This window comes from Homo sapiens, chromosome 6 (assembly GCF_000001405.40).
Source record: "Homo sapiens chromosome 6, GRCh38.p14 Primary Assembly".
In the NCBI taxonomy this organism is placed as follows: Eukaryota; Metazoa; Chordata; class Mammalia; order Primates; family Hominidae; genus Homo; species Homo sapiens.
This window is the reverse complement of record NC_000006.12, coordinates 107,012,160-107,471,392: the sequence shown is the minus strand read 5'-3', so window position 1 is coordinate 107,471,392 and position 459,233 is coordinate 107,012,160. Positions and strand designations below refer to the sequence as shown.

Below are 459,233 nucleotides of genomic sequence, written 5' to 3'. Positions count from 1 at the left end.
TGCGCCCAGCCAATTGTCTTTTATATGTATATACTATACATGCTTATGTTATGTGGGAAAATTGTATGATTTGTTCTAGAATTAAAAAGAGCTATATTCCTAAAAGCATAAGAAGTAAAAACACTTTATAGCTTTTTAAAATTATTATCGATTTAGGCTGGGTGCGGTGGCTCACGCCTGTAATCCCAGCACTTTGGGAGGCCGAGGCGGGCAGATCACGAGGTAAGGAGATCGAGACCATCCTGGCTAACACGGTGAAACCCCATCTCTACTGAAAATACACACACACACACAAATTATTATTGATTTGAAGTTAGGAGAACTTTTCCTTGAAAAGTGGAGAATAATAATAATATTAATAAGTTTATGTTATAAACTTACTATGTGCCAGGCACTGATCATACTTTATGAACTCAGGCTACTCTTCAAAATTACCCATTGCCATAGGTATTGCTGTTCTTCCCAATAAGAAAACAACAGTACTGAGAAGTTACATAATTTGCCCAACATTGTACTGTTGGTTAACAGCAAAGCTGGGACTCAAACACAGGGCATCTGGCTCCCATGACTGATCACTTGTCACTGAGCTGTGTCACTATCCATGGGAAGAGCATCTTTTGTAGAGCTGTTCTTTGTTTAGACTTTGGGGACCCAATGTCTTTTATTCTTAGACAAATAAAGCAACTTTTACTTCCTTTGACATCAGCATATTCCTTTTATTTCGTCATGCACTTCAAATCTATTACTCCCAACATAGTCATACTAGCCCTATAATGTTCAGACATATTTATTACAGATGTTTATTTATGGCATGATTTCAAAGAACAGAAAACACTAGAGTAAGCTCTTCTGCTTGATTTAAACCAGGATAATTTTGAGAAACAGCTCTGACACTGTAGTAGTTGACAATGACATCTCTTTTATGTGAGTGTCAGTTTCTGGGCAATAACCTTACATAAATTGCCCTAGTCACCTGATTTTCTCAAAAGGTCTTTTACAAATTCTTTGCAGCCTAGCCAGTTGATATCTCTTCCATACTGCCATATTGCCAAGGTTAATAAAGGAGTCTCTCTCTCTCATTTATGACACATTGCTTTATATGAAAGAAATAGTTTTTATTTTTTAATTATTTTTATTATTTTTATTTTTGAGACGGTGTTTTGCTCTTGTTGCCTAGGCTGGAGTGCAATGGCGCGATCTCGGCTCACCGCAACCTCCGCCTCCCGGGTTCAAGTGATTCTCCTGCCTCAGCCTCCTGAGTAGCTGGGATTACAGGCATGTGCCACCACGCCTGGTTAATTTTGCATTTTTAGTAGAGATGGGGTTTCTCCATGTTGGTCAGGCTGGTCTCAAACTCTTGACCTCAGGTGATCAGCCCGCCTCAGCCTCCCAAAGTGCTAGGATTACAGGCATGAGCCACTGCACCCAGCCTAAGAAATAGTTTTTAAAGGTCCATTTACCTATGGCCACATCATAATAGGCTTTGAATATGTGACTTTAATTTGGGGGGACTGTTAATAGCTATTTCTAAAAAGAAATTAGGGTGAGTCTACATGGGGCTTCAAATTGACTTAACTGAATTGGTCATTGAACTTATGAACAGAATGCCTTGAACAGAAAAAACAGAGTTTTTTCACTAAATTTTTGAAAAATGATTTATTAGAATTAACTGACCAAACTGATTTATTTTTTTTAACCATGGAAACACCCATCCCTGAATGAAACACTTTCCAATTTTAGAGGAAATTGTATTTTAAGACAGAGGGAATATTGTCATATAATTTAGGGGTTATATTTATTACTCTAGGGCAGCTGTTACTGACAAGATGCCTTAACAACTCTATATAATTTGAAGTTATCGTCCATATACATGTAATAAATGCTGTATGTTTTCATCCCTCCGTTACCTGATATTACCTATATCTGCCTTCTATGCAACAGAAAGAGAGTTTTCTGTATTCAGATCTGCCAGAATTTCTCTAGAACCCTAGAAAATGGAGTCTAACCAATATTTATTTAAAAATAAAGGAGAAAGGAACAAAGAAATGCAGAAACAAGAGAGAGAGAGAAAGCCAACAAAAAGTAACAGAAATAAAGAGTAGAGTATTTTATTTTTTTCTATAATAGTGATTCTCAACCTGGCTGTATATTAGAACCTCCTGGAGAGTATTTGAAAAATACTGATATCTGGTCCTCAAGCCCAGAGATCAGCTGGGTGTGGTTACTTTGCTATTCATGAGGAACATTTAAACAGTAATGGAGAGCCAGCTAGACTTGTAGTACTGGAGACATTCTCTACTCTGTGCTTCCTGATCGTCTCATTATAAATAAAGTACAACTCAAGTAACTTCTGATTTTGAGTATGATGGTGGAGTGGAAATGGGAATGGAGCATAAAGACCTAGCTTGTTCATTCATTATTCATTCAACTGATGAACAAATATTTATGTGGTGCCTATTCTTTGGCAGATACAGTATTGAGTTCTGGGGATGCAGTGGCAAACATAACGATTCAAGAAGCATGACAGGGCCCTGTCTGAAATCTTGTGTGTGTGTGTGTGTGTGTGTGTGTGTGTTTAATTTTTTTGTAGAGACAGGATCTCACTTTTGTCCAGGCTGGTCTTGAACTCCTGGCTTCAAGTGATCTTCCTGCCTTGGACTCCCAAAGTGCTGGAATTACAGGCAGAAGCCACCACGACCAGCCTAGGGCCTCAAGTTTTAACCTGTGTTAATGCCAAGATCAATCAGGTTGGTAGGAAGCAAGTAAGTGGAGAAGATGAAATTACCTTAAGGAACAAGTCAGTTTACTAGCTAATTTTGTTCATGGAATAAAAACATTTTGGCACTTAAATGGACTCAAGAGATTATTGACTTCTGTTTTACAAATGAGTAATTTTAAACTCAGGGTGTTAAGTAACTAGCCTCTGATCATACAGTTAATTTAGGACAGAGGTGTAGAACCTAGATGGCTATTTTATAATACTGTCTACAATTCAAGTAAAAACCCTCTCAGCGGATTTTTCTTTTCATTCTAAGTTTCTAAAAGAAAATAGTCCCCCAGAAAGAGCCTTTGTAAAAGAAAAGGACCAACTTCTTCCCCTGTTGAGCTAATCCTAGTGTGAAATTAACTAGCAGCACCGCTAGTCAATTCCACAAGTCAATTCCACACTGCTGCCCTGTAGGGAGAGAAACTAGAAAAAAGGAGAGTAGGTCTTGGTCCATTTCCTCTCTAACTACAGTTGTTCTAAGGTCAAACACTTAGAACATTAAAGGAAATGGCAAGAAAGGACTATTGTGAATATGAGGAGTGAGGATCTGAGACGGGAAGACTTAAAAATTAAACCAAAGAGAACAACTGCAATAAAGAATTACAGTTCTAACTTCCCACACCATCTTTGAGGGCTAATCTACAATATGGAAAGTGCATTCAGCTATCTTCCTAGTGATAAGGGAAATGCATATCTACACCATAATGAGATTCTGTTTTATACCCATTTGTGTAGAAATTTTAAGAAATCTGACAGTATCAAGTGATGAGAGGATCTCTCAAAAATGGCTGGTGGAAGTGTAAATTGGTATAGCCACTTTGGAAAGCTGTTTGGCTCATTCATCTACTCTACAACCAAGCAATTCCAATGCTAGATATAAATCCTTGCCATGTGCACCTGGAGGCATTTGTAAACCTGTTCATGGCAGCATTGTTGTAATAGAAAACACCCCAGAGCAAACCCAATGTCCACTGACAGAAGAGTGGATATGGATACTATACAACAGTCAAAACAAATGAACTGCCACTATGTATGTATGATTTGGGTGAATCTTGGCAAAATAATGTTGAATAAATTAAAAAGGCCACAGAAAATTACATCTGGCATGAAACTTCATTTTTAACTTAAAACTAACAAACTACTGTTAAATGACATATTTTTAAGAATACATATATTATTAAATTATATTTTTGAAAAGTGATGGAATGACAAATACAAGATTTGGGATAAAGATTTATTTGGTAAGTAAGGGGAAAGGGATGGAGAAAGGTCACATAGATAGAAGTAAGCTATGATCAATATTCTAGTTCTTGTGTTAGTGGCAGGTTCACTTTATGTATTAAATTATAAAAAGATTAATAGATAATTGTATCAGTAATTTACTGCAGCATAATAAGTTACCTAATAATTTAGTAACTTAAATATACTTCTTTTAACATACTTCTTTCATCTATTTTTCCCTTCCTGAAGTGTCTTAAAGCACATTCCTGGCATTGTGTTATTTTATCCCTATATACATTAGTATCCATCACTTAAAAATATGAACATTTTCTTATAGACTCACATGTACAATTAATAAGTCTTTTGCAATACCTAGTGTATGAAAACTATATTCAAATTTCTTTGAGTGTCTCAAAACTTACATTTAACAGTTAGTTAGAATGAGAATCCAAACAAGGTCTACACATTACACTTGGTTTGCTCTGCCTCTTAAAATCTTTCAACCTAGGGGAGTCCCTTTACTCCCTTCTTCCTCCCTTGTCCTGTTGAAGAGACCCAGGCAGTTGGCTTGCAGACTATCCCATAGGCTGGATTTGTCCATTGGCTTCCTTGTTATGCCATTTTACTTATTTCTACCTCTCCTATGTTTCTAGAAGATTGGAAGTTAGTCCTCAAGACTTGATGAGATTTAGATTCAACTGTTTTGGCTAAAATATTTCTTAGGTGGTGGTATGTATTTCATAAAGCACCATATCAGGAGGCACATATGGGTGGACTCCCCACTCATAGTGACACTGAGATTGATTAATAGTTACAGGTGGTGTTAGCCTGAGACCTTCATTGCAGGGTTCCCTATCAGCCTTCCATTTTGATAATTGTTGCCTAAATCAACTAATTCATGAGGAATTGTAAAATGGTGATTTCCTAATTCTATTACTTCTCTTTTATTTGACGTAATTATTTTTATAAAGTAGAACTTTCCTTCATCAATCTGGGACATCTGATTACCCCATTAGAAGTGGTTTGTTCCCTGTTTCTCATCCTCTCAGCCCACCTTTTACTAAAGCCATTGATGCAGCAACCTGCTTCCTGCAGGTGTAACCTGAGAGCATCTCTCCTCATCTGCATTGCATACATCTCAATTTCTGTCCCTGAGTTCCTCTGACACTATAAAGAAGGGACATTTGCCTAGCACTCACACATGACAGCTTAGAAGTATGAGGGGGCTCAGGCCCCAAGGAGGAAACTTGGACCAATGGAAGAAGGGAGCTAATAAGTAACTGCTCTCTTCTTGCATCAAGCTGACAATTATGAAGTATATTCTACATGGCTCAAGGCCTCATTGCCCACAGTGATGACAAACTAGAGAACACCCTTGTACTGACTCTCTCTGTTTCACTCTCCCTAGTCATCCACTTCTGCTTCCTGAGATCACTGTCCAAAATAAACTACCTAAAAAGTCAGCCCTTGTCTTAGGTTCAACTTTCAAGGGGGTAAGCCAGGCTAAGACATCACTAAATATAATTCACACAGGAAAGACAGGATAAATGCTCAATTCTTTTATTACATTGCAAATATTCAGAGTATTGTCCCAGTTACAGCTAATAATAAACTCATCGATTTATATGTAATCAATGAATTCCAATCAGTTGTAGTTCTTACTTTTTTGGGTAAGATTGTCCTCTTTTCAGCCAGTGGGAGCTCCTTTATGCTGATCCCTTTGTGCCTCTGACCTGTCCCTTTGGACTTTAATAGCTTCCTTGATTTCTGGCACAAGATGTTCAAGCTTCATCATACACATTTCTTGCCCCAGACAAAAATCTGCCATATCTCCAAAGAGCCTCATTTCTTTTCAACGGAAATGATGTTTTTTAAAGTAGAATGTGGCCAGGCGTGGTGGCTCACGCCTGTAATCCCAGCACTTTGGGAGGCTGAGGCAGGCAGATCACTTGAGGTCAGGAGTTCGAGACCAGTCTGGCCAACATGGCAAAATCCTATCTCTACTAAAAATATAAAAAAAATTGACAAATGGGATCTAATTAAACTAAAGAGCTTCTGCACAGCAGAAGAAACTACCATCAGAGTGAACAGGCAACCTACAAAATGGGAGAAAATTTTCACAACCTACTCATCTGACAAAGGGCTAATATCCAGAATCTACAATGAACTCAAACAAATTTACAAGAAAAAAACAAACAACCCCATCAAAAAGTGGGTGAAGGAGATGAACAGACACTTCTCAAAAGAAGACATTTATGCAGCCAAAAAAACACATGAAAAAATGCTCATCATCACTGGCCATCAGAGAAATGCAAATCAAAACCACAATGAGATACCATCTCACACCAGTTAGAATGGCGATCATTAAAAAGTCAGGAAACAACAGGTGCTGGAGAGGATGTGGAGAAATAGGAACACTTTTACACTGTTGGTGGGACTGTAAACTAGTTCAACCATTGTAGAAGTCAGTGTGGCGATTCCTCAGGGATCTAGAACTAGAAATACCATTTGACCCAGCCATCCCATTACTGGGTATATACCCAAAGGATTATAAATCATGCTGCTATAAAGACACATGCACACGTATGTTTATTGTGGCACTATTCACAATAGCAAAGACTTGGAACCAACCCAAATGTCCAACAACGATAGACTGGATTAAGAAAATGTGGCACATATACACCATGGAATACTATGCAGCCATAAAAAAGGATGAGTTCATGTCCTTTGTAGGGACATGGATGAAGCTGGAAACCATCATTCTCAGCTATCGCAAGGACAAAAAACCAAACACCGCATGTTCTCACTCATAGGTGGGAACTGAAAAATGAGAACACATGGACACAAGAAGGGGAACATCACACTCCGGGGCCTGTTGTGGGGTGGGGGGAGCGGGGAGGGATAGCATTAGGAGATATACCTAATGCTAAATGACGAGTTAGTGGGTACAGCACACCAACATGGCACATGTATACATATGTAACAAACCTGTACATTGTGCACATGTACCCTAAAACTTAAAGTATAGTAATAATAAAATTAAAAAAAATTAAAAAAAAAACACAGCTATGAATTGCGAGTGGCAGAAGAACATACAGAGAGGACCAGTCAGAAAGAAGGTCTGCATTTGAAATTCCACCCAGCACCTGGTCATTCTGTGCTTCTGGAGGCAACTGATGGAGCCTTCTCAGGGTATGTGGTGAATGCATAATTATAAAATACATAAGATAACCAAGAAAACAATTAAACTGGAAGTGTTTTCAAAATATAAAACATTCTAAATTTGTAAAATATATATATATTATATATATTTTATATATATATATATAAAATATATATATATAAATTAGCTGGGTGTGGTGGCACACACCTGTAGTCCCAGCTGCTCAGGAGGCTAAGGCATGCTAATCATTTGAACTCAGGAGGCTGAGGTTGTGGTGAGCTGAAATTGCGCCACTGCACTCCAGCCTGGGTGACAGAGAGAGACTGTGTCTCAAAAAAAAAAAAAAAAAAAGAATGTGAATGCTAAAGATGCTTATTACTACAAAATTGTCATTACTTCTAGGCCTTTCCAAGGGACAAAGGAAGTAAAATGCTTTTTTTCCCCTAATAATTCTTACTGGGATATAAGAAAAACATTTTTTAAAAAGAAAAGAATCATAAGTTCATATTCTTTCTAATTCAACTTTAATATTACATGGATTCTACTTACTCTGAAAATCACTGTTCCTAAAAACTCTAGTAATTTTTACCTATATATACATGAATAGTTTGAAAGTACTATAATAGTATCTGTATTTCAACCACCAATAAGACTATTGACTAAAGCTTAAGATATCTTTGTAGTTCTATTTATCCTGAGCATATATTCTGATTGTACAGTGAAAACAATATTTTCTAAAGTAATTAAAGTGTTTACTTGGTATGGTTATGCCACCAACTTAATATACAGTTAGATTATTTGTTTTCAAATTTTAGGAATTGCATTTTTCTTTCGGATTTGAAATTATTTTGAAAATGTAAAACATATACATGATTCTAAAATCAAAACCATATAGCCAAGGCTTATTCAGAGTAGTCTAGCTTCCACGCCTGTCTCCTCCACCTGTTTCCTCCTATTCCAAATATATGCAAATACTCATTTGTAGTTTAGCTATCTTACAAAAAAAAAGCACATATACTGTTCTGCACTTTGGTTTTTTTTTTTTTTTACACTAATATATATTCGGAGATCATTTCACCTCAGTGTAAAGAAATGGCCCTCGTTCTTTTTCACAGTTGCATAGTTTCATTGTGTAGATCTACTCGAGTTTGTTCAACCAATCTCTTATTTGGGGTTATCTGGATTGTTTCCAATCTTTTGCTATTACAAATAATACTGCAATGAATAACCTTGTGCTTAAGTCATTATTTGGGATATTTTCCTAGAATTGGGTTTCTAGGGCAAAGGGCAATATATATGTAATTTTGCTGAGGATTATCAAATTCCCTTCCATAGCTGCCATGTACCATTTTGCATTCTCAATGGCACTATGTGGCATCTCCATAGCCTGCTAACCAAGTAGGTGGTCAAACTTTTGGATTTTTGCCTCCTTTTATCATCTTTGCCCAAGATACACCACGACGCTTTCATCTGCCTTTGGAAGAACTCTCTCAGGATAAACAATAGGTGATTGTATTGAGGGTGACATAAGGAGGGTGGCTGCAATATCTCTATCTATTTCCACTCACCTAATCATGGAAATGCCAGCGCCCACAGCACTATCCTTGTTAAGAGCTTGTATTTTCCAAGGCTGGCTCGGGTTTCCAGCCAAAGAAAAGGACATCAAATATGACCTTACTTCTTTCTAAGGTCAGTAGAATGCAGAGTGCCCAGTGAGTTCTACTGGTATAAGCTTCAGAATCCTGAAAAAGGTAGAGGAGGAACTGTGATCATTTTTTGTCAGCGTGCTGTCTCCAAAACAACTCCGATGCCAAGGGGAAGTCCCTGAGTGTGGCTGAAAGTTTCCATAGGTTGTGGAGTGACCACTCTCTAACCTGCAGGGCTACTCACACCCAGGACTTCTTTTTTGCTGCTTTGTAGGAGTAAATGTCATGGATGGACACTGTTTTTTTCTTTCAGCATCTCCCATTTCCCAGTGGGCAATTTTGCACTCCAGGGTGACAGACATTTGGTAATGTTTGGAGACATACCTCGTTGTCACAACTTGGAAAGGGGTGCTGCTTAACATCTAGTACGTAGAGGTCAGGAATGCTACTCAACACCGTACAATACTCAGGACTGCCCCCCTTCCCCCAACAAAGAATTATCTGGTCCAAAACGCCAAAAATGCCAAGGCTGAGAAATCCTGCTGTATTCTTTCTTTATGCACACATTCACAGACATCTTTAATATAACTATTATCAGTGGCAGAGGAAGGGCAGAATCACAGATACTCCCCCTCCCTGTTTCTCCAAAAGTCACTAGCAATTCAGAAATTTCTTTAATCATAAAGACTCTAAGGAATTATATATTTATCTGGGAGATTAAAGAACAAATACCATTTTAACCTTCTAAAAACTGATTATCATTAAGTATAATGCAACCTTTTAACTGTAAGTATAAAGGAAAATGCTGATTATTTAAAGTAAATGGGACCCAAAGTCCCATGAATAATCAAAAACTTGGTTAATAGAGTATGACCAGAGAATAATGCACTTGGCTTCTGTGGAGAAATTAAAGTACATGCTGTGAATTGCTATTGAGGAAATTGCGTGAAAAGTTACCCTTAAGGTACCATGAGGCTGAAGAAACAGCCTCAGGTGCACAATATATCACATTAGTCTCTATCTATCTTTGTATTTTCATGACTTCTTTCACCTTGGATAACCCAGAAGCTCTGGCCTTGGAACTTTTTGGAATGGTAAAGTATCTCACTCTCCATATTTATTTTCATCTCCTGGAATGGTAAAGTATCTCACTCTCCATATTTATTTTCATCTCCTAACAGACCTGAATTTTGTTGCCAAGAGTTTATCTCTTTCACAGGAATTATTTTCAAACTTCAGCTTACTTACTTTAAGGGCATAGACTGTGTTTGATACTTATAATCACAATTCATGTTAAATAAAATGTGCCCCTGAAAAGTTACACCTAAACTGAATTTTTGTAAATAAAAAATTTAAATCACAAGGAAAACTTGCCAAAGGGAGAGTATGAAGCTAAATCTTTTGTAGAGAAAATCATCTTGTTTTGCAAAGTGAACAACTACTCTTTAAGTCCCAATCTTTATTTGTAGCTCAAGAGGCTGGTACAGTATTATGCATGATGCTCATTTAAAAAATACTGACAGGCTGGGCATGGTAGCTGGTAGCTCACACCTGTAATCCCAGCACTTTGGGAAGCCGAAGTGGGCGGATCACTCGAGGTCAGGAGTTTGAGACCAGCCTGGTCAACATGGTGAAACCCAGTCTCTACTAAAAATACAAAAGTTAGCCGGGCGTGGTGGCAGGCGCCTGTAGTCCCAGCCACTTGGGAGGCTGAGGCACAAGAATTGCTTGAAACTGGGAGGCGGAGGTTGCAGTGAGCTGAAATCGCGCCGCTGTACTCCAGCTTGGGTGACAGAGCAAGACCCATCTCAAAAAATAAATAAAAAATAAAAATAAAATACCATGAATTTGGAAGGATTTTGAAAGTTTTAGAGAGTTTTATAAGCTATTTTTAAGAGTGTAAAAAATGGATAATATATCCTTTATTAAGAACGGTTAACACCTGTTTTAGGTGATAAGAAAGGAGGTAAGATCTTAGGCACATTTGAAAAAAAAATAGGTAGCATTACTTAAAAGATAATCATATTGACTGTTTCCTCTCAGCAATAAGGAGAAAAGAGTGGATGGGAGCCTATTATTTAGACGGTGTAATCTTTCGGTTAGAATACGGATTCTGAAACCAGATTGTCTGGGCTCACATCCCTGTCTAGTGTGGTCTTAGGGAACTTACGCGACTCGACTGCACCTTAGTTTCCTCATACAAAACACGGAGAATACTAATATTATCTACTTAATGAGGTTGTTCTGAGGATTAAATAAAGTAATACATGAACTAGTACGTGAAAAGCACTCCGGTCAGCGATAGTCTTCAATCCTGGAGTTGAGCTCCAGGCTAGGCATAAAGAGGAAGATAAGAGGCAGGGAGTAGGCAACGTTTCATTCTTCCTCTCCGCACCCGCGGGAAGGAGGCACCGCTGTTTCTCCCAAGGCTCAGCGAGGAGGCCGGTAATTCGAAGTTGGATCCGAGGACTTTCCTTGGGACCCCTTTCCGCCGCACCACGCTGCCTTATGTCTGGTTGGGCCCTGAGGACACGAGGGCTCAGCCCCACGCCCCGACTAGGCGTTCCACCACTGAGACGTGGCCCCAGCTCCAGGAGGCATGCAGCCCGAGAGGCCGCCTTCACGCCCGGCCACGGCCACTGCCACTGCCAGGGGCTGGTGGCGATAGCGACAAAAAGCTTCCGGGAGGAACTGGTGCCTCCGCCCGACGCCCTTCCTTGCGGGCAAGCCGGGGGCTGACCGTTGTTCGTGACACCAATACTTATGCATGCCACTCAGTGCTGGGCGCCGGGGACTCTAATGAATCCAGACTCGGCCCAGATACCGTGTGCAGAGGGACCACTCGCCGCCCACAACTGATCCCTGTCACTGACGACCTTTGCTGGCCCAGAGCGGCGGGGTGGGAGGAGCTGAACCTCCCAACCCGGGTTCACCTCCAAAGCACCGCCCCTGCGGGGGCGTTCTCGGGTACGCCGTAAAGTAGAGAGTATACTTAACAACCCGCCTCTGTCTTTACGGCAGGCCGCATTCCATGCCTCCAATATGGCGTCCTCCACATAGGCAGTGGCTGTGGTTTCTACCCCGGGTGGCCGGGGGCAGTGCTGAGCTGGGACTGTTGTTTGCCCAGCCTGGGCTGCAGAAAGCAGCAGTTAAAGTTCGTTTCTGGTCACTGCTCCAGGAAGCCACCTTACTCTGAGGGTCAAGAATTGCCGCTTCCTTTTAGTTACTGTAAGTTCCTCCTCTGCCCCTGGTTTGTTTCCCGCGGCACTTCTGGATACCCCCAGGTCCCAGACCCTTCCAGACTCAAACCATGAACTTTCGGCAGCTGCTGTTGCACTTGCCACGTTATCTTGGAGCCTCGGGTTCCCCGCGTCGCCTGTGGTGGTCCCCGTCCCTCGACACCATCTCCTCGGTGGGCTCTTGGCGTGGTCGGTCCTCCAAGTCCCCGGCCCACTGGAATCAGGTAGTGTCAGAGGCGGAGAAGATCGTGGGGTACCCCACGTCCTTCATGAGCCTTCGCTGCCTGCTGAGCGACGAGCTCAGCAACATCGCTATGCAGGTGCGGAAGCTGGTGGGCACTCAGCACCCTCTGCTTACCACAGCCAGGTGAGCTACCCCTCTCCCGCTGACACACTCGCACTCATTGGAATACTTTTTTTTCTGGCGGGCATACGCATTCTAGCTCTCTCAGACTGGCTCCTGATTTATCTCTTTTTAGTCCTTCCTTTTTACTCACTCCTCCTAGACATTCCGTGTTGTCTCTTCTCTAGTCCACTTAACGTTCTTGCTCAGCTGAGTGCATAAGTGGTTTTCTTTGAAACACTTGTATGCTTTCCTCGATTTTGCTTCTTAATTGTTGAGGATGAAGATGCCTCAGTGATTTGTGGAGAAATCGAGCGGAGATGTAGGTTTATTGAGTCACTTCCTAGAAATTTTTTTTTTTTTTAATGGGATAGATTAATTTTCTGTCCCGCACTGTTCAGGGGGTCACCTCCAGAAAGTAGGCAAGGAGAGAGAGAGAGGCTGAAGGTAGATAATTCTTTCCAACGAATGTCTTGGGGTTGAAGTAGGAATTTATCCCGTTAGTAGTCATTATCTTCTTGGGATGTTTATCACTTATGCTGTACTACTGCTGTGAAACCTGCCTTTAGGATTTATAAAAGTTTTTTTTTTTTTTTTTTTTGAGACGGAGTCTCGCTTTGTCGCCCAGGCGGGAGTAGCTGGGACTACAGGTGCCCGCCACCACGTCCGGCTAATTTTGTTTTTGTATTTTTAGTAGATACGGGGTTTCACCGTGTTAGCCAGGATCGTCTCAATCTCCTGACCTCGTGATCCACCCGCCTCGGCCTCCCAAAGTGCTGGGATTACAGGCGTGAGCCACCGTGCCCGGCCAAAAGTTTTTTTTTTTTCTTCCACTTAAACCCCACACCTGAATTGTAATTAGTTTAAACATACAGCGAAGTTACAAAAATAATATAGTTCAAAGAACACACTTGCATACTCTTTAATCAGATCCACCTGCTACGTAGATATGTCTATATATGTCAATATATACATTAAATACATATACACACAGATATATATACTATTCACGTGTATATATCTTTCTATATATTTTTTTCTGAATCATTTGATGGTAGATTGCATACATCACGATCCTTTTCCCCTAAATACTTCAGTATGTATTTCCTAAGCATAGCAGTAATCTCCTACGTAAGTACGCTACAGTTACCAACTTAGGTATATTTAATATTGATACAATACTTTTATTTAATCTACCATTTAATTTCAATTTTGTTAATTGGCCTAATAATGTTCTTTATAGCATTCTTTACCCTCCAGGACAGGATTCAGTCCAGGATCAAGTATTGCGTTTAGTTGTTATATCTCTTTCATCTTCTTCAATTAGGAACATTTTCATATCTCTTCTTGGCTTTTATGACTAGAGCACTGGTTCTCAACTGGGGCAATTTTCCCCCCCTGAGGACATTTGGCATGTATGGAGACATTTTTGGTTGTCACGAATGGAGGCACATTACTGGCATTTAGTGGATAGAGGCCAGGGATGCTACCCTTCAATTCCCAGGACAGACCCACAAGAAATAATTAGGTGCTGCAAAATGTCAGTAGTGCCAAGGTGGAGAAATCCAGGACTAAAAGGACCTTTTTCTATTGTTGTTTTTAAAAGTAAACTTCTATTTTGAAGTAGTTTTAGATTTACATGCAGTTGGAAGAAATAACACAAATCTAATATACACCTAACCCTGTTTCTCCCAATGGTAACATCTTTTGAAACGATGGTGTAATATCATAAGCAGGGTATTTATGTTGATACAGTTAAGATAAAGAACATATTCAGCACTATAAGGATTCCTCATGTTGCTTTTTTAGCCACACTCACTTCCCTTACCCACCCCTTGCTTTAATTTTTCGAGGCACCTGTCATTTTCTTACTACAAAAGTTATCAAATAGTAATAATAAAGTGATTTTATTCCTTGGCATCGTTCCCAGTTATCAGGAATGTCACCTTATGATTAGCTGGAATGTTAGTTTTCCAGAGATTCTAGATGATACACACTCAAAACACATACACATATGTTTAAAGCTTAATGAAACGAATAAGCCTACTATTACCCAACTTAAGAATTGTAACTTTACCAGTCCTGTTGAAGCTAAATGTGTACTCCTCAGTCCATCTCCCTGACTCCCACTAAACTGTTTTTAAACACTTTTCCTTTTCAAAATTACCAGGGGTCCTGGTGTGGTGTCTCATGTCTGTGATCCCAGCACTTTGGGAGGCAAAGTAGAAAGATTGCTTGAGCCCAGGAGTTCGAGACCAGCCTGGGCAACATAGCAAAACCCTATCTCTACAAAAAATAAAATAAATTAGTTGGGCGTGGGGATGCACATCTGTAGTCCCAGCTGCTTGGGAGGATTGCGATTGCTTGAGCTGGGAGGTCAAGGCTGTTGTGAGCCGTGATTGTGCCACTGCACACCTGTCTGGGCAAGAGACCCTGTCTCAAAATAAAATGAAATAAGTAAAATTACATTGTTATTTTTCTAAATAATAATGTTTCATTTTACTGGTTTCTTTGCAATGTACAAATATGATAGTTTATTGCATATGACCTTATGTGACTTCCTTTTTAAAATTCATGGTTTCTGAGATTCATCCATGTTGTGTGTTTAACTGTAGTTCATTAGGTTTTTACTGTGTGTGAAATTCTGTTGTGTGAATATACCATAGTCATCTTTTGTTTGTTTATTTATTTTCAGACAGAGTTTCACTCTTGTTGCCCAGGCTGGAGTGCAGTGGCACAGTCTCGGCTCACTGCAGCTTCCACCTCCCGGGTTCAAGTAATTCTCCTGCCTCAGCCCCCCAAGTACCTGGGATTATAGGCGCCCGCCACCATGCCTGGCTAATTTTTGTATTTTTAGTAGGGACAGGGTTTCACCATATTGGCCAGGCTAGTCTTGAACTCCTGACCTCGTGATCTGCCCACCTCAGCCTCCCAAAGTGCCGGGATTATAGGCGTGAGCCACCACGCCGGGCCTCACAGTCATCTTGTAATTAACATTTGGGTTGTTGCATTTGTTAATATTATGAAAAATGCTGTTATAAATATGTTTGCATATCTTTTGGTGTTCATGTCACGAGGATATAAAAACAAGAGCGTAATTGTTGGATGTGCACATGTTTATCTTTAGAATGCTTTCTAAAGTGAATGTACCAGTTTATACTCTCATAAACAACTTCTGAGTTCAGGTTACTCCTAGTTCTCATAACACTAGAACTAAGAGATTTCTTAAGTTTTTTTTTTTTTTTTTTTTTTTTTTTTTGAGACAGAGTCTCGCTCTATCGCCAGGCTGGAGTGCCCAGTGGCCTGATCTCGGCTCACTGCAACCTCTGACACCCTGGTTCAAGCAATTCTCCTGCCTCAGCCTCCCCAGTAACTGGGATTGCAGGCATGTGCCACCACGCCCAGCTAATTTTTGTATTTTTAGTAGAGAAGGGGTTTCACCATGTTGGCCACGATGGTCTCTAGCTCCTGCCCTCATGATCTGCCCACCTCCGCCTCCCAACGTATTGGAATTACAGGCATGAGCCACTGCGCCTGGCCCAGATTTCTTAGTTTTTGGTAATCCAGAAGGAGGTTTCTTTGTGTTTGATGGAAATGATAGTGTCAATGATAGGGGCTGTAGTATTGCATTATGAGTATTGTAGTCCATCATAAAGCACAGAAGTGAAAAGGGTGAAGCTAAAAAGAGCCTTATTAATGTGTATATTCTGAGAACCGTAGTTCGTCTACTTAGTTGCAATAGCATCAGATGAGGGTTTGGAGAAGATCTCTTCAGAGGCCACCAGAGGCATCCTAGATGAAAGTTTGTGAGACTAATGGTTCTGAAACTTTCCTAATTGTTGCCTAACCTGCCTTGTAGTACTATAGTACAGTGACAGAACTGGAAAGGCACAGAATAAGTAAGTTTTTGCAAAGTTGTCCTAGCATGTATGTGTTGCTGTATTTTGTAAGAAAAGAAAGAGCTAATCTGCATATAATTTTATTCTATTTACTACAATAATGTGTTGCAAATTATTTAAACAGCCTAAACTCATAGACAGCCAATGAAGAAACTTTTGGGGTGTGGATATGTATCTGTATATATTTGTATATACACTGTACACAGTTATTTCAGCAAAGGAGCAGGCATTTGATCCAGAGGTTAAGCAGGTAATGATTATTGTAAATTATAACTAAAATCAAGGATTAAGCAGCTGTATTTTTTTTGTTTTTTTATTTTTATTTTTTTGAGGCAGAGTCTTGCTCTGTTGCCCAGGCTGGAGCCATTTACTTTTCGAATAAAGCTACATGGTATGTTAGGGGTGAATCATGTCTAATAGCCCTAAAGTTTACGTGAATGGTGACTTTGTTAGCAAACAGCAGGAAAAAAAAAAAGGAAACCACCATAATTTGCTATTCACTGATCTCTTTACCTAAGACATCTTGTCAAGAAAAGGGAAAAACAGCCTAGATGTGACATATATTCTTTAACACTAAATGAGAAATGAGGTTAAAAATCTTGAGGTTTGGTGAGATAATGATTCTGTTACTAGGAATAGAGGAGCATTTAGCTCATTGTTACTCTTGTTCATCTAGATTTTCTAGGATCTCTCTGTTGTAAACTATAATTAGATAAATAATTAATTAAATGTTTATTGAAACTTATGAAGTGATATAAAGAAGTCTAGACCAGGTGTGGTGGTTCACACCTGCAATCCCAGAACTTTGGGAGGCCAAGGTAGGCAGATTGCTTGAGCTCAGGAGTTTGAGACCAACCTGGGCAACATGGTGAAACCCCATCTCTACAAAAAATACCAAAAATTATCCGGGTTGCTGGTGCATGCCTGCAGTCTTAGCTACATGGGAGGCTGAGCTGAGAGGATACCTTAAGCCCAGGAGGTCGAGGCTGCAGTAAGCTGTGGTCGTGCCACTGTGCTCCATCCTGGGCAATGGAGTGATACCTTGTCTCAAAAAAAAAAAAAAAAAAGAAGTCTGAAACATGGACCCTGTCCCTTGATGAGTTGACACAAAAGATATTTACAAATATCTAACAGAAGGAAACAAATGACTTGTGGTTAATGAGCTACCACATAGAGAGATGGCTTGGAATAGTAGAGAACCTTTCATGGAGAAATTGGGACTCCATTGAAGGATGGATGGATAAAAATTACATGAGTAATGTTTTAGGGTAGTAGTTATATAATATTTGTTTTTTTCCTTCATGATTCTTTCTTTTTTCCCCTTTCTTCTCCAGGCTACCATACCTCTACTAGGTATGGGGAAGACCTTAAAAGCAAGGATAAGCAGCATGAATAGAGCTAGAATAGTAAAAACTAGAACATTTTAGGATAACTAAAATGTTGGAAAAAGAAAGCATGGGTTGAGGAATCATTCCACCTACTGTTAAATCTTACTATATAGCTGCATTAATCAAAACACTGCGGTATTGGCAGAGGAACAGACAGATCAATGGAACAGAATAGAGAACCCAGAAATAGATTAACACAAATATGCCCAACTGATTTTTAACAAAAGTGCAAAAACAATTCAATGGAGGGAGGATAGTTTTTTTTTTTCTTTCTCTAAAAATAGGGCTGGAACAATTGAACATCATAGGCAAAAAAATGAACCTTGACCTAAACCTCACACAGTATTTTTTAAAAATCAATGTAAAATGGATTATTTGTGAAATCAATGTCCACTTAAAATGGATTTAAACATGAAATGTTAAACTATAAAACTTTCAGAAGAAAACATAGGATAATATCACGGCCGGGTGCAGTGGCTCATGCCTGAATTCCCAGCACTTTGGGAGGCTAAGGTGGGTGGATCACCTTAGGTCAGGAGTTTGAGATGAGAATCGCTCAAACCCAGGAGGTGGAGGTTGCAGTGAGCCGAGACTGCACCACTGCACTCCAGCTTGGGCGACAGAGCAAGACTCAGTCTCAAAAAAAAAAGAAAACATAGGATAACATCTTCAGGACCTAGGGCTAGGTAAGCAGTTCTTAGACATGACACCAAAAAATTCATAAAAGAAAACAATAATTGGACTCCATAAAAGTTCAAAACTGGCCAGGCGTGGTGGCTCACGCCTGTAATCCCAGCATTTTGGGAGGCCGAGGCGGGCAGATCACAAGGTCAGGAGTTCGATACCAGCCTGACCAACATGGTGAAACCCCATCTCTACTAGAAATACAAAAATTAGCTGGGCGTGGTGATGTGCACCTGTAATCCCAGCTACTCAGGAGGCTGAGGCAGGAGAATCGCTTGAACTTGGGAGGCGGAGGTTGCAGTGAGCCGAGATTGCGCCACAGCAAGCCAGCCTGGGAGACAGAGTGAGACTCTGTCTCAAGAAAAAAAAAAAAGTTTGAAACTTAGCTCTGTGAAAGACCCTGTAAAGAGGGTGAAAAGTTTAGCCACAGACTGGGAGAAAATATTTGCAAATCACATATTCAAAGAAGGGCTTGTATCCAGGTTATGTAAAGAAATCTCTGAACTCAAGAGGTTGGGTGCGGTGGCTCATGCCTGTAATCCCAGAACTTTGGGAGGCCGAGGCAGGTGGATCACTTGAGGCTAGGAGTTTGAGGCCAGCCTGGCTAACATGGTGAAACCCTGTCTCTACTAAAAATACAAAAATTAGCCGGTGTGGTGGTGGGTGCCTGTAGTTCAAGCTACACCAGAGGCTTAGGCAGGAGAATCACTTGAATCTGGGAGGCAGAGGTTGCAGTGAGATCGCGGCACTGCACTCCAGCCTGGGCAACAGAGTGACACTCTGTTGCAAAAAAAAAAAGAACTCTCTAAACTCAAGAAAGCAAACAATACAATTAGAAAATAGGGGAAAAAGCTTGTGCGGTGGTGCATGCCTGTAATCCCAGCTACTAGGGAAACAGAGGCAGGAGGCTTCCTTGAACCCAAGAGTTTGACTTCAAGGCTGCAGTGAGCTATGATTGTACCACTGCACTCTAGCCTTGGCAACAGAGCAAGACTTTGTCACTTAAAAAACAAAAAAGAAGAAGAAAGAAAAGAAAATGGGCTAAAAGAAAAACCTATAAAGGTAGCAAGTAAGCATATGAAAAGATGTTCAACATTATTAGCCTTTTGGGAAATGCAAATTAAAATCACAATGGGATGTTGAGGTGATCGGGCCCAACACCAGGCCCTGAGGGCTACAAAGTCTGGCGGGGTCAAAGGAATGAGAAAAGACAAGTTAAGAGTTCATAAGGTGTGTCCAGAGGGCCAGCGCTAGATTGGAGGCTGCAAAGGCCCCGAGCTCTGGGAACCCGCCCTATTTATTGGTGATCAAACAAAGAAGCAGGTGGTGAGGACATGAGGGTAAACAGGTGAGGGCATGAGGAGGTGAGAGTAGAAAGGTAGTGGTGCATTAAGTGTAGCTGTGACGGTTTAGCACTTCCTTTGACCCATATAGAATATGCTCTGCTGCTTGAGATAATGGAGGGCATGTTTACAAGAAAGAAGCAAGGAACCAACAAGTCTGTGCACATTCCAGAGGCTACGAGGGGTTTATGCCCTGAGCCCTGGATTCCATCAAAGCCACAAGGGGTTTTATGCCCTGGGCTTAGATTTGTGGTGCGGCAGTGTAGCCTTCCACCCTTTGGCACAGAGCTTGGTGTTCCAAAGGCCACGAGGGGTTTCAGACCCTGGATCCCGGACATCTTCCAAGACTCTTTTACATTATGACAGACAAGCCAGTCCTGCCTCAGCTCTTCTACCAACAATGGGATACTACTATGTACCAATTAGAATGGCTAAAATAAAAAATATAATATGTAATTCTAGTAACGATGCAGATAAACTAGATTTCTCATGCATTGCTGATGGGAATGTAAAATGGTTCGGCCCCTCTGGAAAACAGCATAACAATTTCTTATAAAATTAAACATACGACTGGGCACAGTGGCTCACGCCTGTAATCCCAGCACTTTGGGAGGCTGAGGCAGGCAGATCACTTGAGTCCAGGATTTCAAGACCAGCCTGGGCAATGTGGCAAAATGCTGTCTCTACAAAATATATAAAAAATTAGTTGGGTGTGGTGGTGCACACCTGTGGTCCCAGCTACTTGGGAGGTTGAGGTAAGAGGATCACTTGAGCGCGGAAGTTGGAGGCTGCAGTGAGCCATGATCGTGCCATTGCACTTCAGCGTGGGTGACAGAGTCAGTCCCTGTCTCAATCAATCAGTTGATTGATCAATCAGTTTAAACATACACTTACCATGTAGCCCAGCAATCAGACTCCTGAGCATTTATTCCAGAGAAATAAAAACTTATGTCCATACCAAAACCTATACACAAATGTTTGTGGCAGTCTTATTTGTAATAGGCTGCCATAACCTATAGAATTATAGGTTGAAAATCCTACATATATGTATTTCTCCTTTGCAGTTAAGTTTCTTGTATTAATGCCATTTTCATTCCACAGCTTGGATAGGGCTGTGTGTTCTTTCTAGAGGAAAGATCCTTTCTTTAGAATGATGTTCCATAATTTCACCTTGATGGTTTTTGGAGTGGAGAATGAAGGCCTTCTTAACTTAATCCTATATCCTTTATTTTGGGATGATTTTGTGTGTTATTTCTTCAGTATCATGGTTCCCACCATTTTTCTCTCTCATGTTGGAATTTTGTAGTTGGTCATTGTGAATTGATTCCTCAACATTCTTCCCCCTACATTCATAGTTTTCCTTTCTTTAATTTATCCTCTACATATATACTGTTTGTTATACTGTTTTAATTCTGTCTTTAATTATTTCCCAACTGGAAACAACCCACATATCCTAGTGAGTGGTTGAACAAACTGTGGTCCATACATAACAACGAAATGCTACCCAACAATAAAAAGAAATGAACCACTGATACAACAACTTGGGTGAATCTCAGATGAATTATTCTGAGTGAAAAAAGTCAATCTCATTCATCAAAAAATTAAAAATAGAATTACCATATGACCCAACAATTCTGCTTCTGGGTGTGTTTCCAAAAGAATTGAAAGCAGTGTCTCAAAGAGATATTTGTATACCCATGTTCATAGCAGCAGTATTCACAGTAGCCAAGAGGTAGAAGCAACCCAGTTGTCCATTGATGGTTGATAGGATTAACAAAATGTGGTATATATTACCATGGAATATTATTCAGCCTTAAAAAACAAGGAGGGACCAGGCACAGTGGCTCATGCCTGTAATCCCAACACTTTGGGAAGCTGAGGTGGGAGGATCACTTGAGGCCAGGAGTTTGAGACCAGCTTGGGCAACACAGTGAGACCCCATCTCTATAAAAAAATAAATTAACTAGACATGGTGGCTCCTAAAAATAAGTTGGCTAGACAGCTGCTCTAGAGGCCAAAGTGGGAGGATCGTTTGAGCCCACGTGTTTGAGGTTGCACACGTGTCATAATATGGATGAACCTGGAGGACATTATGCTGAGTGAAATATGGAGGACATTATGCTAAGTGAAATAAGCCAGTCACAAAAGGACAAATACTGTGTGATTCCACTTATATAAAGTGTCTAGAGTAGTCAAATTTAGAGAAATGGTGTGTAGAAACAGAAAGGTGGTCTCCAGGGACTGGAAGAAGGGGGAAATGGAGAGTTGTTTAATAGTTATAGGATTTCAGTTTTGCAAGATAAAAAGTTCTGGAGATTGGTTATACAACACTGTGAATACACTTAATGCTACTGAGCTGTACACTTAAAATGGTTAAGATGGTAAATTTTATGTAAATTTTACCCAATTTTTTAAAAAGTCTATCTCAAAAGTTTATATATTGTCTGATTCCATTTATATAACATTTATATCATTTTCAAAATGACAAAACTGTGGAGATGGAGAATAGTAAGTGTTTTCTGGAGTCAGGGACAATGTGAGGAATAGGGAGGAGTGTAAATACAAAGAGGAATATTGTGGTAGAACAGTTGGGAGTCTTGTGGTGGTGAGTGTGTGAATCTATACATGGGATAAAGTTGCTGATACAGTTTGGCTGTGTCCCCACCCAAATCTCCTCTTGAATTGTAATCCCCATAATCCCCACGTGGGAGGGACTCAGTGGGTGGTAATTGAATCATGGGGGTAGTTTTCTCCAGGCTGTTTTCATGATAGTGAGTAACTTCTCACAAGAGCTGATGGTTTTATAAGCATCTCACATTTCCCCTGCTGGCACTCATTCTCTCTCCTGGTGCCCTGTGAAGAGGCACCTTCTGCCAAGATGTGAAACTCTGGGTCAATTAAACCTCTTTTCTTTATAAGTTACCCAGTCTGGGGCATCTCCTTAGAGCAATGTGAGAACAGACTAATTGGTACCGTAGAGAGTGGGGTGCTGCTATAAAGATATCTGAAAATGTGGAAGCGACTTTGCAGCTGGGTAACAGGCAGAGGTTGGAACAGTTGGGAGGGCTCAGAAGAAGACATGGGAAAGATGTGGGAAAGTTTGGAACTTCCTAGAGACTTGTTGAATGGCTTTGACAAAATGCTGATAGTGATATGGACAATGAAATCCAGGCTGAGGTGGTCTTAGATGGAAATGAGAAACTTGTTGGGAACTGGAGTAAAGGTCACTCTTGCTATGCTTTAGCAAAGAGATTGGCAGCTTTTTGCCCTTGCCCTAGAGAACTGTGGAACTTTGAACTTGAGAGAGATGATTTAGGGTATCTAGTGGAAGAAATTTTTAAGCAGCAGAGCATTCAAGAGGTGACAGAACATAAAAGTTTAGAAAATTTGCAACCCTGACATTGTAATAGAAAAGAAAAACTCATTTTCTGAGGAGAAATTCAAGCTGGCTGCACAAATTTGCATAAGTAATGAGGAGCCAAATGCTAATTGCCAAGACAATGGGGAAAATGTCTCCAGGATGTGTCAGAGACCTTCTTGGCAGCCCCTCCCATCATAGACCTAGAGGCCTATGAGAGAAAAATGGTTTCCTGGGCCAGGTCCAGCCCCCCCTGCTGTATGCAGCTTCTGGACTTGGTGCCCTGCATCTCAGCAGCTTCAGCAATGGCTAAAAGGGGCCAAGGTACAGCTCAGGCTGTTGCTTCAGAGGGTGCAAGCCCCAAGCCTTGGCAGCTTCCATGTGGTATTGAGCTTGAGATGTGTAGAAGACAATAATTGAGGTTTGGAAATCTCTGCCTAGATTTCAGAGGAAGTATGGAAATTCCTGGATGTCCAGGCAGAAGTCTGCTGCAGAGGTGGAGCCCTCATGGAGAACCTCTGCTAGGGCAGTGCGGAAGGGAAGTGTAGGGTTGGAGCCCCCACACAGAGTTCCCACTGGGGTACTGCCTAGTGGAACTGTGAGAAGAGAGCAAACATCCTTCAGACCCCAGAATGGTAGATCCACGTACAGCTTGCACCATGTGTCTGGAAAAGCCTCAGACACTCAATGCCAGCTGTGAAAGCAGCCAGGAGAGGGGCTGTTCCCTGCAAAGCCACAGGGGCAGAGTTTCCCAAGACTGTGGGAGCCCACCTCTTGTAATAGCGTGACATGGATGTGAGACATGGAATCAAAGGAGATCATTTTGGAACTTTTAAGGTTTAATGACTGCCCTGTTGGATTCCGGACTTGATGTGGGGCCTGTATCCCCTTTGTTTTGGCCAGTTTCTCCCATTTGGAACAGATGTATTTACCCAGTGCCTGTAGCCCCAGAGAGATGTGTCTAGGTAGTAATGCACTTGCTTTTGATTTTTTTTTGTTTTGCTTTTTGACGGATTCTCACTCTGTCGCCCAGGCTGGAGTGCAGTGGTGCCATCTCGGCTCACTGCAAGCTCTGCCTCCTGGGTTCACGCCATTCTCCTGCCTCAGCCTCCTGAGTAGCTGGGACTACAGGCGCCCACCACCATGCCTGGCTAATTTTTTTTTGTATTTTTAATAGAGATGGGGTTTCACCGTGTTAGCCAGGATGGTCTCGATCTCCTGACCTCGTGATCCGCCTGTCTCAGCCTCCCAAAGTGCTGGGATTACAGGCGTGAGCCACTGCGCCCGGCCGCTTTTGATTTTATAGGCTCATAGGTAGAAGGGACTTGCCTTGTGTCACATGAAACTTTGGACTTGGACTTTTGGGTTAATGCTGGAATGAGTTAAGACTTTGGGGGACTTTTGGAAGGGCATCATGACTGCATTTTGAAATGTGAGCACACGAGATTTGGGAGGGGCCAGGGTCAGAATGTCCTCACCTAAATCTCATCTTGAACTGTAATCCCCATAATTCCCATGTGTCATGGGAGGGAACTGGTGGGAGATAATTTAATCATTGGGGCTGTTCTCATGATAGTGAGTGAGTTCTCATGAGATCTGATGGTTTTATAAACATCTGGCATTTCCCCTACTGGCACTCATTCTCTCTTCTGCTGGCCTGTGAAGAGGTGCTTTTGGCCATGATTGTAAGTTTCCTGAGGCCTCCCCAGCCATGTAGAACTGTGAGTCAATTAAGCCTCTTTTCTTTATGAATTACCCAGTCTTGGGTATTTCCTTATAGCAATGTGAGTGCAGACTAATACAGTTGCAAAGAACTCTATACACCTACACACAAAATAAATGCAGGTTAAAAGATGCTGAAAATGGAATAAGGTCTGTAGTTAACAATCTATCAATATCAATTTTTTGGTTTTAGTGTTCTATAGCTATTACATGATTTCACCATTGGGTGAAGGGTACCTGGGACTCTGTAGTGTTTCTGCAACTTTGTGTTTGTCTGTAATTATTTCTTTTTTTTCTTTTTTTTTTAGATGGAGTCTTGCTTCGTTGCCAGGCTGGAGTGCAGTGGTGCAATCTTGACTCACTGCAACCTCCACCTCCTGGGTTCAAGCAATTCTCCTGCCTCAGCCTCCCGAGTAGCTGGGACTACAGGTGTGCACCACCACGCCCAGCTAACTTTTGTATTTTTAGTAGAGATGGGGTTTCACCATGTTGGCCCAGATGGTCTCGATCTCTTGACCTTGTGATCTGCCCGCCTCGGCCTCTCAAAGTGCTGGGATTACAGGCATGAGCCACCGCGCCTGGCCAATTATTTCTTATTTTGAAAAGCCTTAAAAAAAGCACTTCAAATCCAGAGAGAAAGAGAGAGAGCATGCACGAGAGAGAGAGAAACAGACAGACAGAGACAGAGAGAGAAAGAGAAAGAAGACCTGGGAGACAGATGTGTGTGTTGTAGTTTCATCTCTGTCAGTACTTAACCGTGTGATCCCCAGGCAAGTCATTTTATCTCTCTGGGCTTTAGTTTCCTAAGCAATGAAGTAAGGAGTTTGACTAGATTATTTCCAATAATGTTGCCAATTCCGGACTAGCATGGAAATTAATATTGTATCTGAATGTGGCAGGTAAGGAAGCCGTCGTCAGTTCTCAAGCAGAGAATAAACCAGGTTGAATACAATGTAATAGTTGAAGTCTGTAATCCTTTTTCCACAATTTAAAATCTGAAAAGCTCAGAAAACAGAATTTTTTTAGACTTACACATCTGACCTGGATTGATGTGAGGCTATTTATAGTCTTTATTTATCCCATTTAATATGAATATTTATGCATTTGATGCAGAAATATTAAGGCTTTTGATTACAGGGTGTTGCCCAGTTCCTGCTGCAGTGTTGGGTAAAATGCACCTTCCTAAAATCAGAAAAATTTTGGATTCTGAAAGACATTTGGTTTGGTTTCAGGGACTTTGGATGAGGGATAGTGGACTTGTCCAAGCTGGATGGCCCAGGTATGTGACATAGATTGGTAGGATGGAATAAACTGAAGGTAACAACATGCATCAACTGTCCCCTTCCTCTCAATACAACCTCTACCCAATGGTTTTATTACTGTTTCCCTAACTAAATGTAATTATCCACTTGTGCAATATATATATATATAAAATATGTAATTTATAAAAAATTATATATAAATTTTCGTTACTTAAATTTCTGTATAAATCACTAAAATTTAAGTACTTTTAGTTGTTTCACAGGCAGTGACCAATACTTTTCCAATACAGAATTGGTTAGACTTTTGTTGTTTCTAAAACATAGATGATTCTTTGAGTAGTAAGGCTTTATTTATTTTCATTGATTACTCTTGACAGATTTGGCTTTTAGGATTAAATTTTTGTTTAAATACTCCTTTTGCTTTTGCCTTCAAAAAACTATGCTCTTGATTTCAGATTTAAATGGATAGGATTAATTTAGTATGCAGCTATTGGAGACGAATTATGACATTTAGTCTCTTCTCTTAGGGTGTGTTGATTCCTTTGTAGGGACTTTATGTTCCTGAGTTCACTACTGTTATTTGGCTACCTAAAAAACCTCATTAGTCCTTTCTGCATGGTAAAATTCTTCAGAGCTCTTTGAATTTATTATTAGAAATTTAATTTTAGTCTCTTCCATGTTTATGAAAGACCCTTTCTAGATTCAGTTCTGTAATTACTGACTGAAAACCTACATTACTTATGAAGAACTTTTTCATGGATGACTAGGAGAAAATTATAAATTTTAATTCATTCCACAAATATTTGAGGTGCTCTGGGCATGGATGTACAAACAAGAATAAGACCCAGTTGCTGCCGTCCAGGAATTTAGGAGAGACAGTATAGTAATCATGAGCTCTGGAATCAGACTGTTTGGGTTCACATCCTGCCTCTACCACTGTCAAGCTATGAGCTCTTAGGCAATTTATCTAACTTCTCTGTGCCTTAGTTTCTTCATCTGTAAATCAAGGATAGTAATAGAACCTGGTGGCTAGGTGCAGTGGCTCAAACCTGTAATCCCAGCACTTTGGGAGGCTAAGGTGAAAGGATTGCTGAAGCTCAGGAGTTCAAGACCTGCCTGGGCAACACAGTGGGATCCCATCTATATAAAAAAAAAATTAAAAAGTAGCTGGGTGTGGTGGTGTGTGCCTGTGGTCCCAGCTACTTGGAAGGCTGAAGAGAGAGGATCACTTGAGCCTGGGAGTTGAGACTGCAGTGAGCCGTGATTGTTCCACTGCACTCCAGCCTGGGCGACAGAGTGAGATCTTATCTCAAAAATAAATAAATAATAGTAGCTATGTCATAGAGTTTTATGAAGATTGAATGATTTAATATGGGTAAAGTGCTTAGAACAGTACCTGGCGCATAGCAAGTACCCAAATATTAGCGATTATCATTATTATTAGAAATTCATTTTCGTGGGGAGACATACACAGTACCTTGAGATAAATGCCGTAGTGAACAATATGCTGTAGAAACATAGAGGGAGAAAAAGATCTCTCTCCCTAGAGAAAATGGAAGACTACCAGAGATGAAGTAGGATATGAGTCAGGTCATGTGGGATGAAAAAGAGATGACTGAGGCAGGAAAAGAATTTAAGACATAATAAATTGCTCAGCAAAGTCTAGGAAAAATTGTAGTGTGGGGTAGACTGCACCACACGGTGGGATGGGATGAGGCAAAAGAAATAGGCTAGAAATATCTGCTTCTGCCATGATAGAGTATCTGATGCTAAACTTGCCCTTCCACTGTAAACAAACAGAAAACTGGACAAGATACATGAACCAACTATACATTTTTTTTATTGCTGAAAGATATTCCATTGAATGGATATAGAGCAATTTGTTTATTCAGCGTAAATGAATATATAGGTTGCTTCTGTTTTTGGCTACTGTGAATAAAGCTTCTATGAATGAAATAAAATGTATTTAAAAAGCAAAGGAAAGGTTGTGGCCAGATTTTGAGTTTTGTATGTCATGTTAAGATGATCTAATTTTATCCTGAGGTCAGTGGAGATCATAAAGGTTAAGTACTAGACAGACCTAAGCAGATGTGCTTTTTTGAAAGCTGACTTTGGCGGCTGTGGTGGTTGTGAATTGCAGAAAAGAAAAGCTAGAGGCAGGAAAGCCTGGCAGAAGACTGCTATGGTTTATTCATTTCTTCTTTCAGCAGCTAGTTAAGTGTGTTCTCTAATGGCCAAGTACTATGCTTGTTAGTCAGGGAAACAACACCAGACACTGACCCACATCCCTCCTCTCCCTTCCCCTCCCCAGGATTTATATTCAAATAAGGGAAATAGACATGTAAAACACAAAGTGCAATAAATTGTTACATATGTTAGGATAAAAGTGTTTCCAAATAAAATGAAGACATAAACAATAGAGTGGCAAAAGGTCTCAACGAGATGATTTAAACATTGAAAATTGAGATGTTCTTGCGGATAGAGGAATGATGATGGTGAGTTATAAACTTAGGCAGTAGTGATGGAGATGAAGTGGAAAGACTGGATTCAAGCTACATTTGTGAAGTGAGGTTGGTAATTGCAGACTTGATAATTGTGAGAGTGAAAGAACAGAAGAAGAATAAGCTGAGCAATTGAGTATGTTGAGATACTAGCAGAAGTATGTTGGGTGTAGAGTGTAGGGGGAAATTTTGTAGACCTGTTGAACGTGAAGTATTTGCAGCAAGTGGAAATGTCCAAACTGAAGTTAGGAATGGGTTAGGTCCTCCTACAGGAGGTAAACACTAAGGCTAGAGTTGGAAGTACTCAATACAGGTGAGATTTAAAGCCATAGGGGTTTCTCATCTCTCAGGGAGGAAGTATAGAATTATCTCAGCATTGTTTAGTTGCAAGCATAGAAATTGCTTTTGTTTTTTGTTTTTTGTTTTTTTGTTTTTGTTTTGAGATGGAGTCTTGCTCTGTTGCCCAGGCTGGAGTGCAGTGGTGTGATCTCAGCTCAGTGCGACCTCTGCCTCCTGGATTCGAGTGATTCTCCTGCCTCAGCCTCCCGAGTAGCTGGGATTATAGGCATGTGCCACCATGCCTGGCTAATTTTTGTATTTTTAGTAGAGATAGGGTTTTACCATGTTGGTCAGGCTGGTCTTGAACTCCTGATCTCAGGTGACCTGCCTGCTTTGGCCTCCCAAAGTGTTGGGATTACAGGTGTGAGCCACCGCGCCTAGCCAAGAAATTGATTTTGGATTACTTAGGCAAGGAGGAGCTAATCAGGCCTTAGGAAGAATGAGAACTGGGGACGCTCTAGGGCAGTCAGTAGCAGGAATTTACAGACAGTTTCTCTAGACTACAGCACTGCTGTCAGGAAGTTTTGGCTCAGGCTGCCTTTTATCCTTGGATGGCTGCTCAAGATTCAAAGTCCTGTGAGAGGGGGTCTGTTTGGTCTTTATTGCCAAATAGATCATTTCCTTCATGGGTGAATGGTGTACTAGGTTTGAGCCTGCTTGAGTGTTGGCCACCCCTGTGGTCAGCTGGGGAGTAAGCTACTGTATTTCATGCCTGCTTAGACCTCACAGAATAAGGGAAAAGAATTTCCCTAATTGAAAAGTGAAATGTGTTACAGGCCAAAAGGGGAATGGATTCTGAGCAGGGCACCCTGTCCTTGAATTTACTGCCTTCTGCCCCCTTTCTTACTGTATAGATAATTTAAAAGAATTCCCACCTTAAATGAGGAAATTAGTCATTCTGACCACCTCCACAAAAAAGATAACTTATTGTCATGTCTAGGACCTCTGAGTTGTGTTCAGTCTTCTAATTTTGTGACCTAATTCTTACATTCTTCAACCTGTGGGCTAAATGGTAAATTTATCCACTACCATCACACTTATATGTAGTGCAGAGGAAATAATGAGGTAGAGGAAACACCAAAAAACCGTGGACACGCTATGGCAGAGACTGGCGGCAGCCTTTCTCAATTTTCATCTTCCCCTTCCACTTTGGTGAGAGAACCCTGAATTTATTCAGGTATAAGAGATTACATTTCTTAGCCTCTCTTACTGCTGGGTGTGACTGTGTGACTAATTTCTGGCCAAAAGAAATGTTGGTAGAAGCATTTGAATTTCTAGAAAGCCTCCTCAAAGAGAGGAGTCTACCCTTCATTCTCCCTTCTTTTATCTTGCTGCTTTGAGTGCTGATGTAGTGGCTGGAGCTCTAGAAGCCATTTTTGAGTGACACATTTTATGGATGGTGGGCTGGAGAGTAAGAAAGAACATAATAGCCTTGTGGAATTTCCAACACAGTTTTGTATTGCCCATTTCCAGACTTCTTTTTACATGAGAAAGAATACACTTCTTACTGCTTAAAATGTTACTTTGATTTTCATGTCACAATCACTAATACCAAATAAAGAATTTAGATTATGACCATAACTTCAGCTGGGTGGGGTCCTTTGCCTGATGGGTTGTTACACCTTCTTCATCCTAAGCCATTGGTGGCCCAGCTTAGATAGACATGAAATAGTCTTTCATTATAGTTTATTATTATGCACTCCAGAGCATTTCTTACATTCTACCTGTACTCATTCTCTTCCTCCTGTATACAGTATTCAGATACTCTCTTTGTAGCGGATATATCCCTCTATTTAAGCCTCTCATTTGCTTTTTCTGGCATGATGAGCCAGGTAGCAATCTCAGCTTCCAGCTCAAAGGCACCATTTTTATATCTCCTGGTGGAAGCATTCTTTCCCTGGGCACAAAACCTTTAGTAGCTCCCTGTCTTAGAGGAAGGAAACAATTTTGAGAGGTCATTAGCTGGAGTTGTGAGAAGTGCCATGTCCAGTACCCAGTTGGAAAAGTGCTGGTTTGGCTCATAAGCTGTGTTCTATAGCAATAGATCCTAGCTGGAACCTTGTCTATGTTGTCATAGGCTATTTCACCATTGTGTGAGCCTGCTGCTTCTGAAAGATGCAAAGAGTACATGTTAAGATCAAAGAAGCCCTTGGTTACCAGCCAGTTGCCTCACTTTTGTTGGGAAGTGATTTTATTCATCAGTGGCACTAAGTGGAATATCACACTGGCACACAGGTAAGTCCACAGATGGTAGTGTTGGTAGCAACATGACAGGTAAATCACATCCAAATACAGAATAAATATCTCTTCTGAAAAGGACAAATTACTAACCTCTCTAGGATGAAAAGGGTCACTGGAGTCCATCCCTTATGAGGTAGATGGCTCAACTGGAGGAGTGTACCATATAGGGACACTTAGCAGTGAGACCACCAGCTCAGCCTTGGTGGGAGGAAATCCCTGTTGTTGAGCACATGTATAGCCACTGTCCCTGTCAAAACACTAACATTTAGCCAAGTACTGAATTGACTAGGCAAGGAAAATGGCTCACTCTTTCAGTAACAGTCACCTTGTCCATATACTTATTAGTACTCTCTTCTTGGTGGTAATTTTGCTGAGCAGTCACATGGAGCACAGATATTCTCAGGTGCTGGTCCCATTCCCAAAAATGTATCTAAATATTCCTTTCCCAAACTACCTTGTCACTAGTCATCCAAATATGCTCCTCCCCAGTCCTGCTTATTCAGCCAGTCTATTGGACATGCCAGAAATTACCATGTAGATACTGACCTCAGGCCACATATTTTCAAGTAAAGTGAACAATGATACGTACCACTGTAAGTGCTTCTCACAAGGAGGCTTTCTCCTCTCAGCTGATTCTCAGGATCACCCCTGAATGGAGTTGTTATGCAACAGTGGTACACTTGCAGCTGTAACATAATGCTCAGGTCTTTCTTTAACCAGGGAGAGGCATTTTCCCCTCTGCAAGCTTGCTGGTCATAGGGCACTTCTCATGAAGCCATAGGTGTAGTTTGAGGGAGAGGTGGCATGTAGCAGGAATATGGTTGTAAGGAATGTAAGTGATCTGATATGCAATTTAATTGTGCCTTCACAGCTCATTTTGGGCTTGCTGGAATTTAGAGTTAAATGCATCCAATAACAACTCATGATGGACAGCTAGGTTGCATGGTCACTTAATGTTCTATTCTGTTTTCACTGGATCCTAGTAGCAAGCCAGGAGCTGTTTTTCAGAAAGAAATCATTACTTCAGTTGCTTGCTGAAATTGCCATGGCCTTGTTTCAATACCTGTATTCATTGCAGCTTTTCCAGATTAAATACAACATCATTTTAGGTGGACACATCTTTTCAATTCTCTGTACAGGAAGAAAGTGGAGGGAGGAGGGCAGTATGCCTGCTTGCAGTATGTCTTTGTCTCATAATAACATTTCACTATTCCTTTATAAATTTTAGAAAACTCACCCCTTAGAAATGCAATAATTTTCATAAGGAAAGGGAATTTGATCATCTTCCACTTCATACCTCTTACCATAATAGTCCTTCCTTCTGAACCAGGGAGTCATTGTGGGCAGTATTTGGTAACATCTGAAAACTAGGTGTGCTTGGGCTTTGTCATGATGACTGTTGTGAGAAGAGGTTGAATTAGAACTTCATCTCCTATACATGAGCCTCATAAATTGTCAATCCAACTGATGAACCTGTGGTATTCTTAATTCCTAAGAATTAATGTTAGCTCAAAGCCAGTATGTAATAATCCTGGAGAGGTTTTGGTATTTCCCTTTTGCCAGCTCTTGATTACCTGGGTAAATGGCCAGAGATCCAATGGGGGGAAATAAAACCTTCCAAAAGGGATTTGGCCTCCCCTTCATTCAAGGAACCGTGGGTCTCGAATTTGGGTGAGAGTTCCTGACTCTCTACTGTAGTGGCTCAGACAAGTTCACTAGACCTGGAGTTATTTGTTCATTTTTGGTTATTTAAATCAAAACAGGCCGGGCATGGTGGCTCACACCTGTAGTCCCAGCACTTTGGGAGGCCGAGGCGCGTAGATTGCTTCAGATCAAGAGTTCGAGACCAGCCTGGCCAACATGCGAAACTTTGTACTAAAAATACAAAGAAAAAAATTAAAATTAGCCGGTGTGGTGGTGCATGCTTGTAATTCCAGCTACTTGGGAGGCTGAAGCAGGAGAATCACTTGAACCCTGGGGGTGGAAGTTGTGGTAAACTGAGATCATGCCATTGCACTCCAGCCTGGGTGACAGAGCGAGACTCCATCTCAAAAAATAAAAATAAAAAATAAAAACAGATCTAAGTGGGTTGCCTGTTGATTTGAGTTATTGAGTCTAATTAAATATAGACAGGGATTTCTGCCTATCACAACAAAGTTTGAGATGACCTAATATTCCATATCCACCTTGCTGCCTGTTAGGATCACCATGCCCACTTCGTTTCTGTCAGTTAACTACTACCACCTGGATGCGACCTTTCCCTGGGTGCCTCTCATTGCTTTCTGAGTTCAAGGAGTCCATTTCAGTAGCAGTCCTTCTCACAGAAATCCTTAGCCCTAGAAACTAGAGCCAGTAAAGTGATTAGTAATGATTGTCATGTGCTTTTCACCAACCTGTTTCCTGTGTCGAGAGTGAAAGAATCTTCTGGCCTCAATCAGGAGATATAAGAGCAGTATGTTACATGAATAACAATTTCATATACAGTTGACCTTTGAACAAAATGGGTTAGAACTGTGCAGATCTATCTACTTATACGCAGATTTTTTTCAACCAGAGGTGGGGCATAGGGGAATGTGAAGCTCGTGTGCAGGGAGGCCAATTTTTCATAATACACAGGCTCCCACAGGGCTGATTTTGGGTCTTGAGTATGCATGGATTTTGGTATATGTGGAAATGAGGAGGTCCTAGAACCAATCCCCCATGTATAACAAGGCACGACTGTAAATTTTTTTTTTTTTTTTTTTTTTTTTTGGAGACAGGGTCTCACTCTGTCTCCTAGGCTGGAGTGCAGTGGTGCGATCTTGGCTCACTATAGCCTCTGCCTCTCAGGCTCAAGCAATTCTTGTACCTCAGCCTCCTGAGTAGCTGGGACTATAGGTGTGCGCCACCTTGCCTGGTTAATTTTTGTATTTTTAGTAAAGACAGGGTTTCGCCATGTTGGCCAGGCTGCTGGTCTTAGACTCCTGGCCTCAAGTGATCTGCCCACCTTGGCCTCCAAAAGTGCTGGGATTACAGGTGTGAGCCGCTGCACCCAGCCTCACAACTGTAATTTGAATAGAGAAAAGGGGTGAGAGAATGCATTTTCATGATAGTCTTCCCTTATTTCAAAGAATTACCAGTGCGATGGCACACACCTGTAATCTCAACTGCTCAGGAGGCTGAGGTGGGAGAATGGCTCGAGGCCAGGAGTTGAAGGGTGCAGTGAGCTATGAGCATGCCACTGCACTCCTCCAGCCTGAGTGACAGAGCAAGACTGTGTCTCAAAAGAAAGAAAAAAAAAACCCACACTGAGGCAGTCAGCACCCATTTCATATTGGGAATAGCAATTTAGTATCAGTCAAGTACCATCATCTGTCGTAGTAAATTAATGCCAATTTGAATAAATTTTGTTTTCAATTTGTACTTTATTTTTTTAATTGACAAATAATAACTGTACATATTCATGGGGTACATAGTGATGTTTTGATACATATAATGTATGATGATCAGATCAGGGTAATTAGCATGTCTGTCATTTCAAACATTCATCACTTCTTTGTGTTGGGAACGTTCTTACCCTCCTAGCTATTTGAAACTATGTAATACATTATTGTTAACTATAGTCATCCTACAGTGATAAAGAACACTAGAACTTACTCCTCCCAACTGAAATTTTGTATCCTTTAACAAATCTCTCCTTTTAGTTACATAAGAAGTATAACCAAATAGAGTTTATCACTTTTACATGTGTACATATTTAAATAATATTTTAATAAAAATTATTTAAGGCAGTACTCAGTAACTGAATTTTTACCTTTAAAAAGGGTACATATATTATTTAAGGCTGAAGAATTCTAACTGGTCTGTGTTCTTCATTTTGAGCCCAATGAATGAGGATACATTGGTTATAGGTTTTTAAGTACTATAATAATTCCTTTTGTTTAGATAATAATTTGGATTCAGATAATTTCTCTTCTCATGTTGCTCATTACTACTGTATTGCCAACTGCTTTTCATCAATCCTGTATTCTGTAATTGTCCCTTCTTTATTCTCTAGGGCCAAGATTTGTCTCCCTTTTCTAAAAACACCTTAGAGGCCCATTAGTTACCAAAAAAATCCATCTGTGTTTGTGGTTTGACGAAGAGTTTAATGAATGTTTTCCCAAAAGTAGCTATACTAGAGAGTAGGTTTTAAAAATGGGCACATAGTTAACACATCAGATAGTTGTTTCTGATTTAATATTTTTTGGAAGTTCTAAATACAAATCTTTAGTTTATGGAGTGCAGCTGGATTTGCTTTTCTTCCTGTGACTCACCAAAGGCTCTTGAAAACCTTTCATTTTTTTTTCGCAATTTTTGTGTTCTGTAACTTCGTTTCAACAAATGTTTTAAAATAGCTTTAAAAAATTATTCTCCTGGAGTCTCCTTGGAATATTATTTCATTTGCTTCAAAGATTTTTTTTAGCAAATTAAAAAGATTTTATTTCCAGTATTGTGATGCTAGAGATAGGTCTAATGAATACTCTAAAAACTTAGCAGTCATGTTTTGAATTTTTGAAACAGTGATAATTTGCATGATCGAGCTCTTGACAGTGTTTAATAATTACAGGGGCTTTATGACAGGAGATTTCTGTCTGTTAAAATGTTGATATTACAAATAAATGAGATTTATCTTCAGAATAATAATACCTTCACAAATCTACCTTCTTTAACATCTCTCTCTAACTTTAGGCTATGTCTTTTAGGCCACTGTGTTTTTAAAAGGAATGTCATTTAGTTTCACAGGACTACTACTCTAGTATATATAAAGCTTTTGCTAAAAGCATTTTTGATTATTTTAAAATATTTATTTTCTCACATACTTTTTATTCTGTAGTGACCATGATTCAAATCAAGTGTGACTATATGACAATGGAGTATGCATGGTACAATTTTATGAGTACACAAAAAGGAGGTCATTTTAATCGTGTGTGTGTGTGTGTGTGTGTGTGTGTGTGTGTGTGTGTGTGTGTGTGTTTTGAGGCAGTATGTTGCTCTGCCACCTAGGCTGCAGTATGGTGGCATGATCATAGCTCACTGCAGTATTGAACTCCTGTTCTCAAGTGATCCTCCCACCTCAGCCTCCCGTGTAGCTAGGACTACAGATGTGTAACACCACACTGGGCTAATAGATTAATTTTTTTTTAAGAGATGAGATCTTGCTGTGTTGCCCAGGCTGGTCTTAAACTCCTGGGCTCAACCAATCCTCCTGCCTTGGCCTCTCATAGTACTGAGATTACAGACATGACTCACTGTGCCCAGCCCTAATCAAACTGATTTTTTGTTTGTCTTTTACTGTTGAGCTTTAAAAAAAATTTTTATGAGTACATAGTAAGTGTGTATATTTATGGAGTATAAATGGAGGTATATATGTATATATATACACACACACACGTATATATATGGAGGTATTTTGATACACGCATACAATGCCTAGTAATCACATCAGGGTAAATGGGGTATGTGTTACCTCAAGCATTTGTTATTTCTTTGTGATACAAACATTCTAGTAATACTCTTTTAATTATTTTAAAATGTACAGTAAATAATTGTTAAATGTAGTCACACTGTTGTGCTATCAAATACTAGATTTTATTCATTTTAACGATATTTTTGTACTCATTAACCATCCCTACCACCCACCTGCCACTATGCTTCCCAGCCTCTGGTAACTATCATTCTACTCTGTTTCCATAAGTTCAATTGTTTTAATTTTTACCTCCCACAAATGAGTAAGAATATGTGAAGTTTGTCTTTCTGGCCTGGTTTATTTCACTTAATGTCCTCCAGTTCCATTTATGTTGTTGCAAATGACAGGATCTCATTTTATTTTCTGACTGAATAAATACTCCATTGTGTATATGTACCACATTTGCTTTATGCACTCATCTGTTCATGGACACTTAGGTTGCTTCCACATCTTGGCTATTGTGAACAGTGCTGCAGTAAACATGGGAGTATAGCTATCTCTTCAGTATACTGATTTCCTTTCTTTTGGGCATATACCCAGCAGGGGGATTGCTGGATCACAAGTTATCTCTATTTTCAGTTTTTGAGGAACTTGCGTACTGTTTTCCATAATGGTTGTACTAATTTACATGCCCACTAGTCGTGTATGAGAGTCCTCTTTTCACTATACCCTCACTAGCATTCATTATTGCTTATCTTTTGATGAAAGCCATTTTAACTGGGGTGAGATGATATCTCGTTGTAGTTTTGATTTGCATTTATTTCTCTGATGATCAATGATGTTGAGCACCTTTTCATATACCTGTTTGCCGTTTGAATGTCTTCTTTTGCCCACTTTAAGATCAAATTATTCGATTATTTTTCCCTTCAAGTTGTTTGAGCCCCTTGTATATTCTTGTTATTAATCCTTTGCCAGATGGATAGAGTTTGCAAATATTTTCTCCCATTCTGTGGGTTGTCTTTTCACTTTGTTGACTGTTTCCTTTTCTTTGCAAAAGCTTTTTAATTTGATGTGATCCCATTTGTCCATTTTTGCTTTGGTTGCCTGTGCTTTTTGGGACATTATTCAAGTAATCTTTGCCCAGGCAAGTGTCCTGGAGAGTATGCCCAATATTTTCTTTTAGTAGTTTCATAGTTTGAAATCTTAGATTTAAGTCTTTAATCCATTTTAATTTGATTTTTGTGTATAGTGAGAGATAAAGGTCTGGTTTCATTCTTTTGCATATGGATATCCAGTTTTCCCAGCACTACTTATTGAAGAGACTGTCCTTTCCCCAATGCATGTTCTTGGCACCTTTGTTGAACAGTGAGTTCACTGTAGATGTATGAATTTATTTCTGGGTTCTCTATTCTGTTCCATTGGTTAATGTGTCTGTTTTTATGCCAGTACCATGCTGTTTTGGTTACAATAACTCTGTAGTATAATTTGAAGCCAGTAATGTGATTCCTCTGTTTTGTCCTTTTGGTCAGGATGGCCTTGGCTATTTGGGTCTTTTGTGGTTCCATATAAATTTTAGGGTTTTTTTTTTTCTGTTTCTGTGAAGAATGTTGCATTGAATCTGTAGGTTGCTTTTGGGTAGTATGGATATTTTAACATAACTTTAAAAATACTTACGAATATGAGTATACCCGGTCAACGTAGGAAAAAACTGGGGTGGAGCTTTTCCATCCTGGATGATTTTTACTATTTCATAAGATGAGTTAAAAAAAAATTTTTTTCCTGGAGGACATTATGTTGTGAAATAAGTCAGAACAGAAAGATACATACCACATGTCCCACTTATATGTGGGAGCTAAGGAAAAAGTTGAGCTTAAAGAATTAGAATTGTGGTTATTGGGGTGGTAGGGAAAGGTAGAGGGGAGGGAAGGATAGGGAGAGATTGGTTAACAGATACAAAGTTACAACTAGATGGGAAGAATAAGTTCTAGTGTCTGTGGCATTGTAGGGTGAATATGGTTAACAGTAATTTAGTGAATATTTTCAAAAAGCTAGAAGAGAGGATTTTTTTTGTTTGTTTTTGTTTTTGTTTTTGAGACAGTGTCTCCCTCAGTCGCCCAGGCTGGAGTGCAATGACACAATCTTGGCTCACTGCAACCTCCACCTCCTGGGTTCAAGCGATTGTCATGCCTCAGCCACAGGCGTGCACCACCACGCCTGGCTAATTTTTGTATTTCTGTATTTTGTTGGCTAGGCTGGTCTCAAACTCCTGGCCTCAAGTGATCCGCCTGCCTTGGCCTCCCAAAGTGCTTGGATCACAGGCATGAGCCACCGTACCTGGCCAAAGAGAGGATTTTGAATGTTCACTACCCAAAGAAATGCTTAAGGTGATGGTTATGCTAATTACACTGACTTGATCATTGCACATTGTATGCATGTATTGAGAAATATCATGCATCAATATCCCATAAATTATGTGTCAACTAAAAATAAAATGAAAAATAGAATGTTTTTGCTTTTGAATGTATGTTTGAATAGTGGGCTCATTTGTTAAATGATCAGGGTAATGTCTCTTGATCCAAAGAGGATAATCCTGAGATGTTGATGGTTTACTTTCCCCCCAAATTATATTGTGTTTTTGATTATCTATGTGTTGATTACCCAGTGAAAAATTTCTTTTAAATTCCTGCTAGATATTATTCTGCCACCTGTTTGCTTCTTCCACCACTTTCATTCAGTAGTAGGTTTGGAAATCAGACTGATAGCAATTTCAGTTCACAATTCTAACTAATTTTAGTTTAACTTAATTATAGTAAATGCATAATATTCTATAAAGAGCACTGCAGTTTAGGGAAGCAGTTCTGTATGATGCTGTAGATAAGAAAATAGATTTGTGAGCCTACTAGTACCTGAATTTTAATTCCAAGACTGCCATTTCCTAGCTATGTGAACTACAGAATTCCTTAAGCCTTGTTATCTCATCTGTAAAAGAGGTCATATTGTTGTCATTGCTGTCTCACAGGATTGTAATGAGGATTACATGAGACAACAGATTGTAAAATGTTTAGATTAACTGTTCAATAAATATAGCTACTGTTATTAACTATTATTTGTACTCAGTAATCATTTCTCTGTGATCTTAGGCTAGTCATCTTTTTTTTTCTTTGCCCAAGTTTTCTTGAAAAATAGTTTTAGGAACCCACAAAAATATTATAGATGAAAGTGATTTGAAAGGTATGCTGTACTGTACAAATATAAGGTAGAAGTGCAGTATTATGATTGTTATTAGAAATAATAACGGGTGGCTGGGTGTAGTGGCTCACGCCTGTAATCCCAGCACTTTGAGGGTCCAAAGCAGCAGGTTCGCATGAGCCCAGAGTTCAAGATCAGCCTGGGCAATGTGGCAAGACCTTGTCTCTACTAAAAATACAAAAATTAGCCGGGCATGGTGGCATGCACCTGTAGTCCCAACTCAGGAGGCTGAGGTGGGAGGATAACTTAAGCCTGGGAAGTGGAGGCTGTAGTGAGCCATGATTGCGCTACTGCACTCCAGCCTAGGCAGCAGAGTGAGACCCTGTCTCAAGAAAAAAGGAAAAGAAAAAGGGTGACAGTTAAAGCTATGTGGAATAGTGGGAAGAAGTTAGTTTTAGAAGCTGTGTCTTCCAAAGAGGTCTGGCTTTAGCCCAGACATCAGTCATTTACTACCTGCTATTTGAGCAAGTTAACTACTCAGAACTTCAGTTTTCCCATTGGTGAAAAGGGGAATAATAATACCTATCTTGTTGTGAGGCTCACTGAATGAAAGGCTTAGGTGACAGAACCCAACGTGATTTTCTTTCCTCCTTCCTACCTGGAGAATAGCAAATTTCCTTGGCAAAACTAATCATCCTTTCTGGAGCAAAATATCGATTAATTTTTTTGAATTACAATAAAATAAGATTGACTAATGGGTTAGGAAGATTAGGAAGATGAAGAAATTGCTGGTGCTGGTTAACATGTGGCCCTGAATTAGATTTTAGAACTTTTTTCTTTTTTTTTTTCTGAGACGGAGTTTCTCTCTTGTCTCCCAGGCTGGAGTGCAGTGGTGCAGTCTTGGCTCACCGCAACCTCCGCCTCCCAGGTTCAAGCAATTCTCCAACCTCAGCCTCCTGAGTAGCTGGGATTACAGGCACCCACTACCACGCTTGGCTAATTTTTGTATTTTTAGTAGAGATGGGGTTTCACCATGTGGCCAGGCTGGTCTGGAACTCCTGACCTCAGGTGATCCACTTGCTTTGGCCACCCAAAGTGCTGGGATTACAGATGTGAGCCACCATGCCCGGTCCTTTTTAAATTTTATTTTTATTTTTTTTGAGATAGAATCTTGCTGTGTCACCCAGGCTGGAGTGCAGTGGCACAATCTTGGCCCACTGCAACCTCTACCTCCCGGGTTCGAGTGATTATTGTGCCTCAGCCTTCTGAGTAGCTGAGATTATAGATGCACGCCACCACGCCTGGCTACTTTTTGTATTTTTAGTAGAGACAGGGTGTTGTCGTGTTCGCCAGGCTAGTCTTGACCTCCTGGCTTTGAGTGGTCCACCCACCTTGGCCTCCCAAAGTGTTGGGATTACAGGCGTGAGCCACTGTGCCCGGCCTAGGTTTTAGAACTTTTGAAGTTAAAGTGGTTTAATATACAAAAAAAGAGTGCAAAATATGAATACAATTGGCTACAGTGGATGTGTGAGTTATAAACCCCCACAAAATAGAAAATAGGGAGCTGAAGGTGTCTTAGGTGGGTGAGAATAATATATGTCAAGAGGTCTTGTATATGCTAAGTAATTTTAGCAATGAATAAGGTATTACCCTTGTCAAGAGTAAAGGGGAGACATTTGGGGATGACAGATCTCCCAAAATCTTTCTTTCTGGGTTTGGTGTATATATATATATATATATATATATATATATATATATTTTTTTTTTTTTTTTTTGAGACTAAGTTTTGCTCTTGTTGCCCAGGCTGGAGTGCAATGGCGCGATCTTGGCTCACTGCAACCTCCGCCTCCCGATTTCAAGTGATTCTCCTGCCTCAGCCTCCGAAGTAGCTGGGATTACAGGCATGCACCACCACGCCCAGCTAATTTTGTATTTTTAGTAGAGACAGGGTTTCTCCATGTTGGTCAGGCTGGTCTCAAACTCCCGACCTCAGATGATCTGGCTGCCTTGGCCTCCCAGCGTGCAGAGATTACAGGTGTGAGCCACCGCGCCCACCCTAGGTTTAGTATATTCTTCTTCATGGCCGCTATGTGTTTATGTACCCACTGCTGCTACTGGAACCATACAGGCATTTAGATGTCTCAATAGTTCGAGGCCAAAGAGTGTTTAGATACAGTAGTGTCCAGTCTAGCTTTATGGACTAAAAGCAAGATACCTGCCTCTTTGTATGTCTACCAAACCTTGAAATCTCACTGTATGGGAGTTTGGTAGAGTTTTCTGCAGACAGATAAATTCTGCTCTTGTATGTTGTATTATAGAGTAACTTCTTCAACAAGTTCTTGTGTTCTGTGCATAGAGTTTAGCTTGTGCATGGCTTCTTTCCTCTCTAGTTGCTTATCTTGCCACTCCCCACTTTCCACCCTAAGCTGTAGCCACAGGAAATAAGGCATCTGCATTCACACCTAGTACACTCTGCGTAACCTTTATAGGACTCGATTCAAATGTTAGCTCTTTTGCTAAGCATTCCCTGATTTCTCTAGGTTAAATGTTCATTCCTCAAAGTTTCTGTCTTCTCAGAAAATCAGAAGCTGTGACACCACTGAGTTTGCATTCTCCCAGAGCATGGGAGTGCTGGTGTCAGGTAGTGGCTGCATCCTTTAGACTGGGCATATGTTCTCCATTCCACAATTTGGCGTGCTTCAGTTATAGTTGCTGCTTCATGGATGAACTGGCCTGGACCTCTAATTTAGGTATAAGTGTTCCCATGACTGTGAACTTTTTGAAAGAGATGATTTTCTATTTATTTAATTATGAATGAATGAATGACAGGAATCTTGCTCTGTTGCCCAGGTTGGAGTGCTGTAGCGTAGTCACAGCTCACAACAGCCTCAGACTCCTCAGCTCAAGCAATACTCCCACCTCAGCCTCTGGAGTAGCTGGGACTATAGGTGTACACTACTATACCCAGATAATTAAAAAAAAATTTCTTTTTGTAAAGATGGGGGAGTTTCACTATATTGCCAAGGATGGTCTTGATCTCCTGGCTTCAAGTGATCTTCCTGCCTCAGCTTCCCAAAGTGCTGGGATTACAGGTATGAGCCACTGCGTCTGGTCTGATTTTCTCTTTTATGTTTCTGTTGCCCAGCATATACTTGATACAGAAAGCCTTCAATAAGTACTTATAGAATTGAAGGAATGGAATAAAATTTTGCCTAACCAGAGAGTTTTGCCCTGTCCTGACCTTTGCCTTAGTCACGGCATTCATCTTGTGTATCATTCTTCAAAGCATAGAACATCATGGTTGAAGATAGTGATCAACTTTTTCTAAAAACAGAGCACAAAAGAATACACTTAAATTGTAGCAAGTGCTGATTAAAATTAAGTGGGGAAGCTTTTTGAAGCTATACCACTTGTTAGCAATGGATTACTACAAGATGCTGTTGCATCCTTTTATTTTGAAATCTTCCATGGGATTGACTTGCACCTTAAAGACAGAGTGAAGGACAATATAAAATTCCTTATGAGTCTCTGCAGTGTACTAGTGAGTAATTGGAATAGTTCAGAAAATTTTGACTGTATCTTATATACACTATGAAAATATATTAGTTTTAAACATTATAGATATAGATAGAATTTCAGAACAAATTCTAATCAGCTGGTGCACAACCTCTGTAAAAAATGTGAAATTTGTCAATCCAAAATTTGTTCCTCTCTCAGAAACAGCTGTCTCTAAATAGGGCCTCATATTGTTGGTAAATTCATTATAAATGCTGGAAGCAACTCCAGTTTGATATGGTTGGGATTTGTAGAAATAATGTAGACGTAGGCTATCTACAAACCATTTTTTTTAAAGTAACAATCCAATCTAAATACTCATATGCATTACAAATGAGTGTCATAAACTTAAATTCTGGAACCTCCAAAAATATAAGAAACCTCTGGAAATATAAGAAAGGGCTCATTTAGGATGGAATGACAAACAATAGGGAGAGTTCTCATTTTGGTTTCTGCCCACCTGCTCCCACCCCTTAACCAAAAACCAAAACAAAATATCTGGAATTATTTAGGTAATATAGCTATTCTTAAAAGAATGGATTTCTAATTATAAAACTCTTTGCTGGCACTTAAATGTCCTTTTAGATAGATAGAATTCATGATTGGTAAAAATATGTTTGATTTCATAAAGGCTCTCTCAAATCATGAGTGCAGATTTTGGAAGTATCAGGGACAAGACTCTATTAGTCAATTTTCATGCTGCTGATAAAGACATACCCGAGACTGGGAAGAAAAAAAGATGTAATGGACTTACAGTTCCACATGACTGGGGAGGCCTCATGATCATGGCGTTAGGCAGGGAGGAGCAAGTCACAAAAAATGGTTTGTGGATAGCCTACATGGATGGCAGCAGGCAAAAAGAGATTGTGCAGGTAAACTCCCGTTTTTAAAACATCAGATCTCGTGAGACTCATTCACTGTCACAAGAACAGCACAGGAAAGACCCATCCCCATAATTCAATCACCTCTCATTGGGTTCCTCCCACAACACATGGGAATTATGGGAGCTAGAATTCAAGATGAGATTAGGGTGGAGACACAGCCAAACCATATCATTCCGCCCCTGGTCCCTCCTAAATCTCATGTCCTCACATTTCAAAACCAATTATGCCTTTCCAGCAGTCCCACAAAGTCTTAACTCATTTCAGCATTAACTCAAAAGCCCACAGTCCAGTAACTCATCTTAAGTCACTTCCATCTATGAACCTGTAAAATCAAAAGAAAGTTACTTCCCAGATACAATGGGGGTACAGGCATTGGGTAAGTACAGCTGTTTCAAATGGGAGAAATTGGCCAAAACAAAGGGGCTACAGGCCTCATGCAAGTCCAAAATCAAGCAGGGCAGTCATATCGTAAAACTCCAAAATAATCTCCTTTGACTCCATGTCTTGCATTCAGGTCACGCTGATGCAAAGGGTGGGCTCCCATGGTCTTGGGCAGCTCTGCCCCTGTGGCTTTGCAGGGTACAGCCACCCTCTTGGCTGCTTTCATGGGCTGGTGTTGAGTGGCTGCAGCTTTTCTGGGCACACGGTACAAGCTGTCAGTGGATCTACCGTTCTGGGGTCTGGAGAATGGTGGCCCTCTTCTCACAGCTCCACTAAACGGTGCCCCAGTAGGGACTTTTTGTGGAGGCTCCAACCCTACATTTCCCTTCTGCAGTGCCCTACCAGAGGTTCTCCATGAGGGCTCCGCCCCTGCAGCAAACTTCTGCCTAGGCATCCAGGCATTTCCATACATCCTCTGAAATCTAGGCAGACGTTCCCAAACCCCGGTTCTTGACTTCTATACACTCAAAGGCTCAACACCGTGTGGAAGCTGCCAAAACTTGGGGCTTGCACCCTCTGAAGCCACAGCTCAAGCTTTATGTTGGCCCCTTTCAGCCATGGCTGGAGCAGCTGGGATGCAGGGGACCAAGTCCCTAGACTACACAGCGGAGGGACCCTGGGCCTGGTCCATAAAATCATTTTTTCCTCCTAAACCTCCAGGCCTGTGATGGGAGGGGCTGCTGCAAAGGTCTCTGACATGTCCTGGAGACATTTTTCCCATTGTCTTGGTGATTAACATTTGGCTCCTTGTTACATGTGCAAATTTCTGCAGCTTGAATTTCTCCCCAGAAAATGGGATTTTCTTTTTTTTTTTTTTTCGAGACGAAGTCTCGCTCTGTCGCCCAGGCTGGAGTGCAGTGGCGCAATCTCGGCTCACTGCAAGCTCCACCTCCCAGGCTCACGCCATTCTCCTGCCTCAGCCTCCCGAGTAGCTGGGACTACAGGTGCCTGCCACCACGCCCAGCTAATTTTTTGTATTTTTAGTAGAGACAGGGTTTCACCATGTTAGCCAGGATGGTCTCGATTTCCTGACCTCGTGATCCACCCACCTCGGCCTCCCAAAGTGCTGGGATTACAGGTGTGAGGAAAATGGGATTTTCTTTTCAATTGCATTGTCAGGCTGCAAATTTTCCAAACTTTTATGCCCAGTTTCCCTTTTAAAACTGAATCCGTTTAACAGCACCCAAGTCATCCCTTGAATGCTTTGCTGCTTATAAATTTCTTCTACAAGATACCCTAAATCATCTCTCTCTAGTTCACAGTTCCACAAGTCTCTAGTCTCTTTGCTAAAACATAACAAGAATTACCTTTGCTCCGGTTCCCAACAAGTTCCTCATCTCCATCTGAGACCACCTCAGCCTGGATCTTATTGTTCATATCACTGTCAGCATTTTTGTCAAAGCCATTCAACAAGTCTCTAGGAAGTTCCAAACTTTCTCACATTTTCCTGTCTTCTTCTGAGCCCTCCAAACTTCCAACCTCTGCCTGTTACCCAGTTCCAAAGTTACTTTCACATTTTTGGGTATACATTCAGCAATGCTCCACTCTACTGGTACCAATTTACTGTATGTCTGTTTTTATGCTGCTGATAAAACATACCCAAGACTGGGAAGAAAAAGAGGTTTAATGGACTTACAGTTCCACATGGCTGGGGAGGACTCACAATCATGGTGGAAGGCAATGAGGAGCAAGGCACATCGTACATGGATGGTGGCAGGCAAAGAAAGAGATCTTGTACAAGGAAACTCCCGTTTTTAAAACCATCAGATCTCGTGAGATTCATTCACTATCACAAGAACTGTGCAGGAAAGACCCACCCCCATGATTCAATCACCTCCCACTGGGTTCCTCCCACGGCACATGGGAATTGTGGGAATTACAATTCAAGATGAAATTTGGGTGGGGACACAGCCAAACCATATCAAAGACTGATGGAGTTGTTCATATCCTTTGAGAAGGAATCAGTTCATTAATCCATGAGTATTATTCCCTTGGATTTTCCCTTAGCATATTCTCCAATGAGGTCTCTAATTTCTTGTTAAATGATGGTCGTTTCACTTTGAAAGACATATACCAAAGGTATACAATTCATTTTATTCTCTTTTCACATTTTAAATAATTTTTGCTGCAGGAAGACAAAGAGAATGCAATGCCTTACACAGCCTGTATCTTCAGCCTCTCCTTTGTAGTTTTGTCCTTGTAAGTAAGACAAAGGATAGGTAGGAGAAATAATAGCTAAGTGTTGAAAAAAAAATTAGTATCAAATAAGAGTGGAACTGAAAGGTTTACTTGTGTTATAGTTGATCAACAAATGTTTATTGACTCACTACTGTGTATTAAAGCACAATAAGGGATATGTTGAGGTAAAAAAGGTTCCTGCAAGAGAACTTGGGGAAACTAGATGCAAATAATGATGCAGTTTAATGATACAAGGTCCAGTGTGGTGGCTTATGCCTGAATACCAGCACTTTGGGAGGCTGAGGTGGGAGGATCACTTGAGCCCAGGAGTTTGATACCAGCCTGGGCAACATAGGGAGATCCTATCTCTATAAAAATAAAAAATTAAAGAAATTAGCCGGATGTGGTAATGCTCGCCTATGGTCCCAGTTACTTGAGATGCTGTCATGGGAGGATCACTTGGGCCCAGGAGGTCAAGGCTGCAGTGAGCCGTGATTGCACCACTGCAATCCAGCCTGGGTGACAGAGTGAGACCCTGTCCCAAAAAAAAAAAAAAAAAAAAAAAGATGCAAGATAAAAATAATCATAATTGTTAGTAATTGCTAAATGAAGTGTTTAGCTAAGTGCTACAGGACTTCAGGGTAGAACACTGTGGGCTGGCTAAACCAAAGGCTTTATGGAAGAAGAAAAATTTTAAGAAGCTGCTGGAAATGGGTAGAATTGTATAGATGGAAAATAGGAAGAAGTTGTTTCTGCTCTGCCTTTTACCTGGAATGCCAAGTGTGGAAATCAGGAAGAGGAGTGGTAGTATTATGTTACTTTTGAGTCAAAATCAGCAGTTAATCATGTGGGAGAATTTTAACTTAATGAGCCTAAGAAAGCTTCTTGATGATTTCAGCATATTGTAAGTCCTCTTAATTCAGGTCTGTAAAACAAAAACAAAAAACTTCTTTAAATGCTGGAAGGGCTTCGGGAGAGTGATATAATCCAGGAAATTCACTATGAAAGCAACAATATTTTATTATTAAACTTGGACATTTCAAGTATTTAACTGAGGGAAATAACAGACAAAGAAGCCATGTGTCTCTGCTGGAGAAACTTTATTTTCCAACTGAACAATAAAACCTTACTTACCACAGACTATCAAATAAGCTTTCAGAGATTCTGATATTGATACAAGTTACCAATGTAAAAAGGAAATTATTTCCTATATGCTGTCCTCCTTCCTTATCCTCAGAAATGAAATTCTTTTTTTCCCAAGATCACATTAAGGAAGATATTATTATCATTCTTGTCATTTTATTCTCTTTTCCCTTTTTGCTGTCCAGCTTTCTTCTATGACAAATGGAGAGTACACTTGTCAATATGTTATTAATAAATTAACAGTTTACTAATACCTAAAACAATACTCATTGCCATTTACAACTAGATATAACAGAGATGCAGAGATTATCAACTTCATGATGAGCAAGCATACATAGTCCTTGGGTTGCATGGATTTTTTTCTTTAAAGCCACCCTGGTCAGGCTTTTTTTGTTTGTTTTTAAACTAAAAATGAATATCTTTTCAGGAACCTGGAGGAGTCATAAAGAAAAAGCAGATGTTACTATATCAGGCAGGGTAGTTTTATTTTTTCTATGGAAGTAAAAAAAATTATGTAGTGCTTTTAGCATCGTAATATATGAAATCTCCAGTTAAAAGAACGCTCATTAGCTTAGTATGTATTGTTTAATTTAAAAAATGAAAATTAATTTTATTTTTGTATAAAACATGCTCCTGTCGGACAATACAGAAATATATAACGAAAAGTTACCCTAGTCTTAATTACTCAGAGATACCTAGTGTTAATATTTTGGTGTATAGCCTGCATGGCCATAAAAATAGGTTTATCACATGTGTATATTTTTGTTACTTTTCTCTCTCAACAGTATATAGAGAATTGCTTTTAAAATTAATAAACATAATTTTAACAACTACGTGATATTTCATTATAATGAATATTCCATAATACAGTTAATTATCCTCTTTTTTTTAAATGTTTTTCTCCTGAATTCTTCACTATTATAGATAGTACTGTGATGGAATTTGCATGTATGTCATTGCACACTTGTTTGATTATTTCCTTAGGATACCTTCCTAAATATTGACTTTTTGGGATTAAGAGTATGAATATCTTCTATTGGAAATATTTTCATACATTAATTTCTGTCCATGGTATATGGGAGTGCCTGTTTTTCCTTGTTCTTACTAACCTTGGATATTGATAATTTTTGCCAACTTGAGAGATGTTATAAAAGTCTTCTTGTATGTTGAATATTAATACTAATATTAGTATTTGAATACTAATGAGATTGAGTCTTTTTTGTTATGTGGTTGGCCAATTTTATTTCTTTGTTGAGTTGCCTAGTTATATTCTTTCCTTATTTTTATTTGCACTATCTCCTATTGACATAGAAGAGCTCTTCATATATTAAGGGTCTTTTTGTCAAATGTTTTAAGTTTTTTTTTTTTTTTTACTTTTAAAATTTTATAGGTTTTTGCTGACAAGTTTTTTTTAACCTTTTTATTTTGAAATAATTACTGACTTACAGGAAGTTATAAAAATTGTACAGAGAGGTCCTTTTAGCCATCATCCAGCTTTCCCCGTGGTAACATCTTGCATAAGTATAGAACATTATTTAAACCAGGAAATTGGCATTGGTACAGTACTGCCAACTAAACTACAAACCTTATTTGGCTTTCACTCGTTTTTACATGCATTCGTTTGTGTGTGTGTGTGTGTGTGTGTGTGTGTTCTGTGAAATTTTATCACGTATATAGATTTTTGTAACTACCATCATCAAGATATAGGACTGTTCCATCGCTATGAAGAAAATTCCTGGTGTTGCACTTTGAGACTACAAAGTGCAGCACCAGGAATTTTCCTCCTTTCCTAACCTTGAGCACTGCCTGATCTGTTCATTTTTATGTTTTTGTCTTTTGAAATGTTATAGAAATGGAGTCATATAGTACGTAACCTTTTGAGATTGACAGTTTTCACTCAGCGTAATGTCCTTGTGATCCACCTAAGTTGTGTATGCCAGTAGTTTGTTCCCTTTTACTGCTAATTAATATCTCATTGTATGAATGTACCATAGTTTATATATCCATTTACCATAAACATTTGGGTTGTTTCTAGTTTGGGCTGTTACAAATAAAGCTGCTCTGAACATTCATGTATAGGTGATTATGTGAACATGTTTTTGTTTCTTTAAGATAAAAGCTTGGGAGTGTGATTGTTGGGTTGTATGGTAAGTGTATGTTCAATTTCATAAGAAATTGCCAAATTGTTTTCCAGAGTAGCTGTACTATTTTACATTTCCACTGGCAAGGTATGAGAAATCTAGTTTCTCCATATCCTTTGTTAGCATTTGGTATTGTCAGTATTTTTTATTTTAGCCATTCTAATAGATGTGTAGTAATATCTCATCTTAGCTTTAATTTCCTTAATGCCTAATGATGTCGAACGTTTTTTCATGTGCTGATTTGCCATACTTACATCCTCATTGGTAAGATGAATACTCAAGTCTTTTTGCCTATTTTCAAATAGACTGTTTGTTTCCTTACTGCGGAGTTTAGAGAATTCTTTACATATTCTGGATAGAAGTCCTTTGGATATAAAATTTGCAAATATTTTCTTCTAGTATGTGGCTCATCTTTTTATCTTGTTAATGGAGTCCTTTGCAGAGTAAAAGTTTTAAATTTTGATGACATCCAGTTACTGGTTTTTTTTTTTTCTTTTATAGATTGGGTTTTTGATGTGATGTCTGAGAACTCTTTTCCTAGCCCTAGGTCCCAAAGATGTTCTCCTATGTTCTCTTCTAAAAGTTTTATAGTTCTGTGGTTCACATTTTACATAAATCCGTGATCCTTTTTGCATTGATCTTTGTATGCGGTGTGCGTTTTAAGTCAAGCTTCTATTTTATTTTTTATTTTTGCCCATGGATGTCCAGTTGTTCCAGCATGATTTGTTGAAAAGACTATTTTCCCTCCATTGAACTACTTTTGTACCTTTGTGAAAAATCAGTTGGTGTATTTGTATTTATCCACTTCTGGATTCTCTGTTCCATTGGTCTATTTGTCTTTTCTTCTGCCAATACTATACTGTCTTGATTATGATAGCGATGTAGTGAGACAATATAAGGCAGAGTGATTCTTCCTACTTTTCTTCTTTTTCAAACTTGTTTTAGAATAAGCTTGTCTGTATCTATCATAGTTGTGGTAGTCGCAGCAAAAGGCTAGCACCTCTCCAGCTTGTCTGTGTGGGACTGGTTCTGGCTGAGGCTAGAAGAAGGTGACGGTACTTTATTGGAGTGAGCTTCTGAACATCCAGTTGAGCAGAGGGTGGGAAGGAGAATTTTTTATGGAATAGGAAGTGATTCCTAAAGATATAACATCATTTAAAATTATTTTCCTTTAGTGCTATCAGTTTTAAGTATAAATAATATCAATAGAGCATTTAGGATGGCTTTGCTTGAAAGCAGAAGAGTAGATAGGTAAGTTCTTAAGGACCATTCTGTTGTTGTTTTCATTTTATCCACTGTTGTCAGGGACTTCGGTTTAGGTTTCTACAGCAACCAGTCTGGACTACATAATACCAACACTTTGTGTGCATGTGGTGTTAACTCTGATGCCTTATACACTACATGTGGCAGAGTTACAGTTGCTATGGAGATCAATCTTTGGACACACTTGGTTGATAACGATGCTTTTCATATATGGATTTTGCTGCTGAAAGAATATGAGGTGATGCTAAGTTAACCAAAAGATGCATAAGACTGTCAGTAGTTTATAGCTTAGAATCTCACATTTGAAAACTTTAAGTTATACATTTGCTCACAAACATACTGAAGTATGTGTGTGTGTGTTTGTGTGTTTACAAGTTTGATACCTGGAAAATACAGTAGAGGGAAAATGTGATTCTAAAGAACACATTATCAGAGAATTTGATGGATTATTTCTCTTGGCTAGTCTATACCATTTCTAAAACATACTGTAAAAATTCAAAGACTAAATATCTTACATAATTTTAGTAGTATTATCATAAGGTCAGTTGTCAGTAGGTAAGCAAAGGAAACACAATTCTTGTGTACTGCTCTAATTTGAATGTAGATCCTAATAAGGACCTTTTTCTTGGAGCACTATATCTCTGAAGTCTTAAATGCCACAAATAAAAAACATTGAAGAAGTAGAATAAAGAGTTTTATTTTTTCTCTTCCTTTGACAAAGTCAGTTAAACTGGGATGCAACTCTCAGTGCTAAATTTAAACTAATATAGACTATCACTGAGTGTTTTCATTTGTAGCATTTTTGAGACAAATGTGGTTTTAGATTGATATCCATTTCTGCTTTGGCCTAGGGAAACTCGTCATTTATGAGTTGCTATACTAGAGCAGTGGTTCTCAACGCTGGCTGCACATTAGTATGTGGGTTAAAAAAAATGATATTTGAGCCTCACAAAAATCAAATCAAAATCTCTGGGGACAGGAGAAGGCATGACATTTGTACTCTTTTTGTTTTTTTTTTTAAGCTAACTACTTGATGCTAATATACAACTAGAGTTGAGAACCACTGAAGCAAAATATGTTTTCATCTAGACTTAAATTTTATCTAATTTTTAAAATTAGCATGCAACAATAGAATTGATATGAAATATTACAGAAAGTTTAGAAAGGTCAGTCTTACCATCTATATTAGTTTCCTATTGCTGCTGTAACAAATGATCACGAAGCTAGTGGCTAAAAACAACACACCTTTATTTTTATTTTGTTGTTTGTTTGTTTGTTTTGAGACAGAGTCTTGCTGTGTTGCCCAGGTTGGAGTGCAGTGGCGCAATCTCGGCTCACTGCAGCCACCTCCTCCCAGGTTCAAGCGATTCTCCTGCCTCAGCCTCCCGAGTAGCTGGGACTACAGGTGCCTGCCACCACACCCGGCTAATTTTTTTTGTATTTTTGGCAGATGCGGGGTATCATCATGTTTCCCAGGATGGTCTCGAACTCCTGACCTCAAATGATCCACCTGCCTTGGCCTCCCAAAGTGCTGGGATTACAGGCGTGAGCCACCACACCCAACCAAACAACACAACTGTATTACAAGTTTATTAACTTGTGTTCTGGAGGTCAGAAATCTGAAATGGTCTTATGGGGCTAAAATAAGGCTGCAGGCAGAGCTGTGTTCCTTCTGGAGGTTCTAGAGAGGATCTGTTCCTTGCCTTTTTCAACCACTAGAGGCTGCCTGCATCCTTTGACTTGTACCTCATCACTCTTTGCTCTGTCCTCACATCTCCTCTCAATCTGACCCTCCTGCCTTCCTCTTTTGAGCACCCCTGTGGTTATGTTGGGTCCATCCAGGATAATCCTCCCATCTTGAGATCTTTAACTTAATCATACCTGCAGAGTTCCTCTTATCACATAAAGTAACAAGCACTGGTTCTGGGGTTGAGGATGGGGATGTCTTTGAGGGCCAATTATTCAGCCTGCCATACTACCCTAACACAATGATTGTCACTTTGACATTTTCCTTCCTAGTCTTTTTTAATATGCATATTTTTATTTAAATATAATCATGGTAAATATGATTTTCTATCCTTTTCCACTTAATCTTCTTAACTGTCATTTTAAATTGCTGTATAATGTTGTATCTGTGATTATATATTTTATTGTCTTGTATTACACATACCTTTACCCTGTTGAATGTTTATGTTGTTTTGGATTCTTATTATTGATCAAGCTGTGATAGGTGTATATATGTGTGTGTGTGTGTGTGTGTGTGTGTGTGTGTGTGTATTATTATTAATTTTTTTGAAGATAGGGTCTCACTCTTTTGCCCAGGCTGGAGTGCAATGGCATGATCTCAGCTCAACTGCAACCTCTGCCTCCTGGGTTCAAGCGATTCTCCTGCTTCAGCCTCCTGAGTAGCTGGGACTACAGGCTGCGCCACCGTGCCCAGCTAATTTTTTGTATTTTTAGTAGAGATGGGGTTTCACCATGTTGGCTAGACTGGTCTCAAATTCCTCACCTCAAGTGATCCAGCTGCCTCGGCCTCCCCAAGTGCTGGGATTACAGGCGTGAGTCACTGTACCTGGCCAATATTTTTGTTTATTAGATAGATTCCATGATGTGGATGTACTAAGCTAAAATTATAAACATTTTTTAGTGTTTAAATTCACTGCCAGATTGCATTTTTGAGGAGTTCTAACCAATTTGTAACACTATCAGCATGTATGAGAGTACTAGTATCACTATATCTTTGCCAATATTGGTCATTATCATTTTAGAAAGATTTTTGCTAATCAGGTGAAAAAAGTTACCCTGAGCTACATGTAATTTATTTGAACATTATGTTTCTATTTATTTGTTTATCTTTGTATGTCTTGTTTACATATGTCTTGTGGTCTTGTTTCTTATTAATCCTTAGGAGACATTATATAGTGAAATTATTGTCTTATATGCTGTAAGTGCTTCTTTAAAAAAATTTTTATTTTTTATAAAAATTAAATAGAGACGGGGGTCTCGCTGTATTGCCCAGGCTGGCCTCAAACTTCTGGGCTCAAGCAATCCACCCGCCTCCACCTCCCAAAGTGCTAGGAATACAGGTGTGAGTCACTGCACCCGCCCAGATAAGTGCTTTTTGAAATCCAATTTTTAAATTTACATGTTGACATCTTTTTTTTTTTGTAGTTCTTCTATTTTCTCTACAGTTAAGTTTTTCTACCTAATAAAGGTCTGTGGTAAATACCCAGTTCTGTTTTATTTCTTTAATGGTTTAGTCTCTGCCTTTAGCAAATTGCTAGCAAGCTAAGAAGTTTCGGGACTTGTGAGTCTAGATCTAGCTCTGTGACTTACTCTACCAAAGCAAGTGCCAGATTAATTTGTTCTATTTACATACTTTATCAAAATTGGAAACAGTTTTTTTAAAGGACTGGAGAAGAAATCTAGCAATTTTAGCACAGTCCTAAGATGTTTGTTGCCCTTTGCCAGAAGGTTTACTTACCATGCTGTCATGTTATGTGTTCATGCAAATAATTGAGAATTATAGTAAGCTATCTTAGTCAATGATAAACAGGCAGAATACACTTTAATTACATTCTAATTTATTATCTGGTGAAAGTACCTTGCTAACAAATCAACCCGGATATGACTTATTGGATAGCCTTTGCACTTAGAGGAATAATCAGCCTGTAATCATAAACAACATGAACTGTTCATCTTCTAGATTGCTATCATATTTATTACCCTCAAATGTCTGTGCCGAGTCTCTTTCCTGTTTGTTTCCCATCTTCTCTGGCTCATGGGTCCCCATCGTGCCTGCTGTAAGTTGGAATACTGTGCTTACAAATTTTTTTCCTTGAAAAAAAGGATTAGACACATGCCTGGGAACAGAGTTCTGTCGTTTTACCATAGGAATAAAATACATTTTCCCCAAATAACAGTAAATAGAATAAAGTTTCGGCAAAATGTACTAATACATAATTTGTTCCCTGCTTCCCTGGTAAGAACTAGCACAATTCTAATTCTATAAAGAAATACAAACATTGCCCTCAGGAATAGCTATCACATCCTTTAATATCCCCTGTTACTTCCCTCTGGTTCTAAAAAGAAGGTATGTAAATTAAACTAAGAAACCAGCTAGCCAACCCCTGTTCCTTTCTTCTGAAACAACCTCCTGCAGAGAATCGATACCTGGGAGTACATTTTACTAAGTGAATGCAGTTCTCTGATACAGTACCTTTTCATAATTCCACCACTTAAGACTGATAGCAGAAGGAACAACCTGTGGCACTACTTCCACAGAGTAATTTGGAAGTCGGAAGCATTACATTTTCCCAGTTGATGCAAATCTTTTTGAATATGACTTTAGGTGGACATTGAAGTAGAGCTAAGGTGTAGGTGTAGGGATACAAAACTGTAGAACAACTTAAATATATATCCAACCTTCTAGATGGAGCCACAATAAATGAGTTGTTAATTGCCTTCTCTATTTCAGACACCCTTTTTTCCTTCTCCTCTACCTCTTTTTCAGTGATTTTAGTTGAATCTACTGATTCTGCTTGGTGTCTTAGCAACCAAAGGAGACAGTAATCCTGATGTGAGAGTATCTGTTTTTTATGAACAAGGATCTTACACCTAGAAGAGGCCTTACTAGTACTTTTGGTATAATGCTGTCTGTGCCTATAATCTGTAGCTGGTAAGTAGTAGAAGGGACCTGGAACTTCTGCATTTTAGTGCTATGATTAACAAAAAAAAATTTTTTTTGTTCCAAATTGTGTTAAAATGGGAGGTAAAAAGATATTGGTCTATTTCACTATTTTTCCACATTGGAAATTGGTTTGGGCATGCACACCAGCTTAGGTGGGCTTAGGAGTTCTTTCTGTCCTAAAGAATTCTGAAGGAACTAAAATAAAAAAAAAAATTTTTTTTAACCTATGATGTGCTCTGTTAATTACTTCCATTGGAGATTCCTAGCTTGAACCCGGAGGTGGAGGTTCAAATATGAGTGGTAAAATTGTGATATAATAATATCACCTTTCTAATTTTCTGAACTAGATTACATCTAAGCCTCACTCATTGAGTTGAGATTCTATGATTATGCCCCTTGAGTGCCATGCCCCAATTCCCTGTGATTCTCTACCTTCACACAGTCCCAGGTTTCTGGAATTTCCAATGGGACATTCTCCTTTTAGTATGTTCAGCCCCAGTTTGGCTCAGATCAATGTATTGTCACTACTTTAATTGATGCCTCTGTTTCCTAACCCTTCTTGCTGTCTCCTTGTGGCTAAATGCTATGTGTTATCCTTTTTGTGAATGTTAACAAGGACTGGGGATACCTTGAATACCTTTACTTTCCTGCTGGGGAAGCCCATATGCTTCTGTTGGGACTATCTCAAAAGAGAAACCACAATTAGGATTTTGAATTCAGATTGAGAGAAGGAGAGAAGGGTATCTTGACAAGATGCAGAAGGAAGTATTTCTGAGCAGCTAGAGCCTTATTTTGGCATCCAGTTTAGGCAGCCACCTATTTTATCTGGCTCTCTGGCTGTGCTTAAGAATGTATGTATACTTGCAGGGGCTAATGCCAAGCCAAATCCTTTTCTGAAGTTATAGCCTAGTTTGCTTTGGAGAAAATGTACTTCATGTTTGCCACTCCCTTGGCTCTCTAGCTGTTACTTCCTAGTCTGGTTTCTGATATTTCCTTGTATTGGCAGTATTTTCTGGATCTGTGCATTCTTTGTGTGAATTATTCAAGAACCTCCTTCTGAGAGTGTGTTTGAACTCCATTTTAGGAATAATTACTGTACAGTTATACTCTGAAATCAGTGGCATTTTGACCTTTAGGAAGACCCTTTTAGAAACAAATTAAAGCCAGATAGCCCTATTTGGCCTAACTGGAATGTAAGTCCCACTTTGGCTTCCAGCCACATAATTCTCCCAAAATAGATCTTACTATGATCACTAATGACTTCCATATCACTAAACCTAATGTATTTATTTTAGTCTTCATCTTAATTGTACTTTTGACAGTTTCTTTTTTCTTAAAAAATACTTTTCTTTTTGTTTTCTTTCTAACTTTGTAGAATTCATTTTCTGCCTCTGTGGCAGGCCTATCCAGGTGATTAAATGTTGAATCGCTCTCTTCACTCTATTCTCTCTCCAGTTTATCCCATACATATTCTTCAATTGCCACAGTCTTCCCTAGCCTAACCTCACCTACCTATCCTCTTTTCAATCCACTCTTTACATTCCTGAAGAACACAAAAGTAGACGTGAATGCATAAAAAAAGTACCATGTTCTTTGTTTTTCTATGCATTCCTGTATCACGCCTGTAATCCCAGCACTTTGGGAGGCTGAGGTGAGTGGATCACTTGGGGTCAGGCGTTCAAGATCAGCCTGGCCAACATGGTGAAACCTTGTCTCTACTAAAAATACAAAAATTAGCCGGGCATGGTGGCACACATCTGTAATCCCAGCTACTTGGGAGGCTGAGGCAGGAGAATCCTTTGAACCCAGGAGACAGAGGTTGCAGTGAGCCAAGATCATCCATTGCTCTGTCACCAGGTGAAGTACAGTGGCATAATCATGGCTCACTGCAGCCCTGATCTCCCGAGCTTAAGAAATTCTCCCACCTCAGCCTCCCAGGTAGCTGGGACTACAGGCATGTACCACAATGCCTGGCTAAATTTCTTATTTTTTGTAGAGTCTTGCTATGTTGCTCAGGCTGGTACTGAACTCCTGACCTCAACAATCCTCTCACCTTGGTCTCCCAAAAGTGCTGGGATTATAGGTGTGAGCCACCACACCTGGCCCTCATACCATGTTCTTAATTGGGAAATTGAGACTCATGATAAAGTGTCAATTCTTTCTTACTTAATTTACAAATTGAAGTGATCCTAATAAAAAATACTACAAAAACTGTAATAAACTAAATTCTGAAAAACTTTGAAAGAGAAGAAGTCTGAAACATCTTGAAAGACAAATGAAGACTTGACCTTCCTGATATTAAAACATAAGCTAAAGCTTCAATTAAAGTAAGGTATTTGGTGCATGGATAGACAGCCTAATAGGGCAGAAATTAAAATTCAGAAATAGATTAGAAAATATAACAACCTAGGATATGGTAAAAAGCAGTATCTCATATCAGTGGGAGTAAGGATGGACTCTAATAATGGTATTGGTACAACTTTGAAGCCACCTGGAAAAAGAGAACATTAGATCCTTTATGTTGTATACTCAGATACATTTTACATGGGTCAGAGATTTAAATATAAAAAAATGAAACCAGAGGAGAATTTAATTATAACCTTAGAATTATAAAGCCTTTCTAAAATTATGACTCAAAATCTGGAAGTCAAAAGATTGGTAAATTTGCCTTTAAAAATCTCTGTGATAAAAAACTACCATAAGGAAAGTCAAAAGAGAAATACAGTTTTTAAAACAATTGACGCTTATGTTGCCGACAGTTGTATAAATGGAGAGAAGGAAAGTTAGCACATGCTCATAAAAACATTATAGAAAAATGGGCAAAGGGCTGGGCACAGTGTTTCACACCTGTAATCCCAGCACTTTGGGAGGCCGAGGCAGGTGGATCACCTGAGGTCAAAAGTTCAAGACCAGCCTGGCCAACATGATGAAACCTCGTCTCTACTAAAAATATAAGAAATTAGCTGGGCATGGTGGCGGGTGCCTGTACTCCCAGCTACTTGGGAGGCTGAGGCAGGAGAATCGCTTGAACCCGGAGGTGGAGGTTGCAGTGAGCCAAGATCACACCACTGCACTGCAGCCTGGGCGACAGAGTGAGACTCCGTCTCAAAAAAAAAAAAAAAAAAAAAAAAGAGCAAAGGACATGAACAGATAGTTTGACAGAAAAAGAAGTACAGTTGCCAGGCGCGGTGGCTGACGCCTGTAATCCCAGCACTTTGGAAGGCTGAGGCAGGTGGATCACCTGAGGTCAGGAGTTCGAGACCAGCCTGCTAACATGGTGAAACCCCCGTTTCTACTAAAAATACAAAAAAATTAGCCGGGCGTGGTGGTGTGTGCCTGTAATCGCAGCTACTCAGGAGACTGAGGCAGGAGAATCGCTTGAACCTGGGAGGCGGAGGTTGCAGTGAGCCAAGATCATGCCATTGCACTGCAGCTTGGGCAACAAGAGCAAAACTCTGTCTCAAAAAAAAAAAAAAAAAAAAAAAGAAGAAGAAGAAGTACAGTTATTCCTCAGTATCAGTGAGGGATTGGTTCTAGAAATCCCCCACCCCCCAATACTAACATCCATAGATGCTCAATTCCGTTATATAAAATGAAGTAGTATTGTGTATAACCTTTGCACATCCTCCTGTGTACTTGAAATTATCTCCAGATTACTTATAATAATTAATACAATTTAAGTGCTATTTAAATCGTTGTAAAACTATATTGTTTAGGGAATAATGACAAGAAAAAAGTCTGTATATACCCAGTACTGACACAACCATCTATTTTTTTTCTGAATATTTTTGATCTGTGGTTGGTTGAATCCATGGATGCAGAACCCACAAACATGGAGGGCCAATTGTATAGATGGCTCTTAAACATGTGAAGGTATGTGCAACCTTACCTAAAATAAAAAAGAAATGCAAATTAAAACTACAGTAAAACAGTTTTCTACCTGTCACATTGGTAAAAACTCAAAAGTTTGGTAACTCATTTGGTTGTCCAGTTTTCATAAATGATGTCATACATTGTTGGTAGGAGTGCAGAATCTAACCATGTCTGTCAAAAGTACAAATGCACTTACCATTTGACCCAGCAACCTCACTTACAAGATTGTCTGTAACAGCAAAATCCAGTAGCAGTTGGGTAGGCTTTTTCTTCTCATCCACGAGACTCATTAAATAACCCATGGTAGGCCGGGTGCAGTGGCTCACGCCTGTAATCCCAGCACTTTGGGAGGCCGAGGTGGGCGGATCATTTGAGGTCAGGAGTTTGAGACCAGCCTGGCCAACATAGCAAAACCCTGTCTCTACTAAAAAATACAAAAATTAGCCAGGCATGGTAGCACGTGCCTGTAATCTCAGATAGTTGGGAGGCTGAGGCAGGAGAATTTCTTAAACCCAGGGGGCAGAGGTTGCAGTGAGCTGAGATCATGCCACTGCACTCCAGCCTGGGCGGCATAAGACTCTGTCTCAAAAAAGTAATAACAAAATAACCCATGGTAGATACATCAAACCGTGGAATGCTGTGCAATTGGAAACAAAAGAAAGAATAGATATACTAAGTGAAAAAAAACAGGGTAGATGCCCAGGCATTAGTGCCTGTAATTAGTGCCTGTAATCTCAGCACTTTGGGAGGCTGAGGCGGGCAGATCACCTGAGGTCAGGAGCTTGAGACCAGCCTGGCCAACATGGTGAAGCCCCATCTTTACTAAAAATACAAACATTAGATGGACGTGGTGGCACGTGCCTGTAATCCCAGCTATTTGGGAGGCCGAAGCAGAGAATCACCTGAACCTGGGAGGCAGAGGTTGCAGTGGGCTGAGGTTGTGCCACTGCACTCCAGCCTGGGTAACAGAGTGAGACTCTGTCTCAAAAAACAAACAAACAAACAAACAAACAAAAAACAGCGTAGAGGACAGTACATATAACATGCTATCCTTTGTGTAAGAAAGGAGGAAAGTGTTTTATGGGTGTGTGTGTGTCTGCGCGCACATGCACCTGTGGATTCATACCAGGATAAGCGTACTATGTAAGACTAAGATTGATTACCAGTGGGGTGGAGAAAATCAGATAGACATTGACAGGGTGGGAGTGAGACAATAGACAGTACCTTCTTCTTTTACGTTCTTTCAATTTAAAAAATGCATTAAAATGCCCATAATTCTGATAATTCTCTTCCCCTTTTTCTAACTTCAGCATTTTCTATTGCTCTTGGAGACTTTTAATGTGAATGGCTTGGAGACTTCTAATGTAAATGGCAAAGCCCTGGATGGCCTATTCATTCAGCATGCTTCCCCTTATTCTCCCTGTGTTGGCCGCATTTGCTTTTTTTGTCTCTAACTCAAACTCCATCACAAGACCTTTTCTCATACTCTTCTCTCTGCCTGGAGACTTTGCCTAGTTAAAACTTGCTTATCCTTTGATCTGTATAGAATGTTATTTCCACAGAGATGCCTCCCCGGGTAAGGTCATATTTTCCTTTCACGTACATTGGTAGCACCTTGTTCATCTCCTTTCTCACTGTGATCATAAATGCAGTGGTACATTCTTCATTGAGAATGTTTAATGTCTGCCTCTGCCATTAGAAAATAGCCTTCTGAGGGCAGGAACCGTGTCTACTTTGCAGATAGAAGTACCTATTTCGTAGGATAGTGAGGATTACATGAGTTTAGCTCAGTGCCTAGTACATAAGCACATAATGTTAGTTAAATCCTGCTGTATATTGTTTTGGTTGTAGTAGAAGGAGATTATATTGATGGTGAATACGTTAACTGGGTTAAGTTTAAGGAAGAATTCTGACTCTCCTTGTCCAGAAATAGATCACCTTTGGAGAGAAGTAGCTAGTCTTTTTGTGACAAGGGAAAGAGAAAAATAGCTTCACTCCTGTACTATTCTTGACTTCTGTATCTAAGTCAAACTGTAAGAAAGCAGCTTTTTCCAAAATATTTTCTCCTCTTTTCCAGCAATATTTCCCTAATTAAAAAAAAAATCAAGTAGGTAGGCAGTTTCAAACAGAGATTTTCGATTGGAATTTGGGAAATTAATATATAGAATTACAGATCCATATCTGTTATATCAACCAAAGTTATAAAAATCAAGAGGATGGGATCCAAGATGATACAACAGACATTTCATGTCATGGCATAGGGAACAGGTTTGTTGTGAATCATGTGATTTTTAGGGTGGCTTCAGAGAGTTTTAAAAATTATATTCTTGCTGCTTAATATTTTCTTCCAGTGTTCTGCAGTTACCATGGACTCATCTGAGTTCCTGACATTTTGAAAGTTGGTAGGTTATTTTAACATATACTCTAAGTGTCAGGTTTTAACTTTTTATATGTTAAGTAGATATTAAGAAAATTGCCTTTTCAGTTTATGCCTTTGACTTATTTATTTTACGTGACTTGAATGCCACCTGCTGCCTTGCTCTCAGGGAATTGGAGTCCTTAGATCCAAAATGAGATATGAATAACTAGGAAGTATTGTTTCCTGTCATTTTCCTTCGTAGCTTGGAGTGTTCATGGAGCAAAAAGCACAGACTGGCGGCTTGTAAAGTATTTAGGGTTCTCTGATTCATTTTGCTCAGCTTTTAGAGTTTGTTGAAAAATCTAAATTTCTAGCCTCTTTTGAAAATTCAGAAGGCATGGTAACAATGAAAAAATAGCATTCCCACATGGCATCAATTGACAGTGCTTCTGTAGGTGTGGCAGAAGCATTCCAGGTTGCCACAGCTTTCATTTTTTGCTTGCCAGATTTGTTCCTATTGCTTCATTCATTTATATTCCTTGTCTGGCTCTGGCTTCTTTAGGCATTTGAGATTGTTACCCCTGGCATAGACGGGTAGGACACTACCAGGTTAAGAGGAAGGGAGGCTAAATGCAGTAATCTGCTGAGCTGATTCAGTTACAGTCTCAGAGGACTCCAATCCCTATAGCATGTCCTTGGGACAACAAAGGGAGTCCTTGTTTTCTCTCCAGATAAATTAGATTTTTTTGAATAGCAATGGATGTCTTGTAGAAATAAGTATAGGAGTGTTAAATAATCATTTAATAACAACTGCTAGTAAGGCCAGGTGTGGTGGCTCAAGCCTGTAATCCCAGCACTTTGGGAAGCTTGGGGTCAGGCGTTCAAGACCAGCCTAGCCAACATGGTGAAACCTTGTCTCTACTAAAAATACAAAAATTAGCCGGGCATGGTGGCACACACATTTGTAATCCCAGCTACTTGAGAGGCTGAGGCAGGAGAATCATTTGAACCCAGGAGACAGAAGTTGCAGTGAGCCAAGATCATGCCACTGCACTCCAGCTTGAATGACAGAGTGAGACTCTGTCTCAAAAAATTAATTAAAAAATAAATGAATAAATAAATAAATGAAAGACTGGCCGGGTGTGGTGGCTCACACTTGTAATCCCAGCGCTTTGGGAGTCCTAGGCAGGCGGATCACGAGGTCAGGAGCTCGAAATCAGCCTGGCCAACATGGGTAATAGCCCATCTCTGCTAAAAGTACAAAAATTAGCCATGCATGGTGGCAGGCACCTGTAATCCCACCTACTTGGGAGGCTGAGGCAGGAGAATTGCTTGAACCCAGGAGGCAGAGATTGCAGTGAGCCAAGACCGTGGCACTGCACTCCAGCCTGGGCAACAGAGCGAGACTCCATCTCAAAAAAGAGAGAGACCTGCTAGTAATAAGTACTACTCAATCAGGATTTGTGTTACCTCCAGGACTGTTTTCTGGAGCTTCCTATAATTCTTCTAAAATTATAAAAATATGTCACCTGTGGTAAAGTGTTTGAATTTATATTTTTCTTAAGCAGAGTTTTTAAGGAGAAATAACCCATTGCTAACAAGTTGGTAAGTGGCATAGAAAACAAATTCCTCATACCTCCAAAACTCTGTTTTGTTTTTTTGCATTTAAAAAGTTGTGGTAAAATATACATAACATAAAATTCACCATGTTAACTATGTTTATATGTATGGTTCACTGGCATTAAGTACATTCACATTGTTTTGCAACTATCACCACTATTAATTTTCAGAACTTTTTTATGATCACAAATAGAAACAGTAACTCCTCATTTGCTCCTCTCCCTGTACCTGGTAACATCTATTCTATTTTTGTCTCCATGAATTTGTCTGTTCTATATACCACATATAAGTAGAATCATACAATGTTTGTTCTTTATTTCTGGCTTACTTCACTTACCATAATGTTTTCAAGGCTCATCCATGTTGTAGCATATATCAGAATTTCTTTCCTTTGTATTGCTGAATAATATTGCATCTTATGGATATACCACATTTTGTTTATCTGTTCATCTCTTGATGGACCAAAACCCTAACCTTTTGACTGCACTACACTCCCCAACCCCCAGTCAGTGGCTAAATAGGAGAGCAGAGCAAATTCATTCTGGTTCATTCTCCTCACTGACTTCTTGTTCTTCCTTTCTAATCTCCCCTGGAGATTGCATGTCAGCATGACTTTTGATATCTGTGAACCCAAAGCAATTCTGCTTCCTTTAAACATTAGTGAAGCTGTTTATGAATGTTATTCTACCCACTTCACCTGCTTAACTTTAAGAGTATAGTGATTTCCAGCCTGGTTCTATCTCACTTATGGTTCTTCTCTTGTGAATTTGACCTTCTTGATATAGCCAGCTAGATAGCTGAAGGGCTTAGTTAGCTTTCTGGTCTCAGCTGTGTCATTCACTAACTAGCTGTATGACTTTAAGCTGTATCACTAGTCTCAGTTATGAAAGGAAGAGTTTGGAGTAGATGATATTTTGGGTTTCATCTAACTCCCATATTCTATCATTCAAAACATACTTTTTATCATCAGATTGGTGGTAGAAGCAAAAATTGATGAAAATACATTTAGAGTTTGTGATTAAATAAGATTGTATGTCAGAAAGTGCTTGGTAAAGATGATCTTACCATGATTTAGACTATAAAAAGGTTTCCCTACAAAGCTATTGGAAACAGTTAACTTAATTCCTTACCACTCAGGTAAGTGAGCTGTAGAGTAAGGAAGGCTAGTTAACTGGATCTAAAACAGTAAGAAGTTGTATCTTTTTTGATCATCTAAAAAAGTTAAATAATAACATTTGGAACCAATTTCAATACATTTTATAATTTTTGATATAGCCATAAAAGTTACTTTTATTACTTGCATTTGAGTGTGTTTGGGTAGGATACCTGACCGATTGCTTATACCTGACTATATTATTAATAGAAGAGAGGTGGGAAAGTCAAAGGCAGATTCTGATAAATTGATAAAGCTGAGATAGATCAGTAGTTTACTGATTTTGTTTTATTAAATTTTAAAAATTTTGTATTAATATAGGAGGTACAAGTACAGTTTTGATACATGGATATATTGCATAGTGCTAAAGTCTAGGCTTTTGGTATAACCATCACCTGTAAAGTTTACATTGTACCCATTTCTAGTAAGGTGAATTTTTGTCAGCAGCATATAGTTGGTTCAGGTTGTTTTATCTATTCCACCATTCTGTATCTTTTTTTTTTTTTTTTTTTTGAGACGGAGTCTCGCTCTGTCGCCCAGGCTGGAGTGCAGTGGCGGGATCTCGGCTCACTGCAAGCTCCGCCTCCCGGGTTCATGCCATTCTCCTGCCTCAGCCTCCCAAGTAGCTGGGACTACAGGCGCCCGCCGCTACGCCCGGCTAATTTTTTGTATTTTTAGTAGAGACGGGGTTTCACCGTTTTAGCCGGGATGGTCTCGATCTCCTGACCTCGTGATCCGCCCGCCTCGGCCTCCCAAAGTGCTGGGATTACAGGCGTGAGCCACCGCGCCCGGCCTCTGTATCTTTTAAGTGGAGCATTTAATGCATTTACATTCAAGGTTAATATTGATATGTGAGTTTTTTTTCCTGTCATGATATTGATTGTTATCTAGTTGCTTTGTAGATCCTTTGTTTCTCTCTCTTTTTTTTCTGTTTGTGGTTTTGTGTTCTGTTGTGTTCCTATTTAATTTCTTTCTCTTCCTCCTTTTTGTAATTGTTTTATAAGACCTCTGAGTTCTATACTTACACGTGTTTTTATGATGGCAAGTATCACCTTTCGTTTCCATGTTTAGGACTCCTTTGAGCATTTCTTATACTACCAGTCTAGTGGCGATGAATTGCTACAGCATTTGCTTGTCTAGGAAAGACTATTTCTCCTTCACTTATGAAATTTATTCCTGCAGGGTACAAAATTTGTAGTTGACAGTTTTTTTTTTTCTTTAAGCATTTTAAAATTAGAATCCCAATCTCTTCTGCCTTGTAAGGTTTCTGCTCAGAAGTTTGCTGTTACTCTGATGGGGTTTTCTTTATAAGTGACTAGATACTTTCTCTTGCTGATTTTAGGATTTTCTTCTTCACATTGATTTTAGACAGTCTGATGACTCTGTGTTGAAGTGAGGTCCTTCTTGCAATGTATTTGCTTGGAATTTGTTGAGCCTCTTATATCTGGATGTCTAAATCTCTTGTTAGAATAGGGAAGTTTTCATGAATTATTTCTTTAAAAAGGTTTTCCAGACTTTTTTCTTTTTCCTCTCCCTCAGGAATATTAATCTATGTAATATGGTTTGGCTGTGTCCCTACCCAAATCTCATCTTGAACTGTAGTTCCCATAATCCCCACATGTCATGAGAGGGACCCAGTGGGAAGGTAATTGAATCATGGGGGCGGTTACCTCCATGCTGTTCTCATGATAGTGAGTGAGTTCTCACAAGATCTGATGGTTTTATAAATGGCAGTTCCCCTGTACGTGCTGTCTTGCCTGCTGCTATGTAAGACGTGCCTTTACTCCTTGTTCGCTTTCTGCCGTGATTGTGAGTCCTTCCCAGCCATGTGGAACTGTGAGTCTGTTAAACCTCATTTTTCTTTATAAATTATCCAGTCTCAGATATGTCTTTATTAGCAGTGGGAGAACGGACTAATACAGTGAATTGGTACTGGGTAGAAGGAGGGGCTGCTGTAAAGATACCCAAAAATATGGAAACAACTTTAGAACTGGGTAACAGGCAGAGACTGGAAGAGCTTGGAGGGCCCAGAAGAAGACAGGAAGTTGTGGGAAATTTTGGAACTTCCTAGAGACTTGTCAAATAGCTTTGACCAAAATGCTGATAGTGCTATGGACAGTAAAGTCCACTCTGAGATGGTCTCAGATGGAGATGAGGAACTTGTTGGGAACTGGACCGAAGGTGACTCTTGTTGTGCTTTAGCAAAGAGACTGGTGTCATTTTGCCCTGCCCTAGAGATGTATGGAACTTTGAACTTGAGAGAGATGATTTAGGGTATCTGGTGGAAGAAATTTCTAAGCAGCAAAGCATTCAAGAGGAAGCAGAGCATAAAAGTTTGAAAAAATTGCAGCCTGATGATGCTGTAGAAAAGAAAATCCCATGTTCTGGGGAGAAATTCAAGCCCATAGCAGAAATTTGGATAAGTAATGAGAAGCCAAATGCTAATTGCCAAAACAATGGGGAAAATGGCTCCAGGACATATCAGAGACCTTCTGGAGAGCCCCTCCCATCACAGTCCCATGGCCTAGGAGGGAAAAATGGTTTCTTGAGCCTGGTCCAGGGCTCCCCTGCTGTGTGCAGCTGCTGGACTTGGTGGAAATGGTGCCCTGCATCCCAGCCGCTCCAGCCATGGCTAAAAGGGGCCAAGATACAGCTCAGGCTGTGGCTTCAGAGGGTGCAGGCCGCAAGTCTTGGCAGCTTCCATGTGGTGTTGGTCCTGTGGGTGTGCAGAAAACAAGAATTGAGGTTGGGGAATCTCTGCCTAGATTTTGGAGGATGTATGGAAACACCTGGATGTCCAGGAAGAAATTTGCTGCAGAAGAAGGGAAATGTGGGGTCAGAGCCACCACCCAAAGTCCCCACTGGGGCACTGCCTAATGGAGCTGTGAGAAGAGGGTCACCATCCTCTAGACACCAGAATGGTAGATCCATTGACAACTTGAACCATGTGCCTGGAAAAGCTGCAGACACTCAGCGCCAGCCATGAAAGCAGCTGGGAGGGAGGCTGTCCTCTGCAAAGCCACAGGGGCTGAGTTGCCCAAGACGGTGGGAGCCTACCTCTTATATCAGCGTGACCTGGATGTGAGACATGGAGTCAAAGGAGGTCATTTTGGAACTTTAAGGTTTAATGACTGCCTTGTTGGATTTCGGACTTGCATGGGGCCTGTAGCTCCTTTGTTTTGGCCAACTTCTCCCATTTGGAACAGGAGTATTTACCCAATGCCTGTACTCCCATTGTGTCTAGGAAGTAACCAACTTGCTTTTGACTTTATAGGCTCCTAGGCGGAAGGGACTTGCCTTGTCTCGGATGAAACTTTGGACTTCGACTTTTGGTTTAATGCTGTAATGAGCTAAGTCTTTGGGGGACTGTTGGAAAGGCATGATTGTGTTTTTAAATATGAGGACATGAGATTTGGGAGGAGCCAGGGGTGGAATGATATGGTTTGGCTATGTCTCTACCCAAATCTCATCTTGAACTGTAGTTCCCATAATCCCCAAATGTGGGAGGGACCTGGTGGGGAGATAATTGAATCATGGGGACAGTTACCTTCATGCTATTCTCGTGATAGTGAGTGAGTTCTAGTTCTAGTTTATAGTTCTAGTTCTAGTTTATAGTTCTATAAACTGCTTTTTATAAAACCATCTAGATCTGATGGTTTTATAAAGGGCAATTCCCCTGTACATGTTGTTTGTCTGCTGCCATGTAAGACATGCCTTTGCTTTCTGCCATGATTGTGAGGCCTCTCTAGCCATGTGGAACTGTGAATCCATTAAACCTCATATATATACACATGTATATATATTTTTATATATATATATATATATAAAATGTATGTATATATGTGTGTGTATATATATGTATACATATATACGTATATATGTATACATATATATACGTATATATATGTGTGTGTGTGTGTGTATATATATATTACCCAGTCTCTGGTATATCTTTATTGTGAGAACAGACTAATACACTATGATTTATACGTTTGATTGTTTTATATAGTCCCATACTTGTTGAAGGCTTTGTCCATTCTTTTTTGTTTTTTTTGTTTGTTTGTTGGTTTGTTTTTTTTTTGAGACTGAGTCTTGCTCTGTCACCAGGCTGGAGTGTAATGGCGCAATCTCGGCTCACTGCAACCTCTGCCTCCTGAGTTTAAGCAATTCCCCTGCCTCAGCCTCCTGAGTAGCTGGGATTATGGGCACCCACCACCACAGCTGGCTAATTTTTTGTATTTTTAGTAGAGATGGGGTTTCATCATGTTGACCAGACTGGTCTCGAACTCCTGACCTCAGGAAGTCTGCCCACCTCTGCCTCCCAAAGTGCTAGGATTACAGGTGTGAGCCACTGCGCCCGGCCTAATTTTTGTATTTTTAATAGAGACAGGGTTTCACCATGTTGGCCAGGATGGCCTCAAGCTCCTGACCTCGTGATTTGCCTGCCTTGGCCTCCCAAAGTGCTTGAATTACAGGCATGAGCCACTGTGCTCAGCTGTTCATTCCTTTTTTTTTTAATTGTTGTCTGACTGGGTTAGTTCAAAAGGCCTGTCTGCAAGTTTTGAAATTCTTTCACCTGCTTAGTCTATTCTGTTGTTGAAGCTTTCAACTGTATTTTGTAACTCCTTGAACAAGTTTTTCATTTCTAGAAGTTGTGTTTCTTGTTCATATCCTGAGTTGATTTTCTGATTTCTTTGTATTGGTTTTCAGATTTCTCTTTTATCTTGTTGAGCTTCTTTAAAATCAGTATTTTTAATTTTTTACCTGGCATTTCAAAGATTTCTTTTTCGTTAGGATCCATTGCTAGAGATGTACTGTGCTCCTTTGAGGATCTCATAGCACCTTGTTTTTTCATACTTTCAGTGTTATGCTGATTCCTTCACATCTGGGGTAACAGTCGCTTCTTTTTATTTTTGAATTACTTTTGTTGGAGTAGGACTTTTTTTTCTTTTGAGGGTGTGTCTATGATGATGTTTAGTAGGGTTGTCTAGTTTTGCTTTTGGGTGCATTCACTGGTATAGACACTGTATAATTTCCTTGGTTATAAAAAGCCTTAATGCAGCAGCTTTCTCAAATGCCAGTTGTAGTAGTAATGTACCAGTAGGGAGAGTAGGCTCAAGGTCTCCTGAGTAGCCGGGCTTGTGTGGGTAATGGTAATAGTAAAGGTTGCACAAAGCTTGTGTCCTTCCTGAGTACTGTACAGTTGTATCAGCAGATACTGTAATGGGCTTTGCATGTTGACCTCCTGGCCAGTAATTGATACTTACAGGTGAGAGCCTGCTGTGATGGTTGCAGTAGTGTTTATACTTGACCTTTGTTAACCAGGAGAAGTACTTGGATGTCCCATGCAACGGGCTGGGCTATGGATTAGTTGTAAAGACTTGTCTTCAGGTTCTGAAGTTCAGCGCATTATAGTATCTGCTGACACAATTGCACAGTGCTCGGGAAGGAGACAAAGTTTGTGCAACCTCTGCAATTACCATAACCTATGGTCTGTCTCTAAGGCAGTTGGGGCAGGGCAGAGCTGGGTAGAGCTGGGCCAGGCAAGTCTGTGCTCAGGCCCTCCAATGGCAGGTGCAAACACCAGCCCTGATAAGGGTCAGAAGGCTGTTTTCAAGCCCCTGGAGCAACACTCCAGGGAGCAGTAGGACAACCACTGCCATGCTAGAGAGCCAGTATGGGGAAAAAGGGACTGCTTGAGCTCCACAGCTTAGCACGTGGTAGTGGGACCTGCATTGCTCCCATGGTCTTGACCTAGCAAGACTTTCTCTTGCAGACCACCTCTTGCAGCAAGCTGAGACAGCCAGCCAAGTCACAAACAGTTCATCCTCAGGTTGCAAAACCACCCCAGTCTGCCAAACTCCCAGGACAAAAACTGCGGCCCCCAGGCCACACTCCTCCCAGTCCAGTCCCACAAAGAGGGAATTGGGGGCCTAACTCCTGCACCTGCAGCTGGAGCTCACACCACATTCACCTCTTGGTTCTGACTGTGGGGTGTCCTCCCCGCTTGAGACTAGATCACAAATGCCAGTCCAGAGATTCTCCAAATCATTGACTGCTGCCTATTCTGGTTGGTAGGCATCCATGTGTCCCCTAATTAATTAGGACCAGAAATGACCTTCTATTGACCCCAAGGTCTGGGAGTGTGCATGGAGCACTTCCCTCTGCTGCTCCTTCTCACAGTCTCTCCACTGCTCCCTGACACTATCAGCACTTGATAGGGTCAGAAAGCTCCCCTGTGACCTGGATTGCCTGGCTCCCCAGTAGGAATGTGTATTGTGGAGACACTCCCCCCACTCACATACTGGGAATTCACATCAGTTTTCTGCTTGACCTGCAGTGCAAGCTGCTGCCCGCTCTTATTTTTCAAAGTATCTGAAGTTTCTTTCACTTTTGTGTTAAGCTCCTGTGTTCCTTCTTGTATAAAAGTTCACAGTATGAATCTCTACACACTATTTTGTTATTTCCAAATGGATGAGGTATGCTAACAAAGCCTCTAATCTGCCATTTTTGAGGGAAAAAAAAAGATTGCTGATATAAAAATTTCCTAGGTTAGTAAATTTTCAGAGCAGCTAACTTTGGGAATCATTATAGTATTGTTAATGTTTTAGTTCACTAAGAAAAAAATATAAAATGAACTATTATCTATTATCATTTTTTCATAAAAGGAAAAACAAAAACATTCTAACAGTAAATAGTAGGAATTATCTCAGAATAAAAGACAGGTTTTTAAAAATGAATAGCACATTACTATTTTTCTCTTTTTTATATGCACCATTGTAAACTTGGTTGGAAATCAGTGTTTGGGGATTACTGGTATAGACATAAATGTATCTGAAACTTAGGGGAAGATAGGATCATAATTGCCCAGATTGGCCAAGGGTGGGAAGGATGCTAAAGAATTGGTGACAGTTTGGGAAAGAGGTTTCAGGACTGTGAAGAAGATGCATTGGTTTTATAATATGCTGAACATCCAGGTTGAAGTTTAGCCAGCAGTTGGACAGGTGAGACTTGGAGATCAAGATTTTGCGACTTCAGGTGATAGTCACAACTCTGAAAATGGGCTGTTTCCTGGGGGAAAATGTGTGGTAGATAAGACCAAGGGTAGGTACCTTGTTAGAGGCTAAGGGCCTGTACTCTGAAACAACTGCCTGGGCTTGAATCCTGGCTTCACTGCTAACTAGCCAGCTGTGTGACTTAGTGAGGATAGTAATATTATCTACCTTATTATGTTGCCTTGAGAATTAAATGAGTTACTATTACATACAATGCTGGGAAGATTGTTTGGCAGGTGGTATATGTGCTAGCTTTTGTTATTTTTTAGTGGATTAAAAGATTTCTTCCCTTGGATAATATGTGGTAGATAGTGACAGACCATTTCCTGTGTAGAATATGAATACATTCTAAAAATCTTATTTTTAAAGCTATAGGGGAGCTGTGGAAGAAAAGAGGAGATACACTGAAAGTCTAGAGAGGGAAGCCCCTTTCTCATGTGAACTGAGATGGCCAATTGGTTTCTCCTGAGGACAGTTTCCAAGTATGGACATGTTTCTAGATCAGGTTTGGTCCAGGTGGGGGAGCCCACGCAGGAAAAGAGAAGTCAAATGACCTTTTAATAGTTGTATGGGCTGGTTTGACAGATGGAAATCTAAGGGAGCCTGAAATTCGCAGACTTATTTTTCTCCACTAGGTATTTGCTAAATGCTATGGCAGTATGGGAGGCTGAGGGCCAGTCTAGAAAAGCCAAGTTGAATCTCTTATAGTCTCATGGTGCTTAGGAGACTTGCTAGGTTCTCAAACTTTTTGATTTCAAGACCCCATTCCAATCTTAAAAATAGTTGAAGACCCCCAAGGATATTTTGCTTTTGTGGCTTATATCTGTTGATATTTACTGTATCAGAAATTCAGAAATTAAAAGTAAGAATTTTAAATATTTATTACTTTTAAAACAATAATAGACCCATTACATGTGAACATTAATAAACATTTTTTGGAAAAAGGATTACACTTTTAAAAACAAAAAGATATTACTAAGGAGTAGGATTGTTTTGTATTTTGTAACACTTTACTGTCTGGTTTAATAGGAGACAGCTGAATTTTCTTATCTGCTTCTGCTTCCACTTTGTTGCAATGTGTTGTTTTGGTTAAAATAAGTTGAGAAAATGGAGCCTCCCACAGATAAGCAGTTGGGAAAAGGAGGAGCAATGTAACCACTTTTTCAGATAATTGTGAATATTCTTTTTTGATCTGATCCCCAAATTTGACAGGTGGTAGTTTCTTAAAGGTTAGTTACAGAGTGGAATCTGAAACCATGTCAATGTACTTTTTGAACTTTATTACATTAAAATGTGTTATTCTGTTTTGTATTTTGAGTGGGTTTTTTTACCCGTCCATAATTTTGTACCATGCATTGATCATTTGGAAATGTTGGTTTACTGAGGTATGCTTCTCTTCCAAACATTGACGTTTTATTTTATGATATTTAAAAATACCATATTTATTAGTATCACCACTGATCTCATTAGAAAAAGTCATTAGGTATTGAAAAGCTGTCAAGTTTATAGTGGCTGATACAAGTTTTCCACAATTCTAATTTCTGCCTGAAAGCTCAAATTTTATTTTTGGCAACAAATACTGTTATTTTTCTTACTGCATTTATTTTAGAGGAAACACCTATTAAACATTCAAGTTGAAAGACCATAATTTGTCTATTCATTGTTCTTTCAAGTAAAAGTGGTGTTTCATGGAAAACAAAAAACCAGCTAATTCAGCTTGCAACTCAAAAGAATCACACAAGCTCTTTTCCTTGAGACAAGGACTATATTTTGGTATATGGCAGAAATGCTTTATATATACTTCTCATTTTGTAATTTAGATTATAAAAAAGACATGTACTCACAGGTCAAAAGTTAATAAATTTCACCATTTGTACTGGTTCATCAAGGACATTAAGTAAAATTGGTATTTTTTTCTTACTGTGGGTATATGGCACTGAAAACTATAAATGTACATTGGGTGCCACTGCCTTGATTCATGTTAAGTCTCCAACAGTTTTACCTTCCAATGCTTTTGTACTATTAGTGCTAGTGTCAACACAGAAGAGCAAATAATATCTTAGTATTACTATATTACAGTTTTTATTTCATGCTTCCCCCTCGACCACCAAAAAAAAAAAAAAATCTCAGGACCCCTGGGGATCCACAGACCATACTTTGAGAACTACTAATCTAGAGGAAGATGCCTACACAGACAACTGACAGTTTCACCCTTGAGATTTTTGAAAATAGAAGTGAGCAGAATCTAACTAAAGCTTCATTCCAATCTCATCCTAGCTCAGTTCCTTTCTGCGTAACAGAGGAGAGGGCAAAGGATAGGCTCAGTGGCTTACACCTGTAACCCCAACACTTCGGGAGACTAAGGTGGGAGGATCACTTGAGCTTGGAGTTCAGGACCAGCCTGGGTAACATCTTGAGACCCTGTCTCTATAAAAATAAAAATAAAAAATCAGCCAGGCCTGTTGGTGTGTGCTGTAATCTTTAGCTACTCAGGAGGCTGAGGTGGGAGGATTCCTTGAGCCCAGGAGTTTGAGGTTGCAGTGAGCTATGATTGCACCACTGCACTCCAGCCTGGGTAACAGAGCAAGACCCTGTCCCTGTCTCAAAAAAAAAAAAAAAAAAAAAAGAAAAAAGAAGAGGAAAAAAAGAAAGGGCAAATCCTCTGTGGCAAATAACATCAACCGTAGTCTCTACAGTTATTTTATATATAGCATTTGACACACAATCAGATATGAGAAAGGACTTTGCTTTTAGCCATGAGGAAATAACAGGATCTAGAATTGCCATTTCTCTATAAACAACTGAATAACTGGGCAATGTACCTGAAACAACTGTCTTCATATATGGGATAACAGGTAACAACACTGTTGATTCCTGAGAGAAAGGAAACAAAAGAGATAACTCTATGATTGTCTTGGCTTTCTGCCTGGAGGCAACTTCCAGATCTTGGTGCAGGGAAGGGAAATTCAAACAGCGCCTGTGGTATTGCTGAATGGTGGGAGACATAGATTAAAGTTTGGGCAGGTCTTGGTAACTAGGATGTGCAAGGTGATATAACAGACAGGAGGGAGCTATGGAAAAAAAAAGTTCTAGATAATCTGTTTAGGAGTCCCTTTGAGTCCTATATATGGGTAAGGTGAAATTCCATGGAGTGTGCAAAAACAACTTCTTAGAAAAAGTTATTGAGGAGCTGAACAATTCCCAGAGAACATACAGGACCAGAAATCATTTGAGTTCCCATTAGAGTGAAAAACACTCACAGAATACGTGGGTTCTTTGGGGGAGATATTAGAAGGGTCACACCTTTGTAGTGGGAATAAATTAGTTCTAGAATAAAGACTAGTCTAAGCCACCATAAATGAAACTCCACATAGATCAAATGGGTTCAGATGTAATTTAACTGTCTGTTAGAACAAAGATCAATCCTCTTTAAACAAATATAGCAGAATCTAACACTCAGCAACATAAAATCAACTACTTGGCATACAGTAAAAAAATTACTAGACATGTCAAGAGGCAGAGAAACATAGCTCAAAAATCAAAATTAAAACCAATTAATAGAAACAGACCTGAAAACAGAAATAATGGAATCAGCAGACAAACAAGAATGTTGAAATAGCTACAATAAATATATTCAATATATTCAAGTAATTAAAACAAAAATCAACATAAGTAGAGAAATGGAAAATATAAAGAGCCAAATGGAACTTATAAAGATGAAATATAAAGTATATTTAATGAATTTCACTTATATAAATTACAGACAAGTTAGATACTGCAGAAGAAAAGATCAATTATATTAAAAATTACTATGCAGAATATGAAGCATAGACAGAAGATGAAAAAATGTATAGAGCTTCATTAATGTTTAGGCCAATATCAAGTGGTTTAAAAAATGAGTAATTGGAACACCAGAAGGTGGGCACAGAAAAATAAAGTAATAATGTTTCAAAAATTTTCATATGTGATGGAAAGCATAAACTTCCAGATCTAAGAAGCTCAATAGGCCACAAACAGGATAATCATAAAGAAAACCAGCACCAGGATACATCATAATCAAATTGCTGAAAATAACTGATAAAGAGAAAAATCTTAAATTCAGGTAGATTAAAAAATAGGCCTATTAAAGAGGAATAAAGGTATGCTTATCAAGACATATCAGAAACTATAAAAGTCAGAAGATAAGAGAATGACATCTTTAAAGTGTTGAGAGGAAAAACAAAGCTGTCAACCTAGATTACTATATCCATTGAAAATATCATAAATAGAGGTGAAATACTTTTTTGACAAATCAAAGCTGAAAGAAGTCATCACAAACAGATCACCAGTATGAGAAATGTTAAACATTGTTCTTCAGAAAGAAGGGAAACGATACCTAATGGAAACTGAGCTACACAGAAGAATGAAGCATTTTGGAAATGCTAAATATGTGAGTAAATATAACAGAGTTCTTGTTCCTCATTTAAAAATTTAAGGATAATTAACTATTTAAAACAAAAAAACCCAGCAATATATTGTGGGACATATAACATATGAGGTAGTAAAATGTATGAAAACAAGATAAAGGGTAGGAGAGGAATAATGAATGTATATTGTTGAAAGGTTAGTACATTTTACAGAAAAGGTTATACTATAATTTGAAGGTAGACCTTGATAAGTGACATGGTTTGGATCTGTGTCCCCACCCAAATCCCATGTTGAATTGTAATCCTCAGTGTTGGAGATGTGACCTGGTAGGAGGTGACTGGATCATGGGGGGTGGTTTATCTTGAATGGTTTAGTACGATGATCTCGGTACTGTCCTCATGGTAGTGAGTTCTTATGAGAGCTGGTTCTTTAAAATTGTGTGGCACCTCCTCCCTCCCCTGCTCCTGCTTTTGCCATGTGATGAGCAAGCTCCTGCTTTGCCTTCTGCCATGATTGTAAGCTTCCAGAGCCTTCTCCAGAAGCAGATGCTGGTGTTATGCTTCCTGTACAGTCTGCAGAACCGTAAGCCAGTTAAACCACTTTTCTTATAAATTACCCAGTCCCAGGTATTCTTCATAGCAATGCAGGGAATGGACTAATACAGTAAGTAAAATACATATACTCCAAATCCTAGAAGAACCACTTGAAAAATAAGCCAAATAGAGAAGATAAAATGGAATACTAAAAAATAATCCAGAAGAAGGCAGGAAACGAGGAAAAAAGAGAGAACAAACAGAAAACAAATAGTAAGATGGTAGATTTAAACCCAGTCTCATCAGTAATTAAATTAACTCTAAGTGGTCTAAATCTTCCAGATAAAAAGCAAAGATTTTCAGGCTGCATATGAAAGCAAGAAACTCTTGGCTGTCTATAAGAAACTTGCTTTGAATATAAAAACCAAAGAGATAGAAAAATATGTATCAAACAAATAGCAAGAAAGCTGAAATAGCTGTATTAATCTCAAAGCAGACTTCAGAGCAAAGAATATTACAAGGGTTAAAAAGGAACATGTATTATGTTGGTGCAAAAGAAATTGTGGCTTTTGCCATTACTTTCAATCGTAAAAACTGCAGTTACTTTTGCACCACCCTAATATAAATCATAAAACAGTCAATTCATCAAGAATATATAAGTATTCTTAATGTGCATAGATGTACATAATAACAGCTTTGAAGTACATGGAGCAAAAACTGACAACTGAAATAGACAAATCCATAGTTATAGTAGGAGATTTTAATACTCCTCTCTTAACAATTAATAGAACAAGTATACATAAAATTCATAGGGATTTAGAAGACTGAACAGCACTATGAACCAACTTGACCTAATTGACATTTATGGAACATGCCTCCAAACAAGTACAGAGTAAACATTCTTTTTTTTAAGTGCACATAGAACTTCACTTAGATTAACCATATGCTGGGTGATATTTTTAAAGTCTCAATAATTTAAAAGTTTTGAAATCACAGAATGTATTCCCTGACTGAAAACAGAGTTAAATTAGAATTCACTATAATAGATATCTGGAAAATTCCCAGATATTTAGAAATTAAACAATAGTCTTCTAAATAACTCATGGGTAAAATACGAAATTTTATGGAAAATTAGAAAATATTGTGAATGAAGATGAAAAAACAACATGTCAATTTGTAGGATGCAGGTAAAGCAATACTAGAGGAAAATTAATTGCTTTACAATAATGATCTAAGCTTCTACCTGAATAAACGAGAAAAGAAGAGCAAATTAAACCTAATGTAAAGGAAGGCAGTAATATAGAGCAGAATCAGTGAAATAAAAGACAAAATATAGAGAAAAATGAATAAAACCAAATACTGTTTTTTAAAAAATCAGTAGACCCATCAATATCATAAATGATATTGAGAAGAATAGGTAGAGTTATGGACAGTCCCCAGTTTGGTATAAAGGACACTGTATTGGATATGAGACAATAAGAGAGGAATCAAAACAGGCTAAGTTTCAAGAAGGGGAGTGCCAAGCTTGAAGTCTGGGTATAACTGTTCTGGGGCCAATCCAAAGTTTGCTTGTACTTCTGACACTAGAGTAAATTGAAGGGAACGTTGAAGGAGGCCAGGATGGAATTCAGGGTGCCCAACAAGTCACCTGTATCAATACTGATGAACTGAGACTAAAAGGAAGAGGAGGAAATTACCTACCGGTTAGAAGACAGTAATGTTTGCTCTTTCCTTATGAAAAATTATTTGACATGGTTTATGCATTAAAAGTTCAGATGCTGTGAAAGCCTTATGTGTAGTCATTTTTCTCTGTCAGATTTAAGCTAATGAATCATGCTCAAGTTACTTTAAAATTGTATCTAATAAGAAAATGACTGAAAACTTTTTTTTGAGAATTTTAAAGATGAACATGGAACTAAAGATCAAGAAAAATATGCAACTTGTTGTATACCCTCTTTTAAAGAATGTTTTAAAAAAATTTTTAAAGCCATTACCGTTCACTGCTGCAAGCAGTATCTGACTGTTTTATTTTCTATGGGTTAACTCAAAATAGGCAGCCAATTGAAATCTACTTCAGTATACTGACAGAGCTGCTGCCCAATTAGCTTCTTTACATACAAGCAAAGTTACACTTGGCCGATGTTAAAACATGTATACCTGTGTTTATTTTCATCTAGGGTCCACTTTTAATTAGAGAAAGGTTCTATTAGGTATGTTTTAGGTGAAGCCTTATTGGCCTGAATTCTCAGGTCATTTTTAATAATAGAAGAGTCTAGGATTAATATTGTTATAAACATCAAGCTTAATAGTTGTTTTTTTTATAAAGAAATGTTTCCCATTAGTAAAATGGCTAAAATCCTTTTTATAAAATATGTATTAATGTGCCTGGCAAAGAGAGATGTCTAGATTGTTTTTCACCAAGGGTTAAATTCTGGGTAGGAGGTTGTAGGGTGATTTTTCCCCCCTTTTATTTTTGTACTTGTTTGACTTGCTTGAGTCTTAAAAAAAAATGAGCATGTATCTTTTTTTTCAAAATCTATGAAGCATTCAAAAAGTGCTGGCGCATAAGAAACATAAAGTAAATATTTATTTAATACATGAATGAAATGGATTTTGTGGGCAAACTAAGGGTAATAGGTTCAGTTATAATATGTATTGATACATTAGACATACTACAAAGTAACTTTGGCAGTAATTCTAGTTTGCCACCCTCCACAAAGGAAATATAATATGGGTTTATACCATTTTAGTATACTAGAAGTACCAATAACTTCCTAAAACATTGGCCCTCCTCATACAGCTATTGAATGGGGTAAAGCATCAAGAAAAATCTTTGCTTTCAAATGATTTCCGTACCTGCTTTGTAATCCCCCCATCCCCTGCTTGGAATAGAAACTATTTCTGGCAGCAGGAGCTCTCTAAGGATGTTATTAGTCCTTATACTTACAGTAGACAGTTATACAAAGAGTTAATTTAAAAATAAAATCTATTTCTTACTAGCCAGGAAAGAAGGAGGTTAGTCAGTTTTCACTGCCTTTCTTTATTCCCTCTTATCATTACACATGGTATTTTTAAAAAACTCTTCTGTTTGGTTTCTTTCTTATCTCTCATGAGCTGTAGATACAGTGTTGTGGGCCTCCTGGTTCACCACTGATCTTAAGAGTTAGATGGGGTTTCTTTTCCAATAGCCATGTTATTATCTCTTCCACAAGAATAAAATACTTAGGCCCTAAATATAAAAATGTGAGCAAAAAGGTGGTTCTAAGTATTAAAAAGTCTTTTAATCACAAATCATCTTCTGCATTTCCTCTCCCCACCCTCCCCCCATCAGTTCAAGGAACCTTATTTGAAGCATTATTTTGTATTTTATGGAGCTAGAAATTCCAAAAAAGGTTAAAAAAATAGCTATGATAGAATCCAGTTAGATTTTTCATTTATTACTAAATCACACAAACTCAATTATTCTCTAGATTGTTAACACTGAAAGGATGTTAAGAGCAAAAGTAGACTTGGGTCATACATCAGATGAGCATAATGTCCTAGTGTTTCCAGGATGATTCTGGCTTATATCTATTTTCTTGGCACATATTTAATACACTTTTTATTTGGAATAATGTTAGATTTATGGAAAAGTTGCAAAGACATTTTAGAGAGTTCCTTTATACCCTATACCCTCACCTAGTTTCCTCTATTAACATCTGATATAATCATGTTACATTTGTCAAAACTAAGAAATCAACAGTGGTACGTTACTATTAATTAAACTCCAGACTTTATTCAGATCTTACCAGCTTTTCCACTAATGACCTTTTTCTGTTCCAGGATCCAATGCAGTATACCACATTACGTTTAGATGTAATATCTCCTTATTTTCCCCATTCTGTGACACTTTGTCAGTCTTTCTTTCTTTTTCATGACTTTAACAGTTTTGAGGAGTATTGGTCAACTATTTTGTGGAGTGTCCCTTAGTTTGGGTTTGCTTATGTAGACTGGGGTTATGGTTTTTCAGAATGATACAGAGATGAATTGCCCTTCTTTTCACATAATTTCAGGACTACATTTTACGTTATGACTTATCACTGTTGATGTTAATCTTGATCATCTGGCCAAGGTAGTGTCTGGCAGATTTCTCTACTGTAATGTTATCCCCATACCTCATCCTCTGTTCTTTGGAAGTGAGTCACTAAATCTAGCCCACACTCAAGGGGGTAAGTTAAGCTCTTGGAGGGTATCTGTGTAAATTAATTGGAATTTTTCTGTAAGGAATATCTCTCTTTTCTCCCCATTTATCTGTATCAATACGGACTCAGGGATATTTATTTATACTTTGAGTTATACTCCATTAACATGTTATTTTGTTGCTCAAATTGTTCCAGCTTTGGCCATTGGGAGCTCTTTCCCTTTGACATAACCCCATCCTTTTGTTGAACACTTCCTTACTTTCTGGTACTACAAGATACTCTGGTTTATCTTGTATTTTCCCAGCCTAATCATAGAAGTAGCCATTTCTCCAAGGAGCTATGGTTTTTTTTGTTTGTTTGTTTTTGTTTTTAATTGAATAGTGGTATTTAGAAACCAATATCTGGGTTGTGGATATGATCATTGCTTCTGGACATTCCTATTCCTAGGCCCTCTCCACAGACAGAGCAAGGAAATGTATGTATACTTATTCATGTATACACATGTTTCTATAATTATTTGTGTATCTACATTAAGTTAAACATGAATTCATATTGATAATTCTGTCTCCAATCCAATACCACAGTATTCCTTGTAGCCTTCCCCCTTAGTTTATCTGTAACTTTCCAACAGTGAGTAATCTGGCTTCTATGATGTAGCATCTATTTACCTGTTTGTTCGACTGTAGTATACATGTAAAGCAGTTTCAGAAATGTTAAATCATACCCCTGTGAGAAACAGCTTTACCAAGTAAGAAACAGTATTCATGTACAAGTTCTTTTGCCTCTAGCCTTACTGTTTACAGTCAAAATATTATTTTCCAAAGTTATTTAGGTCCACTCCTTTTTTTCCCCCATATTCTCAGAGATATTATGTCATACATTTATAATAGTTAGGTTCTTTTTCACAGTCTACATTCCATCCTGGGAATGCCAACTTGTTGGCTGATTTTTTAAACTTTTTATACATGAAAGTTCATGTTTTATGTTGTAAAGTTCTTTGGGTTTTGCCAAATACCCAGTGTCATATATTCACTACCCCAGTACTATACAAAATAGTTCCATCACCCTAAAAGTTCCCTTGTATTCCCTTTTGTAGTAAACCATTCTCTACTCTCCCAACCCCTGGCAACCACTGATGTTTTCTATTCCTTACTTTAGCCATTTCCAGAATATTATATGAATAAAATCATACAGTATGAGTGGAATCATACAGTATGTAATCTGTCAGATCTTTTTTCACTTAGCAAAATGCATTTAAGATTTATCCATCTCATTGTGTGAATCAGTAGGTTATTCCTTGTTGTCACTGCATAATATTACATTGTATGGATATACCACAATTTGTTTACCCATTCTTCTTTTAAATGACATGTGGTTGCTTCCAGTTCTTTGATTATGAATAAAGCTGCCATAAAAATTCACATATGGCCGAGCACGGTGGCTCACGCCTGTAATCCCAGCACTTTGGGAGGCCGAGGTGGGTGGATCACGACGTCAGAAGATGGAGACCATCCTGGCTAACACGGTGAAACCCCGTCTCTACTAAAAATACAAAAAATTAGCCAGCCGTGGTGGCGGGCGCCTGTAGTCCCACCTACTCCTGTAGTCCCAGGAGGCTGAGGCAGGAGAATGGCGTGAACCCGGGAGGCGGAGCTTGCAGTGAGCCGAGATCGCGCCACTGCACTCCAGCCTGGGCGACAGAGCGAGACTCCGTCTCAAAAAAAAAAAAAAAAAAATTCACATGCACATTTTTACATGAACGTAAGTTTTCAGTTCACTTGAATAAATACGTAGGAGCATGATTTTTAGGTTGTATTTGAGTCTATTTCTAATTTTATAAGAAACTGCCAAACTGTCTTCCGAAGTGGCTATTAACATTTTACATTTCCATCAGCAATGAATGAGAGTTCCTGTTCTGCATCTTTGCCTGGTATAATTTTTAATAGTGTCCTTTTTCATTTTCAGTAGTGTCCTGGGCTGGATAATAAACTTATGCTCTACTAAGTATACATATTGTTGACATATTCTTTCTTCTCTTCTTATGCATTGTGGCTGTCGGGGTGAGGAAATTGAGTCTAGGATTTTCTTTTCTTCGTTTTTTGATTGGTAGGGTTTTCCCCATTAGCATGGTTTTAGATCATCTAATTTAAATAATGGTAGTCTAAGGAAATAGATAATTATACTAAAATAATGTAATTGATTGAATAGGATTGAGAATCATGTAATGCATGCCAATCTCTTTGAGAGTTTATTTATTTTGATGACATTCTTCTCCTAGTTGTCTGCTAACTTTCTTCAGTGACATCACAAGTAATTTTGTACATTTTTGTAACATTTGCTCCAGCACTCAGAGTGTAATTTGGACCTTTCCTAGCATCTCAAGAGATGGAGAAAATGAAATCATTGCAACTTCTAATACAGTTTTCTACCAGGCTCACAGTTGAAGCCTCTAGGGATGGTCAGTAGGGCTGGAAAGCCAACTTAGTCTATGGGTCTTCCTGCAGAATAACTGTGGATATCTGTTATCCTTCAGACCTTTATGCTTCAGTATTATTTTAATGTTCATGTTTATTCTTTGGATTTGGATTACAGGTTAAGATATTTCAGTTATACCTTTGACACACTGCATATTAGCCTTGGGTAACTGCCTTTACACAGCAAATAATGCTTTTCTTTCTTTAAAATTTTTCTTTCCTTCTGTCTCTGTAATTTCTCTCCCTTATTCCTACAAAAATAATGGTATCAGCAAAAATGAGAGTTAAAGGTTTGCTGAGGAAATTTTTGAGCAGTTCATTCATGTCATCTGCCCAGGGTCTCTAGAGAAAGTTTAAATGAAAACTGCTAATATTTCTGGAAATCTAAGCTGCTGCTTTAGTCATGCAAGTGAAGATTCTACTGGCAGGTCAGAGGCTACAGGTGCACCTGCAGGCCTGTCATCTCATCTCCAAGAACAGTCAACCAATCTTTCTGGTCTTTTTCACGGGTGGTGAGGAGAAGCTGGGGAACAATGAACTTTCCAGATGTCAAGGTCTAAGTAGTCAGACCCTCCTTGGGAATGTGTGGACCGCAATGGTGGAGAAATACCAAAGCAGAGTGCAACAGGTTGGTGGAAAAATGGACAAACCCTTCAGACTTATTTGAGAAGGAAGCAGCTTGTGGATTAAGTTATTCTGTTGCTCTGTATGTGATTTTCCTTTCCTTAAGTCAAATTTAGATGTAACATTCTTGTGCATCTTGTTGCTATTGGAGAAGGATAGCTGGGACAACCCTAGCTTTGGACTTCTGTGGTTTCTTTAATTTTGCATTGTTTTATGTACTAGAGAAATATTTTGAAGGTTTCTCATATTACTAAAAGTGATTGCTAGGTGATCTTTATATTTTCCTCCAAACTCTGATGAAAGAACAAAATTGATTAAGCCTTTGGAAAATATTTATTTCTGGTCAAATGGGATTTAGTTAGCTTCATTGATAAAGTAGTATAGCTTGCAGTCTGCTGTACCCTAATCCTGAGATCTTTGGGCATTTGGGGCAAATTATTTAACTTCGATTGGCCCTACTTTGTTCTTTTATGAAATGAGGAGATTGCACTAGTGAGTTCTTGGATACCTTCCAACTTTGTGGACTCTGGTTTTATGACATGAATGGTCAGATTAGATTTTATCCAAGATGAATAATTACCAAATAATGTCAGTGATTTAAATGTAAGCCTAATCCTGCTGTGAGCCTTAGAACATTGTTCTGTGACATGTTCAGATAACACTTAAATATAGGATCCAATTGTCAATTTTTGTTTTTTTTTTTTTTAGAAAATGACATATACAATGTAAAACTATTTACATCTAATAAACATGAAGTTACTTTTTAATATCACAAAGTTTGAATTTTTGAGTCCACTGTTCCTCATTGTACAAATCTTTGTAAATTATTTTGATTCCTGTATATGGGAACCCAGAAGAAAAGTGGATCATTTTTTTCAGTGCCAGATTCTTTGCCTAGTGAATATACATAACTATTAAATAATTAATACAATCTTAGTTTCTTTAAATGTGTTTGAGTTGACTTTTAAGGACAAAAATTTGTAGCTTCCTTTCTCAAAGATGCCTTTTTAGAGGACACACTAGAGAATAAAGAGGATGAGGAAAGGGAGGCTAAACTTACCTTCATTTAACATAGTTAATGAAGTTCTAAGGCAGAAATTCTGTTTACTTAACAGTTAATTTGTAAGAGCTTTACATCCTACATATGATTTTTCTATAGACATGTTACTGTATTTTTCTGGAAATTATATCCCTTCTTCCAGTAAGCAAGCCTGACACATATTTAGGCCATGTATTTTTGCTCATGTACAATCATGCTTTTTTAAAGGTAAACTTTGCAGGACCTGGAAACAGATTTGAGGAAAGATCCAGACAGGTGAATTGCCTATTTTATTTAAAAAAAAAAAGAGAGAGAAAAAAAAAGATGTTCAGCTTTTAGGGTTGAGCTGTCAGTTCTCTTGGTTTTAATGTCCTGTGGTAAAAGTTGGTCTGCCTAGTATTACTTCAACTGAAACTTCCTTACTGAGTACATGGGCAAAAGCAGTCCAACATAGTAAATAATGATAGTTGATTATAACAATGACCCTAAGGCAGTGTAACATATCCAAATGTTTTCTGATTTATCCATGAAAGATTGTGATCTTGTTGTGATTTTGTTCCCATTCATTTAGTAAGTACTAATCTGTATGTAGTCAATTGGTATTAACCAGCGTACCTCATTCCCTGATCCAAGAGGATAACAGGATGTTTTTTGTGTTTTGTATTAACTCTGCTATAGAGGTTTTCTGTATGAAGATTTTTTTTTTTTTTTAAGAGACAGGGATCTTGCTATGTTTCACAGGCTGGATTCAAACTCCTGGGCTCAAACAGTTCTCCTGCCTCAGCCTTCTGAGTACCTGGGACTATAGGCAGAAGGATGTTTTTAATTTAAAAATGCAGGAAGGTTAATTATAGTATCTTCTATATTACGGTCATGTTCTAAAGATTTCTCAGATCTCTCTTCCTAAAGAAACTGGCCAAAGACTAAATAAAGAGATGAAATTCAGAGGTCAGTATTCACCTGGAAAGCCTTGCTATAAAAGTACTTCTTTCTGAACATTTAAGCTCCCTAATCTCTTTTTGAAGATTCATTTGAGCAGACATTTATTGAGCACTTACTGTGTATAAAATAGTATGAAGAAGGGAAGTAGAACTATGATATTTTTGTAGCCTTCAAGGACTTTATATTCTAATAATTCCTTAAATTAACTTTCAGACCTATATAAATTTTGGACAGTTTTTGTGTTTTTATTTGCGGAAATTGAGAATTTTGCATCAGTCAGACGGAAAGCACCAGGGGGAGAATGATCTATTCAAAAGTCTACAAGTTGTGTGAGTGTGAGTGTGTGTGTGTTAATATTAATAACAACTTTATTTAGATACAATTTACATACCATAAAATTCACCCTCTTTAAGTATACAGTTTAGTGGGTTTTTTTTGTTTTTTTGTGTTTTTTTTTGGTTTTGAGACAGAGTCTCACTTTTGTTGGCTGGACTGGAATGCAATAGCGTGATCTCGACTCACTGCAACCTCTGCCTCCCGGGTTCCAGCAATTCTCCTGCCTCAGCCTCCTGAGTAGCTGAGATTACAGGCGCCCGCCACCATGCCCTGCTAATTTTTGTATTTTTAATAGAAACAGGGTTTCACCATGTTGGCCAGGCTGGTCTCGAACTCCTGACTTCAGGTGATCCAACCACCTTGGCCTCCCAAAGTGCTGGGATTACAGGCGTGAGCCACCGCGCCCAGCCAGTTTAGTGGGTTTTAGTGTATTTACAGAGTTGTGCAACCATTACCACTATCTAATTTTAGGACATTTCTACCACTCCCCTCAAAAAAACCTCGGTACCTGTTAATTATCACCACCTATTTACCCACTACCCCTAGTTCTGTCTTTATGGATTTGCCTACTCTGGATGTTTCATATACATGAAATTATGGAATATTTGTCCATTTCTGCCTGGCTTCTTTCACTTTGTGTAATATCTTCAGGGTTCGTCTATGTTGTACTTCATTTCTTTTTATAACAAAATAATATTCTAGTGTATGAATATATACCACATTTTGTGTAACAGTTGATTAGCTAATGGATATTTGGGTTGGTTCTACTTTTGGGCTGTTATGAAAATGCTTCTGTTGCATTAGTTTACAAGTTCTTGTGTGAATACATGTTTTCATTTCTCTTTGGTGTATATGTAGAGTAGAATTGCTGAGTCACATAGTAACTTTGTTTTACCTTTTTAAACTTTTCAAAACTGGCTGTATGATTTTAAAATCCCATTAATGAATGAAGGTTCCATTTCTCCACATCTTCATCAACAATTGCTATTGTTGGTCTTTTTCATTTTAGCCATCCTAATGGGTGTAAATTGGTGTCATTGTGGCTTTGATTTGCATTTCTTTAATGGCTTATGACATTGAACATCTTTTCATGTCCTTGTTGCCCATTTGTATATCTTTGCCCATTTTTTAACTGGGTTATTTTTCTTTTTATTGTTGAGTTGAAAGTTTCTTTATTTGTATCTAGATACAAGTCCCTTCTCAGAGGCATGGTTTGCAAATATTTTCTCCCATTCTGTGGGTGGTTTTTTTCACCTTCTTGATGGTGTCCTTTGATACACAAAATTTTTAATTTTGATGAAGTCCACTTTATCTAATTTTTATTTTGTTTCTCATGCTGTGTCTAAGAGCATCTTAATCTTATGAAGATTTACTTTTATGTAGAAAATAGCATTTTACAGTTTTCCTTCTTATATTTAGATCTATGATCTATTTTGAATTGATTTTTTTTTTTTTTTTTTTTTTTTTTTTGAGATGGAGTCTCACTCTGTCACCCAGGCTGGAGTACAGTGGTATGATCTCGGCTCACTGCAGCCTCCGCCTCCTGGGTTCAAATGATTCTCCTGCCTTGGCCTCCTTAGTAGCTGGGATTACAGGCGCACACCACCATGCCTGGCTAATTTTTTTTTAGTAGAGATGGGGGTTTTACCAGGTTGGCCAGGCTGGTCTTGAACTTCTGGCCTCAAATGATCTGCCTGCCTCGGCCTCCCAAAGTGTTGGGATTACAGATGTGAGCCACTGCACCCAGCCCTGTTTTGAGTTAATTTTTGTATATGGTATGAGTTAAGGGTCCAACTTTATTTTTTTGCATGTGGCTACCCAGTTGTCCCCATACCATTTATTGGAAATATTATTTTCCCTGTTGATTGAACTCTGCGTCTTTGTCAAAAATCAACTGACCATAAATTTAAGGTTTTTTTGTTTTTTGTTTTGGAGACAGAGTCTTGCTGTGTCACTCAGGATGGGGTACAGTGGTACAATCATGGCTCACTGTAGCCTCGACATCCTAAGCTCAAATGATCCTCTCACCGCAGCCTCCCAAGCAGTAGGGACTACAGGTGTGTGCTGCCATGCCCAGCTAATTTTTTATTTTTTGTAGAGAGGGAGTCTCACTATGTTGTCCAGGCTAGTCTTGAACTCCTGGGCTCAAGTGATCCTCCCGTTCTTGGTCTTCCAAAGTGCTAGAATTACAGGCATGAGCCATTGCACCTGACCAAATATAAGTTTTTATTTCTGGACTCTCAAATCTATTCTGTTGATCTGTTTGTCTGTCCCTTATGCCATTATTATACTGTCTTTATTGCTGTAGTTTTATGGTAATTTTTGAAATACTGTAAAAGATTCCTGCTTTTACTTTTCCCCATTGCCCATATCCTTTTGGTCACCAGTGTTTAATTCTTGCTCTTTAATATTTTCAGAGTGTTCTAATTTGTGCCCTCACTAACAATTCTTGGGTTCAAGACTTTAATTATTATGGTGGTGGTGGTGGTGGTTCACGGCCAAAAAAAAGGAAAGAAAAAAGTATTAGCTTTTCAGCCATTTTTGTTTACCTCCCGCACCTGACATTATAAAAGGTGTAGGGGATATAACAGTGAATACACAGATATGTGCTGTAGTCTTGTCGACCTTATATTCTAGTTGGAGAAAACACAGTAAATAAGTTTTAAAAAATAGTGCAGTGAAGGGAATTAAATAATCTTTGTGAAACATAATCTGGGTGTTTTACTGATTGAAATTCTTCAGAGGCTCCCCATTACTTTCAGAATAAAGTTCAAATTTCTCAACTAGTTATATTTGAAATTTTTTCCACATTAGCTTCTAGTAAGTTCTCTGCTATCTTCCTTTGCGAATAATTTGTATAAACTGTGCAGCTAGTGTTAAACCTCTGAAAAAATCACCTGTAGCTGTAAAAAATTTGCAATAAGCTCTTTTTATCTTAACATATTGACTTGCACATTACAAATACTAGCTTATATATTGGAAAATAAATTAATAAAATGCTATAATTATAGTGAAATATTTATAAGTAGGATGAAATATATTAAAGGATATGTTGACATCCTGATATGGAAGTCAAAAAGTTCAGCTGCAAAAGTTATTTCATAGTAAAAGCATTCTAGTTGAGTTTCATGAAACTGGATCACAGCATATCTAATCAGGAGTCTACTTGGTTTTTGACTGTGCCAAATGTTCCAAAATATTAAATTATGCCTTTGACTATACTTCCTGTCTTGTTTAAACAACACCTAATGAATTTAATGCTTCAATTCCTTGGATACAGTAAGTAAACATAAGCAGCATCTTAAGAAAATGGAACATAGCTATGAATGAGGTTTAAAAAAAATCTCATTTCCAAAATGACCAAGAGGATGAGCCAGTTTTCTGTTGCCATGAAGAAATTCTATTGTTAGTGAGTATTTAATAGCATTTAACATATGCTTATAGGCTCTTTGATTTAAAACTATTTTCTGTCTCAATTGATGATGAATGCAAAAACAAGAAAGATGGGCTGGATTTGGCTCCTTTCCAGCCTTATTATGGAGGTTAGAGTCGAGAAAAGCACCTTATTACCTGGTTAATTCATCTAACACAAATATTTATTAAATACGTGCTATGTGCCGTATGGTGTTTTATGCACTGGGGATGCAGCTGGCCAGGCAAACAAGGCTCCCATTATTAGGGTGCTTACATTTTAGAAGTAGATAGGGTAGACTGATAATGGAAATGAGGGGATGACACAGTCTAATGATTTCTGCTTTCCTTCACACTAAAATAAAACTTTATAGTTTCCTTTTACTTCTAGCACATTCCATTCTTCAATTCGGATTATTAACTACTTTTGAGGAAAGAAAGAAATAGTAGAAAAGTAAATCTGTATCTTTTGTGACTTCCAGTTTCTCCTGTCACATGTAAAAAGTTTGGAAGCTGTCACTCCCATTCCTACAACAAGGAAAAAAATGAAAAACTGAAAATCAATAACTCTTAATAGATTTATCAGATAATTGAGGTCTCAGGGGAAACCGCTGCTCTGAAAACTAGAGAGAAAGGTGAATACAAAGAATCATAGCTAACTGGGAACATAAGCTGCAAGAACTGTCAGGATTAGTTGGATGATAATTGACTAGTGTCTGGAGACTGAATCTGGATAACTTGAGAGTTAAAAACTAAGGAGGCCCCCACACTTTCATGAAAGTTTTACTCCCAGGCTGGATACTACCACCTTTCAAAGTTGAAGATCTGGGAAAAATCCCCTCATGCATTTGGCAAGGGGAAAGGAAAATGATCCACTTTGAAGTGCTCTCAGAGTGTTCTCAGTAACAAAGGCCAGCCCTCAAAGGAAACTACCAATTTACCCCACCATGGCCTTTCTGTCTAACATAAAGGGAGGGGGAAAAAGACTGAGAAACTCTTCTGAAGGTCAGAACCCAAGGAATCACAAACACTAACAATACTGAGATTTAATTATAGGAGTATAGATTGCTTCCCTTCCACAATACCTTCCTACCACGTCAACAGAGCTCCAGTAAATTAAGAGTAGATGACAGCTGAGAGAGCTGTAAGACACAGACCCTATTTAAGAAGGAGTTTCTAGGGAAACCCAAAGATAACAGGGGAGACAAAAACAGGGACACTAGAGGAAACTGAAGCCTCTGACACCTACAGCTACAACAAACTTTAAACACAGGCCAACTCCTAGACAGTTAAACGTAAATCCTTACATTAGAGGTCTATTTACAGTAAAACACAAAATCACTAGTACAGAAGAAAAAATATTTCTAAATATAACAGAAATTTTTAAAATTCAAAAAAAACTGATAATAGAGAAAGAAAATATAGCAGAAAAACATATTATACATAATATATAATATGTTGAGACCAAATATATTAATCATTATCAATAATTATGAATAGCCCTAACTCACTTCACCTATTAACAAAAAGTATTTTCAATTTGGCAGTAAAATAAATTTCATGCTGTATAGAAAATATATACCTAAACAACATGAATTAAAAAGCTAAAAACAAAGACATGAATAAAAGAATACCAGAAAAATAGAAAAACACATATAAAGCAGCAGTTATTATTCTGATACCAAAGTAGAACTAAAGATGCATTAAACATGAGGAAGAACACACTTCAATTCAAAATAAAGATAACAAGTTATGTGTATTTAACACCAAATAACACAGCAACCACATTTATAAAGCAAAAAATACAAGAGCTACAAAGAGACATAAGCATGCTAATTAATAATGGGAGACTTTAACTCATCACTCTCAGTATAAGATAAGACAGACAAAAATCAGCAAGGATAGATTTTTGAGAAGGCCTAAACAACATAGCCAAATAGGTAGGTCTGTACATATATTAAACTCGAAGTTCTGATAATAGAAAATACATCCTTTTCTCAAGTGCACATGAAATGTTTACAAAACTTGATTGTATGTCAGGTCACAAAAGTAAACATCAGATAAGTGTTATAATACAGAAATGTTATACGACCTGATCAAAATGCAATAAAGCCAGATATTATTTTATAAGTTTTAAATACTCAAAGCATACTATAAATATCCATGAGTCCATGCTGATATAAATGATTGAATAAATAATAAAGAGAAGAAAAGAAACAAATCTTCCATGCCAAAGAATTCCAAATGATTTGTATAGATACCCTATCCCAAGGACAGGAAGCATAACTTCCCCGGGACTCCTTAGTATGGGTTGAGCATAGTGACTTCCTTCCAAGAGTATGTGTGTGGATGGTTGGGGAGTAACTTTACGGTGAAGAAACTTGATAAACACTACCTCAGCCAACATCAGCAGAGCTAAATCATGGCGATTTTATGTACCTTCGGTATGATATGATGAAAGTGGCACATTAGTGCTGTGTTCTTCCTTCCAGAAACTCATAACCCCAGTCTAATCATGAGGGAAAAAGACAAATTTCAGTAGAGGATCTTTCTGAACAACACATTTTTTTATTGTTGAGACGGATACTCTGTCGCCCAGGCTGGAGTGCGGTGGTGCGATATCGGCTCATTGCAACCTCTGCCTCCCAGGTTCAAGCTATTCTCCTGCCTCAGCCCCTTCAGTAGCTGGGATTACAGGTGCCTGCCACCATGCCTGGCTAATTTTTGTACTTTTAGTAAAGAACGGATTTCATTATATTGGCCCAGCTGGTCTTGAACTCCTGACCTCAGGTGATCCACCCACCTTGGCCTCCCAAAGTGCTGGGATTACAGGTGTGAGCCACCATGCCCAGTCTTCAGTGCTATTTTAAGTGATATTACATTTAGATTTTCAGTTTCCAATTGTCTATTGCTAGCATATAGAAATACATTAGCCTTATGTCATACAACCTTGCTAAACTCATTTATTGGTTTTAACAGGTTTTAATAGATTATTTATGATTTTCTACATAGATAATCATGACATTTGTAAATATAAAGCTTCATTTTTTCATTTTCAGCCCGTGTGTCTTCTTTTCTTTTATTATACCTGCTGAAAGATCTAGTATGATATTGAATAGTGGTGGTGTGAGTGGATGTTTCTACCTTGTTCCAAATGTTAGGGGGAAAATTCATTTTTTTCACAATTAAGTATGATATTGGCTATAGGGTTTTTGTTAGGTTGAGGAAGCTTCCTTCTTTTACCAGTGTACTGTCGTTTTTTTTAAGGGCCTAATTGTAATATATTTATTTATTTATTTTTATTTTTATTTTTTTATTATTATTATACTTTAAGTTTTAGGGTACATGTACACAATGTGCAGTTTAGTTACATATGTACACATGTGCCATGCTGGTGTGCTGCACCCATTAACTCGTCATTTAGCATTAGGTATATCTCCTAATGCTATCCCTCCCCCTTACCCCTACCCCACAACAGTCCCCAGAGTGTGATGTTCCCCTTCCTGTGTCCATGTGTTCTCATTGTTCAGTTCCCATCTATGAGTGAGAACATGCGGTGTTTGGTTTTTTGTCCTTGCGATAGTTTACTGAGAATGATGATTTCCAATTTCATCCATGTCCCTACAAAGGACATGAACTCATCATTTTTTATGGCTGCATAGTATTCCATGGTGTATATGTGCCACATTTTCTTAATCCAGTCTATCGTTGTTGGACATTTGGGTTGGTTCCAAGTCTTTGCTATTGTGAATAGTGCCGCAATAAACATATGTGTGCGTGTGTCTTTATAGCAGCATGATTTATAGTCCTTTGGGTATATACCCAGTAATGGAATGGCTGGGTCAAATGGTATTTCTAGTTCTAGATCCCTGAGGAATCGCCACACTGTCTTCCACAATGGTTGAACTAGTTTACAGTCCCACCAACAGTGTAAAAATGTTCCTGTTTCTCCACATCCTCTCCAGCACCTGTTGTTTCCTGACTTTTTAATGATCGCCATTCTAACTGGTGTGAGATGGTATGTTATTGTGGTTTTGATTTGCATTTCTCTGATGGCCAGTGATGAGCATTTTTTCATGTGTGTTTTGGCTGCATAAATGTCTTCTTTTGAGAAGTGTCTGTTCATCTCCTTCGCCCACTTTTTGATGGGGTTGTTTGTTTTTTTCTTGTAAATTTGTTGGAGTTCATTGTAGATTCTGGGTATTAGCCCTTTGTCTGATGAGTAGGTTGCGAAAATTTTCTCCCATTTTGTAGGTTGCCTGTTCACTCTGATGGTAGTTTCTTTTGCTGTGCAGAAGCTCTTTAGTTTAATTAGATCCCATTTGTCAATTTTGGCTTTTGTTGCCATTGCTTTTGGTGTTTTAGACATGAAGTCCTTGCCCATGCCTATGTCCTGAATGGTAATGCCTAGGTTTTCTTCTAGGGTTTTTATGGCTTTAGGTCTAACATTTAAGTCTTTAATCCATCTTGAATTAATTTTTGTATAAGGTGTAAGGAAGGGATCCAGTTTCAGCTTTCTACATAGGAAGACAGGGATGCCCTCTCTCACCACTCCTATTCAACATAGTGTTGGAAGTTCTGGCCAGGGCAATTAGGCAGGAGAAGGAAATAAAGGGTATTCAATTAGGAAAAGAGGAAGTCAAATTGTCCCTGTTTGCAGACGACATGATTGTATATCTAGAAAACCCCATTGTCTCAGCCCAAAATCTCCTTAAGCTGATAAGCAACTTCAGCAAAGTCTCAGGATGCAAAATCAATGCACAAAAATCACAAGCATTCTTATACACCAATAACAGACAGAGAGCCAAATCATGAGTGAACCCCCATTCACAATTGCTTCAAAGAGAATAAAATACTTAGGAATCCAGCTTACAAGGGACGTGAAGGACCTCTTCAAGGAGAACTACAAACCACTGCTGAATGAAATAAAAGAGGATACAAACAAATGGAAGAACATTCCATGCTCATGGGTAGGAAGAATCAATATCGTGAAAATGGCCATACTGCCCAAGGTAATTTATAGATTCAATGCCATCCCCATCAAGCTACCAATGACTTTCTTCACAGAATTGGAAAAAACTACTTTAAAGTTCATATGGAACCAAAAAAGAGCCCACATCGCCAAGTCAATCCTAAGCCAAAAGAACAAAGCTGGAGGCATCACACTACCTGACTTCAAACTATACTACAAGGTTACAGTAACCAAAACAGCATGGTACTGGTACCAAAACAGAAATATAAATCAATGGAACAGAACAGAGCCCTCAGAAATAACGCCAGATGTCTACAACTATCTGATCTTTGACAGACCTGAGAAAAACAAGCAATGGGGAAAGGATTCCCTATTTAATAAATGGTGCTCTGAAAACTGGCTAGTGTACTGTCTTTTATCATAAATGGATGTTGAATTTTGTCAAATGCTTTTTCTGTATCTGTTGAGATGATTGTATGATTTTTCTTTATACAAATTTCTTCATACAAATGTTAAACCAACCTTCTGTTCTTAGTATAACTGTACTTGGTCATGGTGTATCATTCTTTTTACATATTGCTGGATATAATTTGTTAATATGTTTGAGGATTTGTGCATCTGATATCATAAAGGATATTGTTTAATAATTTTCCTGTAATGTCTCTTTCTGGTTTTAGTCTCAGGGTTGTCATTGTCTGGTTTTAGTATCAAGGTAATGCTGGCCTCATAAAATGAGGTAGGTAGTGCTTTCTTCTGTTTTCTGAAAGAGCTGCTGGTATGAGTTCTTCCATAAATATTTGATAGAATTCACCAGTGAAGACATCTGGGCTGAACTGTTTTAGTTTTTTTACTTCTTCTTACATGAACTTTCATAGATAGTGTTTTTCAAGGAATTTGTTCATCCCATCTAAGTTATTGAATGCATGGGCATAAAGTTCTTTGTAATATGCTTTTATTATCTTTTTGAAGTATGTGGGGTCTACAGCAGAGTCCTATCCCTTCATTGCTGATATTTCTAATTTGTGTCTTCTTTCTTTATTTCATAATCATTTTGGCTAGAGGTGTATCTGGTTTATATATCTTTTCAAAAGATTTTCTGTTTCATTGGTTTTCTCTTTTGTTTTTCTGTTTTCTGTTTTATCAATTTTTGCTTTGATCTTTATTTTTCCTTCTGCTTTTTTTAGGGTTTATTACGCTCTTTTTCTGGTTTCTTAAAATGAAAAATTAAATCTTTGATTTGAAATCTTTCTTTTCTAATATAAGCATTTAATACTATAAATTTCTGCATTCCTGAAATTTTGATGTTTTGATTATTATATTTTTATTTACTTTCATTCAATTTATAACATTTTCTGATTTCCCTCTGACAGCCTCTTTGTCCCATGGATTATGTGGAAATTTGTGTTTAATTTTCAAATATTTGGGGATTTTCTAGATATCTTCCTATTACTGATCTTTAATTAAAAAAAATAAGATTGCCACAAAGAAAATAATACCTAGTAGTGAACTCAAAATCGGAAATTATAAATATATGAGAACCTTACCTACCATAAGTAAAAATAAGCAGGAAGGTTAGCACCTCAGGAACCTGAGATACAGAAAAACATGAAAGGGCTATAACATGACTGTTTAAAATGATTAAAGAGATAATATAAGGAACATTAACCAAAAATAAAGAAAAAGATACTGTGAAAAGGGTTTACGTCCAGCACCGTCTTCCCTAGGAAGTGTTTCTTGGACTGTTTATTAAAGCTGTGCAAATCACTATCATGGCACTGAAAACACTGTTCATGGCATTTTATGCCCTAGCCTCCCCTCTTCTTCCTGCCTGTGCCTAACCACTCTAAGTGTTAAGCACATGGATTTGGTAACAGCTGGGCTTTATTCTTTGTACTTCCAAGGTCTAGCACAGTGCCTGGCACATAGTAGGTCCTTAGGAATTGAACTAAATAAAACCTACATAACTACATGCTAAACTTTAAAAAGCAAAAATTATATCAGTTCAGTTGATCGGTTTGGATGAGGGGGTAAGTTTTTGTACCTAACTGAGCATTAACTTTAGCAACACCACATAAGAGTATTAGCTGCTGTTAGTTGCTTTCATTGGTGATTTTTTTTTTTTTTTTTTTTTTGTGATGGAGTCTTGCTCTGTCACCCAGGCTGGAGTGCAGTGGTGCAATCTCGGCTCACTGCAACCTCCACCTCCTGGGTTCAAGTGATTCTCCTGCCTCAGCCTCCTGAGCAGCTGGGATTACAGGCGGGCGCCACCACGGCAGGTTAATTTTTGTATTTTTGTAGACATGGGGTTTCACCATATTGACCAGGCTGGTCTTGAACTCCTGACCTCAAGTAATCTGCCGTGCCTCGGCCTCCCAAAGTTCTGAGATTACAGGCGTGAGCACCACACCCAGCTGGTGATAATTTTTAAGATGTTCACAGGATCCTTCTTTAGAAGAGAAAATCTTACTCATTTGCATAAGAGAAAAGAGGTGTTTCCCTGTTGTCCTAAGCAGTAATCTAGTTTTGGAAATGGAGCAGAGGGCCATGCTAGAACCTCTGTTGTACTTCATCTATAATCCAGAGTGAGAAAAAGCAGGAGATTTGACTGATTGCCAGAACCGTAGCTTCTGTGCTTTAAACTATGGGCTCTGGCAGAGAGAAAGTGGGAGTTAATTCCAATCAGGTCCTTGTAGAGGGACATTAGCTAGCAGGTGGCTTAAGGGAGAAGAAAAAGGGTTACTTCTTTCTCCTGTCAGCTTTAGGTAAAAGTTATAGATGGTACTTTTGTAGAAAAAGTAGATAGGCCCAGCTGGAGAATTCCTGGAGGAATGTGTGAGAATACAAGCAACAGTGGAGAACAAGATAAGACTACAGTCTGTCTCTAGATTCAGAACAAGTCCTGAGGTATAAATTTAACACGTTGTTTCCTGTTTATAGGTAATATTAATCATAATAGTATAAAATGAGAAGTAAAATTATTAAGTTAAACTTATTTTCTTAAGTTAGCTCTATTTATTTAAACTTTTGGAGGCCGATTTTTACTCTGCCTCGTAGACTAAGAAGTTATTCAGTATTAACATACTTTAAAAAATGGATTATTACACCGGGTGCAGTGGCTCACGCTTGTAATCTCAGCACTTTGGGAGTCCAAGGCGGGCGGATCATGAGGTCAAGAGATCGAGACCACCATCTGAGCCAACATGGGGAAACCCCGTCTCTACTAAAAATACAAAAATTAGCTGGGCATGGTGGCACACGCCTGTAGTCCCAGCTACTTGGGAGGCTGAGGCAGGAGCATCACTTGAATCCAGGAGGTGGAGGTTGTGGTGAGCCGAGATCACACCACTGCACTCCAGCCTGGCAACAGAGCAAAACTCTGTCTTAAAAAAAAAAAAAAAAAAAGATTATTAGACTTGTCAGGCAAAAATAAAAGTCAAGTGTGTAGGTTTAGTTTTGGCACTCTTCTATAATTACCTGTATACATTGAGAAACATGAAAATTTGAGACCTAGACTTTGAAAGTGGTAATTTGCATTCTGTTTTAAATTTACTTATTTGATTAGAACCTAATATCAACATTTTTAAACTCTCTAATATAGAAGGATTAGGATTTGGCAAGAATTATGTGATACTAGGGCCGGGCGCAGTGGCTCACGCCTGTAATCCCAGCACTTTGGGAGGCCGAGGCGGGCAGATCACAAGGTCAGGAGATCGAGACCATCCTGGCTAATACGGTGAAACCCTGTCTCTACTAAAAATCCAAAACAATTAGCCGAGCGTGGTGGCGGGCGCCTGTAGTCCCAGCTACTCGGGAGGCTGAGGCAGGAGAATGGCATGAACCCGGGAGGCGGAGCTTGCAGTGAGTCGAGATCGCGCAACTGCCCTCCAGCTTGGGCGACAGAGCGACTCCGTCTCAAAAAATAAAAAATAAAAAAGAATTATATGATACTGATGAAACATGCTTTAACCCCTTTTCCTCCTACTTCCCAGACTAAATGCAGTTCCTCTGAATTTACCCTAAATGCAATGTGCCTAGAAATTCTTAGAATAGCTGTACTTCAGAGTCTTGTGATTTACTTATTTTTATTGAGCATGATTTTTTAAACTACCGGTGTACAACAGTGAGAGAGAAACCAAAAACCAGGGTGAAAAAAAAATAAAGAAAACTGGTACCTGCTAAAATCTTTGCCTGGGTACCTTGCTTCCAGCCCACAGTTTGGTGACTACCCCCCTTGACTGCCTGCTAGAATAGAAGTCCATAACATCAGGAAATAATAAATGGTTATTACTTTCTCCTTAATTGAATCTTTTAAAAGCCTAAAATCTCTATTGTGTAAAATGGTTACACTGAGATATAAAAGAAAAAACAAGAGTCTAGTTTCTTGGTTTGAATTTTGCCTTGGTTCAACTATAAGTAAGTTACTTAACTCTTCTGAATATCAGATTCTTTACCTGTAAGTTGGGAAAAATATCCTCTTTCAGGGTGATTATAAAGATTACATGAGATAATACATATTCCTAGCACATGCCAGCATTAGAATAGGAACTCAACAGCTATTAGGCCTTTTCCCTTCTTGTTACAGCCTTTGACAAATTATTTAATTTAGTTAATTTGTAAATTAATTCAAGGAACTGGCATCTAAGGTGTCCTAGACTCGACAATGCTTTAAGACCCAGCTAGGTTTTTCTTGGTCTTGGAGCTGTCTGTCTGCCTTCATTCTTACTAATTCTTACTAATGTTATAGTTGTCAATTTTATATTCCACCAGAGTATTTTCACTCTGAAGTGACCTAATTCAACATGCCAGGAAGCATTTAACATTTACTTTGAAAAATGAACTACAATCATTGTTTAGTAGATTGTAAGGGAAAATGTCAGTTGAAATAAATGAAAACAGGAGAATGTAACCTGCAGATAGTCTCAAGTTGCCACTTGAGACTGTCCTTTACTCTTGCTGTATTCAGTTTAGTCTTAGATTTCTTCTTATATGGGAGTTAGAATGAAAATCTAAAATATTCAATTTCCTTTTCCCATACACCTGAATTTCGAGTACCCCAATCCTTTGGTGAAAAGAAGTTTGTCCACTTCTTTGAGTTGAATAACTATGGTAACTTACAAACAGACCTTTCTTAATGATGTTTTACAGTAATAGCTCATATTTTGGTACTTTGGCTTCCAGTGGTTGACTTTTTTTTTTTTTTACTTTGAGACAGAGTTTTGCTCTTGTCGCCCAGGCTGGAGAGCAGTGGTGTGATCTTGGCTCACTCCAACCTCTACCTCCTGGGTTCAAGCGATTCTCCTGCCTCAGCCTCCTGAGTAGCTGGGCTTACAGGTGCCCACCAAGCCCGGCTAATTTTTGTATTTTTAGTAGAGACGGGGTTTCACCATGTCGGTCAGGCTGGTCTTAAACTTCTGACCTCGTGATCTGCCCGCCTCAGCCTCCCAAAGTGCTGGGGTTACAGGCGTAAGCCACTGCTCCTGGCCGGTTGACATTTTCTGGAAGCATTCACTTTATCTGTATTTTAAAAGATAAAAAAGGAGGATAGTTCTTATTTTGAACTGGAGACTGGATGCTCAGAGGTAACCAGATATTCTGAGCATCATCAAGAACTATCTTACTTTCTGCCACTTGAAAAGAGGTGATAAAAATAAATTATTCTTGAGTTGTTATGTGTAGGTCTAGAATTGATGTCTGCTAAATGGGAAAAGAATAAAATTGATACTTGAATATCCTGCATTGTAACTAGAGAGGGAGAAATTAAAATTTCATTATTCTTTAATATGCACTTCCTTATCTTTGAAATACACTCGTTATGCTTAAATAGCAGGCTTAAAATTCAGCATTGTAAACCATACCACACTATTTTTGCAGATTCTTTAATTTTGCTGATGTTATTGAATACAATGGAAACTGCAGATCAAGAAGCTTTGTTTGGTGAAATTCTTTGTAGAAGTCACAATCTGGTAGTGTATTTAGATTGTTGCATGTTCTTTTTTTCTTCAAATTGGGATCACTTTTGAAGGTAATCTTGCGTAAATGATTCAATGAAGAGTTGCTGATGCTTTCACTGAAACATATCCTAATAATGACTGGTGAATATTCTCTGAATTACTCGAGACCTTGCGAGTAGTTTGTGCTAAAACTCCTGAATGATGATTCGGTAAAGTGTTAGCAAACCTGCCAAAACTCTTGAGCATAATCCAGAACTCTAACTACTAGAAGTGAGGTGATATTCTCAAAGGTCTCTTTTGCTCTTTTATCACTTCATCTCTTTTGGGGTTCCACAACTCAGAAGTTCAAGGCTGTTGTTCATTTTTCAGAGTTGGGAAAACTGTTTCTCATGGCGAAGGTCTTTTAGGTTTCTTTCTGTAGTTTTTTTTTTTTCTTTGCGAAACACATCTTACTCTGTCATCCAAGCTGGAGTGAGATACAAAAGAAACTGCAGCCCTGACCTCCTGGGCTCGAGTGATCCTCTCACCTCAGCCTCCCAAGTAACTGGGACTACAGACATAACACCACCCACATCCAGCTAATTTTTTTATTTGTAGAGACAGAGTCTCACTATGGTGCCCAGGCTGGTCTCAAACTCCTGGGCTCAAGTGATTCTTCTGCCTTGGCCTCCCAAAGTTCTGGTATTACAGGTGGAGCCACTGCACCTGGCCTGAGATGATTTTTTATTTTCACAGCTGTGTATGGAGATTGGTACTGGCACCTAGTGAGTAGGAGCCAGCCAGGGATGCAGTTAAACGTCCTTTTGTGGATAGGACAATCCTTTACAACAAAGAATTCTCTGTAATGGTGAGGTTGAGAAAGGTCATGAAGATATGCTCCTATGGTTTTTTCTAGAGGATTTATAATTTCAGCTCTAAGGACTATGATTGATTTAAGTTAATTTTTTATATGATGTGAGATAAGAGTCTACATTGTTCTTTTTTCTTTTTTAGTTTTTTATTTTATTATTATTTTTTGAGATGGAGTCTCACTCTGTTGCCCAGGCTGGAGGGCAATGTTGCAATCTCAGCTCACTGCAAATTCCACCTCCTGGGTTCAAGCAATTCCCCTGCCTCAGCCTCCTGAGTAGCTGGGATTACAGGCGCACGCCACCATGCCTGGCTAATTTTTGTATTTTTAGTAGAGGTGGAGTTTCACCATGTTGGCCAGGCTAGTCTCGAACTCCTGACCTCGTGATCTGCCAACCTTGGCCTCCCAAAGTGCTAGGATTACAGGCGTGAGCCACTTTGCCCGGCCTGTTCTGTGTTTTAAAAATAAATATATGAATATTCAGTTGCCCCAGCACCATTGGTTGATATGACCCTTTTTCCCATTGAATTGTCTTGGCACTTTTTTCAAAAATTAATTGACCATAAATGTAAGGATTTATTTCTGTACTGAAAACCCTGTTCCATTGATCTCTATGCCTATCATTATACCAATACTACACTACTTCAATTACTGTAGCTTTATCGTAAGTTCAGGTAGTAGTACAAGTCCTCTAATTTTGTTCTTTGTTTTCAAGGTAGTGTTGCCTATTCTAGGCACTTTGCATTTTTACTTAAATTTATAATCACCTTATCAATTTCTTTTTTTGAGAGAGGGAGAGTGTTGTCCAGGCTGGAGTTGCAGTGACATGGTCACATCTCACTGCAGCCTCCTGGGACCACAGGTGTGTGCCTGTGATGCCTGGTATGTTTTTTGTAGAGAATGGGGTCTTGCTATGTTGCCCAGGCTAGTCTTGAACTCCCAAGCTCAAACAATCCTCCCGCCTTGCCCTCCCAAAGTGGTGGGATTACAAGTGTGAGCTGCCGTGACTGGCCCACATTATCAATTTCTGTTAAAAGTCTTCTGGGATTTTGATAGGGATTGTGCTGAATTTATATATCAATTGTGGAGAACTGACATCTTAACAATACTGAGTCTTCCAACCTGTAAAAATGAAATGTCTTTCAGTTTATTTAGATCTTCTTTATCTCAGTAAAGTTTTGCGGTTTTCAGCATCGAATTTTACACTTCTTTTAAGTTTATTCCTGAGCATTTTATTCTTTATGATGTTATTGTGAATTGATTTTTTGATTATTTGTTGCTGATATATAGAAATACAATAGTTTTTTTTTTTTTTTTTGAGACGAGTCTCGCTCTGTCACCAGGCTGGAGTGCAGTGTCCTGATCTTGTCTCACTGCAACTTCTGCCTCCTGGGTTCAAGTGATTCTCCTGCCTCAGCCTCCTGAGTAGCTGGGACTATAGGCGCAAACCACTACACCCAGCTAATTTTTGTATTTTTAGTAGAGACAGGGTTTCACCATGTTGGCCAAGATGGTCTCCATCTCTTGACCTCATGATCCGCCCTCCTTGACCTCCCAAAGTGCTGGGATTACGGGCGTGAGCCACCGCGCTTGGCCTGAAATACAATAGTTTTTTAATATATCAATCATATATCCTGAGATCTTGCTAAATTCATGTATTAATTCTAGTATTTTTTATTATAGATGCCTTAGTATTTTCCACATAGATGATCACCCTCAAATACAGTTTTTCTCCTTCCTTTTACTATCTGGATGTCTTTAATTTTTTTTTTTTTTTTTTTTGAGACAGAGTTCCACTCTATTGCCCAGGCTGGAGTGCAGTGGCACCATCTCAGCTCACTGCAACCTCCAGCTCACTGCAACCTCCGCCTCCCGGGTTCAAGCGATTCTTCTGCTTCAGCCTCCTGAGTAGCTGGGATTACACTTGCCCGCCACCGCACCTGGCTAATTTTTTTGTATTTTTAGTAGAGAAGGGGTTTTGCCATGTTGGCTAGGCTCATCTAGAACTCCTGACCTGAAGTGATCCACCTGCCTCAGCCTCCCAAAGTGCTGAGATTACAGGCGTGAGCCACTGTGCCCGGCCTAAATTTTTTTATTTCACTGGCTGAAACTTTCGGTACAACATTGAGTTGAACTGACATCCTTACCTTGTTCCCAGTCCTAAGTGGGAGGCATTCATTCAGTCTTTCATTTTATGTTAGTGGTAGGTTTTTCACTGATATCTTTTATTAGGTTGAGGAAGTTTCCTTCTGTTTCTCACATATTGAGAGTTTTTATTGTGAATAGGTGTTGTATTTTATTAAATGCTTTTCTGCATCTGTTGAGATGGTCATGTGTTTTTTGTCCTTTATTTATTAATATGGATATTAAATACTTGATCTTAAAAGTCAGCCTACATCGTGCTTTGACATTACTTGATTTTGCATCCCTGGGATGAATCCCACTTAGTCGTGGTATATGAGCCTCTTTTTATATTGCTAGATTCAGTTTGCCAATATTTTGTTGAGCACTTTTGTGTCTGCATTCATGAGAGATATTAATCTGTCATTTTCATTTCTTATGATGTCTTTGTCTGGCTTTGGTGTTAGGGTAAGTACTGACCTCAGAGAATGAGGTGGGAAGTTTCTATATTTTCTAAGTTTGTGAAGAATCAGTATTTCTTTCTAAAATATAGAATTTGCAAGCAAAACCATCTGCGCCTGGGCCTTTCCTTGTGGAAAGGACTTTAATTAATAATTCAATTTATTTACTTATAAATGTATTTATTTATATTAAATATAAATAGTCCTATTCATATTTTCTGTGTGTTCTTAAGTTTCGGAAATGTCTGACTCTCTAGGAATTTGTCCATTTTATCTAAGTCATCTGGTTTGTTGGCATAGAGTAATGTTCATTATATTCCCTCATAGTCCTTTTAATTCCTATAGGGTCAGTAATGTGATCTTTTTTCATTCCTGAGTTTGTTTATTTGTGTCTTCTTTCTTATTTTCTTGGTCAAATAGTCACTTTATGGTTTCATTGATTTGTTTCTTTATTGTTTTTCTTTTTTCTGTTTTATTGATATTCACTGTAAACTTTATTATTTTCTTTTTTTCTGCTTGCTTGGGGTTAGTTTGCTCTTTATCTAGTTTCTTAACATGGAAGCTTAGATTATTTATTTGACACTTTTCCTCAGAATATGCTATAACTTTTCCTCTAAGTACTCCTGTAGTTGTACACTACAAATTTTGATATGTTGTCTTTTCATTTTCATTCAGGTGGAAATATTTTTAAAATTTTTTAAATGATTTCGTCTTTGACCCCTGGGCTATTTAGAAGTATGTTGTTTAATTCAAAATATTTGGGTTTTCCCCTATTTCTTTCTATTTGAGATCTTTAACTTGTGTTGTGGTCAGAGAACATACTTTTTATGATTTCAGTCTTTTAAAATGTATTAGACTTGTTTTCTGGCCCAGCATATGAGAATGTTCCACGTGTGCTTGAAAAGAATACATATTCTGCACTCATTGTGTGGAGTATTCTATAAATGTCAGTTATATCAAGTTGGTTGATAGTGTTGTTAAAGTCTTCTATATTGTTGCTGAGTTTCTGTGTAGTTGTCCTATTAATTATTGAAAGCAGAGTATTATTGAATTCTCCAACTATTTTTCCTGAATTGCCTGTTTCTTCTTTCAGTTTTTTCAGTTTTTGTTTCATTTGGGGTCTCTATTGTTAGGTATATATACATTTAAAACTTTTATATCTTTATGATATACTGATGATTATGAAAACTATGATAAACCTTTATGATTATGAAATGTCCTTCATTGTCTCCAGTAATATTTCTTATCTAAGTGTCTATTTAGTCTGACATTAATATAGCCATTCCAGCTCTATTGTGGTGACTGTTTGCATGGCATATCACCTTCTGACCTTTTACTTTTAACCTATTACCGTCTTTTTCTATAAAGTGTGCCTTTTGGAGAAAGCATGTAGTTAGGTCTTGCTTTTTAAATCCAGTTAAAAGCAGGGATAGCCCTGCTTTTTAAGTGGGTTGTTTTGTCCATTCATATCTGATCTAATTATTGATATGGTTTGATGTAAGTCTGATTTTGCTAATTATTTTGTATTTTTTCTCATGTTATTTTTGTTTCTCTGTTCCTCCTTTACTCCTTTCCTTTGTATTAAATGAAAATATTTTAGGGAATGATTTCAATTTGTGTTTTTTTTAGCTGTATGATTTTGAGTTATTTTCCTAGTTGTTTTGGGGGCTAAAATATGCATCTTAATTTATCACAGTCTGCTTCAGAATAATACCCATTTTAATTCTAGCAAAATACAGAAACTTTGCTCCAATATATCTCTATTTTTCATTTGTGTTACTATTGTTAAATATATTTCTATATATTATAAGTCCATTATAATTTTTGCTTTATGTAATCATATCTTTTATAAAATTTAAGAGAAGAAATGAGAAAAATGTATTTACAGATTTTTTTTACATTTACCCACCTATTCACTATTTTTTACACTCTTTGTTTCTTCATGTAGATTCAGATTACTGTCTAATATCACTTCCATTATCTTTATTTCACTTTTATTTTTGAAGGAAAGTTTTGCAGGGTATACAAAGGCTTAGCTGCCAAGCCTTCCCCGCCTCCCCCAGGACTTTAAGTGTATCATTGATTTCACTGCTCTCTGGTCTCCATGGTTTCTGATGAGAAATAAACCATTAATTGTATTGTTATTCCTGTGTACATGATAAAGTCATTTTTCTCTTGCTACTTTCAGGATTTTGAGAGGTGACAGCATGCTGGCAGTCCTCAGAGCCCTCGCTTGTTCTCGGCACCTCCCCTGCCTGGGCTCCCACTTTGGTGGCATTTGAGGAGCCCTTCAGCCCCCCCACTGCACTGTGGGAGCCCCTTTCTGGGCTGGCCAAGGCTGGAGCCCACTCCCTCAGCTTGCAGGGAGGTGTGGAGGGAGAGGCACCAGCGGGAACCGGGACTGCGTGCAGCGCTTGCGGGCCAGCTGGAGTTCCGGGTGGGCGTGGGCTTGGTGGGCCCCGCACTCGGAGCAGCCAGCCAGCCCTGCTGGCCCCGGGCAATGGGGGACTTAGCACCCGGGCCAGTGGCTGCGGAGGGTGTACTGAGTCCCCCAGCAGTGCCGGCCCACTGGCGCTGTGCTCGATTTCTCGCCGGGCCTTAGCTGCCTTCCCGCGGGGCAGGGCTGGGGACCTGCAGCCCGCCATGCCTGAGCCTCCCACCCACTCCATGGGCTCCTGTGCGGCCCGAACCTCCCCGACCAGCACCACTCCCTACTCCACGGCGCCCAGTCCCATCGACCACCCAAGGGCTGAGGAATGCGAGCGCACGGCGCAGGACTGGCAGGCAGCTCCACCTGCAGCCCCAGTGCGGGATCCACTAGGTGAAGCCAGCTGGGCTCCTGAGTCTGGTGGGGACGTGGAGAGTCTTTATATCTAGCTCAGGGATTGTAAATACACCACTCAGCACCCTGTGTTTAGCTCAAGGTTTGTGAGTGCACCAGTCGACGCTCTGTATCTAGCTGCTCTGGTGAGGACGTGGAGAACCTTTATGTCTAGCTCAGGGATTGCAAATACACCAATCGGCACTCTGTATCTAGCTCAAGGATTGTAAACACACCAATCAGCACCCTGTGTTTAGCTCAAGGTTTGTGAGTGCACCAATCGACACTGTGTATCTAGCTGCTCTGGTGGGGACTTGGAGAACCTGTGTGTCAAAACTCTGTATCTTAACTAATCTGATGTGGACGTGGAGAACCTTTGTATCTAGCTCAGGGATTGTAAACGCACCAATCAGCGCCCTGACAAAACAGGCCACTCGGCTCTACCAATCAGCAGGATGTGGGTGGGGCCAGATAAGAGAATAAAAGCAGGCTGCCCGAGCCAGTATTGGCAACCCGCTCGGGTCCCCTTCCACACCGTGGGAGCTTTGTTCTTTCGCTCTTTGCAATAACTCTTGCTACTGCTCACTCTTTGGGTCCACGCTGCTTTTATGAGCTGTAACACTCACTGCGAAGATGTGCAGCTTCACTCCTGAAGCCAGCGAGACCACGAGCCCACCGGGATGGAACGAACAACTCCAGACGTGCTGCCTTAAGAGCTGTAACACTCACCGCGAAGGTCTGCAGCTTCACTCCTGAGCCAGTGAGACCACGAACCCACCAGAAGGAAGAAATTCCAAACACATCTGAACATCAGAAGGGACAGACTCCAGACGCGCCACCTTAAGAGCTGTAAGACTCACCGCGAGGGTCTGCGGCTTCATTCTTGAAGTCAGTGAGACCAAGAACCCACCAATTCCGAACACAATTTATCCTTCAACAGTTTGTCTCTGATGTGTCTATGTGTATATCTCTGTATTTGTCCTGTATTGAGTTAGTTGAATGGCTTTGTTCTGTAAATTAACAGTTTTCATCAAATTTGGTAAGTCTTTGCCCATTATTTTTTCAAGTATTTTCTGTGCCCCTTTCTCACTTTTCCTCATCTTCTGATACTCTTAATGACACCTTTATTAGTATGCTTGATATTGTCTGGTAGTTCTCTGAAGCTTTGTTCATTTTTCTTCAGTTTTTTCCCCTATGTTATTCAGGTTAAATAATTACTATTGATCTATCTCCAAGTTATTGCTTCTTTTTCTGCTATTTCACATCCTCTATTGCACTCTCTGGTGATATTTTCATTTCAGTTATTAAACTTTTCATCTCCAGAATTTCCATTTGATTTCTTTAAAAATATTTTCTATCTTTTTACTGAGACTCTGTATTCACTGAGTCATTTACTAATTCTTTAAATATGGTTTTTAGTTTTTTGAGCATATTTATAATAGCTGTTTTGAACCCTTTGCTTATAATATCTTAAAGACACTTAGAGATAGTTTCTAATGACTGCTTTTGTATGGATCATATGTTCTGGTTTCTTGCATGACTCCTAACTTTCTGTTGAATACTGAATATTTTAGACAATATATTGTAGCAACTCTAGTTTCTCACTTTTCCCTTCTGTTGGTGACCTTGGTTGTTGTTAGTTTTATTACTTGCCTGGACTAAACCTTTGAAGTCTGTATCCTTCACAATGTGCAGTTGTGACGTCTCTTCTCACTATTTTATCCCTTCCTTTTATTTGTAAGTCTGGCTTCCTAGTTGTTGTCCTTGTGTCTGCATAGCTTAGTGATCAACCAAAGACTGGTCAGAAGTTACGCTGAAACACCTTAAGACAGTGAGACTTCCAGTCTCTCCTGATGGATCTGTGTGTGAGCTTCGGAGCACATTCAAACTTCAGGCTGCTCTGGGTTTTATTTCCTTTTGGGACCTCTCATGTCCCACCTGCACATGCCTGCAGGCTCCATCAGCCAGGGATATATGGGCCCTCTCTGGTCTCTGTGGCAATGCACACAGCCTGGTCAACCGTAAATATGTGGGGTCAAGCTCCCTGTGGTTGCTGGAATTCCCTGTTAAATATTTGGCTAGTTTGTCTGCTGCCTGCCCCCGTCAGGTTTGCTTATTCAGGCTTGTGATGCCACAGGCCATCAGTACTTTTAACTAACAGTCCTCAAAATCAAGTGCAGTCTTCAAAATCAAGTGAGCCTCCTCTGGCAGGGGTGACAAAGCTTTGAAACAAAACTGCTTGTTTTCACAGCCTACCCTGCACTGATTCAGCTACTGTGCTGATAAAGCAAGGGGATGGAGGTGAGAGCAGCTGCTGGCAAGGATGTCTTAAACTCATATTGTTCTTCTCTGAAGTTCAGCAGTTCTAATGAAGTGGTTGGATTGCAGAGTGCTCAAATTACTGCTTTTGACTATTTTGTTCAGCTTTATAGTTGCATTTTGAGGGAGGATTTGTCAACCACCTCATTCCATCATGATAAATGGAAGTCTCTATCTGTACATTTTAAAGCACCAGTGATTTGGATAGTGTTACATGTGTGATCCTATGTTTTATGTTGAGTAATGATGGCCTTAATTGGTAGTCTTTTAGGGCAGGGGTGGTAGGGGCGTAGTTTAATTGTGTAAAAATATGGATGATTTTTTTGCCCAAGTGGAGAGAAAAGACATTTGTAGGGTCAAGTAGAAAATGTCAACCCTGAAGTTTTCCTTGAAACACAAATTGAAAAATGAAATGGGTCAGAGAGCATCAATTATTTCAGAGCTCTCTTCCTCTGTAGTTTGTGGCAGCACGTTGCCTGTTATAATGAAATAATCCTTTGTTAAATTAACCCTGTACCTGTGTGAAATGTCTGAAGTATGTACTTAAAATGCAGGGTGCTGATTTTATAAATTTAGAAATTTATTGGCATATATCTGGTGTTTACCTTCAATATTTAGAATTCAAGAAATACCACAAGAACCTGAATTTATTAGTAATAGATTTAATATCTTTTATCAAATTGGTATGTTTACTTTTTAAAAATGAGAACAGTCTTTAAAATATGAGACACCATTTTGTTAAAATTCTAATTTTTTTCACAATGAAGGTTTTCCAAATAGGATTTGGGTATTTATCATATATCATGAATATTATAATATATGTAAATTATAGCATTAAATGCAAAATAGTTTGGCATTGCAGTTTTTTCCAACTAAAAATAAGCTGTCTTCTATATAAATCAGACTTCTCTGTATCTCTAACATTTGCAATTAAATTTTCATGTACCATAAAATGCTGTTCCAATTAGACTTTGTTAAAGGAAATACTGCCCAGTATGTAAATTCAGATTTAGCAAATTATGTCCAAATTTCTAATGTTGGAGATATCACTATACATAGAGTCAAAACAAAACAGTAATAACAGAACTTTTCAGCCTGTAGGCATCCCTTTGTGAAAACACAGACCGCTCTCTTCTTTCACAATGTTGAAGAAACAAAAGTTTGTTGAGTATGAGAAATTGAGACCACTTGGTAACTTTTCAAGTGAAGGCAAAACCAAAATGAGCAACACTGTCCTCTTAGTGATTATGATTTCGAAATTCATCAGTTATCCAGATGTTTTTTGTTGGTTTTTAATGCAGAGCTTGTAGGCTTCTAGAAGCAGAGAAGGTTCTAATGGCAAGCCTATCTCATAAACTATGCCTCTGGTGGGCCTACTTCTTTTTAAATTTGATCCCAAGCCAACTCACATTTGGTCACTAATTCTCAAATATTCCTTTCCATCTTTTCTCTCTTAGTGCCTTTTTCTAGAGTACTTCCACAGACTCTATGCACCACATTTTTAATGAGGTACTGCTATTACCAAGCAGTTGTTCAGTTTATACTTCAGCAGGTGTGAAGGCTAGAGAAGAGAGAATACACAGGAAGATGCATGAGACAGAGGAGGTCAGCTCTTCCTCTTCATATATTTTGTAGACCTAATATTTGCTTGCCACCTCAATTATTTGCGCCTTGATCTAACATTTTAGCAATCTCCAGTATAATAAACCTTCACAATTCTTGAGATCTTTGGAAAGTGTGAAATTTGAGGTGGTTTTATGACAATTCTTTGCCCACAAAATTTATATACCAAGAACAAAACAAAACCATATAGTTTTAATGCTCCTAGGTCACTGGATGGGTGAAACATGGACTGAATGGCTAGCTTCTGGACACCAGCCTGGAATTGTACTTGATTGCAATTTATGTGTCAACAAAATGACATGTTATATTTTGAAAGAATAGGAAAGGATGTACTAAGGGTTTCTTGGGCAAGAGGGAGAGCAATTTCTAATTTGAGAAACCTTAATATGAAAGATCCCCATCTCTCCTCAGGATCAAGGACCGCCCCCCGCCTCCAGGACTTTTCATATTTCTTTGGACTTTTCAGAAGTTAGTGGCAGAAAACCACAAAATCAAAACCAAAGCCATACCTTGATATTGAATATGTGATTTTATTTCTATACTCAGGTATTTTAATGCTTGATGCCTTATATCTGAAGTTATCTCTCTCTCTCTCTCCCTTTTTTTTTTTTTTTTAAACACATTCTTTTGCTCTGTCACCCAGGCTGGAGTGTAGTGGCACAATCTCAGGTCACTGCAACCTCCGCTTCCCGGGCCCAAGCAATTCTCATGCCTCAGCCTTCCAAGTAGCTGGGATTACAGGTGTGTGCCTCCATGCCCAGCTAATTTTTTGTATTTTTAGTAAAGATGGGGTTTCACCATGTTGGCAAGGCTGGTCTCGAACTCCTGGCCTCAAGTGATCCACCCGCCTCAGCTTCCCAAAGTGCTGGCATTACAGGCATGAGACACTGCTCCTGGCTAGATCTGAAGTAATCTTTAAGAGAATACTGGCTGGGTGCGGCGGCTCATGCCCGTAATCCCAGCACTTTGTGAGGCTGAGGCAGGTGAATCACCTGAGGTCAGGAGTTTGAGACCAGCCTGGCCAACATGATGAAGCCCTGTCTCTACTAAAAATACAAAAAATCAGCTGGGCGTGATGGCGTGCACCTGTAATCCCAGCTACTCAGGAGACTGAGGCAGGAGAATCACTTGAACCTGGGAGGCTGAGGTTGCAGTGAGCTGATATCACGCCACTGCACTCCAGCCTGGGCAACAGGAGCAAAACTCATCTCAAAAAAAAAAAAAAAAAAAAAGAGCGAGAATGCTAAAGCTCCTGATTTGCTTTGCCTCTAGATGATATTAAGCATGTATCACAGTTTGAAAATCAAAAGATAGTAGTCTGCCTTATCCTGTGATTTTTTTCAACCAAAGGCAGTTTTGCCCTCCTGGGGACATTTGCCAATATCTAGAGACATTTTTGGCTATTACAACTGGGGGTGCTATTGGCATCTAGTGGGTAAAGGTTAGGGATGCTACTAAATATAATGCCTGTAATGCGCAGCCCCTCCCAACAAAGTTCCAGTTCAAAATGCCATTAGTGCCAAGATTGAGAAACCCTGGCCTTATTATTTTCATTTAAAATGTTGCCATATTTTTAAGAATTATGATTCTATCCATGGCTTTCTCCTCAGTCTCAAATTTTTCATCATTTCTGCAATGGCTTTTACTGGCTACTTATGGATATAGATCAAATGTTGTACCATCTTTATTCTCCATAGAATGTGGCACAAGAAGTGTAGAATAATCACCTAACACTTCTGGAATAAGTGGAAAAAATATCACTATAAGAACATTATGTAAGTGAATAAACCAAAAATTGTTTTTAACTAGACATAGATGAATATAGCAGTTTGAAATAACATCAAAAATAGGTTACCCTGTTTAATTTTCAGAACATACTTGGAAGATACGTACTACAGGTTGAGTATCCCTTATCCAAAATGCTTGGCACCGGACATGTTTTGGATTTTGGATTTTTTTGAGTTTTGCAATATTTGCATATATATAATGAGATATCTTGGGAATGTGACCCAAGTCTAAACATGAAATTCATTTGTTTCCTTATACACCTAGTCCGAAGGTAATTTCACATAGTATTTTTAATAATTTTATGCATGAAACAAATTTTTTACTGCATTTTGACTGCAACCTGTCACATGAGGTCAGGTATAGAATATTCCACTTATGGCATTATTTTAGCACTCAAAAATTTTTGGATTGCGAAACATTTTGGATTTTGAATTTTCAGATTAGGGATGCTCAACCAGTATTATACTGATTTTATAGTGTAATAGTATTTTGACAATTTATGTGGTTAAAATATTGCTATGTTTACCTTGGCTAAATTACTTAGCCTCATTGTGCCTTATTTTCTTGTTCTGTAAAAAAGTGTGATGGACAAGATTATCACTACTGCAGTTCCAACTCTAGCATTTTAAATATCTTTTAATAAAATGTAAAGATTCCTCAAATAGTTCAAAATTTTAAATTCTTTATCATTGTTTATAGATGAAACAGTAAAAAATTGCCAGAGAATAACGGTTGCCACTCAGTTTTTCAAAATAAGTAGTATAAAATGTGGTGGAATGCACTGAATTTAGAGCTGGAGGTTGGTATGTTTGATTTCCTCCCCTACTTTTTAAAAAATGGATGCATGTTTGTGTCATTATTTGTTTACATTTGAATAAAAATTTAGTTCTTAGTAAATAAAGCTTGTTTGGTATTGTCAGGTCAAGATAAAAGGTCATTCATCAATTTTTTTTTACATTCAAATAAAGTTTAATAGGAAAGCTTTTATTTTGAGATTTAGAAAATACTGTATATGAACTTAAGTATCCTCCTGTGATTAGGACCATAGAAAAATACCTTTATATTAAATTAGACTCTGGAAATCTAGGCATTGCTTTCTCATGCTAATAGATGGAATTTAAATTTGTATTTATTTTTAATCAGTTGCCTAGTACTAAAATAAATTTGGATACCAGCAGCTCATAATAGTTAATAGCCTGTATAAATGGGTCCCAAGACACCTGTTCCTTTATTGTTAATGAAGCCCTATTTTATGTGCAGGAAGACTAGAGTTCCTGTGATGCTGTGTCCTAGCACATCTCCCTGTCTCCTGTGCGCATATTTAAATAACATTAAGAAATGTTGTTTCCTCGTTTTCTGTCATCTCTAGAATTCTGCCAGACACACTTATTCTCTTTAATAGGCTGTTTGTTCCAAAATGCATTAGAGTGATATTTTTTCCTGTTTTGTGTGTTCTGAATTTTTTTAGAATTAAACCTCAATCATGTTATGAGGATTGATGTAAAATTATGATGAGTTAATAGCACCAGACACACAAATAGCCAAATAAAGTTTCTCAAGGAAAGAATAAATGACTTGCGGAAATTTTAGTAGCCTGTAGAAATGTAAGAAAACAAACCAAAAATGTGGAAACCAATTTTAAGACTCTGGTATTGTCATGGTTTATTTTCTGAGATTATTTAACTCTACCCTCTTAATGTTTTATATCACTGACAGTTTGGAGAGTTTATTATTTTATTTCTCTTTACTATTTCATATCAAGCAAATAAGTCATTGATCTTGCAAATAATTTGAAAGGAGAAAACCATATAGATAAAGAACTATTACCACAATCTACCAGATAGACATGTAGTCAAATAAGAAATGTTTGTGGCTTGAAATAACATTTATGATCTATGACATTCATTTTTATTCTTTTTAGGAGACAGTATATTAACAGGTTTTTAACATTTTTGGATGTGTGCTACAGAAAAAAGGTGGAAGGTGTTTTCCTTACCTCTGGAGCTTCTCCTTCTCCAAACACCTGAATTTTCATTACTGTTGGTGATAGGTTTTAAGGTCATTTTTGTAAAAGAGAGTATGATGTCCATGAAATAATGTGAGAATTACAATGCTAATTATTTCAGTCCGTTCTTCAGAATGTCTAAGTACACTGGAAACCCAGAAAGCATTTATTTTGTTCAATGTGGAGAATACATCATAACCAGCTCAAACACTGAGGGCTTCCCAAAAGGAGTGAAAGTAAATTCACTGTTCACAAGTCTTTCTAATAATGGTAATCTGGCCAAAAGCTAAATATTATTTGGAATAGTTCATGGGGAAAGTTTTTTCATACCTCAGTCTGGTATTTTGTTGAACTCCTTTCCAATAAAATTTACTATACCAAATAATGGAGTATAATAGTGCCTTTTTCTTCAGCCTTGTGCCTCTCTATAATGAAGAGGAAATCTAACACTGAATTGTGTGTCCTGTAGACATCAAAGTGGTGACTTGAGATCTCTTCCTCATCAGGGATAAAGAGAAACAAGTCACAGTCTCTCTGGTGTTTTCTTTAAACCCTGGCTGCACATTAGAATCACACGTGAAGGGTGTTGTGGCCCCGCTCCCAGAAATCCTGCCTAAATTGGCATATGCTGGGATATGACTATTGTTATATTTAAAGCTCTTCAAGTAATTCTGTTTTGCAGCCAGGACTGAGAATCTCTCTTACACAGGTACCTCTGAAAAAAGTTAAGTTAAACTAAGAGCTATCAGTTTCTAGATGGTTTTCCACGCTGCAAGTACTATAGAAGAAGACAAACTGAAAACCCTCTGAAAAGGGCTTCTGGTTGTGGAATCACTCAGGTATTCTTTTTTGGGGTGGTGAGCTTGATTGGAGACTCTCACCTCTATGAGAAAGACTATTTTCTAGGTTTAAATAATTTTCAAAAATTGTATTATGGTAGCAATTTCTGGTAGGCCAGAATTGACAGTAGTTTATCTAAGATACATAATGTAGCAGACATTTTCCCATTTTTGAGTCAAATATAAATCTAGTACAGTCTTTGCCAGTTTTAAAATGTTTCAATTGAAAATTTTTGTTTTTCAATTAAACCATATATACTGTACATCACCCAAATTCACACCTTTTAAAAATATGCATACCCATTTTCTGTATTTCCATCATGGATTGTTACACACAATGAAGTATCTCACTTCTAATTAACTTACTTTGATGTAAGAAGCATAGAAAGGGCCGGGCGTGATGGCTCACACCTGTAATCCCAGCACTTTGGGAGGCTGAGGTGGGCAGATCACAAGGTCAAGAGATCGAGACCATGGTGAAACCCTGTCTCTACTAAAAATACAAAAATTAGCTGGGCGTGGTGGCGCATGCCTGTAGTCCCAGCTACTGGGGAGGCTGAGGCAGGAGAATTGCTTGAACCCAGGAGGCGGAGGTTGCAGTGAGCCGAAATCATGCCATCACACTCCATCCAGCCTGGTGACAGAGTGGAACTGCGTCTCAAAAAAAAAAATAGAAAAAAGTGCTAAAAATTAGCAAATTTAGGGATGGGTGCATGAAAACAGGACTTTATAAAAGGGAGAATGTAGGACAGATACCATTTACCAAATATTATTTTGCAGGTATAATAAAAATGGCTATTTATATAATTTAAAATCATAAATATTGACCCAGCTTTTTTTAAGGTAAGGATCCTCAAGCTAGCTTGGAAAATAGATCAAGGTCTCTAAGACGAGCCTGTGAAAAAGACTGCCAGTTTTCCCTGGGGAGCCCCAGCCTACTGTACAGCCCCTTCTGACTGACTGACTTTCTTCCAGATACAGGGTCGCTGCTTCACATGTGCTGATAATACATGCAGGAATTGGCTCTTCAGACTTCACTGCCAGACTAATCACATTTATAGTTTCTTGGCTTCTTTTAGTTTTTAAGCAAATAGTACCCAGCAAGTTACCACAGTTAAAACAGTGGAATTCAGAGTACCTGTATTTCTGAAAGCTGCCGCTGTGTACATGGAATGGAGTCTGATTTTTAAACAGCAATTTTGCCCTTTGCTTTATATCCTATCATTTATTGTAAAGAAACTCTTCCTGTTTCATAATTTCTCATTTGTTCTTTAAGAAAAGATGGCAAAGGAATATAATTACAGACATGGTTTCACTTTTATTATTTCAATCTATTATGTTCTCCTTGTCAGATTAATATTTGTGGTTATATGCCCTGCATGGCAAGTGCTGAGAAAACATTTGTACAAAGTCTTGCCAAGGTAGACTATTGAGTATATGGAGTATAGTGACTTCACTGTTCAAGATCTTCATGTGTTTATTTAAAAGAAAAAAAAAATTCATTACATCAGTCTAAATTAGTACATCTTGTGGTTAGTATATTAAATTCATTAAATAGTTCAAGTGTATTCAATACAGTACGATAGTAGTTTTATTGATATACTGGCAGAGAAACAAACATGACCACTCTTTACCATCTGTTTATAATGCTATATAAAGAAGACCATGTTGGTTGCCATGGAAACTACATTTCCAAAACTACTGAGTGTTTGCTTAAATTCTCCAACCTTTTAAAATCATAAGCTTTTCCCTGAGAAAAAGAATAGAAAAATACATTTTAAATTTTCCAGTGATTTTCTAAAAGGCATTACTCTGTTAAAATTCATTTATATCTAAGCTGATATTTTGCCTCAGGATTTCATGAATTTAATTGAGAAGTTCTTAATTTGAGAATCTTTGGCACTTTCGAGAACTGGGAAGAAAGTGTTAATGCTATCATATTGAGGGGTGCCACCTATCTTTTTGTAAGTAAAGACTTTGCTTCTTCAGAAAAACTTTTTATTGATGTAACAAGCAAAAGAAGGCTGAAGAGGTAACATATAATTACATGAGATCTGGGGAGCAAAGGCAGTTGTAATGTAGTTCCAATGGCTTACCATGCTTAGTTATTGCTGTCATATTAGCTAATATGAGAAAAATTACAGAAGGAGAGTAATTGGCTTTAAGCTTTAAATAGAATGGTTATGACTTTTTAAAGCATGGCTATTAAAAAATACTTTGTTGTAATAACTGTAAATAAAATCAGTTGCTATTCCTGGGAGTGTTGCCTAGGGAAGAAAGAAGTAAAATATATGCTTTATTGTTATTCTTATTAATCTAGAATAAATTTTTCCTAATCTAAAATGATTGTGTACATCCACATGTGTTGTTTATACAAACCTGGTGTCTGTATAGACATTCAAAAAGCTTTTTGCCATAGTCTTTTAAAAAATCTTTTTTTTTCAGTGTCTTAAAAGTTATTCTTGATGTATTTACAGTGGGGCAGATGACATAGGATTGCATCTGTTCCAGCTTTCACTGAAGCCAAAAAGCATTGACTATATGGATAACAATAGTAATTCTGATAATAGTAATAACTAGTGCATATTGAGCACATAGTTTGTGACAAGGAGTATAGTTAGCGTTTTATAAGCTAAATGTTTATATTTAGGCTTTATTATAATCCTATGGGGCAAGTCTCATAAGTACACATGGATTCTCTAAATCAGAGTTTCTCAACCTTGGCACTTTGTGAGGGAGGGGGAGGCCTATCAGGTATGTTATAAGATGTTCAAAAGCAACCCTGGCCTCTGCCTTCTAGATGGCACTAGTACCCCTCCACCCCCAAGGTGTGGCAACCAAAAATATCTCTTTTGACATTGCCAAAGTCCCCTCGTGGGAAAGGAGAAAGGTAAAATCACCCGAGTTAAGAACCACTTCTCTATATGAACCAGCCAGTTTAATTTTTTTTCTGGTAGAAATAGTTTGTACATCACCTCTTGCTGTTCACATGCTGTCTCCCCTACCACCATGTTTTTGAATACCAACTACCCTCTCCAGCTTTGTTCAGTTACTGGTATATCAAAAGGTGAACCTATGTATTGTGAAAGCCCTCTTATATCCAGGAGTTTGAAAACTATTTTGCAGCATAATGAAACAAATGGGGTAATTAAGTTGTACTAAAATTACATATTCATAAAAGAGAATTTTTAATAGAATTTTAGAATCTTCTACTGAGTTTAGTATATAAAAAATGGGAGGAAGTCCATATTCTTTGCATGTATTCATCCATAAATGCCAAACTCAGCTTATTCTGTTTTTCCTATTGCTGACTTGTGTAGGAATATTTAGCATAGTTAAGTTTGTGTGAACCTTTTTCTGTTATATTGAAACATTAGCAGATAGTCAGTCATGGTCCATCCTTATAAAGTTAAAGAATATTTTAAAGATAAACTCATAATAGCAATACTAACTTAACAGTTATGGTTAATCTTCTGTTCTTTTTGAAAAACATGACGTATTCTTGGGAAATTTTCTTATGATGGTTTACTTCAATACTAAATACATTTCTTAGCAACATTTTAAAACTGTGATATTGTAAAATTCAGGTCTCTGAATCAATAAAGTTAAGTTTCTGTTCATGAAGTTTCTTTATCAAAAAGTCTTATTAGCTCATTTTCCTAAAATTTCACAAAAATATGAGAATATTTTTCCATCATCTGATAGATTGTTTCAGAAACGTATATCAATATGTGGCTGTGTTAATGCTATTTGGTAGGAAATTACTGGATCTCACTATATGATTAGTTAAAAGAACATTTTGGAAGAATGCAGATATAGAGAATAATAGCTTTTTTGGAAATATGAGAATATTAGACCTTTCAGATCTACTTAAATAATTGTGTAAAATAATTACACTGAAATTTTAACTATTTTTTATGTAGGCAGTAGCTTGCACAGTATTTATATCACAGTATTTGAAACCAGACTGAGTGGAAACCAGTGTATATAGTGGCGATTGTGCTTATATATTATAGAGAACTTTTCAGCTCTTGAGTAATATGCAAGTTAGAACCATTCACAAGGCATTGATTTAAGTAAAGAATATTTGAAGATGAGGACCATATTCTAAATAGTCAAGCATCTTGATAGGCTTAAATAATCTGTTGATAATTTGCTAGTTTCTACCCATACACAAATAATAAAAACAAAATAATCCTGAAATATTAAATATTCACCTGATCCTTAAATTTAGTATTGGTCTGGCTACTCTTGGGGAAGAGCAGAACTTTTGATATCAAGATGATACAAACAATACAGCTGTATTTGTTAACAAAACCATCTTAGAACTTTATACCAAGAGAAGTCATTTTCTACATTTGGGCATACAAATATCTGTTATTCATATCTGAAATTCATTACCTTTTGGACAGATGTGCTCAGAGACAAAGGTTTCATCTTTTATCATTGTCCTCAACTTCATAATGTTTGGAACTATATTGGCAATGTGAAGAGAGTAATTACTTTTTTCCCATTACTTTTATCAATTTTTTTTTTTACTTTTAATGTGGTGGAAACAATTTTTGACTTTATTTAAATTAATTTGTGTATAATTCCTAGTTTCTCCCCCTTTGCTTAATCCAAGACCTTATTTATTTTGCATCATCTTTTTAAAAGCCACCATTTAAAGCAAAATCTGTATTTGTGGCCTTTATTATTTCACTAAATGTGGAACTGTTTTGTTTTTTTTTCCCCCAGGGAAAAGATAATGACTGTCTGAAATATTGAAACTTTCCCTGTTTGTTTACTTTTTTTTTTGAGACAGGGTCCTGCTCTGTTCACCCAGGCTGGAGCACAGTGGTGTGATCATAGCTCACTGCATCCTGGAACTCCTGGGCTCAAGCAGTCCTCGCATCTCAGCCTCCCTAGTAGTTGGGATGACAGGCATGTGCCACCATGCCCAGCTAATTTTCACATTTATTTTTATTTTTGTAGAGATGAGATCTCACTATTTTGCCCAGGCTAGTCTCCAAATCCTGGCCTTCTCCCTCAGCCTCCCAAAGTGCTGAGATTATAGTAATGAGCCACTAAACCTGGCCTGAAACTTTCACTGTTGAATCATTTGCTTATCAGCTAAACTTCATAAGTTCTCTTTATATTTATTCATTTAAGAAAATTTACATTGTCTCTACAGAAATACATTTTTATCTTCTCAATTTATTTTTTGATTTGTTTTGTTTTTATTGAGCTAATGATGCCATATTGGATCAAGAGAGGCAACTCATTGTAAGTACCCACCAACGTTTTTCCTGCTCTGGTGTGTGATGAATGAGATATTTATATAGTTTCAAAGTACCTCTTCACAAAACATTACTAATTATAAAGGGGGAAAGTGTAACTTTGCTGTGGAGAAGGCTGGTAGACATCACCTTACTCAGACGGCCAAAGTGGAAATCTGCTGTCATGGAACAAACTGAAATTGAGGTGGGAAGAATACAACATTGTTTCTATCTATGATCTTCCCGCCTGAGATGTAAAACCTCAATCTAATCACAGAGAAACATCAAAATCCACACTGAGAGAACTTCTACAAAATAACTGGCCTGTAATTTTCGAAATTGTAAAGGCCATGAAAGTCAGGGAATAGTTAAGAAACGGTTCCAGATTAAAGGAAGCCGAAGAGGCATGGCAACTAAATGCAATGTATGATTCTGAACTGGATCCTTTTGTTATAAAGGACATTATTGGAATAATTGGTGAAACTTGAATTGGATCTGAAAATTAGATGGTAGTAATGTATTCCCGTTAGTGATTTTGATGGTTGTATTGTGGTTATTAGGGGAATGTTCTTTTGTTTGTTTGTTTGTTTGTTTGTTTTTGAGGCTGAGTTTCACTCTTGTCACCCAGGCTGGAGTGCAATGGCACGATCTCGGCTCACTACAACCTCCTCCTCCCGGGTTCAAGCTTTTCTCCTGCCTCAGCCTCCCTAGTAGCTGGGATTACAGGTGTCTGCCACCAGGCCCAGCTAATTTTTGTGTTTTTAGCAGAGACAGGGTTTCATCATGTTGGCCAGGCTGATCTCGAACTCCTGACCTCAGGTGATCCATCCGCCTCGGCCTCCCAAAGTGCTGGGATTACAGGCATGAGCCACCATGCCCAGCCTAGGGGAATGTTCTTATTTGTAATTTTTTTTTTTGAGATGGAGTCTTGCTCTGTCGCCCAGGCTGGAGTGCAGTGGCGCGATCTCGGCTCACTACGAGCTCCGCCTCCCAGGTTCACGCCATTCTCCTGCCTCAGCCTCACGAGTAGCTGGGACTACAGGCGCCCGCCACCACGCCCAGCTAATTTTTTTGTATTTTTAGTAGAGACGGGGTTTCACCGTGTTAGCCAGGATAGTCTCGATCTCCTGACCTCGTGATCCGCCTGCCTTGGCCTCCCAAAGCGCTGGAATTACAGGCGTGAGCCACTGCACCCGGCCTTATTTGTAATTTATATACCCTAAAGTATCCCATGGTTATGAGGTACCAAGATAGGAACTGACTCTTAAATGCCTCAGGAAAAGAAGAATTCTTTGTACTTGTAACTTTTCTATAAGTTTGAGATTGTTTACAAAAAGGAAGGATGAGAATAGCTGAAGGTTCTAGAATCCTAATCCCTGGGTTAAAATCATGGCTCTACCACTTATTACTTCCTTGTGTCTCAGTTTCCCCATCTGTAAAATTAGGATAACAGTAGTACTGTACAAGCTTGTGTGAAGTTTAAGTAAGTTAAAAAAAAATGCTAAGAGCACTGCCTGCAATAGATATTCGCTATTATGTCATTTGAGTTTGATACTTTTACCTTTCTGGGATAAAGTGGCCAACATTGAGTCGCTGGTGTATCCATTAGCAGTATTTAGAAGCTTGGACTATTTATTATTTGTCTGTTGTTATAATATGGCCTTTGTACTGATGGAAACATTTCAGTTTAGAAACATGAAGTGAACATTGTGCTACAGGTCAACACATTGAAATAAATGTAGATATTAATTTTTTTATTTGGGTTTAAAACTATTAACCATAGCTGTTTGATTTAAGTTTAATATTCCAGTGATTATTTAAAGGCTTTTTAGCCTGTACCAATAATAAACAAAACTTACCCTGTTTGTTTCACTCCTGAGTTCCATCAGCCCTTTCACATTGGAGTAATAGCAATGACTCAACATTATTGGTTCCTGGGAACCAAAGAACTTCAACAAATAACTTAGTAACTAAGGTAGCAGCTTTGGAGTCAAGTTGTCCTGATTTTGAATTCTGATTCTTTCACTTGCTTTTGACATTGGCCAAGACGCTAACCTGTCTCTAAGCCTCACCTATAAGATGGAGATGACCACAGTACCTTCTTCAGAGTTGTTGTGTGCATGTGAAAGTGCATAGCTCATAGTATATGCTATAAAAACATTAGCATACTCTCTACTCTGCCACTCCTGTTGCCCATCACCTTAACCCCAAAAAAAGTCAGTCGAAAAGATAGGCCGATAGATATCCAGAAATTCCATTGTCTTATTTGGGGTGTAGGAGGGGATCGATGACTTATCTCCTATTACTTTTTTAGTGAAATAAAGGCTATCATTTTCAGCTCATGCCTGGCAACTTTTCAGGAAGGAAAACTGTGTGGGGGGTGGGGGATGGCATCCTGAGATGAAGTCCGGTGATGACCATAACATTTTCAACATTTCCTAGTCCTTTATAGCTATAGTGTTGTCCTTTACTCTTTTTTACCTTTTAAAAATTAATTGTTTTAATATTAATTAGGACAACATATAGCCATTAAGATGGGAACAAAAAGCCAGTTAAAATCTATAGGTTGTTAGGTTTCAAATACAGATATCTTGTCTTACTTTAGTATGTTCCTGGAAATAAAAACATATAATGTATATAAATTATTTCTTTTGATTAGCCATTCAGTCAGCTATTTCTCATGAGAAATTCACATTCTGCCCAACATCAAGGAAAGAACCCATGGTGTTCAGAAAAGAACGAAGAAAAGCGTAAGCTCCTCCTTCCCTAAAAGATATAATTTTAGGAGGCTAGGTGCAGTGGCTCACGCCTGTAATCTCAGCACTTTGGGAGGCCGAGGCGAGCAGATCACGAGGTCAGGAGTTCAGCCTGGCCAACTTTGTGAAACCCCATCTCTACTGAAAAGACAAAAAGTTAGCCAGGCGTGATGGCAGGCGCCTGTAATCCCAGCTATTCGGGAGGCTGAGGCTTGAATCGCTTGAATCGGGAGAATCGCTTGAACCCGGGATGTGGAGAGCTGAGACCGCGCCACTGCACTCCAGCCTAGGCAACAGAGCGAGACTCCGTCTCAAAAAAAAAAAAAAAAAAAAAAAAGAAGATATAATTTTAGGGAATTGTATGGAAGTTGACTATTTTAAAGGATCAGCTGCCACAGACCACCGGAAGGGCACAGGGCCATATGCTGCAAGCTGGGCCCATGCAGGTCCTCATTTCCATGTAACACTCCTTGGCTGTAGGGTAGACCCTGGCTACTCCTGCAGTCTGTGAGGTTTTGTTTTTGTTTTAACCTGGACAGCACTTTCACTGTACTGCAGACTTTTCCCAGCCTCCGTGGGAATGGGGGCTACTCAGGGCTTCCCTTGATCCCTGGTTCATGGGCCACCAACCCTCTGTTGTGTGCTGCCTGGGAGCCTTGTTGAACATGCCTATAAAGCAGGAGCCTGCACACCTCTGCTGGTCGAACTCTATCAATACACCAGACCTATAAGCAAGAGAAGATTCAAGGAAATGTTCAGGAGAAAAATATTTTTTAAAATGTTTCACAGTTTTTACCTATAAGGCACTTTTAAAACTCTAATTCTAATTTATTGTTCCTTTTTACTTTTCATATTTTAATTCTGCTGTAATCATTATCTTTCCAGTTTGGGGGAACATGGCCTTAAAGATAGACACCTGAATTGGACCCCAGGTCTCTCGCTTATTGGATATACATTAAATAATTTTAGGCAGGTTGTGTTATTAATCACTAAACAAGTATTTATTAAATGTCCTGTGTGCCAGGCACTATTCTAAGCACCAGAGATATAACTGTAGACAAGTAAATATGCTATAACATGATTATTATATTCTAATCAAGGAAGAAGAATAATCAAAATAAATGATGTGCTATAAATATGTAGTATATCAAATAATAGATATGGAAAAAATAAATTATTCCTATGAGCCTCAGTATCCTGATCAACAAAATGGGGATAACCACCACCTCACGGACAGTTGTCAGGTTAGATGAGATGGCACCTTAGAAAGCTTGAGGATACCATGGTAAATGAAACAGTTGCCCCTGCAGCTTCCTGGCAATTTGGTAAATGAGAGATTTCTTCCTGCTAGGATAGAGCAAATACTGTTCTCTGAGGCTTAATTGGCTAGAATAACCTGTATGTAATTTATTCCAAGTACATATCTTTTCATTCACTAGGTGCCATTCTATTCAATAAGTGCCATGTAAGTGTAACTTTTAAAAATCAAATTATATTTTTCTATGGACATAAATAATTTGAGAGATGCGACTATTATAGTAATCCTCTTTGCTAGCTCTGCTGGTGGCCATTTTAAATATCTGTAAGGTCTTAATGTTAATTGGGTGGCACATTTGTGATTATGAGAGCTAAGGTTTGAACTTAGGCAGCCAGTCATGGAATCTTTTCTCTGGTGGAAATTTTTCTGTGGAAAATGAATACATGAAATGTGTGTCCCGCCATCACTGTCACTTCCGATTTCCTCATGTCTTGGTCTCCTCTACCTTGAATTCAATGTTGATTCTGGAAAAATAAACGAGATTTTCCTAAAATTTTTGAACTTCTGAACCATCATGTTGCAATAATATAGTTTTACATTTTGAATGTTTTTCCATTCATTTTTAAACATATTTTTCCTACTAAAAATCTATGATGTATTTCACTTTGCTCTTCCCCCTCCCCCCTAATTTGCCCTTGAGGTATTATCTGTTACTCTATAAAGTATTTCATCATTTCCCCCAACTTCCTGATTTTTACTGGCTTCATCCATCTGCTGTTGTATTTTTTACATTTGGCTTTAGCCTCTTCATAATATGTTATGAGTAATTGTCAGTTGAACAATCATCTACCTTTATCTCTTTCCACTTGTTCAAGTACAAATCTTCTAACTTTTGCACAATTGATGTGATTCCATTATTAGCTAATAGGACTGATACTCCATACACTAAATATTGATTACTTACATTGAAACATTCTTTTTGGTAAAAACAGGCCTACATACTAGATGAGTAAAACCATAAAAAATTATAGACTATTAAAGTGAGTAGTTCTCTTGCATTTGAATGGCAGATTCTATTGAAACTGGAACTGCAAGTTGAGGAAAGCACTGAGTACTAAGGGAATACTCATTCACATTCGGTTGATTTATTCTCTGCACAGACGGGCTGTGGTAGTGGGAGGTGTAATTCACAGCACATTAGCTCTTAGCCAGTGTCATTGCTTGAGTGGTGGTGTGAGTCTTGTGTGTTGTGTAGTGTAATGATGCCTGTATTCCTACACTCAATTTTTCTACCCCCTTGCTTCAACACTAAATTGATTTTTAAAATGTGAACCCAAGGGGCTTAGATGTAAAAATTATTGTATGAGATTATTTTGAGAGTTTTCAGTGTGACTAAATATTACTTTTTAAATGGCCCTATTTTCCATTAGTATTTTTAAATCTTTAGTTACCATTTCAGTGGGGAAATCTTTGTTGTTGTTTTTCCAGTGGTATATTTAATTCCAGGGTGACTAGCCACATCTTGCTGCAAACATGATTGATCACGACATTTTATACTTCTTTTTAATTTCAGTTATATTTCAGTATACAACTAGTGGTCAGTAACCATTTCTGAAAAGTTCCTGGCTTGATTTAGTCCCTGCTCAACAACCCCTGCACCCTACCCCCATTCTACTTTCTCTTCTCTCTTCCTTCCTTTCCTTCCAGGCACCTGTCTTCTGCCACATGCTCATCAAACCTAATTGAAGCTTTGGGAGGGCTTTGGTGAGGCAGTTCTTGGCCCTGCTGTCCCTCGAGGATTTAATGCAGGTGGGATGTGTGTGTGGCCCTCGAGCCATATCAATGACTGCCACAGCTCCTGTATTCTAAAGGCTGGTCACCTCAGGCCCTAAAGTTGTTTCAAGTCTGGGACAGTTTAGTCTTAGAATAGATATGGCAGTAATAATACATTTTGGGTCATTTTTTCCATGGAAATTAACCTCCAGTTCTTCTGCTAATTTTATATAAAAATCTGTGACATGCAGACTATTTTTAGTCTCTCTAAAATTACAATTCTTTAAAAAAATAATTTTCATGGAGTGTTTTTTTCTTTTATAACTGAGTAATATTGCTGTCATCAAATTGCTAATTATATTTATGTTTTTAACATCATTTCATTGATACCATTTAAACTTTGGTCCTGTGTCTAAATCTCAGAGAAATTAAAAGTGAAGTAGTAGGACCCAAAAGGGTCCCTATACCATAGGGCTCTGGAGTTCATTAAATGTCACTTAATTTTTTTTCTTCAAGTTAGAAACACAACTATAATATACTAAGTCATTTGTCTTCTTAGAATTCTGTTGTTTTTAAAATACAGTGTTTTTTTCTCCAGTCTTAAAAAGATATCTGTGCTCTTGTGTGCAACTTAAGAAATAGGTCACCCTTAATCAAGAAATTTGTTGGATAACACTTGTTACCGTTTGGTAGTATTTTTTTCTTATCCTGTTTTTCTTTTCATTTTTAAACACTATTTCAAGCACACAGAAAAATGCAAGAATACTTTGTGTATTGAACACCTATACAATGACACCAGGTTTAAAATGTTAACCTTTTGACATATTTATTTCTAGTTTTTGTCCTTGGCCTCATTTATATGTATATATGTATGCATATTTTGAAGCATAATTGAGATCATATGATGTATACAATTTTGTATTCTTTTATTTAACATTTTTAGTATTTTCCCATGTCATTAAGTAAACGTTAATGTTTTGTTGCAACACTAAATTTGTGCTAGTGTGTGGACAGATTTTCTGCTTTTAAAAAGTGATGATTCTATTCCTGTTTAATTTTACATTATGTTTTCAGTTCTTTTAACTAATACATCATATACTGTAACTTAAAACACTGTTTTTCAAAAAAACTACAGTTGCACCTTGTTGGTGGGTCACAAATCAATTTAGCAGGTTGCAGTCAGCATTTTAAAAAGGAGTAGAAAAGATTAGAGTATTCCTGTAGTTCTTTGGCAGAAACTGTGCACATTATAGTCAATTCTTTTGTTTCAGTTGTCTGTATCTAAATGAAAAAAAAAATTTAACTAGGGGTCACAGTCATAAGCATTAATAGGAATCTTACCAATCAACCCACTTCATGTATGTTAGAATTTGACATCCATCTTTTGTGCTTACATTTTTTGGATAGACTTACTGGAACTGGATTTATGGAAAGTGGGGTAATAAAATAGTAAGACCTGGTGTGGTGGCTCACTTTCCCAGCACTTTGGAAGGCCAAGGCGAGAGGATCACTTAAGCCCAGGAGTTTGAGACCAGCCTGGGCAACATTGCCATCTCCATTAAAAAAGAAATAAATTAAAAAAATAAAAATAAAATCGTACCACTCACTCTATATCTCTAGGTTTTAACATTGAAAGGGGTTCCTTGCCCTCAAGGTGATTCTTTCCCACTCAGTTTTACTTTGGGGTATTTTGAGCTTACTCAAGGATGATGGTCCCTTGGTGGTGGTGAAGTTGTTTCCTTAATATTTGATTATAAATTTATCAAAAGATTGTAATTTGGATTGCTGATAGAATTTAGAATTTTGAACTCTTATTCATAAATCTCAAAATTTTTCTTTTATGCCCCAATTCTGTCTTTCCACCTCAACTCTCTGTCTGGAAGTACACTTATCTTCTTTTCAGAGTGAGGGCAGCTTTCTTTCCCAAGCACTGATGCAGCAGTCAATTCAGTCAGTTCTCCTAAATGAAGAAACAAAACACATAAATATTTGTATTAAATATATAATTAATATGTTGAGTTTTCTCTAAAACTTAAATAGACCCTTTGATACGGCATACATTTTATATACAGTAATTTTTAAAATACAACGTCAAAATAACAAATCTCAGCATGTTTTTTAGAATGTGTTGGGGCTTTTCTTGTGTGTGCCTGTCACTTTCAAAGAACTTACTACAATTTAGGAAAAGGAACTCAAGAGGAAGAGGAACCAGTCAGAGCTGAATGGTTGGATGTGGCAAATTGATAACAGGAAGAGAAATGAGGAAAGTTGAGAATAGTAGTAGGTCTGTTTTGGGGAGATGTGTAAGATGGAGAGTTGGCTGGCCTACTCCTTGAAGCTATTCATTCTCTCATCTTTAATTTTTTTTTTTTTTTTAGAACTATTCTGTGTCAGTTGCTCTGCTGGGTGCAGGGCATCCAAAGAGGACTGAGTACCTTCAAGGGTCTCACAACCTTGCCAGGGAGTCCTGTGAACAAATAATTAAATACCAAGGCCTCAAAGCATAAGCAAGCCCGGGCATTGGAGTCCAATTATGTTTAAATTTTGGCACCTCTGTTACTAATTGACTATTGTGAGTAGTAATTATTGAACTTTTTTGAGCCTCCATGCTAATTTTCCTCATTTGTAAAGGGATATTACTAGTTACCTTGCATGGTTTTTGTGAGAATTAGAGCATATGCATGTAAAACAGCAGATGCCTGGCATTATAGTATATTATAGTTGTTGTTATATTGTTACCATTTTTATTACTCAGTGTGTTAAGTGCCAAACTAGAGGTTTATAGTAAGTCCATGAAAGCCCATGGAAGAAGCTTACAACTACTGGCCCTGGTTTCTGTGCATTGTACTGTTGTAGTTCTCTGCCTCCATTGTGCGTGTGTATACATACTTCATTATCCATGTCTGTGGAGGCCTTTTATTTGTTTGTAGCTAGAACATATTTCTTCATGTTGGTTACTCATCTCATTCCTTTAAGTGTAGGAATTCTCCAAGATTCCCTTCCCTTCTCTTCTTTTCTTTTCTCTCTCACCTAAAAGCTCATCTGTCAGTTCCTACAGCTTCAGCCATCGCTTCTATGAAGATGCTTCCCAACTCTATAGGCACAGCATTTCCAGCTGCCTGCTTGGCATCACCATCTGGAAGTCCTTCTTGCATTCAAAGTTAACATGTCCAAAACTGAACTCATTCATTCCTCATTAGTTCTCCTCCTTCTTTCCAATCTCTACTAACGGTAGCATTATCACCTCCAGCAAACAGGTTGGAATCTTACATTCCTTTGCTTTCTGATCCCTCCCCAATGTCTCCTTCATCCCTCCAGTTGGCCACACTAGCCTTTTCCACCTCCATGCTACTGCCATCATTCAGCTTTTCTTCCCCATCCCTATTGCCACTACCCTCATTTAGGCCCTCATTATCTCCCATCTGGACTACTAGAAGAGGCTCCTCCTAACTGATCTTCCTTCTCCTTTCCACCGTACACAACATAGCACCTGCCAGAGTAACAGGATTAGGCTCAGAGTAACAGTTTTAGTCTTTAGCTCTAATTACATTTCTCCCTTGCAGACAAACCACTTATGCCTCCAGATTTCCTGCAGAATTAAGTCCAGACTCTAAACCTGACTTTCAAGGCCCTTCACTCTTTAGGTTGTCTGTTTTCCTGGACTTGTTTTACCTTCACACATTGCCCAAATGGGTAGCCCCACAGCTCCTGAACTGGTTCTGTGTTCTTCCACCTTCTTGTCACTGCTTATCTATTTCTTTCTCCTAAAATACCCTTCTTTCTATTCCCATGACTCCATTCCAGTCCCGTCTCCTACTTCTGTTCCCTACTCAGGGAAATTTGACCATCTTTCAGGCTCAATCTGAATGCTGCCTCTACTGTGAGGGACACCTCTAGCAACTAGTTGTGCACTGATAGCTGCTTGTAACTTTTCTTTGTTATCTGTTCCTTGTATTATTCAATTTAACCATACTTTGAATCTACTATTATAGCTCTTTTCTTACAGCTCGTATTTCTTTGTATACCCTTCATACGTGTTGAAGTGGAATTTAAGAGGATAAATAGAAAAGTACCACAGTGGTGGTTTGAGGATCTAATACAGGATTGGATGAAGGAATGTAAATTTGTTAGTAGCTGTGGAAGGATATGATGCAGTGAGAACTGCAGTCAGCCATCTAAAGTACAATGGAGAAGACAGAGCTGACTTGCCCAAAGTTTTACCTACTCAATCCTTATTCCCATGAAATTGTTTAGCTTTTAGAATATTAGTGTTATTAGTGTTTACTCTTTATCTATTATAGATCTAGAGAAGAACTTTAAAGGAGGCCAAGATCTCCCCACCTAAAATTCAACTTACAAACATATTTAGAATAATATTATTTAAAATTAGTGATATGCCTATATTAGCTAATTTTCCAGGACTATGTAGTATGCAACATCTTTTTGAGTTGAATCAACATTATTTTAGGTTTGGTACATCTCTAGTTTGTCCATCAAGCTACCCTCTTTTTTTTTTTTTTATTGACTATTACAAAAGTTTCCTAATTGGGTTCCTCATACTCCCTTGGTTTCCTCCTCTCTTGTCTACACAAGTCATTTTCTACACTGATGATAAATGATTTTGTTTTGTTTTGTTTTCTGAAATATCTGATTATGTCACTGGCTGCTTAATAAAATACCACAGCACCTTTGAATTGCTCTTTGGATAAAGAGCAAACCTCTTATGGTCTGTTCATCCTGGGTGGTGTAGTTCCTGTCTGCCACCAGTTTCACTTCATACAGTGCTCTCAGCCTGGCATATGCCCCTCCTTGTGCTGCAAATATACCCCCCTTACCTGTTTCCTTCCCACTCCCCCTTTTTTTCCTTTGGATATCAACTCAGTCATCACTTCCTCAAGGAAGACTGACTTTCCTGCAAAGTTACTTTCTGTATTCCAAGCTCTCATGGCACTCTTGCTCTTTTTCCCTTGTAGCATCTATTACCAGTGTAGTTTTACACGTCCTCATGATTCGTTTTTTATTACCAGTCTCTTCCATTAGACCATAAGCTCTGCAAGCTCCATGCCTGGTTTTGCTCACCATTGCATCCATGCCTAGCACAATGCTTGATGTATAGAAGGCGTCCAGTCTTATTAATTGAATGAATGAATGAACAAATGATGTTTTTGTTCATTAGCTAAGAAAACCCAATTCTGTAGAACTTTAATGATAAAGATTATAAAATACTAAATACTGCTTTCATTTATGACACTTTAATGACAAGGCTTTTTCAATTTTTGTATATATTGTGGAGTATTAGATAATTAAATGTAGTAAAGTGAGGCCATATAGAATCACAGAGTAAGAAAACAACCTCAGATGTCACATATTCCAGGCTTCTGTCTAATGTGTTATGTCAGAGTCCGTGCAGCTTCTTAAACATCTCTAGTAACAAGCAGCTCAGCATTACCAGAGGTTGCTCTGTTTTTTATTTCTTTGAGCCAGAATTGGCCTGCTATAGTTTGTGTCCATTAGCATCAGTCTCTAAAGTAATACTTACGGCCTGGCTCAGTGGTTCGCCCCTGTAATCCCAGCACTTAGGGATGCCAGGCCAGAAGATCACTTGAGGCCAAGAGTTCAAAAGTAGCCTGGTCAATATAGCAAGACCCTGTCTCTAAAAGAAAAAAAAAATTAATACTTACTAGATCTATCTCCTCTACATAGGGAACCCTTTTAAAAGAACAGACAACTCTCCTGTGCCCCTCCAGATTTATTTCTCTCAGTTCTTCCTTTACGTACTGTGTTCCTGCCACACTGGCTCTAGAAACAACTGTGTCCTCCTCTCTTTCCTTCGGACCTCCACACATACTGTTTCTCTCTTCAGAACACTTTTTCGTCCCTGCCCCAGATCCCCTGGCTACTTCCCTCTCACTCATCCTTTAGATCTCACGGAAGTCTCTTTGACATCCCCTGAATTGTGTTAGTTGCTTCTTCTACATGCTGCCACAACCCTTATTCATCCCCTGAAACAATTCCTGCCACATTTTATTGTGATTTTTAAATCCAGACTACTATACACAAGAAGGGAGGCCACATCTTAACAGTGCTCCTCATCATATTCTCCACTGTCTGTTTAGCACCAAGCCTGGCATGCAGTGAGCATTCAGTACACTCTTGGCTGAATACGTTTGAGAACACCAACCTTACCATTTTCTAAGCTAGCCTTCCTAGATGTGGTGGTATGTGATTTCACCATTTTCTGGTTATGCCACAGCTTGTCAGTGTCCCTTAAGAGAAGCACTGAGAAAAAATTAGAGTGTTCCAGATGAAATATGACCTGTGCTACATGAAACATATTGTCTCTGTAAGTTTAGAATCCCATGTTTTTTGTTTGTTTGTTTGTTTTTTATTTGCTCTGGAGCAAAATTTCATATTCTCTTTTGGTTGTGAGCTAAATTTTGAGCTGTAGGCATTATCCACTTATTTCAGTACTGTTTTTTTAAGAGTGTTAACGAAGTGAATTTAAAGAAATGGTGTTTTGGAAACAGTTATTTAATTTACTCAAGCTGTTAGTCTATCCTCCAGATTGTTAACCACTGACTTATGTGAAAATTAATGGCCAGAAGATGTGCTTTTCTGAATGCTCTCTTAATTTTTGTCACCCAGTTCATTACAGCTTCTTTTCCTGACCTTTTCAGTAATGCATTCTGAAAGGGGTGTTTTCATGATTATCATTGAGATAATGATAATAATGATTAGGGGGTGGGAAGAATTCCTTAACTTTTGTTATTTGAGGAGGTAGAAAACTAAATAACATAGGAGATTATATATGCTAGTAGAGTGGGGAAGACTTTTTGAGAGTTACAAGGAGAAAGAGAGTAGAAGAAAGAAAATGTTAAGAGTTGAGAAAAAAATAAGATCACAAAAAAGTAACAAGGAAAGAAAATGTAATTTACTGATTACTTGATCACCAACCATGTGCTTCCACAGTGTTATGTACTTTGACCTATGTTGTCTCTTCCATACAATGACTATGAAAAGTAGACATTGTTACCCTCATTTTATACAAGAGGTCATAGCCTTAGAGTCACACTCACAGCTAGTAAATAACAGAAGACTTTTTCAGACCTAGGCTTGTCTGGTTCTAAAGCCAACTGTTCTAATTTGATGTAGCAAATGGTTTTGTACAAAGGAAGCAGATGGAGCATCACTACATAGCATAATGTTTAAAAGTGTATGTAGACTCTAGAGCCTGTTGGCCTGGGATCAAATCCTGGCTCTGTCATGGTTCTGCCACCTACCAGGTATGGTACCTTAGACAAGTTACTTGATTTCTCTCTGTGCCTCATTCCCCATCTGTAAAATCAGGATAATTGTAGTACCCTCCTCTTAGCATTGTGAATTAATTTAGTTAATATATAGTAAAACATGTAGAACAGTTTCTGACATATAGAAAGCAATGTATAAACCACAATATAAGTGTTTGCTGCTGCTATTATTATTATTTGTGTGTGTGTGTGTGTGTGTGTGTGTGTGTGTGTGTGGTATGTGAAAGGTCCTATTTCTGAGAAGTTTGAAGATATTGTTAAAACTGTTGTCAGGGCTGTTAAATCTGTGTGATTTGGTCAGACTTGTCTCAAGGTTCACCTCTTAGAGTTCTTGCTGAATCATATCCTTAATCCCTGACCAGGCCCAGCCCCGAACACACACACACACACACACACACACACACACACACACACACACACACACACACACCACACACCTCTTTTTCTTTTCCTTTTCTAGAATTGAAAGCCAATTCAGACCTTCTCTTTATTATAAAAGAAAGGAAGAATAAAGATTCACTATAGGTAATACATAAATAAGAATCTAGTAGCCTAAGTTAAAAGTTGTAATTCAAAGCAAAAAAAAATTTAAAAAGCTCTTCTTTTAACATTTTTGTGTTCTGTAATAGGATGCCTCTTAACCGCCGTAAAATTCAGGTTCATAGGATTTAAGCAGATTGTTACATGACAGTAAAGAGTTTGGGACATTTCTGATGATTATTTGTTTCTGTTGTGATGTAACTGTATTACTTTAACTTCCTTTTCCTAGGAAATTAGAATTTCTTTTTAAAAATCAGTTTAAACCCTTTTATCTTGATGAAGATTGCCTACTTGGTTAAGGACAGAATATAAGCAGAGAAAGCTATAGCTGTTACTTTGCAGAGAACCTAATGATTTGTCTTATTTTGAAACTAATGAAAGGTAAAAGGGGCCCCTTTTAAAAATTTCTGTTTGGAGACTGGAGGGGCAAAGATTTTCCTTTTTTTTTTTTTTTTTTTCTGAGACGGAATCTCGCTCTGTCACCCAAGCTGGGAGTGCAGTGGCTCGATCTCAATTCACTGCAACCTCTACCTCCTGGATTCAAGCGATTCTCCTGCCTCAGCCCCCTGAGTAGCTGAGATTACAGGTACCTGCCACCACGCCTGGGTAATTTTTGTATTTTTAGTAGAGACGGAGTTTCGCCATGTTGGCCGGGCTGGTCTCGAACCCCTGACCTCAGGTGATGCCCCACCCCCCACCCCCCCCACCCCGGGCATGAGCCACCATACCCAACCAAGATTTTTCTTAAGTAATGGACTAATTCATTATTTTTGGCTATGTTACCTTAATTAACTTAAATTGATTCTTTGTTCAAAAACTCAACAAGGAAGCCTTGATAATTCAGTCAAGTATTATAACACTAATTTTTGTTTTCTTACTGCATTCGAGAGCTATATTTGTATATTATTTATATATGCTGTAATCTATTTGATTAGTGCTCATGAGCATTGTTCTCAATATGACTTTACTGTAATATATTGCCCATAGTTTTCTAATTTTTTAAAACAATGCCATTTAGTTCTTGAATGACAACCATTTGTAATACTTTAAAAAGAAAATGTATTCCTGGGAAGTATTTCTAGCCTCAGGTATAGCAGAAATTATAAAAATTCAGTCCTCATGTCAAAAGATATGCCACATTCTAAGTTAAAGCCTTGTTGTTGCCTAGAATTATAATGTTTGTAAGTAATAAGCAACATTTTTGCTGATGGCATTCACTTTCATTTACTTATCAAATTTCTGCGTCTTTTGAATTTGGTTTAATCCTTTCATTCTCTGAGCTCCTTCTCTACCTGTGAAAACAAATCATTTTTTACTACTGTTTACCACCGTCATCACCAAATAGTATCACTTCATCCAAGCAATGTGATTTATATGTCAGTTTCTTTCAACTGTCACAAACCGGTTTAAAACTATGGGTTCTTCTTGTTACCAGAGCAAATGATTAAGATTGTGAGATAGGGTATAGACAGCGGGGAGACCCAGAAAGAGGAGAGAGCAAATGAGGAAGCCTCAAATGTGAGATTGTCACTTTTTTTTTTTTTTTTTTTTTTTGGAAACAGAGTCTCAATCCGTCTCCCCATCTGGAGTGCAGTGGCGCCATCATGGCTCACTGCAGCCTCAGCACCCCCCCAACCCTGGGCTCAAATCATTCTCCGTCGTCAGCCTCCTGAGTAGCTGAGACTACAGGCACATGCCACCATGCCCAGCTTATTTTTCTATTTTTTGTAAGGACGGGGTTTCACCATCTTGTCTGGGATGGTCTCAAGCTCCTAGGCTCATCTGACCACCTTGGCCCCCCAAAGCACTGGGATTACAGACCTGAGCCACTGCCACCAGCGAGATTGTCGCTTTTAAAACTGGCCATGGGCTGGGCATGGTGGGTCACGCCTGTAATCCCAGCACTTTGGGAGGCTAAGGCAGAAAGATTGCTTGTGTCCAGGAGTTCAAGACCAGTCTGGGCAACATAGCAAGACTCTGACTCTACGTTTTTTTTTTTTTTTTTTAATTAGCTGAGCATCGTGGTGCATACCTAAAGTTCCAGCTACTAGGGAGACTGAGGTGGGAGGATCGCTTAGGACCGGGAGGTTGAGGCTGCAGTGAGTTGAGATTGTGCCACTGCACTCAGCCTGGGTGACAGAGCAAAACCCTGTCTCAAAAACAACAACAACAACAACAACAACAACAACGCAGCCGTAGATTTCTCTAGTTGTTTCCTGAACTCATGGCATCCTCACATTAATTTTCCTCCCTGACCCTGTTTCTTTTCAGTAAGTCTCATTGTCCAGTTTTAGAAGTGTGGGCATCTTTGTAGCAGTTTTCTAAGTTATCTGATGATCTCGTGAGGGTATATTAATCCTCTTCCTTCTTTGCTTGTTGGCAGGGGGCTTGTACATGACAGCTGGAATAGCCTCCAGTTGAGGGGCTTGGTGGTGCTCCTTATCTCTAAAGCAGCTGGGCCCAGCAGCGTGAACACTTCATGTCAGAACTATGACATGGTCAGTGGGATCTACTCATGGTAAGAAGAATTTAGTCTTTTGACATTGCTCTCTACATCGTGTTTTCTTTTACTGGACAGAGGTCAGTGGAAATCACCATTCTTTGTCATTCTCTGATTCAAAGATAGATTAAAATATAAGGTTAAAAATGGATTTTTATTGTTCATAATAAGTGATAGTCTTGGCCAACTCTACACATAACTCTGGTAAATTTCTTCACACATTTGTGTGAAATACTTTCCTTTCTACTTTGGGCATTTAAAATTTTCTGTTCATCACTTCTCCCTCCCCTTATTATGTATTGTTGTGTCTCTGTAGAGACCTCTGTGCCACTTAGTTCAGGATCTATGATTTTTAAATCTACTCAAAATGACACCTTGTTGGCCGGGCACAGTGGCTCACACCTGTAATTCTAGCACTTTAGGAGGCCAAGCCTGGTGGATCACTTGAGACCAAGAGTTTGAGACCAGCCTGGACAACATGGTGAGCCCTCATCTCTACAAAAAATTTAAAAATTAGCTAGTTGTGGTGGTATGTGCCTGTAGTCCCTGTTACTCAGGAGACTAAAGCAGGAGGATTGCTTGAGGCCAGGGAGGTTAAGCCTGCAGTAAGCCCTAATCGTGTCACTGCCCTCCAGCCTGGGTAACAGAGCAAGACTCTATCTCAAAATAAAATAAGATAAAATAATACCTCATTGTATAAAGATTGATGCTACTGTCATTTTAAGAGCTGTAGTCTACTTTTTTACTGGTTATTGGATTAAAAAATTTTTACATCTCATGTATTTAGATTAAAAAACAAATTTGTAAGTATGTATTACTCATTTTTTGCTGCATATAAAATAAACTTAAAATTTTCAGTTTTGTTTAAAAAAATCACTGGATATATTTTTAGTAACAGTATGTCAGCAATAATTTTACTTAATTCTAGCAATATGCTTGGCACTGTATTAAAAGCCTGTATAGATGTAACAATCAACAGGTAGACTTTGGCATATGAAATTAAAACCAGCCTAACAATATGGGTGATAAAGAAATTTTCCTCACAAGAAGAAGCATTTCTAGGAACTTTGACTTATGGCTAATTGACCTTGTTGATTTACTTTAAAAATAAATCTATTTTTTTTAAATTTTATTTCTAGTGGTCTTGTCCATAAATGTTTTCTGTTCCATAATATTTAGGGATTACTGTTGCTTGCCAGCCAGAAATTCAATGATCCTTCCTCATTAGCAAGCAAGCGAAATGATTACTGTTGTGACTACAAATGCCCATTCCTCCAGCCAATATAATTTTTTGTAAACCTTTTACCATTCATCCATACAAATACCCTTCACTATAAGGGATGTCTTGTGATCACCTATTCACTCTGAAATGGTTCATATTTGTTTAGTGCTTTTAGGTTACTAAGCATTTTTATGACAGCTATTCCATTTGGTTCTTATAATAATGCCATAGTAAGAGTTGTTAAGCTTATTTTACTCAAGAAAACAGATTCAAAAATTTTGAGGCTTTTTCTGGTGACACAACTGGTAATGGGGAGAGTTGAAGCTCTAACTGTAGTTCTCATGTTCCCTCCAAACCTCATTGTTGGTTTTTTTTTTCTTGATTACATTCTACCTTTCTAATCTATTTCAAAATATATATGTATTTCAGTTATAGATCAGACTAGCATTAAATTAGTATGTTAAAAAAAGTCATCTTGTAAGCATATCTTTAAAAACTTTTAAATGGAAAACTCTTTGGCACATCTTTAGTACATCTACATCCTTTCCCAAAACCTGCTTGAGTTAGAGCTCAAAAGTTTACCTTACAGGCCAGGTGTGATGGCTGATGCCCATAATCCCAGCACTTTGGGAGGCTGAGGCAGATGGATAATGTGAGTCCAGGAGTTCAAGACCAGCCTGGGCAACATGGAGAAACCCAGTCGCTACAAAAAATATAAAAAATTAGCCAGACATGGTGGCATGTGCCTGTAGTCCCAGCTATTCAGGAGGCTGAGGTGGAAGGATCGCTTGAGCCTTGGAGTCAGAGGTTGCAGTGAGCTAAGATTGCGCCATTGCATTCCAACCTGGGCAACAGAATGAGACCCTGTCTCAAAAAAAAAAAAAAAAGTTTACCTTATAAATTTTGTAGAAAACTCTTGGCTAAGTTTAGTTGAGATAACTAGAGAAAATATATAAAAATTTAGAGTGAGTACTAACTACCTGTTAGTCCCTGGAAAGCAAATGGACCTCACATTGCCTTGTATCCCATATATCTCTGTTTTCGGTTAGGAATTCCATTGATTTTCAGTCTGCTGACTTTGACCCTTTCTTATTAGTCATCTGCTTGTATATTTGGATAACCACACATACAGATAATGAGCACCTACTATTTTTTTTATCTCTAATCCTAAAATAATCCTTGCAAAATACTACTTGATACATAGTAAATATTCAATAAATATTTGTTACATAAGTAAGTTATTCCTATTTTACAGAAGAGATTGCTAATACTCAGGTTGACTTATCTGAAATATTTTAGCTAGAAAGTGATAGAGTTGGGATTGAAATCCCATTTTTATCTCAAAGTGTATACTCTTTCTACTCAGCAGGAGCTATTAATCTGTATGCACATGGTGCACTGTGATGTAACCTTGTGTTTCTAATTCTTGTCTAGCCTCTAGGAAACAATTTCATTGCTTTTGGTCCTTCACATAACATGTTGGCAGATGGTCATTATAATCCAAGCAATTTGACTAAAAGAACTTTGGAAAAGAGTAGGGGTACGTTGTGAACATGAAACCTTTCCAAATAACATAAATGGGCTTTATACTCAAGTGTATAGAATCCACAGTTACATTTAGGGAATAATCCTGGCATGTAAACCCAGGCTATTTTCTATAATCAAACTTCATCTAGTAGGTCATTGGGGGTGTTTGGGTGTTTTACACACTTGTTAATGTGAAAAAGTAATTTGGTATAGTGCTATGAGAAACCATTAATTTGTTTCTCTACCCCTGAAGTCATTTGTTTAGCTCTTGCTTCCTTAATTGTTCAAGTGTAACTTTTGCTGGAGTCTTGTATCTATAATGCTACAGTGAATTATTTAACATTTGAGGGAAGTACTAATTTGGGAGCTTTTTAATTCACCTCCAAACTACTGGGATTTACCTTGTTGGTATTTTTTCTCTCATAAAACTTGACTTTGATATCAGATAACGGGACCTGAGTAAATTACCTGAAGGACCAAATGGGAGTTAGGTGATCTCTTTTGTTTGGCCTAAGGATATAATTGGTGCTGTGGATGTCTAGTGAACTAATCATATAACAGCCAGGAGAGGCAGAATTTAGGCTAAAATGTAATAACTACATTTTGAAAATCGGGCAAGAAAGCCACATTTATAAAAATGTACTGTAAACATTCGCCATAGCCTTTTGCCAACAAGACTGTGAACTTTAGGTTTATTCCACTAACCTTGACTTTTAAAAAATTGGTTGCAAAGCCAGTCAAGTATTACTAAATTTACAGTTATCCCTAGCTACAATCAAGAAAATGTTTACAACTTCCCATTCTATTAGTAATAGCATAGTTTTATTTTGTGTACAAAAGATAGTTTATTACAATATATAATGCATATTAAAAACTATAGATTTTTCTCATGATATGATTATTAAGTTTACAGAAATTCACGTGAATATTTTGGCTGATGGTTCCACTTTCTCGGTTGTTTTATCAAGAACTGACTCAATCTTCTCTTCTAACTAGTAGTTAAAAGCAGACCACAGACTGAACATATTTGCACTCTACTTTCATTTCCTGAAGTTTCCCAGCACCTTAACTGGTAGAAGAGACTGAAGCAAGTATGCCAAACGCACTTTCTTTTCTTCTTGAGTACCCGGCTAGACTACATTTCTCAGCTTCCCATGCAGGTGGCTGGCCATGTGACTGAGATCTAGCCAATAGAGTAGGAGTAGAAGTGATATTTACTATTTCCTGGCCATAAAAATGTTGCATCTGTAATACTCCTTAAGCAGATGATCTGGGAAGTGACCCATTCAAGATGAAAGTTGCCTGTGTCCCTGAATCACTCTTGAAGGAAAGTCACCTGCCCATCAGGAACATCCATACAGACTAGATGTATGAGAAGAAAAATCTATTTGTTAAGCCACTTAAATTTTAGGGTTTATCTGTTGACAGCAGCAAATGTTACCTTTTTCCTTTTTTTTTTTTTTTTTGAGACAGAGTCTCGCTCTATCACCTAGGCTGGAGTGAAGTGATGCAGTCTCGGCTCACTGAAGCCACTGCCTCCCAGTTTCAAGCAATTCTCCTGCCTGAGCTACCCAAGTAGCTGGGATTACAGGCGCCCGCCACTGCACCCTGCTTCTATACCTCACAAAGACGTGGGGTATAGAAGTACCTAGCAGGGCCCAGAACAGTACCAACATTGTAATTAATAGGCACTCAGTACATAACTGTTACATGATTGTATGAATTTATGGAAAAGAGACTAGCTTCATTATGTATGCAGGTATTATGGATTGAATTTTACCCTCCCAAAATTCATGTGTTGAAGTCCTAACCCCTAGTACCTCACAATGTGACCTTATTAGGAGAAAGGATCTTTACAGAGCTAATCAAGTCAAAATGAGGTCATTAGAATAGGCCCTAACTCAATATAACTGGCATCCTTATAAAAAGGGGAAATTTGGACATAGATATGCATATACAGGGAGAATGCCCTGTGAACTGAAGGCAGCCATCTACAGGCCAGCCTCACAGCCCTAGAAACTCATATATGAGAAGCAGGGAATGAAGATGAGGTGGAAAGGAAAGGTTGAAGTCACACTGTGAAGGGCCTGAGGAATTAGGGCGATATCCTGGATAAATTGTGGGGAGTTCAAGAGGCAGCAGAGTGGACTTGGAATCTGGAAGCTGACTGCACCACCTGCTAGCCGCACCTCAGTATGTACTTCACAGAATGGTTTTCAGAATTAAACGAGTGAGTAGAATACTGCATGGCATAGTAAGCATTCTGTAAGTGTTTGCTCTTATTCTTAGCTATTATCAAAAAGGTGTTTAAGCAAAAGGGGTCATGTTACTGTATCTGTGCTATGGAACATAATTAGCTGACGCTTAGAAGGTGACCCTGAGAGGTGAGGTCCAAGATAGAGAGTCAGCCAGGGAATTAGTGAAGTCGTCTAGGCAAAAGCTGAGAGGGAAAGCAGAGACATGGAGAGGGGTTGGAGCTGTTGCCCATAGCAAGCAGTTAAAAATTGGCTGAGCCAGACCTGAACCCACTGGGTCCTTTGATTTCATGCCTTTTTCTTGTTAGCATTTACCAATTTTTCTTCCAGAGCTTAAGTTGTAACTAGGTGTTCAGTGGGACAAAAGGTTCTGGGATCAAATAAGTGTGGGCATGCCAGGTTAAACAGAGTTAGAGAGATTCCTTCATTTGAGAATTCTTAGGAGTTAGGTACGGATTTATGTATCATGACTCTGAGATATTGTTTCCCAGTCATTTGACTACAGAACCCATTGGTCCCTGTCAGTAGTAGTACACCTTGTGGAAAGCGGCAAAAGTTTGGTAAATGTTTCTCTGTATCAGCATGCCTAACTTTGAATCCTAATGAGAACTCTGTGAGGCAGAAATAACAGTTTCAGGCTGGGCACGGTGGCTCACACCTGTAAACCCAGCACTTTGGGAGGCTGAGGTGGGTGGATCATTTGAGGTCAGGAGTTCGAGACCAGCCTGGCCAACGTGGTGAAACCCCATCTCTACTAAAATAAAAAAGAAAAGAAAAGAAAACAGTTTCACCAATGAGAAAACTGAGACTCAGGTGAAGTAACTTTCCGAGGTCCCACATTAAGTAGTCAAGTAGAGGAAGAAATATGTATATTGGTTATAAATTGTCTGGGTTCAAATCCTTGTTTCATCACTTACTAGCTGTGTGACCCCAGACAAGTTAGATAACCTCTCTGTGCCTCATGTCTATTAAGTGGATTAAATAAGTTAATACATCGAGAACCCTTAGAACAGTGCCTCATACATAGAATATGCTTCCAAATGTGGTTTATTATTGCCATTCCAGACCCCAGTCATGCTGCTTCATGGTCTTTATTAGATTTCCCACTCCTTCAGAGTAGGCACTTAGCTTTGTATACCTTTACAACTCACCAATGCCTTGGACATAGTATTCATTTAAATCTCTATCTGGATGACTGGATCTTCTGTATAACATAAGTGTTTTAGACTGACGCAAACATTTGAAACACATGTTTTACAGTGTAAGTCTTACAGAGTAGTTTAACATGGACGATGACTTAAAGGGATGGCAGTTTATTATGTCCTTTGCAACCTGTAGTTCAGGATGTGAGCTATAACCAGATTCTAAAGCATTCTTCATGAAACAATCTTAATTTTTAAGCTAGTTATTATGTGAAGCAATATAATATATTTAAAGAAGGAAAAGAAAAGTGTTGACCGGGCACCATGGCTCATGCCTGTAATCCCAGCACTTTGGGAGGCCGAGGCAGGTGGATCACAAGGTCAGGAGTTCAAGACCAGCCTGGCCAAGGCGGTGAAACCCTGTCTCTACTAAAAATACAAAAAAATTAGCTGGGCATGATGGTGGGCGCCTGTAATCCCTGCTATTCAGGAGACTGAGGCAGAGAATTGCTTGAACCTGGGAGGTGGAGGTTGCAGTGAGCCAGGTTCGTGCCACTGCACCCCAGCCTGCCTGGCCCTGTCCAGGGAAATTTTTTAAGTCTCATCAAAAGTTTATTTTATTTTTCCTTCATATTTCAACCAATTCCTTTTTCTACTACACTTTCTTTGCCCACCTCTGTTATCTGCAGCTTCAATTCTGGTATCTATAAGTCTTGAAGTTTTACTGATAGGTTTTAGACTCTCCTGAGTTTGTGTTACCCTTAACTCCATTTCCTCTAAGCAGCAGTGGGTAGAGAATATGCTGCTGCTGGGGACCCAGTGCAATGATGATGTTCCCACTGCTTCAGAATTGCAGCATAGGGACCTGCTGGACCACATCCAACTGCGAGACACACCTGCCAATCTGAGGAAAAAAACACTGAATTGAATTAAAGATCTGCAGTGTCCTGGGACACACATATTCATTTATAGAAGTGTAGCCACCTTCTTTTTACCCACCTTGCTCTGTCTCTAATCTGTTTGCTATAGAGATCAATTCAGGTACAAGTAGAATATGCAAGAATGAAAAAACATTAAATGAGTAATTGAATGAGAAGTAAAGTCATCGTTGGCATTTCTTCTTTTTAGATGGTCTATTTGCCAGGATACATAATGGATACTGACCAATTTTAAAGCATACCAATTCTATCTGTAAAACAACTACTTTTTTTTTTTTTTGAGACAGAGCCCTGCTCTGTCACCCAGAATGTAGTGCAATGGCATGATCTCGGCTCACTGCAACCTCCACCACCCAGGTTCAGATGATTCTCCTGCCTCAGCCTCCCAGGTAGCTGAGATTACAGGTCTGCACCACCACGCCTGGCTAATTTTTCTATTTTTAGTAGAGACAGGGTTTCACCGTGTTGGCCAGGGTGGTATTGAACTCCTAGCCTCAAGTGATCTGCCCTCCTTGGCCTCCCAAAGTGCTGGGATTACAGGCGGAGCCACTGCGCCCAGCCAAAACAACTATTTTTATCTTATTACCTATGTGACTTCTGGGTGGCAGGTGAGTTGGCGAATAAGAAGAAAATCATGACCGAACATTTTCTGTATTTATTTGTAATGCTGATAAGAGAAGACTGTGTCCTCTATGTGCTTTTAAACATAGTTCAGATGATTGGACTGGGTGCAGTGGCTTACGCCTGTAATCCCAATACTTTGGGAGGCCAAGATGGGCAGATCACTTGAGGTCAGGAGTTTGAGACCAGCCTGGCCAACATGGCAAAATCCCGTCTCTACTAAAATACAAGAAAAAAAAATTAGCCAGGCATGGTGGTACCTGCCTGTAAGTCCCAGCTACTCGGGAGGCTGAGGCAGGAAAATCACTTCAACCCGGGAGACGGAGGTTGCAGTGAGCCAAGATTGTGCCACTGCACTCCAGCCTGGGCAACAGAGCAAGACTCTGTCTCAAAAAAAAAAAAAAAAGAAAAAAGAAAAAACATAGTTCAGATAATTGTATTTTATCCGTATTACCTCAGCATTCAGCATGTTTCTAGCATATAGATAGCAATGACTATTTGATCATGGCTGAATAATTGTCACTAGTAGTGGTAGTATTTATCTCAGAGCAGGGAGGACTTTATGAAAAAGTTCCAAAACTTGACACTATAAATGAAAAGATTAACACATTTGCACAAAAAATAACTCTTCAGTGGAAAAAATTCCCATGAAGTCAAAAGACAAAGCCCAAATTACAAAAATGTTTACAACATACATGACCAAAAGCCAAGTTGTAACCTACAAATCAATTGAAAATCTTATAAATCGGGAAGAAGAAAATTACAACACAAACATGGACAAAAGACATGAACAGGTAGTTAGCTTAGAAACCCTATCCTGTAATTAGAATGAGGGCTTTGGAGTCCCTGGGCTGACCTGAACTTTTATCCTTTGGCCTCTTTGACCAGATCAAATATCCTGTGAAAATGCATAAACTACAAATAAAAATAATAAAGTATAAAAAAAATTATTTTTGTTAAAAAAAGCAGGAATGAAGTAAAATGCTATCTTTAGATTAGCTTTTTAAAATTTGCCATCTGTTCAAATGGACACCATCAATTTCTTCGCATTTGTGCTAATTCTTCACTCTACTCGGTGTATTCAATTGATTAAGGTTAAATTAATGATATGCAGGTAGTCCCTGGCTTACCATGATGCAACTTAAAATTTTCTGACTTTTAAATGGATTTATCAGGACATAACCCCATTGTAAGTCAAGAAACACCTGTACATACTGAGGTAATTGTTGGGCTTCAAGAACTTATCACAAAAATCATCATAAACATAACTATAAGTTAAATCTAGAAACATCTTAAAATCAAATTACAGATCTTAACATTACTTTCTCCTCTAAGTGAAAATTGGTTACGCTTAGTGTGGTGTTAGAGGAAGTGATAGAATATTTGGAGGCCTGTGTGAAATAATCTTAAGGAGAGAAGGGAGAATATAAAAAGCTGTGAAAGAGGCCGTTTTTTTTTCTATAAACCTTTACATTTAGGGAATTGCACTTGGTCTCAGCTGCAAATATTGTAGTTCATAATTTATCATTTTAATGTGGTACTAATTAGCATCTGACGACTTCTAATTATAGTAACAATAGGCTGTGACTATCTATCCATCCTCACCTTCATTCCACACATTAGAATTCGTCTAGCACTTCAAAATGCCAAACAAAATTAACAAACTGTATTTCCCTTGGGGACTGATCAAATCAAAAAACATCTTAAGAAATGAGGCTTAAGGCAGAACATGTTGATCATGTTATTTATTTAGGGTCAATTATATAAACATGAAATAGGTAATATTCAAATATGTAGCATTTTAAAAATCAGTTATGGTTTTGTTTTGTTTTTAAGATAACATGTGAATGCAAACAAAGAGTCTGGAAGGAACCTTACTCACCTGCTAATAACAGTGGTTGAAGAAAGAAGGGGTTGGAGAGGTTTGGAAACAGATATAAGGGAATGGTCTAAAGGTGACTTTATTTGTAGTATTTCAGTTTTTTAATAACCTATTCATGTTATTTTGTATAACTAAATTTAAAAATGAAAAAGTTATATTTCATACTTGTAAAGCAATAAAAGCCTATTTAAGAAACGTATCTTTTTGTACTACAAGAACCTTAAAAATGAGGAGCGCTTATTGACAGTGATTTTAAATGATTATGCAGAATAATTGAATTTAGTGTAGGCTTTTGGAAATAATTTCCTAAAGATATCTCAGCTCCTTTTCAGATAAATCTCAAGAGATGAAAGCATGTGCAATTTGATTACATATTCCTATTGATTGTATTCTACTTACAACAGTAAATGTAAACTCCAGATACAAATCTAGTAATATTACTAATTCATTACAACCAGTACTTATTTTCTTCATTAAGTTTTTATTGTTATGTTCAACTTGCACAGCATGCACAAATGCAGCAATTATATGTTGAGAAAGAAAAGGGAAGGCTCTTTATGTTTAACATACTGTACGTCAGAAGTCATTACTTCACCAGAGCTTTTGGAAAAACACAAAATAGGATCAGCTTCTTACAAAACAGTATAATTAACCACAAAAAGTAGGTGGGCTTACCTACTAATCTACTCAGCTGAGTTAGTTTATTGCATGTAAATAACATGATATAGATTAGCCTGCCTAATCTATCACAGCAAAACACAAGCTGCATAAATTGTTTTTGTTAATAGTAAAAAATTTTAAAATCCTTTCCTTAAAGAAGGGCTGTATGTTGACTGGTAAGTAGCCAAAGTTAAAGGCACTGTCCAGTGACTAATTCTACATTTTAAACAGTGCTTAATTTTGGGCATTCATCATGTGATAGAAGTTGTGCAAATCACTTAAAATATTAATTTTATTGGCAGAGTCAGCTTAGTAGCTTCATGACTTAATGGTGATCCTTTGAACTCATACGGAAGGCATCTCAGTGGTAAACAGTGTGTCATAATAAAGGCATAGATGAAGGGCCAGAGATCTGGGTTCTTGTCTCAATTCTGCAATTGATTAGCTATTTGACCTTAAGTAAGTTACTTAATCACTCTTTGAAATTACTCATCTGTACAGCAGGGGCAATGATGGGCTTCAAACCAGGAGCTTAACTAACAGGGTACACATCTAGATAGGTTCAACTATCCTGTGGTCCAGAATAAGTCACCCTGACCACCTCCTGTCTCTGCAAGGCACAGCACTGGACACTGAAAGACACTGAATATTTCTTATGAATAAGAAATAGTCTTTGACCTCAAATGAGTAGGTAAGGAAACAATGTATGCATCTAGAGTCTTCCTGACACTTGCTATTGATGTAATTTCCTTTCTAAAACTCTTTTGCTGGAACTTAACTACTAGAGCTATTTCCACAGTCACCATTGGGTTCACAATCCACCCATGTCCACTGATAAACCCTTTGTTTAACTAAAGGTAGGTAGTCTTTAACACCCCTCACATAAGATGATAGGTGAGAGCTGACATCTGTAGGTGGCTTAGTGCCTAAGAAATGTCTTCCTCACTGTGCTCTTGGACTTTCCTTCTCACTCCTGAAAGTGGGTGGTGTTGATAATAGAGGCAAAGAGGGCAGATTCTCTGATTGGTTATCTCTAATCCTGGCATCCTCCCTCTCTATAGTTACTGGAATCTTAAGTCTCCCTTTTCTGTTGTTAAGATTTCCCTCATTCCCTCCTCTTCTCAAGGTTTTTGTTTTTTGTTTTTTGAGACAGGGTCTCCCTCTGTTGCCCAGGCTGGAGTGCAGTGGAACGATAATGGCTCACTGCAGCCTCAATGTCCCGGGCTCAAATGAGTAGCTGAGACTACAGGTGCATGTACCATGCCTGGCTAATGTTTTTGTATTTTTTGTAGAGAGGTGTTTTTGCCATGGTGCCCAGGCCTGTCTCAGACTCCTGGGCTCAAGTGAGCCACCCACCTGGCTCTCCAAAGTGCTGGGATTACAGGCATGAGCCACCACACCCGGCCTCAAGTTTTTTTGTTGTTGTTGTTTTGTTTGTTTGCTTTTTCTTTTGAGATAGTCTCACTCTGTCACCCAGGCTGGAGTACAGTGGCCCGATCACAGCTCACTGCAACCTCCACCTCCCAGGCTCAAGTGATTCTCATGCCTCAGCCTCTCAAGTAACTGGGATTACAGGTGTGCGCCTTCATGCCCGGCTATTTTTTTGTATTTTTAGTGGAAACGGGATTTCACTGTTGGTCAGGCTGGGCTCAAACTCCTGGCCTCAAGTGATCCACCTGCCTTGGCCTCCCAAAGTGCTGGGATTACATACATGAGCCACCACACCTGGCCTGGCCTCAAGTTTTTAAGTGGAGTAAAACATCCTTAACTCTTCAATTGCATTCCCTACAGGATTAGATACAAATTCCTTAACACAGCAACAGGCAATTCCTAACAGCCCTAGAGTGGATGTGAGGAAGATAAAAGCATGATTAATGTTTTTCTTTGTCATCAAGAAAAGGGTATGTGCAAGAGTGTAGGTTGATCTAATATGATTGTTTAGGCCCCATCAGGTAGGAAGTGAGGTTGAGGGAGCCCAAAACTAGAGAGAAAGTAGTGATCAAGGGACTGGAGATCATGATGAATCAGTTTGCAGGGGTGGAAGTGGTAATGCAATGAAAGAGCAGAAAAGACAGTAGGTTTTAGATGGAAAGTTGGATATCCAAGTGGAGATTTCAAAAGTGGAACAGTTCTGATTGGTTATGTTCAGTTGTGCCTTAAAGTGGGTTTCACAGAATACAGTGGAGGTGGTTGAATTGAGTATATTGAAAAACTGTAGGGTGGGCAATTCACATGATTGAAGTCAACCAGAACAACAGAACTGAGACTTCAATAAATGTAGAGGCACAGAGAAGAGGAGTGATGGCAGAAGTAGAGCTGGTTTCAAAGGAACAGTGGTTTTCACCAAAATGAGGAAATAAGGGGAGCACTGAGCACTGGTCCCACCTCTCAGCTCCTCAGTTTGTGGCTTGTAGAAGTTAGGCATATCTGCTCATGAACATATAGGATTTGGACACTCCGGGAAAAGCCGTGGTGTATTTAGAGCTAGAACATAGAAGAAAGGTTCTGTGAAATCTTAAAACACTTAACACATTGTTTGTAATGACTGTTTTGTAAATACTGATTTATGTATGTTTTCTTACTAAACAGTACCTTCTAGAAGTCAGGGTTTGTGTCTTAATCATCTTCCAACCTATCACCTCTCCCTCCACTGAGGCCTCTATTACATTTTGTACCTTTGAGGCACTTCTCGTCTATTTTATAGTAATCTGCATATTTATCTTGTCCCTCTGCTAGATTTGTTCCTTTGCTCATTCATTCATTCATTCAACAAACATTTATTGAACACCTGCTGTGTGCAAAGCTAACTATAATAAATATAGAAATATAATTATTACTATAGCTAACACATATAGAGTTTTCTATAAGTCTGCTACTGTTCCATATTCTTTATATATATTAGTGCATTTATTTAACATTTAACATTGGTTAAGAAATTGCTTTTCTTGGTAAACAGGCTTAAAGAAATTTAATAACGTGCTCAAGTTTATAGTGTAAGAAAATCACAGAGTTGAGTTTCAAATCCCATTTGACCATAGAATTCATGCTCTTTCCATTACTGTAGACAACCTATGAAGTAGGGTGCCTTACATATACTTTCTTAGTCATCTTGACATCCTCAGTATAGTGGACAGACATCAGGTTATAAACTTTTTCTTTGACCTCCAAAGCCCCAGCACTATGGTGGGCACTCAAGTGCTCCATGTATTATTGTTGATTTATTGAGACAAAATTTTCTTAGGGGGTTGAATGTGGATTTTGGTGGGGCTCTATATAATTTAAAAATAAAAACGTTTATGTTTGCAGGCCATTATCTCTATTACTGCATGTTTCCTTTCACACATTTATTCTTTATATGTTGTGAAACACAGATATTTATATATTTTCTTTGACACAAGAACCTTTTTTTAAAATAGACTTGTGCCCTAAGCAGATATTCTGTCTAATGGGCTTTCCCTATAGACAAAGAGTAAAGTGTATTTCATTTGTCATTAGTCCTGAAATGTCAGTGCTGCAAATTTTGTTATTTTTGGAAACCATTACATTCATACTCATTAGAGACAACATTTCAAGGAAATACTTGAATGATTATGCACCTACAAGATTTTCTCTTGTCCATGAGTAATTTGTATCCTGTAATAATATGGAGCTTCTATTACTCTATTATAATTACTTACATATTTGTTGCAAATAATGATGTAATGGATTTTTTTGAGGCTGTACGTGAGAACCAACAAACTGCGACGCAAAACAAGTTTCCACCCCTTTTTTCCAAAGCTATAGTTAATCACTTGAACACTATCCAATATAGTAGAAAGCTGGCAGACTTTTCTTTGCAGCAGGCTATGTAAAAATGTTTATAATTTACAGCTTATTATGCCATGCAAACGACTGTGTTCCCAATGAAGGCGAGTGAGAAAATATGGCTGTTAAATTACTTAACTCCTCTTTGTTACTTGTTTTCTGGCAACAGTGGAAGGATACTTTGCACTTAAAATGCATTTCTGTATTTAATTTTATACCATTCAACTCAGAACTTTAAAAAATAGGGATTTGCTTTTTTATCTCTCTCTATAGATAGACCAGACCAATTTAAATTTAACAAAAACAGTAAGCTGAAAAATCAGAATTGTCAGGGAATGAAAATGTAATAATACAAAATTATTAGGGTTTAATTCAATTTAGGGCTTTAACTTTGCAAAACCTTTGTTACTGACACGTCTGCAACGGTTTATAGGCAGCTTGTTATTTTCAAAGGTACTTTATGCAAACTTTGTTTTATATTGTCTGCAGCGCTTTGGCTGAAAGTTGATCTTCCTCAAAAACAATTAGAGGGGTAGGCAAGGTAACTTGGACCTCTCTGTTATCTGTTGAATATATTCATCCATTTTAGGTCTTTCCTTAGCATTTTCTAATTTTATCAATGCCCTTATTAAATTCATAAGGCCCCTAACGTCAGGTACCACGTTGTCTTTTGTGGTTGCCATTCTTTCTGTGCCTGGTATACTACTACAAGTTTATAGTCAATCAGAACACCCCAGATCATGACCTCTATTTGCGTGGGAACGTAGCAAAAGCTGGTTTTTAGGTACTGTACCTTCAATGAAGGAAGTTCTGAGGAAGGCAAGTAAAAACACTACAGCTGGTGTTTAAAAGTTTATATAGTGTGTTTTCCTTCTAATTCTTCAGCTTTAAATGTGGGGAGTAGGGGAAACTTTCTATTTGGTTTACACTCCCTGAAGGTATAAGAGAAGAAACATTTATATTTAAATATTTAAAACATTCAAAAAACATGTTTAATTTTTCCACTTTCCGATTTTAGAATTAATTTAGAAACCAGGGACTCTGTAGTACTTGACCAGTTCTTAGTAATTGCACATTCTTTTTTCCATAGCACAAATAATCAGATACTGAGTGTGTGTGTAGTGTGTGTGTGTGTGTATGTGTGTGTGTGTGTGTGTATATATATATATTTTCTTTTTTAACATAGTCTCACTCTGTCACCCAGGCTGGAGTGCAATGGCACAATCTCGGCTCACTGCAACCTCTGTCTCCTGGGTTCAAGTGATTCTCCTGCCTCAGCCTCCCAAGTAGCTGGGATTACAGGCGCCTGCCACCAGGCCCAGCTAATTTTTTGTGTTTTTAGTAGAGATGGGGTTTCACCATGTTGCCTAGGCTGGTTTTGAACTCCTGAGCTCAGGCAATCCACCCACCTTGGCCTCCCAAAGTGCTGAGAATTACAGGCGTGAGCCACCGTGCCCGGCCGATGAACTGAGTATATTTAAATGGGAATTTTTGTGCACCTGCAACTCATGTTTTTAAGAAATAATGGATTGCTAGCTATCTCAGAGAAAATAAGATTATGTCACTATCAAGGCATTATCATTTTTATTGTCTTCTTCAGGGAACTTTTTGGTATATAAGGAAAATTTTTTCATTTTCTACTTCAGATCTTTTTTTTTTAAGCTAACCATTACAACAGACTTATAGGTCATCTCTGATTGTGTCAAAGTAAAAAATTGAATAAAACAATTTGTTCTGTTTTCATAGTTGCTTCTTTTTTGAGTAAACAGAGACCTGGGATCTTCTGGAGCTCAGCCCTCTGGGTGGGAGGATGGGTGCCTAGCACTGCTCTCCGCTGACCTCTTCTGGTCTCCTGTTAGAGCTGTTGTTGAAGTAGATAGCTACTTCCTCTTAGACTGCCTTGGTGAAAGAAGCGGGGCGGTCAAGGAGAAGTGGAGGGAAATTAGCCAGTATATACTTCATTATGATAACCTCCCCACCTGTTTACCGCTCAGGATTCCTTTTGTTATTCTCCCACCCCTGTTTAAAAAAGCGTCTTTACCAGGCACTTTATATATAAAATCATCATTATATGATTTTCCATTTTATTAGATACACTTGTAACTGCCAATCTGAGCTTCTGATGACCACAAGATAACCACTGTCGCATCTTATTAATGAGTACAAAATTAAAGAAAATTAAAAATTTTGTTAACAGATGTTACTTTATCTGGGGGGAGGGGGAATACATTGCTTTCCTTCGACATTTTGGAAAGGGAAAATTACTCACCTCTGTGAAGAACTTGTTACCTACTGTAAATAACCCTTAAAGATCTGCGTACCCCAAACTGGGGACCACTAATCTAACAGTACCATCAAGCAGTAAAGTGCTCACATTATTTTTTGCTGTAGAAATGGTGACCATTACTAATTTGGTGCCATTTTCAAACGGTAAAAGGTGATCTGCATGTTATTGTTATAAATTATGAATATTATATTGGGAGCTTTTATTTTTATCCATAGAATAAGGAGTTGGAGATGTAACCCAAAGCCCTGATGGTGTCCAGTGACAGAATTCCACTTTGTTCCTAAAACTGGGAGGTCAGGCACGGTTGTAATCTATATGCTGTCTTTGCAGAACACATGGTCATCAAACCTAAAATTCAGACAGCTTTACATTTTGAGATAAAATAGGCTCATCACATACAGAAGAAGCCTTTATTTCTGGGAGCTACATTAAAGTCTGTAGTTCATACTATTCCCTCATCACTCTGGGGCTCTCCCTGGCCCCCTCCCATTTTGTGCCCTCTCAGTTTATCACACTTCATCTCTTGTCACACCTTTGTCTCATGTTTCCTCCACATCTGGTTGTGCTTTTTTTCTGTTATTACTGAACATCATCTAATAATACCTAAACCATTTAAACCCTCTGGAATAGGGCAGAGGTGAGAGCAAATGAATAAACTGAAGATCTTAGAGCAGTGGAAAGAAAGAGACGCACTGACAAAATGGCTGCTCTGACACTGCTGCGAGGTGCCGTGGAGGAGAGGTTGGCCATACTCCTCTGTCTCCACTCTCAGCAGGCTCGTTCTTGGTTTGTTCCTTGAGATTCATAATTACATGTAGTATTGAAATGAACGTAGAGCAGTAGTGACCAGCATGGGGCCTAGTTGCTTTTACTTTTTCTGCAGTTCAACAATATAACTTGTTTTTGTATTATGATTGACATCTTATGATTATCTGTACCTTTTGTGACGTCTGGTTACCAGAAGCTTTTTCTGGTAGAAGAAAAGCAAAATTCAAAGCCAGGAATAATACTGCAACCATTTATACAAAGTTTTATGTGCACAATATGTGCAAAGCTATAGATGTAGTATATGTTTTGTTTTTTAAAAAAGCTTTGGAGTCTATACATTTTTTGTTCATTAAATGAAAAATGTTGGTAGGTTAAATACTGCTGAATTAAAACACTGTTGAGGAAGGGAGAACGGCAGTCACTTAAAAAGCTAAATCAGAGTAGATATATAGGGCCTGTTTAAAAAGGCCCAATATTCACGAAAAAAAGAAATCTGTTATACTAAAAGAGGAAAATGAGTATTACTATCATGCTGTCATGATGCTACTCTAAATGCCTCAAAACCACCTAACAATCCATTCAGGAATCTGCCATATTGTAGACCATAGCCATATATAATAGCTGTACTAGAATATAATGGCATTTACATTTAAAAAAAAAAGCAACCTTTTGTAAGTATCTGATTACACCTGAGCTATACTGGATACCATAGCAAAAGAATTAAACCAATCCGTCCTCTGCTGTCTAAAAGTTTATTATATTTTACAGATGTTTTGAGAGTAGACACACATACTAGACATATAAGATACCAGAAAAATTAAAGTGATGTATATATAGCTCATCCTTTTGTCAGTTTAAGGGGAAAGATACAAGGATGCTTACCTCATTCATGTGGGGGTAAAGATTAAGAAGAATAACCAACAGAAATTCAAAATTTGGTCATGACAAGTTATTAAATCAGACTTACAGTTAACATTAAATGGATAATACATTCATCCACTCTGAAATTTGACCATATGTGGACCTGACAAAGGAATTTTTTCTATAACATACTTTTTATTTTTTTAACATGATCCAAACTGTTCTAGAACTTTCTTGCTGACTTTATTTCATTAAGTCCATCAATCCAACTTCAAGATGTTTTCTTCTAATTAGGAAGAGCATTTTTAAAGGATTTCTAAAACTGTATATTGTGATAATCTGAGGTAAATGATCCCGCCCCAGCCTCCTCTCACTTGTTCGCCCACCTTCCCAGTGTATTTCTCCCCTACAGTTCTCACTGGGTAGAATTCTCACTTTAGCTGTTACTTCCCTGGGTAATCCTTACCTTACTTCATCAAGATTTCAATTAGGTCCTCTTCATCTGGGCTCCCTTGGCAAGCTGTATTTTCTTCTGGGACAGCAATTATTGCCCAAGATTCAAATCATTTGGTTTCCTGTCCAAATGCTTCACTGACCTGGCCATGAGCTTCTCAAGTACAGAGATATGCTTTCTTTCTTTCTTTCTTTTTTCTTTTTAATGAATTCTCAGACTCTTATCACAGGGTCTGACATGACAGCACTCAATAAGTGTTCATTAAATGAAAGGAAAGGATCCTTGAATAATCACTACAACTGAGGTCTGTTAATAAAATGTGGGGAAAGTACATTCAGAATATTATCCTTCTAACTGTAATGAATTTTGATATTTTATTAACAGTCCAATCAGGACTTTAGAAATCTCTTCAAAAGATCTCTTTGCTACAAATGTTTATCCTGCCAGTAATTCAGATGCTGTTAACCAGTTATCTGCTGATTTGGCAAAATCCATTAAGTATCTATTATTTTGCAATATTTATTTAAATCTTTGTAACTTATTCCAAGATCTGCCTTCTTGATCACATCTTTCTGGTTATAATAGTTATATCTGCAAATTCTATTTTATTAAATATTGATAAATGTGGGTTTGCTATAAAAATTTAAAAATGGGTTATCCTTTTAAGAAAATAAGTATTTAGAGTAATTGGTAAATTTATTTAAAAATTATATATAATGACAGTATTAAAATGTTTAAAAATAAGTTAATGTAAACAAGACATTTTAAAGTACAGGTTGGTACTTCATTAACTTTAATTTTGTGACTTTTGTCAGTTGATGTCACAACCTTAGTGTTATTTTAAAAATAGTTTTTATAGGGCTACTTAATTAAGTAACATGGTATTTGCTTATTTCAAACAGTCTGCCTTTGTTCCTGTCCAAGCCATGCTGGCAGGGCATTGCTTTTCTTTTCCCTTTTGTTAATATGCTGTGTTAGATAATGGTTCTGTAAATAATAGATTCCAAGGACCTTTGATCCACCGTTACTGTAAAATAAAATGCAACTTAATTTTTTCAGGGCATAATGGTTTTAACCTTGCGTACTAATTTGACTGTGCTTGTGGGGGCAGATCCTTAAATGAGACGCAAATGAAGGAAAAATTGCTAATGCTGCCACTGTATATCTAATGAGCACTGTGTAATAAACCATAACCTCTTTGACATTTCTCTGGAAAGCAGCATGATTATTTTGGATAGCTAGCCCTTTGTGGATGGCTCATTACCGTCTGGCATAATATGTATTGATAGAGACTGTAATTGTCAACTCCTATTTGACATGCTGCCTCTAATAAATATGGCTTGCATCGCTGGAGCCCACTGATGGTTATATGGGAAACTGTAATTAAAGAAAAAAATATATTTTTAGGTTAAATAAGTATATATGTATATAAAATGTCTCTATAGAAGATTATCTGCTTCCTTACTGCCACCACCCCCAGCTTCTTGTCATAGAGTATTTGGAGCTTCCCTGAAGGATTGGTGCTGTTTTATCAGTATAAGGGCCAACATGTGACAAGATGTGTGTGTGTGTGTGTGAATCATCTCCATTGGCAAAGAATTGACAATATGAAAAAGCTCGTTCTACATATATAACATCCATAATACTATAGTATTATTTTATTTTCTTTTGTTTTTAGAGACAGGATCTCTCTCTGTCACCCAGGCTAGAGAACAGTGGAGCAATCATAGTTCACTGCAACCTTGGACTCTTAGATCCTCCTACCCCAGCCTCCCTAGTAGCTGGGACTACAAGTGCTACCTTCATGCGCAGAACAGGATCTTGCTATGTTGCCCAGGCTGGTCTTGAACGCCTGTCCTCCAGGAATCCTTCAGCCTCAGCCTCCCAAAGTGCTAGAATTGCAAACATGAGCCACCACACCTGACCTCATGGTTTTCTTTAACTTTATTTTCATTTTGTTATAAGAATATTATGTTATTTCATACGAAACAAAAGAGGATACCCTACTCAAATTACTAGGAAATATGAACCATTTTAAAGATATTAAAAGCCCACAAAATATGTTACATAATATTTAGGCTGGAAGAAATGTAAATTAAAGATTAAATTGGGCCCTGCTTCATATTATAAAACAAATGTAGGGCCGGGCGTGGTGGCTCATGCCTGTAATCTCTGGCACTTTGGGAGGCTGAGGCAGGTGGATCACTTGAGGTCAGGAGTTCGAGACCAGCCTGGCCGACACGGTGAAATCCCATCTCTACTAAAAATACAAAAGTTAGCTGGGTGTGGTGGCTCATGCCTGTAGTCCCAGCTACTCAGGAGGCTGAGGCAGGAGAATTGCTTGAATCTAGGAGGCAGAGGTTGCAGTGAGCCGAGATCATGCCACTGCACTCCAGCCTGGACAACAGAGCAAGACTCTGTCTCAATAAATAAATAAATAAAGTAAAACAAAACAAATTTAAGCCTAGTCAATTTATAATTTCTGAAAACATAGAATTGGAGTTCTAAAAAATATTTTTATTGTCAATGTGTAATTGTAATATATTCTGAACTTCTGAACAAGGAAGTATACTCTTAGTTTATATGCTACAATTCATTATTTTTATTAAATTCTCAGCATAGGATATAAAATTAGAATGTAAGCACATGTTTATATTTCCTGGAGTAGGCCTAGAGAATCATTTAAAAAATTAGGCAGCTCCTAGATTTCTTCTTAGCAATGTGAAGTCTGATATAGTTTTCAAACTAAGAGAATGGAGCCCCGGGGAGGTGAAGAGAAGTAGCAGTTGGAAGAGCATGACTCTGCTACTCGCCTACCCATAGCTTTCAATTCTGATCCTATTTGTCTAGGCAAATTTTGTAAACTCTCTGAGGACCAGGATACTCATGTATAAAATTGGGGACAATACCATCTATTTACCACAGCTGTTGTAAGGATCAGGTGAAAAACATATATGAAGCACTTAATGCAATACTTTTGGCCCCTAGTAGGTAATCAGTAAATATTAGTTTTCCTCTCTTTCCTCTTTTATCCTCCCTTCTTCCTTCTACCCTCCACAGGTGGCCACATTTCTAATCTGAGGCATTCTTTATTTTCTCAAGTATGTCCTGTCCATGAAGCATAGATTTTTAATCTTGTTAGGTAATGCTAGCTAATAGCTATTAACAGCCAGGCCCTGTTTCAGTTTTCTTACATGTGTCAGCTCACTGAATCATCACAACAACCTCATAATAAGAGATAAGTGCTGTTACCATCCCCATTTAACAGATGGGGAAAACTGAAGCACACAGAGGTGAAGTAATTTGCTCAAAGTGACATAGTAGTGGGGCCAGGGTTTGAACTCAGGAAGTTTAACTCCAGAGCCCATACTCTTAGCTTAGCTATACTACCTCTGCAGGTCATCTCTCCTCATGTTCATAAGACAGAGGGAAAGAATAGGTTCTGGTAGGGTTCTAGAGAGGCCTGGTCCACCTACAAAGGATTGAATTGTCCTTAAAGGACAAATCCAACATAGCCATCAGGGGTAGCAAGGGTATTTCTGGGGAGGATGGATGGCAAACCAGTGAAGGGAGTGAAGGGAGATGCAATAGTGCTGTAGGATACCAAGGAAGGGAGAAAGTGAGGAATAACTATTCTTGCACTAGACCTGCCAGCAAATGCCAAATACTGGCAATACGCTGCATGCACTGTGCTATTTCCTCTGCATGGGATATTGTTCCTACCTTTCTTCATCTGACTCTTACCTCACTTAAGATACAGTTCTGCTCTCCTTTTCTCCAGGAAACATTCCCTAATCCCCAGGCCAACCTAAGTACTCTTTTCTGGGCTCCCTTAGCACACTCTGCATAAGTGTGTACAAACATTAGTGGTGATAGTAGTAATAATTACTGTGTACTGAGCACAGACTATGTGTTAAGGCATTGTGCTGAAAACACTTTACACATGTTATCTCATTTATGTCTCAAAACAATCCTAAAAGGTCAATAGTCACAGCCTCTTTATATGGTAAGGACAGTCAAGCTTAGAAATGTTAAATCATTTAGCCAAGATCTACAGAGCCATAAAGTAGCAGATCTAAGATTTCAACCAGGTCTTTCTTACTGCAAATTCATATTCTCAATAACTACATTTACCATACTTTATTGATATTATCTGCTTTTATTTTTCTCATAATCAGATTATAGACTCTTCAAGGACTACACTGTATCTTCATCTTTTACCCCACATCCTATCAAAATTGTCCTTTAGAGGAGAAAAAAACAAAATATTAAAATGTGCTGATTGAAGGCTGGGTGTCATGGCTCATGCCTATAATTGCAGCACTTTAGGAGGCTGAATCAGGAGGAGCACTTGAGCCCAGGAGTTCAAGACTAGCCTGGGCAACATAATGAAACCCCCATCTGTACAAAAAAATAAAAAATTAACCAGGAGTGATGGCACATACTTGTAGTCCCAGCTACTCGGGAGGCTGAGGTGGGAGAATTACTTAAGGATTACTTAAGCCTGGGAGATCAAGGCTGCAGTGAGCCATGATTGCACCACTGCACTCCACCCTGAGTGACAGAGCAAGACCCTGTCTCAAAAAAAAAAAAAAAAAAGCTGGTTGTGGTGGCATTTTGGGAGCCCAAGGCAGGTGGATCACAAAGTCAGGAGATCAAGACCATCCTGGCCAACATGATGAAACCCTATCTCTACTAAAAATACAAAAATTAGCTGGGCGTGGTGGTGTGCACCTGTTGTCTCAGCTACTCAGGAGGCTGAGGCAGGAGAATCACTTGAACCCAGGAGGCGGAGGTTGCAGTGAACTGAGATCACAACACTGTACTCCAACCTGGGCAACAGAATGAGACTTCATTTCAAAAAAAAAAAAAAAAGTTTATTTTTGCTAAATATACTTGAATTTTAAATGTATTTTATAATGGACTGAGTTTAATGTGTAGGAGCTAAGAGAGTTTCTCCTTCCCCTCTGAAGGTTCAAGCCTGCATAGATAAACTGACAATAGACAGATTAACAGGGAAAATTTAGCACACAAATGTATTAATGAGCACATGGACCTGACAGTCCTGCAGATATGAGACTCAGGGCCAGATGGTTGAGACTTAAATACTCTCTTCATAGAAAGGAAGGTAGTTGGAGGTCTGTAGGCAATTTTAAAGCGGTAGTAAATGATTTTTAGGGGAATGAATGGGCTCAAAGACAAGACAGTGGTTTGTAAATGATTCTCTTTGGACGCTGAATGGGATGGAAGGACAAACCAGTTATGGGAAAGTGAGGGGCAGAAATTCACAGTGAACTAAGGTTGTCTTAATATGCAGATAAAGCGTCCTAGGTAATCTCTCAGAGCTGCCCTCAGAAGAATAGATGAAAAGTCTCTCTGGGCATGGTGATTACTTTTAGTCTTTTCTCTTTTTTGGCAGTGAATCTTTCCTGGTTGTTTTTTTAGATTCTCAGGGAGAGGGAGTCTTAAGACAATTGCATTTCTTTCTCTTTTTTTTTTTTTTTTTTTTTGGGATGGAGTCTTGCTCTGTCGCCCATGCTGGAGTGCAGTAGCGTGATCTCTGCTCACTGTAAGCTCCGCCTCCCAGGTTCAAGTGATTCTCCTGCCTCAGCCTCCCGAGTAGCTGAGACTACAGGCGCCTGCCACCACACCCAGCTAATTTTTTGTATTTTCAGTAGAGATGGGGTTTCACCGTGTTAGCCAGGATGGTCTCGATCTCCTGACCTCATGATCCACTTGCCTCAGCCTCCTGAAGTGCTGGGATTACAGGTGTGAACCACCACACCCAGCCTGAATTTGCTGACACTTTTATCTTGGACTTCTAGCCTCCAGATCTGTGAGAAAATAAATGTCTGTTTAAGCCACCCAGCCTGTGGTATTTTGTTATGGCAATCCAAGCAGACAAATATAGTACGTTATTCTAGATTTTCTTGCTTTAGGACTTAAGTAAAATATTATATGAAGAAATGTTTGTAATTCATAATTTAACATGATAAATATCCAACTATGGGTAGTGCCATGTAACAGCTTAAGATATGCCATTAATAATATAATTAGAATAATCATGTAAGGACTTTGTAGAAACACAGAGAAATGGAATTGCATGTGTTATCAAGGATTCGCAATGACAGCCACCTACCATAAGCCACCTGTGGCACACCCCAGCATCCTTCCGTTCCTGCATTGTGGGCACCAGGGCTTCACCAGCACTCCTTGCCCTCAGGACTCCTGGCTCAGTCTTTTTCATAGAGAAGGCTTAAGGTAGGCCAAGACCTGTGCAATGGAAGGAGAGTTCAATTAGGAGCCATCTAAATTATTACTTAAAGAGAAGCCAAATGGGTACATTTTTATCTTTTGAAACAGCTTGCCAGAGTGTTGTCTGTATCACCTCTTGTTAGAAATCTTGACTTCATTCTTTTCTTCAGAATGAGAATGAAGACAGAGGTCTAAGTTAGCTTCTCTGCTCTCTTCAAACTGAGTTAACTCTGTTACGGCCACTCTGATTAATATGTAGGCCTCTGTTTTAGACCACAGCAGGGCATTGTGCTCAGATGAAAATGTGCAGGTGAAATTAGGAAGTATAATGACTTGACATTCTGATAATTAACTGGCAGTAAATATTCTTCAGTGATATCTAAGACCAACTGTTAACTCATATTTCTTTGGTAGCCTAATTTAAGTAAAACTTTCTTTTGTCTCTGTGAAAATGACTTTTTCACAATTCATTTATTTTTTTCTCCTTAATTTATCCAAATCATTTGGGGCTGTGGCTAGAAGATGAAGGATGTTCCTGGACTTTTCTCCTTTTCTGTATTGTTCTCATTTCTTTTTCCCTCAAGCACTGTCTAGAGGAGACACCCAAGCCTTTGTGCTAAATCTGTGCTCCACCCATATTCCAGTTTCAGTCAGCTGGCTGCAGCCATTTTTATACCACTCCATGGCAGCTGTCGACTCTGTTCATCGTCTGGCAGGGGCAGTGAGCCCTGTTGGGATCAGCAGCAGCAGCAGCAAGCTGACTGGAGCCCCCCAGCACATTATGGTGGCAGCCATGCATGGCATGGAGAGTAGGGTGGGTGTGTAGCAGCAACGTCCTTGCATTCAGTAATCTAAAGTGCTCATCATCTAAGAGAAGTACAACTTTGCTGTCACCTCTTCTTTGGAGTCTTCCCATTCCTCCCCCCAAATCCTCAGTGATCATAACTGTGTACCCCTACAGCAGTTATAGATTGTGGCATTCAGTTTACACTTATGTACTATATAATTTTCTTGTTAAATCTTTTCATTTCATTGTATTGTATCTCCAACTAAACTATGAGCCCTCAGGACACAGACCATGTCTTAAACTACCTTAAGAGAAAGAATACATACTCACACCTTGATACATAGTCGTCGATAAAAGAAAAATGCTTTTTATACTTTATATTTCTAGGGTCTAACACATAGTAGATATTCCATAAATAATTTTGTTGATAATAATTATAATCAGATAATCTAGGTTAACAGTTCTTTCCATTTTTACCTGTTCTCTTTTAAGTTACAAATAATCAAAATATTTAGTTTTTTAAAGTTTGTTTTTTCATTAATTAACTCAGGAGTAGGCTATTTCATGTAGTCATGAAATATATAGATAGATTAAGGTGAACAAGTTTTAGCTTGTTGTAATGGCGCTTATATGTAATCTGAATTGAGTGCCTGTTAAATTATTCTTTCTCCTTTCTTAGTACGTTGTGCTCATCTTTGACTTCTAAATTGGTTTGTGAACCATTTGGTATTATCAACTATCAGGAAGGCCTCTAAAGGGGGAAATTGGTGGCTTCTACTCAGATATTTCACATTTATCTTATTCCTTATAGCCTTACTATCTTCAAAGCTTACTTACAAATACACTCATTTGTAAAGAGAGGAGTCATCAGTATTTGTAAAATAATTACTGTTGGCTTATATTACTCTTTAAGTGATTGAACTTCATTGGAAGAAAGTCTAAGAATGCAGAGTGGTAAAAGGAAGCTGGTTTCCTTTTTAAAAAAGAACCCTACTGTGGACACAGGAATTAACTAGACCAGTGAATAGGGAAGACAATAATGGTAGCAACATGCCAAGATGATTAAATGTGGAAATATATAAAGACGTGAAAGGTAATATAATACCCACAAGAAATGGGAAAAGGTCAGGTTACTTGGAAAAGTATAAAGACATTGCACAGTTTGGTCAGAATAAGTACAATAATATAGACAGCCACCCTCTCAACTGCCTGTTTAAAAAAAAAAAAAAGGCTTAAAAAGTAGAAGTGCCCCATCTGTGAGTTGGAGGTATATCAGATGAGCTTCAAGTACCCTGATTTGAATGCGTACTCTGATTTGAATGCGTAGTTTCAATCAAGTAGTTTGAATCAAGTACGCTGATTTGAATGCGTAGTTCTATCCCTTTGTGAAAAAGTTCATGTATTCTCTGAGATGAACAGGGGACATTTTCAGATATCTCTGTTTCTGATTATTATTATTTTTATCCATGCCAGGCTTTAAGGTCCTTGAGAAGGATTGTGATTGTGTTTATGGTGTAAAGGCATCACCAAGCACATCACAGGTGCTCAGAAAATATGAGGTTGTAGAACCATGTGCACATTTGGACATCCTTCTAAAGTACATTTTATTAGTTATTTGTTAAAAATGCATGTTCACAGAATGTGTGCCTACTTCAATAAGCCATATTATCTGCCTTTTCCAAAAGTGGATATATCCAGAATGCCAGAATGAGAAGTCATGGGCAGACACAGGAAAAGAGAAAGATAAGTGTGGGAGAGAAGAAGGTACAACCAAAAGTAATGTGGTCTTAGAGGTCTCTGTGAAAATCAGATCCTTATGCTTATAACTATTTGAGACCTGAAACAAAGATTTGCAAACTTAACGTCTTTTGCAAACAACACATTTTCTGAGGTGAAAGGGGCATTTTCAGATGTCACTGTTTCTGTTTATTGTGCAGAAAAAGGCAGACTTAGTAATTTGATTATAAAATTCATCTCTGATAACCTTTGTTTTGTACCTTATAGTCAGTGTTAATTGACTTTTAAAATTGCTTGTCAGATATTAGTTCAATTTTTTAAAAACCTTGTATAATAATACATCTGCATACTATATCTGAAGGACCACCAATAAATTATAATTTCTGGAACATATGCATTCCAGCATCATAAAAGGATCTGATTATTCAGTACTACCTGGTTTTATTTTGTCATTAAACAATTTTTTTGAGCAATTTACTGTATTAGTCCGTTTTCATGCTGCTGATAAAGACATACCCAAGTCTGGGCAATTTACAAAGGAAAGAGGTTTGATTGGACTTACAGTTCCACGTGGCTGGGGAAGCCTCACAATCATGGCAGAAGGCAAGGAGGAGCAAGTCACATCTTACATTGATGGCAGCAGGCAAAGAGAGAGTTTGTGCAGAGAGACTCCCATTTTTCAAAACCATCAGATCTCATGAGACTTATTCACTATCACGAGAACAGCACGGGAAAGACCTGCCCCCATGATTCAGTTACTTCCCACCAGGTCCCTCCCACAACACATGGGAATTCAAGATGAATTTGGGTGGGGACACAGCCAAACCATATCACTTACAAACAGAAAACTTATGCTTAAGTTGTTTAGTCAGTTTCTGTGGGCGGGCATCAGGAATTAGAAAAAAGATTCAAAGATAAGGATTGTACTTCTGTCACCCATATGGCCTTGGGGTACTTGTCCTCTTTGGGTAACTATCTGTATGACATTGAACAAAGTACTTAGAATTTCCAGGCATTGATTTCTACGACTGTAAAATGAGGTACCAGGTTAGATGATGGGTATCCTCAATATTCTTCTATTCTGAAAAGAGTCTTAAATTTGGATCTAGCTTAGGAAGGTCTAAATATAATGTTAAGGCCCCTCCGCACTAGACTGTAAGTTTCTGGAACCAACTTTTAATCTACTCTGTATTCCCAATGTTCTGGGGTACCTTCCACATAAGAGGTACTTAACCTTTTCTTGAATGAATAAATAAAGCTGGAGAATTAGGCCCACTTGTCCAGAAAAGCAAAAAAAAGAAGACATTAGTTATCTGTCCACACCTCTAAATAATTGGTGTAATTAGGAATAGACCATGTCTGCTGCCCAGTAGATACTTGACATTACATGAATCCCTGTTGCTTGCATAATGAATGGAATTTCCTCCTTACAACAGTCCTATGAAATAACTGTTGTTAATCCCATTTGGAAATGAGGAAACCAAGGCTTTGGAGGATGAAATAACTTGTAAGATTCTACATGTGATAGAAAATGAAGCCAGGATTCAAAATCAGAGCTTTCTTATAACAAAATTTTTCATTTAGATGAACTTAAACTCACCCTAAAGCGTAAATGACTTACGGTTCTTCCCAGAGAAAGGTTCTGATGTGAGGAGGCATGGTAAGAGCAAGAGGGCCATAGATACCTGAAGTGGAAAATGACCAAGTGCTGGAGGGGGACCGGGACTCAGAAGCCACACTTGCCACCCCTCTAGAGTTGTCCTTGATCCAAACATTGACATTACTTGAAATATTTAGCAATTTTCTTTTCAAGAAGGTATGGTGTTAATATGAAAAAAAAAGTATTTGCTGATGAAAAAAATTTATTGATTGTAGAAGCATTGTCTGGGAGTTGGGGCACCTGGATAATAGTTCTAATATCTAAAACCTATGAGACTTTAAGTTATTCAGTAGACCTTTCTGCTCTGCTGAAAGTCTAAATCAGTGATTTTTCACAGGTTTATGAAAGGGATTTCAATGACTGGTCAGGGCTGGGGGATAAAGAGGGGACTGGAGGAGCAGGAAAGTATTGCCCACCACCGAGAGGAGCATCCAGAAGTCCAGAGGACTCTGTGGTCTGTGCCAAGCCCAGGATTTCCCCACAGGAGTGCCTGTGGTCGTATAATGGATGACTCCCTGTCACCACAGGTTCAGGTATTGCTGCTTTGTGGGTGACTCACTTTTGAGCGATACTTACCAGATAGTTGGTATGTCAACTTTTCTCTAAAGATTTATTTAAATGGAAAGATGAGTTGGTTTAAAATCAGTAATAGGTAATATTTAGTAAGCACTTACTATTGAAGTTATTGTTCTAAGGACTAGATATACAGTAATTTAACCCCCATGACACTTTGACACATGTGCTATTGTTACCACCATTTTACAGATGAAACGACTGGGCACTGAGAGTAGCTGAGCACATTGATCCAGCTCACGCAGCTATTAAGTGGAATAGCTGGGATGTGAATCTAGGCAACCTGGCTCTAGAATCTGCTCTTTTAAGTTCTATGCTATGTGGTGTCTCTATACATAGATAAAAATCCTAAGAAAGGACTTAAAGGTAAAATCTAAAGAAAAGCGTTACGTATATAAGAGTACATGCGGAATATGCAGAAATGACAAAAAGTGATAAGTAAATAACTGAAGTTTGTAAATGTAGCTCTGGAGCATTGCCTCTGGCAACTCCCAGATAACCCTGAATTTCAGATTCCCTGGAGAAAGAAGCTAAGGGCCTTTGATTGGGCCTGTTGCTCAGCTCTGGGTCACTCAACCAGGGTTGGGGAGACTGAGGGTCACATAGAACAGACATGGCAGCTACTACCCACTGTATAATCTCAGTGGGGAAGGGAGAGGAAGCATTTCAAGAAAAAAGGGAATCATTATCAGGGTCCCTCAAGAAGGTGCCCACCATAATAGTCAATGGCTAAGTCTGGGCTGATGTCAGGGCATAAGTTAGAATTGTTTTTCTTTTCTGAATCCTGGACATGAAGTTTATGTCCTTGTTATTTCAGAGACTTATGGAGAAGTTATAGATGGTCAAAAAACAAATGGTTTCTCTTTTTGCTTTGAAAGTAAAATAACTCATTTAGGAGTTATCTAACACAGTTTTAAATGTCATACTCTTTGATCCTGTAATTTCACTTGTACAGATATGTCCTACAGAAATACCCTACATATGCACATGGATATATGTATGAAGATGTTCGGTGCAGCAGTGTTTACAATAATAGAGAATAGGACATGACCTAAATAGTTTTTAGTGGGGTCTGGAGAATATTGTGGTACATCCATACTATAAATAAATAACCATCATTAAAAAGAATTAGGTGGTTCCATATTTTGTGACATAGAAAAGTCTTCAAACTAAGTGAATAAAGCAAGTTGTAGTACCATATGTATAGTATGAACACATTTTTATGGAAAAATGCATAGCATTTGTTCCATGGTTGTAAATGCATAGCATTTGCTATATGTTTATAAACATATGTTAAAAACATATAGCAAAAATCTGAAAGAAAATATGCTAAGCTATAAAAGAGATAACTTCTGGGGAAGGAAGTAGAGTGGAAGGATGATGAACCTAGTGGGGACCCAGAGGAGACACTGTATCTCTGTCCAAAGAAATTGCTATGATTACACGTTTGTCCCCTCCAAAACTCATGCTGAAACTTGGTCCCCAGTGTAGCAGTGTTAGGAGATGGGCTGATGAGAGGTGATTGAATCATGGAGCTCTCATGAATGTTTTATTGTCATTATTGAGGGAGTGGGATGTTGTAAAGGGAGCCAAGCCCATTGTGCTTTCCCTCTTTAGTACTCACTCCCTTGCTCTTCTGCGATGGAATGACACAGCACAAAGGTCCTCACCATATGCCAACCCCTCAACCTTGGATTTCCCAGCATCCAGAACCATGAACTATTCTTTATAAATTACTCAGTCTGTGATACTCAATTTAGTAACAGAAAATGGACTTAGACAGAAATATAATTTTAATCTGCTAGTAGCCACACTAAAAATGTAAAAGGAAACAAATGAAATTGATTGTAATATTTTTAAACTAAAATATCATTTTAACATGTAATCAGTGTAAAGCACTTATTATTGAGATATTTTAAATTCTTTTTTTTTTTTTGGTAGTAAGTTTTTACAGCACATCTGAATTCAGACCAGCTACAATGTTTTAAGGGCTTAGTAGCTACATGCAGTTGACGGCTATCATATTGATATACTTTTATATTATTTTAATTTTTTTACAGGAAGAGCATACTCTCATATGACTTATATGATATTTTTTAAAGTAGGCCATTAAATAATTGTGATGTTTTTTAAAGACTCCCTAAGTCTTTATAGGAAATATTATCCAAGAGAGGGAAAGACATACAATCTGAATGTTAAATAGAGGAAAGATTTAATTCAGGCACTGTGGCTTATGCCTGTAATCTCAGCGTTTAGAAAGGCCGAGGCAGGAGGATGGTTTGACACCAGGAGTTTGAAACCAGCCTCGGCAACATAGTGAGACCTCATCTCTATAAAAAAAATTAGCCAGGCATGATGGCATGCACCCGTGGTCCCAGCTATTCAGGAGGCTGAGGTGGGAGGATCCTTTGAGCCCAGGAATTTGAGGCTGCAGTAGGCTATGATCACACTACTGTACCACTCCAGCCTGGGTAACAGTGTAAGACTCTGTCTCAAAAAAAAAAAAAGAGGGAAAGTTTAAAATGAGATGGCATTTCCAAATATCTTTTTAAACAATCGGATCCTACAAAATACTCTTACTACCGTGCATGATAAATTATTTTCAGACTTCAGATCTGCCTATAAAAATTGTGAATAGTCTCATTGAAGGCTAACTTTTCTAAAGAACAGTTTTATTGAGAAATCATTTACATATCACCCATTTTTAAGAATACAAGTCAATAATTTTTAATATATTTACAGAGTCGTGCAACTATCATTACTATCTAATTTTAGAACTTTTTTATTACCTAAAAAATAAACCTTAAGCCCATATAGAGTCATTACCTACTTGAACTTTTTTTTTTTTTTTTTTTTTTTTTGAGATAGAGTCTCACTGTCACCCAGGCTGGAGTGCAGTGGCGTGATCTCGGCTCACTGCAACCTCCACCTCCCGAGTTCAGTGCTTCAGCCCAGACCATGCCTGGCTAATTTTTGTAATTTTAGTAGAGATGAGGTTTCACCATGTTGGTCAAGCTGGTCTCAAACTCTTGACCTCGTGATCTGCCTGCCTCAGCCTCAAAAAGTGCTGGGCTTACAGGTGTGAGCCACCAAACCCAGCCTGGACTATTTTTTTAAATTTTCATTTTACCTTTTCAAGTGTTTGGAATTTTTAATGAAACTAATTATAAATAGCAACAATATAAAATAAAAATGTCAACATACTTTTACTGAAAAAATATTACAGTCTGTGATAAGATACCCACCAACATATGTGTTCTCCAAGGTATATAAATGACAGCTACAGTAGGTGTCTGAAAGTAATGCTTGTTTTGTTTTTGCAAATGAACTGTAAATTATTTCAAAAAATGGTAAAGTGTTTTTAGCACTTTAGGTATCCATATATTAATATAACTTTCAAGCAAGTTACTTTGAATGGGAAATACATAGTTTATTCACCAGAAAACAAACTTTATTACTCTAAAATCACACTGCACACACCGGGCAATTCTTAATTTCACAATTCTTCTTTAGTGTGTGTTTTTGTTTAGGTCCACAAAAACTATAGAAATGTTTAAAAGGCTGCCACTGCTTTTCAAGGAAAGGAGTAATATATACACACAAAGTAATGAAAAAGTCCGCGAATCACAATTTATATACTATAAAAAGCTATCTTCATACATTCTTTCAAATTTCATCACTTCACTTAATTGTAATGTGGACTTAATGTGTGTTCACTCGGATGAAAATCCATGAGTGCTTATTTCAAATGAAACAAGTGTGCCATCTACAAATTTCTCTTTCATAGGAAAGTGGTGCGGGAAGATTAAAAGATGATTAAAAGACTCAGGGAGTCTTTATAGGACTCCCTGCTGTGAATAGTAAATGTCAGTAGTTTTCTGTTGGGGGGGTTAATGAATAAATGATATGCCTATGCCCACCTCAAATTGCTGTAAAACACATACATGTATGTATGTGTACATATGTGTGAATATGTGTTTATGCACGTGTGTGTGTGTATACATACGCTGCAAACCAGTGTTTTTTGTTTTTTGTTTTTCAATTGCAAGATTTGATAGAGTGAAAACAGAGCTCCCATACAACGGGAAGTGACCCAAAGGGGGTTACCCATCCGGCTCAAATGCCTAGGTTTATATCCCGATCATTGTCCCTCCCCCTGTGCTCTCAGGCAATAGATGATCTGACTATTTCTTTACCTCCTCTTTTTAGTCTAATTGGTATTTTAGTGAGCCCTTTTTACCACCTGATGGGTTGGGTGTGAGCTGAGTTACAAGCCCCGTGTTTAGAGGTGGGTGCGGTCTCCTTCCCCAGCTAGGCTTAGGAATTCTTAGTTGGCCTAGGAAATCCAGCTTGTCCTGTCTCTCAGTCCCCCTCTCAACAGGAAAACCCAAGTGCTGTTGGAGAGGTTGGCCGACGACCTCTTAACTACTTCCTGCTGAATTGGGGCGTAGTAGGGGTCGTGCAGTTGAGATTTCCTCAGGAGGGGTGCCTTCAATGTCATCAACATCAGAGCATGAACTAGCAGGCTGGTCCAGGGGTCCACAGTAGATCTTAGTCATGGACTGCATCTGGGGCTTCATTTGAAGAACGATTTGTAGTTTTACAGCTTCGATTCTGGAAGAGATAAACTTAACAAGGAGGTTAAAGATACAGGGATTGAAATGTAGGCCTGAAGTGCAGGGGGAGGCACATCCAACAGTTAGTAGGGTTTTGGGCCGAGACTTCATGGAGCCCAGTGAGGGTGGTATTAAATAGGCTTACCAGGTGAGTATGGGTATGGAGGGTTTCATGTAGTTTTGAGAGGTCTAGTCCTTTGTAGGGGCTAGGGGTGCTATGTACCTGAGTCAATTGGGAGATTACTTCCTTTACATGTTTTTCTCTTGCCTGATCTTGAACTCCACCCCCATCAGACATACTGGTATGGGTGAAGTAAGGTCCAACAGACAGTGGCTCCAAGCCCCCAGGACAACTGGGAGTAATTATTTTCCCTGTCCAATAATGAGTATTTGCTTGCATGCAAAGAGTGGCAGAGTTATAGCAGTTGCGGGGCATATGGATGTGGGGGTGAAAGTGGGGTTTCATTTAGAAAAACTCCTATACAATGGGGCATTAATATATTCGGGAAGCCGCATTCTTCATAGAAGCTCTTGGTAAGGGGAGCTACTGGTAGTACAGCAGCATGGAGGAGGTGCAGTGAGTGTGAAAGGGGGTAAGAGAACAGTAAAGAGAAAAATTATGACAAGGGAGGGCCATGGGGATCTACAATTCTAGTTACTTTCCTCATGGTTGTTGCTTGAAGAGCAGGTGCAGATCCTCTAGAGGTTCACAGGAATAGCTAGCGTTGTCTCCTGGATTTTCGGGTTCCTTTGGAAACCAGTGTATTTTTAAAAACATTTTTTAACTTTTAGTATCCTGCTAATCTAGCAAAATAAAGATAGTGAGATGCCTGGGTTGGATACAAAGACCACTGTGGCTCTCTGCTTTGAATGAGATAATGCTCATCTGTGAGTGTATTTAAAAAAAGACACAACTGGAATTTGAATTTGGGATCTCAAAAAATGTTCTGAGAGGGTTTTTTTTCTTTTAATTCTTTATTTGGTATATGTTTGTTTCTTTTTTTTTTTTTTTTTTTTTTTGAGACAGGGTCTCACTTTGTCACCCAGACTGGAGTGTAGTGATACGATCTCAGCTCACTGCAGCTTCAACCTCCCAGGCTCAGGCGATCCTCCCACCTCAGCCCCATAAGTATTAATAGCTGGGACTACCGGCCTGTGCCATCACACCAGCTAATTTTTGTATTTTTAGTAGAAATGGGGTTTTGCTATGTTGCCCAGGCTGGTCTCAAACTCCTGAGCTCAGGCGATTCGCCTGCCTCAGCCTCCCAAAGTGCTAGGATTACAGATGTGAGCCACCATGCCTGGTCCTATTTGGTATATGTTTCTTGTTAACTTCATTTGCTATGGAAGAGTGCTCATTTCTTTTTACTGCAATTCAGATCCCATGGGAGATCAGGCCACCTCTTAGGATGAGAACATTTAGGTCTTATGGATTTCAAACTCTTTACTAAAACCTAGCCAACTATGTATGTATGTATGCATCTGTACAAACACATATGCCTATATATACACACACATATATGCATACATACACATGCATATCTATGCACACATGTATGTATATAAAGCTACACTATGTATATAGGTATATATACAGTTGCCCTCAATATTCATGGATCTTGGTCCCAGGATCTCACTTGGATACCAAAATCCTTGGATGCTCAAGTCCCTGATATAAAATGGTATAGTCTCTGATATAAAATGGTTATATTTGCATATAACCACTGTGCATCCTCTTGTATGCTTCATATCATCTTCAGATTACTTATAATACCTAGTAAAATGTAGATGCTATGTAAATAGTTGTTATACTAGATTATTTAGGGAATAATGACCAGGAAAAAAGTCTGCTCGTGTTCAGTACAAGTATTTTCTGTCAGTGGTTGGTTGAATCCAGGAATGTAGAACCCACCAATACCAATGGCCAACTATATGTGTTTGTGTGTTTCTTTTCATTCCTTACCTTTCTCTCACTTTCTGCTACTTCTTCTCAATAGGGGATTCATATAATTTGTAGTGTGCTTTGGAATAATAACTGAATGCACTATCCCAGTTTTCCTTCTCATATCTTTTTCACATCATACTGATTTTATTTATGATTTGTTTTTTAAAATTTTGTTTCTGGCTGGGGCAGTGGCTCACACCTGTAATCTCAGGACTTTGGGAGGCCAAGGCAGAGGATCACTTGAGGCCAGGAGTTCGAGACCAGCCTGGCCAACATGGCGAAACCCTGTCTCTACTAAAAATACAAAAATTAGCTGGGAGTGGTGGCACACGCCTATAATCCCAGCTACTCGGGTGTCCGAGGTACAAGAGTTGCTAGAACCTGGGAGGTGGAGGTTGCAGTGAGCGGAGATTGCGCCATTGCACTCCAGCCTGGGCAACAGAGTGAGACTCTGTCAAATAAATAAATAAATAAATAAAATTTTGTTTCCAATATAATCTTCATCTCACCTTCATCCTTTCATGAGCCTTAAATTCATTCCCAGCCAGGCACAGGGGCTCATGCCTGTAATCCCAACACTTTGGGAGGCCGAGGCGGGTGGATCATGAGGCCAGGAGTTCGAGACCAGCCTGGCCAACATGGTGAAACCCAGTCTCTACTAAAATACAAAAATTAGCCGGGCATGGTGACGGACGCCTGTAACCCCAGCTACTCGGGAGGCTGAGGCAGGAGAATGGTGTGAACTTGGGAGGCGGAGGTTGCAGGGAGCCGAGATCGCACCACTGCACTCCAGCCTGGGTGGCAGGAGCAAGACTCCGTCTCAAAAAAAAAAAAAAATTCACTCCCACCTCCAAAAATACTGTTTACATGTTTTCCAGATACTTCTGGGAGTATTTTTTCTAGGAAAGGAGGGATATTGTATATGTACCCTAAGAGCACTTTTAATAGAGGATTATGAAAAAGCAATTCATATTTACTGAGGCATAAACATTAAATCTGAGACTGACTGAGATTTGGGAAGCCTTTCTGGGAAACACTGGTCTTTTAATTGTCACTACCCCCATGTCATCCACTGGTTAGGATGGGGTGTATTCCTTTGTCTATGCCCATGTGAGAGGCCCCTGCTGCAGTGCCCATCTGATGTTCTGTTAATTCCCTTCCCAGATCTAGACCATTGTAATTGTTTACTCTCTATGCAGTGCTTTGTGGATGGTGGCAGTCAAGCACTGAGGGGAAAATAATTTTTCTTGGGATTTCCACTTCTCTTACAACACCATTAAATGTTTCATTTTCGTATTTTTCTCTAGTTTCAAATTTGTGATGAGGTATAAACATAGTGTTGAATAACCTTTTTTTAAACCAGGCATTCTTCAATAACAATGCAAAAAGTATTTATGGAATGTTTACTAAGTATGCAGTACTCTATTTTGGGTAAAGGATGAATTGAGTTCAGTGTTTTATTTTTTTATTTTGTTTTATTTTATTTATTTTTTTGAGATGGAGTTTTACTCTTGTTGCCCAGGCTGGAGTGCAATGGCACAATCTTGGCTCACTGCAACCTCCGCCTCCTGGATTCAAGTGATTCTCCTGCCTCAGCCTCCTGAGTAGCTGGGATTACAGGCTCCTGCCACCACGCCCAGCTAATTTTTTATATTTTTAGTAGAGACGAGGTTTCACTATATTGGCCAGGCTGGTCTCAAACTCCTGACCTCAGGTGATCCACCCACCTCAGCCTCCCAAAGTGCTGGGATTACGGGCGTGAGCCACCATGCCCCATTGAGTCCAGTGTTTTCAATCATTATATACAAAAATAAAGAGATATAAGGCTGTGAGAAAAATAAATATTTCATTTTTGACATCTTTCATACTCATGCTTCAAAGGCATCATATAAATGCCTTACTCCCTTAGTACGTAATGCCAGCTCTGTCATACACGTAGTACACATGATCTTTCATACTAGACAAAGGAAAGGCTCAGGACTATTCTCACCATGTGTTAGGGTAGGCTAGGTTATGCTGCAGTGCAAATGGCCCTGAAGTCTCAATGACTCACAAAATAAAGGTCCACTTGTTATTCAGGTGTCATATCCATATCATCCTTACTCCTAGACTAAGGCTGATGGAGCAGCCCTCCATTTGGAACATTACTGGTCTCATGTCAGAAAAGAGACCAGGTGAACCACGACCCAGCTTTGCTTAGAAATGACATTTTTAACTCACTTCTCATTGACAAAAGCAATTCACATACCCTTACTTGAGTTTAAGAGCATGGAGATGCATAATCTTCCCACAGGATGATGGTGGTGGTGGTATTGAACATCAGACTATTTACCAAAAAGATATATAATCTGTTATGTACCTGTTGTCATTTTTTTTCTCTAAAAAAAATTATTCTAGGGTCACTCCCTTCTGGCTTTTCATAAGGTCAAGGAATAAAAGACCATTTATTGCTGTAGCGTGATGCCAATCAAACTTTTTCCTTCTCCCCACCCCCATGTTCTTCCCATCCCAACATTTACCTGGCAATTTGGTAAAATGGAAGGAGCATGGATTCACAGGTCACACTGGCTGTGCTGGTCACTCTTGGAGTGACATTAGGCAAATAACTTGACCTCTCTAAATCTAAGTTATCTCCATATAAAATCTTAATGATTCTCTCTTTATCAGGTTGTTGGAGGTATTACATGAAACAGTCTATATAAAGCACTTAGCCAACGCGGGGGACACTTCATCCCCACATCCCCTCCTATTTCCTCACAAGAGTACTTACCTGGTTTTCACAGATACCCACAAGGGAATATGTGGGTTGAATTCAGCGATCAATGAACTTGGATGGAAAAATGATTACATTTTTATTTTCAACATAATTGGCATCCTTCATAATCTTATTTATGTTATGTGTTTAAAACCATTTTTCTTAGTAGAATCCTTAGGTTTCACCAGATTGCCAAAGGAGTCCACAGTATAACAGATGTTAAGAACAGAACTGGCCGGGCGCGGTGGCTCACGCCTGTAATCCCAGCACTTTGGGAGGCTGAGGCAGGTGGATCACCTAAGGTCAGGAGTTCAAGACCAGCCTGGCCAACATGGCAAAACCCCATCTCTACTAAAAATACAAAAAAATTAGCTGGGCTTGGTGGCGTGCGCCTGTAATCCCAGCTACTCAGGAGGCTGGGGCAGGAGAATCGCTTGAACCCCAGTGGGGCAGAGGTTGCAGTGAGCCAAGATCACGCCACTTCACTCCAGCCTGGGTGACCAAGCGAGACTCCATCTCAAAAAAAAGAAAAAAAGAACAGAACCCCTGTGTCTAGTGACAGACTGTAAATGCTACCCACAATTATTCCATTATACAAAAAAAAATTGTTTCTTTAGGGAGGCAATGAGGTTTGTTAGCAGATGAATTATATTTTACCTCAGCAAAAGTATTTTAGTCCAAATCTAGCCCCATTGCTTATTAGTCATAAGGCCCTGGGCAAATCAGTTAATATATCTGAATTTCCATTTTCTTATCTGTAAAATAGGGCTAATAACTATACTTGGTGAAGATTAAATGAGATACTATATTTTAAAAATCAGAATATCTGGGACATAGTATGTTATGAGTTACGCATTAAGCTGTACACTTAGTACCTGCCAATGGCACCTATTGTCTATGGTTTAAACATGCAGGAGAAGCCTAGTACAGAGTGCCATGAGCCTGCAGTCCTAGCTACTCACGAGGCTGAGGCAGGAGGATCACTTGAGGCCAGCAGTTTAAGACCAGCCTGGACAATATAGAAAGACCCTGTCTCTAAAAAAAATTTTTTTTAATTAAAAAAAAAATTCTGAGGAATTTCTCAACTTTTATACATGAAAATACTTGGTGAAGTATTTGGGGGGACATTTAGGATTTGTTCTTGTGTCTCTAGATACCTAGGTTGATTAGGTAGCAGAGCATGCAATCTAATTTTAAGCTTCTCACTGTATAGACTATGCCCTGACACTCTTTTTCATTGGAAACAGATCTTTGCCCCTTTATTCCCACCTTACCTTCACATTTCCCAGCCTCAGACACATTTGATGGCCTAAGTGAAGCCTGCCAAGGTTCCCTCTTTGGTCCATCACTGCCTCTTGTTATTTAGCTGGAGAGGTCTTTGCAGAATGACATTTCCCTCCTACAGTGCTTACTGTGCCCCATTTAGCATGCAGCCTTCACATTTTTCCTAACCCCTGCTTGCTCTCTAAAGGAGAGAAAACCCAAACCTCAGCCTCTTGTGAAGCAATTCAGAACTCAATGCCTGGCAGTTGGCGTTGGTCCTGTCACTAAACTTTAATAATGATTGAGATCCCCCTTATTTTGATCCAGTCTCCAGTATTCATAGGTAAAAGCCTGCTTGTCTTCTTCATCTGCTATCACACATCTTTTCTTCTACCCCTTCTAAAATCAAAGTATGTATGCCCACTCCAGTTCACCAAATATTTTTAGCTTTCTCATATGCTGATTTTGCTCAGCAGCATTTTCTAGTTTACTCTCTGGGTTGTCAGTGGACTGTCATTTCTCCCAGTCCAGTTGTGCCTGAAGCAGTTTTCATAGCTAAATGACAAACCCTTGAAGAAAGGGGTTTGTAATGAAAATGGAAACTCCAGTGTGCTCTTTGTAATCAGTTCTTTAATCCTCCACCTGCCAGACCATGGATACAATTCGTAATTATCAGAGCAGAGAACTGAACTCCCGTACCGCGGCAGAAAGCATGAGCACTATGGGAGGGCAAGTGATAGAATCTGCTCTCCAGTGGGGAGGGGGACAGATATTTTGGAAAACTTTGACACAGAATGTGATGTATTTGTATAACCTTTTCATGTAAAACTGTGCTGCAGTCAGAGAGGGGGTCTGGGTTTTCTTCATTAAAAGCTTATTAAAGAAAGAAATAGGACAGTCGTTTTGCTTCGGTAGATGGGGGTCAGAGAGGCAGGTCTGATCTCCTCAGGATATTAATGTCTGCCTTCAGCCAGGGGAAATGAGCCGTCACTTGAGTTAGAGGCAGCTTTATGTGCTCATCACTAGGGATTCCCATATGTCCAGGGAGCTGCAACAGTGAAAAATGGCAGAGCTCAGTGGTAGAGTACGGAGGGCTTTCATTGGAATTCATGTCAGGAAGCTCAGCTCAGTCTGCCCAGAGCAAGTCTGTTTAATGTTGATCAGCTGTCCATCTGATAAACCGAATTGATACGGGTATTCCCTCCAAGGGCTGCCCTGACAGTGACAGCCGCCGCACCCAGATGTCTTGTTAGGCTTTTTTGGTAGTCTCAAGTATTTTTAACCCCTTTTGTGACATGCAAACCCCAAAGTACTTTTAGAAACCTAGATAAGGATGCCTAGCTAGGCTTTCTCTCTGCTCCTCTGGCAGATAAGAGCCCCACATAACTGTTTCTAGAAACCAGAGATTATTATTAGTTAGCTGCCCCTCCTCCTCCTCATAAGCATCTGGTTGACCTGCAGGATAATTATGTGTTGACAGTATCAAGTGTATGTCTCAGTTATTCAAAACAGCATTTAGAAAAATGTTCTTAAATATAGTAAGTCACCTGGCTTGGTTATTCTTTATTAAAGTACTCTCATAGGTGTGTTCATTGATCACTAAGCAGAGCTTTATTATGTTCATGCATAAAGAGACCATGCAATACAAATTTCTTTTTGGTTGGCTAATTTCTAGTGATAAATATGGTGACTCCTTGCTGAGTCCCAACATCCCTCTGCTCTTTCAAGTATGACTACCACCACCAAAGGCATCTTACTTCTTTGTAGATTGGCTGGCAGGTATGGAGGGAGTTAATTACAGAACACATCAATACTGAGTTTTCTTTTTTGGAAATAAATCAAGAGGGGAGGAAATGAATGCAAGTCTTTGTGTTAAGCTGTGATTATTTTAAAATTATATTTCTGCAAAAGTACCAGTAGTTCTAAATTACAGCACTGAATATGGGAGAATTTTTGTTTTAAAGGTTTTTTTTTTTTTTAATTGAAGTACTACTTAAAAGATTTTTGTCTTTATATTTGTTTTTCTTCACTTTTGGACCTTGTGTTTTCATGGCATGCAAGATTCTAACATAGACTGAAGTATCTAATCTCTTTGAACTGAGACCAGCTGCAGAGACTTTTTATTTTCTGCTTCTTTTCTGTATACTATAACTTAGAATGGTGGGTGAGCTTTTCTAAAAGAGACACAGAGCTCTCAGTACCCTCAGCAATTGCTTAGTGTGTGTGCTCAGAGCTGGAAGTAAGGCCTGGTCATTTTTTCCAACCCTTGAACCTGTAACTTGATCACTACTTGGAGGTCATCTTTATTACGGCCTACAGCCTTGGCATTTTTCTTTTTTCTTTTCTTTTTTAAATAGAAATGAGGTCTCTCTATGTTGCCCAGGCTGGTCTCAAAACTCCTGGGCTCAAACAGTCCTCCCACCTTGGCCTCCCAAAGTGTTGGGATTACAGGCATGAGCCACCGTGCCCAGCTGGCACTTGGCCTCTCATGGTTGAGATTTTTCATTTTCCTACCCTATTTTTAAAAACAGAATTCTAGGCTGTGCATGGTGACTCATACCTGTAATTCCAGCACTCTGGAAGGCCAAGGTGGGAGGATCACTTGAGGCTAGGAGTTCAAGACCAGCCTGGGCAACATAGTGAGACCCCCCCGTCTCTACTTAAAAAAAAAAAAAAAACTAACTAAAAATTAGCTGGGTATGGTGGCGCGCACCTGTAATCCCAGCTACTGAGGAGGTTGAAGTGGAAGGCTTCCTTGAGCCCAGGAGTTTGAGGTCATATTGAACTACAATAACACTACTGTACTCCAGCCTGGGTGATAGAGTGAGACCCTGTCTCAAAAAAAAAAAAAAAAATTATAAAATAAAATCAGAATTCTCATTTCAAAATTTAAGAATGAAATAAGATGAATTTTGAATGATATACTCATGGCCAACCCCAAATACAAAGTTCCATTTTAATTTAAGTTATCAACATGAATAAATGACAAAATAGGAAAATCCTTATGTTTATCTAATTATCACAACTTAAATTGAATGACTCTTAGGACTTTAAGTCTACTTATAAAAAATTAATATTTGGCACTTATAATTAGTTAAAGGTTATCATCACGAAAGATTCTTTTACCCGGCACAGGTTTACAAAAGTATGTATGCTTTTCCTTTTCATTAGCGCTCACATGCTTTTTTTTTTTTTAACGGTTTGAGCTTGATATTATTGAAGCATGTTTTAGAAATTTTTTTGCTTTTCTCTGTTTCTCCGTCTGCTCCCACCCTGATTATTTGCCCTGTTCTTTGGGACTTTGGGGAGAGATAAAACACAAACAAGTGGGGGGAAAAAAGCTAGTATGTCACATGGCAATAAGAGCTATGGAGGGGAAAAAAAGCAGGAAGTAGGGATCGAGAATGCTGATGAGGATGACAGGGTTGCTATTGTAAATGGCTTGCCCAGGGAAGGCCTTATGTAGAGAGAGGTGCACTTTTGCAGAGACCTCAAGAGGGTGAATGGCTAAGCCTTGTAGATACATAAGCCGAGTGCAGTCCAGATAGAGGAAAGGGCAAAGGCCCTGAGGCAAGAATAGGCTTGGCATGTTTAAGGAATAACAAAGAAGCTAGTGTCACAGAAGAGAGTGAATGAGGGGGAAAAGCAAAGGGAATGAAGTCAGAGAGGCGGGGGGTGGAGAAATTGTGGCAGATTGTATTAGACTTGGAGTCCATTATAGGGACTGGCTTTTACCAAAGTAAGTGAGATAGGGACCACTGGAGGGTTTTGAGCAGAAGAGCAACGGACCTGGTGGTTTCATTTTCCTGCTTGCCTCGTTTCTGCTACCGTTTTACCACTCCAGCCTCACATCTAAAAAGTATCTTTCATTTATCCTCCATATTTAGTCACACAGCAATACTGCAGTTCTTCCATGAGATTATTTTGTATCACTCCCCGTGTACCTCTGTTGTCACCTTAGAGTTCACATTCTAATCATTTCACTCCTAAATTATTAGAAAAGTAGAAACAACTTTGTGATAGTTACAGTTTGGCAAATCGTGGTGTAAAGAAATAAACTTCTTACAAAACTGTTTTAACAGAATAGGTGTCCTCATTAAGTCATCAGCTCCTTGTCACTGGAAATACTAAAATAGGACCAGGCATGGTGCCTCACACCTGTAATCACGGGCCGAGGCTTAAGGCCAGGAGTTTGAGCCTGGACTGGGCAACAAAGTGAAACCCTGTCTCTACAAAAAACATTTTTTAAAAAAAAATTAGCCAGGCTTAGTGGTGTGCACCTATAGTCCCAGCTACTCAGGAGGCTGAGGCGGGAGGATTGCTTGAGCCCAGGAGAAGTTGAGTGACTTTCCCTAATGAGCTTGCACTACTTGGCCTCATGGGCTCTTTACAACTAGAGTTCTCTGAAATTATGCTGTGGTAGCCTGATCTTCTTGACAGTCATAGTCATCTCTCCCCATGCTCCACATCCTGGATTATACTGGCATATTCCATTTCTTTTTGTTTTTGAGACAGGGTTTCATTCTGTCTCCCAGGCTGGAGTGCAGTGGCATGATCTTGGCTGACTGCAGCCTCGACATCCTAGGCTCAAGTGATCCTCCCACCTCAAGCCTCCTGAGTAGCTAGGACAAGGGCACACCACCACGTCCAGCTAATTTTTATATTTTTTCTAGGGATAGTTTCGCCGTGTTGCCCAGGCTGGTCTCAGATTCCTGGGCTCGAGCAATCCACCCACCTTGTCCTCCCACAGTGCTTGGATTATAGGCATGATAGGCATGAGCCACTGCACCTGGCCTCCATTTCTTTTTCTTTCTTTCTTTTTTTTTTTTTTGAGACAGAGTCTCGCTCTGTTACCCAGGCTGGAGTGCAGTGGCACGATATCGGCTCACTACAACCTCTGCCTCCCGGGTTCAAGCAATTCTCCTGCCTCAGCCTCCTGAGTAGCTGGGATTGCAGGTGCCTGCTACCATGCCCTTCTAATTTTTGTATTTTTAGTAGAGATGGGGTTTCACCATGTTGGCCAGACTGGTCTCGAACTGCTGACCTCAGGTGATACGCCCATCTTGGCCTCCCAAAATGCTGGTATTACAGGTGTGAGCCACCACGCCCGGCCTCCATTTCTTAAAATATCAATTTCGGCCAGGCGCGGTGACTCACGCCTGTAATCCCAGCACTTTGGGAGGCCGAGGTGGGCGGATCACCTGAGAGGTGAGGTGAGCAGTTCGAGACCAGCCTGGCTAACATGGTGAAACCCCGTCTCTACTAAAAATACAAAAAATTAGCTGGGCTTGGTGGCGGACACGTGTAATCCCAGCTACTCGGGAGGCTGAGGCAGAGAATCGCTTGAATCCGGTAGGCGGAGGTTGCAGTGAGCCGAGATCGTACCACTGCACTCCAGCCTGGGCGACAAAGCAAGACTCTGTCTCAAAAAAAAAAAAAAAAAAAAAAAACAATTTCGTCCCGGCATCTTCATATTGTCCAGCCCCTCCTTAATGACCCCATACTGCTCTAGAAAAACCTAAACTCGTTGCTTGCTCTTTTCAAGGCCCTCTTCAGTCACAAGTCCAATCTCATCTGTGCTCCTGTCTGTATTAGATGGGCTTGTCTGCTACTGTCCAATGACTATCCCCTACTTCCCTCCAAATCTAAATCTGTTTAAACGTCCAAAAATAAAAAAGTCTATTAAAAAGTTCATAATCTCAGCATCTGCATTTCCTGCTCCCTGCCTGTCCTCTTTTCTTCCTTCTCATTGTTTTTCCTTTTTCTCCGAAAATCAACTTGTGCTCCTCATTCATTCATTCATATAACAAAGACTTGAGGGCCTACCAGGCACTGAACTACACAATGGAGATAGAATAATGGAAAAAACAGACAAATATTCCAGCCCTCATATTTTTTTTGCACTTACCAACTTTTGAAGGCGTAGATTTGGCCGTACCACATTCTTTTTACTTTCTACTTAGTATTGTACTACATTAATGGACATTTAGCTTGTTTCTAATTATTTGTTGTTACCAAACTATGTAATGTACACTATTAAAAACAAACATGTTGGACGGACATGTTGTGGCTCATGCCTGTAATCCCAGCACTTTGGGAAACCGAGGTGGGAGGATTGCTTCAGGCCAGGAGTTGGAGACCAGCCTGCTGACATAGGAAAACCCCATCTCTAATTTTTATTCTTATTTCACTGTTTTTTTGTTCTTTAGAGGACAGGATCTCACTCTGTCGCTCAGGCTGGAATGCAGTAGTGCAATGCTAGCTCCCTGCAACCTTGAACTCCTGGGTTCAAGCTATCCTCCCACCTCAGGCTCCCTAATAGCTGGGACTATAGGCACACGCCACCTCACCCATCTCTAATTTTAAAATACAATAAAAATTTGGGCCAGGCACAGTGGCTCACGCCTGTGATCCCAGCACTTTGGGAGGCTGATTCGGTGGATCACCTGAGGTCAGGAGTTCAAGACCAGTCTGGTCAACATGGTGAAAACCTGTCTCTACTAAAAATACAAAAATTAGCCAGGTGTGGTGGTGTATGCCTGTAATCCCAGCTACTTGGGAGGCTGAGGCAGGAGAATTGCTTGAACCCAGGAAGCAAAGGTTGCAGTGAGCCGAGATTGCACCACTGCACTCCAGCCTGGGTGATAGAGTAAGACTCCATCTCAAAAAAAATAAAATGAAAATTTTTAATTAAAAAAATGTTTATGTGGGTATATAAAATTATGCTGTTTCAGTAGAGTATCATAGGTCAAGAGGTATGCATATTTTTAATTTTTTTAGATACCATACTTTTCTAAGTGATTGTACCAACTTAAGGTCCAATACAGTAGTATATTCAGGGAAATTTCCCTGTGAGTGGCTACCTTCAAGGGTCAGGCTGTTCAAGCGAATGTGAAAGGTAAAGGAAGTGGTGGAGACTGTGGCAAGCTGAAGAGCTTGGCTCCAAAGGCTTTCCAATTCAATTTAGTTTTGGAAATGCTATTTGCCAAATTGTATGTCTGTGGGCTTTATTTGGCTCTTGGGGCATCAGTGTGAGACCCCAATTTCTACCTTCACCAAAACTGTATCTTCTTGATCTTTTTCATTTTTGCAAAGTCAATGAACTAAAAATGTTATTTCATTGTTATTGTAATACTTTCCTTTTTTTTGTTTTGTTTTGTTTTTTGAGACGGAGTCTTGCTCTGTCACCAGGCTGGAGTGCAGTGGCACAATCTCGGCTCACTGCAACCTCCACCTCCCGGGTTCAAGCCATCCTCCTGCCTCAGCCTCCCGGGTAGCTGGGACTACAGGCGCGTGCCACCATGCTCAGCTAATTTTTTCTATTTTTAGTAGAACCGGGGTTTCACCATGTTGGCCAGGATGGTCTCGATCTTTTGACCTCATGATCCACCTTGGCCTCTCAAAGTGCTGGGATTACAGGTGTGAGCCACCGCACCTGGCCACTCTTTTCTAAATTATTAGTGAGGTTGAGCATCATTTTACATACTTTTTGGCCACTTGTATTTCTTCTGGAATTACCTCTTTGTACCTTTTCCCATGTTGCTATTGTTTCTTTAACTTACTTATTTGGGTAAGCTTCACATATATTTTAAATATAAATCTTTTGTTTATTGTATTTATTGCAAGTACTTCAAGTCTGTATTTGCCTCATTATTTTTATGGTATATTTTATTTTATTATTTTATTATTTTTTTGAGATGGAGTCTCACTCTGTCAACCAGGCTGGAGTGCAGTGGTGCAATCTCAGCTCACTGCAACCTCTGCCTCTCAGGTTCAAGCAATTCTCCAGCCTCAGCCTCCCGAGTAGCTGGGATTACAGGCACCCGCCACCACAATCAGCAAATTTCTGTATTTTTTTAGTAGAGGTGGGGTTTCACCATGTTGGCCAGGCTGGTCTCAAACTCCTGACCTCAAGTGATCCACCCACCTCAGCCTCCCAAAGTGCTGGGATTACAGGCGTTAGCCACTGCGCCCAGCCTATGGTATATTTTAGTATTAAACTTTTTTGTTTATTTTAACTCCTCAAATTTATCCTTTGTTTTCTTTTCTTTCCTTTTTTTTTTTTTTATTTTGCGACGAAGTTTTGCTCCTTGACTAGGCTCCAGCCTAGATCTTGGCTCACTGCAACCTCTGCCTCCTGGGTTCAAGCAATTTTCCCACCTCAGCCTCCTGAGTAGCTGGGATTACAGGCACCCGCCACCAAGCCCAGCTAATTTTCGTATTTTTAGTAGGGACGGGGTTTTGCCATGTTGGTCAGGGTAGTCTCGAATTCCTGACCTCAGGTGATCCACTCGCCTTGGCCTCCCAAAGTACTGGGATTACAGGCATGAGCCAGTGCGCCCAGCCCCCTATCCTTTGTTTTCTTTGTAGCTTCCTGAGTTCCTATTCTGTTTTGCAAAACTATCTCACCCCATGTCCATAAGGATGTTTTCCTAAATTTATAGTGTTGCTTTTCACAGTTAGATGGTTAATCCATTTAAATATGTTTTTATCTATGGTGTAAGATAGGGATCTAACATTTTTTTCTCATAAATGATAGCCAATTGCCCCAATATCATTTGTAAGAATAATCCATCTTTTCCCTAATGATTTGAATTGTTATTTTTATCGTAAATAATTATTCATTTGCATTTGAATCTCTCTCTGGATTCCATTTCACTAATCTATTAGTCTATTCTTGTGATATCATACTTTTTTTTCCTTCTTCTTCTTCTTCCTCTTCTTCAAAATGGGGTCTTATTATGTTCCCCAGGCTTGTCGCAAACTCCTGGGCTGAAGCAATCCTCCTGCCTCAGCCTCCCAAAGTTCTGAGATTACAGATGTGAGCCTCCACGCCCAGCCATACTATACTTTTTAAAACTGCAGTAACTTTATAGTAAGATTTAAAATCTAGAACGGCAGCCCTCTTATTTTTTTTCCAAAGTTTTGTTTTTTTGTAATTTTCAAATTTATTCTTCCCATATGAACATAAAAATCAGTTTTTCAATTTTAAAAACAAATTTTAGGATTCAAGTAAAATGACTTTAAATGGATGACTCTTGCCTATCATTTTAATATTTTTAGAAAGACCCTGAATTTGCACATGTTGTGTTTGGGATATTTATTAGTTTTCTATTGATATGCAAAGAGCCCAGGCTTTAGAACCAGAGTCCTGGGCTTGAATCCAGCTTTGCAGTTAACTAGCTGTGTGAACTTGGGCAAGTTACTTAGCCTGTCAGCCTAGCTGCCTTCTGTACGGAAGAGATAATAAAGCTTACCTCAGAGAGCTGTTGTGAGTTGTATATTATTTTGTTTATTAACCTGTTAATTGAGTTATTTTTGCAAAAATATTTTTACATAGTGTTCAGCATACAGTAATTGTCTCAGAGTAATTTAGTAAGTAGTTGCCATAATCACTATTAGGCACTTTTTAAAATAGTGTTTTCGAAGAATATTCAGATGAAGTGACATATCTGGCATTTACTTCAAAGTCTGAAAGAGGAATGAAGGGTGTAGCTAAAACAAGGTTAACTATGGTTAACAACTCTTTTTTTTTTTTTTTGGAGACGAAGTCTTTCTCTTGTCCTCCAGGCTGGAGTGTGATGGCGCCATCTCGGCTCACTGTAACCTCCTCCTCCCGGGTTCAAGTGATTCTCCTGCCTCAGCCTCCTGAGTAGCTGGGATTACAGGCGCCTGCCACCACGCCAGGCTAATTTTTGTATTTTTAGTAGAGACGGGGTTTCACCATGTTTGCCAGGCTGGTCTCGAACTCCTGACTTCAGGTGATCCGCCTGTGTTGGCCTCCCGAAGTGCTGGGATTACAGGTGTGAGCCACCGCGCCCAGCCAGTTAACAAATTTTAAAGCTGGATGTTGGGTCCACAGATGTTCTTGATGCAATATTTTCTACTTTTATATGTTTGAAAATTCCCAAAATTTTAAAAAAGCATATTTAAAAGCTGTTAAAAATGACAAAGTGTAAATATTTATTATTTCTAAGTGGAAGATTATGTAAATATTATTCTCTGTACTTTTCTGTATTTTTTTAACCTCTCAAAAAGAAGAGAGGTAAGGAAGCTAGTGAGAGAGAAAGAAGGCTCCATTGTCTTTTTATCTCCCTTGTCCGTATAGCGAAACACAATTCTTCTCCTATTTTATTTTTATTTATTTATTTATTTTTATTTTATTATTATTATTTTTGAAACAGAGTTTTGCTCTTGTTGCCCAGGCTGGAGTGCAATGGCACCATCTAGGCTCATGGCAACCTCCACCTCCTGGATTGAAGCTATTCTCCTGCCTCAGTAACTGAGATCAGAGGCATGAGCCACCATGCCTGGCTAATTTTTTTGTATTTTTAGTAGAGATGGAGTTTCTCCCTGTTGGTCAGGCTGGTCTCAAACTCCTGACCTCAGGTGATTCGCCTGCCTTGGCCTCCCAAAGTGCTGGGATTACAGGCGTGAGCCACCACACCCGTCCTATTTTTATTTATTTATTTATTTATTTTTTGAGATGGAGTTTCACTCTTGTTGCCCAGGCTGGAGTGCCATGGCGCGATCTCAGCTCACCACAACCTCTGCCTCCTGGGTTCAAGTGATTCTTCTGCCTCAGCCTCCCAAGTAGCTGGAATCACAGATGTGCAACACCACGCCCAGCTAATTTTGTATTTTTAGTAGAGACAGGGTTTCTCCAAGTTGGTCAGGCTGGTGTCGAACTCCCAACCTCCAGTGATCTGCCCACCTCAGCCTCCCAAAGTACTGGAATTACAGGCGTGAGCCACCGCGCCCAGACAATTCTTCTCCTATTTTAACATCAACTTAAATGCAGAACATTTGAAGAGATTTCAGGTTATTATAAGGAACGATTCTGGTGGGTTTTTTTCTTTTTTTCTTTTTTCTTTTTAAGAGACAGGGTCTCACTCTGTCGCCCAGGCTGGAGTGCGGTGTTGCAAACACAGCCCACCGTAGCCTCAACTTCCTGGGCTCAAGCAACCCTCCTGCCTCAGCCTCCCAAGTAGCTTAGAATCACAGGCACACACCACCATACCTGGCTAATTTTTTTCTTTTCATTTTTCATTGAGATGAGGTCTCCCTATGTTGCCCAGGCTGGTCTTGAACTCCTGGGCGAAGCAATCCTCCCCGCCTTGGCCTCCTAAAGTGTTGGGATTACAAGTGTGAGCCACCACACCCAGCCAAACTGTTTATCAGTCTGGGTACGGTGGCTCACAGCTGTTTCCCTAGCACTTTGGGAGGCTGAGATGGAAGGATTGCTTCAGCTTAGAAGTTCGAGACCAGCCTGGGCAACATAGGGAGACCCCTGTCTCTACAAAAAAAAAAAATTCTTCTTTTTTTTTTTTTTTTTGAGACGGAGTCTTGTTCTGTTGCCCAGGCAGAAGTGCAATGGCACGAACTCAGCTCACTGCAAGCTCCGCCTCCCAGGTTCACGCCATTCTCCTGCCTCAGCCTCCTGAGTAGCTGGGACTACAGGCACCTGCCACCCTGCCTGGTAAATGTTTTGTATTTTTTTTTAGTAGAGTCGGGGTTTCACCCTGTTAGCCAGGATGGCCTCAATCTCCTGACTTCGTGATCCACCCGCCTCGGCCTCCCAAAGTGCTGGGATTACAGGCATGAACCACGGAGCCCGGCCCCAAAAAATAATTAAAAAAAAAAAGCAGCCAGGTATGGTGGTATGTGCCTGTAGTCCTAGCCACTCAGGAGGCTGAGACAGGAGGATCACTTGAGCCCAGGAATTTGAGGTTACAGTGAGCCATGGTCACGCCACTGTACTCCAGCCTGGGCTACAGAGTGAGACCCTGTTTCTAAAAATAAAAACTGTTCATCAGCTGACATGGCTCCTGTGAAGTAGTTACCACTAATCCCTGTATGGGGATACATAGAGACTAACTGACCTCTGGGGTCACTTCCAACTCTGATTCTATAAACCCTACTTTTTAGTTTATGTCATTCCTTCCCTTTTGAAACTAAGAATGATAGTGATGCCCTATAGCCTTTATACATTAATGGTGGCTGGGTGCAGTGGCTCACACCTCTAATCCCAGCACTTTAGGAGGCCAAGGCGGGTGGATCACCTGAGGTCAGCGGTTCGAGACCAGCCTGGCCAACATGGCGAAACCCCATCTCTACTAAAAATACAAAAATTAGCCAGGTATTGTGGCACATGCCTGTAATCCCAAATACTAGGGAGGCTGAGGCAGAAAAATTGCTTGAACCCAGGGGGTGGAGGTTTCAGTGAGCTGAGGTCACACCACTGCACTCCAGCCTGGGTGACGGAGCAAGACTCTGTCTCAAAAAAATAAATAAATAAATAAATAAATTGCTAAGTAAAGAGTTGTTCATTTAACAGATATTTATAGGCAGCCTAGGGAAGTAGGATAGTATAATTTACAGTGTCGTGAGGGAAGGGGGTGGCAGGGAGAGAGATAGCTAAAGAAATAATTACAGTCAAGTCAATACAAGACTGAGCCATATTCAAAGGCTTTCATGCACAGAAGAAAGAGTTCTAACTCTGGGAAAGTTAAAGAAGTTACACATGGTCTGATTATTAAAAAGTCTTTAGACAAAAAATAATATTGATCACAAACCCTTTAGCCCCAAAAGTTGTATGGTACTTTCATACAGTGGACCTCAGTAGCGATGTTAAATAGAAAAAGGAGATCCTCTACTTCTAAATGATACAGGACTGTCTCTGAGAGATAATGTTAGGTGAATAAAACCAGAGTGCAGAATTATGAACATGAGATGTCTATTATTTTTGTCACAATTTTTATTGACTATAACTTCTCAGAATGTATTTGGCTGCATATAACAAGACTCTAACAAGACTTACAACAAGACTCTAACAAACAGTGACTTGAAAGAGTGCAGTGTTTATCTCAGATAACAAGAAGTCTAGAGGTGGACACATCAGAGCTGATGCAGCCCTCAAGTCAGCAGGGGCTCAAAATTCTTTTTGCTCTACCAGGCTTAAAGAGGGTTAAACCTCTTTAGGAGGGCCCCCAACCCTCTTTAGGAGGTTTAGAGGGTTGGGAGCCCTCTTTAGGATCCTTAAGTCTCTACTGTGCCTCCAGGCAGCTGGGCCATATTCCAGTCAGGGAACATGGGTAAGCCCAAAATATCAAAGGTATACACCAACTGAATCTGTTCCCTTATATCAGGAACTCAGTAAATTTCTCAGAAACCCCACCTGGTAGACTAGTGCTTACATTTCATTGGCCAGACTGTGTCACATGATCACATCTAGCTGAAGGGGATCATGAGGAGGTAAGGTTTTTAAGTGAGGACCATTGCCACTCCAAATGTAGTCAAGAGTATGTACTTTTCTGTATATTTTTAACCTCTCAAAAAGAATAAAGGGAAGGAAAGAAGATAGAGAGAAAGCAGGCTCCGTTGTCTTTTATCTCCCTTGTCTGCGTGGCAAAACACAATTAACTCTGCTATTTTAACATCAACTTAAATGCAAAACATTTGAAGAGATTTCAAGTTATTATAAGTAACAATTTGGGTTGTTTGTTTGTTTGTTTGTTTGTTGAGACAGGGTCTCTGTTGCCCAGGCTGGAGTGCAGTGGCGCAAACACAGGAATGAATGGATAGGCAAATATTAATAGCAATGTCTGCCACCCTGATTTCTGAAGCTTAGGATGCTAAAAAAATTTGAGAAGCTTTGGAGGAAAATGGACAGATCAAAAGCAGATGAAATTTTTTAACATATAATGGAAAGAAAGTGATTTGGTGAAAAATCTTGTAAAAACATTTATTAATCTTTCAATATGGTAATTACTTTCTTACTCTGATTACTTAACATAAGTTGTATTTATTTGTGACTGTTTTCTAATCAAGAGTTAGCATGAGGGCCCAGCATAGTGGCTTAGGCCTGTAATCCCAGCACTTTGGGAGGCCGAGGTGGGTGGATCAGTTGAGGTCAGGAGTTTAAGACCAGCCTGGCCAACATGGTGAAACCCTGTCTCTACTAAAAATACAAAAAACTTAGCTGGACATCATGGCGCATGCCTGTAATCCTAGCTACTCGGGAGGCTGACGCATGAGAATTGCTTGAACCTGGGAGGCAGAGGTTGCAGTGAGCCGAGATCACGTTACTGCACTCCAGCCTGGGTGACAGAGCAAGACTCCATCTCAAAAAAAAGAGTTAGCATGAGAAATATTCAAGAGTACTAAAATATATGTACATAAATCGGCATGAAGACTTTTATTTAAGATAATTTTTTAAAAATCCAGTGCATTGAAAGTTTAATAGATTGCTTTGGGTAGCTAAAATAGGAATAAGATCACCAGAAGAAATTTTTCTCAAATTTTTTCATACTGTCAATGCTTCTCTGACATATACTAAATTGTACTCTTACAAAATATGATCCAGAGTTACTTATCTGGTGATAAAATCTTAGAATCTGAGAGCACAGTACTAGAGAGTGAAATTACAGGATAGATTTAAAGACGACCAGTCATTTCACTCCTATTTCCTATAGAAAAATAGGTACCAATAATAGTAATCATTTTTTTAAATCTTTTTAACTATTAACTGCCAGTTTAGATAACTCTTTTTTTAAAAAAATCCCTGAATCTTATAATTTGGGGACTGGAAGGGATGTGTTGCTCCAGTCCCCCTCCTTTCAGGGACAAGAAGACCACGGGTCTGATTTAAGGGATTTGCCCATGAATTGTCTTATGTAATAAGCAGAAGTAGAACTGTTATCCAGATTCCTGATTAGGCTAAAACTATTGATTTCATCCTGGTGAATTCAAACAACTTGACCTTCCCCAGTTACTGTAAACAAAAAGAATTAAGCCTGTTCTTAATATACTTTTTTCCTAGCAACATTCCCTTCCCTGTTGCTTCAAAACTAGGGATAAAAATTGGACAAATTTGTGGCATATATCAGTGATGGTAACATTGATAACTTTGGCTTATTCCCCCTCCCCAACGATCTACTATTCCTTAGGTAAATAAACATTTATTTTTATTTTTATTTTTATTTTGAGACAGAGTTTCACTCTGTTGCCCAGGCTGGAGTGCAGTGGTGTGATCTCGGCTCACTGCAACCTCCGCCTCCCGGGTTGAAGCGATTCTCCTGCCTCAGTCTCCAAATAGCTGGGATTACAGACATGCGCCACCATGTCCAGCCAATTTTTGTATTTTTAGTAGAGATGGGGTTTCACCATGTTGGCCAGGCTGCTCTTGAACTCCCGACCTCAAGTGGTCCACCTGCCTCAGCCTCCCAAAGTGCTGGGATTACAGGCGTGAGCCCAGCTAGATGTTTTAAATTGTCATTTGTTACTATGACAAGGTGGCTCTGAGTTCCAGCTTTGCCTTGTATAAACTCAGTGTTCTTGATCAAGTATTTAACCTCTGCAGACCTCTGTAATTAGAATCACAAGTAGATAATATAAATGAAAGGTTTTTTTAAATGGCAGACCCTGTAAAAATGATGGGCTTTCACTTTTATTATTGCATACCATTGTTTTTGTTGTTTCTGGTCATGTGGCATTTAAAAGTTTCTATTTATTTAATGAATGCTGTTTTATGACTATAGATGTCAAAATCACTCATTTTCATCCTTTGAGTAATTCAAAACACCACAACTTTTTGCTTACCTGGTTATTACTTTCTTTCATAAACTGAACTGCATGAAAAACTTGTCCAAATGCTTAACGCTTTTTACTTTTATACTTGCCCATAATCTCATTATGTGATTTTTGTGAAATGTGATAATGCGGACTTTTTTCAGTGAATGGTTTTGTAAACTAGAAATCATTCGCAGGATAGTAATAAAATACAATTTTATTCCTTTCTTTTAGTCACTTTTTAAACGGTAATTTTAAATGTTCTACTTTAAAAAAATGTCTTCTGTTAACTTTTCAACTGTCTTATAAGTCTCCATTCTTAGTGATTTTCTTTGGGATATAATGAGATTTTAATCTAAACCATGAATTTACTCTTAGATACTATTTGACTCACTGGTTCATTTCCTTTCTCTACTCCCCAAATTTGTAATCAAGTACAATATGTCTACTGGGTCATCTTTACATATTCTCTTAATTTTTTTAACAAAGGAAATCAATTAGACATGAGATTTTCCTTGGCATTTGATAATGCCAATTTGTTCTTTTAATTGTATCTTTATGTGATTATTATAGATGTTAAACCATTCTGTTTTTTTTAAGAGGAGTCTCATATATTATTTGATGATTTTATATTTATTTATTTATTTATTTATTTTATTTATTCATTTATTTTTGAGACAGAGTCTTGCTCTGTCATCCAGGCTAGAGTGCAGTGGTGCAATCTCAGCTAACTGCAACCTCTGCCTTCCGGGTTCAAGTGATTCTCCTTGCCTCTGCCTCCCAAGTAGCTCCCAAAAATTAGTCAGGCACCCGCCAACACGCCTGGCTAATTTTTGTATTTTTAGTAGAGACGGGGTTTCACCATGTTGGCCAGGTTGGTTTCGAACTCCTTACCTCAGGTGATCCACCCGCCTTGGCCTCCCATAGTGCAGGGATTACAGGCCTGAGCCACCGCGCCTGGCCTGATTATTCTATATTTATTTCTCTCCATGTCTAAGGCGGTGTCCTAGGTCAAGCCCTTTTGTTGCATCTTCCTTGGACCTTTGTAATAGCTCCCCCACCCCATATCCCTACTTTCCCTACATACTTTTTAAGATTTTTCTATGTATCACCTTTGGAATCTTCTTCCTAAATTATTAAAAAATATATATCATCCTTTCATCTCAAAATATTGCATGTGTAAAATATAGACCATTTCACCTGCTATAACCAAGCTCCAAAATTCTTATCTCTCACTTATCCACACAGTCCCTTTACTGTAGCCAAACTGATCTTTTCAACCTTTGGTCACGTTTTCTACTCTTGCCTTCTCTGTGTCATGATGTGTAGTCTTTCTTATTCTGGGGTTCCCAAGCCCTACTCTTGTTTTGTCCTTTTTCTCCAGCTATGGAAATCTTACTTGCCTTTCCAGGCCCCGCTCAAATTTAGCTTCTTCAAGGAAACTTTTTTAAAGCTTTTGTGACACAGATGAGGTCTACAGAAAAAAAGGAAAGATAGAAGCTTTCAATGGGCACATGTGGAAGGCAGCCTAATCTAGTAGAAATAGATTGGGGATTGGAGTCTCTGTTAGTTATCTATTGTGTAACAAACTACTCCAAACCTTGGTGGCTTAAAACAATAACCAACTTATTTCTCATAATTCTGTTGTTTGGCTGGACTGTTCCTTTGCTGGTTTCTCCTGTATTTATTTATGTGTCTGTGTTTACCTGGTAAATGTGCAGGGGGCTGGGCTTGACTGGGACAGCTGGACCTTTCTCCATGTTGCCTTTCATTCTCTAAGAGGCTAGATTAGGTTTCTTAACTTGTAGTCTCAGGTTAGCATTCAAAGAGTGTAAGCCCCAATGCAAAAACATTTATCAAGCCTGTTTGTCCCTCATTTGCCGATGTCCCATTGACCAAACAAGTCATATGGTCAAACTCAGCATCAATCAAGGAGATCATACATGGCTTGGATATCAGAGGGTGTGACTGATAAGTGTAACTTGGTGTAACACTCTGCCACAGTTTGCCCTCTGGCCCCAATATTTCACATTCCTTCCATATGCAAAACAGACCACCTCCCAAGACCCCAGTCTCATCCATTTTATGACATCAAGCTCAGAGTCCCTGATCTCATGATTTCTGTTAGGTCTCGATATGGATGTGGCTCCATGGGTGCAGCCCCTCTTCAGTCAGGGACCTAGGAACTAAAAGGACAAGTTATCCACCCTCCCCCCAACCACACACCACCGTCTATCCAACATGCAACAGTGAATCAGAAAGAAGATAACCACAGTTGTCACTTCCATTAAAAAGAGGGAGAAATGGGAGGTACATAGCAGTCACTAGTCTGTAGCAATTCTGAAATCCAGCTGGGCATATATCTGGGCCACCTACTGTATCTTGGAGCAAGGAATGTTTCTTGATTAGGGCTCAGTTCTATTCCCTGGAAATGGTTCTCGAATCCACTCTTCTCCATTGTTCTTGGCTCTACCTTCTGAGCTTCCTTTTCTTTTCTTTTCTTTTCTTTCCTTTTTTTTGAGATAGGGTCTCACTCTGTGCTAGGCTAGAGTGCAATAGTGCAGTCAGTTCACTATAACTTTGAACTCCTGAGCTCAGGTGATGTCCCACCTCAGCCTCCCAAGTAACTGGGACTACAGGCGTGCACCCTCTCACCAAGCTAATTTTTATTTTTTAATTTTTTGTAGAGATAGGGTCTCACTATGTTGCCTGAACTGATGTTGAACTCCTGGCCTCAAGCAGTCCTGCCACCTGGGCCTCCCAAAGTTCTGAGATTACAGGCATGAGCCACTGCACCTGGCCTATTTTCCCTTTTCAGTAAGATACAGTTTATACTTGCAGCTGAGTAGCTTTCCAGCTTCCACTAAGAGTTTGCCATTCCTTCAGCCTTTGCCTCCTAGCCTCATTTTTCTGACTCAAAGCAAACACTCCACTTATAGATATACCATTTCTGTATCAGATATCTGTTGCTACATAGCAAATCACCCATATAGTTTAGTGACTTGAAACAACTTACCATTCTGTGGATTGACGTGAGTGTTCTTCTGCTTGGGGTCATGCAACGCCTGTGACTGTGAAAAGCTTATCAGTTGCATAGGCACTTATCAGGCTTTCCTTGTGTACTGTTTGTTGATGTCCTATTGGCCAAAGCAAGTCACATGGCCAGGCATGGAAGGGGATCATGCAGGAGCTTGGAAACCAAAAGACATGACTCACATGGGGCCATTTGTAGCAGATACCAACAGATTTTCAGGTCTACATTACTGTGTACTCTTGGGAAAATCATTTTACTTGTGTGCACAATTTTTTCACCTATTAAAAGACGTTAATAATACCTATCATGAAGTTGTGATAATGTTTAAATTTTTAGTAATTACCTGTTGATTTTTTCTGACTATAAAAGTAATACTTTTGTCATTGTACAAAATAGACAAACTACAGAAAAGTATAAAAAAGGAACAAACATCTGCTGAAATTCCCGTGTAATAAATATAGTTCTATACTACAAGCTCCTCAGGGGCCTTCTCTATATTATTTGCTACTATAGGTTTCTCTCTTCATTCTTATTCTGAAAGTTAAAAAGTCCTTGAAGGAAGAAACCATATTGTATTCATCTCTGTAAACCCCATAGCTTTGCATTTATGATTAAAAGAGATAATGTAGCTAGGAGCAGTGGCTCACACCTGTTATTCCAGCACTTTGGGTGTCCGAGGCAGGTAGATCACCTGAGCTCAGGAGTTCAAGACCAGCCTGGGTAACATGGCAAAACCCCATCTCTACCAAAAATACAAAAGTTAGCCAGGCTTGGTGTCGCACACCTGTAGTCCCAGCTACTCGGGAGGCTGAAGTGGGAAGATTATTTGAGCCTGGGAGGTGGAGGTTGCAGTGGGCTGAGATTGCACCCCTGCACTCAAACCTGGGTGACAGAGTGAGACCCCATCTAAACAAAAAAAAAAAAAAAAAAAAGAGAGAGAGATAATGTATGTAATGCCCTTAGACTAGTATCTGGCACAGATTATATTCTCACTTAAATTGGAATTCCATTAGACACTACTAAGGAGTCTTAGAAATTTTGAAGTTATGAGCGTGAGGAAAGTATACCAAGAGCACAGTATCTAAATGGAGCTGTGGAAGGTGGCCCTCCACTGGTCAACTTCTGTCTGGGATATCCTAGTGACTTGTGGGGAAGAGTGAGGAGTATTACAGAGAAGGAAGGTGTCAACATCTTACAGATCCCAAACTGCTCAGTAGAGAGACCTCTATTTAAAGATTCATTAGAAAGATATAATCCAAAAAAAAAAGTGGGGGGCAACCTATGGAATATTTTATTGTTGAAAACTGAAATCAGACATTAGTGATAAAATGGTGTTCTTGATATTCTAACAAATCTTACCTTTATGTTTTAGTCAAAGAAGTTTGGCAGAGATCACGGAGCTAATTCATATTGCTCTCCTTGTACATCGTGGGATAGTAAATTTAAATGAGTTGCAATCATCTGATGGTCCACTGAAAGACATGCAATTTGGAAATAAAATTGCTATCCTGAGTGGAGACTTTCTTCTAGCAAATGCCTGCAATGGACTAGCTCTGCTACAGAACACCAAGGTAAAATTGGGCAGGGTTTTGTTGTACCTGAATGGCTTCAGGTAGCAATTAGTTGGCTGCTGGAGCTGCAGGTCTGTGTGCCCGGCTGCCCCAACTCCCCTCATGTACATGCTCAGTAAACAGTAAAACTGTGATGAACATAATGATGGCAGTGTTAGTACCAGGCAAAGTGTAAATGCTAGGAAAGAGTTTTGAGAGTAATTTTTTTTCTGATTATGGATGAAATTATTAATTATAGGATAGGGTTAAATCTTCAAAACAAAGAAAATGTAAGTAAATATTACCTATAATCCCACTATCCAGAGATAATCACTGCTGGTTAATATCTTGATGTATTTCCTTGTAGTCTTTTTTTGTTGTTCATTAATGCCTTTATATATGTAATTTTTTGTAATATATATGAGAACTTGCTATGTATAAGGTTTTTTAATCCTGCCTATTTTTTCTTACATAATATTATGATGCGAGCATCTTCCCATGGTTATAACTTTTTCTATAATATCCAGTCACTTAGATATAATACCACTTGTTTATCAGATTCCTCATTGTTGGACATTTAGGTTGCTTCTTATTTTTACTATCATAAGTAGATCTTCAGTAAAGATCTTTGCATATCAATTTTCCCTATTCCAGATTATTTCTTTAAGATAAAGACCTAGAAGTGGTTCAAAGGGTTAAACATTTTTAGTGTTTTTTTTTTCCTTTTGTTATAGAGACATGGTCTCACTGTATCACCCAGGTTAAAGGCCAGGTGTGGTGGCTCACTCCTGTAATCCCAGCACTTTGGGAGGCCGAGGCAGGTGGATCACCTGAGGTCAGGAGTTCGAGACCAGTCTAGCCAACATGGTGAAACCCCGTCTCTACTAAAAATAAAAAATTAACTGGGCGTGGTGGCGCGTGCCTATAATCCCAGCTACTTGGGAAGCTGAGGCAGGAGAATCGCTTGAACCCGGGAGGCAGAGGTTGCAGTGAGCCAAGATCATGCCACTGCACTCCAGCCTGGTAGGTTGAAGTGAGCTGAGATTGTGCCACCGCACTCCAGCCTGGGCGACAGAGTGATACTCCATCTCAAAAATAAAAATAAAAATAAAAAAAATAAATAAAGTGCAGTAGCATAATCATAGCTTACTGCAGCCTCAAACTCCTGGGCTCAAGCGATCTCTTACCTCAGCCTCCTGAGTAGCTGGCTGGCTAATTTTTAAATTTTTTATAGAGACAGAGTCTCACTGTGTTGCCCAGGCTAGTCTTGAACTCCTGGCCTCAAACGATCCTCCCACCTCAACCTCCCAAAGTGCTGGGATTAAGGCATGAGCCACCACGCCTGGCCACATTTTTAGTATTCTTGATACATATTGCCAATCTGCTTTCTGGAAAGGTTATAAAGGTATTTCTTGTTATATCAGTTAGGATTAGGTTTGATTATAAGATAACAGTGCCCTATAAGATAGGAATGTATTTTTTCTCTCATGTAAAATCATCTAGGAGTAGGCAGTCAAAAGTTGGTATAGTGAGTCTGCAAAGTCAGGGATCCAGGCTCCTTCTGTCTTACTGTTTTGCCATCCTTATCTTACCACATCATGGCCCGAGGCATTTGCCATTATGGCTTCCCTCCAGTCAATAGAACGAGGAAGGACAAAAAAAGGGCAGATCTCCTTCCTTTGAAGGTTGGATCAGTGTACATCCTAGTTTGCTAAAGGAGAGTCTCAGTGTAAGCCAGCTATCCTGGGATCCCATCTGATTTAGCATTTATCCTGAATTTTTCATTTTTTAACAGAGAATTATTACTAATAATTATATTAGAATAAGCTGGGATGAATTTGGTAGATCCCCACTTAGTACTTCCAGCCTCTGTTTTTGTTTTTGTGTAATGTAATGTAATAGTATTCTGAGACCCTTACACAGTGGAGAGAGTTCTCATTATCAGTTGTCCTTTTTTTTTTTTTTGTTTCTTTTTTTTTAATGTTTCTTTTTTGAGACAGGGTCTTACTCTGTAACCTAGGCTGGAGTGCAGTGGCGTGATCACTGCAGCCTCAACCTCCCTGGTTGAAGCAATCCTCCTACCTCAGTGTCCCAAGTAGCTGGGACCACAGGTGCATACAGCCATACCTGGCTAATTTTTTGTATTTTTTTTTAGAGACGGGCTTTTGCCTTTCGCCATGTTGCCCAGGCTGGTCTTGAACTCCTGGGCTCACGAAATCCTCCTGTGTTGGCCTCCCAAAGTGCTGGGATTACAGGCATGAGCCACTGTGCCCAGCTTCATTTTAAGTTGTTAGGAAATCTGAAAGATACCAGAAATAACTTACCTCTTTTCCCAGCCCTTTCAGACACAACTAACACTTCCCAATCAAGGACAGAATGCAGGGCAATTGCTAATACAGTAAAGTGCACTCAGACACAAATGTCTAGGGGCAGCTAACTCTTTCCTGTATCAGGTGGTGGGAGAAGCTGGCTGTGTAGTGTGTCACCCAATTGTACTGTAGCCCATGCATGGCCTGCAAGAGTCACAAAGCTGCCAGATACCAGTTGATAAGTTCAGTGGGAAACAGTAAATTATAGGTTTGGGTGTCTGTAAAATATATATGGGAAATCAAGGCTGATCAGCTCTGCTAGGGAGCAAGTAGAGTGTAGAATGAGCACACTTGCTTGTACAGTGTAAATCTATAACTATTTTATTGCTTGGCAATACTTTGTTTTTGCAATAAATCCTTTTGGCAGCAGTAAACTGAAAAAACTAGAAGTATGTGTTTCATTTTTTTAAGTATTGATTTTTTTTCTTAAGAAAGTTAATAAGGAATGTATATTAATAACTTGAACAAAATGTTTGTTGACATTTACCAACCACTGTGGAGGCCATAGTGGTATCTATCATTGACCACATGAAAACAAGAAGAGTAAAGTCTGCTGAAGAAGTGTCAGGATCTACTTTATGCAGTTGCAGAAGGTATATATGCATACGACTCTGCAACATAACTTATATTTAGAGAAATGACTATGCTAAGTGATTGCACTGATTATCAACTACAAGTGTTTATGTGTATATAGGAAAAGGGAAGCAATAGTTCTTTTGCATCATTGTCAGTAGAAGAACTTTGAAAGCAGTTAAATAATTCCAGTTTTAGTTCAGTGTCATCAGGTATTTCAAGTAAGTAAATCATTTAAGTTAATTCTACAAATGGTTTGGTTTTTTTCTTTCCATTCATTCATGGGATTAAGGTAAAGTTTTTGGAAGTATATTCTATTAAACATAAAGCCTTTGTGAGTGAGATTGGAAATTCAGTTTAAAAGTTCAATATAGAAAATAAAATTATTAGTTTATAGTAACAATAGAAGTACAAATTTTGGTGAAGCACAGTGTTGTGGTAAAAACAATGTTTTTACTACGTTAAGCAACCTGTGGAGTAGTTGACATTGGTTGTGGCACACACACAATTGATCATTACATCTAAACAAGCACCAAAAGTCTTCTATTTTAATAGAAGCTATTGTTACATCAAAATTTACAAATATCTGAATAGTCACAGTCACTGAACTATATGATTTGGGAGTTGTAACTGATGTCAGATAAAAAATACACTTCAGGCCAGGCACGGTGGATGTCAGATGAAAAATACACTTCAGGCCAGGCACGGTGGCTCATGCCTGTAATCCCAGCACTTTCGGAGGCTGAGGCGAGTGAATCACCTGAGGTCAGGAGTTCGAGACCAGCCTGACCAAGATGGTGAAATCCCGTCTCTACTAAAAATGCAAAGAACATTAGCCGAGTGTGGTGGCACATGCCTGTAATCCCAGCTACTTGGGAGGCTGAGGCACGAGAATCGCTCGAACCTGGGTGGTGGAGGTTGCAGTGAGCCAAGATCACGCCATTGCACTCCGGCCTGGGCAACAAGAGCGAATCTCGGTCTCAAAAAAAAAATAATAATAATACACTTCAGCAGAGCAGTATGTGCCTTTTCTCTTTGTTGTCTGTCGTTGATCAGATTTTAGAAATCTTTATAAATCAATCTGTGCCCCCAACAGTGGTATTGAACTTTATTCTAAATGGGTCATCAAAAGTTTGGTGGCATTTGGGCACGGTGGCTCACGCCTGTATTTCCAGCACTTTGGGAGGCTAAGGCAGGCGGATCACTTGAGGTCAGGAGTCTGAGACCAGCCTGGCAAACATAGTGAAACCCCGTCTCTACTGAAAATACAAAAATTAGCCAGAGGTGGTGGTGCATGCCTGTGATTCCAGCTACTCAGGAGTCTGAGGCACAAGAATCACTTGAACCCAGGAGGTGGAGGTTTCAGTTCAGTGAGCCCAGATCACGCCACTGTACTCCAGCCTGGGTGACAGGGTGAAACTCTGTGTCAAAAAATACTACTACTACTACTACTAATAATAATTGGCAGCATTTCGTTCAACATCACTTGAGAATCTTAAATCAAGTATTCAATAAACAGAACACTACATGAGACTTTTAGGGAATTACAATTAATGAAAACAAAACAAAACTTCCATTAGAATTTTTCCTGACAAAAGCAAAGAAGGAATGATATAAACAGTAACAACTCAAACGATATACAAGATTAAAATTTTCAGTTCTGTAGTTGCGATTTGAAATGTCTCACCTTGCAGGAAGAATCTTGGTGGTGCTCCTACTTTGAATAAATTGCACACACACACACACACACACACACACACACACACAGACACACGAAATGAGATTGAGAAGGCCTAGATTTTGCACCATCTAAATTTGGCAAAACATTGAAAAGAATCATAGAGACAACTTATTTGACAAGTTTTGTCTTATAAAAATATTTGTTAGGCCAGGTGCAGTGGCTCACGCTTATAATCCCAGCACTTTGGGAGGTTGAGGCAGGCAGATCACCTGAGGTCGGGAGTTCGAGACCAGCCTGACCAACATGATGAAACCCTGAAATTATCAGGGCATGGTGGTGCATGCCTGTAATCCCAGCTACTTGGGAGGCTGAGGCAGGAGAATCGCTTGAACCCAGGAGGCTGAGGTCACAGTGAGCCGAGATCGCACCACTGCACTCCAGCCTGGGCAACAAGAGCGAAACTCCGTATGGAAAAAAAAAAAAATACTATTTGTTAAAGTAAGATACTCTGATGGAAGCAAAAAGAGAGTGCCTCTAAAAATATTTGGGCTGAAATATTTATACTGTTCAACATTTTTAAAATTAGAATTATGTCCTCCATTTAGCAAATTTACTCTGAACTTATCAGGTAACTTAGAACCTGTAGAAAGAGAATTTTCTCCATAATTGAAAGTATCAGTAATTTCAAACTAACCATAAACTGCAACTGTGAAGAATATTGCGGGCAGTTTTATTTTTAAATACTGTATTTTAATGAACACATTCTTCAGAAAAATGCCAGTGACACAATATTAGAGACAGATATGTCTAAGAAATGGATTAAACTATGTAGATATACATCAATAATAATTCTCATTATTTTTAAATATTCAGATAATCAGTATAAAGAAGTTATTGTTCTATTGTATGTACATGTATGTTATTTTTATTTCTTTTGAAATTTTATTTTTGAAAACAGTTTTTGAATAGAACCTGTTGAGTCCACCAATATAATAAAATCAGCTGTTTGTTTTTGAAATAAATACATATTTATTTCAATATAATAAAATCAGCTGTTTGTTTTTGAAATAAATACATATTTCAAAAAGTATAAAATTTTAGTTGTTTCAGCGCTTCTTTTTACTCTTGTGTCCCAGTTTGCATGATAAATTATATAGTATTCACACTTTAAAGACATTTCTCATAAGTTATATGAGATTTTTCTGCTTACATCCTGTTGACCAGAATTTAATTATATAGCCATACCTAGCTGTAAGGGAAGCTAGAAAATGTAATTTTTATTGTAGGTCATCATGGATCCAGCCAAAAATCTGGAAGATACAGATAAAAGATACTAGGAGACAAGTAACATTCTGCCCTACCTTCTCATCATGTGTTTGCATTTTTGGCTAGCACATATACTCATGAGGTAGACCTGCGGAATTTAAGGGAGAAAGTAGTATGGTACCTTTAATATCTAATTTATATTCATATTTTTTTAAAAGCTAAAGTAAAAAATGAATTGATCCTATTAAGCAGACTATTAGAGAATCTTGGTCAGGCATGGTGGCTCATGCCTATCATCCCAGTACTTTGGGAGATGGAGGTGGGAGGATAGCTTGAGCCCAGGAGTTGGAGACCAGCCTGGGCAACATAGCAAGACCCTGTCTCTACAGAAAAAAAAAACAAAAAACAAAAAACAGGCATGGTGGTGCATGCTGTTAGTCCTAGCTACTCAGCAGGCTGAGGTGGTAGGATTTCTTGAGCTTAGGAGTTGGAGACTGCATTGAGCTATGAATGCACCACTGTTTCTCTAGCCTGGGCAATAGAGCCCCTGTCTCAAAAAAAAAAAAAAAAAAGAAAGAGAATCTGATGTCTCTCTCCAATTCTATTTTATTTCATCTCAAATGTCTCTCTCCTTTATGCATATAGTATACTTTGACGGGTCCCACTAAATTCTCTCCTTCACTGGAATTCACATGTTAACAGAAGGTGAGTGGTTCTTTGCCCCTGGGACTCACAAACTGTATCATCCATCTCTCCTTTTCACCATATTTGCAGTGGTCTGTGATAAAACTTAGCCCTTGTTTAGAGAAGAAAGAGGCCTCAGAAAGTGCAGATCTGACATAGTGTCTGGACACCTTGAGCTGCACATGACCAGCTCTAGCTTCACAGGCTGGCCGTTCATGGATTAGACCTACAAAGCTGAGGGGAGGAGATATTCTGGACCTTGATAGTACCTAGGTCCACATTTTGGTAATTTGCCTCGGTATAGTTGCCACCTTAGAAAACCAAGACTCGTTGCCTTTGGACAAATTTCTATTTGTTTTCTGTAATCATTTGTTTTAACTTTGAACTATTCTGATGAAATCTTACATAAGGTTCAAACGGTGGTATTGTATACAAACATAATCATGTTAAATGATACAAACAAATAATCACTTGTTTAAACTGCTTCCCTTTATGGGACTAATATTTAACATGTTCCTTTTTCTTAACTAGCTTGTGTCAGTCACACATGCTTTTTTTCAATGTGGTTCAAGTACAGTGAAAATGGAAGCTTTACTCCCATCAAAATCAAATCAGATTCACAGCCTGTGAAATCCACTCTTGGTGTTTTGCATTCAGAAGCATCACTATAAATGTTCCAGAGTCTAAGACCTCCACCATCTGCTCCATTAGGCACTGGATTTCAGTAGCACTACTTGATTTAGAAAAAGAAAAAGAAAAACTTAGCATATCCAAGCAACTATTCAGCCTGAAGCTTCTTGAAATAAGAATGATCTGGCATTTCCTTCCCCTTCAGTGAGCCTCATAACTTCATGGTCTCTGCACAGGTTTACACCTTTAAATTTGCATTTTATCAACCTTTCTCTGGTGAGGAATTTTTTCCTTTTTAGGCTATGATATGTTTTTTTCTGAATTTGATAGTTGTATGTTGAATTGAAGGCTTTATTCTGTGCAGCCCTCCTGTTAATCTCAAACGTGAATCTTTTGCACCTTGTTCTTCAAAGGGTCATTGAAGGCTCTACCAGGTCAATTTCAGAAAAAAAAAAAAAAATGCCTCAGGGGTTCACTTTTTGTGAAAGACCTTAAGAACCATGCCCAGGGTCTGTAATTGATCTTCTCCAAATCAAGGCTTTTAGTAGCTCTCTTTTAATCGTAATAGATGATTTCCAAATCAGGTGAACAGTATTTTAAACTGAGGAGATTGTGAATTACTAAAGTTCTTGAAAGTCAGGAATTCCCTCTGATAAAGCAAATCTCCCATATTCAGAGCCAGTTTCTTTCATTTAAATACTTGGCAATATTTTCATCAGAATAATTTAAGGAAAGTGAAGTTATATCTCAGAAGAGGACTTATTTTATCAAATGAGCTCCCAGAAGCTTAAGTTGATTAAGTATAATAGTAACTATGGTTTTTTTAGAAGGAGGAGGTGGCGATAAATATTTCTTTGAAGTAGTAGTGTAGTAAGTTTTTTGCGTTTTGTTTGTTTGTTTGTTTGTTTGAGACAGTTTTGCTCTTGTTGCCCAGGCTGGAGTGCAGTGGCACGATCTTGGCTCACTGCAACCTCCGCCTCTCGGGTTCAAGTGATTCTCCTGCCACAGCCTCTCAAGTAGCTGGGATTACAGGTGCCCACCACCACATCTGGCTAATTTTTGTATTTTTAGTAGATGTGTTTTTGCCATGTTGGGCAGCCTGGTCTTGAACTCCTAACCTCAGGTGATCCACCTGCCTCAGCCTCCCAAGGTGCTAGGATTACAGGCGTGAGCCACCGCACCTGGCCAAGTTTTCTTATCTCTACATATGCTTAATGTCTTGGTAAAGTTAGATTCTATTTAATGATGTTTTAGTTTTCTTTTATAAGAAAGAAAATTTGTCAACAATAGCAACATAAATAGATACCACAGCAAGAGGAAACAGGCAAAACTTAATACAGAATTTCTGTTTATAATATGTCACTGTTTTTTCACAGTGACAGCCTGCTTTTTCTTTGAGGATGTATATTGGTAATTAAAGTTGGCATATTTGTAACAACTTTAATTTTTTATGACTTATTCATTCTACCAATTTCTCATTTTCTTGTGCTACTGGATTCTTGTCTGAATTTCTATATGATGTGTTTATCTCTGTACTTCTCATGGGGCAGGCCATTAGATGAAGGGTTCTGCAGTCAAATGAAATTCAGAGCTGTTTTATAATTGCCAAGGGTAAAATTAGCAGAGTCAATTATTTTCCCTTTGGCTTTTCCCTGAAGATATTAGGGGTCTTCAAGGTAATTGCCTTAGGTAACACTTAGATTTTTAAATATCTTCAAGTATAGAAATTGTTTATTAATCCTCTGGTAATTGTCTTCTTACCATTATAGCTGTAGTCACATAAATGCAAATTAACAAGATTTTGAATTCAAGAGGGAATTTAAAAATTAATGCTTGGGTTTTCATTCATTTTCAATTATGGAACATAAGGGCAAGTTTTTATTTTAGTACTTCACTGTACAAAGACCTGGACTAAAAGACCTCAGAATGCCTCTTTTTAAATCATAAATTTCCTGATTCCATTGGGATAAGTTGCTCTATATTGTGTCCATGTAGAACATCACTGGATGCTGTAGTGATGTGGTCATGCCAGAATCTAAAATTTTAGTGTTTGAGCAGCAAGCTATCAGTGAGACATGCTAACTAATTGGAAGGGAAATCATGAAGTGGAGAAGTACTATAATTTCGAAATCTAGCTGGCCATTAACAGGCTTCCTCTGGTCTTTGTATTTATTTAGACTGGGTTTGTATTTAGGATTAAGCCACAGTGCAAATAAGACTGTGTGGATTACTACCTGTCATCTTGTTTTTGAAAAGTCTTTTACTTTACATATATAATGATAAGCCTAGTATTTAAAGAATGGAATTTATCACGTTATTTTTTTTTCTTTGTAGTCATTTTCATTTAATGGACCTATTGCTATATATCAGATGGGAGACTGTGAGTCAGCCTGGATCTTGTCTAAACACCCAAGAGCATTGTCATGATGTCACTCCTGGAGGTTGTTCTATTAAGCATTAGTGATTTATACTTCCGGATAACCAGTGGCACAGATGTACTCTTTACATAGCTGATGTATTTCCTTATGTTAACTTTGTTTTCCTAAAGGCGTAAATATGTTGTTTAAAATGAAGTATTTTGTTTGTACAAATATGCTCAATTTATGCATATAAATCTCCCTTTACACCATCTATATAGTTTAATAAAGATGCTATTGTCTATTTGTGTTTGTCTTATCTGTTATAGTAATTTTACTTCCAAATTCATGTTAAATTGAAACCTAAAAACATGTATTAAGTTTTTCCCTGTCTTATGCATTTAAAATAGGCATTATTATGATAGTGTTTATAGTTTTGCTTGCACTATTTTACTTGTGGAAATTATTTAATATCTTTTAGGCTCTTTAGTTTGACACCCAAGGTTAATATTTTTTATACATGTAACCCACTCAAGTGTAGATTTGCATGACTAGGGTAAAGGGATGCAGAAGGTGGTAAGTGGGGTGTCATATAGTATAACAGTAAAAGAGACTATCTCCATATCAATTAATTAGAAAAGTCAAAATGCCATCATAAAATTATTTCAGAATCCCAAAATTAGCTTCTTCAGTTTTTTTCTGATTTGCTAATATAGTCACATATTAAACAGAGACTGTATCCATTTTCTGGTCATGCTTCCTTGATCTTTAAAGTGAAAGTAATAAATGATTAGTGTGTGCAAATTATACTAGAAATAAGACGAATTTTAAATAATATTAAAACCTGGAACTTTGCCCATTTTGAAGCCACAAGACAATGGAATGTAGTAGCTTTTTGGCACAGGAAGGTTAAATGCCATCAGGTGAAATTGACATTTCTCTGAGTATCAAACCAGAAACCTAACAACAAGGAAAAAGAGCAAGAGCAGCTTACATGTTTCTTCCATATGCCTGGCATTCAAAGACACCCTTTTTTTTTTTTTCAGTCTTGCTCTGTCACCCAGGCTGGAGTGCAGTGGCTCAGTCTCGGCTCACTGCAAACTCTGCCCCCTGGGCTCAAGCGATTCTTCTGCCTCAGCCTCCTGAGTAGCTGGGATTACAGGCGCCTGCCACCATGCCTGGCTAATTTTTGTATTTTTAATAGAGATGGGTTTTCGCCATGTTGGCAAGACTGGTCTTGAACTCCAGACCTCAGGTGATTTACCCACCTCGGCCTCCCAAAGTGCTGAGATTACAGGCGTAAGCCACCGCGCCTGGCCAAGGACACCCTTTTTAAAAAGAAAAAAAAAAATCTGCATTCTACAATACCTGCAAATAAATAAAATAGGAAAACAAACTGAACAAGAAATATTTGTTAAATTATTTTTAAATGTTGACATATAAAGGGAAATTTGGTTTAATAAGAGGATGAGGGTAGGCACTGGTTTTTTAATGCATATTTCATTTCTAATATTACCTTTTTTATTTTTTTAATTATTTTTATTTCTTTATTTTTTGTAATAGAGACAAGGTCTCACTACCTTGCCCAGGCCGGACTATCTAGCCCAGGCCAGTGTTGAACTCCTGGGCTCAAATGATCCTTGGCCTCCCCAAGTGTTGAGATGACAGGCGTAAGCCACTGTGCCCAGCCAAGTTTCCTTTTTTTTTCTTTTTTTTTTGAGACAGAGTCTCATTCTGTCACCCAGGCTGAAGTGCAGTGGCACGATCCTGGCTCACTGCAACCTCTGCCTCCCAGGTTCAAGTGATTCTCCTACCTCAGCCTCTCAAATAGCTGGGACTACAGGCACGTGCCACCATGCCCAGCTAATTTTTTGTATTTTTAATAGAGGTGGGGTTTCACCGTGTTAGCCAGGATGGTCTTGATCTCCTGACCTCGTGATCTGCCCGCCTCAAGCCTCCCAAAATGCTGGGATTACAGGTGTGAGCCACCTTGCCTGGCCCAATTTTCCTTTTTCTTAGCACGAGAGAAATCTTGCTTTCCTCTGATGTTTCTCAACTTGAAGATCCTTGGTTTATGTCTTCTTGAAAGGAGAAAGTAGAAGTCAAGAAGGTGAGTGGCAATTTTTCTGAAATAATAAGTAAAAGGAGAAAGAATAGAAAACTGGAGGATGAAGATTGAAGAGGATGTATATACACTTTAGAGATTACGTGAGGTGAAATTAACCGAGTTGTGAACAGTGTGTTAGGCTGTTCTTGCATTGCGATAAAGAAATACCTGAGGCAGGCCAGGCACAGTGGCTCACACCTGTAATCCCAGCACTTTGGGAGGCCGCGCGGGCAGATCACGAGGTCAGGAGATCGAGGCCATCCTGGCTAACACAGTGAAACCCCGTCTCTACAAAAATGCAAAAAAATTAGCCGGGCGTGGTGGCGGGCGCCTGTAGTCCCAGCTACTCAGGAGGCTGAGGCGGGAGAATGGCGTGAACCAGGGAGGCGGAGCTTGGAGTGAGCCAAGATCGCACCACTGCACTCCAGCCTGGGCAACAGAGCCAGACTCCATCTCAAAAAAAAAAAAAAAAAAAGAAAAGAAAGAAAAGAAATACCTGAGACGGGCCAGGCACGGTGGCTCACACTTGTAATTCTAGCACATTGGGAGGCCCAGGCAGGTTGATCACCTGAGGTCAGGAGTTCGAGACCAGCCTGGCCAACATGCCAAAACCCCATCTCTACTAAAAATACAAAAAATTAGCCGGGCATGGTGGCGGGCACCTATAATCCCAGCTACTCGGGAGGCGGAGGCAGGAGAATTGCTTGAACCCAAAAGCGGAGGTTGCAGTGAACTGAGATTGCGCCACTGCATTCCAGCCTAGGGGAAAGAGTGAAACTCCATCTCAAAAAAAAAAAAAAAAAAGAAAGAAAAGAAATACCTGAGACTGGGTAATTTTGTAAAGAAAAGAGGTTTAATTGGCTTATGGTTCTTCAGGCTTTACAGGAAGCATGGTGCTTGCACCTGCTCAGCTTCTAGGAAGGCCTTAGGAAGCTTACAATCATGGCAGAAGGCAAAGTGGGAGCAGGGACGTCACATGGTGAAAGCAGGAGCAACGGGAAGGAGGTGCCACACACTTTTAAACTACCAGATCTCCCAAGACCTCACTCACTATTGTGAAGACAGCACCAAGCCATAAGGGATCTGCCCCCATGATCCAAACACATCCCACCAGCCCCACCTCCTGCATTGGGGTTTACAATTCAACATGAGATTTGGGAAGGGACAGAAAGAGACACAGTATACAAGCCTGCTGGAGTGAAGAAAGGATAGATGGAGAAGAGATAGGCAGCTGCAGATGCGAAGGCAGGAATCAGCTGTCTATCCACCCAGTACTTAGTAAACTCCTAACTCAGAAAGTTCCTCAGGTGAGACCATTAGAAAGGGAAAAGAAGAGTACTGAATCACTCAAACTTGAAAATAGATTTTTTTTCTCGCTCTGGCTTTGGAGATCTAGCAAATGTCCATGAAAATGGAGGGGGGGCCAGGCGCGATGGCTCAAGCCTGTAATCCCAGCACTTTGGGTGTCTGAGGTGGGCAGATCACAAGGTCAGGAGATCGAGACCATCCTGGCTAACACGGTGAAACCCCATCTCTACTAAAAATACAAAAATTAGCCGGGCATAGTGGCGGGCGCCTGTAGTCCCAGCTACTCGGGAGGCTGAGGCAGGAGAATGGCTTGAACACGGGAGGTGGAGCTTGCAGTGAGCCGAGATTGCGCCACTGCACTCCAGCCTGGGCGTCAGAGCCAGACTCCGTCTCAAAAAAAAAAAAAAAAAAAAAAATGAAGGGGGAAGACTGATTTAATTAATTTTACTTCTGGAAGGTAGGAAATGGGATTTACAAAGATCAAGGTTGCTAAATGTATTATATATAATATTGCCATAGTCAATATATTTCTATTTCTCATGGCCAACCATGATGTGAGGTTCAACTGAATTTGAATACCATAAGCAAAAGAAAATTTAAGCTCATCCAAGAGTCTATGTGACTACTTTCCTCATTGATAGCCACATATAGCTCAGTCATGTTAATGTAATTTTGGTTTTAGCATTTCCATCATTTTCTTAAATTCTTAAAGTTGTAAATACGCAACAAAAAATTTACTTAGTCTAAGCCAAAGTTGGTTTATAGGGTCTTAGCCCAGGAGCAAATTTTATTTATTTAGCCATAGTGATTGGGAAGAGCCCTTTTCTGGCAGCTAATGACCTACTGGAGGACTTATGTGCCTAAGGCAAAGCTGAAGGCCATTAGCCCAACAGGTCATTAACTGACAAATGCCTGACCCTGAGGTCATTTCTGATATTGTAAACTGTGAAAACTTTAAAGTGGGTTTGTTGGAAAGTATGGCTGTGCCAAGCAAGTTTCTTTTTAAGCATTCTGGAAATTTCATTAAATTGTTTGTTGTCATTCCTATGGCTTAATTGTCATTGTTCTGGGACCATTTTCAGGGTGTAAAGTCAGGCAGAAATCTGGAAACACCAAAACTATATTGCAAATCAAGTCTTTGGTTTTTAAAGGATAGTTTCCCTGTTTAGAATATCAGAGTAACTGTTTACTAATAACAGTTTTAGCTACACTCTTGGGGATCACTTATATTTTCATAATGTGTTGAGCTACATAGCACTTATGTATTTTACATTCCTAGAGATGACATGTAAAGCTACAAAGAGAAGTGGAAAGAACCATAAAGTAGAAGTCTGTGGACCGAATTCCTAGCCTTGGCTTTTTTTCTCTTTCATTTTTTCTTTTTTCTATTTTTTTTTTTTGAGACAGAGTCTTGTTCTGTCGCCCAGGCTGGAATGCAGTGGTGCGATCTCAGCTCACTGCAACCTCCGCCTCCTGGGTTCAAGAGATTCTTCTGCCTCAGCCTCCCAAGTAGCGGGGATTACAAGCATGTGCCACCACGCCCGGCTAATTTTTTCCTTTTTTTTTGTATTTTTAGTAGAAGTGGGGTTTCACCATGTTGGCCAGGCTGGTCTTGAACTCCTGACCTCAGGTGATCCGCCCACCTTGGCCTCCCAAAATGCTGGGATTTCTGATGTGAGCCACCACGCCTGGCCTCATTTTTTCTTTTGTTTCTTTTTATCCCCCAATAAGCCATTTAACATTGAACTCTTCATTTTACCTCTCAGAATTCCAAATTCAGATCATTCATTCATCCATCTATTATTTCAGTCTATCTGATATCTTAATTCCCCATTTTTATCACTGAAATTAGAAACTTTATAGTTGTAGAAAATTTAATCATTAAAATTACCATCAAATATTTTAGAAATAACAATTTATATTTTTGAGGGCTTACTATACGGTAGGCACTGTTTTAAGTGCTTTATCTATATTAACCCATTTAATGTCTCCTGAGGTACAGGGAAAGGATAAGTAATTTCCCTCAAGGTAACACTGCTAATAAATGGTAGAGTTGCTGTCTAAATCCAGGCAATCTGACTGCAAAATCCTCATGCTTTACTAAAGTAGAAAACTGACAGACCAACAAAGAACCATGATACATTTTTGCCAACAATTTTGCAGTTATCAATCCTGGAATTTATGGTATCTTAAACGGTTATTAGTTTCTAAATATTGGAATACATATTTCAATACAAACATTGATAGGGGCTTCATGAAACTTTTTTTTTTTCTGAGACGGAGTCTCACTGTTGCCCAGGCTGGAGTGCAGTGGCACAATCTCAGCTCACTGCAACCTCCGCCTCCAAGGTTCAAGTGATTCTCCTGCCTCAGCCTCCCAAGTAGCTGGGATTATAGGCACCCACCACCACATCCAGCTAATTTTTGTATTTTTAGTAGAGATGGGGTTTTGCCATGTTGGCTATGGCTGGTCTTGAACTCCTGACCTCAGGTGATCTGCCTGCCTCGGCCTCCCAAAGTGCTGGGATTACAGGCGTGAGCCACTGTGCCCGGTGAAACATTTTAAATTAGCAACTTATAAGCAAAAGCAACTTTTTTTTTTTTTTTTTAGTTTTCTAAAAAAATAAAGGCAGCATCATGTCCATCTCTTAGATCCTTGCTGGTTCCAATATTCTATGGTTCCAAATGTTGTAGATGTTGTAGGAAAGAGTCTAAACTTGCATCTTATAACCAGATCCTGAAAATGGCATGACACATGAAGAAAAACAAAATGATTATAATCAAGGAAATTGTTAATAAAGTCAGGAAAGTAACAGAGAAGCCAATATCTTATATAAAATCAGAGAGCTAAAGATTTTTGTGCATATTTCAGCAATCTAAAGCAGTACCCCAAATTGGTAAACTCATCTTTATGGCGGATTTGTGTTGAAAATTTTATATATGGCTTAATTTGTTCAAGTACTTTAAAGGCTATAAGGTAATGTACAAATGTAAATTTCTGATAATATTGATTGAGCAAAGTGATAATTCACATTTATATTGAAACAGTTGTGATTTACACAAGTAAGTCACATACTAAAACAGTATTGTTAATTCAAAAAAAATTTTTGTGTGTGCATTGCATGAAGCATGAGAAATACCAGTTTAAAACCCAACTGGGACAGGAGTGGTGGCTCACACCCCTAATCCCAGCACTTTGGGAGGCCGAGGTGGGCAGATCACTTGAGGCCAGGAGTTTAATACCACTGACCAATATAGCAAAACTCTGTATCTACTAAAAATACAAAAATTATCTGGGTGTGGTGGGGCATACCTGTAATCCCAGCTACTTGGGAGGTCAAGGCACAAGAATTGCTAAACCTGGCAGGTGGAGGCTGCAGTGAGCCAAGATTGCACCACTGCACTCCAGCCTGTGTGATAGAGATCCTGTCTCAGGGGAAGAAAAAAAAAAGCCAATTGTATGTATATCTTTATAGATTGGAGTATTTCTAACCCAAGTATGTCCATTATTATTATTTATTTGTATTATTATTTTAATGAGACAGAGTCTCACTCTGTACCCCAGGCTGGAGTGCAGTGGGGCTATTGTCACTCACTGTAACCTCGAACTCACAGGCTCAGGTAATCCTCCACCTCAGCCTCCTGAGTAGCTGGGACTACAGCGCAAGACACCATGCCTTGTTAATTTTTTGAAGTTTTTGTAGACACAGAGTCTCTCTATGGTGCCCAGGCTGGTCTCAAACTCCTGACCTGAAGCCATCCTCCCACCTCAGCCCCCAAAGTGTTGGGATTACAGGCATGAGCCACTGTGCCTGGCCCAGGGTATCCATTATTTGATCCAAGGGTACAATGTGGCCAATCCCAGATTTATTTTATTTCATTTTATTTTATTTGTGAGACAGAGTCTCGCTCTGTCACCCAGGCTGGAGTGTAGTGGCATGATCTTGGCTCACTCCAACCTCCACTTCCAAGGTTCTAGAGATTCTCCTGCCTCAGCCTCCTGAGTAGCTGGGACTACAGTCGCCCACCACCACACCCAGCTAATTTTTGTATTTTTAATAGAGATGGGGTTTTGCCATGTTAACCAGGCTGGTCTCCAACTCCTGTCCTCAAGTGATTCACCTGCCTCGGTCTCCCAAAGTGCTGATTACAGGTGTGAGCCACCACGCCTGGCCTCTTCTATTATTGTTAATTAATTAATTTATTTATTTCTGGGACAGGATCTCCCTATGTTGCCCAGGCTGGTCTCAAACTCTTGGGCTCAGAGGCTTCTCCTACCTCAGCCTCCCAAGTGCTGGAATTACAGGCATGAGTCACTGTGCCCGGCCCCCAAATTTCTACCTGATAATTTGAAGGAAGGAAAAAAAAGATTACTTAATTTTTTAGAACACAGTACTAGTAGCATCAGTTATTTTTAGAATTCCATTGATTTGTGGATTTTGAAGAGCTTCAGAGTTATTTGGAAGAAATACAATTACAGCTTTAGTCAAATTGCATGGATTTTAAGGCACACGAATCATGATTTTATTTCTGTGCCTGCCTTTAGAGTACAAACCTTGGGATGTCTCTGAATTACAAACACCTGCCTTTTAGTGTGGCCCAATTTGAAGAGGAACTGCTTGAGCTGGAAAGTGAACTGTGTTACCCAAAAGACATGGCAGCACTGGAATTTGCAAGATGTATCTGTGACTCCTAGGAAATTACTGAAATTTTTAGCTCTTTGGCCAAATGTTATCTAAGCCAATTTGTTTTCAGGAATCTAACAGGATCCAAGCTAAGCATCAGGCAGGGCACCGTGGCTCACACCTGTAATCCCAGCACTTTGGGAGGCCGAGGTGGGTGGATCACCTGAGGTCAGGAGTTCGAGACCAGCCTGGGCAACACGGTGAAAACCTGTCTCTACTAAAAATACGAAAATTAGCCGGGCATGGTGGCATGCACCTGTAGCCCCAGCTACTCGGGAGGCTGAAACAGGAGAATTGCTTGAACCTGGGACGGGGAGGTTACAGTGAGCCAAGATGGCACCACTGCACTCCAGCCTGGGCGACAGAGTGAGACTCTGTCTCAGAAAACAAAAACAAAAAAAATGAAGCTAAGCATCAGCATTATTGATACAAGCCTACAAGATTGAAATGCACCCTAATAGAATATACTCCATAGTACCCAAGAATGATTCTGTTTTATCTTGCCTCTCTGTTTACCTTCACTTCATTTACATGTTTTTGGTAAAAAGTGATAAAGAAATAAATACCTCTAAAAATATATTTTAGAGTAACAATGTTTAAACTGCATCAAAAATTTGGAAGACCTTGTGTGTAATTACAAGGACTAACAAGGTATGAACTATACATAACATTTTTCAGCATGATATTGAATAATGTTTCAAACCACAGATCACATCCTTTTCATTGGGGAGTGGTGAAATCAATTTAGTGAATCACTATCAATACTTTTTGTTTGTTTTTTTTTTTTTTTGAGATGGAGTTTCACTCTTGTTGCCCAAGCTGGAGTGCAATGGCACGATCTCGGCTCACCGCAACCTCCGCCTCCTGGGTTCAAGCGATTCCCGGGTTCAAGCCATAGGACCTGGCGTGGTAGCTCACGCCTGTAATCCCAGCACTTTGGGAGGCTGAGGCCAGTGGATCACCTGAGGCTAGGAGTTTGAGACCAGCCTGGACAACATGGCAAAACCCCATCTCTACTAAAAATGCAAAATTAGCCAGGCGTGGTAGCAGACGCCTGTAATCCCAGCTACTTGGGAGGCTGAGGCAGGAGAATTGTTTGAACCCGGGAGGTCGAGGTTGGGGTGAGCCAAGATCACACCACTGCACTTCAGCCTGGGCAACAGAGACTCCATCTCAAAAAAAAAAAAAAAATAGAATGCAATAGAAAATTACATAATGAAACTTTTAATTTAATTTTGGCCAGGCGTGGTAGCTCACGGCTGTATTCCCAGCACTTTGGGAATACAAAGTCAGGAGTTCGAGACCAGCCTGGCCAACATGGTGAAACCCCGTCTCTAGTAAAAATACAAAAGTCAAAAGTTAGCTGGGCATGGTAATGGGCACCTGTAATCCCAGCTACTCGGGAGGCTGAGGCAGGAGAATCGCTTGAACCTGGGAGGTGGCAGTTGGAGTGAGCCGAGATCACACCACTACACTCCAGCCTGGGTGACACAGCGAGACTCCATCTAAAAAAAAAAAAATGTAGTTTTATATATGCACATGTATTTATACTGTGTCACAATGTGTATTGAAAGCCACTAATAGAAGGCAGTGTGCTAGCCAACAACAGTCTTTCAGTTTACATCACTGAGAGGGTCTCCAGATGAAGAAGCAGTGAAAGCAAAATGGAGCTCATCAGCCACATTGAATAAAAATGGGCCCAACACTAAAATGGCAAGGATAATTCTCTCAGAATTCTGTCAGAACAACATGCGGCAGTGTCGCTAGGTAAAGAACATACTGAGAATGGTATATCCTGAGTACAACAGACTTCATATTCAGCAATTCCCATACTGGGGGAAGGTGGAAAATAAAGCAACTAACTGCTATATGATAATCAGTTTTACGTTGCTTGTTTGTTTCATGACCAAGTATTCAATTCTCAGCAACTATTTATTATAGTTTTTATAGTAATGCAAAATACTTGACACAACCAACTTTTTAAAAAATCTGCTGGAAAACGTCTCCTTTTTCTTTATTTCTTATGAAAATTTTTATCTTTAAAAAAAATTATTTTTCGGCCAGGCGCAGTGGCTCACGTCTGTAATCCCACCACTTTGGGAAGCCAAGGTGGGCAGATCACGAGGTCAGGTGTTCAAGACCAGCCTGACCAACATGGTGAAACCCCATCTCTACTAAAAATACAAAAATTAGCCAGGTATGGTGGTGGACGCCTGTAATCCCAGCTACTCAGGAGGCTGAGGCAGGAGAATCACTTGAACCCGGGAGGCAGAGGTTGCAGTGAGCCGAGATCGTCCCACTGCATTCCAGTCTGGGAGACAGAGTGAGACTCTGTCTCAAAAAAAAAAAAAAAAGAAAGAAAGAAAGAAAAAGAAAAGAAAATTGCTTCATAGAGATGGGATCTCAGTGTTTTGCCCAGGCTAGTCTCAAAACTTCTGGCCTCAAGTGATCCTCCCACCTTGGCCTCACAAAGTGTTGGGATTACAGGCACGAGCTACCACACCTCACTGAAAATTTTCATCTTAAGCGCTTTAAATTGTCTGCTACTTTTTCAGGAACCTAATTGTTGTTTAAACAAATAAATGAGTCAGTGATCAATAAATGACTATTTGGCATTGCTTCAGTAGTCCAAGACCATGCACCTTTATTCAAAAGTAAAATCAGTTTTTTTATTACTCTTTTATTGTAGCTAAAAAAACTATTTTTTACTGTATCTCACAATTGTGAATTAAAAATGTATATAGCTGCACATTTAAATATTTCTAATCATAGGACTTATTGTTGATAAAACACAGAAACCTCTTATCTAGATAAGCAAACTGAGGGGCAAAGAAGTGACATGGTTGGCCCAAGGTCTTGCAACTTACGTATTAACCTTCTGAGTGATCAAAAACCAATAAATGGCCTTTATCTTTATGAAGTTATTTATCTAGACAATGTATCCTTTAAAAAGAACAACTATAATTTAAAAACACTGCAAAAAAAGTAAATGTAAAAGTTATTTATTAGACTTGTTTAGACATGGTCCCTTAGTGATACTTAAACCACAAACATGGCCGGGTGCAGTGGCTCACGCCTGTAATCCCAGCACTTGGGAGGCCGAGGCGGGCGGATCATGAGATCAGGAGTTCGAGACCAGCCTGGCCAGTGTGGTGAAACCCCGTCTCTACTAAAAAAAATACAAAAATTAGCCAGGCGTGGTGGCGCACGCCTGTAATCCCAGCTACTCAGGAGGCTGAGGCAGGAGAATTGCTGAAACCCGGGAGGTGGAGGTTGCAATGTGCCAAGATCAAGCCACCGCACTCCAGCCTGGGTGACAGAGCGAGACTCTATCTCAAAAAATAATAAAATAAACCACAAACATTTTTATATGTATTAATTGAATAAAGGAATTTTGATTTAGATCTTTTTGGTAGTGTCTCATGTATAACTGTGGCCTAACGAGACTAGTTTCATTAGTACAGTACCAGGCACATAGTAGGATATCAAACTGTTCATGAAATGAATCCACCAGCCAATATAAAATTAAACTTCATATTTAAGCCATCTTCCTGAATTTGTGGCCTATTTCTTTCAAGTTGTATCAGTTGCGATTTTAAAAATAGAACTTTCATTCATTTTTTGTTGAGATGGGTATCTCACTATATTGCCCAGGCTGGTCTCGAACTCCTGGGCTCAAGTGATCCTCCCACCTCGGCCTCTCAAAGTGCTGAGATTACAGGCGTAAGCCACTGCATCTAGCCTCAGTTGCAATTTTATACTTTTGTTTAGTTCACTGAATTTTCCTGAAACCTTTTTGACAAATGTTACCAGTAGTTAGTTTATGAACCAATGTATCAGCTGTTCTAAATTAAAAATTAAGATTATCAATTTGCTTAGTTTTTGCTGCACCTGTCCTGTTGGTAGTGCCATTTCTCTCTCTTCGCTACCCCCTTAGCCAGAAAGAACTTCCAGCTCACTAGAACAGATTGCCATCCCTCCCACAAATAAGCAAAGCCTTACACATTTGGCAGTACTGAAAAGGCTCCCTTCAAAAAACTGAGTTAGAAGCTTCCTCCAGAACTCCTATGAGTTGGTGTGCTTATTGCAACAGCCCTTTCATCATTGTCTACATTAAACCCAGTCCTAGTTTGATAGGAAGAAGTGGAGAGAGCCATCCTTTCAGAGACTTTAGCGATGGCTTTATCAAAGCCCTCATTTATTTTAATCAGCATGCAGAGTAGGGCTCATCTGGGTAGTTCGTGCCCAGGTGGTGGGTGAGTAGATTCACCCCTCATTTGGCCACTGCTGCTGTGCCCTGTGTTCTTCAGAAGTCGTTTCTCCACTGAGGCTGCCAGCCTGGAAGCTCTGGCTGAGCACTGGGGACTGAATCTACCTGGAATTAGATGGTTTGCTTAAATCCAATTGTAAATGATAAAGTGCTTTACAAATGTTAGACATTATTATTGGTCTCTATGGGAGGGTGCCACTCTTTAGTCCCTCTATACCTTATCTTGGCAATATAAATCTTTCCATCTTTATATGCGTCTCACAAATAGTTTGTGCTTCATTTTTATGAAGTAAAGAGTGACACCACCTGCTCTGGTTACCTTTATCGGCCTATTCAGCACCCTCTCAGTATTTTTCTGTAAGATATTTTCACTGATAAGAGTTTTTGTGGCTCAAAAAGAAATTTTGACAATATCCCTTCAAATTCCAAAGCTCTTTCAAAAGAGACTAAATCCATCTTTTGTTCCTCCCAAGATGTATATGAAAATTCATTCTTCCCCAAGAGTGTTTTACCTTTGCTACTACTTCATGCATTGCTGTTTGTTCCTGGGGGTGGAGGAAAGAGCGCAGTAAAGTTGTGCATAGTTAATGCCATCAGCACTGCAGATGTACATGCACACACATGAACACACATGACTGTTTTCTTTGCTAGCAGCTCAAAGCAGTAAAGGCTGAGGGGTGCCGTGTTATTCACCTCCAAATAGAGTGATGGACATGTTTTTCATTCCACACTGTAGTAAATCCATCATTAAAATCACCTGAGGACAAATTTTTGCAAGAAGATTACAAATCTGTAATGGCCTTCACAGTTTTTATATACCAAGCAAATTAAGTTATAAAGCAACCTTTTTCAAGTGAATTAAAATGCAACCATACTACCTTATTACATCAATCATATTATGCTGACTTGAGCTTTAATTGAGCCATGTTACCTTATAGTTTACATTTTTTCTAAAGATTTCCTTGTGGCCGGGTGCGGTGGCTCACGCCTGTAATCCCAGCACTTTGGGAGGCCGAGGCAGGCAGATCACAAGGTCAGGGGTCCGAGACCAGTCTGGCCAACATGGTGAAATCCTGTCTCTACTAAAAATACAAAAATTAGCTGGGTGTGGTGGCGGGCACCTGTAGTCCCAGCTGCTCGGGAGACTGAGGCAGGAGAATCACTTGAACCCGGGAGATGGAAGTTGCAGTGAGCTGAGATTGTGCCACTGCACTTCAGCCTGGGTAACAGAGCGAGACTCCGTCTCCAAAAAAAAAAAAATTTACTTGTATTTTAATTTAGGATAGGCACTCCTTTGCTCAAATTAGAGTGGTCTGCTGTACTAGTCAAACATCTACGACTCTGTTGAGTCTATTCAGCCTGTCAAGTGCTAACTGACAGTACTCCTGAATCCCATTTATTGAGAAAGGCACAACTTGTCTATCCAGAATGCTTACTGCCACTTACTGATCCTATTTTTTCTAGTCCAAAAACTATTGAGTGATATATTCCATAAATCAATTTGTGAACATAGCTTAACTTGAGGTCTCTCTGAGACTATAAACAAGGTATGCTTCCCCCCCCAACACCCTCCCCAAGGAAATAGGTTTATTGTTTTATTTAATTATAAAAGCAATACAATAAAAAGAGGGAAATAGTGTAATGCATTATATATGTAAGCTGTTATAAACTTAGCAATTATAAATTTAAGCAGAAAGATTGAAGAAAACAATTTTTTAAATTAAAAATCATCCAGAATCTATCATTTGTACATTATTATTATTTTGTTGTCTCTCCTTTCAGACTTTTTCTCTTGTGTATATAAACACATAGATTGACCTCATTTTTGTTTTTAAAATACCTTTCATACTACTTCTATTTTGTAAATAGCTTTTTTTCCTTAAGAATATGTTACAGACATCTTTGGATAGCAATGCGAGGATTTTTTTGCGGGGGGGGGTCAGTATTTTTGTCTTACCATCCCCTACTCCTCTCAATTTCTGTTTTTTATGATGAGAATTTATTATAGCTCAGGGCATAGTCATCACAATATCCTTTGTGAGGGTATTCATCATCTTGGTTTTTCAGTGTAAAAAATCATTGAATTGTAGTTACCCTTGCCAAAAGATAAAGAATGAAGCAATTATATATTCCCCTGAGATTGCTGAAATTTGTCCTGTAAATTAACCATTTAAGAAATTCATCACAAAGGTTAATTATGTCAGATCTATAATTTTGTTAAGGTTCAGATACACCTGGATACTATCTCTTCCTAACTTGGGTGAGACGGTGGTTATTGAAATGGGAGTGATCAACAATTTGCTTGAGAATAGCAACTAGACATGCACTGTCCATTTACTGTCCTATGCTGCAGCATTCTCCCCAGCAGCCAAAACAAGGGAGGTGGCAGGAGAAGCCAGCTCATGACACTTACATTAGGAGTGGTTGCCACTTCAGGTTCACTGGAAATTGAAGGATAGTGTATGGCTTTGCTGTAGAGTCGTATTTCAACATATGACCCAAACTGAAGAGAAGAGCATTTTTTTTTTATTTGCATGTGTAGGTAAGCAATGCTGCTATTCTCGCAGTCACCAGAAATGCAGAAAGTTATGTCCTGTTTAATTGCTCTCCAGATGGCTAAACTATTTAACATTGATGCTGACTGTTGTATAATCTAAAACAATATTTCAGGATGCAGCAAGTCAGTGTTTCAGAGGTCCCTGATTTTGGTTAAAATGGTCTTTGCATGTGTTCTGGGTTGGGTTTTGTTGTTGAACTAAAACTCACTTTCTTCCAAAATATTTAGGCACACAATTTTAAAAATACCATAATCTTGGTTTCCATACTCTGCTGTTCATCTACGCAAGGCTTGTACTGAATATAGCACGGTAATAGGGCAGTATGGAAGAAGAATAAGTTAACACTCACTGAAACTTATGTTCCAGATTCTCTTCTAAATGCTCTACGTATTTACTGTTTAGAGATACTCACGATATGGCCAACTTAGTACCATTATTTGTTTGATGCAACTTGGCAGTTAAGCCTGATGTCATTCAGAATCCAGTATATATAAATCATTTCCAAGCATTAGAGCCCTTCAAGAATCAGAGCTCAGCAGTGTTGCCTTTAATTGACTCAAGTAGGACTTTGCCAGTTGATGGGGTGCTCTACCAGTCATAATGGTTTTGAAAAATGGAAAGTGTTTTATTATAATTCTAGGTATTGAAACCAAAGGGGATTTGGTACAAAAAGTTTCACAAAGAAATTAGCCAGTAGAATTCAGATAGAGGGAAAGGTTCATGTGAAGACAACAGATAAAAATGAATTACATGAGCAAAGATGTTCCATCAAAATTTGCAGAAAAGGAGTTTTCAAGTTTACATGCCTAATTATAAATAATAAGACTTGCATTTGTAAAAGCTTAGAATTATAGGGCTGGAAGAGGCCTTAAGGAATCATCTTTTCCAATTCCCTTTATTGCAATTCATTGCATTGAGTTGAAGAAAATCAAAGCTCAGAAAAATTGATTTGCCCAAATCTCACAATCAAATTATTAGTAGACCTTGGAATAGAATCTAGATTCTGTGGCTGCTAGTATTCTGCTTTTTTTTTTTTTTTTTTTTTAACAGTTCCCTAATCTGTTGAGCTTCCAAGGGTAACTCACATTGAGGCTCTTTGAACCTTCTTTTTTTTTTTTTTCTTCCCCTAGTAGAAAGTGTTTGCTTGCCCCATGGGCCTGAGAAACAAAAGTCCTGGAATCTTTCTCAAGGTTGCACTTATCTATAGCAACAGGACTTCAGCTCTCAGCCCCAAGAGGTCTGGCTTTTAGGCCTCTGGATTCTCCTTTGGCTGCCATTATTCCTGCCAGCACTTTGAGTTGCCTGAACATGTCACTCCTCAAGAATCTGAGGGGGGAATATGTTATTAACCAAGTGTTTTCTTAAATGTAAGTATAGCAGTATCTAAACAGGTGAATGTCTGGGGTAATATGCAAAAAAAAGTCAGATTATTAAATGAGCTTACTAAATTGTGAGTGGCTGCTAGCCTTGTGGTCTCTCTAGAAATATTTGCAGTTTTAAGGAAGGGTGATACTTAAACACATCTTTCTTTTTTTTTTTGAGATGGAGTTTCGCTCTTGTCGCCCAAACTGGAGTGCAGTGGCGCTGCGATCTTGGCTCACTGCAAACTCCACCTCCTGGGTTCAAGCAATTCTCCTGCCTCAGCCTCCGGAGTAATTGGGATTACAGGCATGCCCCACCATGCCCAGCTAATTTTTGTCTTTTTTTTTTTTTTTTTTTTTTAGTAGAGACAGGGTTTCACCATGTTGGCCAGGCTGGTCTCGAACTCCTGACCTCAGGTGATCCACCCACCTCTGCCTCCCAAACTGCTGGTATTACAGGCGTGAGCCACTGCACCCGACCAAACACATCTTTCTTTGGTATAATTTTAAAAATAAACATTTCAGGCAATGTAAAGAGATTGATATGTGCACTGGGTAAGTCACCCTTATCTGGAACAGTTTCAACTTCTTAGGCTACTCTTGCTTTTTATAATCTCTTTCCTTCCTCGACTTGTTAACTCAAAGAAATCTAAAGCTTTTTCCTTAATGGGTTGTCATTGGCTATGGAGGTGGAGGTGTGTTCTGTTCAAGTAAGTATAGCCATTTGTAAGTACAGGTCATTTATAAATTATGAACTTGTAAGGACAGGTTTACGCAATGAGAAAAAGAGTCAGAGAACAAAATGTTCTTGTTGCTTCTGCCTGGTCTGGAATTTCAGGGAAGTAAAGGAACACTCTGGTTATCCAGAGCCAGATCCACTGTTAAAAGTTCATGCCATCATTTTGACATTTAGCGTCAGACTTTCTCTTTGTAAATCCCTCTTCACGTTACCAATGCTGGTCTCAGAGCTCAAACTGTTTCAAAACCATAACATTTCTTAGTGAGTGATTGATCTGTATTATGTGTCCAGCCATCAGGGGGATCTTGGGATGTTGCTTGTGTAAACTGTAATCCAATCTGATGCTGTGCGTTTAGTTACAGTCTTTCATAGACCTATTGGCGATACTCAGTCCTCCTGGATTTAGGAATAGGGCTTATCTGATACCTTCAGGGGGAAAAAAATCCATTCATTTTTCTCTCTTCCCCACTTAAATAACTCAACTCATGTGGTAACACTGTAGGATCATTGTCCTTCCAGTTCCTCTGCAGCTCATATTGCTACAATATTTCTTAAGTATTTGGTTACCTGAAGGACAATGTGATTTAAAAAAAATAAAAAAGACTTTGTATATGTCTTACAAATTAAACCATCCTTAAAGAGCTAGGAAAAAAATATGCCTTTAATCAGCAAAAATTTCATATCAGCAGTTCTGTGTATGTTATGTAGTATAAACGTAAATATATAAATTTGGAGATAAGTGCTCATGTGTTAAAATGTTAAAGCAAATCTTTCTACAAATTAATGTCATTTGCCTCTAAGAAAATGTTTATTAAACCCAGGGTACCTGAGATTGAAGTATCTTGTTGTTTGGGTCTGTATTCTTTGGCTTAATAATGTCTTCAATTACAAGAATGATAAAAGCTGAAACAAAATCCTTTAATTCAATCAGAATGGAGCTGAATTTTCGGAAGCAAAGAGTGGAAATCTGATACAGGACTGCATAACATAGGAAGTTAAATATACAAGATATTAAGACTTGTAAGAAGCGGATGGGGTTGCCTTGAGGAATTCTTATTTGAAATGGCTACATTGAACATTATCATAAATACCACTATTTTATCCTCTCAAATTAAGATGCTTTATGCAAACTACTCTAAATTGTACAGTAGTTCCAAAGAGACCATTTACTGTTTTCTGCTTGTTTTACATCCTGGAACAAGTTCAAAGCTTTTGATCTCACTTGATTTAACAAAAAAAAAAAGTCTCAGCCTTGAAAAATAATACAGGTTTGATGAATATGATTTCAGTATTACAGTTCTGTAAAAATTTTCAGTGTTTATGGTACATTTGACCCAGGGACCCCACAGTAAATATATCCACAGTGCATTTTAAGTGTAACAGAATGAACATATTTGAAAGATTATCCATTCTTTTGCTTTTGCTTTTTTTTCTGTAATAAGTATGAAAATTAACATTGTAATTGCTCCCAGAATGGGAGTACTGAAAAAGTATCCACCTGACAGAAATAAACATGCAGAAAATAAATTGAGTTAAGATTTCATTAGTTATCTGAAATGTAAGTTTATGTTCAAAATGGCTATTACTCGATTTTCATGTATATTAGTTAAATGCTATGCTTATAAGATTTTTTTTGGCTTGAATTATGACTGAAAAAATTTGGATCACAGCTTTAATATCCAGGTGGGCAATGCCATTTGCTGAGATCTTGGTGCATAGTCCCATTTTTTCTGTCAAGCACAGAAAAATTCTGCCTTGCCACTGAGCCTTCTGAAACATTCTGAGGTAACAATAGAGATATATTTAAATTTTTTTATTTTTATTTTTCTTCTTGCTTTTTAGGTTGTGGAACTTTTAGCAAGTGCTCTTATGGACTTGGTACAAGGAGTATATCATGAAAATTCTACTTCAAAGGTAAAGGATTTCAGAGTCATAAAATGTTATGTTATAAACCGTCGTGGTACAACTAGAATAACGAAAATGTCATTCTTGTTTTGTGTTTAAATTGTACATGGCTTTTTTTTTTTTTTTTTTTTTTTTTTTGATTAGTGTTTTGGCTACAAATTCATGGCCATACGCTTACTACATAGCAGATTTAGCCAATTAAAACAACCTCTTATCCTCTGGCTGGATTCACAGTCTGTTCAATCTGCAGCAGCTCAGTAGACACTGGGATGCTTCTGGCTAGCAGGTAGCAGTGTCACAGGCAGGCAGGCTGGAGGAGCAGCTCGTGCTGAGGCAGCTGAGCCCATCCTTTCCCCAGAGGAAGGGTCCTTCCGTGTCACAGAGGAGTGGACCTTGAGCCTAAGAAGATGACTGTTGGGGAGGTGGGATGGGGGTATCTTTTATATACAAGATGCATAATTTACTGCATTATTAGATTCTTTATTATAAGAAGTGGGATGATTGCACAGTTGGATTATTTTGATTAATTTTATAGGTCTAGAATTAAGATTTTTTTGACTCATTTAGCAGGACATCTCAAGAAAGGTTAGGTTTCATTTCCTTAAAATGCAGTTATTTCATTTCGGTAGGATGTTAGATGTGAAGTAATTGCTTCATTGACCATCACCATCATTTAACATGGTAGATACTATTATAAGGGGCTCCTATCTTAGTGTTTCATTATTCTAACTTCTTTAGCTTCTGTATTAGCAAGATTTCACTCACTTCAAATTAGAAAAGGTATGCACATATGCACATCTTAAGCTTTTTGACATTTTCATTTGAAAAAAGGAAGATAAATTTTATTAGAAGTGAAACATAGGGCATGAGTAACTTGGATAAGAAATTTAAAATTTAAAAGTATAACCCAGGGACTCTGGGTGGTTCAGAGACTGGTTAGAATATGAAGAATTGCACTTTGGACATCTGCCAACGTTTGGTTCAAGTAACCACAGTTCCTAGTAGGCACATCTGGCCTCACCTAAGCAGCATATTGGTATGCAGAGACCTCACAGGATGGATGACCACAGTGGACCTTTCAAAGACATGCAAGTTCACTACTATGGATGGAGGTTAATATCTGATTGTAAAATGGGTGACTACTGGTCTAGTTCCACTTGTAAAAAGTTACGTTGTATAGATAGTATGATGAAGATGACAACAGCTAAGCAAATAACCCTGTAGTAAGTGATTTGCCTGTGTTTCTTCATTTAATCCTCACAGAAATCCTGAGAGATAGGTACTACTGCTATCCCCATTTTACAGATGTGAACACTGGGGTTGAGAAAAGGTTAAGTAATTTTCCCAAGGTCACACAACTTGTTAGCTCTCAGGGATTTGAAGTCAAGAGCCCAGACTCTTTTTTTGTTTTGTTTTGTTTGTTTTTTTGAGATGGAGTTTCGCTCTTGTTGCCCAGGCTGGAGTGCAATGGCACGATCTCGGCTCACCACAACCTCAGCCTCCTGGGTTCAAGCGATTATCCTGCCTCGGCCTCCCAAGTAGCTGGGATTACAGGCATGCACCACCACACCTGGCTAATTTTGTATTTTTAGTAGAGACAGGGTTTCTCCATGTTGGTCAGGCTGGTCTTGACCTCCTGACCTCAGGTGATCTGCCCACCTCAGCCTCCCAAAGTGCTGGGATTACAGGTGTGAGCCACCATGCCCAGCCCAGGATGGGGGCATGGCAGACCACAGTGGTCTTGGAAAATGCAACAGTTAGGCACAAAAGCAGGAGTGCCTGTCCTCACCTAGGTCTGTAGGAGTGGAGCCCCAGCCAGGACCTGCCTTTCTCTACCCAGCACTTCCCCGTACCCGCTCCCATATCTTCTGTACTTTAGTGAAACCTGATTTGATAGCATCTGTCTGCCATACCTGAGATCCCACTCTATGATAATTATAGTGACCAGTTCTGGCTGTTGAGACACTGTTTTCCCTTGGGATATTTCCAGAGTGTTCAACTTAGTTCCATATAAGATATCTATATTTCACAATTAAATATGTTAATTTTTACATGAAAGCATTATTGTTGGTTTTAAGGTTCTTAATTTATCTACTCTTACCATTTGTCCACTATAATAAGCTCAGTTCATTAATAATTGTGTGACCATGTTTTAAGTATTTTTTATGTCAGGGAAACCTGACAGCTACGACAGTTAATACTTAGATAGCCCTTTACAGTTTGCTTATACTTTCTTTGTACACAATCACCTATGAAAAGGGTGACATTTGTTGGTATTCCCATTTATAGAGGAAAAGCCTGAAATTCAAACATAACAAATGGCAGGAAAGCATAGTGTCTGAAAATTATTTGTTAATATATTAACATGTTTCACAGTTCATAATGAACCCAGGTTTTTCTTGACTCTCAGTCCCATGCTTTTTCTAATATTTTTAATGTGTTTCTTCCTGAAAAAGAGAAAAGAAGAAGCAACAAAGTCTTTGAAGGGCTGTTGATTGTACTTGAACCACCACTTAGCAAGCACCAATTGCTGACTTTATTTAAATACAGAGATTCAGAGGAATGCTAACCTTCATTAGCTACATTTTATTAAAGAGACTTTATAGCACTGCTTCATTCATCTGTCCTCTTTCCCTGCCACCTCCTCATAGCCCTTTTTTAAGCAGTTAAATTTCTGAAAATAGCCAAACCATTTAAAGGGCCATTCTTTTTTAATAATGGAAACAGAATGGTGTGGTGGCTCAAGCCTATAATCCCAGCACTTTAGGAGGCCGAGGTAGGAGGATCTCTTGGGGCCAGGAGTTCAAGACCAGCCTGGACAACATGGGAAGACCCCATCTTTACAAAAAATAAAATAACTGGGCATGGTAGCCCATGCCTGCTCAGGATGCTGAGGCGAGGCAGGAGGATCACTGGAACCCAGGAGTTTGACGTTACAATAAGCTGTGATCACACCACTGTACTCCAGCCTGGGTGACAGCAAGACCTTGTCTCTTAAAAAATAATAATTTTTGGCCAGGCGTGGTGGCTCACGCCTGTAATCCTAGCACTTTGGGAGGCCAAGGCAGGCGGATCACGAGGTCGGGAGATCGAGACCATCTCATCTCTACTAAAAATATAAAAAAATTAGGCGGGCACAGTGGCGGGCGCCTGTGGTCCCAGCTACTCAGGAGGCTGAGGCAGGAGAATGGCGTGAACCCAGGAGGCGGAGCTTGCAGTGAGCCAAGATCGCGCCACTGCACTCCAGCCTGGGCGACAGAGCAAGACTCCGTCTCAAAATAATAATAATAATAATAATTTTTTCAAAAAGAATGGAAACAAAAATGCATAGTTGAACTGTAGTAGTGGGAGTGCTTCTTGATGCCTCCATTTGTGCCTCAGGTCCAATTTAGGTTAACCACATTTCCCTTCCTAACCAGAAAAATTCTGGCTTTTTTTCCTGAGTGTGCTTACCATTGCAATGGCTCTTCAGAATTTGTTTTTTCTAACAGCGCAAGAAGTACTTCAGATGCCAGAGAGAGCACTGCCCCCACATGGAGTGCTTTCAAGGTTTTCATGTTCTGGCAGGACTGGGAAGCAGCCACAAGTGGAGGTCATGTGGGAAGAGAGGCTCCTCTGTGGATCTCTGTTGCACAACCTCCGTAGCCTTGGGCCAATTTAGTACACAAAAGAATTTTTTTGTGATTTAAAAGAAGCTGCAAACCATTTCATCTTTCTAGGGGTAAGAGGATACAATAGCAGTCTGTTTTCTATATGGCAGCTTAATGCAGTGGTGAAGATCCTGGGTAGTAGGAAAATAGCTTTCTGTTAAATAGCATATATGTGACTAAGGTAGATGCATAGCAAAAAATGCAAGGGAATTGGAACTGGATACATTAGAAGTCACCTTCTCCAAAAGAAGTTTGTAGAGCAGCCGGGTGCGGTGGCTTACGCCTGTAATCCCAGCACTTCGGGAGGTTGAGGCGGGCAGATCACGAGGTCAGGAGATCGAGGCCGTCCTGGCTAACACGGTGAAACCCTGTCTCTACTAAAAATACAAAAAATTAGCTGGGCGTGGTGGTGGGCGCCTGTAGTCCCAGCTACTCGGGAGGCTGAGGCAGAAGAATGGTGTGAACCCGGGAGGCAGAGCTTGCAGTGAGCCGATATCTCGCCACTGCACTCCAGCCTGGGGACAGAGCGAGGCTCCGTCTCAAAAAAAAAAAAAAAAAAAAAGAAGAAGAAGAGGTTTGTAGAGCAATTACCTAATTCTCCTTAAAGCTGTGAAAATGTACATGACTTATATTACTAATACTTTTTTTTTTTTTTTTTTTTACCGAGTCTCGCTCTGTTGCCCAGGCTAGAGTGCAGTGGCGCGATCTCAGCTCACTGTAACCTCTGCCTACCCGGTTCAAACGATTCCTGTGCCTCAGCCTTGCAAGTAGTTGGGACTACAGGCACACACCACCACGTCTCACTAATTTTTGTATTTTCAGTAGAGACGAGGTTTTGCCATGTTGGCCAGGCTGGTCTTGAACTCCTGGCCTCAAGCGACCCATCCTCCTCAGCCTCCCAAAGTGCTATTACTTACTCATACTTACTGTACTAAGTAAGTTGAATTACAGCTATATAAACATACAAAATAGCTTAGGAAATTCATCCTTTGTTCTATCCATTGAAATATATTTTCATTTTTGCATTGGCTAGTTTGTGAACCATTTGCTCATTATAATAAAAATTAGCCATTCTGCTTTCTTTAGTGTTTATAAGAAAATATCTCCCCTCTCTGCTTTTTAAATGTTAGCTCATTGAAGAAAGAAGCATTTGAAATAGAAAAATTGCTTTTTTTTTTTTAAATTTTTATTTTTTACAGGTAGGGTCTCAGCCAGGTGCGGTGGCTCACGCCTGTAATCCCAGCACTTTGGGAGGTGGAGGCAGGCTGATCACCTGAGGTCAGGAGTTTGAGACCAGGCTGGCCAACATGGCGAAACTCCATCTGTACTAAAAATACAAAAAAAGCTGGGCTTGGTGGTGCGCGCCTGTAATCCCAGCTACTCGGGAGGCCGAGGCAGGAGGATCGCTTGAACCTGGGAGGTGGAGTTTGCAGTGAGCTGAGATTGAGCCACTGCACTCCAGCCTGGACAGAGTGAGACTGCAGTTTCAAAAAAAAAAAAAAAAAAAAGGTAGGGTCTCACTCTATCATCCAGACTGGAGGGCAGTGGTGTCATCCTAGCTCACTGAAACCTTGAACTCCTGGGCTCAAGCAGTCCTTGCCTTCCGAATAGCTGGGACCACAGTAGCCTACCACCACACCTGTCTAATTTTTTAAAACTTTTGTAGAGACAAGGTCTCACCATACTGCCCAAATTAGTCTTGAACTCCTGGCTTCAAGCTACCCTCCCTCCTCAGCCTCCCAAAGTGTTGGGATTACAGATATAAGCCACCATGCTCAGCTGGAAAATTGCATTTTAAATGGTCAAGAGTTCCCCAGTTAAGCTGTTTTATATATTACGCTCATGTTACTTACTGTACTCACTAAATATTTTACATTTTTACAAAATTGACTTTGGATTCACAGACCTGTATATCTAAATTCTAATTGTCTTATCATTTTAACTTATTTTCTGATTAGAAAAATAGGCCAGGCACGGTGGCTCACGCCTGTAATCCCAACACTTTGGGAGGCTGAGGTGGGCAGATCACTTGAGGTTAGGAGTTCGAGACCAGCCTGGCCAACATGGTGAAACCGTGTCTCTGCTAAAAATACAAAAATTAGCTGGGCATAGTGGCGCACACCTGTAATCCCAGCTACTTGGGAGGCTGAGGCAGGAGAATCGCTTGAACCTGGAAGGCGGAGGTTGCAGTGAGCCGAAATCATACCACTGCACTCCAGCCTGGGCAACAGAGCGAGACTCTGTCTCAAAAAAAAAAAAAAAAAAAAAAAAAGGTAGAGTACATGTTTATTAAATAATAATTGAAAACAGAAAAAGGTCAAGAGGAAAATAAAAATTATTTTATAAAACCATTCCCCAGAAATGAATCATGATTATGTTTTAGTATATTTCTTTCTAGATTTTATTCTGTATTTCTCCCAATTTTGAGTTGTTACTGTATATAACACTTTGCATATTGATTTACTTCCCAGCATAATCATTTTTGTCATTAAAAGTCTTCAAAAATATAATTTTAATGATTGTTTAATATTTCTTCACATTGTTATACTGTAATTTACTGAACAATTTCACATTTTGGGGGCATTTACTTTGTTTCCAATTTTGTTTTTGTTTGGTTTTTGGTTTTTTTTGAGACGGAGTCTCTCTCTGTCATCCAGGCTGGAGTGCAGTGGCACAATCTCAGCTCACTGCAACTTTTGCCTCCTGGATTCAAGAGATTCTCCTGCCTCAGCCTCCCAAGTAGCTGGGATTACAGGTGTGTACCACCATGCCCGGCTAATTTTTGTATTTTTAGTAGAGATGGGGTTTCACCATGTTGGCCAGGCTGGTCTCGAACCCCTAACCTCAAGTGATCCTCCCACCTCAGCCTCCCAAGTGCTGGGATTACAGGCGTGAGCCACAGTGCCTGGCCTGTTTCCAGTTTTCTTTACTAAATTAAACAATATTGTGATAACATCTTACTGTATATAACTTTGCTCAATTTCATACTATTTGCTTAAAAAAAAAAATCCTGAAAGTGAGATTCTTAAATCAAGAAGAGTATTTTCAGTATACCTCTGTGCAGAAAAGGATTACTGTCCTGAGAAAAACCTGCTTATAAGGTTGATCCTTGGCTAGCATCGGAGAAGCTGGATTTTAGGAGTGTTCCTACCATCCTCCAAATGATAAGAATGGCTCGCAGTGCCTAAACTGTTTACAGACAATATGGTTTATACTGAATACCTGCTTTCCTTATAGGAGTCTGGAATTTTGCTACATGCTAGGCAGAAAATGCCTACATGACCAGCCCTAATAAAAACCCTCACCACTAAGTCAGTCTCCAGTAAATCTCCGTGGTAGACAATGTTTCATACATGTTATCACAGCTCATTCTTGGAGGAATTAAGCACACTCTGCGTGACTCCACTGAGAGGGGATTCTTAGAAGTTTACACCTGGTTTCTTCCAGACTTCACCCTATGGGGCTGTCTCTTTTTAGTGGTTTTGCATTGTATCCTTTCACTGTAAAAAAGTCATTACGATGAATTTGACTATATGCTGAGTAACATCTGTCATCCTAACAAATCATCAAACCTGGGGGTGATTTGGAGATCCCGAACACACTCATTTTCTGATTTTTTATTGTTTATTTTCCACCCACTCCTGATCCTTCCTGGGGAATTTAATCAAGGTCCTCTGCAAAGGCAGTGTCTCTGACTCATGTTGGTGTTGAGATGGGGAACAAGACACCTCTTTCCTGTCTCCAGAGGTTCAGCTCTTATTGGCTTGGCCTCAGTCTCAGGAAAGTGAGAGGGTTTTAAAAGAGAATCCAGTTCTCTTGGGAAAGAACTGGTTTTAGCAAGTGACTTAAGTTGCAAAGATCCCATCTATTTTTTTCAAGCACGGATTATATTAATACTTTCAGTATCAGTCAGTGGATTATAATGATGAATATCATTATGTTTTTGTGGGGCAAGATAACTTCTGTCCTTCTGTCCATTTATTTTCTTTTCTTTTTTTTTTTTTTTTTTCAGAGACGGAGTCTTGCTCTGTAGCCCAGGCTGGAGTACAGTGGTGCGATCTTGGCTCAATGCAACCTCCACCTCCCGGCTTCAAGCGATTCACCTGCCGCAGCTTCCCAAGTAGCTGGAACTACAGGCATGCACCACAGCGCCTTGTATTTTTTTTATTAGAGGTGGGGTTTTAGTGTATGTTGGCCAGGCTGGTCTCAAACTCCTGACCTCAGGTGACCTGCCCGCCTCGACCTCCCAAAGTGCTGGGATTACAAGTGTAAGCCACTGTGCCTGGCCCATTTGTTTTTCTTTATGCTTATGTTCCTTTCGCTCTCAGGCAGCTTTCAAGTAAAGTATAAAAATAAGAGGCCAGGGCCAGGTACGGTGACTCATGCCTGTAATCCCAGCACTTTGGGAGGCCAAGGCAGGAGGATCACCTGAGGTCAGGAGTTCGAAACCATCCTGACCAACATGGTGAAACCCCGTCTCTACTAAAAATACAAAATTAGCTGGGTGTGGGGGTGGGTGCCTGTAATCCCAGTTACTTGGGAGGCTGAGGCAGGAGAATCGCTTGTACCTGGGAGATGGAGGTTGCACTGAGCCAAGATCATGCCATTGCACTCCAGTCTGGACAACAAAAGCAAAACTCCATCTCATAAATAAATAAATAAATAAATAAAAGAGGCCAGGAGTGATGGCTGATATCTGTAATCCTAGCAATTTGGGAGACCAAGGCAGGGCAATCACTTGAGCCAAGGAGTTTGAGACCAGCTTACGCAACATGGCAAGAACCCATCTCTACAAAAATTAAAACATTAACCAGACATGGTGGTATGCCTGTAGTCCCAACTACTTGGGAGGCTGTAAGGCAGAAGGATTGCTTAAGCCCAGGAGGTTGAGGCTGCAGTGAGTATATGCCACTATACTTCAGCCTGGGTAACAGAACGAGACCCTGTCTCAAAAAAAAAAAAAAGATAATTCAGTCCACTAGGAAGTTAAGGACTGTCTTCTACCTGCAAAGCCCTGTGCTGCCATCTAAAACATAGTAAAAAGAGCCAAATGATTTTTTTCCCATTAAGAAAAATAACAGGAGGGTAATGTGAACAAGAACTCACATCTAGTTGGGGAAATCAGAAAAGGCATCAAAAAGAATGTTACATTTGAGATGGACATTAAAGATTGGGAAGATGTCTATAGATGGAGATGTATGGCATTCCAAGTAGAGGAAATAGCATGATGAATGGAAAGAAAGCATATTTGAGATCAGGGCTTCCTTCACATAGAAGTAAAGGAACAGTGAAAAGTAATATTGCAAAAGTAGGTGTTTATAACGCATGGTAGAAGATCTGTAATGCCAGAATGTATTATTTTCCTTCTTCCTAAAAGATTTCTTTTAACCTTGCTTATAAGACAGGTCTGCTAGTAATGAACTCTTTTTTTTTTTTTTTGAGACAGAGTCTCGCCCTGTTGCCCAGGCTGGAGTCCAATGGCACAATCTCAGCTCACGGCAACCTCCACCTCCCAGGTTCAAACAATTCTCCTGCCTCAGCCTCCTGAGTAGCTGGGATTTCAGGTGTCAGCCACTGCGTCCAGCCAGTAATGAACTCTTTTAGCTTTTGTGTGTCTGAAATATATGTTCACTGGATATAGAGTTCTAGGTTGACAATTTAGTTTTCCTTCCATATTTTTAAAGATGTTGCTTCATTGTCTTCTTGCTTTTATTATTTTCAACAGGAAAGCTACTGCCATCTTTATCTTTGTTCCTGTAGTCATAAATAGATTATCATGTGCTTTCATGTTCTTTTTTTCATGTTTCTTTTGCTTGGGATTCACTGGGCTTCTTGGTTCTGTGAGTTGGTTTTCATAAAACGGGGAAAAGATTATTATTTCTTCAATTTTTTTTTCTGACTTTCCTTTTATCCTCTTTTATAGGGACCTCAATTACATAGTAGGCTGCTTTAACTTGTCCCAGAGTCACTGATTCTTCTTCTTTTTTAGTATTTGTGATTCATTTTGGATCATTTCAGTTGGTGTGCATTCAAGCAGACCAGTTTACATGTTCTGTGTTTCTACTTAATATGCTCAGTGTTTCTTCTAGCTCCTTGGCCATATGGAATATAGTTATGAAAACTGTTTTAATATCCCTGTCTACTAATTATATCATCTGTGTCATTTCCTGGGTTGGTTTCAATTGACTGATTTTTTTCTCCCTCATTATGGGTTGTATTTCCCTATTTTTTTGCAACTTGGTTATTTTTGGTTGGGTGCCAGACATTGTGAAATTTATTTTGTTGGATGCTAGATAGTTTTGTATCACTATAAATATTCTTGAACTTTCTTCTTGAATGTAGTTAAGTTACTGAAAACAGTTTGATTCTTTCAGGTGTCACTTTTAAGCTTTATTAGGCAGGACTGGAATAGCATTTAGTCTAAGGCCAATTTTTTTCACTATTAAAGCGAGACCTTTCTGAGTTCTTTACTGATGCCCTATGAATTTTGAAATTTTTTACTCTGACTTGTGGAACAGGAATTATTCCCAGCCCTGTGTGATCTCTAGGGATTGTTTCTGCTGTTCCTTCTGGGTGATTCTTTCCCTGGACTTTAGTAGTTTCTTTGTACCTATGCATTGGCAATACTCAGCCGAAGACTTTAGGGAGGATCTGTGTTTACCTTCAGAGCTCTCTCTGCAGCTCTCTCTTCTTGTGTACTCTGCCCTATGAACCCTAGCCCCTAATTAACCCCTTCGGCTTCTCTAGACATCCAGGTTCACCTTTTCAACTCAAAGGTAGTTTCCTCTGCATCCTGGCATTCTCTCCAGGCAGAAGCTAGAACAATTATGAAACTCATCTCATTTATTTCCCATTTCTTGGGTGTCACTGTCTTTTGTTGCCTGATTTCAAATGGCTTATAACTTTTGTTTCATATATTTTCTTCAGTTTTTAGCTCTTTCAAGCAAGAAAGAAAACCTCACCTCTTTTGCTCCATCTTGGCTGGAAGTGCTGATTTTCAGGACTTTTAAAAATTTATGTTATAATGACTTTTATAAAAATAACAAATAAAACATTTCCCTCCTATAAATTTTATGGTGCTATTGCATTGCTGGTACCCTAAGTGCATGTTTAGTGTGTCTATTGGGTACATTGGCCATGGGAATAAGAAATCAAAAATGACACCAATGTTTTGCATCTAATTGACCAGAAAACATGATTATATAGTTGCCAGCCAAAGACTGGTTTTAGAGAGAAGCAGATAAGTTTAGTTGAGGTTGAATTAATGTTGAGGTGCTGGCAGACTCTCCAGATGAAAGAGTAAAGAGCTCCAGAAAGATGATTTGGGAATTCATCTTTGTAGACTGATAGGCAAATATTTTTAGGTAGACAAAAAAAAAAAAATCTAGTAAGATAAAAATAGAGCCAGGCGTGGTGGCTTACACCTGTAATCCCAGCACTTTGGGAGGCAGAGGTGGGTGGATCACCTAAGGTCAGGAGTTTGAGACCAGCCTGGCCAACATGGTGAAACGCCGTCGCTACTAAAAATACAAAATTAGCCGGGCATAGTGGCACGCGCCTATAGTCCCAGCTACCCGGGAGGCTGAGGCAGGAGAATCGCTGGAACCTAGGAGGTAGAGGTTGCAGTGAGCCGAGATGGCACCATTGCACTCCAGCCTGGGCAACAAAGTGAGACTCCGTCTCAAAGAAAAAAAGAAAAAAAAAAAGATAAAAATAGAATGGAGAATTGGAGAATATGGAAAGGAAGTTGGAGTGATTATCTACCAGGCTTTACTGTAATTGGACTTTGAATTTGACACAGTTTCTTCCCAAGTAACACCAAAAGAGAAAATATATTATGTTCTGAGTTTTTCATTATATAATTACTAATGATACAGATAACTTATTTTTATTTTTATGTTTTTTAGAGACAGAATCTCCCTATGTTGCCCAGGCTGGTCTTGGGCTCCTAGCCTCAAGCAATCCTCTTGCCTCAGCCTCCCAAGTAGCTGGGACTACAGGCATGTGCCACTACACTAGGCTCTGGAAATTCTAGATTAATTGTTTCTCATTGGAGTCTTTATTTTTTTTTTTACATTTATATTTATTAATTCAGAGACAGGGTCTCACTCTGTCACCCAGGCTAGAGTGCAGTGATGCAATCATAGCTCACTACAGCCTCAGACTCCTGGGCTTAAGGGATCCTCCCACCTCAGTCTCCCAAGAAGCTAGGACTACAGTTGTACACCACCACGCCTGCCTAATTTTTTTTAATTTTTGTAAAGGCAAGGTCTCCCTTCGTTGCCCGGGCTGGTCTGGAACTCCTGGCCTCAGGTGATCCTCCCATCTCAGCCTCCCAAAGCACTGAGATTACAGGTATGAGCCACCACTCCTGGCCTCTCACTGGATTCTAATTAAATTGTTTGTTATCATGAATCCTATAGTACCCATAGAGCTATATTAGGCAGTTTTGGTAAAGTGTATATTAGTAATCTTGTATTGAATTTCTGCTGTGTGAAGAGTAGCATATTGAGTACTCCTGGAACATTCAAAACAAAGCAATAAAGAACACAGGCCAGCCCTCAAGAATCTGATGATGCTTACAGGTCATAGGAAATACATGCACATGAAGCCACAGGAGAGCAATTTTCCCATAAGACCACATGTAAAATTGTAAGGAACAGACTATATATGTAGGAGAAAGTGCAGCATTAAGAATTCAAAATGTTTCAGAGGGAGCTTCTTGGAAGATGTAATTTTAAAGCTGAGTCCTTAGAAGATACAGTAGAAATGAATCAATAGAAACTATTGGACCCAGCGCAGTGGCTCACATCTGTAATCCCAGCACTTTAGGAGGCCAAGGCAGGAAGATTGCTTGAGCCCAGGAGTTTGAGACCAGTCTGGGCAACATGTTGAGACTCTGTCTGAACAAAGAAAATTTTTAATTAGCTAGATATGGTGGTACATGCCTGTGGCTCCTTGGGAGGCTGAGCCCAGGGGGTCGATGCTGCAGTGAATAGAGATCGCGCCACTGCACTCCAGCCTGGGTGACAGAGCAAGACCCTGTCTCAAAAAAAAAAAAGAAAGAAAGAAACTATTGAAGTTTGTTGGGATCAGGAAATAGTCATTGAGCATTAGCTGGGAAGTCAGATTTGTTTATTCATTTAATGTGTCTTTTGAGCATCTGCTGTGTGGCAGGCACTGGAAATACAAGTGCTCAGTGAATGAGACATCTTTGCCCCCATGGAGCTCACATCTCAGTGGAGAGGCCAACTATAAACAAGAAATCACATGAATAGATGAACAAGAGAAATAACTGGAAGCAATAACTGTATAGGAGAGAACTAAATAGGGAGAAATGATAGTGAAGGATTGAAGGAGTTACTTTAGATTGGATGTTCATGGAAGGCCTGTTTTAGGAAATAACATTTAAGTTGAGATCTGAATGACAAAAAGCAGCTAACTATGTTGGGGGGAAAAAACATTCCAGGAAGAGGAAGCAACTCCAGCAAAGGCCTGAGGAAGGAATTGCCTTAATCTGTCCAAGGAATAGAAAGAAGGCCCACCCAGATGGAGCATGGTGGGTGAATAGAAGAGTTTCTGGGGAGGCCAAGGTAGGAGAATCACTTGAGCCAGGAGTTCGAGGCTGCAGTAGTTCAATTTCAGAGGGGCAGACAGGTGTTATGAAAATATATGTAGTATAAACATGAAGGTGCTTTGGACACAGGTTCAAGTAAATCTAACTAAGGAAAGGAATCTATCATTCTGTTTTAGTTATTACTCTGTTTTAGTTATTACTCTAGGACTGCTCACTCAACAGATGTTGAGTACCTATTACGTGCTAGCAACTGTGCTAGACAAATCAGGTACCCGTGTCTTGAGAGCTGAGATAGAGACAAAGGTACAATAGGAGCTGGAGCTGGGGCTTTACTAGGGAAGGGTGATAATTTTTTTTTTTTTTTTTTGAGACAGAGTTTCACTCTTGTTGCCCAGGCTGGAGTGCAATGGCACCATCTCGGCTCACTGCAACCTCCACCTCCCGGGTTCAAGCGATGCTCATACCTCAGCCTCCTGAATAGCTGGGATTACAGGTGCGCACCACCACACCCAGCTAATTTGTGTATTTTTAGTAGAGATGGGGTTTCACCATGTTGGTCAGCCTGGTCTGTAACTCCTGACCTCAGCTGATCCATCCACCTCTGCCTCCCAAAGTGCTGCGCCCAGCCAGGTGATAATTTTTGAAGGGAGAAATAACTCAGTGGATAGATCTTGAACATTTGTATTGAGGAATTTGGATTTAAAATAGTAAGCAGTAGCAAATAACCATAGGGTCTTATACAGTAAGATCTTTGATAAAGATTATGTAGAAGCTGTGAATAGGATAAATTGGAAGCCAAAGAAATTAGAAGCAGAGAGACCAGCTGGAGGAGCGTTGAAATAAAAACAGGTGTGAAGCAACAGACGAGATTGTTGGCAGTGGAAACAAGTGTAGGGCAAGGGCGCAGGAGTTCAGCAGGTATCCTACCTTTCAATTTATTAAGTCATTTACAACTGATGTCTCCTGTTTTATTACTCTCTTACTGTGTATTTTGTGGAACTAAGTCAACATCTACCATCTTTTAACCTGTTCTTTGCATATCACAGTCTTTTATTTTGATGCTAAGCCCCTCCAAAACAGCATTTTCACATGAAACTTATTGCATTGCACAAAAATATGGTTTAAAAAGTAATTGATAATAATTAGGAGTATAGGGTATTTGTACAGGTTCATTTCTGTCTCTTTGCAGAAAGTAGCATTTCTAGTCTGTCATGAGAGGCCCCAAGCTAAAACAGCCCAGTTTAGCCATTCCTGAATTCTTTAAAAAAATTTTTTTTAATTTAAATAGAGATGGGGTCTTACCATCTTGCCCAGGCTGGTCTCAAACTCCTGGGTTCAAGGGATCCTCATGCCTTGGCCTCCCAATGTGCTAGGATTACAGGCATGAGCCACCGTGCCCCGCCTCCTGAATTCTTAACCTACAGAAATTGTGAGAAAATAAATTTTTACTCTTGCTTTAAACCACTAAATTTGGGGTCATTTTTTTCGCAGCAGTAGATAACTTATGTACACATTCATGCCCTTTGCCATGTCACTGTAATGTCCTCCCATTATGGGCAGGGGGTACTTACCTGTCCTTTAACTCTGGGCTCACTTGCTTTGACCAGTAAGAGGCTCTCTTGGGCATGTTTTTCTCATCACTATGAGAAAAACATGCCCTGGCTAGTCTGCTGGTCCAGGAAGAGTGAGAGACCCTTGGAGCAGAGCCTCTCCAGCCAACCTAGAGATGTGCAGTGAGAGGCAGAGCTACCAGTCTAGATTAGCTGAATCTCAGCTGATCCAAAGACAGTGAGTGATAATAAATGATTGTTGTTTGAAGCCCCTGAGTTTGGGGGTACCTTTATCAATAGTAAACTGGAGTCAGATGGATTAAGAGATTTGTGGGGAACTGGTGGTCTAGGCCAAGCGTGAGATTAGGGAGCTGGTTTGAAGAGTTTAACTGGAGGCTTCTAGCCTGAGGACCTAAGTCCTACCCTCCAGGGTTAGGAACCATTTAGTAGTGGAATGTCAATCCTCCCCAGGCTGGAGAGGGCAAAGGTTTGGTACTTGGAGTTTCAGGAAAGCCATGTCAGGGCTGTTCATGAAGCACCTACAGTGGCTTTTTTTTTTTTTTCCTTCAGTTTTGTCGTTTGTGGTGACTGAATTTGCAGGATCACCACAAAGTCATTGCAAAATCTTTACTCCTTGTTTTTGCCAGCACCAACTTTGACCTTTGCAGTCTCCCTGACTGACTTCATTCTGTTCTTGCTCAGTTTTTTTGTTTCTTCAGGTCTTTTTCTTCTCACACAGGCTATATCTTTCAAGTCCATATCTGGGTTCACATTTCTTTGCATAATCCAGCGAGTCGTACATCATGCCAAAGCCAGTTTTCTTGCCGCCACCAATGTGAGCTCTGAATCCAAATACAAATATAACATCCAGTGAGATTTTGGTAGATTTTCTCTGAATTTCTGCCTTAGGTACTGTTGCCCTCCAAGGATAAAGGACATCAATTACCATTTGTTGTATTTCCACTGAAGTAGTCAGTCAGTTGGTCATGAACTTCCTGGACCAGATAGTTACCATAGAGTTCCTGATGATAGTAGATCCTCCAGCAGCCAGAGAGGACTACAGTGTTCATATGTAGACATTATTGTACATGTATGCCTACAGAAGCACAGAGTAATAACAATGGAAGATCGGGGCTTTGAGACTGTTGCCATAAAAATGGATGAAGGTGGGCAGGGGACGTCGACTAGAAAGAGGGAATCAGTGAGTTTGAGTTCAAAGAAGCTAATTCACCCTACCAAAGTAGAAGGGGGTTTATATTGAAAGTTTTATTTAGTAGATTAGAAATAGGAAAAGTGAGGCCGGGCACAGTTGCTCACACCTGTAATCCCAGCACTTTGGGAGGCCAAGGCGGGTGAATCACGAGGTCAGGAGTTTGAGACCAGCCTGGCTTATGGTGAAACCCCGTCTCTACTAAAAACACAAAAATTAGCCGGGCATGGTGGTGCACGCCTGTAACCCCAGCTACTCTGGAGGCTGAGGCGGGAGAATTGCTTGAACCCAGGAGGTGGAGGTTGCAGTGAGCCGAGATCACGCCATTGCACTCCAGCCTGGGCGACAGAGGAAGACAACGTCTCAAAAAACTAAAAACAAACAGAAATAGGAAAAAATGTATTTTTTTTCCTTGGAGTTAAAAATGTCTTAATTATATATACATGTAAAAGCTGTTTTTTAAAAAAGTGTATATTCTAAGAGGTTTAAAAGTAAAACAATGAGTGCTGTGTAAAAGCAGTAAGATACTCTGAAGTGTATTTCATTGGTCAATTTACTCACAACCTGTCCCTCACATTGTACCCAAGGCATGTATTAATGAGCTAATAAAACATGTCATGTCATGTTTTATTGTTTGCTGGGCATTTGTTCAAGCTTCTGTCACTCACAAATAAAGACTTTGAAGATGCTAGTGGTGATAATAAATACCTTTAATTTTACTGGCATCCTTTTTTATAAAGTAACCACAGTCATAAATCGTTTGATGCAAGTAAAAATACTGAACTTATTCAGATTTAAAGACTATTGAGAGGAATTTGTTTTGTTTGTTTGTTTGTTTGTTTGTTTGTTTATTTATTTATTTATTTATTTATTTTGAGATAGAGTCTCCCTCTGTCACCCAGGCTGGAGTGCAATGGTGTGATCTCTGCTCACTGCAGCCTCTGCCTCCTGGGTTCAAGAGATTCTCTTGCCTCAGCCTCCCAAGTAGCTGGGATTATAGGCGCTTGCCACCACGCCCAGCTAATTTTTTGTATTTTTAGTAGAGACGGGGTTTCACCACGTTGGCCAGGCTGGTCTCGAACTCCTGGCCTCAGGTGATCTGCCCACCTCGGCCTCCCAAAGTGCTGGGATTACAGGTGTGAGCCGCCGCGCCTGGCCTAGCAAACTTTTTTAATTAAAAAAATAAAAGTAGCAAATGTTTTGTGAAGTATACATGTTAGAAATCAAATATAGGAGTATTAGATTAAATATGCAAAGTGGTAAAGTGAAGGTTGATATAGATATTGAGAAGGCAGAGAAACTGTTGGTGACTAAGAAAGCTTAGTATGTATAGTGGCCCTTTTGATTAAGTAGACCCTCAAATTTAGAGTGGATCTAGTTGATGAATGTTTTTATTTGTTAAATGTCTAAATTGAATTTGTATACCATTTGGAGGCACTCTAGGTTACTTACAACTATCACAGCAAAATATCTTAAAAGGCAGTTTATTTGCCTGAGAGATAAAACATCACTATTAGGCATGTAAAGTGTTTAACAGAATACCATTCTGATCAAAGGACAAGAGTAAGCCATTCAGAAAATGAAACCCAAGCCTTCAATTACCATCTGTCTATAGGCTGGTGAGTCCCAATTTTTATCTCCATCCTGGGTCACTGCTGGGCTCTGGAGCTAAATATTTAACTGTTTTCTCAACACCTCCACTTGAAGTTCTCACAGGCATCTCAGACTCAGGACATCTAAGACCACATATATGATCTTTCCCTTCGAAGCCATCCCATTGTTCTCTATCTTCATAAAACACATCACCATTCATTCAGATTTTCAAGTCAAAAACTTGTAAGTCATCCTTAATACTTCTGCTCCTTACCAGGTTCACCTGGTGCCTGCCTTACTCTTCCGTACCACCACCTTCACCAGAAGCATAACTGGGAGGGAGCAGAGAAGGAATTTCTCTTTGGAGCACTCTCTTTAAAAGTAGACTCTGGGCCCGATGCAGTGGCTCAAGCCTGTAATCCCAGCACTTTGGGAGGCTGAGGCAGGCAGATCACTTGGTCAAGAGTTCAAGACCAGCCTGGCCAACATGGTGAAACCCGCCTTTACTAAAAGTATAAAAATTAGCCAAGTGTGGTGGCACACAACTGTAATCCCAGCTACTCAGGAGGCTGAGGCACGAGAATCGCTTGAACCTGGGAGGCGGAGGTTGCAGTGAGCCAAGATCGTGCCACTGCACTCCAGCCTGGGCCACAGAGTGAGACTCTGTCTCAAAAAAAAAAAAAAAAAAAAAAAAAAAAGGGCACAGTGGCTTACACCTATAATCCCAGCACTTTGGGAGGCCAGGGCCGGCAGATCACTTGAGGTCAGGAGTTCGAGACCAGCCTGGCCAACATGGTAAAACCCTGTCTCTACCAAAAATATTTAAAACATTAGCCAGATGTGGTGGCGGGCACTTGTAATCCAAGCTACTTGAGAGGCCGAGGCAGGAGATTCGCTTGAACCCAGGAGGCGGAGATTGCAATGAGCCAAGATTGTGCCCCTGGGCAACAGAGCGAGACTCTGTCTCAAAAAAAAAAGTAATTAAAAAAAAGGCTGGGTTTGGCTGGGCCGGGCGCGGTGGCTCAAGCCTGTAATCCCAGCACTTTGGAAGACTGAGGCAGGCGGATCATGAGATCAGGAGCTCAAGACCAGCCTGACCAACATGGTGAAACCACTTCTCTACTAAAAATACAGAAAAAATTAGCTAGGCATGGTGGCACACACCTGTAATCCCAGCTACTCAGGAGGCCGAGGCAGGAGAATCGCTTGAACCCCAGAGGCGGAGGTTGCAGTGAGCCGAGATTGCGCCACTGCATTCCAGCCTGGGCGACAGAACGAGACTCCATCTCAAAAAAAAAAAAAAAAAAATTCCAAAATCCTGAAAGTGACCCAAAAGATGCTTACATAGTCTGACCTCAGTCTGTCCCTCCAGCCTCACTTTCTACCATTCTCACCCTCACTGTCTGCATATCAGCCCTAATAGCTGATCCACAGACATCCTCCTCTGTATGGGCCATCCTTGCAGCTTGGAACACACTTTTCCATCTCCTTCACTCTTTACCCCTTATTTATGTTTCCTTTGTCAGCTCAAGTGTCATGTCCTCAGGGAAGCCATCTCCAGAAACCCCAGTCTCAGCCAAGTTCTTTTATTCCATGTGGTCATAGAAGTATGTTCATTTTCCTGCATCAGAAGTATCTCAGTTTATAATTATATTTCTTTTTTTTGAGACGGAGTCTCGCTTTGTCGCCCAGGCTGGAGTGCAGTGGCGCAATCTCGGCTCACTGCTGCAAGCTCTGCCTCCCAGGTTCACGCTATTCTCCTGCCTCAGCCTCCCGAGTAGCTGGGACTACAGGCGCCTGCTACCACGCCCAGCTAATTTTTTTGTATTTTTAGTAGAGACAGGGTTTCATTGTGTTAGCCAGGATGGTCTCGATCTCCTGACCTCATGATCCTCCTGCCTCGGCCTCCCAAAGTGCTGGGATTACAGGCGTGAGCCACTGCACCTGGCTATAATTATATTTCTTTGTGCGGTTATCCAATTGTTTGGCTTCCCCATTAGACTGTAATAACTATGAGAGCAAGAACTCTCTGGTTTTGCTCATTGGCATGAGTACTTACCTTGCACATAGAAGATATTCAGTCAATCTTTTTTTTATACTTAGTGAATCTTTAATAAATGAATAAATTGAGGAAGAACAAATGGCTAATAAGTGAAATGTCTTCCCAAGTTTAAATGAAGTGTCACTTTTTATCTGAAAAGTGAAACAATAATTCTACTTAATGGCAAGATAGTCTCAAACTTGGCTGGTTAGTATGCAGATCAAAAGAATTTTTCTAGAAAACAATTTGAAAGAATGTTTTAAGAGATTTTTATATATTCAGATCTGTTGACCCCAATAATTCTAATCACGAACTTCATCTGTGGTAGCCAGCCACCAAGATCACCCCCAATTAGCCCCACCTCCTTGTACGCCTTGTGCAAACCCTTCCTACATTGTACTAGAGTTGATCTGTGTGACCAATAATATAGAGTAGAAGCAATGGCATGTTACTTCCAAGATTAGGTTATAAAAGATAGTGAAGAAGGCCAGGCATGGTGGCTCACACTTGTAATCTCAGCACTTTGGGAGGCCAAGGCAGGCAGATCACAAGGTCAGGAGTTCAAGACCAGCCTGACCAATACAGTGATACAAAAATTAGCCGGGCATGGTGGCACACATCTGTAATCCCAGCTGTTCAGGAGGCTGAGGCAAGAGAATCACATGAACCCGGGAGGCGGAGGTTGCAGTGAGCCCAAGATCATGCCACTGCACTCCAGCCTGGGCAACAGAGTGACACTCTGTCTCAAAAAAAAAAAAAAAAAAAAAAAAAAAATATATATATATATATATATATATAAAAATATATATATAGTGAAGCTTCCTTCGTCCTTCTTGGGTGTGTTCTTACTCTCCTGGATCACTTGCTCTAGGGAAGCCAGCTGCCATGGCACGTGAGTGGCCTGTGTGGCAAGAACTAAAGCCTACTGCCGACAACCATTTAATTGAGCTTGGAGCAGATTCTTCAGCCCCTTCATATGACTGTAGCCGTGGCCAACAGCATGACTGCAACCTCACGAGAAACCATGAGCCAGAACCAGCCAGCTGAGCCATTCCTGGATTCCTGACCCTCAGAAACTGTGAAATAATAAATGTCAGTTGTTTTAAGATGCTAGTTTGTTTTGCAGCAATAGATAACTAATACACCATCCTAAGGAAATACTTACATGTTCTAGTAGTTGTTAATGTTGGCATATCTAGATTTCGTATAGTGTAACCATTTTTTATCTTAGGGAGTAAATTCATTGGAATGCTTTCAGCAGCAAAAAAATGGAAAACCCAATTAAATAGATGTGCATATAAGTGAAGATGTATATTTTACTCTCTCTATATATATTTTACTCTAACTGTATATGCAGAGGTAGTCAGGCATCAGGGATAGTTTAACATGACAACTCAGCACTATTGAAGCCCTCTCTGTCCGTGCTCTGCCTTCCTTACTGTTGTCTTTATCATCAGCCTGGTAGCAGTTAAGCTACAGTAGCCCTTGGTATGTCCTGTCAAGACAGGGCAACATCTAGAGGAAACAACTCCCACTTCTACGTGGGTCTTTCCTAGGAGCTCAGTGGTGGATTTCCCTCATATCTCTTAGGCTAGAATTGGATGATATATCCTTTCCTAAATTAATCATTAGCAGGAGCAGTAAATACCTGAAGAAAATTACGGTTTTATTAGTAAGCAGGGAGAGGAGAGAGAAATGGATCCTGGATGAGCAACTGTCCTGTCCACAATAAGGAGTGATCTTGTTTCGCTTTTTGAGCAGCTCATATTGTTGTTGCTTCTCAATCCCCACTTTACCTCATCCTTGCACACCTAGAATACAGCACTCAATGCATGGGGATGGTTTCGGGATGAAACTGTTCCACTTCGTATCATCAGGCATTATGGAGCAGGCAACCTAGATCCCTGGCATGCACAGTTCACAACGGGGTTCACACTTCTTTGAGAATCTAATGCCCATGCTGATCTGACAGGAGGTGGAGCTCAGGCAGTAATGCTCGCTCACCCACCGCTCACCTCTTGCTGTGCAGCCCAGTTCCTAAGAGGCCACAGAATTAGTACCAGTCCATGGCCTGGAGGTTGGGGACCCCTGCTCTAGACTCTGGGATTTCTTCAATGGATAATATTAAAGGGCTTGATTTACAAGTTTAAATGCTCTTGGTGGGTCGGGGTCGGGGGCGGGTACATAGATGTCATTCACTCTTAAATACAATCTACAACCCTGAGACAGGGTTTTACTCTGCTGCCCAAGCTAGAGTGCAGTGGCCTGAACGTGTCTCACTGCAGCCTTGACCTCCTGGACTCAAGCGATCTCCCCACCTCAGCCTCCCATGTGTGGCTGGAACCACAAGCATGTACCATCATGCCCAACTAGTTTTTGTTTGTTTGTTTGTTTGTTTTTTGAGATGGAGTCTCACTCTGTCACCCATCCTGGAGCGTGGTGGCATGATCTCAGCTCACTGCAACCTCCACCTCCCTCCCAGGCTCAAGCAGTCTTCCCACCTCAGCCTCCCGAGGAGCTGGGACCACAGGCACATGCCACCACAACTGGCTTGTTTTTTGTATTTTTGGTAGAGACAGAGTTTCACCATGTTGCCCAGGCTGGTCTCAAACTCCTGAGCTCAGGTGATCTGCCCACCTCGGCCTCCCAAAGTGCCAGGATTATAGGCATGAGCCACCATGCCTGGCCAATTTTTTAAAAAAATGTTTGTAGAGCGCAGTGGTTCACACCTATAATCCTAGCACTTTGGGAGGCTGAGGCGGGCGGATCATGAGGTCAGGAGTTCGAGACCATCCTGGCCTCTGCTAAAGATACAAAAAATTATCTGGGTGTGGTGACGCACACCTGTAATCCCAGCTACTCAGGAGGCTGAGGCAGGAGAATCACTTGAACCCAGGAGGCAGAGGTTGCAGTGAGCCGAGATTGCACCATTGCACTCCAGCCTGGGTGACAGGGTGATACTCCATCTTAAAAAAAAAAAAAAAATTTTTTTTGTAGAGACAGGGTGTCACTTTGTTGCCCAGGCTGGTCTTGACATTTTAGGCTTAAGCTGTCCTCACATGTTGGCCTCCCAATGTGCTTAGATTACAGGTATGAGCCACCACACCCAGTCTACAACCTGCTTTTAAACCGTAAGATATATTAAGTATTGCATATATTCTGTTATGTGCTAAGAAAATGGAATCCAATTGCTATACTTCTGAGACTCATCTCTGCCACATACTACGGTCTAATCTTGGTCAAAATACATTCTTGAAATCTTACCTTTTTTTTTTTTTTTTTTGAGACAGTCTTGCTCTGTCACCCAGGCTGGAGTGCAGTGGCACCATCTTGGTTCACTGCAACCTCTGCCTCCCAAGTTCAAGTGATTCTCCTGCCTCAGCCTCCTGAGTAGCTGGGATTACAGGTGCTGCCACCACGCCCAGCTAATTTTTTGTATTTTTAGTAGAGATGGGGTTTCACCATTTTGGCCAGGATGGTCTCGAGCTCCTGACATCAAGTGATCCACCCACCTCGGCCTCCCAAAGTGCTGGGATTACAAGTGTGAGCTACCATGCCCGGCCCTCCTTACCTATTAAATGGGAATAATGATAATTAATATTTCTGAGGGCTGTTATAATAAAGAACATAAAAGTGTCATCACATAGTTAGCTCCCAGGAGATATTAGATTGCATTCTTTTCCTTGCTTTTTTCTGATTCCCAAATGTGGAGATTTATAGACATTTTTCTATACTTGACCTTTTTTAAAAAAAATAATAAGGTATGTAAATTTTTGGCTGTCCAGTTTCTCAAAATAATTGAAAAGGCTAATTCAAAGCAAACATTTAACATGGTGAAATGGGTCATTAGAGAGATCTGGTGTCTCATCCAACCCAAATTTAGGTTGTATTTATAAAGATAGTGACCCAGAATATGAATCTGAAATCCTAAGCATGAAAACAGGCGACATTTGCATACTTTTTTAAAAAGTACTTTTAACTTCACAGGCAGCTAGCTTCTTTGTTTCCACCTCTTCTTTTCTGATTATGTGAAAGGTAGCAGTTTGGCTTGGCAGGTTCTTGCTGGGGCTTTGACACCTTTCCGGGCCAATTAGTTCACCTTTGTTCTGTGACCATGGACCAGACCTTTAATCCTGAGCAGCCACTGTTACAAGTGCAGTTTGTTCTCATGTGAGTAGATATGTACAAATGTCTCACCACCATTAGAAAAGCAACTCAAAGTATCTCTCGGAGCAGTAAAGTAGGAGAGCAGCATATGGCTGAGCAAAACCACCAGTACCACTATCTCAAGCAAGCATCATCTTGCAAGTTTCAGTTTTTTTCCCATGTTATTTGAACCAGCCTTACTTCAGCAAAAAGGTCATGTGACAGTGAGACCTACATTTAAAAAAAATTAACATACTTCTCTCTGATAGTCATTCAACAAGTATCTTGACATCTATCACCTTTCAGGAAAAAAAAAGGAAATCCCGTCAAAAGTAAATATTCACTGAATGTATCCTCCTTTTCTGTATAATAAACCTTAGTAAAAACTGCACATATGTAAGTTGATGATATAGGTGTATCTTTTTTTTTTTTTTTTTTTTTTTTTTTCGAGACGGAGTCTCACTCTGTCGCCCAGGCTGGAGTGCCATGGTGCGGTCTCGGCTCACTACAAGCTCCGCCTCCCAGGTTCACGCCATTCACCTGCCTCAGCCTCCCAAGTAGCTGGGATTACAGGCGCCCGCCACTACTCCCAGCTAATTTTTTGCATTTTTGGTAGAGACGGGGTTTCACCGTGTTAGCCAGGATGGTCTCAATCTCCTGACCTCGTGATCCACCTGCCTCGGCCTCCCGAAGTGTTGGGATTACAGGCGTGAGCCACCGCGCCCGTCCTGATATAGGTATATCTAAATCTCATTTACTCTGACTAACATGCATTCATTTCACAATTCTGTATATCTGGTATCTGAAGGTACTGATTTGGATGTGGTTATCATACTAGTTTCTTGGCATTTTACAATTTATACTAACTTTTCCTTTATAATAGAGCATGCTCTCTTAGTATATACACGGCAAGCTGATGGAAATGAGGGATTTTGTTTCATTAGTAACCAAACTCATAAAAGGTAATAATGTTTAGGGAATAAAATTTCTGATTAACTTAGGAACAGTTAATTTGTGGTCCAATTAACTTATGGTAGTAGATTTCAGGGGACTATAAATTAATCGTTTCTTGGTTTTCTGAATTTTCTATTTTTTTTCCAGTGATCGTGTATTACTTGAATAATTTAAAATGTAGAAATGATGAATAATAAAGTCTTAATCACAGTAAGAAATATGTAATAAACAAAACTGAATCTTTGATTTTAGAGATCTTTCAATTATTCTGAAATAGAATTATCTATACATTCTATATATAGATATCTGTATCTATATAGTTATATCTATATATTGATATATATACATTCTATCCCTGGACTGTGAGCTTCTTGAGGACAGGCTGTTTATTAATCTTCATATCTATATTGCTTTGCAGAAAGCCTGAACCATAATAGAACCTTAATAAATGGGTTTTTTTTGCATGAATAAATGAGGATGATATGCAAACCACAGTTAATTGAGAGTCATACATTTTTTAAAATGTTAATTTAAACATTTGAGACCAATAAATGTAAAATATTATGCTCATTAGCTTTTTTCTTTCTTAACAGCTTTATTGAGGTATATTTTATGTCATAAAATTCACCCATTTCAAGCCTACGATTCAATGATTTTTAGTAACTTTTATCAAGTGATACAGTCATTACCAAATCATTTTTAGAACATTTTCACACACACCCCTATAAGGTCCCTCATGCCCATTTACAGTTCCCACCCCCAGCCCCAGGCAATCACTAATCTACATTTCACATCAATGGAATTATACAAATATGTGGTCTCTTGTGTCCGGCTTCTTCCACTTAGCATAATGTTTTCGAAGTTCATCCATGGCATAGCATGTGTCAGTAATTCCTTTTTATTGCTGAATAGCATGTCATTATATGTCCATATCTACCCATTAGCTTTTAACATTTAAAACACACGCACACATCTACTTAATAATGCAACAGATAAACAGGTACTATTCATTTAGCAAATACTTGAAACTTGAATATGGCCTAAGTGATTAAAAAATATAAAAGTGACTAGTACCAGGTCTAACCTTCAAGGAAACATATAAGAAATCATACAGTTCAGAGAGAATTAACTGCTGTGTCATAATATAAATAAGATAATGTTAGTCTAAAGAGGAAAATATTTGTGGTAGTATTTGAGAGCGCTCCTCAAAGAAGTGATATCTGGATTAGATTTAAAGTTCACACAAGTAGGCCAAGCACAGTGGCTCATGCCTATAATCCCAGCATTTTGGGAGGCCAAGGCGGGTGGATCACCTGAGGTCAGAAGTTTGAGACCACCCTGGCCAACATAGCGAAAATCGTCTCTACTAAAAATACAAAAATTAGCCGGGTGTAGTGGTGCGCACCTGTAGTCCCAGCTACTCGGGAGGCTGAGGCAGGAGAATTGCTTGAACCTGGGAGGCGGAGGTTGCAGTGAGCCGAGATTGCGCCACTGCACTCCAGCCTGGGTGACAGAGCAAGACTCCATCACAAAAATAAATAAAATAAATTCACGCAAGTGTGAAAATATGTATTTTATTCAAGAAACAGCAACTTCCCCTGTGTGTTAAATTCAGGCCTCAAAGGGGATATTTTGTGTAGGAGATGGGACTAGAAGTATTGCTTGGTACTATAAAAGGGAATGCCTTGAATGCTATGCTATAGAGTTCATCTTGATTCTATGAGCAGTAGAGAGGCATTAAAAGAGAATTTTTTTTTAATTAATTTTTTTTTTTTTTGAGACAGAGTTTCACTCTTGTCACCCAGGCTGGAGTGCAATGGCGTGATGTCGGCTCACTGCAACCTCTGCCTCCTGGGTTCAAGTGATTCTCCTGCCTCAGCCTCCTGAATAGCTGGGATTACAGGCACCCACCACCAGGCCCAGCTAATGTTTGCATTTTTAGTAGAGACAAAGTTTCACCATGTTGGCCAGGCTGGTCTCAAACTCCTGACCTCAGGTGATCCGGCCGCCTTGGCCTCCCAAAGTGCTGGGATTATAGGCATGAGCCACCGCATCCAGCCTAAAGGAGAATTATTTCAATTCTTTATTCTGACCAAGTTAGGAAAGATAGAGGAAGGTACAAAAGAGGGAGAGAGATACCAAAAGAAAGACAAAAAATTCAACAAATATTTATTGCCCACCTAAGATACTATATTAGATGCTGATTGTGCAGCAGAGGCCAAACCAAGTCCTTGCTTTCATGGAACTTATAGTCTAGTAAAGGAGACAGACAATAACTCATTTAACAAATAAGTATATGAGTGGTCCAGTAATATCAAGGAAGAAAGGTTTAACGCAAGGTAAGGATATAGGAAATAATGGGGGAGGCTGGTAGACTATTAAAGATGAGTTGAAGTTTAAGTAGAGACCCAAAAGTAATGAGAAATCTAGCCATGCAAACGTCTAGAGAGTGTATCTGCAGAACAGCAAGTGCAGAGGCCTCCTAGAGGCCAAGAGGCATCTAGGAGGTGATGCCTAGAGTGTTTGGAACAGCTGGAGGCCATTGTAGTTCTGGTTTGTGTTTTTAAAGGTCACCCTGGCAGTTGGGTGAACAACAGACTGTAACCTTTGTCAAAGTCAAATAAAATGTATAGAGAGCCAAATATCTAAATTTAACAGTTTACTTGAGAGGAAAGAATTGCAATTCAGGGTGTACACACAGACCAAATGGTCTTTAGTATGTCTGAAGAACAGAGAGAAGGTTGGAGGTTTTATGAAAAGGAGAAATGTTACATATTGCTCTTTGAGAGAGTTCATCCGCACTAGTAAGGTTCTGGGGAGTTGGCAGATTTTGATTAGTGAATGATAGTGGTGGATAAAATTAGTCTTAGAGTTGCAGCAAGTTATTTCAGCAACTATTAGATAAAACTGATTTGAGATTATAGCAGGCAGCTTGAGCAGCCAGGCTTGTAGAGACTTACAGTTTTGGAGCAATGTTACATATTCTAAGTCCTTTTTCCTCCTGTGACTTCTCAACTCTGTTTTAGTCAGGTGTGACAAGATTGACCCAATTTCTGTGATCAACTTTCACACTTTGTACATATTTCATTTCGCATGTATGTAGGTTTATCTGTAGGATTAATTCCTGGACATGGGATTCCTGAGTCACAGGGCAAATTCACTTATAATTTTGATAGAGATTGTGGAATTTCCAGCTAGTTTCCACTTCCACCAGCCATATTTGAGAGGCCTATTTGGTCACAGCCTTACCATCACTAAGAGGGAAGCTGAGAGTTTTTTTTTTTTATTGGTCAGAAGTCACTAAATCAAGATGTTGACAGACTTGTATTCTTCCTGGAGTTCTATTGGAAAATCCATTTCCTTGCCTTCTCTAATTTCCATGTTTATTCCTTGGCTCATGGCCCCATCTCTCATCTTCAAATTTCTCTCTCCTGTCATTAAATTACCTTTTATGACTTTGACTGTGCCTCCCTCTTATAAGGACTACTATGATTACATTGAGCCCATCCAGTTAAACCAGAGTAATCCCCTCATTTCAAAATCCTGAATTTAATTACATCTGTATAGTCCCTTTTGCCTTGTAAGGTAACATTCATAGCTTCCAGGGATTAGGATATAGACATCTTTGCTTAAACATTGAGCATTGTTAGCCTACCTCAGGGAGATTCGCCGTTTGTCTGTGATAGGAAATATGAATTGTTTTCCTCATTGTCCTTTGTCTCCTAACATTGCCCGTGGTTTTGTGGTGGTTTTGCTGTTTTTGCCATTTAGAGTTTATCCTGGTAAATAGTACGAAATGCAGCTCAGACTTTATTTTTTCCAGATAGCTCTTTAGTTGTACCAGCACCATTTACTGAAAAGTTCAACTTCTTCCTAAAATATAGCAAATCCCTATATATAGTTTGGTTGCTTTCTGGACTTTCTATTTTGCTCCCTAGTCTGTCTCTCTATCTAAAAAGTACATATTTTTAAAATTTCTGAGATTTTACAGCATGTTATAGTATCTGGTAAGGCTTAGACAAAATTTGCTGTCCCTCTCCACCCCTCCCCCAACACACACACATTCATTGCTCTTCTTTTTCAAGATTTTCCTGGCTGCTCTTCTTTGTTTATTTTTCCCATATGAACTTCAGTTTGCCCAGTGTCAGAGGGAAAAGGTATTGTTAGTTTTATTGGAGTAACTTATGAGGTTGGATCTTACTATCTTTGAACATGATATGTCTTTATATTCATTCGAGTTATCTTTGTTCCTGCAATAGTATTTTAACATTTTCTTCATTCAGTTTTGCGCATTCAGTTTTGCGCGTTTCTAAGCTTATTCCCAGGTTTTGTTTTTTGTTTTTTGTTTTTTTTGGTTTTCTTTGAGATGGAGTCTGGCTCTGTTGTCCAGGTTAGAGTGCAGTGGCGCAATCTCAGCTCACTGCAACCTCTGCCTCCCTGGTTCGAGTGATCCTCCTGCCTCAGCCTCCCAAGTAGCTGGTACTACAGGAGTACTTCACCATGCCCGGCTAATTTTTGTATTTTTAGTAGAGACTGGGTTTCACCATGTTGGTCAGGCTGGTCTCAAACTCTTGACCTCAGGTGATCCGCCCCCTCACCCTCCCAAACTGCTGGGATTACAGGTGTGAGCCACCTCACCTGGCCTTATTCCTAGGTTTTTTTCTTTGTTTTGGGTTTTTTGTTGTATTTTGGGTTTTTTTGGACAGGGTCTCCCTTTGTTGCCCAGGCTGGAGTGCAGTGGCAAAATCTCAGCTCACTGCAGCCTCTGCTTCCCAAGCTCACGTCATTCTCCTGCCTCAGCCTCCCAAGTAGCTGGGACTATAGGCACAAGACACCACACCCAACTAATTTGTGTATTTTTGGTAGAGACGGGATTTCACCATGTTGCTCAGGCTGGTCTTTAACTCCTAAACTCAAGTAATCTGCCCACCTCTGCCTCCCAAAGTGCTGGGATTACAGGCATGAGCCACCGTTCCCGACCTTATTCCCAGTTTTTTAATCTTTTATTTTTGTATTCATAATGAAAGAAAAGATCCTATTTATAAAACTTACTGATTAGTTTTTATGTATGAAAGCTATAGTTAATACAATTTATTATGTTAATAATAAATTATTAATTTTAGACACTGCTACCTTACTGAATTATCTTCTAGTTTATAGTAGTTTTTTAGTTGAATCTCTTGATTTTCCCAGTATGCAGTTATATTGCCTTCAAACAGTAAGAGTTAAACTCATCTTTCCTAATTTGTTTACATCTACCTTTCTCTTATCTCTTCTATTACATTGTAAATATCAGTGGTGTTGTGTGCATCTCTGTCTTACTCCTGACATTAGTGAGAAAGGCTCATGTTTCCTCATAAAATATTTGCTGACTTTTGGGCTGACACACACACCCCTATCACATTAAAGAAATACACATCAGTTGCTATTTTTTTATTTTTTAGAGTTAGGGTTCTCACTGCGTCATCCAGGCTGGACAGCAGTGGCATGATTATGGCCCACTGCAGCCTTGAACTCCTGGGTTCAAGTGATCCTCCCTCCTCAGCCTCCTGAGTTGCTACGATTACAGGTGTGAGCCACTGCACCCAGCTCTTCCTATTTTATTCTGGACATTTTTTCTCATCAAGAATAGGAGTTGAATTTTGTCAAATACCTCTGCAGTATATATGGAGAGATAATATGGTTTTTCTTAGGTTTATTAATATATATTGTCACATTTTAAAATACATTCTCAGATTTATAAAATTAAGTATGTTATAATTTATACCTAATGTTTTGTAAAGAAGGTCTTAACATTATGCATTGTTTCTCTCCTGTGTGGCTTTTCTGTCATTATCCAATGCTGTGTTGCATATTTGCAACCATTGCCATAAGTGGAATTTTTTTTGTTGTTCAAATACTTAATAAAATTAAGGTGATGTTGGGCATGGTGGCACACACCTGTGATCCCAGTTACTTGGAAAGCTGAGGTGGGAGGATTGCTTGAGCTCAGGAGTTTGAGACCAGTCTGGGCAATATAGCAAGACCCCATCTCAAAAACATTGCATGAAGTTAAGCTAATAATTTGATTTGACCAGTGGGCTGAAGATGCCCCTCAACATGGCAGAAGAGGAGGGGGCTCTATTTCAGCTGACCTTTTGGTGACCACTTTTTTTTCTTAATATTTTTTATTTTGTCTCCAAGCAATTGTGAAAAGAGAAAGGATTATAGGATCAGGAGCAGGAAGAAAAGTGTATTGAGTTAATTAATCCTTCTGGGTAGGTTCCAGTTAGTTTGACGTTTCAAATAAATGCCATAAAATGAACATGGTTTTATATGTTTGCTTCAGCATTCCTTTCCTCAGAGCCCTACTGTCCAATGCTGAGCACTTAAATTGTGGCTAGTGAGGTGTTGTAAGTATAAAATGCACAGTGATTTTGAAAACTTAGTATAAAAAAAGTGTAAAGGCCGGGAGCGGTGGCTCACACTTGTAATCCCAGCACTTTGGGAGGCCGAGGCGGGCGGATCACGAGGTCAGGAGATCGAGACCACGGTGAAACCCCGTCTCTACTAAAAATACAAAAAATTAGCTGGGCGTGGTGGCGGGCGCCTGTAGTCCAGCTACTCGGAGAGGCTGAGGCAGGAGAATGGAGTGAACCCGGGAGGCAGAGCTTGCAGTGAGCCGAGATCGCGCCACTGCACTCCAGCCTGGGTGACACAGAGAGACTCCATCTCAAAAAAAAAAAAAGTGTAAAATAGCTCACTAATAATTTTCATATTCAATATATGTTTAAAATGATATTTGGATATATTGGGATAGATAAAATATGTCATTAAGATTAATTTTACCTGTTTCCACTTTTTTTTATATAGCCACTAGAAAAGTTTACATTACATATGTGGTTCACATTATATTTCCATTGGACAGCATTGGTCTAGAGGTGGTAGATGTGTATATATTTATTTATAAATTATATCCTCTTTTACACCTTGTTTCTTATGAGAATAAACTTTCATGAAGACTATAATATTCATTCTCCATTATAATAGATTACATCTTCTCTGATTTTTCTTTCTTTTGCTTTGTTTGTTTCTTTGTTTTGAGACAGTCTTGCTCTTTCGCCCAGGCTGGAGTGCAGGGGTGCAATCTCGACTCACTGCAACCTCTCCCACCCAGGTTCAAGTGATTCTCCTGCCTCGGCCTCCCAAGTAGCTGGGATTACAGGCACCTGCCACCACCCGGCTAATTTTTCTATTTTTAGTAGAGACAGGGTTTCACCATGTTAGCTAGGCTAGTCTTGAACTCCTGACCTCGTGATCCACCCACCTCAGCCTCCCAAAGTGCTGGGATTACAGGCATGAGCCACCATGCCCACCCTTCTTTTTCTTTTTTTAAGATAGAGGGTAAACTGGGCGCAGTGACTCATGCCTGTAATTCCAGCACTTTGGGAGGCCAAGGCAGGCAGATTACCTGAGACCAGGAGTTCAAGACCAGCCTGACCAACATGGTGAAACCCCATCTCTATTAAAAAAAAAAAAAAAAATTATCTGGGTGTGGTGGCTTATGCCTGTAATCCCAGTACTTTGGGAGGTCAAGGCTGGCAGATCACTTGAGCTCAGGAGTTCAAGACCAGCCTGGCCAACATGGAGAAACTCTGTATCTACAAAAAATACAAAAAATTAACTTGGTGTGGTGGTGCATGCCTGTGGTCCCAGCTACTTGGGAGGCTGAGATGGAAGGATCGCTTGAGCCCGGGAGGTCAAGGCTGCAGTGAGCCATGATCATGCCACTACGTTCCAGCTTGGGTGACAGAACAAGACCCTGTCTCAAATAAAAAGAGGGGGAGAGAAAGAGACAGGGTCTTGCTCTGTCATCCTGGCTGTAGTGCAGTGGTGCAATCATAGCTTACTTATAACCTTGAACTCCTGGGCTCAAGTGATCTTCCTGCCTCAGCCTCCTGAGTAGTCAGGACTACAGGGGCACACCCCCTTGCCTAGCTATTTTTTTTTTTTTTTTTTTGTAGAGTCTTGCTATGTTGCCCAGGCTGGTCTCGAACTCCTGGCCTCAAGCAATCCTCCTGCCTTGGCCTCCCAAAGTGCTTGGACTATAGGCATGAGCCACCATGCCCAGCCTTATTTTTCTATTTAATTATTTCTAAGAAAATGTAGTTCCTTCCATATGCCCTTGACATTTTCACATAAATTAAATGCAATAGGCTTCTTGTGCTTAATACCAGCACTTAAGAACTGATATTGACTATAGAAGGGAGTTAGTTTGAAGTCTTTCTACTTTTTCCCTTATCCTGTAGGGTATATTTTAATAGAAGTTCCCTAGCTTAGAATAAAATTTGCTTTAACATTTCTTTAACTTTCCCCCTATTACCATAAAAAAGCAGTTTTCCCACCACATTCTTTTTAGGTAGAGCTGAGGTTAGGCATCTTTTAGTTCTGTCTTGTTCCAATAGCCTGAGTGTTTTTGAATAGTTCGTTTCTTAACTTTTTTATTCTTCAAAAACAGAAACAATTAAATTACTCCTAAAGTCTTTTTTATCTTGGCTTTTGTTACATTTTTAGGAAAGTTATATCACAGATGATATTGGAATATCGACTTGGAAGGAGCAGACTTTTCTCTCCCATGGTGCCTTACTAGCAAAGAGCTGCCAAGCTGCAATGGAATTAGCAAAGCATGATGCTGAGGTTCAGAATATGGCATTTCAGTATGGGAAGCACATGGCCATGAGTCATAAGGTACTTTGCACACCCTTTATCTTTTTTCAGTACTTAAATAGCTAAAACGACACACAAGAAACCTTTTGCCATTTAATAAGCTTCTTTTATATTTCAAAAATGCTTATTGTGTGGTTCAAATCTGTCAGTCCTGGATGATTGTTATGTAATGTAAATAGTATAATTGCTAAGTATTGTGTAATTCTTACAGAAAGCCACAGTTTACTTGAACCATTTTTGTGATGTTTGTCTTTTCTTCCCACCTGAAAGGGTTCTTGAGAGAACTCTTACATATTATTAAATAACATATTTACAGACTGGAATATATTCACATAATGGAAGAATATTTGTCTTTTTTGTTACAGTTCCCTTATAGCTTTTTTTTTTTTTTTTTTGAGATGGAGTCTCGCTCTGTCACCCAGGCTGGAGTGCAGTGGTGCAATCTCAGCTCACTGCAACGCAACCTCTGCCTCCCAGGTTCAAGCGATTCTCCTGCCTCAGCCTCCTGAGTAGCTGGGATTACAGGCACATGCCACCACGCCTGGCTAATTTTTGTATTTTTAGTAGAGACGAGGTTTCACCATGTTGGTCAGGATGGTCTCGAATTCCTGACCTCGTGATCTGCCCGCCTTGGCCTCCCAAAGTGCTGGGATTACAGGTGTGAGCCACCACGCCTGGCCCCTTATAGCTCTTTATATAAAACATGTTATGAAAAGTTAATAAAATTCAGAAATATAGTGAATAAAATTGAAAGCTTTAATTTTAATAACTAATTCTTTGAATGGGCATATGAAATCTAAAATATCCCAAGATTAGCTGCTGTGTTGTTGCCTCTCTCTATATATATAATTTTAAATTTAATTTAATATATACTATTCAGATGTTACTTAAATAGTTCATAAGGGGGGGAATATATACATATATAATATCTCCAGGTGAGCTTTTTGCATATTTTATTTAATCTTAGATTAGTTTATTAAGCAATTCTATTTATTAAATCTTTATCTAAATCTTTTCCTTTAACTTAAAAAGTAAAATAAAGACCACCACCCACTAGAAAAGGAATGTATTAGGGAATAATTCTGGAGAATTTTACAGGTTATTGTTAATCATCTGAAATTTTTTTTTTTTTTTTTGAGACGGAGTTTTGCTCTCGCCCAGAGGGGAGTGCAGTGGCGCAATCTCGGCTCACTGCAACCTCTGTCTCCCAGGTTCAAGCGATTCTCCTGCTTCAGCCTCCCTAGTAGCTGGAATGTGTGTGCAAACCCCCCCCAATTTTTGTTTTTTTAGTAGAGATGGGGTTTCGCCATTTTGACCAGGCTGGTCTCAAACTCCTGACCTCAGGTGATCCACCCATCCCAGCCTCCCAAACTGCTGAGATTACAGGCGTAAGCCACTGCACCTGGCCTGAAATATTCTTTTGTTTATTAAAGTATATCTAAAAACTGCATTCCTTAAGCTTCATATTTCACTGCATTAACTGGTACTTTCTGAATATAACTAAAACATACTAGTGTATATACATTTCACTAATTTACTCATTTAATTGCTTCTTGTAGATAAATTCTGATGTCCAGCCTTTTATTAAAGAAAAGACCAGTGACTCCATGACTTTTAATCTAAACTCAGCTCCTGTAGTCTTACATCAGGAATTTCTTGGAAGAGATTTGTGGATTAAACAGATCGGAGAGGTAAAATGAAATTACTCCTGTTTTAGGTACCAGTAGTAATTAGTGGATTTTAGAACATAATTGATATTTCTTGGTGATATATGGCTATAGATGAGCCTTAGGCATATTCACGTAACAGGTAAAATCCTTTCTTTGTAATCTTCGTTTTTAAGAGGTAAAAGATTAGTTAAAGTTAGAGATTGCAGTACTGAATTTTTCTATTATCTGAGTTCTTAGAATACTGCAACACAAAACTAGTGCCTGTGGTGAATGCTAATTAACTCAGATGACTTTTTTTTTCTAAAGGCTTTCAAAAATTGGGCTATGGTAATAGCACCACCCTATAACTGACTGCAATTTCCCATCTGTGGACTCTCGCACAAGCTGCAGAATTCCAGGAGCTCCGTCTGTCAGCTCATTGGGTTATTTTAAAACAAACTTGGACCCTGAATACTTGTTCTGAGGCATTATCAAAGCGGGGGGGAAAAAAGCATGGCGAAGTGGGAGGGGTAAAGGGGCTTGAATTGGGTGAATTTCTCATTTTGGCAGATGAGAGGGAACTTTTTTGGTTTTCTTTTAATTCAGAAACTCTAGTGCAAAACTTCTTGCCTTTTTAGCCAAAGCCTCTTGGAATTTATTTAACTTCGTGGCTGTAATTGGTTGGGTTAATCTGAGGCTCTGGACAGAGAAACCAGGCACAGCTGAGGGTGGGGGTAGCCACCATCCTTAAAGGAGAGAGCATGGGTGGGCGCAGTGGCTCATGCCTGTAATCCCAGCACTTTGAGATGCCAAGGCAGGAGGATCACTTGAGCTCTTGAGTTCAAGACCAACAACATAGTGAAACCTCATCTCTACAAAATTAAAGTTTTTGAAATTTAAAAAAAAAAAAAAAAAAAAGCTTAGAGCCTAAGTGAGTATCTGCGTTCTGAAAGATTTCCCTCCTCCCAACCCTTATTGATTCTCAAAATGCTGGCTGCCAACTTAAAATTCCTCATATTCACCAAGTAGAAAACTGGAGGATTTCTTTCTGAAGAAACTGTCAAACTCAGGAGAAAAAGCCTTGCAGATGTGGATATTTGGGGCCTCCTCAGTAAACATGGCATATCCCTGAGCAGTCCTCCTACAGCAAGACCCACCACTTGACAAGCCTCAGAGGATCTAAGTGCCCAGAATATCTGCTGCCTTACTCTGAAGCAGAATAGGAAAAGAGGACCACTGGGCATTTGAGAAAAGCTGCTTCCACGAAACAGCAAGTCAAAAACAAACTGATAAAAAGGGAACTTAGCGGAAATAGAGACAATGCAATCAAAGGCAGATGTTTTTCAAAGCACTATAATCAATATACTTGACAAGGAAGGATATTAAATCCATGGTATAATAATAGATGATCCATTAAAAAGGACAATTCAAGAATAAAAATTAGAATTATAAAATATAAAAATATGATTGCAGAATTTTTTAATCAGAAGAATGGAAGATACAAATGAAAAAATCTCCCAGAAAAGTGGACAAAAAAGATGATTTTTTAAAAAAAGAAAAAAAATAAGAAAACTAAGGACTCTTTCAGGAAACCTTGTATCTATTAAGAGTCACAGGCCAGGCTGGGCACAGTGGCTCACACCTGTAATCCCAACACTTTGGGAGGCCAAGGCAAGTGGATCGCCTGAGGTCAGGAGTTCGAGACCAGCCTGGCCAACATGGTGAAACGCTGTCTCTGCTAAAAATACAAAAATTAGCTGGGCGTGGTGGTGCACACCTATAAGGCAGAGGCTGCAGTGAGCGAGATTGCGCCATTGCACTCTAGCCTGAGCGACAAGAGCTAAACTCCGTCCCCAAAAAAAAAAAAAAAAGTCACAGGCCAGGTGTGGTGGCTCATGTCTGTAATCCCAGTAATCTGAGCACTTGGGAGGCCAAGGGGGTGGATCACTTGAGGTCAGGAACTCAAGACCAGCCTGGCCAACATGGTAAAACCCTGTCTCTACTGAAAATACAAAAAGTAGCTGGGTGTGGTGGTGCACGCCTGTAATCTCAGCTTCTCAGGTGGCTGAGGCACAAGAATCACTTGAACCTGGGAGGTAGAGGTTGCAGTGAGCCAAGATGGAGCCACTGCACTCCAGTCTGAGCGACACAGTGAGACTGTCTTTAAAAAAAAAAAAAAAAAAAAAAAAAAAAAAGGCCAGGCATGGTGGCTTACACCTGTAATCCCAGCACTTTGGGAGGCCGAGGCAGGTGGATCACCAGAGGTCAGGAGTTCGAGACCAGCCTGACCAACATGGTGAAACCCCGTCTCTACTAAATACAAAAAATTAGCCAGGCTTGGTGACTCATGTCTCTAATCCCAGCTACTCGGGAGGCTGAGGCAGGAGAATCCCTTGAACCCAGGATGCAGAGGTTGCATTGAGCCAAGATTGCGCCACCGTACTCCAGCCTGGGCAACAAGAGTGAAACTCTGTTTCATAAAAAAAAAAAAAAAAAAAAAAACAAGTCATAGACAGAGAAAACTAAAAACAGAGGTAAGAAAATTAACACATTTTTAAAAATAAAAATAATGGCTGGACATGGTGGCTCATGCCTGTAATCCCAGCACTTTGAGAAGCCGAGGTGGGCAGATCACTTGAGGTCAGGAGTTTGAGACCAGCCTGGCCAACATGGCGAAACCCCATCTCTATTAAAAATACAAAAGTTAGCCAGGCATGGTGGCCCGGGCCTGTAATCCCAGCTACTCAGGAGGCTGAGGCCCTAGAATCACTTGAACACTGGAGGCAGAGGTTGCAGTGAGCTGATTGCACAACTGCACTCCATCCTGGCCAGCAGAGTGAGACTCTGTCTCACAAAAAAAAAAAAAAAAAAAGACACTTTACTGAGTTTATTTTAATCTTCTAAATTGTAATGTACATTTTTATGTAAAGCTTTATAAGATAACCATCTTGTTCTGTGAATGCCTCCTAGTCAGAAATAGGGAACACAATTTGCATAACACCTAGGAGAGACATTCCACCCTAAATCTCAAGGAGGTTGCTTATTAATCCTGAAATTAGTTCTCTTTCTGATTTTTTCATGTTATTTACCCTCCTGGATATCTTTGAGATCCTTTCCTTCCCTCCCCTAAAGCCCTCTCCTTCAGTTTTGAATTTGATTGCAAGATCCTTAACAATAATAGCAAACTCAGGCCGGGTGTGGTGGCTCATGCCTGTAATCCCAGCACTTTGGGAGGCCGAGGCAGGCGGATCACGAGGTCAGGAAATCGAGACCATCCTGGCTAACATGGTGAAACCCCGTCTCTAGTAAAAATACAAAAAATTAGTCGGGCACAGTGGCGGGCGCCTGTAGTCCCAGCTACTCGGGAGGCTAAGGCAGGAGAATCACTTGAACCCAGGAAGCGGAGGTTGCAGTCAGCTGAGATCGCGCCACTGCACTCGAGCCTGGGCGATAGAACAAGACTCCGTCTAAAAAAAAAAAAAAACAATAATAGCAAATTCATCTTTGAATTACCCATACTACCTGCCACAGTGGCTTACTTGGAGTAATTACCAAATTAATATTTGTCAAAAAGTGAGTGTGGTGTGGTCTTGCAGGTTGAGACTGTTTGGTGGCAGCCCGGTTTTGTTAGAGTTAAGTTGGTATAACAGAAATGGCCCACAGAGGACCAGGATTTGGAAGGTCAGATCAAGATTGTCCAGCCCTTATGAGCTGCATGCAGCCCAGAACAGTTTTGAAAGTGGCCCAACACAAATTCATAAACTTTCTTCAAACATTATGAAGGTTTTTTTGCAATTTTTTTTTTTTAGCTCATCAGCTACCATTAGTGTTCATGTGTTTTATGTGTGGCCCAAGACAATTCTTCTTCCAGTGTGGTCCAGGGAAGCAAAAAGATTGGACACTCCTGGTCTAGATTCTAATTTGGACTCTGCTAGCATCTAAGTAAACTTAATCACATTCTCTCATATCCCCATTATTCTTTTCTGTAAAATGATGGCATTAAACTAGATCTTTTCCAAAGTCCCTTTCAGCTCTAAAATAAATCCAAGAACTAGTTCTCTTAGACAAGAGATGCATTATAAGAAAAATATTTATCTCTATTAGAAACAGGCCGGGCATGGTGGCTCACACCTGTAATCCCAGCACTTTGGGAGGCCGAGGTGGGCGGATCACTTGAGGTCAGCAGTTCCAGACCAGCCTGTCCAACATGGTGAAACCCGGTCTGTACTAAAAATACAAAAATTAGCTGGGCGTGGTGGCGCATGCCTGTAATCCCAGCTACTCGGGAGGCTGAGACAGGAGAATCACTTGAGCCCAGGAGGCAGAGGTTGCAGTGAGCCAAGATCGCACCAGTGCACTCCAGCCTGGGTGACAGACTGAGATTCTGTCCCCCGCAAAAAAAGAAACTTTTACAAGTTTTAACACTGAGAAACAGAAAAATCTTGCTGTCAATGATGGAAGTCACCTGTGATTTCTTATTACCACATTTAAAATTACTTCTTTACTCTGCCCAGGCAGGTTTGTGTCTCATCTACTGTTTTGATTTCCTGCTTGGAAAGACTGAGAATTATTGACTAGACAAGGAAGCCAGGAGGTGACATACTCTCGATACCCGTTCAGCACCATTGTGAAGCTAGGAGCAAGAGCACCCCTGGGATTTTCCTTATCAGGCTGTGCCACCTCTTCTCCAGCAGCTCCTTTCTCCTGAAAAATCTTAGGATTAGGTAGCCCTCTTCCATCACAACTATAGGCCTATGGATGCATGTGCATGTTGACACACACGCACACAACCACACTCTTTCACAAAAGGCAGTTAAGACCGGAAACAGCTGAAAAACATTTGCTGAGCATTTTCTCCATACTAAATTCTACAGATCTCTCCCTGCCTTAATTTTAAATTTAAATTTGTAGCTGCTGAGAAATAATGATCAGGAAAAAATACTGTTAGTGAATGGGTTATTCACCCTGGGGAGGTGAAGTCATTACTCAGTTATCATTTTGATTCCTAATAAAAGAAAGTAGAATCCTTCAGAGCACCACAGAGCTCTGACTCTCTCAGGGAGTCCAGGGGCTATTGCAGGTCAGCAAGCTTTATTTTTAATGATCCTTCTAGTTTTCTGCTGCCACTATAAGTCACCTGAAGAAATAAGAATTATGGTTAGATTTTCTTGGCTATTCCTAATAGTACTGAAATGTCACTTGGGCTTGTGACATTCTGACACTGTCATGAAATACCTTAAGTGTACTACAAATTACCATTGCTAAGCTGTAACTCGCTTGTCCCTAGATAGCTTACTATTGCTCCTTATTCAGAAAGTAAAACAAAGACTGCTAGGCAAGACTGGTGTGCGTGAAAATAACACATGCCTATTCTTAAACAAAAGAGAAAATGCACATGCAGATTCCTCATTAATAACACATGTGATACTCTTCTAGTTCTTTAAGACATTTTTAGTGGTTTCAAAAGGAATAATATTAATATCATCCTCTATCATAGAAGGTATACAATGTAGGCATTTGAAAGAACTATATGCATGACCACAAAGACTATGAAATGGCTCTAGATATCTCCTAAATTAAAATATTTCTTAAGGCTTTCTGTTGCACTTAAGGAAACAAAGTGCTTGACTACAGGAGATACAGAAATAAGTTGCCTAAAGGTTGTCTATGGCCCAGTAGAGAGGAGATAAGATAAATACATAAATATAGAAACATAAGGAATACTGTGATTCATGCCACTTGGGGAGCATAGAGGAAAGACAATTGATGTTCAGTTGGAAAAGTCAAGAAAGAGGTTTATGAAGTCGGTATTAATAATATGTGAGATAGTCCTTAAAGAAGATTGGATAGCAAAGATGAGAATGGGGGCTTCCTAGGCAAAGGAAACCATGAAAAAGTGATACAGGTGCAGGCATGCAATGTTGTCAAATTAAAAAAAAGTGTCTTAATTTGGGTGGAATGTGAAAAACATAGGGTAGTATCAGGGACAGATGAAGAATTGCTCTGAAATAGTAATAACTATATTTAAAAGACTGGTTTATGTAAAAATATGTACATGAATGTTCAGATCAGCAATATTCACAATATCCAAAAGGTAGAAATAGCCCAGTGTCTATCAACTGATAAATGGAGAAGCAAAATGTGGTATATCCATACAATGGAATATTACTCAGCCATGGAAAGGAATGAGGTATTGATACATGCTGCAACATGTATGGGCCTTTAAAACATTATATTATAAGCAGTGCGCGGTGGCTTATGCCTGTAATCCCAGCACTTTGGGAAGCCGAGGGGGGCGGATCACGAGGTCAGGAGATCGAGACCATCCTGGCCAACATGGTGAAACCCCATCTCTACTAAAAATACAGAAATTTGCCGGGTGTGGTAATAGGCACCCGTAGTCCCAGCTACTTGGGAGGCTGAGGCAGGAGAATCACTTGAACCCGGGAGGCGGAGGTTGCAGTGAGCCTCGATCATGCTACTGCACTCCAGCGTGGGGACAGAGTGAGACTCTGTCTCAAAAAAAAAAAAAATTATAATAAGTGAAAGAAGCCAGATGCAAAAGGCCACATATCATATGATTCCATTTATGTGAAACATCCAGAGTAGACAAATCATAGAGACAGAAAAAAGACTGGTGGTTGCCCAGGGTTGGGGAGAGGCGAAGCGGGAGAGACTGTTTAATGGGTACAGGTCTCCTTCTGGGGTAATAAAAATGTTCGGCACTTGTTAGTGGTGATGATTGCATAACATTGTGAATGTACTAAATGCCACTGAATTATACTGTTTTAAATGATTAAAATGATTAATTTTATGTTATGTAAATTTTACCTAAATTTTTAAAAGACTTTGGGATGTTTGCCTATGGCAAACCAACTTGATGAAGAAGTCATGAAGCAGACATTGAAAGTTTTTGAGCCTGATATGATCAAGGTCTGAGCTGCGAGGGAGGTAAATCTGGCTATATTATATACGATGAAAGGAACAAAGAGATACTAAAAGCAAGGAGATCAATTAAGAAGTTTTTGGAAACCCATTGATAAGCACAAGAGAAAAGCCCAATCAGAGTGTTGGCAATGAGAATGGGAAGATAAGGAGGTTAAGCGTAAAACTCATTTCAGAGAAAATATATGGGACTAGAAAACTGATCTGATAGGGAGAGGCTGACAGGTGTGGACTGGGGAGTGGCACTCAGAGGCTAAAACAAGGATTTTGGACTAGGATAACAGAAAAAATTAAGCCATTAATAGAAATAGGAAAGTTAAGTGGAAAGACTGGTTTAACTTAGGTTCTTGACATGGTGAGTTTGAAGTACTCCATCAAGGTTGATGGCCGTTGCCTTGGGAACTTGCTGCTGGAGGAAGCAACTAAATTCTACTATTAGCCTGATTTCCTTAATCATGGCCTTTCTGAGACCTGAGTCGATTTTTTTTCCTGGTCACACTGTGCAATTTAAAATTTCATGTTTCTTCCAGATTCCAAGAGAGCAGCATAGCAAGAAAAACAGGTTACAAAGAAATAACAAGACCTCTGAGCAGAGAGAGATTTGTTATGTAGATAATACAAGTAGTATCTCCTCGCCTTACTCTAGTATATCTAGTATCTCCTTGCCTCTCTCCTTTCTAAAATTGGACACCATAGCCTTCTACATCTGCTGTTGCTTCTTTTTCTCCAGTGAACCAAAGGAACAGAATATGAGAAAATTAATTCCTTAGACATCCACGCTTGCCTCTAAAAGTCGATTAGCTTTCCCAGTTGAAAGAGATGGTAAAATCAGGTACCCAAGCAAAGCAGTCCAGGTGTGAATGGTGTTAACTTCCTTGCACATGCCTTCTGCGCTCTCTTATTCATAGAGAATGACCAAGATAGCAGAGAAAAGGCCTGCCCTGTTCCTTTATATTCTGCTATCTTTCCAGCTCTGTAACTAGAAAGCCGAGCAACACAAGGCCTGCTTCTACCAAACCAATACTCAGTGGGCTGCTCTAACTTCCGGGCTAGCAGATGTAGTAGATTTCTGATTTGTGACCCTTCTTTCTGTTATCCCCATACACTACACACTGTTTTGTTTTGTTTTGTTTTGTTTTGTTTGTTTTTTTTTTGCAGAGATGGCCAGCCTGAACTGTATTTTAAATAGCATTATAGGGCTGGGTGCAGTGGCTCATGCCTGTAATCCCAGCACTTTGGGAGGCCAAGGCGGGAGGATTGCTTGAGGCCAGGAGTTCAAGACCAGCTAGGCAACATAGCAAGATCCCATCTCTACTAAAAACTTTTAAAAGTAGCCAGGTGTGGTGGTGTGTACCTGTAATCCCAGCTATTCAGGAGGCTGAGGCTAGAGAATCTCTTGAGTCCAGGAGGTCAAGGCTACAGTGAACCATGATTGTGCCACTGCACTCTAGCCTGGGCAACAGAGGGAGACCCTGTCAGACAAACAAATAAGTAATTAACTATTATAGTAAATGTCAGTGTTCTTAGGGACAAATGCTGAAGTATCTAGGGGTGAGCATCCTTATGTCTAAAACTTACTCTCAAATAATAAATGGTCATGGAGAGAAAGGGGGAAAACAGAAGTGGTAAGGTGTTAGCAACTGTTGAATCTAAGTGGAGGGAAAATGAGTGTTCATTGTATTCTTTCAACTAAAAAGTTTGCGGGGGAAGGTAGTTTTCCTTGAAGATTTAAAAAGGAAATCTTTAAAAATGGCAGTTATTCTAAAATATAGCCTGTAACATTTGGGAAGAATAACCTGATAAGTAGAGATGATTAGTCTCTAGCAATTTCTGGACTCCCTGCTGTGGAATATTAGTTTTCTGCTTTTAGAAAAAGGTGTCCCCATATCCAGCTTTCAACTCCAGATAACAGTAGTTGGAAATTGGAAACAGTTCATTTATGTCATCCAATCCTTCTTTGTTACCTGACTTATAAAAAAACGTTTGTTTCTTAAAGTAAAAGACCACATTGTACATCCATTACTTACCAACAGGGAATCTGTCTGCCTTTAGTCTACAGAGACTGGTATATAAACCTTTGGAATTAATTCCTTTGTGCATCCTCTCAATCAGAGTGCTGGCTTTTTTTTTTTTTTTTTTTTTTTTGCTTTTGTATGGAATATTGTTTTACAGTGTTCACTATAGCTGTCCGAGGAGGCCTCCAGTGTCATGAGCACAGGCACACTATCTTGTCTATTTTCACATTTTTAAAAGATAAAACAAGGTTCAAACCACACATTCTCTGTGAACTGCTAAAGATTTGGAAAAAATTACTTTCTTTTCTCTTGACCTGGATTGACAAGAAGCACACCTACAGGAGGCAAAAAGATGAGTGAATCCCTTTTAAAGACCCTAGTAATGAAGCCCTCAGGGAATTGCTGTGTATGGTAGAATTTACAGCGGCTTCTGGGGACGAACAGTGTGGCAGGAAGAGGTTCAGGACTGCTGGCTGTTGAAATATAGATTCCATTTATTTTATATCAGCCTATTTTGGGCCCCTGTGAGAAAGTTATTTTAATAATATCTTGCTCTGGCTGGCCGCAGTGACTCATGCCTGTAATCCCAACGCTTTGGGAGGCTGAGGTGGGCGGATCACCTGAGGACAGGAGTTTGAGACTACCTGGCTAACACGACAAAACCCCGTTATACTAAAAATACAAAAATTATCCAGGCATGGTGGTGGGCACCTATAATCCCAGCTACTAGGGAGGCTGAGGTAGGAGAATCGCCTGAACCTGAGAGGTGGAGGTTGCAGTGAGCCGAAATCACGCTATTCCACTCCAGCCTGGGGAACAGAGTGAGACTCCATCTCAATAATAATAATAATAATATCTTGCTCTGCTAGAAATACACATGATAAGTGGCAGGTGTCAGAACAAAAAGGGAAAAGTTGCAGTCCATTCTCCTCGAGACTTATGGAGTTTACATAGTTGTTCTCTTTCAGCCTTTGAAGTAAACCCTGATGCACATAGAAGCACAAATTAAAAAAGACATTAGACATAGGCCAGACCAATGATCCTCAAACAAATCAGAATCACAGGGGTAGGCTATGGAGAATCTGCATTTTTCGCAAGCTACCCAGGTGATTCCAATACATCCAGCCCAGCATTTGTGAGAGCCCAGCATCTGGGAACTTCTGGTCTGGTCTGGTGTTCTACAGATCAAGAAATGAAGGCCTATACAAAAATGTAAAAATTATTCAAGTTATTAACCAATGAAGGACTAGAAACCATATTTTCTGGCTCCCAACATATCCATCTTCCCAGGTCACAATGCCTCTTGAAGTGTTCACAATTAAGATCTTAGGCCTTTTGCTGTAATCAGTAGACAAGGCCTTTAATCCCTGAAATTTTGAGGTGTATGTCTTGAAATCTCTCTGGAGATCTGTTAACTTCCATTCTAAGGTCTTTTCCTTTAGACGCACTGCTTTTAAGGTTGAAGCACTTAATTACACTAATTCTTCTCTGTCCTAGCCTTTTGTTGGTTAATTTTCATGAAATCATTGAATTTGTTTTCTACAGATGGAAGCTTAGGTTCCCTTCTTTAGTGTATTTATAAATAGAAGGTGGGTGAGAAAATGAAAATATGCCATTGTTCTATATGGGTAAAAATTACATGTAAGGCATCAGCTAAGGGCTCTACATTACCTGCATACTAGCTCACAAACAAAAACATCCAGCTTTCCTAGAACTAGGAGTGAGTAAAATTCGTTTTTCCTGTACATTCCCTGAATAAGTAGTACATAACCAATACATATAAAGAAAAAGCTTCATCCATTTATTCATTCACTCAGACACTGATCTCAACTTGGGATACAGTTGTGAGCAAGAGAAAATTTCCTTGCTTTCATGGAGCTTGGGAGATTGTAGACGAAGCATATCTAAAACAGTATTGTGTAGGTAGGTGCAGTGGCCCATGCCTGTAATCCCAGCAGTTTGGGAGGCCAAGGCAGGAGGATCAGTTGCATCCAGGAGTTCGAGACCAGCCTGAGCAACATAGTGAGACCCCATCTCTATAAAAAATTAAAAATTAACCAGGCATGGTGGTACATACCTGTAGCCCCAGCTACTCAGGAGGCTGAGGCAGGAGGATCACTTGAACCTGAGAGGTTGAGGCTGCCGTGAACTGTGATTACAGCACTGCACTCAGCCTGGGTGACAGACAGAGTAAGACCCTGTTTAATCAACCAATCAAACAGTCAGTCAATCACAATACTTTGTAACCTCCTAGAATATAAATTCCAAGAGGTCACACATTTTGATCTGTTCTGTTCATGCCTGTGTCTGTAGTGCCTAAGCAGTGTCTGACTCATAGTAGGTGCTGAATGAGTATTTGTTAAATGAATGAGCAACCAAGAGGTGTAATAGAAACTATCGCTTCTCCCAAATTAACTATCTTACAAAAAGAATAAGGATAGTATTTAATGAGAAATATCATTTATGTAGGAATCTAAATCATTTATTTGTATCTAACTTGACATATTTTTATTTATTTATTTTTTGAGACAGGGTCTCATTCTGTCACCCAGGCTGGAATGCAGTGGTGCAATCACAGCTCACTGCAGCCTTGACCTCCTGGACTTAATCAATTTGCCCACCTCAGCCTCCTAAGTAGCTGGGATTACAGGTGCGCGCCACCATGCCTGGCTGATTTTTGCTGTGTTGTTGTTGTTGTTGTTGTTGTTGTTGTTGTTGTTATTGTTTGTAGAGACAGGTTTCTCACCATGTTGCCCAAGCTGATCTCAAACTCTTGTGCTCATGTGATCTGCCCGCCTTGGTCTCCCAAAGTGTTGGAATTACCGGCATGAGCCACCGTGCCTGGTCAGTATATTTTTAAAAGCTCTAAAGCTTTTTGTGAGAAAACACCATATCAGAATGTCTGTTGTCAGGTATGTTTGGCATATTTAGATATTATACCCATGTATCAGCTGGAAACATATATGTATTATATACCTATAGAAGTTTAAATATTTACCAGAGTTTTTTCCTAAAATAAATGATACTTTTATGTACAAGCTAAAGTGATCAAGAGTAAAATGATTTCATAGAGCTAGAACATTTATTGTGACAAAATGAAAAGGATATTCGGGTGAGCCACATATCAATAGTTGCATGTTCAGATTATAATGGCTGTGGTAACGGTGTTGTCATTTTATGTAGGCTTCTACTCTCTCAGCTTTCAAAACATTATAGAGCTGATGTTGAGCAGATCTAGATTATATCCATGGAATTTCTCTGCCGTCATCCCCAACAATGTGTCCCTACTGGGTGACAGGGTAGTGGCCAAGCTAAGAAGACAAAGTAAAGTGAGAGAGTTTGAGGTTTGCAAATAAGTTGTGATTAAGCACAGGTAATTCAAAGTACTAGAATTTTCCAAGATGATTAGTCTATAAACAAAGTATGGGATGGGAAAAATGGTTTTACAGGAATTTGTGATAGGGCTATTCTAGATGTCCTTATCAGTAAAGAATATTATATTCACTCTTCTTACCTGTTGAATTTTTTTGAGACAGAGTGGGAGGTGGCTCAATGCAGCCAAAAGGAAAATTCCACCCCTAAGTCATTGTCAGTCATAGTTTCTCCATGGTTTGCCTTTCAGTCTTCAAGTACAGAAGTTCAACTTTCTAACTTTCAACAAATGCTACTTTCAACACTCTTAAGCACCGCATGATAAGCACTGAACGATGAGAATATTGAGAGAGCATGAAGAGGAGATGGTTAGAAGAGAGGCAACATTGACAGTGAGGAAATGACAGATGTGCTCAGTGTTGAGCTGTTTGACCTCAGGAACAATTCTCTAGGACTCCCAGTTTGTGCTTCTGTGAGTGGAAGAAAACACACTCAAAAGTGTTTGATACAGTCTCTCAAAAATAGTCAACACAGGACACTTCTATGACCCAACATGCAAGGATTTCTCCCCATCAACAAGCAAGCAATCACTTCAGCAAGCTGACACCAGCTGAGTGTCTCTAACTTACTTCTATTTTGACACTTCTTTTTTTTTTTTTTTTTTTTTTGAGATGGGGGTCTCACTTTGTTGCCTAGGCTGGAGTGAAGTGATATTCACAGGCACAATCATAGCTCACTGCAGCCTCAAACTCCTGACCGTAAGCTATCTTCTCACTTCAACCTCCCAAGTAGCTGGGACAACAGGCACGTACCATATTTTGACACGATCTACCTGGAGATAGTGTCAGATCCTATAGGTTGAGGGCTCAAGACTGCACCCCCCCCTTACCCCACCCCCACCTTCAGATGCCAGTCACAAGCTCCAGGTTACCTGTGCTTCTGATTGACCTGCTATAAAGTGGGGCTCCCACGACCACTTCCTTGGGTTCAGTTAATTTGCTAGAGCAGCTCCCAGAACTCAGGGAAACACTTACTTTCTTTTTCACAGCTATGTGAATTTTGGAACAGAAACACTTATACTTACCAATTTATTTAAAGAATATTACAAAGAACACAGATGAGAAGATGCATAAGTTAAGACAAGTGGGAAGGGGCGTGGAGTTTTCCATTTCCTCTCCAGTGTACCACCATATAGAAACCTCCATGTGTTCAGCTCCCCAGAAGTTCTCCAAATTCTGTGTTTTTATGGAACAAATTTTTGGGTTTTTATGGAAGCTTCATTACATAGGTATGATTGATTAAGCCATTGGCCATTGGTGATCAAGTTAACCTTCAGCCCCTCTCCCCTCCCCAGAAATTTGGGGGTGGGCTGAAAGCCCTAACCTTCTAATCCTGTCTTGGTCTTTGCCATGACCAGTCCCCATCCTGAAGTCAGGAGTTGCCAGCCATCAGTCAGCTCGTTAACATACAAAAAGGCATCACTTGGTGAGTTTCTGAAGATTTTAGGAGTTGTATGCCAGAAAACTGGACTATGACCAAATATATATTTCAGAATATCCTAGTGTCATTTGAAAAGTGCTGCACTTGAGCAATTCATAGTAGTCAGCAAAAGACAAGGAAAAGGATGGAGAGTGGAAAAAGTGGAAAACTTGTGACCACAGGATCAGCCTCAATGTCAGATGTCCATTAACCTAAATGAATTCAAGAGTCAGCTGCGAGTTTGAGAACTGAAAGACTAAGCATGTTGGGAAAGTGCTGCTGATGAAATTTTGGTCACAGGCCATCTGTGGATTATTCGTAAGATCAAGGCCAGTCCATATTTGGACAATATCAAAGTGAGTAGCTAGGTCATAAGTGAGCAATACAGATGTGTTCAGGGCTTCCCTACCACTTCTGCAGAAGTTACTATGGTGGGATTTTCAGTGTAGACAAAACTATTTTGGGAAAAGATGCCCATAAACAGACAAACGAATAAATATAAAATATCTAAGCATAGAGACTAACAGCTTGGTTTTGAAATTTCTTTAAGAACTCACTCATATTCCTGTTGGTACAATGCATCTCAGTACTAAGTTCAAACTCTTCTTAGTTCTCTGAAAATCCTAGAACACTAAAAAACTTCAAAAAGCAGACTGAAGACCTTACTCTTTTTATAGTAGATTGGTTGCAGAGGCCTTTTGTTTCACTGAAAATATTTAATCACAATTTTAGAGTGGTTTGTGGTGGTGCCAACAACTGTGCATGAACAGTGTTTTATAAGTTTCTTACTATGAAAATAAGAAAAACAAGGGCTGGGCGCAGTGGCTCACGCCTGTAATCCCAACACTTTGGGAGGCTGAGGTGGGTGGATCACATGAGGTCAGGAGTTCAAGACCAGCCTGGCCAACATGGCGATACCTTGTCTCTACTAAAAATACAAAAATTAGCCGGGCGTGGTGGTGGGTGCCTGTAATCCCAGCTACTCAGGAGGCTGAGACAGGAGAATCCCTTGAACCTTGGAGGGGGAGTTTGCAGTGAGCCGAGATACACCACTGCACTCCAGCCTGGACGACAGAGCAAGACTGCATCTCAAAAAAAAAAAAAAAAATGGAGTCATCTTCAGAAAAATTTTTAAAAGATTCTAAAGCAGCAAGAAGGGTCAGGACCATTTTTTTTTTTTTTTTTTTTGAGACAGGATCTCACTCTGTCACCCAGGTTGGAGTGTAGTGGTGCAACTATGGCTCACTACAGCCTCAACCTCCCAGGCTCAGGCAGTCCTCTCACCTCAGCCTCCCAAGTAGCTAGGACTACAGGTGCATACCACCACACCCAGCTAATTTTTTTTATTTTTTGTAGAGATGGAGTCTCACTATGTTGCCACAACTGGTCTTGAACTCACGGGCTCAAACAATCCTCTTGCCTTGGCCTCCCAAGGTGCTGGGATTACACGCATGAGCCACTGTGCCCAGCTTTAGGACCAATATTATAAACTTTTTTTTTCTCTCACGGAAGTAATCTGCCTATGTTAATTACCTGTATAATGTAAATTTGGACTCAGGAACAAAATGGTCTTGAGACCTAACCCGTTTGTAAGTTGGAGGACTCTTGTTCTATGCAGAAGTGGCAGGAGAAATTTTATTCTGAAGTCTGCAAAACACAAACTGACCTGCCAGCAAAAACTAACCCTGGTTGTTATGTTAAGATTTTTTTTTTTTTGAGATGGAGTCTTGCTCTGTCACTCAGGCTGGAGTGCAGTGGCATGATCTCAGCCCACTGCAGTCTCCGCCTCCTGGGTTCAAGCGATTTTCTTGTCTCCTCAGCCTTCTGAGTAGCTGGGATTACAGGCGCCTGCCACCACGCCTGGCTAATTTTTGTATTTTTAATAGAGACGGGGTTTCACCATTTTGGCCAGGCTGTCTCGAACTCCTGACCTCAGGTGATCCGCCTGCCTTGGCCTCCCAAAGTGCTGGGATTACAGGCGTGAGCCACCGCACCCAGCTGAATTTACGGCATTACTAAGAGTGAAACAGCCTGACATTTTGTGCCTCCTGAATTGATGGAGTATGTAATATTTCCACATAAAGTATTTTTGCCAAAAATGTTTAACCTAAATCTTAGCAGCCTTCTCCAGACCCAACTTTCAGTTTACAAGCAAAACAGAAACAAGTTAAATGACGCAATGAAGAAAGAAGAAAAAGGGATTTTATAAAACAGCTATCCTTGTCTTCTCAAAAAGTCAATGGTTTTTATGAAAAGAAGCATGGCTTTTATTTTCATTTTGTTAAAAATTGGGAGAGACTAGTCTAGGCAAAAAAGAAGAAATGATAATAATAAATAAAAGGCAACAAAAGAGGCACAAAAACCAGAATGCAATGTGTGAATCTTGATTAATTCTGGTTTTGGGGAAAAAAGCTATAAAAGATATTCTTGGAACAGTTGAAGAAGTTTGAATATAGGTTTGTGTTAGATGATATGGCATTATTGTGAGTTCATTAATTTTGATTGTGGTCATGGGGTGATGTATGAGATGCTGTATATGTATAAGATACATGCTGAAGCATGTGACATTAAGAGTCGTGACATCCACTCCTGCCAGATCTAGGTAGTGTCTATGCGTGCTCAGTGATCTGTTCGTTTAACTTTTCTATATGCTTGCAATTTACATGGATTATAATATATAGTTCAATATGTATATTAAATAGAGAGAGGGAAAGGGGGACAGAGAAGCTGAGTTCTATTCTTTGAGAAGCAAAAATTATAGAAGCACTAAACTTTTAGAGAAGTAACAAATTAATTTTCCCCTCTTCTTTTGTAGGCTCAAGAAAAAGGAAGATTGGACTATGCTAAGGTAGGCAGATTTTATACATACTGTACTATTTTACACATTTCAATTTGGTGTTTGGCTTTCGTTTATATTTGAAAGGTCAAAAGAGAATGATCACATTGAGAGCTGAAGGACATTTCCTGTTAAGTAACAGGCCAATAGCATGTGGAATAAGGTTCATTCAACAAGAAGTCTATTTATTATTGAGTACCTGTTTCATTCCAGACATTGTATTAGGTATTGAGAATACAACGGTCAACTAGATGAAGTCTTTCCTTTCAGAATATTTACAATTCTAGTGGGGAAAATCAATAACAAAATAAAGGACTAAATAAATAATGTCAAGTGTCAGCAAATGTGATGAGGAAAAATAAACAGTAAAATCACTAGCTATTGTTGAAAGATGCTATGGGGTGTGGATGGAAGACAACCTTTAGGGCCATCAGATAATAAGTAGAAAGCACCTTACAGGATAGACTTGAGCTCTCAAAGGCAGGAGTTCTCACATCACCTGTGGAACTTTTGAAAACACATGTGCCTAGGTACCACTGCATCAGACCCTCTTTCACCAAGATCAGAATCCCCTGATGGAGAGAGCAGTACAGGGGCAGGCTGGAGTGGTTTGAAAATGTCTCCACAGATAATTCTGACACACAGCCCTGGTTAAAAACTGCTGCGGGAGGTCAGATTTCAGTGCATCAGTACAGGCCTAGGAACACACTTGGGTCACGTTCTGTTTTCCCCTCAGGGACAAATGGAACATTTAGCAGGTGTATGGCATGTGTACAGCTGCTTGGCTAAAAGAACATGTCAACCATCTGATTTATGCAACAATCAGGAATATCCAGGATGTGAGCACACCTGCACTCCAAAGACAGGGAGGGAGAAACATGACCCAGAAGGGCTCTGCTTGCCGTGGGACAACCAAAACCCTCAAGGGCCTCTCCAGAGCTGACCTGGAACCTCGCACTCTCCTGGCAGCCTAGTGGGGCACACCCATGGCCCCCACCTTTACTCTTCTTTCCTTGCTGAAAATAAAGTCTCTCTTTTTTTTTTTTAACAATTACAAAATAGATTTACTTTGAACCACTGGTTCTTATACCCAGGAACATATGTCAGAATTACCTATGGAGGTTTTAAAAAATCCGTAAGTCCGGGTCTCCCGCTTGGAGAAGGTTGCAAAGCAGGTCAGGACCTGAGTGTTTCTAAAAAGTTCTTCAGGTAGCTCTGATGTTTCCTTCTGGTTGAATCACTGAATTTAGGTTGACAGGGATACTTTGGTTTTTGGGGTTTGGGGGCCATTTGCGGTAGGGTGTGGGAAGCTTTTCTTACAGATTTACTAGGAGCAGCAAATAACTTGGTCTCTGGCTTTTTTGGAGTCTGTCTCAGGTCTTTTCTCCCCAGTTAAGGATTTTTTTTCCTTCACTGCCTCTTCTTTGATTTTTGACTTTTTCCCTGGGCCTTTCCCTGGGGTCTCAGACTCTGCAGCTTTTGGGGTCTCAGAGGCTGTCAAGTCCTTTCTCTCCCTCCCATGAGGAGTGTTGGGACCGTCTCTCCTTTTATCTGCCTCCTTCAAGAAAAACTAGATAATAGGAGCACCTGTAAACCAAGGGCTTCCATATCTGCCACTCGGTCTTAGATGTGTACTTGAGCCTCATCATATACCCAAACGCAGGCTGTGGACTTACCCTCTTGGGTCTCCCACAGGCATGAGAGCCCAGTGCATCTTAAACTAAACTAAACATCTTTTCTGACATCTCTGGCCTTTCTGTTGCTGTTGTTTAATGACTTTATTTTTTACAGCAGTTTTAGGTTGACAGCAAAAGTGAGTGAAAAGTAGAGTTCCTATAGCCCCTGACCCCAAACACATGCAGCCTCCCTCACCATCAGCATCCCACACCAGAGAAGCACATTGTTACAATTGATGAATCTAAGGCCAGGTGCAGTGGCTCATACCTCTAATCCCAGCATTTTGAGAGGCTGAGGTGGGAGGACCACTTGAGCCCAGAAGTTCAAGACCAGCCTGGATAATATGGTGAAACCCTGTCTGTACAAAACAGTGTAAAAATTAGCTGGGTGTGGTGATGAGCACTTGTAGTTGCAGCTACCTGGGAGGCTGAGATGGGAGGATTGCTTAAGCCTGGGAGCAGAGGTTTCAGTGAGCTGAGATCATGCTGCTGCACTCCAGCCCGGGTGACAGAGTAAGACCCTGTCTCAAAGAAAAAAAAATTGATGAGTCTACATTGGTGCGTCGTTATCACCCAAAGTCCATATATTGCATTAGGAAGGTTGCAGTCCCTGGTGCTGGACCTCTGAGCCTTTTTTCTTATCCTCTCTCCTGTGATTAGCACTGTCATCCCACCAGTCAACCATGTGAGAAACTTACCATGTGAGAAACCACTTCTACTCCCCACCTCTTGTTCCATGACCAAGTCATACCAGTTTTATAGCCTACATTTTCTTGACTCCAACTCCTCCTCTTGGTCTCTCTTCCATTCCTCGTGCTCATAGTCTCTTCATCTGAACACTGAAAAACCTACTGCTCAGTCTCCACTGCCTCTCTTTTGTCCCCACAGATCTTTACCAGCCAGAGTGGCTGTCTAAACCACCAATCTGACCGTTTCTCTCTCCAGCTTAAAACCCTTCATTGCTCTAGGCCGGGCACGGTGGCTCACACCTGTAATCCCAGCACTTTGGGAGGTGGAGGCGGGCGGATCACGAAGTCAGGAGATCGAGACCATCCTGGCTAACACGGTGAAACCCCGTCTCGACTAAAAATACAAAAAATTAGCTGGGCATGGTGGCGGGCGCCTGTAGTCCCAGCTACTTGGGAGGCTGAGGCAGGAGAATGGTGTGAACCCAGGAGGCGGAGCTTGCAGTGAGCCGAGATCACGCCACTGCACTCCAGCCTGGGCGACAGAGCAAGACTCCGTCTCAAAAAAAAACCCCTTCATTGCTCTGTGTTGTCTATCCGGCACATTCGGAGCTTGCTGGGTTGGCATATACGGGGCTGTGTGATCTCTCCCCTAAAGAGACCCTCCAGCTTCATCTCCCATGGTCCTGCAGCAGCACCAAGTTTCATAAAGCATACTGCTTCTGTTCTCTGCGCCTTCACTCATGCTGTCCCCTCTGCTTAGAATGTCCTGCCGTCTTTATCTGGCTCCCTCTGCTCATCCTATGAAGCTTAATTTGGGATTGTCTCCTATAGCAAATCCTCTGTGGTTTCCCAGGCTGGATTAGGTGCTTTCCTCAGTTCCTCAATACACTGTGCATTTCTCAGTCACTGCTCTTACTCTGTTATATTATAATGATCCATTTATGAGACTGATCCTAGACTGTGAGCTCTTGGAGGGCAGAGACAGTTTCTTTTTTCTCTTAGTATATCTGGTACCCAACACAGTACTTGACACTTAGTAAGTGACGAGTGAATGAGCAAGTAAGCGAGTGAACAGAGGCCATGAGTAAGAAAATAGAAAACACACGCAGTAAGTTGGGGAGAAGCAACCTGCTGCAGGAGAAAATCGGGGGATAGGGCATTGGTTCTCAAGGCAGAGAGGAAAGGAAAGCGTTTGACACAGTTTGAGGATATCAGCAGGGTTAAGAAGATTGCTTAGGAAGGTTGTAGTAAACTAGTTTGAAGATAAAGACTGGGATTTTTACTGTGGTAGTGACAGAAAGCTAACATATGAATAAAAAGATAAGGGAAAAGAGTGACAATTGAACATTGATGCTTATTTTGGTTATTTTTGTTTTTTTTTTTTAGAGATAGGGTCTCACTCTGTCACTCAGGCTGGAGTGCAGTGTCACAATCATAGCTTACTGCAGCCTCCCACTCCTGGGCTCAAATGATCCTCTTGCCTCAGACTCCCAGGTAACTAGGACTACAGATATGTGTCACCACACCCGGCTATTTTTTTTTATTTGTTTCTTTCTTTCTTTATTTATTTAATTTTAAGGAACGAGGTCTCGCTGTTACCCAGACTGGTGATGCTTTTTTTATGACTCAAAGAATGCCTCTGGGGTTTCTTATCACAGAAGCACTTGACAATGGAAGAGATTTCCACTGGAAAATGGCAAAGAGAAAAATATGGTGCACAAATAAGAGCACCCCTGGACCAAGCAATGGCTCTGCCACCAACTCAATGCAAAATCTGGTAACAGTCACTGTGTTAGTCTTTTCTTGCCGTGCAATAAAAAATACCTGGCTGGGGCCGGGCACAGTGGCTCACACCTGTAATCGCAGCACTTTGGGAGGCCATGGGGGTGGACCACCTGAGGTTAGGAGTTTGAGACCAGCCTGATCAACATGGTGAAACCCCGTCCCTACTAAAAACACAAAAATTAGCCGGGTGTGGTAGCACGTGCCTGTAATCCTAGCTACTCGGGAGGCTGAGGCAGGAGAATTGCTTGAACCCCAGTGGCACAGGTTGCAGTGAGCCAAGGTCATGTCTTTGCATTCCAGCCTGGACAACAGAGCAAGACTCTGTCTAAAAAAATAAAAAGAAAAAAAATATATGTCTGGGTATAGTGGCCAACACTTTGGGAAGCCAAGGCAGGAGCACTTGAGCTCAGGAGTTCGAGACCAGCCTGGGTAATATGGCAAAATCCTGTCTCTAAAAAAAATACAAAAATTAGCCAGATATGTTGGTGCACACTCATACTCCCAGCTACTCAGGAGGCTGAGGTGGGAGGATTGCTTGAGCCTGAGAGGCAGAGGTTGCAGTCAGCTGAGATTGTGTCACTGCACTCCGTGCTAAAAATATTAAAAAATAGCTAGGTATGGTGGTGCACACCTATAGTCCTGGCTACTCAGGAGCCTGAGGTAGAGGATCACCTGACCCCAGGAAGTTGAGGCTGCAGTGAGTTGTGATCACGCCACTGTACACCAGCCTGGGCAACGGGAGTGAGAGTGAGACCCTGTCTCAAAAAAAATGAAAAAGAAAAGAGGTTTAATTGGCTTATGGTTCTGCAGGTATACGAGAAGCATAGTGCTGACATCTACTTCTGGTTAGGCTTCTGGTGAGCTTAGAATCATGGCACATGGCAAAGGGTATTGGGCATGTCACCTAGCAAGAGAGGGGAGGTGCCACACACTTTTAAACAACCAGATCATGCATGAGCTCACTGAGTGAGAACTCACTCGTCACCAAGGGCATGGCACTAAGCCATTCATGAGGGATCAGACCCCCTGACCCAAACACCTCCCGCTAGGCCCACCTCCAACAATGGAGGCCACTTTTCAACATGAGATTTGGAGGGGATAAAACATCCAAACCAAATTGTTCACTTAATCTCTTTGGTCTTTTCTTAGTTTCCTCAGTGCAGAACGAGCAGTTTAGAGTAGTGCTGTTCTATTCCCTAGGCCCATTCTAAATCTGGGAGGAGACATTCTTATCCTGAGGTCCAGACACACTCCTTCACCCAACCGACATTTATTTATTTTTAAATTTAAATTTTTTTTTTTTTTGAGACAGGGTCTCACTCTGTCACCCAAATTGGAGTGCAGTGGCACAACCTTAGCTCACTGAAACTTCCGCTTCCTGGGGTCAAGTGATTCTCCAGCCTCAGCCTCCCAAGTAGCTGGAACTACAAGTGCAAGCCACCAATGCGCAGCTAATTTTTGTATTTTTTGTAGAGATGGGGTTTTACCACATTGCTCAGGCTGGTCTCGAACTCCTGAACTCAAAGCGATCTGCCCGCCTCAGCCTCCCAGAGTGCTGGGATTCCAGGCATGAGCTACCTCACCCAGCCTTTATTTGATGTTAATATATTGGAGGCACTATGCTAGTGCCAAGACAACCATCATGAACACGACTGCCAGGGTTTGCCATCACAAGCTCCCTTGACTCCAGCTTCCCTATCTAAAGTAGCCACTCCACCTTTGCTCTGTTTTTTTCTCCTTAACATTTATCATAACATAAAATTATCAGTTTGTATTTAAGTGCATGTTTATTTCTTCTTCCACTAGCATGTAAAAGATCTAACGGCAGGTGCTTCGGTGGCCTTGCTCATGGTTGCATCACCCTCCCTAGCACAGGCTTACATAGGAGTGCTTGACAAACATGTGTGCATGAGTATTACATTCGTGTTATGTTAGGAGACGTACAGGAGGTTAGGAGAGGTCTGGGATCGAGGACCGTAGACTCAAATTAGTCATTTTAAGAGGTTTTTTTTTTTTTTTGAGATGGAGTTTCACTCTTGTTGCCCAGGCTGGAGTGCAATGGCACAATCTCGGCTCACTGCAACCTCTGCCTCCTGGGTTCAAGCAATCTCCTACCTCAGCCTCCTGAGTAGCTGGGATTATAGGCATGCGCCACCACACCCAGCTAATTTTTGTATTTTTAGTAGAGATGGGGTTTCTCCATGTTGGTCAGGCTGGTCTCAAACTCCCGACCTCAGGTGATCTGCCCACCTCGGCCTCCCAAAGTGTTGGAATTACAGGCGTGAGCCACCACACCGGGCCTTAAGAGTATATTGACTGTGTAATACATTCCATCCCAAAGTTGCCTAAGGTTGTCTTTTCAAGTGCCCAGTAATAGTATTTCTCATGCCAGTAAATAGAAACCCACCCCTCCTTGAATATGTAGTGCTATTCTGATATTTAAAGACATAACTCGATTTAGGTAGTTAATCCAGACCTGTCAGCCTTAAACAGACTTAAATCCAAGTAACATAGAGAAGAAAGATTATATCTTTCTCTACTAAGTCTTGGGGAGATGTCTGCAGTATTATGCCTTATGCAGTATGTTATGGACTCTTGGCAATGCATCTCATGACCTAAAGTCTACTCCTCCCTGCTTTGTGTGCTCTGCTTTTTGTGGTCATGATGTTCAGGCTAATATAGGCATCACACTTAGTGGCTTAGGGTTCCCCTGGTAGGAGTTATTTGTAAAATAGTATTTGAAAAACTCAGCAGCCATTTCAGGAGACTATTGTGAAATTCATTTATTGCTGGAAATTTCTTTATTTCCAAGTGATAGGTATTTGTAAACTCAAAAGCCAAATTTTGTCTGAAAAGTCAGATATCAAGAAAGTGTGCAGCCATAAAAAGGCATGAGATCATGTCCTTTGCAGGGATACGGATGAAGCTAGAAGCCATCATTCTCAGCAAACTAACACAGGAACAGAAAACCAAACACCGCATGTTCTCACTCATAAGTGGGAGTTGAACAATGAGAACACATGGACACAGGGAGGGGAACAACACACACCAGGGCCTGTTGGGGGGTAGGGGGGCGCGAAAGGAGGGAACTTAGAGAGCGGGTCAATAGGTGCACAAACCACCATGGCACATGTATACCTGTGTAACAAACCTGCACGTTCTGCACATGTATCCCAGAACTTAAAATAATAAAGAGTAAAAAAAAAACTATATAATTATTTCAGTCATGCACTCTGTGGCTTTATGGCCCATCACTCAATTTTGTCGGTTTCAGATGGTGAGGTAGTAGGGGAGAGTGTGGAAGAGGTGATCATTTTAAAATCATTCTCAACTGGACCTTCAACATGTGTGTCTCATTCAGCAAAATAGTGGTCTGTACACAGACACTCAGCTAGAAATTGAATTACTTTTTAATTGAGTTCCTGTTGTGATAGAGCCTGGATATGAATGCTTTACACTGCTGTAGTACCTTTCATCCTAAGATATCAAAGCACTTGACAACTATTAATTCATTACATCTCTCCCTGTCTCTTAAAGTAGTTAACACAGCACTGGAAGTCACTCTCCTCATTGCTGAAACTCACTCACCTGGGCAGTGGGCAAAGATGGAAGCTGTTTAACTGTGTAAGGCAATCCTACCTTAGTCGCTTTTAAGATGGAAAAACAAGGAATATCTTACCTAGTTAAAACTGCAGAAGTTGTATTAGATGGAATGTAATTACCAGAAGTGAAGTGTGACCAGGAAGCTAACACTTTTGCTCCAGTGCACAATGCTGTGGGGATCTTAATTCCAGTGACTGTCCTGCAGCCCTAGGTGCACATCTCAGACTGTTCCAGCTCTTTAGGCTTCTGGCCTCAAGGTTAGGCAGAGCCGCTTCAGCTCAGTGCTAGAGGGAAGAGTGCCACCTATTGAATTGTAGGAATTCTTGGAGATGTGTTGGGACTGGTGGAGAAGGCTCTCGGACCACATTCACGTTTGGTTTGCCATGGTAACTAATATATATATATCTAAAAGAAAACGAATATGTTGACTACTCTTGCTTAGAAAAACATCGACAAACGTCTGTGTATTTTCCCCAGCTGGAGCTGAGCGTATGCCTGTAGTTTAGCCTACTGCTACTTGAAATAAGCATGCTGCTAAAAAGACTGAGGCAGATGGTATTTTTACCACTTCAGGCAAAACATGGCACCTATGGTTCGACTTTCTACAATTTTAATTTTTTAACATTTTCAAAATGGCTTGTTTAAATATCTCCGTCACAGAGACACAGACTTTTTCCCAGTTTCTTTTTAATAATTGCTTCAGATATATAGATATGAATAACCATCAGTTGGTCAAAACCAGACTGTTCAGCATTGTAGAGCCTGCCTTCTGTTCATTCTTTCACCAGTGCCTAGGACTGTGCCGTAAATGAGCTTTGACATTCGCGCTCATTTTGATACAAAGACACTAAGTAGTTTATAATAGCTTGCATTATATTTATCTCTAGTCTTTCTTCTTCTCTTCTTCTTCTCCTTCTCCTTCTCCTTCTTCTTCTTCTTTTTTTTTTTTTTTTTTTTAGATATAAGGTCTCACTATGTTGTCCAGTCTAGAGTGCAGTGGCTACAGCCTCGAACTCCTGGGCTCAAGAGATCCTCCCATCTCCACCTCCCAAGTAGCTGCGACTACAGGTGCACTGTCTCTGCACTGGTCTTTCTCTAGGCTTTATTGTGCATTTCATATCATTTGTCTCATGACTCAACACACAAAAGGGAGGTTTTTGCTGGTTTTTTAAATGTCCTCTTATGAGGATCATTCTAAGCACAGAGAAATAATTGCTCATGCTTAAGCACTTGGTAAAAAAAAAAAAAGATCTTCCAGATATTAATTCATTAGCCATCCAGTTCTCTGTCAAATGTAAGAGATTTTTTATAAGGATAGGGTTTTTGACTCATCCTCCCTGCTAGAATTTGCTCAGGGTTCCAGAGTGTCACGTTCTGGCTCTATCCTCCAATGCCTCTCAGACATCAGCATTTAGCAGCTGCTGCTCTCCTCTGTCCTCTTCACCCCCAGAAGTCCTTGCACATTTGTTTTATTATAAAATGCATTTGCATAGAGCACACATTAAAATTCTCTTCCCACCAGCAAACAGTAATGTCCACAGACATTTGCATTTGCATGATCACATATCATTACTTCCCTTTAAAAAGAAAAAAGTCTTTCTTCTCATGTCATGATTCTCCTTTCCAAGGTTTGCCCTTTTAGTCATTTCTTCTTATTACACATAGATGCTTCAGCCATTTTTCTGCATATTGAGTCCAGAATTTTCTTTTTTGAGCCTTGAATATAGAAATTTTTTGTATATAGTATTGTTCTTTTTTTACTGACAAAGCCAGACTCCTTTATTCGTTTATTTATTTATTTTTGGTAGTCAATTTTTGCTGCTAGTTCCTTCCCATGACCCTAGCAAACTGGCTCTGAGACTTTTTCACATTGGCACATTTAGAAAACAGTTGTTGCTGTGTTTTCTCTTTCCTGTACCCCTTTCTTGGGCAGATGCTGCATCTCCTACCCTGGGACTTTACATTAGCTCTTTTTTGGTAAAATATGCCATACAACATCACTGAATGCACTAAATCTCTCATTTTCTCTAGCCCCGCAAAGATGTATTTTTTCTTTGCTTTGTTTTGTTTTGTTTTGTTTTGAGACAGAGTTTAATTCTCGTTGCCCAGGCTGGAGTGCAGTGGTGGAATCTTGGCTCACTGCAACCTCCACCTCCCAGGTTCAAGTGATTCTCTCTTTTTTTTTTGAGATGGAGTCTCACTCTGTTGCCCAGGCTGGAATCCAGTGGCGTGATCTCAGCTCACTGCAACCTCCACTTCCCGGGTTCAAGCAATTCTCCTGCCTCAGCCTCCCAAGTAGCTGCGACTACAGGTGTGCACCACTGCACCCAGCTAATTTTTGCATTTTTAGAGACGGGGTTTCACCATGTTGGCCAGGTTGGTCTCCAACTCCTGACCTCGTGATCTGCCTGCCTTGGCCTCCCAAAGTGCTGAGATTACAGGCGTGAGCCACTGCACCCAGCTCAAGTGATTCACTTGCCTCAGCCTCCAGAGTAGCTGGGATTACAGGCGCCTGCCACCACGCCTGGCTATTTTTTATATTTTTAGTAGAGATGGGGTTTCACCATTTTGGCTAGGCTGGTCTCGAACTCCTGACCTCAGGTGATCCATCCGCTTCGACCTCCCAAAGTACTGAGATTACAGGCATGAGCCACCGCACCTGGCCAAAGATGTCTTAGCATTTAGGATTTCTATTTTAGTGATAACTATGGAGATTGTGGAGCCATTGGCATTGCCCTCTCCTATCTTGTTCCATAAGGGACTTGTAATATAATTAGATAAGACGTTTATAGTAGAATTTAAAGAAAAAAAAATCCATATCAAAATACCATAATGGTATGGGTGCAACTATGTAACTTTTTTTTTTTTTTTTTAGACAGTCTTGCTTGTCACCCAGGCTGGAGTGCAGTGGCATGATTATGGCTCACTGCAGTATTGACCTCCCGGGCTCAAGTGATCCTCCCACCTCAGCTTTGCAAGTAGCAGAGACTACAGTTGCATGTCACCACACCCAGCTAATTTTTTAATTTTTTTGTAGAGAAGAGGTATCACTATATTACCTGGGCTGGTCTCAAACTCCTGGGGTCAAGTGATCCTCCTACCTTGGCCTCCCAAGGTGCTGGGATTACAGGTGTGAGCCACCATGACCAGCCCCTGTCCAAAAATTTTAAATCCCCCACTCCTCATTTCCTTAAAACCAGATTAAACCAGTTATTTTTCTCTTGGCAACTACATTTCAGACACCTGTTTTTCTTTGCAGCAATAGTGAGTAGATTCTCTTTAATCTGTTTTTCAAAACAATTAGTTTGTCAGTTTTTGCAACCACTGCTTTGATTTCATATCTCCTTCAAATTGCAATTATTAATGATGGAAAAATAATCACTGATCAGTTTCTGTTTACAGTAAATTATAGAAGCTTTTGTACCATGTGAAACATTATATCAAAAATAAATTATAGGCCGGGTGTGGTGGTTTATGCCTGTAATCCCAGCACTTTGGGAAACCAAGGTGGGCAGACCACTTGAGGTCAGGAGTTCGAGACCAGCCTGGCCAACATGGCAAAACCCCGTCTCTACTACAGATACAAAAATTAGCCTGGTGTGGTGGCGGGTACCTATAGTCCCAGCTACTCAGGAGGCTGAGGCAAGAGAATCGCCTGAACCCAGGAGGCAGAGGTTGCAGTGAGCTGAGATTGTGCCACTGCACTCCAGCCCAGGCAATAGAGTGAGACTCTGTCTCAAATAAATAAATAAATACATAAATAAAATAAATAAATTATACACACATGCAATAGTTAGTATCTTAAACCAGAGTTGTGCCTTATTATTAGCCTTGGTCTTTTGCAAAACATTTGCCCTCTCGACATTATTCATTCCTATCATCAAGCTAGTCTTTTTTCTCCTTAACTCTTTCAGTATGTTATTTTGTATTTGTCCCCAGTGACTATCATCTTGCTTTGATTATCTGTTCCTCTAATTTCTTAATGTTATTTTAAAATTAGATTCTTGTTCTCTGAGGTGTTAGCAATCCCACACACCTCAGTGGCATCAGCAGATTTAATTATCATAATCTCTATTCCTTTGTGGATCATGAATAAAATTATTAAATGATTTTAATGATAAGCATCTTTATGACATCATATAACATGCCACCCTCTCAGTTAGCCCAAATAATTTTTTTTTTTTTTTTTTTGAGACAGAGTCTTGCTCTGTCACCCAGGCTGGAGTGCAGTGGCACAATCTTGGTTCACTGCAGCCTCCACCTCCTGGGTTCAAGCGATTCTCCTGCCTCAGCCTCCTGAGTAGCTTGGATTACAGGTGTGCACCACCATGCCTGGCTAATTTTTGTATTTTTAGTAGAGATGGGGTTTCACCATGTTGGCCAGGCTGATCTCAAACTCCTGACCTCAGGTGATCCACCGGCCTCAGCCTCCCAAAGTGCTGGGATTACAGGTGTGAGCCACGGTGCCCGACCATCCATAATTTTCTTTTTTTCTTTCTTTTTTTTTTCTTATTTCTTTTTCTTTTCTTTTCTTTTCTTTTTTTTTTGAGACAGAGATTCACTCTTGTCACCAAGGCTGGAGTGCAATGGCACAATCTTAAATTACTGCAACCTCCACCTCCTGGGTTCAAGCAATTCTCCTACCTCAGCCTCCCAAGTAGCTGGGATTACAGGCGCCCACTGCCATGCCAGGCTACATTTTGTATTTTTAGTAGAGACGGGGTTTCACCATGTTGGCTAGGCTGATCTTGAACTCCTTTGGGAGGTGATTACCCGCCTCAGCCTCCCAAAATGCTGGGATTACAGGCATGAGCCACTGCGCCCGGCCCCAAGTACTACTGATACTAATTTAATATAGGCAGTTATAAATCTCTTTTATTTTTCTTCAGATTCTATATTCCTAGTTTATTGATGCTTGGTTTAAAATATTATATGTGGCTGGGTGTGGTGGCTCACACCTATAATTCCAGCACTTTGGGAGGCCAAGGTGGGTGGATTACCTGAGGTCAGGAGTTCGAGCCCAGCCTGACCAACATGGTGAAACCCCACCTCTACTAAAAATACAAAAGTTAGCTGGGCTTGGTGGTGCATGCCTGTAATCCCAGCTACTGAGGAGGCTGAGGCAGGAGAATCGCTTGAATCCGGGAGATGGAGGTTGCGGTTATTGCGCCCCTGCATTCCAGCCTGGGAGACAGAGTGAGACATCATCTCCAAATATAAATACATAAATAAATAAAAAGTAAATGAATAAAATGATATATGTAAAAGTTTACATTATTTAGCTCATAACAATATTTAGTGGGGCAGTCTCTCCCACTCTTCAATTTACCATTTTGTATTACTGACCCCTAAAAATTACATATCTACATAATATCTAATATTTATCAGGAAGCTAAGTCAGGCTTAGATCGTTGATGAAGACCAGTTCTTGACGGTAAGCATGGAATGGTGTCTTGAGTTTGCTCACCATTGCACCGTGAAAGCCTACTACAGCACCTGGTGCAGGATAGGTACCCAATAAATATTTGTTGACTGACTGTCGAATGAATGAATGAATGATGACCCAAGATACTGCGCGTTTTTGCCTAACCTCTGTTCTTCTAATTCATAAGGAATATTTAATTCCACCTTTGTTCCTCTTATATCCCCCCAAGTATATTTTTAATCAAATGATTACATCCTCAATGCCTCTCACCCCCTGGGTTGAGGCAGAGAGATTCAATTGGGGTAATCTTTTGAGTCTTATCTGGAAAGCTAACTAGAAATGCCCTTCAGGCTGGCTCTGCGGGTGGATGCTCTGCACTGTGGGATAGCTGGATTCAATTATTGCTCCCAGTTTGTGGTGTCAGAAGCCACCTGTGCACCAGGAGAGCCTGTATGTCTTTATGTCGAAGATAGAGCCCTCTGTCCCTATAGAAAAGCCTGTTTAGTCCATTAAAACTGTTTTAAAGTGGATCTGAAGGGAACACTATCTCTTTCCTTGTCATAAAATATAGTGGAGAGGCATGGGTTTCCCAAAATTATGGTTTTTGAGTGAAAAGAGAGGCACCTCTGTATAGATACTGAACGTAGTTTTAGTAAGTTAGAAGATATCGTTACCTAGATTCATATTTCCACAGTCATACACTAATCCTGCTGTCGGATTTTGTGTTGAATTAAGAATTTTTGTGATTTGAAGCTGTTTGAGCCATCAGAAAGCTGTAGTTGATTCAGTTGGTACATCTGAAGCCATTCCTCTATATTTCCTATGCAGTGTCTCCAAGCACTACTCAGCCTCCCCACTTACCACATCAGAGTATTGATCCCTGATAATGTACTTAACCATCTTTCCTGAAATAACAAGGTGGCTATGTCCCTCAGTTTTCAAACAGAATTACTTAGGTAACAGTAGAGATCATGGGACCTGCAGCATAGCTCAGTGAAGTGTGAAATGTTACTAAAGATTGTAGGTGAGTAGATTCTGTCCTTTTCCCCCGAGTCCTTGACATTCTGGCTTGATGAAAGATCTTAGCTAAGGCCGGATGCTGTGGCTCACTCCTGTAAGAAGGCCGAGGCGGGCGAATCACGAGGCCAGGAGTTTGAGACCAGCCTGACCAACATGGTGAAACCCCGTCTCTACTAAAAATACAATAATTAGCTAGGCGTAATGGCGGGCACCTATAATCCCAGCTATTCAGGAGGCAGAGGCAGGAGAATCGCTTGAACCCGGGAGGCAGAGGCAGCAGTGAGCTGAGATCACACCACTGCACTCCAGCCTGGGCAACAATGTGAAACTCCATCTAAAAAAAAAAAGAAGAAGAAGGATCTTAACTAAATCATAATAAAACCAAAGCTGTACCTCTGAAGATTGATTAGTGTGTAGCGCAATGGTGCCCCCTGTGGAAGATCTCCCTATCCTGGATCTAAGAAGATTATGCTAACCTGTATCTTTAATTGATTCCTAAGATTTGTGTGCAGCTGTCAGAAAAATGGGTAGACCTTTCTATGTGCTGTACTTTCTTTAAGATGCATGCCATTGTATGCGTGCTTTGCAGCGTACACTGTTTAAGACACACACTAAACACCTTAATCAAATGGTTCTATCGAATTCTGTGAATCCCCTCTTTTTATAGAGAAGAGCTCAAATAACCTAACAGTGTCCACACAATTATCTCACAGGGTCAAGATTCTACTCAGGTCTGCTGACTTCACAATGTGTATTCTCTTTTGTTATTTGTTTTTTTTAAGAGACAGGGTTTCACTATGTTGGCCAGGCTGGCCTCGAACTCCTGTCCTCAAGTGATCCGCCCACCTCAGCCTCCCAAAGTGCTGGGATTACAGATGTGAGCCACTTCGCCCAGCAGCAGTGTGTATTCTTTACCACCATCCTGCTTCTCAAAGTGCTTTAGACATACTACAAAAAGTTGTTGTTGTATTCAGGCTCTGATCTTGCAAGCATCCAGAAAACGGTGTGTATTAGTCTATAATCTAACATAATTCTGGTCTCAGAAATGTGATTGTCTAATAAATGACTGTGCTAGGATTTATGTTTGCTGAACCAGTGTAATAATTATTGTGACTTTAAGCTGATAAGCATGCTTCACTTTTGAAAAGAAAGTTTTATAGATAATAACCATTTAAAACAAACTCTGATCATCATTCTCTTGAAAGAGGCACAATCTAAGTTAACAAATACACCTTCCATAACACCATAGCGTAGAGACCTCCTACATTTGGAAGAGCTGTTAATCTTGCAGATATGATTACACTTACATGGCACAGAGTAAATATACATTCTTCACCTCATACATTGGCCCCCACACTGATGCAACCTACCTAGAAGACGTGGCTGAAGCCTACATTTATTTCATTAATAAATGTAGATAGAATTTCTCTGTCGTTTGAGGTGCTTTCTTGTGAAATTATAAATGTGTTTTAAACTCATCTTATATCAGGATGTATTTTAGGATGCTAGGAATCTAGGATCACATGGATGATGATAGTGGTAGTTTGGGGCAAGTGGTCCCTAGGTATCAGCATCCAAATACTAAAGCACATGAAAATTGGAACATGAGAAGGATATAAGAAATGTATAAGTAAGATAGGGATTCAAGTAAAATAACAGAAACCGAAACTCACTCTTAACATAGTTTATATATTCCTCAAATACCCCCAGGACTATTTGATTCCTACATGATGTGAATGCTCTCATCCCACAGTATTCTTTTTAATTAAATAACCAGCTTAGTATTTGTCATGAGATTACAGAGCTTACTATTTATTGATTCACTCCTAAAAAAGCTACAGGCAAGAGTGGCTCATTGCTGCAGTCTACAGCCTATGACATGTTTTGCTTGTTGAATTTCTATTACAGAGTTTGCTAAAAAGCTTTACAGTCCCAGTTTTGCTTTTGAATTTCAATGTGTAGAATTAAGTTTCTCTTTGGAATATGATACTAAAATTAAAAATTAACTTTGAATCAGAATATGGATAAATCCATGATTATTTATAAATCACCAAATATTCCTTTGGAAGACATGACAACCAAGAGGCAGTGATTGCTTTTCCTGTGAAATTAATCCTAAATGTAATATAATTCTATATTACTAACCTCAAATGCCAAACCTATCAAATGTTGATGCAAGTTTATAAATTAAGAATTACAGGCTGCGCATGGTGGCTCACGCCTGTAATCCCAGCAATTTGGGAAGCCAAGGCGGGCGGATCACCTGGGATCAGGAGTTTGAGTTTGAGACCAGCCTGACCAACATGGCAAAACCCCGTCTCTACTAAAAATACAAAAATTAGCCAGGCACAGTGGCACATGCCTGTAATCTCAGCTACTCGGGAGGCTGAGGCACAAGAATCACTTGAACCCGAGAGGCAGAGGTTGCAGTGAGCCAAGATTGCAACACTGCACTCCAGCCTGAGTGAGAGTGAGACCCTGTCTCCCAAAAAAAAAAAAAAAAAGAATTACATTACGTGTTTCAGCAGATACATGTAAAGAAAATAGAAAAAAAAAAAAGAATTACTTCGTCCATTTTGTCTCATTTAATTACATTTTGAGAGCAGGCATGTCTGCTCATACCCTGAAATGCAGGTTTTTTTGGTTTTTTTTTGAGACAGGGTCTCACTCTGTCATCCAAATTGACCTTCACTCCTTGACATAGCAAGCACTACTTTGTCTCAGTTCTTCTCTGCCATTCTGTCAACAATTAGGTCAATTTTAAGTGTACCAGTAAAATTATTTAAACTATATATAAATACCTCTAAACCATATAAACATGTTTATATGATGTAGATATATTTTATATCATATAAATGTATCCCTACCATATGGTTTAGGAGTATTTATACATATACAGTAGTATGGTTATATCTGTTCAGTTATGATAATTTGTACGAAATGAGCTGTTGCGTTGTGTTCAGCTCTTTGTGGATGGCAGGCCACAGCGTGAACTCACAAACGTACTTAGCAGAGAGGTTGAGCCTTGAAATAAGTTCTGAAGTCTCACTCCCAACAGGAGGCTGCATACCATCCAGACTAAGCATAATAGCCATACAGTTTTAAATTAGAAAACAGTAAAATTGATAAACGTGGAGGACAGGGCAAGAAAAACTATACTAAACATGCTTTTATATTTGTGTGTGTGTGTGTGTGTGTGTGTGTGTATGTGTGTGTGTGTGTTAAGGGGGAATAGAATACATTTTAAATAGTCAATATGATTTGGGAATTCATTTTTCAAAAATAGACATGTTTTGGCCGGGCGCAGGGGCTCAACCTGTAATCCCAGTACTTTGGAAGACTGAGGCCGGCAGATCACCTGAGGTCGGGAGTTTGAGATCAGCCTGGCCAACATGGTGAAACCCCGTCTCTACTAAAAATACAAAAATTAGCTGAGTGTGGTGGCGCTTACCTATAATCCCAGCTACTGGGGAGGCTGAGGCAGAAGAATCACTTGAACCCGAGAGGTGGAGTTTGCAGTGAGCTGAGATTGTGCCATTGCATTCCAGCCTGGGAGACAGAATGAGACTCTATCTCAATAAATAAATAAATAAATAAATAAAAGCAGTGAAAATAACCTGGGGCAATATTTGGTATTGTCACTGCATGAAACCACAAATACCACTACTGCAGTGAGTGCCTTTGGTTGATAATTTTAATAAAAATAAGTTTTGGTTAGTTAAGGATTTAAGTAAAAATATACTAGTTTTGTTTTGTGACTCAGTGGCGGATGAGATAATACCTGTCTTGCTCAGTGCCTTTAGGTTTAACAACAACAACAAAAAAGTATGACCAGAAGAATATACTTAATCAATTGAGATATGCATGACCTTTTTCTTAGCAGAAAATGTGGAAAATTTCTACCTCCAATTTCTACTGACATTTGTTCTACAACCATATGGCATTTTTAGGTTGGTGGAAAATATATATGTGTTGCAGTAGAGGTACATAATTAAATAATGGCTTCAATTTTCTGCAATCTCTATAAATATGGCTTTATCATAAGCTATTTGACTGGAGGTATTTTTTTTCTAATCTGTGATATGTATCTTTTAAAAAATCTGTCCTTGTACATAGGCATGCAAAGGACATTAGCGATATAGGTATGTGTTATGTTCTCAAATGAAATTGTAATGCTTTCTGGTTTGTTTAAGAGTGAAAGAAAGGGACTATAGCATATTGGTTAAGAACAAGAACTCATCTTGACTCCAGCACTTATCATCTGTGTTACTTTGGACAACTTGCTCTTACCTAAATTTGTTCCTTTGTAAAATGAAAATAATAGTAGCATCTACCTCGTAGGGCTGTTGTGAGGGTAGAAGATAGATATAGGTATAGATACAGATAGAGCGAGAGAGAGAGAGATCTTTTTTTTTTTTTTTCCTGAGATGGAGTCTCACTCTGTCGCCCAGGCTGGAGTGCAATGGCACCATCTCAGCTCACTGCAACCTCCACCTCCCAGGTTCAAGCAATTCTCCTGCCTCAGCCTCCCGAGTAGCTGGGATTACAGGCGTGTGCCAGCATGCCTGGCTAATTTTTGTATTTTTAGTAGAAACAGGTTTCACCATGTTGGCCAGGCTGGTCTTGAACTCCTGACGTCATGATCCACCCACCTTGGCCTCCCAAAGTGCTGGGATTCCTGGCGTGAACCACCACACCTGGCCAAGAGAGAGATCTTAGAACAGTGCTGGGCACACAGTAAGTACTATATATGAGATTGTCTTTATTGTCATTGCTGTTATTATTATTGCTTTTCTAATATTGGGAAACACTACTATTCTTACTGTATTTTTGCATGTGAATCTCATATGATTGAGAAATCTATTTAAAATTCTCTTTGTCTCTTTCTAGTTTTGTCAGATTAAGATGTTTAATTAAGATCGGTGAATTTTTTTTCCTATAGACTCTTGCAAATAATTTCTAACTCTGAGTAAAAAGGAATGCTTTTATGTTGTTTGCAATGCATTTCACAGTTTATTGTATTAGAAAACTGTAGCTTTTCCTTTTGTACCAAGTCTTGCCACTCAGAAGCTGTCAAGACCTTTCAGTTAAGCACTATCAGCTAGAATCTTGGGCTTGGGTAGACCTTTAGAGGCAGCGTCGTCCTATCTTTCACACTGGCGAAGAGTTTCAGTCATATTTTCTCCTACATGTGGTCATCCAGTCACTGAAGGCTTCCAATAATAGGGAACCCACAGCTTGTCAAAAATAATCATTCTGTTGTTAGACAACTCTAGTCATTTGAAGGTTCTTTTCTTATTTATAAGTGGAATCTTCTTCCGAGAAACTTTACCTTGTTGCTGTTTGTTCTGTCCCCTGAAGCACATAGAACAGGACTGTTCCTTCTTCCATTTAATTACTTCAGATATTTGAAGATGGCTTTTATATCCTCCCTTCCTCCAGGTTAAACATTCCCTAGGTGACATGTTTCCAAATCCTTCTTCATCCTAATACTGGACCCAATCTATCATGCCAGTGCCCCTCTTGACTCATGGCCCCCAGGACTGAAAATAGTTTTCTAAACATTAGTTGACCGTCCGTGTGCTGTGAGACCATTCCTGCCTGTGTTTTGGACATGTACACCTGCTGATGCTGCCAAAGTTTGCATTTGCATTTTTTTGTACCTACATCACAGCCTTGGCTGATACCAAGACTGTGGTTATTAAAGATTCTCAACATTTTTCATGAGTCACTGCCAAATTGCAGCTTATACTTTTACAATTAATTTTTGAAACCTAAATATACAACTATATAATTATCCCTGTTAGATTTTACTGGCTACTATCAGTCTTTTGTTCAACATGTCAATACCGTTAAAATTTTGATACTATCCATGTGTTACCTATCTCTCTTGGCTGTGTGACATCTGAAAATTAAAATTTAATATGCATTTCTTCTTCATCTTCATTCAAGTAATGCATAGAAACGTGATAAGAAGAAGAAACCAAGCATTAAGTTCTGGTAGCATGACACTAGAGACTGCTTTCCTGTTCTAAGCGTTTTTTTTTTTTTTTTTTTTTTTTTGAGACAGAGTCTCATTCCATCACCAGGCTGGAGTGCAGTGGCGCGATCTCGGCTCACTGCAACCTCTGCTTCCCAGGTTGAAGCAATTCTCCTGCCTCAGCCTCCCGAGTAGCTGGGACTACAGGTGTGCACCACCACGCCCAACTAATTTTTGTATTTTTAGTAGAGACAGGGTTTCACCATGTTGGCGAGGATGGTCTCAATCTCGTGACCTCAGGTGATCCGCCCGCCTCGGCCTCCCAAAATGCTGGGATTACAGCTGTGAGCCACCGCGCCTGGCCTGTTTTCCTGTTCAATATAAATCCACTACTAAACATTTCCTAGGAATAATTATTTTACATGTTCAAATCTATCTTACCATACTGTGACCTGTACCCTGTTTCTCTGCCTTATTCATGAAGGACTAAACTTCAAAAATCCAAAGTTACTCTATCTTTTTTTTTTTTTTTTGAGACAGAGTCTCGCTCTGTTGCCAGGTTGGAGTGCAGTGGCACAATCTCAGGTCACTGCAACTTCCGCCTCCTGGGTTCAAGCGATTCTCCCGCCTCAGCCTCCCCAGTAGCTGGGACAACAGGTGCACGCCACCACACCCAGCTAATTTTTGTATTTTTAGTAGGGAAGGGGTTTCACCATGTTGGCCAGGCTGGTCTCGAACTCCTGACCTCGTGATCTGCCTGCCTCGGCCTCCCAAAGTGCTGGGATTTCAAGCGTGAGCTGCCGTGCCCAGCCACTCTATCCTATTTCTGAAGCTACCAGCCAAGTGGCCACATTTTAAAAAAAAAAGAAGAAGAAAAAAAAAAAGAATGTGTGTGTGTGTGTTTTATTATGACTTGCTTATTGTGACCCACTTATCCTGGGGCTGCCACCACCATTGCCTTTTTTTCTAGAGCCCACAAACCATCTGTTTAACAACCCTTTTTGAAGTTTTGCCATAAATTCTCCATAAATTCACTGGTCTGTGTTTCAGAATGCTCCTTTGTCCTCTTTTTTAAAATTATTATTTATTTATGTATTTTGAGACGGAGTTTCACTCTTGTTGCCTTGACTCAAGTGCAATGGCGCAATGTCAGCTCACTGCAACCTCTGCCTCCCAGGTTCAAGTGATTCTCCTGCCTCAGCCTCCCAAAGTGCTAGGATTACAGGTGTGAGCCACCATTCCTGGCCTCTCCTAAGTCTTAAAGTCTTTCTCTAGTTTCCTTGGGCAGAAGTGGCTGCTGCCTCCACTTCTCCTAAGACTACTCAGAACCCATGCCGGGGCCTTCTCTTTAATATTTTAAAAGAACTTTTAGAACTTTTGAACTACATAGTTTTCAGAGACATACAGTGATTTTCTCAAGAGGGTCTTTTATGTAAGAGCAACATGTATCATTCAAAAGGTGTTTAATAAATGTTAAATAATAATGCACTTAATTTTAAGTACTTTGTATCCTCTTCTCTCTTTGTTAATATCTTTAATTGGATCCCCTAGCAGGGGATTTGGACTTAATTTATTTCAGGTGATACTGCACTTATACAATTATTTAGTTGACTTAATTAGAGATTTAATTATATTAGTGCCCTAAAGTGCTATATCAGAGAAATTAAACACTGACTGTTAATTCACCTTTCGTATTTATTGTGCTGTTTATGACTACAGCGATCTTCAAGCCATAAGGGCTTGAAGATTTGGAAAGTTCTTTCTATGCATCAGCTTGGACTTTGCCCATTCAAAATGTAGATGAAGGCAGGAATGGAAATGCCTTTTTTAGGCTGAGTGCAGTGCCTCACGCCTGTAATCCCAGCTCCTTGGGAGGCCGAGATGGAAAGATCACTTAAGGCCAGGAATTCAAGACCAGCCTGGGCAACATGATGAGACCACCCGCCATGCTCATGTCCACAGAATAAAAATAAATAAATTAGCCAGGCATGGTGATGCATGCCTATAGCCCTAGCTACTCGGAAGGCTAAGGTGGGAAGATTGCTTGAGGCTGGAATTTGAGGCTGTGGTGAGCTTTGATCATACCACTGCACTCCAGCCTAGGTGATGGAGTGAGACGCTGTCTCAAAAAGAAAAAAAAAGAACTTGAAAAAAATTGTGGTCTTTTATCTATGGCTATTAGAACCAAGATCATGGACGGTTGTGATGGTTCACACCTGTTACCTAGCACTTTGGGAGGCTGAGGCAGGAGGATCATTTGATCCCAGGAGTTTAAGATCAGCCTCTGGGCAACATGGCAAAACCCATCTCTACAAAAAATACAAAAATTAGCCAGGCATGGTGGCACGTGCCTGTAGTGCCAGCTACTCAGGAGGCTAAAGTGAGAGGATGGCTCAAGCCCAAGAGGTTGAGGCTACAGTGAACTATGATCTTGCTACTGCACTTCAGCCTAGGTGACAGAGTGAGACCTGTCTCCAAAATAAAGGCGTATTTAAAAAAAGAACAAAAAAGAACCAAGGTCATGGGTCCATTCCTTCACTGTTCTACTTAACCCTCTCTGTTCTACAGGCCTGTGACTACCTCTCTAACAGGTGGTCCTGGGAGGCAGCAACTGTGTTCCTCTCTGTATTTCCAGCATATACCAAATGCCTAGGTTATATAGGTGTCCAATAAACGCTTGTTGGTTTTAATTTGATTGTTGCAAAGACAACCAGTTGAAGTATGGTTAGAATAGTATAAACCTGGCTGGGTGCAGTGGCTCATGCCTGTAATCCCAGCACTTTGGGAGGCTGAGGTGGGAGGATCACTTGAGGTCAGGAGTTCGACACCAGCCTGGCCAACATGGTGAAACCTTATCTCTACTAAAAGTGCAAAAATTAGCCAGGCATCATGGCACATGCCTGTAATCCCAGCTACCCAGGAGGCTGAGGCAAGAGAATTGCTTGAACCTGGGAGGTGGAGGTTGCAGTGAGCCGAGATTGTGCCACTGCATCCAGCCTGGGTGTCAGAGTGAGGCTGTCTCAGAAAAAAAAAAGTGGGGGGGGGGGGGTGGTTCCAAGATGGCCGAATAAGAACAGCTCCAGTCTACAGCTCCCAGCGTGAGCAATGCAGAAGACGGGTGATTTCTGCATTTCCAACTGAGGTACCGGGTTCATCTCACTGGGGCTTGTCAGACAGTGGGTGCAGTGCACCGAGCGTGAGCTGAAGCAGGGTGCGGCATTGCCTCACCCAGGAAGTGCAAGGGGTCAGGGAATTCCCTTTCCGAGCCAAGCGAAGCTGTGACAGATGGCAACTGGAAAATCAGGTCACTCCCACCCTAATCCTGCACTTTTCCAGTGGTCTTAGCAAACGGCACACTAGGAGATTATATCCCGTGCCTGGCTCAGAGGATCCCACGCCCTTGGAACCTCGCTCATTGCTAGCACAGCAGTCTGAGATTGAACTGCAAGGCAGCAACAAGGCTGGTGGAGGGGCGCCCACCATTGCTGAGGCTTGAGTAGGTAAACAAAGCAGCGGGAAGCTCCAACTGGGTGAAGCCCACCGCTGCTCAAGGAGACCTGCCTGCCTCTGTAGACTCCACCTCTGGCGGCAGGGCATAGCCAAACAAAAGGCAGCAGAAACCTCTGGAGACTTAAATGTCCCTGTCTGACAGCTTTGAAGAGAGTAGTGGTTCTCCCAGCACAGAGTTGGAGATCTGAGAATGGACAGACTGCCTCCTCAAGTGGGTCCCTGACCCCCAAGTAGCCTAACTGGGAGGCATCCCCCAGTAGGGGCAGACTGACACCTCACACGGCCGGGTACCCCTCTGAGACAAGGCTTCCAGAGGAACAACCAGGCAGCAACATTTGCTGTTCACCAATATTCGCTGTTCTGCAACCTCTGCTGCTGATACCCAGGCAAACAGGGTCTGGAGTGGACCTCCAGCAAACTCCAACAGACCTGCAGCTGAGGGTCCTGACTGTTAGAAGGAAAACTAACAAACAGAAAGGACATCCACACCAAAACCCCACCTGTACATCACCATCATCAAAGACCAAATGTAGATAAAACCACAAAGATGGGGAAAAAACAGAGCAGAAAAGCTGAAAATTCTAAAAATCAGAGCGCCTCTCCCCCTCCAAAGGAATGCATCTCCTCGTCAGCAATGGAACAACGCTGGATGGAGAATGACTTTGACGAGTTGAGAGAAGAAGGCTTCAGATGATCAGACTTCTCCGAGCTAAAGGAGGAAGCTTGAACGCATCACAAAGAAGCTAAAAACCTTAAAAAAAGATTAGACGAATGGCTAACTAGAATAACCAGTGTAGAGAAGTCCTTAAATGACCTGATGGAGCTGAAAACCATGGCACAAGAACTACGTGACGAATGCACAAGCTTCAGTAGCCGACTCGATCAAGTGGAAGAAAGGGTATCAAGTGATTGAAGATCAAATGAATGAAATGAAGCGAGAAGAGAAGTTTAGAGAAAAAAGAGGAAAAATAAACAAACAAAGCCTCCGAGAAATATGGGACTATGTGAAAAGACCAAATCTACGTCTGATTGGTGTACCTGAAAGTGACAGGGAAAATGGAACCAAGTTGGAAAACACTCTGCAGGATATTATCCAGGAGAACTTCCCCAACCTAGCGAGGCAGGCCAGCATTCAAATTCAGGAAATACAGAGAACGCCACAAAGATACTCCTCGAGAAGAGCAACTCCAAGACGCATAATTGTCAGATTCACCAAAGTTGAAATGAAGGAAAAAATGTTAAGGGCAGCCAGAGAGAAAGGTCGGGTTACCCACAAAGGGAAGCCCATCAGACTAACAGCGGATCTCTCGGCAGAAACCCTACAAGCCAGGAGAGAGTGGGGGGCAATATTCAACATTCTTAAAGAAAAGAATTTTCAACCCAGAATTTCATATCCAGCCAAACTAAGCTTCATAAGTGAAGGAGAAATAAAATCCTTTACAGACAAGCAAATGCTGAGAGATTTTGTCACCACCAGGCCTGCCCTAAAAGAGCTCCTGAAGGAAGCACTAAACATGGAAAGGAACAACCGGTACCAGCCACTGCAAAAACATGTCAAATTGTAAAGACCATCGAGGCTAGGAAGAAACTGCATCCAGTAACGAGCAAAATAACCAGCTAACATCATAATGACAGGATCAAATTCACACATAACAATATTAACCTTAAATGTAAATGGGCTAAATGCTCCAATTAAAAGACACAGACTGGCAAATTGGATAAAGAGTCAAGACCCATCAGTGTGCTGTATTCAGGAAACCCATCTCACATGCAGAGACACACATGGACTCAAAATAAAGGGATGGAGGAAGATCTACCAAGCAAATGGAAAACAAAAAAGGCAGGGGTTGCAATCCTAGTCTCTGATAAAACAGACTTTAAACCAACAAAGATCAAAAGAGACAAAGAAGGCCATTACATAATGGTAAAGGGATCATTTCAACAAGAAGAGCTAACTCTCCTAAATATATATGCACCCAATACAGGAGCACCCAGATTCATAAAGCAAGTCCTTAGAGACCTACAAAGAGACTTAGACTCCCACACAATAATAATGGGAGACTTTACCACCCCACTGTTAACATTAGACAGATCAACAAGACAGAAAGTCAATAAGGATATCCAGGAATTGAACTCAGCTCTGCACCAAGCGGACCTAATAGACATCTACAGAACTCTCCACCCCAGATCAACAGAATATACATTCTTTTCAGCACCACACCACACCAATCCAAAATTGACCACATAGTTGGAAGTAAAGCACTCCTCAGCAAATATAAAAGAACAGAAATTATAACAAACTGTCTCTCAGACCACAGTGCAATCAAACTAGAGCTCAGGATTAAGAAACTCACCCAAAACTGCTCAACTACATGGAAGCTGAACAACCTGCTCCTGAATGACTACTGGGTACATAACGAAATGAAGGCAGAAATAAATATGTTCTTTGAAACCAATGAGAACAAAGACACAACATACCAGAATATCTGGGACACATTTAAAGCAGTGTGTAGAAGGAAATTTATAGCACTAAATGCCCACAAGAGAAAGCAGAAAAGATCTCAAATTGACACCCTAACATCACAATTAAAAGAACTAGAGAAGCAAGAGCAAACACATTCAAAAGCTAGCAGAAGGCAAGAAATAACTAAGATCAGAGCAGAACTGAAGGAGACAGAGACACAAAAACCCTTCAAAAAATCAATGAATCCAGGAGCTAGTTTTTTGAAAAGATCAACAAAATTGATAGACCACTAGCAAGACTAATAAAGAAGAAAAGAGAGAAGAATCAAATAGACGCAATAAAAAATGATAAAGGGAATATCACCACTGATCCCACAGAAATACAAACTACCATCAGAGAATACTATAAACACCTCTATGCAAATAAACTAGAAAATCTAGAAGAAATGCATAAATTCCTGGACACATACACCCTCCCAAGACTAAACCAGGAAGAAGTTGAATCACTGAATAGACCAATAACAGGCTCTGAAATTGAGGCGATAATTAATAGCCTACCAACCAAAAAAAAGTCCAGGACCAGATGGATTCACAGCCAAATTCTACCAGAGGTACAAGGAGGAGTTGATACCATTCCTTCTGAAACTATTCCAATGAATAGAAAAAGAGGGAATCCTCCCTAACTCATTTTATGAGGCCAGCATTATCCTGATACCAAAGCCTGGTAGAGAGACAACAAAAAAAGAGAATTTTAGACCAATATCCCTGATGAACATTGATGCAAAAATCCTCAATAAAATACTGGCAAACCAAATCCAGCAGCACATCAAAAAGCTTATCCACCATGATCAAGTGGGCTTCTTCCCTGGGATGCAAGGCTGGTTCAACATATGCAAATCAATAAACATAATCCAGCATATAAACAGAACCAAAGACAAAAACCACATGATTATCTCAATAGATGCAGAAAAGGCCTTTGAGAAAATTCAACAGCCTTCATGCTAAAAACTCTCAATAAAGGCCGGGCATGGTGGCTCACGCCTATAATCCCAGCACTTTGGGAGGCCGAGGCGGGCGGATCACGAGGTCAGGAGATCGAGACCATCCTGGATAACACGGTGAAACCCCGTCTCTACTAAAAATACAAAAAAATAGCCAGGCGTGGTGGCAGGCGCCTGTAGTCCCAGCTACTCAGGAGACTGAGGCAGGAGAATGGCGTGAACCCAGGAGGCGGAGTTTGCAGTGAGCCGAGATCACGCCACTGCACTCCAGCCTGGGCGACAGAGTGAGACTCCATCTCAAAAAAAAAAAAAAAAAAAAACTCTCAATAAATTAGGTATTGATGGGACATATCTCAAAATAATAAGAGCTATTTATGACAAACCCACAGCCAATATCATACTGAATGGGCAAAACTGGAAGCATTCCCGTTGGAAACTGGCACAAGACAGGGATGCCCTCTCTCACCACTCCTATTCAACATAGTGTTGGAAGTTCTGGCCAGGGCAATCAGGCAGGAGAAAGAAATAAAGGGTATTCAATTAGGAAAAGAGGAAGTCAAATTGTCCCTGTTTGCAGATGACATGATTGTATATTTAGAAAACCCCATCGTCTCAGCCCAAAATCTCCTTAAGCTGATAAGCAACTTCAGCAAAGTCTCAGGATACAAAATCAAAGTGCAAAAATCACAAGCATTCTTATACACCAATAACAGACAAACAGAGAGCCAAATCATGAGTGAACTCCCATTCACAATTGCTTCAAAGAGAATAAAATACCTAGGAATCCAACTTACAAGGGATGTGAAGGACCTCTTCAAGGAAAACTACAAACCACTGCTCAACGAAATAAAAGAAGACACAAACAAATGGAAGAACATTCCATGCTCATGGATAGGAAGAATCAATATCGTGAAAATGGCCATACTGCCCAAGGTAATTTATAGATTCAATGCCATCCCCATCAAGCTACCAATGACTTTCTTCACAGAATTGGAAAAAACTACTTTAAAGTTCATATGGAACCAAAAAAGAGCCTGCATTGCCAAGACAATCCTAAGCCAAAAGAACAAAGCTGGAGGCATCATGCTACCTGATTTCAAACTATACTACAAGGCTAAAGTAACCAAAACAGCATGGTACTGGTACCAAAACAGAGATACAGACCAATGGAACAGAACAGAGCCCTCAGAAATAATACCACACATCTACAACCATCTGATCTTTGACAAACCTGACAAAACCAAGAAATGGGTAAAGGATTCCCTATTTAATAAATGGTGCTGGGAAAACTGGCTAGCCATATGTAGAAAGCTGAAACTGGATCCCTTCCTCACACTTTATACAAAAATTAATTCAAGATGGATTAAAGATTTAAATGTTAGACCTAAAACCATAAAAACCCTAGAAGAAAACCTAGGCAATGCCATTCAGGACATAGGCACGGGCAAGGACTTCATGTCTAAAACACCAAAAGCAATGGCAACAAAAGCCAAAATTGACAAATGGGATCTAATTAAACTAAAGAGCTTCTGCACAGCAAAAGAAACTACCATCAGAGTGAACGGGCAACCGACAGAATGGGAGAAAATTTTTCCAATCTACTCATCTGACAAAGGGCTAATATCCAGAATCTACAAAGAACTCAAACAAATTTACAAGAAAAAAACAACCCCATCAAAAAGTGGGCGAAGGATATGAACAGACGGAAACTCAAAAGAAGACATTTATGCAGCCAATAGACACATGAAAAAATGCTCATCATCACTGGCCATCAGAGAAATGCAAATCAAAACCACAATGAGATACCATCTCACACCAGTTAGAATGGCGATCATTAAGAAGTCAGGAAACAACAGGTGCTGGAGAGGATGTGGAGAAATAGGAACACTTTGACACTGTTGATGGAACTGTAAACTAGTTCAACCATTGTGGAAGACAGTGTGGCGATTCCTCAAGGATCTAGAACTAGAAATACCATTTGACCCAGCCATCCCATTACTGGGTATATACCCAAAGGATTACAAATCATGCTGCTATAAAGACACATGCACACGTATGTTTATTGCGGCACTATTCACAATAGCAAAGACTTGGAACCAACCCAAATGTCCATCAATGATAGACTGGATTGATAAAATGTGGCACCTATACACCATGGAATACTATGCAGCCATAAAAAATGATGAGTTCATGTCCTGTGTAGGGACATGGATGAAACCGGAAACCGTCATTCTCAGCAAACTGTCACAAGGATGAAAAACCAAACACTGCATGTTCTCACTGGTAGGTGGTAATTGAACAATGAGAACACCTGGACACAGGAAGGGGAACATCACACACCAGGGCCTGTCGTGGGGTGGGGGAAGTGGGGAGGGATAGCATTAGGAATTATACCTAATGTAAATGACGAGTTAGTGGATGCAGCACACCAACATGGCACATGTATACATATGTAACAAACCTGCACGTTGTGCACAGGTACCCTAGAACTTAAAGTATAATTAAAAAAAAAATTTTTTTTAAGTATAAACCCAAAACAACAGTCTTAAAATACAGTGACTCAAAATACATGCCCCAATGAGTAGGTACTCCCAAATCTGGCTAATCACTGGAATGACCTAAGAACCCTTTTTTTCAGTCCTGATAGACTCTATCTCCAGGGCTAGAGGCCTAGGCATCTGCATTTTAAAGTTCCCCACATGAGTCTTACGGCCAGGCAAGTTTAGGAACCCCAGCTTAATGTATCTGTTGTCACGTTTATTTAAAAAAGAACAAGATCAGCTGGGCGTGATGGCTCACACCTGTGATCCCAGCACTTTGGGAGGCCGAGGTGGACGGATCACCTGAGGTCAGGAGTTCAAGACCAGCCTGGCCAACGTGGTGAAACCCTGTCTCTACTAAAAATACAAAAATTAGCTGCGTGTGGTGGCATGCACCTGTAATCCCACCTACCCAGGAGGCTGAGGCAGGAGAATCGCTGGAACCCGGGAGACAGAGGCTTCAGTGAGCCGAAACCATGCCACTGCACTCCAGCCTGGGTGACAGAGCAAGACTCCGTCTCAAAAAAGAAAAAAAAAAAAAGAACAAGATCATTCTTTTCAAGATAGACCTATTGCCCATTCTAGTTTGCAGTAAAAATGAGTTTCATTTATGGTTTATCATAACTAAAGGATTTCCTTGGAGTCAGTAGTTTATGTTTAGCTAGCAGGAGTGTTTACAGATGTCAGTGAGGAATAATACCTTTCATGAAGGATTATATTACTGATAAGTCATTACTGGTGGGCATTTTACACATGAAAGCTATCAGGTTCCTCCTTGGTATGCAAAGCCCTGTGAGCCCAAGTCTGGAGTTGAGTATTGACTAAAGTAAAATAGTCATCAGGTATGAGAAATTAAATCCTCTAGGACTGTGATGTCCTCCTGGTTGCTCTTTTGCCCTAATCTGAATTACCCTTTTATCATAGTATTAAATACCCTGTTAGCTATCATCAGATATTTAGTTTAGCCTGGCTGAATAAAGCTCATAGAGGAACAAACTAAATGAAACAGTCAGGGGAATGTAGAATGTAAAACATTCTGGAGTGCAGGCTGGTCTTTCAAAATGACAATGTCATAGCAGAAAAAAGATTAAAGTGTCATAACAAACAAATGTGATTTATGAACTGGATTTATCATAGTTTAAAAATATGGTTAAATAAAAGCCATTCTGGAACCAATTGGAGAAATTTACACCTGGACTAAATGTTAGATAATTCAGCCCTGTGCCAGAATTATCGGGGCTGGGCACAGTGGCTCATGCCTGTAATCCCAGCACTTTGGGAGGCCAAGGCAGATGGATCTGTTGAGGTCAAGAGTTCGAGACCATCCTGGCCAATCTGGTGAAACCCCAACTCTACTAAAAATACATAAATTAGTCGGGTGTGGTGGCACATGCCTGTAATCCCAGCTACTCGGGAGGCTGAGGCAGGAGAATTGCTTGAACCCAGGAGGCAGAGGTGCAGAGCTGAGATTGCGCCACTGCACTCTAGCCTGAGTGGCAGAGTGAGACTCCATCTCAAAAAAAAAAAAAAATTAGGGAATTCTTGACAAAATAAAAAGAAAAAGTGTAAATTTTTAAAAATTGGAAACTTGAACAAACAAAAAATAAATAGGGAATGCTCTCTCCTTTTTTTTTTTTTTTTTTTTTTGAGATGGTCTCACTCACTCTGTCACCCAGGCTGAAGTGCAGTGGCATGATCTTGGCTTACTGCAACCTCCACCTCTCGTGTTCAAGCAATTCTCCTGCCTCAGTCTCCCAAGTAGCTGGGATTACAGGTGCACGCCACCATACCGGGCTAATTTTTGTTTTTAGTAGAGATGGGGTTACACCATGTTGGCCAGGCTGGTCTCACTCCTGGCCTCAAGTGATCCATCCCCCATGGCCTCCCAAGTGCTGGGATTACAGGCGTGAGCCACTGCGCCCGGCCGGGAATTCTCTAATTAGTTTTTCTAGTTAGCTTTCCTAGCTGTGACAATAGTATTGTGATTATGTAGGACAATGTTCTTCAGAGATGCATGTCAAAACAAGGGTGAAGCATCCTGCAGCCAATGATGTGCCCAAACCAAGTCCTAACGACTCACAGGCTATTATTAAATCTTCAAGAATTGTGTGACCCCACCACCCTTGGCAGTTTGAAATCAGCCATAATGGGAGTATTTATACCACAAAAATCTGCAAATGCAGGCTTTTGTCCCCCAAGAGAACTAATTTACTAGCATATCACTATCGGCGGTTTACTTTCAAATGGATCAGAAAACACACACACAGACACACATATAGATAGAACAAAAATGGCAAAATACTAACAATTGTTGCGATTGTTGAATCTAGGTAGAGAATCTATGGTCATTCATAGCACTAGTACTTGAGTCAGCAGACTTTTTCTGTAAAGGCCAAACTGTGAATATTTAACACTTTGTGGCCATACAGCCTCTCAGGCAACTCTGCAACTCTGCAACTCTGCCTTTATAGCACAAAAGGAGTCATGGATAATGCTCACATGAATGGATGTGGTTATTCCCCAACAAAACTTTATTTATGAGAACACAGGGTCAAATTTAGCCTAGGGCCATGGTTCAAGTTTTCTGTACTTTGAAAATAATTTATAATACAAATTGAACACTTTTTAAAAGTACAAATTTCTTTTTTTTTTTTTTTTTCCTGAGACGGAGTCTCGCTCTGTCACCCAGGTTGGAGTGCAGTGGCACAATCTCGGCTCACTGCAAGCTCCACCTCCCGGGGTCACGCCATTCTCCTGCCTCAGCCTCCACAGTAGCTGGGACTACAGGCGCCCGGCACCACGCCTGGCTAATTTTTTGTATTTTTAGTAGAGACGGGGTTTCTCTGTGTTAGCCAGGATGGTCTCGATCTCCCGACCTCGTGATCCGCCCGCCTCAGCTTCCCAAAGTTCTGGGATTACAGGCATGAGCCACCGCGCCCGGCCAAAAAGTACAAATTTCTTAGCCTAGGCTGGGAGTGGTGGCTCACGCCTGTAATCCCAGCACTTTGGGAGGCCGAGGTGGGTGGATCACTTGAGCTCAGGAGTTTGATATCAACCTAACAAAAATTGTGAAAACACATCTCTATTAAAAAAATACAAAAATTGGCCATGCGCAGTGGCTCACACCTGTAATCCCAGCACTTTTGGAGGCCGAGGTGGGCAGATCACCTGAGGTCAGGAGTTCGAGACCAGCCTGACCAACATGGAGAAACCCCATCTCTACTAAAAATACAAAATTAGCTGGGCATGGTGGCACGCCTGTAATCCCAGCCACTCAGGAGGCTGAGGCAGGAGAATCTCTTGAACTTGGGAGGCACAGGTTGCAGTGAGCCAAGAAACAGCAAGCTGTTTCATACTGATCTGTTTTCATTCCCTGGACACTCTGCACACTTTGGCCCCCTTTGTGCCTTTGCTCAAACAGTTTTCTTTCCCTACAATTTCCTTGCTACTCCCAAGCCCATATCTATTTATCAGCATTTACAAGACATCAACTGGCCGAGGTGACACACGCCTGTAATCCCAGCACTTTGGGAGGCGAGGGGCAGGAGGATCATTTGAGGCCAGGAGTTTAAAACCATCTTGAGCAATATAGTGAGAATGTGTCTCTACAAAAAAAAAAAATTTAAATTAGCTGGGTGTGGTGGCAGGTCCCTGTAGTCCCAGGTACTTGGGGGCTGAGATGGGAGGATTGCTTGTGCACAGGAGGTAGAGGCTACAGTGAACCATCATGATCCACCACTGCACTCCAGTCTGGGTGACAGAGGAAGGCCTTTTAGAATCTCTTTCAGTTAAAGTTGATCTCTCATTTCTCTCAATAGCTGTAGTCCTACATTTGTGCCCTGGTTTTGCTGCTTTTCACAGTTTACCCTTAATTAACTCTTGTTCTTTGTGTTTTTTTGTTTTTGTTTTTGTTTTGTTTGTTTTTTGAGACAGAGTCGCACTGCAGCCCCCAGGCTGGATTGCAATGGCGCGACTTTGGCCCACTGTAACCTCCACTTCCTGAGTTCAAGCAATTCTCCTGCCTCAGCCTCCCAAGTAGCTGGGACTACAGGTGCACGGCACCATGCCCAGCTAATTTTTGTATTTTTAGTAGAGATGGAGTTTTACCATATTGGCCAGTCTGATCTCGAACTCCTGACCTCAAGTGATCCGCCCTCCAAGGCCTCCCAAAGTGCTGGAATTACAGGAGTGAGCCACCGCACCCAGCCATCCCTTAATTAACTCTTGATCCACAAAGCAAAGAAGGCTTATTCTACTCTTTACATATAGTAAATACTCAATTAATACTCATAAATTAAACATCTTATCTAGTCATGCAGACATTTACATACCTAAAGGTGCTAACCTAGAAGTCTAGAATAGGAGGAGAATGTTGGTCTGCCTAATATCAATTTGGAGAAGAGATAATGAAAATAGGGGAGCTTGGCCCAGCGCAGTGGCTCACGCCTGTAATCCCAGCACTTTGGGAGGCCGAGGTGGGTGGATCGCAAGGTCAGGAGATCAAGACCATCCTGGCTAACACGGTGAAACCCCACCTCTACTAAAAAAATACAAAAAATTAGCCGGGCATGGTGGCACGTGCCTGTAGTCCCAGCTACTCGGGAGGCTGAGGCAGGAAAATCGCTTGAACCCGGGAGGCGGAGGTAGCAGTGAGCCAAGATCGCGCCACTGCATTCCAGCCTGGGCAACAGAGCAAGACTCCATCTCAAAAAAAAAAAAAAAGAAAAGAAAGAAAATAGGGTAGCTTGCTTGCTTTCTCTCCCTTCCTCCCTCCCTCCCTCCCTTCTTTCCCTTCTTCCTTCCTTCCTTCCTCCTTCCCTCCCTCCCTTCCGCCTCCCTCCCTCCCTCCTTCCTTCCTTCCTTCCCTTAAGACTGCTCTGATCCAAGTCCAGTTAGCTTTGAGGTTATTGTATATCACGTCAAAATAGACTTGATCTTGGTGGGTGGGATGGCTTTCTTGGTAATGGCTATGGGCTTAATGAAGGGAAACTAAGTCATCCGAGCATCTATTGTGATTTAGGCACTATCAGGCACTCTGTGCAGTGTTATGTAGTCCCCCCAGCAGTCCGACAAGGGACTTATATTATCCCCACTTAGAACTGAGAACAGTTAAGGCCGGGCGCAGTGGCTCACGCCTGTAATCTCAGCACTTTGGGAGGCTAAGGTGGGCAGATCACCTGAGGTCAGGAGTTCAAGACCAGCCTGACCAATGTGGTGAAACCCTGTCTCTACTAAAAATATAAAAATTGACTGGGTGTGGCGGTGGGCACCTGTAATCCCAGCTACTTGGGAGGCTGAGACAGGAGAATTGCTTGAACCTGGGAGGTGGAGGTTTCAGTGAGTCGAGGTTGCACCATTGCACTCCAATCTAGGCGACAAGAGTGAATCTCCATCTCAAAGGAAAAAAAAAAGAAAACAGTTAAATGGTTTCCATAAGATTATAAAGCTAGGATAGGAGTTTGAATCTGGCTGCTTCTGATACCCAGCACCATTTTAGTGCCTTTGTGCATTCAATGATTGGCAAGAGACCAAGGAAACCTAGGCTAGAACAGTTCCCAAAGGCTATATGCAGTGTGGAAATATCTGTGAAGTGCTGAGAATCTGATGGAGTTTAGTATTAAGTGCCACTGGACAAGGCATTAGAAAACCTGGCCTCTGGCGGAGCACAGTGGCTCACGCCTGTAACCCCAGCACTTTGGGAGGCTGAGGTGGGCAGATCACCTGAGGTCAGGAGTTCGAGACCAGCCTGGCCAAGATGGAGAAACCCCGTCTCCACTAAAAATAAAAAAATTAGCCAGGTGTAGTGGTAGGCGCCTGTAATCCCAGCTACTCGGGAGGCTGACGCAGAGAAATGCTTGAACCCGAGAGGTGGAGGTTGCAGTGAGCCACAATCGCGCCACTGCACTCCAGCCTGGGCAACAGAGTAAGACTCTGTCTCGAAAAAAAAAAAAAAAAGAAAGAAAACCTGGCTTCTGATCTCTACTCTGCCTGCCTCCATCTGTGATCTTGAGTCACTGAGTTTCTCTGGACCTCTGTTCTCTTGACTGTATAATTAGAGGAATAAATCAGCTTATTTATTTTATTCATTCATGTTTCATGCATTATACAGTAAGGACCTTGAAGTCTCATGAAGTCATAGATAAGTGAATGGAGAATTAAAATACAACACTAAGTCGGGCGCAGTGGCTCATGCCTGTAATCCCAGCACTTTGGGAGGCCGAGGCAGGCAGATCACGAGGTCAGGAGTTCGAGACCAGCCTGAACAACATGGTGAAACCCCGTCTCTACTAAAAATACAAAAAAATTAGCCAGGCGTGGTGGCGGGTGCCTGTAATCCCAGCTACTTGGGAGGCTGAGGCAGGAGAATCGCCTGAACCTGGGAGGCAGAGGTTGCAGTGAGCCAAGATCGCGCCATTGCACTCCAGCCTGGGTGATAGAGGGAGACTCTGTCTAAAAAAAAAAACAAAAACGCTAAAACAATACACTACTCCAGATGTGCACAGGGAGTACTCCAGGTACCCAGAGGAAGAGGAGCAACTAGCTCCTTAGGGCCATCTTCCTAGCTCAGTGCATTCCACCCAGGTGGAATTTGGGGAGCTTGTTGGGGTGGGGGAGACAGCCCCAGGGGGAGATGGTAGATCAGGTTACCTCTGAGAACTGCAGTTGGTTCCCCTATAATTAAAGGGGAGAAGGTTTGGGAGGCTGAGGCAGGAGGATCTCTTGAGCCCAGGAGTTTGAGATTAGCTTGGGCAATATAGTGAGACTTCATCTCTACAAAAAGTTTTTAAAATTAAACAAGGATAGTGGTGCATGCCTGTCTTCCCAGCTACCCGGGTGGCTGAGGTGGAAAGATCACTTGAGCCGGGGAACTGGAAGTTGCAGTGAGCCAAGATCACACCACTGCGCTCCAGCCTGGGTGACAGAGCAAGACTCTGTCTCAAAAAATACATAAATAAATAAAGGAGGAAAAGGGGGGAAAAGTGAGGCCAAGCAAGAGCTAGCTTGGCAAGGGACTTAAATGCCTCATGAAAGAGCTTAGACTTTTCTCTTAAGGCTATTGGAAGGGTTTAAGCAAGATTGTCTTTGCATTTTATTAAGATCTCCTTGGCAGCATAGTAGATGGAGTCCAGGGGTGCAGACCTGGTGGTGGGAAGACTCTTTAGGAAGTGATTGCAAAAACTAACTGAGGTGAGAGATGATGATGGCCTGAACTAATGTAGTGGCAATGGGAATGAGGAGTAGAGGATAAACTTGAGAGCTCTGAAGAGATAGAAAGACTGGGATTCATTGTTATCAGTCAAAATGGCTACAGATAATTTCACAACCTCGGCTGCCACAGGTGGGCGAGGCACTGTGGTGCTCATTACAGTCACTCAGGGATCCAGGCCAAGGAGCATCTCCAGTGTGGGCTGGTAGCTGTGCAAGAGGGAAAGCTCTCTAAGGACTCACAGGACAGTTAAATGCTGCAGCCACAAAGTGACATCCCTCATTCACAACTCATAGACCAGAACTTGTCACCTGGCTACACCCAATCTCTGGGAGCCAGAAAGTTCAGCTGTGAATGAGCAACCCTGAGACTGCCCCTGTGCCTAACCGGATGTGGGGAATGAAGACGTCTGGGTTTCTGACTTAGAGAATTAGCCAGACTGGCCAGGCATGGTGGCTCACGCCTGTAATCCCAGCACTTTGGGAGGCCGAGGTGGGCGGATCACAAGGTCAGGAGATGGAGACCATCCTGGCTAACACGGTGAAACCCTGTCTGTACTAAAAATACAAAAAATTAGCCGGGCATGGTGGTGGGTACCTGTAGTCCCAGCTACTCGGGAGGCTGAGGCAGGAGAATGGTGTGAACCTGGAAGGCAGAGCTTGCAGTGAGCTGAGATAGCTGCATCCCAGCCTGGGTGACAGAGCGAGACTCCATCTCAGGAAAAAAAAAAAAAAAAAAGCATTCAGGCCGGGCACAGTGGCTTACGCCTGTAATCCTAGCATTTTGGAAGGCTGAGGCAGGCGGATTGCCTGAGGTCTGGAGACGGAGACCAGCCTGGCCAACATGGCAAAACCCCATCTCTACCAAAAATACCAAAATTAGCCAGGTGTGGTGGCAGGCGCCTGTAATCCCAGCTACTCAGGTGGCTGAGGCAGAAGAATTGCTTGAATCCGGGAGGCGGAGGTTGCAATGAGACAAGATCATGCCACTGCACTCCAGCCTGGATGACAGAGCGAAACTTTGTCTCAAAAAAAAAAAAAAAAAAAAAAAAAAAAAAGGCCGGGCAAGGTGGCTCATGCCTGTAATCCCAGCTTTTTGGGAGGCTAAGGCAGGGGGATCACGAGGTCAAGAGATCCAGACCAGCCTGGCCAACATGGCGAAACCCCTTCTCTACCAAAAATACAAAAGTTACCTGGGCGTGGTGGTGCACACCTGTAGTCCCAGCTACTTAGGAGGCTGAGGCAGGATAATCGCTTGAACCCGAGAGGCGAAGGTTGCTGTGAGCAGAGATTGTGCCACTGCACTCCAGCCTGGCAACAGAGTGAGACTCCGTCTCAAAAAAAAAAAAAAAAAGTAACATTCAGATCTAATACTATGTGTCTTTCTTGAATTTTCATATGGACTATTGTGTCAACATATGGTGTTAAAAAAAAAGTTATTAACTAAGATATTAGTGAAGCCTTCCTCACATAAGAATATCAGGCTGCTGGCCAGGTGCGGTGGCTCACACCTGTAATCCCAGCACTTTGGGCAGCCTAGGCAGGTGGATCACTTGAGGTCAGGAGTTCGAGACCAGCCTGGCCAACATGGCAAAACGCTGTCTCTACTAAAAAATACAAAAATTAGATGGGTGTGGTGGCGCATGCCTGTAGTCCCAGCTATGTGGGAGGCTGAGGCAGGAGAATTGCTTAAACCCAGGAGGCGGAGGTTGCAGTGAGCCGAGATCGCACCACTGCACTCCATCCTGGGCGACAGAGCGAGACTCCATCTCTTTAAAAAAAAAAAAAAAAAAGGGAAGAATATCAGGCTGCTGAATTCAAAATGCCAGAGATGTAAATGCCCTCCGCCTTCTTACTGCCATCCCCCAGCATGGCACATTTCAAGATATTAAGGGATGGGAGTCAGGAGGAGCTGTAATTAAGCTGATTGGAACCTATTGTGCTGCTCTGGAGCACAGACACCAAGCAGCCTTAGGGAATGAGTGCCTCAAGATCACTGGGAAATGATGTCCTCTTTTCCAGAAAATAACGTAGCAGAAATACTCAATCTATACTATTTCTCCCTTTCTTTGTTTTCCATCTCCCCTCCCCAATTTAATTGTGGTGCTTACTGTGTACCTTTAAAACTGACTTTTATCATGCATTTGTTTCTTAACAGTTGCGAGAAAGAATCAAAGCTGGCAAAGGTGTGACTTCAGCTATTGACCTGTGTCGTTACCATGGAAACAAGGCACTGGAGGCCCTGGAGAGCTTTCCTCCCTCGGAGGCCAGATCTGCTTTAGAAAACATTGTGTTTGCTGTGACCAGATTTTCATGACATCAAATTAAAAAGACACTATTGTTAGTTAGCTGAAAATCCTAGGGAATGAGGTTGATTGGGAGCGCTTTCACGATGCGTTAATGACTTTTAAAACATATGCATTTTTCCTTCCTTTTATCACATTGCTAAATGAGTTCTGCTTTCTTTTTGGAACTGCTACAAACAAAATTAGAAGAAAAAAAGGTCAAGCAGTTTTCACTTGTCACGCCAGAAGCACACTTGAGGCTGCAGTCGCAGAAATAATTAATGAGATTCGCTCCTGTGACCTCAGCAAATGGACAGGAAATAAGTCCTTATTGATTGGACCGAGCCAGGGATGGCGCCAGGGCGGTGGCCTGTGGTTTTTCCTGCTAGAGAGGACAAAGCAAGTTGGAAGCTGCAGGTGTCAAGAGAAATGCTCTCAATACCAACCAGGGAGGATTGTCTAATCAAAAACTAGTGACCAATTTGTCATAATGGAGAGTAGTTCAATGGATTGAGAAAAATATGTTTTATTTGTTGGCTTGTAATTATGTCTCTGGATTATTATTATTTTTTTTTTAGATGTAGTTTTGCTCTTGTTGCCCAGGCTGGAGTGCAATGGTGCAGTTTTGACTCACTGCAACCTCCGCCTCCTGGGTTCAAGTGATTCTCCTGCCTCAGCCTCCCGAGTAGCTGGAATTACAGGCACCTGCCACCACGCCTGGCTAATTTTGTATTTTTAGTAGAGATGGGGTTTCACTATGTTGGTCAGGCTAGTCTCGAACTCCTGACCTCAGGTGATCCGCCTGCCTCGGCCTCCCAAAGTGCTGGGATTAGAGGCTTGAGCCACTGCACCTGGCCTCATGTCTCTGGATTTATAATGCAGTATGAATATACTTTGTGCTTTATGGTTTTTATAATGTCTTTTTGGAGAAATTGCCGAAAAGTTGCCAAATACTTGAAGTAGGAGATTAAAATGTTATCAAATGTTAAATTGGTTATATTAGGAATAGTCTGTTTTTCTTTCCTGAAGATCAGTTTTTTTATTCAAACACATTTCAAAGAACCAAATTTTTTTTTTCTTTAAGGAAAAAGGAGCTTTTTTTCAAGTGAAATGTATTCATTTGTAATACTTTGGTTTAAGGCATACTTTAATTTTTACGAGTTTCAGAAACAGAATTTTTGTACTAGGGAATTCATTGGTGAGAGTGTTCTTTTAACCTCAGAATGTCAAATTTTGGTCTTGAACCACAGACATCCAATTACAGAAAGAATATAAGCAATCTCACAGGCCTGCAATCGGACACTGTCTCTGTGTGGTTCATAGGAGATGATTTTTGAGGTTTGCACTCATGCAATTTGAGAACACCGTTGACAAGAAGGCTGAGTTTACATAAATGATCTAGATTGAAACTCAGCTACCTTTCTTCCTCATGTGGTGTAATTACAGCCCTATCTGGAGACAGCGAATACAGCAAACAGATTTTATTACCTAGTTCGCTCAAACACTACATGAAGTTATTTTAGTTAAAGCCCTCCCCCAAAAGTTATAAAACCATTTTATCAGGGCCCAACATGTGGCATGCAATGAAGAGAAAATGTAAAGCTACAGAGGTTAATGTATTGTATTATAAAATATTTTAAGTGTACTCAAAATATCATAATTGTACAGTTTATGCCACCATAATTTGAGGCCTATAGATTTAGCTTAAGAGAACACTGTTCTGTTTGAAATGCTTTCTGTCACTGAAATTGGCTTAATTAGTAACCATGGATAAGATGCTTTAGATCAGACTAGGTTTTAATCATTAACTTCCACAAAGAAGTCATACTTTGCGTTAGGTGTGCTGGTTGGATGTGCAGGAACTTCAGCAAGCAGTAGGTTTTACTAAGCAGATGGTCGGGCACTGCAGGGCACCAGGCAGGATCCTAGGGCGCCTCTTATTCTGCGTTAGCATCTGGTTTGCTGTATGACCTTGCACAAGTCACTTCCTTCTGAGCCTCAATTTTCTCATCTGTACAATGAGATTCAAAAGTTGACCTGAAAGTCAAGTGTGAAAAAAAAAAAGAGATTAAACAAGATAATTATGAAATTCTTTCCAGGTTTGTTTTATTTTCTGAAAGTTTACTATTCTTGACTGTCTAAATAGCAAAGATGCTGTGTGAGGTTCAGGGAGGAGGGAAGGTGAAACCCAAAGAGAGGCCCTGAAGGAATGGAGAGAGCTTAATGGCAAGCTTCCTGCCAAGCTGCCTCTGCATGACCTAAAGGATTCCAGCTCTCCTATGTGACATGTAACCCTGGACTTTTCTGTCTCAACACCTGCCTTGCTGCTTTCTTCGGGACCTTTCCTACCTCCCTGTCATCTTCCCAGCTGCTCTCGTGTCCTTTATCCCATCTCCTGTACCTTGCCATCCTGACTCCCTGGAACCTGGATCCCTGGGAGCAGTAGCCCCCTGCTGCCTGCTGAGTGACAGAGCTCTGCCTCCCCCACAGGGGTGGCTGGCCTCCTTCCTCAGGCCCCACTTAGCAGAATTCTCACTTCCTCAGCATCACGGCAGGCTTTTACAGAACATAACAAGTTGGCTAGTTCACTCCAAAATACAAGACCAATAGCCTTTCTCCCTGCCCCTTCTTCAGGGATATTTATTTCTTAGCACATATGAAGTTCTTATAGTTTCAGACAATCTCTAAGGAGAAATTTGGGGCACTGAAACATTCCTCAATCACACCTCTCAGCCTGCTGCTGCCTGGGTGTGGCTAATGGAGGCAGTAAGTAGAATTAATGGCTCTAGAATGTGTCCTTGGCCCCTCTCCAGCTTTCCCCATCCCCAGTTACCTGCTAGAGGGAAGAATTCATTCATTAGCAATTGTCCTGCTTTCCTCTGCCTAGCACCCCCCAAATTGTCAGCTGGCTCCTGCAAACCTCACTCACTACTCACTCCAGGCCCATGAACTCTCCTCCCTGTTCATTTCTTCTTTGTTAAGTATACTTGGCCAGGTGCGGTGGCTCATGCCTGTAATCCCAGCACTTTGGGAGGCTGAGGCAGGCACATCACCTGAGGTCGGGAGTTTGAGGCCAGCCTGAACAACATGGAGAAACCTCGTCTCTACTAAAAATACAAAATTAGCTGGGCATGGTGGCGCACGCCTGTAATCCCAGCTACTCTGGAGGCTGAGGCAGGAGAATCTCTTGAACCCGGGAGGCAGAGGTTGTGATGAGCCAAGATTGTGCCATTGCTCTCTAGCCTGGGCAACAGGAGTGCAACTTCATCTCAAAAAAAAAAAGTATACTAAAGGCTACATTAATGCAGGCTTCCATGTCCCAGGCACTCTGCTAGGGGCCTTGAATATACTCACTTGTTTTAACCCCCACAAACACTCTTGGGAGTAGGTGTTATCCCCCTATTTACAGATGCAGAAGCTGGCAGAGAAAATTACCTCTGATTGACTGGCTTGTCCTCCCACCGCACCTCCCACCTGAGGGTCTCCCAGTAGTGCCTCTTTCTTTTTTTTTGGCTTTTAAAAAGAAAAAAACAACATTTTTTTCCAACGATTTCAAGCCTGTTGCCTCCTGTCTCCTTCATGTCTCTATTCTTGAATCTTCAGTGTCTCTTCTGCTGGCTGTGAGTGTGTTCAGCTCTCCTTGTACCTAAAATAAAACTTCTTACTTCACCCTGTTTATCCTTCCACCTCCATTTCTTCCCCCAGCTTTACCAGCAAACCTTCTTACAGTCTACTAACTCCTTACCTCCTACAATCGGTCATTCACTAGCAGGTCCCCATTATCTAGATCAGCACCACACTTTAGGTACTCAAAGAATACTTGCTGAACAAATGCATCAGGCCTCTTGCTGCGCTGCTCTACTGAGATGGATTCTTAAAAGTTCACAGCTGCCGGGTATGGTGGCTCACGCCTGTCATCCCAGCACTTTGGGAAACTGAGGCAGGCGGATCACCTGAGGTCAGGAGTTCGAGACCAACCTGACCAACATGGTGAAACCTCATCTCTACTGAAAATACAAAATTAGCCAGGCATGGTGGCTTATACCTGTAATCCCAGCTACTTGGGAGGCTGAGGCAGGAGAATGGCTGGAACCTGGGAGGCAGAGGTTGCAGTAAGCCGAGATCAGGCCATTGCACTATAGCCTAGGCAACAAGGACAAAACTCCATCTCAAAAAAACAAAAAAAAAATTCACTGCTGGTGTCTTCACTGGAATTTGTGAGCAGCTCTAGCAGTGGCCCTGCACTCTGCCCTGAACTTGCTGTAGCATTTCATGTTGCAGCCTGCCCCTGGGTGCCCGTGACCACCTCAGTTCAGAGTCTTCTTTTTTTTCCCTTTTGAGATGGAGTCTTGCTCTGTCGCCCAGGCTGGAGTGCAGTGGCACAATCTCAGCTTACTGCAAGCTCCGTTTCCTGGGTTCAAGCAATTCTCCTACCTCTGCCTCCCAAGTAGCTGGGATTACAGGCACCTGCCACCACGCCCAGCTAACTTTTGCATTTTTAGTAGAGATGGGGTTCACCACGTTGGCCAGGCTGGTCTCAAACTCCTGACCTCAGGCGATCTGCCTGCCTCGGCCTCCCAAAGGGCTGGCATTACAGGCGTGAGCCACCGTGCCCGGCCAGTTCAGAGTCTTCTTCTCTTCTCTGACTACTCTTTTTTATTCCCACCCCTAGAGCCATACTTTTCTAAACATTTCAATTCTGTCTCCCCAGAAACAGTTTGACAAAGCAGTTTCCTGGCCCACTAAGTCCTCTTCTTTTAAATTCTCCAACTAAGAAAAATTGTTCTCTGACATAAGAACAATATCAGGCCGGGCGCGGTGGCTCACACCTGTAATCCCAGCACTTTGGGAGGCCGAGGCAGGTGGATCACGAGGTCAGGAGATCAAGACCAGCCCGGCCAATATGGTGAAACCCGGTCTCTACTAAAAATTTAAAAAATTATCCAGGCAGAGTGGCGTGGCAGGCTACTCGGGAGGCTGAGGAAGGAGACTCGCTGGAACCCAGGAGGCAGAGGTTGCAGTGAGCAGAGATCGCACCACTGCACTCCAGCCTGGGCTAAAGAGCGAGACTCCTCTCAAAAAAAAAAAAAAGAACAGCCGGGCGCGGTGGCTCACGCCTGCAATCCCAGCACTTTGGGAGGCCGAGATGAGCCGATCATGAGGTCAGGAGATCAAGACCATCCTGGCTAACACGGCGAAACCCCAGGCTGGAGTGCAGTGGTGCGATCTCGGCTCACTGCAAGCTCCACCTTCCGGGTTCACGCCATTCTCCTGCCTCAGCCTCCCAAGTAGCTGGGACTACAGGGAGGCTGAGGCATGGCTAATTTTTTGTATTTTGTTTAATAGAGACGGGGTTTCTCCGTGTTAGCCAGGATGGTCTCGATCTCCTGACCTCATGATCCGCCAGCCTCGGCCTCCCAAAGCCACCATGCCCGGCCAACCTTGTATATTTTACTTGATAACACCAAATTCTCTTGGGTTATCTTGCTTATATAATGTGGCTATCCAGTCACACCTAAAAATAAATGATCAGTGACATTGTTTGCCTGGTCCAGGGTTTCATTCTCCAGTGTTTGTAACTTTATCTTACCTATGACAATATTATTCTATGGCCCAAGATGTGGGTGACACCTACAAACTTGGGCTAAAAGACGTATACATTAATGCAAAATGTTCCAAAAAGATATAGGACTTTTTTCTGGTCACATTGAACTCCAGTAACCAGAAAGTAACCTGAATAATCCTCAATGATCTCCTTTCAAAATTTGACAAATGGCTATACTAAAGGTGTTTTTAAATAAGCAGGTTTTAGGCCGGGCGCGATGGCTCATGCCTGTAATCCCAGCACTTTGGGAGGCCAAGGCGGGCGGATCGCCTGGGGTCAGGAGTTTGAGATCCACCTGGCCAACATGGTGAAACCCCGTCTCTACTAAAAATACAACAATTACCAGGCGTGGTGGCGCATGCCTGTAGTCCCAGCTACTTGGGAGGCTGAGGCAGGAGAATCGCTTGAACCCAGAGGTGGAGGTTGCAGTGAGGTGAGATCGTGCCACTGCACTCCAGCCTGGGTGACAAAGCGAGACTCTGTCTCAAAAAAATAAATAAATAAAATAAACAAGCAGGCTTGGGAGCTTGTGGTTTTTGTTTTTTGAGTTTTCTTATGATATCTTTTTTTAATTTGGGAAAATGTACATATAAATTTACCTTTTTTTTTTTTTTTTTCTGAAACAGAGTTTCGCTCTTGTTGCCCAGGCTGGAGTGCAATGGTGCGATCTCGGCTCACGGCAACCTCTGTCTCCTGGGTTCAAGAGATTCCCCTGCCTCAGCCACCCGAGTAGCTGGGATTACAGGCATGTGCTACCACGCCTGGCTAATTTTTTTTAATCTTTAGTAGAGACAGTGTTTCACCATGTTGACCAGGCTGGTCTCGAACTCCTGACCTCGTGATCCACCCACCTCGGCCTCCCAAAGTGCTAGGATTACAGGCGTGAGCCACTGTGCCCGGCCACTTTTTTTTTTTTTAAGACTCCAGCTAATCAGCAGGTTCATCACTAATAAGGAGAACCTTGCTTTTCGGAAAACTGTTTTCAGACTCCTTCCTGGAGTTCTTAGTTTTAGGAAGATCCTTTCCTGCCTATTCATTTGTTTTCACACTTTGAAATCCTGTTGTTATGACGAATAGAAGCTCCAAGGAATTGTCTTTAGAATCTGTAAGGACTTCTTCTCAATCTGCAGAAGGCTTGCCACACCTTCACCAAAGCACAGTCAGTGATCGATTAGTTGGCTTGTTTTTAATTCATTTGATATAACTGAATAACTTCAGAGTAGCTAGAAATACAAGCGCAAACCACCCTGCCCAGCTAATTTTTTTATTTTTATTTTTTTGTAGAGACAGGGTCTCACTTTGTTGCCCAGGCTGGTCTTGGACTCCTGGCTTCAAGCAATCCTCCTGCCTCAGCTTCCCAAAGCACTGGGATTATAGCCATGAGCCACTGGGCCCTGCCAACATTGTAATTTATTATTATTATTATTTTGAGACACAGTCTTACTTTGTCACCCAGGCTGGAGTGCAGAGGCACAATCTCAGCTCACTGCAACCTCCGCCTCCCAGGTTCAAGCGATTCTCATGTCTCAGCCTCCGAAGTAGCTGGGATTACAGGTGCGCACCACCATGCCTGGCTAATTTTGTTTTGTTTTGTTTTGTTTTGTTTTAGTAGAAACAGGGTTTCACCATGTTGGTCAGGCTGGTCTCGAAGTCCTGATCTCAAATGATCCTTCTGCCTCAGCCTCTCAAAATGCTGGGATTACAGGCGTGAGCCACCATACCCAGGCTGTGATTTATTTTTATTTTTATTTTTGAGATGAAGTCTTGCTCTGTCACCCAGGCTGGAGTGCACTGCCAGGATCTCGGCTCACTGCAACCTCCGCCTCCCAGGTTCAAGTGATTTTCCTGTCTCAGCCTCCTGAGTAGCTAGGATTACAGGTGCGAGTCACCATGACTGCCTAATTTTTTGTATTTTTAGTAGAGACAGGGTTTCACCATGTTGGCCAGGCTCATCTAATCCTGACCTCAAGCTATCCTCCCACCTCCACCTCCCAAAGTGCTGGGATTACAGGCAGGAGCCACCCCGCCTGGCCTACCCAACATTGTCATTTTTTTTTTTTTAATGATAAAGGCTTGAATAGAGGGGCACATTTTATTGTTATTAATAGTTTCCATTATTGTTAATTATGTTTTATTAATAATAAAGTTGTTTGCACTGTCTTTTAAAAACACAAAGCACTCTAACAAGATAATAATAATTTACCTCTTTCTCTTCTCCCACCTTCAGTCCTGATCCCTTACATATTAACTGTTTTATTCTTTCAGAATGGGTCCTGGCTTTCCATTAGGGAAATTACAGACTTCCAAAGGTGACTTAACAAGAGGTGTCACCTGGTAAGAGGCCAGAACTGATAGTGGAATGTACCCCTCCTTTAGCTCACCCCACCTTGCATCAGAGCTCTCAAAGGCTATAGTTTTAAGGCCACTACAGATAGAATATTCCTAACTTAAATCCACTGGCATATATAGAGTATGACCAATTTGTTGTGAGCTTCCTAATTTCTAGTTATTTATGCAGTTCTATACCATGATTTTCTTTCCTTTCTTCCTATTTTTTTGAAGATTAGAACTGCTTTAATTGCATTCTTTTTAAAAAATAGCTGTATTAGGGCCGGGCGCGGTGGCTCACGCCTGTAATCCCAGCACTTTGGGAGGCTGAGGCAGGCAGATCACGAGGTCAGGAGATCGAGACCATCCTGGCTAACATGGTGAAACCCCATCTCTACTAAAAAATACAAAAAAATTAGCTGGGAGTGGTGGCGGGCGCCTGTAGTCCCAGCTACTCGGGAGGCTGAGGCAGGAGAATGGCGTGAACCCGGGAAGTGGAGCTTGCAGTGAGCCGAGATTGCACCACTGCACTCCAGCCTGGGCAACAGAGCAAGACTCCATCTCAAAAAAAAAAAAAAATAGCTGTATTGAAGTAAGTTTATACACCATAAAATTCGCCTATTTTAATTGTACCATTCAATGATGTTTTGGTAAATTTACAAAGATGTGCAATTATCACCACAATCCAGTTCCAAAACCAAAAGAGACCAGGCACGGTGGCTCACGCCTGTAATTCCAGCACTTTAGGAAGCCAAGATGAGAGGATCACTTGGGCTCAGGAGTTCAAGACCAGCTTGGGCAGCATAGTGAGACCCCATCTCTAAAAAAAAAAACAAAAAATTAAAAAAAAAAAGATCCTTTGTGTCCATTTGTAGTCAACTCCTACTCCCACCTTTAATTCTGTTCAGCCACCAATCTACCCTCTGTCTCTATAGATTTGCCTTTTCCAGACATTATCTATAAATAGAATTATAGAATACATAGTCTTTTGCATCTAGTTCTCTATCACTTAGCATAATGTATTTGAGTTTTATCCACGTTGTCTCATGTATCATTATTTCCTCCCTTTTTATTGCTAAATAGTATTCCATTGTATGGATATAAGACATATTGGCCAGTTGATTCACATGTGGATTGCCTCTTTTACCTATTCTGAATAATGGGAACATTCAAGTATAAGTCTTTGTGCAGACAAATGTTTTATTTCTCTTGGGTAGATCTCCAGGAGTAAGATTGCTGGGTCACATGATACATTTATGTTTAATGTTTTAGAAATTGCCTGTTGTCCGGCCAGGCGTGCTGGATCACTTAAGGTCAGGAGTTCAAAACCAGCCCTGCCAACATGGTGAAACCCCATCTCTACTAAAAATACAAAAATTAGCCAGGCATGGTGGCACATGCCTATAATCCCAGCTACTCAGGAGGCTGAGGCAGACGAATCACTTGAAACCGGGAGGCAGAGGTTGCAGTGAGCCGAGATCACACCACTGCACTCCAGCCTGAGCGACGGAGTGAATCCCTGTCTCAAAAAAAAAAAAAAGGCCGGGTGCAGTGGCTCACGCCTGTAATCTCAACACTTTGGGAGGCTGAGGCAGGAGGATTACTTGAGGTCAGGAGTTTGAGACCAGCCTGACCAACATGGTGAAACCTGGTCTCTACTAAAATACAAAAATTAGCCGGGCCTGGTGGCGCATGCCTGTAATCCCAGCTACTCTGGAGGCTGAGGCTGAGGCACTCCTACCTGGGTGACAGAGCAAGACTTCGTCTCAAAAAAAAAAAAAAAAAAAAGAAGAAAGAAATAATATAGTACTCTTTACAGTTTCACCCAATGGTAACATCTTGCAAAACTGTAATATGATATTCCAACCAGGATGTTGACATTGATAAAATCTATCAGTCTTATTCAGATTTCCCCCTAGGGAATTTTTTCAAAATTGTTTTGGCTACTTTGGGTTCTTTGCAGTTCCATAAAAATTTTAGGATCCGCTTGTCAATTTCTACCAAAAAAAAAAAAAAAAAAAAAATGGAGCCTGCTGGTATTTTGGGATTTTGGTAGGGATTGTATTCAATATATAGATCAAATTTTGGAAAATTGTTACCTTAATTAATCTAATTTTCCATGATCCATCTTTTTTCTTTTTTTTTTTTTCCAGGCAGCCTCCCAAGCCAGAGTAGGCTCAGAGACTCCCAATCCATCATTTTTTACTTTTTTACTTTTTTTATTTGGTAAAATATATATAGCATAAATGATTCATTTTTGTTATTTTAAGTGTACAATTCAGTGGCATTAACTACATTCACACTGTTGTGCAACCATCATCACTATCTTTTTCTAAAACTTTTTCATCACCCCAAACAGAAACTATGTTGTTGTTATTTTTAACAACAATACTGAAATTGCCAACTCAATAGTTACTGTATTGTCCTCTGTGGCCACAAAGTCCTTTTTCAGATCATGAATTTAATGCCAAATCTTAAATCTCAAGGAACCCTGGTACTGGACTTTGGAAGAACATAGACAGTCTTTGTTAAGAAATTAGGCTGTGGCCAGGCATGGTGACTCATGCCTGTGATCCCAACACTTTAGGGGGCCAAGGTGGGAGGATCACTTGGCAGTTCAAGATCTGCCTGGGCAACATGATGAGACCCCATCTCTAAAAACAAAACAAAAAGGGTGGGAGTTGCAGTCTTCAGATCCCAGCTCTGCCATTGACAATCCAGTTACTTCTCTGGGCCGGGTGCAGTGGCTCACACCTGTAATCCCAGCATTTTGGGAGGCCAAGGCAGGCGGATCACCTGAGGTCAGGAGTTCGAGGCCAGCCTGGCCAACATGATGAAACCCTATCTCTACTAAAAATACAAAAATTAGCCAGGTGTGGTGGCGTGTGCCTGTAGTCCCAGCTACTCGGGAGGCTGAGGCAGGAGAATCACTTGAGCCGGGAGGCAGAGGCTGCAGTGAGCCAAGATTGCACCACTGCACTCCAGCCAGGGTGACAGAGAAAGACCCTGTCTCCAAAAAAAAAAAAAAAAAAAAAAAAAAGTTACTTCTCTGAACTTACATTATCATACACAGATTTAAACATTTTTATTTCTATGATTCCCTAGGTGTGGGCTTCACTAAATGGGGGCTAGAGACCCTAAGGATATGCAGCACCCTGCCAGGTGCTGTGGAAGCCACAAAAGGAGCGTGCACATTGTCTAGCAACATTTTTCTTCCACAAAGTTAAAATTAGGTACTTTAACTACAAATGATTTTTCAAAACTTTTGTGGCATTCCAAGCATATATTATGGAGTTGAACATAAGATTCGGATTCATTTTAATATCACATGTAAGACAAAATAAATTTAAAGTATTTTCGGGTGCTCTGGGCTCACCCTCCTTCCTATCCATCACCCCCCTATTTCACTTAACAAGTCTTTTACCCGCTAGTCTCCCTCCCAGTCCTAGCAGACATTTACTCATCATTCACAGCCCTTTTCCTACCAACCCTCAGAATCCTCTCTTTATTTTTTTATTTATTTGAGATGGGGATCTCACTATGGCACCCAGGCTGGTCTCAAACTCCTGGGCTCAAGCGTCCCCCTTTGGCCTCCGAAAGTGCTAGGATTACAGGCAAGGGCCACTGCATTCAGCCTCAGAATCCTCAACACAGCACTCCAGGGAGCCACTATTCACACGTCTGAGCCAGCACACAAGTTGGGCAGCCATCTCTGTTCAACTGGTAGAGACGAGGTTTCACCATGTTGGCCAAGCTGGTCTTGAACTCCTGTCCTCAAGTGATCCGCCCACCTCGGCTTCCCAAAGTGCTGGGATTACAAGGGTGAGCCACCTCGCCTGGCTGTATTTTACCATTTTCTAGGTAAGTATTTGAAATAAAATCAGTAGCCCTGAAAATCAAGATTTTATTTACTTTCCAAATGTTATATTCTTCCTTTTAAATTATTTTACTTTCTCTGATTTGCACATAAATTATGATAAAGATAGGGAAAGGCATTATATGGTATGTTGACTTTTAAAATGGCAGAATCCATTATGTCATACAAGTCTGCTAGTCCAAAGGTATTTATATTTTATGTAACTTTGTCCTCCTAACAACCATCAACAGAAATTGAATGTCCATTAGTATGGAAAAATCTCTTTGAAATGTCTTTGCAAAACACTTTTTATGGGCTGGGCATGGTGGCCCACACCTGTAATCCCAACACTTTGGGAGGGCAAGGCTGGACGATGCCCTCAGGTCAGGAGTTCGAGACCAGCCTGGCCAACATGGTGAAACCCCAACTCTACTGAAAATACAAAAATTAGCCAGCATGGTGGCGCATGGCTGTAATCCCAGCTACTCGGGAGGCTGACACAAGAGAATCGCTTGAACATGGGAGGCAGAGATTTCAGTGAGCCAAGACCGTGCCACTGCACTTTTTTTGTACCTTTGTGATCATTAGTTCCTGTTCAAGAAAGGATAACGTGTATTGTTTTTCCCCTATTTAAGAAATCTTTAAATTTCATTTTATCTAATTAATTTTAACACTGGGGTTGGTTGGGAATTTTTTTAGATTGTCATCTCTTTTTTCAGATATATATGAAAGTGAGATGAAGAAATGGACAAGAGCAGGTAGCAGAGAGATCAAGCTTTTTTTTTCTTAAGCCATTAAACATCTATATTTTTCTTCCCAGTGTCCTACCTCCCAACTTTTGATGATCAGAGGCTGGTATGACAGATTACCTTAATTTGTATCTAGCTGTTGCTAAGTTATCGCCATGGTATCAAGACACTGAGGCAAATATAGATGGCTAAAAACAAATGTGTGAGAAGAAAAAATTGTCCCTAGTCCCCTCACCTCACTGTCATCTGGATGAGTAGCAGCATTAAATCTGTGTCGTAGTTGCTTCACAACCATAGCAAAAAAAAAAAAAAAAAAAAAAAAAGCTTGAAAACCCAATTATTGCATCCTATAAAAATATAACGATTTCTGCAAATTTTATATTTGTCATTTACAAAAGTCATCACCAGCCTTTGTTTCTATACTTTATAATGATTGAAACAGCCTGCATAGTAACATTTATTGAATTTTTGCCCTCTAGCAATATAAAATATCAGCAAAAACGCTGCCCTATTAATGATAGTTTTTATGTTCATGCAGTCAAAATGAATGGCATCTTTTTGTTCTAGCTCAATAAAGTTCTTCAAATAGTTTTCAAAATTTCAAATTCTGGTATGTGATTTCAGCAAAATGACATAGTATGAGCTTTCTCTTTTGAAAGTGGTATAAATATAAACTGCACTTTCCAATTTTATATCTTAGTCCTATGACTTCCTTTGCCTCTCCACATATACACAGAGGGAAATTATTTAATATTTAATCCAAACTGCTCAATTTTCTTTTTCTTTTTCTTTCTTTTTTTTTTTTTTTTGAGACAGAGTCTCGCTCTGTCGCCCAGGCTGGAGTGCAATGGTGCGATCTCCGCTCACTGCAGCCTCCACCTCCTGGGTTCAAGCAATTCTCCTGCCACAGCCTCCCTAGTAGCTGGGACTACAGGCGCATGCCCCAACACCCAGTTAAGTTTTGTAATTTTAGTAGAGACGGGTTTCACTATGTTGGCCAGGATGGTCTTGGTCTGCTGACCTCGTGATCCACCCGCCTCGACCTCCCAAAGTTCAATTTTCTTAAAAGTGACCACCAACACCATCAACATATGTTTATAGACTAGATGTATCACTTGTTTACCCAAATTGTAGCATAAATATCTGTTTTTAGAAAGCTTTTCCATAAGTCTTTCTATATGATTGGATTATTAAGCAAGGCTATGATTAGGAAATAAACCACTTTCCCCTTTAGCTAGTTCTAATGAAAGCTTTCCAAATTAAACACTGTGTTTGAACACTTCTTCCATTCATAGCATGTGCTCATCAAAAAGTGCTTTCCGTTTCTGGTATGTCAACTGTACTATTTATAACCTAGTTAACAAAGCCAACTAAAGGCAGTAAAAGGTGTGTATTTCATATGCAAATTCCTAGCAATAATTTCTACAGTTACATATAGTTGCTTGCTCCGTTATGTTCAACATCAGCGTTATAAAACTGATTACAGGAAGGAGAAAATAATACTAAAATTATATTTTTATATTCCTTAATGGGTTTTTATTAAATACATTAGAAAGATAAATAGTACAAAATGGAAGTAGCCCTGATTTATAATGGACGTTTTTGCAAAGTGACTGATGACCTGTTATAGTAACTGTGCAGAGGAAGAAAATCACTGTGTGACATAGGCTCTTTCTATTTTGTCTCCAAATTTGTGTTTCCTTTTTTTGTTTTTTTGTTTGTTTGTTTGTTTGTTTGTTTGTTTGTTTTTGAGATGGAGTTTTTGCTATTGTTGCCCAGGCTGGAGTGCAATCTCAGCTCACCGCAACCTCCGCCTCCCAGGTTCAAGCGATTCTCCTGCCTCAGCCTCCCAAGTAGCTGGGATTATAGGCATGCGTCACCACGCCCAGCTAATTTTATATTTTTAGTAGAGTCGGGGTTTCGCCGTGTTGGTCAGGCTGCTCTCGAACTCCTGACCTCAGGTGATCCGCCCGCCTTGGTCTCCCAAAGTGCTGGGATTACAGGCGTGAGCCATCGCGCCCGGCTCAAATTTGTGTTTCCTTAACAATCCTCTTTGCTTCTTTATTTTACCAGATTGTGATTCCCCTGACTTAGAAACCATCAACGGAAAAATAAGAGGCCGGGCGCGGTGGCTCACATCTGTAATCCCCGCACTTTGGGAGGCCGAGGCGGGCAGATCATGATGTCAGGAGATCGAGACCATCCTGGCTAACACAGTGAAACCCTGTCTCTACTAAAAATACAAACAAAAGTCAGCTGGGCATGGTGGCACGTGCCTGTAGTCCCAACTACTCCGGAGGCTGTAGGCGGAGGTTGTAGTAAGCCGAGATCACGCCACTGCCCTCCAGCCTGCGTGACAGAGTGAGACTCCATCTAAAAAAAAAAAAGAAAAAGAAGTAAGAAACCAGGATAAGTTAATGCCTTCTTTTCATTGACATTTATTAAGTGTTACTATGTGCATAGCACTGCCTTGGATACAAAGGTAAACCATAGAATGAGATTATTTGTGTCTTTCCCACTATACTGTGGGCTTCTTGGGATCAGATTCTCTTTGAAAATAGTGGAAGATAACCAATGGAATAAACAGATCTGGGTTCAAATCCTAGCTTCTTGGCTGGGCGTGGTGGCTTATGCTTGTAATCCCAGCACTTTGGGAGGTCGAGGCAGGTGGATCGCTTGAGGCCAGGAGTTCGAGGCCAGCCTGGCCAATATGGTGAAACCCCATCTCTACAAAAAATACAAAAATTAGCTGGGCGTGGTGGCGTACGCCTGTAGTTCCACCTACTCAGGAGGCTGAAGCACGAGAATCACTTGAGCCTGGGAGACGGAGGTTGCAGTGAGCAGAGATCCAGCCACTGCACTCTAGTCTGGGCAACAGAGCGAGACTGTCTCAAAAAAAACAAACAAAACAAAACAAAAAAACCTCAAATCCTAGCTTATCTATCAGGTGTGATGAGACAAATTCTCCAGGTTTCTTCTTCCTTTCTTGTGGAATTGGATAGTCGTGCTTACTAGTAAAGAATAGCTGCTAATTGCCTGAAGGCACCAATCACTGTACCTACCACAGAGGGTGCCATTCGATAAATGCTGTTAAAGGAAATGTGTTTTTATAACAATGAAGCTTAGGCTGGGCGCGGTGGATCATGCCTGTAATCCCAGCACTTTGGGAGGCCGAGGCGGGCGGATCACAAGGTCAGGAGATAGAGACCATCCTGGCTAATATGGTGAAACCCCATCTCTACTAAAAAAAATACAAAAAATTAGCCAGGCGTTGTGGCGGGCGCCTGTAGTCCCAGCTACTCGGGAGGCTGAGGCAGAAGAATGGCATGAACCCGGGAGGCAAAGCTTGCAGTGAGCCGAGATCGCGCCACTGCACTCCAGCCTGGGCGACAGAGCGAGACTCCATCTCAAAAAAAAAAAAAAAAAAAACAATGAAGCAAGCAAGTAAAATAGAGTAATAGTAAAGGAACACTGGTTTACAAACTCTAATCAGAAGAATACAGGTTATAAAATAGGTCTAGAGACTTCTTTGAACATAAAGGACAGGACCTGGCACGGTAGCTCACGCCTGTAATCCCAGCACTTTGGGAGGCCGAGGCGGGTGAATCACCTGAGGTCAGGAGTTGGAGACCAGCCTGGCCAATATGGAGAAACCCCGTCTCTACTAAAAATACAAAATTAGCCAAGCATGGTGGTGCATGCCTGTAATCCCAGCTACTCGGGAGGCTGAGGCAGGAGAATTGCTTGAACCCAGGAGGCGGAGGTTGCAGTGAGCCAAGATCGCACCATTGCACTCCAGCCTGGGCAACAAGAGCGAAACTCAGCCTCAAAAAAAAAAAAAAAAAAAAAAAGGGAAGAGGTTGGATTAGAACAGTATTTGCACAATATGGTCTATGAACCACTCATATTAAAATCAAGGGCTTGCATTAGAATAAGGGCTGTATCCAGACCTATGTTTTTCAGAATTTTCAGGTAATTCTCACACACACACCCTGTTTTAGATCCACTGGAGTCGATGATACATTCCTAAACTTCCATTGACATATAATTCCTGGTGAGGGCCGGGCGTGGTGGCTCATGCCTGTAATCCCAGCACTTTGGGAGGCCGAGGCAGGTGAATCACTTGAGGTCAGGAGTTCGAGACCAGCCTAGGCAACATGGTGAAACCCTGTGTCTACTAAAAATGCAAAAAATTAGCTGGGCATGGTGGCACATGTCTGTAGTCCCAGTTACTTGGGAGACTGAGGAAGAAGAATCACTTGAACCCGGGAGGCGGAGATTTCAGTAAGCTGAGATCATGCCAGTGCACTCCAACTTGGGTGACAGAGCAAGACTCCATCTCAAAAAAAAAAAAAAAAAGATAATAATAATTCCTGGAGTGATGCAGCAGACACACATGAACTTTGAAGTAAGACAGGTTCCAGGCGTACTGGAATGCTTAACATTTAAGCCAGCAACAACTAATAAAAGCAACAATCCAATGCAAAGAAGAAAGGGGAAAAGAAAAATGTGTAGTGCTATGGTTTGGATATGGTGTGTCCCTATCAAAACTCATGTTGAAATTTGATTCCCAGCTGGGCACAGTGGCTCACGCCTGTAATCCCAGCACTTTGGGAGGCCAAGGCGGGTGGACTGCCTGAGGTCAGGAGTTCGAGACCAGCCTGGCCAACATAGTGAAACCCCGTCTCTACTAAAAATACAAAAAATTAGCTGGGCGAGGTGGTGGATGCCTGTAATCCCAGCTACTCGGGAGGCTGAGGCAGGAGAATCGCTTGAACCTGGAAGGCAAAGGTTGCAGTGGGCTGAGATCAGGCCATTGCACTCCAGCCTGGGCAACAAGAGCGAGACTCCGTCTCAAAAAAAAAAAAAAGAAAGAAAGAAATTTGATTCCCAATGTGGCAGTGTTGGGAGGTGGGGCCTAGTGGGAGGTGTTTGGGTCATGGGGGTGGATTTCTCATGAATGGATTAATGCTCTCCCAGGAACCCATTCTCACACTTGCAGGAATGAGTTAGCTTTCCAGAGAGTGGGTTGTTAAGAGTCTAGCTTCCTTGGTTTTTCTCCCTTGCTTTCTCTCTTGCCTTATGATCTTTGCACACTCCCATTCCCCTTCCTCTTTCCACCATGAGTGGAAGCAGCCTGAGACCTTCACCAGATGCAGCTACCCAATCTTGAACCTTCCGGCCACCAGAATCCTGAGCCAAATAAACCTCTTGATAAATTACCCAGCCTAATTCTGTTATAGCAACACAAAACAGACCAAGACCTGTAGTAAATGAAAAATATGGAATAAAAAGGCAGAAATAAGTACTTATAATGAATTATAATAAATAAAAATTAATTAAATTCAATTAAAAAACAGACTTTCAGATTGAATTAAACAGATCCAATAATAAGATTATCTCAAAGAGAAATTTAAATCAAAAAGACAGGCCAGGTGCTCATGCCTGTAATCCCAGCACTTTGGGAGGCCAAGGCAGGTAGATCACTTGAGCCCAGGAATTCAAGACTAGCCTGGAAACATGCAAAACTTCGTCTCTACAAAAGAATGCAAAAATTACCCAGCAGTGGTGGTACTTACCTGTAGTTCCAGCTACTTGGGAGGCTGGGGTGGAAAGATTGCTTGACCCTGGGAGGCAGAGGTTGCAGTGAGCTGAGATTGCGCCACTGCACTCCAGCCTGGGCAACAGAGTGGGACCCTGTCTCAAAAAAAAATAAATAAATAAAGACAAAAACAAATAAAAATTGAGCTGGGCATGGTCGCTTACAACTGTAATTCCAATTTATCAATTTCTGAAAAGCATGTGTTAAAATCTTTTAACCTGATGTATCTATTCCTGCAATTTTTTCAGGTGCTTCTTGCTCTATCATTCATCAGTGTGTAACACCCTTCTTTTTCCCTTATTATATATTTTTTCCCTTATATTCTACATTGTCAAATACTAAGATTCTTCCTCGATTCTTTTTTTTTTTTTTTCTTGAGACAGGGTCTAGCTATGTCGCCCAGGCTGGAGTGCAGTGGCGCAATCTCAGCTCACTGCAACCTCCACCTCCGGGTTCAGGAGACTCTCATGCCTCAGTAACCCCAGTAGCTGGGATTACAGGCATGCGCCACCACACTTGGCTAATTTTTGTATTTTTAGTAGAAACAGGGTTTTGCCATATTGGCCAGGCTGGTCTCAAACTCCTGGCCTCATGTGATCTGCCCATCAGCCTCCCAATGTGCTGGGATTACAGGTGTGAGCCACCGCACCCAGCCTCTTCCCCCTTTCTTTTGGGTCACTTTTTTATTATTATTATTTGAGATGCAGTCTCACTCTGGTGACGTGAACCTGTAGTCCCAGCTACTCGGGGGGCTGTCTAGCCTGGGCCACAGAGTGAGACTCTCTCTCAAAAAAAAAGAAAGAAACTCTGTAAGCATGAAGCCATCTAAAATGTTCAGTGAACTATTCAAGGAGTGGCCACACAATGTTGTGTGTTTGACATATAGTACCTGTTTTAGCCGGGCATGGTGGCTCACGCCTGTAATCCCAGCACTTTCGGAGGCTGAGGTGGGTGGATCACCTGAGGTCAGGAGCTCAAGACCAGCCTGGCCAACACGGTGAAACCCCATTTCTACTAAAAATACAAAATGAGCTGGGCGTGGTGGCGGGCGCCTGTAATCCCAGCTCCTCAGGAGACTGAGGTAGGAGAATCGCTTGAACCCAGGAGGCAGAGGTCGCAGTAAGCCGAGATTGCACCATTGCACTCCAGCCTGGGCAACCAGAGCGAAACTCTGTCCCCGCCAAAAAAAGACATACAGTACCTGTTTTAGACGGGTGAATGGGGCGGGGATGGCAGCAAGAGGGAGAGTGTGTCTGGGTGATCCAAGAGCACAATAATCACTGCAAAGGTTACTAATAATGGCAACACATACAGTGCTTATGATATGAAGCACTATTCTTAGTGCAAGAACAGTGCACAATAGTGCAAGACAGGCACAATTCTTTTCATCCCTGTATTGCTAATTTTCAGAGGAATGAAAGCCAAAATGAGATTTATTTGAAACTGAAGATAATTCCTACTCACCAAGCCATCTCCTACCTGAAAAAACATAACACACAGGGTGATATTGACAGAAAACAAATAAGTCACCTTCAAGGGTCCAATAACTAGTTTTACCAGAGGTAATTTTTTTCTTTCTTTTTTTTTTCTCCCCTTTTTGTGGAGAACAGGGTCTTACTGTATTGCCCAGGCAGGTCTCGAACTCCTGGGCTCAAGCCATCCTCCTGGCTCTGCCTCCCTAAGAGCTAGGATCACAGGCGTGAGCCACCGTGCCCAGCTACCAGTGGTAAATTTTACTAACTCCTTCACTGTATTTCTTGAGACAGAGTCTCACTCTGTCACCCAGGCTGGAGTGCAGTGGTGTGATCTCGGCTCACTACAACCTCTGTCTCCCTGGTTTGAGCAATTCTCCTGCCTCAGCCTCCTGAGTAGCTGGGACTACAGGCGCGTGCCACCCCGCCCGGCTAATTTTTTTTTTTTTTTTTTGTATTTTTGGTAGAGACAGGGTTTCACCATGTTGGCCAGGCTGGTCTCAAACTCCTGACCTCAAGTAATCCACCCGCCTTGCCCTCCCAAAGTGCTGGGATTACAGGCCTGAACCACCACGCCCAGCCTGGTTCACTTTTTTCTAGTACTTTTTCCATCTTTTCTTTTCCTTTTTTTTTTTTTTTTTTTGAGGCAGGGTATCAGTCTGTCTCCCAGGCTGGAGTGCAGTGGTGTGATCATGGCTCACTGCAGCCTCGACCTCCCAGGCTCAAGCAATCCTCCCACCTCAGCCTCCCGAGTAGCTGGGACTACAGGCACACACCACCACACCCAGCAAATTTTTGTAAGTTTTTGTAGAGAAGAGGTTTCGCCATGTTGCCCAGGCTGGTCTCAAATTCCTGGGCTAAAGCAGTCTTCTCACCTCAGCCTCCCAAAGTGCTAGGATTACGTGTGTGAGCCACCATGGCCAGCCTTCATTTTTTCTTTGTCTATTTTGGGTTTTTTTGAGAGAGTCTCACTCTGTTGCTCAGGCTAAAGTGCAATGGCATGATCATAGCTCACTACAGCCTTGACCTCTTGGGCTCAAGCAACCCTCACACCTCAGCCACCTGAGTAGCTGGGACTACAGGTATGTACGCCCATGCCCAGCTAATTTGTGTAATCTTTGTAGAGATGGGGTCTCACTTTATTGTCCAGGCAGGTCTTGAACTCCTGAGCTCAGGTGTTCCTCCAGCTTCAGCCTCCCAAAGTGCTGGTATTACAGGTGTGAGCCACCATGCCCAGCCTGAAAATTTCAGTAATATAATAAACTGGGCTGAGTGCGGTGGCTCACGCCTATAATACCAACACTTTGGGAGGCCGAGCAGTGTGGATTGTTTGGGGTCAGGAGTTTGAGACCAGCCTGGCCAACATGGCACCACTGCACTCCAGCCTGGTGACAGAACAAGACTTTGATTCAAAAACAACAACAAAAAAGAAAACAGGATGTTTAGCCGGGTGCGGTGGCTCATGCCTGTAATCCCAGCCCTTTGGGAGGCCGAGGTGGGTGGATCACCTGAGTTCGGGAGTTCGAGATGAGCCTGACCAACATGGAGAAACCCCGTCTCTACTAAAAAAAACCCCGTTTCTACTAAACGGGGTTTTAGTAGAAACCCCGTCTCTACTAAAAATAGAAAAAAAAAAAATAGCCAGGCAGTAGTGGTGCATGTCTGTAATCCCAGCTACTCGGGAGGCTGAGGAAGGAGAATTGCTTGAACCCGGGAGGCAGAGGTTGCAATGAGCCAAGATTGCACCACTGCACTCCAGTCTGGGTGACAGAGTGAGACCTGTCTCAAAAAATAAATAAACTCAAGCTATGAGGGGGGTGTGTGTGTGTGTGTGTGTGTGTGTGTGTTTATTGGTTTTCTTAATTTTTTTTTTTTTGCAAAGTTAAATAAAAGTGTCATCCTTGTGCAGAGGCCATGCTAATCTCTGCATCATTCCAGTTTTAGTATATGTGCTGCCAAAGCGAGCATTCTGTATATGTGTGTATAAATATTTTATATATATAATATGTATATGTATAATTAGCACAAAATAATTAGTACAATGTCTAATTTAATATTCTTTGGCCTTTAGTTTACTAAGAGAGTACTTTCATCAATTATTGGTTATAAATTAATACAGTAAATCCTATTGTAATTATAATTGTAATTGTAATTATAACTGAGATCCAAATAAATCAGTCATATGAAATGGAAGGTTACAATTTCTTGCAGGGTTAACAACAAAATGACCATTGTGGGTCAGTCTAGCTAGCTGTGAGGAATTTGGGAGCTAACTGCCCTATCTAAATTCATGCCAGGTCAGGCACAGCAGTTCAGGCTTGTAATCTCAGCACTTTGGGAGGCTGAGGCGGGTGGATCGCTTGAGCCCAGGGGTCTAAGACCAGCCTGGGCAGCATAACAATACCCTGTCTCTACCAAAAAATTTTTAAATAAATCAAAAATAAATTCATGCCAGACTCAGTTGTGATTTGATGCCACCTGGTGGTGGTGGTCGGCCCCAAGTTAAATATTAATGGGGACAATTTTTTTTTTTTTGGAGACGGAATTTCACTCTTGTTACCCAACCTGGAGTGCAATGGCGTGATCCCGGCTCACTGCAACCTCCACCTCCCAGGTTCAAGCGATTCTTCTGCCTCAGCCTCCCAAGTAGCTGGGATTACAGGCACGCACCACCAAGCTTGGCTAATTTTGTGGGGTTTTTTTAGTAGAGACAGGGTTTCTCCATGTTGGTCAGGCTAGTCTCAAACTCCCGAACTCAGGTGATCTACCCACCTCGGCCTCCCAAAGGGCTGGGATTACAGGCATGAGCCACCGCACCTGGCTAAACATCCTGTTTTCTTTGTTGTTGTTTTTGAATCAGAGTCTTGTTCTGTCACCAGGCTGGAGTGCAGTGGTGCGATCTCGGCTCACTGCAACCTCCGCCTACCCAGTTCAAGCGATTCTTCTGTCTCAGCCTCCAGAGTAGCTAGGACTACAGGCACACACCACCATGCCCAGGTAATTTTGTATTTTTAGTAGCGACAGGGTTTCACCATATTGGCCAGGCTGGTCTTGAACTCCTGACCTTGTGATCTGCTCTCCTCGGCCTCCCAAACTGCTGAGATTATAGGTGTGAGCCACCATGCCCGGCCTACTGGGGACAATTCTGAGTGCAGAAGCTGCAGGATAACATTAGCGATTTGGGAAATGTCCCAGTTAGTTGGCCAGATTCAGCTGGGAGAATAATTAGGACGAGATTTACCCCTCACCTCTTCTCTCTCTGAAACAAGTTCACATGCCTTTTCCCTATCTTTATGGCCTTGGCCTCCTCTCTAAGACCTCCCTCTACCTGCCCTGTTTAGGGGCTAGGCAGGGAATGGGAGCCAGCTGTCAATTCTGCATCATATCTAAAATTATATTTTTGGCCGGGCACGGTGGCTCACGCCTGTAATCCCAGCACTTTGGGAGGCCAAGGGGGGCAGATCACCTGAGGTTAGGAGTTCAAGACCAGCTTGGCCAAAATGGTGAAACCTGTCTCTACTAAAAAAACAAAAATTAGCTAGGCATGGTGCTGGGCACCTGCAGTCCCAGCTACTGGGGAGGCTGATGCAGGAGAATCACTTGAACCCAGGAGGCGGAGGTTATAGGGAGCCGAGATTGCACCACTGCTCTCCAGTCTGGCGACAGAGCAAGACTCCATCTCAAAAGAAAAAAAACAAATTTTATTTTTGGCCGGGTACAGTAGCTCATGCGTGTAATCCCAGCACTTTGAAAGGCCAAGGTAGGGGTATCACTTGAACCCAGGAGTTTGAGACCAGCCTGGGCAACATAGTGAGACTGTCTCTACAAAAAATCAAAAAATTAGCCAGGCATGGCGGTGTGTGCCTATAGTCCCAGCTACTCAGGAGGCTGAGGTGGGAGTATCATTTGAGCCCAGGAGGTGAAGCTGTAGTGAGCCATGATCACACCACCATACTCCAGCCTGGGTGACAGAGCAAGACACGGTCTCAAAAATAAATAAATAAAATGAAATCATATTTTTGATGAGGGCATTATCATGGGGTTTTATTGTGCTTATCAAGGAGCTCTTGAATGCTTAGAATATAGTAGCACTGTATTTTTTATTTTAGAGCTTTTGTGTACTCCATTTGTTTTGGTTGGCTATAAGAAGCCATTATTGGGCCGAGCACAGTGGCCAACACTTTGAAAGGCCAAGTTGGGCGGATCATTTGAGGGCAGGGGTTCAAGACCAGCCTGGCCAACATGATGAAACCCCGTCTCTACTAAAAATACAAAAATTAGCTGGGCATGGTGGCACGCTCCTGTAGTCCCAGCTACTCAGGAGGCTGAGGCAGGAGGAACACTTAAGCCCAGGAGACAGAGATTGCAGTGAGCCAAGATTACGCCACTGCACTCCAGTCTGGGCGACAGAGCAAGACTCTGTCTAAAAAAAAAAAAAAAAAAAAAGCCATTGTTAGGCTAAGACTAATTGAAATTCAAGCAGAAAAAAAAAAAAGGTAAACATGCAAAGGTGAGAAATCCATCCAGAGGCTGTTTACCCTATTGCATCAATGCCATGAAATTTTATTTTATTTTATTTATTTTTTTTTGAGATGGAGTCTCTCTCTGTCGCCCAGGCTGGAGTGCAGTGGCATGATCCCGGCTCACTGCAAGCTCCGCCTCCCAGGTTCACACCATTCTCCTGCCTCAGCCTCCCGAGTAGCTGAGACTAATAGGCGCCTGCCACCACACCTGGCTAATTTTTTATATGTTTTTAGTAGAGACGGGGTTTCACCATGTTAGCCAGGATGGTCTTGATCTCCTGACCTCGTGATCTGCCCACCTTGGCCTCCCAAAGTGCTGGGATTACAGGCGTGAGTCACCGTGCCCGGCAATGCCATGAAATTTTAAATTAACAGTTGCCTCTTGTGGATGATCTCTTGTTACCCAGCAGGATCAGAACTCTTCGTTTGTTTTATTCCTTGTTAAATTCTTTGCTGTGTTAAGGCAGTTTCTCCTTCTTTGCATATACAAACATGTGACCCTGCTCTAGTATATTAGGCATTGCCCCTGAACAGCTTAAAACTGGGCTTCTTGGAAGCCATGTGGGGGTATAAGACTGTAGAGGGCAATGGTCAGTTACTGGTTATGTTTCTGTCCCTATCCCTCTTCCTGGCATCTTCCCAATTCCGAGTTACCACTGTATTACTGAGTCCGAGATAAGCAGTCTGAGAGACCAGCATTTGCGGCCAGCAGCAGAGCTCCAGTTCTTGGATCAGGGTCTTCTTGGTTTGTGGCTGCCAGTGGTCACATTTGTCTTCGATGAAATAGTCAAGCACCAGGCTGATTGCCAGGTTTCAGAAGATGTGTGGCTCAGACTGGAAGAAGGCCTCAATCTGTTCACCACCTGTCTCTCTGGCCTTACCTGTTACTTCTCCCTCTAACTACAGTGCTCTCTGTTTTTCACTCAGAAGGGCTATTTATAGGTTTCCAAATATGGCCTGCAGTTTCCTGCCTCAGCTGCTGCCCGCAATTTTCCCTGCCCAGAGTGCCCTTCGCCCAGCCTTCATGGGTCAGAATCCTGCTCAGCCCCTCCTCCATGGAATCTTCCTGATCTCTTTGAGCTCCTTGCTCCCCCGCACTCTGGGCCTCTCCTTTCTGCTTTACATCACAGTTTCCGGGGCTCACGATTGATTCCTCGGTTAGATGATAGTTCTATGAGGACAGGGACCTTGCTTATCCATTTCTTAGTCCCCAAAGGACTCAAGGCTTTCAATCAGAGGTGCTCAATTCTTTGTTTGTTTATTTGTTTGTTTGAGACTGAGTTTCACTCTGTCACCAGGCTGGAGTTCAGGGATGCGATCTCGGCTCACTGCAACTTCTGCCTCCCAGGTTCAAACAATTCTCCTGCCTCAGCCTCCTGAGTAGCTGGGACTACAGGAGCACGCCACCATGCCCGGCTAATTTTTGTATTTTCAGTAGAGACAGGGTTTCACCATGTTGGCCAGCATGGTCTCGATCTCTTGACCTCGTGATCTGCCTGCCTTGGCCTCCCAAAGTGCTGGGATTACAGGCATGAGCCACTGCACCCAACCCTGTGGTTTTTTTTTTTTTTTTTTTTTGTAGCTACAATGACTAAACATTTTTAATTTTGGAAGCTTTTTTCACATTAAAGCTACCCAAGCCATCTTCCAAAGAGGTCTCATCTTCTCCTGCCAGCTGCATGAATTCTCAGCCCTATATTTAGGTACTAAGTGGTCTTGCTCACCTCTCTCTACTGCTGATATGAGCCGAATTCCATCACTGCAAAAATTATCTCAGAACATAGGCATTGGGAAAGCACATTCACTTATTCCAGCCTAGAGTAGAGAACTCTTTGATACCTGAAGTAATTTACTTACTTATCTAATGTCAAGTCCTAATAAATGCAGCTTCCATAAGTATAACATTTACTTACTGAAAGCTAGGATCATAATATGCCGGAAGAATTTACAGGCTATAGATGCTGCACTTTTTATGTGTCTTAATTGTTTTAATATTAAATGTTATTAAATCATTGGCTATCAACTTGGATGTAATATATTTTGTTATATATGCCATTTGAAAACTTTGTTATCTCCACAAAGAGAATTCAGGAAATACCAAATGTTTGAGTCTTAGAGGAGTAAAACATATGTGCCATGTCTGTCCCAATACTCGCTATGAGTTTCACCACACATATGCCACTGGTTTCTGCTGATTCTATTACTTTCTTCTAAAAAATGGTTTTCATTTTATTAGGGGAAAGGAACCCAAATCTTCTGTCATTTCTAATGTAAAATATTCAGAGGGAAGAAGTAGGTAAATGTGGGTTATTGGTTATTGAATTCCTCTGTCCCCCTTCCCTCAAACTCACACACTCGGGTTGCACAGGGCAATTATTCCTGTTTGCTCCATGCTGATTATATAGGTCAAGGGGGTAATAAGGTCGTTTATTTGAAGGATTTTCATCTGGTGGATTTCTAATATTCTTGCCCCACTCCTGACCACCTAAGTCAGTATCACACTGAGACCAGCATCTCTCTCCCACCACCAAAGAAAATGATGAAACAAAGGTAATTTGAGCCTGAACTTTCTGCTCCTAAATTTATCATCTTCCCAGAGCATAGGGGTTGTGTTGCTTTAGTCCTTCAAATCAGCAATGGCTCAGTAATAACTAGTATCATATGTTTATTATTAACTCGGCAGATAAACCTTCAAGGTGCTAAACTCCTTTTGGTGTATTAAATGTATAACATTTTTTTCAAAAACCTTATTATTCAATTCAGAAATTGCCCCTGGCAGAATCAATAAACAAGGTACTATACTAGTAAAAGTGAACATTCTAATATATTATTAAGACAGTGGCGACCTGGTGTGGTGGCTCATGCCTGTAATCCCAGCACTTCGGGAGACTTAGGCAGAAGGATTGCTTGAGCCCAGGAATTTGAGGCTACAAGTGAGCTATAATCACTCCAGTATGGATGACAGAGACCCTCACCATTAAGAAATATAAAATATAAAAAGGGAAGATGCTGTGTTACATACATATATTTTACTGTAAAAATTGAATATTTGATTATTTGGCTGAATTGGGATTTCCTTACTACAATATTTTCGTAAATAATCTCAGATCAAATATGTTCAGTAAGTATGTGGGGCAGGATAATCTTTTTTTTTTTTTTTTTGAGATGGAGTTTTGCTCTTGTTGCTCAGGCTGGAATGCAATGGCGTGATCTTGGCTCACTCCAACCTCCGCCTCCCGGTTTCAAGCAATTCTCCTGCTTCAGCCTCCCAAGTAGCTGGGATTACAGGTGTGAGCCACCACGCCTGGCCTGAGGTATTAATCTATACTTTTGTTCTGGTATTTTCCCCTTTCCCTTTCCTGCCTCTGACCAGATACTTCCAATCTGTTTATTTTCTTAGTGAAGAGATGAGATGGGGCAGAAAGCTGAAATAAGCTCAAGCTTATTTTTCTCCCCCAAGCTTTTGTTTCTAAAAGCTTAAGCCCCAGCAAGGGAAAGGATTTGAGCCACAGGCAAAAGCAGAATTCTTCTGGGTGGGGTGGTGGGCTGAGCAGGTGGTGGGCTTTCCAGAGACCTAGCTAGCAGGCAGGACTGTTCCTGGAGATGTGGCTGAGGGCCGCAGCCAGGTCCCAAGTCACAAACGAGTTACTTTGGGCTGGATCTGACCTGCAGATGGGATTTGGCCATGTGAATTTCAGTCATTCAGGATTTTAAAACTAGGCAATTTCACATAAAAATTCAGATTTTGTGGCCGGGCGCGGTGGCTTACGCCTGTAATCCCAGCGCTTTGGGAGGCCGAGGCGGGTGGATCACGAGGTCAGGAGATCGAGACCATCCTGGCTAACACGGTGAAACCCCGTCTCTACGAAAAACACAAAAAATTAGCCGGGCGTGGTGGCGGGCTCCTGTTGTCCCAGCTACTTGGAAGGCTGAGGCAGGAGAATGGCGTGAACCCGGGAGGCGGAGCTTGCAGTGAGCCGAGATCGCACCACTGCCCTCCAGACTGGGAGAGAGAGCGAGACTCCGCCTCAAAAAAAAAAAAAAATCAGATTTTGTCTTCTCTTTAAGAATTGGCAAATTTGACCATACTGGGTTCAGTCCGTCATGGCATCAAATGGCTGCCTGTATTGGAGAAGAAATGGGTGGTTTAGCTTGTCACAGTGTCCACCAGTCCCTGCTGTGTCCCAATGCTGAGGCCAAAGATTAGTTGCCATTCATGACACTGGCACTGCTGTTTTCTAGGCAATAGAGGAATGTCCCTCTTTACCCAAGATTTTTCCCATAAATGGGGAAACAATAGAGAGACTAAAGATGGCTCATGTTGAAAGAAACATGGAGCTAGCGTATTTCTTTGTAAAGGTGAAGAGCGTTCTCACGTATTTAGTAGGCAAACTACCTGGTTCACTTATGAACTCTCCTTGCCTGCTCCCTGCAGGCATTTGCATCACATATCCCTGCTCTAGGCAGCCTTGCAAAGAGATGACCTTGTCCCTGGTTGGGCATGGCAGAGCCGCTGCCTGCAGGGCATGGTGAGCCAGTGATGGATGGCTCTGCAAGAACCCCAGTGGACAGATGCCCGGAGGGCAGAGGCCCCTGGAAGTCCCTGGGGTTGGGGAGGACTCCAAAAGGATAGGACTCAGAATAGCAAGTAAATTATAAAAATAGCTATTTCATACACACAGATCTATGAACCGAGACTTGCACACACTGCCTCTGCTGTCCACTGACCTGGTTGTTTAGCCCAGGGATCTAGGGCCACCAACATGCACATGTGATGGAGGCTACTAGAACCTGTCCTAGAGAAGGACGGGACTCATCGCGCCTTTCCTTAAGGGGCGGGGCAGGGGGTGCAGAGAATGTGGCTTAAGGACCATCACATTTTAGAAATGTTTCAGAATTATAGAGCGGTATTTGTGTCACTTTTTGGGTGGGGTGTGAATGTAAAGTGGTCCTCTACAGGTGTCTTCCAGAAAGCATTGAGGCTGTTCATGTGAACCTTTGTGCTTTTGCTGCTAAACTAGAAGCATAGTTTTGGATTGGTTTATTGTTTTGTCTTCTATGAATAGAAAAAAATAATCAAAACTGTTTTAATGTGTCTGGGCTAATTATTTCAACATTTCACTTGCCTCATGTATGACCAATAAAAATAAGAGCTACCGTTTACTGAACTAACCTTATGACAGCCACTGTACCAGTACTAACCAGAAGTGCCTTGTATACACCTACCCTGTAGGATGGGGTTGCCCCGTGGTGTGAATAAGGAAATGGAAACTAAAAGCTTCTGTAGTTTCCTAAGGTCACTTACTTAGTACATGCTGGAGCCAGGATTCAAATCTGCATCTGTGTGATTTCATACCTCCTGCACTGCACGGCTAACGAGTGCAACAGCATTTGCCACCACCTGCTGTCTGCAGGACAACAGAGCTGGAGAGAGGGGAAAATGAATGCAAATGGCCAAGTCCACAAGGAGCAGCAAAGTTAAATTAGTCACATTCTTGTTTTCTTTTGAGACAGGGTCTCGCTCTGTCACCCAGCCTGGAGTGCAGTGGCACAATCACAGCTCACTGCAGCATCAACCTCCCAGGCTCAATTGATTCTCTTACCTCAGCCTCCTCAGTAGCTGGGACTACAGGCTCAGGCCACCACGCCCAGCTAATTCTTGTATTTTTTGTAGAGACGGTGTTTTGCCATGTTGCCCAGGTTGTAGTCACATTCTGGTAGTCACTTTCTTTAAGGGAAAAAAAAAGGAAGGCAGAGGCCGGGTGCAGTGTCTCACACGTGTAATCCCAGCACTTTTGGAGGCCAAGGTGGGCAGATCATGAGGTCAGGAGTTCAAAACCAGTCTGGCCAACATGGTGAAACCCCTGTGTCTACTAAAAATACAAAAATTAGCCGGGCACAGTGGCACGTGCCTATAGTCCCAGCTACTCAGGAGGTTGAGGCAGGAGAATCGCTTGAACCCGGGAGGCCAGGTTGCAGTGAGCCAAGATCGTGCTACCGCACTCCAGCCTGGGCAACAGAGAGAGATTCCGTATCAAAAAAAAAAATTAAAAATAAAAAAATAAACAAAAGGGAAGGCAGAATCCTCCAGTGCCTGGCATTTAAGCTTGCAATAATTATGTGTTAAATGAAGGAATGAATTACAAACCATGTAATCTCTCTGGACATTTATTGTTGTCATCTGTGTAAAAATGGGGTGGACCTGTTCCACCTCTCTCAGGCCTGTCATCAAGGGCAAACAGGAAACCAAAATTTGAAAACACTATTTTTATGGACTAAATGATTGTGTCCTTCATATGTTCCCCCTATTCTCCAGTGTGATGGTATTTGGAGTTACAGCTTTGGGCGGTAATTAGGATTCGATGAGATTATAAGGATAGGGCTCTCATGATGGGATTAATGCCCTTCATAAGAGATAACAGCCGGGCGCAGTGGCTCACGCCTGTAATCCCAGCACTTTGGGAAGCCGAGGCGGGCGGATCACCTGAGGTCAGGAGTTCAAGACCAGCCTCAACATGGAGAAACCCCGTCTCTACTAAAAATACAAAATTAGCCGGGCATGGTGGTGCATGCCTGTAATCCCAGCTACTGGGGAGGCTGAGGCAGGAGAATTGCTTGAACCTGGGAGGCGGAGGTTGCGGTGATCCGAGATCACGCCATTGCACTCCAGCCTAGGCAACAAGAGCGAAATTCCATCTCAAAAAAAAAAAAAAAAAGAAAAAAACAAGAGATAGTAGAGTAGCCTGCTCCTGCCCTCAGGGATGCTAGAGTGGGGAAGATCAGAGCAAGAAGGCTGCCATTTGCAAACCAGGAAAACAGCCCTCACTAGAAAGAGACCATGCTGGCACCCTGATCTTGGACTTTAGACTCCAGAACTGTGAGAAAATAAATTTCTCTTGCTCAGCCCACCCAGTCTATGGTATTTTATTATGGTAGCCCAAGAAGACCAAGGCAACTATGGAAAGAGGACGGCTGAAGAGAACTTTATGGCTATGTGATACTATTATTATTACTGCAGAGTTAGTGTAGTGTGGGCCTGCCATGAATTGGCTGCCTACCTTTGGATCACTGCCTTAAAACGGTATGTGTGATGCAGGGACAATTCCAGAAGGCACCATTCATTATAGACTAGGGATGGTTCTGCTCTCAACCTTTAACCCTTCAGTTTTTTATCTATACAGAAAGGAAAGGGAATGGAACACTGGTGTCTAACAACTCAGGTATTCTTTCAGCAAGTATTTGTTGAGAGTCGACTATGTCCCAGGCACAGTGCTAGGCACTTGGAGGTATAGTGATCAGACACGGTCCTGCCCTCCAGGAGTTTACATTCTAGCTAGGGAAACAGACGAAGAAAAAGGCAATTACAGCTGCTTGTGAGCAGGGTCTCTAGTAGTCTGCTTGGGCTGTTATAAAATACAACTGGGTGGCTTAGACAATATAATTTTTTCTTTCTGAGTCAGCTTCCTAGGGAATATAAATTTTTCTCATGGTTCTGGAGGCTGGAAGTCCAAGGTGCTGACAGGTTTGGTCTCTCCTGAGGCCTCTCTCCTTGGCTTGCAGGTGGCTACTTTCTCTCTGTGTCCTCACGCAGCCTTTCCTCACATGCACTCCTTGTCTCTAGTCTCATTTCCTTTTTTTTTGAGACGCAGTCTCACTCTATCACCCAGGATGGAGTGCAGTGGCATGATCTCCGCTCACTGCAACCTCCACCTCCTGGGTTCAATCGATTCTTGTATCTCAGCCTCCTGAGTAGCTGGGACTACAGGCATGTGCCACCACGCCCAGCGAATTTTTTGTATTTTTAGTAGAGATGGGGTTTCACCATGTTGGCCAGGCTGGTCTTGAACTCCTGACCTCAGGTGATCCACCTGCCTCCGCCTCCCAAAGTGCTGGGATTATAGGTGTGAGCCACCTCGCCCGGCCTTTTTTTTTTTCTTTCTTTTTTTGAGACGAAGTCTCTCTCTCTGTCACCCAATCTGGAGTGCAGTGGCGCAATCTCGGCTCACTGCAACCTCCACCTCCCGGGTTCAAGTGATTCTCCTGCCTCAGCCTCCCAAGTAGTTGGGATTACGGGCACCTGCCACCGTGCCCAGCTAATTTTTGTACTGTTAGTAGAGACGGGGTTTTGCCATGTTGTCCAGGCTGGTGTCAAATTCCTGACCTCAAGTGATCCGCCCGCTGCTTCGGCTGCCCAAAGTGTTGGGATTACAGGCATGAGCCAGCGTGCTGGTCTCTTCCCCTTCTTGTAAGGATGCCAGCCCTATCAGATTAAGGCCCCACCCTTGACCTCAAATAACCTCAGTTACCTGCTAAGGGCCTTATCTTCAAATATTCTCATTCCAAAGTGTACTGGGGGTTAGGACTTCAACATATGGATTTGGAGGGGAACCAACTCAGTTCATAGGAGTCTCCATGGACAGAGCAAGCTGCCATGGGGGTGCAGCACAGGGCCTCCATCCCAGGCTTGGGACACATGTGGCCTCTTGAGGAAGGGACTTAAGCTGCCTAAGGACTAAAGGGTGAGGTTGGGGGCAGGGCCTGATAATTTAAATGAATACAATTCTGTGAAGCACAGACCTTATAGATTTCACTCCTTGACGGTTTCTTTCTTTTTTTTTTTTTTTTTTTTTTTTTTTTGCCTGTTTGATGTTTGGTAGTAATAATTTAGAAAGTGGAACCCAAAACCATAATTCTAAAGCCCAATAGCCTTGAGCAAGCCACCCTTTCTTTTTGCCCCAGTTTCCTTAGCGGTAGAACCAGGCAGTTGACACCTATTATTTCTCAGGCCCTCATGTGTAATGACTAGAGGGAAATCCTTACATATATTCACAGTGACCTCTTAAAATACCGTGTTGACACTTCAGCAACTTGAAAAAAGGAGGCTTTGGATTCTGTAACCAAGTGCCATATTTACTTTGGGGTCATTTTTACCAGGATTTCTTCTCTTCCTTTTATTTCAGCCATAAAATTATGTAGAGAAAGGGGGGGATTGGTGACGTGTTTAAGTCTAGGCTCTTACACCAGCTGAGCATGACTTAGCTACTCTAGAGTGACTTCTGCTCTTTAGGCCATGGTAATGACTGTTTTTAGTCTGTGTGAGGGGAAAGGGCTACAAAGACGTAGATACTCATTATGGGGGAAAACAACCAAACATCACACACATGTATAACGTGAAAAAGTCCCTCTCTTCTCTCTATCCGATATACCTCGCGGTCACCTCTATGACCTCTGTATTTCCCAGAACATTTTTTTTTTTCTTTTTGACACAGGGTCTCACTATGTTGCTCAGGCTGGTCCAGAACTCCTGAGCTCAAGTGATCCCCCTGCCTTGGCCTCCCAAAGTACTGGGATTACAGGCTTGAGCCACCACACCTGGCCTCCCGGACCTTTTCCATTCACAACCCAGATACATACGTGATGTTCTTCTTGACAAAAATAAGATTACATTATATATAAATCTGTCGGCCAGGCACGGTGGCTCAGACCTGTAATCCCAGCACTTTGGGAGGCCGAGGCGGGCAGATCACGAGGTCAAGAGATCGAGACCACCCTGGCCAACATGGTAAAAGCCCGTCTCTACTAAAAATACAAAAATTAGCTGGGTTTGGTAGTGTGTGCCTGTAGTCCCAGCTACTTGGGAGGTTGAGGCAGGAGAATCGCTTGAACCCGGGAGGCGGAGGTTGCAGTGAGCCAAGATCGCGCCACTGCACTCCAGCCTGGCGACAGAGCGAGACTGCGTCTCAAAAAAAAAAAATCTGTCATTTTCTTCTTTTACTCAACAATATGTCATCAACATTCTTCCATATCCATAAAAAAGAACACCTCCCTTTCCTCTTTCTAGTTTACAGGCCATGCATGATGGCTCACACCTGTAATCCCAACACTGTGAGAGGCCAAGGCAAGGAGGATCACTTGAGCCCAGGAGTTTGAGACCAGCCTGGGCAACACAGCAAGACCCTGTCTCTATAAAAAGAGAAAAAAAAATGAGTCCGCCCTGGTGATTTGGCCTTGTAGTCTCAGCTACCTGAGAGGGTGAGGTGGGAAGATGGCTTGAGCCTTGGAGTTTGAGGCTGCAATGAGCCATGATCATACCACTGCACACTGGACTGGGTGATAGAATGAAACTCTGTATTTAAAAAAAAAAAAAAGCTTACATAGTATGTCATGGAAGGTATTTTTAGCTATTTTCCAAGTTCTCTTCGATTTCTTTGCTATCACAAATGATCCTGCAACGAACATATTTGTCTATGTAGACCTTTTTTTTTTTTTTTTTTGAGATGGAGTTTCACTCTTGTTGCCCAGGCCGGAGTGCAATGGCACGATCTTAGGTCACCGCAACCTCCGTCTCCCGGGTTCAGGCTATTCTCCTGCCTCAGCCTCCCGAGTAGCTGGGATTACAGGCATGCGCCACCACGCCTGGCTAATTTTGTATTTTTAGTATAGATGGGGTTTCTCCTTGTTGGTCAGGCTCATCTCGAACTCCCGACCTCAGGTGATCTGCCTACCTCGGCCTCCCAAGGTGCTGGGATTACAGCTGTGAGCCACCACACCCAGCGCAAATAAGACTAATCTTAACATATATCCTATCATTTAGAGTCTTTGTTTTGTTTTGTTTTTCTCAGAGATAGGGTCTTTCTCTGTCGTCCAGGCTGGAGTGCCGGGATTCCATCATGGCTCACTGCAGCCTCAAACTCCTGGGCTCAAGCAATCCTCCCTTCTCAGCCTCCTGAGTAGCTAGGACTACAGGCATGTGCCACCACACCTGACTAATTTTTTGATTTTTTTTTTTTTTTTTTGAGACAGAGTCTTGCTTTGTCGCCCAGGCTGGAGGGCAGTGGTGTGATCTTGGCTCACTGCAACTTCTGCCTCCTGGGTTCAAGAGATTCTCCTGCCTCAGCCTCCTAAGTAGCTGGGGTTACAGGTGACTACTACCCCACCTGGCTAATTTTTGTACTTTTGGTAGAGACAGGGTTTCACCATGTTGGCCAGGCTGGTCTTGAACTCCTGACCTCAGGTGATCCACCCACCTCGGCCTCCCAAAGTGCTGGGGTTACAGGCATAAGCCACTGCGCTCAGCCATTTTTTGATTTTTTTTGTAGAGACAGGGTCTCATTATGTTGACCAGGCTGCTCAAACTGCTGTGCTCAAGCAGTCCTCTTGCCTGGGACTCCCAAAGTATTGGGATTACAGGCTTCAACCACCACACTCCACAGCATACAGTAATTTTTTTAAAATTGGTCAATTGCTAGAGCAGTATGTGTCTCCTTTTTCATTTCTAATGAGCTCTGATTGGCTGGGAAGCCAGCCAACACTTGCTCCCTGCTTCCTGCCTGCCCCTGCAGCTGTGTGATCAGTTGGGGAAGGCCTAAGTACAGGCCCTTGGGCACCCCTCTGGGTGCTGGGGCCCTAGTGGCTACAGTGCCTCTAGCCAGCAGCGTGGGCTCAGAATGAGTTGCCGTTCAGATTGGCATTTGTTTTCTCAAGGGCTTGAAATTGAGAGTGGGACTGCAGCAGTTTTCACTCTCCCTCATGTTTCTTTTTGCAGAATCCTATTGTGCAAACCAGATATTCAACAAAAATCAGATCCTGATGGCTGTACTGGGTGCTTACAATCTCAAGCTGCTATAAATTATTAAATAGTTCTCCTACACATAAGGAAAATGTCCAGCACAAATTGTCTGTAACTTTTCATTTGAAACCTCATTTTTTTCATGTTGGGTCATGGTATATCACTTACCTGCTCCACATTCCAATAAAGATAGTTGTTGGCCGGGCGTGGTGGCTCACGTCTATAATTCTAGCACTTTGGGAGGCTGAGGCGGTCGGATCACAAGGTTAGGAGATCGAGACCATCCTGGCCAAGATGGTGAAACCCGGTCTGTACTAAAAATACAAAAATTAGCTGGGCGTGGTGGCACATGCCTGTAATTCCAGCTACTCAGGAGGCTGAGGCAGGAGAATCGCTTGAACCAGGGAGTCGGAGGTTGCAGTGAGCTGAGATCGCGCCACTGCACTCCAGCCTGGGCGACAGAGCGAGACTCCGTCTCAAAAAAAAAAAAAAAAAAAAGATAGTTGTTTATTTTTTCAGCACACAGGGGTTAACCATTGAGGCATGTCTTTCTGTAGGTCCTATTTAATATAGTACTACCTCTCACGCCCCTGTTTTTCACCCTCTTACTTTTCTGTTGTGAGTATTCACAGAATCTGGATCTGCCAGCTACTTCTGTTTGAAGTTGAAGACTTGGCGAAATTATACATCCAGCAGGCAAGAAATAAAGTGGAAATGTCTCACAAGTAACAGTGAAATCTGTTGCGTTGTTTTAAGTCTTTACTGAAAAAAAGTCCTACTAAATATTGTCTTGCCAACTATAAATATATTTTAGCAATGATAAAAGCCTTTAGAGTAACAGTTATCTGAAACCTAATGTCTGTCTGTCTGCCACTCTTAATTATATATATTTACATTTTATATCCCAATCTTCTTTTATATCCCATTTTATATAACGCAATTTTCCATTTGAGTTTTTACATTTAGTGTCTCAGTGTTTTATATGGTCAAGTAGCCAGTTTTCCCCCTGCTACATTTTACTCAGGTACAAATGAAAATGAGTTGACTAGATCGATGGCAGCAGCTCTAATTTGAAATCTTGAAAAATGCATTTTTTATTAAGCAATTTCAAATTGAGCAGACCTCTAAAAACCAGGTTGTTATTTTTCCGGGTCTTTACACACACATCCGTATGAACCATGAACTGTTACTGCACTTTCAAAACTATTATGTCTTGAAGTTTCCAAAATTATATACAACTATTCCAATACATTTTTCACCTTTATGCGTTATTTTCCTTCTCCATATAAAAAAGAAAACCACATAGAAAACCATTTGAAGGAAGGTGATTTCCTTTCTTGGATAGCAATGACTTCTATTTCTATTAATAACTTATTTGAAACAAGCCACTTACTTTGTTAAGTAGATAGATCCATTTATGCAAATATAAGATACATACTTTTACAATAATATTCAAGGTCCGTTTGAGTTTCCTGAAAGTTGTTTTGAAAAGTCAGCTATATCAGTTCAATTATTGTATTTGACAGAAATCTTTTGTTTCAAGCAATATGAACAGAGAAATGTTAATTTCTATCTCTATTGTCTTATTATTTAATTTCTCCTTAAAAACCTGAGTTGTCACTGTGAAAGATTGGTTAAATATATATCCCCTCACTACACACGTTTCATCTAGTCCTCTTTCCAAAAATTTAACAAGGTCGTTTTACATTCTTAAAGCACCACAGCAAAGTGATTTAAATGCAAAATGTGCTTAAGTGCTACTTAACTATTCCTAACTCTTCTACTGGGAAATCCTAGAAAACTGAACTAATGAAATGCAACTTCTACTTTAAAAATTCTAATTATAACTGTCACATTAAATTGAAGGTGAGAATAAAACTGGTGTATCTGTTAACTAAGTCAAGCGATGTACTGTGTCGTACGTGTTATTTAATGTGCAAGTGTAAAAGTCAAGTTCTCTGCAGAAATCGAAGTGCCTCCCCTCAGTCTTCTGCGAATGTATAAATTAACCATTCTCCCCCAAGCAGTCCTCCTCCCTTCCTCCCTCCGCCCTATTTTAAATGTAGATAGGGCGACCTAAGTCTTTTGAATTTGAAGGGCTGCTATCTCGGCCCCATTCTTTTCATCATCCTGTTTTCAATGACACTGAGCACGTATAGATTCTTCTATAAAAGCACCCCCTGGATGCAGGGCTTGGTTCTTCAGGCTGCTTGCTTAATTTTGCATAGCAATTAGTACTGACTTCACTAAACCAGTAATCCAAATACAGCTCGAGAATGTTCCACGTAGTTCCTCAAACTTAACCCTGTGCCTTTTGATTTCAAGCCCGAAGGGGGGGAACTTGCATAATTACTAAATTCCCAATTGGAGTGGTCTGAAGGAGGGTACGGTAAACCCAAACTATACGTTAATTCAAACCCTCGCCGCGACTGGGCAGCAAGGAGCCAACATATGCCTTCTTTTAAAAATCTATTCTACCTATTCACTGACCGCGCAGGGCCGTGCCACATGGTCCTCCCTTGCAGCCAGTCAGCTGTGAGCAGCAGATGGGATCATTTGCATTTTTCTTTTTATACTTTCTTTGATCGGCAAATTAAAGGATTTTTCTTAAATTTACATTCTCATTGTTTGCCTAAAATACAAACGTGGCTAAACTGTTGAATTGGGCTTCCCTGACTCTCACCCAGCACCTCCCCCTCCCCCTACCCAGCCACTGAGACTTGAGAAAATACCCGAGGGGTAGATTTCGTATTTATCAACTGGGAATCTACAGTCCAAGAGTTAGGAGTAGACAGAATCAGCCTTTATTGAGTTGGTGACTCGTGTTTTTCTATTTTAGGCGCTCGGCGCAGACAGCCCGTGGGTTTGTGTTTGTGGGGTGTGTGTCTGTGAGCGCGGGCGCTTCCGAAGCTCTCGCTCCGCAGCCTCACACCCCAGAACTTCGGGTTGCAAGAGCAGATTTTAGCTCTGAGGCTCACAACAGAGGGCGGCCACCGTGCAGGGGGAGTGGCCAGAGCCAGCTTTTCCCAGCGCCAGGGTCGCTCTCCCGGGTCCCGCCGGACTCCATGCCGCCCCGCGGGGCCGCAGGAGCCACCCGGGCCCTCGCGCCCCAAGGTCTTTGTGCCGGTGGCGGCGCGGGAAGACCGGCCCCGGGGGCCTGGGCTGCGGCCCAAAGGCCAAAAATGCGGGAGAGGCGTGGGCGCGAGGCGGGACAAGCTCCGCACAGTCGCCGTCCCGCAAGGGGCAAAAAAGTAGAAAAAGCCGTTTGGGGCCAAACTCTCGGGTCTGAGAAACCACGTTTCCGAGGACGAACTCGCGGTGGGAGGACACATGGGGTACAGGGGACATTGTTCGCGGCGCCTGCCCGGCGCGCCGTGGGTGCGCGGCCGCCGCCCCCGCCCCGGGCAGCCAGCGCGGGCCCACGTGGAGCCACTGCGCTGGCCGAGCGCGCCGGGCCGCCTGGGTCCCGGGAGTGCGCGCCCGAGCTCCCCGCCGCGGCCGTTCACGCCCGAGCGCCGCCGCCGCCGGTCCCGCGTGTGCCCCGCTGAGGGGGAGGGGCGGGCCGGGGGTGGGGGCGGAGGGGTTGTGGTTCCACTGCAGCGGGGGCTCCTGTGTCCTTGTGCGGAAATGACACACGGAGTCCCGTCACGTCACGCGAGAGCGCAGCGCACGGACACACACAAAGAGAGGGGAAAATACACGGCGCTCGCCCGCCCGCCGCCCCCAGCGCCTCCCCGGGCCGCCCTGGCCAGGCCCTCCGCGCGCGGCCCCCACTCCCCGGCCCCGCGCCCTCCCCCCCACGTGGCGCCCAAACTCGGCGCGGGCCCGCCCGGCAAAGTACAGAACTCGCGTCCCAGGTAAGTGCGGGGCGGATCAAGCCGGCCGCGCGGCGGCGGCAGCGTTGGCGGCTCCGGGGCGAGCGGCCGGTAGAGTGGCTGCAACATCCATGCCGGGGTGGGGGCGGGAGCAGGGGAGGGGACGCGGAGGGGGGCTGCTCCGAGCGCGCCCGCCGGTAGTAGCGCCCACCCCCGCGCGGGCCGAGCGACCGGAGCGGGCGCCGGGCGCCCACGGGCTCGCCGCGCCCATTGTGCTGCGCGCCCCTTTGTGCCCGCTCGGAACGCGGCGGCTCCATGGCGTTCTGGGGAGCACGCGCGCCGCGCGGGGGCGGGGGGTTCGCGCGGTGGAACCGTCCGCGCCGCCGCCGCCGCCCGCCCCACTCGCGCCGCGCGCCGGCCCCGCACCCCCGCCGGGCGCCGCGATGGAGCGGCCGGGGCGGCCGGAAGGCTCTGCCGTACTCGCGGCGGCTTGGCGCTCGCGCTCGGCGGGGCTTTGGCGGGGCACTGCTCGGCGTGTGGAAGGGGGTGTCGGAGCGGGAGCAGGGGGCGGGGACTGGAGGGAGATGCCGGGCGGCGAGCGGGAGGCCGGGGGAGCAGCCGCTCGGAGGAACGAAGCCTCCGGAGGCTGCAAATGGAGCGAGGCCGGCCCGCGGCGGCGGCGGCCGGGAGCGGAGAGGGATGGGCCCCGCCGCCAGGGGGCGCAGCGCTCCCTTCCCGGCCGTTCCACGGCGGTTCGCGGTTCCCGCTGCCCAGGAGCTGGAGGCGGGCCCGGCGCCTTGGGTGTGCACCCGGGCTGGCGCGAGGCCTGGCCGGCCGGCCGCAAAGCTGAAGCCTGGGGCGCTCGCCGCTCCTCGTGAGCGCTCCTTTCCTTCTCTATGATAAACGTGATTTCCCACGCATGCTTTGCCCTTGCCTCATCCGTGAGCTGTGCACCACCGATTTGGAGGCCCTTGTGTGCTTGTTTACCTACGTCTCCCTATGTAGCTATTTTAAACAAGGTGTTTTTACAGAGATAAAAGTTTTATTGATTGCTCAGGTGGTCTTTCTGGAAGAATTCTGCACGTAAACGCTAACTCGACAAGAGTGCCGGGAGGAACAAGGTTACTCACTAGAGTTGGAAATGTGCAGTTCATCTCCTTAAAGTAACTTTTGAATGGTTGAATACAAATAGTAAACATGCCACAGGGCAGCGTGGCATAGTGCCAGAAAGCTACGGTTGCAGGAAACTGAGGTAAGGAACTGAGTCCTTCAGGTAGCCAGGTATATAAACGGCTGGGATGGAGGACTTTCTCTTGTTACCCGCTCCCCACTTCCACCCTTGCAGTCCGTTTTTCTCTCTTTTTTTTTTAAACCATTCATCCCTAGATATTGGCTTTATACTACCATACAAGAGCCTGTCAAGCTTTCCTCGGTACTGGGACTTGGGCAAGATTTTTTATCTCCCTCACAGTTTCACATCCCCAGCCTCTAACCCGGTGTCTCATAACTTAGTAGGCGTTCAGTGCGTATTTCCTAAATGAATGGAGAGAGCCTCTTGGATTCTAGAGGAAAGATGGAGCCAGAGCGCCAGTTGCTGCTGCTGGGTTAGCTGGTGTCTGTGTGGCCCTTGAAATCTGTCACATCAACCTCCTGTCATGGAACATGAGTTTTTTTTTTGTTTTTTTTTTTTTTTTGAGACGGAGTCTCGCTCTGTCACCCGGGCTGGAGTGCAGTGGCTTGATCTCTGCTCACTGCAACGTCTGCCTCCCGGGTTCAAGCGATTTTCCTGCCTCAGCCTCACGGAGTAGCTGGGATTACAGTCCATGTGCCACCATGCCTTGCTAATGTTTGTATTTGTAGTAGAGACGGAGTTTCACCATGTTGCCCAGGCTGGTTTCCGGACCTCAGGTGATCTGCCTGCCTGGCCTCCCAAAGTGTTGGGATCACAGGCATGAGCCACCGTGCTTTTTTTTTTTAGACAGAGTCTCGCTCTATCACCAGGCTGTAGTGCAGTGGCGTGATCTCTTCTCGCTGCAACTTCCGCCTCCCAGGTTCAAGGGATTTTCCTGCCACAGCCTCCCGAGTAGCTGGGACTACAGGCGCGTGCCACCACTCCCGGCTAATTTTTTGTATTTTTAATAGAGACGGGCTTTCACCGTGTTAGCCAGGATGGTCTCAATCTCCTGACCTCATGATCCGCTCACCTTGGCCTCCCAAAATGTTGGGATTACAGGCGTGAGCCACCGCGCCCAGCCTTTCTTTTTTTTTTTTTTTTCTTGAGACAGAGTTTTGCTCTTGTTGCCCAGGCTGGATTGCAATGGTCTGATCTTGGCTCACCGCAACCTCTGCCTCCTGGGTTCAAGTGATTCTCCTGCCTCAGCCTCCCAAGTAACTGGGATTATAGGCGCGCGCCACCATGCCCGGCTAGTTTTGTATTTTTAGTAGAGAGGGGATTTCTGCATGTTGGTCAGGCTGGTCTCGAACTCCCGACCTCAGGTCATTCGCCAGCTTCGGCCTCCCAAAGTGCTGGGATTACAGACGTGTACCACCACGCCCAGCGTTTTTTTTTGTTGTTGTTGATACCAGAGATGCCATCTTCTTGCTGAAGAACTAATATAATGGGAAAGTTTTATGTGATTCCGCCTACCTTCTCCATGCCCAGCAAGACGATAGGCTGGTTAGGAACTGGCAGATGAGACAGTCAGCATCCCAACAATCTATTAACAGGTGCCATATTGACACATTTTCTTTACATCCTCTCCCTGTGGGTTCTTTCTTGGCTCCTAAGCACCCCTGTGTGAGCAGAAGCATAGCAGAATGTCCAATAATTACAAAGAGAAAAATTGGAGTGAGCCCTGACACAGGTTTGATTAGGTGAAAATGTAATATCCTATATTAATGTCTCACCTGCTACTTTTTAGCGCTGCCTAGAAAGTCCCTGGAAACAATGAGAAGGAAAACAGCATGTTTATATGAATTGTATTGACACCATGATGAAAAGTTTAAAGACCTCAAATTGTATAATGTAGAAGCATAGAGTATGAAGGTCGCTAGCCAACCAGCAAAAATGATTTGGTGTTTGTATATGGGAGGCTGGGATGTAGTGTTTTTTTCCTGGTGCTTAATTTTTTTTTTTTTTTTTTTTTTTTTGAAACGGAGTCTCACTCTGGTGCCCAGGCTGGAGTGCAGTGGCGCGATCTCGGCCCACTGCAACATCCATCTCCTGGGTTCAAGTGATTCTCCTGCCTCAGCCTCCCAAGTAACTGGGATTACAGGTGCGTGGCACCACACCCATCTAATTTTTGTATTTTTAGTAGAGATGGGGTTTCACCTTATTGGCCAGGTTGGTCTTGAACTCCTGACCTCAAGTGATCCACCGGCCTCAGCCTCCCAAAGTGTTAGGATTACAGGTGTAAGCCATCGCGCCTGGCCTGGTGCTTAATTTTGGTGTTAAGTGATAGGTTTTGGTTGCTAACCTAATTGTATTGTTCCCATCATTGGCTAAGGTAAGCTTGGGGAATTAATTGTAGAATTACTCTTTGGAATGGGAAACCTATTCTGTATCTTTTTAGGGGTGTTTATAGGGATGTGTATGTGTTATCTCTCTCTTTTTTTTTTTCTGAGATGCAGTCTCACTCTGTCACCCAGGCTAGAATGCAGTGGCACAATCTCGGCTCAGTGCATCCTACGCCTCCTGGGTTCAAGTGATTCTCCTGCCTCACCCTCCCGAGTAACTGGGATCACAGGCATGCACTACCATACCCGGCTAATTTTTGTATTTTTAGTAGAGACGGGGTTTCACCATGTTGGCCAGGCTGGTCTCAAACTCCTGACCTTAGGTGATCTGCCCACCTCGGCCTCCCGAAGTGCTGAGATTACAGGCGTGAGCCACCACGCCTAGCCTACATGTGTTATCTTTCATAGAATGATACACTCCTAGAGAGTCAATTTTACTCTGGGAATTTTTGAGACAGGGTCTTTCTCTTTCACCCAACCTGGAGTGCAGTGGCACAGTCTAGGCCCATTGCAACCACTGACTCCCGGGCTCAAGCGATCCTCCCACCTCAGCCTCTCAAGTAGCTGGGCCTACAAGTATGCGCCACCACACCTGGCTAATTTTTTATATTTTTAGTAGATACGGGGTTTCACCATGTTGGCCAGGCTGGTCTCGAACTCCTGAGCTCAAGTGATCTACTTGTGTCGGCCTCCCAAAGTGCTGGGATTGCAGGTGTGAGCCACTGCCTGACCGGGATAAATTTTTAAAATGAAACTTAAATGACTGGGTGCAGTGGCTCACACCTGTAGTCCCAGCATTTTGGGAGGCCGAGGTGGGTGGATCACCTGAAGCCAGGAGTTGCAGACCAGCCTGGCCAACATCGCGAAACCTCGTATCTACTAAAAATACAAAAATTAGCCAGGTATGGTGGTGGGTAATCCCAGCTACTCGGGAGGCTGAAGCGGGAGAATCGCTTGAACCTGGGAGGAGGAGGCTGCAGTGAGCCAAGATCGTGCCACACTGCACTCCAGCCTGGGTGACAGAGCAAGACTCTGTCTCAAAAAGAAAAAGAAAGTCACACACAAAAAAATGTGCTAAAAACTGATTTTTTTGGTGCTTTGTATCACCTTGCTCTGACAGTCTCTTTCCTTCTCCAAATTTGATAATGCTCTTCTTCTGCTTCTGATACGTCAGTATTTCTTGCAACATCATTGTTTCAACCCAGAGCTCTTGTGGTTTCTGGGATTAGCTGCCACAAGTTCCCCACACATGTCAAACTAAGAGCTCTCCATGCCAGTATCAGCCCTCAGAGTGTTAAACAGGAGAGGGGCTGTTTTAAGAGTGGCAGTGAATGCTTGGCATGTTAGTCTGTGAATTTTGTATGAAAACCACTTTTACAAACTATTGTTTTAGAGCTGAAGTTTTCTCAGCAGGTCACCTGATACCATGCTCTCCCTCCAGTTTTTGTAAGACAGAGTCTGGCTGTGTTGACCAGGTTGATCTTGAACTCCTAGGCTCAAGCAATGCTTCCGCCTGAGCCTCTTGAGTAGCTGGGACTATGGGTGCACACCACTGTGCCCAGCTTCCTTTTTTTTTTTTTTTTTTGAGTCAGGGTCTCACTCTGTCACCCAGGATGGAGTGCAGTGGCACGATCACAGCTCACTGCAGCTTCAACCTCCTGGGCTCAAACGATCCTCCCACTTCAGCCTCCCAGGTGGCTGGAACTACAGGCCTGTGCCACCATGCCTGGCTGATTTTTTTGAGACGGAGTTTTGCCCTTGTTGCCCAGGCTGGAGTGCAATGGCATGATCCCGGCTCACTGCAACCACCGCCTCCCAGGTTCAAGCAATTCTCCTGCCTCAGCCTCCTGAGTAGCTGGGATTTCAGGTGTCCGCCACTACGCCTGGCTAATTTTTGTATTTTTAGTAGAGACGCGGTTTCTCCATGTTTGCCAGGCTGGTCTCGAACTCCTGACTGCAAGTGATCCGTCCGCCTCAGCCTCCCAAAGTGCTGGGGCTACAGGCGTGAGCGACCGTGCCGGCAATTTTTTTGTATTTTTTATAGAGATGGGGATTCACTGTATTGCCCAGGCTGGTCTCAAACTCCTGGAGTCAAGTGTTCCAACCTGTCTTTGGCTGAGATTACAGGTGTAAGCCACTATGCCTGCCCCACCTCGATTTTTTTTTTTTTTTTGAGACAGAGTCTTGCTCTGTCACCCAGGCTGGAGTGCAACGGCACTATCTCAGCTCATTGGACCCTCCATCTCCCAGGTTCAAGGATTCTCTTGCCTCAGCCTCCTAAATAGCTGGGATTACAGGCCCGTGCCACCATACCCAGCTAATTTTTGTATTTTTAGTAGAGACGGGGTTTTGTCATGTTGGCCAGGCTGGTCTCTCAACCTCAGGTGATCTTCCCACCTCGGCCTCCCAAAGTGATGGGATTACAGGCATGAGCCACCACGCCCAGACCGCCCCCCGCCCCCACCAATTTTTAATCCAAGTTGAAACGTGTATTTAAAGTCAGCCCTCTTGGCTGGATGTGGTGGCTCATACCTGTAATCCCAGCACCTTAGGAGGCTGAGGCGGGTGGATCTCTTGAGGCCAGGAGTTCGAGACCAGCCTGGCCAACATGGCCAAACCCCATCTCTAGTGAAAAATACAAAAATTAGCCAGGTGTGGTGGCACATGACTGTTGTCCCAGCTACTCGGGAGGCTGAGACAGGAGAATTGCTTGAACGCGGGATGCAGAGTTGCAGAGAGCCGAGGTCGCACCACTGCACTCCATCCTGGGCAACAGAGCGAGACTCCATCTCAAATCAATCAATCAATCAACCCTCTTAATTTTTTTTCTACCTGTGGCCACCTCTCCTCTTGTCTGATTTTCAGTTATTTCTGACTAGTGAAACACAGTTGCATCAGTATCAGGGCATTGATTGCTCAATTGAATAAGTCATTTACTGGCCTTTTCTTGTATGTCAGGGGCTGTTTTGGTTTGAGCATGGAGCTAGCAGAGCGAAGGACTGAGGCTTGCTTAGGATTGGGGGTGCAGTATACACCCAACTGCCCCGAACCCTAATCAGCTTGTGTGGTCACAAAATAAAACACTTGATAAAATGGGAAGTGCAGCGGAAACTCAGCTTATACCTCCTAGGAAAATTAGTCACCGTTGTGCAGTCAGTCACATGGCTGGATGCTGGAATGTGCGGTCCCTCCTTCCACCTTGAGCCTCAGCTTCTGCATGCCAAGGTTAATACGCAGAGTCTCCTGTGAGCCATGTGAGGAGGTAGCCCTCCACGAGGTTGGGGAGAACGTAAGTGGAACTTCTTAGCTGAGGAAGATGGCACATTTACTCAAGACTCAGAAGACGCAAGTGACCAAAGATTAAGACGCCAAATCACAGGCGCGCGGGCAGGGTTGTGCGGCTGTGCTTGGCTGCATGCGGAAGATGAGGTTGTGCTCTGACTGAATAAGGAAGGCAGCTACAATTACAGCTTTAGAAAAACTCTGGGGAAAATTGCCCTGGTTTTGTGAGGACTGGTATTTTTCAAACTGCATTTGCAGATGTGCCTAAAAATAAAAACAAATTGCGAACATGTCCTGCAAGTCCCTTGGGCAGGATGCCACTGCCAAGGGGGCTGGGTCCTGAGACCCTTGAGGCTCCCAGCCGGTCCTGTGAACCCAGAGACCCGCGGCACCAGAGTGGATGGCATGGGAACATTCCTCCTGTCCTCAGGGAGAGCATTTTATTTGGTTTCATCCCCCTCCCTCCAGTTTCTATGTTTCATTGGAAAGAAAAGTTACTAAACCTTTTTAATCTTTTAAGCCATTTTATTTAATTTGCAGTTCTTAAAAATTCACTATTAAAATGTACTTTAGGCTGGGCGGGATGGCTCACACCTGTAATCCCAGAACTTTGGGAGGCCAAGGCAGGTGGAACTTTGAAGCCAGGAGTTCAAGGCCATCCTGGCCAACATGGTAAAACCCCGTCTCTACTGAAAATACAGAAATTAATCAGGCATGGTGGTGCCCACCTGTAATCCCAGCTGCTTGGGAGGCTGAGGCAGGAGAATCGCTTGAACCCAGGAGGCAAAGGTTGCAGTGAGCCAAGATTGTGCCACTGCACTCCAGCCTGGGCGACAGAATGAGACTTTGTCTCAAAAAAATAAAAAAATAAAATGCACTTTAAACATCTTTTCCTTAAAAAAAAAAAAAGAAGCTTTATAATAGGTAACTTTGAGTGCTATGTGTCAGACACTTTCTCCTTTGTAGTTTTCACAAAAACTTTTTGAGGTGAGGTAGATGTGTCCAGCTCCTATTACAGAATACAGCTTGGATGGGTAGGTAAACAGCTGGCCTGGTGTTAGATGCTAAATATTTTAACTCGGTTAAAAACCTTTTTGGGCTGGGTGCAGTGGCTCATACCTGTAATCTCAGCACTTTGGGAGGCCGAGGCGGGTGGATCAGCTGAGGTCAGGAGTTCCAGACCAGCTGGGCCAACATGGTGAAACTCTGTCTCTACTAAAAATACAAAAATTAGCCGGATGTGGTGGTGCATGCCTGTAATCCCAGATACTTGGGAGGCTGGGGCAGGAGTATCACTTGAACCCGGGAGGCAGAGGTTGCAGTGAGCCGAAATTGTGCCACTGCACTCCAGTCTGGGCGACAGAGCGAGACTCCGTCTCAAAAAAAAAAAAAAAAAAGCCCTCTTTGAAAACTGGGCTGGGTTAAGGGTCAGGTGTGGTGGCTTGCATCTGAAATCCCAGCACTTTGGGAGGCTGAGGCCGGAGGGTTGCTGGAAGCCCGGAGTTTGAGACCATTTTGGGCAACACCTGGAGACCCTGTCTCTACAAAAAATAAAAAATTAGCTGGGTGTGGTGGCGTGCACCTATAGTCCTAGCTACTCACAGGCTGAGATGGGAGAATCATCTGAGCCCAGGAGTTCAAGGCTACAGTGAGCTCTGATCATACTGCTGCACTCTGCCTGGGTAACAGAGCAAGACCCCCATCTCTGGGGAAAAAAAAAATGAAAAAACTGGATTAAAAGCCAGGGTTTCATGCAGTTCCATCTGACTCCAAAGTTTAGTAAAGAATTCCATTTTTTGGAGGGTCACCTGCACTAATTCCTGCCTTGGTCACAGACTGGCCCATCTGGCTTGTTGACTTGCTCATGCACCTGCACCCAGCTCACAGCTTAGCAGGAAGAGGGAAAGAAAGCTGGGAGGTCATGGCCCATTCCTCAGTCCCAGCTTCCTTGGAAGGCTGGAATGAAGCTCTCATGCCGGGAGTCTCCTGAAGTCCTTCCTACTCCCTGGTCTCAGCTGCATCCCTTGGGCAGCACAAATCACCCCACCCCCGCCCCGTTCCCTATCTGCACAAGAAGCAGTGCTGGTGGGGACTGTGTGGGTTGACATATGTAACACTTAGAACATGAAGCCTGTGCCACATGAATACTAACTACTGTCCCCCTCTTCTAGGTTTAATTTTTAGAAGTCAATGTCACCTGTAGCAGAGAAGTTCCTTGAAATCAAATCAGACATATGGCAATTGTGAAAAGATTGAAGTAAGGTTTAGGTCTTGGTTAAATTTTTAAAATCCTTGAGTTTGTTTTGTTAATGACTGAGCATATTCTCTCCACTTTACCTTTTGTGTGTGGCAGGGGCCACACAGCCACCATCCCTATTGTTTCAGGTTCCAATCACATTCCTGTTCTGGGGCCCACATTCTCAAGGGAATCTTCTGGTAGTGAGAGTTTGCTTCAGTTTGCATCTGGAAACAGCTCTTAGGGGTAAGGGGGATTTGCCCCTGAGTGGCATGAGGTCAGGGCTGCTGGGGCCAGGTCTTCCTGGACTGGCACCTCAGCACAGTGGCGAGGACATCTCTGATCTAGCAGGGTAAAATCCGGAGTCAGCTGGCTGGAATTTGAACCTCCAGGTTGCAGGAAGCCCAAGTACTTCCCATTTCTGGGCCTGCCGCTTGTCCTGTGTGACTCCCCGGCCCACAGGCCTCTGGCAGCTCTGATTAGGCTCACGCTGCTGTCCCAAAAGACCTGGTCTGTCTGCTCTCTCCACAGCAACTGACTATTCAAAGAACTTGATAGAAAGGTACCCCGGGCCACTCCCAGCCGCCTATGGGTTCACTAGAGAATGTCCTTTTGGAAATCTATGGGCTGGACAGGGAAAAGGCCAGTGATCCTGATCAACCGCCCCCTGCTTAGAAGACCATGTCATCTCCCATCCCAGTTCTTTTTTTTTTTTTTTTTCTTTTTTGAGACAGAGTCTTTCTCTGTCTCCCAGACTGGAGTGCAGTGGCGCGATCTCGGCTCACTGCAACCTCTGTCTCCCAGGTTCAAGCGATTCTCCTGCCTCAGCCTCCGGAGTAGCTGGGACTACAGGTGGGTGCCTCCACGCCCAGCTAATTTTTGTATTTTTAGTAGAGATGGGGTTTCACCACGTTGGCCAGGATGGGCTCCATCTCTTGACCTCGTGATCCACCTGGCTTGGCCTCCCAAAATGCTGGGATTACGGGTGTGAGCCACTGCGCCCAGCCAACAGTGGACTTTTTAACCAAATATCCTTTCATGCTTGCTGATTTTTGTTCTGTGTGCATGTACAGTCAGCCCCGCCACATCTGCAGGTTCATCCAACTGCAGGTAGAAAATATTCCAGAAGCTGGAGCTGGACACAGTGGCTCACACCTCTAATCCCAGCACTTTGGGAGGTCGAGGTGGGTGGATTGCTTGAGCCCCAGAGTTTGAGACCAGCTTGGGCAACGTAGGGAGGCCCGTCTCTACAAAATAAAAAACTAGCTGTATGTGGTGGCGCATGCCTGTGGTCCCAGCTGCTTGGGAGGCTGAGGTGGGAGGATGGCTTGAGTCCAGGAGGTTAAGGCTGCAGTAAGACACGATCATACCACTGCACTGCAGCCTGGGTGACAGAACCCATCTTAAAAAAAAAAAAAATCCAAAAGAAAAACCAGTAAAAAATTACACCACGAAAAAACTATACACTATAACCACTATTTATATACCACTTACATTGTATTATTATAAGTAATCTGGAGGTGATTTAAAGTATACAGGAGGATGTACACAGGTTACATGCAAATATTATGCTATTTTTTATCAGGGACTTGAACATCTGTGGATTTGGGTGTCACTGGGAGTCTTGGAACCAACCCCCTGAGGATACTAAGGCATGACTATATTACCTGGTAAAAAATGGGGAAAAGCCACATTATGTATCTTCCCTCTTAAAATGAACACTAAAAAGATGAAGTGTCCTGTAGTGTGTAACTCTTTCCAGCCTATCTCTTTGTGATGTGGTTCTTCCTTTTTTTTTTTTTTTTTTTGAGACGGAGTCTCGCTCTGTCGCCCAGGCTGGAGTGCAGTGGCGCGATCTCGGCTCACTGCAGGCTCTGCCTCCTGGGTTCATGCCATTCTCCTGCCTCAGCCTCCCGAGTAGCTGGGACTATGGGCGCCCGCCACCACGCCTGGCTAATTTTTTTTTGTATTTTTTTTAGTAGAGATGGGGTTTCACCGTGTTAGCCAGGATGGTCTCCATCTCCTGACCTCGTGATCTGCCCGCCTCCAAAGTGCTGGGGTTACAGGTGTGAGCTACCACGCCCGGCCTTCTCTTTTTTCTTTGTTTTTTCTTTCTTTCTTTCTTTCTTTCTTTCTTTTTTTTTTTTTTGAGACGGAGTTTCGCTCTTGTTGCCTAGCCTGGCGTTGAATGGCGCGATCTCGGCTCCTCACAACCTCCGCCTCCCGGATTCAAGCGATTCTCCTGCCTCAGCCTCCTGAGTAGCTGGGATTACAGGCACGCGCCACCATGCCCAGCTAATTTTGTATTTTTAGTAGAGATGGGGTTTCTGCATGTTGGTCAGGCTGGTCTCCAACTCCCATCCTCAGGTGATCCGCCCGCCTTGGCCTCCCAAAGTCCTGGGATTACAGGCGTGTGCCACCGTGCCTGGCCTCTTTTTTCTTTTTCTTTTTTCCTAGGCTTAGCTCAGCTGTCTGAGGGACATAGAACAGACATCCCTTGGGGAGAAAGTTGATTTTGGGGAACGTGTGGATGTGTTGACTGTCCCATAATTTGAGGTTTATGGTGGGAGGCATGAGAACATTTTGAAAATGAGAGAATGTCAGAATGAGAAGTTCTCCAGAGTCCAGGAGGCAAAGGGAATGCTCACAGCAGCCTTTAGGAGGTGGGTGCTGTGGTGGTTGGGTAGTTGTGGCAGCGCCTACGTAGCCTATAGTCAGGTAGGCGAGAGGAATGTCTGTGGCATGCTAGGCATCTGGGTGCTGGGTGTCCACCCAGGAGGAGCAGAGCTTGTGACCCTCATCTGGGCAGGTGACCAGGAAATGGAGGTAGCAGTGTGCTCCCCATCCCCTTTCTGCCCAGCTGTGACATTGTTGGTGTGCTGTCCCTGCGCCAGCTGGGGATGCAGGGAGTGGCCTACACATCTCTCTTGTAGAAGCTTTTCTGTATTGTGGGGTGGAGTCTGTTTCTACGCACGGAGCAGACTGACTTTCCAGAGTGCTAATGGAGGCAGAAGGAGATGTGGTTTCCTGGTGCTGTTGGACAGAGGGACTCAAATTTGGAAACAGGCCCATGGTTCATCAGAAGAAGCTTAACAAAAGAATGAAGACTCTATTATTTCCTCCCTGGCTGGCTGAGGGAAGGCACAGAAAGACTCGATTTGAAGCCAGGTTCTGCCACTCAGTGATGTGACACTGGAGGAGTTACCTGTCCTGGGTTTCTCTATTTGTTGAAATTGGAACTAAAATAGCTCAGGGTGAGGCACAGGCACACATGCAGTGGCCAGCCCAGTGCCTGGTGTGAAGTTGGTGGGCTGCAGATGTTACAGGGGATGCTCACCTCACTCCCCACTGCGCAAGCCAGGGGCAGGCGCGAGGTTTCCAGGCCTTGCAAATGGGAGATTCCCCAGCTTCTTAATGAGTGAAGCTGATTTGCTGGCCCGGAGGGAAGGGGCCCACCATGCTGTGTTCTGGGCTACTTCTGGGCTAACCTAGCATCTGTCACTAGTCTATAAATGGACACGGAAGTGTTTTCCAAAGCACAAGCACTCGGTGTCTTGAATGCCCAGGCAGCCGCACCAGCACCCCTTCCTCCCACCTCAGCTGCATGAGCCCTCTGGGGTTTCTGCCCACTGCAGGTGGCTGAGATGTGTGCTCTTCCTTCATCACTTTATAGGGGCTCAAAATTCAGAGGCCAAATTGCCTGCTGTAGGGTCACATGGTGGTGGTTCAGAAAATAGCCTCCTTCCAACCCCACTGGAAACAAGGAAAAATAAAAAATCAGAAAATAGGTTTTCTGCTCACCAAGCCACATTCCCGGCAGGCTCCATGTGGCAGCCTGGACTCCAGCCCTGCACTGCTCCCTATGTGATGGGCCTGCCAGAGACACATGGTTGGGCGAATATAATGGCAGATAAATAGACTGCCCTTCTCACCACCCATGGCCCTGTCTGCTGTGTTCTCTCATCGACGCCTGTTTTGTTTTGTTCTAGTATTTGCCCATCCTTTTAGTGCTTTCCACTTACCAGAATCTTTGACTCTTTGCAATTTTTCTTTCACCATGACCCTTTTCCTCCCCAAATAAACCAACCGCTGTCTCCTCCCTCTCTGCCTTTTCTCTGCCAAATGTAATTTGTTTTGTAAAGTATGTCCGCCTCTGACAGCCATCGTTTTGCCCCATCTGTTCTGCATCTCAGAACTCCCCTTGATTGGCAGGAATGGGTTATGTGACCATGGCAGTTTCCAAGGGCAGGGGCATTCAGGTGACCTGCAGTGTGTTTCCTTGAGAGGCCTCCTACCAGGCTGGGAATCCGGTCTTGAATTTCTGCCTGGCATTGTCCAGCCCTTCTAGCCACTCAGAGACACCCAGCTCAGATGATGGCGATCCAAAGTGAGGTGTAGTTCCTTGAAATACAGTGGAAGGAGTTGCTAAAATTTGACTCTGGTAAAATAGTTCTCGGACCCTTGAAGTTGACTTATTATTTGTTTTCTGTCAATATCACCCTGTGTGTAATGTTTTTTCAGGTAGGAGATGGCTTGGTGAGTAGGAATTATTTTCAGTTTCAAATCTCATTTTGGTTTTCATTCCTCTGAAAATTAGCAATACAGGGATGAAAAGAATTGTGCCTGTCTTGCACTATTGTGCACTGTTCTTGAACTAAAAATAGTGCTTCACATCATAAGCACTGTATGTGTTGCCATTATTAGTAACCTTTGCAGTGATGATTGTGCTCATGGATCACCCAGACACACTCTCCCTCTTGCTGCCATCCCCACCCCATTCACCTGTCTAAAACAGGTACTGTATGTCAAACACACACCATTCTGTGGCTACTCCTTGAATGGTTCACTGAACATTTTAGATGGCTTCATGCTTACAGAGTTTCTTTCTTTTTTTTTGAGACAGAGTCTCACTCTGTCACCCAGGCTGGGGTATAGTGGTGTGATCTTGGCTCACTGCAACCTCTGCCTCCCGGGTTCAAGCAGTTCTCCTGCCTCAGTCTCCCAAGTAGCTGGGACTATAGGCGTGTGCCACCATGCCCAGCTAATTTTTGTATTTTTAGTACAGATGGGGTTTCACCATGTTGGCCAGGCTGGTGTTGAACTTCTGACCCCAGGTGATTCGCCCACCCCAGCCTCCCAAAGTGCTGGGATTACAGGCACGAGCCACCATTCCCGGCCAGAAATTTCTTAAGAGATACTTCTTGGTCCTGCTCTCCACTCATCCTCAACCAAAATGAGAACTCTGTGTTTGTAGTCAGCTTAATCAGTTGTGGGGATCACAACTCCCAAGTGTCAACATTAAAGATTGCAATGTATATTCTCCAAATGTTACTACCTTTGTATCTTGTACTATTTATGTACATGCTGTCATGGTATTCGGAGATATCAGAGACTTAGTGGTAATTTTGTTTGTTTTGTTTTAGTGGTGCTTTGCCTCATGGTGTCAGTTCCATTCCAGCTGAGGCAGGCAGGTTTTGCTTCAGACCCTGCAGCCTGGAACAGAGCACTGCCCACCTTTCTAATGAAGCTTAGGCTGGGCACAATGGCTCACACCTCTAATCCCAGCACTTTGGGAGGCTGAGGTGGGCGGATCATGAGGTCAGGAGATCGAGACCATCCTGGCTAACACGATGAAACCCTGTCTCTACTAAAAATACAAAAAATTAGCCGGGAGTGGTGGCTTATGCCTGTAGTCCCAGCTACTCGGGAGGCAGAGGCAGGAGAATCACTTGGAGGCAGAGGCAGGAGAATCACTTGAACCCAGGAGGCGGAGGTTGCAGTGAGCCAAGATTGCGCCACTGCACTCCAGCCTGGTGACAAAGCAAGATTCCGTTTCATAAACAAATAAATGAAATAAAGTATTGTATTTAGCCCAGTAAGTCCAAAATATTATCATTTCAACATGTAATCAATATAAAGCAATTATTAGGACTGGGCACTGTGGCTCAGATGTGTAATCCCAGCACTTTGGGAGGCCAAGGTGGAAGGATCGCTTGAGGAGTTCAAGAGCAGCCTGGTCAACATAGTGAAACCGCATCTCTACAAAAAAATTTTTTAATTAGCTGTGGGTGGCGGCATGTGGTACCTGTAGTCCTAGCCATTCTAGAGGCTGAGGCAGGAGGATTGCTAGAGCCCAGGAATCAGAGGCTGCAATGAGCCATGATAGTGCTACTGTACTCCAGCCAGGGTGAAAAGAGTGAGACCTTTCCTCTAAAAAAAAAAAAATTACTAGTGAGATATTTTGCATTTCTGTTACTAAGTCTGAGATTTGGTGTGTATTTTACACTTATAGCACATCTCCATTGGACTAGCCACATTTTGAGTCCTTGGTAGCCAGGTGTGGCTAGTAGCCACCTTCAGGTCATGGGCAGCACAGTTCTCTTGACAACCGTAAGTCCTAAGATTTCAGGATCCATGGCCCCCATCCTTCAGCCTATTTGTTTTGTGGCTGGAATTTATAAGCATGGACTTAAAAGAGATAATTAAAATTGGGGTCTTTTTTAAGAGTTGATTTGTTCTTGTAATGTTCCCATGGCTCAGTAAGTGGCTATCAGTGGATGCTGTAAGACACATTCTGCTCACATAAAGTCTTGGAGAAGAGCTCCCAGCAGGGATGCACAAGGCCTGGCTGCTCCTGAGTGTCTGCAGACAAGATTAGGAGGACACATAGCTTCCACAGTGCTGTGCTGCTCTGTTACCTAGAGCTGGGGTTGGGAGGGTAAGAGGATTTTCTGTGGGTAGAGAAAATTAAGAAATAAATCAAGCAATAAGTCAACACATTGTCTTTGTCTTTTTATTTAGCGGAATAGAAGATGAACTCAACTGAATTCACCGAAGATGTAGAAGAAGGTAAAAAAAAAATGCCCTTTTTGAAAAATGTTTTTAACTGAATACTTTTGATCAGGTCATACATTCACATGGTCCAAAAATATACAAAGTTATATAGTGAAAAGTCCCCTCCACCCACACACTTGTTCCCCGGTTCCCATCCCCCTCCACCCACACACTTGTTATAAGCACCTTGTGTCACTTTTTAAAAATTACTTTTTTAAAGCACAAAAAGATAATATTTTATGTCTCTCCTTCCACTGTCTTCCCCCCCAAAAAAAGATGTTTAAACCAATTTGAACTAAATGCTCTTGGAACATGGCTTTATTGTACAGCACTAGTGCGGTGAGATAAAGATTGCATCGTTGGAAAGCTCAGGTTTGTTACAACTAGACATCATTATCTCAGCACTGGTGTCAAAGGGCGGCCCACAGACACCCTGCTGCTCAGAGAACCCTGCTGATCTCTGAGCAGCCCTGGTTTTTCCCACTGAGCCCTATTTCTTCTCTGACACAGTTCTAAAAAGTATCACTGTGAAAGTGGAGACAGAGGCTGAAGATGCTGCTCTGGACTGCTCCGTGAATTCCAGGACTTCTGAGAAGCACTCTGTGGACAGCGTCCTCACTGCCCTGCAGGACTCCAGCAAACGAAAGCAGCTGGTCAGCGATGGCCTGCTAGACTCTGTCCCCGGCGTGAAGAGGAGGCGGCTGATCCCCGAGGTGAGGGCCTAGCTGCTGTCACTCTTTGCTTGGGCTCTAACCCTCTCTGATTCCATGCTGAATCTCCCTCTTGTTTTGGGCATCCTGGCAACTGCTGAACCCTTGGGCATGGGAAGGTTTCATTTAAGCTATCCCATCTCTGGCTTCAGTTTCTCGAAAGTGTCTGTCTTTAACTGGAATTCTTGTTTGTGTTGGGATTCCTGGTGGGTAAAGGGAGCCTTCACATTGCAGCTGCTTTTGCGTTATTTTGCTGTGCTTTGTGGGGGAAAGCAGGAGCTTGCTGATAGTGAGGACGGTTAACGTAAGCCTACCACACTTGACATAGTAGCTGATTCTTGCAAAAGTGGGGCATTAGCTGGAGGTCAGGTCTTTTCCTAAATTAAATCTATCATTCACTTATTTAAATAGAGACTGGATCTCACTATGTTGCCCAGGCTGGTCTTGAACTCCTGGCCTCAAGTGATCCTCCTGACTTGGCCTCCCAAAGTGCTGGGATTACAGGCGTGAGCCATAGTGCACAGCCAACTCTTTGTTTAATTGGTTTGTTTTAACTCTCCCCTGTTGGATGTTAGGGCAGATCCAAACAAATTAGGAAGTTATACATTTTAGGGATTTGGTTAGGCTTTAATTTGCATAATGATGAGACTAAGATTTTAACCAAGATTTAAATATACATGTTTATAGTGAGGACCTACATTCCACATCATGGAACACTGAGTGATAGGTTTGTTGGGGTTTTTTTTTTTTTTTTTTTTTTTTTGAGACGGAGTTTTGCTGTTCTTGCCCAGGCTGGAGTGCAGTGGCGCAATCTCAGCTCACAGCAACCTCTGCCTCCTAGGTTCAAGCGATTCTCCTACCTCAGCCTCCCGAGAAGCTGAGATTACAGGCATGCGCCACCATGCCCAGCTAATTTTGTATTTTTAGTAGATACAGGGTTTCTCCATGTTGGCCAAGCTGGTCTTGAACTCCCGACCTCAGGTGATCTGCCTGCCTTGGCCTCCCAAAGTGCTGGGATTACAGGTGTGAGCCACTGTGCCTGGCCATGAGTGATACTTTTATTTACTATTTTATTTATTCAGGGTTTTTTTTTTCTAACTCTTTATTCTGGTCTGAATGGCTTTTCTTTTTTAAACAACTTGTTTCTCTAATTTATTTGGGCTTTAATTTTTTTTTTTTCATCTTTGAGACAGAGTTTCACTCTTGTTGCCCAGGCTGGAGTGCAATGGCGCGATCTTGGCTTACCGCAACCTCCGCCTCCTGGGTTCAAGCAATTCTCCTGCCTCAGCCTCCCGAGTAGCTGGGATTATAAGCGTGTGCCACCACGCCCGGCTAATTTTTGTATTTTTAGTAGAGACAGGGTTTCTTCATGTTGGTCAGGCTGGTCTCAATCTCCTGACCTCAGGTGATCCGCCTGCCTCAGCCTCCCAAAGTGTTCGGATTACAGGTGTGAGCCACTGCATCAGGCCCAAAACAACTTTATTAAGATATAATTCACATACTATACCTTTCACCAATTTAAGTTATATAATTTAATGTTTTTGTTTGTTTGTTTGTTTGTTTTTGTCTGAGACAGGGTCTCGCTCTGTCGCCCAGGCTGGAATGCAGTGGCGCAATCTCAGCTCACTGCAACATCTGCAGTGTTGGTCCAGGCTGGTCTCAAACTCCAGACCTCAAGTGGTCTGCCTGTCTTGGCCTCCCAAAGTGCTGGGATTACAAGCATGAGTCACCGCGCTCAGCCCTAGTTTAATGGTTTTTAGTATATTCCCAGAGTTATGCTATTTTAGGACATTTTTATAACCTTACAAAGAGTCCCTGCCCATTAGCAGTAGCTCCTCATTCCCTACTTTTCCAGCTACTGACAATCACTAATGTACTTTCTAAGGATTTGCCTATTGTGGGCATTTCATTTTTATTTTTAATTGATTGATTGATTGATGGATGGATGGAGTCTCGCTGTGTGGCCCAGGCTTGGAGTGCAGTGTCATGAGCTCAGCTCACTGCAGCCTCTGTCTCCTTGTTCAAGCGATTCTCCTGCCTCATCCTCCCGAGTAGCTGGGATTACAGGTGGGCACCACCACGCCTGGCTAATTTTTGTATTTTTAGTAGAGACAGGGTTTCACTATGTTGGCCAGGCTGGTCTCAAACTCCTGACCTCACGTAATTCACTCGCCTCGGCCTTCCAGATTGCTGGGATTACAGGCGTGAGTCACTATGCCCGGCCAATTCTAGGCATTTCATGTAATGTAATCATATGTTCTATGGCCATATGTGTCTGGCTTCTTAGCATAATGTTTTCAAGGTTCATCATCTATGTATCAGTACTTCATTTCTTTTTGTTTTAACAGACTTTATTTTATAGAGCAGTTTTAGGTTTACAGAAAAATTGAGCAAAAGAGACAGATTTCCCATATACTTCCTTACCCCTGCATGTTTATAACCTCCCCCATTGTCAACATTGTATACCAGATTGATGCATTTATTACAACTGATGATCCCCCATTGACACATTATTGCCCAAAGTCAGTAGTTTACATTAGGGCTCACTCTTGCTATTGTATAGTCTGTGGGTTTGGACAAATGTATATACCATTTGTAGTATCATACAGAGTAGTTTTGCTGTCCTAAAAATCTGTTATGCTCTATCTGTTCATCCTTCACTCCCACATAACCCCCAGCAACCACTGATCTCTTTACCATCTCCATACTTTTATCTTTTCCAGAATGTCGTGAAGTTGGAATCATACAATGTGTAGCCTTTTTAGATTGGTTTATTATACTTAGCAATATGCATTTGAGTTTCCTCCATGTCTTTTCATGGCTTAATAGCTCATTTTCTTTTAGCACTGAATCATATTCTATTGCCCAGATGTACCAGAGTTTATTTATTCATTTACCTACTAAAGGACATCTTGGATGCTTCCAAGTTTTGGCAATTATGAATAATGCTGCTATAAACATCCATGTATAGGTTTTCATGTGGACATAAGTTTTCAGCTCCTTTGGATAAACACCGAGGAGTGTGATTATGTTTAGTTTGGTAAAAAACTACCAAACTGCCTTCCAAAGTGGCTGGACCATTTTACAGTCCCACTAACAAGTTCCTCTTGCTCCACATCCTTGAAAGCATTTGCTGTTGTCAGTGTTCGGATTTTGACCATTCTAATAGGTATGTGGTAGTATCTTGGTTTTTTTCTTTGTTTAGTTTAAAAAAAATTTTTTTTTTGCAGAGATGAAGGTGGTCTCACTATGTTGCCCAGGCTATTCTTGACCTCCTGGCCTCAAGCGATCCTCTTGCCTCAGCCTCCCAAAGTGTTGGGATTACAGGCATGAGCCACTGTGCCCAGCAGTTGTGTTTTTGTTTATGTTATTGTTGTTGTTTGAGACAGGTTCTCTCTGTTGCCAGGGTGGAGTGCAAAAGCAGTGGCACAGCTAGGTGTGGTGGTTTAACACCTGTAATCCTTGCATCTTGGGAGGCTGAGGCAGGTGGATTGCTTGAGTCCAGGAGTTCCAGATCAGCCTGGGCAATATGGCAAAACCTTGTCTCTACAAAAAATACAAAAAAATTATCCAGGCGTGGTGGCACACACCTGTAGTCCCAGCTACTCGGGAGGCTGCGGTGGGAGGATCGCCTGAGCCTGGGAGGTCGGGGCTGCCGTGAACCATGGTTGTGTCACTGCACTCCAGTCTGGGTGACAGAGTGAGACCCTGTCTCAAAAAAAAAAAAAAAAAAAAGGCAGTGACATAGTCAGCTCACTGTAATCTCAAACTCCTGGGCTCAAGGGATCCTCCTCTTTCAGACTCCCAAGTAGCTGGGACTACAGGCATGGCAGCACCATGCCTGGCTAACTTTTAAAGTTTTTGTAGAGATGGAGTTTGTTGTTCGTTTTATTTATTTATTTATTTATTTATTTATTTATTTATTTATTTATGAGATGGAGTTTTGCTCTTGTTGCCCAGGCTGAAGTGCAATGGCGCGATCTCAGCTCACTACAACCTCTGCCTGCTGGGTTCAAGCGATTCTCCTGCCTCAGCCTCCCGAGTAGCTGGAATTACAGGCACGCACCACCACGCCCAGCTAATTTTGTATTTTAAGCAGAGACGGGGTTTCTCTATGTTGGTCAGGCTGGTCTTGAACTCCCAACCTCAGGTGATCCACCCCCCTCAGCCTCCAAAGTGCTGGGATTACAGGCATGAGCCACCACGCCCGGCTGTTGTTCTCTTAATTTGTGCTTCCCTGACAACATATGATGTGGAGAATCTTTTTATATGCTTATTTGCCAGCAGTATAGCTTTTTTGGTGAAGTGGCTATTAAGATTTTTGGCCCGTTTTAATTTTTATTTTATAGAGATAGCATCTTGCTATGTTGCCCAGGCTGGTCTCGAGCTCCTCGGCTCAAGTAACCCTTTGGCCTGAAGCCTTCGAAAGTGCCGGGATTACAGGCTTGAGCCACCACACCTGGCTGGCCCATTTTAAAATTGGGTTTTGTTTTTATTGTTGAATTTTAAGAGTTCTTCATATATTTTGATTAACAGTCCTGTATTTTGATTAATAGTCCTTTATCAGGTATGTCTTTTGCAAATATTTTCTCCCAGCCTGTGGCTTGCCTTTCATTCTTTTGACAGTATCTTGTAGAGCAGAAATGTTTACTTTTAATGAAGTCCACTTTATTAATTCTTTCATAGACTGTGGCTTTGGTATCATATCTAAAAAGTTACTGCCAAACCCAAGGTCATCTATGTTTTCTCTGATGTTATCTTCTAGGTGTTTTATAGTTTTTCATTTTACATTTAGGTTTGTGATCCCTTTTGAGTTGATTTTTGTAAAGGGTGTAAGGACTATGTCTAGATTGACATATTTGCATGTGGATGTCCAGTTTGGTCCAGTAAAATATGTTGAAAAGACTGTGTTCCATCGTATTGCTTCCGTTGACTGTCTTTATGCAGTTCTGCTTCTGGGCTATTCTGTTCTATTGATCTATTTGTTTATTCTTGCCCCAGTACCACCCTGTCTTGATTACTGTAGCTTTATGGTAAATGTTGCAGTCAGGTAGTATCAGTCTTAACTGTGTTCTTTTCTTTTTTTTTTTTTTGAGACGGAGTCTCGCTCTGTCGCCCAGGCTGGAGTGCAGTGGCGCGATCTTGGCTCACTGCAAGCTCCGCCTCCCGGGTTCACACCATTCTCCTGCCTCAGCCTCCTGAGTAGCTGGGACTACAGGCACCCACCACCACGCCCGGCTAATTTTTTTGTATTTTTAGTAGAGACGGGGTTTCACCGTATTAGCCAGGATGGTCTCGATCTCCTGGCTTCATGATCCGCCCTCCTCAGCCTCCCAAAGTGCTGGGATTACAGGCAACTGTGTTCTTTTCTTTCACTATTGTGTTGGCTATTCTGGGCTTTTGTCTGTCCATATAAATTTTAGAATTAGTTTATTGATATCAGCAAAATAGCTTGCTGGGATTTTGATTGGGATCATACTGAATCTATAGGTCAAAGTGGGAAGAACTGACATCTCGAAAATACTGAGTCTGCCTCTTTATGAGCATGGAATGTCTCTCCATTTATTTAATTTTTAAATTACTTTCATCAGTTTTGTACTTTCCCTCATATACATCTTGTATACATATGTATTTTGTTAGGTTTATAACTTAAGTATTTCATGTTTTTGGAGTCCTGATATAAATGGTATTGTGTTTTTAATTTTAAATTCTACTTGTTTATTGCTGGTGTATAGGAAATAAAATTGACTTTTGTATAGTAACCTTGTATACTACAACCTTCCTATAATTGCTTTATTAGTTCCAGTTGTTTTTTGGATTCTTTTGGATGTTCTACATAGACAATCATGTCATGTGCAAAGAAAGACAGTTTTATTTTTTCCTTCGCGATAGTATACCTTTTATTTCATTTTCTTTTCTTATTGCATTACCTAAGACCTTCAGTACAATATTGAAAAGGAATGAGGAGAGGGAGACATCCTTGCTTTGTGCCTGATCTTCATGGGAAACCTTCTGATTTCTCACCATTAAGTACAATGTTAGCTGTGGGATTTTTGTAGGTGTTCTTTTTCAAGTTGAGAAAGTTTCCCTCTAGTCCTAATTTACTGAGAGTTTTTGTTATGAATGGTGTGGGATTTTGTGAAGTGCTTTTTCTGCATTTATTGACATGATCATGTGATTTTTCTTCTTTACCCTGTTGCTGTGGTGGATTTCATTAACTGATTTTTAAATGATGAACCCCTTTGCATGTCTAGGATAAATCTAAGTTGGTCATGGTGTATAAAATCTTTTTTTTTTTTGAGACAGAGTCTCACTATCTCCTAGGCGGGAGTGCAGTGGTGTGATCTCGGCTTACTGCAAGCTCCGCCTCCCGGGTTCAAGCAATTCTCCTGCCTCAGCCTCCCGAGTAGCTGAGACTACAGGCACCTGCCACTACACCCGGCTAATGTTTCCTATTTTAGTAGAGATGGGGTTTCACCATGTTGCCCAGGCTGGTCCCCAACTCCTGAGCTCAGGCAGTCCGCCCACCTCTGCCTCCCAAAGTGCTAGGATTACAGGCGTGAGCCACCATGCCTGGCCTCAGTTTTTTTTAATGTGAGGCTGGCCACGTGGGAGACAGAATTACGACTCAAATCAGTCTCCTGCTAATGTTTTATTGAGGGTTTTTCATCTGTGTTCATGAGAAATATTGGTCTGTAGCTTTTTTTCTTGTAATGTCTTTGTCTGGTTTTGGTATTAAGGTAATGCTGGCCTCATAGAATGAGTTAGGAAGTAGTTTCTCTACTTCTGTTTTCTGAGACTGTAGAGAAATTGTATCATTTTTCCCTTAAATGTTTGGTAAAATTCACCTTTGAACCCATTTGGGCCTGGTACTTTGTGTTTTGGAAGGCTATTAGTTACTGATTCAATTTCTTTAATAGATATAGCCCTATTTGGAATGTCTCTTCTTCCATGAGTTCTAGAAGATTGTGTCTTTTAAGGAATTAGTCTCTTTCCTCTAGGTTATCAAATTTGTGGACATAGAGTTGGTCATAGTGTTCCTTTATCATTCTTTCAATGTCCATGGGGCCTGTAGTGGGATCTCTCATTTCTGATATTACTAATTTGTGTCCTCTTTCTCTCTCTAACTTAGCCTGCTAGAGGCATATGGATTTTACTGATCTTTTCAGAGAAACAGATTTTGGTTTCATTGATTTTTTTTTATCTATTGATTTCCCGTTAGTAATTTCATTGATTTCTACACTAATTTTTTTTTGTTTCTTTTCTTCTGCTTACTTTGGATTTAATTTGCTTTTCTGGTTTTCTCAGGTAAAAGCTTAGATGATTTTTAGATCTTTTCTATTATATGCCTTCAATACTATATATTTTCCTCTAACCACTCTTTTTGCTGCATTTCACAAATTTTGGTAAATTGAGTTTTCATTTTCTTTCTTTTTTTTTTTTCGAGATGGAGTATCACTCTGTTGCCCAGGCAGGAGTGCAGTGGTGCGATCTTGGCTCACTATAACCTCTGCCTTCCAGGTTCAAGCAATTATCCTGCCTCAGCCTACTGAGTAGCTGGGATTATAGGTGCCCACGACCATGCTCGGCTAATTTTTGTATTTTTAGTAGAGACGGGGTTTTGCCATGTTGACCAGGCTGATCTCGAGCTACTGACCTCAGGTGATCCACTGCCTCTGCCTTCCAAAGTGCTGGGATTACAGGCATGAGCCACTGCGCCTGGCCTAATTTTATCTTTTTTTAGCATGTTAATTATACTTTTTTCTTAAATATTTTTTTCTTTTTTTTAATGGTTGCCCTAAAGTTTGCAACATATATTTACAACTAGTCCAAGCATATGTTCAAATAACCTACCACTTCAGAAGTGGTGTGAGTACCTTATAATAACAAAAGAGTCCAAATTCCTCCCTCTTCTCCCTTGTCTTATTGCTGTCACTCATTTATATATAAGTGCGTGCACACGCGCGTGCACACACACAAGCATATATAGTTGACTACATTGTTGCTATTATTATTTTGAACAAAGAGTTGTCAGATCAGAGTAAGAAAAATAAAGTTTTTATTTTACCTTCAGTTATTCCTTCCCTGATGCACTTTCTTTCTTTATGTAGATTCATGTTTCTGACATTTTCTTTCTCTCTGAAGAAATCCTTTGAACATTTCTGGCAACAAACTCCCTAATTTTATTTATTTATTTATTTACTTGAGACAGAGTCTTGCTCTGTCGTCCAGGCTGGAGTGCAGTGGTGCGATCTTGGCTCAGTGCGACCTCCACCTCCAAGGTTCAAGTGATTCTCGTGCCTCAGCCTCCCCAGAAGCTGGAATTACAGGCACATGCTACCACACCCAGCTAAGTTTTGTATTTTTAGTAGAGACAGGGTTTCTCCATGTTGGCCAGGATGGTCTTGAACTCCTGACCTCAAGCAATCTGTCTGCCTTGGCCTCCCAAAGTGCTGGGATTACAAACATGAGCCAGTGCACCTGGCCTCTGTAGTATAATTTAAAATCAGGTAATGTGATTCCTTCAATTTTGTTCTAGGATAGCTTTGGATATTCTGGCTCTTTGGTGGTTCCGTATACATTTTAGGATTATTTTTTCTATTTTTGTGAAGAATATCATTGGAATTTTGATAGGGATTGTAGTAAATCTGTAGTTGGTGGCCAGGCGCAGTGGCTCACGCCTGTAATCCCAGCACTTTGGGAGGCTGAGGTGAGTGAATCATTTGAGGTCAGGAGTTCGAGACCAGCCTGGCCAACATGGTGAAACCCCATCTCTACTAAAAATACAAAAATTAGCCGTGCACAATTGTGCGTGCCTCTTATCCCAGCTACTCAGGAGGCTGAGGCGGGAGAATCACTTGAACATGGGAGGCAGAGGTTGCAGTGAGCCAAGATCATGCCCTTGCGCTTTAGCCTGGGTGACAGAGCGAGACTCTGTCTCGAAAAAAAAAAATCCTTTTTTTTTTTCGAGACAGAGTCTCGCTGTGTCGCCCAGGCTGGAGTGCAGTGGCACGATCTTGGCTCACTGCAAGCTCCGCCTCCTGGGTTCACACCATTCTCCTGCCTCAGACTCCCGAGTAGCTGGGACTACAGGCGCCCGTCACCATGCTGGGCTAATTTTGTTTTTGTATTTTTAGTAGCGATGGGGTTTCACCGTGTTAGCCAGGATGGTCTCAATTTCCTGACGTCGTGATCCGCCTGCCTTGGCCTCCCAAAGTGCTGGGATTACAGGTGTGAGAAAAAAAATAAAATCTTTAGTTGGCTTTTGGTAGCATGGATAATATTTCACTTTAACAATATTGATTTTTCGAATCACGAATGTGGAATATCATTCCTTTTTTTGTGTCTTCTTCAATTTCTCACATGAATGTTTTAAACGTTTTCATTGTAGAGATATTTCACTTTTTTTTTTTTTTGAGACGGAGTCTCGATCTTTTGCCCAGGCTGGAGTGCAATGGGGCGATCTCGGCAACTTCACCTCCTGGGTTCAAGTGATTCTCCTGCCTCAGCCTCCCAAGTAACTGGGATTACAGGCACCCACCATCACGCCCAGCTAAGTTTTGTATTTTTAGTAGAGACTGGGTTTCGCCATGTTGACCAGGCTGGTCTCCAGATCCTGACCTCAGATGATCCACCTGTGGTAAGTGGTAAGATTATAGGTGTGAGCCACCGCGCCTGGCCGAGATCTTTCACTTCTTTGGTTAAATTAATTCTTAGATACTTTATTTTTATTTGTAGCTATCGTAAATTATATTACTTTCTTGATTTATTTTTCAGATTGTTCACTTTTGGCACATAGAAATACTCCTGGTTTTTGTATGTTGTTTTTGTATCCTGCAGTTTTACTGCATTTGATTGTCAGTCCCCTTCCTTGCTTGCACAGTTTCTAAGGAGAATGTAGGTGTAATTCTTATCTTTGCTCCTCTATAGGTAAAGTGTTTTGTTCCCCACCTTACTTCTTTCAGGATTTTTTTTAATCTTTGATTTTCTGTAGTTTGAAAACAGTATGCCTAGGTATAGTGGATTTTTTTGTTTTGTTTTGTTTCTCGTGTATCATGTTTGCTATTCTCTGAACCTCTTAGATCTGTGGTTTGGTATCTTACCTTAATTTAGGGAAATTCTCAGTCATTGTGGTTTCAAATATTTCTTCTGTTCCTTTTTCTCTTTCCATGTATTCCCATGGTGTATATGTAACACCCTTTGTAACACCTTTTGTAGTTATCCCACAGTTCTTGGGCAGTCTGTTCAAATTTTCCATTCCTTTTTCTTGTTGCTTTTCTGTTTTTGAGGTATCTATTAAGATATCCTCAAATGCAGAGATTCTTTTTTCAGCCGTGTCCAGCCTACCAAAAAACCCATCAAAAGGATTCTTTTATCTGGGTGTGGTGGCACATGCCTATAGTCCTAGCTAGCTACTTAGGAGGCTGAGGCAGGAGGATTGCTTGAGGCCAGTAGTTTGAGGCTGCAGTGAGCCAAGATTGCACCACTGTATTTCAGCCAGGCAGGGGAACAAAGCAAGAACCTGTCTCTAAAAAAAAAAAAAAAAGGGCTCTTCATTTCTATTACAGTGTTTTTTTTTTTTTTATCACTAGCCTTTCTTTTTTATTGTTTCTTAGAATTTCAGGTCAAGTGTGGTGACTCATGTTTGCAATCTCAGCACTTTGGGAGGCTGAGGTGGGAGGATCATTTGAGCCCAGAGTTTAAGACCAGCTTGGACAACATAGCAAGACCCTGTCTCTAAAAAAAAAAAAAAAAAAAAAAGTATTTTCATTTGTGTGTCCATTGACCATCTGTTTTTTTGTTTGTTTGTTTGTTTCGAGATGGAGTCTTGCTCTGTCGCCCAGGCTGGAGTGCAGTGGCACAATCTCAGCTCACTGCAACCTCCGCCTCCCAGATTCAAGCAATTCTCCTGCCTCAGCCTCCTGAGTAGCTGAGATTACAGGTGCGTGCCACCATGCCTGGCTGATTTTTGTATGTTTAGTAGAAATGGGGTTTCACCATGTTGGTCAGGCTGGTCTCAAACTCCTGACCTCGTGATCCGCCGGCCTCGGCCTCCTAAAGTGCTTGCGCCTCGCCGACCATCTGTTCTTGCATGTTGTCTACTTTTTCCATTAGAGTCCTTGGCATATTAATCATAGTTGTTTCACATTCTCTGATAATTCCAGCATCCCTACCACCTCTGAGTCTGGTTTGGTCTTAGTACGCCTTGTCGTTTTTTCTTTTCTTTTCTTTTTTGAGTTGGAGTTTTGCTCTCTTACCCAGGCTGGAGTGCAGAGGCGCAATCTCTGCTCACTGCAACCTCCACCTCCCAGATTCAAGCAATTCTCCTGCCTCAGCCTGCCAAATAGTTAGGATTACAGGCGTTCGCTGATTTTTGTATTTTTAGTAGAGATGGGGTTTCGCCATGTTGACCAGGCTGGTCTCGAATTCCTGACCTCAAGTGGTCCACCCGCCTCGGCCTCTGAAAGTGCTGGGATTACCGGCCCAGGCTTGTAGTTTTTTTTTCTTTTTCTTTTTTTTTTTTTTTTTTAGACAGAGTCTTGCTCTGTCGCCCAAACTGGAGTATAGCAGCTCAGTCTCTGCCCACTGCAACCTCCGCCTCCCAGGTTCAAGCAATTCTCCTGCCTCAGCCTCCCGAGTAGCTGTGACTACAGGCGTGTACAACCATGCCCAGCTTATTTTTGTAGTTTTAGTAGAGACGGGGTTTTACCATGTTGGCCAGGATGGTTTCAATCTCTTGACCTTGTGATCCGCCCACCTCGGCCTCCCAAAGTGCTGGGATTACAGGCGTGAGCCACTGTGCCCAGCCAGTTTTTTCTTAGTAACCAGACATGGTATCCTGAGTACAAGGAACTCCTGTGAATAGTCCTTCAATAATGTCGGGGGAGAGGAAAGGGGAGGGCAGCATTCTCCAGTCCTGGATTTGGTCTGTCTTTTTTTTAAGACGGAGTCTTGCTCTGTCTCTGGCCAGAGTGCAGTGACGCGATTTCGGCTCACTGCAACCTTCGCCTCCCAGATTCAAGCGATTCTCCTGCCTCAGCCTCCCAAGTAGCTGGGACTACAGGCGCACGCCACCATGCACGGCTAATTGTTGTATTTTTAGTAGAGAGAGGGTTTCACCATGTTGGCCAGGATGGTCTCGATCTCTTGACCTCGTGATCCGCCCACCTCGGCCTCCTGGGGTGCTGGGATTACCAACATGCGCCTGGCCAGGTCTCAGTCTTTTAGCAACCCTGGATCTCTGGACTGTAAACTTCACTTGGACTTTGTAGTTCCTCCATTCCTCCCTTAAGTGGGACAGGATGAGTCAAGTGGGCTGATGTTGGCTATTTCTCTTCCTCCAGGTGAAAGGCAGGAGCTGGAGTTGGGTATCTCCCTTCTGGTCAGTTAGGCTCTGATAAAACCCCTGCAGGTTTAGCTCACGTTAAATAGTTCTCCGGAGGGCAAGCCTTAAGAAAAGAGAAGGCGGCCAGGCGCGGTGGCTCATGCCTGTAATCCCAGCACATTGGGAGGCCGAGGCGGGCAGATCACGAGGTCAGGAGATCGAGACCATCCTGGCTAACACAGTGAAACCCTGTTTCTACTAAAAATATGAAAAAATTAGCTGGGTGTGGTGGTGGACACCTGTAGTCCCAGCTACTTGGGAGGCTGAGACAGGAGAATGGCGTGAACTCAGGAGGCGGAGCTTGCGGTGAGCCGAGATCGGGCCACTGCACTCCAGCCTGGGCGACAGAGCAAGACTCCGTCTCAAAAAAAAAAATAAGGCCAGGTGCGGTGGCTCACGCCTGTAATCCCAGCACTTTGGGAGGCTGAGGCAGGTGGATCATGAGGTCGGGAAATCGAGACCATCCTGGCTAACACAGTGAAACCCCATCTCTACTAAAAATACAAAAAATTAGTCAGGCGTGGTGGCAGGCGCCTGTAGTCCCAGCTACTCAGGAGGCTGAGGCAGGAGAATAGCATGAACCTGGGAGGCAGAGCTAGCAGTGAGCCGAGATCATGCCACTGCAGTCCAGCCTGGGCGACAGAGTGAGACTCTCTCTCAAAAAAAAATAAAAAATAAATAAAATTTAAAAAGAAAGAAAAAACAAAAGAAAAGAGGATGCTCTGGTATTTCAGATTGGTTCCCTTTCCCCTCCCCCTGCCAGAAGTAGAAGGGGATTTTTCTCTAATATTCGCTGTGAGAACCTGGTAGGGTTCTTGGAGGTAGTGTGTCTGGAATTTATTCCTTCTGGTGGATTCTTAGTCTCACTGACTTCAAGAATGAAGCCGTGGACCCTCACAGTGAGTGTTACAGCTCTTAAAGATGGTGTGTCCAGAGTTTGTTCCTTCAGATGTTCAGATGTGTTGGGAGTTCCTTCCGGTGGGTTCGTGGTCTCGCTGACTTCAGGAGTGAAGCCGCAGACCTTCGCAGTGAGTGTTACAGCTCTTAAAGGTGGCGCATCCAAAGTTGTTTGTTCCTCCCAGTGGGTTCGTGGTCTCGCTGACTTCAGGAATGAAGCCGCAGACCGTCGTGATGAGTGTTACAGCTCATAAAGGTACTGCAGACCCAAAGAGTGAGGAGCAGCAAGATTTATTGTGAAGAGCGAGAGAACAAAGCTTCCACAGCGTGGAAGGGGACCCGAATGGGTTGCCACTGCTGGCTTGGGTGGCCAGCTTTTATTCCCTTATTTGGCCCGTGTCCTGCTGATTGGTCCATTTTACAGAGCGCTGATTGGTCTGTTTTACAGAGTGCTGATTGGTTCATTTACAGTCCTTTAGCTAGACACAGAGCACTGATTGGTACGTTTTTACAGAGCGCTGATTGATGCGTTTTTACAGAGTGCTGATTGGTGTGTTTACAATCTTTTAGCTAGACACAGAGTGCTGATTGGTGCAGTTTTACAGAGTGCTGATTGGTGCGTGTACAGTCCTTTAGCTAGACACAGAGTGCTGATTGGTGTGTTTACAATCCTTTAGCTAGACACAGAGTGCTGATTGCTGCAGTTTATAGAGTGCTGATAGGTGTGTTTACAATCCTTTGGCTATACACAGAGTGCTGATTGGTGCGTTTTTACAGAGTGCTGATTGGTGCGTTTTTACAGAGTGCTGATTGGTGCATTTATAGTCCTTTAGCTAGACACAGAGTGCTGATTGGTGTGTTTACAATCCTCTAGCTAGACAGAAAAGTTCTCCAAATCCCTACCTGACCCAGAAACCCAGCTGGCTTCACCTCTCAGTAGAACCCACGAAAGTGTGGGGTCTGTGCTGATTGGGTAACCTTGGAGATTTTAACTCTCAGACTTGTCCACACTGCGTCTCCAGCAATTCCTCAGTTGCAGTTCAGGTTTCCCTGCCCTAGTGCTGGTTCCTGTGGAAGTCTGCTCTCTGGTGTCTGCTGTGGTAAGCTGGGAGTCTCTGTACTCACCCGTCTGTTTCGCCAAGTCTGGGGGCAGTGGTTTGCCCTGTGACCTTACCGGTCTTACGGGTTTAAGAAAACGTGTTGATTTTTTCAGTTTGTTCAGCTTTTTCCTTGTAGTTAGGATGGAATGCTGACTTTCAGGCTCCTTCCATGCTGGCCCAGATACCTGAAGTCCTTCATCTTCTTTCATGGCCAAATAATATTCCATTGTAGAGATGCTTTTTCTTTTTCAAGATAGGGTCTCGCTGTGTTGCCAAGTCTGGTCTCAAACTCCTAGCCTCAAGGAATCTCCCACCTCGGCCTCCCAGAGTGTTGGGATTACAGGCGTGAGCCATGGAGCCCAGCCTCACCACATTTTGTTTATCCATTCATCAGTTGACAGATATTTTGGGTTGCTTCTACTTTTTGAGTATCATAATTCATACTTGAACGAGACATTATTTAAAAATCTGTAATGTCCAGAAAAAAATGTTGACTTTTTTTTTTTAATACCTATGAGTATTGTTTTCTTTTTTTTGAGATACAGTCTTGCTCTGTCACCCAGGGTGAGTGCAGTAGTGTGACCACGGCTCACTGCAGCCTCAACCCCCTGGGCTCAGTGGATCTTCCCACCTCAGCCTCCCAAATATCTGGGACTGCAGGCACGCACCACCACAACTGGGTAATTTTGTTTTTGGGGGTTGTTGTTTTTCTTTTGTAGAGATGGGGTTTGGCCATGTTGCCCAGGCTGGTCTGGGACTCCTGGGCTCAAGCATTCCTCCCGCCTCAGCCTCCCAAAGTGCCGGGATTACAGGCATGAGCCACCGTGCCTGGCCGATAATTTTTAATAAACGAATAATTAGAAATATTCCACCCTTGACTGCTGCTGCCTAACCCTGCCACTTGCCGCATACCTTGTGATCTGGGCAAAAGTTTCACGCCTGGATGGCAGTTTCTAGTGCAGTGAGTAATAACTAGATGAAAACCCACAGATCTGATCTGTGATCTGCTGTGGCAGATGAAAGCTACAAGACAGTTAGTGGAATAGCTTAACCATATTTTATTATCCTTTTCCTTTGTGATTGATATTTAGATGTTTTCCAATTTTATATTATTACAAGTAATGCCGGGAAAACATCCCCATACATCAACCCAGTGACTGTATGAGTGTTTCTGTAGGTTAGATTCCTAGAGGGTTATGCTGGAAGTGATCAGAAGTTTGACAAGCAGTATGTTAATTTCCTAAAGGAACTCCCAAAAATATTTTTCTCTGTGTCATATTACATTTCTGTTTGTGATCAGTTCTGCAAACTCACTTCAAGTTTTCAAGTAAAGCCAGAATTCGGGAAATGAAAGACAAAGTTTAGTGTATCAGTTCACTTGTGCTGTGTTGTGTTACATAGCACAGAACCACTCCAGAACCTAGTAGTTTAAAGCAACCACTAGGCTGGGCGCGGTTGCTCACGCCTGTAATCCCAGCACTTTGGGAGGCTGAGGCAAGCGGATCACCTGAGGTCAGGAGTTCCAGACCAGCCTAGCCAACAAACCTCGTGTCTGTTAAAAATACAAAAATTAGCCCGGTGTGGTGGCGTGTGCCTGTAATCCCAGCTACTCAGGAGGCTGAGGCAGGAGAATCGCTTGAACCCAGGAGGTAGAAGTTGTAGTGAGCCAAGATCACACCACTACACTCCAGCCTGGGTGACAGAGCGAGACTACTGAGACTTCATATCAAAAAAAATAAAAAGCAACCGCTATTTTATTTTTTCATGATTCTCTGGACCAGCTGGTGGTTCTGATTTGGCCTGACACATTCAGGGCTGGGTAGTCTGGAATAACCTCACTCACGTATCTGGGTCCTCACCTGGAATGAGTGGCTGGGATGATTGGAGCTTCCCTTTACGTACATTATCCCCCTGGAGGGAGCTAGTCCAGGCTTACTCACATGACAGTGCAGGAATTCCTAGGGGCAAGAGAGGGCAGGCTTGTCAAGCTTCTGCTTGCATCACATGTGCTAGTGTCCTGTTGGCCAAAGCAAGTCACATATCCAAAACTACACCCGAAAGTGGAAAAGTAGACTCTGTCTCCTGTTGATAGAAGCATAAAATCACCTTGCAAAGAGGCATTCACACAAAGGTGGGAGGGAGTATTGTGGCTATTGTTATAAACAGGGAGCAGCAAGCTCTCCCAACAAGTTGTGTCCATGTGTACATCAGGTTGTAGCCTTTGTGGACAGTCCGAGATAATTCTGTTGCCTTGCTGCACAAATGATGTCACACTTCACCCTTTCACTCAACACATTTTTATTGTAACAGGATCATAGAGAAGGCAGCATCTTCATATGCTTGGGGACACAAAGGAAAGGGTATATTCTCCTTTATTTATTTTTTTTTTTTTTGAGACAGGGTCTCACTCTGTCTCCCGGGAGTAAGTTTTGTCTGGCTGGAGCTTCAGGTATCACCCAGGGACTCTGACATGTTTAGGGAAAAAGGATCAAAACCAAAAATGCATTGGCGTATTTCTCATATGACTTGCCCAGTCTACATATACAAAAATGGTCACGTGTATTTACTGTACTTTTTAGTAGATAGGATACAGAAGGCAGTTCTGACCCATTAGATCTGAAGGGGAAATCGTGTTTAAAGTCCTGGATTTGGCCAGGTGCGGTGGCTCATGCCTGTAATCCCAGCACTTTGGGAGGCCGAGGCGGGTGGATCACCTGAAGTCAGGAGTTCGAGACCACCCTAGCCAACGTGGTGAAACCCCATCTCTACTAAAAATACCAAAAATTAGCCAGGCGTAGTGGTGGGCGTCTGTAATCCCAGTTACTCGGAAGGCTAAGGCAGGAGAATTGCTTGAACCTGGGAGGTGGAGGTTGTAGTGAGCTGAGATCGCGCCACTGCACTCTAGCCTGAGTGACAGAGCAAGATTCCATCTCAAAAAAAAAAAAAAAAGTTTGTGTAAATTGAGGCCAGGCGCTGTGACTCATGCCTGTAATCCCAGCATTTTGGGAGGCTAAGTTAGGTGGATCACTTGAGCCTAAGAGTTTGAGACCATCCTGGCCAACATGGCGAAACCCCCATCTCTACATAAAATACAAAAACTGAGGTGGGAGGATCACCTGATCCTGGGAGGTTGAGGCTGCAATGATCCTGCCTCTGCACTCCAGCTTGGGCAACAGACTGAGATCCCATGCCAAAAAATAAAAAATAAATTTGTATAAGCTGATGTATGTGCCAGTAAGTCAATAGTCTTAGAACCCTGGGGACTTTATTTATTTTATTTACTTTTTTGAGATGGAATCTCTCTCTGTCACCCAGGCTGGAGTGCAGTGGCATGATCTCGGCTCACTGCAACCTCTGCCTCCCAGGTGCAAGTGATTTTTCTGCCACAGCTTCCCGAGTAGCTGGGGTTACAGGTGCGCACCACCACGCCCAGCTAATTTTTTTGTATTTTTATTAGAGATGGGGTTTCACCATGTTGGCTAGGCTGATCTCGAACTCCTGACCTCAGGAGATCCACCCGCCCTGGCCTCCCAAAATACTGGGATTACATCCTTGAGCCACTGTGCCCAGCCAACCCTGGGGACTTTAGAACAATCCATCTGTTTTATGAAATTATACTTATGTTAATTTTTCAAAAAAGTACTAGTCTTAATTCAGGGTGAATATTCTCTTATCCTCTGCCGCTGAATCTTCTGTTTCTTCTAAGATATATATGGTGACTGGAGTAGGGTGGGGTGTATGTACTGTTTTCTTCTTTTTCTTTTCTTTTCTTTTTTTCTTTTTCCTGTTTTTTGTTTTTTTTTTTTTTTTTTTTTTTGAGATGGGATCTCATTCTGTGGCTCAGGCTGGAGTGCAGTGGCACAGTCCTGGTTCATTGCCGCCTCGACCTCCCGGGCTTAAGCAATCCCCTCACCTCAGCCTCCCAGTGGCTAATTTTTGTAATGACAGGGGTTTGCCATGTTACCCAGGTTGGTCTCCAACTACTGGGCTCAAGCAATCTGCCCACCTTGGCCTCCGAAAGTGCCGGGATTACAGGTGTGAGCCACCACAGCCAGCCATATGTAATGTTTTCTGAAGCACTTTCATTAAAGACAGGAGGAACCTAGAGGATGCAGCCAGTGATAATCAAAAAAGTAGAAAGGGTGAGGCGTGGTGGCTCATACCTGTAATCCTAGCGTTTTGGGAGGCCGAGGCGGGAGGATCACTTGAGCTCAGGAGTTCAAGACCAGCCTGGGCAACATAGTGAGACCCTGTCTCTATTTAAAAAAAAAAAAAAGTAGAAAGGAAGCACACTAACAGTTACCAGTAGCTACTCAACAAATAGTGCCTTCCATACCTTATTCCATCTAATCCATAAAACAAACGAGTTAATACCTCAACCAGGCAGCTGAGCAAACTCAGGCATGTAAGTTAAAAGGTGCCAGGGTGCCAGTGGGGCAGCCTTGTTACTGGGGTGAGATTATCAGGACTGATTGGGAAGACACTGTCACTTTCTCTGAGTCATCCTACTGAAACGGGAAAAGTTCCGTTGTCCCCTTGCAGGGCATGCGATGGGGGTGTGGCTTGCTTCTTCAGTGCCCCACTGCTCAAACCTCTAGGGGGCATACAGACCAGTCAGGCTGTGGGGCTCTGACCCCATGGCAGTGTCTAGGGGTGGATGTTTACAGCTCCTGAAGCCCCAGTGGGCATATGTTACAGGGTGCCTTTTTAGTTTTGCTCCTGTCTATAGGCAGCTTGTATTAACCAGCTCAATTAGACCCTCCACCTTGTTGCAAGGACAGAGGGCTTTCTGTATCCTGGGTTCTTGCCTTGGTGTACCAGAAGAATCGGATCACACCTGGGCTTAGAGAATGAGTGCAAGGTTTTATTGAGTGGAAGTAGCTCTCAGCAGATGGGGGAGCCAGAAGGAAAATGAATTTCCCCTGGAGTTGGGCTGCTTAGTGGCCCGGGCCCTCCTCCTACTGCCCCTGCCAAACTCCACATTGTTTTGCTGGTCAATGACCTGTCATCATGCTGTGCTCCCGACATCCTCTCGACATCCACCCAGTTGTGTGTTCCTCCACCCGTGTGTTTCTGTAGACATCCAGTTGCTTGTATCTTCTTCCACTGATCCGCTCCTCTGGACATCCAGCTGCTTGTGTGCCTGCCTGCTAGGGTCTCGGGGATTTCTATAGGCACAGGATAGAAATGGGGGCGTGGCAGGCCAGGGTGGTCTTGGAAAATGCAACATTTGGGTGCAAAGGCAGGAGTGCCTGTCCTCACCTAGGTCCATGGGCACAGGCCTGAGGGTGGAGCCCTAGCCAGGGACCCGCCCTTCTCTACCCAGCACTTCCATAGCCCCCTCCCATATCACTACCAGCATGCTAAAATACAAGAACAAGCAGAGAATCTGGGGTCAGACGAGGGGCAGATCGCCAAAACTCAGGTTCCTCCACCGTCATGAGGGGTGACACTGCCCGCCTCGCTGGGCTGTTGTGGATCACTGAGATAGTCCACATGAGGACGCAGCATGGGGCATGCTCCATGTCAGCCTTTAGAAATGTTGTTTACTGGGCCGGGCACGGAGGCTCACGCCTGTAATCCCAGCACTTTGGGAGGCTGAGGCAGGAGAATGGCATGAACCCAGGAGGCAGAGCTTGCAGTGAGCCGAGATTGCACCACTGCACTCCAGCCTGGGTGACAGTGAGACTCTGTCTCAAAAAGAAATGTTTATTTATTGCCTCTGAGCTCCCATCTCCAGCCCTCAACCCCATGACCAGCATTCAGCTGCCTCCCTCTACATTTATCAGAATGAAATCAGCATGGCACCATCAAGGGAGGCCACCTGATGCCCTTGAGGACACCCAGCCTGGGCACCATCCAGTCAGGACATAGACCATCTCCTGTCTTCTCTCCCCTGCCCCAAGGAAAGTGCAGGAGGGCAAAGTGGGGAGCCCTGATGCTAACAGCATGTCACAGGCAGGCGTCTATCAATGTTGACAACTTGTTTTATGAGTGACATTTAGTACAATGCTTAGAAGAAAAAACCTCCCTCAAAAAGTCTAACAAAGGGCTGTGTAAAGACTTATTTGGCACCTCTGTTGGAGAGGACTTCGTAGCCAAATACAGCAGATGTGGGAGGTGCATAGCCAAAGTTTTTATTGGTAATCATCTTTTTGTTCACAGAAGTGGGGCAGTGTTCAAGAGCCGTATGCCAGGCAGAGGTTAGCTTTGTTCTCCTGGGGTTTTTCGTTTATTTTTTTAAGTCCTAAAATGTCTCTGTGGTTTGTTTTTCATTTGGAAAATGGAAATGGCATCTCATGCAGTGCAAATGCACAGAACACCTCCTGAGTGTCAGTTACTGTGGTGTGAGCCGAGGATTCTTAAGAAGTCTCTCAACAACTATCGCAGATAGGTACATTCCCATTTTAATGAGGCTCAGATAAGTTAGCACTACCAAGCCTGCGTGATTCCGAACTGGGCACTCAAACATCATGCTGGTGGGATACTGGGATATTTGTAAGATGCATGAGAAGCCTTAGGTGCACTCATATCTTGCTAGGTCTTCTGTTCTTCCTCTTTTCCCTTCATTATAGTTGCTTTATCTCCCCAGAATCTTGTTTCTTCGGCCATCTTAGCACATCCTTCACCCTTACCATATAGTGTTGGCAGCAGAAGGATGACCCACAGAGTAAGAGCCGTGAGAGCAGAGACTGTGTCTGGCTTGATCCTGGGAGGTCACCGTATTGATGCTGAACTTAGTGAGGGGTACCACTGGGTTGCCTAAGGAGGGGTGAACCGGCTCAGGTCAGAAACAGAGCAGGTCAGAACTCCCCTGCTGATCAGTAGTGGGGTCACGCCTGTGAACATAGGCAACTTAGTGCAGCCCTGTCTCTGATTTAATTTAAAAAAAAATTGTTTTGGCCAGATGTGGTGGCTCACACTTGTAATTCCAACACTTTGGGAAGCCAAGGTGGGCCGATTACTGGAGCTCAAGAGTTCGAGGCCAGCCTGGACAACATGGTGAGCACATTTAAAATAGGATTTTGTGCAGAAAGAGATCATTAGAAATTCATATACTGTGCAACAAGAGTACATGTTCTAGAGGGAGACCTGCCCTAATTAATACCCAGGATAGAAAAATAAGTACAGGGTCTCTACTAAAAATACAAAAAAAATTAGCTGACCATGGTGGTGTGTGCCTGTGGTCCCAACTACTTGGGAGGCTGTGGTGGGAGGATAACTTGAGCCTGGGGAGGGTGGGGAGTGATGGCGAAGGTTGCAGTGAGCCAAGATCACATCACTGCACTCCAGCCTGGGCAACAGAGTGAGATCCTGTCTCAAAAAAAAATTTGATGATGATGATGAAAATAATAATGTTGAAAATGAAAGTGGTATAAGCATCATTCATGCGACTGTGATTCCAGGAGGGAGATGCCAGCCCAACTGACCACTGTTTCACATGGCCTCTCTGCTTCCCCAAGCCATGCTGCTTTCTGAGTGTTCCAGCGTGCTGACTCTCAGGGCACTTTTGAGCCACTCATTCATTGAACTAAATTCAGTGACCACTCTTGGATTTGGGGTTGCGATGAAGACGTCTAGCACTTGGAGCATCTCCAGGGTGTCCCACTCCCTGGGATGTCACTGGGCATGGACACCTGGAGTCTCCCTAAATAGTCTATTTACCCCTCACTTGTAACCCAACATCAGCTTCTTTTTGTTCAGTCAGATTCTCCAGCTGAGAGATTTGGGCATTCTCTCTGGGTTCTACGGGTGCTGGTGGCTGAATGAAACGCCCTGATCAAGATCCGGGCTAGACGCTGGCATTGCAGAGCCTGAGCTGTACAGCAGAGTTCCCATATGGTTGGAAGACGAGCCTCAGAGAATTGGGAATGTGTCAGCCAGTCCTACCCAGTGCCAAGTAGCACAGATTTAAAGATTTCTTGATACTCCTAGACAGCTGAGCCGAGATTTTATCATCAGCCACAAACGCAGCCAGCCCATTGCCGCCTTGGCAGCATTTGTGGAATTAATTGGAGCACTGAGCTGACAGGACACCAGTGTGGGAGTATCTAAGAAGTTTCTCTTCAGTGCTTGTGTTGTGTTCTGTGTTGAATTGTGTACCCAAGGTTTCTGGGAGTGAATATTGCCCTCTACTGGGACACTAACATTTTTAATTCAAGCAATCTAGCCAAAAATGTTTCTGTTGACGGCAGTGTTTCTAACATGCTTGGTGGAAATGGAAATATTTGTATTAATGAGGCTGAATATTGAGAGTTATGGGGGGTTTCCCAGTTTCAATGTACTCTTGCCTCCCACCTGCTGTAGGAATGTGAGGGAGTCAAACCTTGTGTGTGTTGTTGGTATTCAAATAATTCACCAGAAACTTTTCCCTGTACTCATTTCTCCCCTGGGCAAGTCTCCCTCTAGAACATGTACTCTTGTTGCATGCTATATACGTTTCTGATGATCTCTTTCTTAGGAAATTCTATTTTAAATGTGCTAATGGAACCTTATTTTAAAGCAAAGTCTCCTTTTCTAAAATCACTCCTAATATAGTTATGATTTGTAATTGTTAGTACTCCAAACCCAAATTTCTCTCTATTGGTAAACCTTATAGTAATCTTATAGTCCATGGGACCTCTAAAATTATTTTAGTGTAATAGAACTAAATGGTGAATAAATTGCCAAAAATTTTACTTTACATTCTACAGGAATTAGCAAGTAAGGCACTTTGTATTTGTTAGGGCAATGGTTTTCCACAGTGACCCACAGTTATAAATCACCTTATAGAGCAATACAACTTACCTGTATGAATTTGTAAATAAGTATTTAGACATACACATAGTAATGAAACAAAACTCTTAACTTGATTTACTTTGTGCAGTACACTTTGATATTTTCTATTCTTTTTGCTTTCTTATTTCCTCCTTCCCTCCCTCTTTATTTATTTATTTATTTATTTTTGAGACACAGTCTCACTCTGTCGCCTAAGCTATGGTACAGTGGTGCAGTCACAGCTCACTGCAACCTCCACCTCCAAGACTCAAGTGATCCTCCCACCTAAGCCTCCCTAGTGGCTAATCCTTCCCTCTTCTTTTTTTTTTTTGAGACGCTCTGTTGCCCAGGCTGGAGTGCAGTGGCACTCACTGCCACCTCCGCCTCCCGGGTTCAAGTGATTCTCCTGCCTTAGCCTCCTGAGTAGCTGGGACTACAGGCGTGTGCTACCACTCCCAGCTAATTTTTTGTATTTTTAGTAGAGATGGAGTTTCACTGCGTTAGCCAGGATGGTCTCAATCTCCTGACCTCGTGATCCACTCACCTCAGCCTCCCAAAGTGCTGGGATTATAGGCATGAGCCACCGTGCCCGGCTCCTCCCTCTTCACGATCCACCAAAATCAGTTATCATCTACTATCCCACAATTTGAAACACTGCATTAGGGGTAAAGGTTTTCAGCTATCTCCACCCCTTCCTTTCTGGTGTGTGTATATGTTTTCTTTTCTTTCTTTTTTAAAGAAATAATGCCAGATAACAGAACAGAAGAAACATAAAGGGCTTAAATTCCCAGCCTTTAGGACAAACAGACCTCTAAGAAGTGCCTTCCATGAGTGACTTACCCTGAGGCACTGTGGGAAAGTCCTTCTCAGTGTACTTGAGAGTGTCATTACAACTCCCCTAATAAAAGTCCCCTACAGAACTACCTCTGCCATGGCTTGGGAATAGCATTACGTAATAATAAATCATATTGTAATAATAAATTTTTATGTATTTATTTTTGAGACAGAGTCTCACTCTGTTGCCCAGGCCAGAGTGCAGTGGCACGATCTTGGCTCACTGCAACCTCCGCCTCCCAGGTTCAAGCAGTTCTCCTGCCTCAGCCTCCCGAGTAGCTGGGATTACAAGCACGCGCCACCACACCCAACTAATTTTGTATTTTTAGTAGAGATGGGGTTTCACCGTGTTGGCCAGGCTAGTTTCGAACTCCTGACCTCAAGTGATCCACCCGCCTCGGCCTCCCAAAGTGCTGGGATTACAGGCATGAGCCACCGCACCCGGCCATAAATATTTATTAAGCACTTAGTGTGATTCAGATAGACTCAGTGCTGTGTGTGCACTGTCTCCTTAAATCCTCACAACCACCCTGTGGGACAGGTAGCATGATTTACCCTGAGTAAAGGAAGGTGAGGCTTACAAGGTCACAAACAGAATGCTTGCTGATTGAGCTGAGTTCTTAGCCACACCTTCATGCCAGTGCTCTTATCAGAACAGCTCCTTTTCTTTTTTTTCTCCTTTTCTTTTTCTTTCTGAGACAGGGTCTTGCTCTGTTGCCCAGGCTGGAGTGCAGTGGTGTGATCTCAGCTTACGAAGCCTCAATCTCCCAGGCTGAAGCAATCCTCCTACCTCAGCCTCCCGAGTAGCTGAGACTACAGGCACACACCACCACTCCCAGCTTATTTTTGTAGAGGTGGGGTTTCACCATGTTGCCCAGGCTGGTCTTGAACTCCTGGGCTTGAGATCCCCTGCCTCAGCCTCCCAAAATACTGGGATTACAGGTGTGAGCCACTGCACCTGGCCTCACTTTTCTTAAGCATGTATTTGAGAATGGTGGAACACTTTGCCCTGCTTTATTCACGTGTGGTTGACAGAAATTCATTGACCTCTTCTGTACCCTGGGCACTTTGCTAGGCACTGGGGATAGACTCAGGAACAACGTGGTCCCATCGCACAACCATCATGCAGTTTGACAGGATGGGGACAGCTTGGCAAGGAGACCCCAGAGGGAGTGGGGCAGGTGGCTGGCCACCCCTGACAGGCTGCCTCCACTCTGGTATGTCCTTGGTCCTCTGCTCCTGTGAGTGCTGTAGAGGGGAGGGGTGGGGAGTGGGGTCCACAAGGGCCAGTTGCCACTGACCATTTGCTCACATACATATATATATATATATATATATATATATATATATATATATATATATATATATATATATATATACATACACATACAAACCCTGAAGGAAGTATTGGCCAGCTCTGTGATAACTAATGCACTTACGAGTCCCTTTATAAGGTCACTAAGGGAGTAGTTTTTCTTTTGCATGGTTGTCCTCATGGGGGCACAAGAGAAGAATTAACATTTCTCTAATATGAGTCAGATTATTCTATTATCCAAAAGAGAGAGTCTAGGAAGTAATTTATTAATTATTATTGAGATGGGGTCTCACTCTGTCACCCAGGCTGGGGTGCAGTGGCAAGATCTTAGCTCACTGCAGCCTCCATCTCCCAGGCTCAAGTTATCCTCCTACTTCAGCCTCCTGAGTAGCTGGGACTACAGGTGCACACTACTGTGCCAGGCTAATTTTTTTTGTATTTTTTTAGTAGAGACAGTGTTTCGCCATGTTCCCCAGGCTGGCGGAACTTCTGAGCTCAGGAGATCCACCCATCTTGGCCTCCCAAAGTGCTGGGATTACAGGCGTGAGCCACCACGCCCAGCCGTTCATTAATTTAAATGAAAAAGAACACATGGAAGGTTCAGAATGATGAAAGTTTTCTGTTTATTTGGGCTCTTGGTTTCTATTCCCCCTGGATCTGCCTATTCTCAGCCTCATATAGCTCACTTGCTGTACGAAGCCTCGCTTCTGAGGTTGTCTCTTTTCCCTACGTTGGCTGAGGCTGCAGAGAAAAACACCTCATGCACTGTTTTGTGCTGGCATTAGTTACCTGAAAACTTTCAAATAACCCTGATCTGCCTGGATGAGATAAACTGAGAGCAAACACTGACTGCCAAGCCCTGGCTACTCAGAGAGGATAGACAGCAGCCACAGCACCCAGGAGCTTATTAGAGATGCAGGCCCAGGGTTCACACTCTGCATTCCAGCAAGACCCCAGGTGATTCAGTGTGTACACTAGAGCTTAAGAAGCGCTGGGCTAGGCCAGTCCCAGCCACCTGTACTCTTCCCAAGTGTGGAGAGAAGCACCCCAGGATGCCGTTTGTTCTTGTCCATTCCCAGTTGCCCGAGGCACATGCCTGTCAGTGGGAGCAAAGGCTCCCTGCTCCCCCGACACCCACCAGCGCTCACTGACTAGCTCATCTGCTTTCCTAAAACTCAAATATACATTTACATAAGTATCTGGGTCGAATTCAACATTTGTCAAAAACAGGCTTATTAGGTTATGGCTGAAACTCAAAGAAGGATACATATTTAAGGTATACAATTTGATACGTTTTGACACGTGTCTACCAGTGAACCCACAGCCACAGTCATGATGATAAACATCTGTCACCCACTGACGTTCTCCATTTCATTCTCTGTGTCCCATCGAATTCTCCCTGCCATCCCTAGGCAATGACTATCTGCATTCTGTCACTATAGGCAAGCTTGCGTTTTCTAGAATTGTACATACACAAATGGAATCATACACTACGACCTCTTTTTTGTTATTTATTTTGAGATTTATCATGAGTACTTTGTGTACTGTATCAATAATATCTTATTGCTGAGTAATATTCCATTGTATGAATATAACATAGTTTATATACTTGTGGATTTTTCAGAAACGGGGGGTTGTTTCTACTGTCTCACAGTTGCACAGGCCAGAAAGTTCTGGGCCGGCTTTTTCTGGTCTAAGATGTGATTTCAGGCAGTGGTGGAGTTGGCATCAGACAGCCGCTCTCCACAGCCCAGTTCTCAGGTGCCCCGACCATGCATCCCAGATGAGCCTTCCCGAAAAGGGACGCCTGCTCTCCCAAAGGCTGCAGGCTAAAAGGACACACTGCTGCCTTTGGGAGCTACCATAGGTAGGAATCTCTGTCCCTTCCTGAGAGCAGACGAAGGCACGGGTCCATGGGGTGACCTGCCCGTGGCCGGCAGCTGCACAAGCCCGTTGCCTTCCTATGCTCTTCCTCCTGTTTCTTGCAGAGTTCTTGCCCAGTATTGCCAGCATCAGTGTCAGCCCTCTGACGGAAAGGAAGTCCACTGCTGGTGCCCTGTGAGAGCGCAAAGCCTCCCTGGGCCCAGCCTGAGTCTTTTCTCAGGGAATGGGGAGAGCAGCAGGTTTGGGGTGGTGGGGATGCAGGTTTGTATCAGTGGTGCATCCTTGGATGACAGAGTGATTCAGGGTGAGGAATCAGTTTCTTACATGCTCCCAAGGTTGACCTCGGCCTCTGTGTGCTACACAGACCCTTGTTTAGTGTCATAAACCACAGCACCCACCTAACACTCTGGGAAATGATTTTTGTTTTGCAGGCTCTCCTAGCAGGCATGCGGAACCGTGAGAACAGCTCGCCCTGCCAAGGCAATGGTGAGCAGGCCGGCAGGGGCAGGAGCCTGGGCAATGTGTGGCCTGGAGAGGAGGAGCCCTGCAACGATGCCACCACCCCTTCCTACAAGAAGCCTCTGTATGGCATCTCGCACAAGATCATGGAGAAGAAGAATCCTCCCTCGGGGGACCTGCTAAACGTGTACGAGCTCTTTGAGAAGGCAAACGCCAGCAACAGCCCCTCGTCACTGCGGCTCCTGAATGAGCCACAGAAGCGGGACTGTGGCAGCACCGGGGCAGGCACTGACAACGACCCCAACATCTACTTCCTGATCCAGAAGATGTTCTACATGCTGAACACCCTCACGTCCAACATGTCCCAGCTGCACAGCAAGGTGGACCTGCTCTCCCTTGAGGTGAGCCGCATCAAGAAGCAGGTGAGCCCCACTGAGATGGTGGCCAAATTCCAGCCGCCCCCTGAGTACCAGCTCACAGCCGCAGAGCTCAAGCAGATCGTGGACCAGAGCCTGTCAGGGGGGGACCTGGCCTGCCGCTTGCTGGTGCAGCTCTTCCCCGAGCTCTTCAGCGACGTGGACTTCTCCCGGGGCTGCAGTGCCTGTGGCTTTGCGGCCAAGCGCAAGCTGGAGTCGCTGCACCTGCAGCTCATCCGCAACTATGTGGAGGTCTACTACCCCTCGGTGAAGGACACGGCTGTGTGGCAGGCCGAGTGCCTGCCCCAGCTGAACGACTTCTTCAGCCGCTTCTGGGCCCAGCGGGAAATGGAGGACAGCCAGCCCAGCGGCCAGGTCGCCAGCTTCTTTGAGGCAGAGCAGGTGGACCCCGGCCACTTCCTGGACAACAAAGACCAGGAGGAGGCCCTGTCTCTTGACCGGAGCAGCACCATCGCCTCAGACCACGTGGTGGACACGCAGGACCTCACTGAGTTCCTGGACGAAGCCTCCTCACCAGGCGAGTTTGCCGTCTTCCTCCTCCACCGGCTCTTCCCCGAGCTCTTCGACCACCGCAAGCTGGGTGAACAGTACAGCTGCTACGGGGACGGTGGAAAGCAGGAGCTGGACCCGCAGCGGCTGCAGATCATCCGCAACTACACGGAGATCTACTTCCCTGACATGCAGGAGGAGGAGGCCTGGCTGCAGCAGTGTGCCCAGCGCATCAACGACGAGCTCGAGGGCCTGGGGCTGGACGCGGGCAGTGAAGGCGACCCCCCGCGTGATGACTGCTACGACTCCTCCAGTCTGCCCGACGACATCTCAGTGGTCAAGGTGGAGGACAGCTTCGAGGGCGAGCGGCCGGGTCGCCGCTCCAAGAAGATCTGGCTGGTGCCCATCGACTTCGACAAGTTAGAGATCCCCCAGCCTGACTTCGAGGTGCCCGGTGCCGACTGCCTGCTCAGCAAGGAGCAGCTACGCAGCATCTACGAGAGCAGCCTGTCCATCGGCAACTTCGCCTCGCGCCTGCTGGTGCACCTGTTCCCCGAGCTCTTCACGCACGAGAACCTGCGCAAGCAGTACAACTGCAGCGGCTCCCTGGGCAAGAAGCAGCTGGACCCCTCCCGCATCAAGCTCATCCGCCACTACGTGCAGCTGCTCTACCCACGCGCCAAAAACGACCGCGTCTGGACCCTGGAGTTCGTGGGCAAACTGGATGAGCGCTGCCGGCGCCGGGACACGGAGCAAAGGCGCTCCTACCAGCAGCAGCGCAAGGTCCACGTGCCGGGCCCTGAGTGCAGAGACTTGACCAGCTATGCAATCAACCCCGAGAGGTTCCGGGAGGAGTTTGAGGGGCCCCCACTGCCCCCCGAGAGGAGCAGCAAGGACTTTTGCAAGATCCCCTTGGACGAGCTGGTGGTCCCCTCGCCTGACTTCCCGGTGCCTTCTCCCTACCTGCTGTCTGACAAGGAGGTGCGTGAGATCGTGCAGCAGAGCCTCTCCGTGGGCAACTTTGCCGCCCGGCTCCTCGTCCGCCTGTTTCCCGAACTCTTCACCGCCGAGAACCTCCGGCTGCAGTACAACCATTCCGGGGCTTGCAACAAGAAGCAACTGGACCCCACGCGGCTGCGGCTCATCCGCCACTACGTGGAAGCCGTCTACCCGGTGGAGAAGATGGAGGAGGTGTGGCACTACGAATGTATCCCCAGCATCGATGAGAGGTGCCGCCGCCCCAACAGGAAAAAATGCGACATCCTCAAGAAAGCAAAGAAAGTGGAGAAGTGAAGGCCCGTGACCTGCCCAGAGATTCGGGGTCACCAGAGGCTGAGCGATGGGCACCCTTGGGACTGAGCAATACTTGGGAGCACGCCTATGGCATCCACAGACAGGCACCTTATGTCCGTGGGGAGTGGCTTACTACATTTGCACACGTAAACACCCACCCAACCGCAAGAAAGAAGCCTTGAGTTTGGTCTCTTGTACTTACAACTTCTGTCCTATGTGCCCCGGCGGGGCAGCCTGAGTGTGGGGAGAGCAAGCTGTGAGGGCAGGGACCAGAGGTTAGGGGTCCTCTCTCCCTGGTTGTGCCCTCCCCAGCCCCTCACAGCTTATAATGCAAACCCAGCAACTCTCTTGCCCCTCTTCCCATATTTTACATCTTCCATTTTGACCCATTTTTTTTTAATTAAAAAGAAACCCTTAAAAAAAATCATTGGGCTCTTTGGGGGCCATTTTACTTAGAAAAAAATCTCTTTAAAAGTGCCATGTTCGTGCACAGTGGCTAATCATAGCTTCAGGTGGCATGGATACTGATTTTACTGACCTTGTTTTTTACATCTGATTTTGGAAGAGTCAAGATGCCCCTTGGATGGCAGTAGAGGGGATGGAATAGTGCGAAGTCCTTTACGACCACATGCAAGTTTTCCCTTCTGCTCTGGTGCCAGGGAAGGCTTCCGTTCAGCTTGGCCTGTCCTTCAGGCGCGTTGGTAGAATGTTGTGTCACTCTTTAGGCGAGAACACTGGATGATGATGATATGAATGTAGACAGCCGTGGAAACACGTTCGCAGTGTCTCCATCTGAGCCGTGTCCTTCCGCTGCCCCCATTCCTTCTCCATACATGGTTGCTGGTTGGAGGGAGTGGACATGTTTCCTTGGAAAACAGTGCAGGGGCTTTTGGCTTCTTGTTAGATTTAAGGGTGGGCCTCTTTGAGCTCACCATGAACTGTTTACTTTTCCGTGTGTGTATTTGTACAAAATCCAGGTTCCGGGAGCTTTGTGGTGACTTCCCCAGACCTCAGTGTTAGCTACTCCAGGCAGTACTACATCCTCATTCCTCAGGGCGGGCCCAGGTCTGGGCCCCTCTTGGGGATACCATGCATTGGAAGGACACAGGCCATTTTAGATGGGGTACACATGTCCCTTCCCAGGGTCCACTCAGAACTTTCCTCTTGGACTCTCTAGAAGGTCCTGCTGTCCTATACCTGGCCACCCCCTGCCTTGGGGGGCACATGTCTTCGTTCCCTCCCGACTGGGAATGTCAGGCTCCTGCAGGCCAGCTGCATGCTCTCCAGGAGCACCAACTGGGAAATCCCCTGACAGGTAAAGTCCTTTAAAATGATACTTTTACCTACCTAACTCTGGGGGCCAAATGCTTAAGAGGGAAAGGAAACAGTCGAATGCAAACAGTGTGTCATACCAGAGTCCTGGAAAATTTATTGAATCACACAGGGTAGTCATAGAACCCCTGTGGGATGGCTTAATATTTTGCTACTTTAAAATGCAGAGATAACAGAAACAATCTGGATTTTCTTCATTCAGCTGATAAGAACTTCAGTTCCAGTGGCTGTATGACATAATTTTGCCTGTACCCAGGAGCATTTTTTAAAATACAGGATTTTAAAAGCAATGTTAAGTTGCTGATCTAACTAGTAAATTTGCTCCTAAGTGTCATTTACAGATTATTTCTGTTGAAACTGCAAACAGATTTAGAAAGGCACAGGGACTGAATGACTCTCTGTCTTACACAGCTACTCATGCACACACGCACTGCTTACTAAAAGCTGAAGTGAGATGAAGGGGGCCTACACGAATAACAAGTTCAACTTCTTTGTGCCTGGAAAGGAGGGACTGGAGCAGCCAGGAGACTCACTTTCCCCCCTCGCTTGGGCCCTTCTCTATGCCTTAGTCTCTCCAGCACATGCACACAGCATGCACACACACGCACCCTACCCAAAGACAGCTGTGGCCCTCTCCCACCACCTCCCCCTTCCCACCGCTGGTTGTTGGGGGCTGGAGGCGGGAGGTCCCATGGAATTTGTTCTGGTTTCTAGGATGTAAACGAGGACTCCAAGCCATGAATTGCCCTGCTTTCTAGAGGGTGGAATGTTGACCCTGCAACTTTAGAAGCACAATCATTTATTAATAATTTTTTTGAAACTCCCATCTACCCCTGTTAGAGAAATCAACAGGTTCTAGGAATTAAATATGTCTCTTTGTAACCCAGAGCATGTTCAATTTTTGGAAACCGTATTTCAGTGATTTTCTTAATACCTTACATGTGTAGGGCATCTTCCCCCAGAATCTTACAGTCCCTTTCTGTGAAGAGAAGTGGACACACGTGGGAACTCTCACCATCTCTGGACTGTCGTCAGGAAACGCCTGCAGGTCCTTGCCCTGTCTGTATGGTGTCCTCACTTCTCCATCCATACAGGTGGCTCCAGTGGGCATTTTTTTATTTTAAATTTTTTACATGAAGCAATAGAAGTACAAAATACTTATTTTTTCAAAATTTAATGTGTTCCATGAAACCTGTTGGCAGTCGCTTTCCTTCCCCCACATCTAAATTCTTTGGTTTTTAGTTGTTTGTTTTTTGGATTTTTTTTTTTTTTTTTTTGGCCTTGTATCCCAAGGACTAAAAGATTAGCACAGACACGTTTTGATGTTGAATGAACTAGTAAGTCACAGTAGGTGGTAGTCTTCATTGATTTCTCTGTAAGTTTTTAAAGAATGTATGAAGATAGTCACGAATGTACTGAGTGTTCGCATCCCCCTTCAGTTCACCTTGGCTGTGTCTACAGGACAACAAATGTTTGACAGGGAATAAAGTCGTGTCTGGTGTCATTTGCGCTAGCGTGCCCCTCCCCTTTCGGTGTTGGCTCCAAACCTTCCTTTCCTTTTATGTTTGTGGGGAGTGGGGAACCACATCAGCAGCAATCATCAACCAACCAACCAATGGGATCTACTTAGTGGTGAATAGATTGGCTATTTAATTGGTAAAAGTTGCTGGTCTGACCACACCACAGCATGACCACTGGGTTCATTTAGAGATGGCCTCCGTTTCCAACGTTCCCCACAAATGTTTGCTTCTTTCCCAGTCAAGAGGGGATCTCGAGACTCCCGAGTGGAGGTCGTGAGCTTGCACCCCGCCTGGCTGTGTAGATCGACTGTATAGATACATGAAGTGGGGGTGAGGGCCAAGGGGCTATTACTGCTGTTGGGAAATACTTGCCTCTCGTAGATCCAGCCTTAATGTTTTTCTGACATCCTAGTAATAGCAGACCCTGCACAAAGTGGATATCAGACTTAATACTGTGAGGAGACAAAATAATGAGAATAGTTTTACCAAAGATAATGAAATCTCGCATCATGTCTGCATTTTACCATAGATTGGAGTGCATCCTTAGGAAACTGAATGTAACAAAAACCCAGGACATTTTTGGAAATTGTATGCTCTCTAGCAACTTTGTGTGAATTTTTATACAAACACTGTTTTATGAGTTATATAAAATGTTATAAAAATAGAAAAACATGGTCTCGTAACATGTTATTTTCTTAGAGCACTGGTCTCTCAGAATATGTCTTGGTCTATTTGTCTTTGTGCGTGGCCTCCTCACCCACCTCCCAGGGAAGAACGTGAATATTCCGGGGGATTTCAGCTTCTGGGGCTTCCATACTCTACGTGTCAGGGGTACAGCTCATAGGATTTCAGTTTGGCCACAGCTGAATGAATGAGAAATTGCCAGATAAATCCTCCAAACCATTTCTCCACAAACCACTTCCTGGCCATGTAGTGGGAGGCTTGTTTGACCTTTTTTAACCTTTCCTGGTCAGGTGCCAGGCCAGTCCTGCAAAGCCAGCAGAGTTTCATTTTCATTTAACCGCCTTTTTTTTTTTCACTTTGGATCAAATGGGTTTTAGTTTCCCGCCGCCCCAACCCTGCTAGAGTGCAGTGGTATAATCATGGCTCACTGCAGCCTCGACTTCCTGGGCTCAAGTGATCTTCCTGCCACAGACTCCTAAGTAGCTGGGACTACAGGCCCACACTACCATGCCTGGCTAGTTTTATTATTGTAGAGATGTGACCTCACCATGTTACCCAGGCTGGTTTCAAACCACTGGCCTCAAGTAATCCTCCCACCTCAACCCCCAAAAGTATTGGGATTACTGGTGTGAGCCACTGTGCCCGGCCTCATGTATTATTATTTGTAAAAAGGGATGTTTTCCCTCACCTTCTCTTCTCTTTGGCTAATTATAAATCATTAAACTTAATATTTTATAGTAATAATTAGGCCAGGTGCGTTGGCTAACACCTGTAATCCTAACACTTTGGGAGGCCAAGGTGGGTGGATCACCTGAAGTCAGGAGTTTGAGACCAGCCTGGCCAACATGGTGAAACCCCATCTCTACTAAAAATATAAAAATTAGCCAGGCATGGTGGTGCATGCCTGTAATCTCAGCTACTCGGGAGGCTGAGGTGGGAGAATCGCTTGGACGTGGGAGGCAAAGTTGCAGTGAGCCGAGATCATGCCACTGTACTCCAGCCTGGGCAACAGAAACTCTGTCTCAAGGAAAAAAATATATATATTTATATATTTTTAAATATATATAATATTATACATTAGATGTAATATATTTATATATATATAACATATAGAGTAAAAATTCTATCTCAAGATGTCAGAGAAACTTCCTTGGCCCAGGGATCAGAAGATATAAAGTAGTTGGTGGCTCGTGATTGAAACACTTACTACAGTGAGTATTTGCTTATTTGATAGCCTTGAAATCTATACAGCCAGCACATCTGTGCTGTAAACCTTCTCAGCAGGTGTGCCTTGGTTGGGTGCTGGACCTGAACCTCCAAATGCTAAATCCACTAGCCAGTTTAAGCAAGAAGTGAGGAAAAGCTAAATTCTTTGAGACTCTTGTGGCTGTGGGTATCTTTGTCTTCTTCCAAAAAGAACATTCACAGAGTATTTCAGTGAGAGTATACTTGTAAGATCTAGTTCTCAGAAATAATAACTCGACACCAGATTATCATGATCATTGGAATGGTGAAATGCAGTGGACTCTAAGGAGCTTTCAGATAAGTCTGGAATATCTGGGCCGGCGTGGTGGCTCACACCTGTAATCTCAGCACTTTGGGAGGCCGAGGCGGGAGGATCACTTGAGGTCAGGAGTTCGATGCCATCCTGGCCAGCATGGTAAAACCCCGTCTCTACTGAAAATACCAAAATTGGCTGGGTGTGGTTGTGAGCACCTGTGGTCCCAGCTACTTAGGAGGCTGAGGCAGGAGAACTGCTTGCACCTGGGAGGTGGATGTTGCAGTGAGCCGAGATCACACCACTGCACTCCAGCCTGGGCGACAGAGTGAGACTCCATCTCAAAAAAAGAAAAAAAAAATTTGGAATATCTGGCCAGTGGTGGAGAAAGGAAAGAACAAGCATTGCTTCTGACTGGGATGGCACCAACATTCCTTGAGTATATTGTATGTGCCAGACACTGCTAAGAATGGAACCTGGGCAACGTGTTATCCTTTCAAAAGCCTTGTGAGGTAAGTACCATAATTATGCCTTGTTAACAGGTAAGAAAGCTAGGGACGCAAATGGTGTCTACATTATCTCATTTGCTTCTCATAAAAACTCATTGCTGTGGTCACTGTTATTAACTCAGTTTTGTGGTAAGGAGAGAAGTTGGTTTCTTGCTCAAGTTCACACAACTGGAAATTGGCGGTGCCAGGATTTGAGCCCAAGTTGGCCTCTGATTTCCATCATACCCAAGCCACAATACACAAGACTCAGATCCTAAAACAATTGCAAGTCAGCAGTGGTGTCTATCACTCCCATCCTCTAAGCCCCAGTGTGTCTGATCTTAGATATAGGAGTGCTTGTTTTAGAATTAAGCTTCAATGACAGAGCCTTGGGAGCTAATGAATGTAAATAATAGAATTAGGGTGGGCGCGGTGGCTCACTCTTGTAATCCCAGCACTTTAGGGGGCCAAAGTGGGTGGATCACCTGAGGTCAGGAGTTGAGACCAGCTTGGCCAACATGGTAAAACCCCACCTCTACTAAAAATACAAAAATTAGCTGGGCATGGTGGCGCATGCCCGTAATCCCAGCTACTCGGGAAGCTGAGGCAGGAGAATCGTTCGAACCCGGGAGGCAGAGGTTGCAGTGAGCCGAAATGGCGCCACTGCACTCCAGCCTGGGCGACAGAGTGAGATCTTTTCTCAAAAAATGAAACAAACACAAAAAACTTATCTGGGCATGGTGGCGTGCACCTGTAATCCCAGCAACTGAGGAGGCTGAGTCAGGAGAATTGCTTGAACCCAGGAGACAGAAGTTGCAGTGAACTGAGATCAAGCCACTGCACTCCAGCCTGGGTGACAGAGTGAGACTGTCTCTAAATAAATAAAATAAAATAATAGAATCAAGCTAATTCTAAATAATTATAGCAATTGTGAACTTTTTTTTTTTTTAAGAATGTGAAAGTAACTGCCGTAGATCAGGTTCCCTAGGAGCAGAGGCAGAGACTGAGATTCTTAGGCCATTAATTGAGGGCGTGCTGTCAGGAGACAGGACTCAGGAAAGGAAGAGAACCGGGGAAGGCGAGAACCAAGATTGTGGTCTCCAATGCAGTCTAGCCACACTCTCCTCCATGAGGAAGCCCTGCAATGTGAATTGTATGGCAGAATTAGTTCTGGTTGAGGCAAAGGGGCTGCTGGTGGGTTGTTGTCCGAGGTCTTCCCTGGGAAAGGGGTAGTGTCCCTGTCCCTCTGGCCAGGACAAGGCTCCAGAGGTGCCGCTGTGGTGGTTAGCAGTCAGCCCTCAGCAGCCAGGGCGTGGGTGCTCTGGTAAAGGGGTTTGGGTGGGATTCTGTCTGCATCCACTGCTGCAGTGGGTCTCAAGAGTTTACCTGCATCAGAATCACCAAGGAACAAGTTAAAACAGATCGCCGTGAACCACCCGCAGAGATTCTGATGCAGAGGGTCTGGGGTGGGGCCCAAGAATTTGCATGTCTAACAAGTTCTCAGGTGATGCTGGCGCTGCTTGTCCTGGAACCGCAGGGGAGGACCAAGGCACTATAGGTATCTTCCCAAAATGTGCTGTGTGTGGTAGAGAAACTGAAAGGTTAGCATTTTCCTGGGTATTAGCAACAGATCTGAGTTGAAATCTGTGGTTTCCTGTTGTATTCAAATAAAACTGACTGCTGCTTTAACTAAATCTTTAGCTTAGGAAACTAAATCTTAGCTTTCAGGCCGGTGGGAAGAGGCCGGTTTACTAATGCTTCACCATCAGGGCTTATGGGCACTGGCCACATACAGCACTTGACAGAACGTTTCTTCACAGGGAAGGCTGTCTGTTGATTTTGGGGATTAAGAATTCATTTGTTCTTCTAAACAGTCTTTGTATTCCTGATGGTGAACTGTGTTCCTAATAGAGGTTGAGAGCGTGTAACGCTACAGCCTGTCCTTCCAGGAGCTCCTACAGTGTGACTCTTGTGGATTCAGAAGTGGCCACGGGTCCTGAAATCAGAGTTCTGTTTCTAATAATAGCTCCCATTTTTGAGCACCTGTATTGGGTCAGGGATGTTGCTGGGAACTTGATATATGCCATTTCATTTAATCCTTACAGAAACCCATTTTATAGATGGGGAAATGGATGCTTCCAGAGTTAAATATCTTGGCCAAGGTCAAATAGCTGGCAGAGCTGGGGCTTCTAACGAAGGCCAGGCTGACTCCAAAGTTTGTGCTCTTCAACTCTCTGCTGCCACTTATGTAGCTGTGCCAAGTAAATCAATTTCTCTGTCTCTCTGCCTAGTGGTTCCTGTGATTTAACTTGGGGTTTTGCTGACTGTCCACTATTTCTGGGCTTCTGGATCGCCCTGGTGAGAGAGTATAACCCAGGAAACCGGCCGGGTGCAGGGGCTCACGCCTGCAATCCCAGCACTTTGGGAGGCTGAGGCAGGTGGATTACCTGAGGTCAGGAGTTCGAGACCAGCCTGGCCAACATAGTGAACCCTCATCTCTACTAAAAATACAAAAAATTAGCTGGGCATGGTGGTAGGTGCCTGTAATTCCAGCTACTTGGGAGGCTGAGGCAGGAGAATCGCTTGAACCTGGGAGTTGGAGGTTGCAGTGAGCCGAGATTGCGCCATTGCACTCCAGACTGGGCCACAAGAGCGAAACTCTGTCTCAAAAAACAAAAAGTAAACCCCCCCCCCCAAAACCAGGAAACCTTTCAAAGCCACAGAAAATAGACTAAGGAATGCAGTAAGAATATCTCTGCCTCTAAGGCAGTTGATTCATTCAGCAAATACGTTTGGAGGACCAGCTATCTGCTGGGCAGTGATCCATAATTCTAACAAGTCCCAACCTCGTGAGTTGGTAGTTAAGAAGTTGGCCAGGCATGGTAGCTCATGCCTGTAATCCCAGCACTTTGGGAGGCCGAGACGGGCGGATCACCTGAGGTCAGGAGTTCAAGACCAGCCTGGCCAACATGGTGAAACCCCGTCTCTACTAAAAAATACAAAAATTAGCTAGGCATGGTTGCAGGCGCCTTAATCTCAGCTACTTGGGAGGCAGAGGCAGGAGAATCGTTTGAACCCGGGAGGCCGAGATTGCAGTGAGCCGAGATCGAGCCATTGTACTCAAGCCTGGGGCACAAGAGCGAGACTTCTCCCAGAAAAAAAAAAAAAAGTCCATTTGAGCTTGAAGAGAAGGTTTTGGTAGTAAACAACACAAAACCTGACATCTCTTACCTGAAGCCAATTTTCAACATGTACGAGGATAGAACCAGACTGGGAAGCTTGGCTCCTCCTCACAGTGCAGACAGCTGAGGCCATCGCAGATGGAATTAGGCTGGGCTCTGGCCTGAGGCACACCTGCGGGACTACAGTATTTCCTGACTCCTGTTTCTCCAGAGACTGAAACATAGTTGCTAAGTGTGCTGTGAGTGCTGACAGCAGAATTCAAGAGCCCTGGTGTTTCTGGTGTGTGTTTCTGGTATAGCTTGTGCTCTTTTTGACACAGGGTATTAGACATGCCTCTCCTCCTTGGTTTTGACAAGCTGAAATCTTAGCCCAGGCACAGTTCCATGCGTAAAGAGGCATATACTTCAGCATAGGTAAGGAAGGCCCTAGTGATGGGTGCCTTCTCCTCAGGTAGTTCATGCTGATTGCATTGCTTACGTCCAAAGAGTTGGCCACTATCATTTCAGCCCCACCTTTCATTTGTCTGTCTTAGAATCAAGAATTAAAGGATTTAAGTAAAATAAGGGTTACTAAAAAAAAAAAAAAATTAAGGGATTTCTCCTACAATCCTAACAAAAATTCTACATGCATTCTGTGAAGAAGCATCTAATAGTGACTCCTCTGAGTGAGACTCCAGAAGAGAGTCCTTACCGGACCTCTAAACAGAAATTCTCCATTTTAGACACCTGTGGTCCGGCCTTGACTGTGGTCTTTAGGATTTCACTTGTCTACCTTAGGGAAGGTCTCATCAACTTTAAGAATAAAGTTGCATTGGCCAGGCGTGGTGGCTCATGACTATAATCCTAGCACTTTGGGAGGACGAGGCGGGTGGATCGCCTGAGGTCAGGAATTCCAGACCAGCCTGGCCAACATGGCGAAACACCATCTCTATTAAAAATATAAAAAATTAGCCAGGCGTGGTGGTGGACCCCTATAATCGCAGCTATTCAGGAGTCTGAGGCAGGAGAATTGCTTGAACCCAGGAGCCAGAGGGTGCAGTGAGCCAAGATCGTACCAAAAGGCAGAAGCAGCAGGCTGTGAGGCTTGTGTGTATAAGAAAGATGTTATGCTGGGCGCGGTGGCTCAGCATCCATACAGAATCCCAGCACTTTGGGAGGCTGAGGCAGGTGGATCATGAGGTCAGGAGTTCGAGACCAGCCTGACCAACATGGTGAAACCCCGTCTCTACTAAAAATACAAAAATTAGCTGGGCGTAGTTGTGCGCACCTGTAATCCCAGCTACTCAGGAGGCTGAGGCAGGAGAATCGCTTGAACCCGGGAGGCAGAGTTGCAGTGAGCTGAGATCATGCCACTGCACTCCAGCCTGGGTGACAGAGCGAGACTTCATGTCAAGAAAAAAAAAAGGAGAAAAAAAAGTTATGAGGAGTTCATGTTAAAAAATAATCTCTTTACGGCTGGGCGCGGTGGCTCAGGCCTGTAATCCCAGCACTTTGGGAGGCTGAGGCGGGTGGATCACGAGGTCAGGAGTTCGAGATCAGCCTGACCAACATGGTTAAACCCCATCTCTACTAAAAATACAAAAAAATAGCTGGGCATGGTGGCGGGCACCTGTAATCCCAGCTACTCAGGAGGCTGAGGCAGGAGAATCATTTGAACCTGGAAGGCGGAGGTTGCAGTGAGCCGAGATCGTGCCATTGCATTCCAGCCTGGGTGACAGGGCAAGACTCTGTCTTGAAAAAAAAAATACAAAAATTAGCTGGGCGTGGTGGCAGTCACTTATAATCCCAGCTACTTGGGAGGCTAAGGCTGGAGAATCCCTTGAGCCCAGAAGGCAGAGGTTGTACTGAGCCGAGATCGCACCATTGCACTCCAGCCTGGGTGACAAGAGTGAAACTCTGTCTCAAAATAATAGTAATATTAATCATCTCTTTACACCTGTATTATACTGGCAAAAATTAGAAAGCTGAGTAATGCCAGGGGCTGAGGTGATGGGTCTAAGGCACTCTCCTGTGGGAAAGCAGCCAGTGCAGCCATTCTGGTGGATAGAAGTGCTATGTTATTTGTCGAGAGGAGAACTGGGTACAGTTTGGGACAGTGTCACTGGGAGCATGGGTAAGCAAAGTGCATGGTGGATGCACTTTGGTCTTTATCCTGCAGCAGTGAGAAGCAGTGGATTCAATGTACCCATAATGCCATGAATGGATCTTAAAAAACATCCTGAACATGCAAGAGGAAATATAATAATGCCATTTGTAAAATTTAAAATATATGGACAGAACAGCAAAATATGTTTTACAGGAGCATACACCATCACCCCGAACTGAAATGTTTTCTTCCAGTTTCTTTCTTTTCTTTTCTTTTCTTTTTTTTTGAGACAGAGTTTCACTCTTGTTGCCCAGGCTGGAGTACAATGGCACGATCTCGGCTCACTGCAACCTCCGCCTCCCGGGTTCAAGCGATTCTCCTGCTTCAGCCTCCCGAGTAGCTGGGATTACAGGCGTGCGCCACCATGCCCGGCGAATTTTTTTGTATTTTTAGTAGAGATGGGGGTTTCTCTATGTTGGTCAGGCTGGTCTTGAACTCCCGACCTTAGGTGATCTGCCTGCCTCTGCCTCCCAAAGTGCTGGGATTACAGGTGTGAGCCATTGCACCCGGCACTTCCAGTTTCTTGAAAGCCAGTAATGTTTCTATCTCCTCCCCAACGACTATTGCCCAAATAAACCATGACTTTAAAATTATCCCCCAGGCCGGGCGCGGTGGCTCACACCTGTAATCCCAGCACTTTGGGAGGCCGAGGCGGGCAGATCATGAGGTCAGGAGATTGAGACCATCCTGGCCAACATGCTGAAACCCCGTCTCTACTAAAAATACAAAAATTTAGTCAGGACTTGGAACATCTTTATGAAACAGAGAAACATGAAAGCAATTCATAAAGATTTATGGAGCTCTTGGAACTCATTACTAGACCCAAATGATAACTGCCTTTTAATGTGGTCCTGGCAAGGCTTCCTCAGTGAAAAATGTGACCAACATATGAAAAGATTAAAGAAAAAAATGTCTAATGCAGTGGTTCTCAACTGGAGATGATTTTTCCTGCTGGGGAAGTTTGGCAATATCTGGAGATATTTTTGGTGGTCATGACTGAAGAGGTGCTGTGGGCCTCGTGTAGGTAGAGGCCAGGCATGCTGCTGAACACCCTCCAATATACAGGACAGCAAATACCTATCTGACTTAAAATGTCAATAGTGCTGAGGTTGAGGAACCCTGTTCTAATTAGGGTGACAAGGAAGAATTGTGTTTTTGTTTTGTTTTTTGAGATGGAGATTCGCTCTTGTTGCTCAGGCTGGAGTGCAGTGGCATGATCTCTGCTCACTGCAAACTCTCCCTCCCGGGTTCAAGTGATTCTCCTGCCTCAGCCTCCTGAGTAGTTGAGATTACAGGTGCCCGCCACCACACCCAGCTATTTTTTTGTATTTTTAGTAGAGACGGGGTTTCATCATATTGGCCAGGCTGGTCTCAAACTCCTGACCTCAGGATCACCCTGATCCACCCGCCTTGGCCTGCCAAAGTACAGGAATTACAGGAGTGAGCAACTGTGCCCAGCCAGAAATTTTCTTTTTTTTTTTTTGACGGAGTCTTGCTCTGTCACCAGGCTGGAGAGCAGTGGTATAATCTGGGGTCACTGCAACCTCCGCCTCCCGGTTTCAAGTGATTCTCCTGCCTCAGCCTCCTGAGTAGCTGGGACTATAGGCACGTGCCACTATGCCCAACTAGTTTTTGTATTTTCAGTAGAGACCGGGTTTCACCATGTTGGCCAGGATTGTCTTGACCTCTTGACCTCATGATCTGCCCGCCTCAGCCTCCCAAAGTGCTGGGATTACAGGCCTGAGCCACTGTGCTCGACCCCAAATTGTTTTTTTTAATCTAAGATATAGTTCTTGCTTTCCCAGGAAAGTCTGAAAATATTGCTAGTGTCTGCAGTTTTTAAAGGATGAAACAATTTAAAGTTATGACTTTTGGAAGAGGACTATCCAGCCAGCTCTTCTTCTTCTTTTTTTTTTTTTTTTTTTTTTTGAGACGGAGTCTCGCTCTGTCGCCCAGGCTGGAGTGCAGTGGCGCAATCTCGGCTCACTGCCAGCTCTGCCTCCTTGGTTCACACCATTCTCCTGCCTCAGCCTCCCAAGTAGCTGGGACTACAGGCGCCCGCCACCACGCCCAGCTTTTTTTTTTTTTTTTGTATTTTTAGTAGAGATGGGGTTTCACCGTGTTATCCAGGATGGTCTCGATCTCCTGACCTCGTGATCCGCCCGCCTTGGCCTCCCAAAGTGCTGGGATTACAGGCGTGAGCCACTGCACCTGACCCCAGCCAGCTCTTTTACCAGTAACGGTAATCCTTTCAAAAGAAACAGATCTCCTGTAGGAAACATGGTGCTAACTGCATTTCCCTGCCAAACAGCATTTACTATAACTTGTTAGCTTGAAAGTAGGGAAAAATAAAAAGATAATAAAAAAATTTTTTTAAAATAGCATTTACTAGTTTCCCTGGAAATTTACATAGATGGGTAGGCAATAGTTTATTATTTTTAACATTTTTTTTAAAGTAGACATTTGGGGGATAATATTATTTTATTCATTTTTAAAAAAATTTTTATTTTTTTTGAGACAGAGTCTCGCTCTGTCACCAGGCTGGAGTGCAGTGGCGTGATCTCTGCTCACTGCAACCTCTGCCTCCTGGGGTCAAGCGATTCCCCTGCCTCTGCCTCCTGAATAGCTGGGACTACAGGCGCCCGCCACCACACCTGGCTAATTGTTTTTTTGTGTTTTAGTAGAGACGGGGTTTCACCATGTTGGCCAGGATGGTCTTGATCTCCTGACCTTGTGATCTGCCCGCCTTGGCCTCCCAAAGTGCTGGGATTACAGGCGTGAGCCTCTGCACCTAGCCCCCTTTTTTTTTTTTTGAGATGGAGTCTTGCTCTTGTCGCCCAGGCTGGAGTGCAATGGCACCGTCTCGGCTCATTGCAACCTCCACCTCCCGGGTTCAAGCGATTCTCCTGCCTCAGCCTCCCGAGTAGCTGGGATTACAGGCACCCGCCACCATGCCTGGCTAATTTTTGTATTTTTAGTAGAGATGGGTTTTCACCATGTTGGCCAGGCTGGTCTCGAACTCCTGACCTCAGGCTATCCACCCGCCTTGGCCTCCCAAAGTGCTGGGATTACAGGCATGACCCACCATGCCCTGCCATTTTTTTGATTTTTAATAGAGATGAGGTTTCACTGTGTTAGTCAGGCTGGTCTCGAATTCCTAACCTCAGGTGATCCGCCCACCTCGGCCTCCCAAAGTGCTGTGATTACAGGCATGAACAGTGCCTTTGTTTTTTTTAAAAAACAGAAGGTTTGAATGGGCCAATGAAACCCTCCCAAGCAGCTAAGTTGAGGTACTAATGACCAATAGAACTTCAAAAAGCCTTTCAAATGGCCCTGTTTTCTAGCTACTGTCAATGCATCTTACCTCATACTACTCATTTTAACTTTCTTTTTTGAGACACAAGATAGAACAATCAGTACCTTAGGCCAGGCGCGGTGGCTCACGCCTGTAATCCCAGCACTTTGGGAGGCCGAGGCGGGCGGATCACGAGGTTAGGAGATCGAGACCATCCTGGCTAACATGGTGAAACCCCGTCTCTACTGAAAATACAAAAAATTAGCCAGGCGTGGTGGTGAGTGCCTGTAGTCCCAGCTACTCAGGAGGCTGAGGCAGGAGAATGGCGTGAACCCTGGAGGCGGAGCTTGCAGTGAGCCGAGATCGAGCCACTGCACTCCATCCAGCCTGGGTGACAGAGCGAGACTCCGTCTCAAAAAAAAAAAAAAAAAAGAACAATCAGTACCTTGATCCCCATTTGACCAGTGAGGAAACCAGCTCAGAGAGGTTAAGGTGAAACTATGACCAAGATAACCCAGTGTACTAATGGCAGGACTGGGCCTGAATGCCAGGACCCCTGACATCACTAGATTGTGCTGCCCTCACCAACCAGGGTTTCGTAGATTTTCTGATCACTTTCCAAAGAGAAGTCCAGAGATGGGAAGGAAGGGGGGAGGGGGAAGGTAAAGGGGAGGTGGGAGGAAGGAGAAGATGAGAAAAGATATGGGCATCTAATTTCCTAAATTATAATTCAGACCAGGTGTGGTGGCTCATGCCTGTAATCCCAGCACTTTGGGAGGCTGCGGTGTATGGATCACCTGAGGTCGGGAGTTCAAGACCAGCCTGGCCAGCATGGTGAAACCCTGTCTCTACTAAAAATATAAAAAAATCTGGGGGGCATGGTGGCAGGGGCCTGTAATCCCAGCTACTTGGCAGGCTGAGGCAGGAGAATCTGAACCCAGGTGGTGGAGGTTGCAGTGAGTCGAGATCACACCATTGCACTCCAGCCTGGGTGACAGAGTAAGACCTCGTCTCATTAAAAAAAAAAAAAAAAAAAAAAATCATAAATAACGCGTGGAAATTAAGCTACTATTTTTACTGATGACTCAAGAAAGCCAAATTCACAAATGGTAAAATAGAAAACCCCCCGTTACACTGCATAGTATATATTATTTCTTTCTGAGAGTTTAACTTTTCAAATAAAAATCAATTTTCTTGAGTCTTTTGAAAAACAAGCTGGTAGGCCATGTGCGGTGTCTCACGCCTGCAATCCCAGCACTTTGGGAGGCTGAGGCGGGCAGATCATGAGGTTAAGAGATTGAGACCATCCCGGCCAACAGTGGCAAAACCCTGTCTCTACTAAAAATACAAAAATTAGCTGGACTTGGTAGTGTGTGCCTGTACTCCCAGCTACTTGGGAGGCTGAGGCAGGAGAATCGCTTGAACCCGGGAGGCAGAGGTTGCAGTGAGCCGAGATCACGCCACTGCACTCCAGCCTGGTGACAGAGCAAGAGTCCGTCTCAAAAAAAAAAAGAGAAAGAAAAACAAGCTGGTTAACAGTTCCAGACACATGAGCCCAAACATCCCACTGCTTTGGGCTATAGAAGTTTCTCTTCACTGACAGTTAAGGATTCTCAGGAGTTCCTGGGGGACAAATAAGAGCCCAGATACAGGGTCTTTTTTTTCTTTTTTTTGAGATGGAGTCTTGCTCTTTTTGCCCAGGCTGGAGTGCAGGGGCGCGATCTCTGCTCACTGCAAACTCCGCCTCTCAGGTTCAAGCGATTCTCCTGCCTCAGCCTCCTGAGTAGTTGGGATTATAGGTGCCTGCCACCATGCCCAGCTAATTTTTGTATCTTTAGTAGACATGGGGTTTCACCGTGTTGGCCAGGCTGGTCTCAAATTCCTGACCTCAAGTCTCAGCCTCCCACAGTGTTGGGATTACAGGCGTGAGCCACTGCGCCTGGACCAGCCAGTCTTTTCGATGTGACATAATCTAACAAGTCTCTTATTGGAGGTGATCTCTCCAAGTGCCAGGAAACAGCTCCTGGGAATTTATAGCCTGGCCTACTCATCCGCAAGTCCTTTCTTAGATGACGTACATTATGTGTGTGTCTACCCCGCCACACTACTCTGCTAAGCCTTCATCCATTTTATGACACTTTGAGAATTAGAATTGGTTTTATTCTCTTCATTGATAAAACAGGTATGTTTGCTTTCACCCGAAAATTAAACCCTTACCTATTACTCTAAACTAGGGGTCAAAAAACTTTTTCTGTAAAGGGGTAGATAGTAAATATTTTAGGCTTTGGCCAGGCATAGTGGCTCATGCCTGTAATCCCAGCACTTTAGGAAGCCGAAGTGAGACAGTCACCTGAGCTCAGGAGTTGGAAACAGCCTGGGCAAGAGCGAGAACCCTCCTCTACAAAAATATGGCGTTTTTTTAAGAGAGAGACGAAGTCTCACTATGTTGCCCCAGGCTGGTCTCAAACTCCTGGGATTAAGTGATCCACCTGCCTTGGCCTCCCAAAATGCCGAGTTAGCAGGTGTAAGCCACTGTGCCCCGCCAAAAAATTTAGTTTTTTTAAAGTAAGTATTTTAGGCTTTGTGGGCCACAGAAGGTCTCTGGCTGTGTGTGTGTGTGCATGCGCCTGTGTGTGTGATGTAAAAACCATTCTTGGCTCAAGGGCCATAGAAAAACAAGTCTTTGGCTGCCTTCGTTTATGGACCCCTGCTAAACTAATCATTTCAAATGGGCTCTAACTAGCTGGTTTGAAATTAGCTGGAACAACTTTATTCATCCACACTTGTGAAGACAAATTGAAGGGCACTAAGGCCCCCCGCTGGTAATTCAGAAGGGCAGGGGGAGAAAGGGCTCTCCCAGAGGTTATCCCCTAACATCTGAAGGTACCCTTGACTTTGCTTGGTTTTGTCTAAAGAAACCTGAACCTGGGAAGCTGGCCCCGCTGGACAGGGAACATTTTAAATAAAAACACTAAGACAACAAGGCCAGTTTATTTTACAGTGACTCCTGAGGTAGTTTATGTGGGAAACAGCAGGCAAGCCATTAAAACCCTCTGGGGCTTAGTTCATTCTGCACACGTCTCACTCTGGCAAAGGGGTTCTCACACGAGGAGGTCAAAGGAGCATGGATCAAGGTGGGCAGGGGGTGGAGGTGAGGCAGGCCTTGGGAAGTGTCTCCAGATATGGATCCCAATTTCCACAAAATGGCTCGGCAGATTCCACAAACGCTAAGAGAACTTTATTTTAATAAAAATGTCCTATTTTTCAGGTGACCCCTTCCTTTACCACTAGAAAGCAGCTCTATTGCTAAAAAGCAATCCATTTATTTAGACATTCTCTTCTTAGGCAACTTTAAACTTTTCCACCGCCGTAACACCACTCTGTATTTTTCACTTTCAGTCTTCTCTTCAAACACTTTTTTCAAGAGAATCCGCATAACTGTCTCTGTTCCTGCTTCTTTATCCTCTCCAATGAGAAGATCCAATGTATCTCCCACTTTCACCTGAAAATTAAAAGAAAACAGAGGCTTGGTTACACTTCGGGAAATCCAGGCCAATGCAAACATTACTGCTCTGAGTTTTCACCACATGATCATGACCCAGAGGAGGGGCAGGTGAGTAAAGGCCCTGACCTTAGTCACTGTCACCTATCCCAGTGCCTCAGCGTGAAAGGGAGGGTGAAAGGTCAGGTGCGGTGGCTCACGCCTGTAATCCCAGCACTTTGGGAGGCCAAGCTCGGTGGATCACCTGAGGTCAGGAGTTCGAGACCAGCCTGGCCAACATGGTGAAATCCCGTCTCTACTAAAAATAAAAAAATTAGCTGTGTGTGGTGGTGGGTGCCTGTGATCCCAAATACTCGGAAGGCTGTGGCAGGAGAATCGCTTGGACCCGGGAAGTAGAGGTTGCAGTGAGCCAAGATCATGTCACTGCATGCCAGCCCGGGCGACAGAGGGAGACTCCATCTCAAAAAAACGAAAAAAACGAAAAAAAAAAAAAAAAAAAAAAAAAGAAAGGGAGAGTGCCTCAAATACAAGGGCCTCAATATCAGCCAGTGTCCTTCCTTCAGAACTAGACAACTGGCTGGCTGTGGATAGTCCCTGCGCAGAGTAGCTCAAATACTCACATCTATTGGGTGACTTAAGGAAATATTTGAATGGACACATTTATCTTGGTAACACTGGCAAAAGACAAAGAAAGTGGGGGCAGTCTTAGAGACTGTGTGCACAGTAATTACTACATGCACAGTGAAGACAATTTCCAGTGCAACACTTGCCTCAACTCACTCACAAAGGTAGAATGCCACAGAAAGCAGAGTTGGATGCTGATTCAATGGGTTAAAAGGCTGAGGTCAAACCCATTTTTGCACAGAAAGCAGCTTCAGTTGAGACAGTGCAATGCATGCCCTGGGGCAGTTATGTCAGCTCCAAGGTCAAGGACACTGGTCTGTGCTGAAGGTATGGACAGCCCAAGACAGATACCGGGTCCAGGCAGCTCAGGATCTCAAGGGATCTTTCCAGACACTCAAGAAGGGCCAAACAGGGCCGAGCACAGTGGTTCACACCTGTAATCCCAGCACTTTGGGAGGCCAAGGTGGGTGGACCACCTGAGGTCAGGAGTTCAAGACTGGCCTGACCAACATGGTGAAACCCCGTCTCTACTAAAAATACAAAATTAGCTGAGCATGGTGGCACACACCTGTAATCCCAGCTACTTGAGAGGCTGAGGCAGGAGAATCACTTGAACCCAGGAGGCAGAGGTTGCGGTGAACCAAGATGGCGCCATTGCACTCCAGCCTGGGCGACAAGAGCAAAGCTCTGTCTCAAAAAAAAAAAAAAAAAAGAAGGGCCGGCTGGGCACGGTGGCTCAAGCCTGTAATCCCAGTACTTTGGGAGGCTGAGGTGGGCAGATCATAAGGTCAGGAGATCGAGACCATCCTGGCTAACACGGTGAAACCCCGTCTCTACTAAAAATACAAAAAATTAGCTGGGTGTGGTGGCGGGCGCCTGTAGTTCTAGCTACTCGGGAGGCTGAGACAGAAGAATGGCATGAATCCGGGAGGCGGAGCTTGCAGTGAGCCGAGATCTCGCCACTGCACTCCAGCCTGGGCGACAGAGCGAGACTCCGTCTCCAAAAAAAAAAAAAAAAAAAAAAGAAGGGCCATACAGACCCAGGAGCCACATGCTGCTGCTTCTACTAAAACATAAGCCAGGGATGACTGGGAGCCATCTCATACCCCTCACCACTGCTTCCAGTAGGGGGTGAGCAAGCCCATGTGTGGACCACTGACAGTAAGTGGGCACACATTGCCATTTATAAGGCTACTAGAGGGCTTCTGTTTAAGAAGTATGGTGTCAAATGCTGACTTTTATCTTATTTTACAATTAATGTTCTTTAAGGCAGATACAACTTCAGACTCTGAAACCTTTCAACCTCCCCAGAACAAGCCCATGTCTATTCTCCCACCCACTCAAGACCTCTGCAGGCCCAACAGTCAGTCCACAACATGGGCATGCGCACCTGCTTGCCACAACAGTATACTGGCCAATCCAGGAAACCCACAATAGCTGGATATAAAACTCACAGAGGGGCAGATTTTAAACCATTAACTTCCTCTCCTGTGGGCTGAGAAGCAGAAAGGCTCATACCACAGCTATTGTCAAGACTGTTTCTCCCCTTGGGTTTGAGGGATAGGACAACACAGGTACCTGGGCAGGGGTGGGGGGGTTCCACCCTTCTGTAGTTCTGCTGGTTCAATTTTTTTTTTCTTTTTTTTTTTTTTTTGACATGGAGTCTCACCGTGTCACCAGGCTGGAGTGCAGTGGTGTGATCTCGGCTCACTGCAACCTCCACCTCCCAGTTTCAAGTGATTCTCCTGCCTCAGCCTCCCAAGTAGCTGGGACTACAGGGATGTGCCACCACACCCAGCTAATTTTTGTATTTTTAGTAGAGACAGGGTTTCATCATGTTGGCCAGAATGGTCTTGATCTCTTGACCTCATGATCCACCTGCCTTGGCCTCCCAAAGTGCTGGGATTACAAGTGTGAGCCACCGCGCCCAACCCTGGGTTCAATTTTTTAAAATGACTACTTCAGCCTATGTGGACATTTTAAAAAATCCGTCTAGAAATACAGGCCAGGCGTGGTGGCTCACACCTGTAATCCCAGCACTTTGGGAGGCTGAGGGTGGATCACGAGGTCAGGAGTTCAAGACCAGCCTGGCCAACATGGCGAAACCCCGTCTCTACTAAAAATACAAAAATTATCAGAACGTGATGGTAGGTGCCTGTAATCCCAGGTACTCTGGAGGCTGAAGCAAGAGAATCGCTTGAACCTGGGAGGCAGAGGTTGCAGTGAGCCGAGATCGTGCCATTGCACTCCAGCCTGGGCAACAAGAGCAAGGCTGTCTCAAAAAAAAGAAATACAAGGCTTGGGAACTCTGCTTTACCTTTTTGGTATAACCTTATTTCATTCAAATTACTATTTTTAAAGAGATGAGGTCTCACATGTTGCTCAGGCTGGAATGCAGTGGCTATTCATAGGCATAATCATAGTGTACTGTAGCCTCAAACTCCTGGGCTCAACGACACTCCCTCCTCAGCCTCCCAAGTGGCTGCGACTACAGACACACACCAACTTGCTCAGCTAAAATTCTTTTTTTGTTTGTTTTCTTTTTTTGAGATGGAGTCTCGCTCTGCTGCCCAGGCTGGAGTGCAATGGCGCGATCTTGGCTCACTGCAAGCTCCACCTCCTGGATTCAAACGATTCTCCTGCCTCAGCCTCCTGAATAGCTGGAATTACAGGAGCCTGCCACCATGCCCGGGTAACTTTCTGTATTTTTAGTAGAGATGGGGTTTCACCATGTTGGCCAGGCTGGTCTCAAACTCCTGGCCTCAAGTGTTCCACCTGCCTTGACCTCCCAAAGTGCTGGGATTACAGGTGTGAGCCACTGTGCCCGGCCTACAATTCATTTTTAATAAGTAATATATGCATATGATACAAAATTTAGAAGATACAAAAGGGTAGACAAAGAAAAGGTGTATAGGCCAGGTGTGGTGTCTCATGCCTGCAATCTCAGAATTTTGGGAGGCCAAGGTGGGTAGATCACTTGAGGTCAGGAGTTTAAGACCAGCCTGGACCACACAGTGAGACCCTGTCTCTATAAAAAATAAAAAATTAACCAGACGTGGTGGTGTGCCTGTCATACCAGCTACTCGGGAGGCTGAGGTGGGAAGATCACTTGAGCCCAGAAGGTCAAGGTTGCAATGAGCTGTGGCTGCACCACCGCACTCCAGCCTGGGTAACCGAGCAAGACACTGTCTCCAAAATAAAATAAAGAAAAAGAAAAAAAAAATATACAAAGAAAAGGATACTCTGTGTATATCCTTTCATAGAGATACTGTGCATGATGTCTGCCTCTGGATAGAGAAGGCTAGTGTGTGGCTAAAGAATGAATCCCTTTGGCGGGGTGTGGTGGCTCACGCCTGTAATCCCAGCACTTTGGGAGGCCGAGGCAGGTGGATCACAAGGTCAGGAGATCGAGACCATCCTGGCTAACACAGTGAAACCCCGTCTCTACTAAAAATACACACACACACACACACACACACACACACACACACACACACACACAAGAATGAATCCCTTTGGAGCTTCCTTGTAGCACAGAGAAGGGGTGCTCCTCCTTTACCCAACTGATCCCAGGAAGAGATGAGTTTAGGAAGGATTCAATCCCCATACTTGGACACCACACACCCACTGTTTAATCAACAGTTACCCAACACCTACCACACCCTGGGCTTCACCTGGTTTTCAGCTCAAAGAAAAGCTTTGCTGAATCGCAGACAGCCAGGGTTAGAGCTGCAGCATCAGACAAGCACCTGACCCTTCGGGGTCAGCAGCCAGGCACAGGCTCCACAGAGCAGACCAGGGAAGGCGAGGCATTCTTTATTCCCCTCCACGGCCCCTGTCCCTCAGCAGACACAAAGCAAAACTGGCTGGGATTAGGAGCTGTTCCAAATATCTACATTTCAAATCTCTAGTTAGCTGCAGTTTCTATGGCTACCAGGCCTCCTAGTAACAAGACAGCTGAGCGTTAATAATGCCCCCTTCCTTTGCTGACCCTCACAAGAAACATGGAAGGCAGCTGAGACAACAGAACACCCAAGGCAGAATGAAGCAGCAGCAATTAGGCTGTAGTTAACAACATCACAAAACGGGGGCGGGTGGGAGGGGTGTGAGGAAAAATAGTCTAGTGGGGTTTGTAAATGAGGCCCCAGCACAGAGACAGGGTGTTCAGGGAGTAATCATTCTTTACTCCAAGAATACATCTTGTTTTTGGAATACTGCAGCTTAGAAGGAGGGCAGGCTACAGCAGGAAAAAGCTATTCAGAGATGAGAAGGGCTTATGACTGCATGTAGCTCACTGAGCAATAGCTGCTGACAGCCAGCCACAGTCCCAGCCTGCCGGTTCAAGTCAGGGGCATCACCAGGGCCCTGGGACTTGGGGGCTGAGACAGCTTGGGGGAGTTTTCCCTCCTTCTGCCCACAGAGCTACAAGAACCTGCATGATCCCAGTTAGCAAGGACTGCAGGAAGCCTCAGTGCTCACCCAAATGCACGGCTGACAGCCGACAGCCTCAATTTCCCATGTCCTAGGGCAACCGGATGTAGTTCGGATCCTCCAACCCCAGGGGTATTTTGAAATATGAAAGATGAAATGAAAACAATCTCCAAAGTATGTCTAACTTCTCTGGAACCTTTGTTCCCTGAACACTGAGTTAGATTATGTCTTCCAATACCTCGTGTCTTGTGTCTTCCACACTTTTTAAGGGTCTCTGTCATAACTTTTTATTGTGTTTTGTTAACTTTTATTATCAGTATTGTTTTTTCCATTATGAAAGTGATACATACTCATGGTAAAAAAATTCAGAAAATAAAAACTATGAAATTAACATAACCCATAATGCTTCAATTAAAGATAAATGCTAGTAACAGCAGTATTTTAATTCCAGATGTATATATATACGTAACTTACTTTTACAAAAAAATATTTTCTAACAGAATTTTTTTTTTTTTTTTGAGACGAAGTCTCGCTCTGTCGCCCAGGCTGGAGTGCAGTGGCACGATCTCGGCTCACTGCAAGCTCCGCCTCCCAGGTTCATGCCATTCTCCTGCCTCAGCCTCCCAAGTAGCTGGGACTACAGGCGCCCACCACCACACCCGGCTAATTTTTTTTTGTATTTTTAGTAGAGATGGGGTTTCACTGTGCTAGCCAGGATGGTCTCGATCTCCTGACCTCGTGATCCACCTGACTCGGCCTCCCAAAGTGCTGGGATTACAGGTGTGAGTCACTGCGCCCAGCCAGAATTTTTTTTTTTGAGACAGGGTCTCACTCTGTCACCCAAACTGGAGTGCATTGGCATGATTATGGCTCACTGCAGCCTTGACCTCCTAGGCTCAGATAATCCTCCCGTCTCAGCCTCCTGAGTAGCTGGGACAAGCGCCTGCCACCACGCCTGGCTAATTTTTTGTATTTTTTGTAGAGACAGTTTTGCCATGTTGCCCAGGCTGGTCTTCAACTCCTGGGCTCAAGCGATCTGCTGGCCTCAGCTCCCAAAGTGCTGGGATTACAAGCATGAGCCACTGTGCCCCAGAATTTTTATATATGATTTATTGTTAGAAAAGTGGAGACTGGAAACACATTTTCTTGTAACTGACTTTCACTTAACAACAGTATTGATATGGACTTGTCAGAAAATACAGAACACATCCTTTTCTATAACTGCTCTGCACACAAAGCCGTGCATCCAGCAAGCACTCACTGGGTACTGCTGAGCTGTATAGAATTACACATCTGCTCAGATACCACTGGCCAAAGAACAATTCTACGTGGATCAAATGTTTCTTTGAAATCTGATTATGAGGATTCCATGAGGGCTAACATTAATGACCTGGAAGTTTAATTAATGGATTTCTGCCAGTTCTAACAGTGGTGTATTCTAAAATTTTAAAAGGGAGAAGCTTCATCAGAAGATCATTAAGGCTGCAAAAGTGAAAGTGCCTGTGTGTCTGAAGCCTGTAGCTGATTCCCACCAGCTTGACGTGGAGGACCACAAAGGACCTCAGAGAAAGAAGAGGAGCCAGAGGGAAAATTTGGGACAGCATTAATTGAGTTACTAGCAGAGTAAGAGACGAAAACATCTGGCTGTCATTTTAGGTTAGTATCTCACCGTTCTGCTTTTCTTCCATAATTTTTCCTCATTCAGCCTGAGTTCACCTTTGTAGAAAGCATCTTCCACTTTGCTACAAAACAAAAAAAAGCAACAATGTACACAATTTGGGTGATGGGTACACTCAAGCCCAGACTTCATCACTATACAGTATATCCACGTAACAAAACTACACTTGTACCCTCAAATCTATTTTTTTTGTTTGTTTTTTGAGACAAAGTCTCACTCTGTTGCCCAAGCTGGAGTGCAGTGGCGCCATCTCGGCTCACTGCAACCTCCACCTCCTGGGTTCAAGTGATTCTCCTGCCTCAGCCTCCCAGTAGCTGGGACTACAGGCACACATCAACATGCCTAACTTTTGTATTTTTAGTAGAGACAGGGTTTCACTATGTCGGCCAGGCTGGTCTTGAACTCCTGACCTCGTGATCCGCCCGCCTTGGCCTCCCAAAGTGCTGGGATTACAGGCGTGAACCACCGCGTCCGGCCTCAAATCTATTTTTTTTAAAGGTAAAGTGCTTTAAAATATAGAAATATACTCAAAACAATTGCAGTTGACCCTTGGCCAGCACGGGTCCAAACTGTGCAGATCCACTTATATGTGGATTTCCTTTAGCCTCTGCCACCTCTGAGACAGCAAGTCCAACGCCTCCTCTTCCTCCTCTTCCTCAGCCAGGATGAAGACCTTCATGATGATCCACTTCCACTTAATAAATAGTAAATATATTTTCACTTCCTTATGATTTTCTTAATAACATTTTCTTTTCTCTAGCTTACTTTATTGTAACTGTGTATCAGTAAGGCCTTTGGTCAACAGTAGGCTATATTAGTAGTTAAGTTTTCTGAGTGTCAAAATATTAGTAGTTAAGTTTTCTGAGTGTCAAAAGTTATATGTGGCTTTTCAACTGCATGGGGGTTGGCACCCCTAACCCCCACACTGTTCAAGCATCAACTGTATACAAGTTTGAGATAAACACTTGCCATTACTTTTTTTTTTTTTTTGAGATGGAGTCTCGCTCCATTGCCCAGGCTGGAGTGCGGTGGTGTGGTCTCGGCTCACTGCAGCTTCCACCTCCCAAGTTCACGCCATTCTCCTGCCTCAGCCTCCTGAGTAGCTGGGACTACAGGCGCCCGCCACCACGCCTGGGTAATTTTTTTTTGTATTTTTAGTAGAGACGGGGTTTCACCATGTTAGCCAGGATGGTCTCGATCTCCTGACCTCATGATCCGCCCACCTCAGCCTCCCAAAGTGCTGGGATTACAGGCGTGAGCCACCGCACCCGGCCCTCCATTAATGTTTATTCTGACAAGGATTCCCCAGTCTCCATTTTGAGTCCTGGGAAAGTGAAAGTCACCTGCTCTGATGTGTATCTGAAACAGGGAGACCAAAGGGCATTTCTAAATAGATGTTGAACTGCTGCAAAGATTTGCTAGTGCTCTTAGGCAGTTAATTGGAGCCTTAAGAAAGGTTTTAGCATAGATGTCAAGCTCCATTCTGGACAGGGGCCTGGGGTACTCCACCTGACTCCCAGTGCAGAGACTACATGGCCAGGCTGCAGCTCTGGTGATTCACAACAGCCAAAGTGAGTGGGCACTTCCTTCCCCTCAGACACCTGCTCTGTACACTGAGAGAAAAACCAGGCACCACATGTATGGCAAGGCCATTAAGAAACCCTCTGCCAGTTTGTACTGAGGCTGGGGAGATTCCAATCTGACAGCTGCTGATCTCTCTGAACTTAACGCACTAGGGCAACCAGACCGGGGGAGGAAGCAGCTAAAAATCAGTACACCTTTTTTTGATATCTGATTCCAGGTGACTGACATGTGGAGCTTGGCTTAATAACAACAGCAGGAGTTACTACTCTGGGAGAGGAGAGGCCCCCTTATTTGTTTGCCAGAGTTTAGAGAACATTCTCTAATGGCACCCTGATCAGAATGCCAAGGGTGGGGCCTGTGGGCTGGCTCATTTTTATGAACCTTTTTTTTTTTTTTTTTTGAGACGGAGTCCCACTTTGTTGCCCAGGCTGGAGTGCAGTGGTGCGATCTCAGCTCACTGCAAGCTCTGCCTCCTGGGTTCACATCATTCTCCTGCCTCAGCCTCCCAAGTAGCTGGAACCACAGGCGCCTGCCACCACGCCCGGCCAATTTTTTGTATTTTTAGTAGAGACAGGGTTTCACTATGTTAGCCAGGATGCTATCGATCACCTGACCTCGTGATACACCTGCCTTGGCCTCCCAAAGTGCTGGGACTACAGGCGTGAGCCACCACACCCGGCCCTTTTTATGAATCTCTTAAGCTTCAGGGATTAAAAAATTAAACTATGCCATTACATTAGGTCATAAAGGTACAAATTACACAAGAAGTTTTGCTGCATTTATTCATATCACAATTCTTACATTGTATACAATATGCATGCAATCATTCCTAAGGGAATAAATGAACAATGAAGGCCACTATTCTTATATAATTAATCTAGCAGAGAGGGAATCAGAATACTAAAGAAATCTTCGCCAGGCGCGGTGGCTCACGCCTGTAATCCCAGCACTTTGGGAGCGGAGGTGGGTGGATCACGAGGTCAGGAGATCGAGACCATCCTGGCTAACACAGTGAAATCCCGTCTCTACTAAAAAAATACAAAAAAATTAGCCAGGCGTGGTGGTGGGCGCCTGTATTCCCAACTACTCGGGAGGCTGAGGCAGGAGAATGGCGTGAACCCGGGAGGCGGAGCTTGCAGTGAGCCGAGATCGTGCCATGGCACTCCAGCCTGGGCAACAGAGCAAGACTCCGTCTCAAAAAAAGCAAAAAACAAAAAACAAAAAAACCCAGAAATACCTCTATTATATATGAACATATGTAGTATTTTCTTCAAAATAGCCAACATATGTTGAGTACTTACTATGTGCCAGACACTGTAATAAGTGTTTGACATAAATATATAGTCACTCAATCCTAGCAACCACTCTCTAAACTAGGTTCTGTCATCTTCATTTTACAGATGAGAAAACTGAGGGTCAGAAAGTTTAAGTAACTTGCCCAAGGTCACACAGAACCAGGATTGAAACCCCAGTAATCTCACTCCAAAGCCTGCATTCTTTTTTTTTTTTTTTTTTGAGACGGAGTCTTGCTCTGTCGCCCAGGCTGGAGTGCAATGGCGTGATCTCGGCTCACTGCAAGCTCCGCCTCCCGGGTTCCCACCATTCTCCTGCCTCAGCCTCCGAGTAGCTGGGACTACAGGCGCCTGCCACCACGCCTGGCTAATTTTTTGTATTTTTAGTAGAGACGGAGTTTCACCGTGCTAGCCAGGATGGTCTCGATCTCCTGACCTTGTGATCCGCCCGCCTTGGCCTCCCAAAGTGCTCGGATTACAGACATGAGCCACTGCGCCCAGCCAAAGCGTGCATTCTTAACCAACATCTTAGTATACATCATGCTGTTAATTCTAAGAGGTACCTCTTTTTTTTTTTTTCAGATGGAGTCTCACTCTGTTACCCAGGCTGGAGTGCAGTGGCGCGATCTCGGCTCACTGCAACCTCTGCCTCCCGGGTTCAAGTGACTCTCCTGCCTCAGCCTCTCAAGCAGCTGGGACTACAGGCGCCTGCCACCTCGCCCGGCTAATTTTTGTATTTTTAGTAGAGACAGGGTTTCACCATATTGGCCAAGCTGGTCTTGAACTCCTGACCTTGTGATCCGCCCAGCTCAGCCTCTCAAAGTGCTGGGATTACAGGCATGAGTCACCATGCCCAGCTGAGGTACCGTCTCACATTATAGCATTTGTGAAATATCCAGGTACATTTTACGTTTGCTACATACATCTAATATGGTGATTCATTTTCTCCTCAAGAAGCTGTTTTTAAATCAATGGTTCATCTTACAGTCAACTGTGTCTTAGATTCAAATATGGCACATAGGATTTGCAGGCAGTCACTTGACTTCTTTGGAAATCAGTTTGCTCATCTATAAAATGAAATAATTGAAACAGGTTACCTACAAAGGTCCTTTTATTGTGGTTATTCTTCACCATAATATGGGCCAAGTGATTTGTAATGCTATATTAAAATAACATGACTACGAGCGAGTTTATAATGAAATGCGTATCATACTCACTTTCTCCCAATATCTAGCCCCGTCTTCAGGACAACATCATACCGAAAAGACTGAACTGCTTTTTCCAGGTCTTTATAGTTTTTGACTACAGTAGGATCATCCTCAAGCTCCTCTTCCTGCTCACTCATCTCATCATGATGGCTTTCTTCATCAGAGTCCTCTTCATCTACTTTTTGCAGAGACTTTTTAGTAGATTTTGTAGACCTTATATTACTTTTGAGTCTTACGGAAAAAGGAAAAATACATTCTGGAGATAGTAAAAGCCCTGGGAGTCTCAGTGAGAAAATATTATAAAAAAGTGTTTTATAATTTGGTGCACGTAACTTGGTACTAGAAAAATACAAGTATCGATTCCAGGAAGTACAGAGTTTGTATGATGAAGGTGTCCCTCGGAGAACACCCCAGAGTCCAATCCAGGCATCTGGCTTTCTTAAAACACCGGCAAGCAATTTAACACTAGCCATAGCCATGGCGCTTATAATCTGAAACAGATAATAAATCAGTTTTATCTCACAAGTGCAGTGTCATGACATTATTACAACATAAACCATATGCACTATGAACGCTTTATGTACAGTACTATACGTATTCGCCCCTAAAAAGTCCTATTGGGCCTGGCGCAGTGGTTCACGCCTGTAATCTCAGCACTTTGGGAGGCTGAGGTGGGTGGATCACCTGAGGTCAGGAGTACAAGACCAGCCTGGCCAACATGGCAAAACCCCATCTCTACTAAAAATACAAAAATTAGCCGGGTGTGGTGGCAGGCGCCTGTAATCCCAGCTACTCGGGAGGCTGAGGCAGGAGAATCACTTGAACCCAGGAGGCAGAGGTTGCAGTGAGCTGAGATCACGCCACTGCACTCCAGCCCAGGCAACAAGAGAGAAACCACATCCCAAAATTAAAAAAAACCAAAAAACAAAAAAACAAAAACAGGGTCATATCAATCTGCATGTACTAAGGGCCATATACCACAGCACAGTGAATCTTCTAGCTGCAACTAATGTGCTTAGCTCATAGGATTGTCAGGAAGGTCCAATGTGATATGAGTATATGTGAAAGCACTGGTTCTACTCTTCTCCCTCCCACAAATTAGCTTTGGGTACTGATTGCTCCTAAAAAAAATACTAACAATAGTTCTCAATTATGTTTGTTTTTTTATTTATTATTATTTTTTTTGAGATGGAGTTTTGCTCTTGTTGCCCAGGCTGGAGTGCAATGGCGTGATCTCGGCTCACTGCAACCTCCGCCTCCTGGGTTCAAGCTATTTTCCTGCCTCAGCCTCCCCAGTAGCTGTAATTACAGGCATGCACCACCACGTCCAGCTAATTTTGTATTTTTAGTAGAGATGGGGTTTCTACACGGTGGTCAGGCTGGTCTTGAACTCCCAACCTCAGGTGATCCGCCTGCCTTGGCCTCCCAAAGTGCTGGGATTACAGGCGTGAGCCACCACGCCTGCCCTGGTTTTGTTTTTAAAGGAAAATTTGGAGAGAAAGACTGTTGACTGACATACATTACATCCTTACAACATTGACTTTGCCAAGGAAGGACACCAGATCATGACTTCATAAAATCCAGAGTGAATCTCTAAACTTTATTTCAACCTCCAGCCCCAGCAAATCAGAGGTAAGGGTGAGCAAATTGGACAGACCTGCATTTTAACTCCTTTTACATCTCCTTCCCAATGTTTAACAGAGGCATTAACTAGCAGACAAGGAAGGGGTCTAGAGATCCACAAACTAGGGAACTGCAACAAGTGCTTGTGACATGTCAGAGGGCAATCAACTCCTACAGTTACTTCAAATGTAGCAGAAACCATCTTATGATGGTGGCAGACTCACACTCACCCCCACCCCTGCAAGTATATCAAGAAGGTTTTAGAGACCATGATTTGGTAATGAGGGAAGGGTTTCCATATGGTTAACATCCTTGTACCGTGAGTCTGCAAATGACTTTCCTTTGTGCCTAGATTGTACCTTAGGATTGATACCTCTGATTATGGCTCACTCAAAAACATGGAGCTAGCTACTTCCAATTTATATTTAACATTTTGGGCCTTATTTCCCTGGCATGGATGAGCATACGACCCAGTCTCAACTCTATTAATCCACCACTCTTGGGACTCCAATCTAAGTCTTAAAAGGGAAATAAAGCAGACTGAATGTAAAGACTCTGTTTCAACATAACTATAATTTGGAATAATTTTAAAATGCTAGGGTGGGCATGGTGGCTCATGCCTGTAATCCCAGCACTTTGGGAGGCTGAGGCGGGTGGATCTCCTGAGGTCAGGAGTTCAAGACCAGCCTGGCCAACATGATGAAACCCCATCTCTACTAAAAATACAAAAATTAGCCGGGTGTGGTGGCATACGCCTATAATCCCAGCTACTCAGGAGGCTAAGGCAGGAAAATTGCTAGAACCTGGGAGGTAAAGGTTGCAGTGAGCTGAGATTGCACCACTGCACTCCAGCCTGGGCGATAGAGTGAGACTCTGTCTCAAAAATAAAATAAATAAATAAAATGCTATATAATCCAGAGTACTCTAAAATAATGACTAGAAACTACCTGAAGTACCTTCAAGAGAAATGTTGCCAATAATTACTTTTACACATATTCTAGCGTAATAGAGAATGAATAATACCCATTCATAAAAATGCCTTTAAATTTTTTAGATTTAATTTATTTAGTAGAGATGAGGTCTCGCTAATTTTAAATTTTACATAATCAGGCTGGGTACAGGCTCACGCCTGTAATCCCACCACTTTGGAGTCCAAGGAGGGAGGATCACTTGAGGTGAGGAGTTCAAGACCAGCCTGGCCAACGTGGTGAAACCCCATCTCTACTTTTAGTACGAAAATTAGCTGGAGCCAGGCATGGTGGCTCATGCCGGTAATCCCAACACTTTGGGAGGCTGAGGCGGGCAGATCACTTGAGGTCAGGTGCTTGAGACCATCCTGGCCAACATGGTGAAACCCCATCTCTACTCAAAATACAAAAATTAGCCAGGTGTGGTGGCGGGTGCTTGAACCTGGGAGGCAGAGGTTGCAGTGAGCTGAGATCGTGTCACTGCACTCCAGTCTGGGATTTCAGCATTTCCCAGGCTGTATATTTCATTGATTAGTACAATTAAAAAAACTTTTTTTTTAAAGGTAACTAGGCTAGGCGCAGTGGCTCACGCCTGTATCCCAGCACTTTGGGAAGCTGAGGCAGGAGGACTGCTTGAGCCCAGGAGTTTGAGACCAGCCTGGGCAACAGTAAGACTCTATCTCTACAGAAAAAACAAAATTGAGAAAGATACCTCATGGTGGACTCCAAGAAAGATTTCATGCCAAAAGAGTAGGAAGGACATAATCTCAGAATTGAACCACTTTTTTTTTTTTTTTTTGAGACGGAGTCTCACTCTGTCGCCCAGGCTGGAGTACAGTGGCGCGATCTCAGCTCACTGCAAGCTCCGCCTCCTGGGTTCACGCCATTCGCCATTCTCCTGCCTCAGCCTCCCGAGTAGCTGGGACTACAGGTGCCCACCACCACGCCCAACTAATTTTTTTGTATTTTTAGTAGAGACGGGTTTCACCGTGTTAGACAGGATGGTCTCGATCTCCTGACCTCGTGATCTGCCTGCGTCGGCCTCCCAAAGTGCTGGGATTAGAGGCGTGAGTCACCGCACCCAGCCAGAATTAAACAACTTTTTTTGAGATGGAGTTTCGCTCTTGTTTGCCCAGGCTGGAGTGAAACGGCTCGATCTCGGCTCACTGCCTCTGCCTCCTGGGTTCAAGTGATTCTCCTGCCTCAGCCTCCTGAGCAGCTGCGATTACAGGCATGCGCTACCACGTCTGGCTAATTTTGTATTTTTAGTAGAGATGGGGTTTCTCCATATTGGTCAGGCTCGTCTGGAACTCCTGACCTCAGGTGATCTGTCCGCCTCAGCCTCCCAAAGTGCTGAGATTATAGGTGTGAGCCACAGTGCCCGGCCAGAATTAAACTTCTTTAAGATGAATAAATTTTGCATTATAAGAAATCAACTATTGTCATTTATTTTTCTCACTGTGGGTCTAGGAAAACTTTGTCACAGGTTTGTATAGCCACGGCCCAGTGTTGCCAACAGTAGTATATTTGAATATCGGGGCATTAATAATACATTTAAATTAGATGCCCCCCCAAAAGTCATAACTAGGAAAGGTTGAGTATACCCCCTATATGCAATAATATTTTTTCATAAAATTTCTGATTATATGTATATAAAATAAATTTTCATGTAGAAAATTTGAAAAAATATGAAGAAAACTGGACGGGTGTGGTGGTTCACACCTGTAATCCCAGCACTTTGGGAGGCCAAGGCTGGCAGATAACCTGAGGTCAGGAGTTTGAGACCAGCCTGGCCAACATGGTGAAACCCCATCTCTACTAAAAACACAAAAATTAGCCAGGCATGGTGGTGGGTGCCTGTTATCTCAGCTACTCGGGAGGCTGAGGCAGGAGAATCGCTTGAACCCAGGAGGTTGAGGTTGCAGTGAGCCAAGATTGTGCCATTGCACTCCAGCCTGGGCAACAAGAGCGAAACTCCATCTCAAAAAAAGAAAATTAAAACCAGCCATACTCCACTCTATGTTAACCACTGTAAGATTTTGGCATAGATCCTTCACAATGTAAAATCTGAAGAAAAATAATTAACTCATAAGCACAGCCTCTCATACTCTCCCAACCACCCAAAACACACAGGAAGGTTTAGCCATAGGTGGCCAGAGCTCTCTAACATCATCCCCAGGAAGTCTGTGTTGGTCTTAAGTCCTAGAGTCATTATTCAAAGTTTTACTTAGGTGGCTCATGCCTGTAATCCCAGCACTTTGGGAGGCTGAGGTGGACTGATGACCTGAGTTTGGGAGTTTGAGACCAGCCTAACATGGAGAAACCCGGTCTCTGCTAAAAATACAAAATTAGCTGGGCATGGTGGTGCGTGCCTGTAATCCCAGCTACTTGGGAAGCTGCGGCAGGAGAATTGCTTGAACCTGGGAGGCGGAGGTTGCGGTGAGCCGAGATTGTGTCATTGCACTCCAGCCTGGGCAACAAGAGTGAAACTCCATCTCAAAAATAAGAAAAAAAAAAGCACCCTCTGAGGGATGACCTTGTGCAGTTCCCTCATTTTGCAGATGAGTACAAACAAAAGTTGAAGCAATTTAAGAATACGCTAAGTGGCACAGCTAGTAAATGACAGGGCTAGGATCCCAAGGTCAAGTCTTCTTTTTTTTTAAGACGGAGATTCACTCTTGTTGCCCAGGTTGGAGTGCAATGGTGTGATCTCGGTTCACTGCAACCTCCGCCTTCCAGGTTCAAGTGATTCTCCTGCCTCAGCCTCCCTAGTAGCTGGGATTACAGGCATGTGCCACCACGCCTGGCTAATTTTGTATTTTTAGTAGAGACGGGGTTTCTCCATGTTGGTCAGGCTGGTCTTGAACTCCCGACCTCAGGTGATCTGCCCACCTTGGCCTCCCAAAGTGCTAGGATTACAGGCATGAGCCAACGCACCCGACCAAGGTCAAGTCTCCTTAAAGCTCATTGTTTTCACCGTGGGCCAGGCATTGCTCTACACGTTAACTCATTTGTTCCTTGCGACAAGCCCATCTCAGTTATAGGGTCACACAGATACTCTTCAAATCTAGGCATCCGAGCTGCAAAGCCTAGACTCATTACTACCATGCTGAACTGTCCATCAGTGTTCTGACTCCAAGTTAAGCACTCTTTCTTCCACACCCTGACATCTATTTTCCTTTTTTTTTTCTGGAATAAAAACTCACCAACCAGTGCAATACCAGAGAGAACAGATAGTTTTCAGGGGTAGAAGAGTGGGAGGAACTGTTGCCCCAACTTAGAAAATATCCTAAGAGGAGACACCTAGGGAAGGGAAGTAGTCCTGTTTCTGTGTCAGACCCTGGGTGCCCACACTCCCCATCCATAAGTTCTATTTTTATGTTTTTCAGTATCTTTTTTACACTCTTTTCCTGACTTTGAGAAAAGTCCTAGCTTTATACCGTACCGTTGTTTACTTTGAGGAATGCCTAGATATGATGTGGCTCTCTGCTACCTGCATTAGGAAACCTTTCCTTGCAGAAAATAACTATTTAGAATCAGGTGCACTTGTAAATTCAACAAACATACCAAAATGTCAAGCCACGTATTCCCTTGTGTTTATTAGCTACTCACTACCTCTCATTGTGATCAGCTTAACTTTCTAGCAGGCAAACATTGGCAAATGTTGGAAGCTTAGATAAAATTCATTAAAAACATAAAATTGAGGAAACACATTAAGCTAATTCTTGCTGGAGATGATGACCATTTGTAGTTGTTAGCAGTGGGCACTCAGGGTCACAAGGGAGGACCCAGATTCTGCCTCAGAACTTTGTTATTATTATTATTATTTTTGAGACGGAGTCTTGTTCTGTCGCCCAGGCTGGAGTGCATTGGTACAATCTCAGCTCACTGCAAGCTCTGCCTCCCAGGTTCCTGCCATTCTCCTGCCTCAGCCTCCCAAGTAGCTGGGAGTACAGGCACCCGCCACCACGCCCGGCTAATTTTTTGTATCTTTGGTAGAGACGGGGTTTCACCATGTTAGCTAGGATGGTCTTGATCTCCTGACCTCGTGATCTGCCCAGCTCAGCCTCCCAAAGTGCTGGGATTACAGGCGTGAGCCACCGTGCCCGGCCCTGCCTCAGGACTTTGAAACTGGTCAGGGGAGCCCTGAGTTGGAAGTGGGGGTGCCAGAGAAGAAAGCTAACCAGGCACCCAGCTCCTCTCAAGCCAAAGCAGCACTGGAGAATACTGGGTTCCTTATAGCTCACTTGAAAAAAAAAAAAAATCTACTACTGAAAAATTCCTGTCCCTTTGTCATGGTCTCCTCTTCCTCCAGACTCCACACGAGTCACATCCTCCTCTACCAAGCCATGCCCCACATGCCCTTTTCCATACTCTGGTTGCACCAACACTACACATTTTTTTGTTACTTTTGAATTAAGTCACAAATTATCTCCCAAACTCTAAGTGTAGTGATAGGGACTACACAGTGCCCTGTTCTTCACTCCTCTGCTCAGGACATACCAAAACCAGTGAATGGTTGCAGATTCAATTTCTAGAAATGAAATGAGCATCCTGCCCATTACTATAGCCACCCCTACAATCACTCGTTCGCCCACATATGCCAAGTTCCTGGGTAGGCCTTGGTATAAAACACACAGTCCTTGTCACCAGGGAACTGCCATTTAAGTGGAATGTGGACAAGTAAACTGACTGCCAGGGCACAGATGTGAAAGCAGGTCCGGGGAGGCTGAACCCTGCACCAGCTGGAGCGCAGAGCAAGGATGCCTACAAAGTTCTGAGAGCAAAGGTGGCCTGAAACCGAGCTATGGGGAAATATCAAGTTACAACAGTGATTTTTTTGCTTGATAATGGACCAGTCCATTGGCATGCTGTTATTTTTCTCTCATTCAAGGATGAATGAGGATGAGCATTCAAGGATGCTCAGGCATTTTTTTATTTTTTTGAGATGGAGTCTTGCACTGTCACCCGGGCTGGTGTGCAGTGCTCAGCTCACTGCAACCTCCGCCTCCTGGGTTCAAGCAATTCTCCCGCCTCAGCCTCCCCAGTAACTGGGACTACAGGCACACGGCACCACGCCTGGCTAATTTTTGCATCTTTAGCAGAGATGGGGTTTCACTATGTTGGCCAGGCTGGTCTCGAACTCCTAACCTTGTAATCCGCCTGCCTCGGCCTCCCAAAGTGCTGGAATTACAGGCGTGATCCACTGCACCCAGCTCAGGCATTCTTGCTCTGAGCTCCAGCTGATGCAGGGTTCAACCTCCCCTGGACCTGCTTTTACATGTGTGCCCTGGCAGTCAGTTTACTTGCCCACATTCCACTTAAATGGCAGTTCCCTGATGACAAGAATTGCGTGTTTTACCAAGGCCTAGCCAGGCACTTGGCATATGTGAGGAAATGAATCAACGTGGGGGTGGCTATAGTAAAGGAGAGGATGCTGTTACTTTTGTCTCATTCAAAAGCAAGCAATTACACAAACCTCTTGCCTCCACTCCTCCCCAGCTACCACCTCTTTTCTTGCTCCTCTTTACCATAAAACTTCTCAAAACAGTTGTCTAACTCTCCTCAATTCCACTCCTTTCATTTTCTAAATCCAAAAGGTCATGTTAGTCCTCATCTTAATTGACTCCTCAGCAGCACTTGAAAAAACCGATCACGCCTCTCTTCTTCACTTGGTCGCCAAGACACCTTACTCTTGGTTTTCTTCCTGTCTCTCCTGTGGCTGCTGCTTCTCAAGACTCCTCTGCTGGCCGGACACGGTGGCTCATGCCTGTAATCCCAGCACTTTGGGAGGCCGAGGTGGGTGGATCACCTGAGGTCGGGAGTTCGAGACCAGCCTGACCAACATGGAGAAACCCTGTCTCTACTACTAATACAAAAATTAGCTGAATGTGGTGGCACGTGCCTGTAATCCCAGCTACTCAGTAGGATGAGGCACGAGAACCGCTTGAACCCGGGAGGCAGAGGTTGCAGTGAGCTGAGATTGCGCCATTGCACTCCAGCCTGGACAACAAGAGTGAGACGTCTCAAAAAAAAAAAATAGCTGGGCACGATGGCAGGCATCTGTAATCCTAGCTACTCAGGAGGTTGAGGCAGGAGAATCACTTGAACCTGGGAGGCGGAGGCTGCAGTGAGCCGAAGCCATTGCACTCCAGCCTGGGCAACAGGAGCGAAACTCTATCTCAAAAAAAAAAAAAAGAAAAGACTCCTTTGCTGCCTCCTTCTCTTCTCCTTTTTTCTTTTTTTTTCTTTTTTTTTTTTTTGAGACAGGGTCTTCCTCTGTTGCCCAGGCTGGAATGCAGTGGGTGGCGCGATCTTGGCTCACTGCAACCTCTGCCTCCCCAGTTCAAGCCATAGTCTCCCACCTCAGCCTCCAGAGTAGCTGGGATTACAGGCGCCCACCACCACACCCGGCCACTTTTTATATTTTTAGTAGACACAGGGTTTCACCACCTTGGCCAGGCTGGTCTGGAAATCCTGACCTCAAGTGACCCGCCCACCTCAGCCTCCCAAAGTGCTAGGATTACAGGCCTGAGCCACTGTGCCCGGCCCTCCCTGATATCTTAAAGTTGGAGCGGCCCAGGGCTCTATCTTTGGTCCTCTTCTCTTCTACATTCACTTTATCCAGCTCAGCTCTTAAATGTACCCAATTAGTTCTTACAAATGCATTATCAAGACATCAATCATTTCTGTGGCTTTAAATACCACCTATATGCCAACCACACCCTAATCTATATCCCCATTCCAGAACTTTCTCCCAAATTCCAGACTCGTACATCTGTGCAGAAACGAGTTAACATAACAGGCCTGAGACTGCTATCCTTAGAATGCCTGCTTGCAAAGTTGGCCCTTGGCTAGTGTCTCAGAACTTGAACTTCACGAGGGTTCCCACAATTCCCACCTGGATAAGAGTGGCTCACTGTGCTGGAAACTGTACAATGTGATTCTAAACACCTGCTTTTTTTCTGGGCGGCGGAAATTTTGGCACATTCTAGGCAGACAGTGCCTATGTGACTTTTTATTGGAAAAATGAGCTCTACAAGCTTTCCTGATAGATCTCTCACGTCTTGTCATAATTTGATGCTGCAAGAATTAAGCATACCCCATGTGACTCCACTAGGAGAGGACTCTTAGAAGACTGCACCGGGTTTCCTCCAGACTGTGTCCCATGCATCTTTTCCCTTTGCTTATTTTGCTTTGTATCCTTTTGCTATAATAAATCACAGCTGTGAGTATGACTACGTGCTGAGTCTTTTGAGTCCTCTTAGTGAATCAATGAACCTGGGGACCTGCAACACAATAGCTGCCTATTTGACACCTCCACGTGGGCACATAATAAAGTCATTCATACGATGTCACTCCTTTCCTCAAATCCCTACCAAAGCACTCAGAGAACAGCAAAGTCTCTACGATGGTCTAAAGGCTCTATAGGATCTGGTGCTCCCTCAACCCCCATTTCCTCTCCAACCTCATCTGCCAATTTGACTCTTGCAAATTCAGCTTCAGCAACACTGGCATCCTCCCCTTAATTAAGCACTTACCATGTGCCAAGCACTAATCTGGGCACTAGGAATTCAGCAGAGGAAAAAAATACGAAGATTCCTATTCTTGTAGAGTTTATAGTCTAGTAGGGGAAACAGGTAGACAAAAAAAAAAACACCCTGTAAATTATATGATAGCTGGTGGTTAATGCACTGGGGGAAGAAAGTGGAGCAGGGTAAGGGGGATTGAGAGGGCAAGATGAGGTCAGGCAGGTGGCTCACGCCTATAATCCCAGCACTTTGGGAGGCCAAGGCAGGAGACTCGCTTGTGTCCAAGAGTTTGAGATCAGCCTGGGCAACACAGTGAGATCTAAAATAAAAATAGTATGGGCGCGGTGGCTCATGCCTGTAATTCCAGTACTTGGGGAGGCTGAGGCGGGCGGATCACTTGAGGCCAGGAGTTCAAGACCAGCCTGGTCAACATGGTGAAACCTCGTCTCTACTAAAAATACAAAAATTAGCCAAGCGTGGTGGTGCACACCTGTAGTCACAGCTATTTGGGAGGCTGAGGCTGAAGAATCGCTTGAACCTGGGAGGGGGAGGCTGCAGTGAGCCGAGTTCACACCAGTGCATTCTAGCCTCGGCGACAGAGCGAGTGTCAAAAAAAAAAACAACAAAACAGGCCGGGCGCGGTGGCTCACGCCTGTAATCCCAGCACTGTCGGAGGCTTAGGCGTGCGGATCAGGAAGTCAGGAAATCGAGACCATCCTGGCTAACACGGTGAAACCCCGTCTCTACTAAAAATACAAAAAATTAGCCGGGCGTGGTGGCAGGCGCCTGTAGTCCCAGCTACTCGGGAGGCTGAGGCGGGAGAATGGCGTGAACCCGGGAGGCGGAGCTTGCAGTGAGCAGAGATCGCGCCACTGCACTCCAGCCTGGGCGACAGAGCGAGACTGCGTCTCAAAAAAAAAAAAAATAGCCGGGTGTGGCGGTGTGCGCCTGTAGTCCCAGCTGCTGGGGAGGCTGAGGCAGGAGAATGGCGTGAACCTGGGAGGCGGAGCTTGCAGTGAGCCGAGATCCCGCCATTGCACTCCAGCCTGGGCGACAGAGCAAGACTCCGTCTCAAAAAAACAAAACAAAACAAAACAAAACAACACCCTGTGGAATAAAAATTGATCAGGAGGACGGGTGCATTCGAATGAATCAGGAAAAGAACACGCAATGATGGACCCTGGGAAGTGACCTGATGGAAGTTCATTTTAAAAGATCTCTTTGGCGTTGGTGTGGGATGAGTGGAGAGATGATCACGGCAGAATCCCATAGGAGGTTTTGGGTGACATCTTCAGGAGAGGTATACAATCTGAACTAACCGAAGACTGTAAGAAAAGCAGTGTCTGTAAAAAAAGCAGCGCTGACTTTGACCTGCTTGACGCCAGGAAACGCTCCACATTCCTGAGCCCGTTCACCGCTCCGTAAGATGGAGAAACTGGTCTAAACGCTTTGAAGTCTAATGCAGCTAAAGATCCTTCCCTTTACTTGGAGACCTCGGAGGCTGTGGGCTGAGACAGGGTCGGATTCCTCTCGCTCCCTCCCCACCCCCGCGGGCAGTGCACCTTCCTGGGTCCCCAAGGTCAAAGGAAATGGACAACTGCGTCCCCGGGTTCGCAGTCTGCATTCGGAGCCAGCAGGAGCGACAGGAGGCAGGAACGGAAGGCTTCGCCGCGCTCAATTACCACAGTCCCTGCGCAGCCCTGAGCTCGCGGGGCGTCCCGAGGCTGGCAGGACACGGGACACTCACGGGGAGACCCGGCGGGAGCGTGGGCGGGGCGGAGAGGCGAAGTGACAGGGGGCGCGGGCAGGGGGCCCGGCGCGGCGCGCCAGCAGAGGCGCACTCACCTGTACGTCAGGCCCTCTCGTCCCTCCCCGCGGCCGCGCGGACTGCAGGCCTCCAGGCTACCCCTATCTGCGCCCCGCCCCTTCCGCCGGCGCCGGCGCAGTGAGAGCGGGTCGGGCGGGGCGCGAGGCCAGGGCGGCAGCGAAGCAGCGACCCCTGCTGGAGGCCGCGTCTTGGAGGACTGCGCGGGAAGTAGGCTCGGGGCACACCATTCTCCCGGGTTCACGCCATTCTCCTGCCTCAGCCTCCTGAGTAGCTGGGACTACAGGCGCCCACCACCACGCCCGGCTAATTTTTTTGTGTTTTTAGCAGAGACAGGGTTTCACCGTTTTAGCCAGGATGGTCTCGATCTCCCGCCCTCGTGATCCGCTCTCCTCGGCCTCCCAAAGTGCTGGGATTACAGGCGTGAGCCACCGCGCCCGGCCATCTTAATTCTTTTTTCTTTTTTTTTTTTTTTTGAAACCGAGTCTCACTCTTGCCCAGGCTGGAGTGCAGCGGCGTAATCTCAGCTCACTGCGACCTCCGCCTCCCGGGTTCAAGCGATTGTCGTTCCTCAGTCTCCTAAGTAGCTGGGACTACAGGCGTGAGCCACCATGACCGGCTAATCATCTTAATTATTAATGAAGTGATCCTTTCTCTGGGACCACTAACCCCTTTGAACATTTTTTTTTTTGACAGGGTCTCACTCTGTTGCCCGGAGTGCAATGGTGCGATCTCGGCTCACTGCAACCTCTGCTACCCAGGCTCAAGCTGTTCTCCCCACCTCAGCCTCCCCAGTACCTGGGACTCCAGGTGTGTGCCACCACGGCCTGCTAATTTTTGTTTTGTTTTGTTTTGTTTGTAGAGATGGGGTTTCGCCATATTGCCCAGGCTGGGACTCAAGAGAAGCGATCTTCCAGCCTCAGCCTCTTAAAGTGCTGGGATTACAGGTGTAAGCCACCGAGCCCGCCCTCTTTGAACATCTCCAAGAGATATAGGCGTTGTTTCCAGAAAAATGTGCAAATACGTCAGACTCGCAGTTTAAGGAAACATCTTTTCAAGACCAACGCAATTTACACGTGAGCCAATTCCCCTTTCCCTCCCAACCAACTATCCATCCATTCGTCCATCCATCCATCCATCCATCCATCCATCCCTCTCTCATTAGGTCTGTCTGTGGAGAACTCTGACTCATACACCAAACAAGATGTCACCCTGCAACATTCTAACAAAACTTCTAGTCAAAGTCACAGATGACCTCTGCAATGTAAATCCAAAGGTCTGGTCTCATTCCTCAACTTACTTGAGTTATAGGATACCCCATTGGTTTCACCTACCTCACTTGCCACTTAATCTTCTTCCCTGTTTTTTCTTTTGTTTTGTTTTGTTTTTTTGTTTTTGAGAATGAGGCCTGCTCTGGCCCCCAGGCTGGTGTGCAATGGCATGATCTCTGCTCACTGCAACCTTCACTCTCGGGTTCAAGCGATTCTCCTGCCTCAGCCTCCTTAGTAGTTGGGACTACAGGTACGCACCACCATGCCCGGCTAATTTTTGTAGTTTTAATAGAGACAGGGTTTCACCAATATTGGCCAGGCTTGTCTCAAACTCCTGACCTCAAGTGATCCACCTGCCTTGGCATCTCAAAGTGCTGGGATTACAGGCATGAGCCACCACTCCCAGCCAGCTGTTTTTTCATTACATCCTTAGAATGCCAAAGAGTAAGTGCCCCATACTTAGACCTCTAATCTTTTTCCTTTTTATCTATCCTAGTTCCCCAGTCGATCTCCAACAATTTCGTGGCTTTAAATATTATCTATATATGGACGATCCTCAAATTTGTATTGCGAGCCGAGATCATTCTCTTGCATTCAAGACTACAACTGCCTACTTAACATCTTCACTTGGAAATCTAACGGAAATCTCAAACTTGATAGGACCAAAACCCAGATCCGGGTCTCAATGCGTTCCTCCCACAGCATTCCTTATTTCAGTTAATGAGTCTTCCACCCTTCCTGTTACTTAGGTCAGATATCTTAGAGATACACTCAATTTCTCCCTTTCTGTCTCACCTGGGATTAGAGGCGTGCACCACCACACCTAGCTAATTTTTGTATTTTTAGTAGAGATGGGGTTTTACCATGTTGGTCAGGCTGGTCTCAAACTCCTGACCTCAGGTCATCCACCGCCTCAGCCTCCCAAAGTTCTGGGATTATAGGTGTGAGCCACCACGCCTGGCGGCTTACCTTTCTTCAGGCTATCCTCAGGACAATAACCAGAGTGATCCTATTAAATCACAAATCAAATCCTGTCATTACTTAAAATCCTCCTGGGCTGGGCGCGGTGGCTTATACCTGTAACTCCAACACCTTGGGAGGCCGAGGCGGGCAGATCATGAGGTCATGAGTTTGAGACCCGCCTGACCAACATAGTGAAACCCTTTCTCTACTAAAAATACAAAAATTAGCCGGGCGTGGTGGTGTGCGCCTGTAATCCCAGCTACTCAGGAGGCTGAGGCAGGAGAATAACTTGAACCTGGGAGGCGGAGGTTGCATTGAGCCGAGATCGCGCCACTGCACTCCAGCCTGGGTGACAGAGCGAGACTCCATCTCAAACAAACAAACAAACAAACAAACAAAAAACCAAAAACCCAAAACCATCCCAGGCTACCCACCTTATGTTACAGTTAAAGCCAAAATCCTTTCAATGGCTGGTGAGGCCTTCTGCATCTGAACTCACCTACATTGCTGACCTCATCTACACTACTGACCTCATCTCCCACCACCTTCCTCCTCCCTCTCTGGGTTCAGCCATACTTGCCTCCTTGCCATTCCCGGATGAGGTCCCTGGAAACCTCAGATGATGTCTTGCTTTAGGGCTTTTGCACACTTTCTTCCCTCCATCTGGAATCCTCTTCCCTCAGCTGACCACGTGATTTGTTTCCATACTTCCTTCAGGTTTTCACACAAATGTCATTTTCTAAGTGAGGCATTCTCTTAATTATACTATTTTAAATTAACCCCCTACGTGATGGCATGTGTCTCTAGTCCCAGTTACTCAGGACTCTGAGGCAGGAGGATTGCTTGAACCCAGGAGTTTGAGACCAGAAGGATCAAGAGAATATTTTTGATCCAGCCTAAAAAAATTATTAAATGTCCTAAAATTTTTCAATTTTTCTTCACAACACTAATCACTATCTAATATGTTTCCCACTTATTTAACTCTTCTGTCTACTCCCACTAGAATGTGAGCCCTATCAGGGTAAAAATCATGTTTAACGTACTGCTGTATCCAATGCCTAGAACTGTGACTAGCACATAGTAGGTTCTGAATAAATAAGAGTTGTTTGAGAATGGAATAAATCTACATGTACAGAGATATGCACTGCAGCTTTATTTGTATGATACTAAAAAATGAAAACAACCTGATTTTCCATCGGTGTAATTATTTATTTAATTATTTTTTTGAGACAGGGCCTCACTTTGTCACCTAGGCTGGAATACAGTGGTGCCATCTTGGCTTACTGTAGCCTCGAACTCCCAGGCTTAAGCAATCCTCCCACCTCAGCCCTCTAATTGTTGTATTCTTCGTAGAGATGGGGTTTCACCATGTTAGCCAGGCTGATCTCGAACTTCAAGCCTCAGGTGATCTGCCCGCCTTGACCTCCCAAAGTGCTGGGATTACAGGCGTGAGCCACCAGACCTGGCCCCATCAATGTTTTTATTTATTTTTATTTCATTTTATTTAACTTTTGAGTTGGAGTCTCACCCTGTTGCCCAGGCTGGAGTGCAGTGGCCCAATCTCAGCTCACTGCAACCTCTGCCTGCTGGGTTCAAGCAATTCTTCTGCCTCAGCCTCCTGAGTAGCTGGGATTACAGGTGCCCGTCACCATGCCCAGCTAATTTTTGTATTTTTAGTAGAGGCAGGGTTTCACCACGTTGGCCAGGCTAGTCTCCAGTTCCTGACCTCAGGAACAGGCACTCCAGCCTGGGCAACAAGAGGGAAAATCCGTCTAAAAAAAAAAAAAAAAGGCCGAATGCAGTAGCTCACACCTGTAATCCCAGCACTTTGGGAGGCCGAGACGGGCGTATCACGAGGTCAGGAGATTGAGACCATCCTGGCTAACACAGTGAAACCCCATCTCTACTAAAAATACAAAAAATTAGCTGGGCGTGGTGGCGGGCGCCTGTAGTCCCAGCTACTCAGGAGGCTGAGGCAGGAGAATGGCATGAACCCGGGAGGCAGAGCTTGCAGTGAGCCGAGACTGCACCACTGCACTCCAGCCTGGGCGACAGAGCAAGACTCTGTCTCAAAAAAAAAAAAATTTCCAGGGGACAAACTTTCATAAAGTTTTATACATGTTCACGGGAATGTATGCTATATTAAATTAGAAATAAGGCCCAGCGCAGTGGCTCATGCCTGTAATCCCAGCTCTTTGGGAGGCCGAGGTGAGTGGATCACCTGAGGTCAGGAGTTCGGGACCAGCCTGGCCAACATGGCAAAACCCCATCTCTACTAAAAATACAAAAATTAGCCAGGCATGGTGGTGCACACCTGTAGTCCCAGCTACTTTGGAGGCTGAGGCAGGAGAATTGCTTGAACCTGGGAGGCAGAGGTTGCAGTGAGCCGAGACTGTGCCAATGCACTTCCGCCTGGGTGATAGAGCAAGACTCCATCTGACAAAAAATAAATAAATAAATAAAAATAAACCCTCTGTATATCCAGAGGAAAGGAACATCCTTATTTCTGAAGACACACGGACACAGAGAAGATGCTGAACAAAGAGGCCTTGTGGCTGGGCTCGGTGGCTCTTGCCTGTAATTCCAGCCCTTTGGGAGGCCAAGGTGGATGGATCACTTGGGGTCAGGAGTTCAAGACCAGCCTGGCCAACATGGTGAAACCCTATCTCTACTAAAAAAAATATAAAAAATTAGCTGGGTGTGGTGGCACGTGCCTGTAATCCCAGCTACTCCGGAGGCTGAGGCAGGAGAATTGCTTGAACTTGGGAGACAGAGGTTGCAGCGAGCTGAGAGCACACCACTGCACTGTAGCCTGGGTGACAGAAGACTCCATCTAAAAAAAAAAAAGAAAAAAAGAAAAAAAACCCCAACAACAACAACTGAAAAAGAGGCCTTGCTAAATATCCCCCCCAGCATATTACCATTAGATCATACCCCCTTAGTCTATTCATTATGATCTATTTCTTTATCAAATCTAGTATATAACATACACAGGTTGGCTGGGCATGGTGACTCATGCCTGTAATCTCAACCCTTTGGGAGACCAAGGTGGGAGGATCACTTGAGCCCAGGAGTTTGAGATCAGCCCGGGCAACCTAGCAAGACCCCATCTCCATAAAAAGTTAAAAAATTAGCCAGGTCTGGTGGCCAATGCCTGTAGTCCCAGCTATTAGGGAGGCTAAGGCAGGAGGATTGCTTGAGCCCTGGAGGTCAAAGCTGCAGTGAGTTGAGTTTGTGCCACTGCACTCCAGCCTGTGTGGCAGAGTGAGACCCTGTCTCAAAAAACAACAATAACAACAAAACCAAAAAAAAAAAAGTACACAGGTTTACCCTTTTCTTTTCTTTTTTTTTGAGACGGAGTCTCACTCTGTCGCTCAGGTTGGAGTGCAGTGGCACAATCTCGGCTCGCTGCAAGCTCAACCTTCCCAGTTCACACCGTTCTCCTGCCTCAGCCTCCCGAGTAGCTGGGACCACAGGCGCCCACCATCACACCGGGCTAAGTTTTTGTATTTTTAGCAGAGACGGGGTTTCACCGTGTTAGCCAGGATGGTCTCAATTTCCTGACCTCGTGATCTGCCCGCCTCGGCCTCCCAAAGTGCTGGGATCACAGGCATGAGCCACCGCGCCCAGCTGTTGTTTTTCTAAAGATGGGGTTTTGCCATATCGCCCAGGCTCATCTCAAACTTCTGGCCTCAAGTGATCCTCCTGCCTCAGCCTTCCTAGTAGCTGGTATTATAGGCATGAGCCACAACACCCGGACTTATTTTTAATTTTTCAATACAAACACTGAAGACTAAATATTTCCCTCTAAGGACCGCTTAAACTGTACCCCACAAGTGTTTCCAATACTATTGCTTAGACCACAGTTGAGATTGCTGGTGTATATTGGTTTATGGCAAGTAAACTAAATTTGTTGGCACTTACTAATTATAGGTGACTATAATAATCACTTTAGGAAGTGAAGAACCTGCAGGAGATGCTGCTCACTTCCTTCCTTCTACCCATTAGGTAAAGTAAACCTATTGCATATTTTAGTTGTGACTCATTTCCTCAAAGTTGTACAAACCTAATAATGTTCCCTGTTATAAGGATCTTAGAATCAATAAGGATAAAACAATGCCAATGATAAGTAGTGAAGCAAGTGACCCAAAACATGAACAATGAAGATAAACAGTCCCAGCTCCAAGATATTTACTTAAGTAGCAAGGAGTATATCAAGGAAAATGGCAGTTTTCTTCATAAATGTACTTTTATCTTGTTGTCTACCCTTGCCTGAAGGATGAACTAAAAATTATAGCTTACTAGTAAAATGAAAAGGAAGAGCTCTTTGGCCAGAAGTATTTTTGGCTCTTTGAGCCATGTGATTTGGAATGTTCTCAAGGGCAGCTTTTCATGGTTTGTGTAATTATAGTCAAGGCTGGAATCTATAATTTGTTCTAATTTTCCATGAGTATTCCCCTTGCCACCATTCACTTTCTGCTATTCCACAATTTCTAAGATCCATATTTGGGTGTATATAGTGCAGGTAACTAGGCAACTTGAGAGATTTTTTTTTGTCCGTTAGTGTTATGAAGATCCAGAAGAATGAGGGAGGATTGCATTCATTTATATATCATGTGTATTTATACTAGGTTGAACCATATGAAATTGCTGATCTTTGATCATTTTTATTTCTGGTCATTTTATTTTTTTATTTTTTATTTATTTATTGTTTTTTGAGACAGAGTCTTGCTCTGTCACCCACGCTGGAGTGCAGTGGTGTGATCTTGGCTCACTGCAACCTCCGCCTCCTGGGTTCAAGCGATTCTCCTGCCTCAGCCTCCCGAGTAGCTGGGATTACAGGCATGCACCACCACGCCCAGCTAATTTTTGTATTTTTAGTAGAGATGGGGTTTCACCATGTTGGCCAGGCTGGTCTCGAACTCCTGACTTCAAATGATCCACCCGCCTCGGCCTCCCAAAGTGCTGGGATTACAGGCGTGAGCCACCGCACCTGGCCTTTTATTTTTTTGTGACAGGGTCTGGCTCTGTCACCCAGGCTGGAGTGCAGTGGCAAGAACACGGCTCTCTGCAGCATTGACTTCCTGGGCTCAAGTGATCCTCCCACCTCAGCCTCCCAAGTAGATGGAACTACAGGTGTGAGCCACCACGCCTGGTTAATTTAAAAAGTCTTTTTGTAGAGAAGTAAAAAATTACTTTTTGTAATTTAAAAAGTCATTTTGCCCAGGCTAGTCGAACTCCTGGGCTCAAGTCATCTGCCCACCTCTGCCTTCCAAGGTGCTGGGATTACAGGCATGAGGCACTGCGCCAGCCTTCAACCATGTTTTCATTTCTTTATTTTTGAGACATGGTCTCCATCTGTTGCCCAGGCTAGAGTGCAGTGATGCAATCATGGCTCACTGCAGCCTCTACCTTCTGGGCACAATTGATCCTCCTGCCTCAGTCTCCCGAGTAGCTGGGATTACAAGTGTGCCACCACACCTGGCTAATTTTTGTATTTTTTTGTATAGACAGGTTCTTGCCATGTTGCCCAGGCTGGTCTCAAACTCCTGAACTCAAGCAATCTGCCGCCCCAGCCTCCCAAAATGCTGGGATTACAGGCGTGAGACACCGTGCCTGGCCAACCATTTATAACCTGTGGCTCAACCTTGTATAATTAGAAGCAAATCCTAGGTCATGGTCATGAAAACTCCCTTTTCTGATAAGAGAAAGAAAAAAATGGAGAAAATTAAAGTAGTTTTGTCTTATGTTGATAACTTAAAATTCAAGGCTACTAACTTTTTTTCCACTCTTTTCTTTTCTTTCTTTCTTTCTTCCTTCCTTTTTTTTTTTTTTTAAGCCTCTGAGGGCAGTCAGAATGTTGAACTTTTGATAAGCAGGTTAAGTCTTATCAGGAAATAAGCCTTTTTTTTTTTTTTTTTTTTGAGATGGAGTCTTGCTCCTGTTGCACAGGCTGGAGTGCAGTGGCGTGATCTCAGTTCACAGTAACCTCCACCTCCCAGGTTCAAGCCATTCTCCTTCCTTACCCTCCTGAGTAGCTGGGATTACAGGTGTGCGCCATCATGCCCGGCTAATTTTTCTATTTTTAGCAGAGATGGGGTTTTGCCATGTTGGCCAGGCTAGTCTCGAACTCCTGACTTCAGGTGATCCACCTGCCTTGGCCTCCCAAAGTGCTAGGATTACAGGCATGAGCCACCGCACCCGGCCGGAGATAAGCCTTTGTTTGCTTTGCTTTGAGTCTAAAGGGAAAGACTGGTGATATTACAAATTCTTGGCACACTATTAGATGGGTTTTGTTTTGTATTGAGCACCTGGGGAGAAAAGGACTGATACGGGGAGTGGGAAGGAGTACAGAAAAAATATTGTTGAGTGTGGTGGTTCATGCCTGTAATCCCAGCACTTTGGGAGGGCGAGGCAGGCAGATCACCTGTAGTTGGGAGTTCAAGACCAGCCTGGCCAATATGGTGAAACCCCGTCTGTACTAAAAATACAAAAAATTAGCTGGGCATGGTGGCGGGCGCTTGTAATTCCATCTACTGAGGCAGGATAATCACTTCAACCAGGGAGGCGGAGGTTGCAGTGAGCCGAGATCGCACCACTGCACTCCAGCCTGGGCTACAGAGCGAGACTCCATCTCAACAACAACAACAACAAAAACATTGATATCACAAAGGACCAAGTTAAATTCACTATTCATTTTCATCCAGCCTTGTCATATGAAGAACCAAGACTGTTGCTGTCTCAATAATCTCAAATGAGAATGAGGCCAGTTGTTCTAGAATGCAAACTAATAATACCGTCAGTGCCAACCTGCCCCCAGGGCAGTTTTGCTGCTGCATTGCATACTGGTCCCGTTCTCTGGTCTCGTGTGCTTCTAGCATTTGGTCTTGCTGTGCATTCGTTTTGTGTGTGCATTGCAATGAAACTCACATTCTTAGAAATTTACAGACCTGATTTTTGCCATAATGAATAAATGCTACCCCTGTCCTCCATTTTTCATTTATACAATACTGGAAGGTCTTTTTTTTTTTTTTTTTTTTTGAGATGGAGTCTCGCTGTGTCGTCTAGGCTGGAGTGCAGTGGTGCAATCTCAGCTCACAGCAACTTCCGCCTCCTGGGTTCAAGTGATTCTCCTGCCTCAGCCTCTTGAGTAGCTGGGACTACAGGTATGCGCTACCAAGCTCAGATAATTTTTTGTATTTTTAGTAGAGACGGGGTTTCACCATGTTAGCCAGCATGGTCTCAATCTCCTGACCTCGTGATCTGCCTGCTTCGGCCTCCCAAAGTGCTGGGATTACAGGCATGAGCCCGGCCACCAGAAGGTTTTTTGTTTTTTTTGAGACAGAGTTTTGCTCTTGTTGCCCAGGCTGGAGTGCAGTGTTGCGATCTCGGCTCACCGCAGCCTGCGCCTCTGGGTTCAAGCTATTCTCCTGCCTCAGTCTCCAGAATAGCTGGGATTACAGGCATGTGCCACCACGCCTGGCTAATTTTGTATTTTTAGTGGAGATGGGGTTTCTCCATGTTGGTCAGGCTTGTCTCAAACTCCCGACCTCAGGTGATCCACCCGCCTTGGCCTCCCAAAGTGCTGGGATTACAGGTGTGAGCCACCGTGCCCGGCCCGGAAGGTCTTTTTAACTTTAAAAATCAGAACCTAGCCGAGCATTTTGGGAGGCCAAGGCGGGAGGATCACCTGAGGTCAGGAGTTCAAAACCAGCCTGGTCAACATGGTGAAACCCTGTCTCTACTAAAAATACAAAAATTAGCTGGGCGTGGTGGCGCATGCCTGTAATCCCAGCTACTTGGAAGGCTGAGGCAGGAGAATCGCTTGAACTCGGGAGGCAGAGGTTGCAGTCAGCCAAGATCGCACCACTGCATTCCAGCCTGGGTGACAGAGCAAGACTCTGTCTCAAAAAAAAAAAAAAAATCAGAACCCAGAGCTTTGCATGTTGGTCAGTGAGTGGGGTATACTCTGATAATTTGAGAACAAGGTCAGAAAATGGGATTCAGTGATAGGATGGTAGTAATCAACATAAAAGGCACAAAACCGCCATCAGTGGAAACGAAGCAGGCTGAGTTTGGTTTTTAGATGTGTGTCAGTAGATAGATGTGTGACTTTGGACAAATTGTGTAATCTGGCTATGTCTCAGTTTCTGGATCTGTAAAATGGTTATAATAGTGCTTACCTCACAGAATTATTGTGATTAATGACACTCTGTGTACAAGACTTAGCAAATAGGAATCTGGAATAGCTAGTTAAATTTGAATTTCAAATGAACAACCAATTTTTGTTAGTATAAGTATATCCCAAATATTTTATGGAACGTATGCATTCACATTTAGCTGGGTGTTTTATCTGGCAACCCTGTGTAATTGTTCATTTTAGTGACTAGCACAAATAAATGAAAGCTGTTTATGGGTTGGGCATGGTGGCTCATGCCTGTAATCCCAGAGCTTTGGGAGGCTAAGGCAGGAGGATCACTTGAGGTCAGGAGTTTGAGACCAGCCTGGGCAAAAGAGTGAGACACCATCTACAAAAAATGAAAAATAAATTTTTAAAAAATTAGCTGGGTGTGGTGATGCACACCTGTAGTCCCAGCTACTCAGGAGGCCAAGGCAGGAGGATTGCTTGAGGCCAAAGTTTGAGGCTGTAATGAGTTATGATTGTGCCACTGCACTCCAGCCTGGGTAACAGTGCAAAACCCTGTCTCTAAACAAAAATGAATAGCTATTTCCCATGTCTCCATCAAGAATATTGTCAAGAAGGCATCTTTCAAATTGCATCCAACAGACTAAAATTATCAATAACATAAGATAAACTGCAGTATTCTAGCTGGCTGTTACTTCTCTATCCCCTCCCAGACTGTAGGCTCCCAGAGGGCAGTAACCATGTTTTGTTCTTATTTTCCTGCTCCTATAATCTAGTACTTAGGATAGTGCTTTGCATGTAGCGAGGAACAGGATAAATGCTTATTTGTAGAAAGAAATTCAAGTAAGAGCCAAGTCAAAAGTCTGGCCATGTCTTCACCACTGGCTGGCTGACCATCACAAATCTTCCTATCCAATTAGGGAGAGGAGTTGGGGTGTAAGCTTGTCTGTCAGGGTCCATTGAAATCTTCCAGTTTGTTCACTTCATTTCTATTTTAACCCAGCAACTGATATCTATGATATCAGATATCTTGATATCAACTGATACCTCTTTCTTTCTTTCTTTCTCTCTCTCTTTTTCTCTCTTTCTTTCTCTCTCTCTCTTTTTCTCTCTTTCTTTCTTTTCTTTCTTTTTTTTTTCTTCAAAACAGGGTTTCACCATGTTGCCCAGGCTGGTCTCGAACTCCTGACTTCAAGCGATCCATCTGCCTTGGCCTCCTATAGTGCTAGGATTACAGGCGTGGACCACCGTGACTGTCCGAGGCTGTTTTTCAACTAGACTTTTCTCTCAGGAAATATATATGCTGGGCCGGGCACGGTGGCTCACGCCTGTAATCGCAGCACTTTGGGAGGCCAAGGTGAGTGGATCACGAGGTCAGGAGATCAAGACCATCCTGGCTAACATGGTGAAACCCCATCTCTACTAAAAATACAAAAAATTAGCCAGGCGTGGTGGCGGGCGCCTGTAGTCCCATCTACTCAGGAGGCTGAGGCAGGAGAATGGCGTGAACCCAGGAGGCAGAGCTTGCAGTGAGCCAAGATTGCGCCACTGCACTCCAGCCTGGCACTCCAGCCTGGGCGACAGAACCAGACTCCATCTCAAAAAAAAAAAAAAAAAAAAAAAGGGAAATGTATATGCTGGCCCAGCCACACAAGTATTCCATTCTGGTCAGTAATCTTTCCCAAGACAAATGAGTAAAGGGATAAACAACAACAACCCCACCAAAATGCTATAGAATAGTTATTAGAATGGATTCTGAAGGCAGATGGCTTGGGTTCAAATCTTCGTTCCAACACTTACTAACATTGTGACCTTGGCCATGTCATTTAACCTCTATGCCTCAGTTTCCTTATCTGTAAAATGCAAATAATAATGTATCTATCTTAAAGGATTGTGTTGAGGATTAAGTGAGTTAATATATGTAGAGTACTAAAATAGTGCATGATACATGGCAAGTAATAAATATGTTAGCTGAAAAAAAAGAAGGATGCGCTTCTTGATCTTTGTGCACAGGCAGGACATCTCTCTAATATCCTTCAATGAACTTGACAATTTAGTTATCATTACCTGTGACTGCTCTATGAAAACATAAACTCTTCTCTTGTAAATGACCAAGGTAGAACTTTCTCAAAAGTTCTTACAGAGGCCAGGCACAGTGGCTCACGCCTGTAATCTCAGCACTTTGGGAGGCCGAGGCTGGCGGATCACCTGAGGTCAGGGTTTCAAGACCAACCTGGCCAACATGGCAAAATCCTGTCTCTACTAAAAATACAAAAATTAGCTGGGCATGGTGGCACACGTCTGTAGTCCTGGCTACTCAGGGAGGCTAAGGCAGGAGAATCACTTGAACCAGGGAGGTGGAGGTTGCAGTGAGACAAGATCACACCACTGCCCTCCAGCCTGGACAACAGAGCGAGACTGTGTCTCAAAACAAAAACAGAAACAAAAAACAGCTCTTACAAGGTTTATGTCAAAAGCCCATTTGTAGATTTTCTTCTTCATTTTTTAATTTTAATTTTATTTTTTGAGACAGGGATCTTGCTCTATTGCCTAGGCTATAGTGCAGTGGCACAATCTCACCTCACTGCAGCCTTGACCTTGTGGGCTCAAGGGATCCTCCCACCTCAGCCTTCTGAGTAGCTGAGACCATAGGTGTGCACCACTACACCCAACTAATTTTTGTATTTTTAGTAGAGATGGGGTTTCACCATGCTGGCCAGCCGGGTCCAAACTCCTAAGCTCAAATGATCCTCCTGCCTTGGCCTCCCAAAGTGCTGGGATTACAGGTGTGAGCCACCGCACCCAGCAAGATTTTCTTATTTTCCCCTCCTCCCTCCCTCCCTCCCTCCCTCCTTTCTTTCTTTCTTTCTTTCTTTCTTTCTTTCTTTTCTTTTCTTTCTTTCTTCTTTCTTTCCTTCTTCTTTTCCTTCTTTCTTTCTTTCCTTCTCCTCCCTTTCTTTCTTTCCTTTCTTTCTTTCTCTTTCTTTCTTTCTTTCTTTCTTTCTTTCTTTCTTTCTTTCTTTCTTTCTTTCTCTTTCTTTCTCTTTCTTTCTTTCTCCTCCTTTCCTTTCTTTCTTTCTTTGTTTTTTTCTTTCTTTCTTTCTCTTTCTTTCTTTCTTTCTTTCTCTCTCTCTCTTTCTCTCTCTCTCTCTCTTTCTTTCTGTCTGTTTTGAGACAGAGTCTTGCTATGTCGCCTAGGCTGGAGTGCAGTGGCACGATCTTGGCTCACAGCAACCTCCGCCTCCCAGGTTCAAAGGATTCTCCTGCCTCAGCCTCCTGAGTAGCTGGGATTACAGGTGCGCACCACCACTCCCAGCGATTTTTTTAATTTTTAGTAGAGATGGGGTTTCACCATGTTGGTCAGGCTGATCTTGAACTCCTGACCTCATGATCCACCCACCTTGGCCTCCCAAAGCGTTGGGTTTACAGGTGTGAGCCACCGTGCCCGACCAGATTTTCTTCTTTCTTCACAGGAAATGATGATGCTATTTAGCAGAATAGCCTTTGACAAGTTTTGGTAGCAAAGTGAGTGTCCTGCCAGGGGGCTGTGAGGCTCTGAGGAGAAAGCTGTCCCTCTGTGCACAGGCATGCTCTTGGCTGGCACACTCTCCACCAGGGTCCCTGGCCAGGTAACTGGAATCAATGGAAAGACTTTTGAGATATTTGCCCTGGATCATGTTGCTGGCAGCAGCCACTGCTCACCACGCTGCCCTTGCTGCATTCTGTGAGGGGTGAAGTGGGTTGGCAATGAGAAAACACATCAACACGTCTATATAACACAGGAGTCTCCAACCCCTGGGCCACATACACGTACTGCTCTGTGGCCTGTTAGGAACAGAGCTGCACAGCAGGTGAGCAGTGGGTGAGCGAGCATTACTGCCTGAGCTCCAGCTCCTGTCAGATCAGCGGAGGCATTAGATTCCCATAGGAGTGCGAACCCTATTGTGAACTACACATGCGAGGGATCTAGGTTATGTGCTCCTTATGAGAATCTAACTAATGCCTGATGATCTGAGGTTGAACAGTTTCATCCCAAAATAATCCCCAACCCTGTGGAAAAATTGTCTTCCAGGAAACTGGTCCCTGGTGCCAAAAAAGTTGGGGACTGGTGGTATAACATGTAACTGTGTATGTATATGTACACATATAGGTATATATATAAATATATATGTAAGCATATAGCATGTAGGTGCAAAAGTAATTGTGCTCAAACACACACACATACGTGTGTGTATATATGTGTGTATATATATAGAGAGAGAGAGAGAGAGAGAGAGACTCTTGTCTCTCTCTGTCGCCCAGCTAGAGTGCAGTGGTGTGATCTCAGCTCACTGCAACCTCCAACTCCTGGGCTCAAGAGATTCTCCTGTCTCAGCTTCCCGAGTAGCTGGGACTATATCCGTGTGCCACCATACCCAGCTTAATTTTTTTGTATTTTTAGTAGAGACGGGGTTTCACCATGTTGGCCAGGCTGGTCTCAAACTCCTAACCTCAGGTTATCTGCCTGCCTCAGCCTCCCAAAGTACTGGGATTGCAGGCGTGAGCCACCTCACCTAGCCTCAAACACATCTTTATTAATCAAAATGGGAACCATTACAATCAACACATTTTTGCCAACAAGAAATAAGTTTATTCCTGTATTGTAAAAAGTTGTGCTTTGGGATTTGACAAACTCTTGGAAAGCATTTTTTGCATCTGAGGCAGGACAATAGACTCTGGAGGCAGGGAACATAAGGCCAATTCACACTTCAGCTATAACAGGAAATATCCTCTCCATAGGGTGTATGCCGTAAATAACTTTGTAACTTTACTTCATCCTCTCCATTTACATGGGGCATACCCGAAATAGCCAATGGAATCCTCTAGCGGGTATTTAAACTCCCAAAAATTCTGTAACACGGTCTTTGTGCCCCTCTGCCGAGGCCCACTCCCACACTGTGGAGTGTACTTTCATTTTCAATAAAACCCTTCATTCCTTCCTTGCTTTGTTTGTGTGTTTTGTCCAATTCTTTGTTCAAGACACCAAGAACCTGGATACTGTCCACCGTTAACACATCCTGCTGGTTGTGGAAGCATTTTCCCTGCAAAAAGTTGTTGAGATGCTTGAAGAAGTGGTAGTCGGTTGGGGAGAGGTCAGGTGAATACGGCGGATGACACAAAACTTTGTAGCCCAATTCATTCAATTTTTGAAGCGTTGGTTGTGCGTGTAGTTGGATGTTGTCATGGAGAATTGGGCCTTTTTTTCTTTTGACCAGTGCCGGCTGCAGCCCTTGGTTTTCAGTGCATCTCATTGATTTGCTGAGCGTACTTCTCAGATGTAATGGTTTTGCCTGGATTCAGAAAGCTGGAGTGGATTAGACCAGCAGCAGACCACCAGACAGTGACCAGGACCTTTATTGGGTGCAAGCTTGGCTTTGGGAAGTGATATGGAGCTTCTTCGCTTGGTCCAGCCATTGAGCTGGTCGTCGCCAGTTGTTGTATAAAATCCACTTTTCATTGCACGTCACAATCTGATTGAGAAATGGTTTGTTGTTGTTGCATAGAATAAGAGAAGATGACACTTCAAAACAATGATTTTTTTGATTTTTGCTGAACTCATGAGGCACCCAGTTATCAAGCTTTTTCACCTTTCCAATGCACTTTAAATGCTGAACAACTGTAGAATGGTTGACGTTGAGTTCTTCAGCAACTTCTCCTGTAGTTGTAAGAGGATCACCTTCGATGATTGCTCTCAATTGGTCGTTGTCAACTT

The 459,233-nt window shown here is 41.9% G+C and overlaps 3 protein-coding genes, 1 long non-coding RNA gene and 2 pseudogenes across 28 annotated transcripts, besides 20 other annotated features; 2 read left to right on the top strand and 4 right to left on the bottom strand.

Annotated features, from left to right (window-relative positions):
- Window positions 10,867–11,788: an enhancer, noted in NCBI's record as "H3K27ac hESC enhancer chr6:107780809-107781730 (GRCh37/hg19 assembly coordinates)". NCBI's record gives its function as "activates a minimal SCP1, AML or CMV promoter by ChIP-STARR-seq in primed H9 embryonic stem cells {active_cell/tissue: H9 hESC(primed)}" and the evidence as "EXISTENCE:reporter gene assay evidence [ECO:0000049][PMID:30033119]".
- Window positions 10,867–11,958: a biological region, named in NCBI's record as "H3K27ac hESC enhancer GRCh37_chr6:107780809-107781730".
- Window positions 11,509–11,958: an enhancer, noted in NCBI's record as "active region_24903". NCBI's record gives its function as "activates an Ori minimal core promoter by ATAC-STARR-seq in GM12878 lymphoblastoid cells {active_cell/tissue: GM12878}" and the evidence as "EXISTENCE:reporter gene assay evidence [ECO:0000049][PMID:35858748]".
- PDSS2 (decaprenyl diphosphate synthase subunit 2) lies at window positions 11,829–318,831 on the top strand. Of its 15 annotated transcripts, none has more exons than XM_011535960.4 (9): window positions 11,829–12,025; window positions 137,061–137,195; window positions 197,166–197,364; window positions 225,774–225,845; window positions 259,111–259,284; window positions 260,823–260,954; window positions 277,539–277,571; window positions 281,504–281,701; window positions 316,616–318,831. In XM_011535960.4, exons 2-9 carry the CDS (start codon window positions 137,173–137,175, stop codon window positions 316,772–316,774), a joined length of 990 nt encoding a protein of 329 aa, XP_011534262.1. In that variant the 5' UTR covers window positions 11,829–12,025; window positions 137,061–137,172; the 3' UTR covers window positions 316,775–318,831. The 15 variants fall into 15 exon arrangements, with proteins under 15 accessions (XP_011534262.1, XP_047275056.1, XP_047275054.1 ...); XM_047419100.1 differs by having other exon boundaries at window positions 137,061–137,257; XM_047419098.1 differs by lacking the exon at window positions 281,504–281,701 and adding an exon at window positions 26,006–26,052.
- LOC124901366 (uncharacterized) lies at window positions 170,016–195,834 on the bottom strand. The gene is made up of 2 exons (XR_007059693.1): window positions 195,776–195,834; window positions 170,016–171,974 (listed from the first exon to the last, which is right to left on the bottom strand). It is a non-coding gene; the product is annotated as an uncharacterized LOC124901366 (long non-coding RNA).
- Window positions 188,261–188,461: a silencer, noted in NCBI's record as "peak6006 fragment used in MPRA reporter construct". NCBI's record gives its function as "represses an SCP1 promoter by STARR-seq MPRAs in K562 erythroleukemia cells {active_cell/tissue: K562}" and the evidence as "EXISTENCE:reporter gene assay evidence [ECO:0000049][PMID:32103011]".
- RPS24P12 (ribosomal protein S24 pseudogene 12) lies at window positions 241,241–241,634 on the bottom strand (annotated as a pseudogene).
- Window positions 321,805–322,305: an enhancer, noted in NCBI's record as "H3K4me1 hESC enhancer chr6:107470292-107470792 (GRCh37/hg19 assembly coordinates)". NCBI's record gives its function as "activates a minimal SCP1, AML or CMV promoter by ChIP-STARR-seq in primed H9 embryonic stem cells {active_cell/tissue: H9 hESC(primed)}" and the evidence as "EXISTENCE:reporter gene assay evidence [ECO:0000049][PMID:30033119]".
- Window positions 338,223–338,322, bottom strand: RNU6-1299P (RNA, U6 small nuclear 1299, pseudogene; annotated as a pseudogene).
- Window positions 341,576–341,665: an enhancer, noted in NCBI's record as "active region_24902". NCBI's record gives its function as "activates an Ori minimal core promoter by ATAC-STARR-seq in GM12878 lymphoblastoid cells {active_cell/tissue: GM12878}" and the evidence as "EXISTENCE:reporter gene assay evidence [ECO:0000049][PMID:35858748]".
- Window positions 346,162–346,241: an enhancer, noted in NCBI's record as "active region_24901". NCBI's record gives its function as "activates an Ori minimal core promoter by ATAC-STARR-seq in GM12878 lymphoblastoid cells {active_cell/tissue: GM12878}" and the evidence as "EXISTENCE:reporter gene assay evidence [ECO:0000049][PMID:35858748]".
- Window positions 346,252–346,341: an enhancer, noted in NCBI's record as "active region_24900". NCBI's record gives its function as "activates an Ori minimal core promoter by ATAC-STARR-seq in GM12878 lymphoblastoid cells {active_cell/tissue: GM12878}" and the evidence as "EXISTENCE:reporter gene assay evidence [ECO:0000049][PMID:35858748]".
- Window positions 353,863–354,628: an enhancer, noted in NCBI's record as "OCT4-NANOG-H3K27ac hESC enhancer chr6:107437969-107438734 (GRCh37/hg19 assembly coordinates)". NCBI's record gives its function as "activates a minimal SCP1, AML or CMV promoter by ChIP-STARR-seq in primed H9 embryonic stem cells {active_cell/tissue: H9 hESC(primed)}" and the evidence as "EXISTENCE:reporter gene assay evidence [ECO:0000049][PMID:30033119]".
- Window positions 354,629–355,392: an enhancer, noted in NCBI's record as "OCT4-NANOG-H3K27ac-H3K4me1 hESC enhancer chr6:107437205-107437968 (GRCh37/hg19 assembly coordinates)". NCBI's record gives its function as "activates a minimal SCP1, AML or CMV promoter by ChIP-STARR-seq in primed H9 embryonic stem cells {active_cell/tissue: H9 hESC(primed)}" and the evidence as "EXISTENCE:reporter gene assay evidence [ECO:0000049][PMID:30033119]".
- BEND3 (BEN domain containing 3) lies at window positions 355,878–406,211 on the top strand. Of its 4 annotated transcripts, none has more exons than XM_011536005.4 (5): window positions 355,878–356,303; window positions 365,231–365,316; window positions 372,097–372,144; window positions 372,640–372,842; window positions 400,443–406,211. In XM_011536005.4, exons 3-5 carry the CDS (start codon window positions 372,108–372,110, stop codon window positions 402,687–402,689), a joined length of 2,487 nt encoding a protein of 828 aa, XP_011534307.1. In that variant the 5' UTR covers window positions 355,878–356,303; window positions 365,231–365,316; window positions 372,097–372,107; the 3' UTR covers window positions 402,690–406,211. The 4 variants fall into 4 exon arrangements, with proteins under 4 accessions (XP_011534307.1, NP_001354243.1, NP_001073919.1 ...); NM_001080450.3 differs by lacking the exon at window positions 355,878–356,303 and adding an exon at window positions 356,961–357,513; NM_001367314.1 differs by lacking the exon at window positions 365,231–365,316.
- Window positions 355,985–356,034: a silencer, noted in NCBI's record as "silent region_17439". NCBI's record gives its function as "represses an Ori minimal core promoter by ATAC-STARR-seq in GM12878 lymphoblastoid cells {active_cell/tissue: GM12878}" and the evidence as "EXISTENCE:reporter gene assay evidence [ECO:0000049][PMID:35858748]".
- Window positions 356,075–356,124: a silencer, noted in NCBI's record as "silent region_17438". NCBI's record gives its function as "represses an Ori minimal core promoter by ATAC-STARR-seq in GM12878 lymphoblastoid cells {active_cell/tissue: GM12878}" and the evidence as "EXISTENCE:reporter gene assay evidence [ECO:0000049][PMID:35858748]".
- Window positions 356,255–357,164: a silencer, noted in NCBI's record as "silent region_17437". NCBI's record gives its function as "represses an Ori minimal core promoter by ATAC-STARR-seq in GM12878 lymphoblastoid cells {active_cell/tissue: GM12878}" and the evidence as "EXISTENCE:reporter gene assay evidence [ECO:0000049][PMID:35858748]".
- Window positions 365,259–365,914: an enhancer, noted in NCBI's record as "OCT4-NANOG-H3K27ac-H3K4me1 hESC enhancer chr6:107426683-107427338 (GRCh37/hg19 assembly coordinates)". NCBI's record gives its function as "activates a minimal SCP1, AML or CMV promoter by ChIP-STARR-seq in naive H9 embryonic stem cells {active_cell/tissue: H9 hESC(naive)}" and the evidence as "EXISTENCE:reporter gene assay evidence [ECO:0000049][PMID:30033119]".
- Window positions 378,004–378,187: a silencer, noted in NCBI's record as "fragment chr6:107414410-107414593 (GRCh37/hg19 assembly coordinates)". NCBI's record gives its function as "represses an EF-1alpha promoter that drives an FKBP-Casp9 reporter gene in an ReSE screen in HepG2 liver carcinoma cells {active_cell/tissue: HepG2}" and the evidence as "EXISTENCE:reporter gene assay evidence [ECO:0000049][PMID:32094911]".
- Window positions 409,141–410,036: an enhancer, noted in NCBI's record as "NANOG-H3K27ac-H3K4me1 hESC enhancer chr6:107382561-107383456 (GRCh37/hg19 assembly coordinates)". NCBI's record gives its function as "activates a minimal SCP1, AML or CMV promoter by ChIP-STARR-seq in naive and primed H9 embryonic stem cells {active_cell/tissue: H9 hESC(naive and primed)}" and the evidence as "EXISTENCE:reporter gene assay evidence [ECO:0000049][PMID:30033119]".
- Window positions 419,807–443,194, bottom strand: MTRES1 (mitochondrial transcription rescue factor 1). 8 transcript variants are annotated; one of them, NM_001142470.3, is made up of 5 exons: window positions 442,596–443,194; window positions 441,286–441,368; window positions 431,163–431,644; window positions 427,061–427,133; window positions 419,807–420,336 (listed from the first exon to the last, which is right to left on the bottom strand). In NM_001142470.3, exons 2-5 carry the CDS (start codon window positions 441,286–441,288, stop codon window positions 420,157–420,159), a joined length of 738 nt encoding a protein of 245 aa, NP_001135942.1. In that variant the 5' UTR covers window positions 441,289–441,368; window positions 442,596–443,194; the 3' UTR covers window positions 419,807–420,156. The 8 variants fall into 8 exon arrangements, with proteins under 8 accessions (NP_001135942.1, XP_047274812.1, XP_011534179.1 ...); XM_047418856.1 differs by having other exon boundaries at window positions 442,648–443,194; XM_011535877.4 differs by having other exon boundaries at window positions 443,122–443,194.
- Window positions 430,145–431,036: an enhancer, noted in NCBI's record as "H3K4me1 hESC enhancer chr6:107361561-107362452 (GRCh37/hg19 assembly coordinates)". NCBI's record gives its function as "activates a minimal SCP1, AML or CMV promoter by ChIP-STARR-seq in naive H9 embryonic stem cells {active_cell/tissue: H9 hESC(naive)}" and the evidence as "EXISTENCE:reporter gene assay evidence [ECO:0000049][PMID:30033119]".
- Window positions 442,476–442,575: an enhancer, noted in NCBI's record as "active region_24899". NCBI's record gives its function as "activates an Ori minimal core promoter by ATAC-STARR-seq in GM12878 lymphoblastoid cells {active_cell/tissue: GM12878}" and the evidence as "EXISTENCE:reporter gene assay evidence [ECO:0000049][PMID:35858748]".
- Window positions 442,686–442,795: an enhancer, noted in NCBI's record as "active region_24898". NCBI's record gives its function as "activates an Ori minimal core promoter by ATAC-STARR-seq in GM12878 lymphoblastoid cells {active_cell/tissue: GM12878}" and the evidence as "EXISTENCE:reporter gene assay evidence [ECO:0000049][PMID:35858748]".
- Window positions 442,906–443,375: a silencer, noted in NCBI's record as "silent region_17436". NCBI's record gives its function as "represses an Ori minimal core promoter by ATAC-STARR-seq in GM12878 lymphoblastoid cells {active_cell/tissue: GM12878}" and the evidence as "EXISTENCE:reporter gene assay evidence [ECO:0000049][PMID:35858748]".

Bases quoted from the DNA above. Each gene is read 5' to 3' on its own strand.
- PDSS2 (XM_011535956.4), top strand. From the start codon at position 12,108: ATGAACTTTCGGCAGCTGCTGTTGCACTTGCCACGTTATCTTGGAGCC. The intron at 137,196-197,165 runs GTAAGAAGAATT...TTTATGTTTTAG, and splicing joins GTCAGTGGGATCTACTCATG to TCAAAGAAGTTTGGCAGAGA. The intron at 225,846-259,110 runs GTAAAGGATTTC...TTACATTTTTAG, and splicing joins ATGAAAATTCTACTTCAAAG to GAAAGTTATATCACAGATGA.
- BEND3 (NM_001367314.1), top strand. From the start codon at position 372,108: ATGAACTCAACTGAATTCACCGAAGATGTAGAAGAAG. The intron at 372,145-372,639 runs GTAAAAAAAAAA...TCTCTGACACAG, and splicing joins CACCGAAGATGTAGAAGAAG to TTCTAAAAAGTATCACTGTG. The intron at 372,843-400,442 runs GTGAGGGCCTAG...TTTGTTTTGCAG, and splicing joins GGAGGCGGCTGATCCCCGAG to GCTCTCCTAGCAGGCATGCG.
- MTRES1 (XM_017010920.2), bottom strand. From the start codon at position 442,546: ATGGGATTCTGCCGTGATCATCTCTCCACTCATCCCACACCAACGCCA. The intron at 427,134-431,162 runs GTGAGTATGATA...TTTGTTTTGTAG, and splicing joins GGGCTAGATATTGGGAGAAA to CAAAGTGGAAGATGCTTTCT. The intron at 420,337-427,060 runs GTGAGATACTAA...TTTAATTTTCAG, and splicing joins TATGGAAGAAAAGCAGAACG to GTGAAAGTGGGAGATACATT.